This window comes from Pristis pectinata, chromosome 24 (genome assembly GCF_009764475.1).
Source record: "Pristis pectinata isolate sPriPec2 chromosome 24, sPriPec2.1.pri, whole genome shotgun sequence".
Lineage (NCBI taxonomy): Eukaryota > Metazoa > Chordata > Chondrichthyes > Rhinopristiformes > Pristidae > Pristis > Pristis pectinata.
Window position 1 is genome coordinate 20,873,892 of NC_067428.1, and position 576,716 is coordinate 21,450,607.

At 41.4% G+C, this 576,716-nt stretch overlaps 1 protein-coding gene across 1 annotated transcript; it reads right to left on the reverse strand.

The window, feature by feature from the left end:
- Positions 1-40,875: 40,875 nt before the first annotated feature.
- Positions 40,876-359,908, reverse strand: LOC127582529 (ephrin-A2-like). Its single transcript, XM_052037865.1, has 4 exons — positions 359,738-359,908; positions 86,692-86,984; positions 53,628-53,693; positions 40,876-43,666 (listed from the first exon to the last, which is right to left on the reverse strand). Exons 1-4 carry the CDS (start codon positions 359,857-359,859, stop codon positions 43,551-43,553), a joined length of 597 nt encoding a protein of 198 aa, XP_051893825.1. The 5' UTR covers positions 359,860-359,908; the 3' UTR covers positions 40,876-43,550.
- Positions 359,909-576,716: the final 216,808 nt, after the last annotated feature.

Sequence of the window (576,716 nt, forward strand, 5' to 3'; positions counted from 1 at the left end):
CAAAAAGGTGGCATCCATCATTAAGGACCCTCACCACCCGGGACATGCCCTCTTCACGTTACTACCATCGAGAAGGAGGTACAGGAGCCTGAAGACCCACACTCAACATTTCGGGAACAGATTCTTCCCCTCTGCCATCAGATTTCTGAACAGTCCATGAACCTATGAACACTACCTCGTTATTCCTCTTTTGCACTATTTATTTATTTTTGTAACATAGTAATTTTTATGTCTTTATGTCTTGCACTGTACTGCTGCCGCAAAACAACAAATTTCACAACATATGTCATTGATAATAAACCTAATTCTGATTCTGATTGTGATTCTGAATGTGATTGCTCTATGTGTCAGCACAGACTCAAAGTGCAGGAATGGTCTACTGTGGCACAGGGAAATATGGTAAATTTGGTGCCAAGCTCCAAAAGTATCATTGGCTTTGAGATTTTGTTAAGAGGACCATAGAAATATAAGTCTTTCTTTATTATATTTGATAACGTCTTTCCTATGGGTGTGTGTTTCTTTATTCAAGGTGACTAAGAGAACATAGTGAGTACACAGGACAAGGAAGATGATGATGGAATTTAATCAATGCCGTTTCTCACTGATTCCATTAAAACATTGAAACAGATTGAGTAATTTCTCCCAATCTGTCGCACTGTAACAAAGTTGGTTGAGAGAATCTGATTTGGGGGAGGGTTTGAGCCAGATTCTGATAGCAAATTGAAAAGGATGGCGAGGATAAAGTGATCTGATTAATTCACAGGTCCTGTCAAATATTACACTGCTGCTGCACTTGGGCAGAAAAGGGAAAGGAAAGAGGTTTGATGTAACATGATTTTGAAGTTTTCAAGGTAGTTTAAGGGGATTAGCAGTTCAGTTAGCACGGAGAGGTCAAGTACCAGGAGACGCATATTTGAAATTAGGAGCCAGATGAGACGACGGAAGGAAACTGTTTAATACATTGACTAACAGTGATGGTGCTTGAAGCTGTCTGTGTGGGCAATTGGCTGACATACTATTCAGCCCAAGATCTGTTCAAGATCTGGTCCTTCCCAAAGCATAGTCAGTAAATTGGAGGAATAAAAACAGAAAATGCTCAGTGGATTTGGAGAGAGAAACAGAGTTAACATTTCAGGTCAGTGACCTTTCATCAGAACTGGGAAAGGTCTGCGATAAACAGGTTTTAAGATACAAAGAATGTTGGTGGATTGGTGGGGGCAGAAAAAAAACTGAAGGCTTTCCTCCTCAAAATCTACATCCTTATCTCCCTTCTACAGCCTTTGCAGTTCAAATAGAAACATTCCACTGGTCAATTCTGACCTGTTCTACTGTCCTGTTTGTAACAGTAAGTTGCAAAGTGAGAACAAGGTGCCTTCCACATCAGGGGTGCAGGTAACATTGGTGACATGTGCAAACTGAGCAGCAGATAAGCACAGAAACAAGGGAGGCACTGGTGGAATGGGGATGGGAATGTGATGGGGAGGAAGGGACAGACCAAAAGATGGTGAAAGAGAGAGAGAAATGGAAAGACAAAGAAACAGACAACGTTCTCCTGGCAATTTGAAGGAATGAATATAATGATCCGGATGGCCAGTATGCACCGTCTCATTCACTCATCAGCTCTCTGGTGATATTCTTCACCTGGTTTTCAGTCCCTTCATGGGTAGACTCTCCCTGTCTTTGCAATCCTCACAATAATTTAACTTTCCAATGTATGTGAGTTCTTCAAGTTCTGTTCTCAAATTAATCGCTCTAACAATGGCAGTTGTGCTTTCTGCTGCCAAAGCCCCATGTGTTATCTGCCCAATATAGTTGCAAGAACACAGACCAATGTTCATTGCTGGCACACTTCTAGTACACAAGGAATTATCCTGTAATATTCCTTTACCAGTCCACTCTGTCCACCGGACAGCTGAATGCCCAGCACTGTCATGTTGCAGGAGCTTGGTGTGGTGTTTAAAATCTGTCATGTAGCTGTTGGACTGATTCCTGTGCAGAAACCTGTATTATTCATTCTTGTTTCTGTGGCCATTACAGTTCTAATGGAAGCTTTCCACTGGTTAATTGTGCCCCGTTCTGTCATCATGTTTTTAACAGGCAGTTAAATGAGAACAAGGTAACTTCTATTTCAGGAGCACAGGTGATCATATGGAGGTATATAGGGCAAATGCACTCGGGTCATTTTCCCAGGATTGGGGAATCAAGAACTAGAGGGCATAGGTTTAAGGTGAGAGGGGAAAGATTTAGTGGGAACTCAAGGGGCAGGTTTCTTGCACAGATGGTGGTGCATATTTGGAATGAGCTGCCGGCGGGGGTGGTTGAGGCGGGTACAATGACAACTTTTAAAAGACAGTTGAACAGGTACATGGATTGGAGGGGTTTTGAAGAATATGTTCAAGCGCAGGCAAATGGGTCTAGCTTGGATGGGTGCTTGGACCTGTTTCCGTGCTAAATGACTCTGACTGTACACCTCTGTCACGTCCCCTCTTCACCCTTCTCTGTTCCAAGGAAAACAAACCCAAACTATCCTGTCTCTCCTCATAAATGGAGAATCTCTTTTGCACCTTCACAGAGTAGTCATGTCCTCTCTATACTGTGATGTTTCTCTCCTGTGATGAAAAAAATCACATGATATTGCAGGCGTGACCTCGCCAATGTTTTATGGAGTTGTCCCATAACTTGTGTTCTATGCCCCATCGAATGAAGACCTGCCATCCCATATGCCTTCTTTCCATGCCCTCTACCAGTGCTGCCACCGTCAGGGATTTTTGGACTTTTACCTCAAGATCCTTTTTGTTCCTGAACACTCACTGGGGCCCTACCATTCATAGTGTGTAGCCTACTCTTTTTTGACCTCCCAAAATGAATCACTTGGCAATTATCAGGATTGAATTCCATCTGCCATTGCTGTGCCCAATTTACCAGCTGATCATTATCTTTCTGAAGCCTGAGACTATCTTCCTCTCTATCCACCACCTCACCACTTTTTGTTCAGTTTTCCACTGACCTAAAGCAATCCGCAGTCAATGATCTACTTTGATGTGGTCCCTGCCATAATGTTGGAAGAGGGGCACTCAGTCTGGTTGGAGCAAGACCCCACAAATAGTAATGTGAGACCTGCCAGGTCATCTGCTTCAGTGATGCTGGTAAAGGAATTGGTATTGGCTGGGGCACCCAGGAAAGCTGCCCTATCTTCCTGTTGGATATTGCAATGGGATCCCTCCCATCCATATGAGGAGGCAACCTTCTGCAAAGGCAGCAGCTATGGCGGTGCAGCACACCCTCAGCATGGTTTCTTGAGTGTTAGTGTCTGTTTTGAGCTCAAATTCCCAGAGCTGGATTTGAACCCACAGCCCTCCACCTCAGAGGAAGAGGCATCTACATTGCTGCCTGACCAAAGCTGATAAATACCCTGGCACGGACCAGTGGGGCTGGGTATCTCACTGCTTAACTACACAGTATGGGGGTGGGTGAGTGGGTGGGTTCAATGGCATGGAAAATTGAGGTAAAGATTAAAGGGAAGGAGAGAGCAGGAGAGATTAATAAAGTCTTCAGAATAAAAAACAGGAGTTAGAAAGGGTTAGGAATTTAATTTCTGGCAACACAGGGATGACTTTGAGAAGGAAGGCGGTGAATACAGGACTAAGGGTGTTGTATTTGAATGCATGCAGTATATATAACAAGATAAATGAGTTTAGAGCGCAGATCGAAATTGGTGGATACGATGTCGTGGGCATCATGGATACATGACTGAAAGAGGATCAGAACTGGGAGCTAAACATCCAAGGATACCCATCCTATTGAAAAGGCAGGTGGATGGGCAGAGGGGGAGGTGTAGCCCTGTTGGTAAAAAATTAAATTAAATCAACAGCGAGGAGCGATATTGGATCAGAAGATGTGGAATCTTTGTGGGTAGAGTTGAAGAACCACAAAGGTAAAGAGACGCTGATGGGAATTATGTACAGACCTCTGAATAGTAATCAGGATGTGGGGTACGAACTACACTAGGAGATAGAAAAGGCAGGTTACAGTGATCATGGGGAACCTCAATATGTGGGTAGACTGGAAAATCAGGTTGGTAGTGGGCCACAAGAAAAGGAATTTGTGGAATGTCTACAAGTTGGCTTTTTAGAGCAGCCTGTGGTAGATCCCACGAGAGAGCAGGCAATTTTGGATTTGGTGTTGTGTAATGAGGCAGACTTGATCAGGGAGTTTATGGAACCCTTAGGAGGCAGTGACCATAGAATTCACACTGCAGTTTGAGAGAGAGAAGCTTAATTCTATTTTAACTGTATTACAGTTGAGTAAAGGTAACTACAGAGGCATGAGGGAGGAGCTGGCCTGAAGTTGATCGGAAAGGTGACCCTAGCAGGGAAGATGGTGGACCAGCAATGCCAGGAGTTTCTGGGAGTAATTCGGGAGACACAGTAGAATTTCATCCCAAGGATGAAACTCTGCCATCCTGCCTCCGTCTCTGAGGAGGGCTGTGGGTTCAAATCCAACTCTGGGAACTTGAGCTCAAAATAGACACTAAGGGGAGGACGGGGCAACCATGGCTGACAAGGGAAGTCAGGGACAGCATAAAAGTGAAAGAGAAGGAATTAACTGCGACAAATATTAGTAGGATGCCAAAGGATTGGGAAACACTTAAGGGCCGGCAGAGGTCAACTAAGAATATAAAGGGAGATTCCATAAGTTTTTTTTTTAGATACATAAAGGGTCAGAGAGTGGAAAGAGTGGACATTGAACCACTGGAAAATGACACTGGGAAAGTAATAATGGGAAACAGAGAAATGGCGGGGGAGCTAAATAAGTACTTTGCATCAGTCTTCATAGTGGAAGACACCAGTAATCTGCCAGAAATTCGGTATGTCGAGGTGAGTATAGTGGCCATTATAGCTCCTCAGAAGACATTGAGCCTCTTGCGTCTCTTCCTCACCAGCGCACAGAGATCTATGGAAAAGGAGTGCCCCACTTCCCAAATTACCCACCTGCCCACCCCATCAGCCATCTTCTGCCCATCTGAGGCAGAGTTTGTGGATCCCACATTGGCCTCTTTGGTGTTATGGAATCCACAGAACCTGAATGGAAGCAAGTCAACTTCAATCCCAAGGGATTACCTAAAATGATAGGACACAACATGTAGAGTTTAAGCCTTCAAGGTTGACCTTACACTTGGCTGACCTTCTTCATCTGTTCTCCCTCCCATCACTATAAACCTTCCACTTGGCTCATCAACGCTACAATCAAAGACTGGTTCAGGGACAGGACTTTGATGGGGTGAGTTCCACTGCAGTTCAGACCACTTGACTCCAAACCCGACCAGGAGCACTCTGATTCTGTCAGCTGAAGGGTGATGGGCTCCGACCATCTCCTGCGCCTGTAACTTCATCAGTCAACAAAGGACACTTTCTCCCGTGGTCTCTGTGACTAAGGGAATTTGACACACAGAAAGGGATAAGTGTCAGTATGTACCAGCTCTGTTCCACAACACACAGTTTTGTTGGATTTCACATTTCCACAAACAGGTCTTGTAAACCAAGCCCAGAGGTTTGGATTCATTACAATTTACCTCAAGGTGTTTGTGAAGTTGGCCTTTAGCCAGCTTTGAGTGTGTGTGTTATAGCCCAGGCCGCACATTATTCCAGGAAGCTGTCTTCATTCTGTCAGAGTTGGTTGCACTTGGGAAGCCAGGAGCACCTCCCCTGTTACTGAGAGACTGCATCACATTTTTGGCTAGTTTCTCGCTGGCTCACCTTTACATGTCATTGTAAGATTAGCGACAATGCCTTTCTAAATGTCATAAGAAATATTAAATTAACAGTGTCACAGAAAATAATGGGAATTAATGCTGCTTTATATTTATGAACTACCAACTTGCACTGACCCAGACATTTACTGATGTGAGTGGTTTAATTATTCAGGCACTCAATGTGGACACATGGTACGCAAACATACCAAGGTCAGTAAGGTCTCTATCTTTTGATGACATCACAATTTTTGAAGCCAGTATCCTTGAACTGAAACATTTTGCCGTCTGTTCCTTCCAGAAAGTGTTTAAAGGGGTATTGTCCTCATAAAAAATCTTTTGTCCTCATATTTTTGGTCTTGAAGGGAACACCATCGTTTTGCTGAGTACTTCACTGAGGACCTATGTTTGGCACCTAGTGTCAGGCGTTCATGTATCTCACCAAAGCCAGGAACAGTCATGAGTTTGCACGTCTGTGAGGAGAAGGAGGGGGATGAGAAATGTGAGGGGGGGAGGTGAGAAAGGAGAGTAGGTGTGCAGTGATGGGAGGGAAGATGTGGGGAGATGATAAAGAATGTGCACTGGTTAAGACTTGATTATGAAACCTTGCCTGTATCTAATGTAATAGTGAGCATACTTGGCCTCCATTAGAAGGTTGTTGGTTCAGATGCTTGAGTGCAAAATTCTAGGCTAAAGCCTTAGTGCTGTACTGAACAGGAGCTGCTCTGTCTCTCAGATGGGATGTTAAACCAAGTTCCTACCTACATGCTCAGGTGAATGTAAACCATCTCATGGTATTGTTTCCAAGAGCTAGAGAGTTATCCCCAGTAATAAGAACAGAAAATGTTGGAATTACACAACAGGTCAGGCAGCATCTGTGGAGAGAGAAAAACAGAATTGGAATTTCAGGTCAATGACCCTGTTGTGTTTCACCAACCCAATACGTTAACTTTGTTTCTTTCTCCAAGAATGCTAATTGACCTAATGACTATTTGTAGCACTTTCTGTCCTTATGTCAATGATTGAGTTATCTCCAGTGTTCCAAGTCATTATTTATCTCTCATTCAACATTACTAAAAGAGATTATCTGGTGATAATTACTTTGTGTTCATGGGAGCTTTCCATGCATAAAATTGTTACCAGCTTTCCTGTATGACCTCAGGGAACATCCTTCAAATGTATCACATTGGTTGTAAAACATTTTCAGAGATCCTGAGGCTGTTTCAAGGGCTCGAGGATTATGTCCATCTTTTGCTTTGATATTGTTTTACTGTTGTTCACTAACCCGTGAAACCAGAAACAAATTACAGCATTCCCATTACCACTCCAACTCCGATGCAACTAATCCACAGAGTCTGAGAATTAGATTTGCCGGTCTTCTTGTACAGCTCAGCAATACATTTCTCCATTAAGTAACCATTTAGTCGCATGGATTTATTTACAGAATGTGGGCATTGTTGGCAAGGTTAGCCACTACTGCCCATCCCTGGTTCCCATTAGATAGTGAGACACCTCCTTGAACTGCTGCAATCCTTCTAGTGAAGAACAGTGCTGACGTGTGCTGAGTTCAGGGATTTGCACTCCAGCAACAATTTAAGAATGACAATATATTTCCACATGGTGTGCAACTTGGAGAGAAGCGTGTGAATAGCTGTGTTTCCAAGTGTCTGCTCCCACTTGTCTCTCTTGGTGGTTGAGGTTATGGGTTTGGTAAGTGTCGTATAGAAGCAGGGGTGAGGGAGAATGCAAAATGAAATAACCTATACATGGCAGGATGATAGATTTTGAGGTGACTTAAGTCATCACATTGCGGGTGTTCAAGCAAAATCGACCTGGTTCTAAACCAAATTCTAGCATGAGGGTGTCAATGATGGAGCCAACATTTTCAATCTGCAGTTGTCCTAGAGTATGTGTTGGTGAGTCTCTTTCTTAAACTGGATACATGGTGAAGGTACTCTCATGGTGCTTCTGGGTTGCAAGTTCCTTGAATTTAACCCAGTGATAAAGAAAAAAAACAACAGTAACGGCATGGTAGCGTAGCGGTTAGCGCAACACTATTACAGCACCAGCGATCATGGTTCGATTCCCGTCGCTGTCTGTAAGGAGTTTGTACGTTCTCCCATGTCTGCGTGGGTTCCTCCGGGTGCTCCAGTTTCCTCCCACATTGCAAAGACGTACGGGTAGGTTAATTGGGTTTAAAGTGGGTGGTGCGGACTCGTTGGGCCGGAAGGGCCTGTTACCACGCTGTAAATAAAATTTTTAAAAAAATATACTTACAGGTTTGGTCAGTGTGCATCTTGGAGACAAAGTTGCACATGGGAGCTTTCTCATGTTTCCTTTTGGATGGTGGAGGATGCAAGTTTGGGAGGTTTTGCCGGGAAAACCATTGCAAGCTTTTGGGAGGTTTTGCCGGGAAAACCATTGCAAGCTTCTGCAGTGCATTTGTGGACGGTATGTACAATGGTCCAGCTTAACTTTTTGTGTGGGTGCTGGGCAGTCTTATCCCAGATGGCAGCAAATTCCTTGGTGTTGCAAATGCATCTGCACAAGAAATTGGAGAATCCTCCATTATACTTCCAGACAATGGAAAGTCAAGAGGTGAGTCAGTCACCAGAGAAATCATGATGATGGTGCTCCTTTAATACAGCATCACCATAACAACATATTCTGTTTAAGAATATTGCTAATTAGGGCGAGTGGTTTGACGCAGTATGATTTCCCATAACAACTGTCCCACACTTCTACATATCCCTCATGTGGCATGGTCGACTGTCCCAGTAAAAGCATGCAAGAACTTACATTATTATATGACCTCAGGACATCCCAAAGCACTTTACAGCCAATTAAGTACTTTTTGAGGTGTTGCAGCTGTTGTACACAATTCTGCATTAAAAGTCTCAGATGCAGTGAAAATATCTGATAGTTTACTAGCTGCACACAGAACTTACCACATCAAAAATAAATTGATATACATTGTAATGTGCAATAGCTATGGCTGCCAAATGTGTTTGGGTATATTCCTGAAGACTTAAGCAAATGACCTCTCACTTCCAACCACCCTGTGCACATCTCCTATCCATTGGTTAACTGGCATGTCCATTAATGCCAGACCCCACCTTCCTACAGCCAATCAGAAAGCAACTGGGCTTTCAGGTATCCAGTTAAATGACGCCCAAATGTCAATCATATCGTCTTTTAGTCCCATTTCTGCTATTAATAAAACTCATAAAAGTCAAAAGGAAATGAAATAAAATTCACAATTAATTTCTTTTGATGTTCCTGCGATTCCTCTCATTGAATTATACCAATGTTCTGAGATTAATTTATAATACCTGGAGTTTCCAAGATAGATCTGAAGGATTGGCACCACTGAAAACGGATATTTTTTCACGTTGCTACATAACTGACATGCTTTTAAATTCACACATAAATTCTGCCCGATAATCGTAAAGGAAGCATCCCAATTGATGTGAATGGGTTAACACTCTGGCTGAAAATAAGAGACAAAGAAATTTCATTCAAACAGGATTAATGCTAATGATACGCATAAAACATTTTACCACACTTAACACCCATCCCTTCCCATTCCCCCACCCACTCCTGATGTCATCAAGTTAAAGGAAATGGTAGATTAATTCACATGCATTTACAGTAAAGCTGCTCTGTGCCTAGTTTGTGGATATTTTTGGATGGACTATAACAGTGTTCTAACTCATGCACAGGTGTGCTTGTGTTGTAAGTTTAGGCTCAATAGAATTCAGCATTTATTTTTTAATATGTTACTTATTTGTTGTCCACATTTTCATTTGTATTCTTGTTTTACTAAACTTGAAGTAATGAACCATAGCATTGGACATTATTAATGAAATAAATAGGGTTTCAAAAATTGAATTAATTTCTTTTCAGATTTGACCTGGAGCTTGTAGGCAAAAGGCTAAATGTACCTTAAATCCAAGAAAGGTGTTTTCCTGAAAATGAAGCCCCCACCACAGTGATTTATACTCTGATTTTCAGGGTACATGGAGCTCCCTGCTAATTAACTAAATTATATTCTCTAGCAGCTCACACTGTGGGACAAATAAAAATAACATCGTCAGAAGATTAATCCCGTTCATTAACCACTGGACAGCTAACTCGATTACCATCCTTTTATTTAATAAATTCCTGAAATTTGGGACTGTGTAGTATCATTCCATGTCAATCCAGTATCTTAAAATGCCAGCTTTTCTGTGTCAGTTGTTGAGGAAAATAACTATGGGCAGACTTAATTGAACTTCAGCTTTCTTAATTGGTTCATTATCAGGTTTGTTTTCCCGGACAATGTGCAGTGCATAATTGTCACCCTCTCCTCACAGATGGTTTCTATCATCATTAGAAATAAGAGTAAAATCTGTCTTTCATTTCCACTGTATGACAATGCAGTCTCACAATCCTGGGATTTAATCAACAGTGTACCAATCCCATTCAATCATCAGAACTGTGGATTACATGACTGCGGCATATAAAACAAAATTAATTTTGTAAACATTTTTTATCAGTTCGCATTCGGAGTATTGAAGTTCTGGGAACTTGCAGTATAATATAATCATTTATTTTAGGATTCCGAATGTGCCTGGATGTCAATCAAATGCAGTTGACAATAGTTGATATTCCACAGAAGCCTTGCAGACAAAAATCAGCTGACAATAGTTGGCATCTTTTAAAATGGCAGCTGTACATTTCTTTTTCCACTCCCTTGTAATTCCAGCCTCTCCCCTTCTCATTTCCTCCTACTTCTCTTTCAGTTCTGCTCTCTTACAGTGCTGCTCTGTACTGGGGGTATTTCCCAGAGGCACAGGCTACCGTGCAGAACTTTACAGCAGCTGACCATCAGGAGGGCATCAACAGTGGCTGTAAAGGAGTCATTTGACTGTGGGGTCACCACATCCTAGGCTGATGATCCCAATCTGACATTCTTCATCCAGTGGAAACCAGGAAATGGAAGTCCTTTAGTTCAAAGGGACACGAATCAAAATAGTTTGCCAGCTCTGGCTGCAAGTTCCTGGACTTCTTAATCACATGGTCTTCATCTGAGCCACCTTGTGAAAAAGTCTTTTACTACCGCTCATTAACATAACATGTGCAACAAAAGTCTGAATCAATCTGAAACTAGGGTGAATAAGGCAACTACAAGGGCTTAAGGCATGAGTTGGCCATAATAGATTAGGAAACTAATAGTTAGCCATTGCTGGTTTACTGTCAAAACTTTTAATGTAAGGAATTAACATATAGTTTACGATCAATATATCCCTTTAAGGCAAAAAACAACAACATGAAAAGTGTTCAAGCTGCGGCTATTAAATGAAGTTAAGGGTATTATTAGATTAAGGGAAATTACTTAGAACATTGCCTAGAAATGCAGTAAAATTAAAGACAGGGAAGATTTCATTTAGCAAAGGAATTCAGCATCCACCTGACCTTCCTTCTGGATCAAGCCCTGAATTCTCTTTGCATTTCACCTCCACCAACTTTCTTCTCCCCAACCTGGCTCTGCCCCCTCCCCCTAAAGCTTCCAGGACATCTTTGGATCTTTTACAAAATTAAAGGTGTGAAGTGCTTCTTGTCAGAGTTAGTTAAAAAAGGGGTGTGCTCTCCAGCTGAGTGGGAGTTGTGGGAGGTAACAACTTGAGGCCAATGCTTGTTTAACTAATGTGGACACAGCTAATGAAGGTCTAGGTAGTTTTAGTTACTCTACCCAGAATAAATAGAGTTTGGGCCAAAATACAGCAGACAAATGCAGAGCTGAGAATAACAGTGCTATCTCATTATCAACTGAGAGGACCACAGGGCAGTTCAGTTTGCATTAACAATACTAAAAATTAAGCTTTAATGAGAAACCAGGAAGACTTGCATCTATTTAGCACTGTAAACACACTCAAGGTGCCAGAAAGTGCTTTACAGCCAATTTAGTTCTTTTGAAGTACAGCCACTGTTTTAATGCATCAGACTATTTGTGGGACATTAACCGGGGCTTTGCCAGCTCTCTCAGGTGGACACAAAACAAAATTCATGAAAACACAAGTGACTGCAGATGGTGGAATCTGTAGCAACAAACAAGACGCTGGAGGAACTCAGCAGGTTTGGCAAAAACACCTCATCACAGGCAAAGCAGAATAAGGAGAAAATCTCAATGTCCTGGTAAATATTTATCCCTGAATCAACATTTCTAAAAACAGATGATTTGGTCACTATCACTCAGAATTTACTGTGTGCAAATTTCCTCCTTCCTTTCTAAACTTGCAGTCATAACAATTCTTTCGATTTCTTTGCTGACATTCTGAATGGGATTTGAAAGGCACTTAGAAAACTCAAGTCTTTTTTCAGCTCGATATTGAATGGAAGATCAATAAACGAGGCATTGTTTAACACCTCGTACAAAAGATGATACTTATGACAGTGCAACACCCCCTCAGTGCTGGACTGGAATGTCAACATTGATTTATGTGCTGAAGTCTCTCAAGTTCAATGTCATAAGGTCAAACGTCACAGAAACAAGCCCTTCAACTCACCATATCCTTGCTGACCATAAAGTACCCATCTTCACTTATCCCATTTCTCCGCACTTGGTCCATTCTTCTCCGTGGATTGTCACCTTATCGTGGTGGAGAAGCTTGTGTGGTCCTGAGATCCCAAGAGCGATGCCGTCTGGAGCTATGCTCTTGGTAGGGTCACCCATGGCGGTAAGGTCGATGGTGAGGTCCCTGACAAAGAACAATCCAACCAAGACCTCAACGGTGGAAGTTACTTCGAACTCAATGGCTGTGAAGGCGGACGAAGGCTGCAACAAATTCATCAGCTCCAATCGTCATGGTTTCCGTGCCATTGGAATCAGTTGGTTGATTTGTGAAGTATTGTGTGCTTTTTGTAGTGCAACATCAAGTACACGTTAAACAAATACACACACAGGCGTCTTCACTCTGTGGGCTACTTCTAGCCAAGACTGGACTCATAAGCCACTTGAGAGCCCATAAATAGATCAACGGAACAAAGACCATCATCCTCGACCTTGAGGGAAAGCCACGACGATGACGACTTGGTCCATTGCCTTCTATGCCTTGGCAATTCAAGTGCTTGTCCAGATACTTTATTAATGGTGAGAGTACCTGCTTTCACCATTTTCTTGGGCAATACTTTCTGTCTGTATAAATTCTCCCTCAGATTTATTTTAAACCTCTTACTCCTCACCTTCAACGTATGCACTCTGGTTTTAGACATTTCCTTCCCCAGTAATCTTTTTAGACTTAACTCAGAACCAGCTGTGCTTATACTGGGAGTCAGTGCATCAAAATAGGACTCAGCAAGGGACCAAAGAAGGATTCAGTCTGAGCTCCTACTCCTGCTTGAAAGGGAAATTAAGTTGGGTTCTAGCCTGCATGGGTGAATGGACTCTCCGTGTTGGTTTGAGTGCACCCATCCTGTGAAGTATTGGAGACCAATCAAAAAAAACTGTGAAGCAGGTCCCACTTCAGCAGGAAAAAGAGATAACTTTTGCCTGGCAATGGGAATGCCCCTCTCTGGAAGTAGGAGATTGAAATATGGGTTTGTCTGGGATAACTGCTTTGTTTTTACATATATTAGTTACTTGGACATGGTGTGCAGGGTAACATTTTCAAATTTGCAGATGACACAAAACTTGGAAGTATTTTAAACAGTGAAGAAGATAATAATAGATTCCAGAAAACGTAGATTTCAGGCTGGCTGAAAGGGCAAATAAATTGGCAGCTGAACTTAATACAGAGAAGAATGAAATGATGTACTTTGAAAAAAGAAGAGAATGTATAGATTGAATTGCACAGTTCTCAAGAGTGTGCGGGATCAGAGGACCTGTGTGTGAATGTGTATAAATCTTTTGCAAGTGACAGGGCTTGTTGAGAGCCTGGGTAGTGAAGCATGAGGGATCCTGGGATTCATAAATAGAGGCACAGATTCAAAAAGCTACGTTGACCTATACAGAACACTGTTTGGGCCAATTGGGTCACCACACTTAGAAAAGATGTGAAGCTCCTAGAGAGGACGCAGAAAAGATTTAATGGAATAGTTTGAGAGATGAGAGATTTCAGCTCCAAGCGATTTCAGACTGGAGTATGTAGGGGTGTTCTCCTTGGAGTAAAGTAAGTTAAAGGGAAATTCAGCGGAGGTTGCATAAGTTCATGACTGGTTTCGAAAGGGTAAAGAGGGGAAAGCTGTTCCTATTAATTGATGGCTCAAGACCAAGGGGGCCCAGATTTAAAGTGATGGGCAAAAAACTATCGAAGGATGTGAGGAATGTTTTTAGTATCAGATCAGAAACTCGACGCCTGTAAGGGTGGTTGAAACAGAGACAATTAGTGCCTTCAAAAGATAGTTGGTTAGGCAGATGAAAGAGAATAATTTGCAGGGCTGAGGGGAAAAAGCAGGGAAATAGAACTGATGGGATAACTCTACCGCGAGCCAGCATAAACTCAGCAGGCTGAATGGCCTCTTTCTGTGCTGAAACAATTCTATGATTCTATTCTGCAGTTTGATTTCCTGCTTGTGAGAGGTCTGTGCTCTGGCCAAGGAGCAAAAGCTGCTCCACTGAGCCCAAGAGAACTCTGAGCTAGTTTGTGGGTGGAAAGGACATCCTGAGATGACATGCCTTCCTCTGTGAAGGGAGCAGACGGGGTCTGAACCACAGCTTGAAAGCAGTGATTAAAACAGCATGGGGACACATCAATTAAGTGAGGAATGTTGTACCACAAGTAATTATTAGGGACAGTGATGCATTAGCAGTTATTACTTTGTGCTGTCATGCTTTCAGAGAGTCTATGCACAAGGTCATTAACTCAAGTCACTGTGCACTTTTTTGGTCAGTCCAAAGCAGTGGGACTCTCCATCTTTGACCTTGGGGTCAGAACACAGTAAGAACAGAATGTATGAAATGTGCTACTCAGGTGGTGAGCGAACTTGGTTAATAATGGCATGTATGAGAGGTTTTCTTAGCTTACAATGCCCTCAAACTAAACAACGTCTTTCTGGTTCACATACCTTCTTTATCAGAAATATTAGATTTCAGCCCTCAAGAGAATCCTTTCTACTGGGAGGAAACTCTTTGGGACCATTGCAGTCCAGACTTCCCAATCTTTAATTTCTCTGATTTTTGTCTTTCACCTCTGTTTCCCTTCGCCCTCTTTCTGCATCTTGTCAGCGTTTCCCTCCTGTCTCTCATTTTATGTTCATTGTAATTCGCTTGGTAAGACTCTCACATCCGTAACAAAAAGCTGTGGGTTCAAGTCCCACTCCGGAAACATGCACCAAAACTTGTGCTGATTCTCCACTGCAGTACAGAAGGATTGTCATAGGTGGTGTCTGAATGGAAGCATCTTTAATCCAAGGCTCCATATGCCCTTTCTGATGCACATTTGAGATCCTATGGCACCATGCTGAAGAAGAATGTGAGAGTTAATCCCAGAGTCCTCGTTAACAATTAAAGCAGATTAACTGGTCAATACCACATTGCTTTTTGAGGAAAGTTGCTGTACACAGATTGGCTGCCTTATTTACTACTTTGCAACAATGAATACACTTCAAAACTGCTTCTTTGGCTGGAACACATTTTGAAAGGTTGTGGAAGTTGTTCATCTGGCAGTTAAAATCTGGTCTCTGTCTTGATCTCCCTTTATATTTCTTTATGTTTTGTCTCTCCACCTCTCTCTCTCCATTTTATATGAAGATAATATTTTATCTGTTCCAGGTCAAGTAAACAATTGGGCCTCAATATATGGCAATTTAATCAGTTTTCAAGTACTGCCCTCATAATGTTGAAGTCCTGGGTGATTCATTTGTGATGGACGACTGCTTTAAGTGCAGTCTCTGTAAAATGCATCAGGGCCATGATCTGAAAACGCAAGGGAATTCTGGCATCCTGTGACACCAGCTCACTGCAGGGTAACTTGAAATGGTTATTATTCCAGCCACTGTTACATTTGGCTGCCCGAAAGGAGCTGTAGCCCTGACACAGAACCATCCCATCTGGATCCTTTGATGTGGAGCTTCCTGCATGTAGTCTAGCTGAAGTGCTAACACCAATAAGTTAGCAATGTCTCTCCCTGAAGGGAAAATGAAAAGGAGAAAAAGAAAGAGAAAGAAGGAAAGGGAAAAAAAGAGAACAAAGAAAAAAGGGGAAGAAGAGAAAGTAGCAAGGAAAAAGGAAAAAAATGAAGAAGTAGGAAAGAAGGAAGAAAAGGCATTTAAGTAGCACCACTCATATCCTCAGGATGTCCCAAAGCACTTTATAGCCAAGGAAGTCCTTCTGTAATGTGTCCCTGTAATATAGGAAGCACAACAGCTAATATGCACAGGGTGTATTCCAGCAAACAACAATGCAATGATACACATGGGACAAGGAGCAAGGAATACCCACTCTGCCCTTCTTGAACATAGCACATTAGGACATTTTATGCCCAATTGTGAGAGTGGACAGAGCTTGGTTTAATTCCTTCAACGCCAGTGCCTCCAGCAGTGCAATACTTTCTCAGTGTTGTACTGGGAGTGTGCTCCGGCTTCTGTGTGGGACCTAAATCCACGAACCTGTAAGAGAAGGCTGAGCACACTACCCCCACTGAGTCATGGCTGCATTATGAGCTGGTGTCACAGCCTCAATGTGCTTCCTTTATATGCACATGTTAGTCACCCTATAAAGAATAAACAGCATTCAAGAAGCTCAACGCCAACCAGGACAAGGCAACCTCCTTGACTGCACCCAGCTCCTGACCCCAAACATTCACTCTTCCACTATGGCTGTGCAGTGTGCCAAGTACAAAATGCAGTACAATTACTCAACGAGGCAACTACGACAACACCCAAACTCACATGCTCTACCAGTAATTAGGGCAAGAGCAGCAGATGCAGGGGAACATCACCACCTGCAGATTCCCTTGCAAGTTGCACACCATCCTGACTTGGAAATATGTCAGCATTCTTTCATTGTCGCTGCGTCTAGATGCTGAACACCCTCCTCACTAGCACCATGGGAGCACCTTCACTAGAAGGACTGCAGTATTTCAAGAAGATGGCGCAACACCACTTCCTCCAGGACAAGTAGGGACAGGCAATAAATGCTGACCTTATCGGGTAAATTGACTGAGATGAGTACAGTCTGGAGGTGAAACTTATGGCCTCAGTACAGCTCAGGTGTTTGGTGTACTAACAGGATAAGGTAGGAGAGCAAGGAATTGCCATGCTGAAGTAGTCATCATGGTAGTTAAAGTTTATTTTCTCCTTGCTTTCATTTTGCAGGCTCTGCCCAAGGCAACAATGAAAATAATTATCTTCCATCTTCAGTCATTTTCACCCACAGGGCCTATTTTCTGGTAAGAAATATCAAAATTTCTTGAAATCATTTAAAATATGTGAAAAAATCACCTCATAATGTAATAGAACTGGTGCTTTACAGCTTGTCTGGCTGATGAATGATGGCTTTTCTGTTCTTTAGGAAGGTATACAAAGTGTTACACTGACACAGAGCTCCTCCAACATTCACTGTCATAAACGTGCACACCCTCAAAATGTGTACGAAGCCCCCATGGCCCACTCTAATGAACTCTTCAATCATAGAAGCATAGACATTTGTAGTGTAGAAAGGCCATTCAGTCCATCAATTTCCATGTTAGTCAATGATTGACTTTAAGCTTATGCCACTTCCTCCTCTCAGGTAGTAGCCCTACAGGTTCTGGGTCTTCAGGTGCTCATCCAGGTACTTCTTCAGTGCCGATGGTTTCTGCCTCCACCGTCCTCCAGGCAGTGAGCTCCAAACTCCATTCATTGAGTGAAATAATTTATCTTCAATACCCTTCTAATTCTTCTACCAATTAACTCAAATCTATGCTCACCAACTACTGACATCTCTTGCAGAGGAAATGGATCCTTCATGTTTTTTCTCCTCTCAGCCTCCAATAATTTCAAATACCTCAGTCAAATTTCCCCTTTGACTGACGCAAAGTGATAAACCTGAAATATTAACTCTCTCAACACATGCCGCCTGTCCAGCATTTTCTTTTCTTTTTAATTCAGTTCCCCACTTTCTGATTTTCTCCCATGTCTCACTTAATCCAAACGAACAACTCCAACCTAACAGTTTCTCCTCATAACTATAATTCTCCAAGATTTTCAAAGTCAAAAAGTCAAGATCGAGTTTATTGTCATATGCACAAGTACATGTATGCACAGGTGCAATGAAAAACTTACTTGCAGCAGCATCACAGCATCAGATAGATAACATTCACAAGAAAAACATAAATTAACAACATAAATTATACAAATTAAACAAGAAAGAACACAATTAGAAAACAAAAGTCCATTGTAGTGCGAAGTGATTCCAAGTGGTCCATTTACCTCCATGTACCCTAAGCAGGAGATCTTTGGGATGGTTATCACTCTTTGAAGCTGGTAATATGGATGTTACTGTGCTTTCTAGGTCCCTTCTGAATGTTCTCTTGAGCTGAGTCTCACTGTCATTCCATGATTTATTTAGACATGGAGAATCAGGTGAATACAACTGTTAATTGTGGCAGTCAGTCTTCAAATGAACGGCAAGAATGATACAAACAATGTTATGAGGGATAACAACAGTCTCTGAAGGTGGTAGCGATCCACCATCTTTAAGGTAGTAGCTTTTCCTAGCAACCAATAGACACACTCCCCAAATCTAATCTAATTAGACGCTGCATTCTTTATTTTTTTAAATCCATGCATGGGATGTGGGTGTCGCTGGCAAGGCTGGCATTTATTGCTCAGGTGTGTGGAGTGGATCTTAGGCCAATTAGAATCCTAGAGTCTTACAGCACAGAAACAGGCCCTTCAGCCCATCAAGTACATACCACTTAGTCCATAGCCTTCTATGCAATGGTGATTCAAGTGCTTGCCAAGGTTCTTCTAGTTGTGAGAGTACCGACCTCAACCACTTGCTCAGAGGATGTGTTTCAGATTCCAACTATTCTCTGGGTGAAAAAATTCTTCCTCAGGTCCCCTCTAAACTTCATATTACTTACTCTAAACGTATCTCGTCTAGTTTTAGATATCCTTGCTATCTATCATATCAATGCACCTCAGAATTTTGTGTATCTCTATCAGGTTCCCCCTCAGCCTCCTCCACTCCTAGGAAAACAAACTCAACCTACCCAGTCTCTCCTCCTAACTGAAATTCTCCTCTATACCCTCTCCAGTATGATTACATCCTTTGTATAGTGTGGTGAGCAGAATTGTACACAGAACTCCAGTTGTGGCCTAATCAAGGTTTTATCAAGCTGTCCCATAACTTCCCTATTCGTATCTTCTATGCCTTGGCTAATGAAGGCAAGTATCCCACCATATGCCGTCTTCACCTTCTTCACTGTGCTGATACCTTCAGGGCTCCTTGGACATGTACACTGAGGTGAGAATGGTAAAAATGAGATATTGGGAGGGATCCCAAAAAGACTAGACAAAAATGTTTCTCTATGTAGTGAATGGGTAAAATTCGAAACGCATCAATTGATATGGATATGGATTCTAGGATAACCTTCAAAAGGGATTTTGGAGAGAGAAAGAATTCCTTGGATATGGAGAATGAGGAAGTGAGAGTGTTACTGGAAAGAGGTGAAGCAGATTTGCTTGGTTTCCATCTGTTTTGTTCTTCAATGAATCTATGTGGGTGTTCAGAAGGGTATTAAGGAAGAGAGGCATAAGACACACAAGGAGGTCCAGTAAAGGAACTTCAGAGCCTGCAGCCTACATCTTGGAAGTCACAGGATCAGTGGTGATGCAGTGTGCTAGAGGTGGGGAGGCGATGGTAGGTGGTGGGGGTAGAGTTTGGAAATGCATCACAGATTTAACAAGCACGTCAAACCTAATCTTCCCTTCTGAAATCCATGTTGGCTGCTTGTAATTATTTTCTCTTCAAACAGCTATTTCTTTGTTTTGGTTATAATTAAAGATTCCAAAAATTTCCCAGTTGCATATGTTAACCAAATTGGTCCATAATTACTGAGGTTAGCCTGAAACCTCTTCTGGAGATTATGTTGGCCAACCTCTGATCCACACCCACTCTCAAAAGGACCTTGAAATTTATTTCCAAGGGACTGTGGGCTACATGGAAGCTTCTCAGTTTTATTTGGTTTCTAACCTCCTATGATGCTCGGGAGAGATGTATAATTTTAATTGTACATATTTGTTCAGCAACTTTACCGTTTGCTTTTTAAAGTATTACAGTGCTGATCTTGTGCCAACATCTTGTTCTCCACCAACCCAGCTAGTTAATCTCTTGTCTTTTCAGATTCCAAACTGCTTCCATTATTTTGACATCAGCTTCCTGGACATCTGAAATCTCATCACAAAAACAGAAATTGCTGGAAATGCTCAGCAGGTCAGGCCTCATCTGTGGGAAGAGAAACAGAGTTAAAATTTCAGGTCAAAGAACCTTTGTCAGAACTCCGAAGGAAAGAAAAGAAAACTTGTTAATCTGTAGTGAGGGTGGGATGGGGGGGAGAGAGGACATGATGAAACTTATGGTCACTAACCCCATAGTGCTGGTAGTGCATCACTTGCTGTGATGTGATGTTCCCATCCATGGCTATGCACATGACTCTGAAATCCAAACCCTGATGCATGGATTTGCTCCAGCTGTGCATCTGTAATCCTGATGCAGCTCTGTATCACCTTACTGCCTGGAAGTAACATTGTCAATCTGGTGGAAAACTGTTACATTCTCAAGAGATGGTGGAGGTGGTTCAGCAGGTTGAATGGTGCAGCCAGTGAACTAGCAGTTTCTGAAAAGCAAGAAGATCATGTTTGGTTGTATATGACATCATTATTTGGTGACAGTGAGATCTGAAAGAAGAACAAATGGCGACTTTGTTTATTTTTAAAAGCCAGGAGCTTTCAATAAGGATTTAGAGTCCTTTACTTCACATATTAAATAGGGCCAATGGTATTTTAGAGTTAAGTAAAAATGTTGAAATGGTCAACAAGGCAATTCAAGAAAAGAAAGCAATCCTCCACAACACCCTGACCAATTTACTCACACTGCGATGGAGCTGGCAATGTTAAACGCAGAAGAGATATTTCTGCCCCAAATAGCTCCTGCTGTGCATAGTCACAGCACTATACAGCAAACGACAGTGTCTAACCTGAACCAGATGGGTAAGAGTTATGTCTAGGCGATCTACTTGTGGGAGATGTAATGACAATCACCCAGAGCAGCGAGGCAACTACAAAGCAACTGTCAGCTACAGATAGCAACCTAGGGTCATTTTACTGCAGCATGTCGGACACAAGCCAAGTTGAAGGCAAGGTCAGATATCATGTTAAACTTCATTGTGTGGAAGTTGATAAGAAGCTTGAAGAAATGGTGTGCATACTCTAAGTAGGCAAAATGCAAATAAGATAAATTCAGATTCCAAGACAGAAGTTTTGATCAATGGCAGGCACATCAAAATGAAGAGTGACCTGCTCTGGACTGCTCTATTATAATCCAGCATATTTATTTATAGGACCTTGCACAGTCCAGTTGAAGACACATTCAGAAGAGATTCTCCAGACGTCAGGACAAATGGAATGGTTGGTGAGATATAACCACCAATGCATGACTCTACCTTATGTAGTGACAGAATATGGGAAAAAGTGGCTATGGAAACTGAAGTTGAATTAGGGAAATATTTTCAGTTTGAAGATAGCAAAATTATGTCTGGACACTTTACTTATTATGTACGAAGACATTCTGGGTGGCACAGTGACGCATCTGGTAGAGCTGCTGCCTCACAACTCCAGTGACCTGGGTTCATTCCTGACCTCTGGTGTGCACTGTGTGGAGTTTGCATGTTCCTCTGTGACCATGTGCGTTTCCCCTGGGTGATCCAATTTCCTCCTACATCCCTCAAAGATGTGTGGGTTGTTAGGTTAAATTGCTCCTAGTGTATAAGTTAGCAGTAGAATGTGGGAGGGCTTGATGGGATTTTTGGGAGAATAAAATGGGGTTGATGTAAATGAGTGCTTGATGGTTGGCTGGGTCTTGATGGGGTAAATGGCCATTTTCCATGGTAGGAATTTTTTTATGCACTCATTTTTTGGGGATTTGGGCATTGGTGGCAAGTCAGCATTTATTTCCCATCTTTAATTACCCTTGAGAAGGTGGGGGTGAACCACCTTCTTGAATCATTGTAGGCTTTCTGATAAAGATACTCCCACTGTGCTGTTGGGTAGGGATTTCCAGGATTTAGAAGGGATGACAATATATTGCCAAGCTGGGGTAGTGTGCGACTTGGAGGGGAACCTGCAGCGGTGGTGGTCTCTGCCCTAGGTGGTGGTGGCGTTTGCTGGTTTATTAGGTGCTGTCATTGCTGCATAGATCAGTAACTGCAGTGCATTTTATAGATGGTACACACCGAAACCAGTGTGTGCCAGTGGTAGAGGAATTAATGCTTAGGATGGTAGATGGGGTGCCAGTCAGGTGGGCTGCTCTGTCCTGGAAGGCGTTGAGTTTATCAAGAGTTGTTGCAGCTGCACACATCCAGACAAGTGGAGGGTGTCAAAGTCAAAGTCGAGTTTTTGTCAATGAAAAACTTACTTGCAGCAGCATTACAAGCACATCGCATTAGAGACACAACATTCACAACTAAAACATAAATTAAACATAAATTATACAAAATACGGTAGCATAGCGGTTAGCATGACACTATTACAGCACCAGTGATTGGGGTTCGATTCCCGTTGCTGTCTGTAAGAGTTTGTATGTTCTCCCGTGTCTGCATGGGTTTCCGCCGGGTGCTCCGGTTTCCTCCCACATTCTAAAGATGTACGGGTAGGTTAATTTGGGGTTTAAAATGGGCGGCGTGGACTCGTTGGGCTGGAAGGGCCTGCTACCGTGCTGTAAATAAAATTTTAAAAAAAGAACACAATTAGAACAACAAAAAATCAGGAAAAACAAAACACTCCTGACTTGTGCCTTGTAGGGAATGGAAAGGTTTTGAGGACACCAAGCCTCTGATTTTCTCTTGTATTTATGTGGCTTATCCAGTTGAGTTAGTGGTTAATGGTGATCCCGAGAATACTGATGGAAGTCCTTTGCCCTTGACTGTCAAGGATAGGTGATTAGACTTGTTGGGGATAGTCATTATTTGATACATCTGTGACATGAGCACTACTTGCCAATTATCAGCTCATGCCTGAATGTTGCCTGAACTTTACTGCCAGCAGACATGGACAGCTTCATTTGCTGACGAATTGCAAATGGAAGTGAATATTGTACAAACATCAGTGAACATCCCAACTTCTGAACCAGTGATGGAAAGTAGGTCATTGATGAAGCAGCTGAAGATGGATAGGTCCAGGACACTGCCCTGGAGAGCTCTTGCAGTCACCTTCAGGATCTTTGCAGGCCACAGGCCAAATTGAAGTCAAGCTCAGATATCACATTAAACTTCATTGTCAAAGAGAATGATGAAGAAACTGGTTTCTATGCGTACAGTCTGTCAGTTGCCAAAATGGAAACCACGTGAAGAAGATTTCTGGGCACAGGTTTCAATCAATAGGAAGCATCTCAATATATAAAGTGATGTTGCTCCGGACTACTCTGTTATGAAGTTTGACAATTGCTTTGATGGTATAAAATATCATTTTGCATATTAAACCAGGATTGAAACCTGTTTATTGCATTTCTTGATTTGTCCCTTACAATAGCCTGGGCTGACCATGAATTGGATAGACTGGAGGAGTATGAAGTTTTGGTGAGGACAGGTTACTGTAATTGGGCCACACAGACTGTGATGGTTCCAAAATCAGATAAACACTCAGGCTTTTTGCCAAACTTAAGGCCACACTCAATCAAACAGTAGATGCTGAGCAATGTTCACTGCTACCATCATAAAAGCTGGCTAGAGCAAAAGTATGTTCAAAATTAGGCTTATCCCATGAGTATGTGCAGTTAAGTGTCGATCACGATAACCAAAAATATTTAACCATCAGTACACAGAAAGAACTCTAGTCTTACACCAAACTCCCAGATTGTGTTAAAACATCCCCCAAATTCTTCCGTGATACAAAGGACAACATTTTACGAGGGATAAGTAACTACTTGTGTAATCAGGAAGATGTTCCGATTACATCATGCACTAAAGAAGAAAATCTTTAACTATTAGCAGAGGCACTGAAACAATTACGTGGGGATAATATGAAGCCAAAGAAAAGCAAGTATATTTTTTGCAACATGTAGTGGTTTATCTTGGGTTATGAGTGGATGCACATGGTTTGTAACCTTTAGAATAAAAGGTGGAAGCCACTGTACAGGCTCCAAAATCTAAGAATGTACCCGAGCAGAGGTTATTTTTTGGAATAGTATAATATTATGCACATTTTCCAATAGGTTTGACAACATGACTCTTAAATTTAGTTTGTTTTGATTGCTAAATGCTGTTGGCTATCCTGATCAACATTTAATTGCAAATACACATGAGACGAGTCCAATTTTGTGAATACTTTTATACCAGCCAGCTCTGCAAAAAAGTCTTGTGATGTTGTGAAAGGACATCCTTTTTCGATAAATGATAAAGGAGCTGGAGGGCTGTTCAGTAGAAAAGCTCTTCTTGTCCATTACCACACCATGCCATGAGTCATTGGGCCTTGGGGCAGTTATCCACTCTGTGATGGATGGCAACCAGGTAAACCCTGTTGATTTTGCATCCCACACTTCGACAGAAAGTAAAAAAATACTGCATCCAAGTAGAAAAGCAGCTCTTGCCATCAGATTCGGTTAGCTCAATGTTGGACCATAAGTTACAGGAGCAGGATTAGGCCATTCAGCCCATCGAGTTCACTCCACCATGGCTTATTTTTTTCAACCCTATTCTCCCACCTTCTTCCCATAACCTTTAATCCCTTACCAATCAAGAACCTATCAATCTCTGCCTTAAATACATCCAATGACTTGGTCTCCAGAACCCTCTGTGGCAACAAATTCCATAGATTCACCATCGTCTGGCTGAAGAAATTCCTCCTCATCTCAGTTCTAAAGGAGCATCCCTTTATTCTGAGGCTGTGCCCTCAGATCCTAGACTCTCCTACTAATGGAAACATCCTCCCTACATCCACTCTATCCAGGCCTTTCAGTATCCAATAGGTAAGCATATTCTTGCAAAGTAAAGGTTAATGTGAACACCTGCAAATTAAATGAGACATTGAGGGACTGCAGCTAACCAGTGTCCCATCCATTTTGGCCAATAGCCAACTCTCAAGTAACATTGGATTTTCTGGAGATTATCATGCTGCTGCTTGCAGGAACTTGCTGTTCACAATTTGGTTGCCATGTTTCCTTTATTACAATGGTAACTACACTTCAAAAGCATATTATTGTCTGTAAAGCACCCTGGAATGTCTTGAAGGAACTCTGTTTGAAGAATGGCCACCATTACATTTCTTCAGAGAACTTGCAATTTATATGGCATGCCCTCAGGACATTAAAAGTCATTGTTATATAAACTGATGTGGTGGTAAAATATATATCTAGTGGGGTTCCTCCAAAGAGAAAATAAACCGGCTAAACAATTTCAGTGGCATTGATTGAAGGAGGAATTTTGACCAGAATTGCTGCAGACTGTTTGCCTTTCACTGATCAATTACATGGGATTTTTTTTAACATTTAATAAGAACATGAAATAGAAATAAAGAAAAGCCATTTGGACTCTCAAGCTTGCACTACATGCAGTAAAGATATGCTCAACATCCCTTGATTCTTTAAGTGTCCAAAATTGCTCTCCACCTTGAACATATTAAATGACTCAGCATCCACAGCCTCTGAGGTACAGCATTCTAAACGAACATGCAGATGCTGGAAATCTGAGATGAACATCAAAAATGTTGTAACCACTTACAGGTCAGGCAGCATCCGTGGAGAGAGGTAAACAGAGGAAATGTAGTGGTTGATGACAGCATCAGAAATGGCCAGACCAGTTGCTTCAGGCTGATGATTCCACGGATGCTTCCAGACCTAATGAGTGTTTCCAGCAGTTTCTTTTTTTAATACTGAATTCTAAAGGTTTGCAAGGATGAGTAAAGAAATATGGTTAACCCTTTATCCTGATTTCTAAAGCACCAGCTGAGGGACTAGTGTGTCAGCCTCTAAGCTTGTTAAGAATCTTGTCTGTCAGGGAGATCATCTCTCATTGTTCCCTGTCTTCCTCAAACCTGATCACAGTGAAGGCCCATAGAATGAATGTTTTATCTGAGGGATGGTATCTTTGGCACTGCAGTACCCCCATGGTTCCCCATTGTAAGTGATGATTGAGAGCATATAATGTGCATGGGAGCTAGACCAAACTTTGAACTCCCAGTGTTCTTACTTAGTTAATGCTGAGCCAAGCTAGCTTGTAAGCAAAAGAACATAAGAAGTGAAAGCAGCAGTAGGCCATTCAGCCCATATGCCTGTTCCATCATTCAATAAGATCACGGCTGAGTTTTTACTTCAGTGCCACTAAGCTTGTATCTCTTGATTCCCTCAATATTTAAAAATATATCAACCCCTGACATGAATATAACTAGTGACTTTATCAAAGCACTCAACTGTAGCAAATACTTCAGTCAGAAATTGCAGGAAATACACTTTCAGTCAGGCAGTATGTAAGAAAACAGAGTTAACATTTCAGGTCGATGATGTTTCATCAGAACTAGTTTCAAGTTACAGAGAACAGATGAGTAGAACAAAGGGTTTGTCTGTGATAGCATGGAGACCAGGAGAGACTGACTGATACAAGACTGCAGATGCTGGGATCCAGAGCAACGTGTAAACTGCTGGAGGAACTCAGCAGGTCAGGCAGTATCTATGGAGGGAAATGGACAGTCAATGTTTCAGGTCAAGACCCTTCACCTGGACTGAAAAATAGAGGGGAGATAGCCAGTATAAAAAGGTGAAGGGGTGGAGCAAGAGCTGGCAGGCGATAGGTGGATCCAGGTGAGGGAATGTGACAGGCAGATGGGGGAGGGGAGAGCGGGAAAAGTTCCAGAGGCTGGGAGGTGACGGGTGGAGGTGACAAAGGGCTGAAGATGATGGAATCTGACAGGAGAGGAAGGTGGAGCATGGAACCAAGGAAGGGAGGTGGCGGGGGGCGGGGGGGGGGGGTGTGCAGATGGGATCAGTGGGGGAGGGGACCCAGTGGGAGGAGTGTGTGGGTGATGGGCAGGTGGAGCAAATGGAGAAGGAGAACGAGACAGCGTGATGGGGGCTGGGTAGTTCAGGAGGAGAGAGAAAAGGGACAGTGGAGGAGCAGTTCACCAGTTTAAATGGTGGTGGTGATAGATGAGTGGGGGTGCTGAAGGCCTGTTCATCACTGTTGTTTTATCTGGAGGAGAAGTAAAGAACTGGAGATGAAAGAAAACAGGAAAGAGAGAAACAAATTGCCATCACTGTAAGATATAAAACACTGCAGATGCTGGAAACCTGAAATAAAACAGAGAATGCTGGAAATGCTCATAGATATTTGATTTGAAGTTCAATTTAAGCTTGAGGAACAGCATCTCATCTTCCAACCAGCAACCCTACAGCCCACAGAACTTTACAATGAATTCAGTAACTTTAGATAACTAGCCTTTCTGGCTTGTTTCAGAACTCTCCAGTTTTGATGGAGATGCAAGACACTACAGATGCTGGAATCTGGAGTAACACACAAGCTGCTGGAGGAACTCAGCAGGTCAGGCAGCATCTGTGGAAGGAAATGGACAGTTGATGTTTTGGGTTCAGACCCTACATATGGAAGGGTCTCAGCCCAAAACATCGAATGTCCATTTCACTCCATGGATGCAGCCTGAACCACTTGAGTTCCTCCTGCATCTTGTGTGTTGCTCCAGTTTTGACAAATGGTCATGTCTGTAATGCTAACCCTTTCCCTCTACATAGATACTCCCTGTACAGTTCCAAGATTCTCTGTTTTATTTCAGATTTCCAGTCACTACAGTGTTTCGTACATCAAATTTCCAGGACATATTTTTGCATCTTACCTTTTACTTTATTGCATCTCCTTCTATTTACATTTCCAGACAGAAGGGATAAGATTAAAGTCTTGTCCTCTCAAAGCCGACAGCACCACCGTTTGTGTTACTCAGTCTCTCTTTGTCTCCACTCCATCACAGACACTCCTTTTGTTCTCTCACCCCTCCCTCTTCTCTGCAACTTAAAACATGTTTGATTTTTCATTTTTCCTGACCAAAACATCAACTCTGTTTCGCTTCATAGATGCTGCCTGATCTGCTGAATATATTCAGCTTTCTCCATTTTTATTTCAGATTTCCAACATCTGCAGCTTTTTGCTTTTCAAGTGTTTCCGTCAGCTCTGTATCGACCATGATGGAACATTCATCATAACCATTATACCCAGATGTTGAGCATTTTGCAGCAGTTAGCACAATGCCGTAGCATTAGTGAAATGGCCACCTAGATTAACAAGAATTGCTCTCCTTTTGAATAAACAGATGGCATTGCAAGTTTAAATTGACTTGCCTTTCCTGTGCTTTTAGAATAGGATGGAATGTTTCTATGGTGTATTTTCCTTCCAAACATCTGCTCCATCCCCTAACTCTGGCCAAATGTTTAAAGCCATTGTAAAGCACTTTATATCCCAAGATGTTCTATTCTAAACAGAAATCTGCAACTGTTCATTTGTCATGTCATTTTATTGAATCCTTTTCAGTTGCAAATGTGTTTTCAGAGGAACAGATGTGAATTTGTTTCTATTTATGTTAAACTGTAGTACCTCACAATAACTAACTAAAGAAATTGGGGGAGGGTTGCAGTCAGAGGTTTGTGGGTGGAAAATAAGTGAAGTGAGTGGTTAATGCTGAGACTTAAATAGTGGCCTTTCGGCCCTGGGAGATGGTCAAGGTTACATAAGGCTGAAGACACATATTCCCATCTGACTACTTGCTTTAATATTTGCTCCTAACCCCAATCTTGAAAAGACACTCACAACCAGAGTGCTGTGATTTATCTCTCCCTTTCTCCCATTGGTCTGTAATTGATCTCAGACACGAAATTAGTGGCAACTTGGTATCAAAAAATGAGCTGCTGGAGGAACTCGGTAGGTCAGGCAACTTCTGTAGAGGGAAGTGGACAGTTGAGGCCCTTCAGCTGGCTGGAAAGAGGGTGATAGCCAGTATAAGGAGGCTGGAGTGGGGGCAAGACCTGTCAGGCAAATCCAGGTGAGGAGGGGTTGATTGGCAGCTGGAGTCAGGTGGGAAAGGGAAGGGTGGAGACAGGGAATTTGTACGTTCATTCCTGCTGAAATGTGGCTCGAGGTTGTCCAGACCCATTTCACATATAAAGAGGAAGCTCCCTTCAGTTCAGTCTAGACTGGGTTCAAATCTACGCAACTGAGTTAAACAAATAATTTATTGGATGACACGTGACTGACTGAGTTCAAATAGTTCCTTTCCTTAACATTCCCTGATGATTTTCCAGTTGGGGGGAGGGGGAGTTGGGGTGAAGAGATAGTTTGCCTCTCCTGAGGGATTACCTGATGGGTTTAACTGAGTACAAGATGTGATGAAGGTTTTCTGTCCATGGTTTTCAGCTGTCATGAGACTTGAATCAACTGGCCTTAATATGCTCGCTATTTTCATTTGATTAAAATAACCTATTTATTTCTTGAGCTAATTTTTCATTAGTTGTGCAACAGTGTACTCTGTCACCCTTACATGTTATGCTGAGCTTACAGTATCTTGCCTTTTGGATAGAAAATTCTGTGATGGGTTATCTGGGTGTCATTATCTAAACTAAAACTCCTGTGATGCACTTAGGGAGTGTGACTCTACTGCTGGTGCCATCTTTTAGAATTTACATACACTGAAATTGTATAGATGACAGCCTCCTACAATTTGCTCAGTAAAGCAACAAGTTCTATCACTCAAAAAAACTGCTGGAGGAACTCAGTGGGTCAGGCAGCATCTGTGGAGGGAAATGGACAGTCAACATTTCGACCCTTCATCAGCAGTCGAGGGGAAGGGTCTCGACCCAAAATGTCGACTGTCCATTTCCCTCTGCAGATGCTGCCTGACCCAGTGAGTTTCTCCAGCAGTTCACCTTTTGCTCTATGTTCCAGTATCCGCAGTCTCTTGAGCCTCCAAGTTCTTTTTCTCTGTTAGCAGTCCATTCTGTGTGGGATAAATCTGATTTCACATCTCAATCACCCGACCATTACTAGCAGTTCTGATTAACTAAGAACAATCTTAAGTAGCATACAATTATTATCTGTCACATTATCGACATCATATTTGCAGCTATAAAAGAGTTTATTGATATTTTATTACATCAACAATTATTTACAATGAATACAGTCAAACTTTCTTCCTTGGAGAGAGAATATCGATCATCTTGTAGGAAACCATTGTACAGAAGTCAACAGTCTGAATGTAAATGCGAGTATTTAACATCGCTGTTTAGACATATATAGTAAGAAATACAGTACAGCCCACTGAATATAAACTTTGATAAGATCATATACCAGCAAAGATCATATTTTTCTAATAGAAAACCATTTTCATGTTTACTGTAGAGACATTAAATTATATAAGGTCAATTCCAATTGAAGGTAATTTCCTTTTTAGATTCATACTACTGTCACTGGACTGGCCATGGGGAAAACCATAGGTAGTCACAACAAGAGTTGGAATTTATGTTGGTACAGCATACAGAAGATCTGGGAGTTTGTAGTGAATGTGTTCCTCTGGGACAAGCAGGCAAAGAAGCAGAAAATAAAAATCACATCTAACTGATCACAAGGTTTTCATACATGACTCCACATGGTGAATTTATATTCAATTTAACGTCACATTTATCCCTATCCATGTCTACATTCTAAATATACCCCGATATCCAAGACTGGTGGATAAATAATGAAAAGTTTGAACATGACCCCTTTACATCCCACCAATGGTGATACCCATCATTGTTTAGGTGATAGATAAGAGAGTTTATAACCATGTACAGAGGAGGGGTGCTTCTCTCTTAGAGAGACGACACCATAGAGTGCCCCAAGCTGGCTGAGTTAACAGAGGAAGCCATGGAAGGTGAAATTTGCTTCAGGTGGTAGGGCGAATAAAAAGGCAGGAGTGAATCAGAGTCCATGTTACATTCTGCCCAATGTACTGATGTTATTGAAGATCGAATGTAAAACACACTCAAATTTGCTCCCACCCCTTTAGCACTAACACCCATGAGAAACGTCACTTTCCATGAAATCTGAAAAAAGGATGCTTGGTGTGGGGTTGACCTCAAAAGTTAACACTTTTTGGTCTAGAACTGTTCAGCCTAGTGTTCACTTTCACCATTTGCTGTACCTAATCATAACTGTATTTCTGAAGATGACAATGTTCAGACTGAATCCACAACATGAACAAAATAAAAAAAGGCATCTCACTTGCCACATTGGTTTTGACAGCATTAAAATAACACCATTTGATTTTGGCAATAAAACAATTAACACCTTAGTGTGAATTTGTTTCTGCTATTTAAATCATTTACCTGTTTACAGTAAGTAGGTTCTATTAAAATACCAGGCAACAGAATTCTCATACTAATGCACTAAGTGTTTGGACACCATTGTTATAGTATGTATTTCAAGGCCTCTCTGCTACTCTTTGTGTTACAGTTTAGTTCATACATGATTTTCTATTGTCTTTCCTGTAGGTTCCTCTCCATGTCTGAGGTCCCCATTCAAGAGGGAAAGAAACAAGTTACCAAACCTGTATCGAGAGGATTCAGCTGCCTGGAAAGGCTTTAGTTAGAGTGACTCATCGGTGTTGTTCCTTATCAGTGAAACACTTGCTCCATTGGTGCCTTCATCAAGTTAACTAGAAGAAATCTGTGGATGTGAGCCATGCCAGTGTTACTTGTACCATGGAAGTGCCAAACAACAGGGGCATCAGAGATGCTAAATACGACTTTGAAAGATCTAGTAAAATCAACAAATGTATTGAGAAAGCAGTTACCTTTTACCATTACTTTGTTCTTTATTTTTGTACAATTTAGAGGAATTTTGTACAATCCAATGGCAGGCATTGATCACTTCCACAAACCAAGCAGCACAGGTCATTTACAATTTTCCTGTCACACCCTCAGAAAGAAAGAAACCTCTCCTCCTACCAAGTTCAGCATGCTGCTTCCCATGCTTTGCATTCATAAAACCTCACTGATTAAAGTACAAAGTACTGTGAAAGGTGGAAACAGAAGAGGTTTATGCCATTGTGAAGTGCCTATATAGCTTCATAACTTAAATCATACATATGAGAACTGCCTGAACTCATTATAGATAAAATCCAAGACAACCCTGAGTGAAAGAATGCTCTCTCTCCAGCTGGGTGGGTTGGAATTAAATCAATGTCCCATTGTTCAAAGGTCCCCTATAAATATGGAACGTGGAAATCCTCCAATTTTGTTAAGACCATGTTTACTAATACCCCATCTAACTATGGCCAAGGCTTTATACATTGAAGGAAAAAGCATGATTCCACAACTTAAGTCAACATAGTGTGGTTGAGGTTGCTTAAGGACGAGGTTGTTTAAATGAGGCCATTCAGGCAAAATACAACAACATGCTATGCAAAATATGTCGAGAAATAAAGTACTGGCCAGATTGAGGAGCAGTTCTTCAACATCTGGCACCCACTTGCAGATAATGGTTGTCAAGCAGAAAGAAATTACCTTCTATAACACCCAGGGACCTGGAGAAGGGGAAACCTTTCACATTGGTATTGATTCAATCCAACTGCCACCCATTACAAGATACCTAATTACCAATCCATCCTCCCTATCCATCAATAAAGTTCACTCCTTATTGCCCATCCCTCTTTGATATACTGAAGCATGCTGTCATTGCAAGAACAACAGCCTGTGATTTCATAATTGGATTAATCCGCCTTGCTTTGTAATCAACAGCAGTGTTGGAACTATTGTCACTCTGCTGTAACTTAGGAGCAGCATTGTAGAAATTCACCATCGGCTGCACACATTAAAAGTAGAATAGTGTAATGTGTGCACCTTGAACTCCATTTCCAAAACTGAGCTCCATTAATCCTGGTGCACATACCTTCCTCTATCATGCATTTAGCTTATTGTGTCTAAGGATGAATTTCTCCCTCAATGACTGCAGAACAACACTTCAAATAGAAAAAACTATTGTACAAGGACTTGAGAAAGTTAAGTTACTACATAACATTTTAACCTATTCCCATCCAAGTCAACATCATGGACCTAGCTGCCAGTTGGAATGTAAAAAGTTTATTATCAAGATCTCATGAAGAACACAAGAAAATAGGAGCAGAAGTCGGCCACCAGACCCCTCAAACCTCATGGTCATATCTCAAAGACACTGTTGGCTTACAAGAATGTTTCAGTGTCTTGCATTGGTTGTCAAATCTTACTTTCTTTCTGGACTTCACCCCCAACAACCCCCCTCCTGCATTAGTCTTTATGATTATGCTTTTTAACACAACTTTCTTTTTCCTCTCCACCACTCCCTCTCCCTATTCTTTTGTGTTTGCAGCTGCTTAAGGATTAAGTTATTTTTGTGCGTGATATCGTTCATAAACAACAAGTAAGAAAGCACTATGATGTTAAAATGCACAGGTTTCACCCCTTTTGAATGGATACATGGGTGTAACTGTCCTCTCCAGTGGTTTCTCACTAACCTGAGCCAATGCCAATGTCTGTTATGTTGCTGTTGCACACTGGGAATGAATCTTTTGCCTCTTCTTGCTCAGTGCTACAATATTACAGATTCCTTAGAAGTAATGGAACAGGATCATTCAGCCCATCAGATTCATGCTGGTACCACAAGAGCCTTCTCCTACTCCAATTCATCCCCAAGTCAGATATCATTCTGTTATTTCAAAATATTGACCTATATTTATATACAGTGGAGTGGCTTAAATGAAATATCACAAATAGGACTGAGTGCAGCCAGGCAAAATAAGGTGATGTCACAAGTGACAATAATATTCTAGAATGGTGGAACAAGCTTAAGGAGTTAAATGATCTCCTTCTGCTCATCTATCAACAAGGGTGAAGACCAAAAGCTTTATGGAAAAGAGAAAAATTTTGAAGAATGGTTTCTGAAGAGTCAGTGGAAAGCTGGGATTAAGCCGCAGAATCCCAGATGGTACGATGCACGCCATTGAAGATTCTGTCTATGAATGCTTTTATTTCATAGTGGGGAAAGGTAAGCTTGGTAGATTTGTGATATACCCATCAAAAGAATGGAATTTTGGGAAGAGAATGACTGCAGAGTAGGAGAAGTGCAATACGAGGCTAGAATGAGATCTGTTTCAAGTTAATGTAGTACGACAAAAGTAAACCAGCACATTCATTTGCAAGCAGCTCGAGGTATTTGAGTAGCTAGATATTAGTTGGAGTCCAGTGTAATTGCTTGGGTTTGAAAGTGCACTTAGTAATATTTCAGATGTAGAAATGAATATGTTCAAAATTCATATTGCTCTGTTAACTAAATGGGATAAACTGAGAATAGCACCTGGCTTTATATTGTACATTATTGCTATTAGTTCAAAATAAAACTGCTAGTATACCAGCCAGCTGATTTTATTATTCTCTGTATTTAGATTAATGTGCTATTATAGTGTCTGTATTGTTTTATTAACAGCAGTGCAGCAGGCATTTTAAAATGACTATGACAGAACACTATCAGTGTTACTTTCAACTAGCGTAATAAAAAAAATTTGTAAAATCAATAAGCCAGTGAAATTTGCTAGTTCTTGCATATTCGTTGCCTTGTGAACAAGTGAGTTGTGATCTTGCGGCTAAATAGTGATATTTTGCAATCAGAGTATCAGTCCAGGTGGAATCATTCTACACTCATTATGAAGCAGTTGTACCTACCTGTATGGCATGTAGCATCAGGGCTCCACCATTCAATACAACCATGGCTCATCTGATCTTGGTCTCAACTCCGCTGTCCTGCCTGTTCCCCATAACCCTTGACACCTCCATAGTCCAAAAAAAATCTCTGCCTTGAACATACTCAGTGATTCAGCCTCCATAATTCTCCAGAGGAGAGAATTCCAAAGATTCATGATCCTCTGGAAGATCAATAATACCTATCGGAAAGGAAGATTTGCATTTTATATATCACTGTCTCTACCCCAAAGTCTTCGAAGTCCTCTACCACAATCACAATTCAAATGTAGGAAACAAAATGGGGAACTATCTCTCTACAGCTCATAGAAGGTTCATCAGATTGGCTTTACTCACCTCTTGAGAATCTTCCACTGCTCTCTAGAAACTGTGTGCATCTCTGGCAGAGAACTGGTTGTTTATTATCATGGTTAAAGTCAAGGAATTGCTACAATTACTAGGGGACTGTTCTCAATGATCTCACTCGCACAAAACACCTGATTTCCTGTTCTCACCCATCCAACAAATGACTTCGCTGTTCCTCATCTTCCAGGGCAACTAATTCTAAGGTGTAGCAAAGGCCTTGCATTACTGAGATATGTAGTTTCCTTCATTGCAGCTATTATGTGGTACTTACACTGTGGAAACAGGCCACCTGGCTTGATCAACCACAGATTCTGTCCCCAAAGACAAGTGAAAGACTGATACGAGTGGTGGAAAAGAAGCTAACAAGAAAAACAGGATGGATTAGGGAAAGATTAGTGTTCCACAATACTCACTGGAGAGATAATCTCCACATTAAAGATGTGGTTCCTCAATTATCTCCTACAGCACTGGTTCCCAACCTTAGGCGCACAACCTAATTTCCAGTCACAAAGATAAAATATGGGGCCACATGGTAGCATAACAATAAATTGAGATGTTTTACTTGGCAGTGCAATTGAGAAGCCACCAACAGAGCAGCATTTGTCTATTCCACAAAGTTTGAAATTAATCCATCACTTTACAGTAATAGAGACATTGAGACAGGTATTGTCGTGTATTTATGACACGTTGACTGCATCAGTTAGGGGGTTGCAAAGAATCTCCAGCTTTTAAATGGCAAGAGAGATGTCCCATGGTCTAGAACTATTTGCCCAATAGTTGTACCTTACATAAACTCTCAATTACTTTTCTAAAACACGCTACACTCCACCCTTGGGATTACCAACAAAACTGCCAAGAACTTGGAGTTCACTGTTTGTAAGGTCACATCTTGACATGGGCTGTTGAATAAGTGATGAACTAACTAGCTAAAATTCAAAACAAATTATTCAAATTTCTTTGTGATTGACTGATCCAATTACATGCTCGCTTATCTAACATTTGCTTCATTGTGCTAAAACTGCCAGTTATACAGTAAGTTTCACCATCTGTATCTTCCAATGATCATAATCCTTTGCAGAGACATCATTCAAAGGACCAGGTTATTATTGGGATGATCATAGCCAAATCACAGGGACTGGTTTCGAAGGTCCCAGCAGTCAAACTGGAGTCAGAACTTGTAAGAGTTGTTTTGGCTATGATGTGCTCAGTGGGCTCAGTGGTTCCAAAGATTCCCCATACCTACTTGCTGAAAGAACACCAGTCCAGTGGGTTAGCTTAAGCCAGTGTTGCACACTTTGAGATGAAGTTACTAGAATATGACTGAAGAGTCAAGGTCACTACACCATATTGTTCATGGAATGGCGGGAGGTAGATTTGCCTCTATAGCTCCCCACATTCTGAGCTTCTCTTGTTAACCATGTCATAAGGCTCGATGCCAAGTGAAGCCAGACAAATCTACACAGGCAGTATTGGACATGTTGCTCAGGGGAACTGGAAATGTATAAGAGGAAGAATGGAATGGAAGAATGGATATATATTTAAAGGGTGAGATGAAATAAAATGGGAAGAACCATTTGTGGAGCATATACCCAATGGGCTCAATAGTCTGTAATCCATGCTCTGAAATCCTGCAACTCTCAATACTTATTGGTGAAGGGCCACCCCTGCCTGGTAACAGCATCTCCTTGCCCTCATTCTGATGAACAGCAATAAAAATAAACATCACTTAATCCCAATCTGGTAACTGCTTTAGAGCCAGGGAAATTATAGTGAAGCAGCAATTCATAATGCCCCTGTTAGAAAGCAAGGTTTCCAAAAAAAGCTAGGTGGTATATCAGTGGCTTAAACCCTACAGGGTAGAATTTGACCCTTAGCTGCATGCACCAAACATGTGATATACCCACGTATGCAAGATGCAATATGCTTGTGAAATTTGTCTCCACTGAAGTCAATGGAACTGTATTTTTGAGAAATACAACATACATTTTGTGTATGCAGACATGTGTTAGCATAGTGGGGCATGTTAGTGAACAGTACTGATTAGATCTCTCTTCCCCCCACCTAGACCTTACAACCAAATTAGATGAATTTAAGCCAGTTAACTGATTTCTGTGAAATTTATTGGTGACCCATGTTTGCATGGATTCAATGTTAACTCCTTCTAGCAACAGCTTTATTGTAGACATACAAAGAAAATATAAACACTCAACTTAACGTTACCCGTTGGGGCACACGACTGAGGACAAATTTCTATCACTGTTGTTCTCTCATCCATGTCACACTCTGAAGGAAATAGTTCCCAACACTACTACATTAATGGAATTCAATGAAGGGTGGGAAAAGGCTTATGTCATTGGGATGGACTTATTCAGCCCAATCTTTATCCTCTAAATACTTTCCCCCTTAAAAGGAACATACAACCTCCAATAGCATTGGCCAACAAAGGCTGAGAGACGAGTGTTACCAAAACCATTCACAAAGTGATATCCTCAGTGCAATCTTATGCTATTTATGATCTTCCAATTGCAGATTCACATAAAATACATTGCACTGGTGCAGCTGCAGATTGGCAATGGGATATTTTTGGCAGACTTCCCAATGTTTTAATAACATTGATCCGTCAATTTAAATTTATTAGTTTACAGTCCTGCAGTGGATGAGGAGGAAACCACAGCTGCACTCCAGAAGCCTCCTGTGTAAATTGGTAGTGTTCATATACACATTCCCCCTTGTGTCAACTGCACATAGTTGGATTAGCATCACATTTAGAGCACACAGTGATGAATAAAATTAAATTAGATTTTTATGAAAGATTCTTGGCTCACGTTTCATTAAATTCTACTCCACTGGACAAGATTTGGTCTAACTGACACAGAAAGGGGAGAAGTAGTTACATTATTACATTGCTCTGGTTTCCTCCCACATCCCAAAGACAGGGTTGGTAGGTCAAAGGCTGCTGAAAATTGCCCCTGGTGTGTAGGTGGGTGGTAAAATCTGGGGGGGAGTTCATTGGAATGTGGGGAGAATAAAATGGGATTGGTGCAGGATTTGTGTAAATGGGTGTTTGATTGTCTTCATGGAATCAGTGGGCCAAGGGGCCTGTTTCCGTGCTGTGTGACTCTTTAAGCAAGCACATCCCTGCAAAGCCGATGTCCAGCTTCAACTAAACTTTTGTAAGCAAGTTAAAGGAATCACTTAGAAATATATTTTTCAATTTTTGTGGCTCTTCCTCTTCACCAGTTCAATATTTTATATCAGAAAGCATTCTGAGAGGTCAACAAACAATGATAAACAGCTGCACGGTACTCTCCCTTCCCACCCCCCACGTCAAGCACTTAGCAACCAAAGTGAGTGAACTTCAGGAGGATAACAGGGATTCAGTAAAATGATTCCAATAAACTTTAAGAGTGATCCATGTTTACACATACTCAATGTTAACTCCTAGTAACAACTTTATCATAGTTATATACAGAATATATATATAAACACTCAATAATTAATCTGCTTGCAACCTACAAGCCTTCGAGGGCTGAGTGTCCTCTGCTACTTAAAAATGGATTTGAAAACAGTGATTTTCTAAGATATATTTGCTCTCTAACAGAACGATAGACATGCGACAGGGTGTTTCTTAATTTACTGTGGAAAATTAGAAACCCAGTTTCTTGGGGCAAGACTGTTACTTCAGTTTTTTTTAAGTACTTAAATCTGGGACTTCAGTCCAATATTGGTTTGGTGTGATCAATTGGAGGCTCGCCCATTTAGCCCACCCTGCACTTGCATAGCAGAGACCTGTAGGACAGATAGATGAGCACTGAAATTTTCTTCTTCAGAGGGCTGGGAGAACTTTCCTTTCTACTGCTGATACAGTTCAACATAACCAGTACTTGATCAAAGTGACCTTTAGACACTCAATGCATCCTCATTTCCTGCAGATGCATGCCAATGTGCACAGATCCAAACCTGACTGATTTCCTCAGGTGGATGTTCACAGACAGCATTGGTATCTGGCCCGGAAGCTATGGCACCAATGCACAAAAGAATCAAAGGAGGCTGGAAAGCAGGACAACAAGCAACAAATGATTCACAGATCTATCAGTCTTGTCTGAGTTCAGACCAAAAGACTCCAGCGCTGTTAGTAAAGTATTTACATATTTCAACTATATATTTTACAAAGGAGTGTCTACAACTATGCATTTGCAGAAGTTGTCAGTACACTGGGATACACAGTATCCATTTCCCAGATGGTTTCTCCACATGGCCTGTTGGTATTGTCCCTTCTGTGTTACCAGCTGGCTTAGGAAATATTAAGTCTTCACTGTCTCTTGGCCCTTTATTGGAAATCTAAAATGACATTCAAGAAGCATTGTTCAAATAGTTTCTTGGTTAATGCCTTCCCAAACTCAAGGCTTGTTGTTCTCTTAAGCTGGTTTAAGGTTCTGAAGAAACAAGTCAATCTTGTGTTTGTTCCCCAGTCATAAATGGTCTTGTCTGCAGTGTAGAAGTGAGTACTCCCACACACTCCAAAGTCATGAGCATTGGTCTTATCTATGTCTCCAACATGATCATGTGTCATTGATAAAAGTCCATGTAACATACACCACTGTATATAGAGGATTTAAGTTATGGGGAACAAAGAGACATCAGATATATGATAACAAGAATTTTAGATTCTAGCCCATGAACCAAATAATCGCTCAAAAAGATGTTAGATGAATTAAGGACTTCCATGCAGTTTTGGGGTTGATGTCATTTCTCAGCAGCACATTCACTAAAACCCAAGCTCCTTCAAATATTCCAAATACCCATCCACACCTCCATCCCCTGCCAATGACAGCCAGGAAGAGCCAAAGTGAGGTGTATTTGGAATTATCTTTTAAAATATTATGGCAGGTCCACCTTCAGCTGAAGGACCTGGTTTGTTGAAGAAGGGTAGCAAGGTTTTTGTAGCCTTGGGATATGATTGAGTCAGCTGCTCATTTTAGCAGAGGCGTTTCAAACAAAAGGACAAGGTTGGAATGGTACACGAGTTAAACCATTGCTGCTGGCAATCTCAGCTCATAATGTAATCTGTTTGCACCAGATATTAAATGTATAAAATAGTTTTAAACTGATCTGAAAACATCCCACGATATGGAATGAAAAATCTGGATTATCTCATGAGGATTCTGTTGTCAAACCATCTAAATGACATGATCCAGATGTCCTGTTCCTGGGCCCATGAGTTTATTGGGGTGAACACTTAGCTGGGATTGAACCTTCTAATCTGCTCTGAGTGGGCTGATGTCAGATCCCTCTGGGCAAAATCAGCAAGGTTTCTGCTCCTCAATCACCATCCAGTGACAGTAGGAACAGAATAATGCTTCAGTGTGCCATAGTTCATAAACCAAGAAGCCTGTTGCTAGTTATTAAAAAGAAATTACTTGGACAACAGGAGAATGGTCTGCAGGCAATCCTCAGTACCTTTGCATCCAATATTATGGTAGAACTTCCTAACTGTGCCTGCAGAAGGTTTGCTGGTGTCATTGATACCATCCCCCAGCTGAATCCCACCATAATTTATGCACTTCTCGTCTGCAGTGTCAAGATATGCAGTTCAACTGAGGTCAGTCACCTTTGTTCTACTTGTTGCTAGTTTGAACAGAAACTCCTATGTGTCGTGGATGAATTATCCCCAAGCAGAGAAAACCTGACCCCTTCAGTCAACAGGAGTTCTCAGAAGACTGCAAGCAACCTTGATAAAAAAGTTGGAGCGTATGGGGGATTTGAAAAGAGCTTTTGACTTTTACCCATTGACTAGATGAAAAGAGGACTCTTTTAATGACATTTCCATTTCACAATTGCAACATTAAAATACAGTATTCATTCAGTGAAAATGTCCAGTATTGATCATGATTTGAACATTACTACCTATCATCTTTCACCCACTTATTAATGTCCTTTCAAAAGAACAAAGTTCCTTCTTTACTAAGGTAACTTCTGCTAATGGTTTTCTCCCAGTTTTCTTATACTATGATCCACTGTTTGCACTTTCTGATAATTCCACTCTTTGGCCTGAGGATGGGATGTCCTACAAGTTTCATCACTGGTGAAACTGACTTGAAATTGACAACTAAACTATCCAATGATTGCTTACTGATTAACAAGAATGGAGTAAACAGATACCAAGGCTAGGAGAAAGTAAGCCTAGTCCAGCAGTCAAATACCAAAAGCTTGAAGTCACACCTCCCTAATGCAAGCTAAATTAAAAAAAACACAGGTTCTGTTACTGTGCCCTACAATCTTCTCTGTGTAGACAGTACCCTCTTCCAACATCAGAGATCATTTCGTTTTCACTAAACACTGGAGCTCAATTCCTCCACCCTACAGGAAAATCCCACTGCAGGAAAATCCACGTTGGGAAGCAAGATTGAGAGCTCCATCAATGAATTACCTGTACCCTTTAATTCCTTATGTCTGCAACAGAGAGAGTAACCCTCAGCATTGACAGACTTGACATCTACATGTCAGTGTATGTCACATGTGCAATTTTTTTTATTCATTCACAGGATGAGGACATTGTCAGCATTTATCGTCCATCTGTAATTGCCACTGAAGTGTGGAGGGAGTTAAGTGTCATCTACATTGGTGGCTCTGGAGACACAGATGGGTGAAGATGGCAGATTTCCTTCCCTTAGTGAAGCAGATGAGTTTTTAACAACAATCTCATGATCACCATACATCAGAACTGATGAAAATTCATCAGTTTTGAAAAGTAATGTTGTTTCTTTCTTTACAAATGCTGACTGACCTGCAGATTATTTCCAGATTCTAATTTCAGATTCCCAGCATCTGTGGTATTTTGCTTCTGATAATCGTCATTACTTGCACTAGATTTTTAATTTCAGATTTACCTATTACTTGAATTTAAATTTCCCACTTGGGATTTAAACTCCTGTCTCCAGTTCAGAAGTCCAAGGCTATGGATACCAGTCCCAGAATGTTACTGCTATGCAGGTGTATCCGTTGTACCAGAGACATGGAGCTAGCTCAGTGAATTATTTAATAGTATTTAAGAACACTAAGGCGATGGGAAAAATAGAACTGTATGGAAAGGTTTTTCATACTCTGATGACTTTAGCTTGTACAATACCAAAATAAAGCCACCAATCTTTCACTCCTAAGAGGTCTCAATTCCCTTAACCAACTAAACCTTTCCATCTTCTGAGAATTCCATCATTTTTGCCTTTAAGGCAATGCCTTCACTTATTGTTATGTTACAAGTAGTACAAATTTTAAAATGCACATGTAAATATCTTACATCTGGACTATGCTTTTGTTTAGGCTTCAGAGATGAGAGTTACTGAAGCAAAACTTGTGCCTTTAAGGAGTCCATGACCCTGCAGGGCCCTGGAGGCATTGTATTAATACTCTGGCTTGATTGGCTTTGAAATAATTCTCTGTCAGATGAGGTCACCAACCAGCCCCACAGTTTACTGGAATAAAAGATTAATCCCATGAATGCCATAACAAGCATCACTGAGAGAAAAAAAATCCTAGTGGTGCTAAAAAAAATATAGATGCCTTTCAATAAGTAACAATATTGGAGATGGGATAACAAGCTGTTTCCCTGAATAGCTATAGGGGTTGAGGACAGTCAGCAGATGTTGGGGGGGGGGGGTGGTTGGAGGGGGCTGTGTGTTGAAACCACGAGGAATATTTCCAACTAGAGTTAGAAACCTTATTAGCAGGTCAATGCACTCTGTGAAAATTTTCTCTTGTCCACCAATTGAAGACTGACCTGACTGGGTAGAAGACAGATTAATGTTATTTTCAGAGTTCAACCACTGATCTCGCCCAATGTCACTTCTACCATAAACAACCCCAGCAACATAGGCTTGGAGACTCAGTGGGAGTAGTCCGATCTTTCCCACATAAGGCAGAAGGGGATTTCCAGGTCACTATTGGATGGCAGTTTCATCTTATCCACCCGATCCCATCCCCTCTGACAGAACTGCTCCCCCCAAACCATCACTTAGACTGAACAAACCCCTCTTGAAAATTCAAGGCAAAACGAAATTTAAAAACAAGCACAAGAATGAGCAAATAGACTTGTGGCTGCCTTTGTGGAACAGGGTGTCAAGAAGTCGGGTTTAAAGGAACTTTGAAGGACTGAACACTCCCAGATGCTTCTTCTGTCATGAGTCTTGACCTACCAGTGGAACGAACAATTGCACCAATATAGATTCCATTTGAGAAAGGTTGCGTCTGGAGACCTCCATGGAGATATTTGTTGCAATTTTTATGTACTATATATCAAACCCCAGTGGGCCCAAGGCAGTGTTTCACAAGAAAATGAGAATTCCCAGTCTCACAAAGCAGTAATAGAGCATGTCTGATCCTCAAATTATTTGTCTTAACGGCAAAGTGTCTCAGAAAATGGAGTCTCTTCTGCAGGACCCATGTCAATCCCTTGCCGTCTCCATTTTGGTTGCGGTCCCTTGAATAGAAATAATTTCTTTTTGTTTTCTTTTTCTCTGGGTGCTATGATGTAAGGAATAACAGGATGAAGGTCGCTGCCAGCATGAGCCAAGAAATCCTAAAGGTTGTGATCCCGTCGTTATTGTGATACGGTTCAGGTGACTCGTATATAGAATCATCTGGAAAAGAGAGGAAATAAAAAGTAATCACTTTTAGCAATGCATCCGTTTTAATTCTTCCCTGCGATTTTAATGTGCGAAATGTAACAGCTTAATGGAACAAATTAAAGAAAAGGCTTTGCATTTATATGGTGCTTTAATCACATCACAAAGTCCTTCATATGCAATGAACTACTTTGAAATGCTCTGGCTGTTGTTCCTGTAGGCTGTGCTATAAAGACATCATTTGTTTCAACTGCAGTAGAAAACTGGAGCCTGTGGGGGAGTGTCCACTACAATCTTTTGAGCCAAGAGTTCCTTTATATGCGGGTCTGTGGCTAGACACTTTAATAGTGCATTCGATGCAATTTTTTGCCCCAGTGCCAACATCAACCATGACCCAGCTACACAGAAGTGCAATATTAACTTCCTCGTACTCTGCCCTAATAACATGTCTTAAACATAGAAAGAATACGGATTGAGTGATACTTTCCCACAACTATCACCCCACGGAATGAGATGGGAACAAGAGAACATTCGGCCCCTCCAACCAGTTCCACTCTTCAATCAGAACAAAGTTGATCTATATTGTACCTCCTGCATCCATGTTGGTTCCATGACCACTTAAAAGCAAAAGTGTATTTTCGTTTTGAAACCTTCCATTGCTCTCTATCCTCCACAATTTTTCCTGATGTGAAGCCAGAAGAAAGTTCCAGATCACCACTAAACTTAGTGTGAAGAACTGACATCACCACTGAACAGCCTAGCTTTGTTTTTAAGGTAATGCCATCTTATTCTGGATCAGCTGCATTCCAACGATCCAATTGCCCATCTCAAACACTGCAAGCAAAGGGCATAGTTCACAACCATTCTTATGTCTAGACCAGTCTGTACACTACTACAGTTTTTGACCTCTATTTCCAGGGCCATAGCAGGACCATCCATGTTATAACCCTGGGAGTTATCCCAATCCTGTTATCTTAATTCACAGAGTAACCAAAGCTCTCCCAGCAAAAAAGGCTGCACAATACTCCTTGAGAGAGAAAAGTAATACCTGTTTATTATATCATCATTATAATTCTAGCAGCTGGTGACCATGACTACATTTCAGAAGGAGCATCAATTGCTCAGTGATTACTATTAAGTATGCCATGGGTACCTGCTGTTGGTGAGTTAATGGATAAAGAAGGAAATACAGCACAGCAATCTCTCATTTAAATATCAACCTAGAACTTTGTATGGAGGTCCCTGGAGTGATTTGAACTCACAACTTTCAGGCTCAAGAGTGCAACCCACTACCACGACAAACAAAAAGCCTTCATTAAGGGAACTTCTCTTAACCCTGAGCCTTCTGGTGGGGGCTGTGATGGAGATCTTAGCTGGCTTCCTCACAAGCCTCAATCTGAGATATTGACTCACCAACCCCTTCCCAGCCCTTCCCCTTCCCGACCCTTTCACTAAGATATTAGTGAATCAGACTGTGGTTTAAATAATAATCTAGCAGTTTCACAATCACCATTACTCTCACCAATTTATCTCTTACAATATTGCAGAGGATTACATAGGATACACCATGGAAAAACATTTGGCACAACCAACACATACTAGCATTTATGATTCACCTCAGATTCCTCCCGTCCTTTCTCACCCAACATAATGACCACATTACCTTCCCTTTTCTCTGGTACGTCTTCTCTTAAATTGAACAAAGTCTGATCTTCAATTCTATTCATTTTGAGAACCATTCACGCAAACTCAGAAATCCAGAACTTCCCGAGAGGTCCTTCCCACTGTCATTCTGACTACTACTTCATCATTCAGCTGCCCAACAATGGCCAGCTGGCAACTGCTAGGACAGTGAGGTCCAATGTTAGATGTACCTACATCTGCTGCAGATGAATTCCTGCACTGGTTGCTCTGAGAACTGGAGAGTGTTGGCCCATGGACCATATATTGCTGCCCCACATATGGGTAGTATCTGGTTAGAGACAATCCCTTGTCCATGAGAGTGAGGGATTGTCTCTAACCAGATACTACCCATATGTGTTACTGTCCCCTTACTGGGCTACACTCCTGCGTTAGCAAAGCTGACAAATTCTGCTTTGCAGAATGGCAAAGGGTTATCAGCTGAGATAGCCAGATTGGTGAAATTGGTATAAATGCAATGGATTTGGGCTTCTGGGAAGCACAGTCATGCAGTTCTATCTCTGGCTGAGAAAGGAGAGAAATATATTTTTCAATGCTTTCCAAGATTACAGGGCTGTGAATTAGAAGCAATCGACTGCAACTCAGAGAACTCACATCAGGGAATTTCAAAATATAGACTGTAGATCACCTTATGACCTCTACCACAATACTGATTGATTGAGGCAAAGGATATTTGAAGATCAAGACCTTAGACATGGAAAAAAAAACTATGGTCTACTGGGCAGCATTTCTGCCCTCCTATATGCTTCTGGGATCTAAACTCCCTACAGCAGGCATATTAAGGCAATGGAAAGATAAGACTAACACGGTCTTCACAACATTTTCCAAAGTCATTTGAAGGATAAGCAAACCTATGTCAGTGCCCTTTCCCAAGCCAATGTCCCCAGTATTGAAGCCCTTGGTTGGCTCCGTAGGGTGGGCTTGTCAACTGCATGCCCAACACCAGACTTCCGAAACAGACACTCTATTCTGAGCTCTGTGGGAAGAGACTTACTAGGCAAAGGAAAAGATTCGAGGACATGCTCAAAGTCTCTCTGCTTCCCTGAAGAAATGCAACAGCCCCATTGACTCCTGGGAATCCCTTAACATGATCATGTAAAGTGCAGAAGGAGTATTTGAGATGATATTGAGAACTTTAAGGTCATGCATTGCAAGCACATAGAAGCTCAGTATAAGTGGTGGAATGAGTGTACCACCTCACAAACTAACCACCACCCACCCATCCCATCAACCATCTTTTGTCCTGTCTGTGGAAGAGTCTGCAGTTCCCATTAGCCACCTCACACCCAACCCAACATCAACCTCGATCCCAAGGACTACCTAAGAAGAAGATAAAGAGGAGTTCACTTTGGTCCATTGATACTAAGGTAGAAATACCATTGCGTGATGCAGCCTCAGCGTGTGCAGTACAACTGTCTGTGTTATGTAGTGTGATATACATCTGCTTGCATCCTGGCCAGAGTCATGAAGAATGAAAGGACAGTTGGTATAAGTGGGAGGACAAAGAAAATTCTTCAAAGACCATCTCAAAGTCTCCTTGAAAAAAATGCACCATCCTCTCTGATCATAGGAATCACTGACCTGGAGAGAGAACATCACTGAAGGCACTTAGCACCTTGAATGTCCTTGATGGGAACATGTGGAGGTTACTTGCATCAGCATAAGAAACACACAACATCCAAGCTACCTTTCCACCTGTCCCATCATGTGCCATCTGTGGTGCAGTCTGCATGGGACTCATCAGCCACATCAGAATCCACAGAACTGGAATGCAAACAGGTCATCACCGTCTCAGAGGGACTACCAAAGAAGAAGAGACTAAGGGGAAACAGCTCCCAAAGAATATCCCCTTACCCTCCAACAACAGAAATTGTGTGGTGCTACGTGATTGAAAATGTACCTACCGCAGACAAAAACGACACAACAGCCAGATCCAGATCCACCCTGGAAATATGACAAGCTGGTCCTCAGCAAGAAGCCACTTCCATGTCAGATGTTCATTAAAGACATCAATCCCTGTACAGTGCTCTTTTTGGAGAACTGTGGGGGAAATTCATGCTGTCTCAATGGTCACCATTGTTGAGGCAATCTTGAGACAACTAGGTCTTCTTAATGCAACACCGGCTGATTGTCAACCCCACTTCCTCACCAGTCCTCAAACACTGACTGAGCTTACAACTGCCAGTCTTGTCTCCCCTCCAAAACATGAATGGGCCTCAGGCATCGAACTTGGCAGCAGTAGGCTCAGAATTGAGACAGTCATTGGCCTGCCAGTGACAACCAAATGGTACACTACACCAGCACGCTACAATTTCCGGACACGTAATCTCCATTCATAACGTGCCTCTAAAATAGTAAAATGTTCTCAGGCCCTTCCCAGGTACACGATCAATAAAATACTGACATCACACCATAGAAGGAGGTAATAGGGCAGATGCCTGAAACTTGGTCAAGGGGATAGGCTTTAAGTAGAGTCTTAAAGGAGAAAGAAGGCGGTGGAAAGATTTACTGAGGGAATTCCAGACCTTCGAACCTTGGCAGCAGAAGGCTCAGCTGCCTATTGTGGAGCAATTAAAGTTGTACACTTGAGATGGCCGGGAATCAGGCTAAGTTGAACAAAACCACGCTGCAGTCTTGACTTAGAGTCAACGGAACAGTCTCCATTACTGGTGAGGGGCTGGAGGGTGGTTGAGTTGATTAAAGAAACATTCTTTTGGCTCCTGCTTTAATAAGCTCTCTATTCCCCTCTTCCAGTGAAGCACCCACTCAATCATTCACCTTTATCTCATTATCCAGCAAAAGTTAAATGTTATTAAAAATGTCACTGGTTATTGATAACTCTCTGCAAGCATTTAACTAGTGAGCAAATTAGTGTCAGCTTCCTCTGTTCATGAGGCATCATTAAGCCAGATTCCTAGAGCACTTTTCAATCTATAATGAGAGATTAGGCTCCATGAGGTTTAGCAATTACATTAAGGTACATGTTAAAAATATTTATAGTAAGATAAAAAAAAGGTTTTATCCTAAAGTTTGGGGTTTAAAATAAGTCAGAAATCTGTTTCATTTTTAAAAAATTTTCTCAGATGGTCCTGGCGCTTTGTAGAGGTTAAAGGCCATTTTAATTTCAATGCAAGGGCTCATGGGAGGCAGCGTCTCAGGTAGGCAACAGAAATTATGGTTTATGAAGTTATTTCAAATTTGCCAACCTTTGATCCAATTCAATTTTCATGCTGAGTTTCAGGAAATTCCATCCACGGGTTAAGAGAAGTCAGTGGTGTACCTTCCTGCATGGAGCCTATTGTCTGTTAGTTAGCATTACAAGAATTGGACCACAAATCATGGAAAATATTTATATTTTAAATTCTAAGATTTCTAGTGAGATTGTTCATTGGTTGTATTAGGTCAGACAAGCAAAGAGCAAAAGTAAAAGTTTTAGGGAACATTTTAGAAGAGAAATCTTTTACAGGATATATGAGAAATATTAGCAGGAATAGGCCATGCAGCCCCTCGGGTCTGCTCCACCATTCAATAAGATCATGGCTGATTGGACTGTTGGCCCCAATTCCATTACACTTGACGCCCCTATAGAACAAAAAGTGATAGTTGGAATTGAATAGCATCCAATCACCACCCAAAACAGTCATTCCACCCTGTGGCATTGGAACAGTACCTTCATGTATCAAAATGGAGGGCATCATCATCACCTTCTCAAGGGCAATTGAAAATGTGATTAAGGAAAAACCTCCCTGCTCCCTCAAAAGTTGCTGACACTTACTGGGTGGCTGAACAGCAAGCAGAAGCTTGGCAGTAACACACAAGATGGCGGAGGAACTCAGCGGGGTCAGGCAGCATCTATGGAGGGAAATGGTCAGTCGATGTTTCAGGTCAAGACCCGGACTGGGTGGGAAATGGAGCTGGAAGCCACGCGGGCCAAGATGGCAGCTAGGGCTGAACTGAGAGGCCTGGAAATGAAGGCAGTCCAGACGAACGCTCTCAACATGAAATGTGGACTGCCCATTTCCCTCCATGGATGCTGCTTGACCTGCTGAGTTCCTCCAACACCTTGTATGCTGCTCCAGATTCCATCATCCACAGCCTCCTGCGTCTCCAGCAGTGTGGCGGTGCCTGGGTCAAATCTAGTTCAAGGCTGAGAGTGAGATCAGTACACAGTGGGCACTGAAGCCACCTCCTCCTGACTGTGCACCATAGCACCACACCACGATGCCAAGTGACTAACCATAGCAATAACAAGTGTGTAGATGGGAACCACCAACTGAGAATTAAAGCCCATCTAATAAAATTGCCTCTGACATTGCCTTACTCCATTTCTTATTCACCTGTGTACATGACTGGCTGATAATGCTATTCCACAGGAGATAAATTCAGAAAAAAGATACTGAAATTTTGTCTGATAATAGTGAACTCTGGTAATATTAACTTCAATTTATTTCCCACTAAGAGCAAAAGTTTGACTTCCATATTCATTGGAAGTGATCACTGTGATTGAACAATTTTTGAACATTAAGGGATTGAAGAGATACAAGGGTCAGGGAAAGTGGGCAACGCAGAGGATCATCCGTGATCTTGCTGAATGATGAAACAGGTTCAAGGGGCTTTGTAGCCCAGTCGCTCTTTCTCTTGCCCTTATTAAGTAAGCCTTGTTTGGAGATGTTGGAATTCAATCTTGTGTGGTAAATTGGACAATGTTGGGGGAAGCCATGACAAACCCCCAAGGTGCCTAGTCAATGGACGGAAATGTCAGATTAGCTCTTCCATAATCCAAATTTTCCATACACCCAGAGGAACCTAATAACCCCAGTGAGTAAGGGGCAAGTATGTACCACTACCTTTTAAATTTCTGGAAATCTAACACAAGTAACAACTTCACCTTTAATATTACATAAACTAATGCTGCCAGCCATACGTTGAAGATCAGAGCCAGACTATCTGGTCAAGGGTTAAAGGATCCTCACACCACGATAAGGCTGCTCGAGAGTTAAATGGTCTAAACCTTTTCCCAATCCACAATGTTAAGGGTTAGAAGACCCCTGACTTGTTTATTGAGCTTTGTTGAGGGTTAGAGGGCCCTCGCACTCTCCCATTGGACCTGGTTAAGGGTTAGAGGTTCCTCAGACTTGTTTATTGAGCCTGATCAAGGTCAGAGGGACCTTACACTCTTTCACTGAGCCAGATTGAGGTTTAGAGGGTCCTTATACTATCTTAAGCCACTTTATTGAGGGTTAGAGTGACCTCACACTCTCCCAATCAAATTGATCAAGAGCTAGAGAGTCATTACACCCTCCCACACAAACCGATTGTGAGCCCTCACATTCTCCCACTGAGCCCATTTGAGGGTTAGAGGGACCTCATACTTTCCCATAGAGACTAGTCAAGATTAGAGGGTCCTCATTCTCTCTCACACAGCTCATTCAAGGGTTAGAAAGCTCTCAGACTCTGCCATTGAGCCCATTTGATTGGTACAGTAGTGTAGCAGTCAGCTTAACGCTTTACAGTGCCAGCGACCCGGGTTCAATTCCAGCCACTGTCTGTAAGGAGTTTGTACATTCTCCCCGTGTCTGTGTGGGTTTCCTCCGGGTGCTCCAGTTTCCTCCCACATTCCAAAGACGTACACGTTAGGAAGTTGTGGGCATGCTACGTTGGCGCCAGAAGCATGGCAACACATGTGGGCTGCCTCCAGAACACTACGCAAAAGATGCATTTCACTGTGTGTTTCGATGTACATGTGAGTAATAAAGATATCTTATCTTAGTTTATCTTATCTTATCGGGTCTTCATGCTGTTCAATAGCTTGACCTTGAATTTACACAATGCAGCTGCAAACACTTGCTTTACAGTCCCACTGTTTAATATTCTCACCTGTTTATTTTAACACCTCCATTGAAAAAGTTCCAATGAGAATAATGCACACTAATATCCACATCATTTCAAAGCAATAGTTGTTTGTTTCCTTGATTGAATTGGAATGTTTCATTGCACAAGACAAATGTTACATCGGTGGATCTGATGTTGGCTGATATATCAAAAATCAGAAATAATTTCTGAAATAAAATAATTATGCTTTGATAGTTAGAAATCATAAAACATCTTAAAACTCTACTAACAGCCAAGCCTCAAAATAATCACAGAATACAACAAAGGTACTTGGCATCCAAGCCTTATTGTATTCCATTATTAGAAATGGTTGGTTAGAGAAAGAGTAAAAAGATTATAATAAATCTAATCCAGACGATTAGATTGATGCAAGTACAACCAGGATTATTGCTTCATTTGTGTTGCCTTCAGAGAGATCTAGGGATTATAGATCCCTTGTTGTTTAAATTTTAGGTCATAAAAATAATACATATTAATGATAATTACGTCTCATTTTCATTCCCAACATCCCTTTTGGTTTCACATTCATATTTTGTACTTTAGATTTAATGTTCCGTCTGAATTTAAGCATGAGTGGCTCAGAACCTTTAAGGTATGCAATAACCCTGGGTGTGACATGCCAAGAAAAGGACTAAGGGAAATGGAAGGAAGACAGAGGTGACAGAAAGATGAGGCACTGTGATATTACTGACCTGAAGCTTCAACTGAACTGTTGTTTACATCGAAATCACCTTCATTCACCCCTACTGCTTCCATACAACTGTCTACGACAGAAATAGAAACAGTAGCTATGTGTCAGTGTGAGGGTGATTTTCAAAGCGTAGGGTTAGTGAGCACAGAGGGATCCTTTTATAGTCCCCCTTTACTGAAGAAAACTATAGCCTTCAAAAAAAAGTTAAAGACATAAAGGGAAAAAGTATTAAACGTTTCCAGTGTAATGGTGGAAATAGTTATTGTCCAAAGGACCTTTTGCTTCATTAATAAGATTGTATGGATGTGTGATTTTGCTTTCATTTAATGTTGAGACCCTAAGCCATCAAACTCTGCCTTAAGCAACATTCTGAGGCCTAACTAATATAATTTTGCCTGGAACTTGGGCTTAAACCACATACCTCCCCATGAAACAGAGAACAAAATTGGACGTTTCACTTTATAACTGGATCTTAATGTAAAACCTTTCCTGCAACTGGATCTGATCCTGGAGCTGGGTCCTAAACTATTATCTTCCTTCTATTTATAACATCCCTGCCCTTGGAACAGCAATACCTGTCCTGATACAGTTGCATTATTTTATCCCGAAATTTAACCGAATGCACTATCCAATAGTTGACGATCCTCATTTTCATGTTCCCTTTCTCTGGCCTAATCCACACTTGATGAAGTCAAGTTACCACCTACCTTAACTTCCCACTTTGTCCAGTGTCTAGGCCCAATATGTCATTCAATCTGATCTTAACAATGGTTGACTGAGTCACTTCAAGCAACCCCAGACGTTGGGGGATTTCTACATCCAATAAGATTGGCGTCAATTCAGGGATGTGCACTAGGAACCCCTTCCAACAATCCTCCAAAATAAATACATGTTATGTGAGGTTATGGACGCCAAACAACAGCATATTTGAAATACTGCACACATCCTTGCATCAACTGTTTATATGGTCAATACTTACTGTAAATATTCTGCTAATCCTGCTCTTGATGGCATGCAGGTTATCCATTAAGACTCCCCAAATCATACTTAACCTGATTAAGCTTTTCTTTATCTTAATCTGGCAGTATTGATGTCAAAAAGGCCAGACAAATTTTTGAAGGTTCTGATTAGTGCAGTTAAAGTGACTCAGTTCCAGTCAGATCTTTTTTTTTAATCGGAATCATGGTCGTCCCTACACAGTTCATGTCATTCTCCAAACAATCCCTTTGGAAATTAATATAACAGCTTAACCTAAAGCTCCATTACTCATCCAGTGTTGAAATCCTAACATTTACTTATCTCAGTTATTGCTCAAAAAGCCCCAAAAAAGTGGTCAATCTAATCATTTGGGTCCTACATTTTGAGAAGTGTCCATCCCTGTCTAGTCTTCCATTTCGCCCCAACTCCAGTCTACCTGAGGAGCCATGTTATTGCTGTTATAAATGGTCAATAAAAAATTATCTCAGCAAGTTGTTTAACCTGGCTTTAAGATCAAGGTAAATCAGCGAAGATGAAATATAGTGAAAGAAAATGACAGTAGAACAGTGAGGGAAGAAGAAATTACAACACGATAACGATTTCAGTCTTACAGTACTTTCTTAACTGATTGGGTTAGTAACAATTACCATGCATGTCTTAAAGGAATGACATCAACTGAAGATATAAGAAAATGCTCAAGCACATGTGACTTACTTGTTGGTCTGACATATACTTTTAACTTTAAGCAGGGCTTCCCAACAATGTTAGGGTGAGGTGATGCTGGAAAAAACACAATGAGACATTGTTAGTGGTGTCAGGTTACGCACTTGCTTAATCATCATGCTCCAGCGATGTCACAGGGGTCTATGGCTCAGATGGAGGCAGGTTCACTTTGATCAGACATCTGCATATTCAACTCACCTTTATGACTATTGCTTCTAATTTAGATTGCCACATTTATGCTGAGAAATCACAGCATTACTGGGGGAAAAGAGGGAAAGGCCACCTTATCTGCTGGTCACTAGAGACATCACTGCACTATTCATTATGAACCAGGGCATCACTCATTATAGACCACACTGCAGCATTCATTATAGACCCACTGCATCACTCACTACAGGGTACACCTTATTCATTATACAGCCTATAGTACTATTTATGAGAACCCCACAGCACCTTGCGTTATAGACCATAGAGCATCATTCTTATTGAGTGCATATCATTCATTGTACACCCTATATCACCATTCATGAAAGACCCACTCCACCATTCACTATACATCCTATAATGTCAATTATTAGAGACCCTACTACACCATTCATTATAGTTCCCATGGCACCATTCATTACAGACCCTATAACACTAATTATTAGAGACCCACTGCGCCATTCATCATAGACCTCATGGCACCATTCGTTAGAGACCATATAACACTAATTATTGGAGACCCCCAATGCACCATTCATTATAGACCCCGCTGCATCATTCATCATGCACCATATAGCACCTATTAATAGAGGTCCCACTGCACCATACATTCGAGACCACACTGCACCATACATTACAGACCCTATAGCACCAATTATTAGATACCCCACAATACTATTTATCATTAGAGCCCAAGCATTATTCATTATAGACCCCATTGCCACCATTCATTATGGACCAATAGAACTATCCATTATTGACCCAAGTACAATTCATTATAGGCCTCACAGTATCATTCATTATAGACTCCATAGCATCATTCATTATAGGCCCGACAGCATTATTCATTATATACCTCAAAGCTCTATTCATTATAGACCTCTTAGTACTATTCAAAATAGATCACCTAGAACTGTTCCTGACTGCAATACCCAACATCCAATTCTGTGCTTCATAGCCCAGCACTGCTATACCCCATCACTGCTCTATTCCCCCACCCCTGCCCGCAACCCCTCACACTGTCAACCAACTTCTCTTCTGACCACAGACTCCAGAAGTCATTAGTCCACCACATTGGGCACCACTGGAATTTCCTGGCATCATTGTTTTTGCATTTGTTTTCACACTGAAAGTACATTCTTAATATTTCTAAGCATTTGAGTAAGAAAGCTTCTCCTTAACTATTTATTCTAAATTTACTTTATACTAATTTCCATTTATGTTCTATTTTCTTGTCTTCCTTTGATACAATAACCTCAGTTTACCTTATCTATACTATTTAATATTTTATGTAATTTGATGAGACACTCACCAGAACATCTCTTTCAAAATAATAGCTTTAATAATAGAACCATTGAAATATGAGCTACTAAGATTGGAAACCTTAGTGTAATTGGTTATATTTATTAAATATTTAACATTCTAAATTACCCATTTCATAATTCCTCTCTTTAATTCTGGAATAGTTTCAAATAAAAGACATTGTTCCATTTTTCCCCCTCAATTTTATCCTCTCCACTGGTTGTGCTACTGTTGGAGATGTTAGCAACCCTACATGCCTTACTCCCCATTCCTCGTCCATCATGAAGATGTAAAGAGCACAAGAGTTGATGAGGTATGTGGATAATCACACTCTGAACTTTACTTGATCATCAACAAGCAAGCTTCTGCCAGATTACTAACTGTAACTGTAACACTTTATTCTGCATTCTGTTATTATTTTCCCTTGTACTACCTCGATGCACCGTTGTAACGAAATGATCTATATGGATGGCATGCAGAACAAAGTTTTTCCACTGTACCTCAGTACATCTGACAATAATAAACCAACTTACCATTTTATTTACCAAGATCACTGATTATCAAGAAAAAATTAGAACCCTTGCTGACTTCCCTACTCTGACCAATCTAAGGAATTTAACGGTGATTTTTGTGTCTTAATTTGCCAATGAGGGACTGAACAGTAATTAGCTACTGTGGCCATGACCATTTCTCTATCTGTTTTCGATGGCAGTCAAAAACCTTTCAGTCAACATTCTATAGAGCAAGAGATTTTCACTCTAAATATCCATAGACTAAATATATCCAAATTCTGAATTTTTGTGTACTTAGTATTCCTGAAATGCATCTTCAGGAATTGTGAGTACAATAAGTAAATGTTTTTTTTGATATTTTCTATCCTATATATTTACACATACACCATATTATTACATACAAATAACATTTGAAAATTACATCAAGTATACAAAAATATGACTTTTAAAAGGATTGACAAAGATCAGTAACTATAATCTGAATATATTGATGCCACATTCACCCAAGGCACCAACTTTTGGACAAACCCACGATGTTAGCCTCAACACCCTTGAATTCCACTCTTGGGCACAGGGTTTAAAGGGCAGGGTTAACTTGGTATTCGCTGATGTTAAAAAGATTACTGACCACATTTATAGGTAGGGTCCATTTCCAATCCATCCTGTCAGTTCAAACCACAACTTGCATTTAGATTACCCTTTTAATGTACTACAATATCCCATTTGCAGAAAATTATCAAAAATATGCAAGAAGTCACAGGCAGGGAAGGGTTGAATCAAGCTGGATCAGGCCTGCCAACTGGAGTCATGTCTCCCTCCCATGTTCTCCTCCTAGCATACCTATGCCAGAGGTAGCAAGCTTTCCCCTAGCATCCAGGAGGCCCCTGGTGAGATATAGCAAAATCTCAGTGACAAATGCCACAGGTGGCATATCACTGAAGCCCTGCCCACAGGATACCCTGAAAAGATAAGGCTGGGTGTACAGCCTCATCTCATGTCAAAGCTGGGATGCTTTCCTATCATTTTTAAATGTCTCTGATAATCAGATACATTTACAAACTATTAATCTTGATGGAAATGGAATGGAAGGCTAATGGAATTTTAGCCTTTATTTCAAAGGGTATGGAGTATAGGGAAGTTTTGATTCCACTTTACAGGGCATTAGTGAGACAGTACTGTTATAGTCTCTATATTTAAGAAGGCACATACTTGCACTGCAGGCATTGCAGGGAAGTTTCATTCAGTTGATTAAGGGAGGTTGAGCAGATTGGGCCTGTACTCATTGTTTAATAGACTAATGAGAGATGATCTTATTGAAGCATAAGATTTCTGAGGGGAATTGATGGGGTGAATGCTGACAGAGTGGAGGTATCTAGAGCGAAGACAGCAGGATTTTAGAATACTCATCGTCACCCATTCAAGATGGAGATGAGGAGGAATTTCCTCTGTCAGAGAGCAGTGATCTTTGGGATTCCCTACCCCAGAGACCTGTGAAGGTGAAGTCTTTTTACGTATTCAAGGCAGAGACTGACAGACCTTTGAACTGCAAAGGACCCAAAGGATATGGAGAGAGAGTAGGAAGGAGGTGCTGAGGCCAAGACAAGATCAGCCATGATCTTACTGGATGGCACAGCAGGTTTGAGGGGCTGTCCAGTCTTATCCTGCTTTTGTTTCTTATGTTCAAACAACTGAAACATTAAAAATTGTTTTTAAAAAATAATAAAAATGATTAAAACATTAAACTATTAAGTAATGATTAAAAACTTTGAAATGACAAAAGTAAAGAAATAACTTACCTTTATCCTTCTAATCTGCAAGTCAGCAATACCCCATTCAAAAGAATGGGGATTGTGATCCTCTGCAGGACTGGTTGATGTTGGGACAAAGAGACAGTTTTGTTGTGTGTGTACCACTGTTGGACTTCCCAGACTTACAGTGAGTCTGCATGTAGCTGGGAGTTACATATCTAGGAGTGACTGAATGCTGTAAAACTGGGAGAATAATTTGGCCCATTGTAACAGGTGAAAGAGCCTGAATTCATAGGTAGTCTGAAGGAAGTAGGTGTAGATTTTTATATCAGGAATTCTAAAGTTTAAGCACTGATGCTCTTGGTAAAAATAGCAATAGGTGGCACCACACTTCCCTTTAAACACAACATGGATGGCTTTGGTAGTTAAAAACTGGTTGCATATTTATATAACAGTTTTAAACTGACACGAGTTGAGCTAAAGGTCATGTAACAATGACCTTGGAAGCACTGAGATGAACTCGACATGCTGCATTCACAGTACCACAGGTGTCATAGTGTATGGCTGAAAAGGGGTTAAAGTATTTTGGAATTCTAAAGGGAGTTTGCCCAGATGTCAATCTCTGGCTAAACCGTGTGCACTGGACCCTCAACGGGGTAAAAAGGAAAATGAACAAAGCATGGCAAGGGTGCGCTCATCCAGTGAGACAAGATGAATTTAGTTTTTGTCCTTCTTGTTCTTTTGTAGTCACTTGGGATGTCTGTAAGAACAGGTCTGATAGACACACTCTTTGTCCAGAGATAAGAGAGTCGCTCTGTCTGGCTCTGGGATACAGCAGTACAATGTAGCTGGATGGAAATTCAGGTTCGTCTTACTGAATGAGGTTGAATGTCTTAAAGGCATATGCCCCTCAGAGGATGTTCAATGTGAGCAATGTAGTGAGGAGATCACCACCTGCCTCGTATTGTTGCCACTGGCAGGAGCTCCCTGTGTTCCCAGCACAAAATGCCTGTGAAGCCCATTTTCCTTTCGCCTTTGACCAGAGTGAACAACCAAAATGTCAAAGATCATTACCCTTTCAAAGAGTTGGCGTTGATCTAACTGCGGCAGTTCGAATTCATTTGACTCCTATCTTTGAAGGGGCACCGGTAAATTTACATAAGGAGCGAGCTGAATTGGGTTGGCCAATGACCATATCTGTGACATGAAATCTTTTTTTAAAAAATGGGTTAATGCCTTCAACGAAATAGTGGAGCAGTGAATTTCATTAGAATCTAGGTGCGACTTTGTGTACTAATACCCACAGAGTCCAATTTCACGATAGCCATGCTTTCACTATGTTAACATTCAGCTTTGGCACAAATAATTTAAACCTTTGAGAGCAGACTACTGGAAGTCAGATTCTATCTGCATTAAACTACAAGCTGGACCACAAGTGTTCTGGGATGATCCTGTACGTCTGTTCAACGTGCTTTCCATTAATGTTCTTTGAATTATTTCACCCATCCCTCAGAATTTTAGCTCTCCTCAAGATACATTTCTATGAACTCTGACTGCTCTCTGGTTCCTCACAAGAGGATGGAGACTGACCATTGACAATCTATTTGACAATGGAACATATCAATTTGAGCACAATTATAAGAGTAGGTCGATTGGACGACCTTCAGAGGCAAGGGCACGGCTGAGTTTCCTCTCCTGGAACTACTGTGAAGCCACACCTCCTGAACACAGTGGATGTTTAGGGCCCTAAATATGAGATAGCCACAAATAAATCGGATAGGGAACCCGAGAAAGTGTTGAGAATATGATCAAGATGAATATTTTACAAGGGCAGCCACGTACAGGAGAAAGGAATGGTGGCAGGGGGAGATGGAGTGAAAGGTTTATGTGGAACATGGGAATATTCGCTTTACTCAGTCTGCTGGGGTGATCCTGAGCTTCCTGTTTCATGCCACTGTAATAATCAATCCCACTCATATTCTGACCTGTCCATCTGTCATTTCCTCCATTGCCATAGTGAGGCCCAATGTAAACTAGAACAATATCTTCTATCTAATGATTTCTCAAATCTCTGGAATGCACACTGAATTTTACAACTTCAGGTAAATTGCTCTCTCATCAGTTCCCATTATTATGTTTATGCCCCATTCTCACTGTGTTTCTTTTAAATGGTTTACTCGTACTCCTTATCACCTGATCTGTCATAACCTATCTCTGTCAAGTCTTTTATCTTATACCTCATTCCTTGCCCTAGCTCTGCTCTGAAAATGTAAACCCTCCACTTTGCTCCCCAGTCTTGAGGAAGGGTCATTGACCCAAAATGATGACTAGCTTCTCTTTCCACAGGTGCTGACTGACTGGCTGAGTTCTTCCAGCATTTCTGTTTTTGTTATGGGACTATTCAGGCTGAATAGTCTTTTTCTGTGCTGTAAATTCAATGCAATTAATAGTCAGTGCTGCACAGTAGCACGCTTTGTGTTACTTGTTCTGCTTTGAATTTTGATTGATCTACCAATTGCCATGTCAAAGTTGTATTAAAAATATTGGTGCAAACTAGATATCACATTGCAGTTAACAAATATGTATAAAATCATGGCAGCTGTTATTTCATTACATATTACAGGAATATGTTTCAATAAAACATTTAAATAGCATTATTACTAGCAATGAGTACCTTATACCAGATTGTTGCATATTTTTGTAAATTAAGTTCCAGATGATCAAGCTATTTGTCTCTTTAATGTCTAGATAATTAACAGTTCTATTGATGAGGCTCTTTATTTAGTGAGAGATCTTTCTCCAAATATGCAACTTCTCAATAAATCTGATTGATACTTTTTTCTTTAATTTTAATTTTCTCAAAGTGAGGGATGTTTGTACTGAGTGACCGAATTCCCATTCCCCATCAAGTCTCCCTGTAACTGTTATCCTTTACTGGGACAGATTTGCCTACCACTGCCTGATCATTTCACTTGATTGCACTTGGGAGGCTTGTTTTAGGCCGGGGACTTTGACTTGAAAACCACAAGTCCTAACTTCAACTCAGTGGTTGACACAGTGAAGTCAATATTCACTCTGTTTGTTTGTTATTTACATAATACCATTTCTTCAACACTTATTGGTTTTGATATTGGTTCATTTAATCAATAGAATAATTAAATGACATGGAATTGGGAGAGAAGAATATAGTGTCCTACACATAAGCTGAAGGCACTTTCCAGCTGTTTTTGAAGTGCAGTCACTTTTCCAACACAGGAAGCACAAAAAAATCATTCACGCACAGCAAGCTCCTCCAATAAGAGTCATAAAGATGCACAGCACAAAAATGTGCCCTTTAGCCCATCACATCGATGCTGACCACTTTGCTCATCTACAATAATCCCATTTGCCTGCATTAGGTCGGTATCCTGCTATGCTTTGCTTATTCAACAACCTGTTTAATAGCCTCTTAAATGTAGTGATTGTATCTGATTCCACCACCTTCTCGGGAAGCACATTCCAGACACCAACCAACCTCTGTGTAAAAAAACTTCCTCCTCAAATCCCAGTTAAAGGTCCTTCCTCTCACCTTAAACCTATGCTCTCTTGTTTAAAATAACCCAACCATGGTAAAAAGATTCCAGCTATCTACCCCATCCATGCCTCTCATAAGATATTTATTTATTAGTCACATGTACATGGAAACACACAGTGAAATGTGTCTTTTTGCATTACTGAGAATGTGCTGGGGGCAGCCCGCAAGTGTCGCCACTCTTCCGGCGCCAACATAGCATGCCCACAGCTCCTAACCCGTACATCTTTGGAATGTGGGAGGAAACCCACACAGACACATGGGGAGAACATACAAACTGTTTACAGACAGCGGCAGTAATTGAACCCAGGTCATTGGCGCTGTAATAGCGTTACGCTACCGCTGCACTACTGTGCAATTTTTATACCTCCATTGGGCCACCCCTCAGCTTCAATTGTTCCAGGGAAAACCAGCTCAGTCTATCCAATCTCTCCCCATACCTAAAGTCCTCTAATCCAGGCAACACCCTGGTGAACCTCTACTGCAATCTCTCCAGCACAATCACATCCTTACTAATAGCGTGGCTACCACACTAACTCCAAGTTGGCTTAACAAATTATTTTGTAATGTTGCAATATAAGTCTTACATTTTATGCCCCAATTTATGAAGACAAGCATGCCATATGCCTTCTTCACCACTCTGTCTGTCTGTACTGCCACTTTCAGGGAATTATGGTCTTGATTCCTAAGATCTCTCTGTTCATCAACATTCCTTCGCACCCTACCACTTAATGTATACATCCTATCCCTATCTGACCTCTCAAAATGCATCACATCACACTTGTCAAGATTAAATTCCACCTGGCAATGCTCTATCCAACTTTCAATCTGATCTATATCCTTAGCCTTAGACAACCTTTCTTGCTGTCCACAACACCACCAATTTTCATGCCATCTGCAAGCTTACTGATCATATCTCCTTCATTCACATCCAAGTCGCTAATATACATCACAAAAAACAAAGGTCCCAGCTCCGATCCATGTGGTACATCACTTCTTTCTGCCACTGCACTCTGCCTCCTGTCACCAAGCCAATTTTGGATTCAGTTTGCCAGCTCGCCTTGAATCCCACGTGACCAGTTTTTCAGTGATGTTGATTGAGTATTGGTCAGGACACTGGGAATAACTACCCTGGATTGTTTGAAATGCTGCCACAGGGACATTTACCTTCGCCTGAGAGAGCAGACAGGATCTGAATTTAACCTCATATCCAAATCATAGAATATAGAACAGTGCAACACAGGAACAGGCTCTTCGGCCCATGATGTCTGTGCCGACCATGATATCAAATGAAACTAATCTCATCTGCCTGCACACAATCCATATCCCTCCATTCCCTGCATGTTCATGTGTCTCTCTAAATGCCCCTTGAATGCCACTATCATGTCTGTTTCCACCAACACCCCTGGCATCACGTTTCAGGCACCTGTCTCGCAAACCTCCTTTATACATTCCCCTCTCACCTTAAAGCTATGCCCCCTAGCTTTGAGAAGATGGCAGTTCAGCAATCCCTCAGTATTGCATCAGAATGTCAGCCAGGATTTCAATGCTCAAGTCTCCTGACCTCCAGTGACTTGGGTTTGACCCTATCCTCTAATGCTGCCTGTATAGGGCTTATACATTCTTGTGTGAGATTCAGGACTCTGGCAGCTCATCCAGTAACTTAACCACTGCAGCTTGCAGGGGCACTTCAGGAGGTATATTTTCAATTTTTCTTAAGAAATAGAAGGGGGTCATTTGGCCTGTTAAGTCCATAAGATCATCAGACATAGGAGCAGAATTAGGCCATTTGGCCCTTCAAGTCTGCTCCTCCATTCGATCACAACTGATTTATTTTTCCCTCTCAAGCCCATTCTCCTGACTTCTTCCTGTAACCTTTGACATCCTTACTAATCAAGAACCTATCAACCTCCGCTTTAAATATACCCAATGACTTGGTCTCCACAGCCGTCTGTGGCAATGAATTCTACAGATTCACCACCCTCTGGCAAGAGAAATTCCTCCTCATCTCTGTTCTAAAGGGACGTCCTTCTATTCTGAGGCTGTGCCCTCTGGTCCTAGACTCTCCCACTACTGGAAACATCCTCTCCATGTCCACTCTATCCAGGCCTATCAATATTCAGTAGGTTTCAATGAGATCCCCCCTCATCCTTCTAAACTCCAGTGAGTCAGGCACAGAGCCATCAAACATTCCTCACATGTTAACCCTTTCGTTCCTGGGATCATTCTTGTAAACCTCCTCTGGACCCTCTCCTATGTTAGCACATAGGAGCCATAGGCAGGCACGGTAGTGTAGCGGTTAGCATAACACTATTACAGCGCCAGCGACCTGGGTTCAATTCCGGCCACTGTCTGTAAGGAGTTTGTACATTCTCCCCGTGTCTGTGTGGGTTTCCTCTGGGTGCTCCGGTTTCCTCCCACATTCCAAAGGCGTACGGGTTAGGAAGTTGTGGGCATGCTATGATGGCGCCAGAAGCGTGGCGACACTTGCAGCCTGCCCCAAGAACATTCTACACAAAAGATGTATTTCACTGTGTGTTTCGATGTACATGTGACTAATAAAAATATCTTGTCTTATCCTTCCTTAGATATGGGGCCCAAAACTGCTCACAATACTTCAAATGTAGTCTGATCAATGCCTTATAAAGCCTCAGCATTACATCCTTGCTTTTATATTCTACTCTTCTTGAAATGAATGCTAACACTGCATTTTCCTTCCTTACTATACCGACTCAACCTGCAAGTTAACCTTTAGGGAATCCTGCACTAGGACTCCCAAGACCCTTTGCACCTCCAATTTCTGAATTCACTCCCTGTTTAGAAAATAGTCCATGTCTTTATTCCCTCTACCAAAATGCATGACCGTACACTTCGCTACGCTGTATTCCATCTGCCACTTCTTTGCCCATTCTCCCAACTTGTCCAAGTCCTTCTGCAGACTCCCTGCTTCCTCAACACTACCTGCCCCTCCACCTACCTTTGTATCTAACGTGAAAAGCAGCTGACTCCTGCAGAACACCACAAGTCACTGGCAGCCAACCAGAAAAGGCCCCCTTTACTGCCACTCTTTGCCTTCTGCCAGTCAGCCAATCCTCTATCCATGCTAGTACCTTTCCTGTAATACTATGGGCTCCTATCTTGTTTAGCAGCATCATGTGTGGCACCATGTCAAAGGCCTTATGAAAATCCAAGTAAACAACATCCACTGACTCTCCTTTGTCTATCCTGCCTGTTACTTCCTCAAAGAATTCCAACAGATTTGTCAGGCAAGATCTCCCCTTAAGGAAACCATGCTGACTTCGGCCTATTTTATCATGTGTTTCCAAGTACCCCGAAACCTCATTCTTGATAATGGACTCTAGCATCTTAACAATCACTGAAGCCAGGCTAACTGGCCTATTATTCCCTGTCTTTTGCCTCCCTCCCTTCTTAAAGAGTGGAGTGACATTTGCAATTTTCCAGTCTTCTGGAACCATTCCTGACTCCAGTGAATCTTGAAAGATCACTACTAATGCCTCCACAATCTCTTCAGCTACCTCATTCAGAACTCTGGGGTGTAGTCCATTCAATCCAGGTGACTTATCCGCCTTCAGACCTTTCAGTTTCCCAAGCACCTTCTTCTTTGTAATAGTGACTACACTCACTTCTGCCCCCTGACTCTCCTGAACTTCTGGCATGTTGCTGGTGTCTTCCACAGTGAAGACTGATGCAAAATATTTATTCAGTTTGTTCGCCATTTCTTTGTTCCCCATAACTACCTCTCCGGTGTCATTTTCTAGAGGTCCGATGTCCATTCTTCCCCCTATTTTACTCTTTATATATCTGAAAAAATGTTTGGTATCCTCTTTTATATTATTGGCTAGCTTACCTTCAGATTTCATCTCTTCTCCCCTTATTGCTTTCTCAGTTGCCTTCTGTTTGTTTTTAAAAGCTTCCCAATCCTCCAGCTTCCCACTAATTTTTGTAATATTGTGTGCCCTCGCTTTTGCTTTTATGCTGTTTTTGACTTCCCTTGTCAGCCACAGTTGCCTCATCCTCCCTTTAGAATGCTCCTTCTTCTTTGGGATGAACTGATCCTGTGGCTTCTGAATTACTCCCAGAAACTACTGCCATTGCTGGTCTACCGTCATCCCTTCCAGGGTCCCCTTCCAATCAACTTGGGCCAGCTCCTCTCTCATGCCTCTGTAGTTACCTTTACTCAACTGTAACACCAATACCTCTGATTTCAGCTTCTCCCTCTCAAAGTGCAGGGTGAATTCTATCATATTGATGACCACTGCCTCCTAAGGGTTCCTTCACGTTAAGATCCCTAATCAAATCTGGTTCATTGCACAACACCAAATCCAGAATTGCCTTTTCCCTAGTGGGCTTGATCATAAGCTGCTCTGAAAAGCCATCTCACAGGCATTCTACAAATTCCTTCTCTTGGAATCCAGTACCATGTTGCCCCTCACAGAAATCCCATTAATCCCATTCCCCTACCCATTTACCTATAATCTACTCTCTGTCATGTGCCCTTCAACTGCCCCGATTCACCTATCAGCCACCAACACCAGTGGTTATTTAAAGTATCCAATCAACCTGCCAACTAGCACATCTTTGGGATGTGGAAGGAAACCCGAGCACCCGGAGGAAACCCACATGGACACGGGGAGAACACGCAAACTCAACACATACAGGACCAGAAGTCAGAATTCAATCCGGGTTGCTGGAACTGTGAGTCAGCAGCTCTACCTGCTGTACCACAATTCCCCCCTTAACCATAGTGCTGTTGGTCTGGAGTCACAGCAGGTCAGTATGAGCAAGGATGGCTGACTCCTTCCCCATAATAACATCATTTGGTAGCTTGTCAGTCACCATCACTGGGTTCAGCTGCACTATTAATTAACTAAATTTAAGACTCCAAAGTGTAGTGGTGGGATTTGAACTCAGGACCACTGTCGGAGGCCTGTGAGCCCAGTAACAGAACCACTACACCAGATATCTTCACATTGTTGTTAGGATGGTGGAGGGGATGATCACAGGGGAAACTGAAACCTGGAGGTTACAAAGTCTATGTCCATAAAGTATAAATAGATTCTGTGACACACAGGGCAGAGCTGAGTGCAGGTTACATCCTGCAGCTAAATGGCTTTCAGTACCTCCCTCACGCTTTCCTTCATTAATCTCACCTCCAATATCTTCCCAATTGTGGCAACTCTGATGTTACCTGATTCACAGTTCCTGTCAGATAGGAGCACATTCCCAACAGGTTTAATTTAAAAACTCGATGATTAAAACTTAATTTGAATATTGCTTCTAGATTAATTATTCTTAAAATAATAACTGCTTCAGTGTTTTGAGCTGGAAGAGGGGACAGAAAGCTCATTAAAACATAAAGCAGGAAGGCAATGGTTTAATCAGTTCTGTAGCCCCTGATCCCATCATCAGACATATTGGGACATTATGGCCATTAGCAGAGAAGTTGTGATGTAGCTATTGAACTGTGGCAGGACAGCTTGTACAGGAATGCAGACTATTAACATGAATTAACATTCATTCTCTCAGCAAACAGGATTAAAAAGCACACTTACTAATCTGCACATGATTACTCTGACTGTGAGTGTGTCAAGACACTACATTAAGCTTGACGGAGAATTACTTGCCAGTTCAAGTTTCAGTTTATGAAATTTACATTTACTTAATTATTTGTTCATAGATATGTCAAGGTCAGCATTTTTCCATCCCTACCCAGGCCCAGAGGGTAATTAAGAGGTAACCATATTGGTGAGTCTGAAGTCATATATAGATAGGCCAAATTGGATAAGAAAGGTAGATTTCCTTTCCTGAAGGGCATGAGGAGCATTCAGCCTGTAGTTTTGTGGTTATCTTTACCGATAATAGCTTTTTAAATTAAAAATGTATTTAAATAGTGGAATTTAAATACCCAAGCTGCTATGATTTAAACTCATTATCCTGAATCAGTAGCCCTATTATTTAACCAGTTTTGCTAATGGACCTTTGCATTGGCTCTTGTGACAAGGACACCACTTAGGCCACCAAGTCATGAGCACAACTGAAATCTCATATCTGCAGTCATTCACACAGTTACATGAAATGTTTATCGGCAGTGAATTAACCCCTTCAGTTCACATTGCCTTCCTCTAACATAAATACATTTCTACCTTATTGAGTGTACATAATTGTCCCTAGGCACAATAGCTGGCAAAATTACTCTCTCCACAGTGATCTGGACACCTGATTCATCTCTATTTAATGCTCACAAGGTATCTCAGGTGGCAATTAAGAGGTATCCACATTGGTAAGACTGGAGTCACATATAAGCCAAATTGGGTAAAGAAAGGTAGGTTTCCTTCTCTGAAGGAATTTAGTTCTTCACAGGAGTTAGGCAAGGCCAGCAATTAATGCCCATCCTTAATTTCCTAATTCTCTCTGGACCAAATGGCAGTTCAGGGCATTTCAAGTGGACAGTGAAGAAGCAACCATTTTGATCAGTCCCCTTGAAGGTCTCCATTGATTAAAGCAAAGGGGCCTTTCCATTTACTTCAGAAAGTTGGAGTGCATTAAAGTCATGCAAAGATTGACAGGTTAAATATGCTTCCATGATGAAAACCAAACAGAGAGTTTCTAGCTTCATTAATTTAATAAACAGTTACAAATTTAAGAAGAAAGGCTCGTCTGACTGTTTTATGGAGTATGCAACCTTCAGAGAAAACTAGCTCGGCAATCTGTAAATCATGAGAAAGAAATGAGAGGTTGCAAGGTGACAGCTGGGTTTATAAGGCACAATGACATACATCAAAACTAATTATTCCATACAACAGTTCTTACGGAACAATGCTGTATTGGTATTTTAAATGTTTGCTACACTATTCAGTTCATCTGGTCTGAAACCATACAATATCACAGTGTATATGTGATAAATTTAGAATAATTTATCTTAATGCAACAAAATTCCATTAAACATAATTGACTTACGACATTTCTCTCTGCTAATTGACTACTAGGCCAATAATCCAAACCAAACTGTTGACTCCTCGTAAAACTTGATATGTGCTATGCTTCAGAACTAATGGAGGAGTGCTGCATGCCAGGTCCAAATGATCGCATTGAAACTGGGAATTGTGCCTTGGATTGTGCTGGGTAGGTTGTAATTGATTATTAGGAACAATTACTTTCAATAGGTGAGAAATCATTGTTGTGTTTTCGATTATCGAATTGCGATTTAACACTTTGAGAACTGTCCTCATTGTTAATGGCAAAGTGGGGCAGGTAGCCAAGCCTTTGTTGGCTTGGTTCTGCCTGACGCAGTTCTGCAGCATATGTAGCAGAAAGGCACCAAGTTCAATCCCAGGTTTGTGCTGAGTTATGTTATTTTGGTTGCATTGACAAAGGGGAGACACAATTTGCTTCATTGAAGGAAGGAAAAGGAAATTGTGTGTGTGTGTGTGTACTTTACTATGTATGCTTATATTTGTATGTATACATCTGTGGATATGTCCAGGTGCTTCTGTAAGTATATGTGTGTGAATGTATTGTGTGTGTAAACATGTGTGCATGTTTTACATATGCTTGTGTTGTGCCTGTGTATGTATATATGTTTGCATATCTGAATATGCGTAATTATATACAAGCATACTTGTATATGTCTAATTTGTTTACATGTGTGTATGCTTATCTACTCAAATATATGTGAAAATATGCATGTGTGTATGCATATAAATGTGTGTGTACTTAATGTGTGAGTGGAAATGCATTTGTGTATATATGCCAATGCATGTATTTGCATTCTACTTTGTGTGTGCATGTGTGCACAGTATACTTAATGCGTATGTGGATTTATGCATGTGTATAAAGCAAGCAGCCAACCAGCCTGAGCTATGGTTTCTCTGCGATTTATTCGCTTGGCAACACCCAGCAACTAAGCTCACACAAAACGGATCTCCGTATATGTGGGTCTCTGGAGCAGCCAAGGATCTAGGAACTGGAGCCCCAAGACAAAGGGAGACAGGGAAAGTAAAGATAAAGTTAATATTGAGAATAAAGTACATAACATTATTCTCACAAGAAGAAGAATATCTTAAATCTATTTCTGGAATGTATGGAAGTTGCTTTCTCTCAACTGAAATTTATGAAGTAATTGCAAAGAAATTAATTTTCTCCACAAGAGCACATTTGAAAGTTTGTGTTTCTTTTTACTGATGTTATGATTTAACTGCTAAGCAGCCATTGCAACAGGTCATAATCAATAGCCTATGCAGACCTAGGACAAGTCAGAGAAGAAATTGAACAGTTGTCTGGATAATGAAATTCCAAGAGTATTTTAAGTTTTTTTAAAGATGTTAACGTAGGAAAATTGGATCAATCGAGATTCTGACTGTCTTAGTTACTGGCTCTGATCCCACACATCCAGGAATATCTCATTAAATCACTTTCACCAAAAAACACAATCCCAGACATTGCAAACAATCTCATTTTTCTAGATGCATTAGATTTAATGATGAAATGTCCTTCCTGCAGAAAAGAATCTTGATTCTTGAAATGCAGTCATTGATGTCGAGTCTTATATCCACAACAACCACTAGCTACAATCAAATGGGATGCACAATTTACATATGAATCGCACATCAGTAATGGAGATGACAGACATCAAGACACAATCTTTTCAGTAGAAGGAAGTATTCTGTTACAGTTGCTTCAGAATAGCTTGTTGGTGGGATGAGTAACAACAGATTCGGAGTTTTAATACGTCCAAGTTTCCAGATATGCTGCTTGGCTCTCACACACATTCGACTTTCATTAACATTTTTCAGAAAAATTGCATTTGGGCATGTTGTTTCAAAGAAACGAGATATGGATTTTCAACAACAAAATGAAGAGTAGGTTACATTTTTTAAATTACATCTTAAATAGTCTACCAATGTAAGTCAGTGCCCTCAGAATTTAATGGACCAAATCCCTCCTCAGTTTGAAGGGCTAATTTATTCACTAAGACTTCTAAACTGGGTAAATTGTAGTAAAAGGCTGGTAGTCAGAAATACATAGGGGCAATGGGCAGCCTTTAAAGAGAAAACAATTGGGGTGTATAGAAAAGAGAGGTCACCTAAACTCCAAGCTCCCTGGCTGACTTGGGAGTTCATTGCTTTGCTATTCCTTTTTATTGCACTATTTATTTATTTTGTAATTTATCGTAATTTTATGTCTTTGCACTGTACTGCTGCAGCAAAACAACAAATTTCACAATATATAAGTCAGTGATAATAAACCTGATACTGATTCTGAGTTAGAGAGTAGGATGAAGTTGAAATGGGGGCATTTTGCAGCAGCTGGCTGGATAGAACAAGGAAGAAATGGGCTAAGTATAAAAGTGAATAAGAAAGATAAAGAGACAATATGAGAATACATTATGACCAGCATAAAGAGAGAATCCATAGGAATATTAACAGTAATTTTTTCCCAACAAGGGACCAACATGAAGACAAGGCATGGCTGGTGATAAAAGAGTTTGTTATATTGCTCCTTCCCAACAAAGATGACTTTGCCAAAGCAGTGATAAACAAGGTGGCTGCTGAATACCAAATGAAGTAAAAACATATGAAGGGAAAGTGCTAAAATGGTTGGCAGTACCCAGTGTGGATAAATTACCAGGAATGAACAGGATGAAACTTGGATTAGGGCAGAATTACAGAGGTGTTGGTTACAAGTAAACTTAGAGTCAGGGTGGTGTCCAAGAACCAAAGGAACTGCAAAGGTCACTTGCTTGTTCATAAAAAGAGGTTAGAGTAAACCTGGCAAGTACAGGCCAGTTGTTAACATCAGTAGCAGGGAACCTTTTGGAAGCAACAAATTGGAAGAAAATTAATCACGCTTATCTAAAGCAGCAACCCTCATTCAAAATGGTGACAAGCGGTTTGTTTTCTATTACTTTAATTAACATTAATAGGAGATCAATGGCGCTGGAGCATGGCGACTCGTTGCAAGCTGCTCTCTGCAGACCTATTCATTACTTCTATTACAATCCTTCTACCCTTTTAAATCTAAATTCTATGACTCTATGATGGCCTTGCATCTTATTGTCTGCCTGTACTGCACTTTGTCTGTAACTGTAACACTTTATTCTGCATTCTGTTATTGCTTTTCCTTGTACTACCTCGATGCACTGTTGTAATGAAATGATCTGTATGGATGGTATGCATAATGAAGATTTTTCACTGTACCTTGGTACATGTGACAATAATAAACCAATTTACCATTTTTTCCTTAGCAGAAGGGTTAAAAATCAGGCAGCATAGATTTAAAATATTGGTATTGATATTGCTATTGGTTTATTATTGTACCTGTACTGAGGTACAGTGAAAAACTTGTCCTGCATACCGATCGTACATATCAATTCATTACACAGTGCAGTTACACTGGGCTAGTACAGAGTGCATTCAGGAAGTACAGAGTGCATTGATGTGGTACAGGTAAAAACAATAATAGTACAGAGTAAAGTGTCACAGCTACGGAGAAAGTGCAGTGCAATAAGGTGCAAGCTCACAACAAGGTAGATCGTGAGGTCAGAGTCCATCTCATCAATTGGTAAAAAGATGAGGAAAAAAGTTTTCAACCAGAGGTTGATACGGCTTTGGAACTCATTGCCTTAAAGGGTGGCAGAGGCAGAAATTTTCATTACTTTGAAAAGTATTCAGATGTGCATTGAAAGAACCATGACCTGCAGAACTGTGGACCTGTTGCTGGAAAGTGGGTTTAAGATGGGGAGGTTTTTTTTGACTGACACAGTGGACCAAATAGCCTCCTTCCATGTCATAATTTTCCTTGACTTTATGATTAGTCAAAAGCAAAGTTGACAAACTTAGTTGAATTTTTTGACATTAACCACATATAATTTTGGGAATACCACACACCACAGTAAATGAATCTATGCCATGTTATATAAAGTGGCAATGCCCTATTACAGCTACTGCTGGATAGCTCGGGATGCCTGTCTGGGAAGGTGGTGAGACAGACATTGAAATTTATGTCATATGTGTAATGCTAGTTGGTATCACTTTAAGAATTGTATCATGAGATCAAATGCTCTGTGTTTTACTGCAAAATTGATAGCATGGCTTTTGTCAGAGAGCATGTTTGTCTCTGCAGAGGAAGCAATAGTCCCTCACTGCACAGAGAGAGATACAGAGGCACAGACAGGAGTCGGCAACTTGCCTCTCTAACACAGACTTCAAGATTGTGATGACAGTTGTGTTGAGGAGAATGAACACTCAGGAGTCCCCTCCAAAAATATAGAGGGTCCCACCTTGCAGATATCGAGTACATCACTGCAGCTCAGCTAACCCATACGAATTGGCCTGTGTCCCTCACTTGAGGCCAACAGATGCATTCTGCAAGGCAGTCACCCAATCTACATTTTGTCATCAACCTGAAGTATTCATTCTGTTTCTCTCTCTCCACAGATGCTATCTGACCTGCTGACTATTTTGGACATTCTCTTCTTTTAGTTCAGATTTCCAATTATCTGTACTATTTTGCTTTTGAAGGAAAACATTTCCCAAGGTATGGAGAAAGGGGAGGGCAATTGGACCAACTGGATTGCTGTTCAAAGAATTAACATGGGCTTGTTGGGCTGAGTGGCTTCCTCCTGTATTGTTCTATGATTCTATTACATGGCTGAGGAAACAACAACAAAATAGTTCAAGGCATCATACAGGGTGAAAGTTCCTAACATTTCTTATAAGTGCTGTATATTTTACACTTCTGTACTCAATTCTGTGGCCACTTTCTTAGCAGAATGTCTTACGGGCCCACATCAGCTTACGTTCATCTCTGGTGTCAAGAGGTTCCACTTATCGGCACGGTAGTGTAGTGGTTAGCATAACACTGTTACAGAGCCAGCGACTCAGGTTCAATTCCGGCCGCCATCTGTAAGGAGTTTGTACGTTCTCCTTGCGTCTGCATGGGTTTCCTCTGGGTGCTCCAGTTTCCTCCCACATTACAAAGATGTACGGGTTAGGAAGTTGTGGGCATGCTACGTTGGCGCCGGAAGCATGGCAACACTTGCGGGCTGCCCCCAGAACACTGTACGCAAAAGATGCATTTCACTGTGTGTTTCGATGTACATGTGACTAATAAAGATCCTATCTTATCTTTAGTGGTGGCTCTCCTGTCTTCAAGAGAGAAGCCTGCACCCATGATTTGTTATATAATCTTGACACTCCAATGCAGCATCAAGGGAGTTTTGAATAAGACATTATATTGAGGCCCCATCTACCCTGTCAGATGGAGATAAAAGATTCCATTCAAAATGGAGGAAGGCACTTCTCCAGATGCGCTGTCCAATATCCACCTCTTAATAAACATCACCTCTGAAACAGATCATCTGGTCATCTGCTGCTTAAAGTTTTCTAAGTGTGCACAATTTGACTGCCACATTTCCTCACAGTGCTTTATCCTTCAAGACAGTGCTTGATTAGCTATGAAGTGTTCAGGAGCATTTTGAGGATGTGAGAGGTTTTATATAAATCATTTTGTCTTAATTGGATGTGACCAGCTACCAGCAACCAAGATTTCCAGTTATCTTGACAACTGACATTTACTGATCGTGAACACAGAGGCTTCTGGGGAAGAGGAATGGGACTCACCAGACGCTCCATAAAAGATTCATAGTGGGCTGTTTCACCTCTTTCTGTGCTGCGGAATAATATGATCCAAAAGCTTGAGATCACGTAACACCACACTCAAGGACACCTTCTAAACCACTGTTATCAAACTCTTGAATGGACCTCTCAGATGCTAAAGATGCATTCTTGATCTCCCAATCTACCTTCCTGTGGTCCTGGCACTGCATTTGTCTACCTGCACTGCACTTTCTCTGTAACTGCAACACTATATTCTGCATTCTGCTTTCTTTTTACTACCTTGATGTATGAATGTATGGCATGACCTGCCTGCATGGTACACAAACAAAGGCGTCTCACTGTATCTTGGTACATGTGACAATAATAAACCAATATCAATATGCTCATGCAGATATGAAGCTGCCTGTTTTGGAACTTGGCCAATGAATCAGCCATGGAGATTAACATGCCAATGACTTCAGTCTCTCTTTAATGAGTATCTTTTCTGCAGGTAAGTGTGGACTAAATAAAACAATCTTGATCATTGGAGCAACAGCTTCATGTCTGGTTCTTCAGTGTCTGAATGTACTAGAGATCTGGGTTTCATTTTCCTTGAGCATAAAATGTAGATTTATTAATCAATGTTTTTCTTTGATATTTAGATCTGTCTAATGGAATCAGTGTTGAAGGATTTTCTGTAGGCTTTAGCCACTCTCCAGTGCACTGCAGTTGTGAGGCATGTTCTAAACTGAATAAAAGAGCAGGACTGGATCATTCAGAACTGTTCTTCTTTTCACTAAGATTATGACTAGACTGCAGCCAAACTTCACATTCCTACCTTTGGCCCATACCACTGAAGATCCATAACCAAGGAGGTTTTGCACCTTGAACTGATAATAATTTTGGTCAGCAGAGACATACATAGTGGGCCAAATGGTCACCAGTATATTTCTATGATACTATACCTAGAAATCTTTGGATCAAAAAACCTATCTCTATTATAATTAAAATTAATAGTGTCATAAGGTGACTGTGGAAGTACGTTCAAAATTTCTGCCTGTAGATGTGTTTCCTAGGTCCACTTCTGAAAAGCTTGGTTTGAAATTTTTGACACTGCCCTCTAGTCCTGGACTCCCCAACCAGCAGGAATAGTTTCTATTGGCTTTTTAAAGCTTCCTCTAATATTTGGAGATCACCAATGCTGGGCTCAGAAGCAAGGTATGAAAGATTGGTGGGGGTAGGTTGAAAGAGCTGGTACCACATTACAAGACTTATTTTCCTATCAAATCCAGTCTGGATTCCTGGGCTTTCCAATAGTTTTTTGTTAACATTGCAGGAGGTTTAGTTCAAAACCAAGAGCTCTGTTGGTGACATGCATTGGGATTTGGTCAGAGGCCACAGGAGTTTGGCTTTCTTGCCCTGGTTACCAACTCCAACTGTAGTTTAAAGAAAGTGGTTAAGAAAGAAAGAAAAACTTCTTTAAAAAAAAGTTTTTAGAACTGTAGTATATCATTTAGCAGCACAGAGTTTGAGATGTTTACTTTGTAACACTTAAGGGACTGAGGTATCAAGCCCAAGGCTGGAATGTGCCAGCTGCAAGATCTTGGTGAGAATTTGTGGTGACATGTCCTTAATCAGGAAGCAGGGTAACCATGCCCTTGTTCAACAAAAGCAAGGGACCTTTATGTCCAAAACTGGAACAATGCAGTAGCTTGCTCCTCATTCCTTGAAGCTAAAGAAAACCTAGCTGAAGTATGGGTGGCAATTATTGCTAAACCCAAATTGGACTGTTGTCACAACTTGGAAATTGCCAGCTTTGATTTACTGCATGCTAAATGTATTTGGAAACTTTAATGCCCTCAATAATTATTTAAAAACGAACTGCTAGAGGAACCCAGTGGGTCTAGCAGCATCTGTACAGGGAAGTGGACAGTTGACGTTTCAGGTCAAGGCGAAGGGTCTTGACCTGAAACGTTGACTGTCCATTTCCCTCCACAGATGCTGCCTGACCCACTGAGTTCCTCCAGCAATTTGTTTTTTTGCTCCAGATTCCAGCATCTGCAGTCTCTTGTGTCACCCTTAATAATTATCTTGATTTCAGGAGGTGTGAGTAAAGACAAAAGGCCTTTTGGGAGATGTGGTTTTATGGATTATATCTTAGAAATCATTGGACAAATCACTGAAACTCCAGGCAGGTTTGGAATGGCCTTGGTCAATAATTCTCCTATGGACAATACTATCAGAAAAAGATTCACTGATTATTTAACTCATAGAGTCATAGAGCAATACATCACATATACAAGCCCTTCGGCCCAATGAGTCCATGCTGACCATGGTGCCCACCCATCTAGTCCCAATTTCCTCCATTCGATCCATATTCCTCTAAGCCCCGCCCCTCCATGTACCTATCCAAGTGCTTCTTAAATGATACTACTGTACCTGCCTTAACCGCTTCCTCTGGCAGCTCATTCCATATACTCACCACCTTCTGTGTGAAGAAGTTGCTCCTCAAGTCCCTTTTAAATCTTTCCCCTCTCACCCTAAACCTATGCCCCTAGTTATGGACTCCCCTACTCTGGGGAAAAAACTGCTACCATCCCCCTTATCTATGCCCCTCATGATTTTATAAACCTCGATCACCCCTCATTCTTCTATACTCTAAGGAATAAAGACCTAGCCTGGCCAACCTCTCCCTATAATTCAGGCCCTCTAGTCTTGGCAACATCCTTGTAAATCTTTTCTGCGCTCTTTCTTGTTTAATCACGTATTTTCCTATAATGGGGTGACCAAAACTGTACACAGTACTCCAAGTGAGGCCTCACCAATGAATAATACAACTGCAACATAATGTCCCAACTCCTCTACTCAGTGCCCTGACTGATGAAGGCCAGCATGCTAAACACTTTTTTCACCACCCTATCTACCTGTGATGCCACTTTCAACGAACTATGCACTTGTGCTCCTAGGTCCCTCTGCTCCATTACACTCTCTAGTGCCCTACCATTCATATTATAAGTACTATGCTGGTTTGACTTTCCAAAATGCATCACCTCACATTTATCTGTATTGAAGTCCACTTGCCACTCCTCAGCCCAATTCCCTCATCCTGGTTATTGGATGTTTCACATAAATGGCACTAATTTTGTCCTTATAACCTTGGTCACTACACTTCACACAGACTCTTAAACATGAAATTCTTGGAAATATTTCCAACAGATACAATACATTGTTACATAAATTCTTCTATCTTAATATTAATAATTAATGATCACCATTTATAAAATACTTTTAACATAGCAAAGCATTAATGGACACTTCTCAAAAGGAAGAAGTGTTAATAGAGGCCAAACCACAGGTTTACTGGTACATACTGTATAGGGTATTGCCACAGTTACTGCTGTGGCTCTGTTAATCTGATTGTGTTGTTTGAAGAGGAAATGGGTATTTACAGGGGGATACAGTTCATACAAAGCTTCAATTTTGAAGAATTGTTTTTAATTGGGGTAGGGGGTGGGGCAAGAAGAAGCATTTGAGCAAGGAACTTTGCCAAGTAGATAAGAACATACCCAGGAGTTAAAGAGGACACACCATCTGATAAAATCTTTCCATGTTTGGATTACCTATAAATGGATTTTAATGGTGTCTAACCTTTGCTTTATTTAAATTTTCTGGCATTAAATTTGAAGACCTAGCATTATCCAACAATTTTTGTTTTACTTCAGCTAAGATCACAGAATTGTTAAAGTGAGGGGAGGAAGAGAAGTTCAAAGCTTGAGGCTATTTCACTTTCCAATGTACCTGACTGGTTGATGTGTCCTACTTACTGTGAATGGAAGGGTCAGAACTAACTGGTGGTACTCTGTCAGGTGGTAACACAGTTGGTACTGCTGTGGTTATGTTTGTATTGTTGAACTAATTTGTGCAGGCAACAAGGAGTCTATGTTTCTGTGCTGATTTCATCTTGGGCACCATGATGTGAAAATGATAAAGCAAACAACAATGTTTGTTCTGATTTGCTCTGCATCAGCCACTGTCCCTTCCCCACTAGCTTTGAATGGTGGATGGAAATCATCAAGCACACAGTTTGATGTCAAACAGTGCAGCTATGGCTCAAGAGGTACCCCTCTTGCCTTTGTCTCAAGCACGCTCAGGGGACTTGAGCACAGGGACCTAGGATCACATTCTGCTGCAGTATTGAGGGAGTGCCACACTGTTGCAAATGCAGATGTAATTAAACATGGCTGTGGGCAATCCCTCGGATGTCACAAGGACAGATGTGAACCCAGTAGCCTCCTTCATCAGTATTATTCTTGTGAATACACCCATCAAAGGTAAATTAGTATTCATCTCACTGTTGTGTGTGGGATTTTCCTGTGTAAAATAGCTGCAATGCTTTCCCTCATGAATGCAATTCATAGTAATGGACCCTGTTCCAGTTGCTTTGCAATCTGATAAGGTGCCATGCAAGTACAAATCTTTCATTAATGTCTGCTCCGGAAGAGTTTTACATGAGGCACTTCAGACTAAATCACTCTGCCATAAAGTGTGCAAGTCATCAGCTGCTGAGACATATTAAATTTACCACCATCCCTGACTGGCTGTACAAGAAGCCTGGAATTTTTTTTAACAGGACAGTGGGTGAGTGGGTCTCATTTTCTACTCTGTTCTCTATTCAAACCTCTTCAATAAACTCCCACAAGACCAGTGTATATATCTTGTTCTTAACAATGTCAAAAGACAAGAAACACAATAAATCACAGGTTATTTATGAACAGCACTCATTGTAACACTAACAGACATCCAGTCGGAATGCTGCTTTAGGTAAACAGTACAATAGTTATCATCAGCGCACTGTGGGGTCGAGGATCATGTTCCTCACCTGGGCCCTTGCAACAGAGGTATTTAAACTGCCGTTATCTTCTACAGGTCATTGTAGGGTTTCATTTCAAACATTCAAGGAACAGGGTGTGACAGACTCTCTTTATTAAAGGGAGACAGGCTTGTCCATAGATAAATCCAACTCCGTCAGCACCAACAGAGATTTCTTTGCATGACTTTCTCTGCAGCTGGTGAATTTCCAATATGTCTTTCCTGGCTCCCAGGAATCTGTGAACCCCTTGGAGCCATGACACAGAATGGTTCTTTCTGTCAGTGGCCCACAGCAAAATAGTTCAAAATGGCTGCGTCAAATTGCCCCAAATATTAAAATGTTTTCCAATGCTGTGATCATCTCTGTTCTTTCTTTCTTTCTCCATCTTCCTCTCCTTTCACTCTTTCTGTTCCCCTCTCAACTGTGATTCTCCCTCTTCTCTCTTTCTTTTTATTCTCTGCCCCTCTTTTCTCTTTCTCTTTCTCCTCTCTGCTCCATTTTCTCTTTCTCTCCTTTCTCAGCTCCCTTCTTTGATCTTTTTTCCCTACCCGCACTTCTTTGCTTTCTTTTTTCTTCTCTGCATTCTCTCTTTTCTCCCCTTTTTTGCTCCCTTTCTCATTTCTTAGCCATCAGCTTCTTAGGCCCAATCTCTGGAATTGTCTCTCTGAACCTCAGGCCTTCCCTAACTCCTTAAAACGTATCCTGAGCCTTAACACCTGCCTCAGGGAATTGAGTTCTGTCTGATAATTGCTCCTGTGAAGCATCTCGAGAATGTTTTTTTCGACAAATAAATACGTTGTTGTTGTTCAGTGCATCGTGACCGGGCTGAGGAAAGGGAGGAACTGATGGAAGGGTGTTTATTGTTTCTGCCCTGCAACTAGAGCTGACTCACAGTCAAATTCCAGCTATCTAATTGTGGGCACCTTTACCCTAATCACCATTCTTCACGTGAGTCTCACCAGTGAGAGTCAGCTGGCCAGAGGGACTGGTCATCCCAATCAGGCCAGAGCCATTATTGCTGAGGAATGCACTTAAGGTCAGTGAAAAGACTTGTGGGGAAGGACCACAGTCCAGGCTTCTCCCTTCACTGGATAGTCAGGGGCAGGGTTCTGTGTAACAGCCTCTCAAACATTTCATGGGTGTACTGTCTAAAGAGTGAACATGAGTGGTTTTGCTGCTTTGTAAGAGTAGGTATTGATTTGATGACACAGTGAAGGTAAAGAAAGACATGGAGATACAAGAGACTGCTGATGCTGGAATCTGGAGCACATTATGAGTCAGGTTGCTATTTGGTGAATGTCCCTTTAAGGCACCTGGACAGTAGAGTAGTAGTAGTGTGTGTGTGTGTGTGTGTGTGTGTGTGTGTGTGTGTGTGTGTGTGTGTGTGTGTGTGTGTGTGTGTGTGTGTGTGTGTGTGTGTGTGTGGCGTCATCAAGACAGCAAAAAGATAACAACGTGCTAGCTGTTTTGCTCAGTGAGTCAAGGAGAGAGGGAGAGAGAGAGAGCGAGAGAGAGACACTGACTGCTGGTCTCCGTATCAATGGATGAAGAACAATAGCTATATCTGTTACTACAATCCATGTAGGGATTTTTGGAGCAAACAAGTGGAGTCCACTTTGTCGTTAACCTCTGGTGGGAAACAGGTATTTCTGTGGATGGCCACGTATCGAATGCCTTCGGGGTGGCAGATACTTCGGAACAAAGCAATGGAGATCATCGGAGATTGAGGTGTTGTCTGGGTTCCATCGTGGAACATGTGGATTTCGTAATTTCTCTCTACATTCTCTCTACGTTTTGTCTTCAGTCAACGGTGGTTTTGCAAAAGCCTTTGCTCACGTTTCACCTTATGACTTGCTGAACTGAACTTTGAGAACTATTCCTAGACTTGGGGTTTGGGAATTTGCCACACACACACTTTGAGTTTAGTTTTGGGGATTATGTTTGATATCTAATGTTTTTACTTTTCTTATCATTACAAGTAGTTATTAATAAAATAGTTTTTAACACTTGTACATGACTCGGTGTGTTTCTATTGTTGCTGGTACGTAACAAACAACACACAAAGTGCTGGAGGAACTCAGGGGGGTCAGGCAGCATCTGTGGAGGGAAATGGACAGTCAACGTTTCGGGACAAGACCCTTCATCTGGACTGAAAGAAAGAGGGGAAATAGCCAGTATAAAAAGGTGGAGGGAAGGGGTGGAGCAGAACTTGCAGGCAATAGGCGGATCCAGGTGGGGGGGGGGCAGTAGGCAGATGAGGGAGGGGGGAGAGAGGGAGTGATGTCAGAAGCAAGGGCTGAAGATGATGGAATCTGATAAGAGAGGAAGCTGGAGCATGGAATAAGGGGAGGGAGGTGGGGAGGGGAACCTCTGGGAGGAGTGTGTGGGTGAGAGAGAGAGAGGGTGATGGGGGCTGGTGGGTCAGGAGGAGGGAGAAAAGAAAAAAGGTGGGGGGGGGGGAGAAACAGAGGGAGAGCGGTTGTGGGAAGTTTGAGAATTCGATGGTCAAACTGCCAGGTTGCAGACTGCCCAGGCGCAACGTGAGGTGCTGTTCCTTTCATCTGCAACTTGCCTCAATCTGGCAGTGGATCAGGCCGTTGACAGGCATGTCAGTGTGGGAATGGAAAGTGGAATTAAAATAAAGGCATGTAGTTGATTGCATTGTATCTCCTGTGTATATTTTACATATCAAGTATACGCTGAAATTAAGGAAAAATCATCTGAGCTGGGGCAGGATCTTTGTTTGGTGTTTCTCGGATTCTGACACATTCTAACCCCTGTGCTAATTTACTCACCTCCCCATCTGTTGTGACATTTTAAATTTTTCAATGTCATTTCCAAATCTCTTCACGACATTGCCCCTCCCCAGGGGCATGTACAAGAATTTACATTTTGCTGGCTTTTGAAGGGTCATGTACATGCCTCCCTAATGTGGGACGATTGTGTGTGTGTGTGTGTGTGTGTGTGTGTGTGTGTGTGTGTATCCATAACTTCATGTTATTTTAGATGATTAGTTGGGGTGGGTCTCGTGCCCTGCTTGCACCCACCACATGAAGGATCCTCGTCCTTCTGTTAGCTCCTCCCAACCTTTGAGCTCCTCCAACTCTGTGCACCCATGATTTAAGTGGCTTCACCATGGGCAGTTGTACCTTCAGTCACCCAGGTCCCAGGCTCTGTGCCATTTAATGCAAACTGTTGCTGTAACACCATAATTAGTATCCATCTCAGTTCAGCTGACTCTTAACAAAGTGTGGATTAAATCTGGGACCTTAGTGTTCCATTCGCTGCTGAAACATATGTTAACTCCCGGGGTCTTTTGAGGAGATTGTTGTGAAGATTTAAAGGATACTTTGTTGGCGGCCACTGCAATGAGCCAATAAATGGATGATTTATATTTAGGAACAGGTGGGATATTAATAGAGCAGTTGTTGGCCCCAATGGACAGCAGTAAACTAAAGCACAATGTTAACCTTAGCAAACTTTTTCGAAGAACCTGTGTGGCTTTAGGCCTTAGAGGTTAATGGGATTTAGTTTCTTAGGGGAGATCAGATGTTTTTCTTCTGTACGGTCTTATTCTAATGGAACTTTCATGGAAATCAAATAAGAGGTAATTTCTCATGTTTAGTGTGATTTTAATGCTAAATACAATAATTAATGTTGGGCCTTTTATGGATCACTCTTGTTCAAGGTAATGAACTTTATCGCATCAGCAGCTTCTGGCTGGCTGCCATCTCTTTTTCATCTTGTTTTTAAAGTTTCTGTTTTGATATCCACACTGTACCTCAACGATTTTTAAAATTTTTGTTCTGAATTACTTATGGTGTATTATTTAACAATTGCAGGTTAGCTATTTCCTACAGGTTAGCACCCAACCCTCTCAGTATAAAAAAGCTTCTTGAGGAGAAAGGCAGTGCAAAAAGCAAATTCCAGATTTCTGGGTTTAACAGGACATCAGACACCGTTATTCAATTTATTCCACATTGAACATGAGCAAAATACAGGCCACAGTGCCTTATTAAACTGTGTTGCAAACAAGAAAGTTCAGTGACTGTCGTCATATATGCAGTCAGCTAATAATTTGCCCAGAGCGAGCTTTACAAATAGCTGCATGATAATGATGAGAGCTTTATTGTGCTATTGAACCAGGGCGTGAAGAAAATAAAGGCAAGTTTGATACTTAAGGGAGAAAAGGACATGCTAATCAGGTAAGATAAAGTAGGAAGGCTCTTGTAAAGCATAAATGCTGGAATAGGTCAGCCTGTAATTTTTATGTAATTCAGCCTTTTATATTCAAAAGCCTGTCTTTGGACCAGGAAGAAGGGAAGACTGAATTGAAAGGTCTACGCAGCGGACGAAAGAATGGATCAAGAGGTCGACACGGCAAACACTGGTTCATGAGTTCCACACAGTGGGAATGAATACCAGATCAAAAGGTCGAGACAGTCAGAGTGAACTTTGGGTCAAAGAGTCTACATGGTGAGGTGGAACCTTCAATCAAAAACTCTGCACAGCAGAGAGTGCATTGGCTCATGAAGTCCACACAGTGGGAATGAAGATTTGATTAAAAGGTCCAGACAGTGGAAGTGCATACCATGTCAGGAGACATCGGCACTGACAATAAATGCTTATTTGTGAGGTCTGCCCAGTGGGAGTTACAGGAAGTGGCGGGCATAATGGAGAATCTTCCTTGGATTTTAATGTGCTTTTTAAATTTGAAATGAACAAACAAGTATAGAGTAATTCCATCAACGCAAGTGGGGATCTAGTAGCTTGCTGGAGGTGCTCATGGTGTCTTGTATCATCCTGATCAGCAGACCCCCTACAATCCCCTGCCCCACTGGCTGACTGATCAAAACCTGAGAGATGAAGAGTAAAGCATCCTGTAAAGATGCAGATGTAGATATTCAGTTAATGCACAATCAGATGTGCCACTCTGTCTGAGGTCCCCAGCTCTAATGTATGAATGTCCCTTTAATAACTGTCGCATTTGATCAACTGGTCTCATTGTGGAACCCAAGCATTCCTTCATCCTCTCCTCCACTCCTGCTAATGTGCTGCCTTTGTGGTGGAATTGCAGCCCCAGACTTTCCTACATCATTCACCTGTAAGTCTAATATGGAAGTGATGGCAGGACCAGCTGCCATGGTGGGCATCACAGCTCAGCCTAGCATTGCTACCCCTCACTACATTACTACATTGCTACCCCTCACTACACTACTAGCAACTCCTTCCCTCAGCTGCCTTTGGATACAAGCAATAGGAATCTCTGCTGTTCCACAGTGCTCCTTTATGGAACGGGACAAGTATTCTCAATTCCATCCACCCCATTGGTACTTCCTTTCGATCAGCACAACCTGCTCTTAAAATGAAGATTTAGTACTTTATCAAAACATGCTTTGAAATTTATTTTACAAGTGGCTTAGTCTGAAAACTACAATGCAAAAGCTTGGATTGTTTTAGATGAACACTATCACACTAAGTGAGTACAAGATTACCGTTATAAAATTTTGATGCGGCATTGTGCTCCTGTTGTAACATGTTTGTCAAGCCCCTGACAGCTTGCTTTAATTGGCAGCCCTCTTTGTATGTTGTGACAATGGTTAAAATTTTGGCTGAGCGCTATTGTTTCAGCTAATGGCATAAATGACAACATCTGAAGCACAAATGTGTGTGTGTGTCTGGGTTTGATTAACCACAAAGACAGAGCCACAGACACCAGGGCTGCCTCTAGGCAATCAAGCCACCACAGAGATGAAGTGGGAAACTTTACTGAATGATGTTAAGTGCTTCAATTAGGGAATATTTACACTTATTCCTACCTTATAGACTTTCTACTCCATGTTAAAGTTGTTGTGTAAAATGAAATTATGTCATTTCCCAACTTTGCTGCTCTAAATTAAATTGGCGAGAAGTTCTAGTGCCCCTAAAGGTCAGTGCTGCAGTGGGGACTAATTGCTCATTTTGGTCAACAGTGGCCAACTGCAAACATGAGTTGGACACTTTTGGGATTCTGATGGATGCTGGGAGGAGACAGAATGGCTGGAAGCCAAATGCCTGATAGGGTAGGAGGCATGGAGTGGAATACTGTAGAGAAGGCCCCAAGATTATGGCCAAGAATCATCATGGGATCAGGGCAATACCACAACCACAGGATCATGGCCAAGGATTGGGGTGGCAGTGAGCTCAGTGGACGGGGACTGAGACCTCCATCAGGGGCATCAGAATTGGATGGTCAAAGGTGGGGAGATCAAGGCCTTGGCATTGGAATGACATTGGTACCAAGATTATGGGGCAGGTGTAGGTGTAGGTGTATTGTGGCGTCAGCGGTCAGAAGGGTGCACGGTGTGTCAATATCCATGTGCAATTTCCAGGCCAATGTACTTAGGTTGGAATTTATTAAAATGGTTCATTTTAAAACCTTTAAATGGGAATGATTTTTTTCCAATTGTACAACCTTGCTGTAACTTAATTTGCAAAGTTAGAAAAGAGCTTTGTTTTGGGGATGAGCCAATAATAGTTTTGCTGGAGATGTAGAGATTGAAATGGGAATTGTGGCTGTCCACCCTCCTCCTATAACCTGGCTCCCCAGGTGCTTCCACACCACTATCTGTTCCACTTTTGCAATCACCCATCTGCTATATACCTCCTCTCCCTCCCCATCTGCCCACTTCTCCTCTGATTCACTTTGTTCCTCCATGCAAACACTCCTGCCATCCCTTTCCCAACTCTCTTTGCACTCACTTACCTCTTCTTCTGTCCATCTCTTCCACTTCCCTTCCTGCCTCCCTCATCCTCCTTCCTCACTTGCCATTGTTTCCTTACCTCTCTCCATTTAACCCTCACTCATCTCTTCACCCATCTTCCACACACAGACAAAGCCAGAGATTACCCCTTACAACAATTCCTTTTAATGTTACCATTAGTTTCAGATCATTCAAATTAATGCTCTTGAGACATTCTGAGATTACTAATAAAATGGGAGCAGTAAATCAATAGTTATCATTAGTAGTGTATCTAGAAAAATTGAAAGAATACATGGATTCACACTATTTAATGCTTTTATTTGATCAAGCTTTCAGATGGTAAATCTCTTATCTTTTTAGTTATTTTGATTCTCAAGGTGTTTGCTATTGATTTATAATAACATAGCTACCTGCCAACTAAGCCCCAGGTGAACTCTGAACAACAGACTGGTTCCTTCTTCTCACCCTATGTTATCAGAGGATAGAATATACGTTTATATGGAAATATTCCCTACAGCTTTAGTACAACTACTGCCTAAAAATTCATCCCCAGTCATTAGCACTAAATACACAATGTAGCAATGACCATCATTGTCGTCTGTGCCAAAATTCTTTCTATTGACTTCAACAGACCTGAATTTTGGAGGTAGAGTATTTATGCTTCTGTTTCGTCCTACTGATCAAGGATGAATTTCTGAACAACTCGTACCTCTATTCTGCCCCTTTCTCATTCTATGGTTTAGGCAGATCCAACCCTCTAGATTCTGCTTAAATAGTCATTCCATGTGCAAGCCTTGAGGCCTTGAGGTTTTATGAAGGCTATTCAACCAATGGGAGGAATGGGGGCAGGATAAACATCACACCCTGTCATAAACCATACACTTACTCAACAAGGCTAACTAGAAAAGAGACGTGAGAATCCTGGGATGTCCACTAACACACACACACACACACACACACACACACACACACACACACACACACACACACACACACACACACACACACACACACACACACACACACAATGGTAGTGGCAGCACAATCTGTAGCCACACTTCTTAATGAGAGGCCACTAGGCTGAAGAAAAATTGGATGGTTGATGACCTGAGAAAGATCTCAATACCTTCACAGATAGGGTAAAAGGGAATGGGAAAATAGCATCAGGGGTTGACTTCAAAACAATTCACTGACCCTTGTGTTAAGAAGACGGCTCAAGGAGAGGAACAGACAAGAAAGGGTATTCAACTCATTTTGGTGAAATGTTTCACTTTCACAGCATCCAGTCACCCCTTACATTACTCAAACATTTTGCCTCCACTACCCTACCTGGGGAGTGATCCAGTCCTTGACCTCCTTTCACATGCAAGGGGGGTTCCCGACCTCAGTAACTTGCACTTTTCACTAGTTTACAAATCCCATAACCCTGCATACTAGGACTTGAACATCTGTAGTGGGTTAGGTGAAATAATATGGGGATATACTCACATATATAATAATACTCATTTCCGGGTCGAAATTCAAAGCCTAGGGAAAATGGTGTGAAGAGCTGGAACTTCTCGGAGAACTTCAGAGGGCCATTCGGTGTGCGTGGCCTATTGCACTCCCAGCGCTTGAAGCCGTTGTTCTTGTGATCGCAGCTTCTGTAGCCATCAAAATTCACCATGTAAAGGATGTAGCTCTCTGTCTTCTCCTCTGGCACAGAATCATCATAGTGGGGGCAGTAGATGTCGAGGTAGTCATTGATGCAGACGTCAACTGTGTAGTCCCCTCTGTGAAACCTAACAACAGGAAAAACAATTCAGAAAATGGAGTAAATTAAACCAAAGGCGGGACAATTACTAAAACCATTTCCCCGGATTGAGGCTTTCAGAAGTCCAATCAAACCTGCAGCATTACTGTTATGGGCCAGTAGACAGCATCATAAGACCAAAGGTTTTGGGTTCAGTTTCCACTCCTGAATTTTGAGGGTGTGCTATGCAGCCTTTGCTCAGATGTGACATTAATATCCAAGCCCTCTCAGGTGGATTTAAGTGATTTCAATGTTGGGCTGGATGTTTTTGAACATAAATGGAGTACAGTTGGCCAAATGGCCCCTTGAGCCTGCTCCATTGTTTGATAAGATGACGGGTGACCTTATTGGAGACTCAGCTCCACTTTCTGCTCACCAACCTTGAATAGCCTTGAATATATTAAACGACAGTCTCGACAGATCCCTGGGATAAAAAATTCCAAAGATTTTACTCTCTGAGGAAAGAAATTTCTCATCTCAATGGGTGATCCTTTCTTCAGAAACTCTCCTCCTGGTTTTCAATCCACCCACTTGGGGAAACTGAAGAGGGTATGGATCAGTTGTTGGCACTTTCACCCGAGTTGGCAGCATGAATTCAATACACACCCCAAAGACCTGAGCACATAATGCAAGCTAACACTGCAGTGCACTACTGAAGGAGCATCCATATTGTCAGAGGTGCTCCATTTCAGATGAGAATATTAACCACAGATCACATCAGCTTTCTCAGGTGGATGTAAATGATCCAATGGTTATACTTTAAATGAGAGCAAGGATGTTCTCCTTGGTCAATATTTACCCATCAAATAATAAGGAAAATAGATTATCTGATCAATGTCACATTGTAGTATGAGGCACCAACAAGTATCAAACTTTTCATCAATTAATTAACATTAATGATTAAGTTGACACTAATGCACTTCAGATGATCCGCAATATGAGAGGTGCATATAGATTCAGGTTCTTTATTCTTTCACAGTCTTTTACTGTTGTATTGTGAGATTGATTTGTGACAGTTCTTTAAGTATTATTTTTATGAAACAGTAAAATTCAGACTTGGGCATTGATACATTGGTGATGCTGTACTACAGATTATGATACTGCAAATAAAAACAGAAACGCTGGAAATATTCAGAAGGTCAGGCAGCATCTGCGGAGAGAGAAGCAGTTAATATTTCAGGACCAGGATTTTCCATTTTTATTTCAGAGTTCTGGTATCTGCAGCTTTTTGCTTTGAGGTTCAAGTAATTTGGTTGTGATTAGCAATTCTACTCCATGGGCACACAGGATAGCTGATGAGGGAAATGGTCATTCACATTATCATGGTGGGATTTGATCATGTGTTCAGGCAGCCTGGAGTGACTTTCCCGGTATATGCTTAGAATTCTGACTCCAGTTGTATAAAGTAAAAAAGGGACCACTTGTGTAAACATTTATTTATAGGATGTGGGTGCCGCAGTCAAGGACAGCATTTAATGCTCATCCCTAATCGGTGTGGTGCACTGCCATCTTGAACTGTCACAGTCCTTCTGGTGAAAGTACTCCCGCAATGATGTTGAGGAGGGAGTTCCAGAGAGTTAGACCCAACAATGGTGAAGGATAAGTGATAAGTTTCCAAATCAGTGTAGGGGGTAACCTTCAAGTAGTGGTGTTCCCCTGTGTCTGCTGCCCTTGCCCTTCTTCGTGGTAGAGGTCATGTGTTCAGCAACTGCTGCTTAGTTAGCCCAAGCAAGTCACTGCAGTGCATTTTGCAGATAATACCTACTGCAGTCATGGTGTGACAGTGGTAGAGGGAATAGATGATAAAGGTGGGTGTATGGACTGCTTATATCTGGATGGCACTGAGCTTCTTAAGTATAGCTGGAACTGCATCTACCCAGGCAAGAGAAGGGTATTCCATCAAGCTCATCAGAATCAGAATCGGGTTTATTATCACTGAATTATATGCCATGAAATTTGTTGTTTTGTGGCAAAGACATAAAATTACTATAAATTACAAAATAAATAAATAGTGCAAAATAAGGAATAGCAAAGTAGTGTTCATGGGTTCACGGACCGATCAGAAACCTGATGGCGGAGGGGAAGAAGCTGTTCCTGAATCATTGAGTGTGGGTCTTCAGGCTCCTGTACCTCCTCCCCAATGGTAGTAATGAGAAGAGGGCATGTCCCGGATGGTGTGGGTCCTTAGTGATGGATGCTGCTTCCTTGAGGCACCATCTCTTGAAGATGTCTTCGATCGAGGGGAGGGTTGTTCCCGTGATGGAGCTGGCTAAGTCTACAACCCTCTGCAGCCTCTTGCGATCCTGTGCATTGGAGCTTCCATACCAGGCAGTGATGCAACCAGTCAGAATGCTCTCCACCGTACATCGATAGAAATTTGCAAGAGTCTTTGGTGACGTACCAAATCTTATGGCTTGTGCCGTGTGAATAGTGACAATAATTTGGAGAGTCAGGTGGATAGACATTCCCTGCAGGATACCTAGCCTCTGACCTATTGTTACAGCCACAATATTTGTGCCTGACCCAGTTAGGATTTTCATCTATAGAAAACTGCACCTTATAGGGTACAGCTGGAAAAAGAGTTAGAAAGATCAAAAAGGAGGTCCATAGAAATGCCTTAGGAAGGCTCTCTTAGGTACGGAGGAGTGAGGCACTGAGGAGTGATTGTGAAGAGATTTCCAGTGAGCAGGTGCTTAATGACCACAGAGTCAGTCTCCAGTGGGAAGGCAAAACAGAGGGAGAATGAAGAATGGATAACTGGGGGGAAGACTCTCCAGATAGTCCAGAGCTACAAGGCTTCCCATTTACTTCCCATCTGCAAAGGCCTGGAGACATATTTGCACCTTGGAATTCTGCCTTCTTCACGAGAAACCCCCCCAGGTAGAATAAACAAAGAAAATCAATTTCCAACAATTGATGGGTCAATCACCACAGGCCAGAGGTGAATGGCAAAAGAATAACACGTGAACCAGTTTCTAATGCGTTGTGGTTAGAGTTGGAATCTACCGCCCCTGACAAAGTGGTGAAATCGATTCAACAGCAGCCTTATTAACTGGTGAAGAACTAAAATAAAATTGTAGGTAACAAGCCAGAGAAGTGGGACCAACTGGAGTGTCTTTGAAAGAGCCATTGATATGGAGGACTGAGTGGGCTCCTTCTGCACTCTTCCATGTGAGGCTATTGGTAATTACCTTGCAGTCATTTACCCCCTTCCTAACTGAGGGACGCCAAGGCCAATTGCGCTAGTTGAGACTCAGGCTGGGACTCAACTTAATCCATCCAGCTAAGCAGACAACACTAGGTAAAGACATTCCATTCATATGTGAGTGCCTAGGCCCAGTAAGTTGTTAGGAAACAGTCTCTCATGCAATTAGAGGGCATGCACCATTAAACTCCCCAAGCACAGTGCTTCTTCGAGCATTTGTTCATTGAAGTGTTTGGCTCCCCTGTCAGAACAACTGGTGAATGAAAAGGAAGAAGTGACAATGTGAAATCAAAGAAGAGCCAGAGGCTGAGTGAGAGGGAATCAGGCACAGGTTACACACATAGCTTCACATGATGCAAAAGTACATATGGTTCATTTAACAGTTTAATATCGACAAAGCAGAATGAGGAGGCATTATTTATATCTCCAAGCAGCTCCTGGGATGGAAACTAGATCCCAGTGCAGCGCAGGTGTGTTGTGATTTATCAGCCGCGTATTCAGTAGTTGAAAATGACTCAAGTCGCAGACTTAAGGCCTAGAGGTCACAAGGTGGTTATTTTTATCAAAGCCAATTAACAGGCACCAGATGCAAAGGTAAGGGTAACATCGGAAGTGGGCTGATTGAAGGTGGAACAAATGACGTGCAGTGAGCCTCCTGGTGTAACCCGAAGACCAGGTGGAAATAGTGGGTGGGCTCCAGTGTGACAGCTGTAGGATGTAAACCTGTTTTGCATCAAGCTCAATTAATTTCTTCCGATGGGATCCACCAGCGCACAGTGCACAGGGGTCATTAGAGATTTCGGGTACCGAGTGCTAATGTATCGCACTAAAGCTTTTACCATAACAAAGCATCTGCGGTCTGCTAATGTTAAAAGGCAGCTGTCTTTATAAGAGAGTGTTTGGCAAAACCATTTCTCATTTGTTGTCAAACACATGGCTAGGGGACAAAAATTATTTACAAATGCACTGTGCATCATCCTTCTGCTGGTTTTACAAGAAAAATTTGCTAAATCTTCCTTGAAGAAAATGAGAAAATAAAATCTTTGCCAATGCTCAGCTTTATTGAGGTGTTGAACAATCACCAAACATTTCTGGGGCCTGCCTGGTGTTTTGTCCTCTTGCCTTTGAGTCAAAAGACCATGGGCTCAAGTTGCAAGTAAGCAAATAATCCATGCAGTGCCGACAGAGTGCAGCATTGCTGGAGCTACCACATTTCAAATCAGATGAAATGTTAAACTGAGGCCCCATCTGTTCCTGTACGTCATGAATAATTCTACAGAGAAGACCTTAGGAATTCTCCTTGTTGTCCCAGCCACCATTTATCCCAAAACCAACATTGTTCTTTTCAGAACCATGTTAAGTATAATTTGACTTGCGTTTCTGACATTACAATTCCAACTGTACATAAGTGGCTGTGAAATGCTGCAGAATGTGCTGAGATTAGGAAAGGCACAGCATAAAAGCGAATCTTTCAGAGACCAATACAACAAGGTGTTTGAGCTACTTTGGCTGTCAGGTCAAATGTTATTTTTCATAGACATTGATTTCTAGCTTGGCATTCAACAAGAAGGCTGCTCACACACACTTAAAGTCACATGCCCACCTGATGTCAATCCTCAAAAATACAATTGTTTTCTTGCTGCATTGACCTACAAACATTTCATCTTTCCATCGACTTCCTGCTTTTTTTTTGTGCTCTCATCAGAAGTTGGAAGAATGAGAGGTAATCTTATTATAATATATAAGATTCTGAGGGGGCTTCATGGAGTGAATGTTAGATGATGTTTCCCCTCATGGAAAGATCAAGAACTAGAGGAGGTCGCCCATTCGATGTGGAGATGAGGAATTCCTTTCCTCAGTGGGTCGCAAATCCTTGCAATTCCCCAAAGAATCATGGAGACCGAATCATTGAATATAGTCGAGACTGAGGCAGTCAAATCATTGGAGTATGAGGAGTTAAAGATTACAGGAACAGGCAGTAGAGTGGAGTTGGGGCCAAAAAAAATCAGTCATGATCTTACAGAATGGTGGAGCAGGCTCAAGGGACAATATGGAACACTCCTGTCTAGGCCTCTAAGCTCTAGACCTCCCACTCTTGACCTCTCACTCCTTTTTATGATATTCCTTAAAACCCAACAAATTGGCCAAGCTTTCAGCTAACTGGCCTAATTTCAACTCGTGTGGTTTAGAGATGGATGCTGCTTGATAATGTTTTACTGCACATTAAAAGCTCTATATAAATGCAAATGTTGTTGTCGCACGTGGTAAAACAGCCTACTGATTCCCACAACCTGGATGTTGTCCAAGGGTGGGAGTTCCCACAGCCTAAATCCAAACCTTCAGGAGTGAAGGATGAGAAGGGATGGAGAGTTTAAAAAAAGTAAACTGGTCTGCATCAGATCATCAATCACTGTGAAGCAATTCTAACCATGTGGTTGACTAGGCATGTGTAAAGTTACTGAAGAAACAATGGCACAAACCACTGAAAGGAATGGTGACATAGACATTTGCAAATGCATTACCACAAACCATAAGGTTTGAAGTATTGCCACTCAAAGTCTGGCACGGACAAATATTTATTTAATGCTTTTGTGCCAATGCTCTCACCACCCTGGGGATGTGTTTAAACTCAGCGTGAAAGTGGACCACTTCCTAGTGATAAGTGACATTCCATAGAAACTGCAGCCCACAAACAGCTCATTTATCTGAACTGGTCCCTGAACTGTCTGGGATTGTGTTTCGTGTTACAGTACCTTATGGAGTACAGTGGATGAGCTGGTAGAATTGCAAATGAAGACCTAGAGACATGAGTTCAAATCCCATTACAGCACTTGGATATTTAAATACAAACAATTAAGAGTAAAAAGCCAGTATCTATAATGATGACTATGAACCTATGAGATTGTTCTTTAAAAACCCATCAGGTTTACTAAGGAAATCTGCCATCCATGTCCAGTCGAACTTTCATATGACTTCAGGTCCTTCAATGTGCCTGTGTCTTTCAACTTCACCATCTGGTGGAAAGCTCATCATTCTGTGGGGAAAGAACTTCCTTCCATGTTCTTTTCCAGATTTTTTGTAACTACCTTAAGTTCCCGGATTTTCACCTTCCCTATTTTCCCATGTGGAAATGTCATCATTTTAAGACCCCTCAGCTGGGAAATCCAGGCACTAAACCTGTTCCAAGTTAGACCTCTATTGATTTCAATGGGAGAGAACAATCTTTTTTTTAATCTAATTTTATTTGATCCCTGCTGGTTACTAATTCACATCCTACTGGGCTGGGAAAGTGGGACACCGCTCGGATTGACATGTCAGGTGACCAGTGGTTGGACTGGTTGGTTGGTTGGTTGGTTGGAAGCAAGTTGGTTGGAAGCAAGAGGTCAAGCAAGCAAGTCCTCCAACTAGAGCAGATGATCCTACTCAACAAGAAACAATATCATGACTAACATAGAACAGACTAAGAGAGAAAGATTTACTTCTGCAAGCGGGTAGGATTCTCCTGTAATTCATTCAACCTCACAGTCATTTCATCAAGGAAACTCGCAGCAGCAAAACATAATTGGATTACAGGATCAACCAGGCACCCCCCAACATCTGTCAGATTTTCCAACAAGATAAAAAGATCGCAAGCTGAAGCAATACTTCCCTTTGCATTCCACTAACATCCTGCTCTTTGGCATAAGAACACATGAAACAGCAGCAAGATTAGGACATATGGCCCCTCGAGCCTGCTCCGCCATTCAGCGGTCTGGCTGAACTACAAATTCTCCACTTTCCTGCCCGATCCCCACATCCCTCAGTTCCCATACTGTCCAAAAATCTATCGATCTGAGTCTTGAATACCCACATCAACAGAGCATCCGCAGCCCTCTCGGGAGGTGAATTTCAAAGATTCACAGCAGAGTGAAGAAATTTCTCCTTGGTTCAATCCTACACCACCTTGTGACCGCCTCATAGCTCTCCAGCCTGAGGATGCACACTCTCTGCAGCTACTCTGTCAACCCTTCTCAATGAGATCTCTTTCTTTCAGGGAGTATCGACTCAATGTCTCCACATCCGACAACCTCCACAAAATAATTCTGTATTGCCTCCTTGGCAAGAATGTCCCACATTAAGTACAGCACAGGTGTAAACATATTTGTTAGGCTCTATTATAGCTAGCTATAAAATGAAAGGTCTTCACCCACAGCCACAGGCATTTTGATCTCGTGGCAAAGGTTTTCCAAGCTATGAACCTCTTTTCAAGCCAGCACATTTGACCAGAATGGAAACAGCAGATAAAGAAATAAAAATCTGTGTTTTCACAATATACCAAACCAATTTGCAATGAAATATTTTTGAGGTGTGGTCATTGTTGTAATGCCAAAAATAAAACTGCCAGTTTGCATATCACAAGATCCCACAAATACCAATGCCATAATTCCAGATCATCTAACTTTGCACTTTTGAGTGAGGAATAATTGATGGTCAGAGATTGCTCTTCTTCAGGATTATGCCATGGAACCTTTTATGCCTAGGTAAGAGAACAGGGACCTAATGTTTTAGCTGAGAGAAAGGGCCTCCACCAGCAGCACTCCTGCTCTACTGCACGAGAAAGTCAGCCTTCCAGTCTCTTGAGAGAAACTTATAACTTTCCAGCTCAGAGACAAGAGTGCTGCCCACAGCACCACACCTGCCTGTGAGCTTGGTTAGTTGGTTGGTTACTTCAAAGCCAGCCTCTTCAACGAGAGAACAAAACAACAGTCAACAAATATCACCTCAGCAATTAGCACAAAGGGATGAGTCACTCTGTGATCACAGAGTCTGACAGTGGTTTATGTTCCTGAAACACGTGCTTAAGACATCAGCAATAAAGTTTCCAAATGGGCTCAGCTGTGTGGAATGTTTCACCACTGGAATTCTTTGAGTCCCAGGGTACAACTTGGTCTCTTCTAAATATATTATGAGACAATTATAAAACACCTCTCAATGCCCTGAAAGCGGCCACCTTAATTAGTCAATAAAAGGGAACTGCCATTATTAACTGGGATATTTATAGTCTATTCCAAACAGATCAAATTCCCCCTCACAGCCCCATCCCTGCATTGATTGGACTGCAGCCACTGTTATTAACCTACTGGGTGCAGTTGGTTTAAAGAGATGAAATCCAGCTGGGCCCTGCCCCAGAAATGCACTTCTCCACTAACATACCCTGACAGTCCATCTCCAGGGCCTGAATAACTCTGACACCAGCAAGTACTGGTGCACCAAGCTGAGACTTCTCACGCTGCTTGCCTGCCCATTGAGCTCTGATGTGGCGCCAACGCTACTGCTGATAGCACCCTTTCTGGACTTTGGAACCCATTATATTACCTGCTCTGTGGCTGCTAGCCTACTGCACTCAGGGTGTTATCTTGCTGAACTGGTATCAGTTTGGAAAGTCCAGCTACCCAATCTGAATTTTGGACAGTGGAGAGAGGAGAGACCACAATTTGCATGTTTAAAAACTCACAGTAGGTATTGGTTGATTGTGTATTTTGAAAATGAAACTGTTATATATTGACTTGCAGGATAAGGAACAAATTGAGCAGGCGATCAATGGACAGGAGACCTAGAGAACACTTACCCTCCGACAGTGGTGTTCTTCCTGATGAAGTATCTCAATGTTACTCAATGTTACAATTTATCATCACCGTTCTGAAACAGGCCGATGATTTTCAAATCGGGCATTAAAATGGGAAACAGGATTAAATTTTTTCTACTTAAAAATAAACAAATTTCATATCTCTTTTTATTTGAGAATTTATTACAATGTTGTTCCTTGGCTCTACAGTCAATTGTGGCTCAGTAGATAACACCCTTGTCTTTACGTTAACAAAGTTATAAGTTTCAGTATCACTCCAGGGATGAGCACAGCAATTTAGGCGGAAGTTCTAGTATAGTTCTGGGGAACTGCCGTTCTGCTGGAGTGCCAGGGGAGTGCCGTTCTGCTGGAGTGCCAGGGGAGTGCTGTTCTGAAGTGCCAGGGGAGTCCCATCTGAAGGAGATTTTAAACTGAGGGATATGAAAGATCCCACAACACTACTCGAAAAGGAGACACTCTCCCTCTCGATCAATATCACTTAAAAAACATGTGGCATTGCTGTTTATGGAAGCTTGCTGTGTGCAAATTGGCTGCTATGTTGCCCAAATGACAACAGGGACAATGCAGGAAATGAGTTGATTGGCTGTAAGGTGTTTCTGAATTCCCTGAAGCAGAGAACAGTGCTGTAGAAATTCAAATACTTCTCTCCTGACTTCCCTTAATACTACCAATTGATAATCCTGTGTGACATTCTTCTCCAATTTATTAGCACTTTTGCCTCTGAGTTATAAGATTATGGGTTCAAGGCCTCTCTCTGAATGTGAGCACCAAATCCAGGCTGGTACTTCAGTACAACACTGAGGGAGTGCTACATTGTTGGAGATGTTGTCGTTTTGGTGGGCCGTTAAACAGAGGGACCCTAAATGTCTGCAGTTCAGTTGAATCTTAAAGATCCATGGCATTTTCCAGAGGCCTTCCAGTGTCTTCAATACCTCCCTCGACAAAATCAAACTAATTCATCATATTTATATATTTCCTTACAACAGATGGCCCAACAAGTTCATGTCAATTCCATTCCTTCACTTATTTCCCACTAACCTATTCTCTCGCATATACCCATCAATTTCCCTCCTCCCTTTACCTCCTGCCATTCGTCAACATTACAGGTAATTTACAGTGGCAACATTAACTTACCAGCACGTCTTTGAGATGTTGGAGGAAACTGGAGTGCCCGAAGGAAACCCACGTGACCACAGGGAGAGTGTGTAAACTACACACAGACAGCACAGGAGGTCAGGATAGAATCCAGGTCACTCAAGCTGTGCACAGCAGCTCCAACTGTTGCACCGCTGTTATGGTAGTTATTTTGTCTGTGGGACTTGCTGTATGTAGATTGATTGCTTTGCTTGTAAAGGAGAGGAAGTAAGACTTGCATCTCTATATTGCCTTTCATGACCTCAGGACTTCCTACATGCTTCACAAACAATGAAGCACTTCGGAGATGTAGTCACTGTTAGAATGTAGGATAAGAAGCAACCAATTTGCACACAGCAAGTTCCCACAAACAACAATATGATAATGACCAGATAATCTGACTTTTTTTATTAGTGTTGATTGAGGCATAGATGTTCGCCAGGTCATGAAAGATCTTTGAATTAGGGCTATGGGATCTTTTCATGGCCATCAGAGAAGGTCGACAATTATTGTCCCATTTCAAAGACGTCATCTCTGCCAGTGTGTTATCTCTCCATACTCCATTGGAATGTCAGCCTGGACTTTGTGCTCAATTCTCTGGAGCTACTGTGTAACATTGCTGATTATAATTTAAAAGTTTGTAATTGAATGTGCAGCACTCTGGGACATCCTTAGGACATGACAAGATACCATATAAATGTGGATTCTTTCTTCTTTCCCTGCCCCTAGCTCTTCCGCGGGGAAGCAACCTCTCTGATGCTTCTTGCAAAGACAGATGAATCAAGAATTCCCCAAGCGGGAAATCCCAGAAGCACAATTCACTTTAAAATCCTCCATAACTCAAGGACAAAGAACATGAAGGGCACCACACATTAAACAGTCTCTTCTTTCAACAGAATGAACTTGCTTCTTTCTTCAAGGCTGCACAGCTACCCACTTCAAGACCTCGCCTATGATCGAATGTAACTTCAATGGGACGGTTTGGAATTTGGTAACGATAGCAGGCATTCATTAAATGTCCAGTCAATATTGAGGAAAGGCTTTCTTATTCTGTTTTGGAATTCTTTATTTTACAAGGGAAAACAACAGCAATCAGAACAAAAAAAAAGTTGAAAGAATTCAAATTCATTGAGTTATTTTTATAACCTCATACGTAAAACAGAGGCAGTCTTAGAATCATAGGCACATGGAATCATTGCAACACAAAAGATCGTTCAGCCCCTCAAGCTCAGTCTAGCTCAGTGTCTCTCTCATATCTTCCACTATAACTCTGCAAGTTCGTCTCCCTCAGGCTTCTGTCCAAAAGTGTTTGGAAGGTGATCATTGAATCTACTTCCACCAGGTTTTCTAGGAGTGAATTCCAGATTGTGACTATTCACAGCGTGAAGAAGTTTTTTTCTCTCTGGTTCTTTTTCCTGATGTCCCTTATCCCTTCAATTCCCTTTCAGCCAATAATCTGTCCATCTCAGATGCATTGGCTCTGCCTCCACAGCTCTTTAGGTGAGGGAATTCCAAAGATTCAGAACCTTCTGAGAGCAGAAATTCCTCCTCAACTTTGCCTTCAGTCACTGATTCCTAATTCTGAAACTATAGCCCCTACCAGATTTCCCCACTGGGGGAATCTTCCTCTCAGCACCTATCCCATCAAGCCTGGTCAGAATCATTTTTCATTCCTGCAGATGGTATAGGCCCAATCTGCTCAATCTTTCTTCATAGAATCACCCCTGCATCCCAGGAAATGATCTTGTGAAAATTCTCTGCACTGCCTCCAAGGCAGATATATCCTTCATAAATGAAAAGACCAGAACTGCATGCACAACGTCCTTATTCTTGCACTCCATCAAAGGCCAACATTCCATTTGACTTCCTAATTACTTACATTATCAGTGTGCTAAAATATCTGTGTTCCTTGTACATTGAATTGCCAGTTAACTCATGGTTGCATCAGAGTGGTAAGTGAGACATCATTAGCTCAGGTTATGTCCAAAAGGTTCCCCCATTTCAATGGTGCACCTGGTATAATTACAACCATATCCCCTTACAGTTATGTAATGCCTTTGACATGGTAAAACATCCCAAGGCATCTTACAGGAAACCAAATAGTATTTAACATAGGGACGAAGACTCAAAGTAATGCCAAAGAGATAGGTTTTAAGGAGCTTATTTAAGAAAGAGAGAGATGTAGGGAGGTTCAGGATATAGGGAAGGAGTTCCAGAGCTTAATGCCTCAGCTGCTGAAGGCACAGCCAGCAAAGGTATTGCTGTTAAATTTGAGCACGTTCAAGAGTCTAGAACTGGAAGAGTACAGTGATCTCAGTGTTGCAGGGCTAGTGTTGGTTACAGAGAAAGGAAGCTACAAACGGATTTAAAAATAACACAGGCAAAAAATTCAGCTTAAATTTGAATGGGGGTTGTTTTGGATGATTACGGTAGTTCAACAGGAGAGAATGCTGCCCTGTCTGACCTTTCAAAATGACTTACTTTCCTTTTTTGAAGAGAAGTATTTTTTTGTGTCTGAGGCAAGCACTCTACAAAAATACATGGCTTGCTCCTGACCCTTAGCCAACCAACTCTTTCCCTGCAGCTGAAAGAAAAGAAATACTTCCAGGAATTTCAACAGAGACCAAACATGAATAAAACGCTCCTCAAGTTTCTGCTAGCCTTTCGGGTCAAGTCTCCTTGCAAGCAACTGCCTTTCTATTCAACAGTAACTTTTAACCTGGAGAGGTCCTTGGCAGGTGAATTTACAGACGTCTGCACGCTGAGCAGTACTGGGGTTTGTTACCCCCAAGGGTTGAGAAGGCCTCTGCTGAACCACAGCTCATTTTTGAAAATGCTGTCTGCTCATGAACCTTGACTAGAAAAACACAGAAAGACGTCCGTTTCCACAGAATAAAGTCTACAGTCCAGCTGGCGAGTGCCGCCCCACTCACTTTTAAACAATATGTCATTGGTGGATATTTGTTCAGTAATAAATCAATTCCAGGTGGCTAATGATTGAACAATTATTTACAAAGCAACTATTTCCCTCATGGGCATTACATGCATATACCTGTAACTGTCTCCTACAAACACACACACACACACACACACACACACACACACACACACACACACACACACACACACACACACACACACTTGCTCACCTCAGTTCTTCAGGAATTTTAAGTGCAAGTTACACTGAGCATAAATCAAGTTCCTGCTGTCTTTGGATTGGATTTAAACTATTATGCTGGAAACTAGCTACAACCCAGTATCAAAATAATGATTGTGATAGGTTTCCACCAACTGTGAGTTTACAACCATTCAAGAAAGTTCGTGAAACGTTTAGGTCAAAGGCACTTGGAGGCAGGTTTTACGAGTCTTTAGATATCAGGAGTTATTCAATTTACTAAGTAACCAATGAAACTAGTACAGTCATTTAGTGATTTAGAACTTACATATAGTAGGGGAGGGATCTCAATGAAAATGCTTAAATTTTGGTGATAAATGGATTTTCATCTACTGCCCTACTACCTCATCAGATAAATATAGAACCATAGAATAATACAGCACAGAAGCAGGCCCTTCAGCCCAGTTTGTCCGTGCTGGCCATCAAGTACCCATCTATGTTAATCCCATTTTCCAGCACTTGGTCTTAGCCTCCAATACCTTGGAAATTTAAGTGCTTGAATAGATACTTCCTAAATGCTGTGAGAGTCTCTGCCTCCACCACACCTCCTGGCAGTGTGGCCCAGATTACAACCACGTTCTGGGTGAAAAGAATCTTCGAATCCCTTTAGGACTTCCTGCCCCTCACCTTAATCCAATGTCTTTTGGTTTTGGACACCTCTGCTGTGTGGAAAAGTTTCCCCTTATCTATGCCCCTCATAATCTTGTATACTTCAATTAGCCACCCCTTCAGCTTCCTCTGCTCGAAGGAAAACAAACCCAGTCTCTTGTCATGACGGCAATGCTCCACCATATCAAGAATACTTTAAAATACAAGGGTAGGAACAATTATATTTTATTGTGAATGATTTTACATTTGGAATTATGTAAATTCACACACAACATTAACATAAAAATATGCCATCATTCCTTCAGCAACCCTGCATCTAAATAAACTTACATATTTCATATTTGTATATTTCTCCATTACTTTGAAGCCATTCGGACCATCAAATTTATGCTAGTTCTCAGAGTAACTCTGTTAATTCTATACCTTCACTTATTCCCCCCTCTATAAAAGCTCACTTTCTTTACAATGCAGTATAATGACATTAAGGAATGATGAAAGAGGTAGTGGTCTGTTTGAAAGGCAGAACATTTAAATTGCTTGCATGTTGAGATTTCAGGTTTCTGCTTCAGACTGTGTGTTCCAGCCAGTGTCATTATTGTAAAGTAGCCACACCACATAACTCTCCTGACCAACAGGCTCACAGTGTGTCCACACACTTAGATCCAAATAGGACACTATGTCCATGCGGATAGATAAAGATGCACGATTAATTTCCTAGCAATACTATGAGGCCCTCCAGGAAAAATAAACACATAGAGAAGTACAATAAAATGATGTGTTTTTATTTCCTCTGAATGCTAGTTAACTGGTTAAGAAAATATTGGGTTTAGGAAAATACTTCTGACTGATATTTAAGGAATCCAATTGAATAAAGAGCCTGATCAGTTTGTGATTGGCTCGGGGAAGGTGGGACACTGTGAGGGTGGATATATCAGTTGGTCAGATACTGTAGTGTGGGGTAGAATGATCTGAAATCACCTGGCAAAGGCTCCAAGAATAAGTCCAATCACAGTTGGCAATCCTTTCACCCTGCTCCTGTCCATTAGATTGGATGCCAAGGATTCGACTGTTAAAACGAAGCACTCAGCACAGCTCATTAGCACTGATGCTAAAGTGAACTGACACAGAGACAGGATTGTTGCTCTCATCAGCCTGCACTGCGCACCAGGCCACTGCCTCCATCTGCCCCCTATTCATACTCGTCATTTCATTTTAATTAGCAGTGTGCTCACTTTGCTTACTGCCGGACTGCTCAATCACTTGGGGCCACCTGCAGTCCTTTTGGCCTGCAAGATACCGAGGCACATTAATAGTGGGGAATAGAAGCTGTGTTCAACCAAATCTCTGCTGAAATCCAATCTTCCCTTGGTTGTGTAAATGTGGCATGTGCAACCCATAAGCCAATGCACTGATTGGTGCACTATACCTACTCCAACTTTATTGCTGTAACACTCCACATCAATTCCTGTCCCTGGGAAGTGTGCCCCATTCCTTTAGACCTTCCACTATCATCTTCTTATCCTGAAGGGTTAAGCTTTCAGTGTTCAAGTTGCCATACCTTGAATGTGAATTCAGACCCTGAAACTACAGATAAAGCAGCAGAACACAGCTGGTAAGCTACCAGGCTCAGAAACAATGTTCTGAGATCTGGGCCATTGATCCAGTGGCATGAGTTCAAATTCTTCGGGGGAGTTTATTAAAAACACTTAAATAAAATCTGGCTTAAAAAGCAAGTAAAAGTGACCCAACAACTACTGCTATCACTGTACTTTAGTCTCTATTGTTCTGGCTGGTCATCCTTTCTTCTGTGCTCCATATCCTCTTCTGCCCATTAGCCTGTGTTCACTGATCTTCATTAGCTCCCATTAATCATTGCTTTGATTTAACAGATCTCATCCTTGATTTCAAATCCCTCTATGGTCTCACCCTCCTGATCTTTGTAACCTCCTCCTGCCCTTCAATCCCCCTAGATATCTGCACTTCCCTAATCCTGTCCTCCTGTTCATTCCTACAGGCAGGCACGGTAGTGTAGCGGTTAGCGCAATGCTATTACAGCACCATTGACCCAGGTTCAATTCCCGCCTCTGTCTGTAAGGAGTTTGTACGTTCTCCCCGTGACTGCGTGGATTTCCTCCGGGTGCTCCAGTTTCCTCCCACATTCCAAAGACGTACAGGTTAGGAAGTTGTGGGCATGCTATGATGGTGCCGGAAGCGTGGCGACACTTGCAGGCTGCCCCTAGAACATTCTATGCAAAGATGCATTTCACTGTGTGTTTCGATGTACATGTGTCTAATAAAGATCTTATCTTAAATTGAAGCTTGCCACCTCTGGCAGCCATTCATCCAGATGACAAGCAATTCCCTCCCTAAACCTCTCTCCCTCTCTACCTTTCTTTCCTCCTTTAAGACTGTCCTTAAAACTTCTCTGACCAACCTATCTGTATATGGCTTCCTGTTAAGTTTTGTTTGTTGTACTCTAGTGAAGCAAATTGGGATGTTTGAAATGCTGGTTGTTATTACTATATTATTATAGCACCAGAATATTCAGCACAGACATACATGAAGTTCAGTAGGTCTGTAAGACAGCTTGCTTCTTATTGCTACAAATTTCTTTTGTTTCATTTTTACACAAGGCATAATCATAAGCCCAATTTATAATGAAAACTGCCCATGTAAACTAGTCACTTTGTCATTATATCCTCCTTCTAATGAAGATGACACAGTGCCTTGCTGTTGCACCTCTGAGCTTCCGTACTTGAATTGCAGAGAAACTCCACAAAAACTCTGTATCCTAAACTTGCATGAAATGAATAAGGACAAAAGGTTATGAATTCAAAATGGGAACTGACTTATATCCATGTGGCCTGGGTTAATTATTCTCTGGCCCGCAGCTCCACCTCATCTGAAGGCTGTGTGATTCTCCACAGGGACTGGAGAAGAGAAATGACGTGCAGGCATTGAATTGAAGTGTTATGGAAACGGAAACTTTCTGTTCCTCATCTAGATCTGATCCTCTGAGATATGGTACCTGCACGCTATATAGTCAAGAATAGTGCACATTAACTTCTCTTAGCAACACAGTGCAGCAGTCTGGAGCAACTTGCCCACCTGGGGTTTAGAAAACAATCACATCGCCACCAAAAAAAACTGCATCATTCTAAGGTTTGAAACTGCAGTGATCAGGTGATCAGTTGTTCTTATGTATGATGAAGAGAGTGTGGAATTTTAAGTCTTTATTTTCTCTCTGATACAGATTAAATCCAGTATTAACCATTGATCCATCTTATGCCATGCTCTGTAAATTAGGATAGGGTTGTTTGTGTCCAAGCTGGACTCCAACCTACTCAGGAAAAATGACTTGCACTTATTCAGCTACTTTTACCACCTCAGGAGGTCCCCAAAGTACATTACAGCCAACAAAATACTTTCAAAATATACTCACTCTTGTAACATAGGAAACTTGTGTGCAGCAAACTTCCACAAGCAGCTGAGATTTGGTCCTGCTTTAGTGATGTTGAATGACATACAAATACTGGCCGAGATTCCCACAGAGAACTCCCTAACTTCTGAAACAGTGTTATGGAATCATTCACCTTGACGGAACAGATGGGACCTCAGTTTAACACCTCATCCAAAAAAATGGCACTTGCTATGGAGCAGCATCCTCTCAGTACCATCCCAGAGCTCCAGGACCGTTGTGCTCAAAAGCACTTGAGTGGGACTTACTGATCCAGAGTTAAGAGTGCGATGCACTGTATCAAGCCTAACATTTACACATCATGTAGATACAAGTTAAAAAGGAAATATTTATAAAGCCCTTTGTCACACTGTTAAAATGTCCTGATGTACTTCACACAGTAAATCACCCATTAATGAGCAACAAATCCCATTATATTGAAAAATGCAACATCCATTCAGTGCCAGCTTCTAGGTCAAAAAATGAGATGAGTGAGCATTTTACTTGGACAATAGAAAAGGTATGCCTAAGAAGTTGTACCAATTAGTGGATGCATTCTATGTACAGATTGTACATAAAAGCCAATTTGCCTACATTAGAACGCGCAAGGATAACTTTCGTGTCAAGCAATATCTATTGGGAAACCATTATCAGTTGCACACCTAAAGATGTCACAAGTGGCGCAGTGTTTGTTGCCTTCACTGGGAGCAGGAATTAGAGCTTCAGGGAGAAACCTAGAACTCTTGTAAGTCAGTCAGGCAAAAAACAGAAGCACATTGCTTGGGGTTGATATTGGTATTGGTTTATTATTGTCACATGTACTGAGGTACAGTGAAAAACTTAGTTTTGCAAGCCATCCATACAGATCATTTCAAAACATAAGTACACGGAGGTAGTACAAGGGAAAAGGAATAATAGAATCAGGAACATAGTGTTATGGTTAGAGTTATAGAGAAAGTGCAGTGCAGGTAGACAATAAGGCGCAAGGGCAGATTGTGAGGACAAGAGTTCATCTTTAATGTACATGAGGTCCATTCAAGAGTCATATAACAGCAGGATAGAAGCTGTCCTTGAGTCTGGTGGTGTGTGTTTTCAAGCTTTTGTATTTTCTGCCCGATGGGAGAGGGGAGAAGAGATAATGTCTGGGGTGGGTGGGGTCTTTGTTTATACCGGCTGCTTTACCGAGGCAGCGAGTAGTGTAAACACAGTCCATGGAGCGGAGGCTGTTTTTTGTGATGTGCTGAGCTGTGTCCACAGCTCTCTGCAGTTTCTTGCAGTCTTGGGTAGACCAATCGCCATACTGAGCTGTGATGTATTCCGATAGGATGCTTTCTGTGGTGCATTTATAAAAATTGGTGAGGATCAATGGAAGTTCAGGAATGAAATAGCAATGAAAGGATGTGCACTTTCATATTAATGTCCTGCATGTAGCATCTCTAGCCTCATTTTTCAATGGTCAGAATAATGTCATTGATTCACTGGAGTTCCCTTCATTGATCGTGGCCTTCTCTTCAAAGACCACTTGTGAGCTGCCTGCTATGATCACTCTCCCCTTGATCAGCTCACAGCTCGCTGAAGTTTGCCGCCACATGCACCACGGGAGTAGAGCAGGTCAATTTATCACATGGCAGGGAGGAGGGGGTGGCAGCGGTATAGTGCACAGTCACCCAGGGGAGCCCTGTGTCCAGTCCTTGTCTCACGTTTACCCCTATCTCCATGGAAACTTCCTTACTGCCGTACTGTGGCTGCCATAGGAAGGGTGCATTAAGTACTCACCCACTTCCAATGATATGATGGCTGCAAGCTCTCACAGAGCTCCAGTCAACAACTGCAGTGGTGCCATTTTAGTGAATGAATTTGAGTGTTAGGTATCATAGTTCGATTTTTCATGTGCTTTTACCCAATTTCATGATTTTTTTTTGTCAGGAGATCCAAGTAGATATTAGAGTTAAATGCAGCACATGTTTAACACACCAGAAGAGGGTGCAATAAAATTTCTAGACAGACATTCCATGCAGACATTTTTGGGATGATTAAACAACTTGATAAAGTGTTGGATGAAAATGAGTATGTTCTTCTCCACTCTGTAAGCAATTTTTAGCTATGTCTTGGTGGATCATGCTCTCACATTGAAGGTAGTGAATTCAAGGCCCACTCCAAGGATGTTCACTCAAACCTCTGGACCAGCTCTCAAGTGCAGTACTGAGGGAGGGCTGTTCTAGGCTTTGGATGAGATGATAAACTGTCTGCTTCCTTGGACTCCAAGATCCATTGGCAGAAATTGCTCCCTTTTCAGTAGAAAAGACTGCAGGGTATGTGAGGGGTGAACTGACCTAACTACCGTTTAAAATGTTAAACGAATTCAAAAGGGTGGACGCAGATACATTTTTTTCCTATGATGCAGTGATTAGAATTGAAGGCATGTAATCTTAACATTATGGAGGGGAATCATACAATGATATAGCTTGTAGGAAAGCTATTTGGTCCATTATATCCGTGCTGGATACTTGATAAGGTTATCCAGTTAATCCAAAACCACCACATTTTACCAATTGTACTGTAAATCCGTCCACTTTAATTAATTATCCAAATTCTTTTTTGAAGATACAAATGGTTCTGCATTCACTATACCTTCAGGCAGTGCATTCCAGGTTACAATAACCCACTGTATAAAAAGTACGTTGCCCAAATTTTTTGCCAATTGCCTTAAATCCATGTTTGCTGATTTTGAGCCTTCTGTCAGGGAAAACAGTTTCTCTTTATTTAACCCTGTCAAACCTCTTTTTGATTTTCAACAATATCAAATCTGTGCTTAACCTTTTCTACTCCAAAGAGAACAACCCCAGAGGGATCAACTGGATTGCTCTTACATAAAGAACATAGAACAGTACAGCACAGGAACAGGCCCTTCAGCCCACCATGTCTGCGCTGACCATGATGTCAATCTAAACTAATCCCTTCTGCCTGCACGTTGTCCACAGCCCTCTATTCTCTACCTTTCAAGATGCATCTTAAACTTTGTTATCGTATCTGCTTCTATCATCTCCCCAGGCAGCACATTCCAGGCAACTACCACACTCTTTCTAAAAAACATGCTTTGCAAATCTTCTTTAAACTTTGCCCCCCTCACCTTAAACCTATGTTCTTCAGTATTCGACATTTCCATCCTGGGAAAAAGACTCTATCTGTGCAATCTATACCTCTCGTAATATTATATACTTCTATCAGGTTGGCACTCAGCTTATGCCATCCAGGTTTGTCCAACCTCTCTTTATAGGTAATACACCCCAATCCAGGCAACATCCAGGTGGGCCTCTCCTGCACCCTTCCCTATAGTGTGGTGACCAGAACTGAACCAATATTCCAAATGTGGCCTAACCAAAGTGTTATACAGCTGCAACATGACTTGCCAACTTTTATACTCAATGGCCCGACCGATGAAGGCGAGTATGCCGTACATCTCCTTTACTGCCGTATCCACCTGTTTTGCCATTTTCAGGGAAGTATGGACTTGCACCCCATATCCCTCTGTACATCAGTGCTTCTAAAGGTCCTACCATTTACTGTGTACTTTCCTCTTGCATTTGACCTCCCAGACCTCACACTTGCCCAGATCAAACTCCATCTGCCATTTCTCTGCCTACCCACTGATCTGTATCCTGCCGTATCCTTCCTCGTTATCCACAATTCCACTACTTTTCATGTCATCTGCAAACTTACTCAGTTACATATTACAAAAAGAGGTCCCAGCACTGATCCTGTGGAACAAGACAGGACAAAAATTACAGTCTGAGTGTCTGCCTTCCCCACGGTAACCATTCTGTGATTCTGACTCAGTGACGATGAAGAAATGGCAAAATATTTCCAAGTCAGGGCAGTGTATAACCTGGAGGGGAACCTGCAGTGGTCTTCCTGCTGCCCCTGCCTTCCCACGTGGCAGAGCCTGTGAGTCTGGGAGCTGCTGTTGAAAAAGCCTTGGTGAGTTGTTGCAATGCATTTTTTTTGACATTGCATACTATGGCGACAGTGCAGAGTGATGGAAGTCCTCAGTACTTTCTTTGGTGGTCAAGGTACCTATCATGCAGGCTGCTTTGCCCAGAATGGTGTCTAACTTCTTAAGTGTTGCTGGAGCTAGGCTTATCCAGGTAAGCCACAGTGGCCGCTGTCTGTAAGGAGTTTGTACGTTCTCCCCGTGACTGCGTGGGTTTCCTCCGGGTGCTCCAGTTTCCTCCCACATTCCAAAGACGTAAGGGTTAGGAAGTTGTGGGCATGCTATGTTGGCGACACTTGCGGGCTGCCCCCAGAACATTCGACGCAAAGATGCATTTCATTGTGTGTTTCAATGTACATGTGACTAATTAAGATATCTTATTTCGTCACAGTCCTAACTTGTGCCTTGTGAATGGTGAGAAGGGTTTGAGGAATTAGAAGGTGAGTCACTCTCTGTGGGATACTTGCCTTCTGACTTGTTCATTATGTGGTTGGTCCAGTTAAGATTTATTGTTTTGTGACAGACTTGCTGAGGTAGGGGATCCTGACCTGTTTATTACTATTTGTACATTTATGGTGGTCAGTGGGTCCCGCAGTTACCAGCCTCAAGTGCCAAGACTGCTTGGTATCAGACAGCACTTACTTTAAACATCATTTTATGCTTCTGTCGATTGTTTTTTGCAAACTGGACCAAAAGAGCTAATCCCAGGAAGACAAATCCACTTGATATGTTTACAGCCCCCTCAAAAGAAATCAATCAGGTCCCATGAACTAAAGATAATTGTTTACAGAGAGTCTCAAAATCAAGCAAACTCTTTTCAGTAAATCCAATAAGGTGACATTTTTGCTCAGTCAGTGATTCTCCTTCCTGCTGAAAAAGCATCACGAAGAGAAAACATGACTCCAGAACCTCTGCAGACCCAATCAGTCGTACTCTTCCCTCTGTATCGAAGGATTAAAGGTTCAAGTTCCACTCCAGGACCAGGATATAATTTAGATTGGCATGCCACTGAGATTGTTTGAATGAGATGTCAAAGCAAGATCTAGCTCTCTGTTGAGATAGATAGTAAAGAATGTCCAACCCCACACAAGTAAACAAAAATTTGTGCCCTGGCCAAACTTCCATCCTCCAACATGAAACAGATGTACTGGTTCGTTATTTGCTTCCTATGAAATGGCAGTGTGCCAAAGGTTGTTACATTCAACGTGTCCTATGCCAATATTTGCTGCTCAACCAACGTCACTGAAACAGAAAAACTGATTTTTATTGTTGTTATTATGCTATCTAATCGTTATGTTGTTGCATCTGCCTTATGAACAACCATGCATTTCTCTTTTAAAAACAGTATGTGTAGATCGGAGCTTATGCAGTAGCTAGTTGGGGAAATAAAGAAAAAGCTATCTTGTTTCCACTTTACTGAGCAGCAATGTATGCATTAATGATAAATTGGATTTAATCATTTGAGTACACAATTATTTCATTGTACTCGTGGCAGTTTGCTGTGCGCAAATTGGTTGCTGCATTTCCTACATTACCGCACTCCAAATGTACTTCATTGGCTGTGAAGTGCATTGGGATGTCCTGAGTTGTGAATGGTGTTATATAAATACAAGTCCTATATGCATGTGTGTCAGGGAATGTGCTGTTTATTGAGGTAAGTGGACTGTTCTGGAGCTGTAATTCTCTGGGTTTATTTAAATAATCAAGTCACTCCTGGCTGCAAAGTGATCATGTTGTTTCCGATAAGGAAATTATACCTGACTAAAAATGTGTTTGTTAGTCCGAGTAAATTAGATAATTTGACAGTGAAGCAAGCTAAACCAAAGTGTGGTAAAGCAGTGAAAGATATAGATAGAGCTACATGAAATGAATATTTAATTTTCCTATTATAAAACTGACACTGCCAACGAGGAAGAAAAGCACAGTGCAGTTGGTTCTGCTTAACTGCATACCTGATGAGAGTTCGGTTAGAGAAAAGCAAAATGTTGTAAGCTTTACATGGATTGTAAAACATAACGAAAGGCCATTTGTCCTGACTGGTCTATGTAAGAATACACAAATTTTGACAATGTGTTGTTTCAATTTTAGCAAGGGTGTGAATTTCTTCAAATAGATCCAGAGTACAGTAGCCTAATTCTTTTTAAGTAGTTTATTTTTTGGATCGTTAACAACACTGCTAATACTAGCATTTATTTCCCAACTGAATGACCTTTGAAAAGGTGATATTGAGTCATCTTCTTGAACCACTGCAGTCCTTCAGATTAAAGAACTCTCACTGTGCTGTTGAGGTGGCAGTTTCAGGATTTAGGATCAATAACAATGAAGGGACAGTGATAAATTTCCAAGTCCAGATGATAGGTAAATTGGGAACAGGAGAGTAAATTTGCACATAGCAAGCTCCCACAAATAGCAATGTGTTAGTGACAAGATTATGTGTTTACATTAGCACCATGCTCTTCTCCAAAATCTTATACACCCACTTGAGAGAGCTGATGGACTTTGGTTTAAATACCTCATCCAAAAGATAGCACTTCCAAATGAGCAGTACTCCTTCAATGCCACAATAGAGTATCAGCCTAGAATTTTGTGCTCAAATCTCTGGAGGGGGTCTCGAACCCACAACGTTTTCTTACATACTTATTGCAACACAGAAGGAGGGCCCATCAGATTCATGCTGGGTTCCTTCAGAGCAATTCCATTGGTCCCACTCCCCTTCTCTTTATCATAGGTGAGAAATAGCTGTCTACTGATTCACAGAAATTGCATTGTCTCTTTATTCATTTATTTCTGGGCTGTGGGCATCACTGGCATTTATTGTCTAAATTGCTCTTGTGAAAGTGAGCAGCCTCCTTGAATCACTGCAATGAATAAATGGTTTGATGCAACTGAAAGCTTGTTTGCCCATTCCATGAGTCAACCATCACATCTGGGATTCCATCATCACATATAGGACAGACCCAGTCCCCAAGGTATCATCCCATAAAGAACATTATTTAACCTGATCACTCTTAAATGACAATCCAATAACGTCATGGATACCATTCCATTACTGAGATTAGCTTCTTCTTTAATACTCCAGATGCTTTAATACACAAAATTTAAATTTTCAAACTCTGTGGCGGGATTTAAATTCATGTCTCCAGGTTATTAGCCAAGGATTATTAGTCAAATAATTTAAATACCATTCTATCACTCCTGTTGAACAAGCATTAACGTTCACCAAAGCTCTTTCCATATCAAGCAGCATCCCTAATCATCTCTTTGTCTTAAGACTGAGGTATTTTGAGAGCATATGATTTTTCACAATGCACGGCAGAATGTTTTGTATATTGGTAACAAGAAAATATCCATCAACATCTTCTAACATTATTATTGAGACTTGAAAGGTTTTGAAATTTTAGCAAGAAAAGTTTAAAAGCAACTAAAGTAGCAGCATTGTGGGACAACAGATACAGAGATAAAATTATCCTTTCATCTTCCTGATCTTGGTTTAGTGCTGCCCATGTATTATAGAAGGCACTTATAGTTAGTGAGAAGTTCATCGTAAAATGGATTTGGGAACCTAATTGCCAAATAACAAGAGCTCAGAATGTCAAGTTACCATTGACAGTTAATAGGCATTGTCTGATTTGCCAACTTGGTGCTGGTTTATTATTATTGTCACATGTACCGAGATACAGTGAAAAGCTTTTGTTTAGCGTGCCATCTAGACAGATCATGCCACACATCAGTACATTGAGGTAGTAAAAAGGAAACAGAATGCAGAGTATAATGTTGCAGTTTTGTGTAATGTGAGGTTGTTCAGTCCATCTTGCTCACCTGATCATTTAATTCTGGCTACCTCTTAGGTGGATGTAAAAGCTCCCACGAGACTTCTGAGAAACATATTAGGCGAGTTTTCCCTGGGCTGAAAATTATGCTTCAACTAGTAAGACCAAACTGGTGATCTGGTCGTTATCACATTACTGTCTGTGCAAGTGTACTGAGCAAGAAAAATAGCTGCTGCCATTCAATGATATAATGATCACTTGGGTAATAAAAACTGCAACTTGGTGAAAGACTCAGGCAACTTTGGTTTGCCTGAGACTTGTTAATCTTCCTGTGTAATGAATTGTCTGTAAATGAATGCTGCAGACTGGCACATTCCAGGGTGCAGGAGTACGTGCTGAGGGATGCACCGAAGCTTAGTGCAGCCACTGCCAGGGCTTTGTGGGGGGAGGGTCTAGGACCTAGGGTCCTGCTGCCACTGGACACTGAGGGTCTGGGGCTTGTATAACACTCACAGGTATACTTAAAAAGGAAACATTGATAATATATATAATGTATTGATATGACGAATGTAAAGAAACACAAGTACTGTATTTCCTGTACATTCTTTATGAATAAAATATATTTTTGAAATTAAAAAATGCAAGACTTTTGCAGAGAAACTACTGAGGCCAATTCCATCTCCGCTTGTCTCAACATCAACATTACACTCTTACACATTCCTTTGGACCAAAATTTGTCCCTTTGATTTACAAGTTTCTTTTTCCTTCATCAAAATATTAGCTAGCAGTTCACACCTTTAACTAAAAGCCCAGATAAGTAATAAGTTTCTTTAATTTACAGAAGTTTAATTTAAGAGATTTATACTTCATCAGCTGTTGTTCATTGTTTTTGTAGTTTATTTAAGAGTGGAAACCATTTGAGTTGTCCTGCCTTTCCATTACCACTAGCATAATTTAGGTTCTGCAGCTTTTACGAGGTGCCAGCCTTTCTCTTCCTTCAAATGATGGGGGCAAGAAATAGCTGATTAAATTTGTATGCTGAAGTTTGATGGGACTTGATAGCATCCAGCGATGTGTATTGTTTTGGTCCCTCGATGATGTGCGGTTCAGGACAGGAGTTTGCAATCTGGCTCACTGACTGGTGTTCAGGCAGGCAATGATATCCCATTTATCAAGTAAAGGGGCACAGTTTCCCTGTTACATATGCACTTATTTCAACCAAGGGGAAAAATAAGTTAACTTTCTGACCAGTAGAGTCATATCACTAACATTGAGAATTTACCCTATTTTTACTGACTATGTTGGCCACTTTTTTGCCAGCATACCCTACCACATTGTCTCTACTTCTGGGTTCAACACAGTCCAATATTTATGGCAATGGTATTCAACAAAGTTCTGAAAGTCTAGATTGTTTGAGGTGACCAAAAAGATTTCCTTGACTTCAGCTTATACCTCAATGGATGAATAATCTCTCTGCACAGCAAGAGTTCAAGTCAAGCCACGATCTTTCTGCCAGATCACTTCTCACGGTGGCGAGAGCAACATTCAGTGCTGCCAACAGCTATGGTACCATCAGGGCAATGACTGAACATAACTGATTTGGTCAATATGTTCTCAAGGCTAAAGACGAGGTTTTAGAATTGGGAAATAATTCAACTGTCAGCAAATGTCTAGTATTGTCAGATTCCATGCTAGCATACAGAGCAACACACCTGAAAGTTGCTAAGCAGAAAGGGGAAAAAAGTGCTTGTATTCTTCTTTTAATTCAGAAGCCAACTTAAGTCCCTGAGATAAAAACCTCGCTCTTTATCCTTGTTCACCTTCAGTGGTTTCACTTTCCCTTCTAGTCTTCGATAAGGTTTTGACCAAACTTCATTTCCACAGCTACATGGTTCTGTCAAAAGTTCTCGTACCTGTTAATTCTACTTCCCAAGATATTGCCAGACATGACAAGTCTTTCCAGCATCTTCAGTTTTTATTTCAGATTTCTGGCATCTGCAGTTTTTTGGATTTGCATCTATATCTCTGAGTGCAGAGTGAGCCAGCAAGGTTGTTAAAGAGCAGAGGGAGGAAAGAAGAAAGAATTTCTCAAAGCAGTTTACAGCTGGCACAAAACTTTTCTAAGTATGGTCACTGTTGTAATGAAAAGTGGTTGATGAAGAATAAGTCTAGGTTTTCAAAGCCACAAGATTGTGCAAGGAATGGGAGTGATTGGAAGGAATTTCTTACCTCCTTTCATGATAGCTGGGGTCCTAAAGTGCTCTAAAACCAAATAGTTCATAGTAAAAATATAGGATTTGTGGCGGGCAATTTGTGCACAGCAAGCTTCCACACACAACAGCCTGCTACATGATATTGATGGAGATACAATACGAGCCTAGCTCGTCCGTGCCAACCTAAAGGCCAATCTAAGCCAGTCCCATTTGCCTACATTTGGTCCATATCCCTCTAAACCTTTCCTATCCATGTATCTGTCCAAATGTCTTTTAAACATTGTCATTGTACCTGCCTCAACCATTTCCCCCAGCAGCTTGTTCCATATAAGCACAACCCTTTGCCCCTCAGGTCCCTTCTAAATCTTTACCCTCTTACCTTAAACCTATGCCTGCTAGTTTTTGATGTCCCTTCCCTGGGAATAAGACTGAGTGCATTTAGCCTATCTATGCCTCTCATGATTTTATACACCTCTACAAGATCACCCCTCAGTCACCATCGTTCCAAGGAATAAAGTCCTAGCTTGCCCATCCTCTCTCTCTATAACTCAGGCCCTCGAGACCTGGCAACATTCTCGTAGATATATAAACACTGGCTTCAGAACATCTGGGAAAATTGTCCTGCTCTCCTTTAAAACAGTGTCATCTTTAATGTCCATCTGAGAGAGCAGATGGGGTCTTCTCTCTAAAGCGCATCTCCAACAGTGCAGCACTCCATACGTACAGCTCTGGCACGTCAGCCTAGATTTTTCTCTCTGGGGAGGGATATGAATTTAATGAATTCCTGAAAAAAGAATATTTCTGAACATATTTTTTTGAGCTCAATTGAAAAGCTTTTCCTTGAAAGCAGTTCCAAATGATGCTAAAATATGGATTGTAACACTGCTGTAACATTTATGCTGAAAATGGCCACCAAAACGATCAAAAATTAAATCTACATAAGGGTACAATGATTCACTGAATATTTGATGAATAATTCATGTTGCAGTAGTCAATTATTAATGGTGTATTCACATCTCTCTCTTTTTGGATATTTCCTATCATTTTCTGGACAGTACATGACATTTCACAAGTCCATGTCGGTACTGTCACACGCTTCACTGCAATTCCACAAGATTGCACTCCGCACATCATCAGCACGGTTGAAATATTGAGGGATTGTCATATGTTGCCTTGTGATAGTCCAATAAGACAGGTAAATGTCAGCACTAAGGTGCAATCACATTTGTGATGGATTGCTTAACCCCTTCCTCCTAAAACTATCAGCAAACTATACACCATCTTTTTGAACGTAATACCAGGGTGCAGGACCCCCTGTTGTTGCATCATATTGGAATGTGCATCTGATGATTGTTTTGCATTTTATTTGTTATGAGTTGAGCAGATTGCACATCTGAAGAATGCAAAAAGTCTTCACTGAAAGGCAATATCTACAAACACCAAGATACGTGATATAAATGCATAATCAGGAATAAAACTCTTCCAATGACTTTAGCACAACTGATGAATATTTACCCCAGATTTCAAGGTCTGTGGTACTAATGCATATCAAGAGCAGATGAGGAAGCCCCTATTTGACTGAAAGAGGGGCTCTGTCCTGCATGCTGGACTCCAGTAGTGGCTTTATCTAGCTCTTGATTCAAATTTCTAGGACTTCAGCACAAATTCTGATTGGATTTTCCACACAAGGAATGCCGCATTACCTTTTAGGTAGGACTTTAGAAATCAAAAACACATTCATCTGTTCGTCTGGGCTAAAAACTAATCAATAGCATCATTCAAAATTGACTTGTTTTCCTGCGATTTTAGAAAAGAAAGGCTTATTGAACTTAAATCTTTTCCCCACAAGGGTATGTCCTAACTCAAAAAGAAATAAACACAGGCCATTAATGTGAAACACAGGAAAAAACTGGTGGTGGAAATTGCAACAAACTAGCTTGGATATTAAGGCTTTCAAAACAGGGACTGACAGGATTTTGTTAAGCTCGTATTTAAAGGGATATGGAATCATTACAGGCAGATGGACAGATCACTGGTGACCTGAATGGATGGCGAACAGGCTTGAGAGACAAATGGCCTCCTCCTAGTGCTCTGTTCCGAAGAGCAAGGAGCTCTCATTGTGTCTTGGCCAACAATCCTCCCTCAGCCAATACCAGCAAAATGAACCAGGATTAATGGTGATTCATCTCACTGGTTTGTGCTATTTTATCATGCTCAACAGTGACTGTACTTCAAAAGTAATTCATCACTTGTGAAGAGCTTTAGGGCACCGTCTTTCTTTCTTTCTATAAACAAACTGTCAGAACCATTTAGGCACACTTTATTCAGCTTTCACAAGCATTCACAACTACAAATCAAGACCGTGTGAAATACATATCTATATATATTTTTTTATTGATGCCACATGTCAGCTGATGCAATCAATAAAAAATAGTTTAAAAGTAACAGGTACTCATTTCTACTGCATAGAGAAACTAACCCTTAAAACAATCACATACATACACATTAGCTGCAGAATTAAAACACTGTATGGACCCCAGTAAGATGCTTTTGAAACTGTATACCCTTTACCTTGTTTTAGTACATCTTTGGAGCTTAATCACAGAGACTATTCATATACATAGTGTGAAGAGGAGGAGAATTTTCATGCACATTCCAGTCAACATTTATCATTCAAGATTATTTCCCGTTCATACATTATCTTGCAGGATTTCACCAAAGGTTTGCTGACCAATGGTTTGGTCAAATGCTACTCGGACCCAGGCATTCCTTATCATGAAGGTATACTGAAAGAGTGATAGGTATGGAGTTCTGAGATTTGGTCACAGCGACAATGAAGGAATGGTGACATATTTCCAAGTTAGGATGGTGAGTAACTTGGAAATGAACCCAGAGCGATAGTCACTTGGGGCAGCACTGTGGTGCAGCTAGTAGAGCCACTGCCTCACAGCAGCAGAGACCTGGGTTGTCTTGACCTCAGGTGCTGCCTGTGTGGACTCTGCACATTCTCCTTGTGACCAGATGGGTTACCTTGGTGTGGATACATTGCTTCAAATTACTGAGCTTTCTTTATTGTGATATAATTAAGTAATAATACCCGGTGTAATGGTGTCATCAGCACAATGGACTGAATTGTGCTCAATCCAGCCTGTCACCTGGCTTCAAGGGTCCCTGAAGCCTAACCAGCTGCAATTATCTGGGCCCACATGTGGAGAGCTGTCCTCAATGGCCTTCCAGGACCTGGAGTTAGGCAGAGAGGTTCAGGTGGAAAGTAATCCTCAGGAAGTGAAGTGCTGAGGCCCTCCTCCTGGAGTGCCCTGGCAACCTTTGACAGAAGGCTAAGCTGGTGGCAGGGAGTTGATGTCAACTGCCCTCTGGAACCTGGAATAAGGCAGAGGGGTCCAGACAGCAAGTAGACTTCAGGCAGCATTTGCCCCCCTGTCAAAGCCTGCAAATGCATTTAATAATTTTTAAATACCTCTGGCATTTAGAAATATTGTAACACTATTAAAACTTATGCAAATAATTAAATATATATAATTTTTAAAAATAAAAAAAATAAAGTTAATTAAATCATATTAAAATAATTAAAACATTAAATTAAAGTAAAATAATTTTTAAAGAAGTAATTTACCTTTCCTGTTCCGTACACTGAAGATCAGTGTTGAAATGAATGGGGTCGCAGATCCTGCAGCAGGAATGGCCAACGGGGTGGGGGAAAGGCATGACTGGGTTCCCCTGCTGGACGTGGAGTGGAATGTAGAGGCAGATCCAGCACCACCTGCCAGCCAGTGAGCCCTGGACTTACAGCGGGAGACGTACGTAAGTTCAGGAATGGCTGGAACCCTTACCTGAATGGCACCTCATTATGCCTCACATCCTGCACAATCCTGGCTGCAATCACTCCTCCACTAGTACATATGCATTCAGCTACTTTAGCCCAAAGCTTCAGAGTTCCCTACCTAAACCCCTCCACCTCTCTCTCCCCTTTTAAGATGTTATAAACCCTACCAGTTTTAAGTCACCTCTCCACAGAGTGTCAATTATTTCCTTTGATAATGCTCATATTAAGTGCCTCGACATGTTTTACATTATTAGAGATGCTGTTTAAATACTGACTAATATTAACTGGAGGTATGGAAATAAGAGCATTGACCTCAGATGGGAGACTTGTAGCAAATGCGGTAGATAATTTACACATAGCAAGGTAGTTTGATGGCACATCCACACGCACACACACATCTTGAAATATTTCTACAGTGTGTATGCCAAGAGAACCATGCTTAAAGCTGGCCATCATCCAATATGTCATGGGACTAGTCCAAGTTTATGCATCTGCATTCCAATCTTTGACTGATTTTTATACCAAGTCGATATTTGTAAACCAAGGTTCTGCTCACTGTTACTTTCTGCAGGACTAACTTTCTATCTTGGGGAGAAGACATCAGAGGTGACCACACCAACAACAATCACATTCCATCTCCTCTGCTGGAGTAACTATAGTTGGAAATTAAACTTCATCTTAATGAGAAAATTCTCATAATTGATTGATACAATTCTGAGCAAGTTATTTTTTTACCATTGGAGCAAAGTTAGAAGGAATCATGCTCTAGATCATTAATTTTGTTAGAATAATGTATGTGCTTAATTTATTTGGTTGAAGGAGAAACTTCATCCCCACTAGATTTGGACAAATGCAGTAAACTAACATATATAAAATATAGAAAGTGAAAACCTTCGAGTCTCTTTCAGGATACCCTAAATCACCAATGAAGTACTTTTGATGCTGAGTCACTGTTGTAATATAGCAAAAGCAGCAGCCAATTTGCATGATGCAAGCTCCCACAACTAACATTGTGAAAATGACCAAATTCTCAGCTTTAATGATGCAGAGGGCTGGATAATTATTGACCAGGTCTCTGAGCATATCTCCTTTGAGGTAGTGCCACAAATTCCCACCCCAGATCCAACTGTGCAGTCACCTCTCGGCACCTGACTATACCTTTACATTGAGTCTGTGGATTTGCAACCACGACCTTCTGTATCAGAGGTGGAAGTGCTCTTACTGAATCACAGTTGTCACTTGCTGAGAGACATAACTTATATACTGAAAAACAGAATGAAAACAGAGGTGAATAGGAATCATTTGCTACTTGATCCTGACATAAGGCTTGAACTCATGACCTTCTGACTTTGAGGCAAAATGCTACCACTGAGCAATTACTGACACTAAGAGCAGAGTGCAGTTTTCCTGCTTCCTATAACATTTCTTTTGTTAGATATTTATGTATGATATGGTCTTTGAAGTCATCCAGTAATCTGTCCCTTTGTGAAATGGATTCTTCCCTGATAAATAATGCAATGATTATTTGGATGATAAACTACCAAGATGCTTTACCATCCTTGATATACGACTGGTATTACTTGCACGTTTTGTTCATTAGATTACAGCAGTTGTGACATTAAAAATAAAGGTCAGCCAGGGTAATTATTCACGGTGGAGCAGGACAGTTTGGAATCCGTGCAGTCTATGACTGTGAGGTCTGCATTGAGTTATCTTTCAGTGCCTTTTACGGTTACAGTCATCAACTGCACTATATTGTCTGGTAACATCTTAAAGTACGTGAAACCTGAGTGCCAGCTAAGTGCTAAGTACCAACAATGGGCTGAAATAAAAATAGAAATTGCTGGAAACACTCAGCAGGTAAGGCAACGCCACTGAAAAGAGAAACAGAGTTAATATTTCAGATCTGGGACTCTTTGTCAGAACAACGGCATGGTTCTTGTCAATATAGACTACCAGATCGAAATACCAGCCAACCCATAGAGTGCTACAAATGATGGTTGAACATTATCAAAAAAGGAGTAAGACCATCAAATGAATGGGGAGACATGGCTTCTCCTTCAAATGACACAGCTGGTCAGCTGGAAACCACTGATCTTCTGCTGTAATACATAAAGCACCACTACCACATATTCAAAAGTTTGAATTGGTTGATCCCTTTTGGCCTATGGTTATCCTTTGCAATCATAGAATGGTTACAGTATAGACAGAGGCCATTTGGCCCATAAATCCATGCTGGCTCTAGCAAGAGCCAACGCATCAGTCCCATCGCTCCATTCCTTTCCAATAACCCTACCAATTATTCCCCCAAGTGTTGCCCCAGTTCCTTTTCACAAGTCCTGAGTGACTCTACTTCCATGCAATGAGCTTTAGATCATAACCACTCTCTGCAGAAACTTTTATCTCACAACTCTTTCACCTAACACTTTAAGCCTTTGTCCCTGGTGCTATTGGGAACAGCTTCCTTTTTTTTTACCCCATATGTTCTGTCAAATCTCTTCTCAACCTTCCTGTTCCAAGGAGAGGAAGCACTCTAGAAGTTCTGCCAAGGAATTTTAGGGAGGGTGGCAAAGATGAGGGGTTGGAAAGATGGGGCATTGGTCCAAATCATTTTGATGATTTGACTGTCCAAATGGTGAGACTGCATGGCAGAAAATGAGACAAGAAGCATGCCTGGAACAAGCAAAGATCAGAGGAGAAGGTAGGAAGGGAAGAACCAAAGACCAGGGAAAAGCCAAGTGTGTGACATGCCCCGAATCATTGTCCTCCCCTATCAGATTCCACCTTTTTCAGCCCTTTTTCACTTCCACCTATCACCTCCCAGCTTCTTACATCATTCCCACTCTCCCCCTCCCCCACCTGCCTATCATCCCCCTCTCGCCTGGATTCACATCACCTGCCAGCTCTTGCTCCACCCCTTCCCCCCCCCCCCACCTTTTTATACTAGCTATCTCCCCTTCTTTCCAGTCCTGATGAAGGGTCTCGACCCAAAATGTCATCTGTCCATTTCCCTCCATGGATGCTGCCTGACCCGCTGAGTTCCTCCAGCATTTTGGGGGTTGCCCCCGAATCAGCTGCAGAGTGATAGGCCTCAATAGAAAAATGTGGGAAAATCTATAAATCGAGGTCACTGTTTAAAAGAATAAGGAATCTGTCTCTTTAAGGCAGAGATGATGTGAATTTTTTTCTCCTCTCAGAAGATTGAGAGTCTTTGGAATGCTCTTCCTCAAATGGGGGTGCAGGAAGCAGAGTCTTTGAATATTTTAAGGCAGACATAGATATTTGATAAGCGTGGAGGTTAAAGGTTAATGGGATAGGCAGGAGTATGGAGTTGAGATTACAATCGAGATCTTACTAAATGGTGGAGCAACAGTAAGGGGCAAATGGCCAACATCTGCTCCTGATCTGTATGTTGGCACAGTATGTTACAGTAAAAAACAGGGCATTCAGCCCATCAAGTCTGTGCTGGCATTTCTGTTCCTCACTAGTATTCTCCATCACTACTTTATCTCCATCATTTCTCTCTCAGGTGTTTCTCTGTCACTTCCTGAGCTAATGAATTCCACATTCCCTCCAACCATTGAGCAAAGAATTTTCTCATGGTTGGATTTATTGGTGATTATCTTTCGGGATAATGGAAGTGTAATGGTTGTCATTGCACTAATAGGGTCCCGAAATGTGCATTAACGACTCAAGAGACATGAAACTTCAAATCCCACTGTGGCAGATGAGGGATTTAAATTCAATTAAATAAATCTGATTTTTTAAAACAAATAGCGAGTAACAGTGACCATGAAATTATTAATCCATCTGCTTCAACAATGTCCTTTAGGGAAGATATCTATCATCCTGCTATGGCCTACATGTGAATACACCCATCATAATGGCATAGGAAGTCTATCAGCAGTCAGGAAGGTACCTCACCACAACCTTCTCCAGTGCAGTGAAGGATAGACCAGAAAAAACAGTTTTCCAGCAAGACCATATTCTGTAAATTAATAGAAAAATACATACTTGAGCTGTCTATTTCCAAGCTCCTCATCCAGTTGAAATATTCTCTCCAAATCTATCAAATCAGCTACTTCCATGATCCTAAAGATCACAATCAGGTCACTTCTGTATCTTTTTATCCCTGAGCCACAGTCTGTTTAATCTTTCCTGCTGTCTTAATTCTGGTAATCACATCCTTCATGGCTTAAACATCTTTATTCTATAAAATAGAGAGCAGAACAGTACTCCAGTGTGGTGTGACAGTTGCCTTACATACGTTTAATGTAGCTTCTCTAGGTTTACAGGTTCAGATAAGCTTTAGGCAACTTTCATTTATTCTGATCTGAAAGCAAAATACTCGAGATGCTAGAAATATGAAACAAAATGGAAAATGCTGGAAATACTCAGCAGATCAGATGGTCACTTTGGAAGGTCGAACATAGTTAATATAGAAAGGATGATGGCTATTCATCAGGACATTCTCATGAAAGGTTATTGATCTGAAAAGATAACTCTGTTTCTCTCTCTACAAATGCCACCTGACCTGCTGAATATATTAGCATTTCCTGTTTTATTTCATGTTCTGCCGTGATGTTTGTGAGACCTCAGTAGATATTAGCCTCCTTCGCAAATTTTATTCACTTTGCAATTGGCCAGCTGGATTTAAATCCTGCTGCGGGAACAGCAATATAGAAGTATGACACAGGTGACACAGTGGTACAGCTCGTAGAGAAGCTGCCTCACAGCTCCAGCAACCCAGGTCAATCCTGACCTCTGGTGCTGCCTGTGTAGAGTTGGCACATTCTCCCTGTGACCGCATAGGTTTTCCCCAGATGCATTTCATTTCCACCCACATCTCAAAGATAGTCAGCCAATACATAGAACATACACAGAACACTACAGCACAGTACAGGCCCTTTGGCCCACAATGTTGTGCTGACATTTTATCCTGCTCTAAGATCTATCTAACCCTTCCCTCCCACATAGCCCCCTATTTTTCTATCATTCATGTGTCTATCTAAGAGTCTCTTAAATGTCCCTAATGTATCTGTCACCACAACCTCTGCAGGCAGTGCGTTCCACACACCCACCACTCTCTGTGAAAAGAACTTACCCGACATCCCCTTTATACCTTTCTCCAATCACCTTAAAATTATATCCCCTCGTGTTAGCCATTGTCACACTGGGAAAAAGTCTCTGACTGTCCACTCGATCTATGTCTCTTATCATCTTGTGCACCTCTAGCAAGTCACCTCTCATCCTCCTTCTCTCCAAAGAGAAAAGCCCCAGCTCGCTCAACCTATCCTCATAAGACAATGTAAGTTGACCCCACTGTGGTAGAATCTGGGGGGAAGTAGATGGGAACGTGGGGAGAACAGATTACAGGGAAAATTAATGGGAAATGGAGTTGCCCTGTGAGTCGGCATGGACTCGATGGGCCGAAATGGCCTCCTTCTATGCTGTAAGAAAATATAGTATGGCTAAAAAATATGGACAGTGAGAACAAGCATTTGTTTTGTGTGGTCAAGAGGTGCTATTGCTGACAGAGACCAGTTCTGGCCTGCCTTTGTGTGTAATGAGTTCTGTCATTGTGCAGATGCAGAACAGGCATCCCACCCAGAGGAAAAGCAACAGCAGTCCTGTGGCGTACCAGTAAAAGCTGCAGTTACACTTAGCCTCTGATGAGATTGCAATCATTTTAGATTAGGATGGTCTCCTGCTGGGTTTATACTCACCGCTGCCCCCGTTCAGTTAATGTGGTCCTGTGAGGTATTAAATTACTGTCCCCAGACTGTGCCAAGGTTTCCCTTCACTACCTAAAACGACGGGAGATTTACATTTGTCATTTACACTCGCCTGATGTGAATGTGTTGATGTGGAGCAAATCTGCAAATTTGCAGCATTCCAAAGCAATCATACATTCAAAGCCCAAAACATGAATTCCACATTAAAATACATAATAATTTTCTTTCCTTGTGTTAGCTTTCTTCTATCGTGCAACCTCCCAAACTCATAATCCCGATCCTCTATAAGGATGAGGGCGGCAGATGCATAGGGACCCTGCAGTTTCCCCATTTAAGTCACACACCATCCTGACTTGGAAGTAAATCTGTGGTCCTTTATCATTACCAGAGTCTAACTTCTGTAACTTTCTATGCCAACAGTGCTATGGGATTACCTACACCAGAAAGACTGCAGCAGTTCAAGAAGGCGGCTCACCACCAAAATCTGAAAAGCAATCAGGTTTACTGGCTTTGTCAGTGGCATCACATTGTGTCAATAATTAAAAAGATACCACTCTTAGAAATACCAACCTGCTGCTGGCATGTACAAGGTTGACGGGCATCAGGAACCTTTATGGATCTTGCAGATGGTTAGTCCAGCAAAAGCGGAAAGACTGAGCGATGATGGACAAGTAGATGTTACAGGGAGCTACAACCCTGCTCTGGCCTGCCTGCTTACAATACTCTTTGCAAAATGGTTTACTGCTTGGCCTGCTACAGAACAATCTCATCACTTCTTACCTTGCACTTGTATACAGCCAATGGATCAGGACTTGAATTCACTGACATTCTGGAGATTGATTTTTATTTGGTCATTCACGTGACATGGATGTCACAAGCTAGGCCAGTGTTTATCGTCCATCCCTAATTACCCTTTGAAAAGCTGATGGTAGGTTGCTTTCTGAACCACTGCCATCCTTGAATCATCAGCAATGAGTCAATGGGCTGAAGGGCCTCCCCCAGTGCTGTAGCAATTCTTCGATTCTTTCTCTGCTGTTGGGTGAGGAGTTCCAAAATTTGGACCCAGCAGCAATGAAGGAACAGTGACTGCTTCCAAGTCAGGAAAGTGTGTGACTTGGAAGGGAAGCTACAAGGGTGGTATTCCCAGGCACCCCGCTGCCCGTGTCCTTCTAGGTTCCAGAGATCACGGGTCTGGGAGGTGCTGCTGAAGAAGTCCCAGTGAGATCCATCACTGCATCTTCCGCAGCACATGACTAGCATGATGAACTGGGGGGCATTCATGAAGGCTGCTTTGCCCTGAATTGTGTCAAACCTCTCGTGTTGGAGCTGCACTCATTTCAGCCCAATGTATTTTCCCGACATGTGCCTTGTAGGAAGTGGAAAGGCTTTAGGGAATCAGGACGTCCAGCCTCTAACCTGCTGTTGTACATGCAGTACATGTGGCAGGTCTGGTGAGTTTCTGGTCAGTAGTGACTCCCAGGATGTTGATGGTGGGGGATTTGCTGTTGTAAAACCAATATTGCAAAATAGACTGCCCTTACTGTGCAGGATTTGCTTATTCAAATAAAGTTCTCTGATACAATTCCTGTGGGGAAAAAGGGAGTACTGTGCAGGAATTGTGTGGAAATTACTCTGCACAGAATCACACAGCAAAGGAGAAGCCCATCTGGCCCATGATTTTGCTGGCTCTTTGAAAGGAGTACCATCAATTTACATTGCAATGTTGCAAACGTAAGCAGATGCAGAGTATTTAACCTGGTAAAATATTCCAAGGCACTCACAGAAATGATTATCAAACAAAATTTGTTAACAGCATTAAGGTAGCATAATGCACTAAATCATCTTCAAATCACTTTTTGTGTGTGATTGTCGTAAGCTTCTCCATGCTCTAGGCAAGGTGGACTACCTCCTAGAACGTGTCTTAAATCTGCTGGAGAATAGTGTCTAGTATGGTTGTGGAGACCAACAAGGAAATGGCATCTGCTGCACTTGAATGTGAACTAAGGTGTGTTGTTTGTTCTCCCTGCAGGCTCTTTTCTCCAGTTCATGTAGTGTAGGTACTGGAGACATCAAGGAAAATCGGAGCCAAATTTGTGTGGCACTGCTGGTCTGCACAGCTTCAGTCCTCTTCCTCTTTGTGAATGAGTGGGATGAACAGTGAGAGGTGCATCTACTCTGAATTCAAGCTGCATGGACAGAAGACAAACAACCTAAAGATAGCCTGCAGTACAGACTAGAAAATTGAAACAGTTCAAAATGATTCTTTGAAGTCTTATTTACTCAAAATGTAAATGTTTGCTGTTATGATGATCGCAAGATTGAAGCAGACAGGTGCTCATTCTCTTCCCCCTTGTCTCACTTCTCTTTGTCATCTGTTAGGTCTATTTCTGCATTAGTCTGCTAGCCTGCCAGCTAGTCTATTCTGAGCAAATTTGAAATTTTGATATAAATTTGAAATAAATGATATTCCACCTTTCAAGCTCCACTACTCAAATTTAGCACAAAAATTAATTGAACAACGGCAGTCGAGTGATATAACCCTAATGAAATAATGCAGACAGAATTGTTCATCCAGCAGATTTGTCATTCGGTCCTTCTCATTTTGTTCGTGGTCCTATTGTAAATCATTACTTGCTTTTTACATTATCTATTATGTCTAATAGGTAATGCCTGTATTTCATATTACATTTGTGTTCTTTAGTTCCACTAATGCTTTCATTGTGTCTTCTCCTGGGAGACACACAGGATCTGAGGTGAACTACTTCAGCAGACTGCCTTGGTTAAATTAATGTATTAAATCTTCCTGTTTTTATTTTAATTGAGAGTTCTCGGTGGATAGTGCCAAGACACCATCAAGGTTGAACGGAAAGGATCAGGGAGAAATGAGCTGAATCAAGAGATAGGAGGTGACATCAAATTTAGCAATTTAAAAGTCTGCAGGAAAGGATGACCAAAGTATTGGACAATTTTTAAAATTTATTTGCTCGGAGATAAGGACAGTGTTGGTAAGGTTAGTGTTTATTGCCCATCCCTTATTTGCACTTCAGAGGGCAGATCTGGGTCAGCCATATTGGTGGGTCTGGGGCTATCCTCCAGAAGCTCTGTAAAATAAACTTATTTTTTCATTCACAGTTTGTCAGTGTCATTGGGCCGTCCCAGCCATTATTTCTCATTGTTGAACAGCAAACATTTACATTTTGAGTAAATAAGACTTTAATGGCCATTTCAAAGGGTAGTTCAGAGTCAACTGCTATGTATCTGGAGTTATGTATAGGTCAGATAAGGAAAGGATGGGAGATTTTCTTTCCTAAAGGACAATAGTAAATCAGATGGTTTTTATGATGATCTGGTAGTCCCATAGATACTATTATTGACGCTAGGCTTATAGTTTTCTTTAAATTGTAAGTCATATTAATCAGATATCGAGATAGGATTTTAAACTCATTTCCCCAGATCATTAGCTTGGGCCACTACACATAAATGCAGTAACTTAACCACTATACTACAATGCCAGACAACAGCTATGATGGTTTTGTAACCTATGGCTACTTTTTCACATTACTACTGGAACAATCCTACCCTTAATATTGCAGTTCGATTGTAACAGGTTGATGGTTAGAGACAAAATGTACATTAGAAAAAAAATTGATCCAAATCCCTACATTGTAATAGATGACACAAAACTTCGGTGTGAATTGAACTTTGAGGAGGCTAATAATGGACTTCAAGTTGACATAGACAGGTCGGTGGAATGTAGCAGAAGCAAGTTAATGCCGACAAACGTGAGCTGTTACATTTTGGTAGGGTTAGTGGAAGAAGCAAGATAAACCAGAGGGTACAAATCTAAACAAGAACAGAGAGACCTGAGAGTATACATTCACAGTTTGTTGAAAGTAACAGGGCTAGTTGAGAAAATGATTAAAAATGCATACGGGTTCCTGGGTTTAATAAACAAGAGGGAAAGAGTATAAGAACAAGGGGCCATAATGAACCTCACATAAAACACGGCAACTGAATTATTGTGTCTATCTGTGGCAACACATGTAAGGAAAGATGTAAAGGCTTTAGAGGGTGTACTAAAATGACTCCAGGGAGGAAGTGTTTTAATTATCTTGGATAGACTGGGGTCGCTGTCATTCTCCTACAATCAAGTAGATCTAATAGGAGTATCATCAAGTGTACAGAGTAGATGGAGGAGAAATTGTTCCCATTGGCAGAGGGATCAAAAACCTGGGGAGCATAGAATGAAGATGATACAAAGAACCAAGTGACATGAGGAAAAACTATCTTACACAGCAAGTGGCCAGGGTCGCAACACATTGCCAGCATAGTAGTGGTGTTAACTTCAATTATAACACTTAAATGTCATTAGTGATGAGAATGCTGGAATCTATTAAGAAAGATGTAATAACAGAACACTTGGAAAGCAAGAACAAGGTTGGACGAGGTCAGCATGTGTGTTTTGAAAGGAAAGTCATACTTAACAAATCTACTGCAATTTTTTGAACAGATAAGGGGGAACTAGTGATGTGGTGTATTTGGACTTTCAGACGTCTTTTGATAAGATCTTACAAAGAGATTAGTGTGCAAAATTAAAGCACATGGTAATGGGGATAATATATTGGAATGGATTGAGAATTGGTTGACAGACAGGAAACAGAGAATTATGAAAATGAGTCATTTTCTAGGCAGGTAGTGATTAGTGGGGGTGCTGCAGGGACTAGTGATTGAGCCCTGGCTATTCACAATATATATCAATGATCTGGATGAGGAACTAAATATAAGATCTCCAAGTTTGTGAACAACACAAAGATAGAGAGTGGATGTGGTGCTGGGTGGGGGGAAAGTTGAATATGAGCTGTGAGGAGAATGCAAAGAGGCTCCAATGTAAGTTAGACAAATTGGGAGAGTGGGCAAATGCATGGCAGATGCAGTTTAACATGGATAGTTGTGAGATTATCCATTTTAGTTCTAAAACCAGAAAAAAAAATCCAAATAGTGATAAATTGGAAGAAAGGGGTAAGACCTGGATGTCCACATACACAAGTCAGGGAAAGCAGACATCCAGGTGCAACACGCAGTGAGGAAAGTGAATGGTATGTTGGCCTTCATCATAAGAGGAGCAAAGATACCTTACTGCAGATGTACAGGGACCTGATGAGACCATCTAGAGTTGTGCACAGTTTTGTTCTCCTTACCTAAGGAACCTCAACAAAGGTTTTCTAGGCTAATTCCTGCAATGGCAGGAGTAAATCACGAGAAGACATTGGGTCAAATAGGCCTGTATTCACTGGAGTTTAGAAGAATGAGAGGGGATATCATAAAAAAGTATAAAATAGAACTAGACAAACTACATTCAAGGAGCAAATTCCTGCTGGCTGTGGAGTCCAGAACCAGGGGTTAGAAACTTCAGAATATGGGAGTAACTTGATCAGAGTAACTTTATCACTGAGGAGGTGTGAGACCTATGGAATTCTCTACCACAAAAGGCACGAAGGTTGACTTACCAAATACATTCAAGAAGGAAGTAAATATATTTCAATGCTGAAGGGTTCAAGGGATATGAGGATAAGACAGGAACAGCATACTGAAGTGAATTACAGCCATGAAGTATTGAATGGCAGAGCAGGCCCTCAGGGCCAAATATCCTAAGACTGATCTTCTTTACTATGTTTCTAAAAGGGAACTGGATAAATATGTGAAAGGAAAGAACATGCAGACTACGGCTTTGGAGAAGGTGCAGAAGAGGTTTACTAGGATGCTGCCTGGATTAGAGGGCATGTGCTATAAGGAGAGGTTGGACAAATTTGTGTTGTTTTCTGTGGAGCGGTGGAGGCTGAGGGGAGACCTGATAGAAGTTTATAAGATTATGAGAGGCACAGATAGAGTCGACAGCCAGTATCTTTTCCCCAGTGTTGAAATGTCTAATACTAAAGGGCATGCATTTAAGGTGAGAGGAGTAAATTCAAAGGAGATGTGCAGGGCAAGTTTTTTTATACAGAGAGTGGTGGGTGTCTGGAAAGTTTTTTATGCAGAGAGTGGTGGGTGATGATGGAGGCAAATACAATAGAAGTGTTTCAGAGGCTCTTAGATAGGCAGATGAATGTGCAGAGAATGGAGGGATATGGACATTGTGTAGGCAGAAGGGATTAGTTTAGTTAGGTGTTTAATTAGTTCGGCACAACATCTATGGTGAGAGAGAGAAGACATGGGACCAATGAAGAATGAATCAAAAGGGATTGGTATTGGTTTATTATTGTCACTTGTACCAAGGTACAGTGAAAAACTTGTCTTGCACACCGATCGTACAGATCAATTCATTACACAGTGCAGTTACATTGGGTTAGTACAGAGTGCATTGAGGTAGTACAGAGTGCATTGATGTAGTACAGGTAGAAACAATAACAGTACAGAGTAAAGTGTCACAGCTACAGAGAAAGTGCAGTGCAATAAAGTGCAAGGTCACAGCAAGGTAGATCGTGAGGTCAGAGTCCATCTCATCGTATAAGGGAACCATTCAATAGTCTTATCACAGTGGGGTAGAAGCTGTCCTTAAGTCTGGTGGTACGTGCCCTCAGGCTCCTGTATCTTCTATCCGATGGAAGAGGAGAGAAGATTTGGACAGCATTTGAGAGAGAATATTTTTGCAGGACAATAGTGCAAGAATGGTACTGATGGCATTGTTCTCCTAGAAGCCAGCAAAGATTCAATGGGCCAACTGGCCTCATTCTTGTTCTTAACAATTACATGATTCTACAATTAGAGGTTCAGGTTCAGCTCACCCACTCCTCTGATTGTGGAGATTTTATAGTCAAGAACTGGGCACTTCCCACACTTGTAATTTAGTTAACATTTTTTATGCTGTTTTATTGTAGGTGATTTATGAGGAAAAAAGAGATATAAATCATGTTTCTCTCTCTCCAGCTATGTAAGTCAAGTGCACTAGAATAATAATGAAATTTCAACAAACTGTTGACCAAATAAGGAATGCTCTCATCACAATGAACTCTTTTAATTTATTAATCTTCTGAGGAGATAAATTGGTACAGGTAAACCTTCAAGGAAGATAAACTGGGATTTCTTCCTGATCCCCTGAGGTAATTAAAAGAAATTTCAGGATGCCAGTCTAATGTCACAATCAACGATATTCAACAGTGATTTGTTGCTTTCTGCAGATAACTGTCCCAAAGTCCCAAAAGGACTGGAGTCAGAATGTTCCCTAGATTGTTTTAAATGTCCTATCCCTCTCAACTGCAATCACTTTCTTCATCAGCTATTCACTTGTAAAATAAATTCAAAGCAATCTTAAAATTTATTCAGACCTGTAAATTGCCCATGGCGTGTTCATCAGAGGGAGACCACTTGACTGCAGAGTTTATTATCTAGGCGACGAGGGGGAACGGAAATATAGGTCAGAACCGACTTGGGCCACAGATGTCCGTTCCTATTGCCAGTTAAACTGTTCCAGCACCGACTACTGAGGAATTGCAGTGGTGAGAAGGATGGGGTACAGGGGTTAGTCCTTGCACCTGGGTATTGAGGTTCCTCTGATATTGGGGCAGGGACCTTTACACCAAGCCAGTGAGCTATGCAGACCCAAAGAGCTGCCTAATGCAGACAGGGCATCTACTGAAGGAACAGCATCTACATGAAGGGAGTTGAAAAATTGAGAGGAAGCCCATTGGTCCAGAGAAGAGCAATCCAAAGACAGAAGGAGATATAAGGAACAATAAAACTATAAGTGTGGAGATGTAGCCTCAGGAATAAATAGCTAATAAAGAAAAAGTAATCTTAAAAATGAAATTGGTGGAAAAGCATAGAGAGTTAAAAGATGTGGGGCAATCTAGCAAATGAGAACAGGTCTAAAGGAGGAGGTCAAAAGATTAGCGACAGCCTCAAGAATGGTGCAAGTTTAGAGGAGGTTAGGATGGTAAGGGAGTTAGGGGTTGTAGTGATTGATAGAGGCCAGAATGATCTGAAGGAATGAATGACCCTGGGGGGAAGCAGGGACAACATTAAAATATGTTTCTTTAAAAGACAATAATTTGAGGTTTTGAACTTTTGTAATTGTGTGTGGTTCTCACAGGAAGAATATCGATTGTCACAGCCTGACAGAAAGCAGACTGCTCATGGCTCCTTCACTGATACAGAACTAATCACATGAAACATCCTTTGTGCACTGTGTCCCTTGGTCCCTTGCTTCAAAAAGGCAGCGCAATGGGGAGGTGGGTTTCACAAGTTAAATAAATATTTCTTTACTGTTTTTATAAAACGTTTCCATGCAAAAATAAAATCTTAGGAATCCTATATAAACATTGAGAAGCAGGAGGTACTGCAGCATCAGATCCTAGAGTCGCAGGGGGGATGTGAGGGAATAAAACATCCCCCACACTTCAGAATTATATTACAGGAAACAGAACTGAATGTCATCCTGTCTCAATTAAAGGATGAGAAGAATGTTTTCGAGGTTGAATATTTGGACAATCTCTAAGGTCCATTAACTACAGAGAACTCCTGTGAGGTGAAAATATTGTAGTGCATTGATAAGTCATCACAAACAAAACTGCATGAGGATCAGAATCCTCATTTTAAATAGATTATTATCTAGTATATTACTAAGTGTAGAGGAGCTGAGGGACTATGGGGTGCATGTCCACGTATCCCTGTTTGAGTGGAAGGGATGGCTGAGGGTGAGATGACCGCATATTTCAAAGTTACAGCGGATCAATATTTGTAGGAGTGGCAAACACATAGATATGAGGACACGGCAGAGGAGTGGGATGTGCTTTGGTCTGCAAGGTGCCAAATTGCTTCCTTCACTGGGATAAACCAGGGCCATCAACTTCCTCCATAGCTGATCACCATTGCCTTTGGTATAAAAGGGCTTTCCACTGATCTTCCACACAAGTTGCATCAAATGATCAAGAGCTTCCTTGAGGATTTTCTCAACCCTGTATTTTGATGAATCATAAAAATTAAGAGCATAGGAAGAGGTGGTCATTGTGTCTTGCCTATTCACAAACCTCAACTTGTGTCCCATAGTTACCACTTAGGGTTGAGATGAGGAGAATTTTTTCACCACGGGAGTTGTGGATCTTTGGTACTTTCTACTCCAGAGGGGAATGAATACTTAAGTCATGGAATATATTCAGGACTGAGATCAAAATAGTTGTTTTGGCATTCTGGGGAGTCAGACAATGTGGGTATTGGGTTAGAAAGTGCTGAAGCAGAAGATCAGCCACGATCTTACTGAACGGTGGATCATGCTCAAGTGGTCATTTGGCCTACTCCAGCTCCTGTTTTGTATGTTCTTATAAAACCAGCTGCAGATCCAGAGAGGCCAGCCAGTCAAAGGATGCAGTCAGTTCAATTTCTTGATGTCCCAGCAGAATAGTTACTGGTATTTTCAGATATGGTATAGCTTCATTACTTAATAGGTTTAACTAGTGACCTGGACACATGTATCTCTGAGTGGTTGGAGGTCTCTCCTATTCCCTGCCTGCCATGCAATAGGTCTTCCTCTATCCCAGGATGCACCTTTGGTGGTTACACCTGTTCTAGGCTTTCCTCTTTTCTCCTTTTGTTCTCTGTGTTTCTTTTTCTACTTGTGGCTTTCCCTTTCATCCTCTGTGCTTTCTTTCTCTCCAGCTGTTGCTTCTGTCTGTATTTCCTTCATTTTCTCTCCCTTCATCCTATTACTTGTCTATGTTCTTTCTTCCTCCTGTGTATATCAAAATGTTCCCTCCTTCTCTCTTTCCCTGAGCCTATGTGTGGTTTCTCTTTCCTTTTGATCTCTCCCAGTCTGTCAGTCTGTGCATCTATCACTGCCCAGTTCTGGTCAATAGTTGGCTCATGATAACAACTAGTTCACTATAAAACCAAATAGTTTGTCTACAGCAGCAGAAGGTTGACACACAACAGCGTGGTAGCAAAGATATAGAATTCATGCAATGAATTCAGTTACTGATCATGGTCCCAATGCTTTTAAATTTTTATAATTTAAAAAAAATTTTTATTTACAGCGTGGTAACAGGCCCTTCCGGCCCAACAAGTCCGCGCCACCCATTTTAAACCCAATTAACCTACCCGTAAGTCTTTGCAATGTGGGAGGAAACCGGAGCACCCAGAGGAAACCCACGCAGACACAGGAGAACGTACAAACTCCTTACAGACAGCGACGGGAATCGAACCCCAATCGGTGGTGCTGTAATAGCATCACGCTAACCGCTACACTACCGTGCTTGCTACTAGGAATGGTTTAAACTAATTTGGACGGGAATTAGGTTGTAGTAGGAGATTTCAACTTTCCCAATATTGACTGGGATTACCGTACATTAGGCATAATTTGTTAAGTGCGTCCAAGAGAGTATTTTTGAGACAACATGTTGAGAGTCCTACTGGAGATGGGGCAGTACTCAACCTTAACTCAGGAAAGAAATGGAGATGGAGATTTATGCATCTTTATTAGCTGCAAATGAGGTGCCAGAAGACTGCACAAGAGGTAATGTGGTTGCTTTATTTAAGAAGGGCAGTGGGGATGATCTAGTAACAATAGGCCGGTGTGCCTTATGTCAGTGGTAGGAAAATTACTGGAGAAAATTCTAAGAGATAGGTTTTATTTACATTTGGAAAGGTAGAGGCTGAACTGGGATAGTCAGCATAGCTTTGTGCAGAGGAAATCCTGCCGCTACTTTGATTGACTTTTTGAGGAGATAACCAAGAAGATTAATGAAGGCAGGGTGGTAATCTCTTACTGTATGGACTTTAGTAAGGCATTTGACCTTAGTGCTGCATGGTAGGCTGGTCGAGAAGGTTAAGGCATATGGGATACAAGTCAAATGGCTAATTGGATGCAAAATTATCTTGGTGATGGTAATGGTGGAAGGATGTTTTTCTGATTGGAAGTCTGTATGCGGTGGTGTACCACAGGAATCAGTGCTGGGACCCTCGTTGTTTATGATATATATTAACGACTTGGATGTGAATGCAGGAGTATGATTAGTAAGTTTGGATGGCATGAAAGTTGGTGGTGTTATGGATAGCAAGGAAGTCCGTTTAAGGCTACAAAAGTTGGGCGGAGCATTGGCAGATGGAATTTAATTCTGACAAGTAGGAGGTGATGCATTTTGGGAAGTCAATTAGGGGTAGGGTGTATACAGTAAATGGCAGAGAACTAAGGAAAGTTGATGAACAGAGGGATCTTGGGGTTCAAATTCATAATTCCCAGAAAACAGCAACACAGGTAGATCAGGTGGTGATGAAGATATATGGCATGTTTGCCTTCATGGGTCATAAAAGTTGGGAGGTTACATTATGACTATACAAAATACTGGTTAGATCGCACTTGGAAAATTGTGTGTGGATCTGGACAGATATATAGGACCGATGTGGTTGTGCTGGAGAGAGCGCCGAGGAGGTTCACCAGATGTTGCCTGGTTTGAAGGACTTTAGTTACAGGGAGAGATTGGATAGGCTGTGCTTATTTTCCCTGGAGTGAAGGAGGCTGAGGGGGTGACCTGATAGAGGTAAATACAATCAAATGAGTCATTGAAGGAGTAAATAGAATCTTTCTCCCATGGTAGGGTTATCAAAAACAAGATGGCATAGATTTAAGGTTAGAGTAAGGAGTGTTGAAGGGGATTTGAGTGGAAAGGTTTTTTTACACAGAGAGTGGTTGGCATCCGGAACTCACTACTTGTGACCTTGCACCTTATTGTCTACCTGCACTGCACTTCCTCTGTAGCTGTGACATTTTACTCTGAGCTTTTATTGTTTTTATCTGTCCTCAGTGCACTCTGTACTACCTCAATGCACTCTGTACTAACTCAATGTAACTGCACTGTGTGATGAATTGACCTTTATAATCAGTATGCAAGACAAGTTTCTCACTGTACCTTGGTACAAGTTACAATAATAAACCAATACCAATACCAATACCAGAAGAGGTGGTGGATACAGATACAATGACTACATTTAAGAGACAATTAGACAGGCAGTTGAACAGGACCTGTGCAGGCAAATCTGAATAGTGTAGATGGGCAAAAAGGTCAGCATGAATGTGGTGGGCCAAAGGGCCTGTTCCTGTGCTGTACAACTCTATGACTCTATGACAAACCACAACTAAAGTAACTGCTGCAGTTATGTTGTATTAAGTGCAGACATAAATGACCACATCTCTTCTTCCTCCTGAGCCGTCTCAATTGTGAAATGAAAGATAAGAATCAGCCTGGTTTAGATAAAACAGCAGGATTATCCTAAGCTTTGAGTGCAGCAGAAATTTAGCCCATGTTTTTCTTGTATCTTCAAGCTCTAAAAATGTGTGAGCTTTTATTTTCAGTGAATTTGAGAAAGGACAAATCCTATAATTAATAATTAGAAACAATTCTGTGTTCATGCTCTCTCCAGATGGAGGAGTTTATAAGCTGCTTCTAGCCCGCTGTGGATGGAGGCCACAATTGGTGGCTCATTAGAGGTGATTGTGTCTGATCCTCTATATAGTTTTTCACTGAAACAAGGGCTACCTTGTGAATATGAACAGATTGCATTTCAATCAGATTGATTTTGGTTATTCACACCATCCCTTCAACTGGTTCCAATTGGGGTTAATCAGTCACTACTTTCTACTGTAACTGTGGAGGGACAATCAATCTGAAACCATTCACTACTCACAGCAGTTTATATGCAGAGGAAGGGCATAAAAGGGTGAACTAACCTGATTGGTATTGGCTGTTGTTCTGAAGACACACAGCCCTTCACCGTTACATTGTGTTTTACTGAAAAGCTTTTGGTCTAGAGACCTGGCCCTCACTGAGGTGAAATTGCAATGTGAACTTTGCTTTTGTTAAAAGTCTCAAATGCCTCCACTGAACTGCAATGTATTCTTTTATTCTCCATAACAGCCGGTTGCTACAGCAGCTGGAGAAATGGACTCCAAGCATGTCAGCTCCCTGTAGTTGTTAATATGTTGTGTGGTCACCTTCCCTGGTGCCCAAAGGTGTGATCGTTACTGGGAGATCCGCAACCGTTAAATGCCTTGTTGGCAGCTAATAGGATTGGGCCATGTTAGCACACTGATGTGATGCCCCAGTGTGGTCATAAGTGAAGGGCGTATAAAATTATGTTGCAGCAATTTCTTGACGTTTCACAACAACTATTCCTATTATTTTCAGACATATTAAGCATACACACAGCTTCGTGAATTGATCCGTTTAAGGGTCTGCAGCGACTTCTCATTCCTTCTCATGTAAGCCAGTAGGTCTTCCTCTATCCCAGAATGCACCTTTGTTGTTTGTGCCTACGCAGAGCTCTTTTCTTTCCTCCTTTTACTATCGGGTGTTTCTTTCTTTTACTACCTGTGGTTTTTACTCTCATTTTCTGCGCTGATTTCTTTTTCTCCAGCTGGTGTTTCCTTTATCTTCTCCCTCTATCCCATTGCTTGTCTTTGTTCTCTCTTCCTCCACTTTATTTCAAATACTCCCTCTTCCCTCTCCAGTATCCATTTCTTTCTCCTTTTGCTCTTGCCCAGTCGTTCACTCTCTGTGCATCTGCCACTGCCCTGTCCCAGCATCTGTCCAGTAGACTGGCTGGCAATAACATCCAGATCACTACAAAGTCAAACTACAGCAGCAACAGATTTGATATCAAAAGTCGGGTCAGAAATCCAGATTTGGTTTGAAATAGAATAACAAACCATCAGCACTAAAGCTCTATAATTTTTTTTAAATGTAAAAATAACATACACTCTTCACATATTCAAGCCAGCCCAATTTAAGACGGCCACATTCCTAACAAAAAACTGACTAAATTATCTAGCAAATTGTATTAGGCCTCTCATTGTTAAACCGGGAACAAACATTTTGCATGTCCCAAAATGCTTTACATTCAATGAGGTACTTTTATATTGTGGTGGCTATTGCAGGAAATTCACTTGTTATTTGCGTACAGCAAGCTCTCACAAAAAAGCGTTTGGTAATGATCACTTTCAGCAATATTGGTTGAAGGTCAAGTATTGGCCAGGACACCAGCAAGGTAGTCCTAGCTCTTTTCGCTAGCTTGGAACTTCCTTCATAAACCTTTCTGCCTCTTCTTAGTCCTTTACAATGCTCCTTAAAATCTACGTCTTTGTCTGAGCATTTGCCTATCTCCTCTGGCATATTCGTCTGGTGTTTTACTTGACAATCACTCCTGAGATGTTTTACTATGGTAAAGGTGCTACATAGATAGGAGTTGTTTTTGGAGGGTGAAGTTATGGGGCATAGAGGGATAGAACTTCTTAATACAGTACCATGGCATCTTTTATGACCACTTGAGAGGACTCACTTTAATGTCTTATCTGAAATACAGCACCCACGTCTGCCTAGATATGAACCACAATCTCCTGACAAGGAAGTGAGAGTGCTATTCGCTGACCACATATGTTTCAGTGACAGATAAAGATATCATGGAGGGATGGGTAAATCTATCAAATCTCTTTCATCCATTTGAGGGCAGCAACATGATAGTCAGCAGAACATGTTGCAAAATCTTGCTGTGGGAGAGGGGGAATATAAATCCACCAATCACAAAGGTGAGGCAGCTATTTGGAATGTGGAGGCATGAAATTCACTGATATCTAAAAATATGGTTGATGTCTAAATCTGCCACTCATTAAAAATAATGCACAATTTGTTCAGATAAAGACAAAAAAAGCAGGTCACAAACACTACACATTCTTCCTGTTCTGAGCTTACAGGCTGGAAGATTCAAAGCAATGATAAGACCCACTAAAAGTGAAATCTTATTGATTGCATAACTGGAGGTTTGGAGACTAAAGATAGGTTAATGCCACCCAGAGCTCTGGGTTCAAAACTGTGTGAAGAGACATCAAAGGAAGCCTTTCACCATTTAAGTGAAATTTTATTAGGGGATAAAAAGAGCAAAGCTGTAAGTCATTTCAATCTATCCTGCTGTTATTTTCAGTGATGAAATTTGTCTGAAACGACATTCATGTTGGAAGGAAAATCATCTTAAACCAGAGTATGTTTTGCATAGTTTTAGTGAATCTAAATTCCAAATGAAAGTCTACTGCTCGTTAGAGGAATGTATCAACACATTATATTTGCTGCACTCATTCTTGGGTATGCTGACTTTTGGCCATCCTTTATAGAATGAAATAAACGTAGGAATGACCCTATTGGGTGAAGATGGGGTAATCAGAAATACAGGCTCCTGCACCCATACTGCACACACCCCTGCTGCGAGCAGTATGTTTGCAGTGTGAAGTAATGGTGCTGATAAAGACAAATGCCTGGTTTTCTGCTCCAACTTGGGTTTGGTTCTTGATGCTCGGCTAAGGGTGATTGGCCACCTTCACCAGGGCCAGGAGCAGACCAACGAGGAGGTTCCCCAACTCATTCGGCTATTGCACTCTGGTTGTTCAGTTGCCTTCTTTTGAATCCCATACACTTGGTGGTAATTTGTCAATCCAACTGCAGGTGGTAGGGGGTTTCTTGGTTTTGCATTGTAGTTTAGATTACATGGCACTTCTCTATTTGAAGGTGGAAGGTGTTTCACTCAGCTATCTCCAACAATGATCATTTTCAGCTTTCTAATAGCCTTTATGCAATACATTAATCTGAGGTGTCAGCTGTAATGATAGCCAGACGTAAAATATCCCATTGCACTTGTTTAAAGAATGGCAAGGGAGATAACCTAATGCTAACCTTTTTCTTCCAGTTCAGAATTTTTTCCACTAACCTCTCTACCTCTTTTGAGTTTTTTATGATGTTCCTTGAGACTTATCTGTTTGACCAAGTTTTTGGTCATCTCCCCTAACGCCTTCATCTGTGGTTTGGTGTCATATTGCACTTAATAATCACTCTTGGGATGTTATACAATGTTCAAGCTACTACTTAAATAGGAATTGCTGTTACAGCAGGAAGGTGTGAGAAAGATAGGGAAGGCATGTAGAAGGCATGTTCTGAAGAAGGAAGGCAGGTTCAGTTGATAGTATCCACATAGCCACAGTCCAGATTTACGTAAAAAAGCAGAGACATGTGGGCAGAAACAGATGGTCATTTGAATTACAACTGGCATGTAGTGGGATAATGGGCAATTATGTTGAACAGGTGGACAAAGAGAGTTGATTTTTTTAAACATTTGTTACAGGAAGTGGGCACTGACAGGGGCCCAGCATTTACTGGCCATCCCTACTCGAGTTGAATGGCTTCCTGGGCTGCTTCAGAAGGAAACAAAGAGTCAACCACAATGATGGGTTCGGAGTCACACGTGGACTAGATCAGATAAGGATGCTCCGCTTCCTTCCTTGAAGGACCCTGGAAAAAATGGGCTTTGACAATAATCTCCAAGTTTCCTGCTCACCATTAATGATACATTCCAGATTTACTTAATCATTAATTTCAATCCCCTCAATTGCTATAATGGGACTTGAACTCATGTATCTGGATCAATAGTTTATGAATACTGCATGGTAGTCTATGCAAATATTCCAGAGGGTACAGATTGGATAAGTCTGTTCTTTTCATTTCCTTATTGAGAAAGGAATTTTGATCTTCAGAGACTCACTGTTAAAAGTTTCACCACTTTAACACTAGTGGGCATCAGTGAAGACATCTGGGAGCTGAATCAGGGTTAAAATGCACAGAGAGCTGGATAAGTACAAACAATAACGTTTGAGGTCAGTGTCTGCATTCTTGGGCTGATTAAGTCCATCACCACAAGCTGATAACTTGACAAGGATCTGGTGATAATTATACTCAGTGGTTAAGTGGGCCCCATAAAGCGGCCTGGCAGTCAGTAAGATTTCACTCGAGCCTGGCTGTGCTGGGAAGAGAGCAAGATTTCTTTGAATAGTTTTAATCAAGTTAACTATCATCTTCATGTCTTCTTCTGCACACATCTGCCAGTTGCACCCTAGGTAGTAATGTTAGTTTTCAACAGTTAGCCACTTGTCTCTTAAAAAGAAATTGAAAACTTTAGCACCTGTGGATCTGCATAAATGCAGCACTGTAGAACACAAGTACTTAGCTTAACTGTGCCAAATCTCTTATCACTTTACTCTTTGTCCTAACTGCACTGCTTATCATATTTAGTTGACCAACTTTTCACCCCCTCCTTTCTACATTATATTTGACAGTGGGAACTTCTTGCAATTTGAAGATATAACTCAGATTACTGGCTAGACCCCTTTCATCTCAAAATACATTATAAAAGTACAAAGCATGGAATCAGGCCATTGGGCTCACTGAATCCATCAGAAAGGTGACAATCAGCCTGGAGGCAGTTCAGAGTCAGGTACAACACAAACAGCCTCAGCTCGGGAAGTGGGTATGTAACAGATAGTTACAGAATCATGATGGCACAGATGGGTCTATTAGGCCCATCAAATCAATGCCCTACTGGAGTATTCTCATTCCTACAGTCTCATTCCCCCGCATTTTTCCTGTGACCTTGCAAACTATTTTCCCTCAAATGTTGAATCCAACTCTACTTTAACATGAAACCAGAAAATGCTGGAAGTACTCAGCAGGTCAGGCAGCATCTAAAGAGAAACAGAGTTAACGTTTCAAATCAGAATGAAAAGCCTTCGATCTGAAACGTCAACCCTGCTTTTTCTTTCCACAGATGCCTGACCTGTATTCTCCTTTCTTTAGTTTGGATTTCCAGCATCAGGAGTTCTTTAATTTCAATTATTAAAACCATAATTAATTCTATTTCCACCTTCGCTTCAGACAATGAGTTCAGACAATCAGTTTCTGTTTATAGAATCCTAGACAACTTATGATTCCGCCCGGCATATCTGTGCTGTTTATAAAAAGTTACCCAAGCTAATTCCACCTTCCAACACTTGGTCTGTAACTATGCAATTCAGGCACTTTCTCATATACCTACCATCCCGTTCAATCTGTGTCCCCGTGTGATAATGGGAACAGCTTTCAATTTGTTCTCATTGCGTAGGATTAAGACAATGCATCTGGTGGTTATGAGTTCATGGTTATGGTTGTAAAGCCCTTTATGGATAGGCACATAAAACATCACTAAATTCACAATCTCCCTCATCGAAACACAACTTGTACATGCATAGCACTCCAGAGTATTTAGCAAGAGCTTTACCAACAATGTAAACTGAAACTGTGTTACATCAGGAGATATCAGAAGACTGAAAGTTATATCAAAGTAGATTCAAGAGGAGAGATTGGGAGGAGGAGAGGGAATTCCAGATCTCATGGCCTTAGTAATTGAAGGCACAGCCACCAATGGTGTAGCAATTAAATTGGGGATGTGTGAGATGTCAAAATTTGAGGCAGTGCAGAGACTTTTAAGGGAGAGAGAGAAAGAGGTTACGGTGAGAGAGAGGTGAAGCGAAAGAGGGATTTAAAAATAAGAATGTGGGTTTTTAAATCGATAAATTGTTAGACCAGAAGCCAGTGTGGGTCACTGAGCATGTGGATGAAGGGTGTATAAGACTGGGTGTGAGTTAAGATAGAAGGCCTACCAGGAGAACTTTGGAATAGTCAAGTCCAGAGATGATAGAGATGAGGGTTTCAGTAGCTGAGGCAGGGTTGCAGTTATGAAGCCGGATGTGGGAAGGTTTGGGGATGGAAAAGATATTCAATCAGAAGTTTATCTCAGAGACAAACACAACATCAAAGTTGGCCTGGCTCAGTTTCAGACAGTTACTTGGAGAGAGAAACAAACAAGAGGACATCTCTGGAATTCCCTGCCTCCAAAGGTGGTGGAGACCAGGTCATTAGATAGACATTAAAGGTGAAGATAGATAAATATTTGAAAGATCGAGCCATTGAGGGTGATGGGGAACTGGTACAAAAGAGGAGTTGAAGCCAGCATAGATCAGCCATGATCATATTGAAAGGCAGGGCAGGCTTGAGGGGCCTGGTGAACAACTCCGGCTCCTATTTTCATGTGTTTGTGTGAAATAGTAATTGGGGAATGGGGCTTACAGCATCAACCAAAGACTTCCAAATAATTAATAGGGAGAAATTTCTGCCCTATCTATTACTAGGATGAGGGACTTTGGTTATGTCAATAAATTGAAGAAGATAGAATAGAAGTGTTCGAGAGGGGATCAGATAGAGGTATATAAAATCATGAATACCTAAGACAGAGAGAAAATGTTCCCATTGATGGAAAGGTCAAGAGCCAGAAGAAACAAGAGTAAAGTTGATTGGTAAAAGAACCAAAAGTAACATGAAGAATTTTTCTTTTGCACAATGAATAGTTAGATGCTGGAATGCACTGCTGGGATAGGTGTAGAGACACATTGAATTGTGGCATTCAAAAGGGATCTCCCAAAGTATTTCAAAGGAACAAAAGTGCAGGGCTTTGAGAAGAGGCTGGGGGACTTGACTGGTCCAGCATAGAGCTGGTATGGACTCAATATCTGTTGTAATCGTTCTGTGATACTGTGATTCTGTGAACATCAGACAAGCAGTGTGACAAATCATAGAATGGTAGAACGGTGGTGAGGTGGAATTGGATGCCATGTGACACACGTGCATAGGTTTCACACAGTGACGCACGGGGAAAACGTTTGTTTCAGTAATATAAGAGGCCAATGATGGATCTTTGGAGTAGTCGAGAGATAACATTGCAGGAGTGGGAAGACAGGTTATTTCAGGTGATTTGATGGCTATGGTTTGAAAGACAGGAATAGAACCAAATCAAAGTAATTCCACTCAGCAAGATGACAGAGGTGAGGATGAAGTGGTTAACTGTATTGAAGAGGAACTCCGAGATGGAATGTACAAAATATGATTGTGCTGGGATCCCTAAACTTGATATTGGACCCTTCACTCTAAATCTAAAGCCTGTTAGTTCTGACACTGGATACCTAAATTGGGGGCATGTGATACTCCACAGGTATTTGTGAATGGGAAAATTTGCACAAGATCATGACTGATATCTCTGGAGATATGAGTACTTATTCCAGGCTGACTGTCCAGTGCAGAACTAACACAGTCCTAAGACAAACCAGAACATGCTAGAAGTACTCATCGGCATTTGTGCAGAGAGAAACAGGTTGATGGCCTGTACTCAGACCTGAGGGTGTCCTGCACTGCTAGAGATGCCAGTGCTCAGATAAAGCATTAAGTAAAGGCATGATCGTCTCTCTCAGGAGGCAAACAACACTGCATAACTTGAAGATGTCCAGAAAGTTCTCTTTGGTCCCCTGGTCAATGTATACCTCTCAAACAACATCAGAGAAAACAATTATCCAGTCACATTGCTTTCTGGGATCTTGCTGTGCAAAAATTGGTCACCATGCATCCCTATTTTACAAATGTGACCACCTTTAAACAATGTCTGATTGGCCAATAAATCCCTTTGTGATGTTCCCAGTTTGCGAAAGATGCTTACCTTCTTTCACACAAGTGGAACGAGGCCCAAAATATGTAGCAGGTTAGGTTAGCACAGAACACAACAGTGACACATAAACTGTGAAATAGGAACAGTTTGTAAAACAAGTGTTGATTTTATGGATGAGCACCCTTATATCATGAGTCATTCGCGATAGGCTTCTTTTGACATATTGAGGGTGATTAAGTAGCTGTACTAGAGATGTGATATACTGCACTACTGACAGCTCTGAAAGCATCTTATTTGAGCTGCCGGACTAATATGAAACTATACACAGCCAATGCTGCTCATCTGACATAAGGAATGCAGAAAGAGGGTAAAGTCAGATGTCTCAAGCCCTGCGCTGAATTGCACAAGACCTTTGGCTGTTCTTGAGAGATACCCTGGTGAATAAGTGAATCGCTGGCATGTTGCCGAGCCTCAGCAGTTCACAAAGATCCCATATTTGCTCTCCAGTCCTTGCCAGGCTATAGTTGCTTTTCATTTTAAAATATGATCGAGAAATAAACTTCCATTCATTCCACACCAACCTATCGATGTGTACTTTCAATGTGAGGCACTGCAATAATTCCCTGAGGCTTCATTGATGGCACCCAAATTCGCAATCTCCCCCAACAAGAAGGGCAAAGGGAGGAGATATATTGGAACACTGACATCAGCATGTTCCCCTCCAAGTCACACAGCACTTTAAGTCTCCAAGTCACACACCTCTTTGACTTGTAAAGATATTGTTAGAGCAACAATCTGCTGGAGGAACTCAGCGAGTCGAGCAGCATCTGGATCTCATGCATGGTTTTGACCTGAAACGTCGACAATTCTTTTCTCCCCCACAGACGCTGCTCGGCTTGCTGAGTTCCTCCAGCAGATCGTTTGTTGCTCCAGATTCCAGTGTCTGCAGTCTCTTGCATCTCCAAAGATATTGTTGGTCCTGTTACCTACAAAGGGTTAACCATAAGAAAGCACTGTCAGCTAACTATGGCCAAACTTTTCTTTGAGAAGTCAATGTAAGGAGTACGAAGCCAGATGGTTATCTCCAACCAAAGAGAGTCTAACTACCTTCACTTAACAGTCAATGGCATTCCCACCTCTCCCACCACTGACATATTGAGTGTCACCAATGACCAGCTGCTCAACAGTGCTAACAATATAAATATTGTGGCTACAAGGCAGGACAGATGCTACATATCTTGTGGCTAACATTCGCTTTTTGATACCCCAAAGCTTTTCCATCATCTGATAGGGACACCGCAGGAATGTGAAGGAATACTCTCCACTTCCCGGAAGAGTCAGCTCCAACAATATTCAAGGAGCTTGATACCATCCAGGAGAAAGTGAGCATTTGATTGGTATCTTCACATCTAATTTAATCATTTGCTCTCCCCAGCACTGTGGCACAGTGGCTGCAATGTGTACCATCTGCAAAATATACTGTTATTATTCACCCAGGCTTCTCCAAATTGGTAAATTAAGGCATGTTACCTTATTTTTCTTAGGTACGAGGATAATAGTGGACTTCTTAAAGCAGGTGGGAACCTCAGATTGCAGTAAGGAGGAGTTAAAAATGTCTGCTGTTACTCCGCCAGCTGATCTGCGCAGGATCTAAGGACACAGCTGCAGACACCATCTGGGTCAGATGCTTTCCACGGGTTCACTCTCTGGAAGACTGATCTGATGTCTGCAATTGTGACTGTGGTTTCAGGTGCATTGGAGGCTGTCAGGGCAGGTGGTGACATTCCAATCCCCTTCTGTTCAAAACATACATAGAATGCATCAAGCTCATCAGGAAGGGATGCGCTGTTGGCAATGCTGTCCGACTTCATTTTGTAGCCCACTACAGCATGTAAGCCCTTCCACAACTGACAGCTAGTCTAGGACTCGATTTTGGTCTGCTATTGTCTCTTGGCATCCCTGATAGCTTTACAAAGGTCGTATCTCAATTTCTTGTATAATTCAGGGTCACCTGACTTGAACTCCGCAGTCCTGAACTTCAGTAGGGAACAAGCAGTTCAATGGATCCTCTACCACCAAGGACAAGGGCAGCACATGCAAGGAAACATCATCGCCTGCAGATTCCCCTCCAAGTCACGTATACACTTGACTTGGAAATTGACCTTTGTTCCCTCATTGTCACTGGGTCTAAATCCTGCAGTTCCCTACCTGACAGCACCATGGGAAAAACTTCACCAAAAGGACTACAGCTGTTGAAAAAGAAGTATCACCACCACCTTTACATGGCTGGTTGGGGTGCACAATAAATGCTGGCCACACCAGCAATACGCACTTTCTGAAAAACAAATTAAAGATTAAATTGGGTCCATCTGTATCTCCTTTACTGGGATTTTTCTGATATTAATCCCACTAAAGATAACCAGATAAACCAGGCTTCATATGTTGCCTATGGTGGTACAAAGACATGCCTTGAGGTTTCCAGAAGAAAGCCATGGCACCAAGGTTAACAAGCTGAACTGGTGATTATTTTGGCTATAGTCATGGATGGACTGACCAATCACAGTGATGGGAGGATTCATTTGTAACCAATTATTAGGCTATAAATCCACAAACCAATTGGTTATTTTAAAAAGGAAGAAGGTTCTGGGCTCTGGGGAAAGAGCTCGAAAGTGATGATAAACAGATGATAAAGAGTGAGCACAATGGCCTGAATGAATCATAGCATCTTTAAGGCACTGATGGATGCTATTCTGTCCACTGAGTCTCTGCTGGTTCCTAATAGAACAATCTCATCAGTCCCTTCTCCCACTCTTACCCCGTAAATGTGCAAATCACTGTCTCTCAAATGCCTATCCAATTGCCGATTGACTCTGCATCCATTATCCTTGCAGAGACTGAGTTTGAGATCATGCTGAGTCTCTGAGTTAGTCTGTCCCCACATCCCCTTTGTATCTTTCGCCTAAAGTTTTAACTTTGTGCTTTAAGCTGTTGATAGAGATGATAGAAGTGTCTTCGAAGCACCAACTAATGGGAACAGTTTCCCTTTGTTTATTCTATTTAAATTAAACATGACCTTTTGTAAATATACCTCACCCTCACCTTTTCTTGCTCCAAGAAGAGCAACTTCAGCTTCTCTGATCTAACTTTGCAGCTGAAGTTCCTTATTCCTGGATTCATTCCAGTAAATCTTTTCTGAACCCTTTTGAGGACCTTCATGTTCTTCCTAAAGTGAGGTGACTAGAACTAGATGCAATACTCCATTAGAAGACTAACCATTGTTTCATACTATTTCAAAATAAGGAATTTCTTTCCTCTGTGTTGTAAGATGATCTTTGTATTATCTGTGCATGCCTGAGATGCTGTTTTGCAATTTCAAACTTAAGGTCGCTATGTACAATGAATCTCAAGGTCATTTGCTGCTGCTGAGTCCAATTCCATAGACAAATAAGGCAGATTTTGGCAGCAACGGGATATTCCTGAATAATATAAAATAGGAAGTTTACTATGGAATGAATTCAAACTATCTCCAACCAGACTGGAATTACAAAATGATTTCACGGCACTGCTGAGATTTGTAATGAAGGTATAGTATTTGATGCCTGCTTTCCTTTCTATCTCACATTTCAATGCAAGAAAACTCAACACTAATGTAAGCACATACAACATAGGAACAAGAGGAGGTCATACAGCCTCTTGATCCTTCCGCACAATTCATTTAGATCAAAGCTGATCTGATCTTGGCCTCAGCGGTTTCCAGACTGTTCCTCATAACCCTTGATACCCCTCTTGTCCAAAATCTATCTATCCTAGTCTTGAATGAATTCAGTGACTCCATCTCCACAGCTCTCTAGGGTGGAGAGAATTCCAATGAATCACAATCCTTCGAGAGAAGATACTCCTCCTCCTCCTCTCTGTCTTAAATAAAAGATCCTTTATTCCCAAACTCTTGCCTCCAGTTCTAGAATTTTTCCAGTAAGTAAGGTCTCCTTCTAGCACCACCTTTTCAAGCCCCCTCTGAATCTTACAAATTTCAGTAAGGTTACCATTCATTTGTCTAAACTCCAATGAGTTGCTCAACTGCTTAACTCTTTCTCATTAGCCAACATGTTCATCCCAGGAATCATGCTCGTGAACCTTTTCTGAACTGCCTCCATTGTAAATATATCCTTCCCTGAATAGAACCATAGAACCATAGAACACTACAGCACAGAAAACAGGCCATTCGGCTCTTCTACTCTGTGCCAAAATTTTATTCCGCTAGTCCCATTGACCTGCACCCATCCATAACCCTCCAGACCTCTCCCATCCACGTACGTATCTATCCAATTTATTCTTAAAACCTAAGAGTGAGCCCGCATTTACCACGTCAGATGGCAGCTCATTCCACACTCCCATCACTCTCTGAGTGAAGAATTTCCCCCTTATGTTCCCCCTAAACCTTTCCCCTTTCACCCTAAAGCCATGTCCTCTCGTACTTATCTCTCCTAATCTAAGTGGAAAGAGCCTACTCGCATTTACTCTGTCTACACCCCTCATAATTTTGTAAACCTCTATCAAATCTCCCCTCATTCTTCTAAGCTCCAAGGAATAAAGACCTAACCTGTTCAATCTTTCCCTGTAACTCAACTCCTGAAGACCCAGCAATAAACTAGTAAATCTTCTCTGCACTCTTTCAATCTTACTGATATCCTTCCTATAGTTAGGTGACCAGAACTGCACACAATACTCCAAATTACTCCAATAAAACCAGATTAACCTACTGTGCTCCAGGTGTAATCTGTACAGTAGTACCAAGACTTAGAGTCACAGGGTCCTAAAGACACAGAAATATACAGCAGGGAAACAGGCCCTTCAGCCTACTGAGTCCATGCCAAACACTAACCATCCATTTCCAGACTTCCCTACTTTAATCCTCCATTGCTTTGGCAATAAAGCTGATTTCCCATGAGAGGAGTCTGAACTATATTTTGTTTAGAACCCTCCCCAATTCTTCCTTCAGTGCCAATATCCTACATGTCAGGATGCCCAAACATGGATTCTTTAAAAAGAAAATAATAATTCACTAAACTAGGAAGCGATTTAATTCAGGAAAGCAAATAAAAATATGCCGCTTGAAAACTGAGGTCTCTAATAATGTGTTTTTAACACATAAACTGATATACCGTCACTGATCACTGCTTCCCAGATTAATTGAGAGTTTGTGCAGTCTGGCAGTGACAGAGTTAAGACTCAGACATTGGCTGTTGATGGAGATGAATGGAAGTGTCCTGCAGGGCTCTCCTGAGGAATGTATTAGCTGACAATTTACTACCAGAAGCAGTGATGCAGTCTGTCAGCTACCATTAGCCTATAGATCCAGCCTAATTGGACACTTTATTAGAGGTGCTTCGTCTTGGACACTCACCATTTGATGGTGGGGGTAGGGGTTTGGAAGAGGTGGGGTGGGGAAAAGAAATTCCTTTTACTTTAACAGAATATCAGCTGGATTTGCGGTGTGCAAAAAGCTCTCTGAGCAAGTACAGTCTGTCTGTGAAATCTATAAGTTGGCTTTGCAGTCAAGTAATAGCGCAATTTATGCCATAAATATTTATCATTGAGAAGATCACTTTGGAGTAAGTATTTCAGCGATGGATGCTGCCATCTCCTGTATTTTTTTCTGGGATCTTTATCGTGAAACAACTACCAATCTGAATATCCTGGCACTAATCACCAGGTATTTCACTGCTGCCCATTATCACATGATCAGGCAGAGAGGTACATTCCTGTGCACAGAGTGAAACGTTAAAGGGAAAAAAATATCAACTGTGGACTGCAGAGGAAGGTCACTGGAAAACGATCGCTCTTGACGACGGGAATGAATAATTAGGAACTTATAAAAAAAACGATCACAGATGGGTTTCAGACGCTAACCTCATAAATCAAGATGAAATGAACAGCAGTTAGAGCAGATTACATTTGTTTCTCATTCCATGTGTCACATCACCTACATTAGATTTTTCTGCTCTCTCTGATGCCCTTGGCCCTCGTTTACACCAGAGATCTGCATTTTAATTTGTCTTGTTTTTTTAAATAAAATGTGCTCCCCAATAATGTTTCCCTGGTGCAATGAGCTGGTAGAAATGCTGTGCAACGTGAACCAGATTCAAAAATGATGATCATCAAATTGGCCAAATTTCTTGAGTTTTTTAAAACATTTCTTCATGGGTTGTGGGTGTTGCTGGCATTTACTACCCATCCCTAATTACCCCTGAACTAAGTTATGGATCAACAACATTTGTGCATCTGGAGTCACATTTGCCCAGACCATGTAAGGATGGCAGATTTCCTTCCCTTAAGGGCATTGGTGAAACAGAAATGCTCTGACTGAGACCAGATTTCTTTAAAAATAAATCTAAAATGTTTTATTTAATTGCTTGAATTTAAATTCCCTAGCTGTCATGGTGGGTTCCAAACCCACATCTTTACAATAGTCCAAAGCTCTGGTTGCTAGTCCAGTAATTTAACCACTCCAGTACCGTAACCATACCCAGCATAATTATAGGATTATGCTTGTTATTCGTTAAACCTGACCTGAGAGGCTTGCTGGGGCAGTGAAAACTGACAAAATGTTGAAAATCAAGCAACAGAGAGAGACCTTCCTCTCCGCATTGATGCTGCCTGACCTGCTGAGTATAAGAATGATAAGATACCTTTATTAGTCACATGTACATCAAAACACACAGCGAAATGCATCTTTTGCACAGAGTGTTGTGGGGACAGCCCACAAGCGTCGCCACGCTTCCGGTGCCAACATAGCATGCCCACAACTTCCTAACCCATACGTCTTTGGAATGTGGGAGGAAACCGGAACAGCCGGAGGAAACCCACGCAGACACGCAGGGAGAACGTACAAACCCCTTACAGCGACCGGAATTGAACCTGGGTCACTGGCGCTGTAATAGCGTTATGCTAACCGCTACACTACCGTGCCAACATGTGTAGTATGATGCTTTGACCTAAGACTGTAGATCTGGAGTCAGCTGTAGACCAAATAAGGTGTGGTTAGAGGACCAGAAATTACAGTAAAAAAAAGGTTTGCTAATGTGCTCACTGCACTGCATGGAATGAAAGGTCATCAACCTGGAATATTATCTCTGTTTCTCACTCTGCAAATGCTGAGTATATCCAGCATTTTCTATTTCAATTTACAATGGCTAGTAGTATAAAAACACAACCAATTTGCACACAGCAAGCTCCTATAAACAGGAATGCAATACTGACCAGGTAACCTGTTTGACTGAGAAACTTTGGATTGGATATTAGAATTAAAACCAAAGGAATCTGAGAGACAGCCACAGACTGGGTTTAACATTTCATTGGAAAAGCAGCACCACTATGCATCACTCCCTTGACACTGCAATCGAAAGTTCACTTAGTATTTTGTGCTCAAGGTTCTCTTGTGGGACTCAGGCCCACAACCTTGTAATTCAGAGACATGAGTACTTGCAACCAAGCCACGGCCAACACTCAGTTGAAATGTTCTCTACAGAAGGCACAATTTATTTGCTGAAACATTGCTGGCGTTTGATGGAAACATAGGTGAACACCAGGCATTTGCTGATTCTCTTCCTGCCATGATAAATTTCAATCCACCACTCAACACCTTAAATCCACCTGTACAATTCTGCTGCTGAAGTTCTGAGCCCAAGGCTTCATCACCCTCATAGTCAGTCTTCATTTATCAGCAGTGTTCATTGGCCTGACTCTGATTCTGGTTTGGCACTACTGGGAAGGTAAACTAAATCCCCTGTGATTGCCATTACACGTATCTCCTTTGAAAACTCCACATTCATTTGGTGGCAAGTGACACTCTGAATCCTGACTCCACTTTGGTTTGGCAAACCCTTAGGTTTTACTGGCTCATTTTTTTAGGTTTTAAACATGCAATGGGATTTGAACTTGTTTTTGAACTGCCCAATTTAAAGGCTTCTGAATGACTTGAGAGAGACCAAAATGGAGGACACTCGACACTTATCTTTTCAGCAGAGACCTACAAGTTTAGGATCCTCAGGTTTTGTAATATTTATCCCTTGATGGTGAATTAAATAGTATCTGGGTTTGATTCACCACGACTGGCTCTGGAATATTATTTACACAATGCTCCCACTGGGCTCAAGGCAGAATTAAGTCTCGGGTCATAGATTGGCAGGGGGCACGACTGGCAGCTGCCAGTGTCTGGGACAGGGCTGGATCCCACCCTTCAAGGCTGGGGGAGTGACCCTTCCACCCATTGCTATATTAGCAAACCAGCAACAACCCTGCCTGGCAAGCTTTCCACATGCAAGTTGGCAGCTCCTCTGAATCACAGGTGTCGAGCCAGAGAGCCTGCTTTGATAACTGACAAAACACTCATCGGTTATTGCCAGAGTTAAATCATTTGGGTCTTGCTGCCCCGCCACTTGCAATAGTTGAGTGAAAAGGTGTGCTGCAGTGTCTTGGCAGATCAGATGCAATTTGTATTGCTTCCATTGCTACTGAATCTGATCTGCGACATAAACAGACCACTTGATTAATGGTACACAGGAGCACAATCCAGCAAAATAATGCAGAATGCACTTGATAATCAGACAGGTTTTAATGCAGCTCTTAAACCAGTTGTAAAAACAAATTGAGCTTGATCCAGCCCATCACCCAAACTCGCTCCCACATTCTTCCCGTGGCCTCACTTGCCTTTTACAGCTCTGTGGGAATAACTGACCTCGAAGGCTGGTTGCTCTGTCACCCTGAGAGGAAGCGTTGGCTCCGTACTGTGACTAGGCCTCAGGTGGTGGATCCTGAGGCCCCAGCTCGGAAACACACTGCTGGCCCTTGACAGCTTGCCACTGCCAAAGGATATCATGACTGTCTTTAAACGTCCCTGATGGACAGAGATATTTAAAAGCAGTTCAAATAATGTTTTAAAATATAATAAAAGCACCTGCCTAAGACCACAAGAAACTACAGAGGGCTGTGAACACAGCCCAGCCCATCACACAAACCAGCCTCCCCTCCACTGACTCCGTCTACACTTCTTGCTGCCAACATAATCAAGGACCCCTCCTTCCCCGGTCATTTTCTCTTCTCTCCCCTCCCATCAGGCAGAAGATGCAAAAGCTTGAGAACATGTACAATCAGGCTCAAGGACAGCTTCTATCCCATTGTTATAAGACTTTTGAATGGACCTCTTATACGCTAAAGATGAATTCTTGATTTCTCAATCTACCTCGTCATGGCCCTTGCACTGTATTTGTCTACCTGCATTGCACTCTCTCTGTAACTGTAACACTATATTCTGCACTCTGTTGTTTTTCCCCTTTTGTACTAACTTGATGTATGGAATTATCTGTTTGGATGGCATGCAAACAAAAGCTTTTCACTGTATCTCAGTACATGTGGCAATAATAAAGCAATTACTAATTACCAAATACTTAGAAAATTAATTAGAAGTATTAAGGTGAAGTAAAATAAATTGATTTACTTTTTAATCAAGGCCGTTGAGTGAGTGGAGTCATGCTCTCTACACCAGCAGTCCCTGGTGTAAAGCTAAGGGCCCCCTTCAGTCAGGACATCAGTGTTTCAGTGGCGAGTCCAGTGGTGGAAGGGGAGTCAGGTGCACTGGCTTCCAGCTTGTCTCTGATACCTTCCCCCCACCCCCTGCCCTGCCCCCCACAATAACCATGTACAGGTGGGCAAGCTAAGGATGAGCTGATCTCTGAGAAGGAACATCACTGGTGGTTCTCTACAGAATCACTGGCCACTGTGTAAACGTGGTCTGACCTGTTTAGTTAAGTTGATGTACTTGGATCGGTCAAGACTTGATTTCCTCTGCAGGTCCTTCATATATTGTGGGGGACTGGACTTCTCAAAGCACCAACAGGAAACTGCTCCAAAATGCAACCTGTGGTTGTGAATCAGAGAACATGACAGCACAGTCTGATTGCCTTCAGTCGATTAAAACTGAGGATTATAACTATTCACTTGTGCAATTTGTACTCAGCATTATTCTCTCCTCTTTTCATCCTTCCAACCCCTGGGAAAATCTTGCCATGACCAATGGGTTTGACCTTCTGCTATGAAACACAACTCTATGGGCTGAATGGCCTCGGCAATGTACCCAAACTACTATCTTCATGAAGGGGACCAGTAAACAAGCCTGTTCTCAATTAATCCTCAGAGTATTTTCCATCAGCTGTTCCTGTGGATGAGATCAGTTGACTAAACCTGGACAGGGATCTGCTGGTTATCCTGAGATCAACTGAATAAAAATGTACTGGGATCTGCTCATCATCCTGAAATCAATTGACTTAACATAGAATGGAATCAGCTGTCAGAATTATTAACAGATTTAGCAACTAAGTCAGCAGCAAGGGACAGAGTGGGATCTTCTTCAGCAGAAATAGACTGCTTCATGCACATTTCCTGATGGTATATTAGTGGTCATGGGCAGAATTCTCAGTGCTTTATGTGACATGTGTTGCTGTCAGAGTACAGAGCACACAGTGGCAGCTGCAGGGCCCAAATCAAACTGCACAGGACAGACAAGTAAATGCTAAGGATCCAGACTGGAGCATGCTCTGATTCAGAAATGACCTTTAGATCTATTATCTGGCTGCCAATTTACTAAGATTACTCCTGGGATAACCAGTGAAAAACTAGAAAGTCTGCTGGCAGCTTGTGATTAAACTGTGCCTAGAACTGACGAGAAACTGTGGCTCTTTCTCCATCTCTAATTCTTCGTACTTACTTTCTTTATTCTTTCCTTCTAAATAAACAGTGTTGGTGTCTGTCGGACTTCAGAAGCAGTTTATGGAGACAACTGGCCTTGCCTCAGGGAACTTCCATGCACAGCTCTTCAGGTGTGGAAGTTGTGGGCTGAATGGTCTCCTTCTGGGTTGAACTTCCTACAATCTAGGAATACCATAGACTAGGCTGGAACCAAGAGTGAGCTCAGCAAGCTGTACTGAGGATAGATGAAGCCTGCGCCCTGGCTTGGAGAAGTGTTGCTGAATTCCTGCTACCAACATTTTGGCCGCATTAACTTTCCCCTTGGCAGACACAGTTTACATTCTCATCTCTACCAAAATTTGCTTTAAAAAAACCATAACGTTATTTCATTATTTTTCTATTCCTTCATGGATCATAAAGAATCCAAAAACAAGTTCAACGCAAGGACATTACCATTGGGCTATGAGCTTGTTCATTATCACTGTGCAGCATGGTGCACCTGGCTTCAGCTACAGAAAGGCATTGCACAGGGTGATTTTAACTACTGTCATTTCTTAAAGTGACAGGCCACCTCTTAAAGTGACAGGTAACCTCTCCTGGATGCCAAAATCGGAAATCAAAAATCCGCAGATACTGGAAATCTGAAATATATATTCTGCTTCCAATGCCCTTTGAGGAAGAGAGTTCCAAATACAACACAACCCTCTGAGAGGAAAAGATGTTGCCTTATCTCTGCTTTGTCCTGTATGCACTCTCCAGTTGACATGGAATACGCCGAGGCATCATTGTGAAGTTCCTCGGAACTGATCTCTCAAATAAACATCATTTAAAAAAATTAAGATTATCAGATCATCGTCTCATTATTGTTGTGGGAGCTTGCTGTACACAAGTCAAATTCCTATGTTACAATAAACATCCACAAGTGGTGAAGCACTTTAGGACATCCTGAAGTCATGGAAGGTGCTATATAAGTGCAAGCTTCATTACAGCTGCTTCAGCTTAGGTAAAGTGCCTTGCTTCTGTGCCTTAAAAAAATCTTTAATTCTTTCTTGCTGCTCTTTATACCATACAGCTACTGCCATGTGAAGGATGCCCTTCAAAAGTAACAAATCAAACCCTGGGTTTCAGTTTTAGAGGGTCAGATGAAGAAGCATTAGATTTTGAATTAAACATCTTGGATCTTGCCTTAGAACACACTTAAAAGCATCGTGCACAGCTGTCCCTCTATTATAAAATGAATACAGAGACAGTGCAGAAGGTGAAAAAAAAACAAATGGTCCCAGGATACCCTTAACATGAACTGCTGAAAAGATAGTCTTTTTCCCAGGTAGGGGAGTCGAAAACTAGAGGGCATAGGTTTCAGGTAAGTGGGAAACAGTTAAAAAGGATCTCCGAGGGGAATATTTTTCATACTGAGAGCAGTAGGTGTATGGAACAAGCTGCCAGAGGAAGTGGTAGAGGCAGGTACAGTGACAACATTTAAAAGACATTTGGACAGGTACAGTTAATATGTATGAGAGGAGGCAACAATATAAGGAATGAGCAATGGAGAATGAGGATATGGTGCAAGACTCAGTGGCAAGCTGCAAGAATAAGCCAAGTATGTGGGAGAGATACGGATGCCTGTGATGGAACTGGAAATGAAGTTATCAATGAGATTTGGTACTTGGCTGTCACCTGGAACAGGTTAACCAAGGCCAGCATGGGCTGGTTGGACTGAATGGCCTTCTTCTCTGCTTTAAAAATTCTAACTCATTTTAGTGCTTTCCTTTTGGTCCGGGAATATTCCACAAAATCATAAGATCTCTCTCTGTTTTATTAAAAATGGCAGAGCATAATATATGAAATGAAATTACTGCACAAATTATACAGATAATCTCAGTGGAGTCACAACAGAAGATCCTTTATCTACATTTACAAACTGATAAACTAACGAATGGTGATCCTACTAGATAATCAATTTCTAATACCCATGATTTTTAAATAGTGTTTATTTCAGCTTGAGAAATATCAAACTGCTTATTCAGTTTGCTTCTCTGAATTCTCACTATCTATCTGGATTGAGACTGCATACATAGTGTGCATTTTTACATTGGTCTGAAATTTCCTGGCCTGTTTAACAGTGTTTTTTTCCTGTTTGCTTTTGAATTTAATTAAACCTTCACTGCAGACCTCAAGTTTACAGTTTTGTCTACATTCCACTTCTGATTAAATAACAATTTTATGTGGTGTTAGCTCAGCCAAAGAACGAAGCAAAACGTTAACAGAAATGGCTTCATACATTTGGTGCACTAATAAATGCTTATCTCACAGGCAGAAGGTTTCCTGAGTCAAACTCACACTCCAGAGACAGCTGGCTCTGGAGCCCAAGACCCAACAGAGGACAGGACAGGTAGGGGAAATTATTGCTCAAATTGTTACATTTGCTTTACTCCTGATGAAGAGCCAAAGCCAATATCCTTTTTCAGTGGTCATAGAGTCAAAGTAATACAGCACAGAAACAGACCCTTCCACCATGCTCCTCCATGTAGCTGTGGTCCCCACCAAACTAGTCCCATTTGCCTGTGTTTGGCCCATATCCCTCTAAACCCCTCCCATCCATATACTTATCCAAATGTCTTTTGAATGCTGTTACTGTACCTGCCTCAACCACTTACTCTGGCAGCTCATTCCATATACGCACCCTCTGCATGAATAAGTTGCCCCTCAAGTCCCTTCTAAATCTTTCACCTCTCCATCAGTATCAAGGTTGACTGTTAGGATGTTAGCATCTGTTAACCTTCTCTATTTACCCTGAACAAAGTGACCAAGTAAAAAAAAATCCAGATTATTAGCCAAATTTAAATTCAATAGCTGCCACAATGGATTAGAATTCAGATTTCTGTTAATTCAGTTCGCTGGGTTACTAATATAATCATTGTACCACCACACACCTCTTGCTTCTACTTCAGTTCTGAGGGTTTTGAGGTGGTTGATGAGGATAATGTGGCTCCTACATACTTGACATGGATGGGGTAGGAGACACCTGATGGATAGGCAGATGGGTGGAAGGTAGCTCATGCCTTGGACACGTACAGAAGGGCAGGGATCACCAACAGCCTTGTACTGGGTTTGGGATGTGATATTCAAACACTCTTTTCTTCAGATGGTCAAAGGCTATGCTGGCACACTGAAAGTGATGGTGAATTTCATCACTGATAGCATCATACTCCTCATTCACTGAAGCATACGGGGGGATGTGCCTTATGCCTAACAGCTGCAAATCAAAGGTCCTCACTGCCCTCACTGAAAAACACTGCTCTCTGACAATTAAGGTCCACAGCAAAACCCCAGAAACATCAACTGCTTCTCATATGTTGGAAGTCAGCTCTCAGACATAACCCAACAATTCAAAGGATGCCTTCAACTTTAAAATAAGAAGAAATTCCTAGAAACCTGTTTTTCAAAAATTGACCCAAATTTAAACGGATGGCTGGATATGTCTGGGAATGGGAATTATTGTCCGATACAACATTTCTACATCTGATCAATATAAATATGTAAGATATTTTTAGCCCCTCTTCCTGGTCTACTCCAGTCTCTATTTGATTCCTCCAGTGTCAAAATGATGATTGCAAACAAGCATATGATATAGACCCAGGGTGCAATTTAATAGTGTTTAGATTAGGAAGATGTCTGTTTAGAGAGACTGCATAGACTGGAGTATACAAGGCATTCTTTGAAGCTTCAGTAATCAGACAGTAATTTTTTTCTCTCACCAGACACTTTTTCTCATTTAATTCGTCATTCAATCTTGTAAAAATAAATACATTTTGTCGTTCCCTCCTCTGGTTCACTCCACTTGAGAGAATATTCTTGCAGAAGTACAAACTGCTTCTTCTCATGAAAATTAAAGCTGTATTTATGTTTGACTGACTGTCACCTCACCCCCCTCCCCACACATCAACATGTAGGACTCACCTCAGAAACATCAGCAGAAGACACAAGTCTCCCTGGCTTTCACCAGTCTTGGTGGACATGGCCATTCTAAGCAGGGTTCAAAGGGGACATGGGCTCTTAATGCATAAATCAAACCAACCTCTGCCTGTGAATGCAGTGACCTGGATCAAACAATACGCCATATTATCACAGCCTGCCCTCAAAACAAATTTGATGGAGCTAGATAAATTCTCTCCCTGAAAAGTCCCTGCAGTTGTTTACAGACATCAAACTCAATTATAAATCTTCCTTCAATCATTTGAAATATTACAACCACGAGCAGCACATTCATGTTGATAGTGGCTGATCAGCACCCCAACATATTAGCCTGCCTTGCCTATTCTTGCTTAACTAAAATCGGTTAATTTGTTTATTCTCTACGCTCCAGCCTTTTGGGGTGAGAGGTTTTCAAATCCCTCCAACTACTTATATGAAGAAAGGACTTCCTGATTTTTCTCAACACACCGGCAGCTGAATGGCACTAGGCTCAGGGGTCTGCTCGATTATAAAAGTATAGCTTAACCCTAAAGCCAGGCTGACTACAACTAATCCACACCTGAGCCGAGCCTGACGACTTACAGCTTCTTCCTTTCCCAGCCCTGACACATATCATCAGATCCTGCTGGGTGAGGGTTGGGTCACCAGGCTCTGATTAGGCCAATCTAACCCAGCGTTTATTTTGGTCCTACCATTTGCTGTGCAAATTCCATACGCTAAATATTTGATGGAGTAGTACTGTTTATTACTGCTTTGTGCAATTGAAAATTGACTTCTCTTGGGGTACTCATGATTTTTTTTCCCCCAAGTTGTTCTGCAACAGTCTGGAAATTCAACTGGGCACTTTAAATGTGCATGAAATGATGTTGTTTCCCATGCAATTCTCTTTTCAATCTCTGAGGGAGAAAATAGTCCATATTATTGCAGAAGTGACCTGCACTGGAAATTCCCAGGACAACAAGGCTTCCTTAATGGTGGTCTGGAATGGGACCCTATGAAGATAAGTCCCAATATTTACCAATGTTGCTGACCATCCAATGCCTACCACCTAGTCTTACCCATTCTCTCCAACCTCCATTTCCATCCCTCCAGATCACAATGAGACCACCATCTGCCAGCCTTCTTGACTCACCAGGAACCCAACCTCCAACTTCAGTCTTGAACTTCAGGTGCTACTGAAATCTGCAACAGTGGGCCCCAACTAAAACAGTTGTTGGCATGCCATGCAGAATCCACACACAGGACCATTGGTCAATCCCACAGGATCCAACACCATTAAGATGGTTTACATGGATGTTGGTCTAGATATTATAAATCGCATGAGATGTATTTAACGTCCAGGGGTCCAGAGTGCAAGCGGAATGTGCAGGCAGAGCAGGTGGCCTGGAGTGGTCCTGGGTTAGGGTCCGGACTGGTGGTTGGTCTGTGACCAGAGCCTGGGAACATTAGCTGTCAGGAATGGTGATAAGTTTGCTGCTCAAGCCAAGGTTCGCAGTGCCTGTATATTTCCCACTCCTTTTAAATTCACCAGGTTCATTGGAACATTTATTTTACTATTGTATAACATGTTAAAAAAAAGTGAAATAAAGGTGTATTTGCTTAATAGGAGTAATGTCCAGAAGTCTGGAAAATCTGCTAGTCCAGCACTATTAAAGTCCCAAGGTGTCGGATTATCGGAGCACACTCCAACCAAAGACATCACAGACAGAAAATGCTGAAGATACTCAGGAGGTCAGGCAGCACCTATGGAACGACAGAGTTAATATTCCAGACTTCTGACGAATGGTCTTCTGCCTGAAATGTTAACAGTGTTTCTTCTTCCACTGATGTTGCCTGACCTGCTAAGTGTTTCCAGCATTTTCTGTTTTATTGCAGGTTTCCAGCTTCTAGTGCTACTTAATTTTCAATGAATGCCATTAGTCTAAACCAAAAAAACACTAGGTGCTGGAAATTTGAAGTAAAAAAGAATAGAAAATGCTGGAAACATTCAGCAGGTCAGGCAGCATCTGCAGAAGGAGAAATAGTTATGGTTTGATCTCCGGGACCTATTGTCGGCACTGGAGATTGCCAGGGAGGTCTCTGTAAGGTCTGTGAATACCAGGACTTGGGAAGCCTGTGAAACAGTCAAATACTCTGACAAAGGGTCATCTCAGTTCTATCAAAGAGTGCGAGACCTAAAACATTAAATGTTTCTCTTTCCACAGATGCTGCCTAACCTGGTGAGTGTTTCCTGTACTTTTTGTTTTGATTGCAAAAATGAAAAATATGGTCACAAAGATGCTTGAAACTTGAAATATGGTCATAAAAATTTGAAATGAGTCTGGTTTGATTTTTTATTCAGTTGGTACGATAATTGAGTTACAACTGGCATAATGACATTTGATTATACAACAAAATTCTCATATGAATCTGTTTATTTGCAGAGTAAAAAACATAAACAGGTAGTTATGACATATTGCCTGTATTATTCTGGGTTACAAGAAACTTCCAGTGTTTAAATGGAACCATGTTAAGGAAAAGGTTGCAAACTGCTGCTCTTAACTGGGCAGCTCTGGCTTTGGCTGCAGACAAGAGATCTTAAAAATCAAGCTAAAGTAATTTTAGTGAGGAGCAGTCAGCATAAAATGCTTCACAAACATTGTTAATGGCTGTTGCATAAAACCCAGTTTGCAAATGTCACTGAACAAGGTCATACAGAATGGAAACAAGCCACTACATCCACGCCGACAATCAAACATACATTCACACTATTCCTATACTAATCCCATTTTATTCTCCCCACATTCCCATTAACTACTCCCATGATTTCACCACTCACCTATACACTGTTGGCAACTTACAGAAGCCAGTTACCCTACTAACACATCTTTGCCATGTGGGAGAACACTGGAACACCTCATTAAAACTCACAGAGTCACAGGGAGAACGTACAAGTTCCACACAGACAGCACCCAACGTCAGGATCGAACCTGTGTTGCTAGAGCTGTGAGGCAGCAGCTCTATTTGCTGCCACTGTACGCCCTATGTAAGGTGATGTAAGTAAAGTATTTTAAGGCTTTTATAATAAAATATCTGCTTCATTTTGGAGCTATAACTGCAGGATCAATTGTTACATTTTTGTGTACAGTAACAAATTTTATGCTCCGTCTTCATTCAAAGATACTTAATGCAAATTAGTTGCAAATTTAAATTTATTCTGAGGCACTGTATTTCCCCTTTGTTATAATATTTATGTCACTTAATCTGCATTACTGAATTGCTTTTAGTGCAAAACTGACTGAATTATCAGATGTAGATTGTATTTCACATGTGTGCCTTCACTGCTTTGCTGTTCAACCTTTTATTCCTTATTTGAAATTTTCATTGAACCAAGCCAAGTTTGCAATCCCTTCTGGATCCTGAGCGGAGTTATTTTTTTCTTTTCTAAACTGCGGAGCAATTTCGCACGTTGCCTCAGATCAGGGTCAAGGTCACAGTGACTCTCAGCTTCTTTGCCGCAGGATCATTCCAGGTGGCTGCGGCTGATCCCTGCTACATCCCTCACTGACGCATTAGGGACTTCACTGACTTTTCCTGTAGCCCACAGATATTTGACTGCATCACAGGCTTTTCAAAAGTTCCAGTCGTCATGTCCTGACACAGATGTCCCGGGCATTCTACAGCTTGTCCAAGTCCCTCTGATCTCCTGGGAGCACTATCCCATTCCCTCCCCACTATTGCAGCATCTGTTCAGTCACTGGCATCGCTGCCTTGTAACTGGACAAATGTACCTTGTGTAGTGTATATTCCTTTAAGAGCTGCCTGCAAAGATGGCAACTGCTGTGTGACATTGTAAAAACTGTGAGAACAGGGAACAACCACTGAAACCGACAAATGTCAGTTTCAGCGCGATATTACACCGGGAAACCCATCAGCATTGCTCTGTGAACCTTGCAAGTGAGGCTCTTGCTCTTTCACAGCCTTAAGGTGATCACAAAGATGTTTTAACACCAAAAATAAAATGACACGGAACTAATTCTAAGCCACTTAATCTAAGTCAACATGCAATATTGCTTCTTAGTTTAGTATAGAAAAATAACTCCACTCAAGACCCAGAAGGGGACGTAAACTTGGCTTGGTTCAGTAGAAGTTTCAAATAAAGAATAACAGGTTGATTAAAGAATCTGGACACATTTCTAAACACCTTGAGGGTGAATTTAATGAGGCAAAGATTTGACTGTGTGTGGGAACCAACTCCCTTCCTTCTGGGGAAGCAATGAGCCCCATCTGGCTCACTCACATGTGGAGCAGATTGGGAGGGGCAGTGACAACAAAGCCTATGGAGGCGAATACAGAATGGATTCTCCTAACACTCCCAACCCACAAGAGGATTCAGCCATATGGATCGGCAAGGCTACCTGGAAATACTGAGCTGTGGCTGCGGGATGATGCAGAAGAGCAAATAGAAGCAAATAGGGGATGACATTCAATCAACCAAATCTGAAAATGATTATCAAACATTTATTACATTGCTGCGTGTGGAAGTTTGCCGTTCATGAATTGGCCACCTCCAAAAATACTTCATCCGCAACCCTTAAAGCTATCCCGAAAGGATTTAAGGCAAATGAAGAACTTTAGTCGGGTAGTAACTGGTGTAATGTCAGAAGGTTCACGTGCACAGCACATAATACATCGTCTCTGTAAAGAGTAATCTTGGTCAGAAGATAAAAAGTGAGCAGCTCACTGGAGAAAATTGTCCTGCTCTTCTCCAAAACTAGTGTCATAGGATGTTTTATGTCCACCAAGAAAGTGAACGGGTACTCAGTCTAAGGTCTCATCCCACAGATGCACCTCTGACAGTGCAGCTCTCCTTCAGCGCTACACCGGAGGTTTGTGCTGGAGTCTCTTGAATGGGACTTGAACCGACAACCTTTTCACACATATAAAACCCAGTCTGGGTTGACCAGATTTATTTGAATCTTGCTTTTCTTTCTCACTAGAAGGAGCAGTACCAGCCAATCCGCTTTCTTTAAAAACATGCAATGGAATAAAAGACGACAATAATCACCCCAATCGTTCTGTCATGAAAAATGCGGCAGGGTAGTGTAGCGGTTAGTGTAACGCTATTACAGCGCCAGCAACCCAGGTTCAATTCCCGCCGCTGTCTGTAAGGAGTTGGTACATTCTCCCCGTGTCTGTGTGGGTTTCCTCCAGGTGCTCCGGTTTCCTCCCACGTTCCAAAGACATACAGGTTAGGAGCTGTGGGCATGCTATGTTGGCGCCGGAAGAGTGGCGACACTCGTGGGCTGCCTCCCAGCACATTCTCAGTAATGCAAAAAGACACATTTCACTGAGTGTTTCGATGTACATATGACTAATAAATAAGTATCTTAATATCTTATCTTTACATTTAGAGGTTATTAGCATTTTACTGCAGCAGTCAATCATTACAGCTGGTCCAAGTATATTGAGGTCACTGGCTGGTGACATCAGGCTGGAAGAGCACAAGCAGACAGGTGAGGAGAAAAGGGGGTGGGTGGGACAGGGGGAACTAGAGAGTAAAGGGTCAAGAGGGTGAGGGGGAACAGAATGGAGGGGAGGGCAGACAAGACGGAGCTTACCTGAGAGGAGGGAGGGAAGAGGAAATGGGAAGGGAACAGATTCATTGGGAAGAAGGAAAGGGAAAGGGAGGAGAAAGGGAGTAGGGTCAGGGAAGGGGAGGTGACAGAAAATAGCAGAAGATAGGGGAGAGGAAAGGGATGTAAGAGGGAGGAAGAAAGGGGAGTAAATGACACGAGGCATTAATAGGCCCAGGGTAGGAGGGAAGTGAGATGAGAAGCAGTTGAGGAACACAGAGTGAGGAGACAGTTGAGGAGAGAGAGGGGTGGGGGGGGGTGGACAAGGGGGATTAATACCGAGGATGAGTTAGGGAAGAGATAGGGGGTAGGGCTGGGGAAGGGAGCAGAGATGAGAGTGGAGGACGAGGTGTCGTGGTGGGAGGAGGATGGGCATTAATAAACCTTGTGGGAATGGGGAGGCAAGAACTAAGAGGAGAAAGAATAAAGAGAGAAAGAGAACAGGAGGAAAGGAGAAGGGTTCCTGGTGAGGGTAGGATAAACACCAAGGTTAAAAGAGCAACCAAAAAGCAACTCAAAATTGTGGAAGGAAAAATGTTAAGAGGAATAATTAACCCTGGACTCAGAATTATTCCAAATCACTGCATAAAGCGTCATCGCTTTCAGGCAGAGCTCTGGTAACAAGTGCTATTAAGAACAGAAACAATGAATTATATTCTAAACGGCTGATTACTTATGAAGGGAATGGGTTGAAAAATGACTTATTGCCCCATTCCCTTTTCCATTTACACGCCAGCTCCCAAGGATCAGTCAACCTATTGAAAGAGCAGCCACTCGGTTGATTTCCCTGAGGGGATAACATTTTATTCTTTGCACCGAACCCACCATTTCATGTTGAAGAATCCTATTAGTCTATGTGCACGTAAGATAATACAGAGAGGATTAAAGTAAAAATACAGAACTCATTTTGCTTTGGTTGACCAATCAAAAATATAAAATATCCCATTTACATGTTTTCTGCTGCTAACTCTTTTAATAGGAATTTGACAGAGCCAAAGCTTGCAGTAATGTCACAGTGGTTGCAGGTTTATGAATAACGAGTATTAGAGAATTTTATGGCATAGGAGGCTATTCGACTCTTCGCAAGCATGCCTACCAAAAATCACCTTTAAATTAATTCCACTTCCCAACTCTAGGTCCACAGCTCTGCGGGTTTCAGTCCCTCGAATTTACATCCAGGTACATCCTAATTGTGAGGAGGGTTTCAGCCTTTTCCAGCTTTTCAAACAACTTCTAGACACCCACCACTTGTTGACTGAAATATTTTTTCTCAACTCTCCTCTAATCCTTCTACCAAATAACTTAAATCTCTCTGCAAAGGGAAATAGGTCCTTCCTGGTCACCCTGTCCACTTGTCTCATTATTTCATATACTTCAATTAAATCTCCACTCAGTCTCCTTTGATTCAAAGAAGACAGTTCAACACTAGATATTCACTCCTTGTAACTATAATTCTCCAGCTCTGGCATCATCTATTCTATACACTTTCTGGTGTGATCATGTCCTTCCTGCAGTATGATGACCACGGTTGTACACAGGACCAGTCTAGGACACAATCACAACAAATAAATGGAGATGTAGGTGAATGTGTCTGAACCTGACAGATGGGACAGACATGTAGAAAAGGAGGGTGAATTATTGAACAAACAAACCCCAGCAGCACCTGTCAAACAGCACATGGTATGTTTATAATTCAGTTTATAAACTGAGGTCTTAATATAAGATTGCTTAAAGTCCTGTCTTCAAGGGCAGTTTGGAAGAGAAAAGTAATTATACTTCTGGGAACTCTTTGCTACTTTACTTTGGCACAGTACAGAATCATTACACACCCGCCGTTATAATAGCACCACTATTCTCCCCGTCAGAGAATGATACAACACAAAAAGGAAACTATTCAGTCCATTGTACTTATGCTCCCTCATAGTCCCGATCACCATAGCCCTCTAATATGTTGCCCTCCCAGTGTTGTTGATAATATATAGCTGACTCTTCCCTTCAAACACTGCATTCTAGAGCAGAAGTGTTTAATGCATAAAGGAGGTTATCATGATTTGATTCTGGCACTTTTTGCTTGATTCCCATCTCTCCTCCAATCTTGACTCCCAAACCCATTTTTGTCCTGCTCTTTGCGATATTATGCCTCACCCCACACCTTGCTCTCTTTCTTCCCTTCTTCAGAAGCCTCTTCAAATGATGAGGCAACTTATACCCAATGATACTCTTGGGATTCTGCACTGTCAGCAAAGGTAGGCTCAGCCAGGAACCAACGGCAACCCATTAGCCTGTCAACCCACCAAGTGAAGGACAGCATGAGGCACAGTGAGGGACTGGGCACTTAATCCTTCTGTCTCCCTTGATTTCAAATTGGTTTGAGTTTGGTCTGGATGAGGTAAAGTTTTTACAGCCTAACCCACTTCCTATTGGCCACAGCAAAAAAAAACTACACATATTTCATTGCTTCTTGGCTTCCAGACTGACTACTGCACCCACAGAGGCATCACACAGATGGTTTGTTGGGGATGATAGCAATGGCTCATTGGTAAGGTGGGGTGCACTCTTGTTTGGTCAGCTGACGTCCTCCTCCCTGGTTAAAACAAAAGAATTTGCACACCCACCATCCCCTAACCAACAAAATTAGCAATAAAAAAATTGTGTTTTGCTTTGCAGAAGACGAGTCCCATCCCGCCTTTCAATAAAGCACTCAAAATGTAACTTCACCCTCAATGGGCACGTTCCTTCAAACTGATAATTAAACCATCCTGCATTTGGTGCAGTTCAGTACTTTAATCGAATGAATCATGTTTCAGAAACAGCATTTTATTTTCCTTATTCCCTCCCTCTCATCCCTGAGGTGTTACTTCCTGCCTTCAGTTTGGTTGAATTATTAAAAATGATTTTGTTGAATCATATTCTTTAAATAGAAAGGCCAAGTGAAAACTGAATTTTTTTTTAATAACGTTCCCGTGAAAGAGCTTTGGAACAATTTGCGACATTAAAGGTGCTATAAAAATTGGAGGCTGCTGCTGCTGTTCAAAAATATGGAAATAAAAGCAGATTTGCTTTCAATAGAATTATTCTGAAGGTCAGAAAGGTGCAGCTAGTTCACTAATGTCCTTCAGGGAGGATTCTGCTGTCCTTAGCCTATCTTATAACAACAGGACGATCTGTGGCAGAGTCACTGTTTTCTTTTTGACTGCTGACTCTGATATAACTATTCACAGAGTAAACCAAATACCACAAGTGGCATGGTGGTGTAGTGGTTAAATTGCTGGACTTGAAGCCAGAGTTCTGGACCATTGATCCAGAAATATAAGTTCTAATCCTACCATGGCAGCTGGGGAATTTAAATTCATGTAATTAAATAAATCTGGAAAATGAAAACAAAATTAGTTTCAGTAACAGTGACCATGAAACTATCAGAGTTTCATAAAGACCCATCTGGTTCACTAATGTGCTTCCAGTGAAGGAAATCTGCCATCCTTATCCGGTTTGGTCTATATGTGACTGCAGACCTATCATATTTGGCTGTTGACTGTCTCCTCAGGTTGGGGCAACTAGGATGAAATAGGATTTATCAGTCAGGTGGATTTACATGAGAAGAAGACCTAGCTTAGTCCTGCAATAATTGGTGAAGGTACAATTCTAGCATCAAGTACCAGCAGGTTAGAGGTCTGTCCTTGGATAACATTGGTTGAAATACTGATGGGTACGGTTTTGTTGTCACCAACTGCAGTTTTGCAAACACTTTTACCCTTTGTGAGAAGAAGTGGGCATTTAAAAAGCCAGTCCGGAGACCTGAAAGCCCAACTGATGCCTCAGTGCATTGGAGAGGCAGCATTACCATGTTATTAGTAAAGTTCTTTCAAATGCATTTTAAATAATGCCTGTCCTTTCACCCACAAGTAAAGATCCCAGGACACCAATTAAAGAAGAGCACAGACGTTGTGTTGGAGCTCAGCCAACATCCAATGCTCAAGAAAACCACTGACCAACTTCCTACAGGGCAATATTTCGCCTTCAATCAGCATCACTAAAACAAATTATCAGGCCACTCAGTGTTCTGACTCAGATGTATGTGTGCTGCCAATTGAGCCAAACTGATAATTAAGTAGCAACAGTTTATTTATAACTTTGATGTAGCTTTTACCAAGAGATGTCTGTTAAAATCCATTTCATCCTTGGACAGCAAGATCATTTTTTTTATTTATTCAGGTGATTTTTATTCAGATTTTTGAATGAGTGAGAATCTTTAGCTTTAATGTTTTTAACCTTAGGATCAATTATTATGTATGAGGGAGAAAGTAAGAGAAGTTTGTAATGTTGGGTTAGATAAAGAAAGATGAGAGACTGCTCAAGTGGAGATCGGATCAGATGGGCCAAGTGGTCTGATTCTGTGCTAGTCCAGCGCAGAATCCTGAAAGCACTGTGCTAACATCTGGATCAGCTGTTAAACCAAGGTCCCATTTTCTCTCTCTGAAAAATCGCTTTGAAGAAAAACAGAACAGTTGCCCCCAGAGTCCTGGTTGATATTTGTCCCTCAATCAAAATCACATTACCTGGTCATTATCACACTGATGCTGTAGAAGCTTGCTGCACCCAATTTAGCTGGCACGCTTCATACATTGCACCAGTACTTCAGAAGTACTTCACTGGCTGCAAAGTGATTTGGGAGGTCCTAAAAGGAGTGTGGAAGGCGCTAGGCAAATCTAAGTCTCTCTTCTTATTCAAACAGCTCAAGGGTGATATCATCGCTGTTTACTGAGAGCAAATCATTCCATCAGTGCCAACTCAAAAATCTTACGTTGACAGTGGAGTGCTTTTTGTTGTGCCGAAGTTGTGAAAATTGCATTCAAACAATAGCTCACACTTATATAGCCTCGTTAAAGGACTTGCAGATCCCAAGGTGTTTCACAGGAGCACTACCATACAAATCTGCCACTGAAGCACAACAGAGGATTTCAGGCCAGGTGAGAGTAAACTCAGTCAAAACAACAGGTTTTAAGAAACATCTTGCAGGAGATGAGAGAGGGGCAGGGACCTGAGATGATGAATTAAGAGCATCAAGACACTTATCTAACTTCTGTTACCAAAAAGCTTGTTGTGTAAAGTTACTACAAAATGTGAAAGGGAATCAGGGTCGGAGGGAATATTTACTGAAGTCCAATCAATCTACTTCTCACTTAAACCCCAAAGATTCCCTTTACATCTTAACCTTGCAGCACTTTGCTCGGACTTTCCATGTACATGTTGCAACCTTGTGGGAATGCAGACAAGCTTGTGATGTGTAAATGATGCAAATGCAAATTCACAGGGATTTTGTTAATTATTAATCAAGTGGAGGATCTGAATAATCCTGGTACTGCTGTATATCATTATGACTTTAAATCATTAGCGGTTAACACTTCCACGACCTGTTAGACAGAAAGGGCTTCCTTGTACATTGCTGTTAAATGGTTTGTTCCATCAAAGTGCTTTAACCCCACTTCTTACGAGAAATAGAAGGAGGTTGGGGTTACATGGACCCTTGAACCTGCTCCGCCATTCAGAAAAGATCATGGCTGATCCTCAATCTTATCCAACACCCATACAGACTGCCTTACCAGGTCTACCATATTTCAATTTCACCCTGAATAACACAATGAGTGAACATCCTCAATGGCCTGGAACAGAGAATTCCAAAGACTTACAACCTGTTGAGAAAAGAAATTTCTCCTGATCTAAGAGCTGAGAACAAGGAGGAGCAGAGATTATTAAGTTCTGACATTCCTTTTCAGGCCTTGCCGGTGCAGGATAGTGTTTTTGTCTAAGGTATGGGAGATCCTCCATGGGATTGTCTCCATGGCATCACCAGGAAGGTCTCTGGACTGCAGGTCCACTCAAACAGAGGCAAAAGCCAGAAGTGTTCCAAAGTCTGATAGCACTCGAGGACCTGCGGGCAGTTCTGCTTTGGTTCCCCAGCAGGCAGGAGTTCACACTGTATAAAACTGTACCCAGATTTGGTGCTAATTGGGTCTAATTTAGCAATCTCCAAGAGACCACGAGGACAGCGAGTGTGCGAAATGGAAAATCGAGTCCGAGTCCAACTTCTTTCCTGCAAACTCATGGCAGTTCATATTATCTTCTTATTAAGGGAAACGTCTCAGCAATGTTTGAACCTCTCTTTTCTGGATATATAACAGAATCCAATCTGAATCTGAGGACTTGTACCTTATAATGAGAGATCTAAATAACAAACTATTGCAGCGAAGTTCAAATGTCTCAACCAGTGTAACTGGAGAAGAGGGAGTTTGAACATCTGCCAGGTCTTTTATTCTTGTCCTTTCATTCTCCCTCAGTTTTATGCTTTTCCTCCTGAGCAACTGTCTCATACCCAAGAGGATCTGTACCTTGAACTGGTGCTCAAATCTTATGTACCAACGAATGTATGAATTAGGAGCAGCAGTAGGCCACACAAGTTTGCTCTCTGCCATTTAATAAGATTGTGGTTGACTTGATTAAACCGCAATTCTAGATTCCCACCCAGAAACCTTTTGCTCCCTTGCTTATCATATATCTGTCACTGTCTTAAAAATATTCAAAGGCTCTTTTTCCACTGCCCTTCGAGGAAGAGAGTTCCAGAGACTTACAATAATTTAACCACATCACTTTCTCAAATGAGTGACCTCTTATTCTTAAACAGTGACTCCCAGTTCTAGATTTTCCCACAACATCCTCTCTTCATCCACTCTGTCAAGATCCCTCAAGGTGTTATATATTTCAGTCAAGTCCCACACACTCTCCTAAACTCTAGTGATACAAGTTTAGTCTGTCCAACCTTGCCTCATAAGACAACCCACTTTTTCCAAATATGAGTCCAGTAAATCTCCTCTGAACTGCTTCCAATGCATTAATATTCGTCCTAATATAAGGAGATTAAAACTGTATTCCAGACTCACCAATGCCCTATATAACTAAAGCCTAACCTCCTTATTTTTCTACTCAGTTCCCTAGTAAAATGTCATTACATTCAGTTACCTTTCCTAATTACTAGCTGTACTCATATACTAACCTTTTGTGAATCATGCACTAAGACACCCAGATCCCTCTGCATCTTGGAGCTCCACAATCTCTCACCATTTGGATAATATGCTACTATTTTACTTTTTCCTGGCTAAATGCAAAATTTCATATTTTACCACATTATATGCCATTTGCCCACTCACTTTATCTAGATCCCTATGTAGCTTGCTGAAGTCTTCTTTACAACTTACTTTCCCACTAATCTTTGTCTCATTAAATTTAGCAACCATAATTTCAGTCTTTACATGCAAATTGTAAATAGTTAAGGTCCCATCACTGATTCCTGTGACGCACCATTCATTACATCTTGCCAATCAGAAGAGGACCCATTGATGTCTACTGCTGCTTCCTGTTAGCCAGCCAATCTTCTATCTATGCCAATATGCAACCTCCTACACCATGAGCTTTTTATTTTCTGCAATGACCTTTGATATGCCACTTTATCAAATGCTTTCTGCAAATATAAATACAGTACATCCACCACTTGCCCTTTATCCTCTACATGTGTTACTTCTTCAAAGAACTCCAATAAATTGGTCAAACACAACTCTTTTTCACGAAACTACGTTGATCTTACCTTGACTTTCTCTAAGTTCCCTGCTCTAACATTATTAATAATAGCTTCTAACACTTTCCCTATGACAGCTCTTTAGCTAACTGGCCTGCAATTTCCCATTTTCTGTCTGCCTCCCCTTTTTGAACAAAGGAGTTACATTTTCTATTTCCCAATCATAACAGGAATCTTGGAAAATTAAAACCAACACATTAACTATCTCACTAGACACTTTGTTTAAGACCTGAGGATGATGTCCACCAGAGACTAGTGACTTCCTTGGCAGCAGTTCTAAAAATTTGTTCTGTACCTCAGCACTTCATGGGTGAGTCTTGAAGACGATTGGCAGTAAGGTGACCTACTGTAGGGTGTGTCACAGCCTGGCAAAATCCCACTCTAGTTCGATATGTGCACTGTCTAATGAGTGATCTGGGAAGAGATTCCTAAACCGATTTGCAAACACTATTATTTGTACAGAAACAAGTGGTAGCTCAGCACTACACCTGGATGTGAACTACATTTGTGCCTTAAGGTACTGCGTAAAAATTCTGAGTTCCTCAGATCTCTGGTCTGTATCTCCTGCCTCCTCCCCATCATTACTAGTCTATGTTTTCTTAATCACATCAGTGTCTAAATGCAATACTGGTGTGAAAGCTGTAAGTGCATTTGGTGATCATTATCGCCACACTTATTGTTTCTCTGCCACAGGCTATTGCAGGTTATCTCTTTTAAAGAAATGTGACACATTTACCTACATGTGTATCGCAGCCAATGTGTGCAGACAGACTCATTTTCTATCTGCCTGACCATTGGATGCAGAAATCAATTACAGAACCACCTTTGCAAGTAGATCATAGTGATGGGTGGTCGTCATAGGAAATTGAATCTGGAATTCTCCTGGCAAACGACCATCATTGCATAAAAATGCAGTGAAGAGGTCTGGTGCCATCGCTTTCCCTGTTGGGAATATCAATGAACACGTGTTCTGAACACTTACATCCGACTACAAGCCAGCAATTAGCCCGCAAAGACAAATACACCAACACTTTCACTCTCTGGTTCTCATGCTTCGCTTGCAGTTTGACATTGTCAGCTTTGTCAAAACAAAACTTCATAGTTGAGTCCGCAGTGACATTGTCACAGTGCAACATGACACCGGCAGGACTGATAAACTAGACAGGGTCATTAACCAGTGGAGCCATTATCCAGCCCTCCACCTGTCCACTGTGTAAATTAATAAATACACAGCATGCAGCCAGTTTCCCGGTGCTCTGCCACCTTTATCACACTGTAATGTCGCATCTGAAGGTATAAGGAATCATTTGATGCTCATGTGTGATTTAATTTCTCTTGTTGGATATTTTTAGTGCACTGGTTCATGGAAGCATTAGAGACTTGCATTTATTCTGGGCATCACCTCACTTCTTACAATGTGCCAAAACACGTCAATTACAAGGAATTACTCTGATATGCAGCAACTCTTGTTCTGTGGGGAAACATGCAGCAACATTGCAATGAGATACAAGACTCTGTGAAAAAAAAATAAACCTTGCCTTTATATGGCACCTTCTGCATCTCTTTCAGGGCATCTTAAGAATACCTGAGGCCAATGAAGCATTTAATGAATTGTAGTCATTGCTCCAATTTAGGAAAGGGAGCACACAGCAAGCTCCCACAAACAGTGATCATGAAAAGATAACCTATTTTTTGTTGATGCTGTTTTGGGGATAAATATTGCTCAGAACCCAGTGATAACTCCCCTGCTCTTCTTCAAAATAACTCCATTGTACTTTTACATCCCTGACTCTCCCACCCCCACTCACAACTCCACGGAGAAGCCAAACACAGCTTAATATCTCCTCTGAAAGATGGCACCTATGACAAAGGGACGAAGAGACACTCCAAATAAATTCAAATCTCTAATATGAGCCTGGGAACCAGTTCGCTAAAAATAGCTGCAAAGAGAAATTAAACCTCTTTGTAACTAAGGGTATGAGCATCAAATGGTTCCTTATAACGTTTCGGCACAGACTAGAAGGGCCGAATGGCCTGTTTTTTTGTGCTGTAGTGTTCTATGGTTCTATACCTTCAGATCCATCATTATAGTGTGGTGATTGCAGCAAAGCCCCAAAAATCTGGCTGTATGCTGTGTATTTACCAATTTACATAACAGACAGTTAGAAGTGATGAAAAACATGATGATGCTGGAGGAACTCAGCAGGCCAGGCATCATCCGTGGAGAAAAGCAGGCGGTCAACCTTTCAGGTCAGGACCCTTCTTCAGGACTAAAGATAGGAAAAGGGGAAGCCCAATACATAGGAGGGAAAAGTAGAGCAGTGATAGGTGGACAAAAGAGGGGAGATGAGATGGGCACAGGGTGGTGATAGGTAGATGAAGGTAAGAGATAGTGATAGGCAGGTGCGGGGGAGAAGGGGAGAGCAGATCCACCAGGGATGGGTCAAAGGTAAGAAGAGAAGGGGGTAGGAAAAAGAGAGATAGGCTAGGAAAGGGAAGAAAAGAAGAATCATGGTGGGGGGTTGTTGTGGGAAAGGGGTATGGGGATTACTTAAAGTGGATGAATTCAATGTTCATGCCTTTAAGCTACAAGATTCCAAGATGGAAAATGAGGTGCTGTTCCTCTAGTTTGCGCTTGGAATTCTCCTGTCAGTGGAGGAGACCAAGGACTGACATATCTGTGATAGTGTGGGAAAGGGAGTTGAAGTGACTGGCAACGGGGAGATGCAGATTGCGGTTACGGACAGAGCGCAGGTGTTCTGTGAAACAGTCACCTAGTCTGCGTTTGGTCTCACCAATGTGGTGGAGGCCACACTTGGAGCACGGAATGCAGTAGATGATATTAAGGGAGGGGCAGGTGAATCTCTGTCTCACCTGAAAGGACTGTTTGGGTCCCTGGATGGAGGTGATGGAGGTGGTGAAGGGGCAGGTGTTGCATCTATGGCGGGGGCAGTGGAAATTTCCCAGGGTGGAAGTGGGATGGGTGGGGGGGGGGGGGGGAGGAGTGAACTAGGGAGTTGCAGAGAGAACAGTCCCTGCAAAAGGCAGAAAGGGGAGGGGAGGGGAAGATATGCTTGGTAGTGGGGTACTGTTAGAGATGGCGGAAGTGGCGGAGAATGATGTGTTGGATACGTAGGCTGGTAGGATGAAATGTGAGGACAAGGGGGACCCTACCCCTGTTGGGACTAGGAGGGGTGGGGGTGAGAGCAGAGGTGCAGGAAATGGCAGAGATATGGGTGTGAGCTCTCTCAGCCACAGTCAGGGGGAAGCCTATGTTAGAGAAGAAGTTGGCCATCTCGGACATCTTGGAAGTGCCTGATAATATAGCACTTCCTCAGAGCAAATGTCAGCCTAGATATTTGTGCTCAAGTGAAACTAGAACTAGAGTCTTCAGGGTAAGAGGCAAATGTGCTACCAACTGTTGTCATATTGAGAAATCCTTTGCAAAATTGGACACAAATAATATCCGAGAACTATGAAGAACAGGTCAAGAGTGAACGAACAAATGAAAGAAATAGCCATTTTGTTAAAAAAAAACCCACTGATGAAATTAATGGGACAGAAAGATGATGAAACCAGATGAACTGTAGCTCAAGGTTCTGAAGGAGTTAACGATGGAAACGTTGGTCATTATTTCAAGAATTCCATAGGTTTTAGAAAGATTCCCACAAACTAGAAAGAAGCAATGTAACTCTCCCCATTTAAGAAAGAAGGGAGAAAGAAAACAGGGGAGCTGCAGAACAATTAGTTTGACATCAGCATCAGGGAAAATGCTAGAAACTTTTATTAAGGAAGTTATGGCAGGACACTTTAAAATGATAGAATTGGATAGATTCAACATAAATTTATGAAAAGAAAATCATGCTTTGCAAATCTGTTAAGAGTTTCTTGAGGCTGTAAGCAGCAGAACAGATGAGGAAGAACCAGTGCATGTGGCATACTTGGACTTTCAGAAAGCCTATGAAAAGGTGGCACACAGGGGGTTATTAAACAAAATTAGAGCACCTTGAGATACGTATTGGCATGGATCGAGGACTGGTTAGACGAAAACAGAATAATAATAAAAGGGGTTATTTTCAGGTTGGGAGGCTGTGACTATTGAGGTACTGCAGGGATCATTACTGGGGCCCCAAATGTTCATAATCTATATCAATGATTTGGATGAGGGGCTAAGCATAAAATACCCAAGTTTACAGATGATACAAAACTAAGTGGCTGTGTGGGTTGTGAGGAAGATGCAGAGAGGCTTTGGCAAATACAGGCAGGAAAAATGAATGGGAAAGGACAGGACATATGGAATATACTGAGGAAAAAGTATTGGTGTTTAGAGGGACCTTAGTGTCCTTGTACATGAATCACTGGAAGTTCAAAAACCAATTAAGATGGCAAACCATGCGTTTTGGCCCTTATTGCAAAAGGATTTGAGTACAAGAAGCCTTACCGTAATTACACAGGGCCCTATTGAGTCTACTTCTGGAATATCATGAACATATCTGATCCTTCCAGCAAAAAAAAGGATACCCTTGCAATAGGGGGACTGCAGCAAAGGTTCACAATGTAGATTCCTGTGATGGGGGGATTGTCTCATGAAGAGAAATTAATAATGAGAGGTGATCCCATTGAAACATAGAAAGTTCTTATGTGGCTTGCCAAGTTAGATCCTGGATGCTGCTTCCCCTGGTTGGAATGCCTTGATCCAAAGAGTCATGATCCCAAAATAAAGGGTCAGAAATTAAAATGTCTTTATCTAGAGTGTAATGAAGCTTTGGAATTCTTTACCCAAGAGGTTCAGTCACTGGGTATATTCAAAACAGAGTTCAACTGATCTTTGAATATTAAGGGAATCAAGGAATATGGGGCCAGTGCAGAAAAGTGGAACTTGGATAAACAAGTCAATAATCTTATGGAATCATAGTGCAGAAACAAGGGGCCGAATGGCTTATTCATGTATGTGTTTGTTATGTTCTTATTCAGAGGGTTGAGGTTGGCATTAGGCTGGAGGGTGGGCTTGATGAGCAGGCCTGGAGCAGAGGCTTAGACAATGTCTCATTAAAGCTCTGGCACGTCCTATGACATAATGCGCCCTTTGTTAAACATAGAGCATAGAACAGTACAGCACTGGACAGGCCATTTAGCCCACAATGTCGTGCCAATCTTGATGCCAATTTCTACTAAATGTCCTCCTCCGGTGTACCATCCAGATCCCACCATTCCCTTCATATTCACGTGTCTATCTAAAAGCCTCTGAAACGCCGCCAAACTGTCTGCTTTCACTACTACCCCTGGTAACCCATTCCAGGCACCCACCACTCTCTGCGTAAAAAACTTGCCCCTCACGTCGCCTTTAAACTTCCCCCCACTAACCTTAAAGTTCTGTTCTGTATTCCAGCATCAGAGATAAGATGAAACCCTGGAATTTCAAACTACATTCTTCTGACAAAGACACGGAGAGTATTTTTGACCTTAGGCAACAGTGTGAAAAAAGGTGATTGAAGATCAGTTGTTTAGATGTCAATGGAAATAAAATTTGAGAGAGATGTAGAAATTGCTGACAAAATAGTGGACAGAAAAACTGCAATAAAAATGGAACATGTGAAGCAGTGCCAGTGGCAGCAGAAAGTTCAGGTTTCAGCTTGACGACCTTCCGTCAAGCCTGCGGTGGAACGCATTGACGGTCCCACTGTAATCTTCACACAGCATTTTCTCAAGGCCAATTGGGTAATGACTGTATTTAAAATAAAATGCAGGAATTTATAGCAAATGCTTTGAATGGTGTGCTAAAAATAGCTGAGAAATTAAATCTTTTAATCGCTATCATATTTATTATCTAGTCACTGCCGTCACACTAGTTCAGCTGCAGAGATTCCTCTGACTACACGGCTTTGGCAAGACGACTCAAACTGCAATCACTTCCCAAAAAGAACATTGATATTTATGGAAGAGGCCATTCAGCCCATTGTCTCCCTGCTAGGCAAGAACACAGACACTAACAAGCAAGTTCTTAAAGCTTTCTTGCATCAAAAAACATTGAATTTACTAAGAAGTTGACTGGTACGCTCCAGTGAAAACGCTAAATAGCTCAATGGAATATGTTTCAAATCATTTATAGTGATTTTCCATCAGCCTTCTCACATGGAGGACTGGTGACCATTATTAAAACTGTATACTTTTGGTGATTAAACCCATGTTCAGTTGAATTAATAACACTTAGTCTGTTTACTGCTCCTAAATGTATCAAGGAATATTTTTCAATGAATAGAGAAAATCATTATGTTCTATTGTGATACTGGGTTCCACTGGTTCACAGAAGATTTTACAGAGAATTGGATGGGGCTCCAATTTTAAACTTAATACCACACAGGTACATCATACGGAGAGGACACTCTGCCATATAATCCTGCACTGAGCAAGTAACTGAAGTCTCGTGCCCACTTACACAAGGCTGTAAGACAACAAGGATTGCACTATTTATGGTTTCTCCAAGTACCTAAGTCACTTTACATGGTGCCCCAGGCAAAACTACAGCAAACCACAACAGGAAAGGCCATTATTTCAATTAATTCACTGCCAGAAAGCAGTAGTACATGATAAACCAGATCTTCACAAAGTGGACATTGGGGTGCTCAGAGAAAATGGGGCCAGCTTGCAACAGACAATTGTCTCCAGGTTTGTATACCCCTTGCTTTCTCTTTATCAGTCTCTGCAGTGCCCCACATTAATGCCTTGGTTGACACGTCTCGCACCTTCTGCAGGCCTTACCTTTACATTTGTGCATCTCACCTATAGAACTTATCATATTTGTTACAGTGAACCACAGTCTGAAATTAATCCATTTCTCATGAATTAGTTGATCAAGTTTATGTCCATACTAACACCACTGTGGGAGTACAAATGTACTTCAAGAAGACAGCTCACTACCACCTTCTCAGGAGTAATTAGGGATGGGTAATAAATTCTGACCTTGCCAGTAAGGCCCACATTTCATGAACATTTAATAAAAATCAAATGGATCCAGAGGTAACAAACAAGAAGCTGGAAGAACACAGCAGGTCAGGCAGCATCTGTGAAGGGAAATAAGACATTCGACATTTCAGGTTGAGACCCTTCATCTGGACGTGGGATCCCATGTGAGACCTAGTGGTAACCTGGTCCTGCTTGCATGGGACTGTTAGAATACAAGACTGGCAATATATTGCTATAGATACCATGCACTTTATGCATTTGATTGGTGAATCAAATGCTGAATTCAGCAGCCAGCCAATCAATATCTGTTCCCACCTTTAGGGAGTCAACAGCTGAACTAAGTTTTCATCATTTATGCCTATTAACCAGTGAATTTACATGCATGCAATGTCAAACCAAAACAGGGATTCTAAGCGCCACTTCCACAAACAAATTCACTTTCACAAAGCCAATGGCAAAATTGTCAGTACACCCCACCAATTTTAACTATTGGGCCTTTGAGTCTTGAGTAACCAAATTGCAGGAAAACTGTGCCACTTAAAGCAGCAGAATATTTTTTTTAAATGATTATAAGCCAGGTAAAAATGTAAGACCTGCAGTTCAAAAACAAGACCACAGTGCTTTCCACACAAGAAGCTGGTTAAGGCAATGAGGCAAGTAATGGAAAATGTAATATTAAATCTGTCTGCATTTAAAAGTTCTGCTTCGCCAGTAATCCTCAGTTAATGAATTTGATGACTAAACACTGAATAATCCCATTGTCCTGAAGAATGATTTTGGATTTGTTAAAAGAGGATTCTGAGTGTTAATCCTAAAGAGGGCGAGCCAATGGGAATAATAGCAAACAAATACAGACTATTCCAGATATATGTGCATTTTTACCAGACCTAAACATATATTAGTTAGTATGCCAACTGCAGCAAGGAGCGATGCCTCAAATTTGATTAATATGGATGAGACATTGTACTTCTGAACCATACAGCCAGGTCAGATTCAAACTAGTTATTTCAGAAAATTTTAAAAATCAGCTTTGAAATGTAGACTCACTCTCCAGTGCAGTACTCTGGCAACGCTGCTCTGCCAGTCGTGTTGTCTTTTGGAAGAGATGTTAAGCAGGGGACCCCCCTGTAGTCTCAGGCAAATCTCAAGGTAGCAATTTGAAAAAGAGCAGGCTAGGTCTCCCTGGTGTTCTGGCAATGCTTATCCTTCAATTGATAATGTAAAAACAGATGGCAGCCTGAGAGTGTGCAAGTTGGCTGCCACTTTCCTTACAACAGTGACTATACTTACAAACTATTTCTTTGACTGTCAAGTAACTTTTCTTCTTTTTTTCACAGAGCTCCTTGTGCCTGCTCCACTATTCAATAAGATCACGGCTGGTCCTTTGCCTCAAGCCTGATCCCCATATCCTATGATTCCCTTAGTGACCAAAAACCAACACCAGCTTTAAATATACTCAACAGCCAAGCAATTGTAGTGCTTTTAGTAAAAGTTTCCAAAGGTTCATATTTCTCTGGGTAAAGTAGCCTTGACCTGAAAGATCAACATACACCATTTGCCTCCACAGATGCTGTTTGACCCACTGAGTTCAGGATAGTCTGTTCCTATTCCTATTTCTTACGTACTACACTCTTCAGCCTGAGGAAACAACTTCTCAAAATTCACTGTCAATCCCTGAGGCTTCCGTATCTCTCATCCTTCGAGACTCCAGTGAGCGTGGGCCCATCTCACTCAGTCATTCATCCCAGGACAACTCCTTCACCGCAGGAATCAATCCAGTGAACCTCCGCTGCACTGACTACAAGGTAGATACAGAGGCCCAAACTGGACACCAAGCTTCAGGTGTGGTCTCACCAAAGATGCGTAGAATTGCAGTTTCTTCTTTCTTGCATGCCAAGCTCCTTGCAAGAAAGGCTAATATTCTATTCATCTTCTGTAGCTACAAAAAGGACCACAGTTACTTGCCCAGGCAGTTCCAACAGCACCTTCCAAACCTACAACCTCGACCACCAAGGAGGACAAAGGCAGCAAGTGAATGGGAATGACATTCCCTGCAGGGTCCCTTCCAATTTGCATACCATTCTGACTTGGAAAGAGTTCAGCATTCCTTCACTGTCATTGGGCTTAAATCCTGGCATTCCCTACCCACCTGCACTGTGGGAGCTCTTTCACCAGAAGCTAGGCATCAGTTCAAGTCGAAGGCTCACAACCACCTTCCCAAGGGCAATTGGGAATGAGTAATGAATGTCTTGCCACTGACAGCCACATCCAGAAAAAATATTAAAATAAAAGATATATATTTCCAGCCATAGAACTTTGCAGACAATAACAGCCTGATTTGCATGACTTTGGACTCCCTGATTCATTGAAGGAATGGATTTCTCTGTTGCTTGGCAAATAGAGATACAATATTCCATCACTCTTTCCAATCCCCTGTAGGTTTCAGTACGGCCCATTACACCCGAACCTTTGATAGAGTTAATTTCACACTTTCCATTTACTTGCATCTTCTCTTCAGTTTACATGGCCTCGAGCCCCAGGATGTTACAAATTGTTCCTAGAAATGTATTTCCATCACTGAATTGAGCAGTGAAGTGCACTTAAGAATTGGTTAGCAGATACTGTCAGCCACAGTGTAATAGCGAATGTGTTTGGAACCCAGACAGAATCTCGCTCATGTTGCATTTAGAGGCAGAGGTAAGGAGGTGTTTAAAGAGGAGCTACCCTATTCATCCATTCTCTTCATTTACCTGCTCCTGACCTCCCTCATCCACCAACAACACTACCTCCCCCACAATCCATGCAGCACAATACCTCAACAAGTACAGAGAGATCCCAGGATCATAGAAATCATAGCACAGAACATAAGAAAATAAGAAATCAAAACAGGAGTAGACTATTCGGCCCCCTGTGCCTGCTTCACCATTTCATAAGGTAATGGTTGACCTTTTATCTCGGTGTCATTTTCCTGCACTACCCCCCATCCCTTGATTCCCTCAACATCTTGCGTATACTCAGTAGCTAAACCTTTACAGGCCTCTTGGGTAACGAACTCCAAAGATTCACTACCCTCTGCAAGAAGATATTTCTTCTCATCTCTGTCCTGAGTTGAGAACCCTTTATTCTGAGACTGTGAGGTGCCTCAGGCCAGGGAACAGAAAGGGGAAATATAATCCCTGCATCAATCCTGTCAACTCATACTTTGTATGCTTCAATGAGATCACTTGCCATTCTGCTGAACAATGAAAAACTACAGCCCTTGTTAGCTTAACCTCTCCTCTTATGACCAACCCACTCTGCTAGGAATCAAACTGGTGAATCTTTAGTAACAAACGATCCTGGAGGAACTCAGTGGGTCGGGCAGCATCTGTGGAAGGAAAAGGATTGTCGATGTTTCAGGTCAAAAGTGTGCATCAGAACTGGACAATTCCTTTCCTCCCACAGATGCTGCCTGACCTGCTGAGTTCCTCCAGCTGATTGTTTGTTGCCACAGATTCCAGTATCTACAGTCTCTTGTATCTCTCTGTTACACTCCCTCAAGCACAAGTATACCTTTCCGCAGGTACAGAAATCAGATTTTACACAATATTCTGGAAGCAATCTCAGCAGGGCTCTACATAATTGGAGCAAGGCACCTTTACTCTTTTATTCAAATCTTCTTGTAATAAATACCAATGTATGTTTTGTCTTCCTAATTGCTTGCATGTTAACTTCAGTGATTTGTGTGCAAGGATGTCCAGGTCCCACTGAACACCGACACCATTCAATCTCTCACCATTTATGAAATAATCTGTATCCCTATGTTTAATATTTTCTAAAAGGAGGCCTCACGTACCATTTGAGCCATGCCATCCAAAACTGGAGCTATTCAGGTTATTCCCACTTCCCAGCTTTGGGTCCACAGTCCCACTGGTTTACAACTCTTGGTCTGGTACGGCAATTCGAATGCGCAGGGATGTAAGAAGCTGCAGAGAGTAGTGGACTCTGCCCAATACATCACAGGCACATCCCTCCCCACCATCGGTAGTATCTACAGGAGACCTTAAGAAAGCAACATCCATCATCAAAGATCCCCACCATCTGGGCCATGCCATCTTCTCCCAGCTACCATTGGGCAGCTACCATTCTGTACCATCAGGAGGTACAGAAGCCTGAAGTGCCACAGCACCAGGTTCAAGAACAGCTACTTCCATTCACTTCTTGAACCAACCAGCAAAACCCTAATCACCACTACAGTTTAGCAACAATATGACCACTCTGATCACTTTGCACTAAAATAGACTTAGCTTATTTTGTTCTGATTGTGTTTTTTCTTTTAAAAATTATGTACAATTTATGACTAATTTATGTTTTTTCTTGGGAATGCTGCTTATATGATGTCATGTGCCTGTGATGCTGCTGTAAGTAAGTTTTTAACTGCACCTGTACGTACATGTACTTGTGCATATGACAACAATAAACTCAACTCAACTCTTCAAGTACCTTTTAAATGTGATAGGGGACTCTGCCTCCACCACCCTTTCAGTCAGAGAATTCCAAAGCAGCACTACACTTCGGACAAAAAACTTTTCCTCAGCAGACAGTGTCACAGCTTGTAGAGCCTCTGCCTCACAGAAGCAGAGACCCGGGTTCGATCCTGACCTTGGGTGCTGTCTGTGTGGAGTTTGAACATTCTCCTTGTGACTATGTGGGTTTCTCAGGGTGCTCTGTTTTCCACCCACATCCCAAAGACATGCAGGTTAGTAGGTTAATTGACCACTGTAAATTGCTCCTCGTGTGTAGGTGAGAGGTAGAACCTGGGGGGAGTTAAAGACAGTGTAGGGAAAATTTTAAAAATGGACTTAACGTAGGATTAATGTAAATGGGTGATTGATGGCTGGCATGAACTCAGTGGGTTGAAGGTCTGTTTCCTTGCTGTTTATCTCTATGACCCTATAACTCCCTCCGACCCTATAACTCCCTCCAACCCTTCCACCAAGTAATTGAAATTCATGTGCCCTGTTAAGGACCTGTTCTAAGCTTCTCAGTAGGGATCTGAGACAGTAGCATGCTCAAATCTGGGTCAGTAAACTACTGGTTCTGTCTCACTCAGCATGTAAGTGAACTGATGTTTCATTGCAGCACTGTGCCACTGTCAGGGATGTCATCCTACAGAGGGGGTGTTAAGCATTGGTCAGGGTACCATTTATTAAGATCTTTAATGATCTTGAGTATCCCAATAAACTTCCTCTTCATGAGTGAAATCAAACACAGATTTCACAACAGTGTGTAACTGGAATAATTTGTGCTCCAAAAGCACTTTGTATGTCTTGAAATGCACAGGAAGGTAGAGGAAAAATGTCTCCTGTCCACAGAAACAACACATTTATACACCAACTTAGAATTACACAAAAGCTTTACATCTGAAGTATTGCTAATGGTCTGTCAACACAAACAATAACCAAGTTATGGGCAGCAAAACCCCCAAAGAGCAAATGAGATAAATCGTCAGATAATTTGTTTCTGACAGTGGATGCTGACAGGTGAATGCTAGTCAAGACATTTGGGAAAAGCTTCCCCAGCCCTACAAGTGAAGACATACTTATATAGTACATTTTACTTCCCTTTCTGGATATCCTAAAGCGCTTTACGACTATAGTAACTTAGTTATTCAGGCACACTTGGGACTTTAGTATTTCCAGACTATTGGATACTATAGAGTCACAGAGAGATACAGCACGGAACCAGACCCATCAGCCAACTGAGTCCACACTAACAAGCATCCACTTTTACACTAATCCTAATCTAACCCATTTTATTCTCTCTGAATTCTCATCAGCTCCCCCCATATTCTACCATTCACCTGCACACTATGGACAATTTACAGCAGCCAATTGCAATGTGGAGGGAAATGGAACATTCAGAGAGTCCCACACAGTCACAGGGAGAAGGTGCAAACTCCACGCAGATAGCACTGGAGTTCAGAATGGACCCTGGGCTGTTTTACTAGCTGTGCCTCTGTGCCACCTGTGTTATTCCAATTAACACTCCAACATACTTTTAATTCGCCATTTTTAAGGCGTTACCTAGTAGAATAATAATTTTTCTGATGTGATCAGTAAGTTTAAACAGAACCAGGTGAGTTTCAAGGGAGCTTGGGAACCAGGGCTCCAGTGTGTTTATGAGAGGAATCATCACCGTTAGTCAGATGCCAAACCATCGGGATTTCCGAATAGTCGGATAGCAGATTATCAGAGTTTTATGGCCAGTCTGTGCACAGCAAGATCCCATGCACCATGAAGTGATTATAAGTACAACATCTGTTTTGGTGGTGTTGATTGAGCATTAAACATTTTCCAGTACACTGATGAGATCTCCCCTGCTCTTCTTCAGAAAGCGTTATAGGAATGTTTTAATGCCTATTTAACTGCGCGAACAATCTGGGTTCAATGTTTCACTTGCAAATCAGCAGCTCAAGTTCTTAAATATCTTGAGGGTTGAATCCATGGCCTGAATCAGAGGCCTGTACACTACCACACCTCGCAGCAGAGAACACTAAGACCCACCTTGCCGTGACATTAGATAATTAAATTTTATGATTTTCGATATTTGTAGAATTTGAATTTTTTTTGTTTTTACTTTTGATTCAAGTTTGGGGTGTTTTCTTGGCTGCTCAGAAAATAAGATTTAATGTTAGTTATTAAAAAGGGAATAAGGGTGTATCAGCTTTTGTCCTCTATGAATGCAACTAAATCAACATGATCGTACAACACAAAGGAGGCCATTTGGCCCATTGCCGGTCATTAAAGAGCTACCCCGATCTAATCCCTTCTCCTAGGACTAGATCCGTAACCCTGCCAGTCATGTACATACCTAAGTGTTGCTTAAGTGTTGTATAAGTGTAATAGGGGTGTCTGCCTCTACCACCCTTTCAAGCTGTGAGTTCAAGACTCCTGCCACCCACTTAGATACAAACCAGGGCCACTGGGATTGGTCAGCAGTTCATATGCACCATTGCAAAAGAAAAATGTAAATTCTGCGAGGTTGTAATTTATTTGTGGCAAAGAGCTTTTTCAAGTTAAAACAAAAAAGTCAAGTGCTCCTTATATTGCACTGATGCCAGAATGTTAAAGAAGGTCTGGTATAACATTGAGCAGTAGCTCGTTCCCTTTGTTAAACTGAGCTTCTCTATGCTACCAAAGGGTATGACCTCAGAGTAAACAGCTGGATGTTCTTGTTCTTATGATAGCATGCTGTGTTAAAGCACTCATTCATTCTCACTTGCCTGAGGAGATCCATCTGAGGGTAGGTGGTGGTTTGGAGGGAAGTGGGGGTTGGTGGAGAGATAAAGGTCCCATCTTTCTGACGGTTGTGAAAGGTCACAAGCAAAATCACTTCCTTAGCTTTTTCCATGTAATGTCAGTGCATGTACAGCCTTAGTCCCCATGGTCACAACACTGGGGCCCTGGGAGCCTAGCAGGAACCCAAAGCACAAGCTCACTTTATTCTAATACTTCCTCATTGCAAATGGCTTTTTAAAACCAATCCATTCTCAATGTAATTAATTCAGCACCCAATCTTTCTATGTCGGCACAAAGTGAAACAAGGGATGGTTATTGGCAAATGCATTCAAATCAATCAGCATGTACTAATTACAAACTTTCAGTAGGATGGTCTGGATTTCAATGTTGACATAGGTGGGCCATGGAAACTGGAAGCCAATGATTAGCCTACTGTTATTGGGAACTTTTATTTCACATGGAATGTTTGTTCAGCCACCGATTAATTGCACAGACATTCAACAATGCTTGCTTTATTGGGACTTTTGGTTAATGGGGTTCTTTCTGATTTGTGCGTCAGGGCAAGCAGCTTCAAACATACAGCAACGTCAACTGAGGACAGACTGCCTCACAGGCAAGATGACAAGTTTTAAGTTTCTAACCTTCAAATGATTTTCAGCTGCAATGTTCTGACAGCCTATCATGAGGGAGAAAAGCAAACTATTCCAGTCTGCTTGGGGTGTCTACCACTTTTTTTCCTGATCTTATTGACCACTGCATTTCCTTTAATGGGCAAGTCATCGCTTCATCCCAATTCCCTCTTCCACCCATCTGACAGCATCCTATGATGAATTACTAACAGCAATCAAACACTTCATCTGAGCTTTTATAAACCATTGCTACTTTCACTGAAACACTCACTGAAGAGGATTGTTTCAGCCTTTCAGGATATGACTCCCAGCTGCTGTGTCAGTGGTTTAACACATGATTTAGGTTACTATCTTTCCTTGTAGCTCTGCAGCTAAAGAGCCAACAACCCCTGTTTACTGCTGTGATGTGCAGAAAACATTGTGACATCACCCGACTAGAAGCAATTTGATGGTGGCCATGTTTGTATTGTGTTACACTTTGTGCACTTTGGTGGTTTATGTCGATAAGGTGGACTGATTGAAATGAAAAATGACTTTAATTTTCACCAGAACAATTACCTGATCTTAAGTCAATAAAAGAGAAAGTTTGGCAGCAGGAACATTAAAAGTTTGCTCTTAAGGCAGTTGGAGAGTTGTACTTGACCTGTCCTCACAGAGTGCAACATCACCCATGTCATTAATGGGGGCTTTCTCTGCCATTGTTGAACAGTGGGAGCTGTGTCATTAACTGAGTGAGCTAGATCCAGCTGTGAGCTGCCTAACTCTGTGTCACTGAGACAATCCTGAATTCCACTCTTACTTGGACCTTTGCAAGTAGGGACGGGTCAGCCACCACTACAGGCATACATCAGTCAGAGGACTAAGCTACAAATTCTGTCCCAAAGCTATTCAGCCCAAGACCATCTTCATAGTGCACTACCAAGATGGGATGGGTGGTCATCCGACATGTGTTGTGGATTTGTTTGTACGGATAGGACGGACATAGGATTGACATCTGGCAAAATGTGAGTTAAATCGATTTCAGTTGGGGAAGTATTAGGGATGTGCAATTGGCTTGATTTCCACATGGCAGTGGACTCTAGAGGAGCAAGTGAGTGAAAATCACCACATTCAGCCCTTTCAATCCTTGGGCAATTTGGCCCTTCAAACCCATTCTTCCATATAATTAGCTCAAGACTGATCTGAATCTTAATGCCATCAGCCTGTCTTAGTTCCATATCTCTTTATACATATGTACAAATTAATTAATTAATCATATTCAATAGCCAATGACCATGCTCCATCATTTCAGTGGAAGTACACATCAAGGATTGTGTCAACAGTTAAACTGAGTAAACTGGCAACCTCCTGTCATTGTGGTTTGTACTTGAGAAAGGATGAAGCAGGCACTGGAGATAATGGAGACAACATTCCGCTTCCACGGAACAGTCAGCAAGGTGAGTGTTCATCTTTGATAAAGTTGGGGGGGGGGGGGGAGGCAAGGGAGAAAATCAGAGGGAAAAACAGCAAAGGTCAGAGTTAATGTTATCAAATAGATGTCAAGTAACTAGGCCACATTTAGTGGCAATGCTAAGATCAGTAACTCCTCAATCGACCTTGATGAACACAATATTATACATGGTTGAGATTGACTTTATGCATTAAGTTAACATGAAGCATTTTTTTCTGTAGCAATTACCTAGCTTTTATTGGGAGAAGTTGCTGTAGTTTCTGTTTCCTTTGGTCTTCAAATTGATTGTTTTCTAAGTGACTTGGCTTTGATGTACACTAGAAAGTTTGCTGTAAGTCATACACCACACTCATTGGTTGCCATGTTGTCATGGGTGTCCCACCCACCAAATAAGATGGCAGTAAGCATATGGTATGTGGTGACTGAAGACAGTAAGTTACCTGAATCTCGATCTTGGAAGGGAACTTCATCCAAGGCAAGGGCCACCTGAATATTGGGATTCTCCAAAACAACTAGAATGCCAGCAGCAATTTTCTTCAACACAACCTTTCTGAAGGTATACCTCATTAGCAGGGACAAGGGCAAACGAACTTCTCATAGTTCTCTCCAGCATTCATTAAGTTTGGGTACTATAACATAGTGATTATATTACCAGACCAGTGTCCTGGGTTGAATGTCAATCTAGAGACATGAGTTTGAAACCTACCAGAGTAGCTAGAGAATTTAAATGGCATTAATCAAATTAAGTAGTTGAAACCTTAAAACCACCAGACTGTGTTAAAACTCATCTGTAGATCTGCTGTTCCTACCCAGCCTGGCCTCTATGTGACTCTTGACCCACACCACTGCCGTTGGATCTCAAATGGCCCAGCCGTGTACTTAGTTCAAGGGCAATTAGGGATGGACAATAAATGCTGGTCTTGCCAGTGACTCCAACACTGCATGAATGAACAATAAAAAAGTTAACTGTGGTTGGTGTGGCATGATACAATCAGGAACCAATAGCTTTATTAGTGCTATATAATTGAAAGCCTTACAGCAAAGCTGGGCCCTGTCTACTCTGAAAGGTTCAAGCAAAATTGCATGCTCAAAGGATTAACAAAGTATGTCAAGTGTCATCTTATTGCTTTAATACTCCAGTTACTCTGATACCCCTAGTTAAGATTATTGAAATATTTCTCTTTCTTTTGAGATCAGTTTTGAATTGCCCTAAACCCTTCAGTATGAGGAGATTAACTGCTCGGTATGGAGGATAAAAATATATCATTAGGGAAACAAGCTAGCAATTTAACCTACAGCTATCTTTGAGCAGTCATTTGCCTGGTAATCAAATCTCAATGGGCTTAAGGCAGCTGCTGTAATTCAGTAAGATCATCCCTCATTAGCATTACTGCTCATTAAGAAAGGCACTCACACGGTAAGACTAATCAATATTGCCATTATGGAACAACCCTGAATTACTGTATTTAACCTATTAGACTGGAGCTTTCCAAATTCTTCTCATCCTTGGGTCAAAGACGCTCTCGTGGGGATGAGGGGGGTGGGGAAGGAGGAGGTGATTAGGTGCAGACTATTAACCCTTCCCAGTACTTGGGAGTTCTCAGGGATTGAACAATACAAAGGCTTAGGTTTTGTCTGGGGAATTGTGCCGTTGTGATGGTCAACCAAGACTGCAGAGACTCAGGAAAAATGCAAGAGAAGGAAATTTGGGAGCAAGTAACTTCCACACCCTGAGACCCCGAGACTCCTCTATTGCTACTTACTCGAGGTAGTCAGAAGGGAACTATCCCAAGAGTTAAAATCAAATGGTGGTTGCTTCTTTATCATGCTACAAATAAACAATTATTGCCTGGCAGGAATGTGATTTGTTGCTCCTGGTTCAATTGGGTCCATTATTATTGGGTTTATGGCTAGAAGAAGCCCAGCCTATGAATCTCTGTACTCATCACAACATCTCTTTATGTAGCTCCTTTAATCTATCACAGGATGCATTAACAAACAAAATGTAACACTGTGTTGCATAAGGAAGAGGCAAGAGTGGTGTGTCTTAAGGAGCATCTAAAGATGAGAGAGCCACAGAGGGAATTACAGAGTGTAAAGTCTTGGCAACCAACAACACAGCCACCTAAGGCAAGGCTAAAGAAACTTTGGTCAAAGTGTAAGTAGTTTATGTTATAATCCCATCATTCACCCACTGATTGTCTATAACAAAGGGGAGTCCTAATGTCCTGAAAGATACTATCTAAATACACATTTTCTATAAGTGGTGTAACACTTTTCAATGAGGAAGCACAGACTCAGTAACCCAAGGGGCTCCTTCTGGGCCAGAAAGATTCTATGATTCTGAAGCAAGTTGGTGGATGTGTGTACAAACTGAAGTATTGAGAAGCACTACAATTCCAGATTCTGCCCTTCCCAATTTAGATTGATTCTGGAGAGACCATTTTAACACAGAGGTGATCACAGGTCTGCCGCTGGGGCTTTTTGAAGAAGACTTGGGAGTTTTCAGCCAATGTTTATCCATCAACCACTGTCAATAAGTGAGCCAATATTCGCCTCATTTGCCACTTCAGGGAGTAAATTGGCTGCCACATTTCCCACATTACAACTGTGATTACATTTCAAAAGTTGTTCATTGTGGTAAGGAATTGTAGGACATACTGAGGTAATGTAAAATACTGTAGAAGTATGATTTCTTCCTTTTTCCTTTTGAAGGTGGCAAAGCAAGTATCACACACACGAGGTACCACACAACATTAGGGTATTTTGTGCAAAATATAACTGGGAAAAACGCTGATTATCCAATAATGTCCATTGTACTGTAAGTGTTGATTAACATGCTCGTAAGTAGTCATGGAGACCTCAAAGAGGCCCTTTCACCTGCTGTTGCTCTAACTAGTTTCAAACTGTCCAGCATGTGCCTGGCTCCTGTTGATTTTCACAATGCACAGAGTGAATGGCTCGATAAAGAGAGAGGCTTACTTTCCCATTAATTCAGTAAATGTATATTAACTGGGGTCACTTTAGTGTCACTGTTCATGTGCTTTACAATAAAGGACCAAAAAATAAATCAGTTGGCCCCTGTATCTGGTTTTCTGAACTGCATTCACACGGAACAGGGGTCTGCCCCTCTACACACACTTGAAATACTGACTAATGGCCCCCATTGCCTCAATTACAAATGCTAATCTGTTAATTGGAGCATTTGTGGTTTTCCTATTTAAATGTTTTCAGCAATAATTCACTGAAAAGAAAGAAAGATTTGCTTTTCTCAAGCACCTTTCATGACCTCAGAACATCCCAAAGTGATCCACAGTGAAGTACATCATAACATAGAGTCATTGTTGTGATATAGGAAATGCAGCGGTCGACAAGCTTCCATAAACAGCAACATGGTAATAACCCATTAATCTGCTTTTAGTGATGTCGAATGAGGTTGAAATACTAGCCAGCACACTGGGGATAACTGCCCCGCTCTTTTTTGAAACATTGCCATGGGATCATTTACACCCATCTGAGAGAGCGATGGGGCCTCAATTTAACATCTCATCTAAGAAACAACAGCTCCAACTGTGCAACAATCTCTCAGCACCGCACTGCAGCCCCAGATGTTTTCTGGGGTGGGTTTTTAAAAAAAAGCAAAAAAGTAACTTTAAATGCAAAACTTTAAAATCTTTAAGAACTGTTCTTCCCTTGCTGGGAAAATTTGTCTTTGGCCCGATGTTCAACCCATGAATTTGTAACCTCAAATGGCTGTGACAAAATTAATTCACATTAAGGCCACAACTAAATATTTCCCAAAGGACGGGTTTCACAAAGATGGTCATTTCAACGTCTGTCTTGCAATGCATAACAAGTTGGATTTCGCAGAGCATCTCTTTCTCACCACCTGTTGCTCACTTACGACCTGGTAGTGCCAGTTGCTATAGACTGAACCTTATTTCTCCAGACACATCAGGGGTTCTCCACTGACTTTGACACAACAGGACACTTCAGTAATGCGGCTTACAGTTGAAGCTGTGACAGACGGTGACCCCTGCACCTTCCCCCCTTTGACTGGACCCCGACACACCAGCTGGCATTGAAGAATGCCTGGTTAAGTGCCAAGGCTCAACGGAATTGTCCTGAAATCTCTCGCAATTAATTCCTGTACATTTCTGTGAACAACTCTGTGGGAAAAATAATTGTTGCAGCATTTCATGGTGAGAGTTTTTTTCCCCCATTATCTCTGAATACTTCTGTCGATTAACTTATAAATATTGGAGACTGGAGGATAGAATCTGTTGAAGCAGCTGGTTGAAGGTGGGAAGTCATCGGAGAAACCTCAAGCACTAATTCAGTTGGAGCTGGCAATTCTGTCCAAGCTGCACACACACACAATCTATGCCAACTATTCCCTTAGGAGTTTACAGAGAGTCTACACACCCAATTATGTTGCGACACTTACTTAACTTAGTCAATACCAGACTTTAGATGATGCATAGCACAGTAATGTCTTTTTAATCACTGAACTGTACTTTCAGCAGCATTACACCAATTAAAGCATATTCCTGCTCTCAACAAATCTGCATTGATTTGCTGCTTAAATTTTCTGATTTAAAAAAAAATCAATTAGCAATTTGATTCAAATGAAATTTTAGAGGCCCAAATGATCATTGCAGTTACAACAGGACTATTACATTTTTTTTTGTTGCTTTGCATTAATTAGCCATCATCTCCATTTTTTTCTTCAAGAATGTGTTACTGAATTCCGTCCGCAAATTATTAAAGATTAGTATTTTCCATTCTCCACGGGGTGCTTTAGAACAAGGGATAGATTCAATTAGTTCCATATGTTGCTCACAACCTCTTCATTAACCATCAGTCGTCAGGGTGACTTTAAGAACATTTGGTTTTATGGGTATTTTTCTAGAATCTGGTTTTTAAGTAGGGTGGCAGGGAGGAGAGGGGTGGGTAGTTGAATCTTATGAAAAATTCCTTAGTAACTTTAAGAAGATTAAATTATTTTAATCCTCTCAAACAGTTTGTATAAAATGGAATTCATTGAATATAAGCCTTCTTTTCTTAAGTTTCCAATGGCAGATTGTTCTGAAGGGCCCCTAATGATTCAAACGTGTTAGAGTGAGTGTGCGATTAGATGCAACCCAATATCGAATCACAAATATTTTTCTTTGAATTATTTCTCATTATAGACCAGTCAAAAAAAATTCCATTGTGTAGATCCAGTGTTTAGTTACTGCTTAAAGACAGCCTAGAAGTGATTATGACCAATGTTAGCAAACTGTTAATGTGCTTGCTTGACATTCCTTCACCACTTTAGCATCGAGGAGCACCCATTTATTTTAAATGAGTTAACAATTATGCCGAAGTAGCTGACAAAGTTAAGCAGCTAATGCTCTCCGCTGTTGCCAATGGTATTTGCAATGCTGCCCAACTCTACTCGAATGCTGAGAAGTGCCAGGTCAAGGTCTGAAGTCAGTGGGAGACATATGTCTTTGGTCACTGGCTCTGTACACATGCAACAGTTCTAGCTGCCAGCTACACACATTCAATGCCATCAACAGACAGTCCGCGCTCTCGAAATCCTTCGCCAGAAGACCTGTTGAAACTCTAAGAACGTCATCACACTGAAACAGGAACTGTGTTTCTCTCTCCACACATGCTGCTTCACCTGCTGAGTATTACCAGCAATTTGTGCTTCTTTTTTCCCAATATGTAGTAATTTGCATTTACATAATTAGGTAATTTTTTACAACCTATTTGGGACTAGCTCTTGTCAGTGGCTCCAGTGAGAACTAGCCTGGGTTTGATGCTGATTCCCTTTGTAGTCAAACAGCCAACTGCCTGTCACCCAAATGAGACATAGTGGAGACATAGTCGTGCAATCTGTGCTTTTCCTTTCAGTCCATTCAGAGGCAATAATTATCTGTTCTTAATTTCCTTTAAATACATTTAAATAGGTTTAATAAGTGAGTGCTAGTGTTTTGTTTATTCCTTCATCGGATGCGAACCTCACTGGAAATGTAACGTTTATCCCTTGCTCATTGTCCCTTAATTGCGGAGGCAGTTAAAAATCAATCATCTATAATCCAGCTCAGGTAAGGATGGCAGGTTTCCACTCCAGAAGGACATCAGTGGAGCAGATGGGTTTTTATGACAATCTGGTAGTTTTATGGTCACCGTAACTGACACTAGCTTTTTATTCAGTGTTTTATTTAATTAATTGAACTTGTATTTTCCGACTGCTATGGTAGGATTGAAACTTACCTCTCTAGATCATTAGTCCAAGACTGGGGATTGACAATCCAGTAATGTGACTACTATGCTACCATCACAATTATTGGCAGTGGGTCCCAACACAAGTGAGGAGGAAGGGAAGAAAATCGGGAAAATAAATTCCAATTTTATTCATTTGTGTTTTATTTTACAGTGTACCTAATTGGTGAATGGTGCAAGCATTGGCACAAATGGCAAGAAGCAGTCTGGCATTCAATTCCAGAAGGTGTAGCATAACAGTTAAGTTACTAGATTTGTATCCAGAGAGCTGGGCCAATGATCCAGAGACACGAGTTCAAACCCCACCATGGCACCTGAGGAATTTAAATTCAAGTGATGAAACAAATCAGGAATTTGAAGGCCAGTAACTGTAACCATAAAAGTATTGGATTGTTGTAAGAATCCGATCTGGTTCACTCATGCCCCTTCAGGAAGGAAATCTTTCATTCACATCTGGTGCAACTGTATTGTGACCTACTGCATTGTGACTCCTGTGCCACCTCAGTCCATGGACTATCAGAGATAGACGATAAATATTGCCAATCATGTCAACACACATGAATGACTGAAGAGTTTAAAGGTAATGAGGGGTTCTGTCTCCACAGCCACTTCAGACCCTCTGCAAATGGTTGATAAAAAACATTACTCCAGTTTGGCAGCAGTGTTTTTTATCAATCATTTGCAGAGGGCCTGGTTATGTTACTAGCACTCACTTATTAAACCTATTTACAAACAGCTTCCTGTGCCTGTTTTCACCGGTGGGTGGGACAAAGAATGAATCCACTATCGTCTTCAGTCACAGGTAAAGTTGGGTGAAAGGTGACTGCAATACCGACAAGGATCTGCAGCCATGAACGACAATTAACAGGCACAGCCAATAAAAATAGGCCACAAGCCTAATAAAACAATCCACATCTGAAAAGAAAATTACTTGAAACTAATTGTAATTTGTTATATGCTACTTTACCTTTCAACCATTGTCAAACGTAGATTCATTCTCAATAGTTACCCAAATAACTATATAAAAATAGCCAATAGATCTTTCTTATGTACAATATTGCCCTCATCACAATACTGACCAGGGGCATAAACAAGTTTGAAAATTATTCTCACTCTCCCTAACATAGATAATCTTATCAACTACTGCAACCCCTTGTTACCTCAAGATTTGACTCTCCCGATGCACTCCTGGACTACACCTGAAATACTGTGTGTCAGTCCAATGATAGACTAGGACTAAAAAGGAGTCCTGGTATTTTAAGATATCTTTATTAGTCACATGTACATGGAAACACACAGTGAAATACATCTTTTTGCAATAGAGTGTTCTGGGGGCAGCCTGCAAGTGTCGCCATGTTCTGGCGCCAACATAGCATGCCCACAGCTTCCTAACCCGTACGTCTTTGGAATGTGGGAGGAAACCAGAGCATTCGGAGGAAACCCATGCAGACACGGGGAGAATATACAAACTCGTTACAGACAATGGCCAGAATTGAACCCGGGTTGCTGGTGCTGTAGAGCGTTACGCTAACTGCTACACCTCCGTGCCTGCCCAATTTAAAGCACACTGGCCTAATTAAAGCAAAGGGCTTTATCCCAAATTATTTTTCTATGTTTAATTTATTTACTTTTTTGGGCACAAGTATATATTTAATAAAAACCTGACAATAGGTAAACATCTGTAAGAATAAAGTTACATTTTTTATGATTGTTTTAAATGAAATGAAAACATGTAAAACAATCGAACAGGGCTCAACCCCTGCACTTTTTCCCCCTGGTGTTCTGGCTAGCTTACCTCAGTAACAAAATTTACCTCTGGTTTATCATTTTGTGTTTCGGAGCTGATAATGTTCTCTACTTTAGTCACAGGAATATCTTCGGCAGATGTGCTCTCTTTCGACTGGATGATGGACTTACTTGATCTCACTGGATGAGGGCAGAACAAATCATTCATTTTCTCCTGAGTCTTTTATGTTCTGATTTTCTCAGCTTCCCCCTTTTCATTTCTCAGATTGTTTGTTGTCCATAGTGCGTAGCAGTGAGTTCAGGGTTAGCCTGTTGAGATTTACTCAGTCTTTTCCCATTAATTAATAACAGAAGTCACAGATGAAGTCTCATTGAAAGGTGAGAGTTCATATCTTATAATGACACAGAAGGAGGCCATGCATCCCATCAGATCAGTGCCAGCTCCCATTAGTTCCAATCCCCTCTCTCAATTCCCTGTACTCCTGCAACTTATTCTCTCTCATACACACTCAGTAACTTCCTTTTTATTTATTTTTTGCCATTAAACCTATAATAAGGGATCATATACAGTCGCCAATTAAAATATCAACATATCTTTGGGAAGTGGGAGGAAACCAAAGTGCCCAGAGGAAACCTATGCACTTGTGGAGAGAAGGTGCAAAGCCCTGTACAGACAGCAACTCAGGGCAGCTTCGAATCCAGATCCCTGGAGATGCGAGACTGCAGCACTAACTGCTGCAACACCGTCACGCTTGCCATGATTTAACAACACAGCAACGTCATAAATAGCACATACAAATCGGAGCAAATAAAAATAAAAACAAAGAGTGGGTAGGATGCTTGTTATTCTGACATTAAATGACACAGTAAATGCAATGAAGACAAAGACTGGGCCACTGACCTTGAGTACGCTGGCCCCTGTATAGCCTGGTTTTTCTATCTATAGAGGGAGTGCAACAAAGGTTCATCAGCTTGATCCTTGTGATGGCAGTGGGGTTTGTCCCATGAGGAACTATTAAGTGGACTGGGACTACACTGTATTGAGCCGAGAAGAATGAGAGATGATCTCATTGAAACATACACAATTCTTATGGGGTTTGAAGTGTAGATTCAGGGGTGTTGTTTCCCCCTGAATGGGGTACCTAAAACCAGGAGTCACATTCTGAAATTAAGAGGTCAGATATTCAGGGAAGAGATGACAAAAGATACGGTTGATGATGAAGTGGTCAGGCTCAAAGAGCACAAAATGTCAAAAGGGTTGTAGGGCTGGAGGGAAGTACATAAAGAGAAGGAGCAATAAGACCACAAAGGGCTTCGAAAATCTGGAAGAATATTTTAAAATCCTGGCATTAGTTATCCATGGGCTAGTGAAGGTGATTAAAGACATGGGTGATGATGAATGGTACCTGGTGCAAGCCGAGTAGGACTTTGGATGAATTCAGGCTTATGAAAGATATGGGAAGCCATCCAGGAGAACATTGGAAATGAAGCAGGGCTGGCCATGCACATCCCAAACGCATGCCGGCAGGTTAACTGGCTACTGTAAATCACCTCTGGTACAGATGGGTGGCAGGAAAAATAGGGAGAGTTGATGGACATGTGAGAGACACTAGGCTACAGGGAAACAAGTAGGGGAATGGGCCTGATGGGAATGATCTGAGAGCTGGCACAGATTCAATGGGCCAAATGTTCTCCTGCTTTGTCATGAGAAGTTGTTTTTGTTGTTTCTCTCGCTGCTAAAAACCCTGTATAACAAACAGCAAGCAATTGTCGTTTTAAGAGGGAAATGATGGGGCTGCTATTTATCTGGCATCTGTTGCAACACAATAAACCACTTTTACTATCATCCCATTTATCATACCATTTCTCTTCCGGTTCCCAATTCCTTATCCGGATTTCCCAATAATATGTCTTTTTGACAGTGCAGTTTCTTGAAAAAACATTGTCGGCTCCACCTTCCATCACTTTATTGCATCCAATTGTACATGGATTATAGACACCATTTTCATGTTAAATATATCAGACACAAATATTGGCTACTCCCGCCAAGTGTGTTACGCACTCAACATCAGTGCCAAGCTGTTAGCTGGCAGGGTGTTGAAGCAGTTCTGCTCATAGAGAACTGCATAGTTCATGCCTGCTCTATTTACTGCTCCTCAAACACCATCAATGACATTGATGATTATTACCACTGTCCTTTCCTGAAACTTGGGAAGCAATGGAGACGATTATCACCACTAATGTTGGTGTCATTAAAGAGAAAAGAACTTGCATAGAACAGTACAGCACAATACAGGCCTTTCGGCCCACAATGTTGTGCCAACATTTTATCCTGCTCTAAGATCTATCTAACCCTTCCCTCCCACATAGCCCTCCATTTTTCTATCATTCATGTGGCTATCTAAGAGTCTCTTAATGTCCCGAATGTATCTGCCTTCACCTCCTCTGCCAGCAGTGCGTTCCAAGCACCCACCACTCTGTGTAAAAAAATTTATCCCTGACATCCCCCTCATACCTTCCTCCGATCACCTTAAAATTATGCCCCCTCATGTTAGCTATTGTCACCCTGGGAAAAAGTCTCTGACTGTCCACTCGATCTATTCCTCTTATCATCTTGTACACCTCTATCAAGTCACCTCTCATCCTCCTCCTCTCCAAAGAGAAAAGCCTTAGTTCACTCAGCCTCTTCATCTTGTCTTTCATAGCTTCAAGAAGCTATTTCTCCCTACGCAACAATAGTGGCCACACTTCAAAAATCACTCCATTGGCTGCAAATCACTTTGAGATGAACCATGGCTAAGAAAGGGACCATATAAATGCAAGTGTTTCTCTCTTACAGATTTTAAGCTTTGTGATTACTTTATCACTATCTGATTTGCCAATAGAATGCCACCTGAGTTTCTACTCAAAAAACTGATCACAGTATTTACAGGAGTGTTGTAAAAGCATTAACTTGTTGAACCTACAACCTTTGGTGAGAGTATTTTTCACGAAGTGGCTGCAGATGAGCAAAACTCCATGAACTCCTCTCCATTTGGTGTAACTTACAGTGTAAGATAGTCCACTGAAAAAATGTAGAACTCACATTTATATACCATCCTTCCAGTCCTCAGTTCTTCATCCAAAGTGCCTCAGAGCTAATTAATTACATATGAAGAGCAGTCACTGTTATTACTGCCAGCTGTGCCTACCTCAGGATATCGCTCTGCCTGCTTTTGCATTTCCGTTCAACGAGATCTCCATCAGAATCCAACCAGATCGGGAGCCAACAGAGAAAACAGGACTCCACTGTCACTAGAAGTCTACCTCCTTACATTCCTGAGTGGAGCAGGACAGCAGCCATTGGAATGTGCATATTTTATAATCAAACAAGATATTTCATTTATATAACCTCTTATGTCTCCTTTCAAGACATTCCATAGCACTCTGCAGCGAACAAAGTACTTTTGAAGTGCTGTCATTGATATAACCTAGACAAATGATTTTATGTAAAAATATATGAACATAAATAATAAGAGCAGGAGTGGGCCATACAGCCCTCAACCCAGATCTGCTATTCATTAAGATCATGATCTTGGCTTCAACTCCACTTTCCTGCCTGATCCCCAAAACCATTAATTCCTAAGAGTAACAATGTACTTCATCTCACCCAATTAACATAACTTTATTTTCCTTTTGCCTTTGTCCACTCTCTTCTTTATTATCATAGAGTCATTATGAGATACAGCACAGAAATAGACCTTTCGGCCCACTGGGTCTGTGCTGACCATTAAACACCCATTTACACTAATCCTACATTAAACCCAGTTTTTATTCTCCCTACATTCTCATCAATTCCCCGCAGATTCTACCCCTCACTGACACACTGGAAGCAGTTTACAGAAGGCAATTAACCCACTAACCTGTGTGTCTTTGGTATGTGGTAGGAAACCAGAGCACCTGGAGAAAATCCACACAGTCACAGGGAGAATGTGCAAATTCCACACAGACAGCACTGGAGGTCAGGATTGAACCTGGGTCTCTGGCACTACAGTGCAGCAGATCTACTAACTAGGCCACTGTTTCAGTGTAATTCACCTCTGGGTGCAAGTGAGTTCCATATTCTCAATAAAATAGGCCCTACCCATGTAGCTTTAACCCAGTCCCTGCAGGGAAGAAAGGAAGAAAAGTGTGAATTAACAAAACTTTCCGAACAATGATTCACCTTAAATATTGTTAAATGTCACCTTTACCACAGCAGAAAGGAAGCTCTTAACATTGCTTTGACAATGGTCCTCAAGGATGTAACTTAGAAGAAAGTGCAGGTTAATCTCTCGCCAGCAAACTGTGAGAGTCTAGTTCAGTAAATTAATGCTGGCCATGCTCCCCGATAGCCTCCAGCTAACTACAGATAGGAATGTAAGATCTCCTCCGCAAGCCATGCCAAACTTGTCAGCCTATCTCCAGAGGTTTCACGGCCTGTGTTATGTAAACATACCACGCTCTTATCAAAACATAAAAAGGAAGAGCTGATTCCCACATGAAAGGATTGTTTCCCAGTGTTTGCCACCATTGTAGCAGTCAATGTGTTTAGTAACTACAATCAAGAGTAGATCGGAGCTCTGCCTTCATTATTCAGTGCAGTGTCTGGCTGCCCGAAGTGGCCAGGGCTGACTTCAGCAAAGTGTTCATGACAGGTGGCTGTTGCACACTTGACATCAGGTAATGAGGATGTGGTTGATAATTATGTCCCTTTATATGGCTGAGAGGGTTTTTTAGAGACCGATTGATTTCCAGTGGACTGGATGGGTTGTCCTTAAAGAGACAACCCAATCAATGAATGATTTTTTACTTTTGCTGCTTTATCCAGCTGTTGATTCCCCATCTCACAGCAGTGTTTAGGATGCTGTAACATCCCAAAGTTTCCCAAAGGCCCTGATGACTGGCTTTTGGCCGGTTATGCTGATAGAGGAGCTCACGTTGCATTATTTAGCTGTGCATATACATTGCAATATCGCCTGAACTCTGCCCCCACCTCAGCTCATCTACTGCTGAAAACTTCACCCAACGCACAGATTACGCAATGCATTCTTGACCTGCTATTCCTGTTTTACCCTCTATAAATCCAAGGTCTCTCAGCAGTGTGGAGAAACAGAAGGATCTTGGGGTCCACTTCCACAGATCCCTCAAGGTTGCCGCGCAGATCAATAGGGTTGTTAAGAAGGCGTATGGTGTGTCAGGTTCAAGAGCCGCGAGGTAACGTTGCAGCTCTATAAAACTCTGGTTAGACCACACTTGAAGTATTATGTTCATTCAGGTCACCTCATTATAGGAAGGACGTGGAAGCTTTAGAGAGGGTGCAGAGGAGATTTACCAGGATGCTGCCTGGATTGGAGAGCATGCCGTATGAGGATAGGTTGAGTGAGCTGGGGCTTTTCTCTTCGGAGAGAAGGAGGATGATAGGTGATTTGACAAAGGTGTTCAAGATGATAACAGGCATAGATCAAGTGGACAGCTAACGTGAGGGGGCATAATTTTAAGGTGACTGGAGAAAGGTATAAGGGGGATATCAGGGGTAAATTTTTTACACAGAGAGTGGTGGGTGTGTGGAACACACTGCCAGCAGAGGTTGTGGAGGCAGATACATTAGGGACATTTAAGAGACTCTTAGATAGCCACATGGATGATAGAAAAATGGAGGGCTATGTGGGAGGGAAGGGTTAGATAGATCTTAGAGCAGGATAAAATGTCGGCACAACATCGTGGGCTGAAGAGCCTGTACTGTGCTGTAATATTCTATGTTCTAAGGTCATTCAACCTCTGATGGGTGTTCCAATCGCACATCACCACTGTACTCACAGACTTACACCGGCCATTTGAAAATTCTCAACCTTGCTTTCAATTCATTCACAGTCTCCAAATTTATTCCCTCAGTGTTGGAGGCCATGCTATTGGTCACCAAACCCCTAAACTCCAAAACTCCCTCCCAAGATCTCTCACCCTTTCTACCTCTCTTTTCTCCTTTATTCCTTAGAACCAACTTCATTGATCCTTCCATTAAATGTTGTATCTTCTTATATGATTTGGTATTAAATTTTGATTGATAACACTCCTGTGAATCTAATCAGATGTTCTGTTTCATTAATAATGCTATACAAATACAAGCTGTAGTTGTTGTTGTTTTCAGCAGAACCAATAATCCATGTAACATGCAGAGCATTATTTCATTGTCTTTAATGAGGCTTGTCCCCGAAAGGATGTTAAGTGCGTAAATAGGTATGTCTACAGGTAAATGTGTGGTTGTTGATTAACAACATTTGCAAATTGGCAAGTGCTTACAAATTTTCAAACTTAATTTAAAAGAAACCAGCATGAAATATTTACTACTATATTTATAATCCAATAAATATGTTCATATCCATTTCCTTTTATTAACTTTCCTTCGTAGTTTTGTGCGTACGTGTTTAAAATGGAAATGTCCGATATAAACCTGTCACGCTGTAGTGACACCTTTCTGCCAGCGATGGCACACCTTGCAGTACCACAGACAAACCCCGCATTACAGCCGTTCAGGTAACAGAAATTCGCCCATCACAGAATTCACAAGTCACTACCCAAAAATTTGAGGAACGGAATAAAATTTGCTCTCACAGAATTTATGTGGAGCAAATAAGGTAAATAAACACGGAATTCATTTTATTTCAACTCGCGATTCTTGTTGCCTGCACAGATGATGCAACTTTGCGTTTTGGAAAATCGTAATACAGACAATTTTCTAGCAATGCAACCCCCCACCCACCCCCACCCCGTAACACAGTGGAACTCCAAACAGGCTGGCAGGCTCAGGATTGAGTGTTCAAACGCCGCAAGTCCCACTGTTCCAACAATGGACATGATGCCTCAAATGGCCTCCTTCTAAGGTGAATATTTCAATGACTCCAAAGTTCTAACAGCTCCGGTTCCATGTTGACAAGAATGGAATTACAGAAACGGGGGCAAAATTTAAGAATGAAATACGGTGACTGAATAATGGTTGCTCATCTTCAACAATACTTTGGTGTAGCATTCAGAGCCGAGGTTAACAGGGCTGAGCCTATAGTGTGGCTACTGGTTAGGTATATGTTCTGCCAGAACATTCAGATTTGGGTCAGCTTGTGTCAGTCAGTACTTTAATTATATTTTGTTTTATAAATCTGAGTCAATTTGACTCAGGCTCTGGGTTGGAGTCTGTGTTAGACAGTTGCTTAGCAGGATGTAGGTGAGGGACTTGACCCAAATTGTGAGGGTTATTTTCAGATGAGAATTGGAAATTTGACTTGGCCTCTGTGGCTCAAGGCTGTGTTAGACAGATACTTAGATGTCAGGGGCAGAGAGCGATTCTCAGCAAGGGAATGGACACAGAATGTTACCCAGGATCAGAGAGTTTTTTCCTAGACATTGACTTTAGATCTGCCATGGTGAGGGGCCAACTATCCTGCACCCACTTCCACTAAGTCCATTTTATTCTCCTCACAGTAGTCAGGCACGGCAGTAGTCGGCAGGCACGGTAGAGTAGTGTTTAGCGTAATGCTATTACAGCGCCAGCAACCCGGGGTTCAATTCCAGCCGCTGTCTGTGAGGAGTTTGTACGTTCACCCCGTGACTGTGTGGGTTTCCTCCGGGTGTTCTGGCTTCCTCCCACATTCCAAAAGACATACGGGTTAGGAAGTTGTGGGCATGCTATGTTGGCGCCGGAAGCGTGGCAACACTTGCGGGCTGCCCCCAGAACACTCTACGCAAAGATATATTTCACTCTGTGTTTCGAGGTACATGTAACTAATAAAGAAATCTTAATTCCATCAACTCCCCCCCAGATTCTACACATACGAAGGTTAATTGTTACAGTAAAATTGACCCATCAACCCTCACGTCTTTGGGATGCGAGAAGAAACTGGAGCACATGGGGAAACCCATGCGGTTACCGGGAGAACGTGCAAACTCCATAGAGACAGCACCGAAGGTCAGAATTGAATCCAGGTTGCTGGAGCTGTAAGACAGCAGCTCTACCAGCTGCAGTACTGCATTTGGGTCAGATTGCGATTGGTTGTGGTCAAGTTGGAACCACTAGAGGTTTTGTCCAGTGAATCTGAGTTCAAGGACCACACCTTCCAGAGCACAAACAGCTGAACACAACTCCAACACCGTGCTGAGGGAATGCTGTTTTGTTGCAGGCAGTGTGTTTCAGATTGACATTAACCTAAACCCTTGTCTGCTCTTTCAGATGTAAAAGATTTTATGGGATTATTTCATGGTTAAATTGGTGATGCTGGAGTTGATCTCCTCGGGGCTAAAGAGTTTGAGAGGAGATTTAGTAGTGATTTGCAAGACAACGTGGATCTAGATAGGCTGAGTAGGGAGAAATTCTTTCTGTTAACTAATGGTTTGATGGCTAGTAGAATCAGGTTGAAAGTGACAGGGCAGCACAGTGCCACAGCTGGTAGCGCTGCTGCCTCACACCTCCAACAATCTGGGTTCAATTCTGACCTCCGATGGTGTCTGTGTGGAGTTTGCGTTTTCTCCCTATGGCCATAGGGGTGCTCCAGTTTCCTCCCACATCCTGAACATGTCCAGACCGATGGCTTAACCGGCCACTTGTAAATTTCCCCTTGTGAGTAGATGAGTGGTAGAATCTAGAGGGCTTGATGGGAATGTGCGAAGAATAAAATGGGATGTGTGTATGATGAGTACAAATGGGTGCTTGATGGTCAACATGGTCTTGTTGGGCCAAAGGGCCTGTTTCCATGCTGATTCACTCTGACTCTGTGATGGGAAAAGCTTGCAAGTGGTGATGGGAGAAGAGTGATTATGATCTGAACTTACTGTCTGCAAAGGTGGTGAGTACAGTCATTCAGGGCATTCAAAAGGAAAAGAGATAGCCACTTAAAAGAAAATAATTTACAGGACAATGGGAAAGGGGTGGAATGGCACTGATGAAGTTGCTCTAATAGGAACTGCCATGGTCTCAGTTTGATGAATGACCTCTTTCTGTGCCAGAATAATTCTACGATTCTAAGAGTTGGGGAAATCTTCCTCGTGGTCAGGCCAATATTTAACCCTCAGTCAACGCTGCTAAAAACAAATTATCTGCTCATTGCCACTGTACCAATTGTGGCAACCTGTTATGCACAAATTGGCTGACATGGTTCCTACATCAGGAAGAGTATTTCATTGGCAATAAAGCATTTTGGATGTACTGAATGATAGAAAAATAGGGGGCTATGTGGGAGGGAAGGGTTAGATAGATAAAGATAGATAGAGCAGGATAAAATGTCGGCACAACATTGTGGGCCGAAGGGCCTGTACTGTGCTGTAGTGTTCTATGTTCTATGAAATTGAAGGTTCCTATACAAATGTAAATCCCCTGTTAAGCACTTTGAGCATGGTTACAGTTGTAATGTTGGGAACCTGGCAACCAATCAGCACACAGCAAGATCCCAAAAATTCTTATGAAGAAATAACCATGAAATCTGTTTTAGTGATGAGGAATAAGCAATAAATATGGACCGAAATACCATGCGAAAATCTTAATAATGCCACACCTGCAAAAGTGCAGCCTAGAAGTATCAGCACAAACGTCCATGTTTCTCTTGTAGAGCTTATACCTACACCCTTTTGACTCAGAGGCAGAGTACTGTCACAAAAGCAAATGCTAGGAAAGATGATAGCTAGATTGGTCTTTTCAAAATAAATGTTTCATGTCATTATTTTCCTGTATGATTTTCCAGAGAGAGGGTAAAAGAACTTTTAAAATTTTTATTCTTATTTATTTTTGAAATTAAACTTTTAACAAGGTCCCAGTGGTGTTTCATTGCAATAATCTTTAAGCACTCTGCTTGGTGAAGGTGGAGGCTAGCCCTGAATTTACAATTAGAGTTTGAGCTTTTGATGACAAAGGGAAAATGCCTTCCTCTGGCTCCATCATTCATCATCTCACTCAGAGAAGAAAAAAATCCCATAAAAGTTTTATGAGGGATGTCAAAAAAAACATTTGCAAACCATAGTTAAAGCAAGTCATCAATGGGCATCTCCAGCCCTCCGCTCAGACCCTTCAGAAACCTTATTGTGCAGAGGCCACGAAGTCTTTTGTCATTTATCATTCCCTGAATGCAAAAATAGTGCAGCTACGTTTTCACTTTGCTTCTTTTATTTTCTCCCCTCCCAACAATTTGAAATCATACCCAGTGTCTCCATTATCCTGGACAGCAACAATTCTGCTGCTCCCTTTTGCACCTCCGCCAGATCCATGCTCTCTTTCTTTGCTTGTCTCATTACATCAACTGCTTTTTTCCTTGTCTTCAACCCTTCAGTGTATTTGACTTCCATTTTCTTCCACTCTATCCCAGACCTTCTCTTTTGTCCTCTTCTCCCCTTGCCTTTATACTCCCTTATAACTTTTTATATCCCTGATGTTTTCCACTTCTAACGAGAGACCACAAACCCAAAATATTGGATTGCAAATTCATCCCCAGCTAAGTACACTAAATGCAGCTGGAATGTAGACTGTTTCTGAAGTTCCATTCAATTGATTCAAATGCCACATTTAGCACATGCACCTGAGGTTAAATTTCCACTCTATTAGCTCTGTTTCCCTCTCCACAGATGCTGCCAGACCTGCTGAATATTTCCAGCATTTCCTCTCATTATTGTTCATGACTGGTCTAATGATCAAACTAACAGTCTACAGAATACACAAGTGAATAAGTCTCCTAATTAGCATTGCCTTTGCTAGAAATGCTCAGTACAGCAATAGTAGCACAACATTTGATGTTAGGAGTCCTTTTCCAAACAGTGTTGATCAGAAGATGTTCCTGGCACTTTTCCACAGCTAGCCTCAGTGAAAATATTTGTGCTTCATCCAACAGCAGAACCACAACAGAATGGGTGGATCTGATCTCCAATAAAAACAGAAAACACTGTAAATACTCAGTGGGTATGACAGTATCTGTTGATGAGATTCCGAAGCTATGCCAACTCCCCTGACCTCCACCAGATTGGAAGGAGTGACCAAATAATGGTCATTCTTCACCACTATCCAACTACTGTTCTAGGAAGGGTGGTGACATTGGATGGTGTGGGACTGGTGAGGACTGTCACAGTCAAAAGCCTCCCACTGCTCTAAGACATCATCCTCATGGATCCTGCATATGGCTGCAAGTTTCTATTAATCAATGCAGGTGTTAGGGGAAAGGAAAAAAAATAGCAAAGCAAGCCCCAAACACACCTTCCCCACCATAAACAAACCCTCCTCATCATGAACACTCTTCTCCCCCTCCCAAATACCCAGATAACTCTCTCTCTCTATCAAAAACAGCATCCCTGCTCTAAACTCCAATCTTGTTCTCAAAGGTTTTGAAAAAAAAATTGGCAAGTAAAATCAAGGAAACCCACAGCTGTGCATAAAGGGCTGGAGAATAATGAAGGCAAGAATAGGCCTATTAATGACCTAAAATGTAAGCTGTGAGTGGAGGCAGAGGATATAGGTATGGTTTCTAATGATTTTTTTGTGACTGTCTTCATAAAAAAAGGATGGATGGTGCCAATACTGTGTAAAACACTGGATGGAATAAACATAGTAAAAGGGAAAGTATTAAAGGGTTTATCACCCTTGAAAATGGATGAATTGCCAGACCCAATGAAATATTTTCATGGCAGTTAAAAGAAGCAAGGGAGGAAATTGCAGAGTATCTGATTATATTTTTTTAATCCTCTCTGACTACAGAAGTGGTACCACGGGCTTCGACGTCTGCTGTTGTTTAAAAAGGGAAGGGCAAATAAAATGAGTAATTACAGCCCAGTTAGTTTAACTGCACTGGTGAACAAGTTATTGGAATCAATTCTATAAACCTTCATTTAAAGAGGCACAGATTAATCACGGACAGTCAGTGTTGAATTCTGATGGAAAGGGTGTATCTGACTAACGATTATGAGGAGGTAACAAGGAAGGTTGATGAGGGAAGTGCATTTGATGTAGTCTACACAGACTTTAGCAAGGTTTTTTTTGGCAAGGTCAGACATGGTAGGTTGATCACACGTAGTGGTTAAAGTCCCTGGAATTCAAGGGAGAAAGGCAAAAAGGATCCAAAAGTGGCTTAATGGCTAGAAGTAGTTCTTATATCTTTTTGTGACAGAAGACTATCAATGAGTTCCATGAAGCTCGGAATTCAGTCCCTTGCTTGTTGTAATCTATATTTTTGATTTACCCATAAATGTAAGGGATACAATAAATAAGTTTGTAATGATATAAAAATTGGTGGTGTGGTTGACAGTGACGTGGAAAGGCTTTGACTGCAGCAAGATACAGATGGTCTGGTCTGCCATGCAGAAAAGTGTTAAATGAAATTTAATCCAAAGAAGTGTGAGTTAATGTATTTGGGGAGATGCGAGAAGGGAATATAGAATAAATGGATGGATATTGAGTAGTGTGGAGGAACAGGGAAGCTTGGGCTGTTTGTTCACAGATCCATTAGAGCAGTAGGGTGGGTCAACAAGGTGGTTAAAAAGATATACGGGATGTGATCTTTTGAAATATTAGCTGAGACATGAAACTTAAGATATACAGTAAAAACAGAGTATGTTGGAAATACTCAGCAGATCAGACAGCAGGAGAAAGAAACAGAGTTAACATTTCAGAATTATGACCTTATATTGGCCTTAACTAGAACATAAGTACAGGGAGGTTACGTGAGGTATGTATGCAACACTAGTTATGTCAAAGCTTAAGTACTGCATACAGTGAACATCACCTCATTACAGGACAGACCTGATTAGACTGGAGAAAGTGCAGAGGAGGTTTAGAAAAATGTTTCTGGGAGACGAAAATTGTGGCTATGAGGAAAAATTGGATAAGCTGAGGTTGGTTTCTTTGGAAAAGTGGGGAGAATTAATTCGAGTGGATAAAACTGAGGGAAGCAGGTACAGGAAATAGAAAAGACCTATTTCCCTTAGCAGTTAAGTCAAAAACCAGGGGTCAGAGATTTAAAGTAATTGGTAGCAAGGACAGAGGGGAGGTGAGGAAAAACTTTGTCACCTGGAGGTAGTAATACCCGCATCCCTCATAGACACACCACTTCAGAATTAACTGGTGCCCATGCTTACCTGTCTCTTTTGTACTGAGCACATGGTATTTCAGGTACAGAATCCAAGAGAAAACTGGAGAGTCAAGCAGAGATACACTCAAAGTTGACACCCTTTCTATGATGCTTCATCCCCACCATTTCTTCTTCCCCCTTTGATTTATAATGGGGAACAGTGTGATAGAAATTACTAGGCAGGGACAGGCATAATGTGACGAATGAACTCTTGCTCTGTCATTCTACAGTATGATTTTGATTGTGGCTTAGTAATAGCTCCCTCGCCACTGAATGAGAAAGATGTGTGTTCAAGTTATAGTCCTAGAACTTCAGTTTAAGATTGTTGGCTGATGCTTCAGTGTTGAATTGTTAGATTTGTCTTCTTTTGGATTAGAGATTAATTATCCAAATAAAAACAGAGGATGCTTGAAATATTTCAGCTGGCCATAAGGGAGAGACACACAGACCTCAGGTAAGTTCTGATGACCTGAAATCTTAATTCTGCTTCCCTCTCTACAGATGCTGCCTTACCTGCTAAGTATTTCCAGCATATTCCATTTTTATTTCAGATTTCCAGCATCTACAGATTTTTATCACTTTTTGACAATATCGATCTCATAGCATTATTTTTTAAAAGAACAGAGGAATTTTCCTTTGTGTCCGAATCATTATTTACCTCTTGAACAACACAACAGATTACTTGATCATTACAGCTCTGCTGTTTGTAGGAGTTTGCTGTTTGCACGTAATTAAAGTGCTGTGTTTTCAACATTCAAATTACTTCAGTGGTGGAAAGTACTTCGGAAAATCTTGAAGCTGCGAAAGGCACTAACTAAATGCAAGTCTTTCTAATTAATTCAGTTACTTTAATAAACCCTGGAGCTGGCCTCACCTGCCCTATGTGTTTGGCCCGTGGACAAAGCAGGCTATTCAAGTGCGAACAAAGTTCCCACAATTTGTTTGAACATAAGAACCATAAATCAAATTTGCAGATAGCCAACTTGCAAAGATGTGATAATGAACAAACAATCTCTTTTTGCAGAAATATCAACCGGCTTTTAGATGTTGGCCAACTCCCCTGTTCTTTTTCACAACAGCACCAAGGGATTTTTAATCTCCCCCCTGAGAGGGGACAGGGACTCTGTTTAATCCTTTGGTTGAAACTACACCTCTGAGACGGCTGCACTTTCTTGGTTCTGCATTGGAGTGTCAGCTTCAACTGTGCATTTAATCCCTAGGGTAGGACTTGAAACTGGAACTTTTGAACCAGAGACCAGTGTGCAGTTCAATGTGCCAAACACTGTGCAAAAACATCCTGGCTGGGTGAGTGACAGTAGAGAGTAGCTTCAGCGTGACAGCTTGGGATTGTGACCAACATCAAATTGTCAGTAACTTCTGTTTAATTCTGGGCTCTGCCTTGATTTTTCAAAAACTTTTTATCTGTCCATAATGGACAATGGCTCCATAATGCACACAATTAGAAGTTTCATTAACTTACTCATGACACTATGCCAATGTGACCTCACTCACTGCTGTCCACTCTGCACAGAAATAATGGCACCATCTGGAGTCTACTTGGCACTACGATCACACTGAAGAGTGAGCCAAACATTGTCAGCTGTACTTAACTGTGTATTGAAACACTAAAATGTAAGTTCCTGAAAGGTGGCCCATAAAAATATAATTGGATTCATTTCATTCTTAGTATGAAATCACACAGGAGGCCATTCAGCCTATTGTGCCTGTGCCAGCTCTTTGAAAGAGGTGTCCAATTAGTTCCACTTTGTTGATCTTCTTCACAGATTTGAAGTTGTTTTCCTTCTTAAATAAATCCTGTAGCCTCTTGAAAGTTATTATTGAGACTGCTTCCATTACCCTTTCAGGCATGGCAGGCCGAGTCATAACAATTCATCTCTACTCTGGCTTTTTAGTCAATTACCTTAAAATTGTACCTGTCAGCTTTGCATGATCTGGTTTATCAAATGCACTCTATTAAACCTCCCCTTGAAAAAAAAATCCTAGGTTCTCTGGTCTCCCCACTTTCACTAGAACCCTCCCTCTGTGTCTCCTCTGCGCTCTCTTCATTCCAAAGCAAAGGGGATACTTTACAGGCAAACATGTTGATACGCAAAAGAGAGGGGGAGGGGGGCACATTTGGACGTAGGCACTGGGGAGAAACTCCCCTTTGGTTGTCAAAGCTAAGTGTGAGAGAATCAGCCAGTCATACTCACTTCTGCAGACTCGGTTTCATTGCCATCAACAGATCTTGTGAATTGTGGGGCAAATTCTGTTGTGACCAGACCTCAGTTTTAGAATGATGCTTCAGAAATGTTGGTTGTTGGTGTACACCAGCTGATTAGTAATGATAAATCTTAGAGCCGATCGGTGGATGGGTGGCAAGGTTGAAATGGATTTGAGAAGGAATTTTTCATATTTTACTGATCTCCAAAGTATTTGCTGGCACCAGTTGATATTTTGAGGCATTACTGTCAGTGAGCTGCAGTGAGGGAGGGAACAGTCAGTGATTTAAAACAGAGATTGTGCCAGATGTGAATGGGAAATTTCAGTGACCCTCTGTGTTCACTTCTGGAGCAGGTCGGTTGGAGGTGGATGGCTTGCAGCACCTTGCCTTCAAGGCTGATTGATCAAACAGACAGCAGTGTCTGGTTTCAAGTAATTACATTTACCAAGAAATTCATCCTTAGTCATTAGCATTAAATGTGTAATGTTGCAAGGACAGTGCACTGTACTCCACTTCCAAACACCACAGACACAGGCCATTCTGCTCAATTAATCCATCCCAGAAGTTATTCTTCATGTGACCAATTTCCACCACTCCACCCCCCCAAATCCTCACCTTCAACCAACCCATCAGCATATGCTTTCATTTCCTTGATTCTTCAGGTACCATTCCTCCTTGAATGCATTTCAACTATTCCATGAAAGATTGAATTCTAACCATTCCTTGCAAAAAGAAATTTCCCCTGAGATCTCCCAATGGACTTACATCTTATAACTCCATCCACTGGATAGAAGGACCATGTGCAATAGGATTCTGTAGGCTCAAGTTCTAGGTCCCTTGACTTCTGAAATATATATCAACAGTTTGGGCTTAAATACAGGGGCCAAGATTAAAAAGTTTGGTGCCAAATGTGGCAGAACGGTTCACAATGAGGAAGAAGGTTATAGGCTGAGGAGAGACTAGCTAAGGTATGGTTGTTTTCTTTTGAACAAAGGAGATTGAGCAAAAATTTAACTGAGGTGTGTAAAATTATGAAAGGTCGAGATAGAGTGAATAGAAAGGGCCTAATTCCCTTTGTTGGGAGGACACAGATTTAAGTTAATTGATGGAAGGGAAACTGTGGGATCTTTTTAATGCAAAGAATAGTTGGAGTCTGCAACTCACTGCCTGAAAGGGTGGTGGAGGCAGAAACCCTCATCTCCCCACTGAACGCTTGAAGATCCTAAACCTACAAGGCTGGGGGCCAAGAGCTGGAAGGATTAACGTAAATGACTCACTTTTTGACCACATGGACCGAATGCCTTCCTATCTCTGATTCCACGATCTAGCGTAAATGAAAAGTAGAAACATCTTCTCTGCCTCTGTGAGCGAATTAGCCAGGATAACTCCACACCCAGCAACCTCACAGCCCGGAACATGCACAAACACCTCAAGGCCTTCAGTATGATGTAATATGCACCATCATTTCAATTCATTTTGAATCCCTTTCAAAGAAAACAATTACATTCGAACATCTAACTTATTTCAGTGAAATGTACTAAACCTGGTTAAAGGCTATGACCTCAGGCAAGGTAATCTCACAGTTGAACATCTGTCTAGAGCATTCCCTCTGTCTGCTAGGCCCCATGTACCACTTGCTTGGAATCCCTTCCCATTGTAATAAAGTGAATAGTTATGACTGTTTTGATTTCTTGCCAAGTGCCATAAAGATTTATCAGGTGCAATTCCAGACATGCGTGAGACTTATAAAAAGTTTTGAGAGCAACAGGATGTTTTAAATGAAGAGGCTATAGTGCTAGGTTGGGATATAACGCTCCTAGAAATTTAGGAATTCTTTCTTCTCTGGCATTGCAATGGGTAATGTGCTAAATTCCGTGGCGGGCTATTCTAACGCAGCTTCTGACCTGTTTAAAATAAATAGGTTAATATTTGCAGTTGAGCAACCCAGGAGGATTTCTTTCTGTTCCCAGGATGTGCTCATCACCGGCATGGCTACAATTACTGCCCTGCCCAGCTGACCTCACAGTCACTAACATCAAGCACTTAATGAAGACTACAGTCATGTATAAGCAAGACTGGGAAGGAGTGTCAGGTTCCCTTCCCGGAGGGGCACGAGTGAACTAGTTAGATATTTGCAAATATATGACGGCTTTTGCCATCATTTTCTCTGTCTCTTACACAATCACAGCACTGCCAGATTTGTTAAATTCAGTTACCTCAACCTTCTCCAAGTAGGTCTGAACACTGGTCTGTTGGTCCAATAGCAGTATCATTGCAGTACGCTCCGAGGAAATGTAATACTTCAGCTGCCTTCATTAAATAGATCACACCTTTCCTTGAAAGGATTTTCACCTGCAACAGCAGCACTTATTGTCTGTCCCTACCTATCACCTGAAGTTAGATGGTGAAACACCAATCACATAAGGGGGTCTGGAGTCACAAGTAGGCCAGGACCAGGTAAAGGGACAGATTTCCCTCCTTTGAGGACTTCTGTGCCATTGCAGTCATTTCATGGTCACTATTGCTAATATTAGCATTTGTTCCAAATTTACTTAATTCCTTGAATTTAAATTCTCTTCCTCCCACACTGGGACTTGAACAGACATTTCTGGATGCTAATTCAGTAACTTAACCACTGGGCTGCCACATTTCTAATGTCATAATGAATTTTCCTCCCTTTCTGGATCCAACAAACAGCTGAGAGAGCAGATAGAATCATGGAAATTTAAGGCATAGGCCATTCAGCCCATCAAAATCATACTGGATAAAAGCAGAACTATTAATGTTACTCCCACTTCCTAGCTCCCAGTTTGTAACCTTATATTCAAGTGCTCATTAACATACCCTTTAAATATGCCTCCACCATTCTTTCAGGCAGTGAGTTCCACATTACTCTCATGGTGGAAAAAATAACCTTAGTTCCCCTCTAATCCTTCACATAAGTCCTTTCCTCGATCGTCATATTGAGATAAGGGTTAATTGCATTGTGTGAGGCATACTGTTGGAGGTGAAGGAAGACAAATAAACTGACTTCCAAAAGTATAGTGTGCAGTCCACAATTCTTCTTTTTAAACTTTATTTACGGCATGGTAACAGGCCCATCCGGCCCAACAAGTCCGCACCGCCCATTTAAACCCATGTTAACCTACCTGTACGTCTTTGGAATGTGGGAGGAAACCGGAGCACCCAGAGGAAACCCACATAGACACGGGGAGAACGTACAAACTCCTTGCAGACAGCGGCAGGAATTGAACCCCAATCGCTGGTGCTGTAATAGCGTCATACTAACCGCTACGCTACCGTGCTGCCTTATATGATCTTGCCAGTGACGTGGATATCCAAGAACAAGGAAGGAACAGGAAGGATGTGGAGGCTTTGGAGAGGGTGCAGAGGAGGTTCACTAGCACGTTGCCTTGATTAGAGAATACTAGCTATAAGGAGAGATTGGAGAGACTCGGATTGTTTTCTCTGGAGCGTTGGAGCTGAGGGGAGACCCGATAGAAGTTCATAAAAATGAGAGGCATAGAGAGGGTAGATAGAGTCTCTTTCCCAGAGTAGAAATTTCAAGTACTGGAGGGCAAGGCTTTAAGACGAGAGGGGGAAAGTTTAAGGGAGATGTGCAGAGCAAGTTTTGTTTTTACACAGAGAATGATAACACTGCCAGGAGTGGTGGTGGAAGCAGATACGATCGTGGCATTTAAGAGGTATTTAGACAGACACATGAACATGAAGGAAATGGAGGGATGTGGATCATGTGCAGGCAGATGGAATTAGTTTCATTTGGCATCACTGACGGCACAGACATCGTGGGCCGAAGGTCACGTTCCTGTACTGTTCTATGTTACTATTAAATAGAGAGGGAAGGTAAAGGGTTTAAAGATGAGAAGGTGCATCTACTTGCATCCAGTTGATACTGAGACAACTGAGGTGAATCTATGCAAAGTTCCTTACTGAGCACTGACATAATCACAATGGATCACCTGATCAGGATACTGGTATGCCTCCCTGTTAATTTGCATATTTTATGGGCCCTGGAGTATTAGTCCAAAGGCTATCAATCTCTTTATCCAGTAACTCTGTAATAACCTGCACAACCAGCAGTACTTCATTTAATACCTCCTGACATGGCAGAGTTCAGCCTGGGTGGCTCAGAGCCAGGTATCATTATTCAGAAGGGCGATGTAAGCTTTATTCCTCTCTGTCCACAACCCACCTTATGCCATCATTCTGGAAAGCACTGACTTCTCCTGCAGCGTGGCATCACTGGCATCTGCTTTGCCCTGAACCCCTTCCGGACACACTTCTGATTCAGTTGAGCTGGTAAAATGTGCACTGTTTCTTTAGTTTGGTCTTGGGGCCAGACGTGGGTGATAGTGGCAAGACTACATCTGTTTCCTATCCCTGTAACTACACTGGAACAGCTGCAGTGCTCATGTTGACCCAGCTCTGACCATACGCTAATTCCACCTTGTCGGGTGACATTGATGAACTGATGAACCATTGAAGGAAGAGACAAACATCTCTCTCTCTCTCTCTCGCTTTCTCCTTCCCAACAATTCTCATCAACTTACCCCACAACTGCTCATTTATTTCATTGTTCATTGGATCTTGCTGTATGTAAGATAGCCACTGCTTTCACCTGCATAACCAACAGCTGCCCGTTATTATTACTCATGGGATTTTGCTGTGTATAAAAGAGCTCCCACTTCTACTTGCATCACTGTTGTAACCGCACTTCCTTGATAGAACACAGAACAGCACAAGAACAGGCCCTATGGCCCACGACGTCTACACTGACCATGATGCCAATCTGAACTAATCCTATCTGCCTGCACTAGTTTATGTCCCTCTATTCCCAGTCTGTTCCTGTTTCTTATATATTGCTCTCATATCTGCTTCCACCAGCTCCCCTGGCAGCATGTTCCAGGCACCCACCACTCTGTGTAAAAGAGCTTGCCTTGTAGATCTCCTTTAAACGTTGTCACTTATATTTATGGGACCTTGCTGTGTGCAAATTGCACCCAGTTTTGGCAGTAATCACCGCAACACTGATAATTGTGGGATCTTGCTCGGCACACAGTCCCACTTCTGCCTGAACAAAACAGGCGGCACAACTTTACTGATGCTCATGAGATTTTCCAGGCCCTTTTGCCCCTGTAGCATACAACATTGTTTTTTTTTCCATTCATTCAAGGGACAATGGCTTTGCGAGCTGGGCCAGCATTTAATTGTCCATCCCTAATTGTCCTTGAGAAGGTGGTGGTGAGCTGCCTTCTTGAACTGCTACAGTCCTTGAGGTGTGGGTATATTCACAATGCTGTTCGGGAGGGAGCTCCAGGATTGTGATCCAGTGATGCTAAAGGAACAGCGATATATTTCCAGGTCAGGATTTCCAAGTCAGCATTCTTCCATCTTTGTTGGATCTTGCTATGCACATAAAGTCTGTTGATTCCACCCATGCAGCAAAAGATTAAACCTCACCAATCTTAGTGGCATCTTTCTGTAGGCAAAAATAGCTACTGCGTTCACCCATGTAACCACAGAGTCCAAACCACATTCTGTGATGAACACTCTGGAATACTCAGAGAAAGCGTTTCTGCTAAAAGATCATAGTCCGTAAGAGCTAACTCTGTACCTCTTACTGATGCTGCCTGACCTGCTAAGTATCCCTAGTAGTCTTCATTTTTAATCCAAATTTTCAATTTTTGCATTTTTTCCATATTTAGAAAGATGTGATGATAAGGTGCAAAGTAAATGTTGAAAATTTCCCTCCCTAAGTCCCCCACCATGTGTTAGAAGCCTGATGGTGTCATCTTTATCCTTGACCTTCATGGGAGATACTTTCTGTAATCCATAACTTAATAAACTTTCGCAGGTTTGAATTCTTCTTGCTCCCATTGTTTTGCAATAATTCCCATTTTAAAAGCCATTACTCAACAGCCGCTGCAGCAGAAGCGACCCCATTTACTTAATGCTCCACTACAGATTGACTACACATAGATCAAAGGTCAGCTGATTTAGAACAGATGAAATTGACTTGAAATTGACAGGCAGATCAGAGGCAAGAGAAGGGGAAACGCCAGCCTTCGTCACCCACTGCTAAATGGATTGCAGTTTGTCCGGTCTCTGGAATAACAAGGGAACTCGGCTGGTACCCAGAGCTGAGTTTAAAGAGGTAACCAAAAGTTCCAGGCAAAGACAGCACTTCTTCTTTCTTGCAATTAATGCTGGAGTTCACACTAGGAGCGGAAGCAAGAAGGGGTTGAGCTATGGGTGAGTGCATGGCTCACTCATATGTGGGCAGTCTGTGTTTACACAGATGTAGTCGATTGCCGTTCAGCTTGGGGTCTTAACTTGCCCAAATGAAAGCAAAAAAACTGCAAGAGATTTTTGCAGCACTGGGGCAGGTTCTAGGAGGTGAGTGCTGGTGGCACATTAATGTCTACAAGTGAGGCCACTCAGCAAAGCTGCTCAAAAGCACTAAATGGTTCCAGAACACAAATTTCAGTGTTTCCTAGCCAAGAGAGAAACAGACAGAGAGAGACAGAAAACAATAACAGGAGCAGTTCAGTATTTGTGCCTTAGGGGTCTTCTGTGGGGATCAGGTCCTTACTATTATCTTCAGCACAAGACAACCATTGCATTCCTTCAACAGTCCCCATCCGAGAACAGTAAACAACTGACCAGATATTTACTCCTCCGTGTATTAAAAGGGTTGGGAGAAGGAAGCACAATCCGAAGCAAGCTGGGTGAGTGAAACAATTTGCAAAGTCTTTCACATTCTGTAGTCATCCTTTTCCCAAATAGCTCAGTGTGAGGATTTACTTTCAGAGGTGAGCCACTGCTATGATCCATACAATGCAAGGGCCAAACTGTGTGTAGGACCAGCCCACAAAGAGCAAACAAAGTAAATCATCAAATGTGCTACTTCCTTAAGTGTGTTAATTAGAGATAAACTATTAGCCCTGATGGATAGTGTTATGAGGTGAAAAAATACTCCTTCAACCTTCCTACTCAAATTAACCAGCTATGGATCAGTGCACTGGAAATGCTGACTTAAAACCAAGATCACTGAGAGTGTTGCAATAGAATTAAACATCCCCTCCCTGAAACCTCTACCAACACCACCCAAAAAGAGGTTTCTTATGTTTGTGAATTTTTTTTTACTTAATCACTTACAGGATGTGGATATCACTGGCAATATCAGTATTTATCATCTATCCACAATTGCCCTTGACTGAGGAGGCAGTTAAGAGTTAACCGCATTGCTGTGCCTGGAGTCTCATACAGGCTAGACAGCATAAAGATAGCAGATTTCCTGAAGGATGCAACTGAACCAGATGGGTAACTGGTTGCATCTTTGCCAATAAATTCATACTGAACAAAACAGCACAACAATAGTTGTCCATTAGCTGCTTAGCATTTAGGGACTTCAGATCCACCAGTGTTATATAAAAACAATTCTTTCTCTCTTCAGAGCTTATTGATTTTCAGTTGTGTTTGGTTCCACAGGTAGTAATTCAAGCAGTGTAAGGTTGACAACATTAAAGAACGGGTTATGTGTGCCTCTCCATGGAAGACACCCCCAGTTGTTCCCGTAGAATGTAACAGCAGGGTTGTGGTACAACATTGTTTGGGCCACAGTTGGAGTACTATGTTGCCACAGTGTAGGAAAGACAAGATTGCACAAAAGGGGGTGCAGAGGAGATTCACCAGGATGTTGCATGGGATGGAGCATTTCAAGTATGAGGAGAGATTGGGCAGCTTGGGTTTTGGAGCGGACAAGACTGAGGGGCAACTTGACAGAGGTATACAAAATTATAAGGGGCATAGACAGGGTAGATAATAGGAAATTTTCCCCACAGCAGAGGGCAAAGGTTGGAGGTAAGGGGTAAGAGGCTTAGAGGGGATCTAAGCAGGAATGTTTTCACCCAGGGGTAGTTGGAATCTGGAACACACTCCCTGAGTGAGTGGTGGAGGCAGGTACTCTCATAACATTTAGTAAGTATCCAGATGAACACTTGAAACGCCAAGGCGTAGAAAACTACAGATCAAGTGCTGATAAACTGGTGCATGACAGTTGGTTTGGGCACAGTAGACCTAAGGGCCTGTTTTCATGCTATATGATTCTATGACTATCTATGACTCTAAATTCCCACCAGAAAGATAACTTCGAGGCAGGTTTCAATTTATTACAGAGGTCACCAAGGAGCCAATAGTTCATGCTGTAAAATCCTGGCCATTCTGCCCATCTGATAATCCCAGGAAAAATACTACCCCAGACTCATTCAGCTCAGAACCACACCAGGACTCAGTCTTTAGTAGGTCAAGTGTATAGGTCAGAACACATTATATAGGGAAAAAGAGCATCCGGTCCTAATATTGTATGGAGCAGCTAATGACCCATTTCAATTCAGGGCACTCCATCCAGTACAGGATTGTGATCAACCCTACAGAGCCCAACCACCAACAAAGAATTTAACCTGAAGATGTACAGAGGAAGTGAATCTCAGAGTGTAGGAGCAAGATTATAGAAGAAATGTTTCACAATCTATTTCCAAATAGTAATATATGGATATGATTCTGAATCTAACAGCGAATGATGAATTGACCTGCCAATATGTATTTTGTTTCAATTTACTCATGCAAAGGATGTGAGCATCACAAGCAATGCCATCATTTATTATCCATCCTTGAACTGGGAAGGTAATTAAGAATGAACCATAATTGGCAAGTCTGGAGTCACATATAGGCCAGACTGGATAATGATGGCAGGTTTCCTTCCTTGAAAGGCATTATCCTATGATAAAATATTTTCAGTCAGGATAAAATCTCTATTAAAAGGCCTACTTCTGATTTATGATTAATTATAAGTGTTTTTTTCATTTGCTCTCTTATTCTTCACCTCCTGTCTCCTCATTTCAAGGCTGCATTCACTCAGATACCCATCTCGTGAAGTGTGACTCTGCCAACAGCAGGTTATTTGCCTTGGAGGTGTCAACATTAAACCCAATTTGTTATTCATCTCACACACTACGAGTTTTATCCTCAGCAGTCTCCCAGAATGGTGTCACATTCTGAGACTCCCTATCTCTCTCACTGTATTGGCCAGATCACTTGCAGCACCTTTCCTTGTCCAGTTTATGCTAAAACCTTTGGAGAAAATATTGGAATTAATCTTTAAATAGCAGGTAAAAATCAATGCGAATTCACCTTTAGGTGAATCAGAGTTAGAGGTCGTGTGATAATTGGATCAGCATTAGAGATGTAATTCAGCCCTCATTATTAAATCCTACATTCAGTCCTTTTATATACAGAATATATTTTGATTTCATACTGAGTCACAAAATTTACAGTAAGGCAAGAAGCATAGAAAGCTGGCTGGGATTGTCAGACAGGACATAGTGACAGAAGATGCAAAGCTGAGGGAATAACCCTAGCAGGATGGTCTGACTTCTTGTGTGGGTGATTGCTGTAGTAAGTATGGACATGGCATTTAAAACTGTGAAAGACAAAACTGTGATAAAAATCATAACAGAAAATGAGCACTTTAACCACGAAATGCCTTTAGATGCTTTATTTTTATATGATAGATATAGTAAAGCTCCTTCATTCTGGCACACTCTGGATGTTGGTGTGACGGATGAGCAGATTTTCTGAATTTTCCTGTTATTCCATTAATACACCAACAGAAAATTTTCATTCATTTTTTTTTAAGTGTTACACGGTAGAATTAAACTTTCCAGTGAACCCGATAATTTTAAAGTGAGTTTAGGAAATAAACCCAGTACATTTCAAAAGAACGTGGGAAACAGAACCAGGTGAGTTTCAAGGGCATGCTGCAAACAGAAATGGGAAAGTTTCAACAGAGCGTGGGAAACAGAATCAAGTGAAGTTCAAGGGAATGTAAAGCCAGTGAGGGGCAGGGAGGGTGGGAATCAGTACTTGGTGAGCTGGTTGCCAAACCATCAGGATTTCCAATCAGTCAGATCATGGACTATCAGAGTTTTACTGTATATTATCAGAATGCCATCATTGTGTTGACATCATACACTATTATTGTAAACCAGATGTATGACCGTTGCATTTTATCCACACCCTGCCATTAAAGTTATAAAGAATGGCCAATGCAAGCTGATCAACCAGGGTATTCCTCATAGACAGCTTGGAGCATGAAGCACAATGCTGGTCATTTGCTTAACAAAGTGGAGCTTTGCTTCACTGTTCCTGGTATGTTAAGATCTATATTTGAGAAATACCCTGTGGCAAAGATATTCTTGGTAAGCACATTCTGAGGTCAATTAGAAATTTTGAGTGAGTTTTCTGAAATTTGGCAGCAACCTATGAACCACTTATCCCTGGAACAATGCCAGTGGTAACCAACCTGGTTTCCCTTCTCTTTCTGAAAGCTTTTTAAGTGTGGCGGGGAGGAGGTGTCGTGCACACATACCCCTCATCCACCCCCTTCACCTTCATTACCGCCAATGATTGTTGATCTATTTGTACAAAACACCCCCTTTTCTGATTGATGATGGGCCACCTGAATAACGCCTGGTTACTGGAACTACTACAGCAAGAGATTTCCAGAAGGAAAGACAAAACACTTCAAGAATGTTCTCAAAGTCTCCTCACCCACTCATAGGAAGCTCTGGCCCATGACACCTCAAAGTGCAGGAGCATCCAGGAAGGCACTGGACACCTCATGACTCTGTGATACGAGCAAGCGGAGACCAGGTGAACAAGTGGAAGGAAACCCCACCCAGCCGCCCCAGGTGTGATAGAATCTGTGCATCCTGGCTTGGTCTCAGGGGGATGCCTTGGAACTGGAGTGGAAGCAAGTCATCCTCGATCCCAAGGAAGGAGGAGGTGAGCCAGGTGGGCTCCTCCGTTTCGCAGTTCTTCAACCTACCTGCACAATTTAATGGACCAAATCTACAGGATTACACTAATGCAATCAGTCTGAACTGAATGTAGGATTGCACGGCTTCCCACTTCCCTGATCGGAATTGCACACAGACTGTCGTACTGAAAAAGCAAAACACCTGACAAGCTGTAAATCTGAAATACAAAAAGAAAATGTTGAAATTCCTCAGCATCTATGGAGAGAGTAAAAGAGTTAATAATATTTCTTTAGAAGCAGAAAGATTGTTGACCTGAATGGTTAGCTTTTATCCTCTCTCCATATCTACTGCTCAACAAGCTGGGTATTTCCAGCATTTTCTGTTTTTATGTCACTCTGCAATATTCATATTCATCTTGTTCCCCCTCCAGAGGTCTGATAAGGGCTCAGTTTAATGCTTCTTCTGAAAAACTGTAGCTCAACACTGCTGTGCTACATTGGAGAATCAACTTAGATTTTGCGCTCAGGTTATGGCTTGATTTTAAACAGGGCACAAGGAATTTTAGGTGCTTGCCATTATCTGTACTGAGAAAATGCCTGCCCACCTAGTCAAGGAAGTGGAAGAGATGGTGAGGTAAGTTAGAAGCTGGATAGAGAATTAGGAAAGTTCATCATCATGAAAAGATACCTCTGTTTCTCTCATCACAGGTTTGCCTGACCGACATTTTCTGGCTGTCATCACATTGAGGTTTGTTGTATGCAAATTGGCTGCTTTTTTTCCCTGCATTAGACTAGTGACTACACTTCAAAAAGTGCTGCACTGATTGTGCATGAAAATTAAAAAGGAACTGCGGATGCTGGGAATCTGAAATAAAAACAGAAAATGCTGGGAAAACTCCGCAGTTCAGGCAGGATCAGTGGAAAGAGAAAGAGTTAATGTTTCAAGTCGAAGAGCAGAACTGACAGAATTGAATTAAGTTGAATTGACAAATAGAATTGAATAGCATTGACTGTAAACCACTTTGGGACATCCTGAAGGATACCACAGAAGTACAAGTCTTTCCTTGGACAACCACTTCCTTTCCTTCTCCACAACAAGAGTTCCCAATAAGCAGACTTGCCTGAGAGCATCATGAAAGGGTTAACAACTCACACACCTCTTAAATGCCTTAAGTATACCTGAAGTCCCTCAGAAACATGCATTATGCAGCAGCAGGTGACATCTCTAAATACCGGTCACAACTAATGCATGCACTCTTTTTAGAAACCAAATTCATTGCAGCTTGAGGTCACATTCTCGCTGCACAGAAGCGAGGGATGTATTGCCTCCATTAATGTAAAAATCAATTGATGCAGTATACAGTCACACAGCTGTGAAAACCATGAATTTTTACTTCAAATGGTCCTAATTGGAGGCACCTCTTGATATCTGAATGAAAGATGAAAGCAGTTAACTTAACGGAAGTGACCTTAATAATATGCAGCTTTTGCGATGCCTTCCCATCAGAAGGGGATTTTGACTGACAGTGGGATTTGAGTCAGAGAATTTTCAGCTGCAATAAAATATTAATCGCAGAATTTTGCATTTCACCCTTTAATTAGCCCCGCCACAGGCTGAGAGATGCCCTCTGGGTCCTAGTGCAGGGGTCTGCTCTGAATAAAGTAATAAGGTACTGAAAGTTTGAAATGGTTTTGTTTCAGCCTAGTTTCAGCAGTTTACTGGCACTACAACATCTTCTTCCATACATCAGCGATGAGATCGCCTTTCCTTTCCTCATGCTGAAATGGGACCCTACAGGGACTATCTTGCCCAAGTGCCCTGTCTTCAGATCTTATCTTATACTTACAGCGACACAGAGGGAGGCTATTCGGCTCATCAAGCCCATGCTGGCTCCCAGGAGAGAAATCCCATTATCCTTTGCCCCTCTCCTTATTTCCCTGTGACTTCTTCTCTCCTATAGATAATGAGAAATGCCAGACTCTTCAATCCTGCAAAGCATCAAACCCAAGTTCAACCTCACGATCATCAGCAGAAAGAGCATTCAGTCACAAGCAGAGATCTGTGTATAGTTTCAGTCACCAGTTTGCAAGGGAGATGTGACAACAGTGCAGCGGGAAATCGGAATCAGAATCAGCTTTATTATCACTTACATATGTCATGAAATTTGTTGTCTTGAGGTAGCGTTTTAGTGCAAGACATAAAGACATAAAAATTACTATAAATTACAAAAATAACGCAAAAGAGGAATAACGAGGTAGTGTTCATGGGTTCATGGATCGTTCAGAAATCTGATGGCGAAGGGGAAGAAGCTGTTCCTGAAGTGTGGGTCTTCAGGCTCCTGTACCTCCTACCCAATGGTAGTAATGTGAAGAGGTCATGTCCTGGATGGTGAGGGTCCTTAGTGATGGATGCCGCCTTCTTGAGGCACCACCTCTTGAAGATGTCCTCGATGGCGGGGAGGGTTGTTCCCGTGATGGAGCTAGCTGAGTCTACAACCTTCTAGCACCTCTTTTGATCCTGAGCATTGGAGCCTCCATACCAGGCAGTGATGCAACCAGTCAGAATGCTCTCCACTGTATATCTGTAGAAATTTGCAAGAGTCTTTGGTGGCATACCAAATCTCATCAAACTCCTAATGAAATAGAACCGCTGGCGTGCATTCTTCATGATTGCATCAATGTGTTGGGCCCAAGATAGATCCTCTGAACTTGAAGCTGCTCACCCTTTTCATCGCTGATCCCTCAATGAGGACTGGTGTGTGTTCTCTCGACTTCCCCTTCCTGAAGTCCACAATCAATTCCTTGATCTTGATGACCTTGAGTGCAAGGTTGCTGTTGCGACACCACTCAACCAGCTGATCCATCTCACTCCTGTACACCTCCTCATCGCCATCTGAGAGTCTGCCAACAACAGTATTGTCATCGGCAAATTTATAGATGGCGTTTGAGCTGTGCCTAGCTACACAGTCGTGAGAATAGAGAGACCAGAGCAGTGGGCTAAGCACACACCTTTGAGGTGCACCTGTGTTGACTGTCAGCGAGGAGATGTCACTAACGATCCGCACTGACTGTGGACTCCCGATAAGGAAGTCGAGGATCCAGCTACAGAGGGAAGTACAGAGGCCCAGGTTTTGACACTTGTTGATTAGTACTGAGGGGATGATGGTGTTGAACACCGAGCTGTAATTGATAAACGGCAGCCTGACTTATGTTTTGCTGTTGTCTAGGTGCTCCAAAGCCGAGTGGAGAGCCAGTGAGATTGCGTCCGCTGTAGACCTGCTGTGGTGGTAAGCAACTTGCAGCAGATTCAGGTCCTTGCTCAGGCAGGAGCTAATTCTAGCCATGACCAAACTCTCAAAGCACTTCACCGCAGCAGATGTGAATGCTACCGGGCGATAGTCGCCGAGGCAGCTCACCCTGCTCTTCTAGGGCACTGGTATGATTGATGCCCTTTCGAACCAGTCAATAATAGCAGAACGTAATTCATTGGAAATGAAACAATTTCATGATGTTGTTTGGGGGATTATTCCCCTCCTCCTCCTTGAAATGGGAAATATTTTCAGAAAACAAAAGTTCACACGATCTTGCCAGAATTGGATAATTTAGTCATGAGGAAGGTTTTGCTGGGGCTAGCAGTGTTTACACTTTGCAACAGAGGAGGCTGAGAGGAGTATGAATTGAGGTGCGTAAAACTTTGAAGAAAAGGAAAAAAATTGTTGCATTTGGCAAGAAAGCAAACAACCAGGCTCATTGAAGGTAAATGTAGAGGATTAGTGGTAATATGAGTTAAAATATTTTCAGCCAGATGGTGTAAGCGTCTGGAATTCACTGCGTGAAAGGGTGCCGGAGGCCAAAACCCACACCACATCACACATAAGCACTTGATATGATCTACAGGGCTATGGACCAAGAGCTGGGAAATTGTGTTTGCCTGGATGGCTTGTATTCTGCCTGAATAGCTGGAGTCATTTAGTTGAACTTCAATGATTCTTCGCTGTGAGTTAACACTGGTTTGCAAAGTATCATCAACCTTGCTCCAAGTTTATACTCATGCCTTCAGCTCAGGAGGCCATGGGTTTGAACCCCACACCACAAAACTGACGATGTAATCCAGGCTCCCTCTTCAACGGAGTGCTGGGGAGTGCTGCACTGCCAGTGCTACTATCTTTCCAAGGATCCATCGGCCCTTGGCTTTAGAGGATGCTTCGGTCCTATTTCAAGGAGGAGGAGTGGAGTAATCTCTCAAACAACACCATGAAACTATTTCATTGCCAATGAATTACGTTCTGCCATTATTGATTGGTATGTGGGTAAACTCAGAATCCATTTCACTGCAAGGATCATGGGCTTCATACATGGTGATGCTGCTAGCTAACTGAAGAATTCTGTCTGGGATGATAACAAGTTGCCCTGTTATGTCTTCCTTAACAAACCCAAATGTTCCATGGGTGCCTCCAATCAAAACTGGCGAGCAAACCACTTAATGAAATACTAAAAGAGGCAACGAAAAGTTTGGCAAAGAGGAAGTGCTGAGGAGAGACAGAGAGCTTGAGTGAGAAATTTGAGAGTTTAGAGCCCAGGTTGCTGAGGCTGGCCATCAGTGGTGGAATGCTACTGTTGGATATGTGCAAGAGGCCAAAGTTAAAAGGGCACTGAAATCTCAAGATTGTGGGGGGGGGGGGGGGGAGGGGGGGGGGGTGGAGATTAAAGAAGTAAGGGGGCCATGGAAGGAGTTTTACAATCAAAAGTTGCCAGACCAGAAGCCAATGCCGTACAGTTAGCAGAGGGATCGTATGATTGAGTTTGAGACTGTATTGGGACCTGGGCAAACAGACAGCTCTCCTCACTATTATGAAGGAATCTTTGGTAGCTACATGAAGATCTTGCAGCTCCTACATTAATTGTCCAGGGTGAGTTTAATCCAGGGAAAGCTTTCTATAGTACACTTCAAGTCTCTTCAGGATATCCAGTCAAAGAAGTACTTTTGAAGTCTAGTCACTGTTGTGAGTAAGGAAACGTAACAGCTAATTTGATCATTGCAGGTTCTCACAAGCAGCAGTGTGATAATGACTAAATCATTTCATTCAGAATTTTTTATTGAGAGATCGCTATTTGCTCAAAAACCAGGAATAACTCCTGTGGTCTTCTGTTAAGAAAAAACTGTGGGATATTTTACATGCAAGTCACACATTGATTTGGTTTACCCCCACCGCCCTCCCCCCTTCTCTATTAGAGAGCATCGAGCCATTCTGCTCAGAGTTTTAAGGTTAAGAGGTTGGAACAAAGAAGATTCTGTGGTGGGCTTGACCAGGGCAGGTTGAGAGGGCATCTCCCCTGGTGGGAGAGTCATAAACTAAAGCACATAGTCTCAGGATAAGGAGTCAGCCAAATAAAACTCAGGTGATAGCAATATCTTCTCTGAGAAGGTTGTGGATCTTTTTTCCCATAAATGCGTGGATGCTGTGTCATTAAATATGTACAAGACTAACATTGTGAACTGAAGGGAAATGAAAGGTTATGGCGATCAAGCAGGAAAGAGGAGCTGAGGCCAAAGATCAGCTCAACCCTGGTCTTACTGAGCAGGGGCTGTTAGGCTTACTCCTACTCATATTCTAACACAAATGACTTGTATAAGTACTTACTTGGGGGGTGGGGGGGGGGGGGGGGTGTGGTGTTCAGATCTCTCCAGTTAGAACAATCATCCCTTCAGGGCGACTCTGCTGAGCAATCCAGCTGTGGAGAGGAGCAGCAGATTGGGCACGAGGTGGCAGAGGCTCGACTTGGTCGTTTGCAAACAGGGGCTGCCACAATGTCCAGTCCCAGATCATTTTTTAACGTGCGCCTGACAGATTGAGATAAGCTAACAATGGTGCGGAGGCTGTGATTTATACTGCACATGATGAAGGGCCCTCGAAGGAGGTCAGAAAGGTCCTGAAAGTGACAGCCGCCCTTTGTCTATCCAACAATTAATAGCCTCTCTCCTGCAGATACAATCTCACCTACTATGGCTGCAGAGTGGCTCTACTGAGTGTTAGTTATCTGTCTTCCTATTGTATTATACTCTCGTAAGAGGCAAGGATCTGAGAGGAGAACCCACTTGTATTAATGACTGTGTTTTAGTGAAAGAGAAACATCACATTCCAATAGTATTTTATTCTCTTATCATTAGAGTAATGTATATAATATTGACTACTTGTGTTTATCTATAGAGGAGTAACCTTTTAAACTTCGGTCTGTGTAACACAATTATATGTATCTCAGAAGCAATTAACATGTGATATTTGTTTCAATGTTCAGCAGCATTTGTGATTATCCATTCAGAGATAATTCCACCCATACCAGCTGCAGGAATTCCTGTACTCAGGCCAGAGGCTGGGAAGCTGATCAAACTTGTTCTTCTTATAAGATGACTAATGCAAATATGCTTCACAGTAACGTGGGATCCGGAAGGTAGTGTTTGATGGGGAACTCCTTTGAACAAATTTCGTACATCAGCTCTGATTCACTGGGTCGCATTCTTGTCAGACTTGTTGGTCTTGCGGCACAGCAAGGAGTACGCGCTGAGAGACGCACTGAAGCTTGGTGCAGCCAATGCTAAGGCTCTGCGGGGAAGGACCACAGTCTGGGCTCCTTCTGCTACCGCATCTGGAGGGACTGCGTAGGGTGGGGAAGCCCCTCGAACAATAAAAGGGGTATCAGCTCAGCGGAGCTGCGTTAGTGGCAATGGTGCTATACTTGTTTGTGTTCTTTTCTTTAAAAGTTTACACTATTGAATGCGACAACCATGAATGTAGAAGATTTTTACACTGTTTCTTCCTTTGTATATATTTTTTATTATGAATAAAGTCTATCTTTGAAATTAAAAACAAGTCTCTGAAGGTAGCAGGTTCAACACCTATCTTGGAAACTTGAGCACAAAAGCCTGTGCTGATGCTCCTGTACCATAGGAGGGCCTGCCTTTTGGACAAGACGTGATGAATGCATTGCCTTCTCTCACAGATATATGTGAATAGATCCCACCGTACTATTTCAGACCATAACAGTGTAGTTAACCCCTGTGTCCTCAATCAACCTCACAATAACAAATGATACGATCAACATCACATTGCTGTTTGTGGGGGCTTACTGTGTGCAAATTACCTGCCTTTTTTCCTTATATTGCAACAGTAACTACACTTCAAAAGCATTTCTTTGGATGTAAATTGCTTTGTAATGACCTGAAAAGAGTGATATAAGTGCATTACTATTACTGTTAGCATTTGGCATGCAGTAGCCAGGCTCCAGATTCACATGAAAGGGAGGTGGAAGCAAACTTAAAACCTCCCAACGTGAAAAAGGCAGGCACGGTAGTGTAGCAGTTAGCATAACGCTTTACAGCGTCAGCAACCCGGGTTCAATCCCGGCCACTGTCTGTAAGGAGTTTCTACATTCTCCCCATGTCTGTGTGGGTTTCCTCCGGGCGCTCCGGTTTCCTCCCAAGTTCCAAAGACGTACGGGTTAGGAAGTTGTGGGCATGTTATGTTGGCGCCGGAAGCGTGGCGACACTTGTGGGCTGCCCCCAGAATACTCTACGCAAAAAAGATACATTTCACTGTGTGCTTCGATGTACATGTGACTAATAAAGATATCTTATAAAAGTGGATAAAAGAAAACCCAAAGGGCAAGCACTGCAAGGCTGTGGTGAGAGAACAAAGCACCAAATGGTTGCAGGGGTTTACACAGGGAAGATGGAGGAGGGGTGGGGGGGGGTGAAATGGGTGGTGGTGGGGAGGGATCCCTTCTCACTTTATAATGAAGCAGCATACACTGACAGCACCATATCCAGGCAGAGCGGAAATGACCAGTTCTTGACCACACTGCTCTAAATGACTGAAATTGATGTTGTACACATAATTTTGATGAGCCACCCTCCACCCACTGCATGTTTCTACAAGAGAATTATCCTGCTTTCATTGGGAGAAGTCACTGCTGTTTATAGCTTCTTCTGTTCTTCTAATACACCTTGTTTTCAGAGTAAATTGACTCTGGTCATTGTAAAATTGGCTTTGCAATAAGCCATACACACTTTTTACTTCAGATGTACAGTCACACAGATAGAAACAGGATCTGCATCTGATTCCATGCCATGAAGCAGATGACCCAACTCCCGCATATTGACTGATACAGGATTAATGCACAAGTGTTTTAAAAGCATTTGCTTAAAAGTGTCCATCCAAAAGCAGTTAATTTTAAGTTTCTGTGTATGCCCTTGCCTGGTGAATGTTCAAGGAGCTAGCACATGCACAATGGGACAAATGGCATTGTGCTATTCTGTAACAGACATCACTGAGTTTTTGACCTGAACAATGGTTATAATGAAGGGTAGAGGGGTCGTGTCTGAAGATATTCCACTGAAGAGAAAGGAATGCAGAAAGCCAAAGCCTCTCTCATTCTGTGTACTCTGAACGGAATTAAAGAAGCTCCCAGGAAAATCAAATATAGTGCAATGTTTTCAGTTAACTGCAAAAGTCAATTTTAAAGATCTAAAACAATTGAATTTCAGAGCAGATAAAGGATTATAACAGTTTTACCAAAATGAGATTCATACATTCTAAAGTATTTTTCAGCCCCTTTCCTCACATTACAGCCAATCTTCTGCTATTCCCACCAGCTGCAAGTGTCGCAGCCGGTAACATTGCTGCCTCACAGCTCCAGCTACCCGGGTTCAATCCTGACTTCTGGTACTCCCTGCATGCATTTTGCATGTTCTCCTGGTGACTCCTCCAACATCCCAAAGGTAAGTGGGTTGGTAGGTTTGTTGGCCACTGTAAATTGTGTGTAGATGAGTGGTCGAATTTGGGGAGCTGATGTGATGTGGGGAAAATAACAAAAATTGCAGTAGTGTAAACGGGTCTTTGATGGCACGGTCTGGGTGGGCCAAAGGGTCTGTTTCTGTCTGTATGATTCTATGTAAGATAGATAAGATTTCTTTATTAGTCACATGTACTTCGAAACACACAGTGAAATGCATCTTTTTGCGCAGAGTGTTCTGGGGGCAGCCCGCAGGTATCTCCACGCTTCTGGCGCCAACATAGCATGCCCCCAACTTCCTAACCCGTACGTCTTTGGAATGTGGGAGGAAACCGGAGCACCTGGAGGAAACCCATGCAGACATGGTGAGAACATAGAAACTCCTTACAGACAGCGGTGGGAATTGAACCCGGTCGCTGGCACTGTAATAGCGTTGTGCTAACCACTACACCACCATGCCTGCCTGTGTGTCTGAAGTAAAAACAGGAAAAGCTGGAAACACTCAACAACCATCTGTGGAGAGAAAAACAGTGTTAATGTTTCTCGTCGAAGAAAGAGCGGCAAACAAGTTTGTTTTAAATTGGAGGGAGGATTGATGGAAGGGGTTGCTAAGGGACAGGAAATATCTGGCGAGGCCAGGGTTGCCATGGGGTTAAGTTGGTGCATGAACTAGACAGTGACAATATCAGCAAATGTGTGTAAGATGTCACGGCATACCCAGCACGTCAGCTAATGGGGAAGAGTAAAGCTGAGCTAATTCCGCCAACTGAGCCAATTCTGCCACCTCCGTCTGGACAGATTTCATCACATGCCTCTCATGTCCCACACTCCATTGATTGCCCAACACACCCGTCCTTTTGCTGCTCCATTCCAAGGTTAATTTTAAGGTCAAGAATCACTCCTGCATGCAGCCTGCTTGATTGCTCACTCCATGACTGGCTGCATAGTGTACCAAGAAACACTGGAGCAACTTGTCTGTTCTGCCTTCATAGCACCTCCCAAATCTGTGTCCTAAACTACTCTGAAGAACGCCAATGGGAACACTGCCATTTACAAGCTTCCCTTCAAGTTGCACACCATCTTGCCCATCTTTCCAGATAGGAGCCCTCAGCAATTTTACCTCACTCAACCTTGTCACCTGTGGCTCAGTGGCTCATTGAGAAGGTTGTGGGTTGAAGTCCCAATCCAGAGACTCAAGCATAAAATTTAGACCGATGTTCCAGTGCAGCATTGAGGGAGTGCTGTACTGTTGCTGCTGGTTACCCCTGAGATCAGGTATTAAACCAAAGCCTCATCTACTGTCCCAGATGGACCTGAAGGACCCTAAGAAATGTTCAACGAAGTGCCTGGGAGTTCCCTTTGGCATCCCAGCTACAGTTATCTCTCAACTAGTATCACTACCACTAAGTATCTGCCTGGGGTCAGGTTTTGTACAAGTGACTGCAATTCAAAAACATTTCATTGACTGTAAAGTGTAGAAGTCACAAAAGTACAAACGCAAGCCCTTTTCTTTCAACCAGCATCACCAATAAACAAATCTTTTATCTTACTGCCTTTGGATGTGACTTTGGCAATGCGGGAAGGTTGAGGCAATTTTCTTGCAGTTCAATAACAATTCAATGTGTGAATCTCTGAAAGATGCTCCAACAAAACAAATTGCCAAGTACACAAAAGTTAAAACAGGTACTGTGAATGTTAGAAATCTGAAATGGGAAAAAATAGAAAATACTATAGATATTCCGTAAATCAGGCATCATCTGTGAAGAGAGAAACAGATACTGACCTCTCACAAGAACTGAAAACATTAACTCTGTTTCTATCTCCACAGATGCTGCCTGACCTGCCAAGTATTTTCAGCTCTTTCTGCTTTTTATTGTAATTTATTGCAATAGACTTGCATTAGGTATTCCATTTTAACAAACATGCCACTGTGGTTATTGTGAACTTCTTCAAATAGAAGAAAAGATGGGGTTTGCAGAGCTTGGAGGAAGCGAGGGGAGTGAATTTCAACAGTCTTGCTCATTCTTGTTACCAGTACCTAGAAATATGGCAACATGAAGCTGAGTGCACTATGTAGACAGTAAGACCATTGACACACAATGAATTCCACAGACTTACAGTCCCCAAGTAAAGAAATGAGTTCTTTGCATCTCAGTACTGCAAGACCTTATCCTGGTTCTAGTGGACAGCCTCAGCATCCATCCTGAAATCCCTTCAGAATCTTCAATGTTTTTATGAAAATACTGCTCACTTTTCAAACTCAGACCATGAAGTACAGTTCCACAGAAAGAGAACTAAAAGTTATCATTAGGCAAACCCTAGGAAAAAGTCATTCTGATGAAGGGCCATTAACCTGAAACATTAACTCTGCTTCTCTTTCTATAGATGCTGCCTGACCTGCTGAGTGTTCCCAGCGTTTTTGGTTTTGTTTCAGATTTTCAGCATCTGCAGTTTTTTGATTTCCAGTGAAAGTCCCTTTGAGAATATGAACTTGACACCTGGAACTTCCCAATGTTCTGTGCTTACAGACTTTGAAACTGGGGGATTAAAATTCAAGCAATTAAATAAATCAGGAATTGAAAATTAGTGTCAATGATAGTGACCACAAAAGCACCAGATTGCAGTAAAGTCTAATCTGGTGCACAAATATCCTTCAGAGAAGGAAATCTGCTGCCCTCACACTGTCTGGCCGATATGTGACTCCTGATTCAAATTGAAGTGCATGGCTCTTAACTGAAATGGGCCAACAAACTGCTCAGTTCACAACTAATCAGGGATGGACAACAAACACTGGTCAAGCAAGAAAAACCCACACCCTGTGAAGGAATTGTGGAAAGGATTCAATCTTTGGTTCAAAAGGGCTTAAATCTATCTTTTGCGAAGCTCTTTGAGAAGATTGAAGACTTTGCAATGATGTCCTGCCATTGCCCCCAAGAAACTTGCTAAGAGAGCTTTCTCTGCAAATTCATGAGGAGACAAAGCATCAAAATGCACCATATACACAATCTCATAGCAACATAGTACGATATGCACGTTCTTTGCCAGATTTCCTTTTATTCCTTCACAGAATGTGGGTATTGCTAGCAAGGCCAGCATTTATTGCCCTTGAATTGAACAGTTTTCTGTGTTGCTTCAGACAGCAGTTAAGAATCGACCATGTTGCTGAAGCCACACATAGACTGCAATGCGTTCAGACGTTCGATTTCCTTTCCTAGTAGAGATTGCAGAATAAGATCAGTCTTTATGAGAATCCGTTCTTCTCACGGTTAGTGTTACTGACACCAGCTTTTTGTTCTGGGTTATTTAATTAATTGAATTTTAGTTTTCTTGCTGGTGGGATTTGAATTCATCTCTCTGGACCATGAGTCCAGGCCATTGGATTAATAATCCTGTAGCATTACCATCGTGCAGTCTTCACTGTGAATAAACTAGTTTCCAGATTTGCACTTCAAAACTAATAGATTGCCTGGAAACCACTTTGAAATGTCTTCAAGGTGTGAGTGAAAGAATCAGAAAATAATTGCATCTATAGATCACCTCTCATGCCCTCGGGGTGCTTAGCCAACAAAGCATTTATTTTGAAGTGTTACTACTGGTAAAAAATGTGACATCATGTTTGCACACAGCAAGATCCCACAAACAGCAAGAAGGCAGACAGGTGTACCACTGATAAGCTTTACTTCTCTCCTTCTCCTCAGACAGTCCCTCGGGGTCGAGGATGACCTGCTTCCACTCCAGTTCTGTGGGTTCTGAGGTGGCTGGTGAAGCCAATCTGAGAACAGCAGGCCCTGCCATCGATGGAATAGGAGGTGTTGTTTGGGATGGTTGAGTAGTACAGGAGGTAGTTTGTTGCTTCTCCAATTTTCATGGGGCTTTCACATGCCCCGAAGAAGAGACTCAAGTTCCTGAGTGCCATCTCAGATTCTCCTACTCCAAGTTGACTGACCATTGGCTGGGAATTCCCAAAAGCCAGTAAGGATGTTACATTCTCTCTCAAGGAGGCTTGAGGAACATCTTTTAATTGTTTCATCTGCCCTCCTATCCTCCATTTGCTACCACGTAGCTAAGAATAGTTTGTTGGAGTTGGTGAAAGGATAAGCAGTCAGTGGTGCACCAAGAGACCTTCCCCATCCTTCCCACTACTTCATCGAGTAGTGTCTATGGATGGTCTGAAGAAGGAAAGGGTAGAGTCAGTTTCACCTGCAAGAGACATCACCACTGACAGTGCAGCAGATCTTCAATACTGCACCGGAACACTATCAAAATATCTTTCTTCTTTCTCCCCAGAATGGTGATAGACCTTCCACAAAAATTAAAACCACTGCAAATCCTTTCTAAAACAAATCATATCATTTATTCATTCACAAGATGTGAATGAGCCTGGAAATATTGTGTCTATCGTTCATTCAATCCTACCTCCTTAAAGTCAACAAGGAATCAATCACATTTTTGGACATGGGTAGCAGATATCCTTCCCTGAAGGAGTTTAATGTCATAGTTAATTTTTTTACAACAGTCTGGCCATAGTTACTGATCCAACCTTTCTTTTCCAAAAATTCCACATTTCTTCAATTATGAATTTAAATTCTCCAGCTGCCTTGGTGGGTTTGAACTCCTATCTCTAGATAAATGCTGAACTTGCAAACTTGGCAGCTTGTTTACACAGAGCAAAGGGTGCACTGAAGGGTGTAATAGAGACGGAGAATCAAGAACGCCTATTTCTGAAAGTGAAACACAGTATATAACGTATATTAAAAAGGTGTGGATGACTGTCAAGCCTGGTGCTGTGCAACTTGCAGTTTTGCCTTAGGCTGGTCAATAACCTCCTTGGAAATAATGCAACCTCTGATGAATTAATCAAGCAATTTATTTGCTTCCCACTATGCACAGCAGCAGAGCCCATTGTAGATCAGGCACAAAAAGTACATTTTTAAAACTCAACAATCTGTAACACTACCCTCTGGTAATAAAGGCCTTGGAAAACATGGACCCTTTCCAGATCTTGGGACCATCCCTTAACAAAGGCAGACAGTGACGATGAAATTCACCATTGACTTCAGTGTGCCAGCATAATTTTTGGCTGACTGAGGAAAAAGGCGTTTGAAGATCAAGGTCTCAAACCTGGTATATAATCTACGTGGCAGCAGCTCCTATATAATTTGAGGGTTCGGCTACCTACAGCAAGTACCATGAAGTCCTCCAAAACCACTAGAGAGGATTAATGATCCAGCTTTGGTATCCTTTCAGACACAAATCTGGACAGCACTGACATCCTAATTACACTCACAGGCTCCGTTGGGCAGGACACATCGAACCGTGCCCGACACCGGATTCCAAAAACAGATGCTGTATTCCAAACTCTGTCACAGGAAGAGATTACAGGTGAACAGAAGAAGAGATTGGAGGACGTGTGCGTGGCTTCCTTGAAAGAAAGCCACATCCTCACTGAATCCATGGTGCATAACCACTCAAGTGGAGAAGAATCATTCGGGATGGCACTGAGGATGTTGAGTCCATATGTTAGGATCACACAGAAGCCCAATGTAAACGCCAGAAGGAGTACACCATCTTACAAACTATTCAGAACCCATTCAGTCATCTCAGAACCCACAAAACCAGAGTGAAAGCAGGTCACCATTGATCCAGAGGGACTGCCCAAGAAACCAAGGTGCTAAAACTGATGCGGCTGCAAGCTTTGAGGACAGGGGATAAAATTAGATAGTTGCTGCAGGATTTCAGTCATTATGGAGCCTCGTTAGCAGCATGCACCTCCGCTATAGGAAAAATATGAAGGGAAACAGAAACAAATTGCCTTGTGGAGAGCAAGAATAGTTTATCAAACAACCAAATGCAGTCTCATAACATTTCTGCAATAGCTATAGAGAAAACAATTTTGCCCGATCCTGCCTCCCTTCTTTATTTAGGGATTGAACTTCTGCTTTTGCTTTTGGTCCAGGTTCAAGTATGTTTTCTAGGCAATTATCATTGTTTGGCAAAATTGGCTATATTCATAGTTGTAAAAATAATGTTCAAGCAACAGCATAATTTTTTGTTTCGGCAATAAAGTGCAACCTAAATGATCATGACAATAAACGAAACTCACAAGTTCAAAGTCATCCAATACCATCTGGGTTTTTCTTAATCTGTGTGGATCTCCTGGAGTTACTGAATCACGTCACTGACCAATTTATTCAATTACATGTCCACAAACAAATGCAATTGGTCGGTAGCCTATACAATATTGGCATTTTTTAATCAAAATGCATGAATGCCATAAAACATATTGCCAATAGTTTTATCAGTCTAAAAATAATTTTAAAAAATCTATGTAGGCTTGGATTGTTTTTTTCCATTATTTTCCGTAAAACAAAATCCATCCTTACCTATATAACAGAAGTGATTGCACTTTCAAACTACTTTATTGGCCATAAAGGGACATGAAAGGCACCAAAGAAATTTAAGTCCTTCCTTAAGAAAGGCTGAAGTACACATGAGCCATGATCAACGGACAGATTTATAGAATTTTCCTCAATAGTGGATGGTGGTGACACAGACTAGTAGTCCTGACACCTGCAACAACCAGGGTCTTGAGTTCAAGATATAACATGACAGCTGTGGAATCTGAATAATCTGGATTTTTAAAAATGGTCATTGGTAACAATGACCACAGAACTACTGGATACTAAAAAACTCACCTGTTTACTGATTCCTTTCAGGAAAGGCCTTCTGCCATCCTTAGCTGGTCAGATCTATATGTGACTCCAAACTTATCAACTCTTAAATGGCTAAGCAAGCACTGGCCAATGGCAATTAGGGACTGACCTTGCCAGTGATGCCAAGGTCAAATTGCAAAAAAATTCCTTCAACCAATCCATTCGGTCATCTCTCTGTATGTACACATTCACTGCCCAACAGGAAAGGAAAGGTTTCCTTCTCTTTCTCATGAACAACTGCCAGTCTATTTCTGACTTATAGTTAAATGCATTTCCTCTATTTACAATATTCATTTAGTGAACATAAAAAAACTCAGTTTTGGAATGCCAAACACAGAAATACTCCACCAACCTTCTCCCATAAAAAGTTATAGAAAAGTACAGGGGAAGTTTCTGTCACCAATCAGCACCTTGTTCATTATCTTGAGAAGGATGACAATCCCACTGACATATCTCGTGTACAGCACTGTCAAACCTCAGTCACTTATTTAATGGAACTCCACAGACTGTCGGTCAAATAGCCTCATATTGCATTCCAACAAAAAAATAAGCCACTCTTCTCATCAGGGTAGGTTTGCGAAGCTTTTCTGATTGATTAAATAAAGTAGGTCATGGGAGTTTCTTTAGGAAAACTTTCCTTCATGTGCACAATGGAATAAAGATGTACAACATAATATACATTCAGAACCTCCTCTTTCTCCCTCACAGACAACTCCCACAAAATCTGCACTGGAGTTAAAATATCAACCAAATTTACATTTTCAATCATTTTGTTTTCAGAATGTCACATGTAGCTTTCAAAATATTTCCCCAGACTAATGACTAGTTCTCCTCCCTGAGAAGAAGCATTAAAGGTGGCACTGAGAACCTCAAGGCTGTGCCTCACAAGCACTCACCAACCCTGTGTAAATGATGGAAAGAGCACACCGCCTCACAAACCTACCACCCAGCCATCCCAGCAGGTACCACCTGCTTCATCTGTGGTAGATTGTGCACATTAACTTCAGTCACCTCAGAACCCACAAAACAAGGCTTGAACCAAGTTATCCTGGGCCACGAGGGGCTGCAAGAAGTAGTTGAAGGCAGGAAGCAATACAATAAAAATGGCAGCAAGAGTCCCAACTACAAATGGCAATCGTACCTCCTGTCTGTGAATTGAAGCAAAATTATAAAATATGAGCACAATAAATACCTGTGTTATTCATTCCTAAGGTGCCTATGAGCAGCCCAACCTTCCAAGCAATTGTGGGCCATGTGGGGTTTTCTACTAACTGTTCCACTATGGGTGAACATCCTACTTGTCCGGAACAAGGGTCTGTTCAAAATCCTCATTTGTTTTTGTTTGTCCAAGCTTCTACTCACCAATCTGAATTTTAAAAGGTGCAGGAACATCTAAAGTTGCCAGTTCCATTTCTTCAAAGGGGAAAAAGTGAGATCACTGAGCATTTAACATAGAACATATAACAGTAAACATAGAACAGTACAGCACAGGCCCTTCAGCCCATGATGTCTGTGCCGAACATGATGCCAAATTAAACTAAATCTCTTCAGCCTGCACGTGATCCATATCCCTCCATCCCCTGAATATTCATGTGCCTATCTAAAAGCCTCTTAAACGCCACTACAGTATCTGCTTCCACCACTAACCCCGACAGCCCATTCCAGGCACCTACCACTATGTGTAAAAACTTGTCCCACATATCTCCTTAAATGCATGTCCTGCAGTATTTGACATTTCTACCCTGGCTAAAAAGATTCTGTCTATCCTATCTATCCCTCTCATAATCTTCAAATTTTTATAAACTTCAGGATCAAAAGAGGCTACAGAGGGCTGCAGACTCAGCCAGCTCCATCACGGGCACAACTCTCCCCGCCGTCGAGGACGTCTTCAAGAGGCGGTACCTCAAGAAGGCGGCATCCATCATTAAGGACCCTCACCATCTGGGACATGCCGTCTTCACGTTCCTACCTTCAGGGAGGAGGTACAGGAGACTGAAGACCCACACTCAACCTATTAGGAACTGCTTCTTCCTCTCCACCATCAGATTTCTGAACGGTCCATGAACCTTGTTGTTCCTCTTTTGCACTATTTATTTTTGTAACTTACAGTAATTTTTATGTCTTGCACTGTACTGCTGCGGCAAAACAACAAATTTCACGATACATGTCAGTGATAATAAACCTGATTCTGATCTTCTATCAGGTCTCCCCTCATCCTCTGATGCTCCAAAGAAAACAATACAAGTTTGTCCAAATTCTTTTTTCTTCCTTTCGTACTACCGTGATGTACTTATGTGTGGCAAGATCTGTCTGGATGGCACGCAAACAAAAGCTTTTCACTATTTCGGTACATGTAACAATAATAAACAAATTACCAATTATAGCTCATACTCTCTAATCCAGGCAGCATCCTGGTAAACCTCTTCTGTACCCTTTCCAAAGCCTCCACATTCTTCCTGTAATGGAGACCAAAGTTGAACACAAAGTTGCAGCCTAACCGAAGTTTTATATAGCTACAACATGAAGTGTTGTCTTCTCCCAGTAAATAACCCGAGTGACATTATCAACAATGTTTCACTATCTGACATCTCAACCCGCTGAATTAGTGAAGGGGAAAGAATGAGATTCCTGGCCCCAATCACCACCACTATTGAATGTGAATGGTGACTGGGTTAGTGCGAGGCCTTCTGCAGTGAAATAGTTCTCCAACGCTCACCGTCTGAGCAAGGCATCACACGATGGCCGATATCTGTACTTCAGCAAGGAAGCAATGCTCTCAGGAAAGAAGAAAATTCACCAGAAAGACTGCCAGCTCCTCAATGGGATAATCCCTCGGTACCTTTCATCAGATTAGCCTGATGCTAACTTGATGTCCCGTCACTAACTAACAATGAATTTTACAGACTATTTATCTGAGGTCTCTTAAGCCTTCCTGTGCACTGAACCTTTCTCTTCCCCCGACACTACGATCAACATCTTCCCAGACAACTGTCTCCACTCAGAACCATAAACTACACTGCTGACCATTAAAGCTTTCAACTGACTTCAGCTTCATGACTAATTGATTCCACGGCTAGGTGATGCCTGCCTGCTCGTACTCCAGTCTGAAGCTGTGGAAGACCAGTGACAGATTCCAAGCCCCCCATGGACAGGAGCCAGTTAAAGACGGGCAGTTTTGGACCCAAGAAGTTTACCGCACTGCAAATACACATTACTCAGTGAAATCACAGCAAAGTTGAAAAACAGATCTGTGCTCCACCAGTTGCTGGATCCGAGGGGCTTTACAAGAACTGCAGGGAATAAGGAAGTGAGAGGAGGTGCCCATTGAAAGAGGAAATTTTAATACCTTTTGAAGGTGTGGAGAAAAGTTTAGAGACAATAATAACAACCTTCATTTATATAGCACCCTTAACAGAGCAAACAAATTCCAAAGTACTTCACAGGAGTGTTATGAACCAAAAAAAATTGCTGCCGAGCCACACAGAGAGATGGTCAAAAGCATGACTGTAAGGGTAGATTCCAAGGAAACGAAGATGGAGAGACAGGGAAGAATTCCAGATTTTCAGGGAAAAGGAACTAACCAGAAGAAATTGTGGAGCAAATAAACTCACAGGTAATCAAGTGGCTGGAATTAGAGAAGGATGGTGAACTGGAAAGGTTCCCAAACTGGAGGGGATTGCATTACAAGGGATGATGAAATTATGGTGGGATCTGAAAACTAGGAGGATAATTTTAACAAATGGAGTTTGTGACTGAAAAAAAAGTGAAGGAGAGCAAATATAAATCTACTCCTCGCTAAAGTAATTGCAATAACCTTGGTATTACACCACTGCAGTCAATTACATCCCAGTGAGCCCGTTACATATCTTGCATATCTAGTCCATCAGAAAGACCACCTCTGTAACGCAGCCCATCTCTATTTTACCCCAGCCCATCTACAGCTGAAAAACTCTGGCTCTTCTTGCCAAGACTACTCCAAGACTCTCCTGGCTATCCTTCACGCTCCATAAATCTGAACATATGCAAAAGCTTTGCTGTTCCTGTGCTAACCTACACTGAGCCCCAATTGTGCCTCATCCCTCTGTTCACTGAGGATATTGGAAAAGGTCATAGATACTGAGGGCTGTGGTCCCACCCTTCCCTACAGATCCGAACTCTGTGTTAATCTGCATCTAACCTCCTGTACCTCTTCCCCTGCACCACCATCTCCCCCAATTACCAACCAAACTTTCAACCAACACAGCTTGGATTATAATACACAACCACACCCCCATCTCCTAAACCTACCTCTTTGCCCGGGCTCTTGGTTCCTCCTCCTCCTCTCTCTCGCTTTGGTTTCACAAAGTTATATTGACCATGCTCCTGTGAAGGGCCCTGGGATTTTTTTAACCACGTTAAAGAGGCTAGGTAAACGCAGGCTATTGTTGTTAGTGGTGGTGATTTTGGATGAATTGAAAAATTAATCCCACCTGCTCAATACTTATTTTCCCCCACAACCCATAGCCCTGCTCTTTGGAAAATAAATCCTAACAGCAAAAAGAAACACTTAATTCAAGGCGAGAAATAAGTTTCTGAAATGGCACCATGAGATGGCAGTGTGTGAAACCTCAGCACCCCTGTGAAATTTATTGTTCTGCTGTTTAACTGACGATGCTAATCTTATTTTCATTTTGGATAGAATTAGAGATCAAGGTATAATTTAGGCAGGTTTACTAAGAATACCCGGGAGTAACAGAAATCTGAAATAAAAACAGACATGCTGGAAAAGGCATCAGTCCTTTGGTCATTCACTTGGAAGTTGAGATTTGCTTTAAAATAATTTATAAAAAATAGCAGTTAAATTTATCACTGGAGGTTTAGGCAATGAATCCTGAGGAGAATAAAGAATATCATTTCACTCAAGGGACACGCACCTCGGGGATAATCAGGGGCTTTTCACCCAAAGCTCAATAGGATACATTAAAAAAAGATGTATGTTAAGCTTAACGTCATGTATGCACTGTTACCCCATAATATTCAGGACTGTGCTGTTCCTCCAGAGTTATATTTAAATGCCTGGACATGCCAATTTCAATCCCTTTCCTATTGTCAACAGGAAAGCAGCCATAATCGTAAAGCGCCTAAATGTGGCCATTGCACACAACCAACACAGCGAGGCAGACCCCACCAGCGGGTCTGAGAGACTCGCAGAGATTAACAGCGTGGACAAGTGTTGAGCACAGGATACGAATGACAACATTTGCAAAGCAGCCAGGCGGATGAATACATCTGTAGTGATTTAATTAAGCTCTCTTACACTCCTGGCTTCAGTAAGCAAACCCAATGAAAATGAAAATAGGAAGTGAACAACAAGCATAAATTTTAATCTCCGGAACACTCTGACTTTTAGTGGAGAGACCGGAGGGTGACAATTCCATTTTGAGACCGGGAACAGATTCCGTGTTTCGGCGTAATTTCTCATGGAGTCATTATTATTTCTAATTCACTATTTTGACATCTTTGCACTTAGTTGATCCCCCCTGCCCTAGCACACAGGTGAAGCATTGGACAACAGTCACGGTCCAGCGGCTGGAATCACAGCTTTTATCTGTGATGCCATGCAAAATGATGTACCAAGCTATAAACATTCATTTGCAACAGGCTTTACGGATCACCTGAAGATATATCTGGGATACAACCAATGCAGTGATGCCTGAATGGGATTCAAAGCCTGTTACAACAGCGAGAGAGATGCAAGGGGTCACAAGGATGAATAAATGTCTATTAGTACAGTCAACCTCGGACAAAATAAAAGCCTGATCCGAAGCTCAAGCTCCAATGTAGCGAGCCATTTTCTCCTCTTTGTCCCCCCCCCAAAAGAAAATCCTGCTGCATTTTTGACAGCAAAGAGAAAATCCTCCATTTTCTAACTCAACCTGTTCACGTCGCACCTCCCACTATCACCATGACATCGATGGCGACAGACCCTACTCCATTCCTCTCACAGAGAGTCAAGCAGAAAGGACGATTTTATTATTTGAATTAAATGCGCTTTTCTTCAAAAAAGAAATATTAATCAAAATAATGGTCTTCTTTCTGGCAAGCTGTGAATAATCCATTCTTCTGAGAGTTTACTAACACATTCAAAGATTTCATCTGGAACTTGAATAGGCATAAACCACACCCTAGAGGAATTTACAGAGTATTCTGAAAAAATTATCCACAACAGGAAAGGATGTCGATTAAACACCTAACCCAAGTCTGCTGTTCTATTAAAGGGAGTATCTCCATTCTATTCTACCAGCGCATAATTTGTCACCATTTTGTGTTTTAACGGTTATGTTAAATGGCTTAGTGCAACCATTAAGAAAAAACTAACATGTTCGACTTGATAAAAATAGCTGCAATCATTTCCCATGTCGCACTATCAATGGATATGACAGAGGCGAAAAATAAGGACAAAAATAATGCTGAAGCTGTTTCTCAAGGAGTGCAACCTAATTACTAGAGAATATGGGGCATCAAAAGGGTAATTTTATCAGTCTTAGTCCCACTGTTCATTGAACTACAATCACAAATAATGTGCAGGGAACAAAACCTATTTGTTTAGAATTTTCAATCTACCTTAATGGATGCTCTACATGATTGAGCACTGCACCAACAACTGTGTGGCAGGACCCAAGCTAGGTCCAGGGAAGGGAGAGGGTCAGCAGTCAAACAGATCCAGTCAGCAATCAAGTCAGCAATGTGGTTAATTGGAGGACCAGGGACATTGGTGAGATCAATAGGATGGGGAATGGGAGGATAAACATTAAGTATGGGACTTATCTCGGCGGGATCCCAATCCAATGTAGCGCTACAAAGATGTGGTTGTCCTGGGAATGATCGACATTGGTCATTCCCAGCACAATATGTTAATTTTCACTGCAAAGTGCTCCAAAAAGAATGTTTAACATTATCTGACACATATTAGGTACAAATAATCACAACTAAAGTCAGGCGGTCCTGTAGTCCTGTACCAGAGTGTCATGAAACCAGGCAGATATGGTGGCTCGTGCATTTCACTTGGTGCTAACTACATTTTCAATCAAGTGGTGCTGAAATAAACAGCGACAAGCAAAATCTTTTCCAGACAGTATCTTTCAACAAGATATCTGGAGATAGGCAGGGTGCAGAATCGAGATAATGGATTGCTGAGTAGCAAAGTAGATTCGAAGGGCCACAGGCCTATTCCTGCTCTATTTCACACAGTCTTCTGTCCCATTTGGTCAATTTCAATGTGTATCACTGGTGGCTCAGTTGGTAGCCCCTCAGCTTTGAGTCAGGAGGTTATACATCCTGGTCAATACTTACCCCTCAACCAACATTACTAAAAAGAGATTTTGGTCACTACCGCAATGCTATTTGTGGGAGCTTGCAAACTGGCTGCCATGTCTCTAACATTACAACAATGACTACGTTTGTGATGTACTTCACTGGCTGTGAAGCACTTTGGCAAAAGGTGATATACACATCCAGGCCTTTCCTCGATTCACATTTGCAGTGAGGGTTGAACCAGTTCCAGTCCTCATGGCTGGAATCCGGCACAGGGCTTCAGATAGGGATCACACAAAGAACCTCTAGCTGATTGTCTGGCAATGAGCCTGGTTCCTGAACTCCTGTTGCTACAGCTGAGCCCAACCACCTCTTTCTCTACAGGATTTATCACCAAGATCGCTCTTAAATGCTCTGGCTCTATTTTACAAAAAAACATATATACAGCAATTTCACGATATCCCGAAATGTCAGTTAAGACTTTTGACATGGAGTCACTGTTGTAATGTTGGAGAAGTGGCAACTAATCTGTGCACAGCAAGCTCCCACATGCAACAGTTTGGTAACAACCAGATAATCATTTTTTTTTAATTCACATTCACTGAGGGATTAATATTAACTGAAATCCCTGTTCCTCTTCAAAATGTCTATTTTTACACCTGCTTGAGGGAGAAGGTAGCAATCAGTTTAATGTCTCATCTGAAAGGCACGTCTGCAGCAGTGTAGCATTCCCTCAGTACTGTACTTACGATAAAAAAGCAAGAGAGATACCCACTGGGACAAACAAAAATGCAAGTCATAAAGAGGCCATTTGGCTCATCAAGGCCGTGTCAGCATAACCGGATAAATTCTGTGCTTGTCTGCACCAACTCACAAGGAATAACTAATTGGACAATGTGGTGGAGCTTCAAGGATCGCAATAAAATCATTCATCAATAAAAGCATCAATAAAAAGGACTCTGCTTTCCTTGCTGTTTCAGAAAGTGAAGCGACTCATAAACATCTGCACTGTACAATGCCAAGAGCAGAGAGGGCCAAGGGAAGACTGGATACAAATATTTAAAATCAAGAAGGGTTTTGATGGAGTAAACAATGAGAAGCTGTTTGCAGTGGCAGGAGAGTCAGTAACCTTAAGACACAGATTTAAGAGATGACATGAGGGAAAACAAAATTATGCAGCAAGTTATTGTGATCTGGAACACACTGCTGGGAAGCATGGTGGGAACAGATGCAACAGCAGCGTTCCAAAGGGAAGTAAATATTTGAAGGGAAAGTCTGCAGGGCCATGAGGAGAGAGCAAAGGAGAGGAACTAATTGGATAGCTTTACTAAAGAGACAGCACTGATATGATGGGTCAAATGGCCTCCGGTGCTGCATCCTCTGTGATTCAAGAGCAGACAGGGACAACTTATCTCAATCCCTTGAACAGCAGTGTTTTCCACACCATGTTTTATCTGGATGAAAAAGAATATTCAGGGGTCGCTTACTATTTTCAGTACAGTTTGGGACCGGTTGCTTCACTATTATCACTGTGGACGAAACTGGGTATTTTTGATTTTTTTAAAAGAAGCATTAATTCAATTCATCATCTTTCTGTCTCTTTTAGAAACTACAAATGAAGGTTATAACAAAAAGAACAGCTGCATATTCAAAGTTGCTCCATTGCCTCCTGGGTTTTTATTACTCTGGATTCTTCATCCACCACAGTCAGTACTTAACCAAGTCATCGAGTTATACAGCACAGAAGTGAGCCCTTCAGCCCACCATATCCATACTGACCACTGTACCTATCTATGCTATTCCCATTTTCCTGCATTAGGTCTGTACCCGTCTATGCCTTGCCTATTCAAGTGCCTGTCTAAATGCTTCCTAAATGTTGTGATTGTTTCAGTGTCCCCCTCCTCTTCTGGCAGTGTGTTGCAGATAGCAACCACTCTATGTGGAAATCTTTCCCAACAAATCCCCTTTGAATGCCCTCCCATTCAACTTAAACCTATGCCCTTGTGGTTTTGATACCCCTACCCTGGGAAAAAGATTTTGACGATTTACCTTATCTATGCCTCTCATAATCTTATATATACTTCATCAGATCACCTCTCAACTCCCTTCACTCCAGGGCAAACAAAACCCACCCTATCCACCTCTCCTCATGACTAAAGTCCTCCAATCCAGCAACATCCTAGTACATCTTCTCTGCACACTCCGGCGCAATCACATCGTCCTTCTATGCTGGAGTATTATACCCACACTTTGGAAGTTGCATTCTTAGGGCAACATTCGTAGTTTGACATTTTCAAGATATGTCAGTCTGATCGTGCCAACAGGCAGCAATCGTCGGACATTCACACCTCAGCGTATCTCACACATCTGTGCACAAGGGGTGGAATTCCAACATGCGCTGGGAAGCCAGATGTTGGCATAGCTGACTTTCCATGCGACTGCTAGACTCGGCATTGAGCCCACCAGCAGAGCACTAACACCTGAAGAGAGGGGTCAAAGGCTCTTCACATCAGGCCTTCACATCTATGCCAAGGAGAAGGACAGTCGGTCCAGCATTTGAAAGAGGTCATGTACTCCGTGAGAAGTTAGGTGCAGTGAAATGCTTTTTCGTGTTTTATCTCATTTTATTTTAAAATATTTGTTAATATTTTCTGTTTTTAATTATTTTTAAAAAAAAATGTTTCAAATGCCATTTAACAAATTTAATTCTATCTGAAAAGCTTTTTGAGTGTCCTTAACTGTCACAGAAATTTAAGTACTCTTAAAAAGCCTCTGACAATTGGCGAGCTGGTAAAGGCTATAAGGGCATTCCCAGGGAAAAGCTTCAGGATCTGATGCCAGAGACTCGCTTGACACTTGGAACTTGCTCTGCCTAGTGGGTTCACAGGTGTAGGGTGGAGTCTGTCAACTTGTCATTCGGAATAAGTCAGTGCAGACCGCCAGGGAGATGGGTCAGGCCCAGCAGGATCTGGCCCATCTACAGTGCTGAAGTACATCAGTTTAAAAATATTAAAAAAGGATGTTCCAAGTAGGTCTTACTTATGGTTAAAATTGGAAAAATCTAAGCTCTAAAAATATTTCACACGATCAACCGATCTGTTAGTTGTATTTGGAACTACAACATCAATTAGTGCAGGTAATGGGCAGATAAGGTAGTGTAACGGTTAGCATAATGCTATTACAGTGCCAGTGACCCGGGTTCAATTCCGGCCACTGTCTGTAAGAAGTTTGTACATTCTCCTCGTGACTATGTGGGTTTCCTCCGGGTGCTCTGGTTTCCTCCCACATTCCAAAGATGTATGAGTTAGGAGTTGTGGACATGCTATGTTGGCGCCGGAAGTGTGGTGACACTTGCGGGCTGCCCACAGAACATTCTACTCAAAAGATGCATTTCACTGTGGGTTTCGATGTACATGTGACTAATAAAGAAATCTTATCTTATCTTATAATTTACACTGAGCCTCTGAGCCTTGTCTTGACCATGCTACCAACTCTGTCGAGCAGCTGAGAATGTCATCATGTGCTCATGGTAAAGGAGACACACGCCAACTCGATTTCACACACCTCAATGAACAGAGCTGAGCTGTCTCTGAAGGAGCCTCCTAATCATAATTATGATGGGCCTATTCAGTGCCCATCACTGGCTCCAGCAACACCTTGTTTGCAGCAACAACAATTCTTGCCAGTTGGATCATTAAACAGCGTTGGCACAGACACAAAGGAAGGTACTGACTGGTTGAGAAGATCCTCGTGGTACACAACACTAATGGAATTAAGTGCCCTGGTTGCTAATCAGACTAGCTTCATTTTGGCAATTACAGACATGCATCACCTCACCTCAACTGTTCTATGTTGAGAAATGAGAGGATATATCAGTGTGTACAACACCAGATGTTGCTAGGTTGCCATTCTCTGCTTTCTAATATAGCTGGTGGTGAGGGCAACTTACAACCGATTCACTTTAATTACTTCCAGTACTTGCCTTGCTGGCATCACAGATAAGTTGCCGGCCAGCCGTAAGGAACAGAAGTCAGCCTGGGGTGAAACCTCAGCCAAGAATCCACCTCTGGTTCACACCCCTCACAGCAGAGTGCAGATGGATGCAGAGGACAGAGCTACACTCAGCTGAGAACAAACCAAGCTCAGTGCAGGGTCATTTCTTACATTTCAACAGTGATGACAGTTCAAAAAGTACTTCATTGGCTGTTATATAATGCTTTGGGATATCCTGAAAAGAACAAGAAAGGCACCATAGAATTGCAACATATTTTAATGAAATAATTTGATTGGTATCTTTCACAAATTCAGGAGGGTCCCAAAGCACTTCATGGCCAATGATTTATTCTTTTGCTATGTAGCCACTGTTATAATATAAGAGACCAGCAGCAGTGTGATAATGACCACAGCATTTGTCTTACTGATGCTGATTTAGAGCTAAATATTAGTCAGGATACTAAGGAGAACACTCCTGCTCTTCAAAATAATGCTTCGAGGTGTAGTATGTCCAACTGAGGGGACTTCGGAATAATATCTCATCCAAAGGTCGGCACCTCTGGCTGTGCAGTACTCTCTCTTCATCCCACTGGGTTTTTTATGTTCAAGTCTCTGCACTTGGACTTGAACTCACAACTTTCTGAATCGGAGATGAGAGGACTCCCAACAGAGGCACAGGAGTCCTACTGGAAGCCTGGAACCCTATCCCACCCATCTATGTCTGGAATTCTCTGCCTGAGGAAAGGGGATGCAGGGGAGACTACACCATCGCTTGAATTGCAAGGGTATAGAAGGCTACAGACCCAAGTGCTGGTAAATGGGATTAGTATAGATGGTATGGACATAATGGGCTGAAGTGCCTGTGCTGTGTGACTCTATGACTTTGAGGTTAAGAAGGGAGAACCTTGAGAGCAGAAATGAAATGGAACCGTGGGACTGGGAACTAGTGAGAAGCACTGAGACGCAATTTCCACCACAAAGGCCGACAGACCTTATTATACTGTGTAATTCTTTCATTAAATCACTGCAAATGTGGGAGGACGGATAGAGGGATTAGCTTCTACTAGTTATTGCTCCAGCTGCTGTGCTGATCTTTAAGGGTGTCAGCGGCAGCCCCATAACATTAACAATGGCCCAGTCAACTACTAAAGTAATTGAAGGAGATAAAGGGTAAGCCATTAAGAAGAGTTCCTTTACAAACCACAAACCGCTGTTAATGAAAATTTGTCATTTGTTGACATCGCTGATCACAGAGCAGCAGGTTAATAGTATTAAACTGTCCAAAAATGTCACCCATGGCTGATCCAATGTCACTCTGCTGCCACCCTTGACAGAATTAAACCAGCTTTTCTGAGTATCCAACTGATCCCACCTTCCCCTACTACTTCTCCCCCCCTCCCCCCCCCCAACCTACACACACGCTCACTCACACACACAAAACCTGGGGCTTTCAACGGCAGCCAAAGGTAGAAAATGAGGGCAGCTACATGCAACTCGTCTTTGTCAAGCCAGTCGTTGCACTCAGTGATAAGGATGGCATCTCTGATGGGAGTAAAGTGGTTTCGTCACATAGTCACCCTTGGCCAATCATGGCAGTGACAGCATCCAGAATCCTCTGGGCCCCAGAAACTACCCTAAGCATGGCATGTATTGTCCCGAATGCACTACAGGTTGAAACGCTCTAGTCCAGCATTCTGTGGGCCAGTAACTCCCATGGTGTGGTACGTTTTCAATCTGTAGTACTGATCTACAGTAACTAATTTTTACCGAGATCTAAAATTAACTAAGATCTGTAGCTAATTATTCTACCAGTGCAACTTCTGTGATCTCAGCCAACAGCGTTTCCGACTTAAGGAAATTTTGGGTTACAGACAGTTCTCAGAACCCTTATGTGACCTGGGGAGCATCTACATTTAAAAACAGTTCTCCTGCTCAGCATAAGATGATCGGGGCCAATTTCTGTGGTCCAGAGTTTCCGTGCTCCGGCACCAGTCAGGTCCCAAGGGTGCTGGATTAAAGAGTTTCAACCTGCAGTAACCATCCAACCATCACTGGATGTTTGACCCATCAATAATGGCAGCTATCAATGTAATAGATTCAACAGTCTATTTGCACACAGCCAAATCCAACAAAAACAAAATGATAATGAACAAATATCTACTTTAAAGTTCTGATGAAAAGTCAACAAACTGAAATGTTAACTCTATTTCTCCTTCCACAGAACTTGCTGAGAATTTCCAGCATTTTCATACATCTGTTTTAGCAATGTTGATTGAGAGATAAACATTGGCATGGACTCTAGGAAGAATTACCTGCGGCGCCGCCCCCCCCCCCCCCCCCAACCACAATGATACCAGATGCTTTTCTGAAGGTAGCAGGCTTGCCCATGGCTTTGGCCTTTGAGAAAGACAGTACTTCCCTCAGTACTGCTTTGGACAATCAGCGTAGTTTTTGCATGCAAGTCTCTGGAGCGGGGCTTGAGCCCACAGCTTTCTGACTCAGAGGCTGGAGTGCTACTCACTGGGTCACTGCTGCATCAGTCTTTAATTAAAGATAAAGCCTTAACTGCTGTTGCCATCAGCAACAAAGCAATCATACAAGCAAGTCTTTTAAAGCTCTGTAAATAGAACACAACCCACTGTACAAATCACAGCTCTCCCCTTCTCAGCGACAAGATGTGACAAGGCGTTGCATAGGATATGGTGTGACTTTGCTAATGATTCAACTAATCGATCTGTTAGAGCTCTGCCTGCTTTGCAGCGATCAATTACTGGAATAGTTATAAGTGTTTCTGAGAACCACTTCTGCCCAGAAGAGGTGCATTGATTGTGAGAACCTATACCATAAGAAACAACAGCAAGTACAGTGACATCTGTGGAAATGCTAACTTGATATGAGCTGTTGCAGTCTAATTTCCTTGTGTTTATTTCTTAATAGTCTCTTGTGTGAGACCGAGTAGATATTTCACCGCTAAAGATCTACGAGCGAAGGAAAAGTCAATACATTATTTCGCATCTCCAGGCAAAAGCATACATGTTGAGGTTTCTTCAGCAGGCTTCACAGGTTGTTGGCACTGCACAGAGGACAACCCCAAGAGGGCATGGTTTTTGCTTTGTTCCACAATCCAATGCCACACAATTGACCTTACATGAAACTTGAAGTACATTAGGTCACTATTATATCAGTGACAGCACAGATAGTGGCACTCAGGCCTCTGGGTCAGAAAGTTGTGAGTTTAGGTCCCACTTCAGGGACCTGAGCCCCAAAATCTAGACTGACACTCCAGTGGAGTGCAGCCACAGGTACTGTCTTTTGGAGGAGAGAGTAACCCACGCCCTATTTGCTCTCTCAAATGATCACAAAAGATCCTGTTGCACAAGTTTTACAAGTGGTCTAGATCTGGTCCTCCACCAACATCTATAAAATTGTTCCAACAAATGTTAACTCTTTTGCTCTTACCACAGGTGCTACCTAACCTGCTGCGTGCTTCCAGTATTTTCTGTTTTTATCATCTGCAAAATGGTTCATCTGATTGTTAGTTCTTTAATATGTGGAACTTGCTCTGTGTAAATTGGCTGCTGATTAAGGCCATAATTTCCAATCTGTGGAAACCACAGAGTGCACAATATTTGGCCTCGACTGAATGTTGTGGCCCAGGCCATCAGCCCTCAACACTGAGCTTCTTACTATCTCACAGTGACTTTCCCTCTCTCTATCTCTCTCTTTCCAACACACAAACACACACTCACACATACTCTCTGTTCAGGATGCCTGGTCCGGAGAGTCTCAGTGGCAGTGAAAGGTGAAAGTTGGCAGAGGAATTGGCAAATTACCAAGAATAATGAAAAGTCAACAACATTCTTCCACATCTCAGCCACAATTTAGGCAGGGCCTTATTGCTAAGGTTCTAACATTACAGTGGTGAATACACTTTAAAAAATATGTCCTTAAGTGGCTCTAAAATGCTTTGGGATATCCTGAAGTCTGCCAGTTGCTAAAAAGAGGAAAGTTCTCTGTTTCTTAATGCCCCAAGGAGAACAGCTGCTCTCTTCCTGCCCTTCTCTCTGTATTACAGTTGCATCCTAATCAGCACCTTTCCAGGTTTGAGCTAAATGCCTGATTCAAAATGCACTGGGACACGCTGGAATCAGAATTCAAACATTGTATAACCCAAGCAATGCAACCTTCATTTGCATCAGCAGAGCTTCCCCTTTCCAAACCACAGCCTGTATAGACTCATACTATCTTTGAAAGAAGGTTTGGTTGTGATTAGGTCCTCCCTTGGAGTGACAGATAAAACCCTTGCTCTCCCTGGTAGAGGTTCCGCATATATTCAAGCAACCGGCAAACAATCCCTGCAATGTGCCAAAGCCTTCCCACTCAATCTCACACCCACCATCCCAACCTCATGAACTGCCTCTGCTTATCCAGTAAAACCATTCCTCTGGCCTCTTTGAGTGACGTGACCCAATTAGAGCTGAAACGTGGGCATTTCTGAGCTCTGGACTTGAATCTGCAGGGAAATGGATTCAGACCGTCTAAACTCATCTCACTTAGAATTCTTAATAGCTGTCAAAAAGAAAGGAAAACCTTAATTCCATCTGTCTCGGATTGATCTGAACTTGCATCCCAAAGGTGAAAGGAACAGAATTGTAACCAGTGGATTGACTGCTTCAAGACTTCTTTTGTTGGATTAGATAGAAAAGTGAAATGCTTGCAAAAGAAGAATGAAGGTTCCTATGCGCTGAGCTGTAAACTACCATTCTAACTGAGCACACGTGTTAACGGTGTTGTAATTGGCTACATTTGCATTTAATAAAAGCAGCTTCTCATTGTTCACCATTTAGCTTTCGGTAGGTTCAGTTTCGTTCTGTCAACCAGCACCAGATTCGCTAGATTGATGCTAAGGATTAGGAGGATTACTGAATCACACCCATATTCTCTTGATAATGTCCAAAAAGCCAGAATGGCCTCTTTTCATGCTGTAAATTTCTGTGATTCTATAAGAGACAATACAAATGTTGTGTTAAATTAGAATAGATAGAAATAGAATAGATCTAGGTAAACCAAGAACAAGGGAACATAATCTTAAAACTAAATACTGGTCATAAATTATGGGAACGGGCCATTTGGCCCACTGAGTCTGCACCGATCAACAAGCACCCATAAATCCTGTTTTTATTCTCCTCACACTCCCATGAATTCCACTCCCCCACACACTAGAGGCAACTGACAGTGGCCAATCGACCTACAACTGGCACGTCTCTGGGATGTGGGAGGAAACCAGAGTACCTGGAGGAAGCCCGTGTGGTCACAGGGAGAACATGCAAAACTCCACGTGCAGACAACAGCACCAGAGGTCAGGATTGAACGCTGATCGCTGGAGCTATGAGGCAGCAGCCCTCCTAGCCGTGGCACTGTGTCACTGAAGCACAGAAACTTACAGCACGAGAAGAGGCCATTCTGGCTTTTTGGTCCGTTATCAAGAGAATATGGGTGTGGTTCAGTAATCCTCCTAAACCTCAGCATCAGTCTAGTCCAGCTCCATTTAATGCTTCTTGTGATCACCTTAAAATTGTGCCCTCATGTTACCACCTCAGAAAGAGGTGGAGATGGTGTGTTCATGGGTGGCCAAGCCCTGGCTTGCCAACATCTCTTAGGCTTTGGCACTCTAACTTTGCACTAGCTACATGGGAAAAGGGCTATGTATCTATGCATGATGCCCTCTAACCTCGGCAGAATGGGCACAAAGCAAGCATTATGAGACCATGACATAAAGTGGCATTCAGCCATTGTTCTGAATATATAGGGCAGGCACGGTAGTGCAGCGGTTAGCGTAATGTTATTACAGCGCCAATGACCCGGGTTCAATTCTGCCGCTGTCTGTAAGGAGTTTGTACATTCTCCCCGTGTCTGCATGGGTTTCCTCCGGGTGCTCCGGTTTCCTCCCACATTCTAAAGATGTACGGGTTAGGAAGCTGCGGGCATGCTATGTTGGCGCCGCAAGTGTGGCGACACTTGCGGGCTGCCCCCAAAACACTCTACGCAAAAGATGCATTTCACTGTGCGCTTCGATGTACATGTGACTGATAAAGATATCTTATATATGTGGTGGGTTTGCGATCTTCCTGTAGAATATAGTCATGGAGTCTTTGAGAGACACAGCATAGAAACAGGCCTTCAGCCCACTGAGTCCACACCTACCATCAAGAACCCATTGTTACACTCCTACCCTAACCCATTTTATTCCCCCCACATTCTCATTGACTCCCCCCTAGATTCCATCTCTCAACTACACACGAGGGGGCGATTTACAGTGGCCAACTAACTACTAACTGCATGTCATGGAGCAAAAGTGCAGACTACACACAGACAGCACTGGAAGTCAGGATTGAATCCAGGTCGGTGGAGCTCCGAGGGAGCACTTCCACCAGCCGCATCTCTGTGCTGCCCAATAGCTCTGCCGAATGCAGAGCCTATATAGTGAGCTGCGTTCACTATTCAAAAAGGTTAAGAGTCTGTCCTTGAATTTTATGGATGACAAAGGCATTGACTTGTAAAATGCACAGGTTATGAAGTCAGGAACAAAAGTTCTGAGCCGGAAGGGGAAGGTTTTGCATTCATTGTTAAAGATGGCAAACCTCTATCTCACTGCAGAGCTTCTCACATTTACTGCAAAGTAAGCAACATGACACATCACCACAGAATGAATCACAATGAGCTTCACCTAAATGTCCTGGATCAGAATTAAGGAAAAGCAGAATAACCATATTAATCAGCCAAAAGACATTAGTCCCTGCATTCAGCAAGAAAGCTGGTTTTATTATTTCATGGAATATTGCTCAGGCTGCACTTCTATATTCTGGGGTGAATTGTTGAGAATATAACAAAAGTGGCTTCAATTTCACAGCAGAATAACACAAAACTTCAAAGGTTAACAGAGCAAATACCATTCCCAAAGATGTGCAAACAGGTTGCAGACTCATAACACTTCAACTCAGGCAGATAGTAATCATGATGCAGCAAGTATGAATTTGGTGTTCATGTTTAAAACTTAAGACAAAGCATTTGCAATAAAACACTATTTATAAAAGTTGAGCATGTCTTGCTACTCCTGAACCTCTGACTATTACCACATGGTGCTCCAAGAGACATAGGTTGACCAACTCTGGCCTATCACTCTAACTAGTCCACCTGAAATAATTGAAAGCTGTTTTTTTTCATTAAAAGTATATCAAATTATCCAATTAATTGGATTACAACAGGGACTGCTCTATAAAGCAAGTACTTCAGTGGTTGTAAAGGACTCTGGGGCATCCTGAGATTGTGAAAGGCACTATATAAATGCAAGTCAGGTGCAGATTCTGATTTGATTTTTATTAAATAAAATGAAATGTTCTGTTTGAACAATAAGCAACCAAGTTAGAAATAGAACATGAATCATTCAGAGGTGCAGCAATGTCTTTGCTCTACACCTCCTGCCAAAGAGTTACTCAGTTGCCAACAGATGTTGAAATTCAAATTTGCAATGAGTTGCTCTTCGCCCACAGATGTCAAAAATGAAACAGCTGCCCAGATGGTGTGCAGTTCTAACCTGTCCCAGAGCAAGATGAAGCACCCTGCTAATGGAGTCAAGATGAAGCACCCTGCTAATGGTTAAGGATAAACTTGCTTTGGCACTTGGATAATCTGTTTCCTATATTCAACTGATTCTGGTTGATATGAGAATAAACTTATTTCTGTGACTTCCTGAGCCACATCAGGATTCCAACCGGTGACACAGTCAAATCAAATAGCATGCTAATTGCCACAAATATTACTGTTCAGGTACATCACAAACCTGTATCTGGAACAATTGACTAAGCACCTTCCATTTATATAGCTCCTGTAGCACAGAACAAAACCATCACAAGGGACTTCACAGGAGCATTATCGTGCACAATATCTACACCTAACCACTTGGATGTTGGGGCAGTTGACGAAAAGCTTGTCAAAGAGGGAGGTTTCAAGAAGCTACTTAAAATGGAAGCCAGAGGTGGAGAGACAGGGAGGTTTGTGGGAAGGGATTTCAAAGTTTTGGCCAGTTCAGTTTATGACACAGCTGCTAGTTGCTCAATAGTTAAATTGATCAAAGAACCAGGATGAGAGGAGTGCACTTATCTCAAGAGTGAAGATTACAGGGAAGGACTGAGGAAAATTAACTGCACTGATGAAAATTATGATAGTATAGAGATGTTTCTGTTTATAAATGCAATCATTAGTAAATTCAGTGAAAAATTCTGGAGAAATTTCTTTACCTAGGGAGTGGTTAGAATCTGGAACCATCTACACACGGATTATTTAGGGCAAGTTACAAAGAGATCTTTAATAGAAAGATAGATAAACAAGTGAGGGAGAAAGAAATGGGGAAAACACAGATGGGGAAGAAAATTACATGGAGCATAGACAAAAGCACAAACTGGGATAACAGGAGACCCCATGCTGTAAATTCCACTTAACATTAAAATCAATTAATTCCCAATTTGACGGGGTCTTCTCATTGCTCTTGATAATGGCTTGTGGTAGCCAACTTCCATTTATAAATGGCTTTTGACAAGGTGTGATTTGTTGTCCATTATCTTCAGCTAATTGTGTTCCAGTAAATAATTTAGACCATTCAATAAGTGAACAAAACATATAATTGACTATAAACTTGAGCCCGCAGCCAAAAATTAGGCAATGCCTCGTCTGCACACTCGATACTGCTGAGCGATTAAATTGGTCAAGAGTAATAACCACTGCATTGACCAAGTATGCACCCGGCTCCACCCATTCCTCCTGAATAACACCTCTCAACCTCAACTGAAAATGGCAATAACAACAAATGGCATTTACACGGAACCCTTTTCTGGCTCCCAGTTAGCCAGGAGCTAGATTTTAAAATTGTCACCCTTGTTTTCAAATCTCTCCACCTCTAGCTCCATAATCTCCATCCACTCTGTAAAACTTTGTGTCCTAATTCAGTCAGTTAACCAACTCCAGATCCAATCGCTACACCTTCAGTGTCCATGCCCTCAGCTACCAAGACACAAAGCTCTGGACTTCCCTCCTTAAACTCTTCGCCTTTAAGATACTCCCAGCTTTTGCTCCAATACCTCCTGAAATGGTTCACTGTCCATATAACGTTTGGTAACACTCCTGTGAAGTCTTCTTGGGTGATTTTGCTATCTAAAGGTGCTCTATCAATGGATGTCGATGGCATTATTGTTACTGCTGTTGCTAATGCATTGCCCAGGCACTTCACAAGAACTGTAATCGAGTAATCAGGACCATCATAATGAGGATTGGTTCTGCGTATTGGTGACAGTCTTGATCTTCACAGCAGGGCACACTGGAGACAGATCAAGAAAGAGCATATATTTGCCCTCCACACCCACAGCAGCCCTTCCACTCAAACCCCCCAATCCCACCAACCCTACCCATTACATGAAAGCAGATACCGGGTGCCTTCAAGCTGAGTTCCCCGAACACAGCCCCAACCAGGAATCAAAGCTGGAATGTTGCACACCTGTGCAATGACTGACTGGGTGAAGTGGTTGAGCCACACAGAGAACCAGTCACGATCTCAACCCCTCTCTGCACCACCCCACAGAAACTGTTAAGGTTGAACACACTACAAAGATTATGAAGCTTAAGGTGCAGCACTGGGAACTGGGAAATGGTCATTACACTGCACTGTCCTCACAGAATCACAGTAACACACAAAGGTTACAGCGCCATTCAGTTCATCACCTCCTTGATGGCTTTGTGCAGGAGCGATCCAACTCATCTCACTCCCCCACATTCTCCCCATCGCACTACATTTTTCCCCCTTTCAAGTCCTTATCCAGTGTCTTTTGAATAACAAGATTGAATCTGTCTCCACTGCCACCCTGACAGTGAGCCCTAGATGCTAACCACTCGCTGTACGAAAAAAAGTCACTTTTGTTTTTTTTGCCAATCACTTTCATTCTATGTCCCTGGTTCTTCACCTTCATGATCTTAATTACCTTTCACAGATTCCCTCTCGATCTCCTCCAATCCAAGAACAACTCCAGCTTCTACAGTCAGTACACTGAAGTCCCTCATCTCCAGAATCATTTCCAGTAAATCTCCTCTCCATCCTCTAAACATCCCAGTAAATAAATGCAAAGAAAGGAATGGGAATTTCTGACACTAAAAGGGCTGACTTGCATTTATATGGCAGTGATAGCCTGGCAAAAATCCCAAGGCATTTCACAAGAACATTGGACAGCACAGTAGCATAGCTGTTAGCGTAACGTTGTATCGGGGCTCAACTCCCGTCGCTGTCTGTAAGGAGTTTGTATGTTCTCCCTGTGTTTGCGTGGGTTTCCTGGGTCCTCCGGTTTCCTCCCACATTCCAAAGACATACAGGTAGGTTAACATGGGTTTAAATGGGCGGCACGGACTCGTTACCATGTTGTATAAATAAATTACCAAACAGAATTTGACACCAATTTATGAGGCAGAGAGAGAAGTTAAGGAGAGTTTAAACAGAGGGAAGAGGATTTAGGGATGGAACTAGGGCCTGAAGAAAACCAAAGGTGGACCAATGAAAATCAGGTATGTGTAGGAATGGGAGGAACACAGAAGTCTCAGAAGGGAGTGGGAGGAGACTCCTGAGGTGAGAAGAGGCAAATCTTCAGACAGATTTGAAGATGAGGATTTTAAGATCATCCCTCTCATAGATAGGCAAATGACACTTCCCCTAAACAGGGTGAGATGGTCGAGTTTCTGAAGACCTGGGTGTGACCAACAACACCGAAGGCTGCAGACACAGCACACTAAACTAGAACATCTAATACAACATTCGAAATATCCCAGTTGTCTTCTGAAGCATCTATTTGCTGTCATTCTCCAGAAACAGGAAGAATGAAAAGATTGCAATGGATTTTCGCAGCCAATAGTTTTCAGTTTGTTTCAGAAACTCCAAGATAAAACCACTACAGATAACGATCAAAGGGCGGCGTATTTAAATTTGGATTCTGAGTCCCCCTTTTGACCATTTCTATAATATTCCCACCACCCTTCTTGCCCTGCTGCATCTTTCCAATTGGTTGCTGAATGCATCGTGGTTTAAGAGCAATTTTGGTAGCTTTTGAAAAATATTTTTCCTTCTAAAAATATTAAGTTCACTCAGGCAAACGTTAAATGAAATGTTATTTGACCCATTCTGGGGAAAAGTGTGGCTATGAAAGGTGCAGGAAGTGGTACAGGGTTTTACCATGCAGTGATGCCATCTGCAAAAGGGTAAGGTGGCAACTTGTTTGGCTACACAGTGACTTGTTTTGATGTGGTTTATGCCAAATTCTCAAGTGCTTGCAAACAAACAACAGCCACCTCTCCCCTCCTGACAGAGAGCCTTGCAAAGCCCCACTGAATAAAGAAGACCCCCTGTTAATGTGGTGTAGTGTCCTTTCCTCTCTCAGACAGGAATTAATCAGGGCCCCCAGCAAAGGGTTAAGGGCTAAGGTCGGCAGGGCAAACAGAAACACACTTAATGTTTTTTTGCCTTCGCCCAAGTTCCCCCAGGTCTAATTTGGCACTGCACGCTGGACAGCTCAGTTTCCTGATCACAGTGGCCGCTGAGCCCCAACTCTGCTTTGCATGCGAGCCAGTCATTCAATGACTAATCAGATTAAAGCATTTAGGAATGATGGCTCCCCAACTGCATTGAGCTTCCCTTCAGAAGCGAGCCTCAGAAGCCTAAAAAAAATCATTTGAATGCTACCCCGCTTCTGGTCATTACCTCATCTCCCCCCGCTTTGTCCAGCATCGCCCTGGTAACCTGAGCAGCTAAACACTGGCATGCCGTCTCCTCTTGACCCCCCTTTTGAGGGCTACATGCCGTCGCCCACACGAAAGGCATGGGTGGACTTTCACACAGTGGAGGGCAAGGCCAGCTTTCTGAAGTAATGAGAGAGCTGCTGCAGACACACATCAGCACCCTTTGGAAAGACTAAAATAAAACTCGTTAAGGTCACACTGCTTAGTGAGTTTAACACATGGTACGCAGCCTGAACCAGAACATTTTTATCTCATAGTTACTTTTTGCCTCTTCTCAAACAGTTTGCTGTTGCGATTGCTTCAAATAGAAGTTGTCAATTCTCCCATTAGTCAGTTTAAAAGCATTCATCTTTGTATGTGAGGTGGACATCAAAACTATTAAAAATTTACGAGTTCGCCAATATATTTCATTGTGGGGAAGTAGAGTGAAATCCATTGGCTCCGCTGTTGCTTTTAATTGGTTGCTATTAAAAGTCACAGTATAACATTTCACTGGTTTAATTTGAAAAAGATTTGATAGAAGGTGTTAAGATTAATGTGTCTCTTTATGAAAAGGAGGCTGGTTTACGGGGGGGGGGTAGCAGGGAACAGGAATTATTGTTTATTTTGTTTCTATAAAAATTCTGTTTTGGGGAAAATAATTTCTTCAGCTAATTTTCACACCTCCTGTCCTGAAGCCACTTGTTCCTTACTGGGAAGCTTAAAATGCCTAACATCCACACAGCCATAACCTGTATACTTAAGGAGTGCATGTTAAACAGGGATAAGGAATTGGAATGACTCCTTTCTCCCACACACTTCAACCGATGGAGAGAAAAAGCTATTTATAGCTTCCACCGCTACTGAGATTCAGCTCAGTGCAGGCAAGTGTAGTTAAACTTCTCTGCTTTTTGTATGATCTTAAAACATACAATTTTTTTTTACAAAACAAATTAAGAACTTGGCCAACTTGGGGGAAACAAAACCACAGGAATCTAAATAAACAAGCTGGCTGTAAAATATTCTAATCTAATTTAAAAGTGACGAGCACATTAGCTCATTGATAATTTTTTTTTTAATTATTGAGCGTACAGACACACCACCTTTTTTTTCCCGTAGTCCGGTCTGTCAAATGTGTTCCGTTAATGAAAAGCCTGGGATTGGTCTGGGCCTCCAGCCAAATCCCTGCTTGCTAATACCGACTGCATGTAGCAAAGTGTCATTTAACCTGGCTGCTCAGAGTGCAAAACAGAAAGAGAAGAAGAGGGAAAAAAAGCATCTGTTTAATTCAGCAAGACTGGTGTGAAGGACTATACTGCCATTGAGATTCTCTCAACAACCACCTGTCCAAAAATAATTTAAAACATTTATTATTCTTTAAAACTTTTCTTCCAATCTAAGGTTCTTCTCTGCTTCCAGTTTTTTTTGAAAAAAGAGTAAAAGTCAAAAAGTCTGAAATTTCCACCAAAGATTAAGAACCCATCTCAAGCTACAATTAATGGTGATTAGAGAAACTGCAAATGGACACAGCCTTGAAACAGGAGATTTCTAAAAAATGTGATTCTCTTCACATATTAATAACCCCATTGGCTCATGTATCATTAGAAGCGAACACCTCCCATCACCCCCTCAAAATTTAAATCGTTGCAGATCTGTTGTAAACATGGAATGTCAAAAAAATCATTGTGGCAAAAGCCAGGTCCTTGTTATAAGGCGAGATAGGTGTCAGAACCAAACTGGCAAGAAATGCTGCTGAGGAGGACTCTGCAGCCCACATATCAAGCGGAAGGAATTCTGAAATCTGCTGAATGGAAGACTACATCAGGGAAAATTCCTCCAATCAAAAATTTTAGGGGAATTGTCAGTGCAAGTACAAAATGGAAAACTGAGACTCACCACATTTTTCCTGAAGCTATATTCATGAAGAGAGATTTTAACCTCACTTTCATAAAATCTTCAATATATAAAATGTTGCATTATGATTTTACTCTATTACAAAAGTACATGCATGTACAGAAATCTATGCATCTATATACATTTAGTTATTTGTATGCAGAAAATATAACTATACCCACAGAGAATGTTTATTATATACTTAAAATATTAGCAAATGTTATGTAATGATGTCTATTTAATATCATATATAAATATACATATAAATATTAAATATATATCTACACACACACACATAGATATCCTATACAATTATATGCATATAACATTCTACATGGAAATATACACAAATAAAATGTTATCTGTAATTATACACATTTGTAATTATCTGTATTATATGCAATACTGTGCAATTGTATACATGTGTTATATTAAATTATGCATATATAATCTTATGTACAATTGTGTGCATATGTAAACAATGTACATATATGCAAATAATTATTATAGTGACAATATATGGACGCGTTTTAAAACCGTAGGGGAAATAAAGATACATTTATTTTGATACATTGAAAACAAAACACGCAATCTTTCAAATAATTGTTTATGGAAATTAAATGTTAAGAAATGCATTAGTTAAGGTTAGGACCTACGAACTACTTGATTAGTAATGGTTAAGAGATCCTCAAAAATACCCAATTCCATCCCCGTGATGGTATCAGTATGAACCGGATCTCATCTTTATTTCAAAGCTGTTTAAAAATTCCATTACGGCTTTGGAATATGTATCAAATATACTCTGTGTGTGTGTGTGTGTGTGTGTGTGTCGTCGCTGGAACTTAATGGAGATTTATATTTTATGGCCTTTAACATCTGAGGTTAAGACAAGGAAACAGAGATCTAGTCTGACTATTCCTTAGACTAAAAAAAACAAGATTCGCATCTATATTTACCAGGATTTAATCCGAATTTCGAGAAATAACCAACATCTTACTTAGTGCCTCCTTCCTAATTCACAGCCGATTTGATTCCAGGACACGGCATCTCGAACGAGTAACGCAATTTAAATACACACACACACACACACACACACACACATAAAGTCTAAGTTTAATATTAAAACGACCGAGCAGCAGAAAGATAGTTTTAAAAATTAAACTCGATTTAATCATGTGAAGGCTTTGGGATTATTGTAAACGTTGCTGCATCGAATTAATGTTATTTTATTTTAAGTAAAGCGTCTCTCGAAAAGAAAGGAAGTTGGAAAAATTCTCAATAGAGTAATTTTGCAATTTATACTAGCTTATTTTTAGATCCTTGCTTGGATTCTAGGTATAACATGATTTTAAAAAAAGTATATTTTAATCATGACCAATAATGGTCCTTGTAAAAGATACATTGGTATAGGGCGGAGATGCTTCATAAAATAATGCAGTTTCCTACGAATATATTTTCTAATTATCTTTACTTTTCCAATAGAGAGCACAGCATTTAAAATTAGATAAATTCACAATTCTTTTCCCTGCTATGTGTGTTTATAACTGTTTAAACTTCCCGAGGTGGCGAACCATTTGCAACAAATTCGAAGTGGAATTTTTCGCTCGTTCACAACACAATTGCTCGGAAAATCACCATAAGATACCGTTTGCAGGGGTGGTGGTTAATACAGATAAATAAATCAACCCTCTGATTTTACAATGGGAGTTATTAATTGGTGTAGGGAGTCCTTCCCAAATGGAAAACTCAGCTTTCCTGACATTCCATTTCCAGCTGTTTCACGCACAATGAGACAGAATGGGGATTTTATTACGCAGTGTTATTTAAACATTTATTTCCCAAACATCCCAACTGGCATCAGTCTGGAGTGATTGTTTTTTTTAACTTAATTTTGGACTTTCTCTCCAAACGCTTATATTCTCGCCGTTGCCAATGCCGTGTCCCGGGGAACTCTCCCAACGCAAGCGGCGCCTTGTACGGGTGGGGGTTACCGCTTCTTTTTCCCTCCCTCCCGGCCCCCGCAGCCTCCCTTCCCCTGTGGAGGAACTGAAAGGGGGGTGGCTTGCTCTCACTCTGAGAACTGGCCCCGGTGTCAGTTTGGCTCCAAGCCCGTGGAATGGTTCCAGTCTCTCCGCAGTGCTGGTTGGTGTGGAGGCTGTCAGGCCGTTTTATCTCTCTCCCCGACTTAAAATTCCCCAACAAGAAGGGGAAAAAAATTCGCCCCGAATTTTATTTCGAAAGAGTTGCGCCGCGTTTGAGCTGCTCTTGCACCGAGGCTGATATCATGAGCGCGACTATGTGTGAATAGCGAAATGCAATTAATCGCGACTTCAGAAAAGAAATCCTTTAAATATTTAAAGTATTTTCTTGGCATCAAATTCATGCAATAAAAATATTTGCATCCTTCAAAACCCCCGACTTTTTGCATATAATGATATAACTTTCAGAGGCCAGGAATGAACACTGGTCCGGTCGGATGGGACGTGATTACTTAACAAGAAGCCAATGAGAGACTCCCAGCTCCACTGGACCGAGGAATGTGCATTCGGTGCCTACGGGGATCCCTTTCCGTCTGCCCAAGATCCGTTTTGTTTCTCAACCTTCTATAAGGGTGGCTTTTTGCCCGCGTGTATTTTAATTTTTTTTATTAATAAATCTTCTCATTTATTTCGTTAAGTTTCCAAAGAACGCGGTTAGGTTCTACAGAAGGGGGAACACTCCTGCCTCCTGAGTTACGAGCATCCAAATCCCACTCCACAAAGACCCGAGCCCAAAAATGTAGGCTGGCCCTCACTGCATTGAGTGCGACACTGTCGGAGGTGCCTTCTTTTCAATGAGCTCAAGTCGACATAAAAGAATCCTTAATTTAAGAAAGAATATGATACTTTTATGTTGGCCAATATTTATTCCTCAACCAACATCACAAAGACAAATTTGCTCAGCACCACATTGCTACTGGTGGGATCATGCTGTGTGTAAATTGGCTGCCGTGGTTCCTGCAACAGCGACTATGCTGCCAGAGCACCATCCCCGCCTGTAAAACGCTTGGGACATCCTGAAGGATACCACAGAAAAGCAAGCCTTTGGTCTTAAGAAACTGTTTCAACCTCTGCATTTTTTTTCGCTTTGTAGGCAACCAAGGCCGAATTTGCTATAAGGCACACTTCCAGCCCAGTCATGAATTCCTCCACCAGTAAGTCCGAACACAACACAAAATCAGCTTCGAATTCCAACGAACTGTTTTCCTTCCGTCCCTCTGCGCAGAACTCCAAGACCGAGCCTCAGGATTACAACCAGGACCCCACACAACCAACGACCCGTCCACCCCCGCAATACCCAGACAGCAATAAACGTACAGCCGTGATTTTTGGCAAATTGATGTTGTGCTGACAAGCTCCAAAAAACTCCAGTGAACTCTTAAGTTCCTTGGAAGCTGAGCCAACTTGCCTTAATAAAGTAAAACGCAATGGTACAAGTTGCACACAAACTTAAATCTAATTACTAAATTACCTCCAGGGCCAGAATGCAGTGAAGAAATAATGAATAAACCAAATAAATCTCTGCTTGTGTCATGTTGCGGTGGTATAGAAGGTTGTACATACACACAAAGCAACAACATAATCAACACTTCGTGTTAGAGGTCACAACTTGGCTGAACCTTTAACCCAGCTTTATGTATGACCTGTTGTCAATTGCCTTGAACTCAGATTAGTTTAACTGGGCGCACCCGGACAAGATAAAAAGTTAGCTTGTACAAGCGACTCGAGAGCTTGTGTCAGGGTCACATCTCACAGTATTCCTGCAGAACCTGCTTCTGACAAGCTCCCTTCAAATTAACTTCATGATGAGCGTGTCTCTGACAGTCAAGGGGGGAAAAAAACGCAATGCACTTGGCAAGGAGCCAAAGGCCTTATTGCAAATCCGATTCTGCCTCCAGAATCGATACTAGGTGGCGGAAGTACTGGCCAAAGTCGACGAGAGCAGACCCCGGCTTCCAGCTGTTACACGCTTACATCAAACCAAAGTGTAGCCGTTAGAAGACAAACAAGGCGGCAGAGGGAGGGGATCTGATAGACGTGAAGAGTACTTACAGAGTGGATGGAAACTTGGCATTCGTGGAAGGGATAAGAACTGCAGGAACAGAATGAGTGTGATTGGCAAAAGTGACGCGAGGATTTTGTTTCCTCACGGCGAATGGTGAAGGCCTGGAATGCACTGTCAGAGGCATTGAAAAGCCAGCTGGATAAAGAGGAGCTTTGGTGGCTATGGGATGAGGGCAAATGACTGGTAGAATTGCTCTTACCTGGAGCAACACACACACAAAGTGCTGGAGGAACTTAGTAGGTCAGGCAGCATCTATAAAGGGAAATGAACAGTCGGCGTTTGGGGTGGAGACCCTTCATCAGGACTGAAACATCGACTGTTTATTTCTCTCCATGGATGCCGCCCGACCTGCTGAGTTCCTCCAGCACTTTGTGTGTGTTGCTCCAGATTCCAGCAGCTGCAGAATCTCTTGTGTGCTCTCACCTGGAACCTGGAAAGACACAGTGGGCCAAATGGCCTCCTTCCTTGTAACTACTGAGTGATTGTGAGAGGGGGAGAGAGAGGAGAATTTTGCAAGTGTAATCACAGCCACAGATCCAGATGCCACACTTGGACCAGGATCAACCTGCAATCCAGGCCAATCTCTCCATTAAAATAAACCTGAAGGACTGCTGAATAAAGACCGCAGCTTTCACATTTGTAATTTTTATTCAATTATAGAACCAAGATGTGCTGAACCAGTAAACCATTTTGTAATTGATCTGTGATTTATGCAGGATTTTCAATTCTCAATTCTTCCCCACCCACCATAGGCATAATGTCATTTGTTTCTTACTCTTTTGTTGCTCTTTTTATAAAAAAATGTGATTTTATTTAAAATTCCTCTTGAATAATAATGATTTTTATCATTTTATGAATATATCTATCTCTTTATTAAATATCTGTCCTTTGCCTCTTTTCCCAGACTTCTGCAATAATGATGATGCTTGGAGGATCGGCTGGAGCTCCCTATGCAGTGCAGCTGGCTTTGATCATTCACTCTCTCCATCCCTTTATTATTTTATTTTTTTATGGCAGCTGTTGTGTGCACACAGGCACATGTGTGTGCGCATGTATGCGTGCGCACACACACCACAATGAGAGAGGTGTATTTTGGTTTCAATCTATCTCATATGTGAAGCTTTATTTTTAAAGAGGAAAATGGGGCATTTTAGGGATTCTTTGACATGTGTTGGTGTTTGTTAATGATATAATTTTCACTGGTTATAAAATCACTGCATTTGTGGTGCCTATGGTCAACCCCAAAAGAGAAATTTTGTTTTGAGTTTATGCTGTCCAAACCAAACACTGTAACTTTAATCCAACTGCACTTCTGAAACACAGCAAAACCTGCTGGATTCAACGTCTCAACAAAAAAAGCCACTCAGAAATACAATCGAACCTGCATTACTTAAATTCCAATTTTCTGCCTGAATTTTTTCCAGTCAATAATAGAACTCCTCATTGCACAGCCTAGAGCCCAAGAAGGATTAAATGTCAGTTTTTGTTATTTCTCTTCCTATTTCTGTCTGGGATAGCGTGCTGAATTAGACATGCAAGACCAAAACTTCAAAACTCCAAATTGAAGACAAGTTCTATTTTCAACCAGTTCCCCCTGGAACAGCAGCTGATGTAGAGTCCTGTGGAACCGTACATCGGATACACAGCACAGACACAGGCCACTCACCCGATCATTTCTGTTCCACTCCTGCGTTTCCTCATCCATCCATCAGTAGATATTCCATTCTCCCTCATAAGCTTGTCCAACCTCCCTGTAAATACATCTGTGCTGTCCACCTCAACCACTTCATTTTTTTTAGAAGCATAGGTATGAGGCCATTTGGCCTAGTGTGTGTGATAGCTCTTTGTTAGATCTATACAATTAATCCCACCACTCTGTCAGTTTTGTTTGTGGGAATGATTTTGTCTGGTTGTTAATTGCTAGTTTATAGAGAAATATAGGAATATTTCTTCTAGTTGGTGATTGAAACGAGATTGTAAATACGTTGGTAACCAGAAACACGGATGTGTGTTAATGTTCTGGGACTCATTTATAATACTGCTGCAGAGTGTTCTGAGGAAGTGGCCCTCACTGGAGTGTAATATACTCAAAGTGAATTATTCTTCCATTATCGCTCCAGAGGATAGAGTGAAGGCAATTGGTAAAAGAAACTAAAAGGTGTGATGAGGAGTGAGTGGTAGGGATCTGGCCTGGGAAGGTGGTGGAGCCAGATTCAATTTGTAGCACTTAAAATGGAACTGCATGAGTATGAGAGAGAATTTTCAGGACAATGGGGTGTCTAGCTGGATTTCTCTTATCCGATAGCAATAAAGGCCAATGTGTAAGAGTACAGGAGCAAAGATGTCTTACCACAATTATTTAGGGCTTTGGTGAGACCACACCTGGAATATTGTATATGACTTTGGTTTCCCTTTTTACAAAAGAGAGTACTTGCCATAAAGGGATTGCAGCGAAAATTCACCAGACCAGTTCCAGGAATGACAGGTCTGTTTTATGAAAAGCCTATGCCACTAAGCATAGTCTTGCTATTTTCTAAGCCTCTAGAGTTCAGAAGAATGAGAGGTGACCTTATGAAATGTCCAAAATTCTTCGAGGGCTCGACAGGATAGGTCTGCAGAGGATGTTCCCCGGCCAAGGAATCTAGAACTTGGGGTTACAGTCTGAAAATAAGTGGTAGGCCTTTTAGGATTGAAGTAAGGCAATATTTCTTCACTTGAATGATTGTGGATCCTTGGAATATTCTACGATGGATGGCTGAGGATTTCATTCAAAGGTGAGCTTGATAGATTTTTAGATAATAGAGGAATCAAGGGCTATGGGGATGAGGCAGAAAATTATGTTAAGGTAGGAGATAAGTCATGATTGTTGCAGGTTTGTGGGGCTGAATGGCTTTCTCCTGCACCTATTTGCTATGTTCTTACGAGCTTAGAAAACCGATACAGGAGCCACAGGCTAAATGGCTTCTTTCTATGCTATAACTATTCTGTAACTCTTTCTAAAGGAAGCTTTACATTAAGTGCCTTTCTAAGTCTCTGGTCATCTGAGTAGATTAAGGCAATCAAATCCTTTTAAAATGTAGTCAGTGCTGCAAGTACAACTAATTTGCACACAGCAAGCTCCCACAAAAAGTAGTGACCAGACAATTGCATTTGGAAGTAAATTGATCAAGGGAGAGGTATGCGATTTTTTATATCCACTTGAGAGGACACACAGACCTTGGTTGAAAATCTCAACCAAGAGATAGCACCTCCAACAATGCACCACTCCCTCAGAACTACACGGAAGCATTGACCGAGATTTTTATGTGCTTCCCAGGAGTGGGACTTGAACTCACAAACTTAAACTGAAAGCCACAGCAGAAACTTTCGAATGTCTTCCCCAAAAGAACTGTGGGACCATGGCAGCTGGAACTGTTCCAAGACAACTCACCAGCACCTTCTCAAAGGCAAATGGGAATGACTAATATATGCCAGCTTTACCAGCAATGGCAATGTCTCATAAATGAACATGTAAAGGTATACATTTCAATAAATCCGCAAATCCTTCAATTCAGTACAAGAAACTTGACTCCACTTCTCTTTGTTCGTCAGTTTGTCCCCTTGGAATTGTCACTCAAAAGCTCTGGAAAGGGCTGGTTTTAGTGCTGTTGTCTCATCGATGGATAATTGCTAAACTGGAACACCAAGACCGGTCAATATTAACAACTCAAGCCGCAATTTAATGGGAACACAGATTTACAGGTGGCTCAAAAGCCTCTGCTGAAGTGGGCCATGAAATTAAAAAGTTTGGAGCTTTTCTAATAGTATCAGGCTCCCAAAGGTGTCCTTTGAATCCAAGGGGATAAACCATAGTCAGGCTATCAATTATTCTCCAAGAGAAGATCTCGCAGAGATATTCAATATAGTTTATCCTCCTGCCTTTCACTTGTTATTTGAAGGAACCGTTGTTTCTAAACATTGGCCCTGCAAATCAGTTCTTCAAACTGTCTTTGTGATTTGATTTCCACTAAGATTCCTTCAATAATCTTGAGGATCAGACAACAAACAGTTTTCTTTTAATGATTTTGCAGTGATAATTTAACTACAAATGGAGTGGTACGAAATTATAGTTATCAGCTCTACCACAGTGGGTAGTCTAAATATTGTGGGCTTAAATCTCACTGCAGAGACCAGAGTAAGTTCTCTGGTACTGAGACAGTGCACACTGTTAGAGGTACTGTTTTTTGGATGAGATACAATGCCACATCCACCGTCTTAGCAGCAAGGTCCCACTGTCTCGAAGAAGAAATATGTCTCCCTCAGTTATCAACAATGAGGATCTGATTACCTGGACAAGATCACTGTGTCATTTCCAATATACCAACTGTCTCCCATGCTTCTTACATGGTGAAAGTGACTACAATTCAAGAACACTTCACTGGCTGTGGAATGTACTAAAGAACAGAATTTACTACAGGTAAAAGTAGGTACTCTGCAGCAAGCTTTTCTTTGACTGCAAAACCATGACTATGAAACTGAGTCCCCATGAAACTGACAGGGTTGCAGCAGGACACCATAGTCTACTTAAACTGTTTTGCTATCAAAGACAAGCGGTTTTAAACTTTTCCACAGCTCTTGCACAGTGGAATAAAGGAGAACAAATACCCCCAAAACACTGGATAATTTTATTACTTTCAATCAGCAGTCTTCTTAAAAGCACCATTTTACAGAAAGATGTGCATTTGTGTAACATCATTTCTTTCAGAACATTGCAAAGCACTTTGCAGCCAATGAAATATTTTGGATCATAGTCACAACTGTAGTATTGGAAATGCAGCAGCAAATATTTGCATAGCAAGATCCCACAAGCAGTAAAATTACCATGGCTGCATGACTGTTTCTCTGTCAAGTCAGGCAAGGGATTAATTCCAAAATGGGATCTTTACCCAAGAGGGTAGACATAGTTTAACGTTTCATCCAAAGGGCTGTACCTCCAACTGTACTACACTCCCTCAGTTATCTGCATTCTAATTTCCCTTGGACAGTGCCATTTGCCAAAGATAGCAAACCTTATTAAAGCAGATGGTGTTTCTATTTTGTTAAACATCAGTATTGCAGGAATAGAAATAATATGTTCTAGTATCCATGTCAGCAGATGCAGAAATCTAAGAATGCAACGAAAGAAACCTGTTCAATGGGGCATTTGGAACTTTGTTGTCAAGATGAAGGTGACGTCACTAGTTTAACCTAAGATATAACAGAATTTAACGAAAAAAGCACCTCTTAAGGCCTCACAAAATGTCACAAGACATTGCATAGCCAACAAAGCTCTTTCAAGGTGCAGCCACTGTTATAGGACGGATAGTGGGCAATTTGCAGACAGCAAACACCCACAAGCAGTGACATGAAATGCACAGATAATCAGCATTTGTGATGTTTATTATGAGAAAAATATTGGCCACCATGAGACAACTCCCTTACTTCTTCAAAACAATGGCACAGAACCTTTTCCATCCATCTGATAGGGCAGAGAGGGTCTCATTTTATTAATTTATGTAAAAGACTTCACCTCCAATGATTCAATGCTCCCTCAGTACTGCATCGGAATGCTAACCTAAGCTCTGGAGTGGGATGTGAAACCACAACCTTCTGGCATGGAGGAAGAGACATCTGGAACTCAATGTGATGTCCAGGCTTGGATGGACTCTGCTCCCGTCTCAGCACGTTTAGTTGATTGCAGATGTGCCAGATGTAAATCCAATGAACTTCTGTTCATCCATCTTAACCCTCCTTCCATTTTATAGTGAAAAGCAATACTTAGAAATAAAATATTGGGCAAGGGGAACCAGTTTAAGAACTAGTACAATTAGCACCCTGCCTTTAAGGATGTGCATGGTTAAAATCGAATATTTCTGTATGTCCTTCTTCCTTCCATAAAACAGCTTACAATTAGTTCATAAATTTTCATGGGAGTTCCAACAGCCTATGTGGACACTGAGCCGGGCTGCAGGCCATAATGGAGTTCTAATCCACACTGTGGCAAGCTCAGGGATTAGTGACAAACTCCTAAGGGTTGGAGGGGACAGTGACCTGTTTTCATGCACTCCACACTCACATCAAGGATTATTTCCAGAGCCACCTTGTCAATCTGCACTGAAGTGCGACAGAAACTTGGCAAAGCGTGTAACCAGATGGGAACAAAGTCCCTGTATAAGTGTGTGCAAACAGTGCCCGTATCACCATGTGTGAACACTGGCCACGTAATCGAGAGCAAACACTTCCCTTATAACCGAGCAAAGAGTGCATATCCTGGCATGATTACATTCTTCATTAATTGGATGGGTATATATTCCTTTAAAAGGTATTACAGGAATACTTGAATTTGACTTGGCATTTACCTGCTTGAGCTTGGAACAGAATTGGGTATTGCTCTAGTCTGTTTTGTGACTGAGTTCATTATCCATGTGGCCTGTTGCAATTGTCCACATTACTGGACACACACTGCACTTCATATTTTATCCAAGCAATGGTGAGGAATACAAAAGTAGGTGGTTTCCTCTCCTCCTCCCACACATGCTCATTGTATCCTGTTCCTATTACACTCTTACTTAACAATGAGTAATGAGGCCTTAAGGGGAAATTACTTCATAACTATTACTGAACAGACTTAAAGGAACAAAATTCTGGAATATTTTCTATGCTACCACTTTATAAAACAGTACTGAAGGTTGCCATTCAGCCCAGAGTATCTGTGCTAGTTTTCTGAAAGAGTCATCCTATCAATCCCACTCCCCTGCTCTTTCACCAAAACCCCTTCAGATACTTAGCCAATTCCCATTTGAAAGTTACTAATGATTCTGCTTCCACTGCCCTTTCAGGCAGTGCATTCCAGATAATAATAACTTAATGCTTAAAAATATTTTTCCTCATGGCTCTTTTGACTTAATTATGACTTTTCTTTTTGAGTGACACAGACACAGGGAAAGACATGTAATAATATCCAGTGCCTGGGGGGTGGAAGGGGAGAGGGTGAGAAAAGAGCAGTGGAGCGAGGCAGAGACGGAGACCAAACACTAATGACAGTTCAGACACTCAGGGCCATAGAAGTCACCAGGTCAGAGCAATTAGCAACATTGAGTTCCGCAGCTATCGAATTTGGCAGGCAGCTCTGTGAATTTTGCTTTATTAGGCATTCATTGTGTTTCAGGCCTTGTGTGCATATTCAATTAAAATAATATTCTTGAGGTTTTTCCTGAATCTAGAAGGTAATGGGTTGCTCTTCCAACAACAATGCATACAGATAAAGGGTGAATATTTCTGAATAATGCAAGTCTTTGCTGCCGTGTAACAACATCACAGTAAGTTAGGGATTCGGTATTTTATAAAGAAGGCATATGGCATTATTCTACTCATTGGTCAGCACGTGAAACATTAAAGTTTCCCTTTCCACAGAGGCTGCCTAACCTGCTAAGTATTTCCAGCATTTTCTTTTTTCAAAATTACAAATTGCCAGCATCTCTAGTTGTTTGCATTTCAGGTCTGGGCTCAATTTCTCCAATGCAAAGTTTGAAAGGCTTTACCAAGCATGTATTCTTAGTGATGAGAAGAATGGTGACTCTGCATGAGTTAGCTCTGCTTTTAAATTTAAGAATCACATTGTCTTCCACTTAAGCCAGATTTGTAAACAGGAAGAAGATCTGATTTAGCATCATGAAGGATTAAGATAGAGTAAATAATGAAAAACTATTTCCTTTGAATGAAGGATCAATAAGCAGAGGGGAGAGCAGAGGAGACAGGGAAAAAGAACCTCTCGGAGTTGATGCCCATTTTCTGCTGAATTAGCCAACCTTGGTCAGATTAGTCATATTGCAATTCATTCATTCACAAGATGCAAACATCACTGGCAATGGCAGCATTCCCTGTCTATCTCCAACACCTTGGGTTGTCAATCACATATTAGCCAGACCAGGTAAGAACCACAGATTTCTTCCCTTCCCTGCACGGCTTTAGACAACCAATCACATAGTTTAATGGTCACTGTTACTGGGTTAGGTTTTTGTTACCAATTTATTGAATTGATTTAATTCTCCAGCTGCCACAGTAGGATTTGAACTTGCATCAGTGGTCCTGATCTCTCCATGCAAAACCAATACTTAACCTCTGCACTGCCATAGGAATAAACAGCATTCATGGTTCTTGTTGCTGGTATCCCAACAGAGCTGACAGGAAAGGGGTGGTCTGTGGAGGTCAAGTAAGAACACAGGGCTCTGCCTAGATCCCACCACACCCAAATAACAGAATTACCGACAGGACACTCAGAAGAATACCAGCTATTTGGATAAGAACCCTTGGATGTCACTTGGAAGCATGCTAGTGCAAGGGTCAGGGTAAGACCATTAAGAGCCGAGAGTGCCGAGAGTGAGAATATTGTTTTAAATGATTAAATACAAATGGTTCACCTGAATATATACTGGACCTAAAGACAACACCCAGTGCTTGTCCCCAGTGAGTTCAGCACATGCAATGCAAATGCAGACATAACAAAGGGGCGGAGGGCTGAGGGGTGAATGAAGGGGCCTCAGTTCAAGAAATCCTTTCATTCCAATCCAAACCAAGCCAAGCCTGTCGATACCTGGAGCCAGGAACAGATCGCCGGTAATTGCTATTTTCCTCTCAGAAATTAGTGGCCAAGGCAGTGAGGAGAATTGGAAGAAAAAAATAATTTGGCTTGGCCGAACTTCCTGCCAAAAAAAATCTGAAGGCATAATCAGTTTTTATTTAAATTTGAAGTTTATCCAAGTTCAAATTTAGCAGAAAGAAAAATCAGATTTTAAAATGATGCAAAAAAATTTCACTTCTAGTCAGATACCAAGAGTAAAATATTTTTCTTAGCGCCCACGCCAATTAAATCCACTAGAGAATACGTAAAATGATTTCGGACGAGGTCGAAGAAGTTGAGATTCTCCGAATTGCGATTCCCACCATCTAAATGAGCCACTAAGGAAAGTGCAGACAGGGTTCAGAATCAGTCACCCAAGGAACCAGACCTCAGCACTAGATAATCCTATTAAAGTAATTTAAAAAAAAATTTAAATTACTTGTGGGCCAGGTAAATAAAGAACCAAAAATTGTTCAAATCTGCAAATGAGGAATTCTTGATTTCACCATTCGGGCATGTTTGTGACCATTATTATATTATATATATAATTTTCTTTTCCTTTTTTTAAGCATAATATTATGACGGATCATTGGGATAAATCACTATCTTCAACCGCATAAGAGCATGCAGCTGAGAGAATCGATTGAGGCACGAGAGAAGCTTTTCCTCCCCTATCAGTGAACATATGAAATTCATGGTAAGTGCATCTAACCAGTCACAAAATGTTCTCTCTGAATTTTTATTCTCCCCCTTTTTCACTAAATGATAAAATACATTTTTGAAAATTTTAAATAATAGAACATCAGAAAATTCAATTTTAATCCTTTGATAAGAGAAATTTGGGCATCAAAATTATGTAAAAGTAACCAAATAGTGTTTCATAAATGACAGGGAAAGACAAAGAAATCTCCTTATGTTAGCAAATGGAAATTATTGACTATGTGGATCAAAAGCGGGCATTGGGAAGAACTTCAGAAATTGATTGAAATAATCGACCCAAATATAGATTAGAGGGAAAGATTGTGCAGATCTTCAGAAAAGGGATTTAAAAAAAATATGTACTTTAAATCTAAAGCAAAAACCTCCATTATTTTCTAAGAATTGAAAGACCCGCCAAATAAATCATAATCTCAGGAAATTGCATCTTTTAAAGCTGCCTGTTCCCACTAGTTTCAGATGTGGATTTTTAATAAATGAGGAACTTCAAAATTTTCTAACGGGTAAGCTAATGGTCTAATAGAGTATATTTCCAAGAGTTGAACAGTATTTTGTAATCGCTTACTTTACCGACACCTTATAATGTAGTTGTGCAGTATGCATCATCAAAGAATCAAAGAAAATTATACAATTATACAAATTATACAATAATTCTGTGACAGAAATATAGAAAAGCAACAAGGGGGTTATATTTTGCAAATATTTTTGCAAATAGTTTTGGCGCAGTTTTCTTTGAGTATCTGTTGTACATTTGGCCAGCTATTGTTTAGTAGGTTCTCAAATCTTGCCCCAAATGCAAAGATTGAATGCTTTGTAATTCTAACCAAGAATACATTGTAGTAGCAACAATAAAGACTAGGTACAGTTTATGACAGAGCAAGGATCGTTGGGAATCTACCCCTCTGCGCGGAGTATATACATTGGGAAGCAAAATACCACTCAATAGTTTCAGATCAATATTAATTGAAGCACATTATATAAACTCCAGTCATGCGACAATCCTTTAATTTTACAATTAATTGTGAAAATGGAACGATGACAATTTTGTTGAGTGCTTTGTCAGGCACCTTATCACTGCAGCATGTTCAAGCTGGTTATCAATGATCCTGGTAAATCTACCATTGTCAGGATCATGCCAACACACGTCAATGAAAAATAAACTTGACCATGACTTGGACAATTTTTACAACAAAGTTTAACTATAAAATTAAAAAAAACTGCAAGGCTGCATTCACTAGTCATGGGGAAATTTCAACTTTTCCTCATATTTCCTGTTATCCACAGATGTCTTTGAATAACAGAGAAATAAGGAGAATGCACTGGGAACAAAGGCAACCCAATGCTCCCCTCTCACCCAAAAACATTGAAGAAATTTAATTTTGTAATCCATGTAAAAGAAATTTAGATTCTCTGCATAAATGAACCGCAGTGAGCACAATGGTGCTTCGACTCAACCGGACAGAACTCAGATCCGCTCAGTAACTTTTGAATTATTTTCAATCTGAGTCGCAATGTATAAATTTTGTACTAAGTCTACATATTGTTCACTAAAGACTATTGTAGCATTGAGTTAATTGTGGCGAAATATTAGATAAGAAAAGCTTTGCTCCATTTTAACATGGATTTGTAATAGAAAAAGAATGCGGCTCGGCTGCAGTTTATAAAACACCTCTTGATTTAGTGTTAATCCTGCTATTATTCAGTGGAGTTTTTATTTTTAAACAGACTATTATTCGCCGATGTATATCCTTTACACAGAGGCTGAGTTCTAAAGCTCTTTGTTCCCACAGCTAAGCTCAGCCAACCATAGAGTTTATGAACAGTTCCTTTTCTTTTCTCTATCACTAGCCATCGCTACTTCGGCTAGGATTAAAAGATAAAATGTGTCCTCATTTCATTTTACATCAAAGGTATTCTGTCCACTCAATGCTAGTTTTAAAATAATTTTAGTTTCATAGAAAAATCAGTGGTTTTGCTCTATTGCTAAACCTAACTGGAGTAATCTCTCCCCTTTCTCCCACTCTCGGATTTTTCTGAGCCAGGTAGTGGTGGCAGATTCCCAATGTATCAGCACCATACCGCATTCCGCTCTGGGAGGACAGGGATCAGCCTGCAGAGACCCAGATACTGCAGCGCGGTTACAATTCAAAATGGTGGCTGATGCGCGTTTGCAAAAAGGAGGCTCAACACAATCATTTAGAAAAATAAATAAATAATCAAGTGATATTTTTTCAGAAGCAGGTGGAAAAATGGCAATTGTTTGCATCCAGAGGATAACCACGGCTGAATTCATAATTCACTTCCAAAAAGAATTTGACCAGAATGCAAAAAAAAATTGTAATTAACAAAGCTAAGATCAAGATAAATTCAGAGCGGTCAACTGTCATACAGAAAGGGTTAAAGTGAACATTTGATGAAGACATTGGTCTTCAAAATGGTTAAAGTTGCAATGATTCAAACAGAAATGATACGATTCCATAAATCGTAATTAATTTAGAAAGGCATTTGAAATATGTTTACACAATTTTCAAATATAATTATGCATAAATTAAAGGAGCATAGTAAATTGCCAAATGGCTTAACAGGCTCATTGAATTCAGAGTAATTTTGTACACCAATATTGCAATTGTAATTCTAAACAAGGAGCATTGATAATTCTGCTTCCTTCTAAACAATAATGTGCTTATAGAAAATCTCTGACGGTGTCCACATACATTTTATGTACAATATACAAAAAATGTAATAGACAAATATACATAGTTTTTGTTTTTTTTTATTTTTATTCTTTAATTTTATAATTTAAATGTTAATACATTTAATTTAAATGTGACAATATTTATGTCCACTTTGTATAAAAATATTTTTCTAATGCATTACTATGTAAAACTTAGTGTGCTTATTTTAAATGCACAAATATATATCCAACTTACATACACAAATAAATGACATATATTTAAGATGCATTTTCTTTCTGAAAAAGTATGGATATAATCCTCCAAATTTAATTCTGAAAATGTAAAATGTGTAAATATCAATATATAAAATGTATATATGTTGAAATATATATATGTCTACAGATTATATGTGTAAAATGACATTCTTCTTCAGGAGAAATGCTGCCGACAAACATTATAGCGTTTAATATGTCAATGAACCTTGCTTGCTTGTAACTGAGGATATAGTGGGGGATTCTATTAGCCTGGCTTACGAGGTCAGTGTTGATAACTAACATGGGACGTGTAGCTGATGTTGAACATGCAGCAACTATTGTTTCTAAACTATCTGAACCAAGTCGAACAAATTCAATTGCGTACCAGTTGCAATTCTGGCACGGGTTACTATTTTATTGCCCTCCCTCTCTCTCTCTCTCTCTCTCTCTCTCTCTCTCTCTCTCTCTAGATTTTTACAAGGTTTTTGTCTTGTGAATTTTGTTTTTGGAAATCTGTTCTGTGATTTTTTTTTCTGTCACATCAATGATCTCCAGGAATCAATTAGAATGTGCTTTAAGTTGATGCTGGTCAAAGAGGGATCAATGAGGTTTGTCCTCTGGAGGTTTCAATAGTCTGTTCTATAATTGAAGTTTTGTTCCAGGTCCAACTCAACCTGAAGAACCATTAAGGTGTTGCAAATGGCTTGGGTGCTTAGATTATGGAGGAGGAAGGAAATGAGCCAGAATTCTTGCTACTGATCACTTTCAGGTGATGGCATTTCTATTATAGCTTTGGTACTTGTATAGTGTCTTTAATGTAGCTAAAAGTCCCAAACCACTTGGTAATTTAATGAAATTTCACACAGAGCCAAGTAAGGAGGTATTACACTAACACTTCATCAAACAGAAAGGTTTCAATGAGTATTTTTGAGGGAGGAAAGACAAAGGGAATTTCAGAGTTTCGGGCTCGAGAAGAAGCCACGGCAACTAATGGGGAGAATCAGGGATGAAGAAGATGCCAGAATGAGAGGAGGACAGAAACCTCAGAGTTGTAGAGCTGGAGGAAATTGCAGAAAAAGAGGCAAGACCGCACAGGAATTTGAAAACAAGGGTGAGAATTTTGGTTGAGGTGATGCTTAACCAGTCGCCAGTGCAGGTCACCAAACCTAGGTAACACATGCTTTGTTTTGGCAACCTGTGTAGATATATGGTGAGAGTAAGTGTGGGTTCCATTGTTTATGTCCTGTGCCCAAATAGCCTCCTAGTTCTGCTTTTCAGAACCATACATCAAATGGATGAGGGGCAACTGGGGTGGGAGGGAAACAGAGTTCCTATCTAGGCATCCTGATGCAGGTTTCAACCCCGTAACAATTTCCTTTCCCCCCACAGATGCTGCTCAACCCGCTGAGTCCCTCCATTTAGATTGTTGGTTGCTGCAGATTCCAGCATCTGCAGTCTCTTGTGTCTCATATCCAGTCTGGTTATCTGACCCAGCCTGGGACCTACTTACATCGGATTTGAGTTGGGTAAACACTGTCATAGAAGATTCAAGTTGGGGGGTTATTTACTTAGTATTACTGCAGGCGTCGCTTGTCCTCAACCAATATTAGGTGCTCATGCTCAAACATCAATAGCCTGTTTGAGATGTTATGTTTTATGGCAACACTCGGGTCAGGTTGGATATGAGAAAATAAACTGCAAGAATTCGGGCTCATGTCAGGTTTGGATTGGCTGTGGTCAGATTGGGTTTTAATTTTATACCCAAGTAGACCTCTAATTGTGCCCCCAAGGCTCACTCTATTTTTTGAAACCTTACTTTGAGTTCCTTTACTAGCTAGATTTGATGGAAAAGAATCACTTTCCTCAAGGTTTCAACCCAACATAATGCACAGCAGCTTACTGTGGTTCTTGGCTTCTGCTAACCTATTGCTGTCAGGCAGCCTCAGGGTCAAAAACAGTGGATGGACTGGGTAGATTTTCTGCTTCACTGCCTGGTGGTGTGGTGGCCCCTGCACCCACCTCCCCCACCCCATCCCCCATCACTGCCACCAACCCACCGTAGAACATGCCCATTTCTCACAACAACAATATCAATTGAATGAAAAACAGACAGCTTCTATAAAGGGCAATGGTTACTTCTTACGCAATGAAGGCGGAAAAGTGCGATGAGCATTGCAAACTTCATGGCATCAAATTGGCCAACTAACATTGTGAGACTGGCAGCTGTGAAGATTGGCAATTTAGTGCAGTGTGAATGACCGGAAACCACCTTATAAAATATATTGAAATACTATGGGAATTCCGAAATTGACAATAACCAATCGTACCTGACCCCAACCCAAACCAGCCACAGAATAAACAGAACACCAAGCATTTTGCTCAACTGAGCTTTCCTATTTCTCAAGTTATTGTTTACCAGCAGCATCGTTTATGGAATCAGTGCAAGAGGTGACCCAGAAAGAGGCTGTTTGGCCCATTGTGCCTGTGCAAGGCTGAAGCTGCCTGTCATCGTTACGTCCCAGCGGTCTTGTCAAGGTTTCACTCAAGAAGCTTAAGTGCTCAGCATAAACAGCCTAAAAACATATGCCGTACAGCTGGCTCAGATCTTGGCATCTGAGCGCAAGATGATGTGCTTAGAAGTGAGTGAATTCTGAGGTCTGACAAGGGCTCACAACACATGCTTGTCATTATCCAGACCAGCTAACCAGTGGCCCTAGGCACCAACTACTATTACTGGCCATAATTCAAGGATGTTCCTAATCTTCCAAGACATTTGAGATACGCAGACCGTACCTCCACACCCTCATCATAAATTAAGAAACACAGGAACAAACAAAGGCAGGTTACTGCACACTCCAATACTGAATTGAATCTTTACGTTCTATGGCCATTTACAAGGATTACTTCCTCCAGTCAGCGCAGCAAAGATGCAGTGATGAGGAAGGATGGCTGTGGTCTATTAAAAGGGGCTGCTTAACTCAGCACTTAAACTGAAACAATCACCTGCATTTTTCAGTGATACGATGCTGAATATTTTTTGTTTAAAAAATCACCAATGTTTCTGACGACCTGCTTTAATTCAAAATCCCCATGGCATATATGTTCGTGATTTGTCAATAAGCTGTAGTCTGAAGTGTTTTCTAACAACTGTTTTATTTTAAAGTACCGAACATAAAGGTCTGTTCCTTTCACGGTTACACCCAATTCGCACCCCTCTGCAATTTTTACATTGACTTGGTGCAGTGAAATCGCATGTAAATGAGATGCTAATATCTCTTGTGATAGGTTCCATTCTCGGCCATTTCCCAAAATACCTTTAAAAATAGAGTTGTCAATTTTCCATTTTCAGGGTGCCCTTTCAGAAACAAAAAGCAACATTTTCCATGTGAATTATCACCTTCACAGGAATGCAAATCAATTGTTTACCCCTTTCTGTTAGAAACTGCTTCTTCTGTGGTGAAATGTCCGTGTTTTACCACAAAAATTGGTTTAATCTGTGTCGGCAGACACGACTCATATCTTTGATGCACTGCGGATAAAAATAGTGAGGAAGAAGGACTGATTTTTTTTACGTTCTCACTCCTCCTAAAGCATCGAGTCATCCTGACTTAAATGGCACCAAGTACCTCATGACATAAGCACACTTCACCCGTCCTATAGATCGTGTCTCAGTCATTAAAGGCACAGTCCTATCTGGTACCAGACTGATTCCCTGATCGTAGAATTTACACCGCCAGGTACCAAGACAGGGCTAAAGATCAACCATAGCCTTCTACTGGTACCAAGTCTTAGGTTTCTATTGTAGAAGGAAGAACATTCAGCCTATGCACCTCTACTTGCTCTTACACTGGACCATCTAATTAATTGCATTCCTCATTATTTGATGAAATGGTTTCAACATACAACTGTGGTTTCAGCTCAACGGTTTCTGCTTGACCATAAATGTTTCAAGGATGTTAGTCTGTCAAGCTCTAGCCTGTAATGTGTCCACTGTGATTGGATAAATGGTACACATTGGCCATTCAGGATCATACAAGAACAACTATTGTTTGAACTCAGTGCTAATGATGTTTGGAACCTAACAATTGTCTCCAAAAGAGAGTTAAGAAAACATATATAAAGCAAGGGGTAGATGTGTCAATGGGCATTGGCCTTGTTGAGGTCTCTAATGCAAGAACATAACAAGCAGCTTGTAACAGGAGGCTCCTGCATCCTGCTCTGCCATTTAATAAGATCATAGCTGATCCTGTGTTTCTTCCACTTTCCTGCCCAGTTCCCATATCACATTTCCTTAAAAATCTATTGGTCTCAGGTCTTGAATGTACTCAACGTCTGAGCATCCACAGTTCCAAATATTCACAACCCACAGAGAGCAGAAATTCTTCCTTAGCCCAGTTCTAAATGGGGATTCCTTTATCAAGAGACTATCCCCAACCTAGGTTTCCCACCAAAGAAAACATCCTCTTAGCCCCTAAAGAAATTTTATTTCAATCAGATCATCTCTCATTCTTCTAAACTTTGAGGAACAGAATCTCCTCAATCTCTCCTCATAGATGAATCTCCCCATTCCTGTAATTAACCTGGTGAATCTTGGTTGCACTCTCCTTGAGCCAATTATATTCTTCTTTAGTCAAGAAGACCAACATTGGACACAGCACTCCAGATGTGGAGTGACTAAAGACCACATAACTACAGGAAGATTTCTTTACTCTTATACTCCAATCCTTTTCAATAACAGCTATTAATTCCTAAATGCAATCTATCCTGATAACTCTTTGTGGCTCAGTGCCAAAGTATTCTTTGATAAACTGTTTAAAGCCTTGGGATGTTTTCATTATGTTAATGATGCTTTATCAATGCAAGGTGTTGTTGATGATGTTTTAATTGCTTGGCATGCCTGCTTGTTAACTTTCTATTTGTATACAAGGACATTCAGGTCCCTCTGTATTCCAACATTTTGCAGTTTCCCCTTTTTAAATAGCATTCTGATTTTCTGTTTTTCTATCAAAGTGGATAAATCCTTATATTTTCACATAGTATTGCATTTGACATTTTCTGTGCACTCATTTAACCTGTCCATGTACCTTCGGAGACTCTATGCTAAGTTCCTCATCTAGATTTACATCATCGGCAAGGTTGGATACATGACACTCGCCCTCCTCATTTAAGTAATTGATACAGAGTATAGATAGCCACAGCTCAGTTACTCATCCTGGAGGAATCACATCAGTCAGGGCCTGCCAACCTGAAAAGTACATGCGTTTTCCTACTTTCGGTTTTCTATCTGTTAACCAATTCTCATTCCACGCTAAAACGTATTCTCAATCACATGAACTGTAATGTTATCATTAAATCATAATCATTGAGTGATACAGCATAGAAACAGCCCACCGAGTCCACACCAACCATCTAATTCTACCCGAACCATTTTATTCTCCCCACATTTCCATCAACTCCCCCCAGATTCTACCACACAGTTACACACTAGGGGCAATTTACCCACCATCCTACACATTTTTGGGATGTGGGAGGAAATCGGAGTGCACGGAGGAAACCCACGCAATCACAAGGAGAATGTGCAAACTACATACAGCCAGCGTCAGAGGTCAGGATTGAACCCGGGTCACTGGGACTGTGAGACAGCAACTCTACTGTCTACACCACTGTGCCACCAAAATTGGTTGGTTGTCTGGTGAGATATTGTATGGCACACTACCAAACACTTTTTTGAAAATGTAAATAAACTACATCAATTCATTCCCCTGTATCTACTTAACCACAAAATAGTCATTAAAAAATAATTAGACAAGATAAGATAACATATTTTATTAGTCACATGTACATCGAAACACGCAGTGGAATGCATCTTTGTGTAGAGTGTTCCGGGAGCAGCCCGCACGTGTCACCACACTTCCGGCGCCAACATAGCATGCCCACAACTTCCTAACCCATACGTCTTTGGAATGTGGGAGGAACCGGAGCACCCGGAGGAAACCCATGCAGACACGGGGAGAACGTACAAACTCCTCACAGACAGCGGCCGGAATTGAACCCGGGTCGCTGGCGCTGTAATAGCGTTACGCTAACCGCTACACTGGCAATTCAGCCAACAAGCCAGACAAAAAGCAAACACTTGCAAGATATGGTTTCAAGGCATGAATAGCCTCTCTAGAACTTGGTTTGCTATCAGCCCATGTACAGGGAAACTTTGGCCACCTTGGTTACCAGGGGGGTCTTAAATGTGGCCATTTGCCACTGCAAACTGGAGGCCAGCAGTGACCAAGCTTCTGGTGAGAACCAGTGCTTAGTGTTGCAAAACGTTGCCTGATGCTATGAAATGACATTCCGGTGATGACAGAGAGTCCACTGAAACTCACACTTTAAAGCATAAACCCCCTATATTTAATTACTCTCTTATCCTGTTATTTTAAAGAGAACAGTTGCTGTAGTGTTCATCGATGTTTGTTCATAAAAAGAGTTGAGGCAGGTCCAGCCCTGTCACAAGGTCCAACAGAACTGACCAACAATGATTTCACACAGTAGTTGCCTCTTAGGGAATTGCAAGATAAGCATCCAATTGGAGGTTGTGGCTTTGTAAATTGTGATAAGGCTGTGAGGTTAACCACTACATTACAGCCTTGAGTTAACTGTGAAATTATGGTAATATTCTTCATGACTCCTCTGTGTTTTATGTTTTTGGAACCTTCCATTTTATGTTACACCTCAGTAGTCTTACAAGGAACGTTAACATCTTTTAACAAGTTGCTGCCGATGGTTTAGAATGGAGGAGAGAAAACTGGACTTTTAGCCTATGTAATCTAAAGCAATGTTATACTACACACAAACTTCTTTCCAAGTCACTCTGACAGTATAACTTTCCATTCCTTTTCCCCTTGTCCCCTGAAAAGCATCTGAGAATCACTAACATTACAGCACAAGAGATGGCCATTCATCTCACTTGAGTTTATGCAGGTCCCATGTAAAGCACTCCATTTAGTTCTGTTCCTCATAGCCCTACAGATTATTTCCCTTTTTGTGTGAGATTTTAACAGCCGCAACAGATTCTGCCTTCACCTACCACGCAGGTAGTTTGCGAGGAATTCATTTCAACAACACCAAACAAAACGGTGCTGTGCTGTTAAAAACTGGCTTCTCCTAGAGTAGAGCAATTGTGCACACACTTCTGGGAAGTTTATCTCCTCGTTTTATGGTGGGATTTTTTTCTCCAGCATTAACTGCCCCAGGTGACACCAACAGTAGTGCAACACCCAAAATTTGCCTGCGGTGAGATTTTCAATCTCACTGGTCTCAAAAACGACAGTCCTTATTTACTTACAGAACTATAAGCTGTTACTGACCCTACCTTCCCCATTACTGTGCTATTCAAAGGGCCAGCACTCAAACTGATTTTCCTGCCCCCACTTAGATTCATGACTTCCTGCAATCTCAAATATAACTTCACATGTGCCTTGACTGCTTTGTCCATGTGTGTCAGGGTCACAGTCACTCCCAGCTTCTTAGCCTCAGGGTCATTCCAGATTACTGTTGCTAATTTTTACCACATATCACAGTTTGCTTCTCACTGCTGCATAATGGAGGTCACACAAAGTCCATACTCGGAGAGGAGACTTCATTCACTTTTCCTTCTGCTCACAGGAGAAGGCATGGTCATTTTCCTGCATTGCAGGCTCCCCCAGAGTGTTGGCATTTATAGACTACACTCATGTCCTTTCAGAGACCTCTCTGCCAAGGGTGCTTGGCTGTAGCCCTTGAGAATCCCCAGGGCCCTCAAGCACAAAGAACACCCTTGCTCCAAGCAGTGCTCGTCACCAGTCTGTCCAATCCCTCTCAGCCTCTGTGCCTGCTCTCCCAGCCCCTCCCATCATTGCAACATGCACTCATTAGCCATACAAGTGCTGCCTATATTGTCGTATGTCCCTTTAAGAGATGGTTGCAAAGATTCCATCTGCTTTGCTATACCATAATGACTGTAAGAATTTGCAGCACATCCATAGGGAACGACATCCGTCAGTTTCAATGTGACGTTACACAGGTAAACCCAACAACACCATTGTGTGAACCTCACCATTGAAGTTCCAGCTGTTTATGTGAGAATCACAAAAAGTGTTAGGGACAAAAAACATGGTATAACATTTTCTTGGCCAGTAAGTTCCAGAACAACACCTTTCTCTGCATAAAAAAACTTTCCCTTATATCCCCCCGCCTCTTTTGTTCCATCACTCTGAATCTGTACACCTAACTGCTAATGAGAACAGCTTCCCACTATTTACCCTAACTAAATCCCTCGTGATCTTATACATCAGCTAGTCACTTTGTACTCCTTATGGGAGTGAGTTCCACGTTCCTAGCACTCTCTGGGGAAAGACAATCCTCCTGAGTTATCTATATGATTGAACAATATTAAACATATCAACCTTAATAGAAAACTCAGCTTGAACAGGATGGACTGAACCCTGATAAATGTGTTAGGGGACTTCCTTCTACAATCTCATCTTTCTTGCTTCAGTGAAGACTGCAGGTTGAAGCTCACCTTGCGATCACAGGTAAGAATCACCCAAGCAATCTTCAGGAGTCTCTCCTCAGATCCACCTTCAGGGTTGCGTACTAACTACAAGAGTTGTTAGTTGTTGCTAACCCGCCCATTGCAATCTCATGTTAAGGAAGCCACTCAATCTGTCTTGTGGCACAGAAAGCCAACTCTTTGTTTCGGGGTAAGGAACCCCCACCTAATAGCATTTGGTATGGGATATGTGGATCCTCCCTACATTTTTGTAGCCCCTTCTCTGACCTCAGAACATTTCAAAGCCCTTCACAGTCAATGAAGGACTTTTGAAATCAAATTACTATTATAAAGGAGGGAAGTGTGGAAGACAGTTCCCAACAAGTAAGAATGAGAAAATGCCCAGTTTACCTGTCTTAGGTAAATTTCTGAGGTGCAATAGTTATTGTAACAATTTAGCTTGAAGTTGTTCTGGACTGGAAGAAGCCCCACTAACAGGCAATACTTGCTAGATAGCCCAAAGTTTGGTTTACGGTTAGGTGTTCTAAATAAACATTGTTAATAATATCTCCAGTATAAAGATCACTAGGTAGTGACAACTTTACAATGTGGGACATAGATTTACAATCATCCATGAGGAAATCTGCTGTCATTACAAAGGCCATGTTGGTGTAAGTATTCAGCTCCAAAATGATTAAGAAGTTTTTGGAATGGTGTAGCCTGTTAACTAACTGTAGGGGTGGAAGTAATTCGTTGATTGGTCATAAAATAAGGAAGGCACAGAGGCCCCTGAACCATCAGCCCAATAAATAAAGCATCTGTTAACTGGGTGACATTTGATTCAAATCTTGTTCTAATTCCACTCCCTGTGACCAGCACCTATCTACTTGATACTTCATGACCAAAGGACACACACAAAGAAACTGATGCGATTAATAGGCAATATAATTAAAGAAAAATCTTGAGAAAAGGGAAAAGAAAAATGAATATAAAGGCCACTGGCAAACTTCAAAGCACTCAAAGTTAGTACATATGTTTCCAGGACCATCTGCAAAATTTGATAACCACATTTCCCTCTTCTGTGACGTTTTCTGATTCATAACCTCAGGAAACCCCGAGGGAAAGACAAAGACCACAACAGATACAAACCAGCTTTGTTTCCATGGTATAAATCAACGTTCAGGGCAACAGTGGTACACCTAGCTGTATGGTTAAGGAATACCACAGGAGATTTCTGCATTTCAAAGCTACATGCAAAGGCCTGCAATGTCAACACTCAGTATTCAGTTAACGATTTATTGATAATACACTATTGGTTTCTACTGGGATGATTTTTAGGACACCAATGGGAGACAGATCAAGAGAAAAGAAATATTTATTGGGGTGATTAGGAGAGTGGCTAAAGGAAGAAAGGGACAAATTTATAGAATGCCTTTCACAACAACAGGACACCCCATGAACGTTTAGACTGTAAAGTGCTTTAGAAGTGTAGACACAAGAGACTGCAGATGCTGGAATCTGGAGCGAAAAACAAGCTGCTGGAGGAACTCAGTGGATCAGGCAGCATCTGTGGAGGGAAACGGTTAGTCGATGTTTCGGGTCGAGGTCCTTCATCTGGTTTAAAAGAGTAGAGGGGAGGGGAGAGAGCCAGAATAAAGAGGTGAGGGGAGGGGTGGGGCAAGAGCTAGCAAGCAATAAGTGGATCCAAGCGAGGAGGGGTTGATTGGCAGGTGGAGTCAGGTGAGGGAGGGAAGGGTGGGCATAGAGGTTAGAAGATGATAAGTGGAGACAACAAAGGGGTGCAGATTATGGAATCTGATATGTAATTAAGGTAAAGAGAGGAACCAAATAAGAGAGGGATGTTGGTCGACTGTCCATTTCCCTCCACAGATGCTGTCTGACCCGCTGAGTTCCTCCAGCAGCTCATTTTTTACTTCAGAAATGTAGTCACAGTCACTGCAGATCATGTGCCAAGTCAAGATAGAGAAACAATTGAAGATAAAGATTAAGAATTACAAAGAACAGGGAAATGGGATTTGATAAACCAGGTGGAAGGACCAGCAAGAGATGGGCTGATTGGAATTTGTTTCATTCCATGAATCACATACATTAAAATGTAATGCAGATTCATTAACTCACTAACATGTGTTGGGGGTCACAGAATACATTAGTTGGTCCATTTCTGTCCCTGCTGATGTGTTGATAATAGGAAGAAGACAATTATCCCCTCTCGCTTTGCATATTATAGGGCAGGCACAGTAGTGCAGCAGTTAGCGTAACGCTATTACAGCGACAGTGATCCAGGTTCGATTCCGGCTGCTGTCTGTAAGGAGTTTGTACATTCTCCCTGTGACTGTGTGGGTTTCCTCCGGGTGCTCCGGTTTCCTCCCACATTCCAAAGATGTATGGGTTAGGAAGCTGTGGGCATGCTAATTTGGCACCGGAAGCGTGGCGACACTTGCGGGCTGCCCCCAGAACAGTCTATGCAAAAGATGCATTTCACTGTGTGTTTCGATGTACATGTGACTAATAAAGATATCTTAATTTTTCATTCAAATCCAAAAAGTGAAGTAGGATGAAACAGACTTACTTTTATTCAACATGTTACCATTTCTGAGAAATTCCTCAAACTGTTGCAAATAGTAAAGTGCCACAGTTGCTACTTATCACCATGTGGGATGCAGCATGTCCCACTATCAACAATGCAATGATTGTCCAGTTAGAATGCTTGTGTGAGAGAACAGAGGTTGAACTTGGTGCCAGCAAACAGAAATCCCTACTTGTCTTTAATGCACATCTGATCCAACTGACTGAGCAAAGTTTAACTGGCTGTCTTAAAATAGTCAACTCTTAAGCTCTCCTTACACTACAATAGTAGAGGACCAGCCACTGTACTGATTGAGGCTTGAACTGACAACACTGTGCAGCTGTAAACAATTCAGAAAGAAACTCAACCTCTGTTGTATGCTTGGTGTTGACATCAATGGATTTTGAAAGCAGACTTTGCCCAGGATATGTAACTACAATGTTTCATTCATACAGGAGGACCGGTTTTTACCCAACTGAACTTGTCAAATACCTTCTTTATTGTAGATGGGACCAATATTATGCTCGTCAAAATTAGAGAAGCAAATCTGAGCAAAAGGAACCTTTTATTCATTCCCTATCCCCAATTTTTTCTCATATCAATTTTAAAGGCTTTAATGGAGAGCAAAGCTATTTCCTTGCCTCTGCCTTAGCCCCTGTGGATATTCTCACATCAAATATCCCTGTGGCTCCACAGAATCAAGTTAAGAGTTAAGGGAGATTCTGTTGTTTTATGTTGTTCACCCATGCCCATGTGAACTGAGGTTGTCATCGTCCACTTGACTTGGGATCTGCAGATTACAGAAAAAAATTGGTCCACCACCTTATCGTTCTGGTCTGAACATGAGAAAGAGAAACAGGAGAAGGTCATTCAACAGATAGGTCGTCGGTCTCAATTCCACTTTCCTGCCAAATCCCCTTTTTCCTATAGTCCAAAAATATGCTTCATGTCTCAGCATCCACAGTTTTCTGGGCCACAAAATTCCAAGATGCACAATCCTCCAGAAGTCAAAATTCCTCCTCCTCTCACTCTGAGACGGACTACCCCTTGTCCTGAGAATGTCCCCTAATTCTAGATTCACCCACCAGGGCAAACATCTTTACAGGATCACCTAACCCTAATCTGGATCCAGGAATACAACAATATTCTTCCTTGGAACTAGCAACTTAGGTTAAAATTGCAAAATGAAGGATTTAACAAGGCCATAGATTTAAAATAATTAAATTGGTCATCATTCCTCATCACATAGGTATCTTGCTCTTATTTTGAGAATTGCACTCCATCATATGATCTACTTCTTCATCAAAAACTATGATCTTGCCAGCATTATACAAAGGAACTGCTATGCCCGATGTCTATGACTGGTTTCTGGTGACTAAGTCGAAAGTGCTGTTGCATGCTGGAATTAGTATTATTAGAACTTGTTTTGGCAATCACATTTCACAATTATGTATGTTTGTGTGAAAGTCCAAAGGCTGTCGTCTTGATCACCTGTGGGTTAAAATGGAGAAGAATTGTTGACTATCATAGTGTGCCACAAAGAGAGAGACAGGGAACGACAGACAAATTGAAAGGGAGACAGACAGACAAAGAGATAGAGAGATGGATAGAGAGAGAGACTGAGAGACAGACAGACAAAGTGATAGAGGGACTAAAAGATGGAAAGAGGTAGAGATGGAGAAAGTGAAATAGAGAAGAGGAAAAAGAAAAGACAAATTGATAGTTGCTGCAGACTTGGTGGGCCAAAGGGTCTGCTTCCACGGTGCCTGTCTCTGTGACTCTAAAAAGAGAAAATGAGTGGTGACAATGCCAATGCTGTACCACCTAAGGGCTCAGTGGCCAAAGTGTTAACACCCAATTTCTCACCAGCTGACATGATTTATGGAATTAAACCCAGCTATCAGTTAAGAATTCTGACTGACAATGAAGCTACAACTTTAATAATGTGGTTTTATTTCTTCAGTTTCTTGATAAGTGGGCTTCACTGACAAAGCTGGCATTTATTGTCCACCCCTTAATTGTCATACAGAAGGTGGTGGTCAGCAGTCTTCCTAAACTGCTGCAGTCCTTCTGGTAACGATGCTCCCCACACTACTATTGGGTGAGAATTTCAGGCTCAGACTCTGGTTGAAGAAAGAATAGCAATTTGTTTCCCAGTCAGGGTGGGGTGTGTTTGATGGGAAACCTGCATATGGTGGTTAGTTGCGTATCCCCTTCCCTTGTGCTTCTGTCCTGAGACTCATTACACAGTGGGCTTTCTCACACAAGAGAAGATTTTCACCCTGTAAGCCCGACACTAGTACTGCCCAACCATGCCTTGATCACCTCTCAAATGTGAATAGTTACTTTAACAGCCTACTGCACTATAACAGAGAAGTGCTACAATCCTTTGAAGAGGCTAAGTGGTCCATCCTAATACAAACAAAAGCAACAAGAGGATGTTTGAATTGATTTAGTTTGGAGACCATTGCTAATACCTTGGCTGATCAATTGCCTTAAACATCAATGCATGAACTGGAGAAAAAGCTTTCTTTACAGTTTGAGAGCTCAACTCTACTTTCTCATCTATTACTAACAAAATGGCACACTGTGTTCAAACTGCAAATCTTAATTTGAGATACTGGGCAATCAATTATGGAAAAACTGCACTAGACTGGAAAGAATTAGATGCAACTCCATTCTCTAAGTATATCATGGGCTGTGAATTTAAGGTGGTTATGCTACTGGGCTAGTAAGTCAGAGGTCTGGTTTTGAAATCCAGACAATAAGAGTTCAAATTCCATGGTGGGAATTTCCAAATCTGAATTGAGCTTTAACGTATCTGGAAACAAAAAAGCTAGGGTCATACAAAATATCAGATTGTTGGAATGAATTCAGCTCATTTATTAATGTCCCTCACTAGTAAGAAACTAGGGTACATATGAATCCTCACTAATGTGGTTGACACAACCAACCAGCCACTCTGTTGTGTCAGGCCAACCAATGCACCAGCTGTATCTGTGTTTCCTGGCTAATACTGATCGCACAATCAACAGCATGAAAGAAAAAAGTTATCTGGCCATTATCTCAAATTTGGGCAACCTCAGAAACTCATATCGTTCTACATCTGCAGCATAATGACATGCAATTCATAGCTCTAACAAATAGGTCCACCACAGAACATATCAGGCAAGGTTGTGTCGTTGTATCAATCATCTTCTCAATCTTCATAGGTGTAATAATGCATCCCAGCTGCAACATACATCCTGCTCGAGTAGAGCTAATCCACTGGAAACTGTTCAACCTTTGTCACCTCCTCTTCAACATAAATGCTGTGACACATGTTTCCAAGTTAATCCTTCTGTTTTAGGGCAGGCACAGTAGTGTAATGGTTAGTGTAACGCTAATACAGCGCCAGCAACCCGGGTTCAAATCCGGCCGCTGTCTGTAAGGAGTTTGTACATTCTCCCCGTGTTTGCGTGGGTTTCCTCTGGGTGCTCCGGTTTCCTCCCACATTCCAAAGACGTACGGGTTAGGAGCTGTGGGCATGGTATGTTGGTGCCAGAAGCGTGGCGACACTGGTGGACTGCTGCCAGAACACTCTACGCAAGATGCATTTCACTGTATGTTTCGATGTACATGTGACTAATAAAAATATCTTATCTTATCTTATCTTACCTCCACTCCAAAACTAGGATCACCCTGAGCTCAAGCATTGATTTATTTCTGTGCATGTATTCAGAGGCCAAGCTCAAAGCATTCCCAATGTACCTTGGACCCCAAGTGCCCCGTTTCAACAGTGAAGATTAAATTTTTAGATCAGTGACCAACTTCAAAAGTACTTCATTACCTGTAAAGATCTTTGGGACTTTCTGATTTCATGTAAGGTACTATAGAAATGCAAATGTTTATTTCTATTGTTAGCACTGGACTCAAAGTTGGGTGTGCAAAACTATTGATTTGCTCCATGCTTATAATGTTGTGCAAGGTATGGAACAATTCAACACTGGAATCAACTTCTATATTGTATTTATCTCAAAGAAATAGTTGTAATAAATAGATAATGCTTGATTTATTTTATGTTTATTTTGAGGGATGTTTATTGGCCCAACAGCATTTGGCAAAATTCAGATACTTCTGGTTATTAAACAGAAAACTTTGCATATCTATAAAGCCCAATTAAAACGAAAATCAGTAACGAACAGTTACACTCTAGCACAGGCTTTACCTGAGCTAGAAATCTTCGCTTTCTTTCATGTGATCACAAAGGCTTTTGATTTCTTACCTACCTGTGGTTTTATTCTTCCAGCCCTTTTCACCACTGTCACGCTGCTGACTAATACATCCAACAAACAAACAAGGCTGGTCAGTAGCCTGTCAGAGTATTCTGAAAGACACACGCTGCATTCTTAAGGCAAAACAAATGAAAGTGTGAGGATGGAATGGTTGGCATTTACAGGTGGCATGGAGTTTAATCAATGGATAAAAGTAAATAAGCGTTTTCCAGTAAATAAGCGTTTTCCAGTAAGCCTTCAGGGATTTTATTCAAATTTAAGGTGAATTTAAACCAAAAGAAATTCAAATTGAAAATTATACATAGAAACATGCATTTACACACACAAACACACAAATATTAATATACATTCTATATGTAAAATCCCATAAATGCAAAAATACAGACATATTAAATGAAATGTTAAAATGTGTCATACGCACACATTTAATGTTTTATAAAAACAAAAGGTATTATTTATACATGCATAACATATGAAATTATATGCACCTCAATGCCTTTAGCATTAACTACAATATAGAAGTTGATTTCAATATGTTATAAACATATGATGGAACTTGTATCTTTCTGTATATTCAAATATATAGCAATTTCATTTCTCTTGCAGCTAGAGAGCTTTGAATTGCAGTGCTCTCTGCAAGCCCCCCAATTATCTCCCGAATATTTGCATAACGCCACAATAGCAAAGCAATTCCAACCCGACTTCAAGCAAAGCCCTTCTTCACTGCTGTTCAAGAAACTGGAGATCTGTTGTTGTTCTCCCCTCCCCCACTTTCCCAGATCACAAACTGCTAACTGAGCATACAATTTATACATCATGTTTTATGGTTTGTATAAAAGTGAAGCTCTGCAAGGTTGATTACCCAGTCCTGGAGCACTGGGTTTCAGGGATGAAAGGTGCTGAGCTTCCTTAGCTTTAGAAGGCCACAGGTGAGGAATATTATGGAAATATGCAAACAATATTAAATAATCCAGAAAACACAGAGTTTTAAGTTCTGCTTATGTGGCTCAGTGGCAAATAAAGGACCCGTGAAGTGCTTTTGGGTTGTTAACATTAAAGCCAAGTTGTTGTTGGAAAAAGTAACGAGTAGGAAAAGGAGTTGAGGATTTAAACTTGGCACAAAGCAAGATTATGACTAATTTTCAGAAAAATTAGTAAACACCTTCAAGGTTCTGGGTTTCTGCATGCAGGATAAATATCAGACTTCACTGACTTGCACTGATATAGGAAAAGTAAGGTAAACCAATGAAAGAAATGTGGCAACAGAGTGGCGTATATGGTTGGGGTACTGCCACAGTGGAAACCGTAGCCTTGAACCTATGCAGTATGGTGCTTACACTGAGGCAGCCTGGATGTCCTCAGTTGGATATCAAACTTTTAGTATAATGTTACATGGCAGACGACGCCAAGAAGAACCATGGGGTCAATGGAACCACTCAAGGGCCTGTGAATGTTGATTGCTTACACAAGAAATGCAGGTCCAATTTCTGAAGGCATGAGATCATTACATTGACTTTACAATCAGCTTAGCATGATGAGAAACAGGAATAAAAAGTATGACATTTGGAGAAAGAAATTTCTGTGGCTTTCACCAGTTAGGCCATACAGAGGTGTTTGTGACCAATGCAGTACTTTTAAAAAACACAGTCACTGTTATAATTTAAATGAAAAATACAGGAGCTAATTTGCACACAGCAAGTATGACCAGATCACCTATTTTAATGATGTTCACTGAGGGATAAAAATTAGCTGGGACACCGATGATAACTCCCCTGCTCTCCCTCAAAGTATCATCATGAGGTGCTTCACTGTCAGCTGAGAGGAGTGGACAGGGTTTCGAATTAATGTCCCATCTGAAAGACAACACCTCTTATTGTGCTGCAGCATCACACTGGAATATTGGCCTAGATTTCACATTTACAACACTCTTGTGTAAATCTCCACACGAATAGAAGAAATGGTTCACAACATTCATTACTGTCAAGAAAAATTTTAAAATGCCTGAACTCGAGGGCTCATTTATGTTGTAACGTAGTGCAATTTAATTTTAAATAACCTTGTGAAGTGTTTCTAACAATGGAAAAATTCTTGCTTAGTAGATAGATCAGTACTTGACAGAGAAAAATAGGTTTGTTTTTATTATCCTAGGGGCACATGAAAACTCAAACTTTGAACCAGGTATTGATTGAAAGGTGTGGAAACTCCTCGTCTTCAACCAGATTAGTCCCAACCCAAAGGAGACAAAACTGGGTAACTAAATAGAGGTGGTAGAATAAGCCAATCCTTGAAGCTCCTTCTGCCAGTAGGCAAAATTCTCTAATATTCCGATTAAATTTCTGGGAGCATCCTTAAATTATCATGGCTCCAAACACTGGAGTGTGGAAAGGGCATTTACAAGGCTTTAAAATTGCCATTTTATAAGCTGGTCTTTAACGTTATGGGACAAACCTGCATGCATGGATCCCATAATCTCATGCTTTACACATTGCTTTTGGATAATTATTTTGCATTTCTTTGGGTGCTGCAACATCAACATAACTACATCAACCACAATAAATTGTTGTAGTCGGTTATAACATGTAATTAAGGAGGGGAATGTTCTGAAGAGAGCTTGAAGCTGAAACATTAAATAATTTCTCTCATGTCAAGTAACCTCCAGAATTTATAGGAGGGAAGGGGGAGTGGAGGGGAGGGAAAGGGGAGAAGAGGAGGAAGAGAATGAAGGGCAAAGGAAATGGACAAGGAATGGAGAACGAAAGGCGAAGGATGAGACTTTTTATAATATCGGTGGTTGAAATGTCTTTGTGTATCACACAGTAAATGCCGCATGAGAGATAATTGTCAAGAAACTCATCCTAATTTAGTGGTAAATGCATCATACAGTAGCATCAGTCCCTAGTAGCCTGTCTGAAATTTATTGGATTGATTGACTTTCAGAGGCAGAGTACAATGTGCAGTCACTTCTATACATTATGTTTCATGCTACAAACAAGGAATAAATTCCGTGGTTTGTGCGATTTAACGTAGGTAGACGTGGCCAATCTGGACTAACCCACGAAAACACTCCCAGTTTTCAGCCAGTGGTCCGTGCATTAATCAGCTTTCACCTTCCAAAAATATTTAACAGAGAAACTGCAACAATAAAGAGTGGGCAGTGAAGGAGGGAGGAAATCAGACAGTAAGATGGCTGCCAACTCCTGGAAGCAGGCAGAGAATATTCAGACCACTGCTCAGATAAGTACAGGGATCAGTGAATTGCTTCTGCTCTTCCGTTTCTGACGATAAATGTGTTCTGTGAAAACCATTAAAAAAAAGAAAGAAATTCTGAAAAATAGCAGTGAGAAAATAATTACCGTGAAGCATAGTATGGAGGCAGGGGTGTGGGACTTAGAATCCCCTATTAGTTCAGTGTGCAGGGGCAGCAGTGACAGCATGAGCAGATGCTGGGGTAACGTCACAATAGCGGCAGCGATGGAGGAACCGCGCATGCGTCTGATATTGTCAGCATTGTGTGCAAGATGGACGGTTTGGCATGCAACAGGATAATGGCGAACGGCTGCGAGTAAAGTCACGTGAGCAAGGTCTGCGGAACTGCAGAGGCGGGGAATGAAATGCTGACAGAGAGAGCAAGAGAGAGAGAGAGAGAGAGAAAGAGAGAGACACACACACACATGCAGAGGAGATGCAATTGAATGGGTCTGAGTAGGCTATGGACAACCTCGAGTCCAGAATCCTTATACAAATCAAGAAGCCTGGATCGCAGAAACTGGACAGATTAATACACTGCGGCTTTTGGAAGTCCCCTGTTGCTAATGAAAGATGCTTGATTTCTATATGTGTTTTACCATTGACAATATTCAACGTTCCATATTCATAGCGCAGAGCAACCTTCCAGGGCCAATAAGCCATTCATCTAGTTCATAGAAGATTCTCATCTTTCTCGGTCAGTAATCTCATTACTGAAAATGCAACTTTTGTCCCAATTTTCTAACCTTTTATAAAGAAATAAAGCACTTCTGCCACTTAATAATAATCATAACTAACAGGATTTTAAACACAGAATCCAGGGCGTGTCTTCTGTGACAATAGGGGCCAGGGAGCTTTTTAAATCTCAGCAATGTATTCTTTAAAGGGAGGTGAAAAGTATCGCCGGAGAAACAGAAGGCCTTCACGCACTGTAAGGTGCATTGGAAATGTGGCCTTCACAAGGTTAATGGGGAACAATGTTCTCGCACTGAACTTGGAAATGTGATGATAATTTGATGAATTTCAATCCCCTTTGTTTGCCTTACAAATGCACCAGGCCACTCTCCATAGGTGTTAAAATGGTGTGTAGAAAAAAAGCAGGCATAATCCATTGAATTATGGCCTCCATTCAAACCCCTTGAATACATGGACCATACAAAGACAAAAAAGAGGGGAAGGGGACTAGTGGCTATATTTAGTCTGGAGCACACTGTTTGAAAGGGATAAGTCTCTATAAGTGGTGAGGATAATATGATACTTGACATACAATAAAGTCCAAGTTTAGCGTCCTCCAGTCCCACTGCCCCCACCTCCCTCCAGCTCCTTCCTGTGCTTTGTGCTCTGGGTCTTTCACCCCAGCATAAGGCTTTGCCAGTGTGAGAACTTCAAAAAAAAGACCTTTTTTTATTGGCACCAATTGTTGAAAACATGAGCTAATGCCTTGTGATCGCGATGCAGATGTGACAATGTGACGGGCTCAAAAGCAAGGACGAAGTGGAACAGGTCTCTGTTGTTGGGGATTTTAGTATTAGTGTGTGTCTGGGGAGGGGGAGTGTGGTCGAGCAGGCAAGGAAAGGACGCTTTTGAATAAGGAGCACAAAATGAACTGTGAGAAACCTGGATAGTCTCAAGATCTCTCCCGCCTGCCTCACTTGCACCGTGAGCATCCATTCTCCTGATTGGTTGCTTGGCGCACACCTGTTTGGGAATTTCTTCTGATCTCTGCCTTTTCATAAACTCCACCCGCATGGAAGTTGCACCAGAAATCAAACCAGCGAAAGATTTCCGCCTCCCCCCTGAAACCCCAACTACAAGGGGAACGAAAATCCGAAGGGTCACGTTAATAATCCCACGCTCTGGCTTGTAAAGCGGCTGTGAGACTGGCCATCGCAACGGCTTGTGTAGCAGAAAAGCGGCAAGATCCCGGACATGATTTGTACTCCGCCGCACACAAACCCCTCCCCTCCTCCCAGCGCATCACGTGGCAGAAATTCAGCAATGCAGTTAAAGCCGTTCAGTGTCATTGGAAATGAGAGCCACTGTTTGTTATTCACAGCACGGAGCAAATGAGCGTCGATAAAACCTGGCCACTTCCTTCACTTGAAGGATTGGATATAAACAGAAAAAATAAAACCAAAAATTCTTCTTCTGAAAAAGCCCGCTCTTACAATGGGATTGTTACCCCTTAGCAAAGGGGTATTTTTGCAATTTTTTTGAAAATAAAGATGTACAAAGGATGCAGGAGGACAGGAGAGATTGTTACAAAAGGTGCCCGGGTAGGATAGAGAAAAAATTCCGCAGATCGTGACCACAAGGCATGCTTAACTCTACATTTTGTCACCTTCTCCAGCTGTAAATACACAGTGTTATCATCTTTGAATCAATAATTGTTGCCACTATTCAACCATGCCCAAGAGCTATCCAATTAATCCCACTCCCCTGCCCCTTGGGCTGGCAGATGTTTCCACTGGATACAGATGTAGAGTAGAGGATTGGTGGTCACTGAACTAAGTATCCAGACACCTGGGCTATCAGTGTGGAGATATAAGTTCTAATCTCACCGTGGCTGCTAGTGAACTTAAATTCAAGTAATTAAAAGTAAGTTGGAACAAGGAGGTGGTACCAGTAATGGTGGCCATGGAAGTACCAAATATCCTACCCAGACATTTTTTGTAATTGCCCTCTCAAAAGACTTTGCCACTCATGGGGCAATTGGGAATGGGCAATAAATGCTGGCCCAGCCAGTGGTGCCCATGACATAAGAATGTATACATTAAATCCCTTCTGAAAGCTCCAAGCAAATCTGCTTAGGCAACAGATTATAGATTGAGTGCGGACTTCTTGCCTATAAAATGAACGCTTTCCTTAAATTCTCACTAATTGTGTATTGCCCAACATCTTCTGCCATTTCCTTTAACTGTCCCCATTGTTTTAGGTCTCTGTTTTCTCCCAATCACGTGCTGATTGGAGAGCAGTGAAGTTCTTCAGTGCCAGAGTTTCCAACCTAAATGCAATGTAATTTCCTAAAAAATCAGTGTGTTTCCCTCACACTGATTCCACCATTAATAACTTGGCACATTCAATCTTTTTTACATAAATAAATTGTGAAATTTATGGTGAAGCAGTGATTACAAGCTGGTCATTGTTCTATTAAAGTCAGCATGCACTTAATTATACAACTATTAAACTGGAAGTAAAATACGACCATAGGCACTCTGTATAAATGTAACCCGCACAAGTATCTCCTCTGCCCCCTTCAACCCCTCAGCACAATCAGCACAAATGCCATAAACAAAATAATGGTGCCCTGACAGAAAGCCTAATTAACAGCAATATCCAGGGCAAAGGGGTTTGTTCCAGCACAGAATGGGAACACAATAAAAGCCACAGCTTCAACGAAAGACCCAGAGGATAGTGTGTGTTCAAAAGGTCGACACAGCAGTCAAGTCTTGTCTATTTCGAGGAAGTGAATAACCTGTTTGACACAAAATGTTATTCAATTACCAAGAGCCTTCAGTCTCACTCAAACAGTTTTGTTTTAAGCACCAAAATCTGCAGTGCTGTCTGTCGAATGGGAGAAGAAAAATTGCAACCAGACCAATGTCTGAGGCTCATTTTGCTGCAGTTCTGTGGACTTTCCACATCCATCTCAGACACAATTAGTAACCTAGGTTTTATTGGATGTAATGCACCATGATCTGGAATACTGGCATGTTTAGCTCACTGGGAATATACAATCCTTGGAAATTTACATCAGTAAGTGCACAGTGCGGTGTCCATGTGTCTTAAGTTTGAGCAGGTAAAGAATGGCTCAGGGACAAAGGGAGAGTAGTAAGGGTCAGGGACACACTGAGAGATAGAAAGAGAGAGTAAGAAAATGAGAAAAGGACAGAGTGTATGTGGGAATGAGAGACAGTGTGTAGAAAAGAGAGAAAGAGAGAGAAAGAGAGAGATACAGAAAGAGAGAGGGACAGAAAGAGAGAGAGAGAGAGAAAGGAAATGTCCACATGTGTATCTGAGTGTTTGTGTGCCTGTGTGATAGATTAAAAATAAGTGCAAGAGAGTGGAAGGTGGCAGTTGAAAAAGGAGGGAGAATGGAATAGAGAGAGCTGGAGTGAGCGTGAGAGAGAAACCAAAGTCCAAGTATGACTGAGCAGGTGAGAGTGCAAGTGTGAGCGAGCACCTGTGGCAGTGCAAGTGTTTTGGAGTGCAAGTGTGAGTCTGGAGAGAAAGAGATGCAGACAGGCTGACAGTCACAGAGGGGGTATATTTAACTATTGGTGACAAGGGACCAACCTGACAGCATACCTCGGCATATTTTTGTTTAAAAACCCCCTCTACCTTTAATAAACATTGAAGGACAGTACCTCCCACAGTGCAGCACAGCACTGGAACATCAGCCGAGTTAGGCACCCAAATCCAGTTCTGGGCCATAAACCCACACCTGACATTAGCTCGGGTAAATGTGTCAGTTTCTTTCCCATCACTAATTAATATGAACGAACAGAGGAGGTTAATTACCTCAGGCTGCCCTGTGCTTGTGACTTTGTAAACACAGCAGGGCAACCTACTACACTGGCCATTTCCTGCAGAATTATGTCAGATATCTTTTTGAGACAGTCTCCCTGCAAATAGTAAACATGCTGCTTCCTCACTCCACAAGCTCAATTAACCCTTCAGCTGCTTCTAGAATGCTGCCAAATTGAAATCCATGCCAGATCAAGACTAGAGGTTTTATTTTGCAGTTGATGTATTAGATTTGATTTTAACCGCTCTCCAGCCTAAGCTAGCAACAGTAGTGCGTGGGGAAGGGTTAAAATCAGACTGGGTCCTTTTCACCAACTTGCAGGGCCTCTGCATTCCCAGGCACCACTGGCATACGCCCATTTTAGGATTGGCTGTCTCCTCCTTCTGCTTCTGAAACACATGGCCAGGAGCAAAGATCAAATCATTCAAAAACTGTGTGCTACTGAGGTCGGTGAAAACAGAAAACTCATTGTTAATGGATTCACGTCCTAATGCTCAGCACCATCTGCTTAGCATCAATTTCAGATTTGAGTTAACCAAATCAGAGCTCATAATTTGGTGTCTTCCAGCACATTCTGCTTGAAAATTTGTGGCTCTTTGCAGTACCCAGCCAGTTCCACTGAACATGACTTGTCTCCCAGAATATCTACACACATCACTAACAAAACTGTGACCATTGGGACTAACATTTAACTAGGGCCAAGCACCTCAAAACGGTTCCTAGATCAGTCATCCCTGAACCAACTGGTCCAACAATGTGAGTGACCTGCAAGCATCCCTTAACGTAATGAAATAATTTAGTACAGAAGAAGACCATCGGCTTGATTCCAGCTCATCAGAGAGGAGAAAGAGATTTTAAATACAAGCTGTTTAAAAATGGGTTATAGGAAATGAATTTATGAAACAACAAACCAGCCCATGCACTACGAACAACATGTCTGGGAAGTCAATAAAAGGCTAAACTGAATCATCAGGCTCTCTGGTAAAAATAAACTTTAACCAGAGTAGGTTTGATCACATAATTGCTCTTATCCAATTATTCTGCTCTCCTACAATTTTTCCATAGCCCTGCAAATTTTCCCCAAAGGTTCATCGGCATAGCAACTTGGGGCTGAATTTCACTTCCACCTACCGACATTTTTAAACATCCAGCATTTCAACTTCATCACATTAACTGAATGAGGTTGCCAAAAGGCAGAGCACATTCCTAGAACCACTGTGCATCCCTTGGGTACCGGTCAGGAGGAAGCACTCATGATCTGAGCCAGGTGTTGCATTAGCTCCGGGTCCGAAGAACAGCAGGGAATTCCACAAGCTTTCTGCATCACTACAACTCTTCATTTGGAACAGCCACTATTCAGCTTGCCACTCTGGGCCTGGGGGTCTCAGCAAGTGGCCGAGAGGTTAAGTGAAGGCTCTGATTTTGTTTCAAACTCAAGTGCTCAATGGGTCAGTTTCATAAACACTTGCTTTTGTCCTGCACACTTGAGGCATACCAGTTCCCCAATTACAAGTCAGACAAAAATGCACCCCCGTTAAATGTAAATGGGGCTGAGTCACTTATGCTTTAAAGGGCCAATTATTAGGACTCAGAGGACATGTTACCTTAGGACACAGCTCATTCAGCACTGCTACAGTGTGTTGGTGCCTCCAAACTAAGAAAGCCTCCTGACAAGAGACAGATGATGGTTTAACATGGCCTCTACTCTCCATTACAGTCTCGGATGCTTTGAATTGTTAAATTGACAGCACAGGGGGTCATTCAGTTGCTGATGCTAATTATTAATTTGCAGATGCCTGGGTACAAACTATTACAGGTTGCAATCATGTGAGAGAAAATCATTGTCTTCTTCCAGCGATGATTTCAAAACTTTTCTCCTCTTAATCCAATCAATGAAGATAAATATTCACTATTTGCTGTATTAAATAAGAGAATCCAGACTAAAAAGCCAGTTGCTTCAACGCTGAAAGCAACTGCTTAGGCTTGTGGAGGACCAACCAACATTTTGTTTGAGAGACTGCACTGGAAAATTCAGGAGCATATGGGAACTGCGATGTTTAGTCCTACCAGATAGGCTTTATACCAGGAAACTTCACCTACTTGGAACACGGGAGGGTCACTGGGGATTGAGGGGGGAGGGTGTGGCAGGGAAGAGGTAAGGGAAGGAAAATAAAACCCAGTAATCAGGAACTTACTTCACCATTCTTTAAGGAAGGAAATCTACCACCTTTTCCTGCTGTAACCCCACAGCAATACAGTTGACTCTCCACTGTCTTCTGAAGTCGCTTGGCAAACCATTCAGTTCAATGACAATCAGGGATGGGTAAAAATTGTTGACCTTGCAGCAAGAATCATACCCGTGAATAGTAGCTGGGAAACTCAAACTTAAGTAATTAAATTTTCAGTTTTGGTCCCCCTGCTATAGGAAAAATGCCATTAAGCTGGAAAAAGTGCAAAGGAGGTTTACGAGGATGTTGCCGGGACTCGAGGGACTGAGTTATGGAGAGAGGTTGAACAAGTTGGGACTTTTTTTCATTGGAGTATAGGAGAATGAGGGGTGATCTTCTAGAAGTGCATAAAATCATGAGGGGCATTGACAGGGTCAATGCGCAAGGGCTTTTTCCCCAGAGATGGGGAATCAAGAACTAGAGAGTGTAGGATTGTGAGAGAGAAGAGATTTAATAGGAACCTGAGAGGCAACTTTATCACCCAGAGGGTGGTCAGTATATGGAATGAGCTGCCTGAGGATGTGATTGAGGCAGGTACATTAACAAAATTTGAAAGGTAGTTGGACAGGTACATGGATAGGAAAGGTTTAGAGGGATATAGGCCAAATGCAGGCAAATGGGACTAGCTTAGATGGGAATCTTGGTTGGCATGGACCTGTTGGGCTGAAGGGCCCACTTCCATGCTGTATGATTCTATGACTCTAAATTTAAAAATCAAGAACAGTGGCTCAGCATGTAGAGCTGCTGCTTCACAGCTCCAGTGATATGGGTTCAATCTTGGCTTCCTGAGCGGAGTTTGCATGTTCTCCTTGTGACTCTGTGGGTTTCCCCCAGGTGCTTTGGTTTCCTTTCACATCCCAAAAACATGTCAGCTGGTAGGTAAATTGGTCACCGTAAACTGCCTCTCACATTAGGTGAGTGGGAGAATCTGGTGGGGAGGGAAGGGGAGTTGATGGGAATGTGGAGAGAATAAAAATGGGATTAGTGTAGATAGGTGCTTGGTAGTCAGCATGGACTTGGTGGGTTGAAGGACTTGCTTCCATGCCATATGACTCAAAAAAGAGAAGCTTTAAAAAGTTGGTAACATGATCCAACTGGATTTTTGTAAAAGATCCATTGGATTCACTAATGTCCTTCAGGGAAGGAAATCTGCCGTCTTTCCTTGGCCTGGAACATGTGCGACTCCAGACCCAATGTGGTTAACTCTTCAATGCCTCCTCAGTTCAGGGACAATTACAAGTGGACAATAAATGCTGGCAAGGCCAGTCATGATCATATCCGTGAACAAATAACTATAAAAAAACTTCCCAAAGTTTCAGGGTATGATGTACGGAACTTGCAGAAAGCATTCAATGTATTAGAGGGTTAATCCTCCCTGCTATTCAAAACTAGGAGAGAAAGGTGAGTGGGAATATTTGGTCTGGCAACAAATAATAAACCCAGAAGGGACTGAAGGAACTTCCTGCTTGATCCATCATGATTAGCTCAATATTTTCTAGTTGAACACAGTTTCAGCCGTTAATCCGAGCAATATCCAAATCAATTATGAGGAAGCAGGACAGTGTCATGGGTTTTCAAGCAATTACATGCATCACGTTTATGATCACACGATGCAAGCAGTTTCCAGTCTGGAAGTCCCTTTGGGGGACCTGATATGAGCTGGTGGCCGATGGTATTGGTAGATTAATATAGGTACGCATCTGCATCCCAAGTCTTGTTAAGTAAGAGCAATTTCCAGTGGATAATTGCAATGTTGTGATCAGACTCATTCTGGTCAAAGCATATTTTTACCAGACGGTATGTTGACACAGCTTAGCCTCTCATCGACTCGGCAGGCACATTATGGGCACTGCAGTGGACTGATGGGCCCTCTGCTAATTTGATTCAGCCGGCCTCTCTTGTTTGCCCAAGCAGCCTGCATTTTAAAGACCAACCGTAATCGTGGCCAATCTCTGCTAGCTGGGCCATGTGCAGGGATTTGCACTGGACAGCAGCCAGCAGGGTTTTGGCTGCAAACGCCTGTAAAATGAAAAAGAGTTCAGCCTCATCTTGTGGACGGCAGCTGGCAAGACCAGCACCAGGCTGCCACAGAGAACACTGCACAAGAGGACGCTGTGTTGACACGAACCTGAGGTGGAAGCACCAAGCGTCTGGAGTCACATAATTCTGTATAAATTATTAGAGGCATTTAATATTAGGAAACTTTTCTCCATATCTTAAACTAGAGGGCATAGGTTTAGGGAAGGGGGTAAGAGGTTTAGAGGGGATCTAAGGAAGAATTTTTTCACCCAGAGGGTGGTTGGAATCTAGAGCCGACTGCCTGAGTGTGTGGTGGAGCCAGGTACTTATCTCTCGAATTGCCAATGCAGAAAAGGGCACAGACCCAAGTGCTGACAAATGGGATTAGTATGGATGGGTACTTGGTGGCTGAAGGGTCTGTGTGACTGTGATTATGACTCTGCCTTAGAGTGTTAGGTAGAAAGAAACAGGAGCAAGGTCAAGGCCAATTAAGATAGTTATTGCTGTGCAACACTAAAGGGGAAAGGGCAACTGACCCGGGCAAGTGGTCCTAAAAGAAGCAATGGTAGGACAGGGTGAGGTAGAGAGTGGGAAAGTGGGTTGGATAGCAAAAGTCAGGTGGTGACTTCATATCTGATCAGAAACATTAAACAAGTGATAACAAATCAGCAGGCTTTACACACTTCTGAAGTTATCGGGAAGATATAATCAGACTGGGCAATTTTTTTTTCATTCTCAGAGCACATATTGCTGACAAAGCCAGCATTTAATCCTCACCAACAATTACCCCTGGTCAGTGTGGCTTGCCAGAGGCAGTCGGAATTACAAGTCAAGCTAAGGGTCTGGAGAGCAGGTTCGGACAGCAGATTTCCTTCCCCAAAGGACATCAATGAAAGAGATGAAATGTTATGGATTATCGTTATTGATACCACGGCACTATATTCCAGATTATTTAATTCCTTGCACTGAAAGTCCACAACTTCCAAGGTGGGGTTTGAACCCATGTCTCGACATCATTGGCCCTGGCCTTTGGATTATACTTCCATTAATGTCACCACTATGCTACTCTAACTGAAAATAGATAGCTGGCCTATGTTGCTGCTGGTCAGTTAAACTCAGGACTTGCATCTTCTTTCTCTGTCAACCAATAATGCTATGTTTGTGAATTGTGAGAGCAAAAGTCAGAAGATTGCTTCAAAAAATAGAACAATGTGAGGACAGACTTTGCAATAAAAATCAGGAAAGCTATTGGCATTTCATCGACATTGGACAATAGATTTTACAAGTGGAGATATTCATGACCGACTAAGTTCCAGGCTGACAATCAAATGTAAAAAACTCTTATATGGAGATACAGGCACTGCAGTTCGGGGGGTTAGTATCTATCTACTTAGGGCAAAGATGACAAAGGTGCTTTCCCACTCGTCTCCTATCACTCCTGGGCTTCGAGAACCGGTCAGCCAGAATTATTGGATGTGGTACCATAATGGTTAAGCTGTGGGGCCAATGATCTGGAGAAACAAGTTTGAATCAAACTCATAATAGTTGGGAAATTTAAGTTAAATAAATCTGGAATGAAAGGTTAAAATCAGTCATGAAACTATTGGACACAGGTGGCCCACTCCTTCTGTCACTTAGGCAAGGCCTATGTATGCTCCTGTATGGCGTCATGGTTCTAAATGCTATCCTGAAAGCTCCTTCACCATTTTGAGCATCATTTGGTCAGAGATTCCCTAGAATCAGTGGGGATATTGTATTTCTTCAAGGAATCTTTGAGTACATTCTTGGATCTTTACTTTCGTCTCATAATCTTTTCCAATGACAAAGTTTGGAACGAAGTGTCTGTCTCAGGGGTCTGGTGTCAAGCTTATGAACGGCATGGCCTGCCCGATGTAGCTAACTGACTGTGATCAGGACCGCAATACTAGGGGTGTTGGCCAGGGAGATTCACTTGTCTTTCCAGTAAATTGGAGGATTTTGGGGAGGCAGCATGAATGGTCTTGAGATACTTGTTGTAGGTCATCCAAGTCTCAGAAGAATATTAGAGGGCAGAGATAATTGCTGCCTAGTAGACCACCAGTTTTATGCCAGAGCTGAGGTCTTCGAATACCCTTTTCGTCAATTGACCCTGAGGCTGGGGCAGCACATTGAAGGCAGCGGTAAATTTTATCATCAATGTTTGCCTTTGCCAAGAGGTGACTCCCAAGATATGGGAGTGATGAATCATATTTGCCAGAAAACAAACAATCCTGGCTTTCATTCCACCAAAATTTCCAAAGATGCAGCTCCCTGCTTGAGCAAGTTTATAATCCTGTTTTCTTATGTCTCCTGGTGGGATTGGTGTCAAATTTTGTTTGATAACACATGTGATTTTGAATGCCTCAGTATGCAACCTATTACAAAGCAATCTGGGACATCCTGAGTTCATTACAAGTACAATATAAACATAAGCCTTCTTCCTCTTTTGTGGCTGCCTAGAGGTTGTTTTGTGCGAAGTGTTGGTAACAGATTGTTGCTGACTGGGATTCACAAAGTCAAAGTCGAGTTTATTGTCATATGCACAAGTACATGTATGCGCAAGGGCAATGAAAAACTTACTTGCAGCAGCATCACAGGCACATAGCAACAGATACACAAGAAAATCACAAATTAAATATAAATTATACAAAGCTATACGAGAAAGAACATAACTAAAACTAAAAAAACTCCACTGTAATGCAAAGTGGTCATAGTGTTGCTATACTGAGGTAGTGATTAGGGTTGTGCAGGGTGATTCAAAATCTGAATGGTTGAAGGGAAGTAGCTGTTCTTGAACCTGGTGCTGTGGGACCTCAGGCTTCTGTACCTCCTGCCTGATGGCAGCCATGGAAAGGTAGCATGGTGGGGGTCTTTGATGATAGATGTTGCCTTCTTGAGGCAGCACCTCGTGTAGATATGACCGATGGTGGGGAGGGATGTGCCCGTGAAGTATTGGGCTGAGTCCTCTACTCTCTGCAGCTTCTTACATTCCTGCACATTCTGCACAATACAGGTTGGAGCCAGAGGAAAACATTTAGATTAAGACCTCCAATAATATAAGCAAAATGGGCAATTCTTCAGAGAGTGCTTGGTCTTCAGTATGTTATCAAGGTTGTTTGACTCAGCAGAGTGGAGAGTGAGACTTGAGCTAGCTTGACATGAAATGGTGCTGAGGCTGATGCTGTAATTAGACACTGCAAAGAGGGTCAAAGACTCGCAAATGAAATCTTTAATTAATAGGAGGTTGTCCTGAAGATGTTAGTAATAGCTAGAGTCCAGACTCTGGTATTGTATTCCCATCCTCTCACTGGCTCCAAACTGGCTCCAAAGTGGTCAAGGACATAACCATAAGGAGATTTCTATATGCATAAATCTGCCCACCAATAAAAAATGACTGAGCATTGTTTCAGACATTAATAACTAAACCCTTACACTTGCAGCATCAGGTTTCAGTTTGAACAAGTCTCTCTCAAAAATGCTGGCAGTCCATTGTCAAAGCAAAAATTGACGTTGCACTGCAGTAAAAGTTCAGTTGTGGCTCTTTCTCACCAACACTACTGATCAGAACCATGGGCAATCTCCCTGACGTGACTAAATCATTATGCTACAGAGGGAGGCCTTTTGGGCCATTGAATTTATGCTGACTCCTACTAGAGCAATCCTATCAATCCCATTCCCCTAGTCATTCCTTACAACTCTGCAAATTATTCTCTCTCAAAAGCCTGTGTAATTCCCATCTGAAGATACTGATTCTCTTCTCAGAAGCCGAATAGCCAGTGAATTCCAGGACATAACAATTCTCTGCATAAGAAGGTTTTTCTTCACTCCCCGTTTATAATTTTTGGTCAAAGATTTTAAAACTGTGCTTCCTGGTCCTTTGAACCAGTGCTAATGTACCCCATCTAAACCTATCTAAACTATCATAACTATAGTTATGCATAGACAAGTATTGAAGCTGGATGACTTACAGTTAACTTGGTCATCATCAGGACCTTCATCTGATACTGAAGATGGCTTTTAATGATGGTTACATTTAGATCACACCGTACTTAAATGCAGCAATGACTTTGGTGCTGAAGTGGGAAAATTTGCTGTGTGCCTTGTCAGTTAAGACTGTCGCCACTCTTCAGCTCAAAATCTTGTGCCTGCAATTGTTGGAAGAGAGAATTGATAAAGCCAGGAAGACAAATGGGACACACAGGATCTCCATAGGATATGGGTTCCATGACCAACTTATCCAAGAAGAATCTCAATCAATGGAGAGGGAAGGGAGAATTACAGTCGAATCAGGGACTCAGTTTTTTAAGATTAAGTTTTAAAAATCTCCCAGAACAATTGAGATTCTACAGTTTAAATGGATCCCTTTTAGGGCTAGCGTGACACAGCTGCATTCATAAAATGGTACCATGGGTTAAAATCTGCCCTATCTTTTTGTGTCAAGTTTAATCAGAGATTTATGTGTATGAAACACAGGGGAGCTTAAGGTTGAACTGCTGTTCCTGTGCAGGTCATGGTCGAGCAGCACAAACCGTCTGACAATTTGTGGTGAGTCACAGGTCACACTGTATGACACCTGAGCCAAAACTGGTGGACAATCCGAACAAGCGCCATTCAACTCGATATTTGGCTGCAAGATCTGGGCCCATTAAGTTTGGGTAGAATTCCTCTATCTACCATGTTCTTGCTGGAAATAGCAAAGTGATTCCAAGTGACAGCAGAGTTGCCTGAATCGTCTTGTGGACAGAGCAGAAAATGAGAAGTATCTGCATTTCTATGGCACCTATCACAGCCACAGCTTTACAGACAATTTCCCACAGCAAGCACCCACAAAATAATAGGTGATAATGGTGACATATTCCGTTTTACTAATGACAATTGAGAGGGTGCACTGTGGCACAGCAGGTAGTGCTGCTGCCTCGCAGCTCCAGTGACCTGGATTTCAATCCCGACATCAGGTGCTGTTTGTGTGGAGTTTGCACATTCTCCCTGTGACTGTATGGGTTTCCTCCAGGTGCTGCAGTTTCTTCCCACATCCCAAAGATGTGCTGATTGGTAAATTGATCGGTTATTGTAAATCACCACTGGCATAGGTGGGTGGTAGGAGAAGCAGGAGGAAGCTGATGGGCATGTGCGAGAGAACAGGTTTCAGGGAAATAAGTGGGGGAATGGGATTGCTCTGAGATCCAACATGGAGTCAATAGGCTGAAAACCAAGACAGATGGGATAACAGCCAATGATACCAAAGCTGTACACCGAGATGACAACGTAGCGAAACAGAATGGGAAGATGCTCCGTGACCATCTGAGACCTTACGGTCCTCCATTTGCTGTAATTTTCTGGAGGATCTACTGAGGAAGTTGCTGCAATTTGTTTTCTCTGCTATATTTTTGTGTAAATTGACTTTGTTTAGTGAAAGGGAAGTTGGAAACAAGAAAATTAAGTTTCAATCGGTGCTTCCCAAGTAAAACTCAATTGGGCCAAATATCCAAACAGCTTTTGTTGCTGGATCTTGACAATGGTTTGCCATTACATGTAGTATTGATTTTACTGAGTCTGATTAGGAGCACCAGAACTGTTCCAGTGGCGATATGATACAAAACAATCAAAGAACACAACCGTCACTGATGTTCATAAAGACGAAAGAATTTGGTGTGCAGCTCTCAAGGAAAAGGGAGAATGAAGGAAAACAAGCATACGATTGCTTAGCAGCTCAGCAGAAACATCACTGGAATTTCTTCCACCTTGGATTAGCAAGCCACCCCAAAAACGTGATCTTTGCAAAATTTATAAGGCTTCATTATGGGAAGTTGCCATAAAATTAAGGTGTGGGTCAAATAAGTATGAGTGCAGATTTGACAAGTTTCCATTGCTGCTGCTGCACCTTTTATTTGCCTGTACAGGCAGTTCCAGTTAACACCCCACTCCCACTCTCCTTCATCAATGACTCAGCACTGCGTCACACCGTGCCATTTAATGACTGGAGAGCCCTGTCACATTCCCACCATTCCAACACGGAAACAACGCCAGCCTGAAACATAGGGACTGTTTAAAGCTTGATTGCTTGGTGTGTGGTAAATCAGGCTGTTAACACCCAACAAAAGACATTGTTTAACTTGGTGTCCATCACAAATCTTGGAATGTGGCAGGGTGTGGTTCCAATGATTTATAACTTACAAAGTAATAAGAAATCTCTTCACACAACCCAGGAAGTCAAATAGAGCACAGAAAGTTAAATTTGCTTGACTTTTAGGTTTCTAGTTCCTGACATCCAGAGATAATTAATCTTGATGTAATATTGCACCCAATTTTGCAACAATTTTGTACCAAAACGAATGAATCCTGAAAACACAAACACAAAAATATTCAAAATCTGCAGGAAGAAATGAACTTAGTTTAGGATGAAAATTAATATGTATTAATATGTAAAAATGCAAGTAATATGAAAATTGTTAGTGCTACTTATAGTAAGGAGGATAGTCTTAGGCTACAGAATAATATTGAACAGCTTGTAAATTGGATAGAACAATGGCAGATGGAATTTAATCCACACAAGTGTGAGGTGATGGATTTTTTTGTGGGGGGGTCAATTAGAGGTAGGAAATACTTCATGAATGGTAGGGCCCTAGTGAGTATTGAGGAACAAAGAAGTCTTGGTGTACATCTAAAGATCCCTGGAGGTGGCAGCACAAGTAGATGGAGCAACGAAGGCATACGTGGTGCTTGCCTTCAACAGCCAGAGCATAAACACAAGAGCAAAGAGGTCCCGGTACAACTTTATAAAACATTGGGTAGGCAACCTCTAGATCATTGTATGCAGTTCTGATCGCCACATGATAGGAAAGACGTGATTTCACTGGAAAAAATGCAGAGGAGATTCACCAGGATGTGGCCTGGGATGGAGTGTGTTAGTTATGAGGAGATTCGATAGGCAGGGGTTGTTTTCCTTGGAGCAGAGGAGGCTGAAGAGATACATCATGGAGGTATATAAGATTAAGAGAGGCACATTATGGAGGAGTAGATTGAAGAATCTTTGCACATGGCAGAGGAGTCTAAGATCAGAGGGCATAGATTTAAGGTAAGAAGTAAGAGGTTTAGAGGCAATGTAGGGAAAATTTTCTTTACCTAGAGGATGGCTGATATTTGGAACGCACTGCCTGACAAGGTGGTGGAAGCAGATACTCGCACAACATTTCATAAGTATCCAGATGAGCACTTGAATTGAAAAGGCACAGGCGTGCTGGTAAATGGGATTAGTATAATGGGTATGACTTGATGGTCGACATAGATATGGGGAGCCAAAGAGACTGTTTCTGTGCTATATGAATCCATTACTCTATAGCTTTTTTTCCAGTCTCATGACAACCAACTAGCTAAGCTTTAAAATCATTTTGTTTTCTCCTGGAGGTGCTGTCGCTGTTACCTACATGGGATTCTATGGAGACTATCTGACAGGCTACTAATCATCACTGTATTTGGACAGCAGGTCAGAGGACATCACAGCTGAGCCAAGTTCTGCCATCAACCAGTCCACTGTGTTGTATCTGGTGCAGAAAACCTTAGAGTCATAGAGTTATACAGCACGGAACAGGCCCTACGGCCCAACTCATCCATGCCAACCATGTTGCCTAACTCAGCTACTCCCATTTGACTGTGTTTGACTCATATCTCTCTCAACCTTTCCTTTCCATGTAATTGTCCAAAAGCCTTTTAAATGTCATAATTGTACCCACCTCTACCACTTCCTCTGGCAGCTCGTTCCATATACTCACCAACCTCTGGCCGAGTTTTCAGAACAAAGACAGGCCATTCGGCCCAACTAGTCAAGGCTGGCTTTTATGCTCCATCTGAAGATTCCCCCCCCCCCACAAATGGCAATTAAGACTACTGAAAGCAGATCTCTTCACTCTTTATGCTGCAAAATTGAAGTGTAACAAAATAACAGTGATAACTTTTGTTTGTTGAAATCAAGAAATAAAGTAGTCGAATCTATAAGAAACAATACAGCAGCAAAACACAGCTGGAAATCTGAAATTCAAACAGAAAGCACTGGAATGCACGGTGGGTTGACAATGTTGAGACAGAAACAGAAATGAATCAACCTTTAAAGTTATCTGCTGTCCTCTCCTCAGATATTGCCTGACCTGTTAAGTATTTGCATCGTTCTCTGCTCTTATTACCATCTGTATATCAGTTATTAGCTTTTGTGATAACCAATTTCAAGGTTTTATGCAAATACAAATCTCTCAGGTGATGAGGATAATTCTTCAGAAGGTGATGAAAATGTCTCCAACACATCCTCAAAGCCAGGTATCATTTGTGTTCCACTGGTGGACACTGGGTTTTTCTACACAAACCAGGCTATCAAAATAGTGTGAAAATCAAAAAGAAACTGTGGGTACTGGAAATCTAAAATAAAAACAGAAAATGCAAGAAATAACAGGTGAGAGAAAAATTGTGGGAAGAGAAACAGAACTGTTCAGACGAAGGGTCTTCAACCTGAAACGTTACGTCTGCTTCCCTTCCCAAAGATGTGGACTGACCTGCTGAGTATTTCCAGCATTTTATGTTTTTACAACAGAATAGAATTCCTCAACCCGGAGAGTAACTCTAGGATAATTGGAAATGTAACAGTCTCAAGAAGAATTGGTTCTATTTTCTAACCTGAAAATTGTAATTCCTCTTACTGCTACATATTCATCCAGTTCCACTTAAACAAAGACTAACAGGATAGGGCATTAATTAACATTGATTGCTGTGTGTTCCAAATATTGGCTGCTCTCTAGGGGAGGGGGAAATAAATTCTCCTCTCACTTGAGGCAAGACAATTTTGTGCTTGTGACCTCGCCCAATACAACTCAATGCTTTCTTTCAAGGACGTATTTAAATGTGGTCATTTACATTCATCAAGGTAAAATGAAAGGTCAGTACTGGGGCGGACAGAATTGTTCTCCTCTGCATCCGTCCACAGTCTCAGATTCATCAATACACGTGTTACATATAATCTACAATGGCTCTCTTCACCAGTAACAGTGGCATACATGCCCATGGTGAACCCCATCACCCTCACAATTGCTGCAGTTTTTATCCCGACCTGCAGGCTGGGAAACCTAGGAAAGAGCTACAGCCTTCACCTACCATCCATATTACTCACCACAAGCACCAATGACTGAGATCACCCATTGCCCAGGGATGCACAGCACCACAACTGCTGTTGCAAGACCATCAGCTTGGTGAAAAAGGCCAAAGGAGCCACTTAGAGCCTCTGGTCATCCATCTGAAGGAAGATGGCTTACACATATCAAGGACTGGAGCATGTGTCGGCAGATACATTCATGGAATCGATGTTAAGGACTATGGGCGATGCTATTGTGTAATGCCAACCTCACTCAACCTCCCTTGCACAAAATGGGGAAGAAGACAGCCTATGCACTTACTCACCAAATTAAAATGAGATTACTCCATGTATTATAGTAAGTTGTGAATGCATTGAATGAAACTATGTAAAATGTTGCCTGTGCCTGTATGAACGGCATATGCATGTTCTTTCATATGGAAAATATTTACGATGAAACAAAATACTTCTGTAGAAAAGAAAAAGACCAGTGGATATCAGGACCTCATCCTCCCTCGAAGGCACAGTGATGCAACAGGTAGTGTTGCTGCCACTCAGCTCCAGAGACCAGGGTTTGATTGTGAACTCTGGTGCTGCCTGTGTGGAATTTGCACATTCCCCCTGTGATCATATGGGTTTCCCCCATGTATTCCAATCTCTTTCCACATCCTAAAGACATGCTGGTAGGTCTGTTGGCTACTGTAAATGACCTCTAGTGTAGGTAGGTGGCAGGAGAATGGGGGGGGGGGGGCTAAGTTGATGGATATGTGAGAGAGTATGGAGTATAGGTAAAAAGAGCTAGCATAATCTCAATGGGTTGAATGGCCTTCTTCTTTGGTGTATTACAAATAAATCTTATACCTACTCTGGTCAGTTATGAACAGTCAATTCCCTTCGGACTTTACCAGGAAAATATCACAACAGAGTGCAAAATAAGCCCTTTGTAATTTATCCATCCAGGAGCTCCATAAACTCCTCCATTTCTGTATCCAAATGTTCCTTAATCTACTCCTTTCTCCCCGGAAGTAGTGGCACAGGTAGACAGGATGGTGAAGAAGGCATTTCACACATTTGCCTCCATCAGTCACGGCAGTGAGTACATGTTTTAGCTGTCCAAGTCATTGGTGAGATCACACGGCGCAGTTCTGGTCGCCTGGGTACAGGATGTTATTAAGCTGGAAAGGGTGCAGTGAAGCTTCACGGGGATGTTACTGGGACTGGAGAGCTTGAGCTATAAGGAGAGACTGGATGGGCTGGGGTTGTTTCCCCTGGGGCGTAGAAGGCTGAGGTGTGACCTTGTAGATGGTTATAAAATCATGAGGGGCATACATAAGGTGAATGGCAACAGTCTTTTATCCAAGGTGGGGGAGTCAAAGAGCATAGGGTTTAAGGTGAGAGGGAAAAAATTTAAAAGGGACCTGAGAAGCAACTTCACACAGAGGGCAGTGGGTATATGGAACAAGCTGCCAGAGGGAGTGGTGGAGGCAGGAACAATTAGTGTTTAAAAGACACTTATAGACAGATACACGGATAAGAAAGGTTCAGAGGGGTGTGGGCCAAATGGGGAGAAATGGGCCGAGCTCGTAGACAACTGGGCCAGCATGGACAAGTTGGGCCGAAGGGTTTGTAACTCTATGACTCGATGACTCTATTGTACACATGTATCACCCTTTGTGTGAAGTTACATTTTCAAATACCTATCTGAAATTTCCCTTTCACTTGTTTGAACCTTTAATTCCCTGCACAGTCACACACCAAAATTAATTTGAAGTAACATTCTAGATTTGCCTTTTCCATCCATTTAATTAGCTTCTGTATCTCTAGAAGATCACCTTGCTAAAAACCAGACTGAAAAATCATTCTGTTCTCTCCTTATAACTCAGGCCCACTGATCATTATGGCTTCTCTGTACAGCCTCCACAGAGTTAAATAAGCACTCATGTCAGTCAACAGTGGACCAGTGCCATTTGACCTGAGCACCCCACACCACTGGTTAAGACTCTTTTGGCTATGTGGGTTCAACAACTCTAATAGAGTTGGATAAAGATGGGAATTTTTGAACAGAACAGTCTTCTTCTCGAAGCACTACAACACATACATTCACTCTTTAACGGATAAACATCACTAATCCCAAGAGCATGTGGCAATAAGTGGCTTCCTCGCACTATTATTGAGGTGTTTAATCAACACTTTTATCTGACCTCAGCATAGTGTGGTTGTTCAGAATTGATTGCTTGCATACGAGGTTAGATTTCCTCAAATATAAAAGCATTTTGGCAGTGCTGCCTCCGAGTAATTTTGTTTCTGTTAGATTAATTGAATTTGAATTGCTGCATATTATTTAAATCAGCTATGTCCCTTCATTGCAAATTCTGTAGTTTAAATATCAGCTCGGGTAAGCCAGGGTAATATTGGAAACTTATCAAAATTAATGTGCTATGTGTGATGCAACTTTAATATCACTCAATCACTCAGAGAAATGACCTGGTAACATAATAGAGGTGCAACACTGCCAATGGATCTTAGGAACAGGAAGAAGACATTCAGCCCCCATCTTGAGCCTGCGTTTTATCAATGTCATTTTTTTTTGGCACCTTAAGATGACAATTAAGGTTTTACAGCAAGAAAAAAAGGATTTGAATTTTTAAAAAACCACAGCAGTGTATAAAGAACAGATATTTGTCAATAACTGACCTGATCTTCTGCCCCAGCAGTGGAGTGGTTATGACACTGAACAATTAATCTTGTGTACAAGGGTCGGAATCCACTGTGTCAGTTAAGGAACTTGAATGTGGTTCTTTTTTGGAAAACATTGAAATAAAAAGCCATTCTCAGTTAAAGTGATGAGGCATCAGATTATTTTAAAGGCCAAACTTAAGGAAGAAAACATACCATCTTCGCCCAGTTTGGTTCCATTACTCCAGCCCCATCCCAACATGTGAATTCTCCATGTCCCTTTTATGCAGTATAACTTGATACAGGCCGTCCCCAGGTTACGGACACCCGACTTATGGCCACCCGTACATACGATCGACCTCCTATATTATTAAATTCAAAAATCAGACGTGCATACATACATTCGTTCCTATGAACGGCAGAACTAGTTTCCCCTCTCTCTCTCCATTTTTAGTAATTGTTCTTTCTTATCAGTCTCATGCGTTTTCGATACCATTAGTTACAATTCTGTGGTTACCATATTGAGTGAATTTTGTGTATTTTCCAACCTTATGGACAAAATTGACTTAAGGATATCCATAAAAACAGAACCCATTCAATACCCAGGGATGGCCTATACTCAGTTGTATCAAAGAAGGTAGCCCTACTGCCAGTTTTCTCAACGCGCTTGCCCTTCCAGCAAGAAAAAGTAAGCAGTGGGATGAAGGATCAGTGGTTAAGCTGCAAGTTGTCAGTCTAGTAACACGGGATGCATTCAAAGCCCACTATAGCAGCTGAAGAGTTACTTTTTTTTAAAAAGTGACAAGGACCACGAAACTGTGCTCCTACATCATCTGGCAGTTGCTTTTCCACTGTGTACCATGGATGAGATTTTCTGTCTTGTTTTGCGTTAAAACCACCAATATTCTATTACCCTCACTAAACACAACTCTTTGCCCAGTTTTCAAATCAAATGAGAAAAGGGGTTAGCCTAATGAACTGCAGGAACTGACTGTGTAATGAGATGAGAGCAACTTGGGGAAATTGGACACTTCACTGCTGCCTCAGAGATCCAGTCTAGAATGATAGGTTGAAGGCTTCCTCTGTCTGCAAGTGCATTGTACGAAATCCATTTGGGTATTCTTATTCTAGCTTCTTGATGTGCTGTTCCATGGCACAAAACTGTCCTAATTCAGCATGAAATGGGCAGCCACGTGCAGGGAGGTCACAGTTTGTCTGGTGTGAGAAACAGGAACAAGGTCACACTTGGGATGTGGTGCCAAGTTCTAGATTGATGAGCATAATTTGGGTGAAGTAAACATAAATATCGTGCAGCTAGATAGGAAAAGAGTAAAAGTTTGAGAGAGTGCAATAGTGAGAGATAGCGGGAAACGCAGTGAGATAGCAACAGTAAGAGATAATGAGAGCTTGAAAGACAGCAAGAAATAGTGACAAATAGGAAAGAGATTGCAAGAGAGAGAAATAGAGAAATTCTGAGAGCAAAGTACTGTATGTGAGAGATAGCGATACTAAAAGAGATAGCAGGAGAGAGAGAGCAAGGAGAGAGATAGCGAGAGAGAGAGAGATAGTGAGAGAGAAAGAGGGGATAGCAGTGTGTGAGGGAGAAAGAGATCCTAGATAATTAGGGAGATACCTACTGAGAGACAGACACACACACAGCCAGACAGTCACATAGGCAGTCGAGTGACAGTAGGAGAAAAAAATGCAGGTCACCTTATAGACATTATAAAACTGTTGCATATAATATAAAACTGTAGGGGTTCCAAAGAGGGACAAGTGAATAACTAAATGAATGTTTTCTTGCTTGCGATGGACAGCTTCTGCTCTGGCATCATTTGAAATCTCTCTTTCAATATCCTGGCCAATGTTCTTTCTTCTGCCAATAAAAACGATGGTGATCGCTCATTCCTGATTGTGTGTGGCACAGATTGATTGCTAGTTTTGCCTACCTAACTCCAAAATAATTCATTGCATGCAGTCCTCTCAGACACTCCAATGATATGAAACTCAAGTATTATGTGAAGAGATGACATGCTTCACTATTTAATAGCTTTCTCGCTGAAGGCTGGGGAATCCTAATTGCTGCATTCAATCAATGGGCAATTATTTGTGGAATCTGAAACATCTGTGGAATCTACACCCTCCGTTCTTTTCCAGATCCCACATCTTCCCCTGCAAACAAGCTGCAGGAGTGTGATAGCATGCACCCCCTACACAATATGAAAATACATCTGTGTATCCTCTGAGAGCTGCCTGTTTAGACACCTGCTTCAGCTCAGCCCTGCCAACAAGTGCCTGACTCCCTGCGGTATTTAAATGCTTACCAGCGCTTCCTTGTGTTCTGCTCTGATGGCTGTTTTCTGGGTCCTGGCGACAACAACTCGGGAAGTGTGTGTGCAGAGTGCCATCAATGCTTGGGCACAGTCACGCTGTATTCAGGACTTGGTTCTGCACAGAGTAACAAATTGGCTCTTGTGTCCAGCAGACTTGTACAGTTCAAGTATTGCCAGATTACAGCCAGGGTCCCAACTGATTTGAGAACAAGATTCTTGCTTAACAGATCTTGGTGAGACCGCATTTGTACTGTGTACAGGTTTGGTTGCCCTGTCAGAGGAAAGACATCATTAAACTGGATAGAGTGCAGAGAAGATTTATGAGGATGCTGCCAGGACTCAAGGGCCAGAGTTAAAGGGAGAGGTTGGACAGGCTAGGACTTTATTCCTTGGAACGTAGGAGATTAAGGGGTGACCTTTTGAGGCGCATAAAATCATGAAGGGTATAGATAGGGTGAACACACACAGTCTTTTTCCCAGAGAAGGGGAACTAAACACTAGAAGGCACAGGTTTAAGGTGAGTGGTGAAAGATTTAAAAAGGCCCTGAGGAGTGACTCCTTCATGTAGAGGATGGTGTGCATATGGAATGAGCTGCCAGAGTAAGTAGGTGAGGCAGATACAACAATAACACTTAAAATCATCTGGATAAATACATGGATAGGAGGAGTTTAGATGGATATGGTCCAAATGTAGGCAAATGGAACTAACTTGGTGGGCACCATGGTTTGCATGGACGAGTTGGGTTGAAAGGCCTGTTTCCATGCTGTATTACTCTATAATTAAAAGCAAACTCTCTCAACCAAATGTGACATAGGTTTGGAAAGTCTGGTAGATTCAGCTTTCCAGTTGCCAGTTTTCCAAGTCATGCAAGAATGTGACGTTAGAAGGCTCCCTTCTCTTGCCAACCCCTCTTGAACACAACAGTTGCTGGCTCCCACAATAAACCCTGAGCCACTGAATTTCTGGTTAGAGTGAACGTATGAGGTAAGGTGTAACGTTCATTGTGGCCACAGTGTTCTTCGACTAGTTGGGGCTCCTGTGAATGCAAAGAGGTAATTTTTTTTCACTAATTGATCTGCTTTCATTGATCTTTTTGTTTAGCCTCTCCCTCAATATCTTATGACTCTGTACAGTAGGAACAGACAAACTGTTGAATTGGATGAACCAGTTGGACACGTTTGTTGGAACCTTCTCAATTTCTAAATTTTTTTTTAGCTAGTCCTTCCAGAATGATGAGAGCATTGGCAAGGCCATCATTCATTGGCCCATCACTGACTGGCACTGAACTGAGTAACTTCCTAGTTCATTAAGAGCTAAATACATGGGATGAGTCTGGAGTCATAAATAGGCCAGACCAGGTAAGGATGGCGTGCTTCCTTCCCTGAAGGGCATTGGTGAACCAGTTGGGTTTCACAATGATTCAATAGTTCCATTGTTACTGATCAAGCAATTTTTAAAATTACAGTTTTACTTAATCATCTGAATTTAAATCCCCTGACTGTCATAGTGGGATTTGAACTCATGAGCATCAGGAGCATGCTAGTCCAGTAACTTAACCACTCTGCTACTTTCTATCACGAGAGATGACATCAGTATTGTAGTGGTTATAATTCTGGAGCTGTTGGGCCAGAGCCAGCACAGAGTTACACCCCTGCTCACAAAGCTCTTGAATTAATAGAACCATAGAACAATACTGCACAATAGAGGCCATTTGGCCCACCAAGTTGTGCCGACCTTCAAACCACTCCTAAAACTATCTAATCCCTTCCTACCATATATCCCTATCTTAAATTCCTCCATATGCTTATCTAACAATCTCTTGAACTTGCCCAAAGTATCAGCCTCCACCACCACCCCAGGCAGCGCATTCCATGCACCAACCACTCTCTGGGTGAAAAACCTCCCTCTGACATCTCCTTTGAACTTCCTACCCATTACCTTAAAGCCATGCCCTCTTGTATTAAGCACTGGTGCCCAGGGAAAGAGGCGCTGGCTGTCCACTCTATCTATTCCTCTTAATATTTTGTATACCTCTATCATGTCTCCCCTCATCCTCCTTCTCTCCAATGTGTAAAGCCCTAGCTCCTTTAGTCTCTCCTCATAATCCATACTCTCTAATCCAGGCAGCATCCTGGTAAATCTCCACTGCACCCTTTCCAATGCCTCCACATCCTTCCTATAATGAGGAGACCAGAACTGGACACAGTACTCCAAGTGTGGTCTAACCAGAGTTTTGTAAAGCTGCATCATCACTTCACGGCTGTTAAACTCGATCCCACAACTTATGAAAGCTAACATCACATAAGGTTTCTTAACTAACCTATCCACCTGTGTGGCAACTTTCAGGGATCTGCGTATATGAACCCCCAGATCCCTCTGCTCCTCCACACTGCCCAGAATCTTGCCATTTACCTTGTATTCCACCTTGGAGTTTGTCCTTCCAAAGTGTACCACCTCACACTTCTCCAGATCGAACTCCATCTGCCACTTGTCAGCCCAGCTCTGCATCCTATCAATATCCCTCTGTAAGCTTCGACAGTCCTCCACACTATCCACAGCACCACCGATCTTTGTGTCATCTGCAAACTTGCTAACCCACCCTTCCACACCCTCATTTAAGTCATTAATAAATATCATAAAAAGTAGAGGTCCCAGAACCGATCCCTGTGGGACACCACTAGTCACAGCCCTCCAATCCGAATGCACTCCCTCCACCACAACCCTCTGCTTTCTACAGGCAAGCCAATTCTGAATCCACACAGCCAGGCCTCCCTGGATCCCTTGGCCTCTGACCTTCTGAAGAAGCCTACCATGCGGAACTTTGTCAAATGCCTTACTAAAATCCATGTAGACCACATCTACTGCACTACCCTCATCAATCTTCCTGGTCACCTCCTCAAAGAATCCTATCAGGCTAGTGAGGCAAGATCTTCCCTTCACAAATCCATGCTGGCTGTCCCTAATCAGTCCATGATTCTCTAAATGCTCATAGATCCTATCTCTAAGAATCCTTTCCAACAGCTTGCCCACCATAGACGTAAGGCTCACTGGTCTGTAATTCCCTGGACTATCCCTACTACCTTTTTTGAATAAGGGGACAACATTTGCCACCCTCCAATCCTCCAGTACCACCCCCATGGACAACGAGGACTCAAAGATCCTAGCCAATGGTTCAGCAATCTCCTCCCTCGCCTCACGAAGCAGGCTGGGGAATATTCCGTCAGGCCCCGGGGACTTATTTGTCCTAATATTTTCTAACAGCTCCAACACATCCTCTCTCTTGATATCTACATACTCTAGAACATTACCCTTACCAACACTGTCCTCAGCGTCATCAAGACCCCTCTCCTTGGTTAATACTGAAAAGAAGTATTCATTGAGAACCTCACCCACTTCCACAGCTTCCAGGCACAGTTTCCCACCTTTGTCTTTAATCGGACCTACCTTTATTCTAGCCATCCTTCTGCTCTTCACGTACGAGTAAAAAGCCTTGGGATTCTCCTTAACCCTACTCGCCAAAGCCTTTTCATGTCCCCCTTCTCGCTCTCCTCAGCCCCTTCTTAAGTTCCCTCCTTACTACTCTATATTCCTCACAAGCCCTGTCAGATCCTTGCTGCTTACACCTTATGTATGCTGCCTTCTTCTTCCTAACTAGTTGTTCCACCTCTCTTGTCACCCATGGGTCCTTCACCCTACCATTCCTTCTCTGCCTCACCAGGACAAATTTATCCCTAACATCCTGCAAGAGATCCCTGAACATCGACCACATCTCTATAGTACATTTCCCCTCAAAAATGTCACCCCAATTTACACTCTCAAGTTCTCGCCTTATAGCCCCATAATTTGCCTTTCCCCAATTAAATATCTTCCCGTCCTCTTTGCTCCTATCCCTGTCCATGACAATTCTAAAGGTTATGGAGCAGTGGTCGCTGTCCCCCAAATGCTCACCCACCGATAGATCTGTCACCTGACCCGGTTCATTACCTAAAACTAGATCTAATATGGCATTCCCTCTAGTCGGCCTGTCAACAAACTGTGACAGGAATCCATCCTGGACACACTTAACAAACTCCGCCCCGTCTAAACCTTTGGCACTAAGCAGGTGCCAATCAATATTTGGGAAGTTGAAGTCTCCCATTATAATAACCCTGTTATTTTTGCATCTTTCCAAAATCTGCTTCCCAATCTGCTCCTCAGTATCCCTACTGCTACCAGGGGGCCTATAGAATACTCCCAGTAGAGTAACTGCTCCTTTCTTGTTCCTAACTTCCACCCATATTGACTCTAGAGAGGATCCTTCTACATTATCTACCCTTTCTGCCACTGTAATAGTGTCCCTGACCAGTATCGCCACCCCTCCTCCTCTTCTCCCCCCCCATCCCTTTTAAAACACTGAAAACCAGGAATATTCAATATCCATTCCTGCCCTGATGTCAGCCATGTCTCTGTGATAGCCACAATATCGTGGTCCCATGTACTTATCCAAGCTCTCAGTTCATCTCCCTTATTCCTGATGCTTCTTGCATTTAAGTAAATGCACTTTAGCCGATCCGCCTTACTACTTTTATCACCTGAACTCTGCTTCTCCTTCCTCAAAGCCTCTCTACCTGATAGATCTGACTTTTCCCCATCCCCTTCTTCCTCGGACCTACTCCTCCGGTTCCCATCCCCCTCGCAAACTAGTTTATTATATTTTATTGTATTTAATTATAGAAATCAGAGTTCCACTTTGCACACTACTGGCACCATTTCACTATCACATTGGTTGCATAGACATGACTGGACAGCAGCCTCACAGAACAGGAGTTAAATTAGCACCAGACTTAAATGACATCATTGGAACTCGACACTCGCATTTCAACGAGGGCCATGACTTTTGAAAAAGCTTTGTACAGTGTCCAAGATGTATCTGTTAAAATGGCATACAGTTCAAGAGTGTAATATATGAGTTTTATCCTTTCACATTCCCCTTTCCAGTGGGAATTAGGAGTTAAATTTGAGTCTTTAGGTCTGTCATCAAGCCATTATCTACTGGTAGACAATGAGTTACAGGAGGCAGTATCAACAGTAAGCTGACAGAGAAGGCTGAGAATGATGCGGGAGCTGGTTAAAGTCCTTGGCTGATAGCATACAACATCATCAGTGACGGAAAGGGAGAACAGTTCCATTTATGCATGCACTCACATTAATGAGTTAATTTAGATTCCTTTACAAGACGATTAGTCATGAGCAGCAATATTTTGAGAGCGTATATTTGTGGAGGACGCCTATATTATTGTTTAACCTATGATCCTACCTGTTCTGGAATGCTAATAGTGACTATAAACTGAATATGGAGATAATAGGTGCCTGCAAAATGATTGCTAGGCATTAACCAGGACGAGTTCGGGAATGAACTGAACTAAGGCAGAAACAATTGCACATATCCATGCACACAAACACAGAAACAATGCTGACTTTGGAGTGAGACATTACAACGAGGCCTTGTCGCTTTACTTAGATCAAAATTAAAGATCTTATAGCATTACTCAATGAAAAGCAAAGCTCTCCCTGGTCCTGAGGACAACATGTCTCCACTTACCAATACCACATGGGGCATTCTATACTCATGCATACCATGGAGTCAGAGAGGCATGGCAGAAAGTATTCCAACACGCCACGTAGTGAAATAATTACATGGCCATTTACGTTGTCAGCTAGGTTGGCAAACGTTGACATAGCAATTTAGACTGGTAAAAGGTGGGAAGAGGCATGATCCATATTACATACGTGTGTGTGTGTGTGTGTGTGTGTGTGTGTGTTTGTGTGTCTATACACACACATGCACATGTACACATTTCTGTAAAGAGGATGGGCACAGGGATATGGACAAAAGTCAAGTTTATGACATTGATACTTGGCAAGTCTATTTGACTTAATTTTGAACTCTTATACCAGTGTGTGCATATACGTGTGTGCGACTGTTTCTACTTGGTAGTGGAATCTAATTTCATACATTCCTCTTGATGTTCCAATGGCCAGTTTCTTTCACAGAGGTTCTACATTAACAGGACATCATCCTCAAATGTGCAGATGTACGTAGAAATTCACGATTAGGATAAATTTGCACTGAATAATGTTCAATAAATACAGGGACATTCCTGGGCAAAAATGAGCAGAATTTATGAATAAATTATTACATGGTTTAATTTCATCATGTGTGATTTTCTTTTTACAAGTTAGTTTTCCCTGGAATCAGCATCAAACCAAGGAATCAGCTGATGTTAACTAACATAGCATCTGCAGAATTCATGCCAGAATCTACAGTTTAAACGTCATTTAGACTGACTGGAACGAAGCCCTTAATCACCCTCCTTAACAAACATAAGCTTTGCCTATCAAAGGATTTAGTTAGCCTTCCAACCTCTCAGGCAGACAACAACATGTTATAACAATAATTGTGGAGAAGGAGCATTAGGAGTAGTATTGAGAACCTTGAGTCCATGCACTGGGAGCACACAGAAGCCCAGTGTACATAGTGGAGGGAGTGGAAAAATCTACAGTTTCCACATTGGCCTTGTCAGTCATATCTGAACCCAGACAACCAGAGTGGAACAAATCACTTCTGACCCCAAGGGATTGCTCACAAGAAAACAATAAGAATTACAACTAAATTTCCCCAAAATTGTCTCCTCCATCAACCACTTCGTTGACTAAATCGACCATCCATTTCCCTCCACAGATGCTGCCTGACCTGCTGAGTCCCTCCAGCATTTTGTCTGTTGCTCTTTGACTAAGCTTTTGGTCATCTGTCCAAACAACTCCTCCTGGGACTGGATGTGATTTTATTTTTGACAAGTGTACCAGTGAATGAAGCACCTTGATGTTTAACTGAGAGTGTTGTTGAGGTTACCAAAGGCTATCCTGAAGGCTGCAGCTATTAAAAGAGTTTCTATAAACCAATCTGCAGATACACTCCACGTCTCACTGACAAATCAGGAGTTTCTCACCAACACGCGTTCCATCATTTGCCTTATCAACCAATTAGGATGAACTCCAACTAACTATTTTGGTTAAATTCTTCTACTATTACAATAGAGACAACAGGACTCTCAGATAATCTTGTTAAAAACAATCTTAATGTTCACAGTTTATTTGACTAGCTGTGAATATTGAGGCATTTCATTGCTCGCTGTAATGTTCCCTCTTTGGACTATTTAACAAGCCAAATAGATGAAGTGAGAAACAACAAATAGATTTGCAACTTTTTTTAGCACATTCAAATGTATTTTAAAATACATCTTAATAGACTAATGCCTTGTTTTTGGCTCAATGTCAATTTTTGTCCTGTAAACTAGCTTGGGACTTTTTCCTAGATTAAGGGCACTATATAAATGCAAGTTGTTGTATGTACTTGCAAGCCTTTCCTAGTGTGCTGGAGGCTGGAAGATATTAATGAGCACTGGGGCTTTCTTTTAGCCCTCCCCTTTCCAATTCATATATATTTCCAACTAGATTCATGACGTTTAACTAAATTATCTTTTCACTGCATTTTCCATGTGATAGCTAAAGATAGAAAGAGAAAATGGGATCAAGAGCCAAATGCAGTGAGCATGCTTGAGGTATAGGGATAGGGTATCAGAATCATTCAAGCATATAAAAAAGTGCCTTGTAACCAAATACATGTTTTAGATTTACTCTGCAATTCCATGATTTCAGCAACATTTTTGATAACTTTCAAAAAAACTCATGACCTTCACGATAATCAACTCTCATTTTAAGCTATTGTGCTAATTGTATCTCAAATCTTCCATGTTCATGTTCATAGTCAACAGGATCTCTACTGAAAGAAGAAATGCTTACGTTTAATGCTTGCATTTGGGTAGGCCATTTAGCCCCTCAAGTCTGTCCCGCAATCCTGCAAAACACTTAACTGTTTCAAATCTTTCAGTGTACAATAAATCACCAAGAAATGTAATGACAGCTGCTACATAGGCATAAAGTAGCAGTCATTTTTCTCAAAGCAAGACAGTCAGTTGACATGTGTTATTGATTGCAGCACGGGGAATGAGTCAATAGCAGATGGGTTTTAATGCAGGACATATAAACAAGGACTTGAGCTGAGAGCTATGACCAATGGAGCAGAAGTTCCTTTAAAACTTGCTATGGGTTTGCTGGTGGATGGGGCAAGATTGGTGGGGGGAGGGGTGGTTAAATCAATGTGCTGTTGCATTTTATAGGTACACTGAGTAGCTTAACAAAGCATTAGAAGTCTCTCCAATGCTATTACAGCACCAGCGATGGGGGTTCAATTCCCGCCGCTGTCTGTAAGGAGTCTGTACGTTCTCCCCATGATTGCGTGGGTTTCCTCCGGGTGCTCCGGTTTCCTCCCACATTCCAAAGATGTACAGTTTAGTAGGTTAACAAGGGTGTAATTGGGCGGCGCGGGCTTGTTGGGCCGGAAGGGCCTGTTACCGTGCTGTATAAATAAAGTTTAAAGTTTAAATATCAGTATCAGCAAACTGACATATTAGGCTTTAATTGGGCTAATTATGCCACATTTGCTAAACATGGGTTATATATTTTGAATTGAAATTTCAATATTAACTTTCCTTTCATAAAATTAGCAATATTTTAAAACCTGACTTTTGTGAGGCATCATTTCTGCATTCTCCATACTCTCAATCAAAGAATGGAAACCAGCAAGAAATGAGCCTCACAAAATTACAGCCAGGTTAGGTTGCTCTAGAGTGTGGAATAATATCACCTTGCATTATTTTGAAACTACATTAATCTTTTGTAAAAATCGCAGATTCGGCCTCATCTGGAGACCTGTATCCAGTTCTGGTCACGATACTTTAGGAAGGATGTCAAGGCCTTAGAGAGACTGCAAGGAAGCTTGAGGAGAAGTTTACAATAGAAGATCTCCAGTCTGAATATCTGTTGCCCAGAAAGATTCAAAATCTGAACTTCATGAAACAAATCCAATGTAAATACATTTCTTAAGTTTTATATACATTCATAGTGTCCATTTGATTCTAAAACATGACATACAAATAAAAATTACTTCGGGTTCACAAAAACATGATAGATCTGCAATCCAAGTGTGTCCATAATAAAAATTTATCCATAATCCAAGTGCTGCTTCGATCCGAGGTATTCAGACTGGAGACCTTTCGCTCTACCAGCGACATAGAACTTCATTTAACGAGAGAGACTAGAAGAATCATGACATGTTCTCCTTAGAAGGTTAACAGAGATGCTAAAACTTCTGGAAGTTTTTAGCAGTAAGAGTAAATAAAAACAACTGAAAAAATGATGAATAACCTGAGGTCACAGATTTAAGTGAATTGGCAAAAGAACCATTGAAGAGACGAGGACACTATTTACATAACAAGTAGTTTCTGATTTTCAATGCACCGTTCGAAGAGATGGTCAAAATAGATTCAATACCAAAAGAGATTTGTATGAATACCTGAAAGGTGGAAATTTTGAAAGCTTATCAAGAAATAGCATGGAACTAGGTGAGTAGGTCTTCCAATGAGTCAGCTGAGGCACAATGGGCCAAATAACCTACTGTGCTCTTAGATTTGATGAATGGGGCAATGGCTTAATGTTCAAATCCATAACGCTCAAAGGCAATACAATCTTGGAGTACTAAAGTGTTCAACAATGAAATAGCATTTATATGACCTTACCAGTCCCTCATGACTTGGTCAGTGAGAGGATCACATTGCAAATAAGTACTTTATAAATCTCATTGAAGTATTCCCCATTGCTAACACTGTGACCACCTAAAATTTAAAAGGAACAGCTTTGGAAATAGATCATTCTTAAAGAGAGGTGTCATTGCCTGAAGAGCAGTGTATAAAATGGAGCAGGGAGAGAATGGAAGGGAGTAGGGTAGGGTGGGAGTTGGTATACTAGTGCCTGTATCAATTCTGCACGTCAGAGGAAGCATTTAGTCAGACAGAACAACTGCATTAGTTCAACGTTTTTATTGGACATGTAAGGGAGATGGCAATAATTTCCTGTACTACCAAAATTCCCACAGGATTTTGTACATATTCAATAACATCATTCCACAAGGAGGGCTTTTAAAAAAGGATTCAGTCCCCCTAAGTGATGGTTCTTTAAGATGCAGCATATCAATGCATATGACTCAAAAAAAAACAGGCATCTCCTTCTAATAAAGGCAAGGTTTAATAATGTCAGTTTACAAAAAGGCTGCTGATACACCAATTCCTGATGAAATCTGTCAGAAAAAGTTACACAAAGTACAATATCAAAAAAACTACAATTATTTAATCAAACCAGTGGATCCTTTTGAAGATTAGTGTTGGCATCAGCAGGAGGGAAGGGCTGTCTTTTATGAATTGATTGTGCGATCAACATATAAAACATGTTTGCAGTTTTGGACAATTCGGTTTTCCTGTGCATCCTGTTTGATCTGAGATCTGTCAGGACTCTGCACAAGGCTATGATATAGATGGATATTATTGCATGGATTTGGAAATCCAAGTACTGCCAGTTTAATAAGCACTCTCACTCCCAGGTCTAATTCTATAAATGGTCCAAAAACATTGCCAGACATTGCAATAGGGAGGATGAGAAGTTAAATCAAAGGTGACAAGGGGAATATTCCCAGCTGTGCTGGGTAACATTTATCCCTCAAACGACCACTCCAAAAAATAAACCAATAATTGGTCATTCATCTTATTCATGGGACCTTAACGGTCATGGATTGTCTGTGCGATCTAATTACACTTTAAAAAAAATCCATTGTCTGTGATGCACTTCGGGATGAACTGAAAATGTTATGGGTACTATATAAAAGCAAGCCCTTTCACCAATAGGGCCGGATCAAAGACAGACAAAGCCCTGGCTCATTACCTAACTTCCCATTTATTTTGCATTAAAGTGCAATTGAGACCAAACCCATATAAAGTAGCAGTTGTTCAGAGACCAATGTGAAGTGGACCAGGCAATTAATTGATTGTTCCCACATGAACAACAACAATTAGCAGTCTATACAGTAGCAGTAACACTGCAAAACATCCGCAGACGCTTCACAAGGAGAGACGGGCACAGAAAGTGTGGAAGGAGCCGTCTTAAGGCAATATTGAGGAAATATATTTTAATAGAATTGGGATGTTTAGGAGATGCAGCAAATGGTGAATCTGGGAACGTTACTCCATTATAAGGCACAGTGACATCTAAAATCTCTGCTAGTGATCAAGGGGTAGAGAGGGGATTAAGAAAGCTGTGCATTTTATATAGTGCCTTTCATGTATTTAGGACATTCCAACGCACTTTAAATACAAGTGAATTTCTTTTGAGGGACTTCTCTTCCCTTGATCACTATTCAACAACCACCTACTGCAAAGCTTATTGAGGACTAGTCGAATAGTCTGCCAGCAAAACTCCTTAAGCACAGTAATGGAAAATAGCCACTTGTGCAAGGTAGGAAATGGCTGCTGCTGCAACCAGACCTCAATTGTTGGTCCCTTCAACTGGAAACATATGGAAGTAAAATGCAAATTATTTATTCCAATCAATGACAATAAGTATTAGTAGTTAAATTCAATGTCTAGACGTGGGTTGATATTAGTCTTGAATTGATATTTTCTCTCTTAACACTGATAGGTTTAATTATCTATAATGAATAAGAATGAGACCATTAAAATACTTTTAGCAAACATGGTACAGGAAAATGGTTTCAGATACAGGCAGTTAAAACATCCTGAATACCGAAATTGGACACATAAACTAGCCATTATATTTAATAATAATATCTGAGAGGATTCAAAAAATTCCTTGGTGAATTTGCTTAATAGTATAAAGAAACTTGTAAGTACAATGGAAGCCCACAATGGCACTGCTTTTAACTGAAGAAAACTCGAAATAGTCCCATCATCCGAGCATTAAGATAATTTTCCATGTGAGAATTCCTCTGAAGAAAACAACCTGACCAGATTTCCATTGGTTAAAAAGGGGAGAGAGTTATTCAATGCTATTAATATTAAGTAATGAATATGAAACCAGATACCCCAGTTGCCTTGAACCTTAATCAGAAATCTGGTGATTCAGATGAGGTTATTGTCATATACAGCAGGGTGCAATGAAATTCCTTGCTTGCGTGAAGCTCATAGAGTAAACGGTATACATGGTGATAACAAATACAACAATAAATACAGCAAAGAGTTGTTTTAAAAGGAGCTACACACAAAAAGTCTCCGCTCTCTGGCACCATTTTTTAAGGGATTCATATTTAGACTGTGAATTTAACTATTATTTTTTATTATTATGCATTGGAATGAATAATCCCCATTTTACTTCCACATCTTCCCAAATGAAGGGACCATCTCCTGGCTCTAACTAATGAATAATGCCAACCAAATAATTCATACAACCCATAATTACTGTTAACTCTGATACTTTCTCTATGGTTGAATTATGGAGATGTTTTTATTTAGTCATTTTCGTACACCACCCTCCCCACGACACACCCCCATCCCACAAACCCCACTTTTATGTCCTGAATCTCAAGGCAATTTCATGAGCACAATCAATTCTATGCTACCAGCCCTCCAATGGCCTGTCTAAGGGTTAGTCTTCACATATCAACCAAACCAGAGCACCTCTGCAATCTACTGACCCATAAGGGGCATCACAGCTGACCCAGATTCAGTTCTACCTGTTGAATGAGGGGGAGGTTGCTGGCAATCTACAACAGGGGCGGATCAGACATTGGATTAATAGAGTGCAGGCAAAAAAAGACTGGACACTCCCAACTGAAATGCACTCTAACAGACAAAATTAATTATTCATATTATCAATATACTCCAATGTGGGAACAAACTAAACATGGTAGGTCCCAGTTTTAATTCTGAGTCTCATTTATCCTATCATCACAGCCTGGATGGCAGTAGCAACTGGTTAACCTCAGAGCTACGTATTTTTATGAGCCAGAGTTCTCCTGATCCAACCAGCTACCTGGTGGTTTTTGCTGGGGAAAGTAGATGTCTGTGGGTACATTGAGAGAGAATAGGATTCAGCCCAGCTGTGGCACCCTCTCTGCCTCCACAAACACTGTCAAGCCACACAGGGAGGAGATGTCCATTTAAGATACCAAGGGGGTAGCTGGCAGACATTTCTTTTTCATTCATTGCCCATCCCTAACAGTGCTCGTGTTGAGCACCTTGCTAGGATATTTCAGAGGGTAATTAAAAATCAGGTACACAGCAATGGGTCACATCTATGCAGACCAGACTCTGAACATTTCCTTCCCTGAAGGACATTAGTATAACAGCTAGATGTGAACTAGGAGGATTTTTAGTTGTTTCATGACCACTATTACCACTGCTGTCTCTTTACTCCAGATTATTCAATTAACTGATTTAAATTCCCCAGTTGCTATGATGGGATTTGAACTCACATTTCTGGATGCAATGGGTCACATCTATGCAGACCAGACTCTGAACATTTCCTTCCCTGAAGGACATTAGTATAACAGCTAGATGTGAACTAGGAGGATTTTTAGTTGTTTCATGACCACTATTACCACTGCTGTCTCTTTACTCCAGATTATTCAATTAACTGATTTAAATTCCCCAGTTGCTATGATGGGATTTGAACTCACATTTCTGGATCATTAGGCAAGGCCTTTGGATTTCTGGTCTGGTAATTTCACCACTATACTACAGATTGCTTGGAGGATACTGAACAAACGCCAATGAGAAATTTCAGTTTTCTGAAAAAAATCTTGCATTTACATAGCTCCTTTCACAACCTCAGGATTTTCCAATAAACTAATTTTGAAGAGCAGTCGCTGATTGAATTAAGGAAATTTGGCAACACAAATAGGAAAGGAATAGCAAAACCGATGTTATACCACAGAAACAGAGCGTGACGTGCTAATCAGTTTGCCCTGATTAAGGATCTTCTCAGATCTCTCCTCACGTTAATTAGGATGTCTATTGACTGCTTATATAAAGCGCTCAATCAGAATCACAGGGTTTCTGTCGCAGTCAGCTTAATCATTCAAGCTGAATCTAAATTAAAACACGTTATTGTACAAAATATGATCCTGTCATAATTAGTGCATGAGAAATTATGAGACCCCACTAAATGACAGCATGCTGAGTAATGAAAACATGAATAATATCAGTGGATCAGGATTACATATTTTAAGTGCTGCACTCAGATTAAGAACTCTATACAAAAGAACAGAATAGGAAGCAATTCAAAACACTGGAATTCTACAAACAAAATCATTCTAGTTTCCTGTGATATCATTTTACTAACTTTTCAGAACAAACATATGTTCAAGCATCAATGCCAGCTGAATGACCAATTTACTTCCCCACTCATTATTATATATTAAAGACATTTATGCAGGATATCTCTGTTCAGCCTGAACGCTCGTTAACAATAGGTCTCTGCCTCAAGGGCAGACTGACAGACGTAACAGGAGACAAGCAGGCACAATGCAAACTGAGATGCTCTAAACTCTAAAAGGAGTTATGTGTCTTAATTTGTTTGGGGGTGGGGAGAGTTTGTGACAAAATTGTCAATATTGTGAGTCAGTGTCAAACATGCAAATATTGTGAGTGCAAGTGGAGGTTATTGTCACCGACATGTAAGAAACACACAATTTTTCACCCACATCAACTTCCTATTCCTTTCAGGGGTTCTTCATGTCATCTATTTAATATTTCTAGGCTTATACCTGGTCTCCTCCCTGGTCCCATCAGAACATGTCCATCACCTCAGATTTAATGAACAGTACAGCACAGTACAGGGTCTTCAGTACACAATGTTGTGCCGACCTATATAAACCTACTTGATGATCCCTCCTACACAGCCCATAATCCTCCATTTTTCTTATATCCATGAGTCTCTTAAATATCCCTATTGTGTCGGCCTCTACCACCATCCCTGGCAGTGCATTCCAGGCACCCACCACTCTGTGTCAAAAACCTACCTCTGACATTTCATTTCAATTTCCATTTCAGAATAAAAGGTAGGTAGCTCAGGACTGAAATCAAGAGAAATGTCTTCACTCAGAGGGTGGTGAATCCTTGGAGTTCTCTGCCCCGAGAAACTGCTTTATGTTCAATCAAAACAAAGATCGATAGATTTTGTGAGATTACATGAATGAAGGGTTGTGAGCATACAGTTGGAAAGTGGCGCTGAGGTAGAAGATCAGTGATCTTCATGCGTAACAGAGCAGCCTCAAAGGACCAGATGAACTATTGCTGCTCCTATTTCTTATGTTACCTTACTGGAGACTTTATTTTGAGTGTAATGATTGAGTACGAAGGAGGGCCATTGACCACAATGTGGCTCTTTGATAGACAGACTGCAGAAGATCAGCAGACTACAGCTATCCTGGTTCCTAAACAACATGGGCAATTGGCAAATGCAGTAGGCACTCCCCCATGCTTGACAATCCAGCTGTTTGGGATGCTTTAGGAGACTAATTTCAAATACTCTCAACTTAATTTGAAAAGAGCTTTTTAACCAGTAGCATAGATAACCCTGACTGTGAGTAACAATCGGTTTTTTGGTATTCTGATTAGCATGGGAAAGCAGGACACCAAGAAGATGGACATTTTAGACAACCAATAGCAATTGAACTGAAGTGCCTTATTCAGTGCCTCAAGCTTGTTCCACTGTTCAGCAAGATCACAGCTGACCTTTATGATCTAATTCCATATCCCCACCTTCCCCATGTCCCTCAATAGTTCATCTATTAATCCCCATACTTAAAACTGAACAAGTATTAATTATCACCTGTGGAAGGACATCTTTAATGTATATTCAGCGTGTAGGAGTTCCCTAATTTCACCCCTGAAAGGTTTGGTTCCATGTTCCCACATCCCAGAGAACACTCCTCCCCTCTTCCAACCAGCAGAAATAGTTTTTTTTCCACTTATTCGATCATTTCCTCTCAAGGTCCAAAAGGTTCTATTGGGCAACCCTTTAACCTTTATATTCTGACTGAAAGTGCCTTAATTTATGTGATTTCTCATGGGAAACAACTCTTACGGTCTAGCTCGTGGGATGTTTGAAGGTCACATAATGACAATCCAGGGATATGTCCAAACAAGCAGAGGACCACAATAGGTTGGGTTACAGGTACTGAAGTTAAACTAGGTCTCTCAAGAGCAACATATCTGAAGTAAGACTCATTCACTGCAGTTAAAATGCTTAGAAGGTGAAAAATCAAAAAAAAAACTGCAGATCCTAGAAAACTGAAATAAAAACAGAAAATACTGGAACATTCAGCAAGTCAGGCTGCATTTGTGAAGAGACAGTTAATATTTCAGAACAGAGGCCATTCATCAGAACATGGTGCTTGTGATTACACCTCATCAAAAAACGATAGCTCTAAGTGCCAAACTGGGTTGAGGTCCAAATTCCCTTCTTTAATCCATCTAGGGGCAGAGATTTATAATCGGACAGTTGTCACAACTGTCTTGGGCTCTTGGAGGGCAGGAAGATCTCAGGATGGATCTCTGCTGACCTCAGCCAGTCTACAAGAACTGCCTTAGTACTCCAACCCTAATGCTACTTTCTACTCCCAGCTCATCGGCTTAATTAGCTAATAGGTAGTTAACAGGATACTGAAGTAGGAGGTAATTTTTAGAGTTACAGTGTATCCAGCATGGAACCTTGTCTCAAGAGCATGCACTGTTGAGAGGCAGAGATAAGAGTAGCCAATTTGGGGCCTGCACAATTTTTTCCCTAGGAAAATTCATGTGGAAGAAACTGGATGGACCCCAAATCTTATCTGGCGACCTGGCCCCAAATTCCTGCAATACACACCCATCACTGGGAATGCTAATACAAAACTTACTCAAAAGGCAAGCATAAGATCAGATACATTGGATCAGCCACAAGCAACAGGGCTTGCAGTATGACAGTGGATAAGTTACTGGATTCACAGCCAGAGTTCTGGACCAGCAGTTCAGAGATTGGGAGTCTGAATCCCTTCATGGCAAATGAGGAATTTAAATTCAAGTAATTAAATATCGAACTTTAAAAAAAAGCTTTCCTTACCGATGGTAACAAATGAACTCCCAGGTTATTGCAAAAACCCATGTGGTTCAAGGAAAGAATTCTGTCACCCTTACCTGATCCAGTCCGTATGTGACATTAGCTGAATTCAGAGCAGCAGTAAGCCACTGGCCCTTTAGTAAGATCACAGCTATGTTCCCATCTACCTGTGGTAACCTTTCACCCCCTTGCTTATCAAATATCTATCCACCTCTGCTTTAAAAATATTTAAAGGTGCTACTTTCATAACCATTTGAGGAAAAATTTCACCTCATTCCTACCTTAAATAGGTATCCCTTTATTTTTAAACAGCGACCCTTAATTCTAGATCCTCCCACAAGAGGATACATCACTCTAGAGAATCCTTCAGAATTATGCATGTTTCAATCAAATCCCCTCTCACTCTTCTAAACTCCAGTGGATACAAGTCTAAACCATCTATCTTTCCTCAGAAGATAACTCATCCATCTTATGTAATCCATACCTACCAACAGAATTGACTCTTAACTACCTCTTTGGTTTAGCAGTAGTGGGAGTAGACAACAAACCTGGCATTGAAACAAAAACAGAAAATGCTGGAAAAACTCAGCAAGTCAGGCAGCATCTGTGGAAAGAGAAAGAGTCAACGTTTCGGGTCCACACCCTTTGTCAGAACTGGAAGAGAGATGTGTTAGTTTTCAGCAGGAGGGAAGGTAGAGCAAAAGGAGTGTCTGTGATGGGATGTGTTGAAATGATTTAATGGCAGTAGTTAAACTGATAACCACAGCCATTAAGCCATTTCAACTTATCCTATCGCAGACGCTCCCTTTGTTGCACACATTCCTCCCCCACCCTCTCTCCTGCTGAGCACTAACTTTTATCTTGCTCTTTCCCAGTTCTGATTAAGGATCACAGGCCCAAAATGTTGATTGTTAGTCTTTCCATAGATGTTACCTAACCTGCTGAGATTTTCTTGCAATTTCTGTTTTTGTTTCAGATTTCTGGCATCTGCAGTTTTTTTTTTATTTTCAAATGCTGGCACTGCCTGTGGCATCCACATCACATGAATAAGCAAAAAGGTTTTGGTCTTTAAAGGTACTGTTGAAACCCAGCTGGGTCTGATGAGACAGAATCCTCCTTGACATATTGGCAAGGGAGTTCTTTCCTGCAGCAGACCCATGCCCACATTAGGAAAGCAGCATCAGGTTATACTTCACTTGAAACTGTGGTAGTTGTGAGTCTGTGCACATAAAAGGCCAATGAGAGCTTGCCCTTCCCCTCTCCTCCATGTGTACATCTGTATAAAATGCCCACAGCTCAGGAGTAATTACAGATCAATAAAACAATGCCAAGCTGCCGCTAAAGTCCACAGACTGCACCTTTATCCATCCTCAGAGTAATATCAGGGCTGTAGCATTTCCTCTGACCTTAAGGCCTTTATAAGAATGCTGACAATTTTTTAAATATATAGACTAATTTTTAAAATACAGGCAGTGCTAAAGAGGCAGCATTTGTTGTTCATACTCAAATGCCATTGGGAAGATGGTGTACAGCTACATTCTTTAACCGCCTTAGTCTACACAGTGACCAGACAGGTCGGGGCCTTTGTACTTGGCACTGTCAATTCTGACTCCTAAAACTGGCACATTTTTGATTATAGCTGAGAATTCAATTGGGGAATGTTAGAAAAGATTGAGTTTCAAGCAAAATGTGGACTTTTTGAAACCAATCCTGGACATGTATAGCCTTTGAAGTAGTTTCTCTATTTTTTTTGGGTGTCAAGTCCTTTAGAAAGAGGGAGAGAAAACGACTGGATATTAAAAAGCACAGGGCTCCTAGTTTTAATTTTATTTTTTCTTAATTTCATCAGATCATTCGAGAGCAATGATAGGGACAAAATTGGCCACATTGTTTCAGGACATTTGCCCTGCATTGTGTAACAACATTATTCCCCAAAGTGGGAAAAATAAAAAGCAGATGACTTTGCAAGTGATCTCTCTCCTGTGATTAGATCGGTCGAGTCCAGCTGGATCACTTTTGCAGGATCTCTTTCGGTGTTTCATTTAAAAATTCTATATAAAAACAACAGATTATAGTGGCAAATTTAAATGATGAATTCTTAACTTCAATGGGCTTGTGCATAGAACGAATTAGGCATCTGCTGATATTTTGCTTGATCGAGTCTTAAAAGAACTTTATAATTAAGAGCACACAGATAATGTAAAGAAATGAAAATGGAAGTTCGTTAATAATGTAGATAAAAAGCCTACTGCCCCCAGAAGCCCAATTTGTTTTTATAAATAAGGCCTGTAGTCTGTATATTAAACTTCATTTTAAACATAATTATTGACATGATTGCTGTTTTAATCTTGGGTTAGAGACTGTGGAGAGAGCGAGGAGGAGTGGGAATTTGAGAGGAAATTGAACAGGTTTTAACAGTGACATTGAATTTTGTTTTAAATCAGATAGAACAAAATTATTCTCACTGTTGGGGAGTAGTGGCCTATGTGGGAAATTCTGGGAGGGGGATTGTGGACAGAATCTCTACCGGGTGTGAGAAGGTGATTAACTCTGGAAGTCAAATATTAGCAACCACATTGCTCATGGATTTGAGGTAGACCATGAGAAGCAGATATTCCTAGTAAAGTATAAAGTTGAAATAGATAAAGCATTGAACTCTGGAAACAATGCAGGAATTACTGAAACTCTTGTCAATTTGTTTTAAATAAATGCAGGTCAATTCCAGCATCTTTTTTTTTCTTCACATGAAATCAAAAGATCCAAATGTTTCAAAATAAAAGATCTGGAGAGGTAAATACTGACGTCAGATGCAATTGAAGTTATAAACTATTGTGTTGCTTTACAGCCACTAGACTTGTGTGAACAGTAATATACCTTTGTGGTTCCTTCAGGAAGTGCTTGAACCTATTCAAGCTTTGCTTTCAAAATGACAGAAGCCAAAATACTTCTCTGCTTCCTTGCTAGGAGTGCTGGCTTTTGCTGAGGAGAGGTTCTGTAGTTCCATACACACACTCCATCCAAGTGACTATTCGCTATTTAAGGCACCCTTATATAGACATGGAAACTCTCAATTGTCTGCATTTAGATTAACCTGTCAACATTCCGAAAGAAAGTTCCTAGATTCCCCTCCCGCTCACCACTCTCCCTATCACCTCCCTCTCCAGGTCACTACCAAGAGGCAACATGTTTCAATTTCAGCCTCAGGGTACCAGTGAGCTGACTCCAGGTATTCGATGGATATCTGAAGCTCGTTGGTAAAATGTTAATATCAAGTGAGTCTTGGGCCATTGGTTCTGGGTACATTCCAGGCATTGAAAATAGCCAAATGCAAATGAGTTAAAATAAGAAGCTACATAAAGAGCCTTGATTTCAACACAGTCAAGATACGGCAAGGTTGACAAAAAGGTAATATTTGGATCTTACAAGAAAACGAACATATCCACATGGCACTCTGGAATGCCCTCACAATATCCCAAACCAATCTGACAACCATTCCATCACTTTTTGCTCAACTTATAGGCACACAGCAAGATCCCACAAAGCAGGAAATGAATAACTGACTTAGTAAGTGGTCTGATTTGAGAGCAGAATGATGGTCAAGACAACCAGAGAACTCCTACATCTTCTCTGACCAATGACATGGCACTTTTCTGATGACCTCAAACAGTAAGTTGGACTTCAATACACCATTTCTTCTGAGTGCGTCCAGTCCTTCTCTGGAATCACAGCTGACTCCAAAGAGCTTTCAACATGCAAGCAGTTAAACCTCTACCTTCTTTATTATTTCCTCATCCACAGCACTCAGCTCAAGATAAACATTGATTTCTATTTTATTTTTTGTCTGAGATGGCCACATATTGGTGCTTTTAAGATCATTCATCACGTGATGGCTTCTTTTGACATCTATAATGGTAGAATATTATCTTTTCATCAAATGCATTAGTCAATTATTGCGAAGTACACAGACTAATGCCATTAAATGTTATAGGAACATACACTTAACAGGGTCCTGCATTAGAATCGCAAATTTGATATGCATTGATTGCATATTGTAGTGGTAACTGCTGTTATTGGAACTTATATTAAATAAAGGGAGTTGATTTCCTGATGTTAGTGGAAGAATCTTGGGCTTTTTAAACTGTAGGTATAAATACAGCTGCAGGTTTATAGAGAATAGGCAGTCATCTTAAAATCGTCCAAAAGGTTTGATGGGAAATACTGAAAGATTTGGAGTATAGGGTGGGAGGTGGAAAGTTTTGCTTATGGTTACTAACATGAAACATCCAACTGTATTGACTGCTGATGGTACTCTCACTTCCCAATATTTGCTTTCACTGACAGCAAGAGAACCCAAACATTCAGGAGATGAGCACAGTGGCCAAATGCTAGAGACCAAACTTTCTCCCATTAAACGTTCTTGCCTCGTGCACTGTCATATCGCAGAAGCAACTGGCAACATTATGCACACAATGCAATGCAGTGCTTGTTATGTCAAATGCATAACAAGACAGTAAATTGGTAAATTAAATTGGTAAATTGGTTTATTATTGTCACATGTACTGAGGTACAGGGAAAAACTTTGTTTTGCATGCCATCCACACAGATCATTTCATCACATCAGTAAATCGAGGTAGTACAAGAGAAAAGCAATAACAGAATGCAGAATATAGTGTTACAGTTACAGATACAGTGCAGGAAAACGATAAGGTCCAAGGCCACAACGGGGTAGATTGTGAGGTCAAGAATCCATCTTATCGTGCAAGAGGTCCGTTCAATAGTCTCATAACAGCGGGTAGAAGCTTTTGATTGCTGTTATGATAACTGTGTGACTTGGGGCGCTTTTTTTTCCTCCTCTCTCTTCCATTCCAATAGACTAAGTCACGATAAGTTACTTACTTATGCATTCATAAGACATCAGGCAATTCCTACATTTATTGTTTATCCCTAATTGCCTCTGAACTAGGGAGGTAGTTAAGGTGAGTCTGGGTCACTATAAGCCAGTCCAACTGAGGCCTAAAGGGCATTAGTGAAGCAGATCAGTTTTTAGGACAATCCAGCAAATCCATGTTTACCATAACTGTCCCTTTAAAATTCCACATTCATTTAATGACTTGAATTCAAATTCCTCAGTTGCCATAGAGGGATTCAAGCTTATGGCTCTGGATCAATGAAATCTGGTTGTTAGTTCAGCAGCTTAACCACTACACAGCAGTGGAGTACTCAGTGGTACAAGATTAGTGTATTGTCCTCACAGTCACTTGAGACTGAATCTAACCAAAACTATATGGAGAAAGCAAGAAAGGGCAATATGCCCCTTTAAGCCTTGTCCACCAGTCAATCACCCTGCACCTCACCCAAAATATTGTATGAAGAGCAGATGTGGAACATGATCCTGTGCTTACTCTCCTTACCTATTTCCATATCCCTGATCCCTTGGTGACTTAAATTCTGATTTCAGTTTTGAAGAATTGAAACATCTGACTGCCCACAGAGAACTCCAGAGAGCTACAACCAGTGAAAAAACTTTTGCTCACCTTGGTCCTAAATGGCTGCTCCTTATCCTGAGACTAAACCATCTAATCCTGGACTCTGCACCAGGCCAAAACATTGTCAATTCGGTCAATCACTCCCAAAATATTGTATTCCTTGTACATGCTCCAATTTTGTTCACAATTAATAATTTAATCATAACTAAAGCAATTTGAGAAAGTTTCAATCCAACATGTGCTGGGACCCAGGACTCACCATACATCAGATGGTCTGTGTGGCATCTTCATCTAAGATGTTATACCTACCACAGGCATGAAAATTACCTGATGCAGCACAGTTGGAACTGGACACAAGTCACAGTGAATGAGCTTTTGCTGCTTCTCAATGTGAGATATCCCTCATCAATATCTCTCACCTTCAGAGGCAGAAAAATATTAACATTTTGTTTTCAATGCCTTAAACCTAAAAGAGTGCAAACTTCATCAGTCAGGGCATTGAGTATAGGAGCTGGGACATTATGCTGTAGTTGTATAAAACATTAGTGAGGCTGCACTTGGAGTACTGTGTACAGGTTTGGTCACCCTGTTACAGGAAAGATGTGGTTAAACTAGAAAGAGTGCAGAGAAGATTTACAAGGATATTGCCAGGACTAGAGGGCCTGAGTTATAGGGAGAGGTTGGCCAGGCTAGGTGTTTATTCCTTGGAATGTAGGAAAATGAGGGGTGACCTTACAGAAGTGTTTAAGATTATGAGAGGCATAGATAAGGTGGATGGTAATAGTCTTTTCCCCAGGGTAGGGGACTCCAAAACTAGCGGGCATAGGTTTAGGGTGAGAGGGAAAAGATTTAAAAGGGATTTGAGGGGCAACTTGTTCCACGCAGAGGGTGGTGAATATATGGAATGATCTTCCAGAGAAAGTAGTTGTGGCAGGTACAATAGTGTCACTTAAGAGGCACTTGAATAGGTACATGCAGAGGTGGAGCTTAGAGGGATATGGGCCGAACGCAGGAAATTGGAACTAGCTGGGTGTGCACTGTGGTTGGCATGAACTGGTTGGGCTGAAGGGCCTGTATCCGTGCTCTGTTGCTCTATGACTCTAAGAATGGGTGCAAGTCTGTGATACAGTAGATTAATAAAAGAAACTTTATTTTTGTTTAGTACACAAACTCTCTTCAAGTCAATTATAATTGCCAGTAACACCGGCACTGGCTTGATTATCAGAAAAGGAGTTTGTGTTCCCTATTTTTTTAAAACATATAAATTGATCTGCAGTGTGGCCAACACTACAGAACCGTACTGATCAATCATTCTTTTGAGACCTAAGAAGTTGATGGAGCTTGCTTCTTGGACCACTGCAGACCTTATGTTTCCCAGGGTGATGTGTTAGACAATTCTTAACAACCAAGAACATGAGGAACAGAAAACCATAGAACCATAGAACCATAGAACAATACAGCACAATACAGGGGCCCTTCAGCCCACCATGTTGTGCCGACCGTCAAACCACACCTAAGACCATCTAACCCCTTCCTCCCACATATCCCTCTATTTTAAATTCCTCTATATGCTTGAGACAAACCATATTTCCCCTTGAGCCCACTGTGCCAATCAGTAATACCATGGATGATTTCTGCCATATGTCTGCTTTTCTGCTTAATCCCCATATCCCCAAGTGTCCAAATATCTATCAATCACAGTCTTGAATACACTTAACAACAGGTCATCAATACCCTGCTGGAGTGGTGAACAAGGAAATGGCAAAAGACATCCTACTCAGAAGACCTGTGGTTTGGTGAGGATGATATTACTTATCTTGTCCAACTTGACGAGGCTGGTTTTGGGTCCAAAAAGTAGGATTCATTCCCCATTTTCTTCTGGAAAAAGGTACACTTCTAAAATAAAAACCCTTTGTTCTTTTTCAAAATAAAACTTTGTTCCCAATGTAAATGCTAGACTGGTCCATGTCATCAGCCAAGTGGAACAACTTGACCTTGGAGGAGCATGCAACAGCACTCCACGTTCCTAGTCACTTGCTCCGCTACAACCCAGCAGCCCCTCCTACTTCTGGCAGGCACTCAAGAAATGCATAGGCCTCCTCTTACTTCTCCTTGGAGCAAGAAGGTTGAGGGGAGTTTTGATAGAGGTGCTTGAGCCAAGACGACCAGTTCAGAAAGGGAAGCTGTACCAATCAGCAGATGACTGAAAGCCAGGAGGTGGGAGAATTTTAGTCAAATGGGAAGATATGAGGAAAAAACTTTTAATAAAATGCAGAGGGTTGAAATGATCTGGAGTTCACGGCCGACAAGGCTGGAGGAAACAAAATCAATCAGGCTTTCACTTTCAAAAGGGATTTGGACAGACACATGAGGGAGAACAATTTGAAGGGCTATGGTAAAAGAGTGTGAAGATGGGAGCAGCAGGAATGCTCTGCTAGCTGTGGGCTGAATGGTCTCCTTCTGTGTGATAACAGTTCCATGATTTTACTTTTCAATGGGAATATCCAGTACCACCCAGCAGCACGGAGACCCACCAACATTCACCAAGGTGAACCTCGAGTGAATGCCCATAGTTCAAGGCACAAGCAAAGTTTAAACAAATGTTAGATGGGGCAGAGGAGGGACATAGATGGAAGAGACAGAGATCAGGAAATAATGGTCACTGGAGACAACTCAACACATTTTACACCCTACTAGATACCTTTTAAATTTGTAGGACATGGATGTCATTGCCAAGGTCATCATTTTTTTTACCAAAATATACCTATTCATAAAATATCCAGTAATGCAATTGGGACCTGTCACTACTTTCATTCTCTGTACCAGGAAATCATTTATTGCCCAATTTCCTTGAACATATCAGCCTACTCAATCATTGCAGAGGGCAGTTAACATCAGGTTGCTTGGGATAAGACAAAGGTCACACTGGGTATGGACAACAGTTTTACTTCCCTGAAAGCTGTCAGTGAACCTGTTGGATTTTTACAACAATCCAGTAATTTCATGGTCATCATTACCAGCACAGGCTCTTTATTTCTGATTTATTTAATTAATTGAATGGAATGCTGCAGGTTGCTGAGGTGGGATTTGAACTCATGTCTTTGGACTGAGGTCTCTGGGTTGTTAGTCCAGTGATTTAATCACCGTGCTACTACAACCACAATATGAAGCATTGTAGCATCAAATTCAGATTTTAAAGACTGCTAGAAGAAGGGGAGACTGAGAAAGGTCAGGGGAAAATTAACAACATAATTGGCTTCTACACAGTCCTTTTATGTAAGTTATCCAGTGAGGAAATAAACTACAATGTAGCTTTAAGTAAATGTGGGTTTAAAAGTTTCAGTGACTTGTGGGAACTGGTTAAATATATTTATAATTTTAAGAGGCCTTGAAGTTAATCCTGTCCCGTGACCTATAGCAGGCATTGAAGATGAAATATCCCATCTGAGCAATTTTGTCCCCTCCCCAACATTTTTTTATCATTCAAATGTCAAATCAGAGCAAAAACTGCATGCTCTCTCAAGGTGGAATGACACTGGTGTGACTCCCAGTTTTAGAAGCACTGTTCATGAGCTCAGAGGATTAAAAAGGGTACACTTCAGTGACTGACATCTCCCATAACCCCCCACCTAGCAAGGCCCCTGAGTCCTTTCACAGACCCTGACAGCAGCTTCCTTATCAATGAGGGATTATACCCATTCAAGATGGACCCTTCCCAGAGAACGCCAGAGAAACTGCCATTGTCTGTCAATGAAAGAGAAAGCAACAGAGTGAGACACACTGGATCAACATAGTGGGAAATTACTGAAGGAAAAAAATAAAAGAGAAAAGTGATGGATCCTGGTTTGCAGAACGCCATTTAGTCAGTTCTAAAGCAGCAGATGAAGCTGGGTATCCTGAGCTGAGGAGCATCTGCACTCTCCTACTCCATCACCACCACCTCCCCCTCAACCCTGGCCAATGCAGGAGAAACCTAATAAATGCACAACTAGTTTGTCAAGAACTGTTATGTTTGGATTAGGAGAAGTGAATGGGAGTGGAGCGTTGAACCTTCATACTCTGCTGCCAGAGATATTGGCTACTTTGCCAGACTCTGAACTTCTGTGAGGAGAATTTCTATACGCTGAGACATTTCTCCCATCCCTCTAATGTACGGGTGACAATGTGGGTGTGAAGTAGCCAGAATCAGAATATTCTGCACTGCTTCAGTTTGGAGTAGAAGAATTAGACAAATCAAGAGGAATTATTTTTCGATGAAGTACTTCAAAAGATAAAATGAACTTTTTTTAGTATTATATGGTGCCTTTCACAATCTCAGGGCACCATTAAGCACTTAATGAAGGACCCATGAAGAGTAGTCACCATGGCATGGAAGGGTATACATGCAATAATTCAAAGGCCACATCTTACACTGTGTATAAAAAACTGGGTTGCAGGTTACAAAATGGATCAGGACCTGAGAAGGTGACAAGCAAGCAGGTTTTACTGTACAGGATAAGCCTCTTGAAGCAATGCACGTTTTTTTGGTGAAGACAGCCTGCTTTCCTCAGGGTACACACCTCACGGAACAGTGAGCAAACAATGGACAAGGTACTGAGGTGCAAATTTTAAAAGTGCAGGTGCTGGAAATTTGGAACAGAAACAGAAAATGCTGGAACACTCAGCAGGTCAGGCAGCCTCTGTAGACAGAGAAACAAGAGTTAACATTTCAGGCCAAAGATGCTTTGTCAGAACAGGTTCAGTAGTGTGCAGCTTCTGGAATGAGCCCTGCAGCCCAGAGACTAGCAAGTCTATATCCTCCAGTGGCATAAAACAAATACAGAATACCTGCTAATTTAGGGACCAACAACAGAAACAAGGCAGCAAAAGAAAACCGTCTAAATATGCCTGAAAAATCCTAACAGGTTCTCTCAAGCCTTTCAGAGAAAGGAGCCTTCTGTACTCTACCCACTTTAACTGACAAGTTCAGGGTCACGCCTGCAGTGTGAGACCTCATCCTATAAAGCCTCTTCTGAACAAAACCCCTGCACCATCGCCATCTCAACAATGCGCAGCAAATGAAAGCGTAAATCAAAAGTGTTGCCCACATCCCAGGAACAATTTAATTTTTAAATAAAGTGCTGGATTTCAGAAGGTAAACTGTTCAGTTGTGTGGAGCCACATAACTCCACAGCAAGAAGATTATAACCCACTGCAACCTCTGCAGGGTTCGGTCTGGGTCTGGTAAATGGAGATGACAAAATGTTAGAGGGAGAAAATGTCCAAATCTGGGCCATCAAGGAGTGACTCTGGGAGGATGGTGAGTTTTCAGGAATATATATTATAGTACTTAAATACCTTGTATAATGCAACATCAGTAACCTGATGTTGCCTAATCCAATTTTAATTACAGATTAAATGCATTTTTCCTGAAGAGTATAGGTTAACATTGTCAGTAGTGGAGGCAGGGAGAGGGGAAAGAGATCTCCACAGAGCCTCTCCCGTTCTCCCAGTTCCAACATTCCTGATGTGTGCAGCGTTGTCTGCAGTGTAGTTCGATACCACTGGGTAATGGTAGCAGTGCCATTTTTAAATTCATGGTGTTTCCTGGTGCGGCCTATGAATATCATTCACCTTTGGCAGTACCTCTGATGCCTTTCCCTCTCTCCCCTTCTCCCACCCTCCATTTACCGTGACTTCAGTGGACAGCATTGTCAATTGAAGTCAGAAGGTGGTGAGTTTGAGTCTCACTGGAGTACAAAATTCACACTGCTAATTCCAGTGCAGTACTGAGGGAGAGTTGCACTGTCAGGGATACCATCTTCCAGATGAGAGATTAAACAGGGGCTGTGTCTGCCCCTTCAAGGTGATGAGAAAGATTATTATGAAGAAGAACTGAGGAGTTTTTCCTGGTGTCCTGCTATTTATTTATTCCTCATCCAACATCCCTAAACCTAAGCATCTGATTCCTCTTGCTCAGCATCTGCAGAATCTCTTGTGTCTACACACTTGCTAATGGGAGCTTTTTGTGCAGACATTGGTTGAAACTTACAGAAGTGACCACACTTTAAAAGTACGTAATAAACCATTCAGCATTTCACAAAGTCTCCCCACTGATCATCCACACTTTATTTTTTCCTCCACTTCAAATACTGCTCCAAGCCACAAGAGTATGACTAAGCCTTCTTAGCCTGTTGGTACCAATACATAACACCGAAAAATATAATCACACGAGTCAACATGCTTCATTTGTTTTTTCGTGCTTATTGCAATCACCAGCACCTAATACTAGAGTTAAACAGTTCAAAATGTTCTGTTCCAAATCAATCCAAGCTTGAAAGGCAAAAATCATAGTTCTCTTGCTGGATATTTCTCATATAGGCATGGACTGGAAAAAAAATTGCATATGCTACAATTTCATATTATTGAAATCCCCATTGGAAAACAGATTGAAAAAAAAGTTGTTAATCCCTTATTAATCTGTAGGTGAACACAATTTGAAAAGCCACGAAAAGCCAACAGAATGTCTACATTATGCATCACCAATGCACTATGGATATAGTGTGCAACATCTCACCAAGACTATAGTGATAGTACCTCCCAAATTACCAATCAGGACTAACTAATAGGTCAAGGTCAATAGACAAATGGGAAAACCACCATCCAAGTGTTTCCCTTCCAAATCACACACCATCTGAGATGAAATATATAGCAATGTCTTTTCATTGCCACTGGGTTAAGTTCCTGGCATTGCCTACCCAACTGTATAGTGGGTATCTGCACCAGGTTCAGGAAGATGGTTCACCAACACCTTCTCAAGGGCAATTAGGGAGGAGCAATAAACATTGACTTCTCCAGTGGCACTCACATCCTGGGAGTGAGTAAAACAAAGATCAACATTTTGCTTAACCAAAAGCCCAGCAGTTTCTGAAATAAAACAAGTCATGAAAAAAAAACATCTTTTGATCTTGGACCCTCAGTTGACATGTTCTGCTTTTAATCATCTCCTTTAAATCAGATGCAATACTGATGCCTTTACTGGGGGTGGGTCACAAGTATATATCCTCTAACTACAAGACAAACCTACAGCACTGCTCGTCCCCTATCCGGCCCCCACTCCGACCGGCTTTACTTTCCTCTTTCCTACAGAACTGTAAATGTCTTGAGCATTTTTCAGTCAACTGTAAAGTTACACGCTCCAAAACAGGATGTAAAAGAACAGTGCGTTCAGGCAGGCATGAATACAGACCTTTGCCGGTCTGGACCACAACTAAAATGCTTCAGAGTTAAACTGATTGATGACTGCAAAACGCAGTATTGATCCAATACATGACACCAGTGGAGCAAAGTTTACCTGACAGCCAATGACAACTATATGTCACAGTCAGACAGACAGACAGAGGCAATGACCTGTAGGTTAGAGACCTTTGCATTCATAGTATATGATACACAGATGCAAGCCTTGTTACAACCAGTCTACGTGTTGTACAGCTGTGGTGATAACTGGCATGGGGCAATAGAAACCAGGTGCCCTTCCACCTCATGTGTGCCCAGAAGAGAGGATTAATGATATTCAGGAGTGCTCCTTTGTATCCTGAAAAGGTACAGCTGGCTCACTTTAAAACCCGGGATATCTAGAAAACCCAGTGCAGTCATTTAACAGACTGGTACTAATGTATTACAGGAAGACATGCACCAAAACTGAGACTGCTTAATGAGTGATCCACTTAGCCTCTTTTATGAAACAGCTTCAACATTCCTATACCCTGCGACTAACTGACAACAAACTAGGATTTGACCCCAAGTGTGTGCAGCCTAGCATGCTGTCTCTGAAAGCACTTTCATGGGACGTAGCGGTTTTGGGGTGGAGAGCCTAAAAAGGTGCTGGATTTATATAAATGATCTCAAGGCCTCCGGGACAAGGATACATTATTTTAAAGTAAGAACAGAGCCACTCAGAGGTGATGTCAGGAAGCTTTCCTTCACACAGGAGGGAGTGGGAAAGCAGGAACTCTCCGACACTTGGAGTGGTGGGGTGGGGTTGCATGGGTACAAAACTGATACCAGTGGTGTTGATATTGTGGAGTCAAGGATGATAACTGAAGTTAAGACACAGATGATCCAAATGACCAACAGAACAAGGTTGAGGAGCTGCATAGCCTCCTACTGATCCTGCTAGAATGTGCTGTCAGAGGCGCTCCCATCGCACAAATTATTATAACCTGAAATTTATGAAATTGGCAACCACTACGCCCTAACAAAACCCCAGAGAAGACAAAACAATAGACAGAGTGCTCCCCTGAAAATTTTATACACCCACGTTACTCTCTAATGCGCTACAGAACGCTGAAGTGTCTGCTAAAAACATCCAGGCCCCTAACACTCATACTGCTGACTGTTTAAGTCATTAATTCATCTGTTTGCACTGAGCAGAATAATAACACTTCAGCCCCTGCCTCTGCCGCTAATCAAGCATTTCCGCTAGATTCGTTGAAAACAAAAAAATTTTCACCAGAATGTACAACGGAGCCCTGTAGTCCATATGGTAAACCACCACTGGGTCCAAGATGCCAAGGAAGTAACTGTGTCTTTATGCTAATATTTCAAGACTTTTTAATTGAAGGGACCTGTCCTGTTCAAATCAAGACATGACTGTTAAACTTACAGAATTTTATACAGTTCAGGGGTTGAATGACAGATGAGAATTCTACGCTTGGGTAAGGTGTGCATTTACCTGTAATGAACAATTTGGTACTGATCGGAGCTACAGCATTACACTAACTGAGCTCGTCAACTTCCATTTTGATTATATGGCAGTGAAGGATTTATTTTCCCAATAATTCAGGCAGGAAAATTCCACAGACCTGTTCCTTTCCTGCCCTTTCCTTTGTTAACCACAATCCAGAACATCTTTCCACCGTGGCCCAATGGGTTTCTGTTCTGTAATATTAAAACCACCAACTAATCACAACCAAAAAGAGAAGGTTACACGGGATACCGGCTGGTTCTCCAGAAATACGGCTCAATTTCACTTTCTGGTGAAAAGTGCAAACCAAATGGGCTCGGTAATGTCTGTGACGTGGTATTTTTGCATCACTAGTTTTCCAGCGCTGGCACTGTTATTTCACACCAGTGAAATTAGCAAAGACGCGTGTGAAAATCACACACATAGTCCCCCTCATGTGTTAAACTTTCTGCATAGAATACCGACACTGTTGAGGGTATTGCTTCAACAAGCTCACCATGCTTCCACAGTCACAGAAACGATTCAAAAGCCCCATCACAGCAGGGAGAGAGGTGGTGGGTTTAACCTTTTTCAAATTACTTCCAATATACATATTTTTTTAAATTTTCATTTTAAGATAGTACCTGACCTATTTTATTGTTCAAATAAGTTTAACAAATGTGCAATAAAGCAGAATATCACAATTACAGCAACCACTTACATGTATGTAACATCCTTAATGTGCTTTAATTGTTTCAAGGTGACTCACAGGAAGGTAGAAATAAAAATGACATTCACAGCAAAGAAGGGCAGGTGGGCAAAAGCATGGTCAAAGCATAAAAGAGCACATTCAAAACAACAATTTTTAAGGACCATCTAAAATCAGAAGGGATGGTAAAGAGAGAGAGAGAGAGAGAAAATCAGGGAGGTTTGGGGAGAATGTAGTCTAGAGCTGAACAAACAATTACAATGGAGGAGCAAAAATAAGTGGGGATATATAAGAGGCCAGAGTTAGTGGAGATCTCAGAGGATGATAGGGTTTGAGAAGGTTATAAGTGATGTAAACACAGGGATGAGAATTTTAAACTGATGCACTGGTGGAATAGAAATCAATGCAAATCAGTGCACATAAGGGAGAACGGCACAGCCAAAGTTAGGACACAGGCAGCAGAATCCTGAATGAAGGTGGGAGGGAGGCTGATGTGATGACCATTGGACAAGTGTGGAGGAAACAGAAGTATGAATTAGGTTGAGCTGAGGTGGGGCTGATATCACGGGGGTGAAAGTCGGACACCTCTGAGGGAAAGGGGTTTGAATTTCTGCTTGGGGTCAAATGAGTCATGGAGGTTGTGAATGGTCTGGTTCAACCTGAGAGTGTCTAGGGAAGGCGAATGGAATTGGTAGCGTGAGAAGGGTGAGATCTCATACAGAAGCACCATAAAATTACTCACAAAATGTGACTGTGGCATTTGCGATTCACGAAACTTTCATGCAAGTGAAGTACTGTAAATCTGGTAGTGCGCAACTAATGGGTGCAATATCCTTCATTTCCTGAAACAATCATTGTAAAACCAAAAAGGAAATTCCCACTGAGGCACTCAAAATGTAGATAAGCAAGTCCTAGGGGAGCTCGATGTGGTTTGTTTATTTTGATTATACTCTAGATTTTAAAAGATACAGTGTTTGAAGGGGGAGAAAAACAGAACCAACAAAAAGAAAACTAATCCTAATTGGGAACAGAAATTATTCACAGAATCAAAGGAATTTATAACGAGTTGGGGGCCATTCTTTCCATCGAGTCTGCTCCAGCTCTGTCCTATCTTCCAGCTCTCACTTCATAGCCATGCAGTTTACAGCATCAAGAACGCATTCAGGTGCTTTGGGATCAACATTTGTGAAATAAATGATCTGAGCATTCCCACAGTAACTATACTACAATTTACTTCATCGACTGAAAAGTGCCTTAGAATGTTCACATGGGGATGTGAAAAACACTATATAAATGCAGGTATTTCTTTAAAATGAAGTGGGTGTTTCTATCTCTATACCCTGACAAAAAGTGAATTACAGCCCCGCAGTAACACCTTCCAGCTGGGGAATATATTATTTGTTCTTCAACTCTCCTCTAGATATGTTACTTTAAATCAAGCATCTTGACTATTGACCTTAGTAAAGGAAATAAGTCGTTCCTATCCACTCTGTCGAGACCTCTCATAATTCGGTATGTCTCAAGTAAACCTATGTGCAACTTTTCTTGCAAAAGGATATGTCAGCAAGACTCAAATATATTCTGCATTTTAAGAAATCATTAGGCTTATAATGAACAAAGTCAGTGTTTTGCAGGCAACATGAGCAATAATGGATTCCCTTAGCAATCCCCTCACAACAGTGGTAAACTTCTTGATCCATATTTGTGAAGTATCAAATTTTGAAATCATTTTCAGTTTAAACTGAAGGACTGTGATTTTTGACGATTACAATCTACAATTGGTAATGGAGCGCAGGATATCCTGAGTAAGAGGCTCTCTCTCTCTCTCTCTCTGTCTCTCAGAGCAGAAGGTGAGGCTAGGATTCTTAGTATGCACTCTCCTCTGTGAAACAATTACCTTTTCATTTTTTTTCTCTCTCTACAGATAGTAGTAAGGAAGCTCAACCTTACAGGGGATTTAGCTAGAATCAAAAAAATTAAACATTAATAACACTGTATTTGGCAAACAAAAGAATTAATATATCTGAAGCCGTGTTTCTCCTCACACAGATTAAAATGGTCCATGAAAAGAAACCTCAATGCTGGCCACAGCATCTCAGCAAGGACATATTAGCCTTAAAAGGGCAGATTCACTGAAACAATAATGGGTCTCAGAGAGTTAATTATGAGGACAGGTTACTATAAACTTGCTGTTTTCTCACAAGAAAACAGGAGATTAATGGGTGATATGATCAAGGTGTTTAAACAGATTCAGTGGGGAAGACAAATATTTCCTCTGGTAGAGAAATTTAGAAGAGGAGGGAATAATTGTAAAATAAGAGCCGATTCATTCAAGAAAGAAATTATGAATTCCACCTATGCACAAATACCAGTAGAAACCTATAACTCTTTCTGAAAAAAAACGCAACTGTTTCAAATGAAGCTTTCAAAACTGAGATGGATAGGTTTTTTTTACCAATTTCAGGTATCAAAAGAAAACCAAATCTGGGGTGAAGAACATATCAGCCATTATTGTACAGAAAGATGAAGTAGCCTCAGAACGTTACCCCTTTCCCTAAGCTCCAGTTAAAATGAATGAACTAATGATTATACAAATTAGATTAATTAAAGAGAACAAAAGTGTATATAAGAAATCATGATGTGTGATAAAACAATTCTTTACAGCATTATCAATACCCTGAAGTTCTCTGTATATAACATGGAATTATATAAACTCTCAGCACATGCAAGTTCCCAATTCAATTACTTTAAATGATCAGTCCCTTCTTATATGTGACTTGTGTATCAAGCTGAACTATTGCACGTAATGAGATCCCACTGTAACTCAGTTAATTGAAGAGACCAGTATATGTTTATTATCATAATTAGGCTTCAATCAGTGTGTTTTTTGTTTCAGTTTGAGCTGTCCTGCCATGCGTACGAGGTCGGATGCCTGAGGTACACTGACGTGTTTAAAAAGCGATGCTTTGCAGTCGGTCTGGTCTCTTGCTTGTCCGACAATAGAACTAAAGAAATTTCTGACCTTCACTCAAGAAATTTTTAAAAGAAGAAAAATAAAAGCAGGAACCAATGTTCAAACATCTGTAACATAATCATGCTACCATACCTGATGAATATAAGATTTTCTCATTTTACCTTTTAAAGCCCCCGGCACACTATTAACCATGACAAATAACATCTCAAAAGTACTTGTTAAGAGCTGCTCCGGCGTAATTTCCTCAGAGTGATGTTCAGTGGTCCAGATGCTCCCATGAAAAATTAGATCTTGATTCATCCACAACACACACCCCCAAACACATACACACACAAGAACCCATTTATTTTGCTATTTTTTAATATGCGGAAGCAAAGACTGTAGTAAAGCTTGCAATAAAAGTCTGACTCAAAGTCTTTACTGATCACGGTCAGGATTGCTTAGCACCAAAAGCGAAAGCAGAAAAGGTAATAGATTTTTAAAAAAATATATAGGATAATGTTGGAATTAAGAATGATCCTAATAAAGAATAAATGAGAAGAAAGATAATGATGAATCCAGCATGATTTGTTTTTCACTTCATTGGGCTTAGAACAATGCAAATACAGACGGTGATATGCTTATTTAGGTTCAGTTCCCCACTGCTGGGAAATTTGTGTGTGCATGATTTATAGCACATCACACTCTTGCACACCCCAGCTCTATGTACAGTAAGAGTGGAAAGCCTAAGACAACTAAAACATCAAACTCTGTTTTATGTCAACGAACCTGTTGTTATGGGATTCATGTATAAATTAACCACGTACAGGCAGCTTCATTAAAAACTCCCATTACCACTGTCTGTGAGCAAGGCTATCAATTTTATAGGAACAATTTATTATAATGATGTGTATCACCATGCTGCATCTAGCTCAGTAATTTGCATTGTAAATTCAAATTAGTCCGTGTAACACTGAGAGTTCTACCATTTACTGACTGCCCGACTATTATTAGTGAGACGTATTTGTAATTTGATATTAACATAAATTAGTAACATATTTATTGAATGTTTTTAATTGCAGCATCAGGAACATGGAGGTTGGGTAAATCAGAATGGAGATAAGATATCAGGCAGAGGGCACTTACATACAGTGAAAGCAATGCAGTATTAGCTCTGAAAATGTAATAGTGAGCAACACAGAACTGTGAACGTTTCCTTCCATTAACCGAGTGCCTGGGCAACACTTGGCTTCCGATTTACGTGTGCTTTATTCGTCTTTTATTGCAAAAGTTTGAATATATTTATTCAAAGAAAAATTGTTGTACAATAAACTATATTAAAAGTGAAAATATTTCGCATAATGAATTCTGCCAAAGGGTTAACCACTCTTGTGGGGCAAGGTCAAAAATGCACACATATTTCCTCCTTCAAGAGTTCAACTGATGGCCAGTAAATCTGCCCATGACTTGTTGAATGATCAGATGCAACCCGTTTCCACGCTGCTCAGCCTCGGCTGATTTTAGACCCGTTGGATTTGATTTACTGCGTGCTAACCAGAGGCCGTCCCATTACCCAAACATACAGCAGACCCGCTGAACAGCACTACACTGCTGGTACTTCGTTACTGTAGCAATGGTTGGATTCCTCTTCCCTTGCTTTTTTTTAAAAGGAGGTGTAAATAGGTGGACAGGCCGTGCGGGGAAGAGATTGACAATCTCAAAGGAAACACACGCACACAAAAGTTTGAGAGTAAGACAAACGCGGACACCCCCTGAAACTTACTGAAGACCAGTCAGGTGAGATTGGCTTCACTCCGAGCTTTCACCTTGTCGCTGAACTGAGGTGACAGACAGAGAGGCAGAGAGAGAGAGAGAGAGAGAGAGAGAGAGAGAGAGAGAGAACACGATTATCAAGAGTGTCTGTTTCTCCCCTTGAAGCTCGGGAATCACACGGAAGTCCTGCTATTACAGTGCATTTAAATGCTTGGCAGGTAGCGAACACCGCCTTTCCTGTCGTAACTCAGATCCCTTCTGCCGGTGTTTCGCTTGGAGTCTAAAACTAATTTCTATGGCTGACTGCCTTGGGCGCAAAATGCGAGTTTGTAATGAACTAAGCAAGATGCCAGCTGACCTTCTGGGTATTTGCTTTTGTGGAAAGTGTGAACTCCAATGCGGAACGGAGCACGGTCCTTTGTGCGCCCGTCCCTCAATTGCAAGAACTATTTCACAAAGAAATTATCTTTTCTTTGCCGGTGTTGTTTCAGTCAATGCGGTAAGATCGGTCTGTATTCTAAGCAACAGGCTTGATTGCTGAGTTTATAAATTCCAGCGCCCGTATTTATCAACAGGACCTGGGTAAACTGTGGAAGATTGTTTTAAACACCGCACTCAGCAGTCAAACCTACTCCACCGCTCTGGCACACAGTAAAACACTCGAACTCCATCACAAAGACGGAACATACTGTTTATTCACCCTTATCGCTCTACCTACAAAAAAAACATCTTTCTACAATATAGATATTAACCTGTAAGGGCTGCCTGTTGGTTGAATGAAATTCTTCACAGCAGCTAAATTGCAAACATATAAAGCAATCTCTGTGAAAGAGAGAGCACACGCGCGGTGGGTGCATGATTCATTCCCGTTTTACAGATGCAAGCGGCGGTCCGTGCATTCTCCCGGTAGAATAAGGGATTAAATCCTGGGGGAAGCAAACCGAAGAGGGCTATATTGTCTTAGGAAATTCGCCTTACAATCCATTTACTTTGCTCCTGTGGGGGGTGGGTGCCTATGGTCGGGGAGTTTCAGGGAGAACGGGTTATCAGATCGCACAGCACTTTAGGGTCACTGATAACACTAACCAGTCTCCCCGGCATAAGCTCCCAGGAACGCGTGCTCCTGAAGACTGTCATCTCTCACTACCCACCCCCCATTAAAGGAGGAATTCCGACCAATGGGAGCGGGGATGTGGCAAACACGATCGAGAAAGAGAAGCGGACTTAGTAACAAAAGTTTAAACGGAAGAGACAGCCACTTCTCCACAGTGAATGCCTTTCTGTTCCCCCACCCCCCCCCCCGACACACCAACCACTCCTAACTCTTCACCTCTCTCAGCTCCATAAACTAGAAGGAAGAAGTTACAAACCTAAAGGCAGCGCAGTGATTTACTATCCTAAGCTCATCTGTCAGAAGAAACTCCAAATTGGATCAGGAATAAAATTTCGCCCTCGTACAGGGATCTTGTCACTGCAGTATCAGTCCGGATCAGCCGCGTTTCGCGTGTCAACCTCCCCCATGAGAGCGATACCCCCTTGCATATTCCCCCTTAAAAAATGCTACGCTTCCAGTGAACTGGTTTCATTCCGTGACCGCGCACCTCCAGATCACTGCGTTTTCACTTTAATGCAAAGGTTACAATAACGAGAGGATACAGCGCAATGCCTATGCAGCGAGTACTCGCTGCGCCCGTCTCCTAGGTGAGACCAGACCGATCCCTAAGTTTTTTTACGTGTGACTATGTAGAAGCGAACGAAGGCGCAGACCTTGCTTTCACATCAGTTTCATACATCTGAAATTAACAGGTCAATAAATCTCGGCACGTGTGGATCAAGAACTATATGTATATTTTTTTAAAGCACGGAGCAATTTATCATCGCAAGGGCACTGCATAAATAAAGATAACTCGCTCTGAAAGATTTGGGAGGGCGAATGCAAACAGTGCAAGATTGCAATTCAGTAGGAAACGGTGCTCAATTGATCTGTGGATCAGTGTACAAGGATCGAGAGGAATGGATGGTGCAGTTCTTTCTGAAGCATGCATACCGGAATACAAACGCTCCCCATTCCACCCCTCTGATGTGCAAATTGCGTTACCTGGGATTGGTGCTATTCCAGTACACGGCGTAGCGGTCAGCAACTACTTTCCCAGAATCTTCCGTCCAAACACAAACCCAAAGGGCCAGGAAGAGCAGCACAGCCACCTCCACGTTCATCATCGCCGTCCACCGAGCTTACACACACAACTCTTGCAAATCAAAGCCTCGAGCCGCCGCCTCCATACGGTGCCTGAACCACAACTTTCAACAGAAGCAGCTTTTTTTTTAAGAGTGAATCCAACCCCTACTACACTTGCGCAACCTACCCTGCTGACGAGAGGGGGCGGTGCGGTGCAAGCGAGGAGGGAAATTATGAATGAAGGCATCCTCAGCCAGTCGCCGGCCGGTTGCCGCCAGGGCCCCGCAATGTTAACCAATCAGAGGTCGGAGTGGGCAGGGTCCAGACCAGCCGGGGCTGGGCCGCTCCATTGAGCGACAGCGGGGGAAGAAGTGGCCTGCCAATGGGAGAAGGACTTGGCCGATGATGTCACAATGGGAGCTGGTTCAATGGTATCAATAAAAGCGCCGGAGCTGCCAGTTACATTACCTCCAATGTTGTAACATTCTGTGATCATCCCGCAGCCTCGATTAATAGAAACCACAGATACTTTTTAAATTAATGGTATCCTAAAGCTGCAAACATATTAGTCTGCTTTCTTTCACCACCCCCCAAGCCATCCCACCTTCCGAGCACTCGAAACAAATTAGTGCTTCGTATTTAAATACTCTAGACTTTATGTTAACTTGAAACCGATTCCCTTCCCACGTCCTCCGCTGTTCGTGGAATTGTTTTCAGCTCTTTTTTTTGGGTCACGATAATTGTGCACGAATCCTTACAGGGGAATTATCTTTCTGCATGCTTCCGAGGCAGCGCCTCTCTAAGGGGAAAACACTTATAAATTTACAACAGCGCACAAGCGACAGTGGGGGAATCAACCATAGGATGGCTTTCTTCACACGTGAAACACTGAATAGTGCGAAGAATGTAAAAATAATACGAGCTTTGAATACGTCTTAATTCATTTATTTCTGGAGATTTTAAGAAAACAATTTTGGGGGGAAAAGCAGCGCTTTATTAAAAAGAAGATAAGCCCGTATTCTTATTCTGCAGTAGTTAATTATCCTTCTCTCTTACACACAAGCAGTTATTTTGCAGTTCAAAGCAAAAGTGAGCGTAAAGCTTCGGCTGTCGACTATTCCGCTGCTTATCCTGCCAGCTTCTCACCTTGCACCTGCCAAGAGATTTTTAAATAAAGCCCCCTCTGCTGCCTGTAGCTTACCTCACACTCCGACTCACCCACTACTCCCATGCACGGCTTCCAGTCAGTCTGGCAGCGACTTGGAAAAATTCGCATCTTTATTTTCAAACACCTCCGTGGTCTCTCCACTCCCCCCCCCCGCCCCCTATCATTCGCCCCCTCCCACCCTCCCCCATCCTTCTCCACCTCCACCCTCCCCTATCCTTCTCCACCCCCCACCCTCCCCCTATCCTTCTCCACCCCTACTTCCTTTCGAGATTTCTGTGCTCCTTTCATTCTGACTACTTAAACCTGCCAGATCCCTTTCTGCCATCGGGGGCCGTGTCAAGCTTCTAAGATCTGAACCTGCCTTCCTAAACATCTGCCTTTCCATTCTCCTTAAATTTCTTTGAACAAACTTGTCCTGTCCTGATTTTTTTAAGTAAATTCATTGGTAGGTTGAGGGTGTCACTTACAAGGACAACATTTATTCATGGACTCCATGGACTCCGTCTATACTTCTCACTGCATTGGTGAAGCAGCCAGCATAATCAAAGACCCCACCCACCCAGGACATTCCCTCTTCTCCCCTCTCCCATCAGGCAGAACATACAGCATCCTGAGGGCATGTACCACCAGACTCAAGGACAGCTTCTATCCTGCTGTTATAAGACTATTGAATGGTTTCCTTATACCATGAGATGGACTCTTGACCTCACAATCTACCTTGTTGTAACCTTGCATCTTATTGTCTGCCTGTACTGCATTTCCCTGTAGCTGTGACACTTTATTCTGTATTCTGTTATTGTTTTACCCTGTACTACCTCAATGCACTGTGTAATGAATTGATCTGTATGAACGGTATGCAAGACAAGTTTTTCACTGTACCTTGTGACAGGTGACAGTAATAAACCAATACCAATGCCAATATCAAAATTACCTATCCCTATTTGCCCTTGAAAATGTAGTGGTGGAACATCTCTTTCAACTGCTTCACCCTCAGTGTTGTTGTGTAGGGAATCCCATAATTAACACCCGGCCACAATAAAGGAATGGCATGATTTAATCCCATATTAGGAGGTGTGTGACATGGAGAGAAGATACAGGTAGTGGTGTTTCTATATGACTGCCACCTTTGTCCTTCCAAATAGTAGAGGTTACAGGTTAAGGAGATGTTGTTGGAATAACTTAGACAAGTACTACACTGTCTTCATTTTGAAAATGATATAAAAGTATATTCTTACATAGCTTGTTATCAAATTTTGTTTGTTAATTTCTGCTTTGAATCACCTTAGGAAGTTTTATGACATTAAAGGAGGGATATAAATATCATTAAATTGAAACATCAGTTCTTTCTTCCTCACTGAATGTTGTCTTGCCTAACCTGATGAGAATTTCAGCTTTTATTTCAGTCTTTCAGCACCCTTATTCTTTTCCTTTGCTTTAGCTCTGCAGAACAGTGGTTCCCTGTAGGATCAATGGGAGTTCTTGCTAAGCACAGTATAACTACACAAATAGCACAGAGAATTGTTAAGAAGTTGACAGTTAAGTAATCTCTGATAGCAAGAAATTGAAAACACTGCATTAATGGAATTTTAAGTTGATTAATAATTTCCCAATATGGACCTTGGATAGATCCAGTTTGGGCATTTCATCTATTACATCATAATTGCCATTTATGGTACTACTAATTCATTCACAGGTCTCATAAATATAGAATGGTCAATGAAAGTAGAGTGGAGCAACATGCATTTTATTGTAATTAAATGTACTCATCATATGAGTCTTCCTTCATTTTTATCAGTGCATCAACGGCATGCAAAGAGGGATGTTTGAATTATGTCCCAATATGGGATCAGCACAGCAACATTCCAGTGTCTGATGTTTTAGGTGATTTATCTTTTATTAATATATTCATTTATGGGATGTGAGCATACATGATAAGGACAGCATTTGCCGCCCCATTCCTAATGGCACTTGCTGGTGAGCTGCATCTTTGAACAATTGCAGTGAGGGAACTTCACAGTTCTGTGGGTAGAGACTTGCTGTATTTAGACCCAGCAATGTTGAAGGAACAGTGAGAATGTTGTGTGACTTGGAGGGTAACCCGCTGGTAATGGTGTTCCTATTCACTACTGCCTTGTCCTTCTTGGTCACGGGCTCAGGAGGTGCAATTGGAGTAGCCAAGGGTGAGAAACGGCAGTGGAGTTTGCAGATAACAGTCAGGGTGCACAGTGGAAAGAGTGAACATTTCGGCAGTGGGTGGGATGCCAATCAAATGAGTAGCTTCAACTTGGATGCTGTGGAGCTGCACTCAGCCAGACAAGTGGAGAATATTGCATTGCACTCCTGTCATGCCTTGTGGATGGTAGACAGATCCCGGGAACACCAGAGGCAAGTCGCTCATCACAGGATTACCTCAGACTTGGTCTTACAACTAACTTCATTAGTGAACCAGTCTAATTAGTTGTAGTAGAATGACATGCAGAATTATGGAGTTTGGAGTTTGTTAAGAGAGTGGTAGCATACACTTAGAAAATAATAAGAGGATTGGGTAGAATTAACAATGGTCTATGAAAGATTTATCATGTTTGACAAATCTGTTAGAGATTTTTGAGATCATAACTAGGCAAATAGATAAGGAGGAAATGTAGCTGTGGTACGTGAGATCTTTCAGAAGGTTTTCGATAAGCTGCCACACAAAAGGGTGTTAAACAAAGATAGAGGACATCAAATTGGGGCTAATATATGGGGAAGGATTGAGGAATGGTTAACAGGCAGAAAACAGAGAGTAGGAAGAAATGAGTTATTCTCAAGTAGGGAGGTTATAATGAGTGGATGCTATAGGGGTTGGTGCTGCGGGGTCAGATTTTCACAATCCATATCAGAGATTTGGATGAGGGAACAAAGTGTAATTTATCCAAATCTGTTGATACAAATCTGGGGGGGGGGGGGGGGTGCAGGACAGAATAGATGTTTGCAACTGTGAATAGATTCACAGTTGATAAGAAAAAATGTCTTCATTTAGAGGGTAGTGAATCATTGGAATCCTCAGCCCAAGAGAGCTGTGGATGACTAGACATTGAGTGAATTTGAGGCAGAGGTCAATAGATTTTTAGATATTAAGGGAATCAAGGGAAATGGAGTTATTACAGGAAAGTGACATTGGGTTAAAAATCTGCCATGAACTTATTGAATGGCAGAGCACGTGAAGAGCCGAATGGCCTAATCATGCTTCTCTTTTTTTAGGTCCTTATATTGTATCTATATTCTTCCAAGCATTATGTTATGCAAAACATTTAATAATCCCTGGTTAGAAGTTAGCTGGAATATTAAGTCCAATCCTGGACTCACTACACCATGAAAATTGACAAGACATTGAAGGTGGAGGAGTATATTTCAACATTGTACCAGGGATGAGGAACTACTTCAGAAGCTGGTATTATTCTTCAGAGCAAACCGAATTGTGTGGAGATTTAATAGAGGCTTCAAAGTAACAGGATTTTGATAGAATAAATGAGGAAAAACTGTTTGGACTTCTGTGTGGTTTGGTAATTGGCAGATGTGGATCTAATTGGTTGAAGAAACCAAAGGAAAATTAGCAGTTTTTTTATATATACTGTATATTCTGTGTTTATAATTAACAATGCACTAACTGAAAGGGAGTTGGTGGCATTTGTAATACCAATGTTCACGAGGAAATTAGGTAAGCTCTCAAAGGGAAGAAAGTGTAGTCCATAGAGAAAAGGACAGGGATGTCAGACTAAGTGTCTTATGCTGGGAGATCATTTCAGAAATGTTGGAGGTCTAGTTATTTCTCTGCATAAACCAGGACCTTTGATTGTCACAGTGCACTATGAAAATGGAGGAGAACTGGGAGACAAGGAGGTGGGTCTGGACCTCTGGTGGTGAGTCAACAGTAAAAAGAGTTATACAGCATGGAAACAGGCCCCTTGGCCCATCTGGTCCTCACCAACCAAGATGCCCCATCCAAGCTCGTCACAATTGCCTGTGCCAGGCCCATAATCCTCCAAACCCATCCTATCCATGCACCATTGAACTGTCCTTTAAAAGCTGCTACAGCACCTGTCCCAACCACTTCCCTTGGCAGCCCAATCCATGTAGATACCATCCTCTGTGTAAACAAAGCTGCCCCTTAAGTTCCTAGTAAATCCTTCCCCTCCCAACCCAAACCCATGCCTTCCAGTTCCCGACTTCCCAGCCCCAGGAAAAAGACTAAGTACATTCACCCCATCCATCCATGCCCCTCACGATTCCACACACCTCCACAAGACTGCCTCTCAGTCTCCTGTGCTCCAAGGAACAAAATCTTAGCCTGTCCAACCTCCCCCCACTACCCAGTCCCTCAAGTCCTGGAAACATCCTTGCAAATCTTTTCCACACTCTTTCTAATCCAATAATATCCCTCCCACAGCAGGGCGACCAAAGCTGAACACAACACTCCAAGGCCCCACCAGCATCCTGCACAACCGCACCATGACCTCCTAATTTTTACACTCAATGGCCCGACCCATGAAGACCAGTGCACCAAAAGCCCCCCTCACCACCCTGCCCACCTGTGACTCCACCTTCAGTGAACCATGCACTTGCACTCCAAGGTCCCCCTGCTCCCCAACACTCCCCAGGTGCCTGCCATTCTCTGTGAACGTCCTACCTGGATTTGACTTTCCAAAATGCAACACCCCGCACCCATATGTACTACACTCCATTTGCCACTCCTCAGCTCACCAACCCAGCCGATCAAGATCCCCCTACAACCCCTGACAACACTCTCCACTGTCCACCACACCACCCACCATGATGTCATCTGCAAACTCACCAACAATGCTCTGCCCATTCCCATCCAAATCGTTGACATAGATGACAAACAACAATGGGCCCAGCACTGACCCCTGAAGCGCACCACTAGTCACGGGTCTTCATTCTGAGAAACAACCTTCTACCATCAGCCTCTACTTTCTCCCATCAAGCCAGTTGTGTATCCAATTATCCAACTCCCCTTGGATTCCTGGATTCCATGCAATCCCCCTAGATTCCATACAATCTAAACAGAATCTTGGCTTTATTCAATAACCACACTTCCTACACCAGGTCTCAGGAACCAGAATTCTGATTAATTATTGTTCTGCCCAGCCTGAAACACCAGGACCAATTGAAATATTCCAAATCTTGAGCTATCCATATAGTTTAGTTTTAATTGTTCTTTGCTTAATCCAGTGAGATTGAGTTTTTTTAGATTGACTCACTGGAGGCTTGCACAAGGTTTGGTGGGGGGCATTGTTGGGCAAGTGGGAGGTGCATTCAACAAGGACCAAGCTGCCCTCATCCACAAACAGTAAGATAAATGTATAGTATGAGGTTATGGACTCTCAGTCCCTTATTCTCCCTATAATGTTATAGTCTTGCAGTCTTGTGCATGTGCCCCCACCAAAAGCCATCATATTTAATATCCTATGTATATTTCCTCTGTCTCACTGTAATTATTTTTGTTTTAACCATAGAACCATAGAACAATACAGCACAATACAGGCCCTTCGGCCCACCATGTTGTGCCGACCTTTAAACCACGCTTAATACTATCTAATCCCTTCCTCCCACATATCCCCCTATTTTAAATTCCTCCATATGCTTATCTAACAATCTCTTGAACTTGACTAACGTATCTGCCTCCACCAGTACCCCAGGCAATGCATTCCATGCACCAACCACTCTCTGGGTAAAAAACCTCCATCTGATATCTCCCTTGAACTTCCCACCCATTACTTTAAAGCCATGCCCTCTTGTATTGAGCATTGGTGCCCTGGGAAAGAGGCTCTGGCTGTCCACTCTATCTATTCCTCTTAATATGTTGTATATCATGTCTCCCCTCATCCTCCTTCTCTCCAAAGAGTAAAGCCCTAGCTCCCTTAGTCTCTCCTCATAATCCATACTCTCCAACCCAGGCAGCATCCTGGTAAATCTCCTATGCACCCTTTCCAATGCTTTCACATCCATCCTATAATGAGGCGACCAGAACTGGACACAGTACTCCAAGTGTGATCTAACCAGAGTTTTGTACAGCTGCATCATTACCTTGTGGCTCTTAAACTCAATCCCACAACTTATGAAAGCTAACATCACATAAGCTTTCTTAACTAACCTATCCACCTGTGTGGCAACTTTCAGGGATCTGCGTATATGAACCCCCAGATCCCTCTGCTCCTCCACACTACCCAGAATCCTGCCATTAACCTTTTACTCTGCGTTGGAGTTTGTCCTTCCAAAGTGTATCACCTCACACTTCTCCAGTTGAACTCCATCTGCCACTTGTCAGCCCAGCTCTGCATCCTATCGATGTCCCTCTGCAAGCTTCGACAGTCCTCCACACTATCCACACCACCACCAATCTTTGTGTCATCTGCAAACTTGCTAACCCACCCTTCTACCCCCTCATCCAAGTCATTAATAAATATCACGAAAAGTAGAGGTCCCAGAACCGATCCCTGTGGGACACCACTAGTCACAGCCCTCCAATCTGAATGCACTCCCTCCACCACAACCCTCTGCTTTCTACAGGCAAGCCAATTTGTGGGAAAGTAGAGAAGTTAAGTGACATAATAAGAACTGTTCATTATATTCTGCTAGCCAAATAGTGATTATATATCAATATTTGCAATGACCATAACAGAATTGTTAATTGTTGAGTGTAATCTTACATCAACACTGTCATGTCCCATTTCAATTTGTGTGCAAAATCTTATACATAATGAGAATGTTATAGACACCTCTATTTGTTGCAATTAATTCCCTACAATACATCATCAAAGTACTCATTTGTACATCCTGAAGTCAGCAAAGGTTCTATATAAATGCGGGCTCTTTAAGGCAAGGGGAAGTATATGGAAAATAATACTTAGTTCTGAGTGCTGTCAATGTCTGGCAGCCATCAAAACAGTTGGAGCAAAACAATCCAAAATAGAAAGTAAGCACCATCGTGTACTCCGCAGTGTATTATTTAAAAAAAAGACATGTGGGAAAGATTTCAAAACTCTAACCTCAGCTTCCATTTTCAAGGTGACCACTATAAACTGCTCCAGTTTTATTCTTCAAAATCTGAACCCCTCCACACATCCCACAAGAGACTATTGCCTTGCCAACAATCCCAGCTATCCATTATTATCCAAGTTTTGCTCTAATTTGTACTTCTAATACTTGGGATATGAGGAACACTGACAAGGCAGAATTTATTACTCCTCCCTAGCTAGTTTCCAGAAAACAACACTGACTATACTTCAAAAAAAAGTATTTAATTGGCTGTAAAGCACTTCGGGATATCCTGAGGTCATGAATAATGTGACATAAATGCAGTCATTGGTATTTTCTTGAATAGTTTTCCCTGAGCATCGAGTCATTTGTAGCTTAGACCAGGCAGAAGTGATTGAGAATTGGCCCCCTAAAAATACTGTGGTTTTATAGCAATCCAGCTGCTATTTCAAATAGTAATTGTTCCAAAATGGCTATATATATTAAATAGTTTCCCAATGTAGCAGAATCAGATTGTGCATACCCTGTCTTTAAATGATAGTGTTGTGTTGTGATCAGTGCCTAGCAGTTGGTATTTGTGCTTGTGAAAATATGGTAACCGAAGTTGTTGGAAAATATTGAAATTTCTTTATCAATCCATTTAGAAATGGAAGATTTTTCACAAGTTGAAGAGTTCACAAGCCTCGTGCTACAGTTGGCCAGTATAGCGCAACAACAAACCTATCAGAAAACACTGGAGAAACCAGCATTACATCACTGCTTTCTGTTGCAAGGCCTAACTAAACTTATCTGAAATCCTTTTCCTGTATTCACTTGGCACTAGTATTCTTTGTAGAAATGCACTTACAGTAAATCAATTACATAATTCTCAATAAGAAACAATCTTCTATTCTGCCCCAGCCTAGACCAGGAAGTCTTAGTCACTGTTGGAAAGTAAAATAACTTATTTGACTTTTGCATATGTGACATTTATAAAGTTCTTCCAACCAAGTGGTCTCATCATTTTGATGAAAAAGATCAAAGTTGACCAATCATAATAATAGCCATGTACTGCTGTGATTGTATCCAACATTATTAAATAACTCACAATTATGAACTAAGCTTTTCATTAAACGTTAGCTTCTATGCTTCACGAAATGGTTCAGCTTTGGAAGTATCTCTGATGCTTGTTTGCCAATTTGATGACATTAGTCATGAGGTTCTGCTCAACAGGCTGTCTACGAAAAAGTAGTTATCTATTATTCTTTCTAGCTCTGCTACCCTTGCCTCATTAGTTTCAATGGTGACAATGAATGGAATAAAGAGTGGACTGAAAAAGCTCATCTAAAACCCAACAGCAAGGTTCTACACATGATCCAGATGAGATGTGGGTTTCATGGTCACTTAATGGATAAGGGGCCAATAAAATTCCCCTCTGCCTGTGAAAGTGGTAACCTGGATCAAACAATTGACTGTACCATCATATCCCACCCACAATACAAATGCCTGAAATCTGGTTCCATTGGTTTCAATGGATTTTGGAAGCAATGTGCACTGCACATAAGATATATCATCGATTTGGTGCCAGTGGCGGATGTATTTCCAAGAGGAAAAATGGCACACATCACTTCAGTTAAAACAATGTTTGTATGAAATGAGAACGCGTTTCCCATCATGGCAAGAGTTGCTTTTCGCCAACAGTGTTTCTGGCTTCCAGCAACCTCATCATTTGGCATCAGAGCTTCTTCAGATGGGATCATAGTTGAGAGATTTCTGGACTTCACTCAGTGTTTACAGTTAAGTGCAAGAATCTCAGGAGAACTGTACTTACTCCCTCCTGTCCACATATAGAAACTTGGTGAGAGATCACTGACGCCGATGTAACAAAAATTTGCTCCACAATCTACCTACGTGCCAGTAAGCTGACATCCAGGTCTCATTTTACACAGTACATGAAATTTCAATGAGTAGAATTATTGTCAAATCCAAAAAAACATTGTTGATTCTGATTAAGAATGTAATAATCAAGGTAGGAGAAAGTTGTATAGCCCCTCGAGCCTGCTTTGTCATTCAATAAGATCATGGCTGATCTGTACTTGGCTTCTGCTCCACTTTCCTACCTGATTCCCATAACCTTTGATTCCTCGACAGTCCAAAAATCTATGTCAGCCTTGAATATATTCAATAGCCTCCAAAGCTCTGCAAGGTAGAGAATTTGAAAGATTTACAGCCTCAACTCCCATCTTCAGAAACTATGTCCCTTAGTTCTAGATTCTCTCAAGAGGAGAAGTATGCTTTCAGCATCTACCATGTCAGGGCTCCTCTGTATTTTATTTGTTTCAATTATATCACCTCTCATTCTCCTTAACTCCAATGAGTATTGCTCTCAACCAGGTCAATCATTTCTCAGAACAACCCCTTCATTCCAGGAATGAACCTAGTAATGCTCCTTAGTTATAAAAAGAACAGAAAATACTGAAAACACTCAGCAGGTCAGGCAGCATCTGTGGAAAGAGAAACAGAATTAACATTTCAGGTCAAAGACTCTTTGACCTGAGATCAAATGAAGGGTTGCCAAAATGAAACATTAAGTCTGATGACACAAGGGACTGCAGATGCTTGAATGTGGAGCAACAAACAAACTACTGGAGGAACTCGATGGGTCAGGCAACATCTGTGGAGGGAAATGGACAGATGACATTTCAGTTCGAGACTAGACTGGTCTCGGGTCGAGTCCAGATGACGGGTCTCGACCCGAAATGTCGACTGTTCATTTCCTTCCACAGATGCTGCCTGACCTGTTGAGTTTGTCCAGCAATTTGTTTTTTCATATATATTAAGGCTGGTTCTCCTTTCACAGATACTGCCTGACCTACTGATTGTTTCCAGCATTTTTTGTTTTTATTTCAGATTCCAGTGTCGGCAGTTATTTTTTTCAACCATTAAATATTCCTGTAGTTACTCCAATCAGCCCCCAATCAGGTGAAAATATTTTACTAACAAATGATTTATCAGAAGGTGGGGTGCTGCACTCTTGGTGGGACAAAAGTACAATTAAAACTGATTTGTTTGCATTTGCTTTGCAAAACTGTCAACAGACAATATAAGGATATAACTACTTTGCACATTCCAACCTCCTGGGCTTAACTGTAGAGGTATTTAAAACATGTTGTTTAAAAATGGTACTGTGAAAAAAATTTCAAAATTAAAAATTAACTTCAAATTTCCTTTTTTTGACACTGAATAGAAATAAACTAATAGCCTGATAAAAACTTAGCCACTGAAACAAAACAGTCCTTAAGATTTATGGCTTGCTAAATACACAAAAATGATCCCTGTCTTGACCAAGATTGATGATTGAGACAAAGTTGACCTTGAATGAAAATAATTGGGGTCCATTGCCCCAGGGATTCTAAATGTAACGTGACATTTGCACGTTATGTACCTGTGGAAATACTATCTCCCGAAATCTCAAATAAAGAGGTTACTGGGTCAATTGAGACTGTTGTTTTTTTCCCAAACTGAGGAGGCTCAGTAAAGGGTCAACACCAGCACTCAAGGCCATCACAAGCTTGAAATGAGCAGGAGAGAAGTCAAGATAAATCACTGGGAGATGCCAGTCTAGATAGTTAAAAGAAAGTACAGACCATGAGATTTACATGAAGGGCTTCCCCAGTTGGTATGATTACACTTAACCTCAGTTCTGTGTGGGTGCAGGCAAGTGAAAGAGAATGTTTAGGACTGAATTAGGAGGGACAGGAACAAGTCAGTTTGAAAATAATGACCATAGTGATATTTCTTTTAAAACTAGTGAACTGAAAGACTACAATAGATTCCAGAAATGATCACAACATTATATGATAAATGTGGTACTCTCCGCAAACTAAGAACATACCCATGTGTTCTACAAGTGTGTTCATTGACGTTGGACACATCATTATGAAATGATACATTGAACATGCAATAAATAAATTTATGCACGATCTTTCCATTTTACAAACTGTTTGTGTGTATAAAGAATGGGGGAGATATCTATCTTCATGGCCCAGCAGTAATCTGGCAGAGCAGATCACACATATTTTATGGAAACATTGAACTTGATCAAAATCACGATTGAGACCAAAAGTCAGGTTACTTTCTCGATGATAAAGGCAAAAATTTATACCAGTGTATTATCTCAATTCATATTGTTTTGATCACATTTTGTTATAGATGCAAACCAATCTTTAAGTAAAAATGATGTAACTTGGTGCTGGCTTCTTTTAAGCTGTAACCCAATCAGCACAGTTCAGTGGCCAAGGCATGATTCTGATTTACCCAAATCTTTACTTATTGTCCTTGAAAGGACGTCAAGCCATGTATACAGTAGCATCCATTCCAAGGACACTCCTGTCCTTTGCAAAATAGCTTTATCATCTGACATAAATACAATTTATCAGAGAAGTTAGTTGCCAGTCAGCACAGCTGCCTCCAGTCCCCGGGATTGCAAGCGACACAGAGATGTAAGGGAAGAATGTAATAATTTTGTATCAATTTTATTAAAAAATGAATTGCATTAAAATTACAGTCAAATTGCAACAATGGATCTGTGCTTGAAATGCAGATTTTAATTGAGGAGAGCAGCTTGATTGGGAGACGTGACCTATGTCTTCATCCTTCAATCAGGCTTGGCTGTCCTCAATTATAATCCCCACCACTACTCCTGCGCATCCATTATCGCTTAAATATGCAATGGCACTCTATTCATGTAAATTACTTTAAAATTTAAGGTAATAGAATTTCAACTTGTGACTATTCCTGAAACCATCAGGGTAATCTATTACGAACCCTGCCCTTAACAGACTTTTCCCAGTGCACACAGGATAAAGAATTGTTTTGTCAACAATAAACAAAATCAAATTCTTTTCAGCAAGGCTACTGGGCAAGCATGCAATAATTTCAAATAATAAAACCTGAAAAACGCTTTATTTTTATTCCTTCTTTGCTGACATGCGTCTGTTAATATTATTTAGGAGACTACACAGTGTGTCAAGAACTATTTAATCAAATACTTGTAACTGAGCTCATAAAAACTTCAGCTTCTGTAGCTGTAACAGTGAATTATGCAGGATAAATAGGGTTACTGCGCTCAATCCGTGTGCTCAATTGAATGTTAATTCCCACCCTACCTCTGAAATTAATTAAGGAGGCAAAATCCCTTTTGAATTCACATATCTGTTGAGCATTAAAATTATCAGAATTAACCCAGACTAACTTTTGCTTCTACATATTTTTTTAAAACTGCTATTATTGTGGGAGTGCTTTTAAAACCCTAAGTCAATGTATACAAACAACAGACCTCTTCCTACATTAAAGTCAGGGTACATTGTAAGGAGGGGAAGGGAAAAAAGAAAGCTGCACTTTCTTCTGAACTTTCTGTTGTGTTTTCAAAGCTCTTCTACTTTTGTAGGTCAAATTCATTAAAGCAATAGTGTAATATTTATAAATTGTTAATGAAATCAATAGTGCTGGCAGTGTTGAATTACTAAAGTGAAGGCATCTACCCTTATGGATATTTTTTTAACATCCAAAGAAAAATTGATGTCATCTAAGCAAAATTTCTGCAGTAGAGTTCAGTTAGGGTTGCCAAACTTTCTGGATTGTTCAGGAGTCTCCCAGAAGTAAGTAAGCACAGCAACCTGTGAGATTAACCTCTCTGTCAGTATGTCCATTCAGGTCACAGATTGAAGCAGCCTGAAAACACATTTGCAAGGATTGAAACAGCCAAGTTGACAAATGTGAGAAGGTTGAACGTACCTGCTCCTGCCTGCGTCATGGTACAGTTGTGACTGCATGAGGATAATCTGCCCCTCCACTGGACTGGGGTGAGATGGTGCAGGGCAGAAGCTGTAGAAGTTCACAAGTGAAGATAATGCCCAACTCAAATCAAAGACTGGATCGCGACCCTTTGCCAGCTTCATTTGGTTTGCTTGACTGTTCTTTGGAGTCATTTCATCACATGATGTATGCAATAGATCCAGTGATGATACCTACTGAAGTAGAGTCAAAGTTAGCAACCATAAGTTCAACACACACATTACAAAACCAGAGACACAGAGGATGAATTTCTGCTCACTTCACTCTGCTTACAGCACATGTAGTTTACTACAGCTCCTATATCCAGGAAAGGCAAATCAACTAAGCTTATTTTCTGAAAAGTTAGTCCTTGAATTCATCTTGGCATTTTAGTTCGGAATTTGGAAGGCTAGAGCCAGGGGTTTACGTTGTTAGAGCCAGTCTTTACTTCTGGTAGCATCTCCATTTTGGTTCACTTGGCATCAGAATTCCAATATCCCAGATTCCGAATTAAATTGTTACTCTGATTTCACTGGTTCTTCTCTCCTGTTCTTGAAGATGCACTGTGGATCTTGGGTCTTCACCTGCAGTTCTCACTGAGTTTTGAATGCAACACCTGCAGAATCAAACGAGCGTAAAATATAATCAAATCCACCCTGTGGGCTTTAATTTGCTCTGTGCATTTCAGCTAATGTATGTATTTGTTGTATGTTGTTAAGCAATTTGATATGTTGCCTTTAATGGAACTCTTTCTCCTAAATATGCTTCTGGGAGTTAGTATTTTTCATGTGTGTTAACAAATAAACTCATCATGAACGTTTTGCTTTCCTTGTCAATTGTTAATCAACATCAGACTTGTAAATTTGCTTTGATTTATATCACTCTCATATCATATACATTTAACCCCTCAGGCCTGTTCTACCTTTTAATGAAATCAGGACTGACTTGTAAACAAATTCAGTCTATCCACCTTGGCTCTATATTTCTTATTACCTGGCTTGCAAATACCCATCTATCTTAAAATTAAAGTTTATTAACTGAGTAAATGTACACTACTTTTAGCTGGAGAAAGTTCCAATGTTCTGCATCCTTTGTGAGAAAGTAATTTGCAATTTTTCTCCAGAATGGACGGTTTATTTTAAGTTTATACCTGCAAGGTTACCCTAGATTTCCCCACCAGCAGAAAACATTTCTTTCCATCTATCTTAAAATGACAATTATTTTCATTGGAAATTTATTTTTAAAGGGGCAGGGGTCAAGGCCATAGACATTGCTATTGTCCAAAGTAGTAACACTGATTTGGACATTAGCCATGAGCATTATGGGAGAAAACTGTGCCTGAACACCAGTCTGATCCCAGAGCTGCACGAACAACAGAACTAAAATATATGTCAGATTGGTGCATCTCCACCAATTTGTTACTGCAACTTTCGATGTGTTAGTGGTCTGTGTTAGCACCTATACAACTTACTTCTCATGCATCCATTTAAAGGATTTTTTTTTTAAACAGATGTCATATGGACAGCAGTGGTATGCTGCTTGGGCCTTATGTGGGCTGTAGGCCTTGGGTTAAGAATCATTGATTTAGACTGTACTTGCAGTGAAAGTAAAAGGGGAACTGCACCCAAATGGATGCCTTCACAAACCAACAGAAGACATCAGTTATAATAGTTAGCATTTCATAGAGTCATGGAGTTATACAGCATTGAAACAGGCCCCTTGGCCCTACTTGTCCATGCCAACCAAGGTGCCTATCTGAGCTAGTCCCATTTGCCTGCCATTAGACCATATCCCTCTGAACCTTTCCTATCCATGTACCTATCCAAATGTCTTTAACTGTTGTAAGTGTACCTGCCTCTACCATATTTAGTTCACTATTGTGCCAGAGGTAATTGCTGGACCATAGTTGACAATGAAATATTTCCCCATTCCCTATTCCTGCAACCTGCACCACCCCCACCACTTCTACTACCACTCTTGCTTTATACTTTAATTAGGTGTATGTAGAGGCTAATGTTTAGCACTGGCTATAATTGAAAACAATTAAAGAGTTCTGATGATATTGCAAACTGTAACAGCTAAGGATCTGCTAGTGCTAACTATCTATCATTACGTATCAGGACTTTAGAATAAAGAAGTTTATTAACATAAGAGAAAGGCACCGGAATTCTTCCTCAGATCAGTGGTGCTAATCATGCAATATCATAGAGATATCGTGACTTCAATTAAACTAAATTTCAGGAGCAGAGTACAGTACAATGCCCAGATGCTCCTATATTGTGCATTTAGCACTGTTGATTCAAGGACAAATTTCTCCTCCAGAAGGTCAATTGTCTCTTGATGATTTTGTTTACCTTGATAATTTGGCCTGTACAAGGGCTGGAGGATTGTGAACAACCTTCTATCTAAAGAAACCTTTCATGACAACTATCCTGCCCAAATTGGTTAATTTATGACAACAGAAAACAGTTTCAGTCTTAAGAAAGATGAAAGAAATGCTTGAGTTTTACATCGTTTTCACAACTTCAAAGTAACCCAAAAAACATTTTTAGCTAATTAGGTAATTCCAAATCGCTGCTTCAGAAAGTTATGCACAGTAAGATTCCACAAAGAACAATGCGGTAATCACCAGAATAATGTTTTCCTGTCACTGGGTGATGGATAAATCTTGGCCAGGACATCAGGAAGATTAGCACAACTCTTTTTTGGAATAGTGCCATGGGCCTCTATTTAACATCTCAATTGGAGGATGGCACCTCTCAGGACTGTCATTACTGCAAGGCAGAATTTGCTTTTATATTTGGACTGCATTGAGGTACTGCTACCTTCTAAAGAGGTAGTTAAACATAGCTCCAGATTAGGGGCTCCAGAGAACATTATAGCCTTGGAAGTGTTTGGTTCTGGGAAGGAAAGATGTGGTAAATTAGTAGTAATGTTTATTTGATGCTCCACCATTGCAAAATTCAATCCTGCATAGGATATTATGTGCTAAAGAATAAGCTTTACACAATCGGTATAGTAATAGTCCTACATTTGCATGCTCCACCATTGAGGAGTGTGTAAGGAAAAACGGCAAAGACATGGACCTGGGTCCTAGGAGAGGCTGTAGGGGAAGAAGCTAAATGAGGCTAAATAGCTTAGATTGCTAAATTTCAGTCAAGATTTTTTTAATGTCACTGTCTTAGACTGAACATGTCTATGCAGTCAGTTACAGTAGGAATTATCAATGTAAACAAGTCTTGGTAACACTGTAATTATGAACTAGGGTCAATAGGTGGCATTATAACTCTACAGTGAGCAATACCACAGATTTCATAGATACACAATGAGCATTGTCATGCACAATCTCCTCACTGTTAGTTTTAATATTGTTGCTATGTTGTCTTTCTCTTCCAAAATTTTGTACGACAATAATTTTGAGTTGTCATCTGAGGACACTACACTGAATTTCTGGCATATGCATTGTAGAATTACCAGGGTGCTAGTGGGGATGAATGAAAGAAATGTGCCAGCTTCTAATGTCACACTGTGCTGCCTTTTGTGTTGCTGTAGGTCTGAGTGTATTCTGACGCTTCATAATTTCTATGACTGAAATAAAAACCTGCATGATTAGTGGCATAATCCACCATGCCATGATTAGTCAATGCCTGATAGTGTAAGAATAAAATGCCTTATAATTCTTCAACATGTAATATTACTGTAAGCAAGTTTCTTCATGGCTTCATTCATGATGTTGGAATATGAGCAGTTGTCAAAATAACTTAATTATACTTTATTGGGTTTTTCATCTTACCGAGGGAGCATTAATTTGGAATAAATAATAAATGAACAAAGGAATAAATATTAAAATACGTTTTAAAAATCGTATACCCACATTGCTTCAAACAACAAGAACATATAGATTATGAAAGAACATGTTTAACATGAGTTTAGTTTATTCAATATTTTGCTTTTTCTCAGTGACACCCTCCTCTTTTCCCCTGACTCTGTTTCCTATCTGGAGTAGGTTTACCTTTGGAAGTAGTTCCCTGGTAGCTACTTTCTAAACCCCAAAGATTTTTGCTCTCCACACTTTTTGTCAAGGCAAAATCTCAAATTACCTCCTCTTATTCAACTCATTATCTTCCACTCCCCTTGCCACAGCATTGTAAAAACATGATTCTCCTGGCATCCCTCAGTCGGACAATTTACAAGCTATTAAAGTTTGGATTTTTGAAGCGTGCTGGCTGGATGAGGAACAGGCCAGCAAGGGAGATAAAGAGCTTCACAGGGCTGAGGTCCTGGGAAATGAACTAGTCAGGTACCACAGAGCACATCAATGGTCTTTTTTATAGACAGTCAGGGTAATGCATTACCAGGAAGCTCATACGTTGCACTATCTCATCATCACTGGCTGTGGTGAGGAAATGATATAGATGCCATCTTGTCATTGGCAATGAATAAGTTAAATCCCTGGAATTTACTTTAAAAAGAATCTATTAGGAAATTTGGCTCTAGGGTTATGATGTGGCTGGCACTGACATGAACCTTTGTGATTGAATATGTAGTAATTGACTAGAGGTTAAATATTTAATCCTGATGGTGAGATTGGGAGAAAATTGGGGTCACTGTCTCTGGACCTTGAGCAGCAAGATAAAACATGGGATTCACTGTGCTTGCATTCAAGTAGTTTGCACTCAAGTAGCATTCAAATTTTGGCAATAGAGTCTATCCCCATCCACCAAGCATCCTAAAAATAGATAAACCTTACCTAATATACAGTAACTCTTAAAACATGTTAATACATAAACTTAAATGTAGCTGCATGGTGCTGTTAAATAAACTCCAAAATTACCAGATTTTTCTTTTTCTTATGCTACCTTGGTACTTTTTCCCATAAATACAACATAAATAAATGGACCCTGTGTCAATTTGTGGTTTAATAATTGTGAAATAGGGGCATCAGGGGAAATTTCTTCCTTGTGTCCTATTCTAAATGCATTCTCTATAAAAATATTTGCTCCTTTACTAAAATATTACATGGATTAAGTCTCTGCTGGAGATGTTAAACAGTCAGCTTTTGAAAACCTTTACACTCAAACCTTTGTAGATTTTATTCCTTTTCCTCAAAAGGTCTGTGGATGTTAGAGATAGAAAGATAGGCCTCACTCCATTGGCTGCATAAAAATAGATCCAGAATCTGCAGCAGCTCCTGAGTTTACTGATCTTGGGCAGAATATGGTAAGTAGCCTTAGTGTAGTAATGGTGGGGGTGAAGCCCAGAAATTCAGCTATTAGTCTGCACATGATCATTGCCCCATGACTACCAATTCTTACAGATGCACCATAGAAAGCATGCTTTCTGGATGCATCACAGCTTGGTATGGCAACTGCCCTGCCCAAAACTGCAAGAAATTGCAGAGAGTTGTGAATGTAGCTCAGTCCGTCTGGCAAACCAACCTCCCTGCAATTGACTCTGTCTACACTTTCCATTGTCTCGGGTAATCTGCCGACATAATCAAGGATCCTTCCCACCCTAGCCATTCTCTTTTCTCCCCCCCTCCCATTGGGAAGAAGATCTAAGAGTTTGAGAACACGTACCACCAGGCTCAAGGACAGCTTCAATCCTGCTACTATATTACCCTTGATCGGACCTCATAAAATAAAAGGTGAACTCTTGATCTCTCAATTTACCTCATCCTGGCCCTTGCACCTTATTATCTGCCTGCACTGCACTTTCTCTGTAACTGTAACACCAGACTCTGTATTCTGTTATTGTTTTCCTTTTGTACTACCTTGAAGTACTTATTATGTATGGCACGATCTGTCTGGATGGCACGCAAACAAAAGCTTTTTGCTGTATCTCCGTACATGTGACAATAAAAAAACAATTACCAATTACCAAAATTACTTTTGTAGGAGGCAAGTATATCTGGCTTCTTTGTGATAAATCCTCCCCTATTCTGTCTCCACTCCCAGACCATCACCAATTTACCTGCTAACTTTCACAATCAAAGCTCAATCATGATAATTGAAAGTGGGGAACTGTTACATGCTGGGACTCTATCTTGGAACTTCCTCCCCCAAACCACTGAGGGAGCACCTTCACCTGAAGGACTGCAGCAGTTCAAGAAGGTAGCTCACCACCACCTTCTCAAGAGCTGTTGAGAATCAGCCATAAATGCTGGTCTTACCGACGACGCCTGCATCCCATGAATGAGTAAATAATAAATACTGGGCATTTAAACATGCATGGAATACCCCCATTTAAAGAGAAAAATGGCCTCTGATGAAATGCCACAAAAAGTTCAGGACCAGAAAGGGAAATATACGACAAAGAAGCAGTCTTGACCCAAGGGAACAGGCTGTCTTTGTCATTGCTTTCTAAGGTTGGAACCAGGCGACATACATCTTTTTAACTGTACGTCAAAGAGCAATCAATCAGGGCTGTGTCTGTGTGCCTTTTGAATTCAGTGAAGCTTTGGATACTGACAGTAAGGTGCATTAAAATAAAATACCAATTTAAAATAGTATAGTGTCATCTCCAATTACAATAATTTTAATATGCATGCTTTGTGGTTTGAAGGAAGACAACTATATGCCAATCTTGCAAAGGTAAAGCAAATAAAAATCTTTATTGAAAACTTTTTGTTTATTGGAATGTGTGTTCTAATATTCGGCAAACATTTCTAGCCCATGGTTTCACATTTCTGATAAAACTTGTTAAATTACATAATCTAGTCCACTTAGTTGTAAACATTTGGGCCTATTGATTTTCAGCAAGTGTAGCACAGGTTGCTGTGCCAGAGGGAAAGACCTGAACCACAGCAGGCAATGTTCATCATTGAGGTGACCACCAAACCATTGTCCTTCTGAAAGGAAGAGCGCCAACAATGTATTCAAGTGTACCTCTTGTATATTAGGAGTTAAATGCAACTGTTACTTTAAGGCTGCTGTGATCACTACAATCTGGATAAAATATCCTTGGTTAACTATTGCAATCTTGAATGTACCGTGCTTCAGATTAAGTTGAGAGTTGGTCCTTGTTTCTTTGATGTTTCTGTTCCAGGAGTTTTATAAAACTTCATAAGAAGAACCCCAATACACTACAAAGCAATCAGGTTGAAATATGTACTTTGCTTCTCTGTACACAGTTGCTGCCTGACCTGCTGAACTTTCAACCATTTTCTGCCTTAATTTCTGCATTTCTATAGATCTTTAAGGTAAGATATCTTTATTAGTCACATGTACATCAAAACACACAGTGAAATGCATCTTATTGCACAGAATATTCTGGGGGCAGCCCGCAAATGTCGCCACGTTTCTGACGCCAACATAGCATGCCCACAGCTTCCTAACCCATACATCTTTAGAATGTGAGAGGAAACTGGAGTACCCGGAGGAAACCCACGCAGGCACGGGGAGAACGTACAAACTCCTTACAGACAGTGGCTGGAATTGAACCTGGGTCGCTGGCGCTGTAATAGCGTTATGCTAACCGCTACACTGCCATGACTACCCCCTATCTCAAGACCGGTACATTACTAAATACTGGCTTGGAACCTGAGGGGAAACGTCAGCAAAATGGTCAACATGCACCAAAATTATTCCATGTAACTGACATTTTCGAGGCTGTGCACGAATGTAAAAATGGAAATGCTGAAGACGCTGTCAATGACTTGCTGCTAGACAACAGATTATATTCCGACACTTGACTCCTTGAGTTCAGCCAGAGAACAAGAACATGGGCAAAAACATCCTGTCTCCAAGTTCCAGACTTGTCAAAGAATCTTGTGCTAGGGAGTAAGTGATTGCAACTGATCCTTTCCCCTTGATTTGAATGGAATGGCTGTGCCAGTCCTCAGGTAGGCGCTTATATCTCTCAAAACATTTAAATGGGATTTTATTTTTGAAATCCTTCCAACAAATGATCTTTCAAAACAAATTTGAAAATACTTAAAAGGAAGTAATTTGCAGGACCATAAGGAAAAGATGGGGGAGTGGGGCTTGCTGGATTGTTCTTGTTGGCTTAAACTCAGTGGTCCAAATGGCCTGCTTCCTGCTATCATCTTTCTAGGACTCTGATTGGCAACTTAATGTGTTTAATGTGGTTTCAAAATCTTTAGATGTGTTTTAAAGTACTTTAAGTTTCTTTTTAAAATCTTGTTCAGGTTCTTTGCTTTTCTTTGTGACTTAAGTTTTTAAAAGATTTTAAAAAATATTTCTGCATGTTTTTGAATGCCTCAGAAACATTCTGGAAAGTTCAGATTGCTTTAATGCTTTGATGTGTGTGGCTAAACTGGGGTCATGATATTGGCTCTCAAACTTGTTTCTTGTTTTTTGTAAAGTGGGCCTGTTTTAGCTGCTGTACATGATGCCGCTTACACTATGGATGACCCTCACCACCAAAAAATCCTCCCGGGGGTTTCTAGAAATTCCTGCTGGAAGAATCTCGAAAGTTAAGCACTGTTTTTATCTTAACCAGACATCTGTAGTTAGTCATGATCACTCAATGTTGACTGCAAGTTCTCAGACAAAACTGAAGACCATATTAGGACAGAATAACTTAGTCAAAGTCACTTACTTAAGTAAGTATAACTATGAAAGAGAGAAGGAGAGATGGAGGAGTTTTGCGAGCTAATCCACACCCTTTTGACTGGGCAACAGAAAGTATGGCCTTTTATGGTGGAACAGTGGAGGTTCAGGACATGCAAGAGGCTAGAAAGGGATGAGGCCCAAGATCTCAGAGAACTAGGGGGTTTGCGGAGGTGACAGAAGTAGACGGGTTGAGGACATATAGTGAGGATTTTAAAATTTGAGGTATTGTTAAGTCAGTGATCACAGAGGCAATGGATGAATGGGACCTGAGGCTGATTAGGAAATCAACCACAGGGTTTTGGATGAGTTCTTCGAGGCCACATGGTGAGAGGTTAAATGGAGAAGGTTGGAACAATTGAGTCCACAGATAGCAAAGTCATGGACATGGGTTTTAGTAGCAGATGAGCTGAGACAGGACTGCAAGTGGGTGATTATATTAGAGTGGTTGAAGTAGACAGTTGATATGGGAATGGAAATATCCCAAAACCAACTCTATGATAGCAAATGTTGTTGAGAATGTTAATCCATTAGAATTGAAACTGATGTTTAATTACTTGAATTCAGAGGATTGAATGGGTGCCGAACTGAGTCTATAGCATGATTAAGTAATTCATTATAGGTAAAGGGAACCTATTCACTCTGATGAGGACTACAGATAAAGGGCATGATGTCAAAATGAAGGCTAGACCAGATTTAAAGTCAGGAGTAAGACTTTCACACAGACGGTGTGGAAGTAGAAGAAACTCTTCCAAACTTTGTGGATGCTGGGGCTCAGTTGAAATTTTCAAAACTTGAATGGGCAGGTTTTTATTTGGCAATGTTATAAGGGGTTTGTCTCAAAGGGTAGTAAATGGTGTTGAAGTACTGAACAGTCAGTGGTAGGACAGGGTTCACCTGTTCCTGCTCCAAGCTGTCTGTGAGCTTCTGTTGCCCATTGAATTATGATCCAAAAAGAGTCAGAAAAGAAGCAATGGAGAGAAAAAAAGATAAACTATTCAGTATAAATGACAAATAGCTATTCGTGGCACTACTTGTTATTCAATCTCAGGGTTCTGCTGATATTCATAAATTGGTCAAACTTTGCTGGTTTATGACACTTTAATAACCATTCAATGAAACTAAAGCCTAGTAAGTCCTTGCCAATTGTCCATCACTATCCACATTATGCAATTTAGCTCTGCAGGCTTTAACGAGGATTGTAAAAGATATCTAAACTTTGATTTTTATTTCAATCTTTTGCACTTTTACCCTTTGCCTTTAAAAATACATAAAATATCTCCCAATGGGTTTAGGTGGCAGTTTGTTTGACCAATGTAGTTCCGTGCCATATGAATCCAGCAACAACCCCCACTTTATTCTTTCTTGGGATGTAGACATTGTTGACATGGATTGCTGACCAGAATTTAATGCCTTTCCCCATTTGCCCTCAAGAAGATGTAGGTCAGACCTCTTCTTGAACTGTTGTGGTCTTGTGTACACCATGCAGCTGCTTTGTCATTCTTATGGTGGAAGTTGCAAGTTTGAGAAGTACTGCTGGCAATTTGCAGCAATGTATCTTGTAGATGGCCCACACTGCAACCACCTTGCACCATCAGATGGTGAGTGGGTTCTAATCAAGTGGGCTCCTTCCTAGACAGCATCATGTTTCTTGAGTGTTGGAAGAGCACTCATTCAGGCAAGTGGAAAGTACTTCAACAACCATTCACTTGTGCCTCCTGATTAGATAGTAGAAAGGTTTTGGAGGCTCTGACTATGCAGGTTTAGATGTGAATAGTTATTCTCCACTAGGGCACTAGAGATGACCACAAAGCTTCTCGGTACAGATGGCAGGGTGCGGGTGCTGGAGTAAGCAACCAGGGTTCTCATTCATGACTCCCTGCTGTGAAGTTCTCACAGATGAGGACAGGAATAGGCTGAGCGTGGTGCCTTATATAGTCAAACAGCCCTAGGTGACACACAAGTTTTAGCCTCTCAGATAAAGACAGCAAATCAGTGAGAAAGGAGCTTGCCACCTTTTGAACTGTGCCTCAGCGGGCATTCAGGAGTGGCAGAAAGTAATGACCATATGCATCGGTGTCAATAACTAATGGGATGGTTATTTTAATTCTTCTGCCTCTACCCCAAGCTTCCTTGCCGCATAAAAGACTACCGTAAATAGAAACAAAATAAGTAGAATTAAAATACTTGTCAACTTCACATCAGTTTAATAAATGAAAAGCTTTTATCTGTCTGACGCAGTTTTATGTTGCATTTTACAGTGAGAGAACTGAAGGCATGGGCATATCATCTACTCTAAGAGCTGTTCATGACGGAGACGGATTATACTTCCTCAGGGAGATCACATTAACCCTCTCTATCCATTATAGTATACATTTCTACCAATAAATTAATTGCTGCTAATGTATTTTATGCATTTCTGACGCTAATAGCATTGCAAAAAGAACTGTCTTTTCTTTTAATATAGATGCCGTCATGATCCATTAGACTTAACACTGTAATACCCTAAACCCTTGAAATGATAAAAGGAAGAAATAATCAGAACAAAATTCAGCGATGGTTCTAGGAGGTAGCAATAAAGGAAGTGACCAAAGGCAAGACAAATTCAAGACCCATTACGCCAAGGTGTAAGATTGAGTTCACAAAATTTGGAGAGAAATCATCGAGGACGTCTTCAAGAGGTGGCGCCTCAAGAAGGTGGCATCCATCACTAACAACCCTCAGCATCTGGAACATGCCCTCTTCTCATTACTACCATCGGAGAGGAGATACAGGAGCCTGAAGACTCACACCCGATTATTCAGAAACAGCTTCTGCCCACCCCCCCCATCAGATTTCTGAAAAGTCCATGAACCCATGAACACTACCTCGTTATTCCTTTTTTTTGCACTATTTATTTATTTTTGTAATTAATGGTAATTTTATGTCTTTGCACTGTACTGCTGCTGCAAAACAACAATTTCACATCATTTAAGTCAGTGATAATATAGCTGATTCTGACTCTGACTCTGAGAATAATTGACCATCAAACTGCTCAGTATGACTGAGGACAAATTGATTGAGCAAATATCTTATTGAACTATCTTTTAAAGAGCTGTTGGATTCTGGGCAGTTGGTCTACTGTGAGAATGACCCAAACCACTCTCTTTTTTACAGACCTCATCACAATATATTACATTTCACGTTATTATCCCTTAAACTGTAGATGATTTAAATGAAAGCGAGATATGGGGAGAAAGTGTCCACGTCTGTATATAGTATATTGCACTGAAGTGGACTCCTGTCTGTGCTTCATTTATTTATCTCTTATTTGTTCATTTTTTGGGACCTGGGTATTTCTGGCAAGTCGAGCATTAGTTGCTCATGCAAAATTGCCCTTGATAAGGTGGTGCTGAGCCAGCTTCTTGAACTGCTGCAGTCCTCCTGCTGGAGGTGTTCCCACAGAGCTGTAGAGGAGCTGTTCCAGGATTTAGACCCAGCAATGATGAAGAATGGTGATATATACTTTCCAAGGGAGGGTGGTGAATCTTGGGAGGGGAACCTGCAGGTGGCGGTGTCCCCATGGAATTGCTGCTTTTTTTTCTTGTTGATAGGTATTTGGGAGGTGCTGTTAGAGTTGCTTGGGAGAGTGACTGCATTTGTAGATGCATTTTGTAGATGGTATACACTGCAGCCACTATTCACTGCTGGCGAAGGGAATGGGAATTTAAGGTGGTGAATGGGGTGAGGTGCTTTGTCCTGAATCAACTAGTCCAAACCCAGCCACAGTGCCTCTGTGCTGCTGTTTCCCTGCTGGGTGTTCTGGAACTATGGTGGTCCAGAGGTTTTGGTTTGGTAGGATACCACTTCGGCAAGGTCAAATCAAATATCCTCAAGCATTTATCCTGCCACAGTGGTCAACTGGCTCATAAATGTGATAGTAGAGAGAAGGTGAATGGTAGGTCGCTGACAAATGTATTGGAGGAATTACCTGAGTAACTTGCATGGACCTGAATGGGGCTGCTCCTGAGAATGACCACTGGCAACATTTTCATTGCTGCATCACTGACAAGGCCCTAAACTCAGGAATTCCTTCCCTAAATCTCTCTACCTCTCTCACCTCCTTATTAAAATTTGCCTCTTTGACTAAGCCCTCCCTGTGTGGCTCAATAAAAATAGTCGTTTAATTGCTCCCATGAAGAGTCTGACATATTTTTGCATTAAATAGTCACAATAAGTACAAGTGGAGACACAAGAGATTGCAGTTTCTGCAATATGGAGCAACAAACAAAACGCTGGAGGAACTCAGCAGGTCAGGCAGCATCTGTGGAGGGAAATGGACAGTCGACGTTTTGGTTTGAGACTCTTCCTCTAGACCTTCATTTGGATCCTTCGCCCTTAACTGGTCCAGAGGAAGGGTCTCAACTGGAAACGTCAACTGTCCATTTCCCTCACAGATGCTGCCTGACCTGCTGATTTACTCCAGCATCTTGTTTGTTGCACATAAATACAAATTCCTGTTGGAAGGGTGTGTAATTCCCTTCTGTATGCAATTGGCTGCTCTTCCTGCATCAATGATTGTGTGCATGTGTGAGAAGACAGATAGCTGGAAAGCCACGAGTTCTCTTCTGAGAGTAGTGAAGAAGGCAGAGTATTGCTCTAATATGGAGGACAATGCAACAATGCATATGTAGCTAATTTGTTCCCATTATTCAGTAATGATATGTGGGTGTCATTGGGAGGGCCAGCGTTTATTGCCTATCCCAAATTGACTTTGTAAAGGCGATGGTGTGGCACTTTCTTCAACCACTGCAATCCTTCTGGAGTTGTTAGCAAGGAGTTCCAGGATTGATATGCAGTCATGATGAAGGAATGACGATATATTTCCATGTCAGGATGGTGTGTGACTCAGCGGGGAACCTACAAGTAATGGTGTTCCCATTTGCCTGTTTCCCATATCCTTCGTCACAGGTCTGAGGGGTGGCCCTGGTGAGGTGCTGATGTGCATCTTGTAGACAGTGCACACTGTAGCTGCTCCCTGAAAACGGGCCTCAGGGTAAAAATCATGGCTAAGTCATTTTGAAGGAGGTAATTACCCTGTTTTAATTTCAGAGTGGATGAGGCATCTAGTACTGGATTTCCTCCATTCAGTTAAAAAAACAACTATGAATATTTGAGTACATGCAAAACCTTTTAAAAGATTTAGTCTGCTCAAAGATCAAGAGAGGTGATGTTTGATCATTATGCCATTCCAGGAGTCAAAATAGAAGCACTTGTCTACAATTGGATTGTCTCCTGCTCCTCTGAACTCACAATAATATCATATAAACCAGTAACTATTTATAAATGGAATGGAAGAAATGGACAGCATAAGCACCACAAGGTCAAACCTAAATGATGACATATTGAATAATTACCTTCTTTTAACCGAGGTAAAATTCAGGACACTGGAATTATAAACCTCCCCTGCACTGCCAAAAATGCTCCTGTAAAATAAAGTGTAAGGAAATAAACAGGAAGGGAAGAAGTTAACGGTTGAAAACAAGGGTGGCACGGTAGCGTAGCGGTTAGCGTAACGCTATTACAGCGCCAGCGACCCAGGTTCAATTCCCACTGCTGTCTGTAAGGAGTTTGTACGTTCTCCCCGTGTCTGCGTGGGTTTCCTCCGGGTGCTCTGGTTTCCTCCGACATTCCAAAGATGTACAGGTTAGGAGTTGAGGGCATGTTATGTTGGCGCCGGAAGCGTGGCGACACTTGTGGGCTGCCTCCAGCATATTCTCAGCAACACAAAAAGATGCATTTCACTGTATGTTTTGATGTACATATGATTAATAAATAAAAATCAATAAAATCAAAAATCAATTAATTTACAGAATGAAGATTATATGAGGCACATGGAAGGTAGAGATTTGATAACGGTCACTGACATGATGCAGGAATTAGAGCTTCAGTTACTTTTCAAAGCCAAGGAAATGACTATTGGGAGATGCTTACTGTACCAGAATTTCTATCCAGTGATACTTTCTACACAATCACTACATGGCTCCCAGGTGTCACAAATTTAAAATGTTTCCCTGGCTTAATTTAATATGGAATGGAATTTATTCTTTTATCCTTTTAGTTAAATCTAATTACAATTATGCTGCAGTAATTTTTATCTCTTTTTTATTTTCAGGAAAATATCAAATAATCTGTCAGTCCTGAAGTCAAAATAGGAGTATCCATTACATAATTGTGTATGGTAGCACACTTGTTAAGTTATAAGTATCATTGAACTGGAGATATGAGCTCAAATTCCATCATGGCAGTCGGAGAATTTAGATTCAGGCAAGTAAGTGTACTTGGAATTAAAAAAAAACTAATAACGATAATAATAACCATGAAATCATGTTAAAAGAATCTAGTTTACTTATGTCCTTCAGAGAAGGAAATCCACCCTCTGTATCCAATCTAGTCAAATGCGAGTCCAGACCAAAAATAACTTGGTTGGCTCTTAACTACTGAAATGGCCCTGCAATATTTGCATGCACAACACCAGAAACTGACACCCTATGATATCACCAGGTGGAGAGAGGAAATGATTCAAAGGTTTTCTCAAGACCTCCTCGGAAAAATGCAACATCCTCACCAACCCATGGGAATACCTGGCCCATGACCAGTCAAGCTGGAGAAGGAGCTTTTGGGATGCCATTGAGAACTTCAACCTTCCAAGTGATCCACCCTGACAAGCACCTCCCACCCACTCCTGTGACACCAACATTGGTGTATCAGTCACCTCAGAACCCATAGAACTGGAGTGGAAGCAAGTCACCCTTGATCCTGAGGAACTTCTTCTGAAGAAGGTAAACAATCATGGGCACAATGCAATATGATGTTTCCTGATGTGATTCCCCCATTCCAGGTGCTGGGTGTGACACTGTGATCTCCTTTACTAGTCTCTGGGGAGTGAGAAAACCCAGCTCCCATTGTAGTTCCCTGGATTCTAAGGTGAGTAAAATTTGCAGACTCTGTAATGGGTGGGTAGTATGAGATATTCTGCATTCCTTCCACTGCTTGTGGAGAGCCTCCATCCACTCCAATAGTTAGGGTGACATGATGGTGCAGCTTGTATGGCTGCTCCAGTGACCTGGGTTCAATCCTAACCTCTAGTACTGTCTGTGAAGAGTTTGCATGTTCTCCTAGTGACTGTGTGGATTTCCTCCGGGAGCTTTGGTTTCCTCCCACATACCAAAGATGTACAGGTTAGTAGGTTAATTGCCCTTTGAAAATTGCCTCTAATGTGTTGGTGAGTGGATTTCCTCCGATGCTCCAGTTTTTCCCCACACCATAAGATGTGCACTTTGATAGTCATAGAGTCTTACAGCACAGAAACAGGCCCTTTGGCCCAAGATGACCAAGATGCCCATCTAAGCTAGTCCATTTTGCCTGCATTCTTTTATTTAGAGAGATAAGGGCCATGAGTGGACATGGTAGGTTGATTGGCAACTGTGAATTGCCCCTAGTGTGTTGGTGAGTGGTAGAAACTGGGGGAAGTTGATGGGAATGTGAGGAGTATAGAAGTGAGATTTGTGTAGGATTAGTATAAATGGGCACTTGATGGTCAGCATGGACATGGTGGGCTGAAGGGCCTGCTTCTGTGCTGTATGGTTCCCTGACTTGAAGTGGTCATTACCTTCCCTGAAGCTCCTTCTCCATTTTGAATCCTTGCAGGGCTGAAGATTTCCTTTAGTCATGAGGATGTTGCATTTTTTTCCATGGAGAAACTGTCTGGAGAATTTTCTGCCACCTGGAAATCTCGTAGTGATGAAGCCCAGAATAAAGTGCTTATTTCAGGGCTTTAGTGTTGACATTAGACAATGCGGCCTGCCCTCCAGAGCTGGAAACTGGCAATATAGTAACTTACTGGTTATTTATTCATTCATAGGTTGTAGATGTCCAGGGCATCAATGGCATTTATTGTCCATTCGTAATTATTCCAGAACTGAGGAGGCAGCTAAGAGTCAATCACATTGGTGGGGATCGGAAGTCACTTATAGGCCAGGCTCAGGAAGTTTTAATGTTTCCTGAAGAACATTAGCAAACCAGATGAGGGGTTTTGCAACAATCCAGCGGTACCATTACCGGGACTAACTTGATTTCCAGCTTTATTCGATTACTTGGTTAAATTCCTCAGCCACATGGGTTTTGAAGTCATGTTTTTGGATCATTTATCCAGAACTCTGGCTGCAGAGCTTGTCCAGCAACTTAATGACTGCCCTACCATCCAGAATAACTGGCCCGTGTTTGGCGAGGTAGAACTTCTTGAACTCTTGATGAGCTGCCCAGTGACTCTCCAGGAAAGGATTGCACATTGGCACTGGGGAGGATCAGCTCTTGTACTGATCAAATAGCCCAACAGCACTCAGTGCCTGTGATCCTAATTCCTGAGCTGTGAATTCCCAAGCAGAATTCCAGAGACCAACCCAATGATTTATGGGTTGCATTTGGAGTCTCATTGTTTTCAATCAAAACATACCGGTGGGTGCATCATATTGATAATAGCACCTCGGTGACTGCTGGATCTGGGAGAGATCTATCACGCATGCCATTGCTGTGCAAGCATTCACTCTCACTGGTAGACAGCTCAACCATGCCTAGTGTAACTTAGCTAACAGCACAATCACCAGTGTTCCTTTAAAAAGAGTTCAGAAAGCAATGGCAGATATCACTAAGTGACATTACACATATGTGAGTTATCACCTTTGATCTCCATCAGGTGGTAAAATAAATTACTAATCACTAACCACAGAATAAAGAGAATAGGATTAGGCATCTGTAATCTCATTGAGAGCTTTGTATTATGTCATAAATTACAAGAGCTAAGCACAAGTGATTTATCACTTGTCATGCAAACCCTGAAATTAATATACAGCCTACAAATCACTCTTTGTTGGATTGTAAGTGCTTACTGGTCGCTATAAATGGTGATGGGTGCATCTCCACTGCTGGGGAGTCAATGCCTCCATGATTAAATTATATCCAAAAGACCAAGATTACAAACATAAATTTCCTCCACATTTCTTCAGTCTTCTCCAAACAAAGCACCTTACTCAATCTCAGAACGCCCTGACGTACCCTGTAACCAATGAAGCACCTTTTGTTTAGTCACTGCTCTAATGTGAGAAGCACAGCAGCCAATTTGTGCACAGCAAGCTCCCACAAAACAGCATTTTGAGGAACGACCAGATAATCTGTTTTAACAATGCAGGTCAAGAGGTTAATTATAGATAGGTTCATAGGAAGATCCCCAGCTCTTTTTCAAAACAGTCCCATGGGATCTTCTTTGTCCATCTGAGAGGACAGGCAGTGTCTCTGTTTAATGTCACATTGTCAAAGATGGCACCTCCTACAATGCTGCACTCCCACAGTCATGCACTGTACTGTCAGCATAGATTTTGTCTTCATTTCCTTGAAATACGACTTGAACCCACAAACTGCTGACTCAAGGACAAAAACACAACCAAATCAGTCATGCTATTTTATTGCAAACAATCTCATGGGCACCACCCTGTTCTGTTGTACTTCACTCAGAGATACTGGCTCTGTGCCAATGAATGTGGACAACTGTGTGAGGTGTGATGGCAAATTCTGATCCTGTCCTTAATCAATCATCCACATTCCAAGGAATGTCACCAATTTGGAATGGGGAACAGGGTAGGATTATTCCTCTTTCCCCATTCTGAGGCCTCTTGTGACTCCTCCATCAGCAGCTAAAACTTCACCAGCTAAGACATTACAATTAATTTATCAGGGAAACTTACAATAGATTACTGGGGAAGTCTCTGGCCAGTACACATATTAAACAGGATATGTCAAGGCCAGTAGATAAATCGGTGCAGAGCATAGATCAGATAACTCAGAGGCAGCGAAACTGTTAGTGAGTAATGGTCAATCTCACAAGTAAAGATATTTATCACATTTTACCGGCACCCAGAGTCTTATAACATGCATTCAAAATATAATTTAAAAACAAATTTGTAACTTCATGTGCATGAATGCATCAAACATTTGTGTGGAGCAGGATTGAAAAGAGTAGGAGGTGAAAGGACGATCGCTATGTCTCAACACTATACATAACTAAATCCTGAATCTACTTGTATGTCGAAAGCCGACTGGATTTTGTTATGTTTCACGTCAAAGAAAGCTCCATCACCCATTCCCCCATCCCTGGATGTCAGTGAACTGCTGCCTGATTCTTGAGAGCAGCATTTGCAAGAGGGCTGCTTGGCCAATTGCCCCATCCTGTCTATCAATGTCCTGCTCCCTCTTTGTTGCAAGATTTGATGATATTCTGCTGCCCACACTTACTGCAACAAAGTCTCTATTCGCTGGCTTCCCATTGTCAGTTAAACCGAGCAGAAACTTACCTCTTCATTCAGCTAATCTTAAAAAATAGGTCACGTTTTATGTCTTAAGTGGGGTCCACAGGAGCATTTTAAACTTGGCATTGTGCCTGCTTTAAAGCTGAGGTGAAACGGTGCAGTCATGCTCTTCACGAAAATGAGATCCAGGTGACTCACCCCCAGCCCAGACTAGATAGTTTTCTCTGATGCATCACCTCAGTTCTTTAATTCACACAGGGGACATAGGTGTAAATGTCACCAAGGGTGGCATTTATTGCCCATCCTTAATTGCTCTTAAACTTATAGCCTGTCAGGACATTTCAGAGGGTTGTTAAGATTCAACCACATTGCTCTGTGTCTGAAGTTACATGTAGGCCAGGTTGGGTAAGGATGGCAGATTTCCTTCCCCAAAGGATATTTAGTGAGTCAAGTAGATTTTTACGCCATTCCAGTATTTTCACTGTCAACATTACTCCTTTAATGCTGTAATAACATTACAATTCCATGAATCTATGAAAAGAAAACAAGTATTGAAAGTTTCAACAACAGTTTGAAATTTGTCTACTTTCTAGTTGGTCACATTGACAGCTCCGACAGAAATCTGAAGATGATTGTGAAAGGGTCTGCAGCTGTTGAAGGCCCATTATGGAAAATATGGTCCCACGTGATATAATTCACAGTTTCACTGATAATTTATGACTGGAGTGCTGCATCTGTCCCTGAAGGATGAGGGAAAATCTCTCTTGGCACAACTTCATCCTTCCCTCACATGAATAAATAGTCTCCTTTTAATCTATTCCTTGTCAAATTGAAGTTACAAGTACCTTATTGCTGTGAATTCTCAATTTTTCCCCTTGATCATCATTTTGTTTTGTGTTTCTAAAACAAATCTCAAGCATTTTCAGAAGATCCTTGTACAGTTAGTCCTTGTAATGCAACACTGTTTAGAGATATGTGCTTTTTTTAAGATGAGGTAATCTTCCTCCACAGCTCCCACACTTCTACCTGATCATCTCCTCCTTTCCCTTCCTCTGCAAACCATGGTTATTTAACATTGCTGAGGAATTGCTCATGGGCCCTTGTGCTGTTACACTGAAACCTGTTGGACTGGTGGACTGGAGCCATTCTTTGGTTCTCTCATTCTCTTTCCCTCTGCCTCTATCATTGGCTTCCTTAGGGACATAATGTAGGGGACCACTTTTTCAAAATGAAAAAAATGGGACACACCCCATTTAAAAATCAGGATATGGCCAAGGCAACATTATGAGTGGGAATTGTGTTTGCTCCACCCATGTGACAGATTTTCGGTGCAGAAGGCCCAAGGTTCAAGCCAGCTTTGAGCCGTAAGTTATAATTTGTTTTGCAAATAACAGTTTTTTGATCAAACTCCGCTGACACAGTTTAAGGTGGGCAGGATAGGAGTGGATACTCACATTCTGAGGCCCAAAATCAAAGCCGACATGAAAGAAGTTGGAAGCTGTTCTGGGCTGATGCTGGGCAGATGGATGATGGATTCCATGACCTCTGCTCTTATTGCTGCAACATTTACACATCCCCATGTGGAGAAGATTACATAATCGTAAATCTCATAATTTAGCATTTTCAAAATAAAAACAAAAAAACTATTGTTGTGTTATTTCAGATTCTTTCATCATTACTTGTGATGTGTTCCAATTTTTTTTAACCACTCTGTAAGATCTTAATTAACAATGGTGCATTATCCTTCCTGATTTGTTCTCTCTGAGAATACTTTAATGTGATTGGCTAAACTAGCTTGATGACCTCAGAGATGCTGAATGCTGGGGATCAAGTTGAAGTGACACCCATGGTAACCAACATTGGAAAAGGGCAACTCCTTGCTTCAGAAGTCACTAGATATTTGTGCTGAGTTTTCTTTGAGGTCAATGCTGTTGGTTCATCATTGACCACAAATTCCAGGTCAATATTTTATTAATGTATCAAAATACGCGCACCTCCTTTCTTCTGATGTCATCTACCACTCTCTTTGGCCTTTTCAACATCTTGCCAATGTTTCCTTGCCACATCCATGAACTGATCTCCATAGAACCTCAACTGGAATCTGTAACTTTGAGCTGCATGAGGGAGGAAGGTCGAGAACAGGATGAGGGAGTAGGATTTGCAAAGAAAGCCCATTCCAAAATCAGTAAGCTCTGTGGAACAAATTTAGATTCTGCCATCTCCATTCTTTGGCGGAGAAGGCAGATCTGGCATTCCCACAAAAATGAAAGCGAACAACACTTCCCAGTTCTAGCCTGATTCATCATAGAATTGTGGAATAATGCAGCGCTGACAGAGGACATTCGTTCCATCTCTTAAAGCTAGCCCTCCATTTGTTCTCCTTTCCCTTGTTCCTTATGTGATAGTCAAGACAATTTTCCCCTTTGCATTATCTGTGAACTGGAGGTGATGATGTTTTCTATTTTGGTTCTTGATTTGGCATAAGCTTCAAAGTGTGAAAGGGCAAGTCCAGCAGTAATGGAGAGCAGCCTCTTAATCTTAATGCTTTCCCTCAACATTCTAGTGACTATGCATATTTTTAATAAGGCTGCACTCTGTCTAATACAACCAGCTGGCAATTACCCACCTTGGAAAATAGATTTAAATATTAATAATAAATAAACTCATTGGATAACTAATGGCTTAAATGCCAAAGTGTATGACATCATTAATATTAAACAGATGAGGATTACTTCATAATTTGTTCATAATTGCATAGTTTGGCATTGGAAGCCCTGTACTAGTTTTGACAGTTAGGAAAAGACATTTAAATCAAATCTTTATGAAAAGTGACAAAAACTTATTGAAATAATAAAAAAAATTAGGGAGGAGGGAGTAAAATCTTTGTGAAACGAGGCAGTTACAGATACGCGATTCCTTCATTGAGTGGAAATGAAGTGGTAATGGTGACCAATGACACAGAGGGGGAAGAAAATTACACAGAGCAAAGGGAAAATGCATAACTATGACAGAAAGCACATTGGCATTACAATAGACCCTGATGTGTAATACATGCATTCCTTATTGTGCCTCTCTTGTACAACTTGGGCAAGCAAAGGCAGAGCATGATGCAGTTTGCATTAGTTGTACATTGGGATTTGATAGTCTTTTAATGACATCTGAAATGCCTTATTACTTCAGTTCCTCCCAAGGTATGCAAGTCCAGGAGTTTGCAATAAGCTGACAATTCCTCATTTCATTTGCATTCCAGCATCTCCCATTTGTTCAATGACACATCTGAATCCCTGCAATTGTTTCCAGGATAACATTAACACAACCACACAGGATGCCTAAACCATAATTACTAATTTGTATGTGCAAATGGAAGTTCTTTTTTCTCGAACTGTACCAGCGACAATGTTTAAAGCTGGCAAGGTGGAAGTGATTCATAAGGACACACAGCACGGAAACAAGCTCTTTGGTCCACTTGAGTTCATGTTGGCCATCAATGTAGACCTTTATATTGCCCCATCGCTGGGTTTCTGATACTACTGATAACAGAACGGGCCCCCTTTGTCAGTCAACGGAAAGTTTTCTGCCTGCGCTGGTTCCTCAAGTTTCTGGCCCAGCTCTGAGGCACAGAATTAAAGCAGGCGCAACATCCACTCAAAGAGGGAACTCGGCTTGCGCTGAAGAGGGGTGGATGATGGATCCTGTGGCCTCTGCTCCTGTTGCGACAGCAACCAGCTCTCTGTTTCAATCCTGCCCCAAGCCTCTTTGGCTTCAAAACCTGGATGTCAATAAACAAACTGATGCTGCTACCAGGAGAATTTTGCCCTCTGTTTCTGAAATTCAGCTCCATTGGCTCCAACGGAACTAAACTTTGGAAGCAGAACACAAGCTGCTTCCAACTATATCACACATTTAGCAAATCCAAGCAAGGATGAATTTCCACCCCACTGATTTTATAGTTCATAGTTTTATTTATTTTAATCAATCATTAGGTTTTCTAATTACAACCTGGATCTTCTGTTGGGACTGGTGAAGCAGTTTGTGGTGTGGTTTCAGAGTTGGTTATAATGAGGTTTCACTACTTGTATTAAATAAACTACAGCAAGAACTGGAGAAGAAGCTGTTTGGGGTTTGTTCAGATGGATCAACTTAACAGCCTGGCTGAATCACTCTTCTTCAGCATACCGTATAAATCAAATGGAAGTACAAGTCTTTTCTTTATATTCTGATGGTTTAAAAGCAGAAAATATATTTACATGTCTGAATTACGGCATTTAAAAGAAAATAACTCTTTATTATTGAACAGTTATCAGTGCAAGAGTCCACAGGGATTGTATGAGAGAGCTCTGACTTTCATTAGACATGTGCACTTGAAGGGGAAGGAGAGTCTGGGGAGCGCTTTTTGACTAAATCACTGCTTCAGTGTTTATATAAAAACATATTAATTTAAGTATATATTCCTTAGCACTTAAGAAAACAAAATGTCCTATTTTCCCTATTCTTCAAAAGTTGACTGGGGCTAATTACCTTGAGCACTGCGAGTTCAAATCTCACCATGACAGCTTGAGAATTTAAGGTAGTTTATAAAAATCTGGTAGCTGTAAAAATGACCATGAACATGTTAGATTGTTGTAAAATAATAATTGCTTTAATAAAATCCTTAAGGAGGGGCACCTTGCTGTTTTTACCCATTCTGGGATTTAATGTGATTCTTTGTGTACCAGTCTGGTTGACTCTAAACTGCCTCTGAGTTGACCTTGGAACCAGCTAATCACACATCAAAGCCCTATGAGCAAGGATATTGAAGAATGGGCAACAGATGCAGGCCTTGTGAGTGAAGCCATGTCCTGTGAAGAAATAAGAACATAAGAAATAGAAGCAGGAAATAGCCGAGTCCCTTGTGCCTTGTCTGCCATTCAGTACCATCATGGCTGATCTTTTATCTCAGCACCACATTCTTGTATTCTATATTCCTTGGTTCTTTTAATACTCAAAAACTTATTGATCTTTGTCTTGAATATTCTCAGCTACTAAGCCTTCACATCCAAAGATTTGCTCGTTTCTGGATGAAGATACATTTCTCTTCATTGCATTCTTGAATGGCCAGTCCCTAAATTTTAGACTGTGACCCCATGATTACAGACGTTAAACAGGGAAAACTTCATCCCTGCATCTACCCTATCAAGCACCATAAAAATTTTAGATTTTTCAACGAAATCACCTCTCATTCCAAGCTCTAGAGCATTTCATCCCAGTCTATTTAATTTTCTTTAATTAGAACAATTCCTTCATCCCAGAAATCAATCTGGTGAATCTTCAATAGATTTCCTCTGTTGCAAGGACACCTTTCTTTCGGGAGGAAGAGAGACCAGACATGTACACAGGTGTCAATAGGGCCCTATCCCATACCTTATGGGTACTCCCTGAGTCCTTAAATGTTTAACAAATGTTCTCCAACCATGACAGTTCACTTCTGAATCTCATTCATCTCTTTGGAATGATGAGAAGATGCTGGAGTGAATACAAGAGCTGAGCCCAAACCTATAGACATTTGGCATCTGGTTCTAGGTTCTTACTAAGCCACCAACTACAGCATCCTAGGCTAATACCAACTGACTCTTTGCAAATCAAACCACAGGCATTCTCAGTCTTTCTATCTTGATGGCAGAAGTTCTGGTAAGAAAAACATTCTTCACTGTTTTGAAATAAATAAGCTTACAGGATCACAGAATGGTTACAGCATGGAGGGAGGCCATTCGTCTCAACGAGGCCATACCAACTCAACATAAGAGGAGTTCCATTCCCCTGCCCTCTCCCCATAGCTCTGCAAATTCTTTCAGATATTTATCCACCTCCCGGTTGAACACTCCAAAGCTCCCCTTCAACAAATTCCTGCTGCTTTGAGTTTCTTTATGAGGACATAGCAGTTGAATGAAAAGTCCAAAATTAGAAGCTTCTGGATGCAGGAATGCTCCATCTGATGTGGCACATTCAGAGGAACTTGTAGGAAACTGTACTGGTGGGAAAGCTATGATTTATTTCAAGACAGTAAGGAACTGCTTTCCTAATGACAGGCTATTTTTGTGTGTAGATTCTGGATCGGTGCTCTGAATAAAAATAAATTCCCAATAAGCCATCCTTCACCTGAATGTGGAGCGTTCAACCAATCCATATCAGAAAATGCTTCTGCACTCCAACTCTCTGCTGGTCTAAACATAATGCAATCGAATGCTTCCAAGTTCCTGGAAAGCCTAGTTTCATCCAGTTGCTAATCATACCTGCAACACAATCCTAGAAATTCCTATTGGAGAGCCAAGTTAATGGACATTAGTTTATCAGAGGTATATATAGAGCAAGACTAATGTAACTTCAAAGGAAAGAAGTTATGAGTTTTTTTTAAGTTGGCAGGGCTTGAAAGTCACCAGCATTTGTTGTCCATTCCTCATCACCCTCTTGGATGGATTGTTAGGCCATTTCAGAGGACAACTAAAATTCCATCACTTTAGGGGATCTGAACTCATATAATCCAGAATGAGTAAGGGTGGCAGAAACCTCCATGAACTACATTACTGAGGCAGATGTGCTTTCACAAGAATCCAATAGTTTAATGATTACCATTACTGAGACCAGGCTTGATTCCCAATTTACTTGAATTTAGATTCCCTAGATTCAATGGCAGGTGTTTAACTCTGATTAATGGCACAGATCTCTGAAAACTGTACTAGTAACTTAATCACTATCCTACCATTCCCAGGGCAAAGACATCTCAGTGCATACAATATGTGTTTTACTACCAGAAGAAAAATATAAATTTACAAAATCAGAAACATTAAAACAAAATAAAGTAACAAATAAGTAAATATTTGCTATTTTTTATTCTTTTCCTTCTCTTCTGATGTTTATACTCCATTACATCTATCCTTTCCTTCCTCCCTGTTACATCTGCGTACCACCAGAGTTTTCATCAATGGGTGGTTAAAACTTAATCAATTGGTCATTACTTATGTGTAAGGCAGAACAGTCTTGAAACAATCTTGAAATCAGATTGTTTGAATATTAGTGCATGAGTACTGCATATTTGTGGAAAATTCTTCTCTTCAAAAACATGGACCAAAATGTTAGTGTAGGTTTTGGACATCAAGAATATCAAGGTTACTGGCATGGTATGAGCTATTTCTGTAGATCATTCTATTGCAACGATGGCAGATAATCACAATGTGGTCAATGAGAACAATGTGAGCCGTGCATTGACATCTGCTTTAGTTGGTGATCAGTTATAAATAGATGTACTTGCATATCCAGTGCTCAGTACCTGCCGTGACCAGGTTGTAGGGAATACAGGGGGGATAGAGTTGAAATTCTACACTGGCAACTCTTGGGGTATTGTGTGAGCCCATGTACTGTGATGGCAATCCTGTCATACACCTTTCACAGAGGTGTGCTGTATGCTGCATCGTATATCATATACGAAAAGCTCTTGGTGCCAGTCATCAACTAACTCATAATTAATCCATGTGTATGAGAAAAGTGACTGGTCTCCTTCAGGAAGGGATTGTGGGGAGTGAGAGTTCAATGTTCCTGCTATGCTCCCTATGAGTACCCAGGGAAGGAGGCTCGGTTTGGGTCAGTACTTGGATGGGAGACCACCTGGAAATACCAAGTAGGGTCACTGCCTGGGGAAACAAATGATTCTACCAGTAGACCGAATTCAATAAAGATCCCAGTTACATTGCAATGTGTACTCTAAACAAATAAGGGAAGGTAAGAGTTTGGCCTGAAGTGGGTTCTGTAGATGGAAATTCAGAGCTCAATCAATCCTACATGGTAGACTCAGTAATTGGACAACTTTTCTATCTCTACCGTGCCACAGATCAACAATATGGACTCCTATGTATGAGATTATACTGGATCTTCTCTGATTTTGCATGTGGCAAGTGAAAGTCAAGTACACTCTTCAAATGCTATTGATTGAGAGGGCAAGTATTGATGGGGTTGCACATACAGTGTAATTCCATCCCAATTCATAGTCATATATTCTGTTACATAATAAAGAAAGAGAGAGAGAAGGAGAGAGAGAGAGAGAGAGAGAGAGAGAGAGAGAGAGAGACAGAAAGACCTTTATTTCACTTGAGCCTTTTAGCTCCTTTTCAGAACATCCCAAAGTGCTTTAAAATTGGTTAAGTAGGTTTGTAGACACTGTTGCAATGTAGAAGTTACAGCAACCAACCTGTGCACAGATTTGAGGGATGACTGTGGGTCAAGTCCTCTGCTCCTCAAAATAGTGCCATGGGCTCATTTATCCCAAACCAGCAGACATGGCCTTGACTTAAAGTCTCATCCAAAACATGCAGCACTCACTCAATACTGCACTAGTGAGTCAGGCTGGATTTTTATGAGGTAAAGTCAGTTGGAGTGTAGGATTTACTCTGGATGACAGGCTGTGAGACTTGAACTAGACTGCTACGCCACTACAAAAAGAGAGCTGTTACAGCGAGAGCAGTGTGCCCTAGAAGTTTCTATGTGGTCAAAGGAATTTAGAATGGCAAAAGAAAGTGGACACAGACCTTCTTGTTTATAATGCAAGAAAAACAGAACAAATAACAGCTGTCAGGTGAGATCAGGGTTCTAATCTGGTTTTGGATTCAAATGACATTTTTATCAACTCAATTTATTCTTTTGGTTTACAGCATGTTGTAAAATCATGAATCATTGCACTTACTCAAACTTACTCTTAACCACATCTCACATCCCCTTGGGCTTCCCAGCCCCTTCAGTCCAGATACTCCTGAAATCCAAGCTCTTGTGGCCACACGGTAATATACAATCAGCAGAGAATTTTTGAGTTATATTCATCAGGTGAAATTATTTTAACTTGGTTATTTTATCCCAAATGGATTTAAAATTCAATAGCTACAAAAATGAAAAAAGGTGCAGGGATTTGTCACCTCAGCCAAAAATATGTTACCCCTTGTCCTGAGACCACGCCTCTTAGTTCAAGGCTTTCAGCTGGGCTAAACAGACTCTTAGCATCTACCTTGTCAAGGCTTCTTTATACCCTTCAACAAAATCGCTTTGTTCTAGCATAGCAGTTAGCGTAACGCTATTACAACGTCAGCAATCGGGGTTCAATTCCCGCTGCTGCCTGGAAGGAGTTTGTACGTTCTCCCCGTGACTGTGTGGGTTTCCTCTGGGTGCTCTGGTCTCCTCCCACATTCCAAAGGTGTACAGGTTAGTAGGTAAACATGGGTGTAATTGGGCGACGCGGGCTTGTTAGGCCAGAAGGGCCTGTTACTGTGCTGTATAGATAAAGTTTTTTTTATAAATTTCTAAACTTCAGAGAGATTAGTCCATTTTACTCAATCTTACAATTTCAGCCCTCTCCTCCCAGAAATGTTACTCCCTTCTGAAGCAAACATATTCCTCCTTAGGTAAGGAGACCTAAACTCTGCATCGTACTCAAAGTGTGGTCTCACCAAAGTCTCAAGGACAGCTTCTATCCCACTGTTATATGCCTATTGAATGGTCCCCAGCATGAAAAGATGGACTCTTGACCTCACGACCTACCTCGTTATGGTCATGCACCCATTGTCTGCCTGCACTGCACTTTCTCTGTAATTATAACACTTTATTCTGCATCCTGTTATTGCTTTTCCCTTGTACTACCTCAGTGTACTGATGTGATGAAATGATCTGAGCGGATGGCGTACAAAATAAAGTTTTTCACTATACCTTAGTACGTGTGACAACAATAAACCAATTTACCAATTTACCGATTTATTTTACCAAAGTCTGATACCAAAACATAGAACATAAAACAGTACAGCACAGGAACAGGCTTTTCAGCCCACCATGTCTGTACCGACCATGATGCCAATCTGAACTAATCCCTTCTGCTTGCGCATGGTCCATGTCTCTCTATTCCCTGCCTGTTCATGTGTCTGTCTAAATGCCTCATAAACGTTGCTATGGTATCGGCTTCTACCACTCTCTATGTAAATAACTTGCCTCACACACCTCCTGCAAACTTTCTCCCTCTCACCTTAAACTTATGTCCTCTAGTATTTGATATTTCCATCCTGGGAAAAAGGCTCTGACTATCTACCCCATCTATGCCTCACGTAATTTTATATGTTTCTATCAGGTCGCCCCTCAGCCTCCAACGCTCGAGAGAAGACAATTCAAGTTTGTCCAACCTCTCCTTATAGCTAATACACTCGAATTCAGGCAACATCTTGGTGAACCTGTTCTGCACCCTCTTCAAAGTCTCCACAATCTTCCTGTAGTGCAGTGACTAGAACTGCACACAATACCCCAAAAGTGTCCTAACCAAAGTTTTATACAGCTGCAATATGACTTGCCAACTTTTATACTCAGTACCTCATCTGATGAAGGCAAACATGCCATATGCCTTCTTTACCTTCTATTCACTTGTGTTGCCACTTTCAGGGAACCATAGACTTGCACCTGAAGATCCCTCTGAACATCAATGCTTCTAACGGTCCTGTCATTTACTGTAAAATTTCATCTTGCACTTGACCTCCAAAATTGCATAAGATCACACTTTTCTGGATTAAACTCCATCTGCCATTTCCAACTGATCTATATCCTGCTGTACCCTTTGGCAATCTTCACTATCCACAGTTCCAACAATTTTCATGTCATCTGCAAACTTACTAATCGGACCACTTAACTTTTCATCCAATTCATTAATATCTACTACAAACAACAGAGGTACTTGTGGAACACCACTGGTCACAGACCTCCAGTCAGAAAAACACCCCCCTACCACCACCCTCTCTCTTCTACGACCAAGCCAATTTTGGATCCAATTTCACCAACTCACCTTGGATCTCATGTGACTTAATCTTCTGGACCAGCCTACCATGAGGGATGTTCTCAAATTTTTACTAAAGTCCATGTGGACAACATTCACTGCCTTATCCCCATCAATTATCTTCCTCACTTCCTCAAAAAACTCAATCAAATTTGTGAGACAGAACTTCCCTCGTACAAAGCCATGTTGACTATCCCTAGTAAATCTATGCTTATCCAAATGTGAGTAAATCCTATCCCTAAGAGTCTTCTCCAATAATTTCCCTAACACAAATGTAAGGCTCACCGGCCTTTAATTTCCTGGTTTGTCCCTGTTGCCCTTTTTAAAGAAAGGGGCAACATTGGCTTTTGTCCTGTCTTCTGACAGCTCGCCCATGGTTAAAGAGGCTCCAAAGATCTCTGTCAAGGCCCCAGCAATCTCCTCCCTTGCTTTCCTCAGTATACTAGGATACTTGTAATCTGGGGAGAAATCAAGGATTATCTATTTATTGATATAAGAGAAATAAAGAGACTTATCCACAATGTTTTTCAAGACCCCAAACACCTCCTCCTTCTTAATGTTGTCATGTCCTGGAATATTAACATACCCCTCCCTGATCTCTCCATCATCCATGTCCTTCTCCTTGGTAAATACCAATGTGAAGTCATTAAGGACCTCACCCACTTCCTCTGGCTCCATGCATAAATCCCCTCCATTGTCCTAGCTACCCTCTTGCTCCTAATATATGTATAAAATACATTGAGATTCTCTATAATCCTACTTGATACGAATATTTCATGGCCCCTTTTAGCCTTTCTAATTTTTTGTTTCAGTTCTTTCCTGCTTCCATTATATTCCTCAAAGGCCTTGACTGATTTCAGCTTCCTAAACCTTACATGTGCTTCTTTTTTCCCTTTTTGACTGAACTTACAATATCACTTGTCATCCGAGGTTCCCAAACCTTGCCACCCTTTTCTTTCATCCTCACAGGAACATGCTGGCCCTGGACTCTAATCAACTGGCCTTCAAAAGACTCCCACATTCCTGATGTGGATTTACCCTCAAACAGCCACTTACATCTACTTTCTCCCATTCCTGCCTAATACTGTTGTAATGAGCCTTCATCAGTTTAGCACTTTCTCCTGAGGATCAGTCTTATCCTTATCCATAACTATCTTATTATTGTACTAAGTCTTCCTGCTTGAAATTCATCCTGGTTAGTAACGCTGAGTATGTTGGACACTGCTGAAATTCAGTTCCATTGGATTCAATGGAATAAATTTTGGAGGCAAGATACAATGTGTTACTGCTATTATATAGCACAGACCACACCACTGACTGAAAATGAATATCTAGGTACCCTGTCCCCTGGTGTATGTACTGAAACATGATGTAGTTACATACAGATGTTAACATTTGCTTCGGACATTCAGTTCCAGAGACTTCAATGAAAATTAATTTCTGAAGCAGAGTTCAGTGTGCATACATTAACACATCACACGTTCAATGCTTAGAAAAGGACAAATGTCTACTCTGCTTTGTGCAAAATTTGTTTAAGTAACCTCAGTACAATTTCTTCTGAATGCAGTCCCAGGCCAACTGCCTCTAGTTTGACAGAGAGAGCAGGACCTTCCCAACTCGGTGGGGTAATAGATGTCCTCTTGTTTTTCAATTTCTATGGTTCTGAACCATAAACCTTCCTGTAATCAGAAAGTTTCATTCAGAGAAGCTACAGGGAGACTGGTGCAGGAAATGGGAAATGTGTTAAACTGGGAGAGAAGGAGACCCTCCTGAAAGCCTCTTGCCATGTATTTGTTATTATTATTCTTGACTGTTCCAGTGCTTTGTTGGCTGTCCTCCCTCATCCTATGTTCTGTAAACTTGAGATCATCCAAAGTTCTGCTGCTTATGTCCTAATTCCCACCACCCTATCCATCCACTACCCCTGTGTATATTGGCTCCTGATTCAACCATGCCTCAATTTTAAAACTCTCATTCTTATTTTCAAATGCTTCCATTGCCTCAGCCCTTATTGTAATCTCCTCCAGCCCTATAAACCTCTCAAATTCTGGCCTCTTGATCACCTCCAATTTTAATACCTTCATGCCCTCTGCTGCCCAGGTCTTAAGTTCTGGAATAGCACCCCTAAATGTTTCTGCCTCCACTCTCTCTTCTCATTTTAGGATGCTCCATAATTTTTTGATCATCTGTCTTAGTATCCCCTTTCATGGCTCAGCATCATTCTTGTTTGATTACACTCCTGTGTAGCACCTTGAAAAGTTTTTGCCAGGTTAAAGGCACTACATAAATGGAAGTTGTTGTTGTTGCCAGTGACACTGTGAGTGGATTGGTATACTGTAAGGGCAGTGTCAAGGAAATGCAAAATGGGAACCGTTCCACTCCTCTGCACTATCAGGAAATGAGTGTTTGCACAAAGGTTCTAAAAAATGGTTTGATTGGAAAAGGATTAAATTGATTTGGAAGGTGAACCTGCTCCAATAATTTTCATGAAAAGGTTGATGTTCAACAAACAGGATTGACTATTTGCCTCCTTTAACAGTAAACTTATTGGCAGGAATATTTTTACAGCTTTGTATAATGTGTGGCCTTAGGGTATCGCAAAGTGCCTTACAGCCAATGAATTGCTTCCAAAGGGAAGTCACTGTTCTGATGTCAGAAACATGGCTGTCAATTTGCACACAGCAAGATCCCATAATCATCAGTGTGATAATGAGAAGTGAATTTGTCCTTTGGCGACGTTGAATGAAAGATAAATATTCCTAGAACACTGGAGGTAAGTTTCCTCTCTTCTTCATAATAGTTTTCTCTTCCTCAGGGGATGGCTGGTTCTCTTGCAATGTCTGACTCATTGCCTGACACCTCAAATCCCTTCCATCATCTATAAGGTAAAAGTCAGGAGCATGATGGTATAACCTTACCTGGATCAGAGCAAATCTAATAGTACTCAGGAAGCTCGACAACAGAGAGTGATACGTCCCTGGACCATTTAAAAGGCATTTAGACAGGCACATGAACAAGCAGGAAAGGAGGGATATAGACCATGTACAGTCAGATGGGATTAGTTAAAAATTGGCATCATGGTCAGAACAGACATTGTGGGCCGAAGGGCCTGTTCCTGTGCTGAGCTGTTCTATGTTCTTTGATCTACGTTCTAACATACAGGACAAAGCAGCCCACAAAAAGGGCACCCCATCCACCATTTTACACATTCACTCCATCCACCACAATCATACTAGGGCTGCAGTGTGCACCATTTACAAAGTGCACTTCAAGTACTTGCCTAGGCCACTCTAACATCACCTCTTGAGTCTGTGTCCTCTACACCACGATGACAGGTGCAGCAGTGCACAAGAAGACCACTACCTGTAAGTTGCTCTCCAAGTCACACACCATCATGACTTTGGGATATTTTGTCATTCCTCCATTGCTGTTGGCATCTGGAACTCACTCCCGGCAGTTTTGTGGGATTACCTTCAGCAAAAGGACTGCAACTGTTATGGACATTGGCTATCTCCTGACAATAATTAGGGATGGGCGATAAATGCAGGCCTTGTCCACATCCTGAACAAAGAATAAATAAAGAAAAAGGACCTCACACGCAAGACAAGAATGTATTTCACATCCCAGCACTGAATGGCTCACTGGGACAATTTAGGCGCAACCACACTGATGAGTCTGAAGTCACAAATAGCCATGTCTGGTTAAGGAGAATAGGTTTTCTTTAATGAACCAATTTTTTAAAAAAAATCTAATAGTTTATGGTTACTCTTATTGATACTAGCACTTTTTAAAATTCAAGAGTTTATTTAATTACTTGAATCTAAATTCCCCCAGTGGGATTCAGACTGGGATATTAATCACTATAGCACTATAATGTTGGACATAAACTTCCCCTCCAAAAGAACAGAGAGGACCTCAGTTTAACATCTCATCCAAAAGACAGCATCAGTAAATTTTTTTTTCCTTTGTCCTAGGAGTGTCTGACAGGACAATGTAGAAGGAGCTTTACTCGGTGTCTAATCTGTGCTGTCCCTGCCCTGGGAAAGGGGCAAATCCGGGTGTGCCCTAGTCCCTCTGCAATACACTGCCATTGCAAGCCTAGATTTTTGTGCTTTACTTTCTTGAATCCCCAATTTTCTCTCACAGAGACAAGAGGCTCTAGCTCCCTGATAATTTTGAACCCCTTATTTCCTTTATTTAATTCCAATTCTTTCTTTCCTGGTATTTCCTTTCTGTTTGGGAAGTCTGAATGCCTCTTGCTAGTTTACAATTCCAGTTGAAACCACTTCCAATCTCACATTGCCTGCTCCAATTTAAGTACAAGACTTCACCTAGTGGTAGCCAAGGAGAGTGCAGCACATACAAACAGCATCTGTCCTTGATTTCACACCAGCTCTTGTTTAAAGCTCACCGCATGATTTTAAAGTTAAAAGCAGCCATTCACTTTCAAATCTAAAAATTAAAATAAACTGAAATCGTAGTAAAGCCACTAAACGGATAGTGCTGAAAACCAACATCGAAGAGAGCGACAGGAATTCAGCTTAAGCTAGTGTGCAAACATAAAATATTGCAAGTCACAGACTTCCTCTTGAAATCGCCAGCAGTCTCTGCATGTGCTCTGGATATTGAAAATTCTATTGTACAAACATTTTCTGAATTTTATTTTTGTCTGTGTTTATCATTTATGCAAACTTTCCATTGCAAAACTGGTTTGCCCATTTATGTTTCTTTAAAATGATCTTATTGATTTTCAAGGCAGAATGCTTCTTAATGAGAAATAAAAATGGATTCTAATCTATTAATGTGCAATCCTCACTGTACCAGGGGAAAGATTCCCTCTGTGTGCCATGCTTAGCAAGGTTACAAGTACAAATAACCTGTTTTTGAATTCTGTCATGTATATTCCCACAGAGAAAATCTTCCACTAATTTCCCTTCCAACATATCTGGATCAGCAGGGCTTCAACAACAACCAATAAGCTCAACACCATCCAGGATAAAACATCCACTGTCCTGAAGACTTACTCCTTTCGTTACCACTATAGTCTGCCCTGCAGTTACTCAAAAAGACGCTACAGAACCAGCCTCAGACCCATGATCCTCTACTTGAAGGATAAGGGCAGCAAGCACAAGGGAACACTCATGTCCCTGTCCAATTCTCATACGATCTTGACTTACAAGCTTCCAAGTCAGGATGGTGTGTGGCTTGGAGGCCAACTTCTTGGCAATGGTGTTCCCATGCTTTTGCTGCCCTTGTCCTTCTAGCTGGTGGAGTCTGTGGGTTTGGAAGGTGCTGTCGAAAGAGTCTGTATAAATCAAATTCAAATTCTCAAGCAATTATGTATTCGTTTATGCACTCAAATTCACTGGATTACTACCTGTAGATTACTTGTCCAATAACATAACCACTACCCCTTGTGACAAGCAAGGGAAGTCGGGTGGCCCAGTCAATATCTATATGCATATGCAATCTTCTCTGTCCAACTCCATCCATGAAGACGTCTGGACTCTTTAGAAAGACTCTGATGATTGTAACCATCAAAGATCCAGAAGAACAGCCATTCAGGTACAGTGAAGGTGAAATTCTGTCAGTTTCCAAGCATGAGCATAATGGCTGAAGTGCAGAATGCCTAAGATTTATTTTTCTTAGATAGCACTGGATTATTGGACTCTCGTGGGTCATGGTGCAGTGGAAGTAGCGCAGAAGGATAAAAATAAGTCACACATTTCATAACAGGGGTAATGAACCAGAATCAAATCAACAAATTCAATTGTGTTGAGAGATTTGATAAATTAGGATTTTTCTTTCTGGAGCAAGAAAAATTTAATAGAGTTGTTCAAAATTAAGGAGTGGGAAGCTCTCTTAGAGTCAACAGGAAGAAACTACTTCTTCTTCTTGAAAAATTGGTCGCCAGGAGACAAGATTTAATACTGGCAAAAAGATAGCCACAGTGGAGGAAAAGTGAGCTGTTAGTCAGTGAGTTGATATCATTAGGAGTACTCTGCCAGAGCAATGGAAGAGCTTCAACAGATCCTTTCAATAGGTAATGCAATCCGTTTACCATGAAAAAAAATTCCAGTGCTCTGGGAAAAGAGCAGGGGAAGTGGGATCAACTGGCACCCCTTTCAGAGAGCGAACATAGGTATGATGGGCCAAATGACCTCCTTCTGAAATAACAACAGAACATGCTGGAAATATTCAGCAGGTCAAACAGCACCTGTGGAGAGAAAACCAGAGTTAACATTTCATGTCTGTGATCTTTCATTAAAATTCAGGGTATTGTGTTCCATAGGAAGGGGGGCACTATTGCTGCTTGACCTTCCGAATATTTCCAGGATTTTCTGTCTACACTTCAGGTATCCAACACCTGGAGTACTTTGCTTTTGAATTATAGTGTATTTCAATGCTGCATTGATTTAACAAATCGATGAACTACCCAGGGTTGATAAAATAGTGATGCAGGAGGAAAGTTAAACTCACCCAAAGATGGTGCTGCTGGGGACCCGCTAAGGTCGAGAGCAACAGTCAACCAGTTGCAGCACACCAACAATAACGGTGTACATCACCAAATCTAGAATTACGGAGGTGCTATGGGAGAGAAGGAAACCATCTGGCCAATCGAGATGATGCCAGTTTCTGATAGAACAATCCTGCAGATTCTCTTTCCCTACTTTTGTCCCCATAGCTCAACAAATTATTTTCTTTGAAGTGCCCATTCAGTTCTATTTTGAAGCCTTGATTGACAGTTTCCACCATCCGTAGAGTGAGTGAGTTCCAGATAATCACCACTCTGCATAATCTTTTTCTTTCACACCTCCTTGTATCTTTACCCACAACTTTAAAACTGTGCTGTCTGGTCCTTGAACCATGTACTAATGGGAATAGCTTCTCTTTGTTTATCCTATCTACAGTAATCATAACATAATACAGCTACCATAGAATTTCCTCGTAACCTGCAATGCTCCAAGGAGAACAACCCCAGTTTTTTCAGTCGAACTTTGAGCTGAAATCCTTCATCCCTGGCCCCACTCTAGTACATCTTTCCTGCACCTTCCCTAACACCTTCAAAAAGTGTGGTGACCAGACTTGGATACAATCCTTCAGTTGTGGCTTCGGTGTTCAGGCTCAATAGAACATACTTGTTTTCGCACTCTGTGCTTCTGTTCGTGAATCACGGGATCTCATTTATTTTACTAACTATACTCACAACTTACCCTGCCCTTTTTCAACGATTTGTGCAACTATACACCGAGGTTGCCCTGTTGCTGCACACCCTTTAGAACGATGTGATTCAGTCTATATAGAATGTTCTTGTTATTTTTACTCTAGTATATCACTAAAAACTTCTCTGTATTAAATTCATCTGCCACCTGTTTGCCAATTCTACCAACCTATCTTACTGAGAAATTGCATTGCATAGCACCTATTTTTTCATGAGCAAATCAAGCATCAATTGAGTTAATTCAGAGTAGATCAACCTAGAAAATATGTCTGGTTGAAATATCACCTACCAAGTAATTGGACTGGGCACTTAATATTACTGAGATATTGGCGGTGTCAGATATGCACCTAATAATGTTACAATTCACAACATAAATTGGAGTTTTGGTGAGAAACTTATGACTGTTCTGCAGCCACAACATGACCAGAAACACGCTGTGCTAATCTGTTGCTCTTCCTGCTACCTAAAGAGACATGCTGCTGACATCTGATAACTTGACTGAGCATCTTCAGAGCTCATTGCAGACTGCTCAATTACCTTCCAACTCCTGCTTAAACTAAAGGGGAATGATTTTACCAGTAGTTAGCTGCTGAGTGGTTCATTCAATAGGTGCCTCACTGATGACACCACTGGCCACAATCCGGAGGTGTTGATATGGTGATGACTGGTGATGCATGGTGGGTCAGGGACCAAGGACCAGGAGGTAAAGGTATCCATGACTGCAAAGGCATTATCCCAAGAGCCTTCAGAAACACCAGACCCTCTCTAGTGAACAATGTATTTGGAGGCTCAGGTTTTCCAAGGCTGTCATCATCACAACATGTGGCATTCTATATATACAGTAGCCCTTCAGCCATGCTCTTGTGCCTGGATTACTCTCTAGTCAAGGTCAAGATCACATTGATTCAGAACTTCCTTGCCACGGAATCTTTTTAAGCAGCTGCAACAGATGCCTGCTCAATGCAGCTTCAGAGAGATCACTCAGGCACTTTATGGCAAAGAAGTGATTTCAACTGCTTCGTGAAGAACTGGTGGCACCTCAGGCCCTTGACTTTGTCAACATCTCTGGCTTCCCATGAGTCCTGCTATTGACTGCACTCATTTGCCCATGGAGTGCCTAAGCTCTTTCCCTCAACAGAAAGGGTTTCCACTCTCCGATGGTGAATGTCATATTTCTAAGAAACATACTTAAGAAACAGGAGCAGGAGTAGGCCTTTCACTGCTTCATACATGCTCTTCCATTCAACAAGATCAAGGTTTACCTTCCACCTCAACATTATTTTCCTGCCATATCCCCATAACACTTGATTTCTCTAATATCAATAGATAGATAACCCTTGATTCCTCCCCAGATTACGACAGGGTTCCCTTCCTGAGAACGGCTCATAACTCGAACAATTCTCAAATTGGAAATGTGGCCGCTCAACAATATATTGAAATAAAAACATCAGCCACTCAAAGGCAATGTGTGGTTAAACCAGGGTGTTTAACAAAGCCATTCAGATATTGCCACAAACCGAGTTCCCATGCGGCAGAAGGTGCCTGCAGCAGCCAGCAAATCCATCCCGCTGGTCTCCCAAATGCTTGTTCATATGTACGGCCTGTGCATACATTGGGCATACATGGGGAGGACCTGCAGATACATATCCCTTGATTCCTTGAGTATTAAGAAATATATTTACCTCCTTCTTGAATATATTTAATGGCTTGCATTCTACTGTCTTCTGTGGAAGACAATTCCACAGATTTGTTACCCTCTGGGTGAAGAAATTTCTCCCGATCTCAGTTCAAGATGGTCAACCCCTATCCTGAGACTGTGGCTTCTTGTTTCGGGTTCTCCAGCCATTGGCAACATCTTCCCCGTATCTATGTTCGAACTTCAGAGGTTTCTGTGACATCTCCTCGTACTCCTCTAGACTTTAGTGAATATTGGCCTAACCAACCCAATGTCTCTTCATGAATCAGTCCTGCTATCCCAGGAACTAGTCTAGTCTTTTGTTGCACTCCCTCCATGGCAAAAACATCCTTCCATAGATAAGGGCACCAAAACTGCACACAGCTCCTGATGGCGTCTCACCAAGGCCTTGCACAGCTGTAGCAAGACATCCTAGTTCCTGTACTCAAATCCTCTTACAATGAAGGAAAACACATCATTTACTTCCCTAACTGCCTTCAGCAATTGGCGTACAAGGACACCCAGGTCTCAAAGCACCTTCCCTTTCCCCAATACATCTTCATTCCAATAATAATCCCTCCTTTTTTTAGAACCAAACTGAATCTCACATTTATTCATGTTAAACTGAATCCGCCATGCATTTGTCCACTCATCTGCAATCATGATAATAACGGGATCAATGAATATCACCCTATTGACTGAAGTGAACCACAACAACTATATTCAGTGGCAGGCAGGTCACCTTGATCAACCTTGTTCTGGAATGATTAGGAATTCTCATGCCTAGAGAAGAGAGCTGGTGCTGTATCCTGCCAGACTATTTCTGTGGTGGTTTAAATTGGTCTTCTGGCAACTTTCTCCCTGACTACAGGACCTCCTTCCTGGCACCTATCTGGCTGATGAAAATGTTCAGGTCTCATTCACTAAACCTAAGGGCTCTCTCCCTCTCTCCAGCAGTCTTTGTCTCCTCCCTAATATCCATAGTGTATGTTGTAGCCATTGTGAGTGAGCAGTTAAGAACTGCCACCCTTCTTTGGTTGGTACACAACTGAATTCATTGAACGTGGTCCACAGAATTAGCACAGTTCCCATTTTAGCATATGTTTCTTGGACTAAATCACCCTAATGCTGTTTCAAATGATTTCTGGCCAATTGCTCAATTTTTGGCGAGGAGAAAGTGAAAACTATTAGTGCTTTATGCAGCACCAGTTTAGCACAGGGGTTGGATCCAATGTCCAGGCAGCTTAGTACTCCGCACTCCATTATCACCGTTCTCCCTCTTCTCCACATCTTCCAGCACTATGTCATCCTCCTTCAGTTGTCGAGGGAAGGCTCCTTCCCGGCCAATCCTGACAGCAGATCAGAGATCATACTCTGCCTTTTGGAAAAATTATGTTTCTTTTTCTCACAATAAAGAAATATTGACCAAAAATATATAAAAATAGAATTAGATTTATTAAGTGATACTTGTGTTTAATGTGTTTGTTTCTTTTTATGTATTCTGAAATCTCAGTGTGGACTGTAAGGCACATTCAGACATACCATGGGTTCATGTTCATTCTTCAGAATGGGACACACCATCCAGGCTGACACTTTAGTACTGCTGGAGCGCTGTACTGTCAGAGGTGTTGCCTTTCAGATGAGATTTCAAACTAAGCTCCTGCCCATTGTCTTAGGTGGATGCAAAATAATCCATGTCACTATTTTTAAAAAGAGCAGGAAGGACTGCTCCAGTACTCTGGATAAATGTTATCCTGCAAACAACATTGCTAAATGGATATTTTTCCTGTTGATGTTTGTAAGATATGGTTACAGGTATTAACTGCTACATTTCCTAATTTATTACAGTGACTAAAAACAAGTACGTAATTGGCTGTGAGTTGTCTGTGGATTGTGACAATGGACAGAGGTGGTAGCTGATGGCAGTGTTGACTGTGTGGTGGCTAGAGTTTACACAAATTTTAGTGAAGCTACATCATTAACAGGTTTACAGTATGGGATCTTCTACTGGTTTGTACCAACCAGATACTGCTCTGCTACTCTGCCTCCCACTGCTGGAAGTCATCTTCACACATGGCTCACTGTGCATCCTGAAAATAGGGCTATGAGTACAGAATCCCAGAGCAGTGATGGCACAGAAGGAGGCCATTGAGTCTAGAGACTATAATAAGACCAATCCCTTCAGTTCCTTTCCCTGGATTTTTTCTCATGTATAAAGTTTATAGAGTCTTCATATGTTTATCTTATTACCAAGACGTTACTCTTGACATTAAAACAAAAAAGTATCTCAATCCATTTTTGATAAAGTAAGACTTTCAACCTTCTTGTTCCTGGCTGGGTCATTAATAGGGCAGTCAGTTCTGTGATATGTTCTCTACACATTAAGTAATGGGGATGTCAGCATGGTTTATGCTCATTACCTAGCCAGTAATGGGATAGTCAGTCCTGTGATATGTTTCCTAGACAGTCAGTAATGGAGTAGCTGCAGTCCTGTTATATACTCCTTACAGAGTCTAATGTGACAGTCACAGTCTTGTGATACACTCTTCACACAATCACCAATGTGACAGACAGCCCTGCATTACATTCTCTGCACAGTCAGTTAAAGAACAGCCTCAGTTTTGTTATATACTCTTTACACAGTTTAATGGGACAATCAATCTGGTTATATACTCCTCACGCCGTCATTTATAGCAGGGTCACAGTCCCTGTTACATACCAGTTTGATCTATTGCACAAAACAGGGTTCGTTCACAAATCATGAACCTTGAAACGCAGGTCATGGTACTTTGACTGTATCATCTGTTTATCTACCAGTGTATCAATCGAAGGAGTTAATGGTGCAAGTACCCTCTTCAAAACCTTTTGAGCAGGATTTTACAAACATTATATGGTTCATCTGTTTTAAGATGCTTCCAATTGATGGAACCAAGTGCAAAGAAATGGTATTCTGTTTGATGGTTTATCATGGTAACCTAGACCACTGCTTACACTGAGTTCCTCCGCCAGCTTGTTATTTACATTGTTGTGGTGTATGTGTAATGTGCCTTGCTAAATCATTAGGGAAGAAGACAGTAGGCGGGATATTTTGCTGTCTGCTGAGCTGTCATTTATATTTTAGATGCTGTTTAAGCCCAATTCATTGTCCATTGGAGCAGGAGTTCTGATGAAGGGTCTTCAACCTGAAATGTTAACCTGTTTCTCTGCCCACAGATGCAGCCTGACCTGCTGTGCATTTCCAGCATTTTCTGTTTTTATAGATTTCCTGCATCTACAGTTTTTTTTAAATTTTCATTCAGGAGTCAAGAAAATCCCTGTTATAAATTTTCTTTCCTTAAAACATTAAGATGATCTCAAAGCCTGGTCCTACCTGGAGTGGTTCCATGGGAGGAACCTTCCAATAGGAAGATAGTCCTAGCTAATGAAAGATCTCAGAAGAACCCATGGCTTCACTAAATCTAAGTGACAGGGAGCTTTGAGAGGCTGTGAAATCTCTTCCCCAGGCTACTGGAGGTCAAAGTTATCAAGGGAACTGAATGTGTCTGACGTTTAAAAGTGCTAAAAAATGATTATAAATTTAAAATACTGTTAAAATAATTAAAATTATTAAAAAAATTTTAAAAACTTAAGAACTTTAGGAATCAGTTAAAAGCAATTAAATACATTTCAATCAACTTAATTACATCATTATCCAAAGAGCTGGGCATTCTACAGACACTTATGCTTCCCTCAGAATCCCCCTCAGGAAAATCACAGTGGAATGAAGTTCTTCTAGGACCAGCAATCTGCGAAATGGACTTTTGGGATTTTGCCTTTACTTGGAAGTTCCAAATATTCACCTGGTTAACAAAAGAAAATAAGAAATAGGACCATAAACAGGCTATTTGGCCCTTTGAGCCTTCTCTCTTTCATCAAAATCTCAGCTGATGTTCGACCTCAACACCATTTTCCTGCATTATCCTCATATTCCTTGATTCCCTTAATTCTAAAAATCTCAATGAACTCAATAAATAAGCCTCCACATCCCACCAGACAAGAGAATTCCAAAGACTCACTAACCTCTTTCCCCTCATCTCAGTCCAAAATGGTCTGTTGCATTGGAAACTGAGCAGAGCAGCCAGCTTTTAATCAAGAGATCTTCCTGACTGATTACCACCTTCTCTAAGAACTGTGAATTATATAGCCATTAGGTCATTGTAATATTTTTAAGGAAAGAAAATTGCAACACAGATTTTCTTGACTCCGAAATGAAAATCGAAAACGCTGAAGACGCAGGAAAACTGAAATAGAAACTGAAAATGCTGGAAGTACACAACAGGTCAGGATGTATCTGTGAGAGAAGAAATAGAATTAACGTTTCAGGTCAAAGGCCTTTCATCAGAACTCCTGTGCTAGTGAATAATGAATTGATCTTAAACAGCACCTAATATATTAAAGTGTCCAATGGTGTTTCACAGGAACAATTAGAAGACAAAATTTAACAGAGCACCACATGAAGAGATATCAGGATCATAACCAATCTGGTTACAGGGGTAAAGCTTTAAAATGTTTTACAGTACAAGAGAGAGATAGAATTACTTCCATTATTCGTTACTAAGGCATGGCGACAGTACAGCATATAAAGTTGAGGATGTGCAAGAGGCAAAAATTGGAAGAGTGTAGAGATTAAGAGGTTATTAACAGTTGCCTCCTTGGCTTGATTCAATCATCTGGTCCACTCATTTGGGAAGTAAATTGTCCAGTCTGTGAGTTGTTTTAAAGTTCACATCTCTGAACCTTCCTTTGAGTCAAAGTAGATTCTCATTGTATTAGGTTTTGGTTTAGGGAGTGAGGGAGAGTGTAGCTCGACAGGATACTTGACAGCAGGAAGCAGATAGCAGACTCCAGCCAGTCTTTGCTTAATGACTGTGCAGGCCTTTCTCAAAGCAATCATTTGTCAGGAGTTTTCTCATTTAAGTTTGAGTCTAGACCTTCTGCAGTTTAGAAGAATGAGATTCCAAGGTACTCTATTGAGTGGATGCTGTGAGAATGAACATAGAACATTACAGCACAGTACAGGACCTTCGGCCCACAACGTTGTGCCGACATTTTATCCTGCTCTAAGATCTATCTAACCTTTCCCTCCCACATAGTCCTCCCATTTCTCTATCATTCATGTGTCTATCTAAGAGTCTCTTAAATGTCCCTAATGTATCTGCCCCCACAACCTCTGAAAATGATCCCACTGATTGGGAAGTCCAGAACTTGGGGCATAGTTTCAGGGTTAGGGATTGATTATATAAAAGTGAGACGAGGAGGAATTTCTTTCCCCCCCACCAAATTGTTGTGAATTTTTGTAATTCTTTATGTCAGAGAGCTGTGGATTCAGGATTATTGTATTTTCAAAGCTGACATGAATAATTTTTTTGGATTTCAGGGAATCGAGGGTTATGGGGATCAGGTGGGAGAATGGACTTAAGGTCAATAATCAGATCAGCCTTAATAGTATTAAATGATGGAGCAGGCTTAAGGGGTCAAATGACCCACTCCTGCACCTATTTAGAAGCACTGAGGTCAGTCATGGCCAGGATAATCTAAATGGATTTGAACCAGAATTCTTGCTGATCTTCACAGTTTGACCTCTTACTGGATAAGCTATCCCAACCACTGAAGAACTGCTTTCGCTCTTTAATACCCAATTGTAAGACCTTAAAACCTGTCCTTACTTTTAAATATCTCTATGGCAACCTCCAGCCTGCTGTGTTCTCCTGAATGCTCTTTTCCTGAGTTTGTAGCGATGCAGAACACCACCACCCCAACCTCCTGTTCTTCCACTTCACCATTAGCTGAAAGTACTTCAGCTAAAACTGCCATTGTCTAGAGAGCACTCCCACAAGGAATTTCTGCAGGGATCCTCTTAAAATTCCCTCCTCGAAATCCATCTTTCTGACCAAGCTATGGGTTTGCTTTCCTAATCTCTGCTTTTTTGGTTTGCTGTATACTTTTTTATTATCATTCCATGGAGCACCTTGGGACAATTTTCTGTGTTAAAGGAGCTATATAAATGCAAATTGCTGTTGCTGTTGGGAGACCTCATTTCACTTTGATAACATCGCCCATTAAGGCCGCCAATTTTATTCATGTAAACAGTATGATGAGCTTTAGTTGATTTAGTGAATAATGACTTGGAAACGACAATAGTCGCTGGTGGTAACCAAGCGATTAGGCACGTGAGAAGGATAAAGAAAGTAACTGCCTACTGATAACACTAATCACAAAGGAATTCTGGAATTCCTAGAGGAAAAAAAGATCCAGCTTTTCATTTTTCTATCCTAGTAGTCCATAAATAGAGTTGTTGCCTAATCACAGGACAAGTTAAAGTTAATTTGTAAAATTGCCTGGTTATATTTCCCACCAGTTCATCAATGTATCAAGGGGCATGCTCTTTTGAATGTTGTCTGTTAAATTTAGGGATGTGGTTCTGTATATTCTCCTATGCTCACACAGGGTTGTTAATGAGGATAGTTGGGGGGTGGGTGGGGGGGGGGGGGGTGCGGATGGAGATGCCTATGCTAATTTTGTGCATGGTCCCTGGGGAACCAAACCTGGCACAGGACTGTCAACAGACTTGGTATGCAGAAACACATACAAAAGCTATTCCTTCATCAATCCAAGCGTGGGGTAGAGGGAGACCTGGTGTTGGGGTACAGGGGTTAGGGGTGATGATATACATGGTCCATATCCCATTCATGATGCTTGATTTGCGTCAATTTCAAGGGGCAATCAGATCAAGTTTCTGAAGCATCCTTCACATTCAATTGAATTTTTAATAAGATTTATTTGCACACAGCACATTAATATTAGACTATACCAAGGAGTTTCTAGCCCATTGCCTTGCCTTTATGAATGACAGCTGCTTTAGAATAAGTGAAGAAAATCCTGAAGAATTAACACAAGCTTCCTCCAATTTAAGAATAATTATAGTATCCACAGGTACAAAAATCACTAGGAAGCATTTCAGAAGAAAATGTTATGAAGGGTAAATGGTGCTTCAGTGCCCAAGAAAAGGAGTGGAAGGTTGTGGTGGAACAGCAGTCTGTAATGAGGAGGGACCAAATACTGTGGAGCTGGTGGACAACTGTAAACAATAGAACTACAAGATGAGAAAGGAATTTACTGAGATTCTTCCCTTTTCCTTTTTCTCTCTGTGACCATGGATTTCTGTCAGGGTGATAAGTTAGCAGCCACTTGATTACACTGCCCTACCCTCAGGTCAGTGGCAACATTAGGGGTGTAAAACAAGATGGCAATCCATTCTCCACCGGGATTGGATCAGTGGTGAACCTGATGGGAACACCACCTCCTGCAGATTCCCCACCAAGTCACGCACCATCCTGACTTGGGAATATACCGCTGGTTTTTCATTGTCACTGTGTCTAAATTCTGGAACTCTCTCCCCATCAGCTCTGTGGGAGTCCCTTCACCAGAAAGACTGCAATGGATCCAGAAGATGGCTCGCTCCCATCTTCTCAAGGGTACTTAAGATGGCCCATGTGCCAGTCTTGCCAGCAATGCCCAGATTCCTAGAAATGAATAAACAAATAAAAATACGAAGAAAATTAAAGTGAAAAAATGATGGTTCTTTAGTTGCTTGTTTTTATTAGGGAGGAAAATGCATTGTTTGGATCATTTTATATTCCACCCTTATCTGTATTAATCAGTTTTTGGAGTGATTTTGCACAGAGTAAATGCAAGGTCCATCTCTTTCACCCTGACTATGTACCTCCACTCTAATCTCATGAGCATCACCTATTGCAGTAATACTTTATTTGTTATTCCCACACCTGCCAACCTAATACCCTCTTTGAATGATATTGTCTAATTAATGTCAATTAGTGGTGAACTATGGACAGCCCCAGGCTGTGGACGTGCCCACTGGGAACTAAATTAAAACTGCCCAATCTCATTTCACTCATGACCTTTCCTTAATAGCTGTCAGAGAGAGGAGACTTTCACCGTAGTTGTCTAGACTTTATCTGTACCCAGGTCCCCAAGGTGAAGGGGTAGTAAGCCGCTCAGACTCAATTCATTTAGGACTTTTATCATATTTTTTGCATTTGTCCAGATTCAAGAGTATTCAAGTCTACAGCACCAATGAGTTACAAAGTCCCACTCTTTCCATGAGCCTTCCTGTTCTATTGTAGTTTTATGTTGGGAAATTACTGTTCTTGCCTCTGTGTCTTCCTCCCTTCTCCAGTCACTATAGCAGCTACGTGCGTCTTTACCAGAGTGTTGAGATCAACAGCTGCCTCTCAATATGGGCAAACATAGGAAGGAAGATACTGTCTCCCACCTTGTTAATGGTACCTCTGAGAACACATCCCAACCCGAACACATGAATTAAGAGCAGGAGGAGGTCAGTCAGATTATATCCTGTAGCCCCCACATCCCATTTACCCATGGTAACCTTTTGCTCCCAAACTTATCTTCCTCTGGCTTAAAAATTTTCACTTCTCTTCTTCCACTGCCCTTTGAGGAAAGGAGGTCCAAAACTTCACAGCCCTTTAAGAGGCAAATTTTTGCCTCAACTCACTTGAAAACTCCTTATTATAAAATGGTGACCTCCATTTCTAGATTTTCCTATGATATCCCCTCAGATATCTTTTCTATCAAGACCCCTGATATATACCAATCAATTCCCATCTCACTTTTCTAAACTCCTGCGGAAACAAGTCTTATCTTTCCAGCCTTCCTTCATAAGACAATCCACCATTCCAGGTATAACTCCAGTGAACCTTCTCTCAATTGTTCCATTTACGTCCTTCCTTATGTAATGACATCAAAAGAGTAATTCAGACAGGGTATGAACAATGGCCTATATAACTAAAGTAAAACCTCCTTATTTTTGCATTCATTTCTCCGGGCTATAAACTGTAACATTCGGTTAGCACTCTTAAATACTTACTTTGGCTTGTCACCAAACACTCTAATAAACTTCTACAGGTGTACTGCTGAAACTATCCTCATGATGGCCTGGTACGGCAATTCGAATGTGCAGGAATGCAAGAAGCTGCAGAGAGCAGTGGACTTTGCCCAATACATCACAGGCACATCCCTCCCCACCATTGGTAGTATCTACATGAGGCACTGCCTCAAGGCGGCAACATCCATCAAAGATCCCCACCATCTGGGCCATGCCATCTTCTCGCAGCTACTATTGGGCAGGAGGTACAGAAGCCTGAAGTCCTACAGCACCAGGTTCAAGAACAGCTACTTGCCTTCAACCATTCAGTTCTTGAACCAACCGGCACAACCCTAATCACTACAGATTAACAACACTATGACTACTTTGATCACTTTGCACTAAAATGGACTTCATTTCTTTGTGTTCTAATCATGTTCTGTCTTGTAAAAATTGTGTATAATCTATGTTTAACTTATGTTTTTCTTGTTAATGCTGCTTATCTGATGCTATGTGCCTGTGATGCTGCTGCAAATAAGTTCTTCATTGCACCTGTGCATAGATGTACTTGTGCACATGACAGTAAACTTGACTTTGAACTTCAGCTGCACATCAGGTCTTTGCAAATCATATATCTCAAGGTAGAAGGTGTGCTGACCTTGTGGCTTAACACAAGGAAACAGTTGCAAGGAAGACACCAACAAAATACCTTATTTAATAGTGAGAGAGCAACAATATCCTGAACATTACTGACCTTTCAAAACCAATACCTCTACTGAACCATCCACACAGCAGCACAGGATGGTTGCAGAATAGATTTCTAAGTGGCTCTTCGCAAGAACAATCCAGTTCAAATCATTCCCCTGCCCATTCCCCATAGCCCTGCAAATTCTCTCTTTTCTTTTACTTATCCTGTTCCCTTTGGAATGCTGTAATTGAATCTGTCACCACAACTGAATCACACAATCTACGGACAGCCCTAAACTGGAAATGAACTGAAAAAGGAAGATGTGGCCATCTTTTACACAGATGTACACTTAAATCAAATCCTAATTGCATATGAAGGGGAAAAAGTTCAACAATGGAGCACATTGCCAGTGAGAGCTCTCTTTGATCCTTTCCATGGTGTCTGGCAGATTGCACATGACCATACCTGGTGCCATAACTTGACTCCAAAACCTGGGAATCAGTATATAACTTTTTATCATCACCATATGGCAAGAAGAAGATTTTATATACTCAGTGAAAAGTAAATGAAATGTTGGTATACACTGGCCAAACTTTATTTTAAAGAAAGCTCTGCATCTATAATAGTGTCTATCCTGGTATCAGACCACAGTAAAATGCTTCAAAATAAGCTAAGTGCTTTTTAAAGAGTAATCACTTAACTAATGTGAGAAACAGCAGCCAATTTGCATATAGCAAGCTCACAAAAAAGCATCGTGACTACCACCAGCTTCAGTGATATTGGTTGGTGGATAAATATATAGACTAGCACACCCAGGATAACCCTCTGTTGGAGTTGAAGTAGCCCCATGGGACAGGCACCCAGGAGAAATAATAGGGAGTTCACTGAAAGGCATCAGTGTGCCCCCAAAACTGCAGATAGGTTTCAGCTTAGATTTATGGGTTCAAGCCCTTCGTTAGGAATTGAACTCGGAACCTCTTGAAGAGACAAACATTCTCAACACTGAACCACGGCTCAAGTCAACTCCATACAGCAAACAGACTGCAATTTTTCCAGTTCTGGTTCAGATTCCCAGCTGCTGCTTTTGTTCTGTTCATATTTGTTTAGGTTTTGATTTTATCACTACCTTATTTGAAAAGTTCATCTTGTAATGCTCTCTGCTTATGATTCTGATCCTCAAGAGTTAATTGTTTTTTTGGCAAATACCCAGTGTTCTGCTCAAAGCAGGGCGATTGGATTTGTTCCCTTATTTCCATGTTGCATGATGCGCATTAGCCCAGCTCATAGGAATGAGAGACAATGTATTATTAAAACATTGAATTAGTTGCTTTCACCCAGCCCCTGCACTGCGCAAGATGTGGCAGAACTGACAAAACCTGCCCTGAATGATGTGCATCATTGTCAGTGAAATCAAATTCTTGTAGGCAATGAATCTTCATGAAAGGTACAGTCCATTAGCCTCTTGAGAGCAGGGTGACTTAATCCTCTGACATCAGCAAATGAAGGCCCCCGTGCAGAAAAATAGGAATAACTAGGCTGCTTTTCTTACACCAGGCTCTGGGCATTGATCTATCTGCCCCATTACTTCTGTCTCTTTATCTTCTCTGGTACACTTCGTCCAGTCATGGAAGTGACAGTGGGGAAGAGTTTGCAAAGTTTGGATTTGCATTTCATCACCTGAAATTCAGAGCATTCAAAGCAGATGTCAGAACACTCAACAGATGACTGCACTGTAACCAGTCCTTCATCCACATCCATCCAGGACCAAAATTTGTATTTCTCTGAATAAATTTTGAACTGGTCCAAAATGATTGATGTGCAGTGCATCATCCTAAGGTAATTTATCAGCATACATTAGACTTATACAGCCAATGTGAAGCTGGACACCAGAAAGCGAAGAGTCCAGCCTTACTAAGTAGTTTAACCTCACAACTTTCTTGCTAGTTTATACTCAGATGGCACCAAGTGGTCCTTAGATGGTCACATGTTCTGAAGGAACTTACGAACAGTTAGGGGTGGCACGGTGGCACAGCTAATAGAGCTGCTACCTCACAGATCCAGCGACTGGAGTTCGATCCTGACTTCAGGTGCTGTCTGTGTGGAGTTTGCACATTCTCCCGGTGACTGTGTAGGATTCCTCTAGGTGGTCCAGTTTCCTCCCACATCTTAAAGACATGCTGGTTGGCCGATTAGTTGGCCACTGAAACTTGCTCTGTGTGTGTGGGGAAGTTGATGGGAATGTAGGGAGAATAAAATTGGTGCTTGATAGTCAGCATCAACTCGATGGGCTGAAGAGCCTCTGGGCATGTTATATGACTTTAAAGTTACCTCCAAAATTAATGAATCAGAATGAACATAGTTTTCTATATGTGAAGCAATGTCACAGCGTGACTGTATGGCATGAAGCGTTATGTCAGCCGTAGCTCAATGGGTAATGCCCTTGCTTCTGAGAAAGTTGTAGATTCAAATCCCACTCCAGAGACTTGAGCACAAAAATCAATACTGACACTCCAGTCTGGTACTGAGAGAGTTCTGGTACTGAGACAGTGCTGCACTGTCAAATATCCTGTCTTTCAGGTTAGCTGTGAGACTGAAGCCCTCTCTGCTTTGTCAGATGGACACAGACAATCCCATGGGGCTATTTTGAAGATCTGGCAATTTCTCTTGTGTGTACAGACCAATATTTATCCCTCATTCTATATTACTAAAACAAATTATCTGTTTCTTATTAGACTGTGGAAAGTGAGAGCTTTCTGTTCACAAATTGTTTGCCATTATTCCTACCACATGACAGTGATTAAACTTCAGAATTACCCATTATAATGAAAAAAAACCACACTGGAGCTTTTTCAAAAGTTATGCAAAAGGCACCATACAAATGCAAGTCCCTTTTTAAAGCTGGATCTTCATGTATCCAGCCAACTAATTATCCACCTCACATCTTAACCACTGGTGTATAATGTAGTCCCAGCTATGTTTCTCTGTTAATTCTCCCTTCTCCTTCAAGTTTGTATACGCAATTGACTCACAGGCCGAGTCAGAAACCGGCCATTGTGAAGGAACAAATACCATTTCAGCTGTATCAAAAATTCAGAGACATAAATTGGAAGATTTCCCCAAATGATTTACAATCTTGTTCAAATGCAGGAACACCTCTTGCAATGTTTCCAATGTGATTAATGTATTGCAAACCAGAGCAAACCTACTCCTGAACTGGGCAAGAGCAGCCTGAAGATACTTGCTTTTTTTTTATTATTTCTTCTTGGATTAGAAGGTTCTGGTTAAGATATCATGTTTTGGAAAATAATAAACATAAACTCCAAATGCTATTTAATTATTATGACACAGAAGGAGGCCATTCAGCCCATTGATTTCTATGCCAGCTACCATCAGTCTCATATTTCCCTCCCTGCAATCTATTTTCTTCCTCACTCTGTCTCTTGAACTCTCTCTCCTGGACTCTTGTGCCTTTGTTTAGTTTTCAGAACCAGGTACTTCACTTATTCAATTTTGCTCTATATTCATAAATGCATTTTAAATGTATGGTTCTAGGTCTGGACATAATTGAAGAGGAGTCTTTTCTTTCACCATATCTGGGTCTTTACTTGTGTTAAATTCATGGTTCATTGGCCATGTTAATCTTATTACTTCTTCATGAAGTTCTTAGCAAGTAGCACTCCATCCAAACCTAGGCTCCCTCTGCTGGATATCTGCATAATTACATAGTCAGGTTATCTCGTCCTGATACTGACCATTTGGCCCAACTGGTACAAGTCAGCATTTATGCTCCACCTGAGGGTCCTCTCATTCTGCTTCACTTCACCCCATTTTTCTATACCTTCCTCCTTCATGTTCATCTGGCTTCTATGTAGTTGTTCATGTATCATAATGAACAGGGGATTATTAAATCATAAAAATGTATGGGACAGAAAGAGGTAGTTTGATCCATAGTGTCCATGAAGTCTGAAAAGAGCTATTAATAATTATCCCACTTTCTATATGCTTGTCACATCAAATGCTCACGAAGGATGTTTGGCTTCATCACCCTTTCAATGAAGTAGTTTCAGATGCTTACCATCTTCTAGGTGGAAAAATATTTTCTCACCTCCTCTTCAATCCTTCTGCTCAATATCTTAAGTCAATGATCCCTAGCTTTTGGTCGTTCTACTCAGAGAAACAGATCCTTTTCAATGCACAGGCATTTCATAGTTCTAAACTCCTCAGTTAAATTTCACCACAGCCATCTCTGTTCCAAATAGTGTCCCAAATTAACTCTTAGTAGTGCCTTTGTAGATCTCATCTGTATCCCTTCTGGTGCCATAACATCTTTCATGTAATGTGGCAGTCCAAAACTAAATACAGTTTCAGTTGTGCTTTATTACATTCCATGTTTAACCTTCCTGCTCTTTTATTTTATGGCTAATTGAATAAAGGAAAATATTTCATATGTTTTTTTTAAATCTATCATCTATCTGCTCTGCTACCTTCAAGGATCAGTGGAAATACTCTTTTAGGTCTATCCTAACAAAAACTGGGACAGAAAATGTGTTAAAACCAGAGACACTGTAGAGTTCTTAAAATGCATTCAAGAGAGCTATTTTAATTAGTATGTAGCAAGCCTAACAACATAAGTGTGTAAATAAATTGTTTCTTCTATTAAAACTGTGATCACAGTTCAAAAGTAATCATTAGCCCTGAAGATTGTGAAAGGTGATATATATACACACTAAATACAAGTCTCTCTTTTAAATACATCAGTGTTATTTGCCTCAACAGCCCTTGTGTTGGAGTGTTATATACTCTAACCATGCCAGTCAGTACTCATAGTCAGCCAAAGGAAGAAGATGTTAGCTGCAAAGCTGACTCTGTTAAATATTACATTCTTCTACAATTGAACTGAATATTACCATTGACTTTTTTAAAAAAATGATTATGGAAGTATAAGATTTGACCATGATAGAAATGATATTTAACTTTGGCTTGGCTTTGCCAAAATTGTATTACTGATGTATGAACCAACATGAAACTACAATGGAAACTCATGTCTACACTGGAAAACAAATAAAGCTGCAGATGCTGGAATCTGAAACAAAAACAGAAATGCTGGAAAAGCTCAGCCAGTCAATCAAAATCTGCGGAAAGAGAAACCAGTTAATGTTTCAGGTCAAAGACCCTTCATCAGAACTCAACGAAGTGGGCTATTGCTTTATCACATATCCCTTTAATGCAACTTTTCTGTCTCATATTTTATAAAATGGCCCTTCACTTAAAATTGCTTAATTAAAACAAGAAAGTGTAATTACTTAAAGAGCACATCTATTCAACTTGACCTTCTAAATTGAAATAGTAAGACAAAGGAGGTTTGGTTTCCCAATTAAGCCTTGACTTCTGTACAATCTGAAGATGAACTGTCTTAATGTCAGAAAGGTTTATCTGTTCAGTGAAGTCACGATTAATACCAACAGGCGGAACCTGTGGCCCTAATCACTGGTAGATAATCAGCATTTCCAAAGGGGTGTGAAAAATAAATGTCATGTTTTATTGTAAATTGATTTGCTTCTAAGTTTTTGTGTTAACACAAATATTATGCAGTATGTTATGTATTGAAAAAATGAATGCAGGCCAATTATAACCCTGCCACCCAGCAGAATCTGGGCAGCAGTTAAAAGTACTAATAGGACAAATCTGCCAATGTTCTCTGCCAATTGCAGCCTCCTCTTTCTGAAACTACAATTGTAACCTACCCCTCAGAGCAGGGGAGAAGGATACTCAAAGAAACCTGCAGAGTTCTTCTTTAAAGTATGCAATAATATGACGTCATGGGACCCACCTGTTATTTTAGTCATTGTTCCATTATTTTTTTGGCTAATTAAACTAATGGCTAAGGAGTTAGAAAATGTGGAGTCAAAGAGGCAGGTTAAATTCACTTTCATGATAAACTTTCCTGTTGAGACAAGCACAAGTGAGTTTTTCCAGCAACAATGAAACAATAAATGATCGCATTTTTCGGGAAGTATTTACAATGAAGTCTCTACCAAAAATTATACCATGACATGCGATTGGTTGATGCCAAGTTTTCATTTGTAACCTTGTTGAAGGAAAGGAACAATTCTCCATAATATTAATGTTTATTAAAACAATAGTCATATTAAGGTATCTAAGACGAGTGGTAGATCAGACCCAGCTAATGGGTTCAAGACTGGTCCTGAACCTTAAGGACAGAATCCATGGAAGTTGTGAGAGAGTGCTGCCCTGTCTGTGGAGCCATTTTCCAGACAAGCAGTTTGATGGACATCAGATGCTTGTAAGGTTTTAATCAAAACACCATTTGATTGGGGACGGGAGTCAAATTGTTGGGAATCTTTCAACTAACCCCATTTGTTCAGATCATTACCATTAATGATCAGCATGGATATGATTAGATTGAATATTTTGCCATTTGCAGAACTGTTCACTTCAGCACGGTGTCCTCTTCTGAATCAATTCCATCAAATCCAGTTCTACTTGACTTCAACATTTAAGATTCAAAGCCCTCTCCCCACCATGCTACAGCCATAACAACATTGATCAAGCTACAGTAAATCAATTTACATTAATTTTAAAAGTGGTATTTATTTTGCTAATGTTTGGGTTAATGGAGGTGTTAAATAATTAATACAGAATCATCAACAATCTAGTTAGTCACTGATTGATTTTTTTTCATTTTCAGTGATTTTATAAGTGCTCTCCAGTATAATTTCACTGAAGGAAGCAATAAATATCTTGCAGTGCAATAATATTTCCAATAAAAATCAAATGCATTTTAACCCCTAAACTGCACAAACACTCACTAACACATTCCCCAATGCAACCAAACTGTTGATTTCTGTACCCGTTTCCCATCAGAATCCCGGTATTTTCACTCATTATCACAGCTGAAGCCTTTCTTGGCTTTAAAGCAGTTCATACTGTGTTCTGAATTTTGCTTCATTTACAAGGAGTTGACTTGGCACTGACCAAATACTCTCTCAGAAGACTGCCTTCAGATTCGTCTGGCCTTGTGGCTGCCCACCCAGGGATATTTCCAGCCCACCTCCTCTTAAACTGTGGCACACTGCCAATATTCCACTCCAGGTGTCTCCAGCTCTCATTTCATCCTGCAGCTGCAGAAATTTGCTCCCACTGGGACTTGATGCTAGTTCTTTTGTTTTCTCCCTTGTCTGTCTGTTGAAGAAGATAATGAGCAGGGAAACTTAGACCCAAACTTCACAGGGCAAGTGATTATGAGAGTTACTTCATGAGGATGATGAGCAGAAACTGTTTCCATTGGCAGGATGCTTAGTAACCAAAGGATCCAGCTATAACATAATTGGTAAAAAAAAAAGGCAGGGGGTAGATGAGGACTATTTTTGTTTAAGATAGTACGTTATTGCAATCTGGGATGAACTAACTGAAATAATGGTAGCTGGAGACATGGACAAAAGATTGGCCAGCAATCAGGAGACGGAAAGTAGGCATAAATAGTTCTTTTCCTGGTTGGCAAGATGTAATGAGTGGTGTGCCACAAGGATGAGTGCTGGGGACTCAACTTTTCTCTTACAGTTTACATAAATAACATAGGTGAAGATACTGAAAGTTTGTTTGCTAAGTTTGCTGATGACACAAAGATAAGAAGGAAATTAAGTTGTGAAAACAACTTAACAAGGCAGCAAAGGGATATAGATAGGTTAAGTGAGTGAGCAAAGGTCTGTCAAATGCAATATAATGTAGGGAAACATAAAATTGCCCAATTTGGCAGGAAAAATAAAAAACTAGTGAGAGATTGCAGAGTTCTGAGATGTAGAGGGAGATGGGTGAGCAAGTACATGATTCACGGAAGGTTAGTATGCAGGCAAAGCAAGTAATTAGGAAACCTAACAGAATGTTGTTGTGTTCTTATGAGAATTAAATACAAAAATAGGGCAATTATGCTTCAGTTATATGGGATATCTGGAGCATTGTGTACAGTATTGGTCTCCTTAATTAAGGGAAGCTGTATATGATTGGAAGCAGTTCAAAATGTTTACCAGACTAATACCTGGAATGGGTGGCTATGTTTTAAGGAAAGGTTAGACAGTCTAGAATTGTATCAGCTGGAGTTTAGAAGAGTGAGAGAGAATTGCAGAAAGTTGTGGACACAGCCTAGTCTATCACGAAAACCAATCTCCCCTCCCTTGACTCTGTCCACACTTCCCACTGCCTTCAGAAAGCAGTCAACATAATCAAAGACCCCTCCCATCCCAGTCATTTTCTTTTCTCCCCCTTTCCATTGGGCAGAATACACAAAAGCTTGAAAACATACACCACCAGGGTCAAGGACAGCTTCAATCTCAGTTATAAGACCATTGAATGGACCTCTTGTATGATAAAGATGAACTCTTGACCTCGCAATCTACCTCATCGTGGCTCTTACACCTTATTTGTCTACTTGCACTGCACTTTCTCTGTAACTGTAACACTATATTCTGAATTCTGTTATTGCTTTTCCTTTTGTACTACTGTGAAATACTTATGTTTAGAATGACCTGTATGGATGGCATGCAAAACAAAATTTTTCACTGTATAACGGTACATGTGACAATACGAAACCAACTATTTTATTGAAGCACACAAGTTCCAGACAAGTCTCGACAGGGCATATACAGAGAGGATGTATCCACTTCTAGGAGAAGAGAGAGAATCCAACAGGTATTTGACAAGAGAGGAAAGATGAAAGTTGTGGGCTTGGTGCTGATGTCCACCTCTGGCACCACCTTCCCATAGCTGGTTTGATAGACAGCTGAGTGACCTGCCTGACTCAGGCAGAAGCCTCATGAAGTTAGGGTCCTATTACAAAAGTAGGACATCAAAGGCATTCTGATGACTTTATCGGCACAATGTTTATTGTGGATATTCTACCCAGAATGACCCATCACCAAAAAACGAGGACAACTGAAAAATTACTTTATTGTGGCCAAGTGAAGCCACTGCTGTCCCAGACAACCTAGACCATCCATGCCCCTCCTAGTTTCATAACCATCACCCCACCCTCACCTCTGGAAGATCCCTGGAGACCTAATACATGATCAAGCCTACACCAGGCCACTTCTTGAAAACTTCATTGCATTTTTTAATTGAGGGTCAGCTCACTAGTCCCATTTAAAGGGACTGGTGAGCTGCCATCAGCCCCATGAGATGGTTTTCTTGCAACTCTTCACAGGATCCACCAATGAGTAATAATCCCCATAATAATCTTACCATTCCAGAGAAACCTATCATTTGGGAATATACTGTCCAGAAGAGGCCACTGGAGTGGGTACCTTGGTGTTACTTGCATCTTTCCCCAACTGAGAGCAAACTGCCTGTTGTTGGCATTGTAACCTCTTGAGTCAGAAGGCCATGGGTGCAAGTTCCACTCCAGAGACTGAGGACACAGAGTAGACTGATGGTCCCAGTATTGAGGGAGGGCTACACTGCTGGAGAAGCCATCTTTTCAGAGGAGACAAACTGAATTTCTGATGAAAGGTCTTCACTGTGAAACACTAACTGTTTTTCTTTCCATAGATGCTAACTGCTGAGTGTTTCTCGCATTTTCTCTTTTAAATTCAGATTTCCAGTATCTGCAGTTATTTTGATTTCCATTATATTGAAACATCTGTCTGACGTTTCAGGGAGAATAAAAAAGATCCTATGGTACTAAATGGGGAAAGGGACATGTTGTACTTGGTGTCCTGGCCAATAATATTCTCCGAATCAAGTAGTAAAAGTAAAATAGATTACTTTGTTCCTACAAAGTTACTGTTTGTGCCAATCAAGTACCACATTTCTTAAATAACAACAGTGACTGTACTTCAAGTAAGTACTTCATTGGTTGCAAAACATTTCAGAACAGCCCGAAGTTGTCAAAAGCACAGTCTGAATACAAGCTCAGAGACACAAGAAAGACTGCAGATGCTGGAAATCTGGAGCAACAGTCCAGTGAGTCCCGGAGCAATGCTGATGAAGGGTCTCGACTCGAAACGTCGACTGTCCATTTCCCTCCATAGATGCTGCCTGACCCACTGAGTTCCTCCAGCATCTTGTGTTGCTCTGAATACAAACTCTTCCTTTCCTCTCGCTTCAGTGAGAGGCAAGACATTAGACTTCAGACCCCACTGGTCAGCAGGTACCCACTTAACCATTAGTGTAGTTTTTACTGAGTTGTCACATGACAGATTTCTGGTTCTGCAGCTACTGGAGTTCGGATTCACTGGGTATATATCGGATTGCAGTCAGATGCAGATGACATGCAATGTATTTATATTGCAGTTGTGACAGTGTAATGAATGGTTTCCATTGGTGTGCTTTAGGTGGATTTTACAGAGACTAACACACTGATGCCAATCTGACAACACATACACTTTAGTATATAGATCTATCCCTCCTCAGACCTGCAATTTTCAGTTATTTTCCCCATACTCATTCATTCTTAACTGCACTATGACAAATATGCAAAATTACATTGCTCCATGGGCCATTATCAGCACATCACCATTACAAAAGTTACAATATTGATGAAGCAATGATATTGTCACAGGACCACGCCATAGAAGATAACCTCCTAAACAGTGCTCAGGGTGATTGTAATCATGATACTTCTTCCTCTTTTAGTTCAACTTGTGATGACAGTGTGGCGACTCACCGTCTAGTCGGGCGAACCGGCTCGGCAGTCGGGTCGCGCGGCGTCGGAGCGACGAGGCCCAAGATGGCGGTGGGCCTCGTCTTTCCGAGCGACGGGGAGAACCCGCACGCGGGAAAGTCCTGATGACGTAGGACTTACGTCATTACCGGTTGTTTTGGGCAGGAACATTCTCCCTTAAAGGGCCCGTGCAAGGCGGGAAAATAAACCAGTTCTGTTTGGCAATCCTCCGAGTAGAGTCTTGTTTTATTCCGCGGTAGCAACCGCTACAACAGCTTCTTTGTTCCCTCCCTGTCTGAGGGGACTCCATCCAATAGTTATAGAGTCACGGAGGTTTTCACACATCCTGTCCATGTCAGCCGAGACTGATCTCTCCATCCCAGCTCTCAGCCCATTGACTTATGGATCATGTAGTCATTAAGTGCTCACCAATAAAATTGCAGAGGGCTTTTGCCTCTGTCTCTTCTAAGCAGTGAGTTCCAGAATTACCAACAATCTTGGGTGGAAAAAAGTTGCTCAATTCCCCTCCAATCCTTTTAAGTACCTTAAACCTATTCCATCCTAAAAGGTAAACTCCAAAAAGAATAAAACAGGACAAACTGAAGTAGTACAACAGGTCAGTCAAATCTGAAATAGATTTACGTTACGGATATTCCATCGGCTGATGAAGATTTATTGGGGTGCTGGGCAAACCCAGAATTAACAGCTGTCCTCCCACTACCCACCATTGCTTGTTGTGGGCAGTGTTTGTGGGTGGGGCATGTGGACGGGACTTCTAGTGGTAACGGCTTGTGGGTGGAGACTGTTATGGGCAGGCTCTGTAGGTGGAACATGAGTGGGGCTTGTAGTGATCGAGGTTTGTGGGTGGGAAGCCAAACCATGTAAGCGCGGCAGATATCTTTCCTTGAACAGACATTTTCTGAAGAATTGCAGCAGGTGAAGTTTATAACTTTTTAACCTTGTCATTACTTTCCCCTTAGATTTGAATTTCATTTGTTTTTTCTCAATGTTTCATGGTGCTGTCAGGTTTCACATTCCAAAGTTACTTTTTATTCTTCCTGGACATTAATATTATTTAATCTCCATCACTTGCCTTTTTCTCACCAGTGAACTGTGTGCACTTTCTCCTCAAGTAGATCTGAAACCTCTCCCAGGAATTATCTTCCCAACCCTCACTTCCAGTTCACAAAGGGGTTATCCCCTTTGACTCTCACCAACTTTTATTGATGCACCATAGAAAGCATCCTATCTGGATGTATCATGGCTTGGTACAGCAACTGCTCTGCCCAGGACCACAAGAGACTGCAGAGAGTTGTGGACACAGCCCAGCGCATCACAGACACCAGCCTCCCCTCCTTGGACCCTTGTCTTTACCTCTCGCTGTCTTGGTGAAGCAGCCAGCATAATCAAAGACCCCACCCACCCAGGTCATTCTCTCTTCTCTCCTCTTCCATCAGGTAGAAGATACAGGAGCCTAAGGGCTCGTACCACCAGACTTAAGGACAGCTTCTACCCCACTGTGATAAGACTATTGAATGGTTCCCTTATACGATGAGATGGACTATGACCTCATGATCTACCTTGTTGTGACCTTGCAACTTATTGCACTGCACTTTCTCTGTAGCTGTGACACTTTACTCTGTACTGTTATTGTTTTTACCTGCACTACATCAATGCACTCTGTACTAACCCTATGTAACTGTACTGTGCAATGAATTGACCTGTATGATTGGTACGCAAGACAAGTTTTTCCACTGTACCTCGGTACAAGTGACAATAATAAGCCAATACCAATACTATTCCCATTCAATTTTTCAGTATTGCCCTCTTCTGAAATAAAAAAAAATTTACATTTAAATAGCAAAAAACGAGCTGTTGGATGAACTCAGCAGGTCAGGCAGCATCTGTAGAGGGAAATATGTTTCGGGTTGAGAACCTTCATCTGGAGATCAGCAGCTTGTTTTTTTGCCCTGTATCTATGTAGCTCCTTTCACCATCTCTGAACATGCCAAAGTCCTTTACAAAGAATTAAATGTCTTTATTTGAAGTGTAGTTGATATAATAGCCACTTCTGTGCACAGCAAACTCCCATAACGTGATAATAACCCAAATATAATTTATTTTAGGTGTTGGTTGAGGGACAAGTATTGGCCAGAGAATCAGTGATAATTTCCCTGCTCTTCTTTGAAATAGTACATATAAGATAAGATATCTTTATTAGTCACATGTACATCGAAACACACAGTGAAATGCATCTTTTGTGTAGTGTTCTGGGGGCAGCCCTCAAGTGTCGGCATGCTTCCAGCACCAACATAGCATGCCCACAACTTCCTAACCTGTATGTCTTCGGAATGTGGGAGGAAACCAGAGCACCCGGAGGAAACCCATGCAGACACGGGGAGAACATACAAACTCCTTACAGACAGCAGCCAGAATTGAACCGGGGTCGCTGGCGCTGTAAAGCATTACGCTAACTGCTACACTACCGTGCCTGCCCATGTGTTCCTTTACATCCACAATAAAAGCAAACAGCCCTCTGTAAAAGACACCAGGTCACAACATTTTAGTAGGGAGGGTCACATTGACAACCTGAATCACTTCTAAAGGCCACTTGGGTAAACATGGACGCCCCAAACTTCCTGAGAAGTCCTTGCCACTGTCATTCTGACTGCCATCTAATGTTGGACCTCCTTCTGGGGTCTAGAAGTGGAACACCAATGTCCTCCAATTTCTCTGCAATTTCTCTGGGAAATCTGCTTGCTGAACCTGATCCCAGTTAGACCCAGGAGAAGTTCAGTGGCTCCATTAATTTCAATGAGACAAATGGCTCCATAGACGATAGGGTAAGTTTCAGATAATTTACATGTTTTCAATTAATTGAGTTAATTTAAATGCAGTTAATTGTTAACCTAAAATATATTTAACTATTTAATTTTTTTAAAGTTTCTTAACATTTTAAAATGTTTTAATATTTTTTAAAAGAAATGATTTTTTAAAAATGTTTAATAAAGTTTTAATTTTTTAATAGCATTTTTAATAGCATGATTAATTTTTAATAGGTTTTAAAGATTTTTCTGTGTTTATTAATATCAGAGATGTGCATAGTCTTTTTGCGGTTTTGAAAGCAGTGAAGACTGGGGACGTGGCTTAACTGGCTGTCAAAGCATTTCTGGTGACTGGGCTTTCCAATTACGATGGCCACTGATCAGGAGATGCCTTCAGGGACCAGGTCATCACTGAATCAGAGGCGAGTGGAGAGTTTGTATGGATTGCTATTCAAGGGACTGATTGTATGGAAACATGTCAGTGGCCCTATGTGCACCATTGACAAAATCTCATCTAAATGATGTCACCTCTGACAGTGCAGAACTCCTGCAGAGCAGGGCTGGATCACTTGTGTTAACGTCTCTGACAACAACGTTCTCTACTAGATCACAGTTGACTCCAGATAACTACACCATCCTGTTAGCGGAATGACCAAATTACGTATGCACACTCTGGTCCTGTTATTCTCCAACCTCAAACCATATTTGAAGAATAGGATTTATTTAGCTTTGTAAAAATGCACCTAGGAGTTTGGAAACAATGTACAAATCAATGAAAGATGTTTAGCCTAATAAGACATCTCCTTCCACGGGACAATGAGAATCATAAAACAATATGGCAGGACTATGCTGGAGAAAACAGTGCAGTCTAGGGCACAGGTGATTGCCAACCTCAGGGCACCAGGAGATCTGACCCATTATTCAATCACAATCCACTGCATTTCAATGAGTGCATTCCAGATCAAAAGTACTCACTGCATAAGGAAAATTCTAATCCTGGCGCCGATTTCTTTGCCAATTGCCTTAAATCTGTTTCTTCTGATTACTGACCCATCTGCTGGGAGAAACAGTATTCCATAACAATCTTTTCCCGTGTTCAAATTCCCACTACTGAACTTTGAGTTGCAATTCTCCTCAGGACTTCAATGTGGTGGTTTGTTGAAAGTAAGGATCAGAAGGAATGGCTGAGAGGGGGAAAAGTATAGACCGTTGGCCAAGACTTGGGAATATAGCAAGGACCGAGACTCCTTGATGGGTAATTCACTTTCAAAAGGATGGCAGTGTTCAGGACTGAAAGCCATGAGGAATGGAAAACATGGACAGTTTTGGTGTTATGACATTACACTGCACAAATATTACTCACTTAGCCCCTTCTGCATTACTCAGGCATGAAAAGGACACAAACAGAAAACGCTGGAGGAACTCAGCAGGTCAGGCAGCATCTATGGAGGGAAATAGACAGTTGACCTTTTGGGTTGAGACCCTTTATCTGAAATGAAAGAAAAAGGGGAGATGGCCAGAATAAAAAGGTGGAGAGAAGGGGTGGAGCAAAAGCTGGCAGGTGATAGGTGGATCCGGGTGAAGGAGGGTGATAGGCAGATGAGGGAGGGGAGAGTAGGAATAGTGTTAGAAGCTGGGAGATGATAGGTGGAAGTGACAAAGGACTGAAGATGATGAAATCTGATAGGAGAGGACAATGGAGCATGGAATACAAGGAGGGAGGTGGGGAGTAGTGGGGGAGGGGAACCAATGGGAGGAGTGTGTGGGTGATGGGCAGATGGAGAAGGTGGGGGAGGGGAAAGAGACGTGGTGATCAGAGCCGGGTAGATCGGTGGGGGGTGGTGGGAAAAAAAGAACAGAGGGTGAGCGGTTACCAGAAGTTGGAGAATTCAATGTTCATACTGCCAAGTTGTAGACTACTCAGGCAGAATATGAGGTGATGTTCCCCTAGTTTGTGCTTAGCCCCAAACAGGCAGAGGACAGACATGTCAGTGTGGGAATGGGGAGGAGAATTAAAATAGCTGGCAATCAAGAGATCCAGGCAGCCACGGCGGATGGAGCGAACGTGCTCGGCGAAGTGGTCGCCCAGTTTGTGTCTGGTCTCACAGACGTAGAGAAGGCCATTTGTATCTCCATGAAAAGGACACAAGCCTCTGATAAGTTCAGACAGTTGCAAGACAATCTCCAGTGGCATTGGAAGACTTAGGACTGAAGGCCAAGGGTAGCCTTCATGTCAGGTAGGGCAATAATTTGTCCAGGGTGTACAGACATAATTCAGTCCCTCCACTAGTCAGAGGGTTTTATACAGACAGACAAACTTTACACAAGTAGTCTCCACAATTGATGTAAGAACTCATAATGGGAGAAGGTGACAGCAAGTGCATGCAGACCTAAGATTTGTTATATACAATTTAAAGATTGATACTGTAAAGCTAGCACTCAGATTGTCAACCTGTCTGGAAGCCCTCATATTTGTTTAATTGTATAAAATTATTCTTTTGATAAAGGGTATTTGCTCAACATAGAATTACAGGGATAAGTATTAAACATGATAGTACAGAAAACCAGAATTCTCACTTTCACATCAAATAGAATTATTACATCACAGGACTCTATTCAGTCCATTGAGTCTATACCAGCAGTTATCATTCCTTCAGAAAGGAGTCAGGAATCAGTCACATTGCTGTGGGTCTAACTGACAAAAAAAGCCAGAACCAGAGTAAGAATGACAGATGTACATCCCTGAAGGACACCGACAAATCAGATAGTTTCATGACCACTGTCACTAATATTGACTTTTTAATTCCAGATTAATTTAATTAAATTAACCTAAATTCCCAACTGCCTGGTGGGATTTAAACTCACTTCTCCAAGTCAATGGTTCTAACAATGGATACTAGTTTAGCAATCAAACCACTATGATAACTTATTTGCCATTAAAGAGTGATTAGATAGGGAATACACCCTGGACATCAACATAGAGCCTGTCTCTTGTGACAGACTTGGCTCAATGGTTGGACTCTCATCTCTGAGGCTAAAGGTTTATAAGTTCAGGTCTCACTTCAGAGACTTAGACATATCATTTAGGCCAACACTTCAGTGCAGCACTGCGAGAGCTGCAGTGCCAGAGGTAGCATCTGTTGGTTGAGTCATCAAATCATGCCCCCATCTGAATCCATAGGCACCAATTTGATGGAGATCAAGGAATATTTCTCGAGTCCAGACTAATTTTTTACCCCCTAGCCAACAGGATCACTAAAAGAGATCAGGAGCAATACCAGAGGAAATGATAAGTGCAAGGATGAATCCCATCTGGCCATGCCTATTCCAGTTACCCAATGGACAGGATTCCAGCCATAAATGGGCACATTAAATCTTAAAATTTGGGCCAAACAATTATTATGCGAATTTAAATCATAAAAAAGATGTAAAATGATTCAAGTTCCAGGCAAATCTGTTTTGATTTAGCTGAGTTGCCTGTCAGTGAAGCAGAAAGATATCATTACTAAAGCTTTTCATTGCTTTTCCCATCTTAGACACTGACCATCAGTATGAATCACTCCCAAGGCACTTATATGTTTCACTTAGGGTCTGGCTCTCAGAAGAGCCGATGTTACTCTTTTACATTTACTCAAGTGATCCCCTGTTGGACAACTCTACATGTAAGCACGTTCCTAGTACTGGGACAGTTACCTTTTCAGTGGTGTGCAGGACTGACAATATACTAATGCCAGGATCTAACAATGAGACAACACATGTAACATGGCAATGTACACATTGATTTGGATCAGTGGGCTTCAGAGGCCACAGATTTGCAATAATTGAGAAAAGAACTAGAGGGGAGGGGAGGAAGTTATTGAATGCAATTAGTTTCAGTACTCTGAAAGTCATGAGAGTCATAGAGCCATACAGCATGGAAAAAGGCCTTTTGGCCCAACCCATCCATGCCAACCATATTGCCTAATTGAGCTAGTCCTATTGCTTGCACTTGGCCTATATCCCTCTGAACCTTTCCTATCCATGTAGTCATTCAAATTCCTTTTTAAATGTCATAATTATAGATGAGATGAGATCAGATATCTTTATTAGTCACATGTACATAGAAACACACAGTGAAATGCATCTTCCCCCAGTGTTCTGGGGGAAGCCCACAAGTGTCGCCATTCTTCCGGTGCCAACATAGCATGCCCACAGCTCCTAACCAGTATGTCTTTGGAATGTGGGAGGAAACCGGAGCACCTGGAGGAAACCCATGCAGACACAGGGAGAACATAAAAACTCTTTACAGACAATGGCCAGAATTGAACCCAGGTCGCTGGCGCTGTAAAGCATTACGCTAACCACTACATACCTGCCACATCCCCTTCCTCCAGCAGTTCATGCAATGTACTCATCACCTTCTGTGTGAAAGAGTTGCCCCTCAGTTCTCTTTAAATCTTTCCCCTTTCACTTTAAAAGTATGTCCTCTAGTTTTGGACTCCCCTACCCTGGTGAAAAGACTTTGGCTATTCACCTCACCTATGACCCTCATTATTTTATAAACCTCTATAAGGTCACCTCTCAGCCTGCTATGCTGCAGGGGAAAGAAATCCTAGCCTATCTAACCTCTCCTCAAAACCCAAACCCTCCAGCCCCAGTAACATCCTTCTAAATCTTTTCTGAACTCTTTCCAGTTTAATGACATCTTTCCATAGCAGGGCGACCAGAACTGCATGCAGTGCTCCAAATATGGCCTTACCAACATCTCGACCAGCTGCAACATATCGTCCAAACCCCTGTGGTGGAGAACAGGTTCGAAAGTAAATTCAAAAAGGAATTGGATGAATAGTTGGTGGGAAAACTTTTCTGAGACATGTCAAAAGAGCAGAGAAGTAGTTGGAAAACTTTCCCAAAGAAATTGCGTACACACAATGGGCCAAATGGCCTCCTTCTATCTGCTACAATTCTTGAAAGCCTAGATAGTTCAGACACCTGGCAGGAGATTAAAACCCCCAGGAAGACAAAAGAATTCACAATTGCCAGAGGCCAAGGAAAGGCTAGTAACTTTAAACTAGCTGGCTTCACTGATTCCATGAATGCTCTGCAGTGCTTGTTAACACATTGTAGCAATCAAAAAATATTTCCAGAAAATTATAACAGAGCCAGCTGCAATGGAGAGCTCCCTTTACACCATCCCCATTAGTCTTGGCTTCAAAATGGATGAAAAAAAGATTTGAAATTATTCAGGTCCTTTCATATCCCTTTCAGGATATCCTAAAGTACATTATAACCAATGAGATGTTTTTAAAGCATTGTCACTATTTCAATACAAGACATATGGGAGAAAATTTGTGCGCAGCCAACTTCCACAATCAGCAATGTGACAATGACCAGGTAATCTGTGATATTGTTTGAAGGATACATATTAAGCTTCATACTGCAGAGAACTCCCATTTACTTTGTCAAAATGGGAATAGTTTACATCTATCTGTAAAATAATACCCTTGACAGAGCAGCATTCCTTCAGCACTGTACTGCAGTGCTGTACTCAGTTTTCACATTCAAGTCTCTTGAGTGGGATTTGAATCCACAACCAGTCTCCTAATTGTTTTTCAAATTGTTTTCTGATCCAACACTCCTCATGGTCTGTGGAACTAAATTCTCCAATTTAGGGTCAATTTTTGTTTTAGTTTATTCAACTGTGATACATTAATCATTTCACCTTGTATCTTCTCAGTCCGATGAGGAGAAGCTGATCCTATCAACATTGACTTGTTTAAACCCAGTTGCCAGGGTAATGAACCACCCAGCAATATTCCATACTGTCCCAGTCATTACCCAGAGGTTGAAGGAGACTCCCTGCTATCACATAACCCTGTATCCCATGTTTAAAATAACAACATTAGAAAGAAAGATTGATCATTTCAAAAGAAAATAAACTGCCAAATCATATTTTGACACCTTTAATGGTGTGATTGGAATGTGTAATAGCAATTCCCTGCTGTTGTCTGTTCTAATTTCTCCTTATGAAGTCTGCTTGATCTGAACAGCAGGCATCAAAAATCACACTCTGTTTAAATAATATTTTCTTGCATGTGAACTTTGTAAAGAGGAGAGCTGCCAACTTCTGGGGAATGAAATATTTTCCCAATTTGCAAACTCAACTGCAGCATTAAACACTCCCCGATTACAGGAAGCTGCAAGGGTGAAGTTCACCCTTTTCCAGCCATTCTGCAGAGGGTTTACTTACATGGAACAATTCTTTAGCGCATTGTCCAGTTGCAGGGAAAGGCACACCTGTGTTTGTAGGTGAGCGGCTAAATCAGATTTAGAAAGATCCAAGTCAATGGAGCTGAATGCGCAGAGGATGGATAACTAGCGGACAACACATTTGCATGTGTTCATTCCCAGCAACCAAAGTCTAATTTCTCTCTGAGTGTTTTGATTCCCTAGAGAGGCAGTGACAACTGAAGTGAGTGTAAGGGCAAGCGAGTGCCTTTCTAAACGTGAAACTAAATCAAAGTGTCTCACCCTTTACTGATACAGCAGAATTAAAGACATGCCAGTGAGATCAATAGGTAACAAGAGCCTTACTGGGCACACACATCATGGGCAAGGTATTACTGATGAAATTTCTTTAGGCACATTAAACTGTCACTGGGTGGGTACCTGTGTGTGATCGAGAGGCCTTACACACGAGATTGCTAACAGGAGCAAATCAGTTAGTCCACAGATTGTAGAGGGATGGGGTGTGTGGCTGAGATAGGACCAGGGTGGGGGAGGAAGGAGGAGATGTGAAATTAAAGTCAAGGGTATGGGGTACCAAGGGAGAAGAAATTGAGAGTTGGATTAGCGATCAAGTAGTGGGACGTCAGAGGGCAGCACAGCAGCAGAGACCCAGGTTCAATCCCGATCTCAGGTGCTGTCTGGAGTTTGCACGTTCTCATTGTGACCATATGGATTTCTTCCAGGTGCTCTGGTTTCCTCCCACATCCCAAAGTCGTGCGGGTTGGTAGATTAATGGGTCACTGTAGATTTCCTCTAGTGTGTAGGTGAGTGATAGAATTGGGACAGTTGATCGGAATGTGGGGAGAATACAAAAATGGGATTAATGCAAGATTAGTGTTGTTGGGTGGTTGATGGTAGATGCAGACTCAGTGGGCTAAAGGGCCTGTTTTCATGCTATATCTTTCTATGACTCTAAGCTGGTTCCAGGGAGGAGTGGGAAGGTTTGAACATGCAATTTCCTCTACAGCAAAGGAGCAGTCAGGGGCAAGTAGGGGCTGGCACCAACAAAAACTCTTATGGAAGACTTACCCTACAGAAGATTCAATGTCTCAGACTGCCAACCTGTGGAGCAAGTACAGATAATCCCCTTTATCTAATGTAGAAACCTGCCTCTACTCCCCCAGTTAAGACCTGCTTCCTTCTGAGTGACACACGTCCTTCATGGACTCAGATGTGCAAATAAATTTTGCATGTGTTCCATACGTATTCACATCATAAATGCAGAGAATGCGGAACACATTTTGAAAACCAAGTGACTGCATTTAACGATTGGATCTTAGACTAAGCTCCTTTGAGCAGCACACATAGCCATTGTGCTATGTGAAAGAATTTCGTATCTCATATTTGGAAAATATATCATTACGTCATATTTGGACACACAAAGGTCCCGGCATCCCTTTAAGGTGGGAGCTCTGTCCACTGATATTTTGGTTCCTACCGATATGAAAGAAAGTACAGTACTGGCATCATTGTGCAGGGTGGTTTTTTTTTGTCCTTTATTGCTGAGATGATAAAGACCATATAAAGCCTAATAAATAGGCAGCATTGGGCAACTTTCCAGATCAAGCAGGTTAACTGAAGGATAAAGAGAGACACAGAATTGAGGTCCTAAAGTAGAGAGTTAGTAGTTGATGAAGCTGTGATACCTTAATATCAGCAAAACTGGGATGAGGCAAGGATTTTTAGTTTGTCCAAATTCAGACATCATTGCCTGCTTTATTTCTTTAAGAAACCATAGCACAGATAAGGAGAGGATTGAGAATCCAGACTTCCTGTGCTGTCAACTAATGCCATAAATCACCTAATTATAATCAAGTCTCGTTAAAACTTATAAGCAGCATATTTGTACCTCTTGACCCGATGCCTGTAACAGGAATCCACTGTAATGTAGCTAATCTAAGACGCTGCTAAATGTCCGACCTTGTGACATCTCCTACTTAACCTGAACTTAATAAAATAATACGTCAAAACCATTTCACCGACTCAAATTGTAAATCAGATCATCAATTAGCTCAATGGATCATCAGCATATGAACCGTTTGAACTTACAATTAATTTTTAGTCCCTATCCATTTGAAATTGAAATTTTTTAAAATCAATTTCTGTGTTTGCTGTCATTTAGACTTTAGGAAGCTGAGATTTTTTTTGTTCATTCATGTGATATGGGTTTTAACAGTATTGCCCATCCCTAATTGCCTTTTAAGTGAATGGCATACTGAGCCATTTCAAAAGGCAATCCAAAATCAATCAGGTTGCTGTTTTTGGAGTCCTATATAGGTTTGGCCAGGCAAGGACAGCAGATTTTCTTCCCTATAGAATATAAGTGCTTCAGGTGGGTTTTCTGACATTCCTGTAGTTCCATGGCCACTATTAGTGATAACCACATCCCTACCACCACCACTTCAGTCCAGATTATTTTATTAGTTCTTAGGAAGTAGACATCACTGATAATATCAGCATTTATTGTCCATCCCTAAATGCATCTCAACTTTGAAGGCAGTTGTGGGTCTCACATATAGACCAGACCAGGTGAGGTAGGGTTCCTTCCCTGAAGGATATTAGTGAACCAAATACATTTTTAACAACAATCCCAGAATTTCATAGTTATTGATAATTGCCATTTTGTAATTTTCAGATTTATGTATTTGAATTTAAATTCCCAGCCACCATTCAAACTCACCTCCCTTAATCAATGGTCAAAAACTTTGACAGCCACTCTCGTAACTTAACTTCTTTGTCAGTAAACCCTTAAATAACTGAATTTAAATTTGCCAGCTGCTGTGCTGTAAGTGAAACCTATGTTCCCATTGATAGTTCAGGTCAGCAGATTACTGATCCAATATGGCAAAGTGCCCCAAATTCTAATATCCTCAGATTGTGAGTGTTGTAATAGGCATACCTGAAGTCAAGAAGAGAGGAGGGAATCTTAGAACAAAATGCTTTTTTTTTTGCTGCTCATAATTTTGGACTGTTTCCTTCTGAACCTGTTTAGACATTTACTTTGGTTTTCTAATGTTACACCTATTCCAAGTTTTGCTTCTCCCTCTTGAAAGCATTGAATATTACTGGATTCCAAGGAAGGCCTCCAACATGTGACGCTAAGAAGCCATTGGGAACGAGATTGAATAAATATGGGAAGAGGATCAAAAACAAGCCAGCTTGTTCTCCATCCGAAGGGACCAGATGGAAATCAGGAATTGGTTTTCCCCTTCTGTAATCTGGGACACTGGGGCTAATTATAATCTTTCTATCAGTTCACAGCGAGACCAACTAACACACCACAGACTGGACCCAAAATCTGGGCTTTTGAAAAAAAAAATCACTGCATTTCAAGCATGGATTGGATTTCCATCATCTCAAGGGCCAGTAGGGAATCCAAAAATCATCTACCTTAAAACTTTTAACATTTCACAGAGTATGTGGATAAATGTTATTTTATGAGAGCCATTTATTGTCAGCACTTTCTACCATTTGTAACCTTCACATGTTACATTAGGCCACCTCTTATCAGAATCTGTTTTGCATCATCCACATGGCTAACAAATTGAGTGTGATAGCCAGTGTTATATGACTGATAACTCTGGTATTTGTTTTTCTCAGGAAATATTTGGGACTATTATAACTGATTAGAATTATAATAACCGTGACAGATACAAACATGAAACTAATCTTTTACCCCAGAGGCTGCATTTGTAAAGCAAAGTAAAGATTGCTGGTGTTTTGCAATATTGTAATGATGCATATCAGAGGAATATAGTTCAAAATAATAATACAATCAAAAGTGATACCAGATATGCAATTTCTCTCATTAGATAATGGACTAAGTGCTAATCTTCCAAGACAGCTACCCATACCTTCCTGGTACTTTATCCAGTTCTACTCACCTCCCAGCATCTAGCTCTGGCCTAAATATTCCTCTCTTCCATTCTTGGTAAATCCTTCAACTGGTTGTTCTAGAATTTCCTCACAAACCTAAATTTACTTGCACTTTAAACTGGCTCCAATTGCAGAATAGTCACATTTGCTCTGTCACAGGATACATTGTTGTAGCCTTAACAGTTGACTCAGTAGTCATTAAACTAGTAATTAGTGACCTTAATTAATAAACCAGAATCATGTGTTCAAATCTCACCATAACCACTGGGGGATTTAAAGATAAGGTGACAAAACTACAGTTAAAAAAATTTAGTTCACTAATGTCCTTTAGGGAAAGAAATCTGCTGTCCTTACTTTATCTGACCTACACCTGGAACTAGACTCACAACAATGTGGCTTAATCTGTCTTGTTTTTTCAATAGGCTTAATAAACCATTCAGTTCAAGGGAAGTCAGCGATGGGCAGTAAATACCAGCTGGTGCCATCTACATCCTGTGAAAGAGTAAAAACAATCAACAGTGATTTGACAACTTCTGCATGTCTTTTGCGCTGATGAAGTTAAGTCTTGTACAGAAGGTATATCTGAGTGTATAACAGTATACCAATGTGCAATTTACTACTGTGTCTCTCTGGTCCTGTAAACAAAATTTATATATATGGAATATCATCCCTTCAGGTGACATTTAAATATTCTGTACCGAGGTCTTTTGCACTGATATGCATTCTTACAGGTGAATAATGTTCACTTGGGGAATGTAATGACAGACAGCCAACTATAATGCAAATGACCCTACCACTCTTCACAAAAGGAATTGAGAAAAACTGAGTGAATTAACAAAGATTATCTTGGAGCTCAGATTGAAAAGTTACACCAATCTCAACTAACACCACAGAGCTCAGAGAGAAAATATAATTATCGTGTTGACTTGTCTCCTGCTGTGAACCTGCTACTTACTCCAGATAGAACATTTGTGCCCAGATACTGTGACCATGATGAAAATGTTCGTGACTCTAATCTTATCCCTGCACAGTAGGTTATCGCACCCAGCTTCACAAAGCACTCCAAGTACCTGCCATGTAATTTCCTGAAGTGAATATAGCACAGAAGCAGGTCATATGGTCCAACTGGTCCATGTCTGGGGTTAGGCTCCACCCCTTTTCATTCCACCCAATGAGTATATCCCTCCATTATCCTTTCACTTACACCATCTGCTCAAATGCATCCATCCCATTTTCCTCAACTGCTCCTGGCTGTGGCAAATCCCCATTCTAACCATTCCATCAATAAAGAAATTTCTCCTGAACTCCCTTTTAGATTCATTACTACCTTATTTGAAATAAATTCCTCTGCTCCTCAATTTTAAATGGCAACCAGCACACTGGTCCTGAATTCTAATTTTGTATATGTGGAGTGTTATTCCTTCAGATAACAGTTAAACATTCTATTTCAGAACCTATGTGAAAAAGAACACCATTCTTTCCTGATGGGCAATACTTCATGGTTCTGGTATCATTCTGGTAAATCTTTTCCAGAGCCTTTTTATAGTATGTAGAACAGAATTATTCAATGTAGTCCAAGTACGATCTAACCCAGGTGCTTCACAAGTCTTTACTTCCTTACTTCTAATTCTATTTCTCTAGATATTGTTAGAGTTTTATTTGCTTATGTTATGGGCTCATTAACCTGTGTCTGTAGAAACTTGTACGCCAGGGTTCCTCTGTTCCACTGCCCCAAAATAGATGCTTATTTTTTCCAAGGAGTATGTAGCCTCTTTATTCTTTCTACTGAAATGGATTGTTTTACATTAACCTATGTTGAATTAATTTGCCAATTGCTTACCAATTTAATTTCAGGTGTAAGAGCATGTCCAACCAATGGGAGAAAGCCTCTGCACATTGCAAGGATGTATTGAGATCAAAAACCCTGAGCCAGATAAAATATCAAGGAAGAGAGACTGAGGTGAATCGTGTGTGCGAAGTAAATCTCACCTTCCCAAAGCTTTATATTTCAATGAAATGGAATAAGACATTGTGGTCATATTTGTACTGCCTTGGGAGATTTCAATGATTCCAGTAGATGTTTTACCCGCACCAGATGAACACTTGTTATTTGCTCAGCTGCTAAATTCGTCCTCGCACTTCCACAATGGACACAAGAGAAGAAAATCTGTGCAATCAACTTTCAGTCACATTTCACTCATTGTATAAAAATTGAGAACCCACCGCTGCATACAAAAAGCAATTGAATATTAGAAGTGTCACTGGAGTACAGTTGTTTGTTCAACTAAAAGAAATCCCTTTGTGCTGCTTGGATCATTATCCGCTGTTGAGCTTTGAACCTATTGGATAGGTTTATAGAATGAGATACTTTCTGTAAGATTGAATCACAGAGATACTTTGGAAAGAAAAAAACTTTTAGATAAAACTATACCACATTCTCAGTTTGCCCTCTGGCACTCCACAAATAATGGATTATGTTCAAAGTGCAATCGTTTGTAATGTAGGCATATGTAGCAGACTGCAGTCTGTAGCTTGGAACCAAAGAATTGTTATGCACAGAAGGCAGCCATTTGGCCTAACTCTAGAGCAATATCATCCATTCTTTCCCGGTAGCATTGCTAATTGTTTGCCTGAAATAATTCCCTTTTAATTACCTATCCAACTCCCTGTCGAAAATCTTGATTTACTCTGTTCTCACCACCCTTGTATGTTCTAATCTATTTCTAGATATCATGTGGACTTAACTAGAATTAGTTAAAGGCTGGCTTTCATAATAGTGGAGACCACAGCAGGAGAACAAGATCCTGGGTATTTCTGACTAAAGTTAGGAGCAATTCTTGAAGGACTAAATGGACTAGATACAGTTTTTCCTAAATGAAGAGTCTAGGACAGAGGGCGCAGTTTAAGAATAAGGAATAGCCCATTTAGGACCGAGATTGGAAAAATTTCTTAACTCAAAAAGTGGTGAACCTTTAGAATTCTCTACACTGAAGGGCACTTAGTCATTGAGTTCATTCAAAACAGAAACTGAGAAATTTCTGGATATTAGGGGAATCAAGGAATATGGTGATGGTGCTGGAAAACGGTGCTGAAGCAGAAGATCATCAAGAATCTTGATGATTGGTGGAGCAGGCATGAAGGGCCAGATGGGCTAATCCTGATCTTATGTTCAGACACTTTAGCCTTTTCTTTGCTGCTCACACATTGGATATTCATTGTTGTGAGTAGGGGATGTTTATACTATCCACAAACTGCACTGTAGTAACTTTCCAAGAACTTTCCAAGTCCAAGACTTCTTTTACTTAAAAATGGAAGTGCACCAAGCAAGTGTGAATGCCATCGTCCTCAAGTACCCATCCAAGTACACACTATCCTTACTGAGAAATATGTCACTTTTCCTTCATCATCAAAATCCTGGAAGGCCTTAACTAACAACATGGTGGCTATACCTTGGCCACAACAACACTATCCAGATGGCGATGCGGAGGCTTACAGAAGTGAGATAGATCGGCTGATTGAGTGGTGTCGCAACAACAACCTCGCACTCAACATCAGCAAGACCAAGGACATGATTGTAGTCTTCAGGAAGGGGAAGTCAGGAGAACACACACCAGTCTTCATTGAGGGGTCAGTAGTGTAAAGGGTGAGCAGCTTCAAGTTCCTGGGTGTCAACATGTCAGAGGATCTACCCTGGGCCCAACACATTGATGCAATCACGAAAATGGCACACCAGCGGCTGTACTTCATTAGGAGTTTGAGGAGATTTGGTATGTCACCCAAGACTCTTTCAAATTTCTATAGATGTACAGTGGAGTTGCAATCTGACTGGCTGTATCACAGCCTGGTATAGAGCCTCCAATGCACAGGATTGCAAGAGGCTGCAGAGGGTTGTAGACTCATCCAGCTCCATCACAGACACAACCCTCACCACCATCTAGGACATCTTCAAGAGGCAATGCTTCAAGAAGGCTGCATCCATTATTAAGGACCCTCACCATCCAGGACATGCCCTCTTCTCATTACTACCATCGGGGAGGAGGTACAGGAGCCTAAAGACCCAAACTCAACGATTCAGGAACAGCTTCTTCCTCTCCATCATCAGATTTCTGAACGATCGTCATTATTCCTTTTTTTGCACTATTTATTTATTTTTATAATTGATAGATTTTTATGTCTTTGCACAATACCGCTGCTGCAAAACAACAAATTTCACATCATGTGTCAGTGTTAATAAATCTGATTCTGATTCAGTTCAAGAAAGAAGCTCATCACTGACTTGTCAAGGGGTTTAACAATGGATAATAGATCCAGGCATTTTGCCTTGGCTGCAGTGCCCAATCCCAAGTATGAAATGAAACATGTTTATGCAAATGCCCAATAGTTTGGTGCAAGAATGAATCTTGGCCAAAAGCTTTCTTCTGGAAATGCAACGAATCAGCTGATGGATTAATGTTACAAATGAAATATGACATCAATGATAATGGAGCCTTCGTCAGATCATTGCTGAAGAGCTAACCTAGATTGTGCATGGGAACGGAGCTAAAAAAATAAGTTATTTTCATGATTTATGAATCAGCGTTGCTTGCATTCACAATTCTGTACTGAGTAACGAGTAGTTAGAAATAATAGGTCAACTCTGGTGCTCCACACAATGTTATTGAACCGCTAATTAGACAAGTGGATGATGGTAAATTTAAGGATACTTACACTCACTGAATTGGAGAATCAGAACGACAGTTCTTGCTCTCGTTCCGTTCCCCCGGACCAGGGATCTGCTGGGATTGCTGGTATTCCTAAATTTATTTGGATTTTTCAGAAGAAATTTTACAAAGTTCCTCAATACCGTGCTGTTAAAGAAGCTTTCGGCTCATGGAACAGGCTATTGATTACACAGGTGAACTGAAGATTGATTTCATTCCAGGATACAAAGGGTGGAAAATGATTTATCTGGGAGTCAGTTGTTATTCTACAGGGACCTGACTTAGGCCTGCCATTTGTGAGTTATATACCCATGAAGCAATGTTCAAAAACTGGCTGAACACACAGAGCCAGGTGAGTAGTAAAACATAGAAAAAAGGCAAGCACAACACAGATGGATTTGAACCAATTAAGCAAATATGCTGAGAAGTGAACTATACACTCAGTCAGTACACATATGTGAGTGTATATTCAGGAAGCTGGGGGTCTGTGTAGGACTATGAATGTGGCAGCTATAGAGTAATACACACATACATTCTTAATATTAAAGGTCCATGTTTGTACATGTCCACAATATTACATTATACATTTTTTGGATGATTATTATAAAGTAGACATATACCACTGTTTGCCACAGCCCCACCCCTTTCCCAACCTCCCATCTCTCCCCATCCTACTCCACCACCACCACCAACATGTAACGTGTTCTTGGGAAGCATGTAACTCATGTGTGACATAGAGGAATAGCTGTTCAGGTCACCGGGGAGGGAGGTTGTAGCGCAAGGCACGCAGATTTGGTCCAACTAACTCCAACATTATATAAATGTATTGAGATTAGGTTTTACACCGTGGAGAAGACATGGGAAATAATATAGTTTGCAGAATAATGAAAAACATAGATAAGTCACTGGGCAATTAAATTCAAAAAGTGAACACGCAAAGGAACAATAAAAAAGATGTATACAAGTACCTTAGTACCAGATAATGAAAAAATACCAAACACGCTGTTCACTTCTGCATTCAAATACACCTTTATAAGGGATGTGGATTACATTTTGATAAAGCATATTGATAGATATTATGCATTAATATTTACATAATAAACCAGCCCCTTTTGAACATTAGACACCTAAGAAATAGGTACTGCAAATTTGCTCCATAGACAAAAACCTGTGGAGATTGAGCACAGGATATCCCACTGCTTAGATAGACACGTGCGCAGTTCTTGTTGCCCAGCTATAGGAAGGATGTCATTCAGCTGGAAAGGGTACAGAAAAGATTTACGAGGACGTTCCGGGGCTGAGGGGCTTGTGTTACAAGGAGAGACTGGTAGGCTGGGACTTCTTTCCATGGAGTGTAGGAGGCTGAGGGGTGATCTTATAGAGGTTTATAAAATCATGAGGGGCATAGATAGGGGGAATGGTCACAGTCTTTTTCCCAGGGTTGGGGTGTCTAAAACTAGGTTTAAGGTGAGAGGGGCAAAATTTAAAAGGGACCTGAGGGGGAATTTTTTCACACAGAGCCTGGTGGGTGTAAGGAATGAGCTGCCAGAGAAAGCTGCAGAGGTGGCTACAATTACAATATTTAAAAGACATATAGACAGGTTAATGTGTAGGAAAGGCTGAGAGGGATATGAGCCAAATGCAGCCAAATGGGACTAGCTCAGGCAGACAACTAGATTGGCAAGGATGAATTGGAGCAAAGGGCCAGTTTCCAGGCTGTATTACTCTATGACTCTGTAGCTCTATGTCTGTTTTATAGCTGAACTACAGGTGTAATATCTATTAATTTCTATTCATGATATAAGTTCAGATCAAAAATGAATCCTTATGATATATTTTCAGTTACACTTACGTTGTAATATTTTAAATTTAGGTAAAATTAAATTTAATGTTCACTCAACACCATTCAGCCAACAAGTCAAATATCCTTCAGTCAGTGTCTTGGATATATTCATTGGGCATCTTGGGCTCAAATGAACAAGGATGGGTCATCTTAAATGTGATAACTTCAAAGTGTTCTACTGTGTATCTTAAACAAAGTGGAGGGGCACAAATTCTTGAGAAGAATGTTGACGATTTAGGTGGGCAAAAAGCAGACATTATTACATTGCTTGTGGGACTTGGCTCTGTGTAAATTGATTGTGATATTTCCTACATTGACTATACTTCAATAGCCAATGAGTGTGGCTACTAATGGCACCATCTTGGAGGCTCCCTGGACAATGACCTAACATCAGATGTTACCTGTACCTCCTAACAGACCTGATCTCAGTGCTGACCAGTATCAAGCAATGTTGCATTATTGCCCTGACATTTTTCATTATTTTTCTTGCCACAATGCCTCACTTCATCTCCAACAAGCTTCCTGCTAGAGTAGAGCTAATCTACCTAATTTAACCTTTGACATCTCCATATCAGAGCCAAGGTCACCTCAGCCTCAGTAGTCCAGCTGTGTTCTGAGGCCATGATCCAGGGTTTTGTCACTTCATTAACAGAGCCACTGGGGTTTTGGGCCTTACATTCAAAAACCAAAAAAAAATCATTTACCAACATGCTCTAACAACACAAAACCACCCTTTGACAATAAAGGTCGATATGAGAAAGTGTGGAAAATGTGAAACACCTCTTAGCAAAGGTAGACACATATGATGAAATTTATTCCCTAGTGTGCCAGCACAGCCTTTGGCTGATTGAGGAAAAGTGTTTGAAGATCAAGATCTCCAATCCAAACCAAAGCTCATGATCTACCAGGCAGCAGTGATCCTTCCCCTTCTATATATTTCTGAAACTTGGACTACCTACAACAAACTCCTCAAATTACTGGAGTGATTGAACCATTGCAAAATCCTCCAAATCGACTGGCAGAATAAGGGAACCGACTTCTTCAAGGCCAACAGTCTCAGCAATGAGTCCCTAATTATCTTCCATCAGCTCTCTTGGGCAAGCCACAATATTTGCATATCTACACTAGACACTTTTTTCTGAGGGTGGAGAGATGGATCTCAAAATCTCCTTGATAAAAGTGCAACATGCCAAGTGAATTCTGGAAATCCCTGGGGCACGACTGCTCAAGTTAGAGAAGCAGCATTCGGGACGGTGTTGAGAATCTTGGGCCCATGCGTTGGGAGTACTCAGAAACAAATCACCTCCCAAACCACTCATCTGCCTGCCCTGCACATCCTGCCCCATCTTTGACAAAATCTGCAGGTTCCACATTGGCCTCGTTGCCCACCTCAACCCACAGAACTGGAATGGAATTAAGTGGTCCTCGATCCTAAGGGATGCAAGAACGATCCTTCAAAAAACAATTAGCTCTAAGTGACTTGTGGATGCTCTGCGACAGTGAAAGATTTTATACAAAGGCAAATCCTTTATTTCTTTTAATGTAGATCAGTATGAGCACTCTCCTGAACACAAGAGTTTATGTAAGTAGCTAGCAACAAAGTACTGCAACTAAGAGAAAATCTTAGATTGACACAAAACTTATAATTTTGGGTTTTGCTAAAAAAAATGCTCATTAATTATTTCCAGCAGAGACCAGCATTCAGCCTTCTCCACATTATAAAAGTTTTTATTAGTATCTTCTCCAGTTTAGTTCAATATTTGCGTAACCTAAACAGATTTTTAATAAGAGATGGGGGACTCTATGGAGAATAACTTGAGGGTGATTACAAGGCAGAAATACAATTACAATGTTCCAATGAAGTCATAAACCGAGAGATCAAAATTTGAGCACTTTGTCACTGTCATCTGATCCTCGAGATTAGATTTCAACCTGGCTGTTATTCCCTGGTACCTTAATTATAACATTCACTGCTTTAAGTTGATATGGGTTTTTTATTTGAAATTCTGTTCCAGAGGGTCTCAGCATTAGGAGTGGCTCTTTAAGCAGATATAAATTCTCAGTATGCTCCACCTGACAAGGCATGGTGACATTCATAGATTGAGACTTCATTTGTGCAAGTGTTTTGCTTTGCAGCTTGTAGTCATAGATCACCACTTCATACCTGTCAAATGTGCTTCATCCTCTTCTGCATAAAATCCCTGCTAATGCTTCACTCCTGGATTGAGGGACTGCCGAACTGTTGGAAGTGTCACTTTTGGATGATCCTTTAGACTGTCCTTTCAGGTAGATGTAAATTATTCCACATCACTGCTTCAAAGGAGAGCATGGTATAACTTCATAAAATATTGGTTCAGCCACAGCTGGAGTACTGTGTGCAGTTCAACTTGCCACACTATTGGATGGTTGCGATTGCACTGGAGATGGTGCAGAGCAGATTCACCAGAGTGTTGCCTGGGATGGAACGTTTCTGTTGAGGAGAGACTGGATAGGCTGGGTTTGTTTTTCTTGGAGCAGAGGAGGCTAAGGAGGAGACCTGTTTCTCATAGATAGGGTAGATATTAGCAAACTTTTCCCCATTGCAGAGGTCTAAAACTAGAGGGTGTAGATTTGGGGTAAGGAGTAAAAAGTTTAGCAGGGAGCTGAAAGGGAATTTTTTCACCCAGAAGATGGTTGGAATGTGGAATGCACTGCCTGAGTGGCTGCTGGATGCAGGTACTCTCATAACATTTAAGAAGTACCTAGGCTAGCATTTGAATCGCCAAGGTATAGAAGACCACGGACTAAATGGGATTAGTATAAATGGATACTTAATGGTTGGCATGGACATGCTGGACCAATGGACCTGCTTCTATGCTGTATGACTCTGACTCTGGTTCCCCCTGGTATCGTGAGCAATATTTAGCACAGAACCACAAAAGGTTTACAACACAGAAGGAGGCCATTTGACCAATCAAGTCAATGCCAGCTCCATGCATGAGAAATCCAGCTGGTCTCTCTTCCCTGCCCTCTCCCCTAGCCCTGCAAATGTTTTTCTTTACTTTCAGGTAGCTATTCAATTCCTTTTTGAACCCCACAACTCCTCTGGCCCCCTGTTAGTGCATTCCAGATTCTAATCACTTGCTGCATGAAAAAAGTTTCTCCACATGTCACTTTTAGTTCTTCTGCAAATCACGTCTGTCCTATGATTTCCACTTATGGGAATACTTTCTCTGCTTTCTCTATCTGGACCCTTCATGACTTGAAATACTTCTGTCAGATTCCATCTTAATCTGCTCCATTCTAACTGCAGTTTCTCCAGTTTATACAGATAATTAAAATTCCTCATCTCTGGAATCTAATAAAACATATAAATCTAGCAATTGGACCCATCTGATTCCTGAATCAACATTAATGAAACAGATTATCTGTTCATTATCTCATTGCTGGGAGTGGGATCTTGCTGTGTGCAAAATGGCTGCCATTACAACAGTGATTACAACATGTGATTACAACACTCTCTGTTACAGCAGTGATTACACTTCAAAAGTGCTTCATTGAAGTCTTGGGATACCCAGAGGTCATGAAAGGCACTATGTAACTGCAAGATATGGAGTCATACAGCACAGATGCAGCCCATCTCACTTGTACTGACCATATCACCTATCCAAAGTAATCCCATTTTTCCTCTTGTGTAACCATCAATTTCCCCTGGATTTCAGGTCACCTACCTATACAGGAGGTAATTTCGAGTAGTCAATGAACCTACCAACCACATGTCCTTGGCAAACTACAAACTGGAGCATGGGGGAAATCCATGTGGTCACAGGGAGAACATGCAAACTCCACACAGACAGGGCCTGAGGTCAGAGTCGAATTCAGATCACTGGAGCTGTGAGACAGCAGCAATAACTGCTGTACTACCCTTTCTGCCTTTCTCTGCTTGATTACTTCTGTGAACATCTAATACCCCTAGTGTCAGGTGTCCTCTGACACTTTATCCAAGTGTCTTCCCTGTATTCAGCAGTGAGTGTTAGCAAGCTACGCCGATATGGAAAGCACCACAAAGGGCCTACATTTTATTAATAGCTGGAATCTCTGGAATGAAGTAGATCACTACTCCACTGAGCAAAGCAATTAATACCCAAGGCAAAGGAGGAGAATGCAGATTCCAAGTGGATGTTTTTGCATCTTTGTTAGTCATGGATAAAAGACTGGATGATTGGAGGATAGCAAATGTTGTTTCTTTATTCAAGAAGAGCAGCAGGGTTAAGCCAGATAACTACAGGCCACTGATTCAAACATCAGTGGGAGGAAAAGCATTGGAAAAAATTCTAAGGGATAGGATTTACCTTCATTTTGAATGGCAGGGATTGATTAGGATAGTCAACCTAGCTTTGTTCATGGGAAATCCTGCCTCACAATTTGATTGAATTTTTTGAGGGGGCAACTAAGCATATTGAAGAGGACACTGTGGTGGATGTTGTATACATGAACTTTAGTAATGTCAATGTCCCGAATGGTTGGCTGGTCCAAAGGTTTAGAGCCTGGAGTATCCAAGGCAGGCTAGTAAATTGGTTTTAAAGTTGGCTAAGGGAGGTAGTGAAGGACTGCTTTTCTGATTGGTGACCATTGTGTACCACAAGGATTCGTGCTGGGACCCTTGATGTTTGTGATATACACGAAGGACTTGGATGTGAATGCACAAGGCATGATAAGTAAGTTTGCAAATGATGCAGAAATTTATGGTGCTGCAGAAAGTGAAGAAAGTTGTTTAACATTACAGGTCAGGTGGAAAGGTGAGCGGAGTAATGGCAAATGGAATTTAATCCTGACAAATGTGAAGACATACATTTTGGGAGGGTGAACAAGGGTAGGACATACACAGTAAATGGTAAGGTCCAAGGGAGTGTTGATTAACAGTAGGCTCTTGCGGTACAAGTTTATAGATCCCTGAAAGTGACAGAATAGACAGACAAAATGGTGAAGGGAAGGTATTAGTATTGGTATTTGTTTATTATTGTCACTCGTACCAAGGTACAGTGAAAAACTTGTCTTGCATACTGATCATACAGGTCAATTCATTACACAGTGCAGTTACATTGGGTTAGAACAAAGTGCACTGATGTAGTACAGGTAAAAACAATAACAGTACAGAGTAACGTGTCACAGCTACAGAGAAAGTGCAGTGCATTAAGGTGCAAGGTCACAACAAGGTAGATCGTGAGGTCATAGTCCAAATCATCATATAAGGGAACCATTCAATAGTCTTATCACAGTGGGGTAGAAGCTGTCCTTAAGTCTGGTGGTACGTGCCCTCGGGCTCCTGTATCTTCTACCTGGTGGAAGAGGAGAGAAGAGAGAATGACCCGGGTGGGTGGGGTCTTTGATTATGCTGGCTGCTTCGCCAAGGCAGCAAGAGGTAAAGTCAGAGTCCAAGGAGGGGAGGCTGGTTTCCTTGATGCTCTGAGCTGTGTCCACAATTCCCTGCAGTTTCTTGCAGTCCTGGGCAGAGCAGTTGCTGTACCAAGCCATGATGGGCATATGGGATACTTGTCTTCATTGGCTGTGGCATAGAACATAAAAGCTGGGATGTCATGTTACAGCTTTATACAACATTGATTAGGCTACACCTGGAGTATTTTGTGCAGGTCTGCTCACCACGCTATAGGAAGGGTGTGATTGCACTGGAGAGGGTACAGGGGAGATTCACCAGGATGTTGCTTGGATTGGAGCATCATAATTATAAAGAGAGACTGGATAGGCTGGGTTTGTGTTCCCTGGAGCAGAGGAGGCTGAGGAGAGACCAGGTAGATGACCATGTAGAATGAGAAATTTTATTCCAAGATGGGTTTTTACTACAATCTGATAGTTTCATGGTCACCATTACTAACACTGGATTTCCAGTTCTGATTTAATTAATTGGATTTAAATTCTCCAACTGCCGTGGTGGGATTTAAACTCATGGTTCCACATCTTTGGATATTAAACCAATAAAGTAACCACGATGCTTTCCACCCACAAAGGGCCATATGATCTCCATCAGAATGGCCTTATAGGCTCATCAAAAGAACTAGGCACATCAAGGCATACCCACACACATCCCCACGCATGCAAGCACAAATGCAGTCACACCTGTGCACACGCATGCTCATGCTTGAATGCACACACACACACACACACACACACACACATATAAATACGCACTCGCATATACACACATACAAACCTACACAAATGCATGTGCACACACATACCCACACTCACACTCTCAAACACACACTTGCATGCTCACACAAACACTATAGATGCACACACATGCACAAATACATGTACACACGTACTCCCCCCACAAATATATCCTCACATTTACTTTCTAACAGTATTCCGCATACGTCCTCCTGTCTAGAAGCTCTGTCAGACACTGCCCTCCGTAGGTACATAACAATTCATCCCACCAACTATTCCCTATCATTTATATGTCTATTGTTACAGTGCATAATAAGAGAGAGTGGAGAGAAGCACAGTTCATAACATAGATAAATCATCACAGCCACTGTTCCATTGCGTAGTCTAAACTCACACAGGAATGCCTCTAATGAGTTCCCAAGACTCACTGCACTATTTTACTTAGGAGCGGATGAAAAAGAAAACTGCTGTAGATTTGATGGCAGGGTGAGTATGCTTCCTCTTAATACACAGCCATTCCCAAGAGAATAAAAACAATCAATTTTGAGCTTTGGAGGCTGATGTGTTTGGCTCAATATGATGCTGAGTACAATTGGACCAGCAAATTTGTACATTTTTCAGTGTTTAAAGCCAAGACACTACCTGACATAAACTCCCTGATTTTCATCCATCAATTTGAGTGGCTTCAAATGGAAAATTCACTGCACTGCTTAGAAAATGCACGATGTGTCATGTTTGACACAAGGCGCTTCATTACTACAAGCGGACTGAATCGAAAAACTGAAGGCACAGAGGTAATGTTATCTATAGCATAACTTAACTAATGTCACTCTTAAATGATCTGTTCTGCAGTTTTTGTAGATGGGATGAGGGCAAGAGTGGGAGGGAAGATTACATAAAATTGATGATCCATAGCATTTTGACAACATAATTGAGTATTTGGGGGGCAACGTTTTTGCCTGAGGTTCTTTGCACTTGGAATCCTGGTAAAAATTCCTGTTTTTATTTCTATTTGGTGTGCAGTGCCCTGTGGTGTGAGTGTGTTGATGTTTGTTTGTGTGTGTACGTGCACATGTGTGCATTCATGTGCATCTGTAGTGTTTGCATGTATGTGTGCATGCACGTGTGTGCTTGTGCACGTGAGTGTGAATATTTCTGTCTCCGTATGTGTGTACAAGTATGTGTGTATGTGAAGTATGTGCTTGTGTGCATGAACATTCAAGTGTGAGTGTATGTGTGTGTGTGCATGGGTGTGAGTGTGTTTGTGCATGGGAGTATTTCCAGGGCTGCACGATTCTTTCGGTGAAACCAAAGTAGGTCAAGGAACCTCAGAAGGGAGTAGATAATGATAAGGAGTTCTTCACATATAAATCAGAAAAGTATTTTCATTGGTTTCTTTCAGGCTTCTTTCCCCACTGAAGTTTGCTAGGACAGATTATATCCCATGGAAAACAGGATTGGGAGCAAAATTCAGAATTGTTATTTTGAAACTAACTATTTAAAAAATAAAATGTGATAACTTCAAGGGGTGCAAGGAAAGATAAGTGGAATGCTTTCAAAACTAACACTTTCAGAGAATTGAATCAAATGTAATCGATGAATGGCCTCAATTTTAAAAATATGTTTACTCCTGGGATGCTGGACAAGGTCACATTCATTGGTTGTTCCCAGTTGACATGGTGAGGGGACCATGGGCTTTTTCATGGAACATCTACAGATTTTGTGGCGATGATCTAGGTCCTCTAGGGACCATTGTGACCTTGGGTTTTAATGTAACTTTTGTGATATTGAATTACATCTACCTCAATTAAGTAACATCAAAGTCAGAATTACCTTCTTATACTACTACAATAGAACTTATTTTATTTTTGATCATTTGCAGGATCTAGGCATTGATGATCAGGCAAGTTTTTATTGTCTATCATATATTTCATGCCATATTTCCTTACAACAGAGGAGATCATTGAGTCTTTGGTGGCTCTCAGAGCAATCCTATTAATTCCATTCCCCCAACTTACTTCCCTGTAACCTATTCTCTCTCAATGCCCATCAACTCCCTCTGATTCTCCAATCACCAAACTACAATAAGGGTAATTTGCAGTAGCTAATTAATTTACCAACCTGCATGCCTTTGGAGTGTGGGGGGAAACCAGAACACCCAGAAAAAACTGGAAGAACATGCAAACTCCACACAGACATCACCAGAGGTCAGGATCAAACCCATGTCGCTGGAACTGTGAGGCAGCAGCTGTATTATCTGTGCCACTGTGCTAATTCCATGCTCACTACATTAGGATCCACTGAAAACTGCAATGTTTGGGCCATTTTATGGTTAGGCTAACATTAAAGTCTCTCATTGCCACTGAATTGAGTCATCTGCCATTTCAGAGTGCGGTTAAGAGCTAATCATTATTATTTTCTGTCTGATAGACCAAAAGGGTAAGGGTGGCAGATTTTCTTCCCTGCATGACATTGGTGAAACAGTTGGGTTTTTACGACAATCTAGTACTCACCAGTACTGAAGTGAGCCAATTTTTCCAAATTTATTTAACTGCTTGAATTTAAACCTCTCAGCTGTTATGACAGGATTCTCACTCATGTCTTCAGATCAATACAACAGTCATCTGAATAATAGTCCAGTAACAATCAAATGGCAACATACCCCAACTACCTCTATTTAACAAGGGATAACTTACCAGATTTCTCTGTTCTATTTCGGACAACAGTTGTTAAACCGACCCAGGCAGAAGTTATGCACTGGAACTACAATGTTTTGGCTATTTTACAGTAAGGTTGAGGTTGGTCACTGTTATTTTTCCCTGGTATGGCAATTTTAGGTTAGGGATATGTTGAAGAGGTTGATGTCTGATTTGTGCCATTGCATCTTTAGCTCAATGGAAAATACCTCTTACTCTCGGCTGCTGCAGGTGAATAGCATGTAATTTCTGCATTTACGAAACAGATATGAATTAATTGGACAATAGAAAGTTATATCCTTTTATTCCAGGTCCTAGAACTCTTCCAATGATTAAAAAGTAAAGTGGAGAGACTCAGTTGCAAGGAAAATTGATGGGGTTGTGGGATTGGTAATTGGTAATTGGTTTACTTTTGTCACATGTACCGAGATAACAGAGAAAAGTTTTTGTTTGTATGCCATCCAGACATTGCTCTGTATAGATGGTATAGATTTGATGGGCCAAACAGCCTCCTTCTATGTCATACGGAAATACGTTAATAAGCTAAATCTTAATTCCTTTGAATCAATCATCTGCGACACAAATGATTCAAGATTTCAAGTGAGGAGTCTCATTCCTTCAGGTACTCGTTATTGGAGATTGTAAAAACTAGCAAAAAAAGTTCTTTCCATCTTTTTTTCTCCCTTAATCTACTCTTTCTGTTCCTCCCTTTAAATCTCTTTCAAACTGATGTGACATTGAATTTAACCACTCTAATTAACACATTTTTATCAGTGCTTACACTGTTTATTCTCCAATCTTTCAATGTGATTTGTTAAGGAGTTAACTAGTTGAATTCCCTATTGACTCATATCCCAGATGTCCTGTTTTCCTGAATGCGACAATATCAGTTCACCATGTGAAAAAGGGCAAGTGAAACTAATGCTTAAGTTGTGACCTAGCCTCTTTTAATGCACAATATGACCCCTTGCAGGAAGCACACTTTCGTTGACATTTATTGAGAAGGGAAGCGAATGTTAAACAGCAGATCTTCATGCACAAAATGTTTGCATAAGGAAAAAAAATGTTGTGCATGCAGTCTGGAAAAATTATCTGCAAATCCACAGGAAACGTTGGTGTTAGTCACTAGAGACAGACCTAAAATAGCTAGGTAGCAAGTTTTTACATCTGTTGGGGCTCGTGATTTGGGGAGGACGAGAGGGAGGAGGGCAGATGTGGCAGAGAAATGTTGCACATAAGATATTCAAGACTGAAAGATGCTATAGACTGGGCAGAAAAGAAGGAAGTGTTTGTTTTTCTTTGGCAAGGGCCTCACAATATAAACAACGCAATGTAGATGTGTCTGAGAGCAGATAAGTGGGAAACAAAAGACGCTGTGCAAGGGAATTTCTTTTACCGTACTAGCCTGTAATTTGACAGGCTTTGCTTGCATTTATATTTATTTCCTTCCAATAATAAATTAAGTCATCCTCACAAGGGATCTTTAATTGGATGTGGGTACTGATGACAAGATCAGCACTTACTGGCCATTTCTGATTGCCCTTGGGAAGGTGACAGAGTGCCATCTTCTTGAGCTGCTGTAGTTTGTCCAGTTATGCTATTCCCACGGCGTTCTTGAGTTAGAAGTTCTGAGATTTTGACTCAGCAATAACAAAGGATTGGTGATGTACATCCATGGCAGGATGGTGTGAAAGCTGAGCAACAAGCAAACTGCTGGGGGGGTCTCAACAGATCAGGCAGCATCTCTGGAGGGAAATGGACAGTCTACATTTCGGGTCGGGACCATTCATCCAGACTAACAAAGGGTCTTTACCCGAAATGTCAACTGTCCATTTCCCTCCACAGATGCTGCCTGACCCACTGACTTCCTCCAGCAGTTTGTGTGTTGCTCCAGATTCCAGCATCTGCGGTCTCTTGTGTCTCCTGGTGTGAAACCTGGAAAGGATCTTGCAAGTGTTGCCATTTCTGTTCATCTTCTTGTGGGTAGAGGTTGTGAGTTTGGGAGCAGTGTGGAGAGTTGCAGCAGACCATTTCCTAAATGGTAGTCACTACAGTGGCGGTGGTGGAGAATATTTGTAGTGATGGCTAGGATGTGGGCTGCTTTTTGCTGGGAGATGTCAAGCTTCTTCAACATTAGAAGTGCATACAACCAGACAAATGAAGAGTGTTCCAATGTGTTCCTGACTTGTGTCTTGTAAACACTGAAAAATCTTTGGGAAGTCAAAGAATACTCAGCCTCTGACCTGTTGCTATAACCACAGTACTTTCTGTGGCTAGTCCAGTTAAGTCCTTGGCTACTGAAAAGCAATAAAGATGCCGGAAATCTAAAACAAAACTGGAGAATTCTGGAAATGCTCATCAGGTCAGGCAGCATCTGATGAAAGATCACTGACCTGCAACTTTACTCTGCTTCCCTCTCTCTTAGATGTTGAATGGCCTGCTGAGTATATCCAGCACTTTCTGTTTTTATTTAATTTATTTTAAGCGTTCTTGCCAACATTTATTTTTGTTGAGAGCCACAATTTCAATCAGAGTCTTACTTGAAGACAAAGGTTACCAAATAGTGTTAAGCATTTGAATGGGAAAAAGCAAGATATCCCTTCGGGATACACAGGGGGAACTGTGCAGTGGTGGATTTGTAAGTATGTGAGTATTTACCATGTCAAGTGGTATGGAAAGTGGGACAGTTGGTGACGGGACTTAGAGAGATGATCAGGGGTATTAGACAGGTGATTGCAAAGTCAAAGTCCAGTTTATTGTCATCTGCACAAGTACATGTGTGCACAGGTGCAATGGAAAACTTACTTGCAGCAATATTACAGGCACATAGCATCAGATAAGCAGCATTCACAAAAAAAACATTAATTAAACATAAATTATACACAATCTTTACAAAAAAGTACACAATTAGAACAAACATAAAAGTCCATTGCAGTGCAAAGTGGTCATAGCGTTGCTATACTAGGGTGGTGATTAGGGTTGTGCAGGTTTATTCTGTATCTGAATGATTGAAGGGAGGTAGCTGTTCTTAAACCTGATGGTGTGGGACTTCAGGCTTCTGTACCTCCTACCCGATAGTAGCTGCGAGAAGATGACATGGCCCGGATGGTGGGGGTCTTCGATGACAGATGTGGCTTTCTTGAAGCAGCACTTCATGTTGATATGACCGATGATGGGGAGGGATGTGCCCATGATGTAGAGGGGAAGTGAGGTTGACAGATTTAATAATAATTGGAAATTCCATACTTATAATAGAAAACATACACTGGTAGGACACCAGCAAATATGGAAGATTAAACAGTGTGGGGATCTCAGCACTCAACATATACGGTACTGCAGGTGCCTGACAGTGTAGATGGTGACTGCATGTTTCCCCTCTTGGGGAAATCTGGAATGAGGCGGCATGGTCTCAGAATAAGAAGGAGATGAGAAGGAATTCCTTCTCTCAGAGAGTCATGGTTCTTTGGAATTTTCCACCCAGGAGACCAGAGGATGCTGAGTCATTGAATACATTCTGAGACAGGGAGATTTTTGGACAATAGGGGAGTCCTTCTGGGGAACAGGCAGGAAATTGGAGTTGAGGCCAAGATCAGAACAGCGATGGTTTAATTGAATGTTGGAGCTGACTCTAGGGACTCCTGCTCCTAGTTCTTATATTTTATGTTCAAGAATGTTGAACCTTGGAATGATTGGTGTTGGATCTGTGCGCCGAACTTCGCTGTGGTCACTTGCCAAATGGAGGCCTAATTCTTCCCTGAAAAACACTCTGATGCCGGAGGAACTCAGCAGGCCAGGCAGCATCCGTGGAGAAAAGCAGGCGGTCAATGTTTCGGGTCAGAACCCTTCTTCAGGACTGAAGATAGGAAAAGGGGAAGCCCAAAATATAGGAGGGAATGCAACAATTGGGCTTCCCCTTTTCCTATCTTCCGTCCTGAAGAAGGGCCCTGACCCGAAATGTTGACCACCTGCTTTTCTCCACGGATGCCGCCCGGCTTGCTGAGTTCCTCCAGCATCAAAGTGTTTTTCATCTAGATTCCAGCATCTGCAGTCCATTGTTTCACCAATTCTTCCCTGCAGGGGTTAACGATTACATCAAATTTTATAGCACAGATACAGACCATTTGGCCCAAGAGCTGTATATGAATATTAGTGATCTGCACAGGTATCTTTCTACTTAACCTCCCTTTCAACATTTCCTCCTATTCATCAGTTCCTCGTGTGTTTATCCTTCCTCCTTTAGAGCATACACACTCTCTGCCTCAACCACTCAATGTAAAAAGGGAGTGAGAAAAGAGACTATTGGGCCAAATAATTTTTCTTCAGACTTCTTTAATTACTTTGTGAAATTGAGGATAATTGCTTTACAATAAGATCTCTTTGCCTCACAGGACAGCAAGAAAAGAAGGAACAGTGACTAAAGCACATGAGTCATCATCTGCCTGGGCAGTCAATGAATGGAGGCCTAGAAATGATAAAGTAGGGAGACTACTGGGGCGGCAGATGAGCTGGAGGAAGCCTCAAATGACCTGAAATCATTTTGTTGCAATGCCTGTCGTGTACAACACAAACTTTAATTTATGAAGCAAATTTAACACAACAAAAATAATACAAAACACTTTGCTGGAGTTTATTTAAAACAAATTAGAGCCAATTCCTATACTAGGGCAGATGATTAAAAGCTTAGCCAAAGAAATAAACTTTTAAGGAACATCATAAAGGAGGAAAAATAAGTAGAGAGATTCAGAAGAGAATTCCAGTGATCAGTGTCTTGATAGTTGAAGGCCTGTCTGCCAGTGGTGGAATGATTAAATTTGGGGATGGTCAGGAGAACAGAACTGTGGGAGAGGAGAGATCCCAAAGGATAATAGGGCTGGAGGAGGGACAATAACAGTAAGAAATTTGAAGGATGAGAATTTTAAAAAGCAGGATTGTACTTGGGCATTAGTGTGTAATAGACAATCTAAAGTCCTCTCTCTTTTGAAGGTGTAGCATTCCTGATGTAAAATATTTCCATTATGTCCCACTTTTCAACATATTCTTCTCAATTTTACTTTTTTTTCTTCTATAAACTGGAGATGTATATCACATCTGTATGTTACCAGCAGGCGAAGAATTTTACTTTTGAAACGGTTAATGCTAAATGTACACCACACATATGTTAAGTCTCTCAAACGCATATGTTTTGAGGAATGGAACCAATTACTTTAATTGAAAATGCATGTCTTTCACAGTTTATGCACACAGGACAGCTCATTATTTACTGTTAAGATCAAAATCAATTATGTATAAAACATTAAACCCACAAAGGGAAGGTTGGTATAAATAAATGCCAATGGGTTGAGTTATAGCCTTCTGTCTTTTAGGTTAGACAAATATGCCAAGGAATACTTATCTTACTAATATTTGCATTCCCTCACTGATGCAAACACTAAACCAACATGCAATATGGAATGCACGTGAAATGTGACTACTTTTGGTTTAGAAGTCAAACAGAAAACAAAACCTGAATCCCTTCTCCCTTGGCAGATCAAAGATCAAATGCCTAGTGTGTAACAGAGCTATATAAACTCAATCTATGCTAAGATTGCTTATCTCAACTATGGCAGCAGCAGACTGCAACACTTGCCTCAGTGCCCTGAGGAGGTAGAAAAGGAATGAGGTACAGCTCCCATTGCTGATCACAATCCAGTATTACCTCCCGCAAGATGATTTGATACAGACCTCAATCAAGGACGGAAACAAGCTTACCAGTGATGTTTGTATGGACTATTGGTCCTTGCAGTCTGAACTTACATGAATGGCAAAGTACCAGAAGGTGGTTTATACATTTAAAAGAGGAGACATTGTTCCAGAGTAAAATATCATTCTGTTTAATTCCAGAAATTAGCACGTGGTATGTAATACAACATGTAGTTTTGATTTTGTTTAAGGAACAGATTCAGTTTCTTTTAGTATTTGCACTATGTGAAAATCCCGATCATGACATAAGAATAACCGGTGAGGACGTCACCACATACAAAGATAATTATAATGTACTTTGAAATTTGATTTAGGAAAGCGGATCAAATATGAACTGGAACATGGAATCCAAACCTTCAAGAAATGGACAATTCTAGTTTTGCCAGCAACTTCCTCCAATCTATTTTGTTGATCAATCCATTTGATCTTTTGAATGTTTTACCCATCTGCAGCGGACAATGTGCTGATTTATGGCCTTCTCTTTATTTTTGTCCAATAGGCATTAACCTTTGTAAGGGGGATGACCCATTAATCCATTCAGTGTTCATGTGGTAATATTCCCTGAAGAATTTTCAAGGCAAACATATAGAGGGTTGGTTTATGGAGTGGACCTATTGAAATAAAGGCAAACATTTTGAAGGACTTAGAAATGAAGTGATTATGAAACAATTATATGTGCCATGTTAATAGCAAATGCTTATAGCACATAATGCAATTTGACATGACTAGATTTTGCTATGAACATTTTCATTCCCATCTATAACCTTGTAGAATTAAGTTCAATGTTTAATACATGGCAATTATGTGGAATTGGAACTTCCCACAAAATGCATGATTGTGCATCTTACTCTGCACTCCAGCATTCTTTTCCACAGGTCGTTGCCTTGCTAACCCTCAGCTAACTTGTAAAAAACTCCTCTTTGACTATCACTCAGTCATCTTGGGCTCTCTTAAGGAGCATTTAAACCTTCACTCGCCCTGTGCTTCCAGCCCCGCTGACAATGGTAGCTGTCCCCATCCCAATCTCCCTCTCCACAAATGAGTGCTTGGGATTCCTCCTCCAGCTTCTGACAGCATCCTGTTGATATCCAACACCTCATCCCTGCTCACTGGCTAGTTGCCATTCCCTGCTGAGTTTGAAAGGAAGAATGAAGCTGTACAAATGTGGCGCAGGAGTTTAAAAGCTCCCGGGGCCTCCTGCCATCAAACCTGGATGTCAGGACTAAAGCAAGCTGTGGCAGACAAGCCACCTGTATCACCATCCTCACCTGAATCTCATTTCCAATGGCTACCAGCCCATCAGTCCATTTCTGGTGTTAAAGTGAAAATTCATTTGTCTAACCTTGATAGTGGCTCGAAGCTGGTTATATTTGTCGGTCAGAGAGCCAACTTATTTTTCCTTGCAGTGACTCTTGCTTGGCAAAGCTCTCAGCAGGGTGCATTGCTATTTAGCCCTCATCTCAGCATCCTGTGCTTTGAGGGAGAACAAAATACCACTTCCATACATTTTATGCACTCCTCTTATGCACTTCATCACCTGGTTTTGCTCATTTTTCTTCTAAATTTTCTTCTTGAACCCTCTGGAAATGCAGGGTTAAGCTGTTTGAGTTGAAAAGGTATTAATAATAGTGTATTCAGAAAGAAATGTCTTTTTAAAAAAAATTGGAAGGGATTAAGTGTGAACCATGTCATCGTATTTATCTTGTCTCCTGAGCACAATACTCAAAATCATTTTTCGCTGGTCTGATTTCACTAATTCGTACCTGACAAAACACTGGTAAACAGGAACCTTTGCTTAATAAAATTTCTATGCTTCTAAAATACAAGCCTACACCTTTGCATAGAAATACTACAAGATTATGGATTTCTCTCCTAAATAATTTTAGAAAACTGCATCACACATGGAACAAGTTTCTCTCCCTCCAATATCAGAATCAAGTGCTCCCTCTAAGCACCAAAACAGTGTAGGGCATAAGTCTTTGTAGATTACTTCAATTATCTTAGTTATAACAGATGTCCTGATAAAGTGAAAGAAGCTATCTATGTTCTTTCTTTCTTTCTGAATTTAAAGATACAAGGTTGTGGCACAGTACAGTACACCTTATGCCAGATTACTAACATTTCATTCCCTGGAATGTCTCAGTAGCTGAAACCTCTGCTCAAAGTTACAGGTTCAACTCTCAACTCATCATCTAAACACAAGCAAAAAAACAACATTCTTTGGATTGCTGATAGTGCTAGAATATAAAATACAAACAGAAAATGCTGGAAATGCTGAGAAGGTCATGTAGCATCTGTAGAGAGGAAAAGAGTTACTGTTTCAGGTTTTCCCCTGTTGATTGGGACTAGCACAAGGTTAATGTTTCAGGTTCAACCCACAGTATTTTCCTTCGATGGTTTCAGATTACGATTCTGCTCCTCCCATTTTACACTTACTGTCTTATATTTCTTTTCTTGTCCCATTACCACTTTATCATCACTTTTGGTTATTTAATCTCTCCTTCATTCCACCCTTTTCACAGACCCTCCCTTTGTGTCTCCTCTCCCCGCTCCTTTCTCTGCAACTTAAAGTTGTTTGTCTCTAACTACTTCCATTTTTGATGACTGGTCATTGACTAAAATGTTAACCTTTTTTCTCTCCCCATAGATGCTCCCTGACCTGCTGAACATTTCCAGGATTTTCTGTTTTTATCATCTAAGCAAAAGCGTTAGGTTAACACATTAGTACAGTGCTGAGAAAGAACACCATAGCTGGAGGTGTCATCCTTCAGCTATAATGCTAAATCCAGCCTCATCAAGTGAACCTGAAAAACCCAGGTCACCTCCTTATGTCCTAGTCAATACTTCTACTTGGCCAACAAAAGGCTATTAGCAACAAAACAAAAGATGCCAATTTCATCAGTAGGTCCCAAACAGAGGATCAATCTCATTGCTCTCCATACACTTCTGCTGAGAATTTCTTTAGAAGAGGATGAAGATTCAGTTACCTGGTACCAGAAATAGATTTTCCCAACTGAAATCTCTCACTCTGATGAGACAAATGTCCACCAAGCCTTCAAAGAAGTGATGGGGCAGATCCTCTTCGGATCTTAAGATGGCTAGTCACCTACCCCTGGACCAAATTGTTCTTCCCAGTGTGTTCCCTGTTCTGGTCTTCTGATGGGTGACCAGCTCCCTCTCAGAATGGCTTTGACAGCTGGTGAAGCCCCGCCCCTATGCTCACCGGCTGTCAAAGCTATGACTGAGATTGAATGTTTCTGAATGTCTTCACCTTCAAGAACATCTGGGAAGTACTAAAAAATGGAAAAACAATATTAAAAAAAATTAAAACTAATAAAGTTTTTTTTATAAACTAGAACACTATAAAGCAGTCACTCACTCCTGGAAACAATTAAATAGATTCAAAATAACTAAATGAAATCAAATAAAAAGGTCTACTTAAAGTTCCCTAACCCTTTCTTCCTATTTATTTCAAAGGTCTGCAATCTTTCCACTGTGTCTAACCCAATGCATATTTTCCATGTTGAGAACGGGGAATTCTGAGAAAGTCTGAGCTGCCTCGTTGGCCTCCACGAAGCATCCCCAGTGCAGCACAGATGTCCTGACACAGGGTGTAACTTTGGCAAGAGGCTGCAGTTCAGCCTGGGAGTCCAGAGCTTCCACTCAGTCAAGAACTTAACAGCTGGCTGATCTGACTGGACCTGTCAGCTTTTCAGTATCCCTATGTTTTACTATGTTATACTCTGTCACTGTATTTTCTTGGCTATGTGAGTTGTGCACAAATGCCTACCAGACGGGCTTTGAAACGCAACTGCAACTGTGGTTCAACGAAAACAGAAAATGCTGGAAACACTCAACAGGCCATGCAGCATCTGTGGGAAGTGAAACGGAGTTAAATATCAGGTCAATGATTCTTTGTCAGAACTTTCCTTTGTTGTTCTGAAGCAAAGTGGGCAAGAAGCCTCCCACTATAGAATGGGTACAATAGTGGAGTGATTAAGTTACTGGATTAGCATCCAGAGAGTTTGCTAACCCTGTAATGTGTGTAAAAGTCCTACCATGGCAACTGGGGAAATTCAATTAATTAACTAAGTAATTCTGGTATTACAGAGGTATCGTCAGTAATGGTAGCCATGAAGCTACCAATTTTTTGTAAAAATCAACCTGGAAGGAAATGTGTCCCTTTTTCCTGGTTTGACCCAGAAGTAACTCCAGACCCACAAATGTGGTTGACTCTTACCTACCTTCTCACTTCAGATACTAAAGAACAGACACTAATTGGTGTATGCACATCTCATGAATAAATTAAATTAAAATGACCAGGGATAATATACGATCTTGTTTTATACCAGTGAATTCTTCAATCAGATTTGAGTGCAAGTGAAAATGGTGTGATATCCAGCTTCCAATACCCACTGGGAAGATCATTTATGAACAGCAAGTTGAAAGCAGCTTATAGGAACAAAAGACATAAAACTACAAAGGGAAAGGAACGAGGCTGCTCTAATGTCAAAGCAGACCCATTAAGTTGCTGAAGATATTGACTTAGTTGAGTCCATGGACACTGCAGTGGTAATTGTGAAGCATCACATAAATTTATGGCACAGGAGGCCATTCAACCCATCTTGTCCATGCCAACCAAAAGAGTGAGCTATGTAGAACAATACTGCTTCCTAGCTGGAGACACGAAAGACTGCAGACACTGGAATCTGGAGCAACAAATAACCCGCTGGAGGAAGTCAGTGGGTCGAGCACCATTTGTGGGAGGAAAGAAATTGTCAATGTTTCAGGTCGAAAAATCTGCATCAGGACCCAACTGATGTCCTGATGCAAGGTTTCAGTCCCGATGCAGGATTTCAACCCGAAACATCAATTCTTTTCCTCCCACAGATGCTGCTCGATCATGGAGTTCCTCCGACAGATTGTTTGTTGCTCTGCTTCCTAGCTCTCGGGCGGCAGCTCTGTAGGTTATAACATCTCCGGTACATTTTAAACATGATGTGAGGAATTTGACGTGGCTTACTTTTGATTATTTGTTAAGGAAGCAGATTGGCAGACCTGTTCTAGGTGTTGAAATCATCGTCACTCTTCAGGTGCCTACCTAAGCAAAAGACAAACTCGGCAGGTGAGCTTTCAAATTTCAAAGCAAATGCTTGAACATAAACCCTTGAGAGGAGGAAGAATTGACAATTGTTCATTTCAAATTAGAGTCACAAGCATGAATAGAGAAAAGAGTTGAGCAAAAGTAGGTCACAGTGAAGTACAATAAATAACCTTTGGAATTAAGCAGAGTAAAAATATGTCAAGCTTTTGTAACAAACAATCCGCTGGAAGAACTCAACAGGTCAAGCAGCATCTGTGGGAGGAAAGGAATTGTTAACATTTCGGGTCAAAACCCTGCATCAGGACTGAAGCTTTTGCTGTTCTATGGTTTTCTGAGCATCTGTTCAGTACACCTCCACCAGTGGATCTGCCCTCACAGCAACCATGGGGGAATCAGGATACAATGCAATCAAATCTGGCTGGGCTGACTCCCCTGCCATTGTTACACCCATGCCCACACTTAGCTTGTTTGGATGCAGTTGGTCAATTTTGTCCAGGCAGCACAATCCAGACTAAGTCCATTATCTTAACATTAGATTGCTCTCCTTGAGTTCAAAATAGAGATGGATATTGTCCCTTACTCTTGGTTTCACATGCAGCAGAATGTCAGCATTTGCAAACTGTAAATGCCATTCCCCCCTTCATCTTCAGAACTTTAACCTCTCACCTCAACATAGTAATTGAACTCCTGTTTCTAATCATAAGGAAGCAGAAGTTCCTGTATTTATTTTATCATGTATCTGTTATTCCACTAGGTTTCAATGCTAGACTTTGGTAGATTAGCATCACCTGCCTCACTTTGAATGTTAAAATATGGCCAATCACCACAATGAATGGGTTGTATCACACTTTAGAACATAGAACATAGAACAGTACAGCACAGTTCAGGCCCTTTGGAAAAGAATGTTGCGCCGACCTATATAAACTTACTCCATGATCAATCTAAACCTTTCCTCCTACACAGTCCATAACCCTCCATTTTTCTTACATCCATGTGCCTATCTAAGAGTCTCTTACATGCCCCTATTGTATCAATCTCTACCACCACCCCTGGCAATGCGTTCCAAGCACCCACCACACTTGGTGTAAAAAACCTACCTCTGACATCTCCCCTAAACTTTTCTCCACGCACCTTAAACGGATGTCCTCTGGTATTGGCTATTGCCGCCCTGGGAAAAATTTAGACCACAGCTTGATTTCAATGCTCAATCTTGTCACGCCATACTTTATCAAAAGTCCAAGGATACCTAGAAGTTACGCAAGTTATTTTTTGGTAACTTTTCACAAAACATGTAGAAAGTTACAGGTTAAGGCAATTGTGTACAAACATGGATTCTCACATCACCAAACTGCCCACTAAAGGACATCACTGGCTATTAAGCACTGTGGAATGTTTTGAAAAGATGATAAATGTTTAATAATCCCACACCTTTGATAGGGAACTACCCTCCCAGTAAATGCAGAAAATGGAGCTGTGAGCATGCAAATCTTTCTTTTCAGCTAAGAAGTTATGTTTTACATCTAATGTTTTTGATTCTTTGTATTAAAATGTTGGCTCTTAGTGGGACGGTCCAAGACCAGCAAACCTTCAGCATTTTACACAAATCTGCTGGCGAGTATGATACAATGCTGGAAACATTAACTCTGGGATCACAATAGCTGTTCTGAGATATCACCCATCCATCCGAGATTTTGAATTTCCACCTTAAACTTCTCCACCTTTCTACCTCTCTTTCCTCCTTTAACCCACTCGTTAAAACCGATCTTTTTGACCAAGCCTTTGGTCATCTGTCCGAAAGTCTTAAGAGGTGGCTTGGTGCCAAATTTCATCAGTTGAAACACTCCTGTAAGCACTTTGGGAGGTCTCTCCTTTGTTTAAAGTACTATATACATGGAAGGTGATATTATTGCTCCAGAGATGATTAATGGATCCCGTAATAGATGATAATCCTCTTCTCATTAGAAATAGTGAGGGCAAATACACCAACCCTGTGAACATCACACCAGTCATTCTCTGACCAGGAGATCCAGGGGATGGTGGGGTTGGGCATTCAGGGGTGAAAATGTTGGTAGGGAAAAGGAGATTCATACTGGAAATAACTGCCTGCACATTACCAAAGCCAGCTGTGTTCTTTCAACTTATTTTCATGGAATTTGAATTATTGAAGCAATAAACAATAACATCAATTTTGATCCTAAAATCTATAAAACAGGGACAATACAGAATAATGGGCCTCAGAGGGACCCCTTTGTTCAGGTTGTGTATTTCTTTATAAAATGTGGTATTATTTGAATTTATAAGCATTTGTAGGAGACGTGTATTCTAGATTAGAGCCTAATTAACAATATAAATCTCATAGTTACATAAGATTTGGCCTGTTAAAATTTCACAACTGATTGACATAAACATATAAAAAGTTAACCCCTCAAATTCCTATGTAAGAAGATTAGCCTGCTTCAGAAAGGTTTATTATAGTCTAAATAAGGCAAATGCTGATTGCTTAATATATCTCATTGTGAAGGTCAATAATGGATATTCTATTCCCCACCCTCAACTAGTGACTGATGACATGCCCACTGGCCCTAGGGCAACTACACCACCTAAGGCAAAGACATTCATTAAACAGCTAAAATATGGTAAATTAGCAAGTTGGGACCCTGAAAGATTGTGGAGGTTTTATTAAGCTATACATCAGACATGCCAGCACTTGGTTGAGACAACACAGTGCCAAGTAAAAACCAAATATCTTGGTCTCCTGCCAGAGAAGGTGATCCTTCATTTAGTGCTGAGTGGCAGAGGAAACCACTTCATGTCAATTGCCACAATATGTTTACAGTGGAATTCTTTTACAAGGATTTAGACCTTTCATTGACCCTCAAGCAAAACAGGAAACAAGCAGCTCCTGACAAAGAAGGAAGCTGGATAGCTATTCCATGTAGATTCACCAAGGGAACAGGTGTTATTACGTTAAATTGTGGAGTAACTGTGAATTGATTCTATGCACAAGGAATGAAGTTTCTAAAAGTAAATAAACCACAGCAAATTTAACGAAATCATGTTTGCACATACCCAAAATGTGACCTATTTAAAGGTTTATTCCTTTGTCCTATAACCCTTCAAAAGCTCGAAATTCTTCATTGCAGAAAAATACATGTGGAGACAGCGTTGTGTGGGACCCACAGAAAATGGTGGCAACATGAAAGAAGATCATTCTGTGCTTCGAGTCCATACTGGCTCTGTATAAAAGAATTCAGCTAGTCCCACTCCCCTGGTCTCTATCCATACCCTTGCAAATTCTTTCCAGTATATGTTCAGCTCCCTTTTGACTGCTACACTTGAATTTGCCTCCACTATTACACCTGGTACTGCATTCCAGATCCTAACCACCTGCTGTGTAAAAAGTGTATTCCACCACAATTTGGAACAAGGTTGCCAGGAGCTATGTTTAAGCATGTACATTGTGCAGTGTACCCTGCACGTTAGGATCGAGTAATCTTGGACCGTGTGCACATAATCTCACAGAAAACAGGTTGAGTGAACTCAGCCTTTTCTCCTTGGAGCGACAGAGGATGAGAGGTGACCTGATAGACGTGTATAAGATGATAGGAGGCATTGATCATGTGGATAGTCAGAGGCTTTTTCCCAGGGCTGAAATGGTTGCCACAAGAGGACACAGGTTTAAGGTGCTGGGGAGTAGGTACAGAGGAGATGTCAGGGGTAAGTTTTTTACTCAGAGAGTGGTGAGTGCATGGAATGGGCTGCCGGCAACAATGGTGGAGGCGGATACGATAGGGTCTTTTAAGAGACTTTTGGATAGGTACATGAAGCTTAGAAAAATAGAGGGCTATGGGTAAGCCTAGTAATTTCTAAGGTAGGGACATGTTCGGCACAACTTTATGGGCCAAAAGGCCTGTATTGTGCTGTAGGTTTTCTATGTTTCTATGTTTCTAAAATGCTTCAGGGACATAACGTTCTACAAGAAGCACAGATCAATCTCTATGACCTATAGAGTTATCTCCTCAAAATCCTAGTCTTAAACCAGAGGAGCTGTTTGGGGGCAGGTTTCTCTTTAGGGGATATGGGGGGAGGGTAACAGGCACCTCCAATAGCTATGGGACATTGGAGGTGGGTTGGTGACAGAAGCAGCCACCTCAAAACACATAAGAAAGAGTTTCCTTGAAAAATGAGGTTTCAGAACCAGCCTGGCTGAAAGAAGTTGAAGGGGTACAGTAGGACTGTGGTTAACTTATTGGACTAATATCCTGCAGACTAGGCCATTGATCGATGGACAGGATTTTCAACCCCACCAAGATACTTGGGGAATTTAAATTAATAGTTAAATAAATCTTGCCTAATTTGCTAATTAAGAAAGTTACTCCAACTAATAGACAAATGCACCTTCAATTCGAGGGGTGGGCTTTTTAGCAGTGGAGCTTGATTGTTTACAGTGTCCTCTGAAAGTTGTTAAAACCAGGCTTTGGGTTGAACAGTAGGTTATCCAGAACTTCAACTGCAACCCACCCCCATCCCCAACTTGTGTGTACTGCCCGGAGCCACAGTTACATTTTATGGCTCAGTGGGATCCATTGACCTGGAGGTCTGGATGTTGCAAACATCCCACAAGAAGGGGAAGGCCACAAAATGTGGTTCCCCTGCACTGGTTCCTGAGGCCCTATCCTCAGATACCCTAACAGCCCACCATTGGCAAAAGTCTTTTTAACTGCATTTACATAGCTTTGATTATCAGGCAACCATAAAAGTGGTTCAAATGCATTTAAATAAGTTTTAAAATTATTTAAGAACACTAACAAAATTTACTTGTAAGTATCTTAAACTACTAGAAACTAATTAGATAAGATTTCTTTATTAGTCACATGTACATCGAAACACACAGTGAAATGCATCTTTTTGCATAGAGCGTTCTGGGGCAGCCCACAAGTATCGCCACGCTTCCAGCGTCAACATAGCATGCCCACAACTTCCTAACTCGTACGTCTTTGGAATGTGAGAGGAAACCGGAGCACCCAGAGGAAACCCACGCAGACACGGGGAGAACGTACAAACTCCTTACAGACAGTGGCGGGAATTGAACCCAGGTCGCTGGCGGTGTAATAGCATTATGCTAACCGGCTACACTACTGTGCCTATTAACACAAGTAAAATGAAAAGAATAAACAAATCCCTGCACCTATCTCTTTAATCAAGGTTGGCATCCCTTTGCAAGTAAATGGGACCACATTCCTTACACCAGCCTGACATAATGTTGAGGGCCAGATACAAAATGCATCCAGCATGTCCCCATCGGCATCTGATCCCCATCTACTCTCTGAATGGCGTGGAAGTCAGGGACAAGCTGACCCATGAGGAAAAGCACCCAACAGTTCTCAATGGAACCATGGGCCAGATATAAATACAGTTTGGCCCATTGGGTCTTGCAACCTCCGACCTTTAGGACTTCACAGTTTTAAATCATTAATTGTTTGGAATGTTGATATTATCAACTGATTCTGACTGAAATATCAACTGCCTCTGATTCTCAAAAGCCCTGAGACGTGGGATAAGAAGTATGCCTTGGACGTTGGCATTAAATAAGTGCAAGAGCACTGAGCACCAGTTGTACTCACCTCCCACACATTCAGTTCCATTGAAGACGGCATGCTTTCATGCATCAGTGACCAAAGATGAATTTCTCCTTCAATGTAGTAATTATTGATGTTCTGAGCAACAAGTCACAAAGGACCCAAGAACATTTCCTCAATTTGTTTGAAAAGAGATAGAAACAATTGTGATAACCATACCTTGTAATTGAAGTGTAACACTGGATGGTGAGATTATTACAAAAGTCAATGACCTTATGAATCTCAGCTGTTAGCTGAAAATATTACAAGGGGACAAAAATCTCTGGCTTAGGATCAAGAGCATCTGGAGTCTAAGCTCCATTCAACCTGATCTGAGAGTTATTAGATACAAAGCCTTCTGCCAGTCAATTTTATGCATCGAGCTAACAGATTTGCTCCCACACACAGGCTCAAAACCTGGTTAAATAGCTGCATCACTAGCTATTACCAGATTACGATTCAGATCAGAAGCTCGACTCACATCACTAGCAAGAACACCTATAATCATCAGAAGCCATATTCCTGACCTTATCTATCAGCACCAGATCCACTGGGTCAGGCACATTCTCATGAAACTGAATGATCAGACAATCAAAGGAAAAGAACATTCAAGCTGTTAAACCCAAAGGACACAGCAGGAGTGATCAGCAACAATGATAACATCGAGGTTAACATTTGAAGTGCCACCCAGACCAGAAGCAGAGGCAAACTGTGACCATCCGTAGTTGACTGATGATACATTTAATTCCATTTGGATCCTTATTCCCACCCACTTCCTTTCCATCCATCTTGAAAAGTGTTAGAACTGTGGAATTCCAGAAATCTTGCTGCTCTTGATTTTCAAAAATAAGTCCTGAATTTTTGGATAATCTGTAACTACCATAACTCGTTCCCCCATCCAATTTTAAACTTGTTAATCCAAGCATTCTTCATTTTCTCTGCATCAATGCTGTGGTTAAAGCTAATCATTGCTCAAGTTGCTATTCCAACTCTTTTTTTAGCCAGAGCTTTAAAAGTGTTGAATTCTTTAACTCCCTTGGTCTCCCTTTCCTTCCACATCCTTTGAGTTATTGGCATGATATCAACTAATAACCACTTGTTGCTTCAACATAGTGTCAGGAGGCAGAATGGTCATGTTCACAGAGTGGAGATCTAAAGAATGAAGATTAATCTGAAGTTAGAGGAGTAGAGGTTACAGGCTACTCTAATAAACAATTAGAGGATTTTACTCAGATGCAGGCATTCTAAAAGAACAGGGACAAGAAAATTGAACTTAGTGCTACCCAGCTTCATCCAACTGATGATGATGATTACAAGCACCCTGCTTCAAGCCACCTTTCCTTTGTGAGCCTTTGAAATGTGACTTGCTTTCAAAGTTACACACACAAACCGTAGGACCATAGAACAATACAGCACAATACAGGCCCTTCGGCCCATCATGTTGTGCCGACCTTCAAACCACTCCTAAGACTGTCTAACCCCTTCCTCCCACATATCCCTCTATCTTAAATTCCTCTATATGCTTATCTAACTATCTCTTGAACTTGACCAACGTTTCAGCCTCCACCACCACCCCAGGCAGCGCATTCCATGCACCAACCACTCTCTGGTTGAAAAACCTCCCTCAGACGTCTCCCTTGAACTTCCCACCCATTACCTTAAAGCCATGCCCTCTTGTATTGAGCATTGGTGCCCTGGGAAAGATGCGCTGGCTGTCCACTCTACCTATTCCTCTTAATATTTTGTATACCTCTATCATGTCTCCCCTCATCCTCCTTCTCTCCAATAAGTAAAGCTGTAGCTCCTTTAGTCTCTCCTCATAATCCATACTCTCTAATCCATGCAGCATCCTGGTAAATCTCCTCTGCACCCTTTCCAATGCTTCCACATCCTTCCTATAATGAGGAGACCAGAACTGGACACAGTACTTTAAGTGTGATCTGACCAAAGTTTTGTAAAGTTGCATCATTACTTCGCAGCTCTTAAACTCAATCCCACGATTTATGAAAGCTAACATCCCATAAGCTTTCTTAACTAACCTATCCACCTGTGTGGCAACTTTCAGTGATCTGTGGATCTGAACCCCCAGATCCCTCTGCTCCTCTACACTGCCCAGAATCCTGCCATTTACCTTGTATTCCGCCTTGGAGTTTGTCCTTCCAAAGTGTACCACCTCACACTTCTCGGGATTGAACTCCATCTGCCACTTGTCAGCCCAGCTCTGCATCATATCAATGTCCCTCTGTAAGCTTCGACAGCCCTCCACACTATCCACAACACCACCGATCTTTGTGTCATCTGCAAACTTGCTAACCCACCCTTCCACCCCCTCATTTAAGTCATTAATGAATATCATAAAAAGTAGAGGTCCCAGAACCGATCCCTGTGGGACACCCAATCCAAATGCCCTCCAATCCAAATGCACTCCCTCCACCACAACCCTCTGCTTTCTATAGGCAAGCCAATTCTGAATCCACACGGCCAAGCCTCCCTGGATCCCTTGGCCTCTGACCTTCTGAAGAAGCCTACCATGTGGAACCTTGTCAAACGCCTTACTAAGATCCATGTAGACCACATCTACTGCACTACCCTCATCAATCTTCCTGGTCACCTCCTCAAAGAACCTTATCAGGTGAGTGAGGCAAGATCTTCCCTTCACAAATCCATGCTGGCTGTCCCTAATCAGTCCATGATTCTCTAAATAGTCATAGATCCTATCTCTTAGAATCCTTTCTAGCAGCTTACCTGCCACAGACGTAAGGCTCACTGGTCTGTAATTCCCTGGACTATCCCTACTACCTTTTTTGAATAAGGGGACAACATTTGCCACCCTCCAATCCTCCGGTACCATCCCAGTGGACAACGAGAACTCAAAGATCCTAGCCAACAGTTCAGCAATCTCCTCCCTTGCCTCATGAAGCAGCCTGGGGAATATTCCATCAGGCCCCGGGGACTTATCTGTCCTAATATTTTCTAACAGCTCCAACACATCCTCTCTCTTGATATCTACATAGTCTAGAACATTACCCTTACCAACACTGTCCTCAGCGTCATCAAGACACCTCTCCTTGGTGAATACTGAAGAGAAGTATTCATTGAGAACCTCACCCACTTCCACAGCTTCCAGGCACAACTTCCCACCTTTGTCTTTAATCGGACCTACCTTTACTCTAGCCATCCTGCTCTTCACGTACGAGTAAAAAGCCTTGGGATTCTCCTTAACCCTACTCGCCAAAGCCTTTTTATGTCCCCTTCTCGCTCTCCTCAGCCCCTTCTTAAGTTCCCTCCTTGCTACTCTATATTCTTCGAGCCCTGTCAGATCCTTGCTGCTTACACCTTATGTATGCTGCCTTCTTCTTCCTAACTAGTTGTTCCACCTCTCTTGTCGCCCACGGTTCCTTCACCCTACCATTCCTTCTCTGCCTCACCAGGACAATTTATCCCTAACATCCTGCAGGAGATCCCTGAACATCAACTACATCTCTATAGTACATTTCCCTTCAAAAATATCATCCCAATTTACTCTCTCAAGTTCTCGCCTTATAGCCTCATAATTCGCCTTTCACCAAGTAAATATCTTCCCGTCCTCTTTGCTCCTATCCCTGTCCATGACAATTCTAAAGGTTATGGAGCAGTGGTCACTGTCCCCCAAATGCTCACCCACCGATAGATCTGTCACCTGACCCGGTTCATTACCTAAAACTAGATCTAATATGGTATTTCCTCTAGTCGGCCTGTCAACATAAGTGTGACAGGAATCCATCCTGGACACACTTAACAAACTCTGCCCCGTCTAAACCTTTGGCACTAGGCAGGTGCCAATCAATATTTGGGAAGTTGAAGTCTCCCATTATAATAACCCTGTTATTTTTGCATCTTTCTAAAATCTGCCTCCCAATCTGCTCCTCAGTATCCCTACTGCTGCCGGGGGGTCTATAGAATACTCCCAGTAGAGTAACTGCTCCTTTCCTGTTCCTAACTTCCACCCATATTGACTCTAGAGAGGATCCTTCTACATTATCCACCCTTTCTGCAGCAGGAATAGTATCCCTGACCAGTATCGCCACCCCTCCTCCTCTTCTTCCCCCCCCCCATCCCTTTTAAGACACTGAAGACCAGGAATATTCAATATCCATTCCTGCCCTGATGTCAGCCATGTCTCTGTGATAGCCACAATATCGTGGTCCCATGTACTTATCCAAGCTCTCAGTTCATCTCCCTTATTCCTGATGCTTCTTTCATTTAAGTAAATGCACTTTAGCCCATCTGCCTTACTACTTTTATAACCTGAACTCTGCTTCTCCTTCCTCAAAGCCTCCCTACCTGTTAGATCTGACTTTTCCCCATCCCCTTCTTCCTCTGACCTACTCCTCCGGTCCCCATCCTCCTCGCAAACTAGTTTAAACCCTCCCGAACCACCATAGCAAACTTGGCTGCAAGGATATTGGCCCCCCTCAGGTTCGGGTGTAACCGTCCTCTCTGTACAGGTCCCACCTTCCCCTGAAGAGATCCCAATGATCCAAAAATCTAAAACCTTCCCTCCTGCACCAACTTCTCAGCCACGCATTTATTTGCCGTCTCCTCCTATTCCTACCTTCACTATCGCATGGCACTGGCAGCAATCCCGAAATTGCTACCCTTGAGGTCCTGTTCTTCAGCTTTCTGCCTAGCTCCCTGAACTCACTTTTCAGGACCTCATCCCTCTTCCTACCTATGTTGTTGGTACCAACATGAACCACAACTTCTGGCTGTCCTCCCTCCCGCTCAAGAATCCTTGAGCCAGATCATTGGAGGCATTTAAGGAAGAGATAGATAGATATCTAAATAGTCGGGGTATCAAGGGATATGGGGATAAGGCCGGAAATTGGTGTTTGTATAGTTTTTTTTTCACCTGCCCCCCCCCCAACAATTTCTCATTTCTTTTTCTTTTTTCCCTTTCCCTTGGAGCAGACTCGATGGGCCAAATGGCCTACTTCTGTTCCCTTGTCTTGTGATCTTGTGATCCTGTGGACCCGATCAGAGACATCCTGGACCCTGGCACCTGGGAGACAACATACCATCCGGGATTCATGCTCACTGCCACAGAACCTCCTATCTGTTTCCCTGACTATCGAGTTCCCTATCACTACTGCCTTCCACTTCTCCTCCCTTCCCTTATGAGCAGCAGGACCGGTCCCAGTGCCAGAGACCTGGCTACTGCTGCTAGGCCCCTGCAGGTCATCCCCCTCAACAGCTCCCAAAGCGGAAAACCTGTTATTGAGGGGAACAGCCTCCGGGGTCCTCTGCTCTGTCTGCCTGTTTGTTTTCTTTTTCCTTTTCTCTCCCCTGACAGTCACCCTTCTATCTACTTCCTGGACTCCAGAAGTACCTGCTCTAAGGGGGGGGTGACTGTCTCCTGATGTACAGTATCTACATAACTCTCTCCCTCCCTGATGCTCCGCAATGTTTGAAGCTGCAACTCCAGCTCATCAATTTTGAGCCGAAGTTCCTCCAGCCTCAAGCACTTACTGCAAATGTGGCCATCGTGGACCGCAGCCAGGTCCACGATCTCCCACACCACCATGTCCTCCATCTGAACTAATACTTTTTTTTCCCCTACCTAGTTTTTTCCTACTTAAATATTTCTAACAGGTAAACCTTACCTTTACTTAACAGCTGCCCACCTGCCTCACCCCTTTAAGCCAAAGCCCCTTGAGCCAAAGCCTAATAACTCTGCTCCCTCTCACTCCGCTGCCCACTCCGACACTGCCCGCTGGATATGGTGGTTTGCTTTTTAAACTGCCTGTGCTTTACCTGCTGATGTCATGCGCCTGCGCAGTCCTGCCCCCACTATTCCCGATGAGAACTTATATAAAAAACTTATAAGAGAAGAACCTTATAAAACAAAACCTTATAATAAAAACCTTATATAAGAAAAAAGAAAAACTTATCTGTTCCAAAGTCTCGACACCTGCCGAAGCGAAACCCATGAAACCTCCTGAGTTTTTTTTACCCGCTTTTTAAACTAGCTGCACTTTACCTGCTGACGTAATGCTACTGAAGAAGTACTGGAGAAACTCAGCAGGTCAGGCAGCATCAATGGAGGAAATAAACAGTCGACATTTTGGGTCGAGACCCTTCATCGGAACTAGAAAGGAAGAGGGCAGAAGCCAGAATAAGAAGGTCAAAGTTTTCGAGTTTATTGTCATTGCCATATGCACAAGTACATGTATGCACAGGTGCAATGAAACACCTACTTGCAGCAGCATCACGGGCACATAGCATTAGAGACACAACATTCACAAGAAAAACATAAATTGAACTTAAATTCTACAGAGTTATACAAGAAAGAACACAATTAGAACAAAAAAAAGAAAAAATCTGAACGTGAAAGATTACACTAACTTTACAAATACTCATCTTTCTAAAAAAAGCTAGGTTTTAAAATCTTCATGGCTGATTGGCATAATAAAGTAAATTGGACAGAATGAAATAAATTGTGACTTGGACATTGAAAAATATAATTAGTTCACAGTCAATTGGTTCCTTGACATTAGGTAAACAGAATATTGACATATGCAAATACATGTTACATTGCCTATATTCAATTTGTTAACACGTATTAAAAATCACAGTTCAATAAACCTATCACAGATCTGTGAGTTTTGATAAACTCTGAACATTAATTATATTAATAATGTGTTATACTAACAGATTGGGCTCAGAAGCTCATTGGAAACCAGTTCAAAAATCCGTGGGTAATTGTAGAATATTTCTAGACTCTTGAGCTAGGATGCTGAATGAATTTCTTCATCCAGCTACACTTTATGACGTTTCTGTTGAGGTTTGCATTTGGAACAGGATGGAATGCTTGAACTGGCACTGTCAGCGACACAGGAAAACTCTGGTGGATAATCAGGTGAGCAACACTCAGGCAGCAGATTTCAGAAAACACATGGATATAACACACGGACAAATACACACATCCAATCACGATACAGACAAATGCACATGCAAACACTATATATAATGACCACACACACAGATGCACAGATGCATACACAGACATACATGTTTAGGTTGACTTCATGCTTACATGCATACATGCCTGCACGAACAGGGACATTACGCACGCACGCACTTGGACACACACATGGATGTCATGAGCAAATACAAACATATCACATGCACATGGGTATGAATATATGAATACACAGACATCATATGAGTGTGAATATGCGTGTAAACACACACACATACTGACATCAGATACACACACAAACAGATATGAACAAATAGACACCATGACATCAGATGGGTCCACACACAAACATGCAGGAATCATGCACACTCAGACACGCCCACACAGATATATACCCTGTGTACAAACACACATGCAAACAAATATGCCCACACACAGACATGTGAAATGAATAGGCTCATGCATGCAAACACACATGGACATTCACATTTAGCAGAAATTTACCCTTACTAAAAGCAAAACTTTCATTAAAAAATTGCAAATATTGCCTTCTTTTAAACTACGATGACTAATCATTAAATATTTGTTTAGTATATAAAGAACGCCATGCAGTCCAGAAATTGCATTCATTGAAGAAACATAAAAGTAGTATTGTCAACTGAGAGCATCCAAAGGTTCACAGCCAGCTATTAAATAGCAAGAGCTCCTGTTTACGAGCCCAGATGGGGTTGTTTCATTTTAGTGATGCAAATTATGGAGAGTGAGACTGAGAGTCTCAAATGCCCACACACAAATTAAGGAAAACTTTATGTAAGATAAAACATTCAGTATTTTATTTTAGCTGGAATACTACCATCTAAGAATATACTTAACTTTTCACACTTCTTTTAAGCCACAGAACATAACAATTTAGACTCCTATTGGGATTCTTGCACTGGTTTATATCAGCCAGAAGGCATTGTGTTCTGATTTACACGTACATATAGAGAAGGTTTATGGTCGTGAAGAGTTTTCACAAAGTCTTCAATTTTCTTTCAGTCTCTGCTAGGTTATAAATATTCATTGTGGAGTTGTTTTCTCTTTCACTCTGCAGTTCATTGTGTTTCTCCTAGTGGCCTGAAGCAATGATTTCACACTGCCTTGGGTGAGTGTTTCTGACAGGAACCAGATGTGTACAGAATTAAAATCTGCACATACTCAATTTATGCAAGTACAGAATCCCCCCAGCACAGCCTATGGCACTCCTTCCATTAAAATGTTTAAAGCACTTGAACTAAAACCTTATAAACTGTATTGAACGCTGTCTATAAATAAGTTCCCACCCATAAAATTATCAACCCTTAAATCTTCAACTGTGGTTTTCTTCTGCTAATTGCTGAGTAACTGTTTCCTTGTGGAAAATCCTAATGGCAACAAGAAGGTTCAATGGGCACAAACTATATATAACTGGGAGCACTAGATTTTCAAGTACTCATATTCAAGGAACTAACATCAGGACGAACTCAGCAGGTCAAGCAGCGTCTGTGGAGGCAAAGGGATGGTCAACATTTTGGGTCAAGACCCTGTATCAGCTCATGCCCCTCATATCATAATAAGTCATACAAATTTACAATAAGGAAGGAGCCCATTCAGCCCATCATGTCAATGCTAGCCAAGAATAACATTTAGCTTAACCCCACTTCTCAGTTCTTGGTCTATAGCGCTGGTGGTTATGTTTCTTCAGGTGCTCATCCTGGTACTTTTTAAATGTAATTAGGGTTTCTGCCTCCATCATCAATTGAGGCAGTAAGTTCCCAGCCCCCTCCAGTCATTGAGTGAAATAATTTTTCCTCAACTTCCATCTCATTTTTCAGCCAATTAACTTGAACTTATGCCCTCTAGATCTTGACCTCTCAACTGAGGAAATAGGACCTGTTTGTTTACTTGGCCTCTCATGATTTAAACGCCTCACTTAAAACTCCCCTCAGTCTCCTCAGATAGGAGATTGATCGGAAATAAGACAAATAGTGAAAGGTCTTCAAATGCCTGTAGAATAAGCAGGGAAGTTGGAATAAGGTAGATGATTGGCGTGGCTCCAAGTTTGCCAGTAGTATGCCATGGGGATCTTGATGTCTCTGCCAGGTGCAAACTTTCAGAGGGAGACCATCTCCCAGCTCAGTGCACTGCCTTTCCAACTACAAGTGATCAGCCCTGCCCCTGAAGGGTCCAGTCAGCTGGCCTCAGGCTCAGCAGCCTTGATCAGCTACCAACAAAAGCACTGGAGGAATGTAGCAGGTTAGGCAGCATCTATGAAGGGAAATAAACAAAGTTTCGAGTCAAGGCCCTTCTAGTCCATTTGAAGGGTCTCAACCCAAAATGTCAACTGTCCATTTCCCTCCACAGGTACTGCCTGACTGGCTGCGTTCCTCCGGCATTTTGTGTATGTTGCTCCAGATTCCAGCATCTGCAGAATCTCTTGTGTCTCCAGCCTTGATCAGCTTCTGCTTTTCAATTGGCAGGATATCCAGACCAACACAGGGATCTCGCCCCACTACCAGCTCCCTCATTCTCTCCTGATAATCATCAGGGCTCCAACAGCAATTAAATCAGTTCTAGCTTTGACTGTTAGCCTCGGGCTAGGTTGCTGGTGCAACGGCAGGCGTCAGGAAATCTCCAGGTCTCTCCAGGGCCTCTCTAGGCCGTAAAGTGAGTACAAGCCAGCTGCTAGTAAAAATTGATGATTAAAAATAGAAATAAATCCCTGGGAAACCAAGGCGGTTCTTTGTTACAACCTCATGAAAGCTTTTGAAGCTGTGTAATGCGCAGGGGATGAAAAGTATGGTTATTCCAGCAGTCCTGTGTGCTGACACAGCTTGGGATTGGCAGGATCATCCCTAGTAGAGATCGGACACTGACACTGAAGTGGGAAGAGTCTGGTGATATGCTGAGAGCTACAGAGGGATTGGATCAATGACAGGCTGATCAGAAGGCAAAGAGGTGCCTGTCCTCTGATAAGAAAAGTGGGTGTATCTGCTATTGGGTTATTGGAAGATTTGCCAAGATATCTCGCAATACTTGGAGCTGCAAAGATGTGGTGACTTGAATGGCCTTCTACTGTATAAACTGCTTGGTGACTTTAGTCAATTATCCACTCGACTTCACAAAAGCAAATGAATAAAGGAGCACAAATACAGATCTTAAGATTGAATTTCATGAAGATAAAACAGACTTGAAAGTTAATTCTAGAAACCTGTTTATTCTACAGAGCATTAGCACTAAAATAGGCAAAAGGTTTTTATTAGTGTAGTAAATCCTTGCAGCATTCCCATTTCCTTTGACATAGTTACATTGACTGAGTTTATCACTGAATAAGGCAACACCAAAAACAATTATCATTTCTACTGAAAAGCAACAAAACTTCAGATCCAGCAAAACTTAAATAAAACAGAAAATGCCAGGATACTCAGCAGGTCAGGTGGTATCTGTGGAAAGAGAAGCAGATTTAACTTTTCAAACAGATTTAACTTCTCAGGTCAAGGACTATTCATCAGACCCTCCAAAGACTGACCCAACATTCATCCTGACCATCACCCACTGGACCAGGACTTGATAAAGGATGGTGCATTTCTCTTTGTGCTCTCCACAGTAGACAGAGAAACATATGCAATACCTGGCGTAACAATATAATTGCACGCCTTTAACACTACAATAGAATTTCCTGACCTATATATCTAATGCACCACTCCAAAAGCTGCCAAATGCAATTTCCCATGCTCACCTTTGAGGAAGTATGAACAGGGTTTAGGAAACTCCCTTTAAGCTGAGATGGATGCATATTAGTGGACACAATGGAGCTTTGTGATACAGGTGTTCTGGTAAAATGACAGATAGTGCCTCTGTTTTTTGAAGCTGTTGTGCAGATTTTTCAATTATATTCGTATGATATACACTAATCAATTCATTTCAAATGGGAATCAAGAGGCTTAAAATGTTTATAAGCAATAAAATGATAATCAGTGACAGTACCAAGAGAAAAAAGGAGGCAAAGGAATTAAATCTCCCTGAATCTTTTTTTGAATAATTCCTTTAGCCGGTAATGTGTTTATAAGAGCTGGAAAAACTATTGCTATAATTAAGAAGGAAGACTTGTAACAAAATAAACAATGATAAAACTGTCAATAATAATTAACACTATCCATACAATTTTGTTAACCTTCCTGAATTGCTGTAACTGTTTCAGCTCAGAGGCCTGTGCCACTATATGTAGACAGACCCTCGCAGTTGTACTCCGACACCACTCTTTCACTTGCAGACCCCTCCAAATCCCATCTTCAGCCCTGAGTTTCCTCAGCTATCCAGGACCTTCCCCTCACCCCACCTCCAACACAGCAGCTTCCACTTTCCACTTTTCCACAAATCCCAGGCACTGGAAACCAAACATGTTGGAATGAGGGGTAGAGATGGGATGAGGTGGCAGATTCGTGTGCCACAATCAGTGGGTCACACTGACTTAGCAAGTGTAAATTACTGCTTGGGACATGGTGGATAGTTTATTACCTATGTTGCCATAGAGCTGGACATGAGATCAATGGTTTGTTGGGAACTTAAATTCAAGTAACCAAATAAATGAATTTTTAAAAAATCTACTACTCATTATTTGATTATTAGTAAACCAGATGGATTGTTAAAATGTCCAAAAGGTAAGGAATTTTGCCATCTTCCCTAGTCTGACCCATTTGGCTGAACATGAGAGTGGAGAAGTGGAAGCTGGAATTTAATCCAGACAAGTGTGAGGTGACGCACTTTGAGGGTCATCTAATACTGGCGGGACATATACAGTAAAAGGAAGGGAAGCATTGATTTACAGAGAGGTCTTGAGATGCAAGTTCATAGCTCCCTGGAAATAGCACACAGGTGAATAGGGAAGTGAAGAAGGTGCTTAGCTTGGTTGCCTTCATAGATAAGGGAATGGAGTATAAGAGCTGGGACTTCATATTTGCAGGCCACACTTGAAATATTGTGTACGGTTCTGATCACCTCACTATAGAAAAGATGTGGTTGCACCAGAAAGAGTGCAGAAGAGATTCACCAAGGTGTTGCCGAGATTAGAGAATTTAATTATGTGGAGAGGTTGGATAGGCTGAGCTTGTTTTCCCTGGAACAAAGGAAGCTGAGTGGGTGAGCTGATAGAGGTATAGAAAACTCTAAGAGTCATAGATCTGGAAGATAGAATCTTTTCCCATGGTAGGGGAATCAAAATCAAAAGGGCATAGGTTTAAGATGAGAAGAAGATGGCTAAAAGGGGACTTGAAGGGAAAGTTTCTTTACACAGTGGTCGATATCATTGCCAGAGGAGGTGGTGGATTCAGACGCATTCACTAAATTTAAGAGACATTTATACAGGTGCTTAAACAGGCTAGGCATAGAAGGATACTGACCTAGTGTTGGCAAATGGGACAGGCAAAAAGGTCAGTATGGGTGTGGTGGGCTGAGGGGCCTGGTTCTGTGCTGTACAACTCCAGGACTCTAGAGTCTGGTGCCATGCACCCTTAGCTTCTGGACTGATTTCCACTTTAGCAACATTTTAGGTGATGGACCTTCACGATGATCTCTGAATAAAATAATCTCTAGAATATAATGTACACAACGCTTGCCTCTAATCATAATATTTGCTGCGCCACATTACTTCTTGATCGGCAATTGAAACATTTGGATAACATTTTCTGATTTTGAACTAATTTAATCTTTGAATTTATTGGCATTGAGTTACTGGATATTAATCACACCATGCAAGAAACCGCCTCCAAATCTATGTCTAAGGTTCTTAAAACGTAGATAAAAATACCAAGAGCTTAGTATAATTTAGCTTTGTCTTGAGTTAATAATCATGCTAGGCATTGTTTGGTATCCCAAGCATCATACCTGCAAGTTAATGCGCATTCTGATAATGAGAATGTTCATTTGAGGAGAACATTTACTTAAGTACCAATTAATTCCCCATACATTTCGTAGTGTTAGCTTAATAAGAATAAATGTGTAAAGCGAATGTTTGCTCACCATGGGGGTGTTACTATTAATGAATTTCTGCTGAGCAATTCATTCCCTGCACCACAATAAAAATGCACTGATGCAGTTTGATAATGGCCTTCCTCGTAAATTCGGTCATTTTGGCATGGTTTTGACAGAAGTAAAGAGAACTGTGACCTTGAGATCTCACAAGGCCCTGTCCTGTACTTCCTGGGTAGTCCACTGAGATTGCAATGTCAACCAGTTCGACTTCCCTGTTTGGCAGCTCCTTCCCAAATGCAGAAATTGCACAGGGATTGGGTTTGCAAATTGAATGGGTTACACTTCCACCAAATTCCCATTGAGCAGGGGCCTGCTGCAATTTGCGTGAAGGCTTTACACTAGTGTATTTTGCTCCTGTTCATTAAAAGCAAGAGCCTTAATAAACATGTGTGCCATACAAAACAAGGAAAGGGTTCTTGTTTGTTCCCCCATTGAAAGCCTGGGTGGTTGTTCTTCCCAGTGGCACTCTCACAAGCTTGGAAAAAGCAAGGGAGCTCATTTTCGTTTGTGATGATGGCAGAAAACTGGCAGCCCCTGTCAAGTGCCCACAAGAAATCAATGGAGAGGAAAAATTTCCCATCTCTATCGTGAGTTCCAAACCCTCAATGGTAATCTTATGCTGCAGCAGTAAGTGGAACGTTACCCCAACCTGTTTAAAATCCCAATTTAAAGAGATTGAAGGGATCTTCTTCACTCTTTTCAAATCTTCGTATTCTATCTAATGTTTAGTGTATTAATGCCTAAAAATGACTCTTTTTTGTATTTTGCAAACAACACTTCAAACAAGCACTTAATAATTTATATGTTTTTTAGCTGTGGTGTGTATAATGTCAAATTTTCTTTCTATATAGTAATTCCTGAATTTTCTATTTCTTTTTGGATCAAACCAGAATGTGAATACCTCTATGCCTTCTTTCCAAAGACATCAAGGAAATGTCTGTACAGACATTCTTTCCGGCTTTTATGCAAAACAGAAGGAATTGTACAGAGTCTTTGGCAATAGAACATTCTTCCTATCATAGACTGTGGCATCTAAACTGGATGCTGCACCAAATGTTGTGCCCTTTGGCAAGCCATCATTACCTTACTGCAGGAGCACATTTGAAAGCACATTTGAAAGCATTCTAATCACAGTACTACATTTTCCACATGCCAGAAAGTGAAAGTAAGCATGACATAGATAACAGCAGGCACCACAGCTGGATTTTCACCTGCCACAATTTCACTCAGCACGTCAGCAAGGCTTGGTATACCGATTTGACAATGACTGTGAAGAGCTACCTCCAGTATGTCCCACCTTCAGCAAGGAAGCCAACAGCAATCTGCTTTGTGAGGTTGGCAATGTCTCAGGTGAACAAGGTCACCAGCACACACAACTTATTTTCTGCTTCATTGCCTTCCGAATGAGTGTTGGCATCATCAGCACTCTCAGTCAGTGTACAGACCACTGATGACTGCAACCCCGAAGGGATGGATCAGTCAGTACATTATAACTATTTCATCTCCTTTCCTAGTTGCAGGGAAATTGGACAGGTGCCCAATGTCATCACAGTGCTCAATTTCCCAGAATAGTGTGTCCTTGCTGATAACAACCGTAGGATTTGTTCTTCTGTGTTATGAGCATTTGTCTTCACCTCTTCCTTATGCTGCTGCTTCAAAGTCATCAACTGCATTGTCTACAGATGTAAAGATTCAATGAAGAGTATGAGATATTCCATTGTCCTCATCGGCTCTCAGTACTTGCAGAATTTTTCTCAACAACTATTATATCAGAAAGTGACTGATATTATTATGTCTATTATACTGAAAAATGATAAGCAGCTAATGAAGGAGACATGAGGATAGAAGTCCAAAAACATGGCCAAAATGGGAATTTTAATGAGAGTCTTAATGGAGGAGAGAGAGAGAGAGAAAGACAGAGAGGTTTACAGAAGAAATTCCAAAGGCTCAGAATTAAACAGCTGAAGCCAAGGCCAGTGGTAGGAAGGAGAGAGTGTAGGGGCTGGGGCTAAATGTGTAGAAGAGATTGGAGTTGGTGGAATGCAGGGCTCCTGGGATATTTTAGGGCTTGAGTAGGTTGTAAGAATTTGTATTTCACAATCAGAATCAGAATTAGATTTACTATCACTGATTCATATGATGTGAAATTTGTCGTTTTGTGCCAGCAGTACAGTGCAAAGCCGTAAAATTACCATAAATTACAAAAATAAATAAATTGTGCAAAAAAATGAATAACAAAGTGATGTTCATGGATCGTTCAGAAATCTGATGATGGAGTGGAAGAAGCTATTTCTGAATCATTGACTGTGGGTCTTCAGGCATCCTTCCTTCCTCCCCAATGGTAGTAACGAGAAGAAGGCATGTCCTGGTGATGGATGAACGTCCTTAGTGATGGATGCTGCCTTCTTGAGGAACCGCCTCTTGAAGATGCCCTCAATGGTGGTGAGGGTTGTGCCCATGATGGAGCTGGCTGAGTCCACAACCCTCTGCACCCTCTTGCAATCCTGTGCATTGGAGCCCCCATACCAGGCTATGATGCAATAGTCAGAATGCTCTCCACCGTACATCATCTATAGCAAATTGTAAGAGTCTTTGGTGATACACCGAATCACCTCAAAATCCTAACAAAGTAAAGCTGATAGCTTCTATCTAATCATACCACAGTTTTATTAGTGGAATCAATTCATCCTTTAACAAACTACTTCTACAAAAGTAAAACTGTTAAGTTTAACAAAGAAAAATTAGAGGACACCAAAGTTTATATTCAAACTTTAGAACTGATTCATTAATATTCAAGCAACATCCAGTTGGCAAGAACATATGTTTACATTTTTCTGTATGCAAGTAGTCATTAAACACATTCTTCTTTGTATCATTTTCTTTAGCATATGGTGCAAACAGAATACATTATGATGAACACCGAGATATGATTTCTATTCTACTGGAGGCTGTGGCCATCTCATGGGGATGGCATTTCTCTTCTGCTGATTCAGTATTTACTGGTACCCAGTCAGTGCAGCTCATTTACACCAAGAAATGTACAAATTGACTTACTCAGGGAGAGCAACTTGCAGTTGTAAGATAACTGCATTGTACTCCACTCTGGGATTAGGAATAGATCATATGTTTAACACAGGATTAATACAATCTGCCTGACTTCTATTTGTTCTTGGGTTGTTAGTATTTCCAGTCAGGTTTCCTTTATTGGAGACACAAGAGACTGCAGATGCTGGAATCTGAAGTAACACACAAAAAGCTGGAAGAACTCAGCAGGTCGGGCAGCATCTGTGCGGGGAGATGGACAGTCAGCATTTCAGGTTGAGACCCTTCATCTGGGCTGAAAGAGCGAGAGGATATAGCCAGTATAAAAAGGTTCCCTTCCCTCCACCTTTTTACACTGGCTATCTCCCCTCTATACTTTAATCCAGGTGAAGGGTCTTGACCTAAAACGTCGACTGTCCATTTCCCTCCACAGATGCTGCCTGACCTGCTGAGTTCTTCCAGCTTTTTGTGTGTTGCTCTAGGTTTCCTTTATTGCTCATTTGTTGTCCTAACATGGTGGTGGTGAGATGCGTTCTTCATGAGATGGTGACATCAGAATGATCTATGAGGCAACTGTAAAGGGTATCCACTGTTAGAAATGCCTCCTGGCCACTTGGTCTAAATATGCAAATGAATACCATTTGCACCTTTTTACCAAAATTCAGCTCAATTTCTGATTATGGAGCTGTATTCTGGAAGCAGAGAACAATGCACACCTCACCATTGTATCAGTGTTTAGCACAAGTGATGGAAGACAAGTTTCTAAATTTAAATATCAATCATGCATACTTTAGGTGGATCCACATGCAGCTCAGATCAGATAAGGGTCAGAAGTCCACATCCCTGAAGGACATTAATGAATTTCACAATCTGGCAGTGCTCAGTCATTTTCTTCCTAAATCTCCAAATTGTATTGTTGTACATTTTGTCACGGTGAGTAAGTGGATCTTGTATGAAATTAATATAGAAAATAGTCTGCAGGGTAAAGTGGTGGCAGCGGAACATTAAGTCAATGTTTTCTTTCACTAATTGAAAGCAGTGGGGTGCCACCTTCAAAAATTATTTTTCAAAGCACAATATGCTATTTTGCTACCCTCTTGTTCACCCATTACTGACATATTTATGGGACCAAACAGACCAATATTTGCATATCCCCTGTTTCTGCTGGATTACATTCTCCACAATCAGGACATTTGTCAGTACTATTGGATTAAACTGACAATGGTTAGGCAAACATAAAATTTGCGATTCAGAAAACAACAATTTTAACTATATAACTTCTTTAGGCTCTGCTTAGAAATTCTGTATTCTCAGACAGAATGGAGAGGATTGCAGTGACTCCACAATTATAAATGATTGATTTTATGCATGTAATTTGTATTCAACAATCTTCCACTCAATGCAGTTTTCTGCCAAAATACCCTGCTTTTATTGGACAATGATGTTGTAGCTTCTTTCATAAGATCTGCTCCTTTTATGCTTTGTTTGACTTTGTTTTCTTAACAATCAACTGTCTGTTGTTTGCCCAGACAGACTCCCACCCACCTCCAATTCATGGTAATAGAACACCTTTTTTCAAATTCATTTGCAAGATACTGTGGCATTGCTGGTAAGGTCAGCATTTATTGCCTATTCCTAATTGCTTTTGAATATGTGGTTGTGACCTCCGTATTGAATCCTTGCAGTCCTTGTGGTGAAGGTATTCCCAAGGTGCTGAAGGGTATTTTTGGCAATATCTCCAAGTTTGGGTCATGAGAAATTGAAGGAGCTACCATATGGTCTAGTCATATTTTTATAACTCACCAGTGTTTGTTTGGTATCTTGCTACCCTCTTGCATCCTTGGTGATTTGGTTCTGTGCTCTTGACAGATTGTGACTAAATCTTGTGAATCTTTAGGAATACCTGGCCAATGTCAGAAGTTTCTGATGCTAGCTTTCATATTGACATTATTAGTATGCTCGAAGGATAACTCATTTAAAGTTCACCCTCTCCTGACATTGGCAATGACTATTCTATGCCCTCATTTGAGATGTTCTTGATGAGTAGAACATTTATTTCTCTTGTTAAAATGGTTACGCGCACACTTATCCAAACTGAGCCAGCCTTTGAGAGTTTGCTTTTGGAAATTTGTCATTCTGACGAATTCACATGGCTATGATTGGAAAATCATCACGTTGGCTGAAAAGCAAAAATTGTGATTTCATAATCCACATTGGAATTTTTGTTTTTGCCTTCATTGAACTCATCTTATCAATTATTTTTCAGTTAGCCAATTCTTGTCCAATGACGTTGGCTACTCTTCATGGCTGGCTACCTCTATGGCAGTTTTAGCTGTTGGTTATTATAAGACATTGTGCATTTAATTTCATGCAGTATCTTTATTACTTTTCTAGAATATGTCTTGAAACTAATGGACCCCTTGGTTAGGGGTAAGTGGCTGAGCTTGCTCCCATAAGTGTACCTACCTATATGGAACCATCTATTATTGTGTCATACTGCATTTCAACTGGTTGATTGTCGATGAGCACTGTGACTTTAAAATCTCATTGCTTCTCACCAACTGGATGTACATAATTCTATTTGTGGCTGCTTCAAGTTATTGCAGATCCCTATTTCATGCTTTCTTGTTCAAAGGGCTTCTTCTCTGTAAAGAAACTGCACTGATCACCTTGCTCTGGTTGACATTCTGGGCTTGGATTTATAAGTCCTTTTCTCTAATGCATACATACTTTGTCACCTTAAAGCCACAACAGTGTGGTGAATGGCTGCCAATGCACCGATCACAAGAATTTGCATAACTTTCACCATGAGAAGCAAATCTTTCCTGGGGTAATGGAGTCTTCACTTTTACCTTCCTGTCTTGATGAAGGGTCTCAACCTGAAACGTCGACTGTTTATTTCCCTCCATTGGTGCTGTCTGACCTGCTGAGTTCCTCCAGCATTTTGTGTGTGTACTCTTCTACTTGTTGACTTTAAAGCTGCAGACCCATTGGCACACAGAAGAAGTTCCTTTGCATTTAAATGCTGTTTCCATTGAATTTGCAATTTTACAAGCCATGTTAAATGCGGGATTGCATGCTTAACAACTGGAATCAAATCCATCTGCTGCTCAATCAACACATGAATCTATCCTGCAGCACATGGTTTAAGAAAGTTGCAATGCTTTGATAAATCCTTTAATGCAACAAGACTGGGGAAACACAATGGAGGAACGAGTAGAGCCATTACCTTACTGGTCCAGGGACCAAGTTCAATCCTGACCTCCAATGCTGCCTGTGTGGAGTTTGCATGTTCCCTCTATGATTACAAGGGTTTCCCCTGGGTGCTCTGGTTTCCTTCCACATCCCAAAGATGTGCGACTTCCTCGGTTAATTGACCATTGTGTATTGCCCCTTGTGTGTAAGTGGTAGAATCAATTGTGCTTAACAGTTTCTCCAGCTATTCGATACCTCATGCCAAACCTCATGCTCTGTTTTTGATATGACCGTGGATTGAAATAATCATCCACTTTCTCCACCAGCTTTGTATAATGTCTTTTTCTGGAGTTAGCAGATTAGTAAGCAAGTAACAGATCCAGATTTAATTGTCAGTAGTAAAATAACTTTCTAACGTTCTCTTATAGCAGTATTATTGCATCTGCATTTTCCATGTGAGGCTCAATTTCTGGATTGTTTTTCAACATAACAAACATATCCATCCTCTTCATACACACTTTCAGGACTCACGTGTTTGATCATACAGATCTGCATATCTTCTCTGGGCATGAGTCACCATCCTTGTCTGTTTCCCCACCTACACAATAATTCTGCTGCAATCAAGACTTCTCAGCACTATCCTGATCCTCCTGGGCTCTGTGCTCCCACAGTATGACAGATCATTGCTGGCTGCAATGCAGATTTACAGACTCATAGTGACGTTCCCAGCAAATTCCACTCAACATCATGGCAGGTTCTGCTCATCATTGAACTCAGAGCTTTGAGACCACAATGGTTTCAATTTTGAGCTTTGAAGTCGCACTGCACCTATTTTTTTATTCCTAACCATCCGCATCTCCAACTGTAGTGTATTGCAAGGTGGTGCTGATACCACAATGGTAGAACTAGTATAAACTGCTGTGACTAACTCTGGCAGACATGGAGCTCTTTTGAATATGCACTAGCTCTTCTATTTGTAAACTAACAAAAACTAACAGACACATGTTACACATACAATTACTTCATCGAGTCATAGAGCACTACAGCATAAAAACAGGACCTTCAGCCCATCTAGTCCTTGCCAGCCATCCGGTTTTCTGCCTATTCCCATCTACCTACACCCAGACCTTAGCCCTCCATACCTCTCTCATCCATGCATCTATCCAAACTTCTCTTAAATGTTACAGTTGAACCCGCATCCACCACTTCCGCTGGCAGCTCGTTCCACACTCTCACCACCCTCTGGGTGAAGTTCCTCCTCAGATTCCCCTCAAATATTTCACCTTTCATCCTAAACCTACAGTATGTCCTCTTGTTCTAGTCTCACCCAACCTGAGGGGAATTATGTCATAAATACACACACACACACACACACTTAAATGTACAGGTCCTCCCCAACTTACAAACTTCCGACTTATGTACAATCCTTACATACGAATGAGCATTTGAGAGACCAACAGGATGGATTTGCCGGCTGCTGCAGGTCTTCAGGCATCAGCTTCCAGGTGGGAACTTGGTTCACGGCTGCATTTCTGCCTTGTGAACTGTTTGGGTTACAAAAAGTTCACGGGAATGGGACCCTTTTGTAACACAGGGAGGACCTGTACTTGTTTCTTTAGCAGTATCTGTTACATTCATGCTCTGCAGGATAGATTTTTGAGTTGACTGAATGAAGAATGATCAGGACAGAAGGCACATAGGAAAGCTCTCACCTTGAAGTTCCTCTGCAGGTTACAATCATTATGACCTGGAAATATATCCCTGTCACTTGGACAAAATCCCTCCCTCTGTAGGAACATTTACAGCAGAAGGATTGCAGCTGTTCAAGAGGACAGCTCAAAGGTAGTTTGGGATGGACAGTAATTGTTGGCTTTTCCAGCAATGTTCACATCTTTTTAGAGAATTAAAAACAATTAGGATAGTGTGTGATTGGAGGGGATCTTAGCTTCAAACAAATTAAAAGTTGATATATTAATGAGCTGGACAGGAAAGATGTGCCAACCTGGAGATAAAGGAGCACATCTTCTGCTTATAAGTTGGCAAGTTGGCAGGTCCACTTGGATCTGTTGGTTTTTAAGCACTTAACAGAGTAGATACATGGGACTCTGGAGCCCAGACTTAACTCCAACTGTCCACTACAATTAACAGCTGGCACTGGGATACTGGTGCTGCACTGTGGACTCCCCATAGAGCTTAATGAGGCAGCACAGATTTCTTCAAATTTCCCAAACCTTAGTCTGGGAGGTCTGCCCATTGATCCTGTTCCAGTACAACCACCCCATGGAAATCAATGGGAAGTAATGGCTACCTGGAGAATGGCAAATCCTTGTTATTTAATTCAATGCAGTCAGTTTAAACGTACGAAATTGCTTTACAGTGTGTATGCGTGTGTGTGTTTTCTTTTTTTTTAATTTTTAGAGTTTTTCAAGTTTTTTTAATGCTTCCGGGGTCTTTTTGAATGTGAGTGCCGAAGATGTTTGCAAACATTCAGTTTAAATGACAGCTTTGATAGTCAATGAGCCTAGGGGCTGAGGCAGACCCTGCGCTGGAAGAAACAACAGGGTCCAAGAGCAGGAACCAGAGCTCCGGAGTGGGCGGATGATTTGTGCCCATTTATTATTATCTCATGTTTCCTACAAACCTCCCGCATCTATTACTATTGGAAACTGTTTATTGGAGCCCAATACACATCTGGAACACGAGTATCTGTGTAAATGCATGTGCTTGTGCACATGGATGTGCTTTTGTATGTGACTATGCTTTGTACGTATGTATATGTTAGTATCCATCTGTGTGGCATTGTACATGTATGTGTTTGGTATGAGTGCATGTGTGTTGTGTGTGTGTGTGTGTCTGGGTGCAGAGTGCACTGTGAGTGTGTTTTTGTATGTGCTTGCATAAGAGCATGTTGTGTGTGCGCATCTGTTGTATATGCATGTTCATGTGTGTGTGCTCAGTCTTATTAAACAAGATACAGCCCACCCACTTCCTCTGGTTAGTTCATGATCTGTCTGTTGGGATTGTCACCTGAGATGAAAGCTAGTTATGTCTAGACATTTCACTGAAAGCCGAGTCAACCCAGACTGTGTAAACCATGCTTCCTCTCAGTGCCGGGACTAGATGAAATACAAGTGTATTTAGTCTATGGACTATGATAAATGTGCTTGGTTTGTTATTCTTCCTAATCAGAAGGAACAGTTTGAACTTCAATAAAGTAGATAATGCTTGGTTATTGAAATCATCCTGCATGTTAACTTGTCATCCATAAAATAAATCAGTTTAACATTGGGATATCCTTGCTGTGAGATTGGAAAAGGACATGAAAAATACAATATCCAGTTTAGATCACAAATTCCTTGCTGATATATCTTCTGGATTACATTGTTCATATTTACATATTGGGATCACTGGCATACTTCTGAACATAAGAAGAATGGGCTACTAATATGCTTATATCCAAGACAGAAGCGAAATCTGTAACAGCGCTTCTAGGCATATGTGATGAATGCCTCTGCAGCTGTGGTCATCCCTGATTGACAGCTTTCTTTAGTGACAGCTGAAAGTTGGACATTGCCACATTTTTACTGACAGATCAGGGGTCCTACAATTTTGATCTTAAAAGACTTCAAAGTTTACATTAAAACTAAAATAGTGCTCACTTTGGGATATTTTAATGAGTGTTTTATACAGTAACATCATGGTTGTTATCGGGCTGGTAATCAAAGGATTGATAATTTGGAAGTAAGTCAGCTGAAGAAGTTAAATTCAGATGCTTAAATAAATGTGGAATAAAAAGTTAGTGTCAAGAATAATGACCAGGAAACAAATGGATTCACAAATATCCCATAGGGAGGGAAATCTGCCACCTTTTCCTGATCCAGCCTTCCTTGATCCAGTCTTGCAGCACCATGGTTGACACTTAACTGCCCTATGAAATGACCTAACTAGATATTCATTTCAAGGGCAATTATGGACAATCAATGCCAGCCTTGCTAACGATATCCATAACACATGAATAAATGATATCTGAAAGCAACACATCAATGCTTCTACAACACTTTAACTTGTATTAAGATAAGCAGCATGCAAAGTAAAGGCACATTCATTCAGTATATTTACCACGAATCTTCAAGCTACTGCTTTGAGATCCGTACCATTATACAGTAATCTACTAAAGTGTTAACAAAATGATTAGAGATATCTGCAGTGAGAGACAGCTGGTATTAATGAGTATCTGTATCAAAATGCCATCAAAAGAGCAGGCAACGAAACACTAACTTCTTGTCCTGCAGTTAATGACTGAGATCTTCCATCTACTGTCAAGTAGCCAATTTTACACCAAGATCATCACCAGGAACACAACATATTCTTAGAAATGAAATTTAGGATTGTGTAAAATTGGTCGGATTTGCTGTCATTTCCCATTAACTAATATTATGTGATATTCTGCGTGCTACAGTTTGGTGGCTTGCTGCCAGGACTCTCACGGTAAATATGATGGTTTCTTGGAGGCCAAGTTAAGGCGAGATAATTTATCATTTCTGCACCTGACAGCCTGTCGACAGTGGTTAGGCTCAGCTTTAAGTAACAGGTCTCTATCACTCTCATTGCACATTATTGCACATGTCTGTTCTGTGGTAACAGACCTGCTGTAAAGAGGAGTGAGTATGGCTGTATTACAAGATCAAGGAAAATGCCAGTGTGCTAAGTAGTCTTTTAAATAACCAGAAGTTGAAGAGTTGGCAAGATGGAGCCATTTAACTTTTTAAGTGGAATTGACTTATTTCAAGGTGGAAACGATAGGGTAGTGGTAAGTTGATTCTTGAGTGATCCCTGTTGTATGTTGCCAGGGCATCGGTCCTATGAAAGGGAAGGAAATAATATTTATACAGCACCTCATCATATTTCTGAGAAACTGCCCCCAGCAATTCACCTATTGCTGCCTTGATGTCACCATTGACCAGAAACATAGCAGGTACAGCCACTATTGTGGCTACATGTGCAGATCAAAAACTGGGTGTCCTGCAGCTATTGATTCCCCGAAGTATTTCCACCATCTACAAGGCACAGATTATGAGTGTGATGGAATGTTCTCCATTTGCCTGGATTAGTGAAGGTCCAACAACGTTTGAAGCTTGACACAATTCAGGATAAAGCAACCCTCTTGTTTGACAGCCCATCCATCATCCTAAACATTCATTCCCTCCACCACTGGAAAAACTGTCAAAGACCACTAAGTCAGCAGCTACTCAAAGCTGTGACCTCCGTACCCAGAAGGACAAGGGCAGAAGGTACATATGAACACCAGCACCTGCAGGTTCCATTCCAAGCAATACATCATGATGAAGGAACATATCACTGTTCCTTTATCGCCACAGGGCTTAAATCTTGAACGTGTTACTTGTCAGCACTGTATGTTCACCAGAAGGACTGAAACAACTTCTCACGTGTAAATAGAGATAGACAATGCATAATGACCTTGAAAGTATCACATCTTAACATATAAAAAGGTGAAGGTTGGGTTTCATCCTTTAGGAATTTTATTTATTTTCAGGCTGATAAGTGGATATACCCACAAACACAGTCCTTACAGAGATCAACCAAAATGGTATCTGTCAAAGATCATAACAGTGACATAAGATAAACCCCCGAAGTAGCATGACCCCCTGATAGCTTGGAGGAGAACATTTAACAACCAGATACATGTATATATCAGGTATATAAATTTTATTCTTGACTGCAGGCGGCAAAGCCAACATCAACAAAAAAAGAATAAATTAAAAAATGTTATCCTTGCATAAGCCTTTGCACAAACCATGAAGTCTATCCCTTCCAACACAGAAATGGAGGACAAAAAAAAGTAAAAGAGCCCAAGGAAAAATTACTTTTGCTCAAAGAATATTGGGAAATCCGGAACTGGCTAAATTTAAAACAAAATCTGTAATCACCATGTGGATTCAGTGAACAAAACAATCATATTGGACACAGAAATGTCCCATAAACATTAATCAGATGAATGACCAATGAATCCATTCTTGAGTGTTTGGTTGAAGGAACAGTGTTGGCAGAAGAAAAACTTTTACTTTTCTTTAAGTTCTTTCATGGAATCTTTAACATCCATTCGAGTTGACAGATGCTCTATCAATTTAAAAGATATGAGGAACTCATCTTGCTCACTCGTGTATCAACTGTCAGTGATATTCATCCCTGTACATTTGGAGAATTTGTGGTCCATAATGCTATCTGTGTATCATGTACCTAAATTGTGGTGCCTGCAACAGCCGAGCAACAGGTGCCAGGGAGATGAATTTTCCTTCTAAAACTGGTGAGCAGCTCAGAGGGGTAAAATGGTCCTGGCAGATAATTCTTGTGTGCATTTAACTTTAGTAAGGCAGTCTTAAGGAAGATCAAGTGCATATTCAATTAAAAATAATGTATGGTATTTTCTAATTCCACATAAATGAAAGTTATGTATGTATGTCTGTTGTGTGAAAAGGTTCTTTTGGAATCTTAAAGATGGAGGACTCTGGACACAGGCTTTGGATATTAAAAGTAGTTTAATCACAAAGGCAAACGCGGGGACAGAATGAATGGGAATGGACGCACACTCACACACACACGCAGGAGACCACGAACGTGAGGAGGATCGCAACGAGGATGAGATACACACACACACACAAACACACAATAAACAAGGTACAGCTTATCAAGGGATAAACACTTCAATGCCTGGATACCTTGACCCAAACAGGCATTGGACCTAACACTCCCTGGGATCTGACTAAGATACTCCCAAACCACGTGGTGATGCACACTCTTACCAGTGGTCTCTGCAGCGTTGTCTCACTACTCCTGGGGCAGTCGAAAGAGAGCAGGCCAGGGGATTGCAACACTCTTTATAGTTCTGGGAGGCTGGGTGGAGCCTGGCCAGGTGATTTAGACAGGCCAATGGTTTGGAGGTCAAGGACAAAGGTGCCTGCCAAGGCCAATGGTCAGACAGGTTCAGGAACAAAGGTTCTCTCCAAGTCCAATCCCTATGCCCACATCTGATGGATGGGGTGGAGCCACACCTTGATTGACAGTGGTGTCACTTCCGATCCGAGGAGCAATGCTGTCCTCCGACCAGAGGGGTCAGTGTTGTTACGTGACAGCCATGTTCTCTCCTACTACATTGTCTATTATTTGTCTTCTCCTCTCTCAAGGCTGGGGGATTGGTGAGTTAGACTGACCTCCAGTACCTTCCTCAGGTGTCAAGCCAGATGATGCTAATTGGTTGGCGATTGACCCCAGGAAACATCACAGATTAACACAAACAGTACTCCCAGCAAGAAGTAGGAATGCTGGGCTGGAATGACTTCCCTTTCCTAACCCTGATGTGTTGAGATTAATAGTAACAGCTATGAGGTCACAACATTTTACGAGAGACCTTCTGATTTTATTTTGGTGCACTTTGCTCCATGTTGGATAACTTGAGTCCTCAGATACTTCCAAAATGGCCATTTTTTAAATGTTTTAAAATATAATTGTTGATGTGTTTCAATATTTTTATATAAAATTAAATTGAAAAGAATAACTATTTAACAAATATTGTTTAATAAAACAACATTTAGCAATTAAGCCTCTGCTTATTAACTGTGGCTCATTTAGTTGCCCTCTCACTTCTGAGTCAGAATGTTGAGTATTGAAGTCCTAGTACAGAGGCAGGAACTCAAAACTGTAGCCTGACACTCTCCAGTGCATCATTAAAGGAGAGCTGCACTGCTGGAAATATTTCATTCAGTTATGACATAAAACAGAGTCAATGTCTGGTCCCTTAAGTGGATGTAAAAGATCTTACTACTTGAAGAACGGGGAAAATCCACTTAAAATGCCGCTCGATATTTATCTCTCAGTCAACATTACAGATTATTTGGCCTTTATTGTTTGTTGTTTGCGGGAGCTTGCTCTGTACAAATTGGCTGCTGAATCTCCTACATTACAATAGTAAGAATAATTCAAACATACTTCAATGGCTGTAGTATAGTACAAGGCACCTTACAAATATAAATTTATCTTTCTTTATAAAGCTCCATCTTCAGTTGCTGACTGGATCACTTCAAAGTGCTCAAACTCTAATGTGATACTAGAGTCATGGACTCATACAACACAGGAACAGACCCTTCAGTTCACCCTGTCCATGCTAGCCATTGTAGCCATCTATACTAATCCTATATACCAGCACATGGTCCACAGCCCTCCGTGTCTTGATGATTCATTTGCTCGTCTAGATACTTCTTAAATGTGAAAGCCTCAGCCTCCACCACTCTCTCAGGCAGTGCTTTCAAAACCAGCCACTGGGTGAAAAAAATTCTTTCTTAACTGCCCTCTAAATCTCTTACTCCTTACCTTAAACCTATGCCCTCTCATTAAAGACGGCCCAGCTACAGAGAAAAGTTTATTACTGTCTACATTATGTATCCCCCTCATAATTTTATATATTCCTATCAGGCACCTTCATAACATCCTTGGCTCCAAGAAAAACAAAGCCAGTCCATCCAGTCTCTCCTTATGACTGAGACACTCCATCCCAGACAACACCCTCCACCATCACCAATTTTGGATCCAATTTGCCATCAATCCCATGCATTCTAACCTAACATTTTGGACTATCACAGATCACAAGTATAAAGCCAAGATAGAAGCCATTTTAAAATAGGGTGATACTGAAAAACAGGCAGTTTTGAATTAGTCATCCGTTGTAAGCTTGTCCCAATTGAAGTCAATGGAAGTTAAAATTGGGAGATGCTTACAACAAATGGGTGATCACCAATTCCACACCTTCACCCCATGTTAAAATTATGCCCAATTATTTTTGTTTACTTACTGCTCATTTTCATCCTTTGCTGATGTGGTTTAGGAATTCCATGCCTGCGATGTGTTTACTCCAAAGGAAATTATTCCATGTAAATAAGGATTATGTAAATACCCCCTGTGGGAGCAAACTAATTTTTTTATTTACAATTGGGTGGTTTGACACAGAGTCTGAGAAACGTGCTGTCTTCCTGATATTGATTTGTGTTCTGTAAGCCTTCAACTGTGTTTCCGAGTAATTCTGAAATCAGTTGTGGCTCCTGCTTAAAAAAAATCCATCCTAATATCTTTAGTGCGAGCTGGGTTACTGACATTAGGATACATAAGGCTTATACCGTGCCAGCCTGTTGGAAAACTGATGAAGAATTAACTTTGATGCTGCGTCAAGTCCATCACAAACAGGTTTATTAGCCACCGTTGCTTCGACAGGTCCAGTAAATTATCCTGGCCGCGTGACAGAATTGTAAAGCGAGTAACGTCAATACTTCCATCACTGTTCCATGAAGCGTCTTACCATGAACACTTTGCAAAATTGAAACTCTGTCTTCCTATTTCAGTGCATTGTTTCTATAAAATATTAGAAGTCCCTTGTTAGCAAAGACCTCTGGTGAGTTGTGCATTGAATTCTTGACAGACTTCAGAAGTGACATGTCTTCTGACTCACTGATTGGAATACCATGTAAAATCTGCTGAAACTGAGATTTGTTTTGTAAAATATCTGATGCAACTTGGAGATATATCACACTGATAGTAAGGTGACCAATATCTAGAGCTGGACACTTGGAGTTCAGCAATGGCCTTCTTATAAATTTAGCAAAGATTTACCACACAAATAATCATGCAGGTGTATATTAATTTCCAATGTGTGCATGTAGCAAGTGAGTCTGTGTGTATGTACTTGTGTGAAGCAATGGGACTCCTTTATTTTGTGCCCATATCAGCTCAATGACCCAGCCAATTCTATGTGGCACAGCATGTTAAGAAAAGAGATGCACTTAATAACGAAAGGGGTTATATACAACATAATGAATGTTCCAAAACACCTAACAGCCAATGAAGCAATATTGAAGCATAATTAGCACTGTATTGTAGCAACCAATCTTCAATTTATTAGGTTTACTAGACTAATACCTGGATTGGGTAGATATTGCTCCGAGGAAAGGTTAGATAGGTTAGACTTATATCCACTGGAGCTGATTGTGACTTTATTGAAATATACACAATCCTGAAGGCTCTTAACAGAGTCAATGTGGAGAAGATGTTTCCCCTTGTGGAGGAATTTGGAATGAGGGGTCCCTGTTTAAGATTAAAAGATTGTCTATTTAAGATGGCGATGAGGTAGCTTTTTTTCTCTTAGATGGCACTGAATCGCTTCCTCAATGGGTAGTGGAAGCAGAATCTTTGAACATTGTTAAGGCTGATATAGATAGATTAGTGAGAAGCAGAAAGGTGAAAAATTACCAGAAATAGCGGGCAAAATGCACAATTGAGGTCACAGTCAGAACAGTCATGATCAGGTAAAACTTTGCTTTTCTTCGAAATTGCCCCAGATTCTGTTACATGTCCACTGGAAAGAGCAGATTAATCTCATCCAAGAGACAGCAGGGCCAATAATACAGCATTTCCTCAGTTCTGCATCGGAGCCTAAATTTTTATGGTAGTCAAATCCCAAGTCTTGTGATTCAGTGTCAAAGGCACCACCAAGTAAATCACTGCCAGGCCTTAGTTTTACCCTTCCAGATCTCTGAATTGCTTCATTCTTGCTTCAGTTGCACTGCCATGACACAGATAAAACAGGGACTTGTGTTGATGGTGACAGAGGGAGAAGTCAACATAACTGAGGTTACAGAGGCCAACTGTTCTCCCCATTAGTCAAGAATCAGTAAACTGACTGCAGGAGTCAAGGCCTAGTCAAGTAATTAATGTTAACATAAATAATTATTTTGCAGTAACTGCGGACTTAGTGCTTAGATCCAGCTTACAAATAACATTGTGGGAAAAACAGAAAAGTAGCAGAACATTCAGAGTACTATGGTCTTGGAGTTAAGATATTGGACTAGCAGCCAGAGTCCTGAACTATTGATCAGAAGCATGAGATGTAAATCCCAACAAAGATGTTGGGTAATTTGAATTTGATTAATGAAATAAATCTGGAATTAAGAAAAAATCTTGTCTCAATAATCACACCCACTAAACTAGCAGTGTTGTAAAAAACTGTCTGGTTCATTTCATTTCCTTCAGTTTTTCAAGATTTCCTTCAGAGATGGAAATCTGCCATGGTTACCTCGTCTGGCCTATTTATGTCTCCAGTTCTACCAATGTGGTTGTTACTTAATTCCCTCCTCAGTTCAGGAACAATTAGGCACAGACAATAAAGGCTGACATTTACTGGGTGGCACCGTGGTTAAGTTACTGGATCACTGACTGCAGCAGAAGCACTAACAGCTGTGCATGGTCCAGGGAAGGAAACCTGCCAAGTTTCCCCAGCCTGGTCTATATGTCACTCCAGACCCACCAATGGGATTGACTCTTAAATGCCCTGTGTAATGGATTAGCTGTTCTGACCTTAAGTGCTGACCTTACCAAGTTCTATAACAATGAATGAAGAAAAACCTGCCAGTGACATCCATGTGTTGTGAACAAATAAAATGTAGCTATTGTTAGTTCTGCCACTCTGAGGTTGTGTACTTCTACTTACCTTGCTTTCCCCTATGCTGAACAAAGATCTATCAATCTTAACCTTGAAGATTTCTGGTAACACAGCAGAGTGGACAAGGTAGCATACTGGTTAAGTTATTAGACTGGTATCTAAAAGCTATTGACTCGAAACATGATTTAATTGCAACACAGTAACAGGGAAATGTAAACTGAATTTAAAGAAGTCTGAAATGTGAAGCTAATAACTGTAAAATTGCTGGATTGCTGTTAAAAGCCCATTGCTTCATTAGTGTCTTCTAAGGGAAGAAATCTGCCATCTTTACCTGGCCTGCCCTATAAGTGACTCCAGCATCACCAATATGGTTGAACATTATCTGCCTTCTCAGTTCAGGGGCAATAAGGGATGGATAATGTATGTTGACCTTGCTAGTGACATCCACATCCTGCAAGCAAATATTTATATATATAAAACAAATCACAACGCTTTGATGAAGAGAATTCTAGATTTCCACAGACCTTAAAATCATGTTCCTAATTTCACTCCCAAATGTCCTTGCTCTGATTTTTGGATTGTGCCCACTTGTATTGGTTTCCTTGCTGGAAGAAATTGTTTCCCTGTATCTACTCTATTGAATCCCTTTAATATTTTAAACACCACGATTATATCAACCTTCTAAACCCATGGGAGTACAAACCACTGCCTGCAGCAATTTTATGCTGAATTGTTTTACTAAAACATAAATCAGATTTACATGAAATAAAAAATGAAATATAGCAAAGAATTGCATTTATGTAGTGCCTTTCACAACATTCCAAAGAGCTTTACAGCCAATAAAATACTTTTGAAGTGTGGTGACTTTGGTAATGTACGAAATGCAACAAGCGCAGATTTAGACAAAGCAAGCTCTCACAAACAACAATGTGATAGTGACCAGATAATCTGTTATCATGCTATGGATTGAGGGATAAATATTGGTCCAAGGAATCTGGGGAGAACACTTTGTTCTACTCCAAAGGAGCACAATGAAATCTTTTCTATCAACATGACTGGACCCTTGATTTAGCACTCTGTTAGAAAGATGGGACTTCCAACAATGCAACATTCCTCATTACTGTGCAAGAATAACATCCAAGAATTTTGTGCTCCAGTTTCTGGCTTTGAACCCACAACCTTCTAACTCAGAAAGAAGTGTGCTACCTATCAAATCACAACCGGCAAAGAATAATTCAAAACAGTTAAAAGCACTAAAATAAAGAAAATAGATGAAGCTAATGGCCGAAACTATGGCAAATGTACTTCAATGTCAGCAAATGGGAGGTCATCCACTTTGGTTGCACAAAGTAAAATGTTGAAAATCCAAAAATAGTTGGGGTCCACATAGATTTGGAGATCCACCTACAAAGATACAGAAAAGACTCAGCAAGAATAATTGAGTATCTAAAGGACTTGAAGTCAAGGGTGTAGAAGTGTTACTAGGATGATATGAAGCCTTGGTTGGAGCATGCCTGGAGCACTGTATGTAATTCTACACATGCCTTAGGAAAGATATGTTGGCCTATGTGGGAGGGCCATGCAGATTATGCAGAATGAGACCAGGACTCTGAGCATAAAAGAAAACTACAAGGAATCAAGACTTGCAATGAATTACACAAACTAGGATTGTATTCCTTGAATTTACAAGGTTGAAGGTTGATCCGTTTGAAGTTAACATGACATTATGGAGAACTGATAAAGTAAACAGAGAGAAGCAATTTCCTCACTTCCTCTGGTTGGGGTGTCTAAGACTAGAGTTCACAGTCTAAAAATTAAAGCCAGACTTTTCAGAAGTAAAGTTAGGAAAACCTTCTACACATGAATGATGGTATAAATCTGAAACTTTCTTCTGAAAATGGAAATTGATGCCAGATCAGTTCTTTATTTTAAATCTGAGATGGAGAGAATTTTGTCCTGAATGGATATGAGAAGAACTGGTAAATAGAGTTGGGTCACAGATCACCCATGATCTTATTGAATGACAAGTAGTGTAACAGTTAGCATGACGCCATTACAACGCCGGCAATCGGGTTCAATTCCCGTCGCTGTCTGTAAGGAGTGTGTACGTTCTCCCTATGTATCTGCGTGGGTTTCCTCCGGGTGCTCCGGTTTCCTCCCACATTCCAAAGATGTATGGGTAGGTTAACATGGGTTTAAATGGGCAACGCGGACTCATTGGGCTGGAAGGGCCTGTTACTGTGCTGCAAGTAAAGTTTTAAAGTTTTAAAATAAGGTTGAGGTGCTGAATAACCTTCCTTTGTTCCAAGGTTCTCACAGTAGGTTAGGTTAACTGAATGGCCTCATCATTCCAGGTCTACTTTTATAAGAGAACTCTCTCAAGTCCCATTCTTCATGTGATACATGGAAGCATGGACAACAGAGGTCACTCATCATACGTCTTGGTCTCTTCTCCATTTTCATCTGATGATGTGAACAAATTAACTCAGGACAAGCCAGGAACTTAGATCTTTTCAAGTACACCAGCTACTTTTCCAACTGGAGAAGTTGTGAAGGTCTTGACACCGATGCAATGTATATCAGTGTCTCAAGCTACCCATAGTTGCCGTGGACAACACTGTGTGACAGCTACAAAAGCCAAATATTGGTTAAGAAGCCTGGAAGTTGATTGACTTTACTCCTCAAATTGATACGTTGCCCAAATTACCACACAATCATTTGGAACTGATAGTGAAAGTCTGTGAACAAAGGTTTCCTCTTAACAAGCACCGTCAGCTCAGGTAACTCAGCAAGATAGAGCGCTAAAACAGGTCTTTGAACACACTTTGAGAAGAATTACATTGATTTCCCCTCTGTGCTGCTTTAATGCAGTTAGTCGTCTATTGTGAAACCCAAAAACAGATAAAGTATCCACATGACTGGAACTTGCTGTCTGAAAGAGTGGTGCCCATAGAAACCCTCACCATATTTAAAAAGCTCCCGGATGAGCTCTTGAACAGTTGGAACCTGAAGGGCTAGACCAATAAATAGGAAGTACGATTACCTTTAAGTCCATATTTAGCCAGTGTGGATAAGAGGGGCTGAATGGCCTCCATCTGCTCTGTAAACATCTGTGATTCTCTGGTCAAACACTGCCAGGCACAATCAAATGAAGTGAAAAGTACACGTCACTCTGCTCCAACATTGTATACCATGGAAGTGCCCCACTGCATTCCTAAACTTGGCAGTTTCTGTTAATTGGTGCAAAATTAGAAGACATTTAGCCCTTGACCATAAGGTGTTAGGAACTGAAGTTTGACAGAGCTCAATGCACTTTAACAGGCCCTCATTAAGGCCAGTAGACAAAGGAAGCCTTCATCCATGAGCCTGGGGTGGATTTGAACCCAGAACCCAAAGGTCAGTATCCAACACACTGCACCATTCAGTTCCTTATCCACACTGCATTTATAACATACCCCAATCAGCTGAAGAAAGAGAGGCCATTATTCATCACAGCTTCATTAGCTCAGAAGGAGGCCATTTGGTCCATTGTACCTGTTCCCCTACTCCTAACCCATCGCCTAATATACATTAACTTTTAAATTTTAATATGTTCATGTGATAAATTTTTGCCAGTAGACGTCACTGATAACATTTGATTAAGAATTACAATTGTAATTTTTATATTGCTAGAAAAATGTGTCCCTAGTGTGCACCTTTTTCATATTACAATGTCAAACGTGCCGTGCATTAATATCTTATTTACTTTAAACACATTAGCCTGAAGCTTCAGTCTTCTACCAGCAGGCAAGTGGTATGTTGCCTCAATAGAACAGCACAATAAAAGGTCATCATTTAATGTGAAAATAAAATCACACTTTGTAGATTAGCTCATTCAGAAAATGCCCTCGGCAAAGAGTGGCTCTTTACAGTGTAACAGTTCTTCTCTCTTTCCCCTTTGTAATCCAGCACTTGGCATTCTAATTGAGTACTATACTCAGAGACTCACATCTTCTGTGCTGAACTTTTGTGACAGTTTGCAGAACCTAGCCCTGCTTTTTATCATTCACTCTAACAAGGGCAATATCGATATAAATTCTAAATAATGAGTGCAGTAGATTTAACGTATGCAAGATCTGAGCAGAATTATGGTCCTTGCATCAACTAATTAAGAAAACCTCTTTGCTATTGTGCAAACTTTCTAGCGTGACACTGACATGCATAATCCTGATCCTGGCTTCATATTTTACACCAATTATGCATGTTCATACTGCTCAGTGCACTGAATATTGTCAATCTATTATCTCCTTTGAGGCATCATGAAAGAATCCTCAGCTTTCTCTCTACAAATGGTTTCATGTGGGGTTAGAATTTCTGATTGCACACTCCCAGAATGGAGCCTTGATCAGCAGAAGCTCATATTGACAAACCACAATTTTATGTCCATTAAAGTTAAAGGATTGGGCTTGCTAGGCTGTGCGATGATTTCCTGATGTAACCGAGACTCCACCACATTAGGAAGGTGCAATACAGAGACGCAGCCTGCAAACTCCATTTTTTTTTAAGAGTTGCAATTTTTCAAAAAGTGATGTTAATTTATTTTCAGGATAATTTGAAAGGTATGCAATGTCAATATGGCAAATAACTCCTCTGCAACAGCTGTAGGAATCCCAAATGAGCCCTTTCACTAACTTGTTATGAATCTTCTGCTCTCGCATTGCAGTTTGTGGTGAGTCTTACAAACCAATTCCAAAGTAGCTGCTCCCTACACTGTATCATTAAAATGTTAGGGACAATTCCAGCGGATCCACACACACACACACACACACACACACACACACACACACACACACACACACACACACACACACACACACACACACACACACACACACACACACACACACACACACACACACACACACACACACACAGAGGAAATTCCTTTCGGACCTTTTGTATTGCCCACCAGTAGACCAACAGCATGATGCCAGATGATAAATATAAATTAAGGGGAGCAGAATAGAGATTCTGTGGTAATACTGCATTGTAGTAGCTGAATGCAAAATGGAAACTGAGCTTTAGTGTTGGCAGTGTGTATTATTTAATATATTAGCGGTAGAAAAAAGTTTCTTTTTAGTGTTGGTCTTCCTTTACAACAATTTCATTATCTCATATATCTGCAAGTATTACAATTAGCACGAGACCTGTAAAGAGAAATGCTTTACACTAGTGTTATGGAGCTTGAAATGTTCTCTCAAGACATGGCCCCTGGTTTTGAATTATAACATGAAACTGGTTTTGAACTATATCAGTGGATGTGGCCCATTATGGACATAAGGTGCAACTTGCACTTTACTGACCAGTACATTTTAGTTTAAGGCTTTGACCTATAAATTTGATCATGGAGCCCAACATTTTTGTGTGTTATACAATAAAAATATTATTGCTATAGCTTGGAGTATTTAGTGTGCCTGTCATGTGTGCCTGGATTTTTGTTCCAGGTCCTCTGTGCAGATTCTGTTTAGGAGATGTGGAGGAAAGTATTTTTTAGCCACAAGGGAAGGCAGGAGACAGGGAGCAGCCCACCCTTTCCTCACTCCACATCTTCCTGCCTCTTTATTGGTGCTGCTCTGCCTGGCCTCATCACCTTCTCCCATTCCTCCTCCAGACCCAAGGCAACCTGTGGCAAGATCAACCTTTTTCTTTCAAGGTTTCCAATATCATAGAGCAGTAACCTAAAGTCCTCTGAGAGCTTCCCAGAAAAATATTGATCATGTGTTGGCGAAAAATGTCTCAGAAATCTCAAAAGACTTCTTCAAATTAAGTGGACAATGAACCTGGCTTCAAGAAGCAGGAGAAATCCACGGCAATAAATTTATTACTCCTATCTAGCTGGCCACTATAGGAACTCTTTCACTGAAAAATTTCTAACCTTTAAGAAGTAATTAAATGAATGATTGAAAAGCCATGGCAAGAAAGTAGAGGGCTGCAGACTGAGAGCTGGGAAATGGGAATAGGATAGACAGGTATTTGATGACTGGCATGGATATAGGAGGGCTGAAAGGCCTGTTTCCATGCTGTATAACTCTCTGACTTTGTGGCTCTATAACTCAGTTAAACCCTAGCCACCACAACAGTAGGCAACATTTTTAGTGAGTGCTAGAAGGTTATGTAAGTGTAAATTTAAGCCTTAATGATTCTTGGGACAACTAGTACACATTTCAACACCTTAACAAGGGACTTGGGCTAAAGACAGACGAACAAACATTGCACCTCATCTTGACCACACTGAATGCTCTTCAGCACCTGGGGTAATGGCAGAAATCGCCTTCTCCCCTGAATTTCTTTAATCATTCAATCAGTGCATTGCTGTAGTTTGCAGTAATCATTGGGCAACACACTCAACATTCCCACAATGCTCACTCTGAGCTGGGACTGAAAAAAAATGTCCTCTTTCCTTGAATCCTCATCTTGGTCTAGTCACCTGCACAGATGTGGGGATGATCAAATGCTGGAGGCTGGGCAAAGAGCAACATTGACCATCACCAGCATCTACATTACATACAAGTCCTGGACAAGTTTCATCCAGAAGAGGAGAGATGGGTGGAATTTAGAAGGCAAACTCAGAACATTACTGTGTTAACATCCCAGGGTATCACACAGGGACCTTGATTCAAAATAGTAAAATACATCAAACAATTCTTCTTTACACAAATAATAAGAATCATCTGGAAAAGGATGCACGGAAGATAAAATTATCAAGCCAACAATAAGCGATATGGATGCTGAAATTGGGTGAGTTAAGAATCTTTCAGGATCAATGAACTAAGATAGCACATATGCATTTTCTTATCGGTATACATCTGGTGTACTGGCAGTCTTGTGAGAGCTCCAAAGATTTGTTGGATGAGCTTGGAAATGTCAAGATTTCCTGTTTCCATTCACCAATCTCTCAGTCTTCTCCTCTCCATTTTAAAGTCTGGGTAGGAGTCCCTTAGTTAAATAGAGGTGCCATCTCAAAATGGGTCAGGATCTTCAGTAATGCTATATGCAAGAGAACTTTGCTGCAGCAAATTCATTAGACCATTGCTACAATCACAAATTACCTTGTAGTTACAGTAAGTTTTTCTCTATATTAAACTGACACATTCTGACCATGGCATAGGGTCATCGAATTGTACAGCACAGAAACGGGCCCTTCAGCCCACCATGTCAATGCTATGCTTTAATGCCCGTCTACACTCATCCCATATGCCTGCATTAGGTCCATATCCTTCTACACCTCGCCTATAGAGGTTTATAAGATTATGAGAGGCATAGATAGAGTAGACAGCCAGTATCTTTTCTCCAAGGTTGAAATATCTAATACCAGAGGGCATGCACTTAAGGTGAGAGGGCGAAAGTTCAAAGAAGATGTAGGGGGCAAGTTTTTTTTTTACACAGAGGGTGGTGGGTGCCTGGAATGTGCTGCCTGGGGTGGTGGTGGAGGCAAATATGATAGGGGTGTTCAAGAAGCTCTTAGATAGGCACATGAATGTGAGGGAAATGGTAGGATGTGGACATTGTGTAGGCAGAAGGGATTAGTTTAGTTAGACATCTTATTAAAAATGTAATTGGTCTGGCATAACATTGTGGGCCAAAGGGCCTGTTCCTGTGCTGTACTGTTCTATGTTCTATTTGAGCGTCTGCCTTAAGTGTCTCTTAAATGTAGGGATTGTATCTGTCAACCTCTGTTGCCACTTTCAGGGAACTATGGACTTAAACCCCAAGGTTCTTCAGTTTATCAACATTCCTTAGCTTAGTGCCCTATCATTTATTGCATATGTCTTATCCTTATTTGATATACCAAAATGCATCACTTTGTACTTGTTGGTATTAAATTCCATTTGTCAATGGTCTGCCCAACTTTTCATCTGATCTATGTCCTGCTGTAGCCTCAGACAACCTTCCTTGCAATCCAGAACAACACTAACTTTCGTGTCATTCACAAACATCTCCTACATTCACATCCAAACCATTAATACATATCTCAAACGAAAAGGGTCCCAGCACCAACCCCTGCACCACACCACTGATCATAAACTTCCAAACAGAAAAGCATCATTCCACCATCCTGTGTCTCCTATCACCAAGTCAATTTTGGATCCAATTAACCAGCTCTTCTTGGATGCCAAGTGCCTTAATCTGCTGGACCAAGATGCTATGATCTTGTCAAATGCCTTACTAAAGGCCATATAGATAGCATCTGCCGCCTTCCCTACATCAGTCTTCGTAGTTACCTCCTCAAAAAAAACCATCAAATAAGTGAGGCAGTATTTCCCCTGCACAAACCGCTGTTGAATATCCCTGATCAGCTCCTAACTTTCCAGAAATACATAAATCCTATTGCTCAGTATTTCCTCTACAAATTTCTCCACCAGTGATATAAAGCTCACTAGCCTGTAGTCACCTGGTTTATCCCTGCTGCCCTTCATAAATAAAGAAAGAACATTAGCTATTCATCAGTCTTCTGGCACCTCACCTGTGGCTAATGAGGATGCAAAAATCTCAGTCAGAGCCCCAGCTATCTCCTCATTTGCTTCCCATAGTAACCTCAGATAGATCTCATCTGGCCCTGGGGATTTATCAACCTTTCTGCATCCCATGGCATCTAATATTTCCTCCTTCTTAATACCAATCTGCTTCAGATTACCATGTACCCCCCACTGAATTCATTATTTTCCACGTCCTTCTCCTTAGTGAATACATTTGAGAACTATTCATTTGAGACCTTACTCACATTGCCTGGCTCCACACATAGGGTCCCTAAGGGGACTCACTCTTTCCCCATCTACCCTCTTGCTCCTGATATACTTATTGAATGTCTTGGGATTCTCCTTAAACTTACTTGCCAAGAATATTTCATGGCCCTCATTCACAGTCATAAGCAAAATTAAAAATGTTTGTGTGTCTCTCTGTGACAAAATATCTTACCTTCATAGCCGAGCTAATTGGTGATGCCTGCAGTGTTATGATTCAATTTTAGTTAAAGATTTTTGAACTGAGATGTTGTGTTGCATTGACATGGCTAAGGTTGAACTTGCAGTCTGAATGTGAGAGGTGGCATCAGTAAATGTCACAGCTTGTGCAGATTCGGAGAAGGACCTCATGCATTAGGCTGCTCGGATTTTCTCAAAGATCCTAAATTGGATTTTCAGCACCTTTTCTTTCAAACTTAGCTTTTTTTAAACAAAGATGAACACATGTGGGCATGTGCTTGAACATATGTTCATCGAGGCACGTAGGCACAAACACACAGCCCCACCTCTCCTTCCATCACCACCCCCACACCACCTCTACCTCCTCACCACTTCAGCACCATGAGGTGACCCATGAGAACAGGAATTATATCTGAACTTCATTTGCCCTTCCTAATGAGGGAAGTGTGGGCCAATTATTGTTTTCCATCTGCTCTCTGAAGACCTCACTCTGCTCCCAACTCATTAGAAAGTCCTGTAAAGGGATTTCATGGGGTACATGGCACAGAAACAAACGCTTTGGTTCAACCAGACCATGCTGATCCGCATGGAGACTAATCCGCTCCAGTCTTCCTGGTTTTCTAAACTGATCAGCGAAAATCTCTACATTCTTCTCCCTTGGATGCATGTCCTCTCTCCTCTCTGTGGTAGTGACATCTACATTCTGAGTACTCTTTTATGCAAAGAGGTTTCTGCTGAGTTTCCCATTGAATTTTTTGGTGATGATCTTATATTCATGTTCCCTGGTTGTGCTCTTCTCCACAAGTGGAAATAATCTTCCTATGTCCACAATACTTTTCATCAGTTTAAGGACCTCTATTAGGTCATCCTGCTGCAATCTTTTCTCAGCAAAAAAATGACTCAATCTGTTTGTTCTTTCCTGAAACGCATACCCTCGCATTTCTGGTATCTTCCTTGTAAGTCTCTGCACCCTTTCCAGTACTTCTCTATCCTAAGACCAACATGACTCTTAAGCTTGGACATATATTAAAAATAAAACAGTTATTAAAAAATAAAGTTGATGTAAATTATTCAGAAGGCAAACATTAACTCTGACATTATCAACACCAATGCCTTAGAAGAAGGAATTAAGTTCTATCGAGGATTGAAGATGAAATGGGCAGAAGCACAGAGAGAAAACTTAACTCTACAACAACAATATTCTGAACAATAAACAAACTGCTGATGGAACTCAATGGGTCAAGCAGTATCAGTGGAAGGAAAGGAATAATCAATGTTTCAGGTCATGACCTTGCATAAGGACTCAAGAGTGCAGAGGGGAAATAGCCAGTATAAGGATGTGAGAGGGAGGGGTGAGACAGGGGCTGGCAGGTAATAGGTGGGAGGGCAGATGGTGCCAGATGAGAGAGGTGAAGGGTGGAGTTAGGAGACAGTAGCTGACGGATGATAGGTAGAGACAAAGAAAGAGATTGCTCCAGCTTCCACATTCTGTTGTCCCTTACGTTTCCAGTATCCTAACCATGGCTCAAAGGACTAGCAGTTTACAACAACAATACTTCACAAGCTCGAATTTCCAAAACAATGGAACTTCAAGGTGAAGCTCAAAGGGTGGAGTATTGTGAGCATTGGGAATACGAGGAGATGAAGAAGGCATGGGTGTGTGTTAAATGTCACTAAATAAATGTCCCTACACTGTACATCAGATGATGAGTGTAAGAGGAGTCATTTCAAGAAGACATGGAGAGGAACAGCACAAGAAGAGTTGCATGCAGTCTAATGTGATGACAATTTTGGCCACAAACCAGAAGCTGTGTGCTCGCTTGTGGAAGCCATATGTTCCATTTGAGGCAGGAAGTGGGCCAAGGAAACAATTCCCCTGGCCTGGCTGACTTACCTGGATAACTAGAGATCCAACCCTGAATCCTCAGATCAGCACCTGCAGCTGAGCCCCTAACTAATAGGGCAATCGTCCGCTGAACCATCAAATAGTTATGTCTTTAAAAGACTTTGAGTTCACTGCTTACGTCTTCTACTTATTTCAAATTTTGAAAATATGTAACTTAATTGACGGCTCATAATTTAGAAAAGTCAGCTAAAATGTATTGGGAGACACAGTATAATGGATAAGGTGGCATAACAGTAATTTTAGTATGCCTTGGCTAATGATTCAGTAACAGGAGTTGAAATCCCAACTTGGCAGCTAGGGAATTTAAATTCATTTAATTAATTAAATCCAGAGTGAAAAGCTAGTATCTAATGATGAATATGGAAATGTTGAGTTGTCCTAAAATCCCATCTGGGTCATTAATATCCCTGTGGGAATGAAATCTGCTGCCATTACCCTTTATGTTACTCCAACTCCTGTAACAAAGCGGTTGACCCGCAGCAGCCCATTAAGATATCTACTTCATTCAAGGGTTATTAGATTCACAAGGGGCATGCAACATAGACTTATCGGCCCAATCAGTTCATGCTACATTTGTGCTCCACTGGAGCCTCCTCCTGTCTTCCCTCATCTATGTTTCCCAGGCTCCCCTTAATGTATTGATGCTAATCATTTCAACCACTCCCTATGGTAGTGAGTGAAGTGTGCTCGCAATAAATTGCAAACATATCCAAGGTTGCTCATGATTGAATAAAAAATAACTATTCAGTCTCCTTTTTGAATAAAAACCTGGCCATGGTTCTCCATCTGTGTGAGAAAATAAATATCCCAGTTTTTAAACTGGACCATAGTTAAACAATAACTCTGCGGTTGAACGTATTTACTGCATTGTACTACAAGGAGGCTCAAAGAAACCTGTTCAAATATTTAGTGACATCTGAGGGACAATGTTCTCTCACCTAAGTGTATTTTCCCATCAATAAATTTGACATTCCTCATGCTGTCAGTAATAAAAAGCATATGGAAGCATTAAATCAAAAGCCAAACTTATTTATTAAACAAGCATTGACTTGAGAACCGCATCCAGTGAGTTGTTCAAATCACCAATTAGATGCTTTGAATGCTGGTCCTTTATTCACCTTGTCACACATCTGTTACAGACATATGATGGAATGCTGTTTTATTGGCCCAGGCACTTCTGGGAGGCATTGTGTGAACTGCTGCCCACATTTGTTTACTCTGCTCACCGAGACTCTCCAACTCTGTGTCCTATTCTTTCTTGCCCCCACATTTATGATTGGGGTGCTCTACTAATCCTGTACCACTCTCTGGTTCTGTGTGAATATAGGTGATCCTCCCTTGGGCTTTTGCTGTTGTTCTAACCATGCTGAGTCACATGGTCCTTCTCTTCCTCACTGCTTTCTTGAATAGTGATGGGTCAACTACCAAGACCAAACACTGCACAGAAGCAATTTCATAACAAGCTTGTTAACCAGGGTATTCCTATGACTTGGCAACCATGTGGCAAAATAACCAGCACTCAAACACTTAACACCTTCATCAGAAATTCCTTTCACTGTGTTCCTTTCACAGTGCTGGAGCCTTCCACATGCTTTAAATAACTGGGTGACAACTGCACTAAAGAGTGGAATGAGGAATTTCAGATAAACGTGTGAAGCACTTGTTGGTGTAGTTTATTCCCTAGGTCTTCAAACTGGTGAATTTTGAAGGTTTGCAATTACAGACCAAACAGAATTTTTAAGAAGATTTATAATTAATGTAGAAAATGAGGGAGGCAGAGACAGTGAAAACAAATCAAAAGGCAAAAAAGTCTGGAAATCCCTGCTTCATCAAATTCCACCATTTCAAGAAACTTGTACCTTTACAGTTGTAATTATCATTGCCATTGGGCTCAGTTACTAATGTAACTCATCCTGGTGACTAAGGCAGTACCAACTCATGTTTAAAATACCACCTCCAAATGAAGACACTGCATGATATTTTGATGAGTACCATTTATGTTATTCCTCCATGTGACTTCTCTCTGACCTCCCTGGATTTCTGAATGGTGCGCACCTTGCCGAGAAGGAATGAGATCAGCAAAATCAATGGCAAAGGTACTTCCTTTCCCTATTCCCTAGTATCACCAATTCCAGGAGAGGCAAAGCAGTGGCTAATTTCAGGAGAACATTTGGAAATTTCCCCTGAACTGCATAAGTCAACCAAGCAAGCTTCAGGAGACCATGATATGCCAATAGGGACACATAACTAACAAGCATCTCCACTCACCAACATGTCCCAGTTGGCAACACAAGCCAATTCCATCTGCTCCCACAGACCTCCGATTAAGATTGTTCAAGAGTTATATTCATAGGTTCCTTTGTAGGATGTATTATAGGAGAGTCTAAAGGAGATAAGAAAATAGTTTGCAAAATGGAAAGGCAAAATTAAAATAATAAAATAAAAATGTTAACTTCAATATTAACATTTATAAATCATTGCAAATATTTAATCGGTCAAAGTGCTCCGTTTCTGATCAGAATAAACCTGAAAGCAGCCAAATAAAAATGATACATTCTCTTGTGATGGGACTGCTAATAAATTGCTGGGGCTTTCCATGAATAATAATTTCCTAGAGTGGAAGAGAGAGAATCCTTTCTGGACCTGCTCCCAGTGGTATCTGACCTGACATCACAAGGCAATTTTACATTTTAAAGAAATGCCATGGCTCTTTTTTGCTTCCCTGCAGCTTAAGAATTCAGAATTTAGATTTAGAATGTTCGTGACAAACTCCCTTCTCTGATTGTTGTGCTTGTTCATAGTGAGAAGGCAGGTTCTGCCCTCACCTATCTTACCTCCCGGTGCATTATAACTGGAAGGAGGAAAGGAAATGAGAAAATTATAAATGTTTGAAGAAAGAAAACCCTGCAAAACTCTCCTAACCTCCTCAGTCAAAATGCAACAAATGCAACACACCTTAAACAACCTTCAATCTTTATTTTTCAGTTCTTAATTTATTACAACAATCAATGAGAATGTATTACGTTCAGCTGTGTGCCCAGGATAGAGACATCAGCAGGGGCATCGGCCCCTGATAATCATTAAGAATGTTAACAAAATGAGCATACATGACCATGCATATGACAGGTCTGATCATTCTGGATCCAGCCTGCCACCCAACCTTGTCAGCCACTCTGCCCACCCTCCCCCCCACCACCCACACTAACTTGTTCTGGACACGAGTATATCCCTGTATCTGGGTGTCCCCCCACAAAATAGAGCTGGTGGCAACCAGCACTAGGTCCCAGGTGGAAGTTTGTGAAGCCCCAGCACCCTCAAGACTATCAGGATGGGTCTTTGAACTGCTCTTAAATGCCCCGATGATCAATAAGCGTAGAGTAATACTGCATAGGGACAGGCCCTTGTACCCAGACCAACCATCAAGCACCCATTTACACTAATTCTACACCTATTCTATTTTATTCTCCTCACGTTCTCATCAACTCCCCTAACCCCATCCCAGATTCTATCGCTCACCTACACTCTAAAAGCAAGTTACAGCAGCCAGTTACCCCACCAGCCCATGTGTGTTTGGAACTTGTGGAAGCGAGAGCGTCCGGAGGAAACCCACGAGGATCACATGGAAAAAAGTGCAAGCTTCATACACCTGTCCTGGACATGAAGGGTCAAGTGAGCTGACCCTCCGTACCCGAGTGTTCCCCCCCTCCCCCCACAAAATGGAGCGAGGGGCAACCAGCAACTTGGTCTCAAGTGGAAGAATCTGACACCCCAGCACTCATCCAGAGGTCAGGATTGAATCTGGGTCCACGGAGCTGTAAGGCAGCAGCTCTACTGGCTGTGTCAATCGTGCTGATGATAGCCTTTTTAAAAAATTAGTTTAAAATATAATGAACCTAACTAAGAACACTGAGACCTGATGGAAATTAATTAAAAGCATTAAGGTAAAGCAAAATTAAGAAAAAAATCAAACCAATCACCTTTTTAATCAAAGTTGGCAGCCCCATTCAAATATATGGAGTCACACTTCTTACACTGTATCTGACTAGCTTGTCTATGACTTCTACATTTCAATGTGCAGGCATGGGAGTCTGAGATTACCTGACCCATGAGGAGGGTATAGCTGCCAATTCTTGATCTCACCACTGGTAATTGTGTTATGTGTGCGTTTAATGTGCCCCCCCCAGAGGCAGTCAAGTTTAAAATTCTGTGCATGCTTCTTTTGGCCATTTTTGTGAGGGAGCTGTTTAAAGCAGGGAGTTTGGATCTGTTTAATAGACTCTAGATTACATTTTCCAACATATGAATTAACATTAGTTTAATACTGATTGTTTTAATAGAATGATGAAGGGTGGGTTGCTTCTTTGCCTCCTTGCTCTTCCTAGAGGAAGCCACCTTGATTTCCCTCTGGAGTGGGACACAGTTGATTATCAGGCATCAAGGGGAAGAATTGTGTTGCTCTTCTGCACACCCAGTAACTAGCTGGAATTAGGGGCATCGTATGAGGATAAAGGTTACTTAGGAGTGAGATTTCTTTACTCAGAGAGCTGTACATATTTGGAATTCTTTACCTGAAAGACTCGTGGTTGCTCAGTTGCTGAGTGCTTTCGGGGATAAGGTCATTAGATTTTTGAACTCTAATGGAATTAAACAATCAGGTGGAAAAAGTAGAATTGAGATGTCAGATTAGCTATGATCTTACTGAATGGCAGAGCAGTCTTGAGAGTTGTATGGCCTATTCCTGCTTCTGTTTTGTATGTTAATTTGCATCGTTACTACTTGAAAACAGGAACTAGGAGGAGGAGTGGGCCTCTCAGCTCCTCGAGCCTGCTCTGCCATTTAGTAACATCATGGCTGATTTCACTGTGACATGCTATGGGGCAAGTTTGTTAGACCATTCCATAATATGATGCTTGATAAAAAGATAGCTGAGCAACCAGAAGTCTCTCAGGTAAAGAATTCCAAATATTTATAGCTCTCTGAGTAAAGAAATCTCAGTCCTAAGTGACCTTTATCTTCATTGACAATGAGGATATCTCATTCTTTTCATTACAGTTTCATATTTTACCTACACTGTATTGCCAGGGACAGATAGTGAAAAGATACAGGTCCTCCCCAGTTTACGAACACCTGACTTATGTGCAGCCCGCACATACGAGTGAGAGTTTGGGAGACCAGCGGTATGGATTTGCTGGCTGCTGTGAGGTTGCAAGCATTTTCTGGTGTGTAGGAACTTGGTTTACGGCCACACTTCCGACTTGCAAACTGTTCGAGTTACAAATAGTTCACAGGAATGGAACCCTGTCATGACATGGGAAGGACCTGTAAGTCAGTAGGCACAGATGTGTATATTAGCATAATCTTGACATGTGAGTCAGGTTCAGACAATGCAACTCTGTAGAGGGAAGGATAGTTTGGGGGTATAATGGAATTGAATGGAGTTGTGCTTTTTCTTTCACAAGAGTCAATATTTCATCTCAGTTTGAGTATGTAAGTTAGAGACACTCCCTTAACTACCCAGAATTTGGCAGTGTATCAATTAAGTATGATCCAGAATCCCCTCACAGGGGAATGGAAGCAGGAGCTTTGTGAGCAGAGGTTAAATTGTGCAATGCTGCTGTGTATAATTTTGTTTTAAATTTTAATAAAGCAGCTCCTTTAGCTCTCATTCTTACAGTGTTGAGGTTGAATCAGCACCTACAAATTAGAATGGGGGAGAAAACCAAAGGGGAAGAAAGAGAGGGAGTGAAAAATAAAATTCTTCCCATCTCTTTGTGGCAAAGGTTGCTCTTGAAATGAATCTGAAATTGAAAACTTGTCAGTTTCTTTCTACTAATCTAACAGTGCGGTGAATTTCATTAGCCTAGGTGCTACATTAAGGCTCATTCGATTCCTGTTACAACGGTGATAGTAACACAAAGACAGATGGTCTGGGCCATTGGCTTATTAGTAAGTCCTTTCAGGATCCATTTGAAAAAAACTTACAAGGTGTTACTTTGCTGTTCTTTGCTGTTCTCTCTGTACAGTCACACACTAATAAATGTTAGATAGTTCACCTCCACCTACAGTGCTTGAGACTGGAATCGGCACTGTCATTGCTAGAACATAATGTAGTCAATGCTGTCTAACCTGCAATATCTTAAATTTGCAGATCCATGATGGAACAGCCTTATGCTCATAGAAGTGACTTGACACACAACAATTTTGAAGGCAGAATCCAATTTGAAATTTAATTCTGATGGCATTGGCAGGTTCTGTCTTTGTTTTATCTTGAAATAGATGTAAGATAACAGAAACATTTGGTGCATTTCTATATTAAGGATATTGTTGGAAGGTGGTGGAGATTTTTCAGTGTATGTTCCATGCAATGTTGAATGAAGGCAGTTGTCCATATGACCTGTGTTGGAAATGGTACATTTACAGTCTGAGAGGTCATGGTGATGAATGGACCACTGTGCCAGGCCACCCTGGAGACTTGAAAACCCGCTTGTATGGGTTTGGCAGAAAACAAAGCAACCCATATTTACAAAAACCTCAGCCAACCCAAATGCTTTACTCTATCTCAAGCATGAGATCCCTACTCTTTGGCATTTTGAGTTTGAACCTCACAATGTACTGAAAACCTACTCATTCCCAAGCAGGAATAGGAGCTGGAGGAGCCATATGACTCCTTGAGCCCATTCAGCCATCCCATAAGATCATGGTGGGAGTCCTGTGTCTCAGTTCTGCTTTCCAATCTATTTATTCCTTCAGTGTCTGAACATCTATCGATCTCAGCATTAAATATTCCCAATGACTGAGATGCCGAGGATGGAGAATTACAAAAGAAATATCTGCACATCCCACACTAAAATGACCAGAGCAACCTCTTTGCTGCTTCCCATTAGAGCTTCTTTTGTCTCCTTCCAGTTCCAAGAAAGGGACCTCTCTCTTCCCACAAATGCCACCTGACCGACTGAGTATTTCCAGCATTTTCTGTTTTCATATGCTTGTTAGTAACTTGCTGTCTATATTCTACATGATTAATGTCTTGGATGGAGGCTTATAATGGCCAAAGGTTCTTGCTACAGGCAGCCGTGTGTCCCTCACCCTAGAACTCAACAGTGGTGAAAGTTTAGTCAGGGTGTGTTAGTGGAATGATGCATGGAAAATGTCTGAATTTATGAATCATATCTCAGTTGAAGAAGCGCAAGGGATTTTTTTTTGCTGTCCTGCCTAAGATTTATTCCTCAGTCAAAATTTCTAAATAATATTATCTATTCATTCTCTTACTGGTGATTGTGGGAACTTGCTGTATGCAATATTTCCAACATTACAACAGAGAGGACACTTTAAAAGTGATTCATTGCCTGTAAAGCACTTTGCAACATTTTGAAAGAGATGTGAAAGATACCATGAAAAGCAAAACTTTCTATTTATTTCTAATTAAAAATTCCAGTGATGCAAAGTTATGAGCTAAATTTTGTCCATTGCAGAAATGAGCATAAAGGGTCCATCATGCTGTGTGAAAATAACAGTTACCCGGACTCCCCTCTGGCAACTAAACAGACCCAAGATTGTATAAAAGCTGCCCATAAAGTTGATATTATTAAAAACCAGATACCCTGCAGTGACTTCAATGCAATAATCTAACCTCAGATCTCATATGACAATTTAAAATGTATCATGTTTAGCTGGTGCGTTTCATGACATGCTCTGAATTCCACAACAAAATCGGTGCCTCGTAATCATTCTCTGTTTGTCCAATACATTGTACAAACTAATAATACATGGAAGTATCCTAATCACTCCCAGTTACCAATAATTCTGCACATAAAATATTGGAATGTTGCAATTAGTTTATTCACTGTTCACCCACTGCCAGTGATTTATTGGTTTCCAGTTCAAACCTCAGATTGAGTCATAGTTGTGAACAGATTCCTTATGATTTGTTCCTCTTAATAAAAACAGAATTAATGGATAATATTTAAACCAACTTCCATCCCTCAATATTGTGAGAGGAGATTCAATGTCCGAACTGTGGATTTCCTAAAATCTCCATTTAGATTGTACTGCAGTGAGCTGAAATTCATTGGCTATGTATTTTTAGATTCTGTGAAGTTTCAGAAATGAAGGTTTCCCTGGATTGGCTGGGTGTGTACATTCAGCTCATTCTGAGAGACCATTAATGTCATGGTGAAACTTAAATGAAACAAGTGGCACTGCTCACTGTAAAAGCAATCCTGAACTAAATTATAATTCCAATGCAACTTTAAATGTGAGGAAAGAATTGTGACCACCTCTCTTCTTTCTGTCCTTTCACTCCTTCTGTTATGTTCACACTGCAAGTTTAGCATCAATGTGAGGTGATTCAGGAGGATCGAGTATCAGAACATGTCTAAAGTGAAGCCAGGTACCATGTGAAGACAATAGGCCAAATCAAACAGATGGCTGCTCACTGTTCAGCTGGTTTTGGGCTACTGTGCATGCACAACCGAACCTAGTGGTCAGAAGCTGGAGCGTCTGGCCTCCTGCTCTATTGCTGGACTTACTATTGAGCCCAGTGGAGGAGAAGGTCCAGAGGGACTTCACATCTGCATCTCAGTTCTATGCCACAGAGGATTCACATACGGATAGTGATCTTAATGGGGTCAGCACCTCTGTGGAAAAAGGTAAGTGCTTGAGATATTTTACCTTATTTTAACATTATTAATTGCTTGTTTTTACTAAAAATAACTTGTCATATATACTTAAATTACTTATGTCATTTTGAATAGCTTTTTAATGCCGCCGGCTATCAGAGACATTTAAATAAAAACATTCAAATGCTTTAATGGCAGAATAGACCACGCAGACAACAAAGCCTAGCAAGCACAGTGGTAAAGCTTGCAGAGCTGCTGCTTCACAGTGCCAGAGACCCAAGTTCAATCCTGACCTCGGATGCTGTCTGTGTGGGGTTTGCACGTTCTCCCTGTGACTACATGGTTTTCCTCTGGCTCCTTCAATTCCTTCCCACATCCCAAAGACTAGCAGTTGATAGGTTCATTGGCTAATGTAAGTTGTCCCTCGTGTGTAGGTGGGTGGCACAGTATGAGGTGAGTTGATAGGAATGTGGTGAGAATAAAAAATGGGATTAATGTGGGATTAGTGTAAATGACTGTTTGATGGTTGGCTCAGTGAGACTCAGTGAGCTGAAGGGCCTGTGTCTGTGCTGTATTGCTCTCTGATTCTATGATGGTGACAAGCTGTTAAAGGCCATCAGGGAATTCTGTGGGGGTATGACTGCAGGATCTCCTGTCTGAGGCCTAGCTGTCACTCAGAGCCTACTCCACCTCCCAGGGGCACCTTTCAATTGTGGGGGTCAGTTCAAACAGCCTTCCACATCTGGAACAGCTAAATGCAGGTAAGCAGGCACAGTCCAGCACATCCAAGACCAATAGAACCATTTCTCAGAGGCCGGCTTACAATGTGCTGACACTACAGAATAGCACCGCTGACTGGCAATAAATTTTTAGGCACACACAATCTTTAACAAGACAGACTTTATTAATTTCTTTTCTGCCATTTTACAATAGGAAACAGGCAGGATACTGGGCAAGGTTCCAGAGCAAAGCTTAGCTTTAACCTCAGTTTTTTGATCTATTTCCAGTCTCTACTGGAGTTGCCCACCTGTTTATATTCATGTCCATCTTTCCATGATACTTTCTAGCCAGAGGTAATTATGCCCCTCTCTGACTTGCTTACATAGGCAGTTTAAGGAGCTTTGGATCATTTTTATACCGTCACTGAAATATGTGAGAGAAAGAAATCTTTCAAATGAGAAAAACATTCAACAAACAACTGGGTGACATAAGTGATGAAGATCCAAATAGCTTCTGACAGTTGGGTCACGGTTTGAATACTTTTAATGTTAAAATGTCTCCTTTTGAGTAAGCTGTTTAAGTCACCAGAGTCACAGAGGATGTCAATAGTGGTGATCACATTCAAATTTCTTAACTTTTGAATGAGAGGCTAAATCGGTACTTTTAAAAATGACACCAAGAGATCACCTCTTGATGACTTAATGACATATAATAGAACATAGTTACTCAATAACGTACACAGAACAGAAAGCTCTACTCAATGGCCCAAAACATGCTAACTGATACTTTTTCCCTCATCAGTTCTCCTCCTCATCTGAAGATAATCATATAATTGGCACAATCCCCACTGCAACACCCCCTCCCCGCTCCCACACCCACACCAACCATCCTTTCTGCAAAAGGACCTCATTCATGCATCTATTCCACACAACTGGTTGTGGGCGATGAACGTCAACAGGCTACTAGACTGATAGAGACAGCTTTTATCCTTGTTACAATTTTTCAATGCCTACGTCTCTGGACGGGTAGCAATTAGAACAGGTTTCCCGACCAACTTTTCTCACCTAAATGCAGGGGCCAGTTTCAGTAGGCTTGTCGTTGGCCAGCTAAAAAATGACTGCTCCAGATCACCCATCGTGGTTCTGAAGGGCACTGCCAGCTGCCAGCCAGCCATGGCTCGGCATGTCTCGGACTTACTCACCTGCCCAATGAAGGCAGTGGTCCCAGACGTGCTACAGGTCTCAGACCTGCTGGAGGTCCCAGACCTGCCGGACGTCCCAGACCTGCCGGACGTCCAATGCCAGCAGAACAGACAGTCTGCTCTATTGCTGGACTCACCAATGGGCCCAGCAAAGGTGAACTTGTCTCAGTATCTCCCTCACTCAAGCTCTAAAATACTGGAATTAGCCAGTGATTTAAACAAACAATGATGTGCTTTATTCATGAAATCGAGTCAGCCAGCATCTGTACAGTTGCTTTCTTCCAAACTTCCTCCATTTGGCACCTTCTGCCCTGAAAATCCTAGAGCAACAATACTCTGTAGATAATCTCATGAAACAGTCCTTGTAGGGGCAACAGAATTAAGGGAACAATTATTTTCCATGAACTGCTTTTGCAAATGTTACACAATTCCTGATCAACCCTCATTTGAAAGGAGTTATTGTGTTTTAATTACCTGTTGGCATCTTAATTAATTTTATATTTTTGTTGTTGTTTAAAACCATTCAAATGGCTTTCAATGCCTGGGGATTCTGGGGACAGGTCACAGGATATGCTGCCTGAAATCCACTTTCCACCAGGAGCTTGGACCACCTGTTGGGTGCAGAGGGTCAACTCATTGACTCCTCCGTCTCCAGGAGAAGTAAGCATGCGTGGGGTAAGTCTGGGCAACAATTTGTGTTGATATAACGGTGAAACAGATGGTGTATCTACTGCACACTTCCAGCATTCTGGGTTTGATCATTGAGTGGGTACTGTCTGTGTCGAGTTTGCACGTGCTCCCTGTGACCTTCTGGATGCTCAGGTTTCCTCCCACATCCCAAAGACGTGCTGGTAGACAAATTAGCCACTGTAACTTGCCCCAGTACAGATGAGTGGCAGGAGAATCAGGGGGAACTAATAAGAGAGAAACAAAGGACTGCAGATGCTGGAATCTAGATGAAAAACACGATCTAGATGAAAAATATTGGAGGAACTCAGCAGGCCAGGCAGCATCAGTGGAGAAAAACAGGCAGTCAACGTTTTGGGTCAGGACCCTTCTTTAGGACTGAAGATAGGAAAAGGGGAAGCCCAATATATAGGAGGGAAAAGCAGAGCAGTGATAGGTGGACAAAAGAGGGGAGGTTGGGTGGGCACAAGGTAGTGACAGGTAGATGCTGGTAAGAGATGGTGATAGGCAGGTGCGGGGTGGGGGGGGGGGAGGGGAGAGCAGATCTACCGGGGGATGGGTCAAAGGTAAGACTAGAGAGAAAAAAAAGGAAGCTAGGAAAGGGAAGAAGAGAAGAAGCATGGGAGGGGGGTGTTTGTGGGGAAGAGGGGTGGGGATGACCTAAAGTGGGAGAATTCAATGTTCATGCCATTAGGCTACAAGGTTCCAAGCTGGAAAATGAGGTGCTGTTCCTCCAATTTCCGCTTGGAATTATCCTGGCAGTGGAGGAGGCCGAGGACTGACATCAGTGATAGTGAACTAGTAAGAGGTTATTAGAAAATAAATAGGGAAATGGAATGGATAGAATTGTTCTGAGAGCCAGCATAGACGTGATGGGCCAACAGCCTCCTTCTACATCCTCAGGAAAAAAACAATGGGTCTATAAAGATCCAACCGTGTTTGGTAGTTGAAAGTTTGGGGACATCGAGGAAGGTTCACTGAGTGGGATGGTGAATGGATGCTCATTCATCTGTGGTTGATGATTATAGTTCAGCTATCAGTATTGTTCACATCAGCTGATGAACATTTAATGCACTTGCAGCACATTCCCTTCCTGACATATTGGAAGCGTTGCCCCATTTCGAATTGACAGGATAATATCTGTCTGAAGACAACATTCAAAGAAAATTGAGGATCAGATGATTGCTTACGAGGTCTCTCTCTATCTGAGGGGCTGGACTGCTCTGGCCCCAGTACATGGCCTGGACTCTCTGCTCGTGGTGCCTGCCCACAGGTACCTTTACTGGATGCACAGGAGTGAATACGCTGACCCTCTGCACCTGAGAAGCGTCCCGGGGCAGTGCGGACTCTAATCAATGATTTGTCCTCCCGCTCAGCCCCTCCCCTGGAATGCCTGATGGCCTTGCACAGTTCCACAGCTTGTCAAAGACTTTTAAGACCATAAGACTATAAGATATAGGAGCAGAAGTAGGCCATTCGGCCCATCGAGTCTGCTCTGCCATTCAATCACGGCTGATTTCTTTTTCAACCCCAGATTTTTTTTCTCCTGCCTTCTACCTGCAACCCTTAGCCCCTTTACCAGTCAAGAACCTATCAGTCTCTGCCTTAAATACAGCCAATGACTTGGCCTCTACAGCCCTCTGTGGCAACGAATTCCATTGATTCATCACCCTCTGGTTGAAGAAATTCCTCCTCACCTCAGTTTTAAAGGGATGTCCTTTTATTCTGAAACTGTGCCCTCGGATCCTCGACTCTCCTACTAATGGGAACATCCTCTCCACATCCACTCTAACAAGGCCTTTCAGTCTTCAGTTTGTTTTGATGAGATTCTCCCCTCATCTTTCTGAGCTGCATCAAGTACAGGCCCAGAGACATCAAACACTCCTCATACGTTAAGCCTTTCATTCCTGGAATCGTTCTTGTGAACCTCCTCTGGACCCTCTCCAGGGTCAGCATATCTTTCCTTAGATACGGGGCCCAAAATTCCTCACAATCTTTTAAATTGTTTTTCAATGTCTCTGATAATCAGAGAGATTTAAGATGCCAAGTAGATTATAATTTAAAAATTGAATCAAAAACACCTTAATATATCAAAAACAATTGAAACTATTAAAGTAAAATAACTCAAGTACTTAGCTTCACCAACAGGGTCAGTAGCCGCCTTAAGATGAATGGGGTCTCCATTCTAGCCAAGTCCTCCTCAGCCTCAAGCTGAGCTCTGCATGCACTGCTTCCCAACCTTCTCCTCAGCACATCCTTGCTCCATCACCAGGTTCCATTTCAGCACCAACAGGGGAAGGTGAGATACACCTCCATCAGTTTCACTACCCAGCTGCCAGTTAGTTGAACACAACCCACTGTCAACCCCACTCACAGAGTCAGATTCAACACAAGCCAATAACATACAACAGCACTGGCGTAATTGCCTGGAAATTCTTCCCTCGTCAAATGTGCTGCATAGTCATGAGTTAGCTTTGTACTCTACCTCAGAAATGCATTCCATTGAAGACAACAGGTTGAAATTCGGAAGCAGAGTACTTTACATTGACATGATGATACATCAAGTTTATTGCTACCAACCAGAAATGAATTTCCAAGCAATACTGTTTGAACAAAAGAATAATTTAAAGATTAACAGAAAATAAAGGATCATTTATAACTGCTTGAATTTTGGAAGCATTTCCCCCAATTTTGATTCATTTGTTTTAACTGCCCTTGCAATTGTGTTGTGTTAAGCTATTGCTGTGAAACATTGTCCGGTGTCCCAGAGTCCTGTGGGTGTCAACGGGTCCTGAGGCTTTTACTCTCTTACAAAAGCCAGCTATTTCATAGCAACCCCAGTTGGCTTCTGTTTGAGGCTTTCACTGCTGCCTTATAAATTATCTGAATGAAGGCTAATAACATCTTTAGAGACAGTGAGCAGATAGGGTGACTTTGAAACACGGCATGAATGCATATAGAAAGCAAAAAGTTTAATTTTTTTATACCTATATATAAAGGGAAACCAAGAAGGGAAATTGTCAAAAACTATTTACTTCTCTGCATAACATGATACCAAGAACCCCAGAGGATTGTTAGGACATCTCAGTTCTGCCAACGCACATGCTCATTACTGCAAAGCCTAAGGTTGCAGGCCCTTTGAGAACAGATCATGAGGGAACAGAATACAGGTTCCTATGACGACTGTTGGGTGGATTATGTCACTGCCCTGAGCAGTGCTTTTGGAACTTAAAGATCAAACGGTAAGGGCAAGTGCTGCTCCAAACACAGGCAGCTGTTTAGATGCCTTTCCTAATGAGTTGGATTTGTATTATCAGGACCGAAAGCTGCATCAACAGCAGAGAAAATGGAAAGGCTGATTTTTTTGCCCTTTCAACTACTAATAGGTACTTTTTTTAACCTCCATTGATACATGGGAGCAGTTGGCACCCTGGATTCCTAACCTATGTAGTATCCATAGAAAATATTAATTGTAGAAGGAAGCTCAATCTGATGATATCTTAAGTGAGAAGGAAGATATTTGAGTAAGGTATCGGAAAGGATTCATTTTAACAAGGAACTCATCCTGTCAGATGTATCCTCAGAAGAGATGCACTGCTCAAAAATGCTTACACTACAAAATCAACTTTGTGAATCGTTGACTACCATTCATTGAATATAAGTGTCCATGGGCTATTTAAACAGGACTTTCTATGTTACAGCAAAATACACAGTCCACGGTCATTTTTTAACATTATAAAATCACTTAGTGCCTCTGTGGAAACAAGCATTCACAAAGAATCTTGAATTATTTAATATGGCATTAATCAATCCATTTCCCAGTCTCTCATGACAACTCACCACTATGGCTGAAAATGAGGTCGAGCAAACTGTTCTCACACATTTGCTAGTGTTTTCTGAACTGCCACTTGTGGGTGTGGCTGATGGTACCTTTGTGCATATCTTTTCTTTGATTTATTTCCCTTATTCCTTCCCATCCAACGGCTGGCTGCTTCTCTTTATCATTCTGTGAAATGTGATGCTACCTTGCCAAGGGAAAATCTCAGCTGCCATCTTGTTGAGGTATAACTGCAATGAATTTTGGGATGGAGTGAGTTGTGCCTGTTTATATTCCACCAGAGAGTAAGGGAATCAGAATCAGAAGAATCAGAATCAGATTTATTATCACTTACTTTTCTGATGTGAAATTTGTTGTTTTATGGCAGCAGTACAGTGCAAAGACATACAATTACTATAAATTACAAAAATAAATATATAATACCAAAACAATGGAACAACGAAGTTGTGTTCATCGGTTCATGGACCATTCAGAAATCTGACGGCAGAAGGGGAGAAGCTATTTCTGAATCGCTGAGTGTGGGTCTTCAGACTCCTGTACCTCCTCCCTGATGGTAGTAACAAGAAGAGGCCATGTCCCAGATGGTGAGGGTCCTTTGTAATGGATGCTGCCTCCTTGAGGCACCACCTTTTTAAGATCCTGTGATTACAAGAGAGAGAGAAAATAGATTGAAAACAGGGAAACAAGATGAGAAAGCACAGGGCCAGAAAGGGAAAAAATATCAGAGCTGGGAAGGGAGTGGTATATGCATAGAATTAAAATAAATCAATTCTTTCACAAAATAATTTGTCTTTTTCCTATTGTTTTGAGCAGCCATTTTCTTCTTGACTACTCCAATGTTTGCTCCCTCTGCTGGATACCTTAGCTGGATAGCTACACATTTTAATAATTTTATGTCAATCACGGTGGCATATTCAATGGTGAAAATACATTCAAGAACGTAGAGAAATGAAATTGGTTTCTCCAGATGTTTTCTCAATCTGCTCACTCTCATACGCGTAGAGGTTTTCTTCAAAGTCACACATTATCCAGAATTGGAAAGGCTCAGCGAATTCTTTATCTCTGTGACACAAGAGAATGCAGATGCAGGAATCTGGAGCAACAGGTCTTGATACAGGATTTTGACCCGAAATGTCGACAATTCCTTCCCCACACAAATGCTGCTCGACCCGCTGAGTTCCTCCAGCAGATTGTTTGTTGCTCTTCATCAATGAGTCTCTATATAGTAACTACCTAACAATATGAGAATTCAGTGGTTCAAGAAGGCAACTCACCATCAACTTCTCAAGAGCAATTAGAGGTGTGCAGTAAATGATGGCCTTATCAGCAATGCCTAGCTCCCATCCAAGAATAAAAATAACTGAGTAGAAAGCTACTTGGCATATCTAACCCATTTCTTCTAATTGGATATAATCTATTCTATTGTACTTAAGTTAAAAGGCTGTGGCTTCAACCTCCATTCCAGGATGTAAGCTGATCCCAGGCTAGACATTCTAATGCACAGAGTAATACACAGTAAAATGGTACCAGTTTCTCACAGGGCCACAGGGAGTGATTTTCTGACATGCACAATGTGCAAAGAGTTGTGTGTGTGTGCTTCCCAAGTACAGGCCCTTCAGTGGAGTTATGCACAGTGACTGTGCACAATTCACAGTAGAAGCAGATGCATACAAATGTGATCTCTTGCCACGGCAGAGCTCATATAGAAGCAGTTTTTAACCAGAACTGTGCCTTAGTGTAGTGGGTCACAATTGGAGGTGCCGTCCCAGGACTGGCCAGCTGGAGGTGGGAGCAAGCATCGCACATCTGCAACAGACCATTGTGCATCATAATGACCACAATATCGTAGTTCCATGTACTAATCCAGGCTCTAAATATATAAAATTATGAGAATCATATATAGGGTAGGTAGAGTCTTTTTGCCAGGGTAGAAATGTCAAATACTAGAGGGCATAAGGTTGAAGGTAAGAGGGGGAAAATATAAAGAAGATGTGCAGGACAAGTTTTTTTTTACACAGAGAGCGGTAGGTGCCTGGAACATGCTGTCAGGGGAGGTGGTGGAAGAAGATACAATAGCAATGTTTAAGAGGCATTTATTTAGACAGACACATGAACAGGCAAGGAATAGAGGGATATGGACCACGTTCAGGGAAATGGGATTAGTTTAGATTGGTGTCATGGTCGGCACAGTCATGTGGGCCGAAGGGTTGTTCTTGTGCTGTACTGGTCCATGTTCTGTCATGGCATTGGAGGTGGACACTCAGTGAAAACATTGATGGGGTCAGGGATTCCTCTGGAAGAAAGGAGGAAGTGTTATCTAGAACAGCAAAGACAAGTGGCACATCAAAGATGACTGTGTCATCATCTTCAGTGGCAGACTCTCCAAGAGTAGCTCAGGTAAGAAAAGGCTCTTCAACTGACAAGCATGCAGACCTTCAGCCTGAGTGTGCACTCCACTGTTGCAGCAGTGACATCATACCAATTAAAATCACCAGTACACAATCAGTGGTATCTGTGCATGGGCACATCATGTGCTTGAAACCCATTGACTGAATTCCCAGTTGTAAAGCATATTACACGACTGAACTTCGACGCCACCCCTTTCTGATCAACCAAAAAATTCAAACGTCCATTTAACTATTTTGTTGGGTTTGAAAGGACCCCAAGGTATTACCTCAGAGAAGATCAGGCTTGTGCCAATGTTAAAACAGAAAATGCTGAATATACTCAGCAGGTCAGGCAGAATATGGGGAGAGAGGACGGCCTGAAAAATCCTTAGCACTGTCTATGGGTTATCAAAATACTGCTTGTGAAAGTTACATATAGAACCATTGGTTAAAAGCAAGGTTCACAGAACATTGTTGGTTTCAGCACAATGTTCCTTACTGATATGTTGCAAGTTCTTGATGTCAACGTGTAACCCAGTGGATGCAATCTTTGCCACCAGTTCGTAAAGGGGCCTAGCACAATACTAGCAATGGTCTTCCAGCTGCTGGGGAAGTGTGGCTGCTGGAATGATTGAAGGTAAGGAGACAGCAGTATGGGGAAATGTTCCCAAGTGGTCAGATGGACCCGGACAGGCTGGTCCCCCCATTGCAAGAGGGGCGCAGAGATCTTCCAAGCTGTTCCGGGCAGTAAGTTGCCATGGAGATTTCATATAACAATGTGAGTGCAGTCTCTGAATGCCCGAAGATGTCTGCAAGACAGGCAAACGCTTAGGCCTGCGCTGCTTGCTGCAGATGGCTGACAGAAGTCTCTTCTCCTTGAATATGGAACTTGAGTAATTCTCTAATGCAGCAGTGAGCAACGTACTGAGGGATGTGGCAGAGATCGACAGCAGGACCTGGAATGATCCTGAGGCTGGGAAGCTGAGAGTGATTTTGACCCTGGAGATACAAGAGACTGCCAATGCTGGAATCTGGAGCAAACAAAACCAAACTGCTGGATGAACTCAGCGGGTCGGGCAGCATCTGTGGAGGGAAATGGACAGTCGGTACTTTGGGTTGAGACCCTTCATTTGGACTGAAAGAGAGGTAGCCACGGGGAGGTTTGGGACAAGAGCTGGCAAGTGATAGCTTGATCCCGGTGAGGAGGGGTTGATTAGCAGATGGAGTGAGGTGTGGGAGGGAAGGGTGGAGATGGAGATAGATGCTGGGAGGTGATAGGTGGAGGCACCAAAGGGCTGTAGATTTTGACCCTGACCTCCATGGGCAAGGCAATCAAGGCACACTTATGAGATTGGTTTTGGGGTGAAGGGAAGAGACAGGCTTCAGTGAGCAAAAAGAATGCAGTCTGAGTATTGCACTTTTCAATGGCACAGTATCAGGCAAAATGGAGATAGTGAAACTTGATTGTTTTGTGAGTAAATAAGAACAGCTGTTTTTCAGACTAGTGACCAGATGAATTTTGCATGTTGCTTTAGTGTTGAAATCATTGAGAGGCATTTTACACGAGAAAAATGTGTCCTAGGGCAAATGAAAATCCTGCCACAAATTAAGGAGACAAATTTCCCTACAGAGGACAAGACATTCAGAAATTGTTCTAGTCCCGATTAACCTGATATTTTGGGTTGTATGAATCAATTTCTAGCCCACAGAGTTGACACTTCGGGTCAGTGACCTTTCATCAGTCCTGGCGTTGCAATCAACATTTCTGCAGTGGATCATATCACCAGAAGCAGGCTAACTAACACTTCATTCCTAGTGCACAATACTGGTTGCTCGATTCACCTACACACCAACAAAATGTTTACACTGCAGGTAGCAATCTACTAATTTTAAAGCACTTTGGGATGCACAAGGTCCTGTTAAGGTGCCAGATAAATGTTTACTAAATTAATCTTTCTATTGTTTACACAGTACATCCACCGACCTAATCTCCTGAAAGGAAGCTGTGCATAAATAATCCATGTGCCCCAAAGACATTTCATCTTAAATCTTGCACATCTAAATAAATTTAAATATCACAATCACAAATCAAATGAAACCACAAATTCAAATGATTTTCTTCTTACAAATTAAATTGCCAGGAAACTCAATGTCTATGCATCGACACAGACAGATATCACTTGCAGCAAATGTATAAGCTGATCTTCAGAGTTGAACTCCTCGTATTCATTCTCTGTATATTAAAAGCTCAATGCACCAGGCAGAAGGAGAGGATAATAGGAAGCCTGACGTCGCAGATAATTCCTTTCCTCTAATTCTATTGTCCCAAGTGCCTTTATGCCTCGTGTGAGATAAGGTCGCTGAGGACGCTGAAAGATGCAAGTTACACTATAAGGCAATCGTCCTTTGTGTTTCTGATGCTGCCCTCTTCCCCCCACTGTCCTTCAATTATTGTAAAGAAAATTCGAGGTCAGCTCCTTATGTTTGGTGTTTTGTGAATGTTGCCCAGGGAATCATCCTTTAGGGAATGTCAGTCACTTTGCACAGAATTGCCAACTCATTTTGCACATGTCACTGCGATGCTGAGGAGTTACTTAAATCCTTACTGCTTGTCAGAGATATTGTGGTGCACATTTTGGCAGGTTCATACATTCCCCTCAAACTCTTATGACCTGACACACAATCTTCAAAGCACAAATGCAAATGAAGAGCACGGGGTGTAGATTTCTCCTGAAGGCACTAGCTACAGTTCAACAGCCACTGCTTGCTCACACAATTGGCCATTCCTTATGTGGAGATTGAGTGAATGCCTGCAGCAGAGTTCACACCACAAACGGCCCCCATCTTGAGGAGGACCAAGGTCAAACAAAAACAGAAAATGCTGGGAAAATTCATTAGGTCAGGCAGCATATGTGGAGAAAGGAACAAGTTCAAAGTTGCAGAGACAGATGGGACATATTAGTTTTATAACCAAAAACTTGTCAAAAGAGGTAGGTTTTAAGCAGCATCTAAAGGCAGAATAAGAGGTAACTGGATCCAGGGAGAAAATTCTAGAGCTTAGGGCCTTAGCAACTGAAGTGCAGCCACCCACCAGTGACGGAGTGGTGGTCAGGTTCAAGGACGATCAGGAGACCAGAGGAATGTAGAGATTTCCATGAACTATAGGACTGGAGGTGTTTACAGAGATTGGGAGGGTGAGGCCATGTTGGGGCTTGAAAATAAGAATGAGAATATTTAAAAATATTGAAATGGGAGAGGGTGGAGAGAGCAAAAGGGAAAGTGTGTGATAGGATGGAGACCAGGAGAAACTGAATGACCCAAGTGATAGTGAGGGAGGATGGAAAAGCCTAGTCAATTACAAAAGGAATGTGTAGTGTGCACTGGCTGTGTACATAACTGTAAGAACTATGTGTACATTGTTGTATGACTTCTGATATATTGTTATGTTAGCCACTGCAGTTAGATGAGTATTGTTCCCCTTCAATAAAGCTTGTTGAGTTAGAAGTTCCGCTTTGTAACTTGCCTTACTAGAGAAGAACCTGCAGTCCCTGCAATATGTCTGCAGGAGATGTGAGCAGGAGGAAACAAATAAAACCTGAAACTACCAGCAGAGCATAGAGAGAAAAAAAACCTGAATAATAGAAATGTGGAATACGAGCCTAGAATGGGTGATCACTGAACTCAGATTGGGTCTGGAAAGCTGTAGTGTGAATCGTGGGATGATGAGATGCTGTTCCTCAAGCTTTTTGTTGAGTCCAGGAGGTGGTAATGTGGACTGAGTTGAGCCGGCTGAGGTAGATGAGATCAGCTTTGTTTCTTTCCATTGTGCCTTTAACGATTCGGGAGATCGAATTTGAAGGCAGAATACAAGGTTAATGACAGGACCCTTAGCACTGTGGAGGAACAGAGGGAGCTTGGGGTCCATGTCCATAGATCCCTCAAGGTTGCCACACAGGTTGATAGGGTTGTTAAGAAGGCGTATGGAGTGTTGGCTTCATTAGTCGGGGTATTGAGTTCAAGAGCCTTGAGGTGATGTTGCAGCTCTATAGAACTCTGCTCAGACCACACGGAGTATTGTATTCAGTTCTGGTCGCCTCATTATAGGAAGGTTGTGGAAGCTTTAGAGAGGGTGCAGAGGAGATTTACCAGGATGTTGCCTGGATTGGAGAGCATGTCTTATGAGGATAGGTTGAGCAAGCGAGGGCTTTTCGCTTTGGAAAGAAGGAGGATGAGAGGTGACTTGATAGTGGTGTACAAGATGGGGGTAAGAGGCATAGATCAATTGGACAGTCAGAGACTTTTTCCCAGGGTGACAATGGCTAACACGAGGGAACATAATTTTAAGGTGATAGGAGGAAGGTATAAGGGGGATGTCAGGGGTAAGTTTTTATACACAGAGAGTGGTGGGTGCATGGAACACACTGCCTGCAACATTGGGGGTCGAAGGGCCTGTACTGTGCTGTAGTGTTCTGTGTTCTATGTTCTAAAGAGAAACATCCCGAGCATTTCACCAAGGCATGAGGAAAACAAATGGACCAACAAGAGTGAAAGGTTCGAAAGTTTGGCCAAACAGAATGGACTTTAAGGAGAAAAAGGAGATGGAGAGATGGAAGAGTTTACAAGAAAAAGACAGAGATTGGAACAGACACCTGTTGGGATGGCTGCCAATAGACCGGCTAATAGGAGTTTCTTCTTCTTCTTAACTGGTCCCTTGGGATTGAGGATGACTTACTTCCAATCTTGCATGGTATTTGATGAGGCCAATGTGGGACCTGCAGACTCTTCCTTGAGTGAGGCAGGAGGTTCTGGATAGGGAGGAACTGGGTTCTGTTGGTAGTTTGGCTCCTTCTACCGTCGAGATACTGTAATCTGAAATATAAACAGAAAATGGTGGAAACACTCAGTAGATCAGATAGCATCTGTGGAGAGAGAAACAAAGTTAATGTTTCATGTCAAGGACCCCTCATTAAGACTGGAAAAGTGAGAAAATAAGTGCATGCTAAATTTCAGAGGAGGGTGGGAGGGTGGAGAGAACAAAGGAATATCTAATAGTGTGGAGACTGAGGTTGTCCAGGTGACACTATGCTTTCAGTGCTATCTGGTTAATAGGTGAATAAGAGCAGTCAGAGAGGGAGAGAATAAAGAACACACGGGAACTGTGAGAGGCAGCACAGAGCAGTTGCTGGAAATCTTAAACAAAGGAGAATTCTGCAAGTAAGCAGTAGAGTAGCCAACATCTATGGAGAGAGTAAAACTGAGTCAGTTACTGTGGATTACCTTGAATCAAAACTGACTTGTTCTAACTCGAACAGGTAAAGCTGGTTACCTGAAATACTTGAATTCAATATGGAATCCTGAGGATCGATGCCACGAGACTGATAGCATTCTTCTGAACCAACAGACTGACTCTAACATCTCAAGACAGGAACTGCAGCAACGCAGCGTTGACAGACAGCGGTGCAGCACTCACTGACACCTATGCAGCATTCAATGAACTGCAACTAAGATTATAAATTGCAAGTATTGGTGTGGAGCTTGTAATCAGGAGGTGGTGACTCAGAGATAATATTGGCCACCATTTGAGCCACATGGTGAAAAATGCACCCCATTTATCTACTGACTTTAACCAATTTTGCAGTATACAGTCTATATAGCACTGATTATTCTGACAATATCTCACTTCTACCAGTTGCCTGTGGCTGGCATTGTCTGTTTTCTGATTTATGTTTGATTAATGTTGAAATATCCTGGGAAATTGCTGCTTCTGAGAGAAGTGGCTGCTAATTCAGAAGCCAGACAGGCAAAGTACCAGATGTACCAGCAATGAAAAGTTGAAATGTTGACTAATCCTCACTATCAATTTCTTTTCAAATTTCCTGCTCTAATTTTTCTTTCCACCCCAAATCCCACTGACATTGTCTGCTTCATGTATGGACTCTCTCCCCTGGACGCAGTTCCAGAGCGATGCGTACCCTTGAATATCCTGTTCAAGTCATTACTCTTCATGTGCTAGGTTTGACAGTGAACACCAACAAGTGATGCAGCCATGCTGTGTCAAATCCTGTCCTTGTCCGGGGTGCCCAAGCACACGGTAGATACCACCCTCATGCCACTCAAACTGGGATCAGGTAAAATAATATTGTCTTCAAACACGAAATGATCTCCATTAATTTCACTGTGATTATTTGCCCCAAGCCCTGTTCCCTAGCCACTTATTCCATTCCTCTCCCTGCCAACAATGTGAAACAGAACCAGAATGTTTTACAACCTTTGTGTCATGTTTGACTTCAAGCTGAGCCTTGGACCATCATCTGTTTCCACCTCCACAACCTTGCTCATTTCCACTCTAACTCAGCTCGTTTGCTGCTGAAATCCTCACCCATTTCTTTATTACCACCAGATTTCATTAGTGCCAACCACTAATGGTCACCTTCCCTCATTCCAATCTCCGTAAACTTGAGGGCATCCTCAGGTCAGCATCCTGATTCCTGATTCTTACTGTCCTATTCAGCGACTGCCCTGTCGCTCACTAATCTAGACTGGTTTCCAAATAAGCAAAACCTCAATGTTAATATTATCTTTATTTTCAAACCCCAATATGGCATCACCCTTCCAATCTCTATAAACCCCTCCAGCCCTGTAATCCATAGAAATCTCTATGTTCCTCTCATCTCCTGATCACCCTTGAATTTAACCACTCAACCACTGGTGGCTGTACTTCAGCAGCTAAGGCCCAAAGCTCTGGAACTTTCTCCTGGATCCAGTTACCTCTCATTCTCTCTTTAGATGCTTCTTAAGGTCTACCTCTTTTGACAAGTTTCTGGTTAAATGACTAATAACTCCTCAAGTGGTTTGACACAATTTTTATTTGATAATGCTCCTGTGATTTGCCTTGAGATATTGTGCTATATTAAAGATGCTATATAACTGTTAGTTATTATCATTGACAGTGCTATCAAGGAGATACTGCAACATTCAATTAAATTTAATATGAGGCGCGCGATAAAGGACCATGAAACATAGTATTCTTGAAGGCAGATCATGTAGAGTATTGGGGAGTTGTCTTACAAAGCAGAAAATTGCCAGGCTTATCCTGGTCACAAAATTAACCTGGCCAATTATTGGCTCCGCAGACTCAATTATCAGCAAAGTATCATCAACAGTGCAATCAAGTATCATTTACTGACAGTATGGGCCCTGCCAGAATCACTTGAGTCTAAATATAATCACACCTGATAAGTATCAAGTGTCATTCATTATGGTAGCAAAGGGGTTGAATTACTGGATAGTGTCTAGAGGTCTGGATTGTTGACCCTGTAATTACCAAACTAATTACTATGAAACTACCAGAGCATCATTAAAAAACACCCGGTTCACCAGCGTCCTTCAAGTAAACAAAGATATTGATCTGAAATGCTATCTCTTCTTTTTGCTCCATAGACGCTGCCTGGTGTGGGCTTTTTATTCTGAACCACAGCAGTGTGGTTCGCCCTTAACTGTCCTCTTAGATGGTCTGGAAAGACAGTTCAGGCAGTTGGGAATGGACAATGAGTGCCATCCTTGCCAGTGAACTTCACATCCTATGCCAGACAATCATGAAGGGTCCAGACAGGGTCAGTCCCATGGGTGGAAAGGTCACAAACCAAGGAACATAGAATGAAGGTGATGAGCAAAAGGACCAAAAGAGACACAAGGAAAAACCTTTTTATCCAGTGAGTAGTTTCAAACTGGAATGGACTGCCAGAATTGGTAGTGGAGACAGATCCAATCGTGGCATTCAAAGGGGAACTGGATAAATACTAAAATTGCAGGGCTATGAAGAGAGGGTGGGGGGATGAGGGAGGGGTGGGACCCATTGGCATGTCCTTCTTTGGAGCTGGCATGGCTTTCTTGGGCTTCCTTCCATGTTGTAACCTTTCAGTAATTCTCTGTTTCGGTGGTATAGATAGGTTGGGGCTTTGATGTAGAGCATAACTGTAACTGTATGAACTGACTTATTGGTCGTAATAGAGCATATTTTAAGATATTCTTCCCACTTTGTGCCAAGCTTTATAGTACCGGGAGTGTGTTTCAGCAATCCGGACAGGCAAATAGAATAGGGAAAGACTAGAGATCCACAAAATGCACACTGCTGCATACAACGGGAATTAAAAAGTCTACAGTCATTCTGAAAATACTGCAGATGTGAGAGACACAAGAAGATAGCACGGCACCCTGAAACCCACAGTGAACACCAGACAAAAGTTATTAGTAGCTGTTAAAATTTTTTACAGCAAGTTGAACTGTCTGAGAGAAAAGTATCATATCTAGGTATTTTTTAGAAGGGACATTGAGACATTTTAATGAGGATGAAAGGTCGATGGGATCGACACTTTGAGAAAAATCAGTGGTGCAAAGTGAAAAAGACAATTTAAGTTTGTCAGTAGCTCTATAGAAAAATCCATTGAAGTAACCGAGAGTGACACATAGATGAGCCACTTAGGCCACATCAGCTGGCTGGGATATATTGGTAATGTGTCACCAAGCCAGAAAATGGCCAAGAAAGGTTTTTAAATGTAAAGATAATAGAAATGGCACAAAGTTTCCAGAGTTTGAATGGAAATTCATATGGAACCTGAGGGCAGCAATCAGACCTTTCCTTGTACATTTCAATCCTGGTAGACTCATAATTTAATAGACTTTTTGCTTTTATTGTCAGTCTTTTATGTCAAGGCTCCAAGGACAATAATTCCCTGCTGGGTCATGGTCCCAAGAGTAGAACTTTCCCTCAGCTTTCTTTCCAAAGTTCCGACTATTCTTGTGCGAACCTAGTGGTCTCCACGGATTATCCATCCATTGAGAGAAAGGCAGTACACAGTGAGGCACAACCAGTCAACACAGGTTACTGAGAAGTGAGAGCCTTTTTTGAAGGTTATTTGAAGCTCCTGGTCAACATCTCAATTGAAGTTATCCCTCTGATCATGGACTAATGATAGAGGTGGGAGCAGGAATGCAGCCACCACAAGACAGAACAGTAGGTTCTTTACTATTAAGCCACTGACTCACTTCAAGATATCTGGGCACTCCTGCTTTTGAAGAAGGCTGATGAGTCATTGAATCATTAAAGCACAGGAGAAGGACATTCATTCCATCAACTCCAGTCTGGCTCTCTTTAGATTCAATCAATCCCAATCTAATCCCATTGATTGCACCCAGGAGGTTCCCCATGACAACACAGGTAGTCAGTATTATTGCCGTGGCAACCGCTGAGGGTTATGGCAGCTCTGACTCAAGAACCTTGACAGAGTATGAGCATTAGGATGAATGGGCAGCTTCCACAGGAGCAGAGGAAAATTGACCCCCCTGGCAGACCCTAAACCGTCTTTCCAAAGTCTCCTACATCCCAAGGCGACTGGTCAAGAGGCAACATGATGTAAAGGGGGTGTGCTACCATACCCGAGACCCATGGCTGCAGAGAGAAGCAGAACATTAAGACGCCTTTAAGTCTCCTCACTGCTCAAGGACAGGAACTCTATGGTTCAGGATGTTGCTGAGTCTGACTTACAAGCTTTATGTTGTTGAAAAGATGAATGACTTTGTGAATGGACTATGGGTAATGGCCTCACTCAGAAAGCCCCTTTGAACAGTGTGCTGATGGCAGCAGCCTGGCTTGGCATGACTGCAGCACCCAGACCTAGAGGGAAACCTTGATTCTAGCCACCAAGTCCTGTGTCAGGTGGGTTCCACAGATGTGAGCACCATGATGGAAAGGATGGGATCCGGGCTCTGCCCAAACCAGGACAGCTTAATGTTGGACACCTCATACTCTTCAACATCACACGCAGGTTTTCCTATTTAACAACTGCCATTTATATTGCGGTTTAGATATCAGGGGTAAGTTTTTTTACACAGAGTGGTGGGTGCGTGGAACACACTGCCATCAGAGGTTGTGGGGGCAGATACATCAGGGACATTTAAGAGACTCTTAGATAGACTCATGAATGATAGAAAAATAGGGGGCTATTTGAGAGGGAAGGGTTAGATAGATCTTAGAGCAGGATAAAATGTCGGCACAACATTGTGGGCCGAAGGGTCTGTACTGTGCTGTAGTGTTCTATGTTCTATGTTCTATTAAGTATTTCTAAAACTGCAACCAAAACAGTCAATTTTCAAACCTTTGTATCACACCAAATGTGACCACTCAGTCCACACAAGGAGACAAAGTCACAACACTAAGCGGAAACACAATACTAGTGTTTAGTATTTAAATTGTTGCAATATTTGGCATTTACTAATTATATTTATTGTGCTATTAAATCTGGATATTATACCAGAAGTGCAACCAACAAACAGTAAGATTATGGCAAGAATGTGCAAATGTTGAGACAGACATTTGTGGATAGGCAGAGATTTATGACCTTTGTGTTCTTTGTCTGGAGATTTTTTATGGAAAGTTGTCTTTTCTTTTAATAAGGCAAAGAACAAGAGCAAAGAACTGAAATCGCCAATGCCCTTTCTGAGGCAGCTGTTTTTGGAATCAAAGATGAAGATTAATATGAAGAAAAAATGTTACAGAAGTTTTAAATGAGAGTCTATAAGTTTTGTGATTCTCATACATATCCCCTGCATTTAAACAAATTTTGGAGAAACAAAGCAGGAAGTCATGTTTCCTTTGCATACTGATGCTTACAGTGCTACACACAGGTCTGTGGTGCTGATTCTTGTAATGCCACTGTAGAAAGTCTTCATTATCTGGCCATCTCCTAGGGCCAGAAGCAAATCTGACTTTCACAGAAGATTGCTGCCCCCAAAGGTGGTCAGATATTTGAAGGAAGGGGAAAAAGGCATGTCTTTATAAAATGCAACAAATTACAAAAGGGAGCAAAAGGTACTGTAAATTGGCATAGTTACTTCCACTGTACAGGTGTTTATTAGTTGAAAAGCATGTTTACAAGAAAAATCTCAGCCACCCATTGCAAACCAAAATGTCAAAAGATGATTGCATGGTCTTTGGGGAGAGATATCTTTAGAAAAGTTAATCCAACGAAAATAAAAGCATTTACTTGTAGTTTTTGTTTTATTTTAATCCTCTTTAGTAATTTGTTTTGCCATTATTTTTTGTTACACAGGCCTGTTTAGTATTCCACCTCACTTTAAGCCCTATCATTGTAGATTCACTCATGAAAATTTCTTCTGTTAGGAATCATGGATGAATTCTTAAATTCATTCTTTACAGGTAGCCTTGCAACTTGGAGTCTCCAGCTCATCTCAGGAGGCAAGATAGTCACAAAGCTGTGCTTAAAATAAAGGCCAGCTACTTGCACTGAACTACACTGATTCCTAATGTTCAAATCCCCCTATTTAGCTAGATGTTCCACCTAATTTTGCCAGGAAGCCAAAGGAAAACTAGCACTGCCCAGATTTCCCATTGAGATCATACTTTACATCTGGTGGGGTTGATGTGAATGGAAAAGCCTCACAGATTAAATCCATTGATTAAGTCTTTTGGCTGGGAAGGATACATAATGATGGGCAGTCTATGAGAAGGTGAAACAGTACATGCTTTTACTAAAGGCTGCACAAGGTAATATCAGATGTGTAGATAAATCAAAATGACACACATAATTATGTTGGATTGCTGAAGTGTCCAGATTAATATAGGTTAACAAGGCAAAGTTGTCAAGCTGAGAAAAATCCTATTACCATTTAGGAGCAGTTCACAGAGTTTACTCGTGACTCTTAAAACATAGGGTGGTGAACCAAACTGAATCCCCAGAGAGGTGAATATTATAGAAATGTTGAAGGGAAAGTTTGGTGTTTGAATGAGTGTTGAATGTTTGCAGGGTATTATTTTTTGTGTGCTGTCAGGGGAATAATTTATTGAATGCAACTGCATTAAAATCAGTGGAACCAAATGGTCAGAGGTGAATGATTTCATATAGTTATACAGCATGGAAACAGGCCCTTCGGCCCAACTCATCCATCCCAACCAAGATGCCGACCTGAGCTCATCCCATTTGGTTCCATTTGGCCCATATCCCACTAAATTTTTCCTATCATCTACCTGGCTAAATGCCTTTTAAATGGTGTAAATGTACCCACATTTAACACTTCCCCTGGCAGCTTGTTCCATATACCCACCACCCTCCGTGTGAAAAACTTGCCCTCAGGTCCCTTTCCCTTTTCACCTTGAAACCATGCCCTCTGGCTTTAGACTCTCCAACCCTGGGAAAACGACAGTGACCATTCACTTTTATCTATGCCCCTCATGATTTTATATACTCTATAAGGTCACTCCATAGCCTCCTGTGTTCCAGGGAAATAAGCCCCAGCCTATCCCACCTCTCCTTATAACTCAAGCCCTCCAGTCCTGGTAACATCCTTGTGAATCTTTTCTGCACCCTTTCCAACTTAAAGGCACCCTTCCTATAGCTAGGCAAACAGAACTGTGCACAATACTCCAAGTGCAGTCTCACCAATGTCTTGTACAGTTGTAACATAATGTCCCAACTCTTGCACTCAGTGCCCTGACTGATGAAGGCAAGCGTGCCAAATCCCTTCTTCCCCACCCTGTCTAACTGTGTTGCCACTTTCAGGGAACTATGTACTTGTACCCCTAGATCTTTCTGTCCTACAACATTCTAATCAGGGCCCTGCCATTTAATGTGGAAGTCCTGCCCTGGTTTAACTTCCCAAAATGCAACACTTCACACATTTCAAGTTAAATTCCATCTGCCATTCCTTGGCCCACTTTCCCAGTTGATCGAAGTTCTGTTGTAATCGTCAAATCAAATTTGTGAGACCAATTTTCCACACACAATTTTCCACGCTGACTATCCCTAATCACTTCTTACCTTTCCAAATGCAAGTAGATCCTGTCTCTCAGAATCCTCTCTAGTAACTTTCCCAGGATTGATAATTAGCTCTCTGGTCTATAGATCCCTGGTTTGTCCTTTCTTAATCAAGGCATAATATTAGCCACCATCCAGTCCTCCAGACCTCACCAGTTGCTAATGATAATACAAATGTCTCTGCTACGGTCCAGCATTTTCTTCCCTGGCTTCCCACAATGTCCTAGGAGACACTTGGTCATGACCCAGGGATTCATCCACCTTTATGAGCTTTAAGACTTCCATTAGCTCCTCTTTTGTAATGCAGATATGTTTCAGGACATCACTATTCTCTTCCCTGAATTCCCTGGCATCCATAACCTTCTGTATGGTAATTACAGATGAGAAATATTCAATTAATACCTCACTCATTTAACACATAGATCCTTAATGGGATCTATTCTCTCCTCCAGCAGCCCATTTTTTATTCTCCCTAGTTACTCTTTTGCTCTTAATGTACTTATAGTACCTCTTAATATTCTCCTTTACCTTATCTGCTAAAGCTACTTTGTGTCCTCTCTTTGCCCTTCTATTTCCCCTCTTACTAGCAACCAATAACAACTTCCCCTTTACCCAATCCCTTACCTTCCTTTGTTGCTGCAAGTGATTTCTGTTGCTTCAGTTCTAAACTGCCTAGCAGGATATTTCATGCATTTAAACCAATGCCATATAGAATGCCAGCAGAGTGCATGTAAGGCATTAACTCCAGGTCATGGTAAATGCTTGCTTTACTCAGAACATTGTTGCTTGCGACTGTCCTAGAGAACTAAATTTTCACGCTGCAATGTACTTATGTGACTGGATCTCTAGCCATTCCTGCTTCCATACATTGTCTAAATACTTCTCGATTTGAAATGCAGTCTGCTCTGTTTTATGTAGATTAGATAAGTCAATACTTGTACCCCAGTACCAAACATAGATTCAGGTTACTGGCGATGTAAATCATGGGAATATTATTGCCATTTGAACTTTACTGGTCGCAACCCAACAATTTCATCTTGAGTTTCCAGAAGTAGCATCACATAATTCACTGTTTGGTTTATTTACACACAAGTGTGGAACTTGAACATAGTTCCTTGAAAGTGGCATCACAGGTAGATAGGGTCGTAAAGAGAGCTTATGGCACTTTGGGCTTCATAAATCAGGGAATTTAGTACAGGAGTTGGGACATTATGTTGAAGTTGTACAAGATGTTCAAGAGGCTGAATTTGGAGTATTGTGTGCAGTTCTGGTCACCTACCTACAGGAAAGATATCAATAAGCTTGAAAGAGTACAGAGAAAATTTACAAAGATGTTGCCAGGACTTGAAGACCTGAGTTATAGGGAAAGGTTGAATAGGTTAGGACTTTATTCCTTGGAGCGGAGGAGGATGAGGGGAGATTTTACAGAGGTAAACAAAATTATGAGGGGTATAGATAGGGTGAATGCATACAGGCTTTTTCCCCTAAAGTTGAGTGAGACTAGAACTAGAGGACATAGGCTTAGGGTGAAAGGTGAAATATATAAGGGGAATCTGAAGGGGAACTTCTTCACTCAGAGGGTGGTGCGAGTGTGGAACGAGCTGCCAGTGGAAGTAGTAGATGAGGGTTCAATTGTAACATTTAAGAGAGGTTTGGATAGGTACATGGATGGGAGAGGTTTGGAGGGATATGGTCTGGGTGCAGGTAGATGGGACGAAGCAGAAGATCAGGTCTGCATGGACTAGGTGGGCCAAAGGGTCTGTTTCTGTGCTGTAGTACTCTATGACTCTATGACAAACCATACAACTACAGTGAGGAAAATGTGTAGCCTGATTCTTATGATCAGCAGTGCAACCATTGCACTTGCTTCAAACCTTTAGGATTTAGTGATTTCTGTGCTGAGGACTTCCCTTTTATGGATGTTGGTAACTGTCAGTTGTTCGTTCAAAAGGATCGCTGATGGCCAGTTGCTGTGAATCATCTAATCTAAACAACCAAGTGAACCGAAAGATTTTCATAGCCAGCAAAACAGGAAGTAAAAACCATAAATTTCTTTAACAGTATTTATTGCTAGTTTTATCAACCAATTGAGCTGAAAGTGGGATGTGGGAGGATGGCCACACGAGTTTAGCGGCCCATTGCACCTTAAACAAAAGAAATTTATTCAGTAAATAAGGTCTACATAAAGAACTAAGAAAACAAATTACAGCAACTTCTTTCTCAAAAGGGAGGGCAATTTCTCCAAAAGATGATAGTGGGTAGAAGGCAGTTACATTTAAGTTATGTCCATAAAATCAATCTCTCACTCTCAGCAGCATGAACACTAGGCTTGGCCTAAAGGATTATCTTTCATCTCCATTCCAATGGCTTTGTCTCCATGCACAGCCATTTTAAAATAAGGTTTAAATATTTTACAGAGTGCAAAATAATGTTGGGGGAATTCCCATGACATTAAGGTAGAAGCTGCGATTTTATAAACAACTTGTTAAAATCACAATACATGATATTTTTTATTATTTTAAATGCCAGAAATTTTGAAATATTTATTTGATAGAATGATAATCCACATGTATAAACTTAATTTTTTAGGGCCCGAGAGACTCTCAAGTAACAATTTAAAATAAAACTCACCACATGCAACATTGCACATTTTCGTGGCTATTTACAACAATGGTTTGTAAATACATGGGATTCTCATCAGTTCACTGATTGCATGGAAGAAGGTAGCAAGGGGAACACTCAGAGTTTTGCTTCATTAAATCCATAAAACCTGGTTCCCTACAAAAGAACAAGGAATTAAATAGAACCAAAAAAGCAGCAGGCCATTTGGGTACTTCATAAGAAATTTATCAAACTCTCTGAATGGGAAATATATACTGTCTGACCTTTATGGGCTGGAAGTGGCAGGTTAATAGGGTATGTGAGCACAGTGGTTAAGTTACTGGCCAGCAGCCAGAGTTCTGGACCATTGATCTAGAGGGTTTGAAACCCACCATAGCCGCTGTGGAATTTAAATTCAAGTAACTAAATAAAATCTTAAATGTTAAAAAATAAGCTACTCTCAGAAAAGTTAGTCACACAACTATTGGATTATTGTAACACTCCATCAGGTTCACTAGTGTCTAACAGGGAAGGAAATCTGCCATCATTACCTAATCTGGCTCCAGAACCACTAATGTAGTTGACTCTTAACGAGCCCCAAAATTTCAGAGCAATTAAGGATGGGCAATAAATGTCATCATTGCCAGCAACCTCCACATCACATGAATAAATAAATAATTCTAAAAATTTTCATTCTTGATTTCTACTATATTTTCAAACTTCAGCCAGGATGGTCGTGAGAGTTCTACACTTAACTACAAAAGTCAAATAAAGAAACAGTCACCATTGAAGCATAACATTTCTTCTGACAAGTATATGCATATCCATCTTTAATTGCCAAATATTTTGAGATATTGATATTTGTGATAAAGGTATTTCACCTTTCAATTAGTGGGCAATGCAAATGTCCTGTCACCTTCCTCTTACATGAATGACCATTTCAAGTCCACAGAATCACACCACACCAAATTTGAGAATTGCAGGGGAATATAATGAGAAAAGAAAAATGTATATATTGAAAGCATTTCTAATTTATGCAGTATAATATAACATCTAAAGTTTGGACTTATGAAGCAATTTTTACATTCCTATTGGAACCCCAACGACTAATGAAATACTGTTAGTTTATTTGACATAAAAAAGCTGCAAATTTGCATAGCAGGCTCCCATATAAAGTGATGAAGACCAGATAATTTCCCTTTCTAACAGCTGTTGACAAGGCACTGGGAAGAAGTTTGCTCTTCTTTGAGAAAGTGCTGCAAGATCTTTTAGGTCCACCTGAGTGGGCAATGTCTCTGTTTAATCTCTCTGACAGTGCAGACGTCCCTCAGTACTAAACCGCTAATTGGTAATTGGTTTAGTATAGTCACCTGTACTAAGATACAGTGAAAGCTTTGTTTTAAGTGCCATCCAGACAGATCAAAGTCAATGTCAAAGTTGAGTTTATTGTCATATGCATATTCCAGATCATTCAATACATAAGCACACTGAGGTAGTACAAAAGGAAAAACAATAACAGAATGCAGAATATAAGTGTTACAGAGAAAGTGCGGTGCATGTAGGCAAATAAGGTACGGGGGCCATGACGAGGTAGATTGAGAGATCAAGAGTTCACCTTATCATACAAGAGGTCCGTTCAAGAGTCTTATAACAGAGGATAGAAGCAGTCCTTGAGCCTGCTGGTAAGTGTTTTCTGCAGTGTCAGACTGGATTACATGGAGTATGGTTCAAACCTGCTTACACAAGGCAAGAATGCTGCCAATTGAGACACATCAGATGCTGTAAAAAGCCCCCTAAACTGAATTTTGTTTGTGAAATGTAACTTACAATTTAATTCTACATAATCATGAATAAATAAAGGGCTGAAGTGAGCTGACTGACAGCCAATGGGGACTGCTCAGCTCGATTCCACACTTGGCTGAACACAGATGTTCAAGGCAAGCTGGTGTTCTGAACTCCTGCTCCACCACTGGTGGCCATTGAGCCCAACAACTGTATACTGATGTGCTAGAGAGAAGGTTTGCATGCAACTCACATCTGGCTCCCCGGCCATATGGCATGGAGGGCAAGCATACAAACAGAGACCCCTATTTATTTGAATGGGGTCACTGAATCTGTGGAAAAAAGTAGGTGAAAGTGAGTCCTTGAATTATTTCACTTTATTTTAATGCTTTGAAATATTTGTTAGCATTTTGCAATGTTTTTATTAACATTCTAAATAATTTTAATTACATTTTATTCTTTATAAAGTGTTTTTAATTTACTTGAATAGTTTTTAAATTCCCCTGACTATTAGAGACATTTAAAATAGTTCCCACTTGCCTTTGAGGTGGCAAGCTGGAGTCGAGGCCTCAGAATCAGACCTACTCACAACTGCACTTATCTCTCAGGTTCAAGAGTTCAAGCTTCTCTGGCCCTCAGTATCCAGAAAGTTCAGACGGGGACAGTAGGCAAGTCCTGGGAGCAAGCAAGGTCCAGAACCATCCAGCCCAAGGCTTCAAACTCTGTAACCTGCAATCTCTACTTTCTATGGTCACTCTGCAATATTGGTTCTGCCCTATTATGTCTCTGCATTAAGGCACATAATGTTGATTACTTGCCTAACAAATAGATGGGATGTAAAGATTCCACACAATTCTTTCTGCAGCTTTATGAACCTGAACGTGACAAGCACAGCTGTGCTACTATTAAAACTAGTTAGAGTCATAGAGTAATACAGCACGGAAACAGGCCATTCAGTCCAACTGGTCCATGCCAACCAAGGTGCCCACCTAAGCTAGTCCCATTTGCCCGCATTTGGCCCGTATTTCTCTAAACCTTTCCTATCCATGTACTTATCCAAATATCTCTCAAATGTCGTTATTGTAGCTACCTCAACTACTTTCTCTGGCAGCTCATTCCATATACAAACCACCTTCTGCGTAAAGAAGTTGCCCCTCAGGTCCCTTTTAAATCTGTATTGAAAGGGAGCAACTTTATACCTTTTTATTATTCTACTTGGACTAAAGAATTAATGGTCCTTATGAGAGGAAAGGAATGTCTTGATGTGTTTAAGTATGTTCAAATTTGCTTCAATAATTATGTGCTGGGTTAAAATTTCTCCAGTACACCAAAGTTCAAATTTCAATCTCGTCTGCTGTCCAAACTCAATTCTCCTAGTTTATGAGTTGTCGGGCAAACTTCAAATTTAAGAACCCAGCAGATGCAGATTTAGAAAATACAAATCAAAAGTGAGGAATTTCTGTAGTAAGAGAGCTATTTCAGGACACTGGGAAACTGTGATATACTGGGCATAAAATCTATTATCAGCACAGCAATTCATGCTGGAGAACCCTCTGCACACGATTGACAGGAGCATGTCAGGAAATGTTCAGGAAAATAAAGAGGGGAGAACGATTGGGGACAAGAGTTCAAATCAACAATCTATTTCAACAAAAAGGTTGCTAATGGTTGTGTCACTGTATTGCTTGATCTAAAAGTGTGTTATCTGTCTATAGACTGAGCAATACTTAGGGCAGTCAGTTGTTATTTTACCTTCAAATCATTCTATCCCTGCATTTCCTTAAAAGTCAATCTTCCCAGTCTGTGTTGTTTTTGTGTATATATGTAAATAAGTCATGGTTTGGAATGTAACAACATTAAGAACATAAGAAAGAAACAGGAGCAGGAGTCGGCCATCTGTCCCGTTGAGCCTGCTCCGCCATTCAATAAGATCATGGCTGATCTGGCCATGGACTCAGATCCACCTCCCTGCCTTTTCCCCATTACCCTTAATTCCCCTATCATGCAAAAATCTATCTAACTGTGTCTTCAATATATTTAATGAGGTAGCCTCCACTGTTTCCCCTGGCAGAGAATTCCACAGATTCACTACTCCCTGGGAAAAGCAGTTTCTCCTTATCTCTGTCATAAAGCTACTCCCTTGAATCTTGAAGCTATGTCCCCTAGTTGTAGTCTCACCTACCAGTGGAAACAACCTTCCTACCTCTATCTTATCTATCCCTTTCATAATTTTATATGTTTCTATAAGATCCCTCTCATTCCTCAGCATTGCAGCAAGTATAGTCCCAGACGACTCGATCTCTCTTCATAGAATAACCCCCTCATTTCCGGAATCAACCTGGTCAACATTATCACATATGTATATGTGTAACACCATACATTGGCGTGGCCTTTGGTTAGAACTGAATAAAATACACACACTGATTTGGAACCTCCTCTTGCCCTATACCTACTATTGTGGTTCAAGCTTTCAGCACTCCCAGCATAGTTAAAGCCCCATCCCAAAATACGAAACAATTGGTAACAAGGATCTTCTTAATCCCTGACACAAACTGGCACTGGTAAAAGAAATTATCGGATGAAAATATGTTCATTTCACCTCCGAAGGATCATGCCTTTGGTGGGATTCTGGGTTGCAAAGTGAAATTAGCAGAACTGGGAGAATAGGATCTCAGCCCATCAAAGCTCCCAACTGCAGGCTCAGTGAACACTTGTGTGAGTGCTGCTGGCTCAGAAGAAAGGGAAAGGCGAACTACAGGCAGCAGCAATCACTTTAGCACAGCAGCAGTCACTCTTAAAACTGCACCAATCGATTTTAAAGTAAATGTAAAGCAAGGCAGGCAGCATTCAAAATGCAAGCTTGCAGGAGTAATGAGTCATTTTGGCACTGTTTTGGTGGGAAAAGAAATAAAATTCCATCTCAAGCACAAGCAGATTTCATCGGCAAACAGGGGACATGTCACTGAGTGTGTGAATCATTCACATTTTATGTGGAGAGGATGTTGATGTACTATTATGGTCAATAATATTATTGAGGTAGAAGGCAAAGTTGAGAATACATAGACATTGACTACTTCAGTGAGGGAACGGAGGAAACTGTTTTACTCACAGAAATTTTTCCCAGGGAGGGCATGCTAAATGGCGAGAGATTTAAAAGGGACATCAGGGCAGCTTCTTCACACAATGGGTGGTGCGTATTTGTAATGAGCTACCAGAAATAGTGGTTGAGGCAGGCACATTAGCAACCATCTAGATAAGAACATGGATAGGAGAGGTTTAGAGGATTATGGGCCAAACGCGGGCAGATGGGACTAACTCGCTGGGCAACACAGGATGAGTTGGGCTGAAGGGTCTGTTTCCGTGCTGTATGACTCTATGACTCCATATCAGTTCTGAAGTGTAGTGCACGCTTACTAACATAGTACGGAATTTAGAAGAATATTTCGACCTACAGCAGCTTGAGATAATGGAGAGCCATAAATGTGGCACAGGCACACACAAAATAAGGGAAATGATTACATCTTCTCACTGAAAGATCTATCAAGGTACTGTAACTTTGGAGAGTCTTCATACCATGCACTATGTGGTGTAAATGTTTGGTGGAAAAAGTCTTATGGCATGTGGTATGGAATTGCAACTTCCATGGAGGTGGTAACCAAAGTTGCCAGAGAATTCTGTCCTGTGCTAGCCACAAATGTACCAATAGTCTTTAGTGAAAGGATAACTCTCAAAGCTTTGGTCCTGAAGCAGGGACATGACACTTAAGTGGTGTGAGGTGGTGTTGTCATTGTACTGGCAGCAATTCCTCAAGCCGTTATTCTTTCAAAGAGCCCAAGTGCTAGTGCAAAAAATTAAACATAGCAGCAGCTTGTAAATCTAAAGTTGTTTCTAATACAACAGCAGAACTGAGAGCACTATCTATTTTTAATTTAAAAGAAGGAGACTGCCCAGCCACTGCAGACTATACTTTGTACAGCATTTATGCTGCAATCATAGTGAGAGACAATAGGATTTTCAGGTCACAGTCCTGACTGATGGCAAGTCATTAGTGATATAGATCAACACTGCTGCAGATTGTTCTATTATGGGTAAGGGCACTTGTGACAAATAGTTCAGACAACTACCCTTGGTGAGCAGCAAGGTCAGTCTCAAAACTTATTCAGGAGAAGTTTTGAAGGTTTTGGGACAGATGTAATGTAGTACCCTACATTAGTTGTACATGTAGTACATTACATGCTACTATAGTTATCAGTAAATGTGGTGGACATTATTAAACATCTGACTCTGTTGGGCAAAGATTGGTCTGATAAAAATTGAAGCGAAGTTGAAAGGTTGTATTCAGTATTCACATTGGATTATCAAAGTCATGTTCAGAGAGGCTGTCCAAATATGTTAACATCTTCAAAGATGCCTACAAAGAAACATCAGATGAATATATTTGGTTTAAAACTGGTGTCAAATCAGTCTTCTGCAAACCACAACCAGTTCCTTATTCCCTCAAGATCCAAGTGGAAGATGACTACAAGTAACTGGAAACAAATGGTTAAAACGGTTGGACAGTAGTTTTACCAAGGTCAGATAAAGCAGTGGGCCAGATTGTGCTGCCCCCGGTCCATTCTTTGGGTTCCCATCCTCCAATCTAGCCCTGTGGTCACACTTATCTGGTACGGCAGTGCAACTTCCAACAGCCTCCCATCAATGCTACCACAATCTTTCCACAAACTCGGCCACAGGCAGTGGAAACTCAGGCTCCACCCAGACACCACCCTGATAGCCCTCTTTCAGCTTGCCCTGAAGATCAGAAACATTCAGACACAGTTGAAAAAAAACATTTAAACTAAAAAAAACAATGGGGGTGGGTTCCATGGGCCTACCACAGGTGGGATAAAGCTGAGAGAGCAGATACAAAATGTATGCGACTCATCAGCTTAGAATATTATGGACATCCTGGACCATTGTATCTAAGAGCAGGGTGACATGTGCCTGTGTCTGACCCACACTGTGATCTGTACTGGCACGCTGCATTGCATTGTACAGACAAGTGAGGTGATGATGAACAATATCCTTTCTAGCTTACTAGGACTTCTAGGCACAGTTGGTGGGATCCAAGTTCTTCACAAAATTTAATTTGCCATTGGTTATGTGCAGCTGGATACGGATGAGGAAGAATCAAAGGTATCTCACAATCAATACGCAGCAAGTGTTGTACTCCTACATGAAATTACTGTGCAGGTTTAAATCTGCACCAAGGATCTTCCAAGCACCACGGACAAAACTTTGCATGGCATTGACAGCTTTCTGTGCAACAACTTGATCTTCGAATCGCAATAGATTGTGCGAAGGCTCGTCCATGAGCTTTGTAGGAAGTATTCAAGCAACTTCACTCTCAAGACATGAAATGGAAATGGTCTAAGGGTGCCTTCATACAGCCAGAGGTGATGTATGCCAGTCTGAAGGTAGCTGCTAATGGACTGAAACCTGTTAAAGATAAGATTATGTTATGAAGGGAAAGCAACAAGAGGATGTCACAGAGCTCTGCTCCTTCCTGTGAGTGATTCAATATGATTCCAGATTTGAGACTGACCTAATGATGGTTCCAAAACTGCCACATTAAATTCTTAAGAAGAACAAGAATTGCAATTCAGCTGACACACAGCAGAAAGTGTTTGATTAATGTAAGCATAGTTTGAGAAACTGGTTCACTTCAATAAAATAAGAACTCTACATCTAGCATGCTTCAAGTTATAGCATAGATACTGTCATCGGCCATGTTATGGATGATCGACAGTTACAGTTGCATTTGCTTTGTGTACTGTTAACAAAAGAGGATGATATTTTACACGGATTAAGAAGGAAGTGCTGGCAATTATCTTTGGAGCAAAGAAATTCCATCAGTTCCTACTGGGAAGACTCTTTGTTCTCCTTACTGATCACAAACTGTTATTAGCAATTCTGGGTTGTAGGGCAGCAATTCCAACAATGGGAGCTTTCAGGATGCAACGGCAGGCTTTTCTGTCACAGTATGATTGTACGAATGTATATCATTCATCAGAGTGAAATGTAATTACTGAAGCTCCATCTGGATTACATGAATCTTACGTTTAGATGGGAGAGTAGAGAGGTGGCAATTGCAACAAAAGACAATGACTTGAGGCAAAGAAAAGCAATTCTAACTAAATGTGAGAGTCAGAGCCACATGACCAGCAAGCAAGTAAAAGAATCAGCAATGGGACATTAGTGAAGTAATCCAAGCCTGTAGACTGCACTTGATGCACATCAGAAATAAGGTTAGAAGTGTCCATGTTAATCAGAAGATCACAGTAAGAAGCATATCTGAAAATAATGAAGTGATGTGTAATGATAATAGAATCAACCGCTATTGAATAATTACAGAACAGCAGTGAATCAAGCCAAGAGTTTGCAAGTTCTTCAGTTCAAGGAACGAGTCCAACTTCAGAGGCAAGTACAAGCTGAGGAGGCTGAACTGGTGACTGAACCCAGTCAACAGACTCAATCTGTAATGAATTTGCATATGTGTGAAGAATGTGCACAGGTTTGTTTTCAAAGAGAAAATACAGTGTTGTACATTTATCCATAATATGTATATAAGTCATGTGGTATAAAATGTAAAAATACTCATCATGATATGGGCATCAATTGTTGGGGAATCTTGCTGTTAGACTAGAATTAAATGGGTAGCCTTGTTTTAAATCTCTTGCTGCCCAGTAGATGCTTATTTTGGTTAGAGTTTTCAGTGCTCCCACCACTGCCACCCCAAGTACACACTCTCAGACTCCCTCCTGCCTCCGATCACACCACTTCCACAGCCATAGGGTCACAGAAGCTACAACACCGAAGGAAGCTATATGGCCCATTGTCTCCGAGGTATGATGAGGGTTTCTGCCTCTGCCACCCTATCAAGCAAAGAGTTCCAGACCCTGACTACTAATTGAGTGGAAAAAATATTCCTTAACTCCCATCCACTCCTTCTACCAATCAAGTTAAATGAACTCCTGAGTTTTGCTCATGGAAATTGCTCGCTCTTATCCACTCTCATAAGCTGACACACTTCCTCCATTCCCATCGCCAAGATCCCCCCTGCTGCCAGTCCCAACACCCCCCTTCCCTCCTGTCTCCAATCCTACCCTCAAATTCTCTCCTGTTTCCAGTCCCAACCGTATATTCCCCTTCCTTCAGATCACCTTATCCTTTCATTCCACCATTTCTAATTTCTTCTCTCCAAGCTTCCCATGTCATGATAGACACCAAGCCAATTTTCATCTCAGTCCTTTTCCCAGGGTAGGGGAGCCTAAAGCTAGAGGGCAAAAGAGCTCAGAAGGGAGAGATTTAAAAGGGATCTGAGGGGCAACTTTTTCACATAGAGGGTGGTGAATATAGAGCTGCCAGAGGAAGCTGTAGAGCCAGGTACAATTACAATATTTAAAAGACATTTAGACGGGTAGACAACTTGGTTAGCATGGACAAGATGAGCTGAAGGGCCTGTTTCCATGCTGTATAACTCCATGACTCTATGACTCTAGTTATTGACTGCTAGTACAAGAGCCTTCATTCCCCATTTTCTTTTAACAAACAAAAGTGTTCAAAGAAAATACAAACCCACTATTTCCCTTCAGTTACTCAACAATCTGTTTGGAGTGGAGTATTGGACATGGATTTTTAATTCCTGGAAACTCCAGGATGATCTGGAAGATCAGCAATCTCACCCAGCACTTCTTGTGACTATCATGCACATCACCTGCTGTGATGAAGGGGTGGGTTGGAACACCAGCAGATCCAGCCCTGTACAACTGAACCAACATTTTGCCAACTGGTCAACAAAGGTCTTGGGAACTCTTCAGAACTGATCCAGAATCTACAGTAATTTAGGAAAATTACCTGAGCCCTGGAAGCTTCAAAGAAAGCTCTGAGTCTTTTATCTTCACCTCATAGAGCCAAAGTGGAAACAGGCCCTTCAGCCCGTTGAGTCTGTACCAACCATCAAGCACCCATTTACACTGACCCTTGCCTAACCCATTCTACTCTCCCCATATTCCTATCAACTCTTCCCCAGATTCTATCACTCACCTACACACTGGGGGAAACTTAGTGGCCAGTCAACCAACTGACCCGCACATTTTTGGCATATGGGAAGAAACCGGAGCATCTGGAAGAAATTCACATAGAAATTCCAGACAGCGCCAGAGGTCAGGGATTAACCGAGTTGCTGAAGCTGTAAGCAGCAGCTCTACCTGATGCAGCACTGGGTCACCCTCTTTCATTGCAGTTTATGTGGTGTCTTCATGAATGTATTGAAGCACAGCATATATACAAAGAGAAAGGGAGTTATTTATAAGATAGCTCTCTTAAACTCTTGCAAATTTCTACAGATGTACAGTGGAGAGCATTCTAACTGGTTGCATCACTGCCTGGTATGGAGGATCCAACGTGCAGGATCGAAAGAGGCTGCAGAGGGTTGTAGACTCAGCCAGCTCCATCACGGGCACAGCTCTCCCTGCCATCAAGGACATCTTCAAGAGGCGGTGCCTCAAGAAGGCGGTATCCATCATTAAGGACCCTCACCACCCAGGACATGCCCTCTTCACATTACTACCATCGGGGAGGAGATACAGGAACCTGAAGACCCACCCTCAATATTTCAGGAACAGCTTCTTCTCCTCCGCCATCAGAATTCTAAACAGTCCATGAACCCATGAACACTACCTCATTATTCCTCTTTTGCACTATTTATTTTTGTAACTTATAGTAATTTTTATGTCCTTCTGTCTTACACTGTACAGCTGCCGCAAAACCACAAATTTCATGACATATGTCAGTGATAATAAACCTGATTCTGATTCTGAACTGCACACACCTTGAGGCTTTATAACTTGCTGCACACTAAATGTCTGTAACCAAGTAATGGTGTTACAGAACACTGGACTCTCCTGTCCACAATAGGAACACACTCATGGATCCAAGGAAGGTAACATGTTCCATGCCTAAAGATTCAGTACTGTACAGCCAACGTCTCTGCCTCACAAGCAGAAGCCCCTGAGAAGTGGCTGATTCACTGCCTGCAGGAAATATAGCCACCACCATTTTGGTGAAGAACCCAAACACTTAGGAAGCAGGATAGAAGGAGAACCACGCACAAGCTGCCCCCAAGTATTTGGTAAATAGGGGGAAAAAGCTGCATGTAATTGTTTTTATTTATTAATTCATGCACTTTTTTGTTTCTTTGAAGGATCTGGGTGTCACTAGACCAGCAGCTATCACTCACTCTTGATTGCCCCTGACCTGAATGGCTTATTGGGCCATTTAAGGTGTCAACCACAAGGATGTTTCTGGAGTCACATATGGACCAGACTGGGCAAGGACGGCAAATTTCCATCCCTGAAAGACATTAGTTAACCAATTGTTTTGTGGTCACCATTACTGACATTAATATTTTACTCCACATTTATTCATTTACTGATTTTAGGTTCACCACTGTTGTGGTGGGAATTGAGTTCATGTCTCTGTATTCCCAGACAGTAGTCTTGTGTCCTAACCACTACATAATCGTACCCAGTAAGTTATTACCCTCAGTTATTATTAATCTCAAACAGCTATACTTAAACTATGATTATCTCTAAGTCACAATAATTCTATTGCTTTATATTTAGTATAAGTGACCGTGTGTTTAGTGTTGGTAACTAAAGGTGAATTTCTGAAGTGTCAGCTTTTGGTAGTGAGGTTTCTACCATCTAGCAAAATGTGTCGTGAGAAAATCAGAGATCAGCAACTTTTGTGGGGAAGGTTGAGTTGTAGTAAAACAGCAGTGGAGATATATTGGATTAAAGAGATTAGAATGACTGAATCTATTGTTTTCAGCCCCTTTCATGTCTGTTCCCCAACGACAATCTCCAACTGTCTTCCAGGCAAGTGTCTGAAACAGCCAATCTGTTCACAACCATGGCGTCATATTTGGCCCCAGAATGAGATTTGGACCAAATCTTTGTTCTATCTCTAAGACCACCTACTACCACTGAAGTAATATTACTCAGTTGTGTAATCAGTTGTTGAAACCATCACCCGTGCCTTTGCTACTTGAGTTCTGACTATTTCAACAAACTCCTAGCCTGCTCTACTCTGTGTAAAATGGAGACACAAGAGACTGCACATACTGGAATCTGTAGCGATAAATAATCTGCTGGAGGAATTCAGTGGGTCAGGCAGCATCTGTGGGGGGAAGGAATTGTTAACACTTCAGGTCCTGTTTCAGGGTTTCGCCCCAAAACGTTGACAATTCCTTTTCCTCCACAGATGACGCTCGAACTGTTGAGTTCCTCCAGCAGGTTGTTTGTTGCTCTATTCTGTATAAACTTGAGATCATTCATTGTCCTTTTACCTATGTAACTCTCACTAATTCCTGTCCACTCATTAAACTGTGCTTGCTGACCTACAGTGGCTACTGCTTCAACAGCAGCTGAACTTTAAAGTTCAAATTCTTGTTTTCAGAACCTACCATGAGTCCTGCCTCTCTCTGTTTCCACAATCTCCTCTACCCTATAACCCACTGAGATACCTGCACTCCCCCTGTTTTAATCTTATTGAATACCCTTGAATTTAATCACACTGTCATTGGTGGCCATGTCATCAATTACCAAGACTCCAAGCTTTGGAGCTCCCTACCTATTCTTCCCTGCCTCACTCTCTCACTTGTTTGCTTCAAAATTCTTCTTAAACATGTCTCATTGACCAAGTCCCTGGTCATTAGCTTTAATATCTCCATATGTAGCTTTGTGTCAGAGTTCCATCTGTGAATGCTCCTGTGAAGCACCATAAGTCATTATTGATATGTTAAAGGTGTTATATAAATGCAAGATGTTGTTATTATCGGTGAGCTCTACTGGGTCCTGCTTGGTTTTATTCACAATATGTACAGCTGGAAACTCTCATCATTTGCCCAAATTATTCTAGGTGACACATAAATGGAAGTTGTTGCCGGTATATCAGACCTTGGAGGCTGAAAGGTCTCAGGGCCAACTGAATAAAATAGGCCTGAGTCCTGAATAAAAGATCTGAATATCAACAGATTCCTTCTTCTTCAGCCCTTTGCCTCTTCTACCTATCACCTCTCAACTTCTTACATCTCCCCCCTCCCCCACCCACCTACCATCCCCCCTCTCACCCGGACTCACCTGTCACCTGGACTCACCTATCCCCTGCCAGCGTGTGTTCCTCCCCCTCCCCCAACCTTCTTATTCCGGCTTCTGCCCTCTTCCTTCCCAGTCCTGATGAAGGGTCTCGGCCCGAAACGTCGACTGTTTATTTCCCTGCATAGATGCTGCCTGACCCGTTGGGTTCCTCCAGTGTTTTGTGGGTGTTGCTCCAGATTCCAGCATCAGCAGAATCCCTTGTGTCGCTTTTTCTCTGCTGCCTGACTTATTTTATTTTCCTGGTTTTTTTTGCTTTTAATATCAGATTTTCTGAATCTCCCACGAGGAGACGACCCAGCCTTGAGCTTCCGCCCACATCTGTGCAGTGCCTACCCAGCTTGATACCAATGGGACTGATGCCCACTCCTGCCAGTAGAGAGCTGCCCCCTTACACACCTGTAATGAAAGCAGCAGACAAGTCTACAGACTTTGAGTCATTGCTTTTTATTTGATTTCCCACTCATTGCACATGCTAATTACACATGACAGCTGTAATAGAGGAAAATGGTGTCCAGTAATGCCAACATTACAATCAGTGAACGGGCATGGCCCCACAAATGCAGCTGCAGAAAGAGCGGAATTGACTGGAATCGGCCTGGATCTGTAATGCGCGGCACGCCACTGTGTGAAAGGCCTCCCTCTCCTTCCATGGCTGACCAACGCAGAGCCACATGTGGCAAGTCTCCAGTGCCGCTCTGCCTCAGAAACCGCATGTGCCTGCTGAGCTGAGAATGGTCCAGCTTTATCCAGGAGCTGGGAGTACACCACTCTGGGAAAGTAACAGGGGAGGGGATGGGAGTGACATGTACTGTTGCGGAGTGTGGAGCAACAGATGACCCAGAGGTGGGCTTTGGAAGCAGCTGTATTTAATAATGCACAGGTGGCACAAACACTCCAGGTTTCCATTCAAATATAAAGGGTGACTGGAGACCACTAGGTTCAAGTTGGACATGGCTGGAATAGCTGCCTGGCTCTCTTTGTCTTGTCACACACTCAGGTTACCAATGAATTAGTGAGAGCAGGAGTGAGCCCATGTCAGCACACTGTTAGCACACCCCTAGACCTCCCTGGGAATCAGGAATTTTGAAGTGATCCTCCCATGTTATCTGGCTGCTGCCGCACATTCACTTTGTGAATGGACTCCAGAATCCCAGCCAGGGATTCGTCCAGCCTGTCACATTGCCATTGGATTACGTCCCAGGGCTTTTCTGGTCTTAGGACAAAAGTTTGATTTCCACCACACACACCGACCCAAGCATAGCCTACAACAAATCACAATACAGATCCCTAGTCACAATCTGCCTCACACCATTGCATGCATTTTACTGGCAGTTGCTAGATTTGACTTCTCCTTCTTAGGCAATCCCTTGGGATCAAGGATGATTTGCTTCTTTTCCGTTCCGTGGTTTCTGAGGTAACTGATGAGGCCAATGTGGGAACTACAGACTCTTGAAGTCACTATGATGAGGCAGAAGGTGCCAGACAGAGCACGTGACAGGGTAGTTTGTGGTAATGGCAAGATTGCAAGTCTCCCATGTGGTTAACTGAAAGGAAACACCAGTGACGCTAAATATAAATTCAATTCGTAGAAAAATGTGTTTTGTAATTAGTATCACATTACAGTCTATGTTACTCAAACGAGGGTGAATGTACAGGGGAGTCTGGCTAGAGATTCCACGGAGTTGGACAATGTCAACAAAGTCAACAGACATATATTTGGCACAGAGTGTAACTTAAGGACACAGGAGGGATTAGAAATTTATTTCATAATCACAGCCTAAAGTGACTGAAACTATTTTGGAAACAGGGTGAGGAGCATTGAGACAGACTGGAGCTGTGTGAGAAGGAATGGTCTGATCTGTAAAGTACAGGAACTCCATGGGAATAGTCCACAATAGGACTGGAAGAAAGCTTAAGCTGGAGATGAACCAATTTAGGATTGATAAAGGATAAAATACTACCATTAAATGGTGTCCTTCACATGTTCAGAATGTGCCAAAGTATTTCGCAACCAATGACTTACTTTTAAATTGCAACCATTGATGTTATGTTGACCAATGTGATGGTCAATTTTGTGCACCGCAAAGCCCCAGAATCAGAGAATGAGATAAATATCCAGTTGCTCTTTGCTAATGTCAATTGAACAATACACATCAACCAGGGCATAAAGAGAGTTAAAGTACTCTTCTCCAAAATGTGTCATAGGATATTTTACATACAGCTGAACAGAGACATCAGGTTAAACTTCTGATCTGATGAGCAGCAGCTCAAATGTTGCAGAACTCTCTCTGAACTATATTGAAGTGTCAGCTGAGATTATAGCAACACATAGAAGAGCTGGTCTCGCTGGCTGGATGAGCTACAATGGGACAGAAGAATCTTCCTCATCTGTATGCCATGGAACCCCATTATGCCTGTTCCAATGTCACCAGAGTTTTCTCACTTAATGCAATAGCTAATTTGAGATCTAATATTTACCACTTGGACTACCAGTTGTTTACTACATTAAATTACATAGAATGTTCACCACAAGAAAAGCCTTAGCCCAACAAGTCCATGCTCTATTTGCATCTATTATCCAACACTATCAGCAAAACTTTCTATTCCCTTCTCCCTCATGTGTTTATCTAGCTTCTCCTTAAATGAAACTATGTTGTTTGCCTCAACCACTCCCTGTGATAGTAAGTTCCATGAATTATTAAATATGTGTAATAGTGCCTCTGACATCTCTCCCATAGATGTAATCTGTCCAGAGAATGGATTTTAACTTCTTCATGATCCATTGGTTTGTTTAACATTTCTTCTCTTTCCATGTTAAATGTAGCTTATAATTTCATCCACCTGGTTTGTTGCCCTAGTAAATATTGAATCAAAAAGTAATTATTTAATATTTACACCATCTTGCTATAGCTGCCTATAAATTTATCCTCCCTTCCCCTTAGTGGCCCTATTCCCGTCTTGAAAACATTTCGGAACAAGAGTTTTGATTCAATTCAGCGGAGCGCACAAAAACATGAAACTATGCAAGAGAATATATAGACTAATTCATTTTTAGCGGCATTTTATTTCACTTTAGTTTTGACCTTTTCACATTATTGATTCCCTGGGACCACTGCAGGAGTAGTCAGGAAGACCCTGGGAGTCTTCCTGACCCAATCCTGCTAATGTCATTCACTGAATAAACCAATATTGTTGTGTCTACCAATGGAAGGATCCATGAGCTTAGTGGATGGATATTAAAAGAAAAGAATAATCCCTAACTCTTTATGTCCTCCCTTAGTTTAATCTGCCCATACTCTCATTCATATTTTTATTTTGGACTGTTTTACTTCTTATGTATCCCTTCCCATCCTTGGGACGGGGAAGGTAGAGGGGAGATGGGAGGAAGGGGAAGGAACTTGGGGCCAGTTAGCGTCAGCAGAGATGACCACTTTGCAAGAGCCCATCAGGCTCACTAATGTCATTCATGAAAGGTAATCTGCCATTGGCACTTGACAGCCTAAAAGTGACTCTAGACCAAATTATAACTCCAAATCCACCAAAATTGAAACGTACCAAATGGGAGATTGACTGAGTAAGTGAGGTAGCAGTGGGACCGACAGGTCCCGTAAGATCAACAGCGGGCAAGAGATATAAAAAGGGAAGCAGGTAGAGTGGGAGTGGCCATTTTGAGAATGGCTGTGAATGTCAAAGTCCTGCTGGTGAGGTCAAAGTGCGAGCTTTGGTAAGCATCGGGCTTCAGTGGGGAGGGTGAGTAGTGCCCTGGTAAGGTTTTTTTCCCCTTTCTTAATGGAAATGGGATATTTCTTAGATATATGGGATAAGGACACTAGGGCAGCGGGATGCTCCTCCTGCAGAATGTGGATCAGATACATTTCCTATGTTCCTGCTGACTATGCCTGTGGGAGGTGTGTCCAGCTACAGCTCCTGTCAGACCACAGAGAGAAGTTGGAGCTGCAGCTGGACTTGATTTGGAATATCCGGGATGTAGAAAATATCATAGATAGCACACTTAGAAAGTTAGTCACACTGCAGGAACGGAAAGAAAGAAGATGGACCACCAGGAAGGGCAGTAAGTGCAGGCAGGTGGTGCAGGAGTCCCCTGTGGTCATTCCCCTCCCAATTAAATATGCCATTTTGGAAACAGTTGAGGGTGATGGCCTCTCAGAGGAAAGCAGTAGCAGCAGCCAAGTTAGTGGCACCAAGGTTGGCTCTGGTACACAGCAGGGGAGGAAAAAGTCTGGGTGAGCAGTAGTGGTGGACGTTTCATTGATGAAGGGAACAGACAGGTGCTTCTGTGACCAAGAGCAAGACTCCAGAATGGTGTGTTGCCTCCCTTGTGTCAGGATCAGTTTCATCTTGGATCAGGTTCAGAACATTCTGCAGAGAGAGGGAGAACAGTCAGTGATCATAGTACACATTGGGACTAACGACATAAGCAGAAAGAGGGATGAGGTCCTGCAAAGTGAGTTTAGGGAGTTAAGCAAAATGTTAAAAAGCAGGACCTCTCTGGTCATGATCTCAGGATGACTCCCTGTGCCGCCTGCTGGTGAGGGTAGAGAGAGGAGGATAAGACAGGTGAATGCATGGCTGCAGAGTTGGTGCAGGAGGGAGGGCTTTAGGTCATTGGGATCACTTCTAGGATGGCTGGGACCTGTGCAAGAAGGACGTGTTGTACTTAAACTGGAGGGGATCCGATATCCTTGCAGGGAGATTTTGTCACACTATCTGGGAGGGTTTAAACTAATTTGGCAGGGGTCGAGAAGCAGCGCAGCAGATGGGGAGAAAAATCTGGAGGATAAATCAAGCAAGTCCAGTGGGCAGAGCAAATAGAGGCAGACTAGAGAGGATGGGAGGACTGGCATACTCAGCCACATTTACTTTAATGCAAAGAACCTCACAGGTAAATCAGACATACTTCAAGCATGAATTAGCACTTGGAATTATTACAATTACAGAAATGTGTTGAGGGAAGGGCAGGACTGGCAGCTTGATGTTCCAGGGTGTATAAGTTTCAGACGTGACAGAGGAGTTGCTCTACTGATTAGGGAGCACATAACGCAGTACTTGGAGAGCATATTCTGGACAGACTGTTCAATAAAGCCAAGTGGTTAAAACTTAGGGATGAAAGCAGGGTGATCACTGTGTTGGAGTTATGCTATAGGCTTCCCAATAGTTAGTGGGAATTAGTGGAACAGATATGGAAGCAAATCACAGAAAGGTGTAAAACCAATAGGGTAATAGTGATGGGGGACTTAAATTTCCCAATAATGACTGGGGGGCTTAGATGGGGTGGAATTTGTTAAGTGCATCCAAGAGGGTTTTTTGAGACAATATGTACAGAGTTGTTTTAGAGGTTGGACAGCACTCAACCTCAGCTTAGGAAATAAAATTGTGCAGGTAGTGGAAGTGTCAGTGGGGGAAGACTTTGGGAACAGTGACCATAATTCTGCAAGTTTCAAGTTAGTTACGGAAAGGGATAAAGTTGGTGCTCAAGTAAAGGTCTTGAATTGACTGATTTCAATAGTGAAAGAGAGTTCCTAGCGAAAAGTAGATTGGGAGCTCGCAGGTAAAACAAAAGATAACAAGCGGGAGTCTTTTAAAAAAAGAGTTCAAGGCCAACATGTTCCAGTAAGCCTGAAAGGCAAAGATGGCAAGATTAGGGAACCTTGGATAACAAATGATATTGAGGGTTTGATCAGGAGAAAAAAAAGGAAACATATGGCAGGTTTCTGCAACTGGGATTGAGGGAGTCTCTTGAGGAATACAGAGTGTGCAGGAGACAACTACAAAAGAAATTAGAAGAGCAAACAGGGGCCATGAAATATCCTTGGTAAGTATCATTAAGGAGAATCCGAAGACAGTCTGTAAGTATGTCAGGAGCAAGACAGCAGCCAGGAATGATTTATGTGTGGAACCAAGTGACGTGGGTGAGGTTCAAAACGAATACTTCTCATCTGTATTCATCAGGGAGAAGTACATGGAAGATAGTGAGGTCAGGGGTAGAGAGCATGGTATGTGGATGTGGATAATCTGGAGCAGGTCATTATTAAAAAGGAGGAAGTGTTAGATGTCATGGGATGCATAAGTGTTTATAAACCCCCAGAGCCAGATGAGATCTATCCCAGTTTTCTATGGGAAGCAAGGGAGGAGATAGCTGGGGCCCTGGTGGAGATTTTTGTGTTATCAGAAGACTGCAGGATAACCAATGTTGTTGCCTTATTTAAGAAGGGCAGCAAGATAAGCCAGGTAACTACAGGGCAGTGAGCCTTCGTCAGTGACAGGGAAATTATTGGAGAAAACCCTAAGGGACAGGGTTCCTGTACGTTTGGTTCTGAACAAGGATAGTCAGCAGGCGACATTCTGCCTCACTAATTTGATTGAGTTTTTGAAGAGGTAACTGAGAAGACTGATGAAGACAGGGTGATAGACATTGTCCATATGGACTTTAATAAAGCATCTAACAAGGTCCCACAGTGTAGACTGGTTCAGAAGGTTAAGTACATGGGATCCAAGACAAGTTGGCTAATTGGGTCCAAAATTGGCTTCGTGATATGAGACAGAGGGTAATGGTGAAAGGATGCTTTTTTGATTGGAAGGGATCGGTGCTGGGACACTTGTTGTTTGTGATATATATTAATGACTTGGATGTGAATGAATTAAGTATGATTAGTAGGTTTACAGATAACACAAAAGTTGGTGGTGTTATGGATGGCAAAGAAGATTGTCTAAGGCTACTGCAGGATATAGATCAGATGGAAAGTTGGGCAGAGCGTTGACAGATGGAATTTAATCTCGACAAGTACAGGTGATGCATTTTGAGATGGCAAATATACAGTAAATGGATGAGTGTAGAGCTGACAATCAGAGGGATCTTGGAATTCAAGTCCATAGTTCCCTGAAAGTGGCAACGCAGTTGGATAGCGTGGTGAGGAAGGCATTTGTCATGCTTGCCTCATAGGGTGGGGCATTGAATATAAAAGTTGGGATGTTATGGTGCAACTTTACAAAACATTGGTTACACTGTATTTTGTGCAGTTCTGGTTACTACACTATAGGAAGGATATGGTTGCACTGGAGAGAATGCAGAGGAGCTTCACCAGGACGTTGCCTGAATTGGAAGACTTTAGTTATGGGGAGAGATTGAACAGGCTGGATTAGTTTTCCCTGGAGCAAAGGAGGCTGATGGAGGTATATAAAATTGCATGAGGCATAGATAGTGTAGAAATAGTCAGGGTATAAAAAAACAAAAGGGCATAGGTTTAAGATGGGAGGATGAAGTTTTAAAGGGGATTTGAGGGGAAAGGTTTTTACATTGAGAGTGGTGAATGCTTGGATTGCGCTGCCAGAGGTGGTGGTGAAGCCAGATACAATCATTACATTTAAGAGACATTTAGACAGGTACTTAAATAGGCAAGACATCGAATATACAGGCCTAATGCAGGCAAATAGGATTCGTATAGATGGGCAAAAAGGTAAGCACAGACATGGTCAACCAAATGGCCCGCTTCTATGCTGTACAACTCCATGTGTCCAAAATGTTTAGCTCGTCACCACCTCTTCAGTACAAAGGCAATTAGGAATGAACAATAAATGCCAGCGTGATACATCCTGTGAACAAATAAATGTGAAGATAAAGCCTAATAAATTTCTAGAGTGATGCTAAACAATCCGGAAGTGTCTGTTATTGTGTTTCACTTGGGGGAATGTCCACTTTCAGTTCAGTGGCACTGTTACAAATGCCGCTTCGGTGATTGAATTTCTAGGCATGAGTTTTGTTAAGATTTTCCAGACCTGTTATTTCATCAGGTACTTGGGGATTTTGTTTTCACTAAGACTTGATCTAAAACCTGTATCAATTTTAGAGGAGGAAGAAATTGATGATTACAATGCATCTTCCCTTTCCTGAACAACTCTCCACTCCTCTTAGTGTGTTAGAGGCAAAAAGGCTGGGGCACTGAAACAAGCCCTGCCTCTGATCCAACACCTTGGGAAGAAAGCTCAAGAGCAAAAAGAATTTACAATTACACACAAAATAAATTGGATTGTTGGCAAACAGGAACATGTTATTGTCTATCCAGTGTTTTAAGAATTGAAGCCTTGCTGTGAAAGTGAAAGAAAAAGTGTTTCTGCCTGTCCTGATAATTCCCTAGTGAACCCACACTGGCAGGTGCAGGCGTGATCGGTGAACCAGCTTATTCTGATTATGACCTAGATTGTGATACACTAATTGCTTTTTCAATTAAAAATTATCATTTGTTGTATGTTCTAAACACTCAATGTTATAGCATATCTACATCGAAATGTGCCTCTGAACCTTGCTTCTATTTCAATGCTTATTCTCCTTCCTTTATGCTTTAAAAGAAATAGAGTAACTTCAACTTCAACTTAATGATTCTAAGTGAGTGACTGGAGGCAGAGACATTTCTTATAGATGTTAAAACTGAGAGACTTGCCGCCAAGTAACTCCCACATACTGCTGTCCAAATGCATTTCCTGCCTCACCTTATCTAGTTGTATTTATTTATTTATTACTGAATTAAATTAGGATGATTGCTTCATTAAAAAAAAATCTAGTCTTTACCTGCCCTATTTATTCCCCATCAGAGTCCTTCCTCTGTGTTCACAGTGATGTCATCTTACTTACAGGGTTTTTTCCCCTAATTGACTGTATATTTAATTAGAATTTGTTTGCCCCTATTTTAATATTTAAATCTTGGCCCTGATGCCACAATCCTCCATGTTCCAAGATGTACTAACATGTAAGAAACCAATCTTTAACTCTTAAAAACCTGTCCTCTGATAGGCTGAGATAGTGTAACAGTTAAATAAAACTAAAAAACACTGTAAATTATCTGAAACAATGGAAACTACCATTGAGAATTAAAGTGAATGAAACTGATTATGGAACCAACCAATACTTAACACTGTTACCCCTTAACCTTTTGGCTCTCTCACTCACTAAGACTCACTTCGTCCACTTTTTTTTCATTTCCTTGTTTTTATTATCATATTGAAAAGCACAAGACACTCAAATTACAATGAGTTAACTCAAATGATCCTTCATTCCATTCAGATCACTTCAATTAAATTTCTATTCACAAACACAATGCAAGATTTTTTATTGCTTCATTTGAGTCTCCCACTAGCAATCCCTGCTCTCCCCATTTCTGTTGCAGAATCTTCCCCCCTTTTTCAGTTGTCCACTTGTTTCCTCTCAGCCTTGCCCTTTCTTGTTTAATTTGAACCTCATGCACAACTCCTAATTCATTGGTTGGGACACTGCACCAAATGATAACTGCAAGCAAAGCAAACATCCATAACAAAAGGATGTTTGAAAGTTCCCTTTATTGCCATTCAAAGAATAGCTCTCCTAATCCTTGCAGCCTGAATTTATTTCTAGTGTTTCAAAAGCTCTGCGTACATCTGTTGACAGGACTGGCAGTTTGTCCTGCTCCCAGGAAATGTAGAACACTAAGCAGTTCAGGGCTGCCAGTCTGAGAGACAACACGGTGTCAAGTGGCATGGAGAAGGTGTGAAAAGCATTCAGACACAAAACAAATACTGTTCAGAGGTCACTTCTCCTCCCCAGGGCAAACTCGGCAAGATTGACTGGATGTGCTTATCTTCCATTGAGCAGTTTCCTGCAATAACTGCTGCATTGTAAATTGCTGCCTAGTATTTGGGTTGTATTTTCCAGTTGTATTACCTCACTGACAAATAGACAGGCTGTAACTATTAGAGATGTCTTGTCTGAAATACCCCAGGGTATATTATTGAAAATAACGCTTTATTTAAGATTTCGACATAAATGGAAACATATGAATATATTTGTTTCAGTTACAGCAATGGATGCATTAAATATTATGCATTGGCATCAGTGAATCCATAGGGAGATGCCCACTGTGGAACCAATGTTGCAGAGCAGAGGAAGGGAAATTCCGAGGCTCAATTCCTGCCCCACATTGAAGACAATCTTCCACACATTCGATAAAAGATGGAAACTGCAATACTGAGAGAGGCAATGATTCCACACGGTGCCTTTCCTCCAAGAGACCACATTGTAGTGTATAGAACCTCATCTTGATTATCATCCCTGAGGGTTGTAATGTGACTCCTGCTGAAGACAACCTTAGGAAAGGACAACAACTTTCATTTAAAAAGCACACTTAACATAGCAAAAATGTTCCAAGGTCTTTTATGGGAATGTAATCAAGTAAAAATAGAGAAAGGCTGTTCCCACTAGTGGGTGACTCCTTGACCTGGGATTACTAGATTTAAATTTTCTGGCATTGAATCAAGATGAATGTGAGGAAAATGTTTTTCTATGTAGAAGGTAATTATGATGTGGAACTCCCTGCAGGTAGGAGTGGTGGAAACAGATTCTGTTAGTGTCTTCAAAAGAGGATGGATAGGAACTTCAGAGACAGTAAGTTGCAGGGTGATGGCAGAAGTGCAGGGGAATGGAACTAACAAGATTGCTTCAGTAGGAGCAAGATAGGCTTGATGAACTCAACAAGCAACACACAAAAAGCTGGAGGAACTCAGTGGGTCAGGCAGCACCTATGGAGGGAAATGGACAGTCGATGTTTTGGGTCGAGACCTTCATTTGGACTCCAGGTGAATCATCTGTCCATTTCTCTCCATAGGTGCTGCCTGACTAGCTGAGTTCCTCCAGCTTTTTGTGTGTTGCTCCAGATTCCAGCATCGGCAGTCTCTTGTATCTCCATCTTGATGGGCTCAACAGCTTCTTTTTGTAGTTCTGATTTTAAGCTATGTAAGATAAGATAAGATGAGATATCTTTATTAGTCAAATGTACATTGAAACACACAGTGAAATACATCTTTTGCGTAGAGTGTTCTGGGGGCAGCCTGCAAGTGTCACCTTGCTTCTGGCCAACATAGCATGCCCACAACTCCTGACCAGTACATCTTTGGAATATGGGAGGAAACTGGAGCACCCAGAGGAAACCCACGCAGACATGAGGAGAACGCACAAACTCCTTACAGACAGTGGCCAGAATTGAACCTGGGTCGCTGGTGCTGTAATAGCGTTACGCTAACTGCTACACTACTCTAAGGAGCATAACATTTGGACAAAGAGCTAGGCTGAATTTCCTACAAGAGTAGAGAACAGGAGCAAGCTAGAGAGCTTCATCTTGAGAGAAAATTCAAGAGCTTAGCTCTGGCTACTTTACAGCATGGCCTTCCAAGGTGGTGTAATTAAATTTAGTCTATCAAGTAGTCAGAATTGGAGGAGTGCAGATTTCTTACGGGATTATAGGGTGGAGGAAATTACAAGACCACTGTAGGATTTGAAAACAGGATCGAGGACAACCATGATGTCCTTACATGAGGACAGAAGGAACATTTCAATGATGTCCTCAAAGCCTCCTTGACCAGAATGTAACATCCTCATCAATTCATGGGAATCACTGGCCTTTGTTCACTTAAAATGGAGAAGTTCTATCTGGGATGGTGCTGAGAAACTTGTATCTCTTTGTCAGGAGCATGTGGAAGTCCAAAAAAACAGCAGAAGGAGTGGACTACAGCAGCAATTCAAAGTCAAATTCGAGTTTATTGTCGACTGCACAAGTACATGTATGCACAGGTGCAATGAAAAACTTAC

Bases quoted from the DNA above. Each gene is read 5' to 3' on its own strand.
- LOC127582529 (XM_052037865.1), bottom strand. From the start codon at position 359,859: ATGATGAACGTGGAGGTGGCTGTGCTGCTCTTCCTGGCCCTTTGGGTT. The intron at 86,985-359,737 runs GTAACGCAATTT...TCCTGTTGTTAG, and splicing joins TGGAATAGCACCAATCCCAG to GTTTCACAGAGGGGACTACA. The intron at 53,694-86,691 runs GTGAGTATATCC...TGTTTTTTCCAG, and splicing joins AAATGAGTATTATTATATAT to CATCACCTCACCCTAACATT.